Source organism: Rattus rattus, chromosome 5, assembly GCF_011064425.1.
Source record: "Rattus rattus isolate New Zealand chromosome 5, Rrattus_CSIRO_v1, whole genome shotgun sequence".
NCBI classification, from domain to species: Eukaryota; Metazoa; Chordata; class Mammalia; order Rodentia; family Muridae; genus Rattus; species Rattus rattus.
In genome coordinates, this window is record NC_046158.1 from 53,962,467 (window position 1) to 54,539,182 (window position 576,716).

The window sequence follows — 576,716 nt, forward strand, 5'->3', positions numbered from 1 at the left end:
AGTAGATAACAAGCCCAAGGCCAGTCTCCCTAGCTTAAGATCAAGATGTCAGCCAGGACAGTGCCTTCCTGGGACTCTGTGTTGGGGTTTGACCTTGGCTCATGGCCTCTTCCCTTTATCTTACCAAGTTGTAACTTTAACTCCTTTTCATGCTCCTCCCTTTCTGGCTCTCTCTCTCTCTCTCTCTCTCTCTTCCTCTCTCTTTCTCTCTGACTCCCTCTTCTGCATTTTAAAGGAAAATTGAAGGTGTCGACCCCCCCGGCTGCCAAGCATGATAAGGCCATGTTTTTAAAGTCAGCTGGTTATCAGTCTTGCTTTGTTTGCCACGGACCGTATTCATGGATTCCAAGGCTTACAGCACAGACACCTTGGAGACAAGATTATTCTGGCTAGCACAGAATTTAATGACTACTAAGGAAATATATGTGAAGCAGAAAATTTTGCCTTGGGAATTTGTTTTTCCACTTTACCAACATTTACGGCCTGTTACTAAAACGTAAGAGCTTTTAATGATGAAGACACACAAGACAGCAAGGCTGACCTACCGTCTACTGCCCTGTCTGAGGCTTCTGTTGTCCTCAGACTTTCCTGCCTCTTCATTCTTTAACTGGTCAGAACCCGAGCAGGAACGGGACTCTCACTTCCTCTCTCTCCTGAAGCAACTCACGACAAGTTTCCTTTGTTTCCTGGAAGTTTGACTGAGCACTTCTCTAAGAATGTTCAACTATGTCGCACCAGCCTCGCCTCCACCCGCTTCCTGCTCCTTTGGAGGCTTCCATTCCCAGATCAATTTCGTTAACAGTTATTATTCTATTCAGATTTGTGTGGTTTGAGGGTTTTATGTTCAGAGTTTCTGGCAGTTTTCATCTGGGCTCTGCAAGTTATTACTGCGTGGTTGTTCATAATATTGGCTTAAATCTCAAGTCAGCTGTGCCTGCGGCTGCTGCTTCTCATGTGTTCTGTTTTATACCCTCTCTCCCTGGGGTTGTTGACATTTTTTTCCTTTACAAATCCTGCCAGGCGTGTCTCTAGCAGGATTGTTCATGGCTTTATTAATAACCTCCAATATTACACTTTCTTGATGGTCCTTAGGTTTCTCGCTTTCTTTGCAACCACTTGTCCCTTACCTGATTTCTCTTGAGTTTTCTTAGACCCTTGTCTCCCCTTTGATGCTATTTGTCCTGCACAGAATTTCATAATTAGTGTGTGCATATGTGTGTGCATATGTGTGCATGTGTTTTTGTGTGTGTGTGTGTGTGTGTGTGTGTGTGTGTGTATCATCTACTACAAATATTTTGGGCTTTTTCTTATAATTTTACTATTTTCCTGTCTTTTGTTTCCTAATTTAATGGGGCTTATAACTCAAGGTGCTATTTTTTTCTAGTTCTATGTCATTATAGTCAGAAAACACGGTTTGCCCAAGGTTGGCTCTTTGGAGGGCTTCCCTGCTCTTCCTTTTTGATGATCGTCTATGAATCACTGTGAAATCTTTAAATAGAATTTACTAATTTCCATTACTAGCTCCTGTTTTTTATTACAGCCATGTGTTCTGCAGTCACCGTGGCTTCGTGATTATCGCTTCTAACTGCTCGCTGTGCTCCTCTCTGCTCGTTCTGATGCTTTTCACCTCAGTTAAATTTTGCCAGATATTAAATCTGCCTCTCCAAGTGCTCATGGTTCATAAAAACTGCCACAGCTTTCTTTCACATTGATGTTCCCTGCCTTTTTGCACTCTTGATCTTAAATAGCTCTTCCACGGGTAAATATTGCTAGACCATTTGTATTTTTAATTGCGTAAGGTAACCTGTCATAGTTTGTGAGTTTCAGCCATTTAAGTTTTAAAGTACATGTTAGGGCCTGGGGACACCGCCCAGTGGCTTGCCCAGTCTCTTCTACAACTTCTGCCAACCAAAGGTTTTAGATCTCAGGCAGTTCCCAGCTTTTGCTCTCTCCTAATACCCTGAGTTGAGCCTCCTGACCACAGTTCAGCTCCTACCCCATCTCCACAGTCCAGCCTCCCACTCCATTGATGCTGAGTCTGAAGGCGTCTCTGGGTTCTCCTTCCCTGAGGCTGGAGTGGGCATTTGGCTCCCGCTCTGTGCTGCACTCAAAGCTGCCATGCTCTCTCCCTCTGAGGTCACCAGCTTTGCTCTGCCGTCTGTCCTGTCCCCTTGTCCCCAGCGAGGCTCTTGCACCTGTTGGCTTTGCCTTCCTTTCTTGAAGGAGCTCTGGGCAGGAGGTGCCTCGACTCCAGTGCACAGGACCCTCTTTATGCGCGGGCAGCCAAGAGGACGACCATGGACCTCATGGGCGTTGAGCCTCTGCTCTGTAGTCGATGCTAGCACGCTCATTAGCATCTTTTGATGAAGACGGTAGGTGAGCATCATCTATATAAAAACCAAGATGAAGCAGTGATGGCTGAAACAGGAGCAGAGGCCTGGATTTCAGAAAAAAAAATCACTATAACTAAGTAAAGTATGCTCATTGCAGAGTCAGAACTGAAATCACCTATGACAGCTGTTACAAAGGGCTAACAAGGGGTCCTTCCTATCTTACAGTGTCCTGCAGAAGGCACTGTAACAGACGTTGGTCTGTCCTTCAGAGAGGAGTAGTTTGGTGTGCAAACATATTGTCAGTCAAACTTCTGAACGTGATTTAGGAAACAGTTTACTTCTCATTTTTGTGAAAGGAAATGTCTCCTCACCTATTGCGAACTTCCTTCCAGAGCGAAGTTGTTTATTTAACTTGTGAAGTTAAGCCTGGACCTCATTTGAAGTAAAATAGTCATCTTCAGGCCTCGATGAGTAACCACCTTGAGAAGAGTTAACCTTGATGAGAGGTTTGTATGAGGCTCAATGTTGGGGGCACAGAGGTCCTTGCACCCACAGAGCACTAGAGAACCAAGGATGTTAAACACTCAGGGGCCTCTTCTCAAAGGAGGGGTTACCGTTGTCCTGCTCAGAAGGCTGGGAATGGACACTGTGAACGACCACCTGTGGGGGAAACCTCACCCACCTTTTTCTATAGAGGCAGACCTCACTCAAGTTCCCCCAGAAGATTACTGCAGACTCTTCCCTCCCTAGACCATTATCTTTCGCCCCCAGTTAATAGCCCATCCTTAGTGGGGGTGTCAGGAGTCTGATCCGGGTTGATGAAGTCAGTCTGAACCGAGGATTCATTCTCTTCCCTTCATGGGTCACTTCCCAGCCTGGACACCTACAGGTCCCTCTCAACCAATTATCTTTTATTGCTACAGAAATCAATTAAAGGGTATACGGAACATGAAAGGGCAGTTATATTTACAGGCATAGTTAAGCATTAAGTTTTTTTAAAATGCCTTCTTCATACCCGGGCAGTATGGGCAAGCCTCAGAGAGTTTTACTCTGAGGATAAAAGAGCTTGCAGTGCAAAGTGGATGACATGAGTTCAATCCTTGGGCTCCACAGTAAAGCAGAGAAACAACCAGAAAATTGTCCTCTGATCTATGCGCCCCCTCTTTCTCTTGCACATGAGCGCACGCGCGCGCACGCACACACACACCCACACACAGACACACACACACACATGCATGCATGCACGCACGCACGCACACATGGTTTATCAACTGTATTTCTGGGCTCATTGGTTGATTTTCGTTTTTGTTTTGTTGAGACAGGTCTCTCTGTAAATCTCCGACAGTCCCAGAACTTGCTATATAGATCAGACTGACCTTAAATTCACATAAATCTGCCTTCAAATGCTGGTATGAAAGTCATGGGCCACCAAGTCTGTTCTCTGAGATCAAGGCCTGAGAGAGTTTTGTGGTTGAGTAGGCAGAATTAATTCAGGAGATGGGCTTAGACCATGAATGTCTCCCCCTAGTGGCCAACAGGCTGAAGACTAAAAGAATTTGCTAGCTAGCTTTAGCTCAGAGGTAAAACTCAGAGAAGATGGAGTATATCCTGTGCGTAGGGCACCATTTTAGAAGTTTGATATGCAACAACATATGACATGATTTATATTAAGAAAATTAAGTCTAGATCTTTCCATTAGAGATCACAATTAAAATACAAAGATGCACGTTTCAATGTCAAATCTTGAAGGAACATCTAACCAGAACGTAGTTCAGAAAATGAGGCTTTACCACCATTATCTGAGGCCCTTTACATTCCCAGATGGAATGGTCTCCGTGAAACGGGTCCGTGCCTCACACCGTGTGTTAACACAAATCTAGGTAGCACAAGTCACATACTGTTAAGCGTGAAATATGGGTTGGACTTCAAAGAGACATAACACAGAGTGTAGAATACTTCACTAGACATCTTTACACCGATTGTATTTTGAAGCAAAATATTTTGGTATATTAGTTAAAGGTAATGTAAACTTTCTTTTCTCGTAGAAAAATTTAAAAGTACATAGATAGTTTACACTGAATTTTTTTCAGACAGTGGTAATCGAATGGCAACTGAAGACCTCCCAGCTTCTCTTCAGAACATATAAACTCTTTACTGTTAACCAACAGCAATAGAAACTCTGGGTGTCTCTCATGATGAAAGACCACCGTCTTCATTAGGGTTTCACTGCTGTGAAGAGACACCATGGCCATGGCAACTCTTACAGAGGAAAACATTTAATGGGACTGGCTTACAGTTCCTGAGGCTTGGTCCATTATTGTCATGGCGGGGAGCATGGCAGCCTTCAGGCAGACATGGTGCTGGAGGAGTTAAGGGTTCTACATCTTGATCTGTAGACAGCAGAAGGGAGACTCAAACAAACTGGCCAGACTTGAGCTTCTGAGACCTCAAAGCATGCCCCAATAGTGACACGCTTCCTCCAAGGCCACACCCACTCCTCCAAGGCCACACCCACTCCAACAAGGCTACACCCACTCCAACAAAACCACACCTCCTAATAGTGCCATTCCCTAGGGGCCAAGCATTCGAACTCATGAGTCTACAGGGGCCAAACCTATTCAAACCGCCATCAGATAGTACAGTACAAATCACATCAGAAGTGATAGAGGGTCGGAGAATGTCATCAGCAACCTGAGGATGATGTCTTTGGGGCCAATGCTTGCTGCTCATTCTGTCTATCCCTTAGGCCTGTACCTCAAGTTTCAGTCACAGAAAGAGTGTACACTACAACGAGCCACCTTGATTTTGTAACTCTGTAAAGAACAGGTAGGTCTTTCTCAGGTTTCTCCAAGGGCTTCAAAGCCCTTATACATTCCTTTTACCTCATCTTTCTAACAACGTGTCCTGCTGAGGAAACTGGCATTTGCAGGGGAGTGGACGCCGAGCACGCTGCTGCCACGAATGTTCCAGAAGTGACTCAGGGTAAGCAATCATTACAGTGTCCTGGACAGGAAGAGGAACTTGAGAGTGAGTCGACAAGGCTGTAAAATGGAGTGATCGGAACACCAGAGGACCCAGGTATCAACTGTGATAACCCATGCACAATGCTTCACGCAGTAACTATGTCCTTACCTAACATCTGCTATTGACAGTGTGGTACTTTATTTCAGGGTGGTCAAGTGCTCTTGTCATGTGCAATGCCACCGAAACAGAAGAGTGTGCAGTTTCATTTTAGCGGCATAAAAATGAAGGGTAATATGGGGGAGGGAAATAAGGGGGATGTATAGGGGGAATACCTGTATGGGGGAGGGGGAGGGGAGGGGATGGGGGTTTATGGACAGGAAACCGGGAAGGGGAATAACATTTGAAATGTAAGTAAAGAAATATATAATAAAAAATTAAAAAAAAAAACGAAGGGTAAACACCACAGTGGAACAAAGTTCGGTACTGTTCTTCAGTATTTTTGGTTCACGGTGCTGCCTAAAACACCTTGTGCAGATGCCCTTGGCAAGCAAGAGAGGTGCCTTTTAGAACCACTTTGCGGGCATGACCACAGGGTTCAGAGTTATAAATGAATGTGCATCAGTTTCTAAATGAGCACATGGAAGCTATTTAAATGAATTGTTTAATACCTGGAATAAGATGGTGTGCCCTTTCAGCCATGTATAGGACGAAGGATGCCTTTAGGTCATACTTAAACTTCTCATTCTTTTGGGGGACTAATGTGCTAGGCATTGAGCGCTGAGTCTCACACATGTTAGGAGCGTGTTCTATTGTTGACATATTGAGGAACCTGCCTACTCCCCATCCCCAGCCAAGGCTGTTGATTCTTTTTTAGATATTAGTTTATTATGGAGCATGGTCAACTTCTATACAAGCTGGAATCAGGATTTTTTTTTAAGTTTAACGTAACTGACACCAAGTATTTGAAATGAGGCAGAAAATTTTAAAGTACAGGGCTGGAGATATGGGTCAGTGGTTAAGAGAACTAGGCTCTCCTCTAGAAGACCCAGGCTCAATTCCCAGGATCCACATGGTAATTCACAACTGCTTGTAACTCCAGTTGCAAGCACAGCCTCTTCTGGTTTTTGTGTGCACTGTATGCCTGGGGTGAACAGACATACATGCATGCAAAACACCCATGCACATAAAAATAGTAAATACAATGTTCAAAAACATTAAAAAACCAAACCAAACAAACAAACAAAGAGCAGAAGAGAAATGACAGTTCATTTCTGAGGAGTCTGGTAGCACATGAGGTTAATCCCAGCACTTGGGAGGCAGATCTCTGTGAATCTAAGGCCAGTCTGACCTAATTAGTGAGTCCCGGGACAGACAAAGCTACATATTGAGACCCTGTGGAAGAAAACAAAGAAAGAAAGAAAGAAACAAACAAACAAACAAACAAACAAGCAAACAAACAAACAAACAAAACTAATATATAAATGGCAACCTTGGCCAACTTAATGGCCAGCCTTTGCCAATCTTCAGGAACACATCTATGCAAAAACACAAACGGTTTGCATTTCAGAGTCTCCCAGTCAGGCCTTAGCTTTGCATCCCATTTACCATTGTGCACCGGGCATGGGCCCACATGATCAAAACTAAGACTTCCCAGGTTTGTCCATGCAGCATAAAACTCATGAGACTCACGCTTTACAGAGCTAGAGAGGCAATCAAGTTGCTATAGCTTTGTAAGAACTTCAAAGTAAGATGTTTAGCTGGAATAGTAAGGGGTCTAGCTCCTGGCCAAACACCAGTGTATGAATTCATGCTTCATCATGGGATGCACCCAGCAAGCCTTGCTGAAGTCGCCCCCAGACCCCCAGACTCACTGCCACACCAAAGCACTCCAGGCTCTAAGTAAGGAAAGTTGTTTGCAAGGTCTCGGGCTCCTGGCTAGCCATGCCTGTGACTTTACTTTGCCAGACCAGGTGCCTCTGTCTAGAGGTTTCTGTGCAGAAACTACCTTTAATTTTACTTCCCATTTGGTTCAACAGGTAAAGGTGTCTGCTGCCATCCGGTGACTGGAGTTCAATCCTTGGGCACCACAAGGTAAAAAGAAAGAAGTGGCTTCCATAGGTTGATCTATGACTTCCTCACACATGCCATGACACAAGTGCAAACACACATACACATACACACACACACACACACACACACACACTAAATAAATAAATAAATAAATAAAAAAATAAATAAATAAATAAATAAATAAATAAATAAATGCAAACCAACCTCCCTCTCTCCTCCCATCCTTTTTTTTAGACAGGGTTTCATTATGTAGCCCTGGCTGACTTGGAGAGGCAGCTGTGGGGTGACCTTGACCCTCTGACCCTCGGGCCTCCGCCTCTTTATTGCTAGAATTACACTTGAAAGGAAAAAAAAAAAAAAAAAACCAGCTCCACAGAGGTGCCCTTTGGCCTGCACACATACACCGTGGCAGTGTACCCACCCCATCTCTCACCCGAAACACAAACCTAGTTAAATGTAATGAAATTTTAAGGGAAAATGGAAAATTAAATGCAAATAATGCAATCTTGGATTACTTTATGCCCAACAAAAACAAACTGCCTTCCGGGCACTGTCTTTACTTGAAGCTAGAATCATCATAATCTGCTATCAGTATAATTCCTAGTAGGTTGTCAAGCCAGTAAAGTCATCAGGGTGTGAGTCAGAATTCCACCTCACCTCTGGGGTGTGTGAACACTGCTCTGGTAGACAAAACAGGAGGCATTAGGCTACAAGCATAGCCTAAAATTTCACCCCACCCCACCCCCGCCCCGCCTGGTGAGAAACAAGGCAGACTAAGGCTAAAGCTGGGCCTTGACACCCAGACACCCAGACACCACTGGGAAGTGTGAGGGGTAGGGAAAGAAGAGGTCCTCAGGCCAGCAATGCCCAGGGCCATGGGGATGGGAAATCCTGGTTTAGTTCAGGGGTGAGTGTCCATGTCAGGGGGACAAATGGGTCTTCTGCAAGAGACAATGAAGGCTTCCCCCATGCCAGTTCTTGATGAGAGAGACAGTCCTTGCTTGTCCAAACTGTTTATCCACTGTTCATCATAGAAAATGGGTGCATACCATTTACTCAGGGTGGACCAGAGATCAAATACCTTTTGTAGGAAGGAATGTCCAGGAAGGGAAGCCTATTGGCTGGGCCTTTAGGGCTCATGTAGAAACCTGCTTAGCATGGAGAACTCTGTGTTCATGTTTGTGACTAGCTGTCATGATCCTCATGCAGGGTCTCATGGTCATGTGTTCCAGGACAGGAATCCAGTCAGGAGTAGATGAGCCGCCTACCATTCTCAGCTACGAGAATCTACCAGAGTTTCTGAATCCACTCAACCTTCCCAGTTTTTGTCTAGTGACATGGTTCCACTCTCCCCATCAGGGTAAATGACATTCTTAATTGTCTTAGGGTTTCCACTGCTGTGAAGAGACATCATGGCCAAGGCAACTCTTACATTTAGTTGGGACTGGCTGATTGGTTCTGAGGTTCAGTCCGTTATCATCATGGCAGGAAGCAAGGCAGTGCTGGAGAGTTCTACATCTTCTTCCAAAGGCAAACAGGAGAAGACTGGCACCCTCAGGCATCTAGGAGGAAGTGCTCAAAGCCCACCCTCACAGTGATGCACTTCCTACAGCAAGGCCACACCTACTCCAACAAGGCCACACCTCCTAACAGTGCCTCTCCCTGGGCCAAACATATTCAAACCAGCACATTAATCAATTTCAAAAGTTTATTTTTCAGGGTCACCTGAACTTCAGAGCACCAAAATAAATTCTATTACTCCTGTACGTTAAAGGCTGCTGTTCCATCACAACACTGAGCCCTCAAGGGTGAAATCCATCCATCTTAGAACTGACATCACTGTACACACCCCGTTATCATTTCCAATGTTACACTGTGATCTAGTTCACAAGTGTGGATTCAGCACTACTCACAGTGATCCTTGCCCTCAAGGATGAATTCTATTTCCAACGGGTTTAGGAAAAATGTTATAAAGATTCTTTTATAAATCATTTATTATAAAAGATTTGTTTGTTTGTTTATAGAGAGCATGTCAGTGCCGTGAATGCATGTGAAAGTCAGAGGACAAGTTTTGGGAATCAGTGGTTCTCTCCTCCCACTGTGGAATCTGGGGATCGAACTAAAGTCATTGTCAGACTTACACAACCAATGCCTTTATCCTGTGTGCATTGCTATGGCCCACATGGAATCTATTGTAAATGCAAATACATACAAACAAATCTATAAAATACAGCCGACAGAGAGTTACAGAAGAAAGACTAACTACAAAATCATAACTCATCCCTTCTCTAGAAATTGTAATAAAGCGAAAAGGATAATATGTTCTAAAGAGAAACCTGCATAGCCCAGATTTGTAATTTTATATGATTTATATCTATCATTTTATCCCATTCCACTATAACTCTGTATCTAAGGTTCGACTTCTAGGGAGCAGGCTATGAGATAAGAAAGGAGAGAAGGGGTTGGTTGCAGCAGTGTCTACAGAGATCTCGGGGAACCCCATGGTCAACTCTGAGGTGGATCACTGCTTCTGAATTAAAAGAGATTAAAACCAGAAGATCGGGCTGGAGAGATGGCTCAGTGGTTAAGAGCGCTGACTGCTTGTTCTTCCAGAGGTCCCAAGTTCAATCCCAGCAACCACATGGTGGCTCACAACCATCTGTAATAGGATCTGATGCCCTCTTCTGGAGTCTGATGACAGTGACAGTGTACTCACATATATGAAATAAATCTTAAAACAAAAAACAAAAACCAGAAGATCAAGACTTTATTACCTAGCTGCTAGGGGCAGGATGCCTGAAGAAGGTTGTGTGACTTGGATTCATTTATAATCTAGACTGGATTAAATGAATATGTGATGTAAACCATCTTGAATCTTTTCGAACTGTCATTAACAGGAGATGAGATGGCTTACTCTATTAAGTGCCTGCCTTGCATGTGTGAGCACCTGAGTTCAGATCCCCAAAAGGCGGATCGCCAATGGAGCCTTTGAAAAATGTTATGAGGCATCTGTCATAAAATTGTTGTTTATTTCTCATGTTTGGGACATGACAGCACATGTCTGTAACACCAGTGCTAGGTGACAGTGACATGCAGATCCCATGAACTCACTGGCCAGACCAATGACTTCCAGGTTTGGCGAGAGAGCTATTCTCAAAAAATAAAATGGAGAGCAATGGAAGACAACACTTGACATGGAGCTGTGGCCTCCACATGCATGTGCACCTGTACATACATGTGTATGCACAAGCATATACATATAACACACATACAGAGATAGAGATCACTGTCTACATTCTGTGAAAAGCAATGTTACTCTTTTTTTTATTATTCTCTCATCTATTATATTTTGTTTATATTTTAATATGGGGACAGAACTAGTTTCTAAAGCTCCCACTTGGCCTCGATTATTATTATATCTCTTGCCACAGAAACCAAGACTATCTTTTTCCCCCCAACAGAAGTCATGACTTCTGCAGACCTAATCAAAGTTTTAACTTCTTTGAACCTCGTCTGCTCTTTTCCCCATTTGGTCCTAAGTTTGGTCCTTGGCTTTGTCTCTGCACTGTGTGGGTTCATTGGAGGCCTTCCGGCCTTCACACATGGATTTGGGTATCCAATTATGACAGTTATTTTGTCAATTTGATTGAACTGTAAAAATGTATCAGGGGTGAGTAAAGCCTTCTTCGGTATGCCTCTGAGGGTCCCAGAGACAATGAAGTCATGAAGGTTATGACCAAATGTACTAATTTAATCTACTAACAAATTAAACTTTTAAGTAGGCTATTGGGAGACAGACCTGTAAGAGGTGGGCCTGGACAGGACATTTTGGCCCTTGTCTCTTCCTGTTACCTTTCTCTGCTTCCTGGCTTCCATGAGAGGCTGCCTTCTCCTACTGCCCCATTATACCTCATCTTAAGTCCAAAGCAAAGGGATCCAGCCAACTTGAAACAGAAATCTTTTCTCTTTTGGCTAAGGATTCTGGTACAGCCATTCTGTCTGCAAGCATAACAAAGTATCATTTGATATGGTGTGATGTAACTGTAGCCATTTTGAATGTATCCTCATGTTGCTCATAAGGTGAAATTATCACTTTAACCGACACTAAAGAATGTTGCTAATAAGCCAAAAAGTTATGGTTAGGTTACTTATGCTCTGTTAATATCTCAATATTCTGGAGTTCCCTTGTTCACTACCTGTACAACACCCCTCTTACTTCTACGACCAATCAGCTTGAAAGTTAGTTGATAATACTTTGTCTAGTTAGCCGTACCACTTCCCTTCTTCCTTTTGCATTTTTGAATCAGGTTTTTCCTGTAAAAAGTCTGTCCTTAGAAAAAACTGGTGCCACAATTAGGCTTCCAAGTTCATTTTTGTGATCCTAATCAATCAGTCTGAATCAAGTGCTCAATTTTCATCGTATCTGAGACTGGTGACTGAGTGGTCAGTGTCTGGCTAATTCTGGACTGGAACACCACTAATAGTGTCAGGGATTGGTTCTTGCCCATAGGATGTGTCTCAAGTTGGGCCAGTCATTAGATGGAGTCAGTCTCTGCTCTGTCTTTGTCCCTGCACTTCTTGTAGGCAGGACACATTTTGGGTTGAGGGTTTTGTGAGTAAGTTGGTGACCTTATCCCTCCTCTGGGAGTCCTGCCTGGCTACAGGAGGTGGCCACTTCAGGCTCCAGAGCCTCCACTGCTGTGATAGTGTTGTGATAAAAATTAAAAAAGATCGTTTGCTATCAGTTCCCTCGAGCTGGATCTGCTTGCTCCGGCTGCTACTCTGCCACTCTGCACGCCTCCCTCTCCCGGATGTCTCCCTTTTAGCCGCCCTCTCCGCACAGCCCCCTAGATGGTAGTTACCATGCCTGGCACACACACACATCTCATTCTGCCGGCCCTGTGCATTCTCACTCCGCACAGGCAACAGAACCAGATCCGCACGCTCAACTGCCTCTCGGCCATTTCTTTCACACACCGTTCTCTTTGACCCTGTTCAAAGTTCCAGAAACTTGTAATTTAGCAATTAGATTTATATGTTAAATTCTCAATCCACGGGGCTGGAGAGATGGCTCAGCCGTTAAGAGCACCGACTGCTCTTCCAGAGGTCCTGAGTTCAGTTCCCAGCAACCACAAGGTGGCTCACAACCATCTGTAATGGGATCTGATGCCCTCTTCTGGTGTGTCTGAAGACAGCTACAGTGTACTCATATAAATAAAATAAAATAAAATCTTTTTTTTAAAAAAAAAATTCTCAATCCACAATTCATCCACACAATAAATTCACTGCCAATTGATAAAGATATAAACCGCTCACCTAGACAAGATAAAATCAATCTAGTTCACCTAAATCTGAACCATCCTCCACTGTAGACTCCATTTTGATCCTCCTTCTTCCTCTCTCTCACCTTACAAAAACTTGTCCCTGCTCAACTCTCTACTGTCCAATCACGAATCGCCTTGACATCAACCTACATGACAGTATAGATAAGTGACCCCCAAAATACCAGAGAACTCCTAAAGCTAATAAACACCTTCAGCAAAGTGGCTGGATACAAACTTAACTGAAAAAAAAAATCAGTGAAACAACACAATAACCACAAGTAATATATAAAATACCTTGGTGTAACTCTAGCAAGTGAAAAACCTGTATGACAAGAACATCAAGTCTCTGAAGAAAGAAATTGAAGACCTCAGAAGATGGAAAGACCTTCCATGCTAATGGATCAGTAGCAAATTGAAAATGACCATCTTACCAAGAGCAATCTACAAGTTCAATGCAACTCCCACCAAAACTCCAACACAACTCTTCACAGACATAGAAAGGACAATTCTCAACTTCGCATGGAAAAACCAAAATGCAGTATAGCTAAAACAATCCTGAACAATAAAAGAACTTCTGGAGGTATCACCCTCCCTGATTTCAAGCTATACTACAAAGCAATAGTAATAAAAACTGCATGGTATTGGTATAGAAACGGACAGGTCGACCAACAGAATCAAATCAAAGAGACAGAAATAAACTCACACACCTATGGACACTTGATTTTTGACCAAGAAGTCAAAACCATACAACGAAAAAAAAAAAAGGAAAGCATCTTTGACAAATTGTGCCGGTCTAACTGGATGTTGCAGGTTGAAGAATGCACATAGATCCGTATTTATCTCCCTGCACAAAACTCAAGTCCAAGTAGATCAAAGACCTCAACATAAAACCAGACACAGAATCTAATTAAGTCACTCTCATTCTATCATGTGGTCCCGTGCTCCAGGAGTGCTTAGTCATAGCTGATCAGCCCTACCATCCTTAAGCGCTAGTCTTTCCATATTTCTCAACCATGGTGCTTACAGTTGAACTCAGCCCACTTGTGAAAGTTGCAGCAAACGTGTGATTCCAGCATCCTATGGATTGTGGACTCTGCTTACCATCATTGAGTGGGGCTCACATTTTGTAAGACAGGCAGCAGAATGAGGTATAAATCCCACTGGTTCCCTTTTCTTGTATTCACTTCTCCAAGCATCATGGCTTGGGTTCCCTGAAGGACTCTCTGGCTGGGTGTAATGGAACGCCTTTAATTCCAGCACTCGAGCGGCAGACAGGCGGACCACTGTGAGTTCAAGGCCAGCTTGACCTACATAGTGAGTTCCAGGATAGCTAGGGCTATAGAGAGAGGACCCTCCCCCCCAATCTCAAAAATCCAAAGTCAAATTCAAACAACACAAAACACCCACAGGGCAGCCTCAGCTGTTCCCTGTGTATCTTAGTATGGGGCAATATGGTGACTCTTTGAAATGCAGGCTGCTCTTGAAAGGATGACTAATAATAGGTGGCTCTCTCCAGTTAAGGCAATTATGAAGAAGGTTTGATAGTTGAGGTCTGAATGTTAGCAACTCTCCCAGAAGGGACTAAATCACCATGCATTTAAGAATCTAACTACCAGGAGACAATTAAATATGGAAAGTTGACTGAATCTGAAGAGATTTGGGGAGGAAATGCAAACATACATGTTTTACTGGGAAAGAGACGGGAGGGAAACTTCTTATGCACTGCAGAAAAATTCCTGAGTTCCTAAGAGCCTACTTTCCTTCTTATCTTTAAATACAGCAGAGCACTGTTTCCTTTCCCTGTAACTTAAAATGTGTACATTTTTACATTTATTTATTGATTGATTGGTTGTGCACATATGTATGCCACAGCACTTCTGTGGAAGTCAAAGAACACCTTGTGAGAGTCAGTTCTCTCCTTCCGCCATGTGTTCAGGGACTCAACTTAAGTGTTGGTTGCACCTTTATCCACTGGGCCACCTCTCCGGCATTTTTTCTAGCCTTTGAATCAAATCATGTCTTTGAAATATTCTTATAAAAGAATTGAGGGAACTGAAAGGGTTTCTGGTGTTGTTGTTTGTATTTTGTTAACACTTTTTAAAACTACCAATTCATCTACAAATGGTTATGTCAAAGGCCTAAGTTGCATAATCAATTCATACAGTATTTAATCGGTACATATATGGAGTACTTCTTCAGTACATACATTTGCAGATCTTTTTAGGCCGAGGGTTTTTACTTTCACTCTCCACAGTAAGCTAGTGGCGTGTAGACAATACAACTGAAAATGTTCAAAAGAAAGTTTGTCTACAAAGAATAAAGCTAAGATCAAGCGAGTAGCTGTTTAATAAAATGAGCAGAGTCCCCATTATAAGAACAGCTTTTTATTCCATGGTTTCAAATACATAGCAAACCGACCATGTTCCCTGAAATTTAGCAATGACATTCATCACAAGCCTCAACACTCTAGTCTAAAAGGGTTCTTCAGAATCCACTTCACAAAGCTTTGCACAGAAGAGTTTGAGCACCAGTAAGACTGTTGCTAGCAGTGCTCTTATCCCTTCACTCTTACAGTCAAACATGCAGGTTCAACCTATGTGTCTGACCCTGTAAAATGGATGCCACACTCAGTCTTGTGGTACAAAGTTTATAAACACAATATACCAATACAAAGTTGAAGCCATTAAAAAGAGCTTAATAACAACTACCAGGAGACGATTAAATCTGGGAAGTTGAGGGAATCCGAAGAGGATTTGGAAAGGACACTCAGACGTACATTACGGTAAATGTTTTACTGGGAAGAGGCGCAAGGGAAACTTCTTTGCGCTTTGGAAAGACTTCCTCAGTTGCTCCGAGCCTACTTTCTTTCTGCTATTATCTTTAGATACTGCAGGGCATTGTGAGCGGCGTCACTCTGGGCATTGCCACAGGAGATGCCTGAGCCATGACACACGGTGATGGGACTGGTGGACAGCTCTGCGAGACACTGATACTGCCCGTTGGCACTCAGCTCCTCTGTAATGACACATGCCAACGAGACGGTTAGCGCTGTGTACATGTAAAGCAAGTACGTTAGAAAAGCATTTGTTTTCATTGGTTTTGAAGCATCCATAGTACGTTACCTCAGTCACGCACCAATATTTATGCAAACAAAACGGACAGGGAGTGGGGGGTGCCAGCTCAGATCTGAATTCCATGGCACTTGGGTGGAAGCAAGGGGACTTCCAATTCTAAGCCAGCCTGAGCCATACAAAGAATTCTAGGTTCGCCTAGGAGATAAAGCCATTTCTAGGCCAGCCTGGACTATAAAGCAAGATACTCACAGGGGGAAAAAAGTCAAACAACCACCAATCAATCAAACCAAAAAAAAACCAATCAAAAATAAGACAACCACACCATCCTCCCCACATGCTCAGCTGTAACATGATCAGCTAAAGAAACCTGAAAGAAACGCTGATACCAGACTATCAGCCCACACGATCAGATATCAGGGCTGGGGTCAGCTGTAGCTGACTGTTGCATTCCTATGACATCTCCAAGGGAACTCTAAATGTGACTACTTGGATACATAGAAAGATCATACATGGCGAACTCTGGGTTATGGTGTCCTAAAAACAACACAGAAGCCCAGGGAACAAACGCTCTCATCAACCAATGAGTCACTCTCCACAGGTGGTGAAGTGAAGGGGAGAAGTACACGTTTGAAACACAAAATGTGGTTTACTTAGAGCGGCCATGGCGGCTGCTGAGATGGCTCAGGGGGCTAAAGCACTTGCTGCATAAGCCTAGAACCCGGGCTCGGGCCCTGAGCCCATGTAAAGATGGGGAGAGAACTGACTCCACTAAGTTGTCTTCTGATCCCACACATGGTGACACACACACACACACACACACACACACACACACACACACACACACACACACACTCGACAATAACTTTAAAGTGACCATGGTTAAATCATAATATTTAGTCACTCAGTTTCAAGGACATAGCTCAATAGCAAAAGGATTACTGAATGAGTGATCCTAGTTATCGCATCTAAGGACTTTGTCCCTCAGTAGAAAAACTGACCTGAAGCCAACTATTTTGAAACTGAACAATTCCATGCCATTTACTACACCCACAGTTCTGTCCATTTCCAAACTATTTGTGTAACCTGATGGGACACCTGGACCCCTCAGACACTTATCCTTCCAAGTCCCTCCGCTCCCACTCCTGGCACCCAGCCTGCGCTGACTGTTTCAGTGGATCACCCTGGAGCCTTTTACGACTGGCTTCTTTCACTTGGCGCAATACTTTCCCAATTTGTCTGTGTTGCTGTAGGCATTAGACCACGCTTCTCTGTGTGGCAGAGTGACAGCTCGTTCAATGTATCCTTGACAGTTTGCTCATCCACTCACTCCTTGAGGAACACCTGAGTTGTTTCCACTTCTTGGCTCTTGGGACTCAGGTGCTATGAACACGCGACTATGGGTATTTGAATACTAGTTTTAATTTCCTGGAGTGAAACTGCTTGGTCACATGAGTTGCTGGTAATTGAACCATTTTACATCTGACCACCAATCTATGAGGTTCCAAACTGAAATCTCACAAACTTTTTCTTCCATTTATTTTCTTGACTGTAGCGAATCTAGTGAGGTTGATGTTGCACTAACTTACATTTCCCTTTGAACTAATGAGGTTGAACACCTCTGTGGGGGCTTTGTTTGTTCTCCTTCCTTTTCTCCTCCTCCTCCTCCTCCTCCTCCTCCTCCTCCTCCTCCTCCTCCTCCTCCTTTTTGAGAAAGTTACTCTGTAGCTCTGGCTGTGTAAAACTCATTCTATAGCTAGGTTCGTCTCAAATTTATGGTGATCCTCCTGCCTCAGCCTCCCAAACGCTGTCCATCGTGCCCAGCTCATTTGTCTGTTTTCCCTGGCAGCAGCTGCACTGGAGCTGGTCAAAGGCCTTTTCCGGATGCTCCTGAACTCTTCAGCTCTAGCTGGTATGAAGCAAGTCAACAGCACCATCAGCGCACATCTAAACCTTCCTCACAGGCTTCCTCTTTATCCCACATCTGTGTTTGTTTTTGCCCTTTTCCCTTATTCCTGTTCATGATGGCTCAGTTACCCACGTATTCCAATCCTTCAGCAAACTGAAGACACTGATGAACACTTACAAATGGTCTCTCGTCGGCCGTTTTCTGACCACCTGTCTACATTTGCTCCTCAGGTTCTTCATCGTCTGCTGTTTATTCAGACTCTGCATTTGACTCATAGATCAGTCTTAAGGCTGCCAAGACCACTGCAGGTTCTTCTAGCCCCTAAGCTCTAGTTTCCCAGAGCCTGCAGCTCTGACAGGGAGGTTTCCACATCTCATTAAGGTTTGAATAGGGATATCACAGCGTTCTGATGCTACAATCATGACACTAAACACACACACACACACACACACACACACACACACACACACACACACACACGTATAAACTGAATTAAATGTACATCCAGAGGTGGAACATAGTGGTGTTTTGCTCCCATAATCCCAGCACTTGGGAGGTGAAGGCAAGGTCAGGTAGGTATTCGAGAGGTGGATGAGACCCTGAGAAGAACATGTCGGGGCAGATGAGAAAGCTTACCTATATCCAAGTATGTTATACTGAAGCCTTGCTCTTTGGCTATCTCACTGAGCAGCTGGATGTAGTCTGTGTTGGGCAGACTGAGGAGGCTCCTTTTCAGGAGGTTGATCTTTTCACCAGGGGAATTCCTCAAGGAGTGCCAAGTGCATCCCAGGGAATGTCCGACCACATTCGTCTAAAAGGCAGAGACGAGGGAAACTTCAGTTCCTAATTGGGCCAGTTCCAGCATCAGTACCAGGGTAAACGATCGCAGTTGTCGGGGGCTGGAGAGACGGGTCAGAGGTTAAGAGCACAGGCTGCTTTTCCAGAGGACCCGGCTTTGTTTCCTTCCAGTATTATGTATGTCTAGGAGAGACACTGCCCACAGAAATGCTTTTATTTTGATAAATTCTTACAACTTGGGCCAGAGTGATGGCCTAGCAGGTAAGGCTCTTGATATCAAGTCTGATGTCCAAGTTTGATCCCTCGGACTCAAAGTGACTCTTCCTGCAAGGTATCCTCTGACCTCCATATATATGCACCTTGCCCCCTACCACATACCTAAGTAATGTAGGAAATACTGCTAGGTTGACTTCTGAACTAATTTACACACCACCTACCAACCTGGTTGTTTATCACTCTCACCAATACCAGCTGGTTATCTATCGAACAGTTACCAACCTGGTTGTTTATCACTCTCACCAATACCAGCTGGTTATCTATCGAACCGTGTAGCTTTCACCAACCTAAATGGTTGAAAATACCTTATTTGGCATGAATACACTGAATATTTTTCTTTTCTTTCATATTTTTCTACTGGACTTCTTTTTTAATTGATGTGCACTGGCTTTACGTGTACAAAAGCTGACTTCTTTGTTTGTTTTAGCTATGTTGATTTTATTTATAGCTTTTGGCTGTATTGTAGGTTCTAGTCGGACTGATTAGCTTTCAGATTTTAGATGTTAAGGTATAGTTAAAAAGACTTTCTAAGATTCTTTTCAAAAGATTGCTTGTGACTTCTAAGAGTTCTATTCATGTTCAATTCTTGATCTTGGATTTACTTCAGTATGGGGATATGCAATCTATCTACACAAGGACACACATACAAATATACTACCTCCCATCCTCACCTGTGTCTGTCAGCTGTCCACACCACAACTGGATCATCACATCCTCACCTGTGTCTGTCAGCTGTCCACACCACACTTGGACCATCATATCCTCACCTGTCTGTCAGTGTCCACACCACACCTGGACCATCGCATCCTCACCTGTCTGTCAGCTGTCCACACTGTACCTGGCCCATCACATCCTCACCTGTATCTGTCAGCTGTCCTCACCACACCTGGCCCATTGCATCCTCACCTGGCCCATTGCATCCTCACCTGTCTGTCAGCTGTCCACACCACACCTGGACCAATACATCCTCACCTGTCTGTCAGCTGTCCACACCATACCTGGCCCATCGCATCCTCACCTGTGACTGTCAGCTGTCCACACCACACCTGGACCAATATATCCTCACCTGTCTGTCAACTCTCCACACTGTACCTGGCCCATCGCATCCTCACCTGTATCTGTCAGCTGTCCATACCACAACTGGACTATCATATCCTCGCCTGTCTGTCAGCTGTCCACACCACACCTGGCCCATTGCATCCTCACCTGTCTGTCAGCTGTCCACACCACACCTGGACCATCGCATCCTCACCTGTGTCTGTCAGCTGTCCACACCACACTAGGACCATCATATCCTCGCCTGTCTGTCAGCTGTCCTCACCACACCTGGTCCATTGCATCCTTACCTGTGACTGTCAGCTGTCTACACTGTACCTGGACCGTCGCATCCTCACCTGTGTCTGTCAGTTGTCCACACCACACCTGGACCATCATATCCTCACCTGTGTCTGTCAGCTGTCCACACCACACCTGGACCAATACATCCTCACCTGTCTGTCAGCTGTCCACACCATACCTGGCCCATCGCATCCTCACCTGTGACTGTCAGCTGTCCACACCACACCTGGACCAATATATCCTCACCTGTCTGTCAACTCTCCACACTGTACCTGGCCCATCGTATCCTCACCTGTATCTGTCAGCTGTCCATACCACAACTGGACTATCATATCCTCGCCTGTCTGTCAGCTGTCCACACCACACCTGGCCCATTGCATCCTCACCTGTCTGTCAGCTGTCCACACTACACCTGGACCATCGCATCCTCACCTGTGTCTGTCAGCTGTCCACACCACACTAGGACCATCATATCCTCGCCTGTCTGTCAGCTGTCCTCACCACACCTGGCCCATTGCATCCTCACCTGTGTCTGTCAGTTGTCCACACCACACCTGGACCATCACATCCTCACCTGTGTCTGTCAGCTGTCCATACCACACCCAGACCATCGCATCCTTACCTGTGTCTGTCAGCTGTCCACACCACACCTGGACCATCACATCCTCACCTGTGTCTGTCAGCTGTCCATACCACATCTGGCCCATTGCATCCTCACCTGTCTGTCAGCTGTCCACACTGTACCTAGACCATCGCATCCTCACCTGTGTCTGTCAGCTGTCCACACCACACCTGGACCAATACATCCTCACCTGTCTGTCAGTTGTCCACACCACACTTTGACCATCGCATCCTCACCTGTGTCTGTCAGCTGTCCATACCACACCTGGACCATCACATTCTCACCTGTCTGTCAGCTGTCCATACCACACCTGGACCATCTCTTTTTCCTTACTGGTCTGAAATCCCACTGCTGCCATCACAAGGCAGCTGTGCATTTGCAGGACTCCAGAGTCTTGTTCTGCTCCCAGCAGTAACCGGCTTTATTACAGATGCATACTTTGCATTATTCTCAGAGAGGCAAGCACCCTAGCCCATCTCAAATTCTTGCTTGTTAGGTGCTGTGCTCAAGCATTTGCTTTTTCCTTTTCCCAGATATGCTTGTTAAAGTCCTACTGCGCTCCAAAATGAATTCTGGTAGTTAGAGTAAGACAGCTTACATTTTTAATGTTTACTATACTGAGTCTCTGCATGAAAAGAAGAAACAGTGCCATGTTAATTTAATTTCTATTATATTCTACAGTAGGGTTTCAAAGTATTTCTACATGAATCCTGCACATTTCTATTCAAGTCTACCCCAGATATTGAAAACAGCTCTTGGCTTTATAAATAAGAAAATTATTGACTTTTTCTATTATACCATTTTTTTCTTCCAGATAGACTTTCTACTTTTCCATAAAATATGTGTTTTTATTTGTAAATTTAAAACTTTGGTCATACATGTTGTGTGTGTGTGTGTGTGTGTGTGTGTGTGTGTGTGGTATGGTGTATGTCTGCTTGTCGTACATGTGAGAACATGCTTACATATGTGTGTGGAGGCCAGAGGTCAATAGAGGCATCTTCCCCACTCACGTTCGACCTTGTTGTTTGAGGCAGAGTCTCTCCCTGAATCTGGAGCCCACAGACTCAGCTGGCTGACCAGCAGGGACCCTTCCGCCTCTGCGTTCCAGGGTTGGGCTCATAGGCCATTGTGCCTGGCTTTTTGTATGAGTGCTAGATTTCCGACCTCAGGTTCTCACACCTGCATGGCAAGCACTTCATCAGCTGAGCCAGCTCATCACCAAGCTCTCAGGCAGTTCTGAATCTAGGCATATCTACCACAGGGAAAAATAAAATACACAAGCATGAACAAAGGACAACCACCTGCTGCGCCCTCTCCTCGCCCTCAGGCTCCCTCCCCAAAGCGATGAGCTAACCTGCTCTTCTTAACCCCTCCAGTTGATACTTTGGAGACGTGCTAATTAATACTTGGCACATTCTCTGACTGTCTTTGAGACAGGGTCTCATGTAGTTTGGGGCTGCCTTGAACTTGCTGTGTAGTCAAAGGCAGCTTTGAACTTCTGCCTCTCTTGCATCTGCCTCCCAAATGTGCCACTGTTCCCATCTCTCCAGGCATTTACAGGAAAAAAAATCAGATTATTTGCATCTCGTAATCAGTGTACCTCATCTTTTCTTGTTTCCGACTTCATTCTGTTCCCTGTCATCTATGTTTCTAGAACAAGGTCAGACAAAAACCTCTTACTTGGTGTCCTGTGTTATTTTTATTTTAATGAGTGTATCGCAATGCAGAGACATTGACCATGTTTCTAATACTTTGGGTTTTTTAATGAGTTTTGACTGCTACAAGTATCTTTTTAGCATCTATTGAAAAGATTGCTTCCCCCACCCCCTGTAAATTAACCATCAGCTCTGTAAGGATGCCATTAGAGTTGGGCCACCAGAGTGGGTGCTGGGGACCAAGCCTGGTTCTCTGCAAGAGCAGTGAGTGCTCTTAACCATCTCTCCAGTTCCTCTAAAAGGAATTTTAAAAACATACACATTTCTCTCCATTTCTTCTGCCGTACCTTAGTTTAGGTTATAGTGCATACACTTTCTATAAGACCATTCCGGTGGTCTCTCTGGTCCTAATATTCATTTACTCCCTATAATCCAAACAAGTGATTTCCTTCCTAACCGACAAGTTAGTTTTTTTTTCCTGCCAGGATAAAATTCACTAACAACTTTGCACTGCCCGTAGTATGTATATATGGCAGTCCCTTTAGTGTAGTTAGCCACTTTAAGACATGACCGCTCTTCGCTGGCCTGGCCTCACTCTGAGAATCCCTCCAACCCTGGGATCTGGATGTATCTAGGAAACACTTGTGGTTCTGTACCAAATGCAGCACTTTACTCCGGGACTCTGTGCCTGCCATCTTCCCTCTCGAATTCCCTCCCCCTACTTTCATTCTGTAGGCCTCAGCTTCGACGGTACTTCCTCCTGGAGTCTTTCCTGAAACCCCAGTCTTGGCCGGATGCCTTCTTCCATGTTCGTGTGCTGCCATACACCCGCGCTATCTGACTCTCCATCTCTAGTGTACTCCTCTTACAGCCGGCGAGTAAACTGGTCAGGGGCAGAAGCCGGCTGTGCCCTGTATCCCACGGTACCTGACACAGTACAAGCTCACCGAACCATCATTAAACGTGCAGACGAATGAGCGGACGAGGAATGGATGAATAAAAGCAGCACCTGAGGCCCTGTTAGTTAATTTGCTTTTTGGACCTCCTGCATGCTAAGCACAGAGTGTTGCAGAGCAATTAGCTGAGCTCCCATTTGCAGATCCCAGCCTGAAGTTCTGAATTAACTGTGTCTCCCAAGTCCTCTTACCTGACCCAACCCTGGCTCCCATACAGGAGGCAATGCAACCTGGAGTCATAGATAAAACGCAACGATTTTTAAACATCGCAACTCTGAAGCTGCAACACAGCAATGAAGGGGCATCTCCTGCAGTAGATACTCGGTTATGTTCAAATCCTGTCTGATTATTACTTACTAGAGAAATGTGGTTCTCTGGAGAAATATTACTAAATTTGGCGAGGAATTTCTCAGCAGCGTTTCTCTTGGCTTGTTTTTTTGATGCCCCCTTTCCTAAATAAAGAAAAAGAAATGGTAGATTTAGAAATTAATGTCCACTGAGAATGATGGAATGTGTACAGAGTTGTGTTTTATTAGTGAATACCTCAGGATTTTCATACGCTGGCCCAATACTTTTTACCTCACTGACATTTCTGTTTGTTGTAATATACATACACTGTGTGTTTATCTCAACATACCACACCTCCCACATCCTTCTGTGTTCACCTTTATTAAATCTGCCAGCATTTAGCATTTAGCTGCCAAAGTGAAACACACATACACACACACACACACACACACACACACACAGAGAGACAGAGACAGAGAGACAGACAAACAGATAGACAGACAGACAAAATTGCTGGGATTCAAAGCCAGGGACAGGGGCCTACATGTTAGGTAAATGCTCTATTACTAAGCTATACCACCAGTCCTCAAATAACCATTAATTATTGTATTTTTAAAAGTGTGGTGTGTGTGTGTGTGGTATGGTGTGTGTGTGGTATGGTATGTGTGTGTGTGGTATGGTGTGTGTGTGTGTGTGTGTGTGTGTGGGTGTGTGTGTGTGGTATGGTGTGTGTGTGTTATGTGATGTGTGTGTGGTGTATGTGTGTGTGTGTTATGTGATGTGTGTGTGGGAGTGTGGTGTGTGTGTGTGTGTGTGTCTGAGCCCACCTGTGTTAGGGTGCATACTGGCCAGAGGCTGATGTTGGTTATCTTCCTCTGCTGTTCTCCAGTTCTGTTTGTTTTTTAAAATTTGTTTGTTTGTTTTCCAGGCAGGGTCTGGCGCTCACCATGTCAGAGCACTGACTGGCCTTACTTTGTGCCAGCCGGCCATAAGGTGGGTGCCAAGGATTCAAATGCAAGTTATGTTCATGCAGCAAGCATTTTATCACCAAAGCACCTCCCCAGCCCAGTCCTTACAATCTTTCTCTATACCTAGCACAGGAAGCATATATGATTTCATTCTGACCAAGTAGACTTATCAAATACACCTGAATTATAATTCCTGTTAACATTTATTTCTTGCTTATAATCTTTTATATGCTGACAACTATGTGAATTAAAAAATTAATATAGGTATAGGAGACACTGGAATTGAAAAACATGTTAAATATCTACTTCTATACTTGTACAGATTTAAAAACCGGGAATAGCTAGACATGGTAGCTCGTGTCTTTAATCTCTGTGCTTGGGAGGGAGAGGTGGTTGGATCTCTGTAAATTCAAGGTCAGCATGGTCTACAGAGTGAGTTCCACAACAGCCAGGGATACGTAGTAGGGAGACCCCGTCTCAAAAAGGAAACCACAAAAACAACTAGGGATATAAACTCAGTCACAGAACACTTGCCTAGCACATGACAGGCTGAGTGTTAAATACCCAACATCACTAAACAGAAAACAAGCAAACAACAAACAAACAGAAGTCAAGGAGACCAGGAAGTTTGCTCAACCATCTAAATCCAGGACTTCATGAAGAACATAAGCTGAAGGATGGCCCTGCTTCTGGCCCAGTGTCTTCCGTGGTGGCCACACGGACACTTAAGAGTAAACCCTGGCCTGTTACTTGAGTCTAATCTCCAGCTAAGGTAGAACCCTATGTGCTCTATTTTGCTTTTCTCATCTGTACTGGGGACTGGCCCAGGGCTCACATATACTACACCCTATCACTGTCCTGCACCGGTAGCTCATACCATCCCACGTTGATCGACTTTAGAATTGACCAAAGCATGCCAGAGAAGTCAACACAGGGACCCTCACTAGGACTTTTTAAAGTGACTGGTTTTTGTCATAGTTTGTCCTTTATAACACAAAATTTGCTACAACTAGAAAATAAAACTCTATTATCTTTGTCATTTATGTTATTATTTCTACTTTATATTTTATGATTCTGGGGACTGAAACTAGGGCCTCATATGCACTGAACAAATATTCTACTTCTAGGAAGAATACCCTCAGAAACTCACCACAGTTTGGTTTTTATTTGCCACAGTCTCTCATTCTTCACCCCCGTTTTCCAATCCAGTGATAACTACTTACGGCACAGAGCCTATAATTTGCCTGTCTTTTCCGTTACAATCTCATTTTTAAAACATCAAATTAAGAAATGTAACTATTCTCAGAAAGTCAAAGATAGTAGAAAAGAGACATCAATACTCAAAAAGCCATGTGACAGAAATTTCTATGGCAATTTCCCATCTAAAAACAGTGCAAGTGCCTCTAATTGTAAGAATCGAGTACCAGTTTCCATGAATGACTCTAGCCTGCAAATCGTGGTATATTCTCTCTTATGAGCGGGTCCTCCTTCCTGGGAAAGGGTATATTCAGGAAGCCGCCAGCCATGGTGAATTGCTAATTCCTGTAAAATTGATGAGGTTATAATAGTAAATTTAACTATTCAATGGCTCAGTCACATAAATGATGTTCCTCAGTGCTGATTCTGTTTCTAGTCACGTGCTTGAAAAGAACCATTGTGCTGGCCAATGGGAAACTGAGGGAACACCCTGTTATTTCCCATAGGCAGACCCACATTCTATATCATTCTATCACAATGCCCAAACCAAAGCAGCTTTGTGCCATTGATGGTGCTTTCTGCTCCTCAGTGAGCTGACGCCTGCATTCAATAAGAAAGTCAGGCTACATTTGGTTTTTTTCTTTTCTTTTTTTGCTGGAATCAAGCAATTAAGTAGGCTACCTCTCTTCTCTTGAATTTAGTTGCACAACTAAGGTTCTGTGTAAATTCTGTGTCGACAGAAGTAGACAGAGGTAGGTTACAAGATCAGTGAGAAATACTGTATACCCTTGATGCATAAAAACAGTTACCCAGCTGCTATTGGCCTTTTGGCTAAGGAAAGTATAGACCTGTTGCACCAAGGTCTGCTTATATTGAGTAACCAGTCCACCAAATAAAGGCAAATATTGAACAAGAGGAAAATCCGAAGCAGGTTAATAAGAAAATAATTCAAGCTGGCTACACAGAGTGCACTGATCACAACTTAGAAACAAAAGCCTCAGTGCTGAGGTGCGGTGGCACACGCCATTAAGCCTAGCACTCGGGAAGCAGAGGCAGGTGCATCTCTGTGAGCTCGAGGCCAGCCTGGTCTATATTAATAAGATCCCAGATAGTCAGGAACACATAGAGAGATCCTGTCTCAAAAACACAAAAAAGAAAGAAGACAAAACATTCATGGTGTTTAGAACATCAACTGTTTGCCTTAGCCCTTACGATAGTACAAAGTCTTATCCTTTGGTCTGTAGACAGATAGTGTGGAAAGCTAACTTACCTGTAATGAGCCAATTGGATTCAGCTGGTTCTTTGGCTGTTTGGATGGATCAGGCATTAAGGGGTCAGGAACTGCAAAGCTAAACATTATTAGAGTGTTATTAAATAAAATGACTTCCTCCAAGCTACTAAGTAAATGATAGTGCATTCTCTATTTAACCAGCTCAGCCCTTCTAGGAGGGCTGAAAGCCCTCACTCCGACTTCTCTGGGAATCCACTCATTATCCTGGGGCTGCATAAGCCTTGTTTCCAGATGCCTATTGTTTTACTTCAATAGATCAGAATATCTTAATCTTCTGAATCCCTGACTATTTGGGGCCACGCTTGGAGGTAGAGGTAGGAAGATCAGGAGCTTAAAGCTACCCTTAAACACAGCAAGTCTGAGGCTAGCCTGAGCTACACAAGACCCTGTATTAAAAAAAAAAAATTTAGCCTGGATCTTTTTTTTTTTTTTTTTTTTTTCTTTTTTTTTTTTGTTGTTCTTTTTTTTTTTTTTGGGCTGGGGACCCGAACCCAGGGCCTTGCGCTTCCTAGGCAAGCGCTCTACCACTGAGCTAAATCCCCAACCCCTAGCCTGGATCTTTAAAAAGTCATCTGGTCATAAAGTATTCAATGCTACACACAACCTGTGCACTCCTCAGCCAACTTCTGAATCTCACTGCGTACTACTTGGTTGTAGGACTGATGTACCTATTTAGATAAGCTTTGTGGTGCTTTGTACATAACAGTTGCTTAATAAAAAATACTTTAAATGTACATAGTAAGGGCTGGAAAGATGGCTAGGTGGTTAAAAACAATCACTGCTCTTACAGAGAACCTGGGTTTGGTTCCCAGTCCCCATGGGGTCAGGAGAGCAAACAATCACCCATAACAGCTGTTTCCGGTGATTAAATACATCCTTCTGTCCTCTGTGGGCACTAGGCATACACGCAGTACAGATACGCATATGCAGACAAAACACGCACACACATAAAGATAAACCTAAAAACAGTCCCAGGAAAAGTACGTGGAGTGATACCAATTAAAGAAGAGATCAGAAATTTGGGATGGAGAGGAGGGTCGGACAAGGAGGAAGGAGGGAGACAGGGGTAGGAGTCATACAGATGCATGATTGAAGTTTTAAGAGTGTGTGTGTGTGTGTGTGTGTGTGTGTGTGTGTGTGAATGTATAAAGTACATTACTATTAAAACTGATTTTTACCAAAAAACAAAACAAAGAAACGAAGACAACTGTTAGCCAGGAAAGTTAGCCTAGCGATGTGGTAACACAGGTTATAAATGCATTTTCATCCAGATAGCCAGGCAAGAAAAATCCGTGCCGTCATCTGCTCGCCATATAATCCTCTAAGATTTCGATGTATCTTGCAGAGAGAACACATCCCATATGACTCTGGTTTAACATGTGTGTGGGAGGGGGATTATAATCCGGGAAAAGAGAACAGTTTCTTCAAGGGACTTGGAAATGACTTGTTACTTGGGAAACCAGTGCCTAGTTTTGAAGAAGCTGTCAAGCACCTAAACAACTGAAGCCATGGCGTGACACTCCCGCCATGACAGGAGACGCGGCTGCTACCATCGCCTCCGACTGGCACGTCTCACCCAGGCTGATGAAGTAGACAAGTCTTCACTTACAATGCGTATGCCGAAGCTATGCAAATAATGGGGACGGAGGCGTGAGGAAGCCTCTGTATTAAATCAGGCCGATGTAGGCCTGACTACAGCTTAGCGATTCTCATCTTACCTGCCAAGAAGCACAGATACACAGCGAAGCTTGCTTACCGTTACAAACGCATGGGAACGTTCCATGGTGACAAAGTGAAGTGCCCACATGCGGCGAGAACGTGCTGTATGCTGATTTCTACAAATGTACCCAACGCCCTGGCATGACCTCTGGCCTACACAGAACAGCAAGGTCGCCAACAAGTGGAAGAGCTCGAAAGCTGAGCTACCGGAAGCGTGACTGAAAGCCAGTGTAAGTCACGGATATTCAGGACCACTGGGAGATAAGCACCTGGGAGGTCCAAGGCTGGCCTGGCGCAACCACTTACCTCGAAAGTAAGTGTGTCACTCGGTATTTGAAAATTACCCGAAAGCTTGAGAGTGACTGGGGAAGAGAGAGCTACAGCATGGAGCCTAAACACACCCCTAAAGTGTAAGTCTCACTATGGTTAGAGAACAATAACACCAACTATGGAAGATCACACAAGACTAAACTCCAGGCATCTCTGGGTGTGTGTAAGAGAAGCTGAAGGCACGCCATGTTCCACAGTGTGCCCAGTGGAAGCCAAAGGCTCCATTTATGAGACACACGATGCTGCAGGACCAGTACTCTTTCTAAAAGCACTGGCAATGGCAGACATTTCCATCTGGAACTATCTGGAAATACTGCCCCACTTAACATCCGCCTGGATTTGATACAGGAAAGACGCACCTTGATCCTTTTTTCCAAATGAGAACGCCTACGAGTACTTTCAGCTAAATAGAGCAACACATGCTTTTAATGCTAGCCTCAAGGAGAATAAGGTGGAGAACTGTTAGCTGGAGTCCAGCCTGGGCTACTTAATGAATTTGAGGCCAGCTAGGCTAGAAAAGAAAGTTGGCCAGGTAGTGGTGGCACAGGCCTTTAATACCAGCATTCAGGAGGCAGAGGCAGGTGGACCTCTGTGAGTTGGAGGCTAGCCTGGTCTTCAGAGCTAGTTCTAGGACAGCCAAGGCTACACTAATAAACTGTCTCAGAAACCAAAAACAAATAAAGAAAAAGAAGAAGAAAAGAAAAGAAAGTACTACTTTTACTGACTTTTCCCATTTTACACCTTAGTGTGATTAAAATTATCCATACTAAGAATATTAATATCTGCCACAAATACTGATTGCTCTCCGTCATCCAGCAAAACCTAGTTCATGACAGCCTACCTTCCACAGTTAACGACCAGATTAATAGGCTTAAATTGTCTATAAGGGATGGCAGGCTGTCACAGACATGAAATTTTAGAATGAAGATACTAACGATTGTTTGCTCTGTCGCTTTCGAGAGCATATTAAAATTTTTCATCTTACCTCAGCCATGAAACCTCTGAGCTGCGGAATACAAAGAAATTTAGCTCACCAAATACTTGCATTGGCTTTCAAAATGTTTATGGCAGCCTCTGCAGCTCTGTGCTTCGCCAGCTTCTTACTCGTCCCTTCACCTGAATTAAAGACGGGAGGAAAGCTCTCAGTCTCTGTGAAGACGTATGGGTTTCACAGCTGTTCTCATAATGCAAAACCAAGTCACTAGACGCATGCTCACTCGATACTGAAACTATCCACCCAAACCTGCAGTTGTATTAGTAAAACTCTCAACACGTGAAATTGACACATTAAAGCCAGTTTTAAAAGTACTACGTATTTGAGTTTATGTACACCCATATAAAACACTATTTCTATACCATATATATGTATTATATAAAATGGGAATAAGCCAGACCCTATCATATCTCCTGAAGAAACAGAACTCAGCATTTTGTTCTTCCTTTATTCCTAGACAAATAGGAAATTCTTCTCCAGCAGGCTTTCCTTAGAGAAGCCACTGAGTCCCTGTTTGAGCTGAGCAGGCAAGATTACACACTGAGTGAGACAGAGAAGGGTAAGGTAAAGCTTGTATCCCAAGTCCTCCCCACAGTCTGTATAGCTAACATGGGTGGATCAGGGGAGGACGCAGGAAGACTGGCATCATCTTCATTTCAGCTGCCACATAAGGTACATGGCGAAGTCCATCGTCTCCTTCTGAGTCCAAATCCCCAAATTCATGGAAAAATATTTTCAAGTGTGACCCTGAAGTATCAGGACACGGGGCTCGATACTCTCTTATCTACTAAAACAGACACTTAGGATGTGGCACAAGACTAAAAGAATCTCTTGTTCTCTAGGGCCGAGAGCCCAATGTCTGCTAACAGATAGCTGAAATACAAAGAACATATTATAACCAGTCTCAGTTCAAGCTGTAAGGTGGCAACAAGATCAGAAGCTTGCCATCTGTGGCCATGCAATTGCACCTATTCAGAAGGCTGAGGCAGGAGGATTGAGACTTGGGGGCTAACTTGAGCCCCCACCAGAAACTGCCCTCCCCCCCAAAAAAAGCCGCTTAGCTCCTTTTGGAGATACTCAGGAAGTTTTCATGGAGAAAGGGGAACGATATGGACGACTAGAAGACAAGTCAAGTGAGGAAGAGCTAAGCAACCAACACCTTGAGCAGAGGACCTGTAACACAGCACACAGTGTTCTCAGGGCCCCAAGGAGCTGAGAATGAATAGCCTGTGGGCTCGATGGAAGGGATTCTGAGATGCAGGGGTGCAGAAGAAGGGGTGGTGATTCGAATTATAAATCTGTCCTTTGCGATCCTTTGTGTGTACAAGGACTGCCAGGGAAGTTTTTCTTTTTGAAGCATATACTCTAATCCCACCATCTGGCAAGGGCCTGATGCTCTGCATTCCTACCAAGTGCCCGTGTGGTACTGAGGCTCCTTGCTGACATTGTAAGAAGGTTGTAAATCATGCTAGCAAGTTGGGGCTTATTTTAAAAGTTTGGGCGATGTGGGGATCACTAAATGGACTGTAAATAAATTTTGTTTAAAAAAAAAGAAAAAAAAAGAGGGAGACAAATTAGAATGCTAGGAAAACCATTCTGAGTTAGGCAATGGGGGTGCATACCTATAAGCCCAGAGTTTGGGAGGTGGAGGCAGGAGGATTAAAAGAAAAATCAAGGTCAGCTTGAGCTACATAGTAAGTCTCTGCTTCACAACTAAGGACATTAGCTGTCCCACAGAGTGGATACCACAAGATTCCAAGTTGAAAGAGCAGTTACAAGATAGGAACCTTAGTCCAAGAGAAAGATAACAATGGTCTAGCCCAGAGGTTCTCAACCTGTGGGTTTCAACCCCCGCAGGGGTGAGATATTTACATTGCAATTCACACCAGTAGCAAAACTATGAAGTAGCAACAAAATTAAGTATGCAATTTCATAAGTTATAAAGTAGTAACAAAATAATTCTAAGGTTGGGACAACATGAGGAACTGAATTAAAAGGTTGCAGCCTTAGGAAGGTTGAAAACCTCTGCTCTGGAGCACAGGCAGCAAGAGAAACTGACTCCACAGTTTTCCAGAAGATAGGGGTTTATGGCAACAGAGACACAAGGACAGGGGAAAAGGGGACAGGACAGAGTCAGGAAGACAACCTCAAGCTTCTATTGGCCAACTGACTGTGGTGCCTCCCAGAAAGAAAAAAAAAATGTAAGAAAAAAAACTGAGTTTAAGTGAAAAGATGGCTGAGTTTGGGACAGTAGTCTGAGATGCCTTTTCCTGATATGCTCAAGCAAAGAAGCCCAGAAAGCACCCAGGCGGATATGTTCTGTTCTTGGCTGAAGACAAAGATTTCAGAATTCCTCTTTCGATAGTAATTGAAGCCTGGAAGACCGAGAAGTTACCGCAGGAAGACAGGGTTGTGGGAGAGGAGATCTAAGGCAGAATGGTTGAAATAGGTTGTTCATCTGTAACCCAAATGCATTGAAGAGGAGAATGGCCTTTTCTTTTCTTGAACATTCCTCTCAAATATCCGGAAACAACCAGCTACAGCAGGAACTCAATCCTAACCCTGTGGGTTTCTATAAGAAAACCTCCAGTGCGCCTCCACCACCCATCTGCACACAAGCAAAAACTTAAAAAGCTTCAGTTCTTTTCAATGACTTCAATGAATAGAGGCAACCCTAGATCCCCACATTTGAATCTATGCTATGCTCAGACTAGCAGACAGTGGAACTTGAGCTTTTCCTAACTTTTTCTTTATACATTTACAAATTAAACTATTCAACAATTTTTTTTATGTTTTCAATTAATTGGGTATATAGGAAAATAGTGTCCACATTTACAAATGGCAACTCCGGGAAACACTTTCTCAGGCTCAGACTGAAAGAAGGCATGAATCTGAACTTTAAAACTTCATTGTTGTGTGACCTTGGGCATGTGTCTTATGAAGAGTTCTTTGAAGTTGCTACTTCATGAGTAAAAGGGGTAAACAATTTTATACAAAATACCTACATAGTATCTAGAACTAGAAGCCACTGTGCACTGCAGCTTGGAGGGATACAGTATGGGAGTCTTCTACCTTTCCCTGATTTTCCACGGACCCGGACTCAAGCGTGGTACCAAAATACAAAGTTCGAGATGTGTCCATAAAAGAGAACCTCGGGGTTGGGATTTAGCTCAGTGGTAGAGCGCTTGCCTGGAAGCGCAAGGCCCTGGGTTCGGTCCCCAGCTCCGATTAAAAAAAAAAAAAAAAAAAAAAAAAAAAAAGAACCAAAAAAAAAAAAGAGAACCTCGGAAAATTCTGACGCCATGCCTACTAGCCTCTGCATTGGTAACTTTGTAACTCTGAAAGGCGATAGCACCCACCGACTTAGCTATCGGAGCTCCAAGAATATTTCCAGTTTTTAATTCTTAAGAGGAACTTTAGCAGGCTCCCCAGGTATAGGGAAAAGTGTGTGTGTGGTATGCTTGGAGTTTCTGAGTTTCCTTTTATCTTAGCGAGACAAAACTAGGGAGCGAAACAAATGAAGTTGCTCCTGGAGTCTCTTGTCTTCAGAGTATGCCCCTACAGCCATCTTAATTAAAAGGGCACTTTCCTTACTGAAAAACAACACAAAACCAGGACCTCCAATCCACATGGTCATGGGGAATTAACTGCATACAGACCTGTGCAAGTTATGTCACCAACGGTTACTCTGAAGGTGAAAGTGGGCACGTGTACTTGCACATCGGATCTTTCACATTCATAAACTGGAATGTTCTTGGTCTTCATGCCGTACTCGTGCAATACCTGAATCGGTGTTTTCCCAGGCTTAGCTGTTATCATCTTGCCCAAACTGCAAAAACCAGAAAAACGTATGCTTTGCATGTCAAAGCTGAAAGGGAAGCAAAAGCATCCACTTGTCAGTTTTGACAGTCACAAATGGTTCTGTGGCTTGCCAGAAGCCAGGGTCAGTTGCAAGGCCTGGGCGCGCACCTGTCCCCGGGTGCTGCAGCCCACAGAGGAGAGTAGAGAGGTCTGTAGAGAGAACTTGAGAGCGGTGGGAGGGATGCTGAAAGAAACCGGGTGGGTTTGGACGCTGCAGGCTCGATCAAGTCTACACCCGGGTCTGCGAGGCACCCTTGTTTAATTCCTCCCGATCGGATAGTAGCCTACGGTCACGGGAGGGGCGGGGCGCGCGGCAGACCCCCAGGGCCCGGAGGGCGGGCCCAGAGCCAGGCCGGGGGCGGGAGAGAGCTTTACCCAGAATGCTGCCGGACAGCCGGCTCCCCGCCCCTGCCCCGCTGCCCACCCGTCTTGGGCCTGCGGCCTCGACGGCCCAGCGCTGACCTGAAGGTCCCGCTGTCCTCGCGCTGCAGCGGCGGGGCCTCGGCACGATGCCTGCTGTGGGACATGGCGAGAAAGGACGGCTGGCCACAGCAATCGGAGCAGTGAGAATCTGGGTCCTCCCTCTCCACGTCGGCCAGTTCCCGAGAGGAGCGTGCCCGCGCTACCGCTTGGACGCCCCTCAGATCGCTGCCTGCTTCCCTCCTGCAAAAGGACAGGAGGAGAGGGAAGGAGAGGCGGGGCCTCGGCGCGGAAGAGCCGGCCACACCCCCTCTCTGCCCAGCCTCTCTGCCCCGCCCCTCCCTGCCATGCTCCGCCCCGGGATGCTCCTGCTCCACTTTGCCACAGTGCTCGGCCCTTTCCGGGTTCCCCGGGCCCCGCCCCCTTGCCAAGTCTGTCTTTTCCAGCTGTGGCCTGCGCCCTAGTTGGGCTCCCAGAGCTTCTCAGCGCCTGGCCCCGCCCCTCCTGTGGCCTGGTCCCGCCTTCTCCGCCAGTCGTGGCTCTTCCCAGCTCCTGCTGGCGCCCCCGCTCCGCTTCCAAAGCTTCTGACCGCCCGGCCCCGCCCCTCATGTATCTAGGCACCGCCTCCATGCCGGTCATGGCTCTTCCAAACTCCGGCCTGCACCCCGCGTTGGTTCCGCGAGTTTCCCCTCCCGCCTTTAGTGGTGCAGAGCCTCAGTCCTTTGTCCTTAGAGGGAGGCGGCTTCCTTCTCGGAGAGAAAGCTTGTAGTAGGCTACGAACCTAGCATGTTTGAGGAGCAAGGAAGAAAGATTAAGGGTTGAACTACTTTTTAAAAGATTTGAAAATTCGAATGCTAAATTGCTAAGAAATTCTCCGATTTTGGCCCCGAAACTTGAGACCCGCAGAGGGCCGGCTAGGGTATCTTGGGTAGGCAGGCTATCCTGGAATGAGGATAGTTTTAAGAGTCCTGCATCCCTGAGCTCGCTGCTGCCTGGCAGGCTCTTGTGGCCTGCAGGCTTAGGATAGTGGTTCTCATCCTTCCTAATGTTGTGACCCTTTAATACAGTTCCTCATATTGTGGTGACACCCCACCCCAACCCACCCCCGCCAACCGTAATATTATTTCGTTGCTACTTCATTTCTGTAGTTTTGCTACTCTAGTGCAACCCTAGGGGGTCGCAACCCACAGGTTTAGAACCTCTGCTTTGGGAGCTTGTAGGATCCCCAAGGAGATGCTGGAGGTGGACAGCAAGGATATTTACTCCAGTTTCCAGGATTGCTCTTCTGACTGACCTGTGCACCGGGGAGTGACGATGTTAACCTGGAATGTTGCACCTTCAGAGTGTGTTGTGGGTGTGTCAGACAGTACCACAGAGAGTCTTAGAGGTTTGTGAACTACTCACACAATGGCTCCTGTGTTTACTTGATGCTCTAGAATTGAATTCTGGAAATGTTCTCACAGAAAGACTCCTAAAAGCTTTTTTTTAATAAAATGTTTAGGTTGATATACAAAAGTAGTTGGTTCTGTGATGAAATTTTGTTTTGGTTGTATTCTCATACATATACTTGGAAGCAAGAACAAAATATCCAGAATCGAACCAAATTGAATTCTATTGAGCCTTAGATTAAGCCTGTTTTCTCTTTTAGTTCTGGGTTACTATCCAATAATGTTATTACACTTATGTGTTAATGAATATTATATTGTAACAACCACAGAGACACTCAAAATATATCAACCACCTACGGCCATACAACACAGTACAGGTTTGTTTCTAGAATTTAATTTAAATGGGTACACAAAAATTCCTTGAAAATAAGCCAAAACTTTATATAAATATTTTTATAGGTTGAGTAATTGGATAGCAGTGAGCAACAGAAAGGACATCAATTCAGCAGGACTCCTCAGTGGATGTGGTCTGAGCCATTAGTTTCAGAGTCAGAGACCTCCATAGCAGTTTTTAATATGTAACTTAATAGTAACTAAAAGCCTTCAATATCCTATAGAGATCTGCATCCAATTGTTTCTCTCTAGCCTGTGAGTTGATATTCGGTATTAAACACATTGTTTCATAAGGATACAAAATCCAGGAAGAGAGAAATGCTGGTGTAAGGCTCTGTACACTGTGAAGGTTCAAAAAGCACTTTTCTGTTGCCAAAATTCACCTGCTGGACTTGTGAAGGAATTCCTCTTGGATGATGGCCACTGCAGATCATATCCAGGCCTAATGTTAGAGCCCAATTCCATTGTTTCCTGTAGGACTTCCTTCCAGCTGGCTTAATGCTTGTGGGAAAGCCCTGTCAACTGTGATCTCCTTAAGGATGTTGGCAGTATGTTTGAGTTTGTTTTCTATATATATTTTAGCTCTGAAGACTGCCATTCCAAGTTAGACTTGCTTTCTGTGTATCATTTACACGGCCCTCTATTATTCATTGCCTGAGTTCATGAAGGGAGGCGCTGTTGTGAATTGCACACTGGCAAACTACTTGGTGAGCGTGCGCTCTATAGTTCTAGCCTGTGTAATTGTGTTTAACATCGAGCAAGGCTCAGTTTGGTGACCGATTCCCTTCTTCAGAAATGGGTTCGTTGGCCGAGGGTCGCAGCTGATGACGCCTTGATATTAATATGTTCGCTGCTGCTACCAAGAGCTTCGTCAAGCAAGTTGGAGACGGAGGGAGATTAATCCCTGTCCCTAGCCTCAGCGAAGCCGACAAGTACCAACCTCTGAGTCTGGTGGTGAAAAAGAAGCGCTGTTTTCTATTTCCTAGATGCAAATTCACATCCACACCCTTCACACTGAAAGATATTCTCCTGGGAGACCGAGACATTTCAGCCGGTAAGTTTAAATGTTTGGGAGTGGCTTTTGATGGGGTTATATCATTAATAACCTAGCAGGGGTTGTATGGACTAATTACATTAATAATACACACATTAATTACATTAATAATAAAAATCAACCTTTATGTAGTAGTAATATCGTTAAGGAGAACAATGCTTGAGTCTTTATGGTTTCAAATCGCTTATTGCTTAATTTTAAAACCAATTATAAGTTGTTTTTCACTAAAGGGGCTTAGAAAAACGATGTATTTTGACCTATATGATATAGGATATTATTGGGTTTTATCCATTTCACATGACCAAATAAATGAAAGTAATTTGAATTATTTTACAGTTTATTATTATCATAGGTAAACTCTGTTTTGTTTTGTTTTGTTTTTGAATCGGGGTACTGGGAGATTGAACTTGAATTTCCTGCTTACAAACATGCACTTTGCCAACTGAACTGCCTCTTAACCCTGAAATGAATTTTTAAAACTAGATTATAAAGCAGGCGTGATAGCTGTCACTGGTTACGAATATTCGTCTTTCTTTCAACTACGCAGTAGATCTTTGTTGATGTCTATGTATTTTGTTGTATGAACAGAGAATTTGAGCTCCTGCTAAAGTATTCTGTCATTTCTCTTTGTAGTAAAATTGCCTGAAAACCTACTTTCCATATAGTTTGAAATGCTGTCTAATTAATATCTGGGTCAAAGAATTTTTCAGTCATGCTAACATGATAATACCTAAAGTGTGTGTAAGGCGAACTTGAGACGTTTGAAAAACATTAAGTTTCCTCTCCTAAGGTATTTCATCTTATCAGTTACTGAATTATGAAGACGAGTCAGATGTTTCCCTCTATGGAAGGCGAAGCAACCATATTGTGAATGACGTTGGGATTAATGTTACTGGATCTGATTCCATCGCGGTCAAAGCTTCCTTTGGTGTAGTGACCAAACATGAGGTGGAAGTATCAACATTACTCAAGGAAATTACTGCACGGTCAGTACAACGGTCCTGATACACTGCACTGTTCTTGTAGCTGATTTAACCCATGCTGCAAAGAAAGCTTAAGACATATATATATTATGTATGTATGTATATAGTATATGTATGTATGTATATATATGTATATGTGTGTATGTATATATATAGTATATGCATGTATATATAGTATATGTATGTATATAGTATATGTGTGTATATATAGTATATGTGTATGTATATATATAGTATATGTATGTATATAGTATATGTGTGTATGTATATATAGTATATGTGTGTATGTATATATATAGTATATGCATGTATGCATATATAATGTATATGTATGTATATAATATATATGTATATATATGTGTGTGTATATATATACATATATTCATGTGGAAGACTATATGTTAACAGCTAGTTACTACCTTTACCCAATCAAAAACCACTTGATAAATATTTTCAGTTGTTTGATTTAAAAAAATTCACTAAATAGTGAGTGCAAATCCATCTGTGGAAAATTATTGAGACTCTGTCTCAAACTAAAATGAAAATAAAGACGGGGTGGGTGGCAGGGAGGTGGCTCAGTGATAATGTTTGCCTGGCATGCACAGGGCCCTGGGTAGTGTCTCCAGTTCCACAAAACAAAGAAGGGAGAGGCAAATTAGTCAGGCGGTTTTGCTTATAACTTCTAATTTCTTTCTTCATGATTCCTACCTCGATTCACACCCACAGTTAAGATGGGCCCTGAATAACACAAAGGGTACCTTCAATTCTGTATGAGCATGTATTAGGGTGTCTTATGGCCTGCATCTTTTTCTTTATTCTAGAAAAATTAACTTTGACCACAGTTTGATCCGCCAATCAAGGAGCAGCAGGAAGGCCGTGCTGTGCGTTGTCATGGAGAGCATCAGAACCACACGCCAGTGCTCTCTGTCAGTGCATGCTGGGATTCGAGGGGAAGCCATGCGGGTAAGACACACCCAGGGCTTCACTAACTACACAGTTACTATGGAGATTTTTTGTTTTTTTTTTTTTAAAAATACTCATAATAGGTTTGTGCCTTTCATCAAAGGCAGAAAAAAAAAGAGCCTCGGTTGTGTAGAGATTCACTCTGGAGTGGTCGTTCTTCAGAATAAGAAAACCAACCTAAACAACTCGGGTTCTAACCATGTGTACTCCAATACAGAAAAATCACTATTCCTAGTGAATTTAGGTATATGCTGGAGTCTCTCCAAGTAAAAAGTCCCTCAGTGTTGCATTAACAGCAAACTGTAAGTTCATACATGTTGTATGCTTGCTTTTATTTATTTATTTATTTATTTATTTATTTATTTATTTATTTATTTTTGAGAAAGGGTTTCTCTGTCCTGGAGCTTGCTCTGTAAACTGAGCTGGCCTTGAACTCAAGAGGTCTTCCTGCCTCTGCCTCCTGAGTGCTGAGATCAAAGGCGTGTGCCGCATTGCCCCAGTTTAGATTTTATTTTTAAGAAATTCTATTAATACTGAACTTTTAAAAGTTGAGATTTTAGCTATTTTTTTGCCTTTATTTATTCAGTGCTGTGTGTGTGTGTGTGTGTGTGTGTGTGTGTGTGTGTGTGTGCGTGCATACAAGTACACACATGCCAGTGTGCATGTTGAAGTCAGAGGACAAATTGTGGGACTCAGTTTTCTCCTCTACCTGGGTATCACAATACCAGGTGGTCAGGAACTGAGGCAAGCGCCCTTCTTCAATGAGCCATCTCAGCAGCCCTGGATCTATATTTTATATTAAATATCATATTTGGTTTTTCTAATTAACATTATCAATAACCAAATAGGCTTCGTTTTGTGTTAAATCCCTTTAGGAGTTGTTGGCTGGGGATGGAGAAATGTCTAGAACGTTAGAGAGCTGGGTGCTCTGCTAGGACCTGGATGTGGTTTCTCCTGCATGGCGGCTCATGATTGGCTGTAACTCCAGCTCCAGAGGTTCCAATGCACTGCACACACATGGTACATACAATACATGCAGGCGCTCACACGTACACATGTAATAAAAATAAATAAATCTTTAGAAAGTTTATATTTAGAAAATTTATATTGTTATATATTTATTTGTATTGTTTATCCTTACCGACCTGTGACACCTAGTGATTATTCGATAGGATTAAAGCCAACGGTTAGGTGACAGGAAGGAAAGTGAAATTATCTTTAGGAAAATGGATGAAACTGAAAGATTTCAGTGAAATAAGCCAGAGTCAGACAAATGTGGCATATTTTCTCTCATATGTAGAATTGAGCTTTAGAGGGGGATGTGTGTGTGTGTGTGTGTGTGTGTGCGTGTGCATCGTGTGTTTATGTGCAGGTCATGAAAACCACGAAAGGGGAGGAAGAGATTGTGAGGAAGACAGAAGGGAGCAGGATAAATGTGGCAGGAGAGTGGAAGAGGGGGTGACATGAGGGGTGAAGTGAAGGTGGGAGGGCGAGGGCGGTGATGGAGGACACATTAGAACAGAGCATGTGACACAGAATCACTGGGGAAGCTGCGGGCTGGTATACCTTTTACATTTTTAAAGTGGGATGTGGGATGTCCCTACCTATAAGGCACTTGATGTGCACACGTGAGGATCTGAACCGCAGCGACCAGTGTGGCAGTGTGACCTGTGATTCCAGGACGAAGGAGACGGCACAGAGGACAAGCCCTGCGGCTTGCTGGCCTGTTGGTAACCTCCCCATGTCAGTGAGCTCCATGTTGAGTGAGAAACTATCTCAAAAATAAATAAATAGATAAGTAATAGAGAGTGACAGAGGAAAACCCTTACGGTTGACCTGCGGCTTCCACATGCATCCATACACATGTGACATTGTACCCCCATGTGTGCATGGGCACACACACACAAACACACATACACACACCAAAAGAAAGGAGGAAAGGAAGGAAGAGAGAGAAAAACTCATCTCAGAAGTCGGGAGCAGACAGGTGTCAGAAGGGGCTCAATCCATGGGAACAATGTTATGTTGGAAAGAATAGGACATTTTAGTTCTGGTGGCCTGTGGCACAGCATAATGAATATAATTAACAATGTATTGTATTTCTCGAGATGGTTAGGAGAGAGGTGATGTGTTTTGTCATGCGGCAGCAGGAGGGAGTGCCTTAGCAGGCCCATGCTGAGCATCCTCACTCTGAGGTACCAGCCCTAAGAAGGGAGTGTGGGAAAGAAAGGGGACAGAGAGGGACAGAAGGGAAGAGACTGGGAGAGAGAGGGGAGAGAGGTGAACAGGGAGAGAGAAAGAGCCCACAGAGGGAGAAAGGAAGAGGGAGGGGTAGGGAGAGAGGGAGAGGGACCGAGAGAGAAAGAGGCCAAACAGGTCCTTTTATAGCAAGCCAGGCTCACACCTGGCTGTTGCTAGGTAACTGTTGGGTGGAGCCTAGAAGAAATGCTAACAAAAGGGATGTGCACACGGTAAAGAAACAGTGTATCCCCAAAAGGAGAAAAGACAACCACTTGCTGTAAATAACAGACGAGGGTCCCTGAGAGGGCCCAATGACCAGAGAGCTTGCTGCTCAAACCTGGTAACCTGCGTTCAATTCCCCAGGACCCATGGTAGAAAGGGAGGACTGTATATACACTGTGGCATGCACAGCACCCCACACGCACTGCATCTTAAAAAATACAGGACTAAAGGGTCATCTATTCAGCCCTCTGCGGTTGAGATTAACATATTACATATGGTCTATGTAAGACGACTAAGACTTTCAAAAACACTAAATTCCTTTTCATAAAGGTTCCTCAATTGTATCCATCACCTCATTATGAGGGTTCTGTTCAGAATGTGTATTCAGACGTCTCCAACTTCGGATCAGCATCCGTCATTTAACAAGCTGAGACATTTTTCTTGATGGTAGCCATTTTGGTGACTGAGAAAGCTGGTGAAGGCTGGGGGTTTCTGATGGGTTAGGCTGAAAGGAAAGGGTTTACTGCAGGAACACTCTGGAGAGACTAATCTAGGCTTCAATCCTCACCTGAGAAAGCTGAAAGGTCCCTAGTATAGACCATGCTTAGGTCTCCATAATAAAGCTTAACAGAGGCAGGGCGGGTGGCTGTGGTTTGGTTTGGGTAGGATTATAGAGTTTGTTTCTCCAAAAAGCTACCCTGCCCTGCTTTGTACTAATACTATTTTTTTTTACTACATGTTTGTTTATTGTAGTTCCATTTTATGGATGAACAGAATCCCAAAGGAAGGGAAAAGGCTATTGTTTTCCCGGCCCACACAACTATAGCTTTCAGTGTTTTTGAGCTCTTCATCTACCTGGATGGTGCCTTCGGTGAGTAACAGATACACCTGACAGCGCCAGCGATTATGAAGGAAAATGTAATAGGAGTGAATCTTCCCCTCTTCCTCCCTCCCGCCCTTCCTTCCCCGACTCCCTTCTCCTTCCTGTCTCCTGTCTCATTTTATGATTATAGAAGCAGGCTGTGTGTGTATATATGTGTGTGTGTGTGTGTGTGTGTGTGTGTGTGTACATATGTCTATACATGTATGCATATACACATTTGCATGTATACACATATATACCTATACACATATTCACATATACATATATACATACACACATACACACATATATACATACACACATATACATATTATGGTCAGTCTTACTAGGGTGAAGCAGCTAGGAAAACTTTCCCCTCCCACTTTCCTAGCACCTCCTTAGTGGTTCTTAGCAAAGGCTCCATACCACCCCACTTACAGTTATGGATTGGGAATGAAACGAGGGCCACTAACAAAATATGCCTTCGCTTTTGTGGAAGGGAAATCAATGACTTCTAATAGATAGCTTTCGGGAGTGGCAGATAAGAAATCTGCAGGCAGTAAGATGTCTGAAGTGTCTAGTGCCCAAACAGGTGGTATTAATTAATTTTTATATGTTTAGATATAACTTCCTAGCTGCACACTTCCTTAAAAAGAACAATAAAAATCCACTTTGCCATCTTGCATGGTAGGTCAGTGCAGCTCACTTTAGCTTTTTGCAGCTCACTTTCTGCCTTTCATAGGACTTTAAGTTAGTTAACCGCCAGCCAGAACAACTCCAGATGTATCTACAAAAGGAGCAGGCGAAAGAGTCTCCTGGCCATGATAATTTACATTTGTAGACCTTCTTTTGTTAACTTCTGTCTGTAGTCCTGGGGAAGGGGGATTAGGAAGTGGAGAAAGGAAATTGTATTCTAAATAAAATCACCCCTGAGCCACTGTAACTGCTGGTTTTTGCAGTTCCGTTGACTGTAGGCGGGAGTATAAAATGGCAGTCATTGAAACATAATCTTGTCCATGAGCTCCTTTTTTTGGCCTTCCATTTGCAGGAAGTCCCGCTGTAGGTATACTGAAACATATGCACAGTGATCAAGGGACAGGTTCTTTAGTTCCTAATAGCAAAATATTGGAAACATCCCGAGAGGACCATGAGTACAACAGAGGAGGACCAAACCATGACCAGTGGGTACCTCTGGGCACGCAATGATCTCTAAGACGTGGATTAAACAACTGTGTATGCTATGGAATTAGTTCTGGAAACATGCATAAGCCTGCACACCAGAGCTCCTAAGCATACAAGGCCCAGACAGGCTGGGTACAGGGTGGGAAGAGAAATGTCACTGTATGATTTTAATCTCTGAATTTTGTACTTGCAAATATGTCTTTTCCTCAATTGTGTAATTTAGTTTTATTTTTTTAAAAAAAAAAACAACTCTATGAATTGCACGCTTGAGAATTCAAATCGCCTATGAAATACTCGATAAACTGTAGCTAAGTTATAACATCTTCTCATATTTGTTCGTAGACATTTGTGTCACATCAGTGTCAAAAGGAGGATTTGAAAGGGAAGAAACGACAACCTTTGCCATGTTCTACAGACTGAGGAATATACTCTTTGAAAGAAGTGCGTCTGCAAATTTCATGATGTCTTGGTTTTTAATAGCTGATTAGGGGTTGGGGATTTAGCTCAGTGGTAGAGCGCTTGACTAGCAAGCGCAAGGCCCTGGGTTCGGTCCCCAGCTCTGAAAAAAAGAAAAGAAAAAAACAATAGCTGATTAGTATTCCACTGGGTAGATGTACCACATTTTCCTTCTCCATTCTTCAGTGGTGGGGCATCTAGGTTGTTTTCTGTTTCTGGCTGTCATGAATAAAGCTGCTGTGAACATACTTGAGCAGGCATCTTTCGGGTATCTGACTAGGAATGGTACGACAGCTGGGTCCTGGCTAGAACTATTCCAAGTTTCTGAGACACCGCCAAATCGATTTCCAGAGTAGTTGTACAAGTTTGCACTTCCGCTGTCCCTGCTCCACATCCTCTCCAGCAAGTGCAGTCACTTGAGTTTTTAATCTTAGCCATTCTGATGGGTGTACGATGGAATCTCAGAGTCGTTCTACTTGGACTGCGTGGTTGGGTCTCAGCGGGAGAGGATGTACTTAGTCCTGCTGGGACTAGATGCCCCACAGTGGGGTGGTACTCAAGGGAGGGGCTTCCCCTCCTCTGAGGAGAAGAGGAGAGGGTAATGGGGAGAGGGTTTTGTAATGGTAGAAGAGGGAGGAGAGAAGGGAGGGAGGGCTGTGATTGGGACAAAAAGTGAATAAAAAAATAATAAAATCTTCCGAGGGAGGGAGGGGGGGAGAAGGGGAGGGAGGGGGAGGCGGGGAGGAGGAGGGGGAGGGAGAGGAAGAGGGAGAGAGAGGGAGAGGGAGACGGGGAGGGGGAGGGGGAGAAGGGGAGGGAGAGGGAGACCGGGAGGGAGAGGAAGGGGGAGAGGGAGAAAGTCTACTGAAGGGTGTTTGGGAACGCATTCTTCTCCCTGTACCGGCATGGGTAGCTGCCTACATAGTAACCGTCTGTTAACATGTTTAAAGCCCATTTGTTTCCTGATGGACGGTTTGGATTGACGCCTTTAAAAACAGTTTGGGGTGCAGAGTTATTTGGACTTCTACCACATTTCTGGTTTCTATTTTGCAGATAGGAGAGTGATGGACGCCATCTCGCGTTCCCAGCTTTACCTGGATGATCTCTTTTCTGACTTCTATGACAAACCTCTCAGCATGACTGACATTTCCCTCAAGGAGGGAACTCACATCCGAGTGAACTTACTAAACCACAACATTCCTAAAGGGCCCTGCATACTCTGCGGAATGGGGAACTTGAAAAGGGAGACAGTTTATGGCTGCTTTCAGTGTTCTGTGGATGGCGTGAAGTACGTGAGGCTTCATGCGGTCCCTTGCTTTGATATCTGGCACAAGAGAATGAAATAAAAGGAAAAGGAATATGCTTTGTTGGCGTTCTGTGTACTACTGTGCCACAAGCCTTCCTTTTGTTCTTTAGGTTTGCTTAGATTTTTTTTTTCAAAGCAGGAGGCACTGGGAGCAATGGCGCATGCCTGTAGTTCTAGCTTCGGTCTGGGAGCGATGGCGCATGCCCGTAGTTCTAGCTTCGGTCTGGGAGCGATGGCGCATGCCCGTAGTTCTAGCTTCGGTCTGGGAGCGATGGCGCATGCCCGTAGTTCTAGCTTCGGTCTGGGAGCGATGGCTCATGCCTGTAGTTTTAGCTACTTGGGAGGCTGAGACAGGAAGATCGCATGAGTCCAGGGGTTCTACAATGGTTGTCTACACTACAATGTGGTGACCCCCTGGTGCGGAGTCCAGCCTGGCCTTGGTGGGAACAGAATGACATGGTTCCTGTACCTGGGACAGGGCCAGCAGGCGTGGGCCTCCACGAGTGTCGATGGCTGCTGTGGGCATAAGGCTTGTTGTATAATATTGTTCACATTTTCTCGTTCCTCTGAGGAATGTCCTGTTAACGTTAATGGCTCCATGATAATCTGAGACAGCAAGAATCCGGGAGGTGAGGGTGTGACTAATGTCTCAGCAAAATGGTAAACACTGGGACCTCCAACCTCCCTTAATGCTGTGGAAAAGAACTCTAAGAACATGGGCTCGAAAATATATAATTTCTCAACTATGCATAAAATTAGGATGCGATATGAATTATATGAGGGGCTTCACGAATCTAATGGAACAGAGACAGCTGCATGAATGGGCCAGCTTGTCAGAAAGATACAAAGGCAGGCAGATTCAAGGTCAGCCTGGGACACAGGGAGTCCAAACGCAGGCGTGGTAGAAATGATAATTTCAGGACTGGGTCTCACCCCGCTAGTCTGTGCTTAGCAGAGGCGGGCAGATCTCTGAATTCCTTTGCAACGTTAAAAGGAAGTGTGTGTTTTCTGTCTCCTTAAGAATTAAGGGGCTGAGGGTCACTGGATGCTGATTCACAGGATAATCAGAAGGGAACCTGGAATAAATAACTGAATCGATATATAAGTAAAAAACTGGGCTTTTGATCTGTAGGAGTTGAGGTAGCCAAAAGCAATAGCAGTTTTTAAAATTTTCTCTACCAAGAGTTGAGCCCTCTGAAGGTCCCTGGAGAGCAAAAACAACTCTTCAAGAATTTTTTTTTTTCTAAATTACGTAGAGAGACGACATAGCTCTTTTAGTTAATGTTCTCTAGTAGCCATTCAGAGAAGACTGTCTGAAGAGTGAACACAGCTCCTTTTTCTGGCTTTCTGATTTAGATCAGAGAACCCAAGAATTACTTTTAGAATTTTTCTAACCTTTCTGACTTGGTTGGAAGACCCAAGAATTTTTTGATAGCACCCTTTCTCCCAAACACCCCTCTCTCAGGAACCTGGACCTAGCAGAGGTTGGTCCTTAGCATCCCAGGAACCAGGGGCCACCAGGTTGCCTAAGGAGGGGTGAACTTGCCCAGGTTGGGGGCAGGGAAGCAGGAGGCCATTTAGGTAGCATTTTCCTCCCTCGAGGTGATGATTTTGCCACTGTCTTCCTCAAGGATTTTGTGATCTATAACACTGCTTATACAAAACAAAGCTTAATTGCAAAACTCAAAGACAGGCACTCTTTCACAAATCTGTCCATTTCCCCCTAACCACTTGGGAGTCACTGTATCATTTTAAGTAGCTTCTTATATAATTCATATTTTTTTAAACACGGATTTTATATTTAAAATCACTTTTTAGTTCAACAGTTAAAGATGACAAATGGGCAGCAAGTGGTCACTTTAGTGCCCTAGGTTTGGTATGAGGAGAAAATAAATGTATTAATAATTTAATATATTCCTAAATGTTTAATTGTGGTATCAGATTAAAACTCCCGAGCTCAGCATGGGGCTCTGTGCATGGCTAACAGTGTAACTGGTGGTGGTAATGGGTTGTGTCTGTCTAGTAAGTTCCTTTGTTAAGAGTTAAGGGAACCAGGCCATGGCTTTATCTTTGGAAATGTTTGATGGGAAATAGGACCTTGCCTATGTTAGCAAAGCTGTGCTCAAAAATCCTGGTCTCAAGGGACTCACCTACCTGAACCCCAGGACTAGGGGTTCTATGGGTACATGCCACTATGATTTTTCAGATTTTTTTAGATTTATTTATTTTATTTATATAGGAGTACATTGTAGCTGTCTTCAGACACACCAGAGGAGGCCATTACAGATGGTTGTGAGCCACCATGTGGTTGCTGGGAATTGAACTCAGGACCTCTGCAAGAGCAGTCAGTGCTTTTAACCACTGAGCCATCTCTCCAGCCCTTCAAATATGCTTTCATTTACTAAGACATCTAAAATTTTCATATACCGACAACTAATTTATTAGTTTTCATTAAAATAATTGTAAAAATATTTTAAAATTGCAGTTTCAAAATATTCAGCGTTCCATTCAGGCCAAGGCATAAAGCAATCATGTAGATACAGAACACAGTACTCGGCATGTATGTAGAATGGGCAGTGACTTACATTTAAATTATTTAAAAGATAAGTTGAGGGCTGGAGAAATGGCTCAGTGGTTAGGAACACTGACTGCTCTTCCAGATGTCCTGAGTTCAGTTCCCAGCAGCCACATGGTGGCTCACAACCATCTGTAATGGGATCTGATGCCCTCTTCTGGTGTGTCTGGACAGCAATGGTGTACTCATATAAATAAAATCTTAAAAAAATAAATGTCTTCAGGCACAGGTATTCATTTACTGTAATGTGTACTTTTTCTTCCTTTTCTTTTAAATACAGTCTCATGGAGTCCAGGCTGGTCTTGAACTCCCTAGAGCTCAGGGTGCTGTTGAATGCCTCACTGTCCTGCATCTACCTCTAAGTTTGGGATTACAGGTGTTGTGTGTTACCACTCCCAGTATGTATGGTGCCGGGACTGAATTAGGGGCTTCAAGCATGTTAGGTGGGTGCTAAAACCGAGCTCCCACACCTCCAGCTGATGCCTACTTAACTCTTAAACAAGTTCAGAAGTACTTTGTATGGGCTGGTAAAGTAGTACATGCCTGTAATCCTAGTATCCCAGAAGCTGAGGCAGGGGCATTGAGAGTTTGACACCAGGCTTGGCTGCATAGTGAGTCCCAGGTGAGCTTGGTCTGTATAGCGAAGCCACGTCATAAAAACAAATACCTTGTAGGAGAAATGATGGGCTGGAAAGGATGCTCACATATTCATGTTTACACTCCATGCCCAGTGTTTGGGGGAGGGGGTGCCTGGCAGAAGACTCAGTGACTGAGAACGTGTTAGAAAGTTAAGAAAAGGCAGGAGAGGGGTTGAATTTTGTCTGCATATGGTGGTGCAGGCCTTTAATTCCAACACTTGAGAGGCAGAGGCAGGCAGATCTGTGGGTTTGAGGTCAGAGCAAGTTCCAGGACAGCCAGGGCTGAATGAATGAATGAATGAATGAATGAATGAATGAATGAATGTTGGTATTCCCACTTTGGGTAGCTCACAATGGTCTGTAATTCCAGCTCCAGGAAGTCATAGCCTCTGGCCTTCATAGACACCTTTATTCATGCATGTATGTGTGTGTGTACATGCATGCATGCGTGTGTGTGTCACACATATAATAAAATGAATTTTTAAAGATTTATTATTTATTATGTATCAGTACATGGTAGCTGTCTTCAGACACACCAGAAGAAGGCATCGGATCCCATTACAGATGGCTGTGAGCCACCATGTGGTTGCTGGGATTTGAACTCAGGACCTCTGGAAGAGCAGTCAATGCTCTTCACTGCTGAGCCATCTCTCCAGCCCAAAATAAATATTTTTTAAAAAGTTATAGATAGTAGACAAGAAGGAAGATGGCAGAGGAATGACGTATTTGTAATGATGTTTGAAGAAGCAGTCTGTAGGTTTGTGTAGCTTTGGTTTAGCCAAACTCCCAAGGCCAGAAGCTTGCACCAAGAGAGTACACACTGTGTCGAAATTCTTCATGATTCAGGTATACACTCCTGACGTCTTCCTGCGTGAATGCCAAAGGAAGATTCTATGATGATATTTTTCATATCCTACTGTCTATAACACCACATATAAGAGAGACATAAGTTCCTGGTCTCCGAGTATTTTCAGAGACAGGCATTATAAGGGCTACCATATTGGATCGTTATGTTCTTACACTTGCTCTTAACATTAAGGGTGGAGAGCACCCGTTCTGCATTTTAACGTGGGCATTCATCTGTCTCCTGAAGGAGGGAAGCCAGCCACTGGGATCCAGCCCATTCCCTGGTGCTGCAATTGATGGTCACCAAAGAACACAACAGGAAACACAGTCACACCTACCCAAGAGTCAGCTTTGCAAAACAGCTTCCCCTTTTCACACCAAAATTATGTTTATTGAAGGACACGAATATCTCCTCATCCGGGAAAACAGGTGTAGCGACCACACAGAGAACAGTGATTTCCTTTTAAAGCGCGGTGTGTGAGTGGTTAACGAGAGAGAAGGGAGTAAACTTAAAGCTCGTCATGTTGGTGCACGTTGTATTCCTTGGGAGAAATGAAGCCATCTCCATCGTGGTCATTTTTCTTAAAGATATCTTCCAAAACCGCCTTCTGATACGACTTGTCAAGGGGTTTTGCGTCTTTTTCAAAGTCCTTCTGTAAGTAAAGCTCTATCTGGAGGCCGGAACACAACATTGTTAATAAAAAGGCACCACGGGTGTCTAGTCATGCTAAGAAATGATGACGGTACTGAATAAGCGTAGCAAGTGATACAAACATCTTAAATAATTGGTCTGTTTACGACGGGGGAGGGGCACTCAAGGGCTGTGGTACGCATTGGACGTCAGAGGACAACTTGTGGGAGCTGGTTCTCTCTGCCATGTGAGGGGCACCGAGGACCAAACTCATGCCATCAGGCTTGAAGCAAGAGCTATATTCACTGAGAAGTCTTGCCAACCCATAACCATTTTAAAAAGGTATTTCAAGGTTTGGAAATACCTTAGAGACAAGGTCTCTCTACATAGGCTCGGCTGTCCTGGGACTCACTCTGTAGACCAGGCTGGCCTCAGACTCATAGAGATCTGCTCGCTTCTGCCTCCCAAGCACTGGTATTAAAGGCCTGTGCCAGCATGTTTGGCCTCGGACTTTTTGTTTTGTTTTTAATTTTTGAAGAGAAGTGGTTATTCAAATTAGCTGTCCCTGGGGTTATAGATTGGTGGTATTAGCCACACTTAATTTTCTGAAACTGAATGCTTTCTAATGATCCACACTGTCCCTATTAGAAAAGAAAAACACATTCAGATTAATTCCTATTATTTAATACAAAATCTCTTTAGCATGGCCGTCTCTGGAATTAATGAGTTTACTGCATAATCAAGTCAACCAAGGGCTTGAGATGCTCTGAAGCACACTGACTGCTTGCCTTTGTAGCATACACTCAATAAAGTACTGTGATATTAGCCACATGTAATTTCTCTGCATTTGAAATGGGGCTATGGCAGACATTTTCTTGTAAATGTAAGCCACACAGCAGATTTCGGAGATAGTAACTCAAAGTCCACTTCACTAATCATTTTTATATAATTTCATGTTGAAGTGGTACTATTTCATCTACATAATGAGTTAAGCTAAGTCACAAAATATCATGTTTTTCCCCCCATTTCCTTGTCTTGTGAATGATATCACCTCTCACCGTGTTGCCAGGGCTGGCATCAACTCATAGGCTTGGCCAATTCTTCTGCTCCAACTTCCTCAGAGCTGGGACTGTGGGTAATATCCCCATGGCAAATGTGCCATTTATTTTTTAATACATGTACACCACATAATTTAAAGTTAAAGTTATCTATGTAACTCAACTGTTTCTCCATACGAAAATGCCGATTTCTACTAACGAAAGCACGGCACACTGACCTGGAAATAATTTTAATGTGGCATTTTTATGGCAAGAGACATTTTGAAAAGTGGAGTTGAACAGTTGTTCTAGTAATACATATCACATGCTCAGTCCATCACAAGGGACTTAGAATGGTCAGTGGTCGGAAGACCTTGAGTCAGCTTCTCAGAGACGACTGGTCCTGTATGAAGGGAGACACGTTGTTTCCCCCTGCCTGCCTAAAGCATTTTAAACAGCCTCAAACATTCTGCATTTCTTAAACAATAAACGCTGATGGTCACTATCTAGTCTTTGTCCATATAGTGTAGTAGAGGTCCAAACAAGTGGTGGGCAAGAACATAACAATTTTTTTAAAAAAAGATTTATTTTATTATTTATGTGCACCTGCAGTACCCAAAGAGACCAGAAGAGGGCATCGGATCCCTCGGAGCTGGAGTTACAGGGGGCTGTAAACTGCCTGATTTTGGGGTGGGGGGGTAGACACTGGAGATGGCTCTGGTAAATGCTCTGGTCCTTTGAAAGAGCAGGGTTGCTGAGCTATCTATCCGGCCCCATGGCTTTCAGCATTGCTACTAATGGGTTCTCACACTACCTTAATTTTTAATTTAATACTGTACTCCACTCCCACCTTATGTAGACTGATCCCTTTAGCATCTGATCCCTAAGCAAGAATGTTTCTGTTAGTTCATGTTTCCAATCTGGGCTCCCACATGTATTGACCCATACATGGTCTTTGACAAAAATGTAACCTTTCTGAACACTAGGAATATCATCTGTAAAAGGAGGGAGATATTTGTAACCAGAGGAGGGATACAGGGTTAGCGTCAACAGAAGACAACTATCGTTACAATTGGGGAAAAGTCATTCTTACTCATCTGGTGAAAACATAACCCATGCCCAATAAGATGTCTGGGAAACTGCAGCTAAACAGATCGGATTCTGGATTTCCTCTACTTTTATTTTTCAGTAAAGAATTGGAGATGCCTGAATGTCTAGAGGTATTTATGATGCAGAAGGGACCTCTGGGTGTGGCTGAAGGAATAGTTGTGCATGGGCTGCTCCCAGAGTGCTATGCGAATCCCTTCGCTGCTGTCATTCATTCCAAAGAGGGCGTCAACAGAGAAGAAACACTGAAAAAGGCTTTCCCTTTAAGGGTCCTTCTTAAAGGCCTGCAGTTCTGGATCCTGTAGGAAAGGGGAATCTCTTTGAGGAACTGACTATCAGATTGGCTTGTGGCAAGCTGTGGAGGTAGTTTCTTAGTTAGTGATTGATGTGGGAGGCCGCTCCCTGTGGGCGGTGTTACCCTTGGGCAGGTGCTCCTGGGCTTGTGAGACCGCAGGCTGAGCAAGGCCTGGGGAAGAAGCCACCATAGTCTCTACTTCAGTGGACTGTGACGCAGGGTATGTAAGCCAGATAAGGCCCTTATCCCCACAGTTGCTTTTGGTTTTGTTCTTTCTTGCAGCAGTAGAGAGCAAAGTAAGACACCTGGCAGACATGCTGGCTAACGGGGGAGCCTCAAGGAAGTTCTACAACATACGAAGTTCCTGGAGGAGGAGCTGGAGTTGTGTGGGAAGAAGGTTGGAGGGGGGCGGGGGATGAAGAAGAGGCAGGTGACTGGAGATACAGCTCAGGGGCCTGGTGCCTATGTAGCATGGGTGAAGTTCTAGGTCTAATCCTCAGGCAAAATAAAGAAAAACGGAAAAGACTTATTAGTTAGGGTCGGTGGCTTATTCCTGTAATTCTAGTATTGGGGAGAAGGAGAAGGAATTCTGCGAGTTCAAGACCAGCCTATACAACATAAGTTCCAAGGCAGCTTGGGGCTAGAGTAAGACCTTATCTGGACCCCACAGTCCCTGCAATAGAAAAGGACTGACATTATATTTGAAATCAGGGGACGACCTGCCTCTTATTACCCACTTAGGGGGTAGTCACACATTTTTAGCCACCTCTAAACAAAGGAGGAGCAGCTGAGCTAAGTGTAGATTGTGGCACTGGACAAGGCTTTAGGCTTCCCAGAAACATTTGAGACGGTAATTCTTAGAAAGGCATGGAGTGGCCAAGGCTCCGAGCCAGAGCCAGACAGCCTGGGGTGTGATCCTGCAGCTCCGTGGCTCAACACTCCTGAGTAGCTTTCTCCCCCTCTACAAGGTGACGATGATGAGAGGGGCGTCTGTCATATGAGTGGTCCTGGCGATTAGACAGATTCATTACTTAATTCATGCTTAAAATGGTAGCTTGGGACGAAGAAAGTGTGAAGAGTGTGTATCGACTTTGCAATCGTTTATTACTTCACCCACAGGAGATGGAGATGTCGTAGCCCAAGCGTACCAACTTCTTAGCCCTCCAGTTCAGAGCCGTGCTAGTTCCTAATCTCATTTATGTCACGGTCCAGAGGGGACATAGAAAGATTTGTCTTGTGACGTGTTTATGCAGTACCATTGGAAAGAGGCCTGTCCCCTCTAGTGTCCAGGCTGGAAGAGCCATGGCAGCTTGGGACTTGTCTTATTTGGTTGAGTGAGTGACTCAGTGACCTGACAGTACTGGGTGCTGAACCCAGGGCCTCACGGTAGTCACCAAGCCACATCCCCAGACCCTTTTGTACCTTCTAAGACAGGGTGTTAGTAAGTCGGCCAGGGTAGCCTTCAACTCTCTGTAGCCCCAGGCTGTCCTTTCAAGGTGCTATCTTCTTACATCAGGTTTGAAGTAACTGAAGCTACAGGTCTGCCTCATGAAGTAGCATTATGACCTTACTGGCTTTCCTATGTACGGAGAAACGGAAGAGGACTGTTCTTCGTCAGATTTCAGAGTTTCCAGCAAACAGCTCTATTAAAACAATCAGAGCCAACACTAGAGAAAAACTCAAAAGGTCCTCAACACAAATCCTAATACTAGCGAAAAGTAAGAGATGTCGTCAACACGATTTGAGTTACAATAAACAAAAATCAAACAGCGAAAGTCAAGCGCAAGAAGATGAATTACCTCGGCCTTGGAGAGCTGCCTGTCATTGTCCGTGTCTATTTGCTTAAACGTTTCAATGCTCCGTGGTCCCTTGGTCACAGCGTAAAGTTCAATCTCGAACATCAGAGTTGCATTGGGTGGAATCTTGCCTTCTGCTAAGAGTTTAACAGTTTGACTTACATAAAAGTAGCTTTCAGGTACTCGCTCTGTGGCCACATTAGTATCAGGGTTATAGACTTTACAGGAACTGCTTTCAAATCTACAGCTCTTAGACATCAAAGAGAACTAGGGCTGGTCAATTTATCCCCTTCCCCTCCACATTTTATAAAAACATTTTAGATCTTTGTTTCCCCAGTGTATTTTAAACCAAGTCAGTTCAAAGGGCTCTTCTGGACCAGAGTAAGTTTCCTGATTAAGTTAAAATAAACCAAGACTTTATTAGTATAACTTGATCATCATGTAGCAGAGATATGGTACAGAGGAGAAATGTATGAGCAGAAACATTCCACAGTTGGGCTAGTGAGAACTCAGTGGCCCTCACTGCCAAGCCTGATGACCTGAGTTCACTACCTGGGACCCACACAGTGGGAGAAGAGACTGACGCCCACAAATTATTCCCTGACTTCCACAGACCTGCTAAGGCACATGCTTCACCCCACATAAATAAATAAGTATAATTAAGATGAAAAAGAGAGGGCTGGAGAGATGGCTCAGTGGTTAAGAGCACTGACTGCTCTTCCAGAGGTCCTGAGTTCAATTCCCAGCAACCACATGGTGGCTCACAATCATCTGTAATGGGATCCGATGCCGTCTTCTGGTGTGTCTGAGGATGGCTACTACATTGTACACCTAAAAATAAAATAAATAAATGGAAGAAGAAAAAGAAGAAGAGGAAGAGGAGGAGGAAGAGGAGAGGAGGAAGAGGAGGAGGAGGAGGAGGAGGAGGAGGAGGAGGAGGAGGAGGAGGAGGAGGAGGAGGAAGAGGAGGAGGAGGAGGAGGAGGAGGAGGAGGAGGAGGAGGAGGAGGAGGAGGAGGAGGAGGAGGAGGAGGAGGAGGAGGAGGAGGAGGAGGAGGGGGAGGAGGAGGAGGAGGAGGAGGGGGAGGAGGAGGAGGAGGAGGAGGAAGAGGGGGAGGAGGAGGAGGAGGAGGGGGGAGGAGGAGGAGGAAGAGGAGGGGGAGGAAGAGGAGGGGGAGGAGGAGGAGGAAGAAGGAGGGGGAGGAGGAGGAGGAGGAGGAGGAGGAGGAGGAGGAGGAGGAGGAAAGATTTAATGCTGTTCATCAGGCCGATGCTGCTGGCAGCTTTAGTAAGACTTAAGATGGGGCTTTGTCAGCTGAGTATTCCATGGGATTGCCAAGAGGCAGTGATCAGCTGAGTGTATTTCCAGGGCCTTATGGCCATGTGATCTAGGACATGCCCACGGGTATCTGCAAAATGACTAACACTCTTTGAAATTAGCTAAGTTTGTCCATCAAAAGAAAAAGCGATTTCCTTGATAGTCAAGTAGACGATTCTTGCTAAAATACTCACACAGTCCATAAAGGAAAGGGTCGAAGTCATAGCCCCAAGCAGTGCATTGTAATTTCCAAAATCAAAACACAGAAAAAGTCTATCCACCATCATGTGCCTGTTGTCAAAGTCCTGAACTAATGTACTACAAATTACCCAGCTTTGAAGGACAGAAAAAATGACTTTGACCAAAACTAAGACAGACTCAAAACCCAAATTCCTTTTGCTGTTTTGGTGCTGGTGATGGAAGGGGGTCTGGCAGGTCACTGAGCCACCCTGAAGCCCAAACTCAAACCTCCCAGGAAAAGACCACAGATGCACAGGAAGTTCCCCAACAATTCTATTACAAAACAGAAAACGTTGCTAATTAGTTTTTTCCTGAAAAAAGATTGAAGCCCAACTAAGAGATAGATGCGCATTGCATTGGAATTATTTACACTTATAGAGGTAGATTGGAGAGGCGGGGTTAATGTAAAGAGTATATACATACCACAGAGATGGTTAATCAAAGCACTAGAAAGCCACATGCACTTTAAGACATGCAGGGGTGTTCTGGGACATGAGCCAAGGACATTTCGCCAGAGGAAAAGCTTCTTCAAGCATCACCTAAAATGAAGTTATAACTGTTATGTTTTAATAACAACTTACATTAAGCTCGCTGAGACCTGTAAAGACCAAACCAGTCAACATGCTAGCATTCCTGCCCTTGCCCTAACTGAGGAGCTGTGACAGCTGCCAGGAAGGAGAGACAGTTCTAAGGCTTTGGTTCCTGGTATCCCTGGTAGGTTGACTTTACTCCAGTGGATGGTTCCACACCCACGAGTATATGGACAACACAGATTGACGTGTGTGTGTGTGTGTGTGTGTGTGTGATGTATATATGTGTATGTGATGTATATATGTGTATGGTGATGTGTATATGTGTGTGTGTGTGATGTATATATGTGTATGTGATGTATATATGTGTATGTGATGTATATATGTGTATGGTGATGTGTATATGTGTGTGTGATGTGTGTGTGATGTGTATGTGTATGTGATGTGTATGTGTGTGTGAGTGTATGTGTGTGCGATGTGTATATGTGTGTGTGATGTGTTTGTGTGTGTGATGTGTGATGTATATATGTGTGTGTGATGTGAATATGTGTGATGTGTATGTGTGTGTGATGTGTATGTGTGTGTGATGTGTATATGTGTGTGTGATGTGTGTGTGTGTGATGTGTATATGTGTGTGTGATGTTCATATGTATGTGTGTGATGTATGTGTGTGTGTACATGTATGTGACACAAAGGAGGCGAGGTGGAGAGTGAATCTGAGAAGAATTAGGGGGAGGGGTGAGTGTGAATCTGCTCAATATACATTGTGTGAATATATGAAACTCTCAATAAACATAAGAATATTTTTCAAAAGCTTACACAATCAAGAAGCTTTGCTAAATAGCTGTGGTCTACAACACAATGACTTCTAAAACCATGGAATCTAAGCTGCTGTCACAATGGTGAAACCAACAGGTGAGTAAGTAACTATGGTCCGTACACACTTCAGGCCTCAGCTTTCTTCCAAGTCAAATAAAGGTGCAAGCGAGACAGCTAGGTAGCCATTCCTAACTAAGCATAAATCAGTTTAGGTAAAGGGTAGAGTAGTCATTTGCTGGGAGATAATGGACCCAGAACTGGTACCCCCTGAAGATGGATGCGGGTGCTCTGAGGGGAAGCTGAATGTTGATGTGACAACTTGGAAATTGAGGGAAGAGACTGACAGGCAAACTTTACCTGCATCACTGAGCCTTAGCATCAACTTACGACATTTTAAAGATAGTATTGTATTTACATTACCTTCAATTCTCTTTTTTTCAGGGTCCTACACACACACACACACACACACACACACACACACACACACACACACAGCAAGGGGGATGACCTCTTAAAGACAGTCAACAGCTTTAAGGATGGTTACCTCTACAAGATATGGGGATAAAGCCAAACTCACGCCTTAGGAACCTGACTGCTACTTCTGTATTAGCGATTTCAAATAGGTGGAGTTGGCAAGAGCTTTACACAAGGTGAACAGGCAAAGGTTCTTCATGCTGCAATAGGAAGGTGCTTATCCCTGCAAGGGTGCCAACTCTCTCCCATAAAATTTCCTTGTCTTTTTTCAGATTTGCTTTTGTGAAGATTGGTATGCATGCGAGTGGCAAACAACAACAACAACAAAAAGTGAAACAATTCAACATTTCAGAGTGAGAGAAAAAGCATCTTATTATTGACCCTCAGGCTTCCTCCCTGACACTGTCACTGATGACTACAACCTTGCTACACTAGTCTGTGTAGAAATAGGTGTATAGGAAACTTCCCCTTCATGATGCAAACACTGCAGACTGTGAGTAGTGTCTGCTTTTTCCCTCGTGTTATCTGTCTGAGAGCCTGCATGGGTGCTCAGTAAATACTCAGCATAGGAATATAGCACGACACTCTATTAATATACGTGATTTCACCTCATTCTTTTCACTGGCTACATACTAATTCACTCTATGGATATCCCGTGATTTAATTTTCCTACTGACACTCAACTAGGTAGTCTCAAGTATGTTGCTACCAAAAAGAAGCTAGCAACTATGGTAGTTAATCTTGGTTGTCAACTTGACTGGATTTGGAATGACAGAGAAGCCACTGTTTACATCTAGAAGGGATTCTGTTTTTAAATAAACTTAATTGAAGTGAGAAGACCTGGCCTACATTTCTACAGTACCTTTTGGCAGCAGCCTAGAGAAAAGGAATTCTGACAAAGAAAAGTGGTTGCTTTTGGCCTGCTTGCCTTAATATTGTGCTGGCTTCATTTACCCTCACTGTTGTCTCTGCTGTCGCTGCTGTCACCATTCTTTGCTGACAGAGACTGACAGAGTCTAACTTCCAACATGAACTGAAGTCCAGTGGCTCTACAAAAGTCCTCCAGATCTTCAGGGTAAGCATGGGACAGCTGAGGCATCTAGCTTTGCAGACCAAGTAGCTTCGAGGTTCTCTCCATTGTCAGGCTACCCAGACCACATCATATAAGCCAATCAAGTAACCTCCCTCCTATCTATCTATCTATCTATCTATCTATCTATCTATCTATCTATCTATCTATCTATCCTATTCGTTCTCTTTCTCTTGAGAATCCTAACAGCAATAAATCTTCTCTTACACTTTGGTGTATGGTCCTAAAATTCAAAATTATTAAGTCAGAAGATACAATTGTACAAGGGTACAATTATGTCTGATAAACTTCTTGGTCAAATGATTTCCTTTCCCATTGACCATGTAAGAAATGGCTCATTTTCCCATGTCTTTGTCAATGTTCATGTCCTTGCTAATGGGATAAGCAGAAAATGATACCTTGTTTGTGTCCCAATTTTGCTGCAATTATGAATATAGTTAAGCATTCCCTTAGAGTTAAAGACCATTTGTGTCTTCTTAGTTTATGAACATAGTCTACTCTGGGGCTATATCATTTAACCACTGGTTAATCTGTTCATATATCTTCTTGCCCTAGGATTTAAAAGTAAGCACAACCCTGAAACTTATCTTTTCCGCATCTGAAGGATTCTCCTGAGTTGGGGTAACAGTGACCCATCATCACTCAGGGGTACCATCCTTCTATTCTAAAATTGTTCCTGACTCCCAAGTTTTATTAATTCAACCCGGTACTAGAGATCTTTACCAGAAACACTTATGTATACTAAAACCAGAAATGCCCAAGGGAGCTTATGGACCATACAGTCATTCTGAGCACTGTGTCTATGCAGAGGAAGCGATTCTGGCTGGAGGTTGGTATTCTGGTTGGTTGTCTTGTTTTCTTTAGATGTGAAAAGAAGGGTATAGGATGAATTAAATATAACAAGAATTTGGTGGACTTGTTTCTGTGATAATTTCTTCTATAGCATTTTAAAATCGTGACAAAATACACCTAATACAAAATTTACTTTCTGGACTACTTTTAAATAAGTAGAAAGTGCACTTGTGTTACTGTGCGACCTATATCCAGAAACACTGTTGTCTTGATCACTGAAACACTATGCTATTCAACACCTCTCCTTCAGTCCTATGCCTTCAGCCCCTGGAAATTGCCCTCTGCATTTGTCTGTTGGCTTGACTACTAGAGACACTTCATATAATTGCAATCCTACAGTATTGGTAATTTTTGCATCTGGAGTATTTCACTTGTGATACTCTTTAAGGTTCATCTACACTGTAGCATGAGTCGGAATTTCATTCTTTTTAAAGCCTACGTAATATTCCACTGTGTGCATATACCCATTGTTTTAATCTCTCTCCCATCTCTGGACTCTTGGGTTTCTCCCAGCTCTTGCCTCTTGTGAACTGTGCTGCTACTGTGAACATGGATATACAAATATCTCTTTGAGACTTACTTCCATTTTTTTAAGAATATACAGATTTGTTTTGAATTTCATAACTGACTTCTTTTAAAAAAAATAACTAAAAGATATATTAAAAATCTTACCATAGCCTTCTTTTCCATAAGCAAGTGAAGGAGGAATAATCACCTTTCTCTTTTCTCCAGGGCACATGTCCATCATAGCAATGTCTAGCCCCTTTATGACATGCCCAACACCAAGAACAAACCATTTGGGGTGGCCTTCATCTTGTGTCCGGCTGTAAGAAACCATACTTACTTAGTATGTAAGTAAGCTGATCTCATAAAGGAAACTTTTAAACACAGCTTAGGTATTTTGTTACTTAAAACTGGAATCTCTTTTCCCACAGTACATTCTTCAGAACTCTGTCCTTTATGAAGTGTTTGTTTGGCTTAAACTTTCCCATAAATTAGCATAGTGTATAACTGGAAGCCATTCTGATTTCCGATTTCTGATTTCTGTGGTCCTTACAAAAACTACCCAACGGTTCACTTTTTAAAATGGGTCTCCTGCTTCTAACTAGCTCAATGGCTTGAACAAAATAACTCTTTTAACTTCTCTGGGTTTGTTCCCCAAACCAAAGGGGCAGGGTGAGCTCCAAATTTCAAGAACAACTGGAAAATAGTATCCTGTCAAGTTTTTTCTTCTATATAGGAAGAATAAGGTTTCTTCTAAGTTGGAAAGGATTGCTAAGTTGGAAAGGCCTGTCTTTGGAGGGTACCAGTGCAGCTAAAGAAAGCATTCAGTCAGACTGGAGTCAGAGAGCAGAATAGATGTGAAAACCGGGGTCTCTATTAGAAAATGCCCCACGAAGTCCAGAATAAAGCATGGTAGCTTCCTTATACACTCTGTTTGGAATCAGACTTCAGCTCTGGGTAAGGAGAAAAATGTGAATATCTTTTCAAGCAGCCTCTAGATTTAGTCGTCTGTGTCCCAAGGACAGGGGTGGTGGTTAGCACTCTGCCTGACGTGGTGGATCTGCAGTCAGTTTATTGCGCTAACATTTTAAATAACTAAAAACTTTCAGGTTTTTTTTTTTTTTGGCGGGGCTGTCTTTAATCTAAATCCATGATAGCAGTTTACCATTAAAAACAAAACAAACAAAGCAAAAAAAAAAAAAAAACCAAAACCCTTAAAACAAAACAGGCTCTGGCTGCAGCTGGTGGTGGGCAAGATCTGATCTTGAACTGCACGGAGCATCTCCTACCTGCAGTAGAATTTGGAGCCGTCTTTAGCCAAGTAGCCATCGTAATGGGCATTTAGCAGGTCTCCTTTCCTGCTTGTTTTGGAGCAGTTTTCTGGACGATGCAAAACTTCTATTTTCACTTCCTCTGTGTTTTCTTCTTTGGTTTGTCCCTGAGCACCGGAACAGACCCACAGGCCAAGGAAAACTGATAATCTGAATAGGAGATTCATGTTTGCCAAAGCAGCACTCCCAGGCCCAGTGCAAGCCCCACAGCGTGTTAGCAGGCTGATGGGTCAGAATTCAGACGCGTGGCAGGCATTGTCCTACGTCACAAAGGTCCAAGGCGGGGCTATGTGAGGCTCCGCCCACTGTCGCACCAGCAAATCGCCACGGGTTGGAGTGCGTCCAGGATGCTGGGTGCCTTCGTTGACTGTACCCGGGCTAGAATAGAATAGTCTCTTCTTGCTAAGCTCGCAGGTTTCTTCTGCCTGCAGTAGTCAGACGTGCGTTTCCTGAAATAAAGTGGCATTATGGTGGTCCTTTCTAGGCATTTAGGAGATGCTGCAAAATTCTATGGCCTCCACTTGATGCCCTGATAATGCCCTCCCCAACACTGCCTCTGCTAAGGGATTGCTTGGATGGCTTGGTTTTAAATTTTTAAATGATACATTGAACCATTTGACTAGAAAAAAAAGATACATAACTGAAGGACCTTAATGCAGTATTTTAAAAATATTAAAAAGTTGGGCCAAGAAATTGATACGAAATGCAAACAGGTCACGGTGGGATGTTCTAGTCATAATATAGCCAGTTTTTCTAGGCACAGAAGGCTTCTAAGGCTCCCAGGGATTTGACAGGCACAGTGAATGCAGACGTTCTTGGAAGAATGGGTTCTTGACAAGATAGGTTGGCTGCTCTTATTTGTGGGGAGTCCTTGAAGGGTCTTTTTTGGGGGAGATGTGGGTCGGGGTACTGCATAAAAAGGACTCCAGGCTGTCTCTGACACATGCAGCCAGGCGAGCCCCAGGGCACACAGTGGAGTGTCTCTAGGGCTCCTCCAGCAGCAGATGCCTGGCATTGCAGAAGCTAGCTTGCGTTTCTGTCCCCCACCTCCTGGGGCCGCCCTTAGGTGAAGGCCTTTAGCAGAGAAAAAAAATTTTCCCCATGAGAATTTATTCACATCAGACAGGAAATCTGACTATTGAACGTTTTGTTCCAATCTCACGCACGGTTGGCTAATAAACATCAGAGACTAGTCTTGAAACATCCCCTTCTTTTAATACGAAAACCTTTCAAACGGTACAAAACTTGAATTTTACAGGAAATGCCACAGTTGAACTATCATTAATGAACGGTATGTGACTTGCTGAATGAACATTCATCTACTCACCAATCCACCAAGTGGATTACCCTGTTCGGTCAGCCTTCCCGGAAGGACAGGTCAGGAATTTCACTACCTCAATACTGACTCCGCTTCTGCAGATTGTTTGAAATTTGCAAAACTTTCTAAATCTAAAAATTCTCAAGTGTGTAAAGGCTCTTCCCCCAAGTGAGATTTAAAAAAAAAAAAAAACAACTAAGAGAAATTCTTTTTATTTATAAACAAAAACAAAAATAGAACGTATGGTTCCTTCTTAACCTTTTTCTTTCTTTCTTAGTGTGTGTGTGTGTGTGTGTGTGTGTGTGTGTGTGTGTGTGTGTGTGTGTGTGTGTGTGTGTAGGGTTTCACAATGTAGCCCTATCTGGCCTGGAATTCACTCTGTAAACTAGACAGGCTGGGAACTAACAGAACTCAGAGAGATCTGCCTGCCTCTGCTTCCTGAATGCTGGAATTAAAGGCGTACATCATGATGTATGACATTTAAAGAAAAATGAAGAGGGGCCGGGGACTTAGCTCAGTGGTAGAGGGCTTACCTAGGAAGCGCAAGGCCCTGGGTTCAGTCCCCAGCTCAAAAAAGAACCAAAAAAAAAAAAAAAAAAAAAAAAATTGTGTATGTTTGTGTGAGTGTGTTTTTGTGTGTGTGAGGGGGATGCTAGTGACATGGCCCAAGTGTAAAGGATGTTCTCTTGCATACCTATCTTAACAGAAGGATGTAGCCCAGGCTGGCCTTTTGTCCTTCCTGCCTCAGCCTCTAGAGTATTGGGGATTACCAGGCCTTGCCACGACTCCAGCTTTTCCTAGGAGGGAACTTCCTATTTTCCCGGAGTGTGAGCACTGGAAGCTCCAATAAATGGGCAACCCTCGATTTTATCCAGGCAGGATGCCCCCGGAGTTCGTCTGCTGGGGACCAGAGAGGATGCCAGGCAGCTGGGGAGCGGGGGACAGCGGAGCCGCCCCACGAGGGCGCGCAGCGCAGCCTCGGGCACGCGGCCGTCCCGCAGCCCCGCCGCCGGGGAGGGGTTTCGCGGGCCGAGCCGGCCCCTTTCATCCAGGAAGTGAAAGCGACGTCGGGGTCAATGAAAACAAGCCGGGAGCCCGGGGGGAAGGAAGGCGGGCGTGCAGGAGGGCAGCGCCGGGCCTCGTGGAGCGGCGACGGAGCGGGAGGACGGCGGGCGCTGGGGTCGCCCCGGGGGTCGCCGCGCCGTTCCCGCTGGGGATGTCCGCGCCTCGCGGCCTCCGAGCAGCATGGGGCGCCCGCCGGCCGGGCCTCTGAGGGCCGCCGGGTCGGGGCGGAGGGCTGCGGGCCCGCGCCTCCGCAGCAGCGCGGCCGGCGCCGGGCCAGGAGGATGCGCGGCGCCGGGCTCTGAAGCATGGAGGGGGTTCTGTACAAGTGGACCAACTATCTCACAGGTACGGGGCGGGCGGCGGGGGGCTGCGGGCAGCCTGGCCCTGGGGCACCCCCTGTCAAGCCGCGACACTCTCAGTTCCACGCTCGATTCCCCCCTCACACTGCCCTAGTGGGGCCCGTTCCGGGAGGCTTCGACAGCGAGTTCGAGGCTGCGCACCATCCCGAGGATGGGACAGCACCAAAAAGCTCCGCTGCCCCTTGTGCTAAAGAAACAGTATCCAGTCACCCTCTTTCATCCACTGTTTCCTCTTTCATCCACGCTATATGGACAGCATTTTGTTAAGTGTGTTGTGTGTGTGTGTGTGTGTGTGTGTGTTCATTTACTTTTAAGATTTTTTTTTAATATTCCTTTACATTTTCTTACCACAGGTTTGAAACTCCACTTGTTGAGGCTGGCAGAACTCATCAAGTGTGCTTTTGGAAGCTATCCTCAGAGAAGGTTCTTAGGGATTGGTGGTTTTCAGTGAGGTCTGGGAAATTGTGAGGCATATTGGAAGAAAACCCATTTTCAACACCACGGGAATTCGAGTCATTCCGAGAGAGAAATAGTTGGAAGTACAGCACAGGAAGAGCAGGCAGGTTTCCCTGGTGAGGTAGTTAGAAGAAAGCTGTTTGTGTAGAGATGGGATCAGCAGCAGGGAACTGTCCCTGCCTGTGAAAGTCTGGCTTTTAAAACGCACCTTAAATCCATTCTCTGTGATCTCTGCTAGAACCAACACCAAAGGCAGGTGCTGTACTCTTTCAGGATCCAAGTTGGTCAAGGCCTGGGTGGTTAGGTATTTTGTCCCAGAGGTAATTTCCAACTTCCTGTGATCTCACCGAACTGGAGAAAAACTGACCACTTGAGGGGAAATTTGGGCATTTGTCAGATACTTAGTTACAAAAAATGCGCAATCGCCGCCCTGCTGCCTACTTACTCTGCACAGAGTATGGAGCCCCGCAGTCAGTCTACGCTGCACTCAACTAGTGTCTGCCTATCGTGTGGGGGTCTGCCGGTAAACCCTGTTAGGACTAAATGCTTGGTTGTATCTGGCTACAGCCAGATTTACGGTGGCACGTGGCTTAATATTTATAATACATCAATGTTTTCCGCTCAAATGAAAAACCAAGCGATCATGTACATGACACATTTTTCTGGGGAGCAGCGAGACACCAGGCAGACACTTTTGCTAAGCGTTTTTCATTTGGGCTGTTGTGGGCACAGGTTGCTGGTTGAGGCGCGGTATTAACTTTGTTGTCTATATCCTTTAAGCAAATGTTTTTGAGTACTCGTCTTTGGAGGTAATGGGGGAGGAATATTTTTAGCAGGGCCCAGAGCGATGGGCAGTTACAGCCATGAGTCATAATTGAAGGGGAAATTGCTCTTGGGGTGAAATGTTCTTGTGGGAGGTGTCTTCATAGCCTGTGGTACGTGCTGCGGCTTTAGTGTTTTTTTTTTTTTTATGATGTGTTTCAGTTTAAGCGAAGCCTTTTCTTTGGAGCAATTCCATTTTTTTTTTTTTAGATGTGAAGTTGTCTCCGTGGAATGTTCATTTATTAATTTTAGTATCTCAGGTCAGGAGGATGACCAGCTGCTAGTACTAATTGGTCTTTAAGGAACCTTCCGGTGTCATGACAGTGTTCTGACTTTTTTTTTTTTAATTTTAATATGTGTTTTCATACCATCTAATAGCTTGAGAAAAGTGCTTGTTAAAGTAGAAATTGAAACAGGGGATGGTCCTTTTCAACAGAAGGAATTGCCGGCCCTTTTACTGTATCTTGTAGCCAGTTACTATAAATGTGTGAACCAACTAGGGAAAGCCAGGTTAGATAATTCTTCAAAAAGGTGTGGAGAGGGGTTGGGGATTTAGCTCAGCAGAAGAGCGCTTGCCTAACAAGTGCAAGACCCTGGGTTCGGTCTCCAGCTCCAGAAAAAAAAAAAAAAAGGTGTGGAGAGATAATCAACAGGCTTGATTAGATGAGTGTACTCAGCCATGTTTCTGGATCACTTTGCTCACGGTTGAAGCACTGTTGCGTCATACTATGACAGTGATGCCACTAACTGACGGAAGACTATATTCCCACTACCCACTCCTCATTATTTGTTTACCACGGTGAATTAGTATTTGGAAAAATACTACACTTAAAAATTATTATATTGTTATTTCCTTGCACATGCTAAGAACATGCATGTGCTGCCTCTATGGTCTTTTTTTTTTTTTTTAGTTTTTCTAGGCTTTCACACAGGAGTGCTCTATTACTTCTGCCCCACCCTTTCCTCACTCCTTGACACTTCTGTGTTTTTTGTGTGAATGCATGGGTGTCCCTGGGGCCGGAGTTACAGGTAGTTGCGAACTGCCTACCTGATGTGGGTGCTGGGTACTGAACTTGGATCCTCTGGAAAAGCATCGTGAGCTCTCGACAGCCTAGCCGAGTTTCTAGCCTGGAGAGATTCTATTTTAAAGCAGTGTGCTAGGGCATCGTCATGAAGTGAGGAACAAGGTAAAGTGCAGACACCCAAAGAACTTTTCCTCTAATTTTGCCACCCTCCCTTGGGAATGCAGTATTTGTAGAAATGAATTTTCCTGGTGCTTGAAGTTTGCTTGCTTTATTTTTCTGAGCTGATGGGAATATCCCGCCCTTGTGTTCTTAAGCAAGGTATAGAATAGAAAGTAAAATTTCACCTTCCTTTCTGACTCAGTGTCTTGTTGCTGAGATAAAGTGCTCTGACAGAGCAGCTTCCGGAAGAGGGCTTTATTTGGCTGTCAGTTCAGGTTATAGTTCATCCTTACTGGGAAATCACAGTGACAAATGCCTTACGTCATGTCCCAAGTCAAAAAGGAGCAACAAGTGACTGCTACTGCACACTCTGTCTCCATTTTACCATACAGTATCCCTTACCAGGAGTAATCCTGCACACAGTTAAGAAGGGTCTTTATACTTCAATTAATGTCATCAATATAGCCTGCCTGAAGACCACTTGGAAGATTTTTGTCAGTTTGACAACACTAACTATAACAGCATTGCCATTTCAAAAGTGTTGGTAAGCCCTAAGTAAAAAATTTTTTAAAGATTTTATTTATTTTATGTACATGAGTATGCTGTCACTGTCCTCAGACACACCAGAAGAGGGCCTTAGATCTCATTACAGATGGTTGTGAGCTACCATGTGGTTGCTGGGAATTGAAGTCAGGCTCTCTGGAAGAGCAGTCAGTGCTCTTAACCATGGAGCTGTCTCTCCAGCCTGGATCCTAAAAGCCTTGTGTCAGTTTATAGGATGAGGTACTGTCTTGGTCCTGTCTGATTCAGGGAAATGTTGAACTGGTGAATTGTTTCACAGCTGATGGTCAGAGTGTTTTAATGGTGGTGAGTTTCACGCTTACACAGTGTTGTGGCTTAATAGCAATGGGAAGGATAACAGAAGTCACACTGCTCCCAGCACGACCACTATGTTGTCAGTTGATGAACTGCTATCTGTTAGTAGCACGTCTGATAAGATTCCCGGGAACACGAGTTTGGCTGGCAAGAGGAGTGCCAGGCCAGCGTTGAGAATAGCCATCACTCTCAGTTACAGGCTTTGCCTTTCCCACCAAGTCTGATAATGGGTTTATGCTTTCATTGCTAAGGAAATGTCAATGAGATGAATGGCTGAAGTTAATATCATTTCTGCCTTAGCTATGTAGCCCACAGAAGGGAAGGAGGGTGGGTGGGATCTTGCTCTTTCTATAGGTTGTCATATTTGCATAAACATCCGGATCTCTAGTTTTCCCTGTGTCCAAGGACATTTGCTTAAAGGCAGCATCTTCTATCAGAAGAGGGAGGGCACATCACACTTGAGAGGTGGCCAACTTGTTCAGTCACCTATTTTGGAGAAAGAACTTTAAAGACTTGTTGGGATGAGAACATTTACTCTAGTTTAGCCACCAAGAGTGGTAACAGAACTGGGACAAACCCTGTTTCCTCTCTCTTTTCTGTGTTTCCTGTATGTCTTTTTCCATGATGAGATGAGGAGGTGAAATACTCCCAAACCCAAAGGATTTAAATGATGAAGGGACACTCACAAGCGGAAGACGCTGAGCCTGACTTCGTGATAGGGCCCAATCAGAAGCAAACCAGTCCATAAAGGGACCTTTAGGTGACAGGAATAGCTGCCCATGAACTTCATGTTTAGATTTGGGCCTCATTTTCCATATATCTCATATGCACACACAAATCCAAAGTCTGACGTGGGAAACACTGCTGCTTCCCGACATTTTGGAAAAGAAATGCTAATTCTACATTATGATCTGTTCTCATGATGGGTAGTGGTTATGCTGTGCTTAGGTGGAGATGCGGTTATGGTCTTTTAGGTTGTTTAAAGAGAAAGTTGTGAGCCTGAACAAAAAAGTTCTTTCTTATCTATGTAGAGACCACAGGACATTTTGTTACAAAGGTTGAAAAATTTCATTGTGTGTAAGTTACTGGAAGCCCAGAATTAGTGTGGCATCGTTGAAATCAGTTTCCTTTGTGGTAAGAATAATTCATCCACCTGTCTTGGTTTCTGGTCTCTCTAGGTTGGCAGCCTCGATGGTTCGTTCTGGATAATGGAATCCTGTCCTACTATGACTCACAGGACGATGTCTGCAAAGGGAGCAAAGGGAGTATAAAGATGGCGGTCTGTGAGATTAAAGGTAAGGGAGCAGGGGGCTGTGTTGCCTGCTCCAAATGAGGAAATAAGTGTTTCTAGTCATCCAGAGATTTCAGATCCTCTCTTTAAGTAATCAGGGGTGGCATGTAGCATTATTGAATGCAGGTTCATACTCCCCCTTTGTAAATGTCTCCTACATTGAAACGTCAGATGCCTTTTCTGGTTTGACTTGGTAGAAAATTTCTGTGGCATCTAGATACGTCCCTCCTCACTCTCAGGGAAAGATCCGGAAGGCCGAAGCTGAGCTCTGAAGATGAAGCAGGCTATCTCTTCGGGGTTCTGATAAAGTGAGAGTAGGAGTTAAAAGCTTGCTGACTGGAGTTGAGCAGCCAAGAGTATAGAGATGGGAGTAGTAGGTCACGGTATGATTTTCATGGCGATTCACCTCACAGACCATAGCTGCACTTGGCGTGTGTCGGAGTGTGTGGGTGAAGGCAGAAGGAAGTCAGATAAGATGATAATGAGGACATTTAAATTCTTCAAGGAGGACTGAAAGGTCCACAGCACAGGGGAGGGAATGTTCAGTCCCCTCTAGGCCTGTCTGTGTCCCCTCACAGCTTGAATACTTTAATCCTGCATGAGGCCATGCTCAGAGCTTTCAGATAGCCAGAGTCCTGTGCTTACTGAGTGTAATGCAGTGAGCTACATTTTCCAGGACTGGATCGCTACTTTGGCACTTTTATGGTAATTCTAAGTAAGATTAGCCAAGGAGGAAGAAACATTTTTTTATTCTTTTTTTTTTCTTTCTTCCTTTTTTTTAATTTTATTTTTCTTGGATATTTTATGTATTTACATTTCAAACGTTATTCCCCTTTCCCCCATTCCCCTGCTTCTATGAGGATGCTCCCACTCCCCCCGACCCATTCCCACCTCAGTGCCCTGGCATTCCCCTACACTGAGGAAACTGAGTCTTCACAGGACCAAAGGCTTCTCCTATTGATGCCAGACAATGCCATCCTCTGCTACATATGCAGCTGGAGCCATGGGTCCCTCCGTGTGTACTCTTTGATTGGTGGTTTAGTCCCTGGGAGCTCTGAGGGGTCTGGTTGGTTGATATTGTGGTTTTTCCTATGGGGTTACAAACCCCTTCAGCTCCTTCAGTCTTTTCTCTAACCGCTCCATTGGGGTTCCCTTGTTCAGTCCAATGGTTAGCTGTAAGCATCCTCATCTGTATCGGTAGGGCTCTGGCAGAGCCTCTGAGGAGACAGCCATATCAGGCTCCTGTCAGTAAGCACTTCCTGGCATCAGCAATAGTCACTGGGTTTAGTGGCTGCATATGGGATTTTTTTGTTGTTGCTGCTGTTGTGTTTTTGTTGTTTTATGCTTTGGATTTATTTATTTATTTTATGTACATTGTTGCTCTCTTCAGACACATACCAGAAGAGTGCAAAGAGGGCATGGGATCCCATGTGGTTGCTGGGAATTGAACTCAGGACCTTTGCAAAAGCAGTCAGTGCTCTTAACCGCTGAGCCATCTCTCCAGCCCTGGATTCATATTCTTTAGCCATAGTTCTTCCCCTTTATCTTTATCTTAGATGCACTAGGAGTATGGCCCTCCCTCCCACCTCGTTTCTCCTTCTTTCTCCACGTTCTCCTTCTCTTCCCTCTCTTCATCCTTCTTTCTTTTTCTTTTTTTTTAAAGACAGGGTCTCTGTGGATAATCATCACACAGATAGGGTTGATCACCTGTCTAGGGAGATTTTTCCAAAGAGCACATGCTTGCTGAGTGTGTGGTGTGTGTGTGCACACACATATGGTCCCTGGTCGCTTTTTAATGAAGAGTTGGTACTGTTCTAATAGAAGACTGTCATGGCTATGAAAGCTGTGGAAATAGATCAGTTCAGGGGAATTTTCTTGTATGTTCCCTGAATGTACGGAACATTGTTTTGCTCTTTATTTATCATAGGCTAAAGCATTTACCAGTAAGTGTTAGTTTGCTATGTGCTCATCGCTGGGTCTGCGTAGCTCATTTTCAGCCGCACCGCGTCACCCATAAACGTTTCAGAAGTGCTGCTTTGTAAGTAGCTTACGGACCAGTGTAGAGCGGGTTTCAAAAGCACATTCAGAGAACTTCCATTCCGCTCTAATAAGTGGTTAAGGAAAAAGAAAACACTGGTTTGTGTTTGTTTGTTTGTTTGTTTGTTTATGTATTTGTTTATTTTTTCTTTTCTGGGTGGTTCTTGGAACTAGGTCTATGGTCTTACACATGCTAGGCAACCCTTGTTAGCTCAGTTTAGTAGAGTCTGTACTTACCCCAGAGATTTCTTAATAATTTTTAACTCTTCAGCCTTCCCACCTGCCCCATGGCTGTACGCTCCCTTTGTATTGTTGTTTGGGGTGGGGTGGGCTTAGTCTCTCCATTACTGTAATACCCCATGTCTGCAGTAATGGACGGAGCAAAGTGTGCCATGCACGTGAGCAGAGCGTCAGGAGCACATTTGCCAGGGCTGAGGGTGTGGCTCAGTGACGGCCGCTTACTTCTTGCTTGTCCTCTTCTTTAAATGTCCCCTTTCAGATCGTCTCCTTGTTTTTCTGAACTTGGCTGTCTTCTATTTGGATTTATAGCCATGCTTTGTGTAACGTAATGAGTTTGCAAATATGTCTAGAATGAGTACAAGTGAGTCACCTATTTTACCGTCAGCAGCTGGCATTGTTTTGGGGCCACTGCTACCCTGAGTGTTAGGGAGAAGGTGGTTTTCATGGTGCCTCTGGGGCTTCTTAGTAGCCCTGATTGTTCTGTTGAGTCTTGGTTTGCTTTAGGTATATGAAGCAATCTAGTGACATGTGACAGGACCCCTCCAAATGCTTTGAGTCTGTAACTGTGTCTTCTCTGTATTGTCACAGTCCATTCAGCAGACAACACAAGAATGGAATTAATCATTCCAGGAGAGCAGCATTTCTACATGAAGGCAGTAAATGCCGCCGAGAGGCAGAGGTGGCTGGTTGCCCTTGGGAGCTCCAAAGCGTGTTTGACCGACACAAGGACCGCAAAAGAAAAAGGTGAGTACACGTTTCTTGTAATAACTGCTCTCTAAGCCTAAGTGGGCCTGGCCTCTTGCAGTAATCAGAAGGAAGTTAGTAATGTGGGATGCTTAGAATCCTGCATAGTGGGATACTTTGTAACATAGTGGGATACTTTGTAAACATAGTGGGATACTTTGTAAAGAACATGAAGGTCTAAGCTTAGGGAGATCAGTTGGCAAAGCAGTGCATAGATTAGATGATGCATTATGATGCAGTGAAGAGAAGTTTAATGGCATGGGAAACTCTCTAAAGTTAACAGATCATTGACGAAGCAGGAGGACAAGGACCTGAGTTCAATCCCCAGCACTGGTACATACTTAGAATCCCATCCCTGAAGAGCCGGAGACAGGAGGATCCCTGGGGCTCTCACAGTCACTAGCTTCAGTTGTGAACTCCAGGCTAGTGAGAGATCCCATCTCAAAAGAGGGGGGCATTGTTCCAGAGGCTGACACTTGTGGGTGACCTTTGGGCACATGTATGTATACAAAGAATTTTAAAAAATTAAAAACAATCTCAAATTAACTTAGTAAAAACTACTAAGTTGTAATATTAGAAAATGCAGGAGTTTATGGTGATATTCAGCTATATCAAAGAAAAATTATTGATAAGTATGGACAGGATTAGGATAAGAAGTAACTAAAAGATAGGAACAATCCAAATATCCAGAACTACCTGAAGGAATAAACAGATGTGGTACTTGTAGAGTGAAATATTATTTCTCCTTAAAAAGGAAGAGAATTCTGGCATGTACTGTAACATAACTTTAAAGACGTAGTCTTGGGCTGGAGAGATGGCTCAGCAGTTGAGAGCACTGACTGCTCTTGCAGAGGTCCTGAGTTCAAATCCCAGCAACCATCTGTAACGGTATCTGATGCCCTCTTCTGGTGTGTCTGAAGACAGCTATAGTGTACTCACATACATAAAATAAATCTTAAAAAAAAAAAAAAAAAAGATATAGTCTTAGTGAGGTAGGCCTTTCACAAAAAGAGAGACACTGATTGTACTCATTTCGAATACCAAGAATAGTAATATTTATATAGATAAGGAAAATGGATCTGAGTGGGGATGAAACCAATTAGGAGTTTGAGGCAGGAGGATTTTGAGTTGGAGTCTAGTTGGGGCTACATAATGAGATTGTCTAAATAACTAAAATAGAAAAAGAAAGCAAATAGAACAGTGGTGGTAGCACCTTCATAGAGGTGCCAAGGGCCCTCCTCATCTTGGGGAGGGGTTCTGAGAGAAGGGATGTCTGGGAGCAGGGAAACAAATGACTCAAGGGCAAGACAGCCTATGTTCTGCTCGAGATAGCTCTTGACATAGCACTCTCAGGAGACAGTTTCCTGCTCAAGACAGCTCTCTCATTCTAGAAAAAAGTCCTATATGCTCTCTGGGTAGATCATGGGTTTTCTGATCAAAGAAGCTACTAGGAAAAAATTCTTGAATTTTCCTGACCAAGTCAGGAATTCTGTTGGAAAAATTCTAAAAGTAATTCTTGGGGTTTTCCCATCAAAATCAGAGAGACAGCAAAAATTCTAAAAGAGATGTGTTAGCTCTCCAAGCAATTTTTGGGATTTCCAAGCAAGGTCAGAAATCTTGTTAGAAAACATTCTAAAAGAGTTGTGTTCGTTCTCCATGGAATTTCTGACTACAGTAAAAAAAAAAAATCTTATTAGAAAAAAAGTGTAAGAGCTGTGTTTGCTCTCCAGAGATCTCCAGATAACCCAGTTCCCACTAGAAAAAAATTGTAAAAAAAAAAGAGCTGCATTGCTCTGTTAGTTCATCATGCAGACCAGAAGCCCAGTCTTTTATTTACATATCAATTCAGTCATTTATTCCAGATTTCCTCTTGACCATCCCATGAATCAGCATTCCATGTTTAGCCCCCTGACTCTTAGGAAAAGGACAGCAAGTACATTGTTTTTTAAAGATTTATTTATTTAATGTATATGAGTACACAGTCACTGTCTTCAGACACAAGAGGGCATCGGATCCCATTGCAGATGGTTGTGAGCCACCATGTGGTTGCTGGGAATTGAACTCAGGACCTTTGGATGAGCAGTCAGTGCTCTTAACCACTGAGCCATCTCTCCAGCCCCATTTTTTCTTTTTTAACATTGTGAAAGAATTGAGAGATGTGCCCTTGTTAAAGTACAGAAACTAAGGTAGCTGGTGGGACCCTGCCCTGAAATTACCATTCCTACCAGGCCTGGGCCTAGACCTAATCTTCCTTTGTCCTAGGCTGACCTTGAACTCAGGAATCTACCTTTGTAAGCGTAAACAGAAAAACTCAGCCGGGTGGGGTCATGCCCTGTGATCACCACTCCCTAAATCGATCTCTTGATCTCCTTCCTTCGTATCTTTCTGACAAGCTGACTCACAGTGTGGCTGCCTCTGCTTCTTTAGATCTGTGAAGCTCTTATACAATTCATACTGAGTCCTTATATTTTGCATAGTTGAGAAATTATATTTTTTGAATTCAGGTTTTCAGAGTTCTTTTCCACAGCCTTAGGGGCCATCTTAAAGGTCTCAGTGTTTTGTAGTTTTTGCTAAGGGCAACAATTGATTTATGTTAGATATGCAGAGTGCTTGTTGCTTTGCTGTTTTCTGCCAGGCAGCGGCAGCCCTAGCCTGGCCTAGTGACTTTGGAAAGACCAACATCTACTTTTACTATGTAGCTGCTGTTTTTCTTCCTCCACAGTTTTTATTTCTGCTTTATAAGAAAGTGGGCCATAAATGGGAGTGATGATGGCTAGCTAGGTAGTATGTCTAGAGTCACTAAGGTGAAGAAATTTTAAATACTGCATTAAACATTCTGGGAACAGGAAAACGTGAAAATGGAAGTGAAAGGAAGAGAATTAGTAAGTGTCAATGTACAGTCGCTTTTCTTACCTAAAACTAGCAACTTCTGCATGCGAAAATATACAATGAAGAGAACTGGAGGGGGACTTATACCTGGAGAAGCATTTGTTATGTAGGTGGATAAAATACTGTTTCTAATGTTAGAACTTTTACAGATTATCAACTTACGTGTTAAAAGAAAAACTCATATCAGAGCCAGAGAAGAATGTCTGAGCAAAAGAAAAATGCTCATGCACGAAGTAGAAATGCGGGTTTTACATGGAAGAAAGCAAGTCTTAGAGCAGAATGGCTCTGTATTAAAACACTCAGTGGTCAGGCTAGCAAGCTGTCTCCATGAGGAGAGGTGCTTGTGTACAGGCCTGGAGACTTGAATGCGATTTCTGGGTCTCACAAGGGGGGCAGGAGAAGAAGCAACTTCTGAGATGTCTTCTGCCCTCTCCATGTGTCTTGGCACATGCATGTGTACTTGCACACATGCACGCATGCAATGTTCTCTCTTCCTCCTCTTCCCCACTCCAGCTATGTCTGTCTGTCTGTCTGTCTGTCTGTCTGTCTGTCTCTCTCTCGTGTGTGTGTGTGTTTGTGTACACATACATGTGGAGGTTTGTTGGAAGTCAGTCTCTCTCCACCTTACTTTCCTATCAGTCTTAGGCTGAACCTGAGCTCAGTGGTACGTGTACACTAGCTGGTCAGCAAGCTCTGAGGGGCCTTCTCTTTCCTGGCTCAATGATAGATATCCACTAACTGACCAGCAAGCACCTGGGGTCCTCCTGTCTTCACCTCCCAGGGCTAGGATTACATAGAACCACTGGGTCCAACATTTTTAATCTGATGATCCAACCCAGGTCCTCATATTTATGCAACAAGCATTTCGTTGACTGAGCCATTCCATTGGCCTCTGCTGCTTGCTTTTAAAATTTTAAATTGTATTGCCAAAGACTGTGGAAATGATCTGGTTTGATATTTATGTGTTTCTTCTAGAAATAAGTGAGACCAGTGAATCTCTGAAAACCAAAATGTCTGAGCTTCGCCTCTACTGTGACCTCCTAATGCAGCAGGTTCATACAATCCAGGAGTTTGTTCACCATGATGAGGATCATTCATCGCCCAGTGTAGAGGTACTGCTTTAGCCACTCCCTCGAATGACAAAAACATTACCATGGACTTGCTATGGCCTGACAATTTAACAGTGAATAGTTAGCCATTTGACTCCGTGTGGGTCGTGTGTGTGCTGAACCCGCCCAAGAGTTCTGGATTCACGCATGAAAGACACACACACACACACACACACACACACACACACACACACACACACACACACAAACACCCACACAAACACACACACACCACCCCCCCACACACATACACACAAACACCCACACACCCCACACACACACATACACACAAACACCCACACACCCACACCAGCTAATTCTGATATATTTTGACTAGCTCAATGGCTAGACACTTCTAAAACTTCCTGGGGCTAGCACATGCTCTCCTCTGGTACTCCTGGCTTAATAATACCTTCTAAATCTATATTTTATCTTTGTTGCTGTGTTATCTTCTGGGCAGCCTCCCCATAGGGCCACATTCCCTTTCTTCCTACACTGTTGGATGATTTCTGTCCTGCAGCTCTTAAATCTGATCTCTCTTCCTCGAATCATGGCAGTCATCTTCCCCTCTCTCCCTCTGTCCCTTGCCCGCTTAATCTAAAAGCCCTGCTTCTGTCTCCCTGCCCAGCCACTGGCTGTACAGCAGTTCTTTATTACCAATCAAAGCCAGCTCGGGGCAGGGACCCTTAGCATCTGGAAGTATGGTTTTTGGGAGCTGAGTTAAGACAAAGCTTTAGAACCAATTCCCAACACTATGGTGCTTTCTGAATTCTGTCTCTGCTAGAGGCAAGCATTGAAGCAGTTCATTTCTTCAGGGAGTCAAGGGCTACCTTTGCAGCCACTCAGTAGTTTGGAGACTGGGCTCGAAAAGAAGCATTCCGGCTGTGTCCTCTGGGCCAGTTGCAGGAGTACAGTAGACAACTGCTGGCTTTGATTTGTTTTGTTTCCTTCTTAGTGATAAGCTTTAATTAATGTTCTCAGTTGATTCTCAGGTTGTGCCTGATTACATGGTTGAGTCTGAGTCAGGCTTTCTGTGTTATTTTTTTCAGAACATGAATGAAGCCTCTTCCTTGCTTAGTGCCACCTGTAATACATTCATCACAACCCTTGAGGAATGTGTGAGGATAGCGAACGCCAAGTTTAAACCTGAGATGTTTCAGCTGCCTCATCCGGATCCCCTGGTCTCTCCTGTGTCGCCTTCTCCTGTTCAGATGGTTGGAACTTTTTTTTTTCCTTCTAGCAATATAAATATATTTACATTAAATTAAAAGGTGTGTGTGTGTGTGTGTGTGTATAAAGAATTCAGTGTCAGGTGTGTTCTTCTGTTGTTCTGTTTATCTTATTTTTGAGACAGTCTCTCTGGGAACCTGGAGCTCATCAGTCGTCTAGACTGAGTTCTGAGCACCAGCGTGCCTTCCCTGTGTACGGTTGCTGATGCACACCACCGTGCCTGGCTGTATTTGAGTGCCGACAATCTGAACTGAGAGTGGCAGGCACTTTTACCCACAGGCCGCAATCTCTGCCTCTCTTCTATCGATAGTTTTCTTTGTAAGATTGGAAATGGGGAGTGGGGAGGAAGCAGTCTGAATTCAGCTTTTGTCTGTGCTGGTAATGGGTCCTCGCATGCAGCTGAGTCGCTCAGCACCTGGGAGAGTGAATTCCTTGGTTTCTCCACCTTGAAGGAGCTGAGAGGAGCCTGCCCAGCTCCTCTACAGCCATTCGCCTGAAAGCTTTGTCACGGGGTGATGTTTTATTCTCGAGGGGCGCTATTAAGCAAAGCTTGAAACTTGCAGTGAGAGCAGTGTTCTGCAGTCAGCATTTGGGTTTCGATTCTCTGAGTAGGCAAGTTAGTTCCTCTGGTCCTGCAAATGTCTTCTGTGTCAGAAGGTCACTGCAGACTGTCTGAGCCACTTACTGGTGGGTGCAGAACGTTAGTTTCTTGATTACTCTGCACACCAAGAACTCTTTGCCGGGGGTGGTGAACTCATTGTGCTTTTCCTGCTATTAAGTGTGCTCTGGCGTGCTCTGGGGAGCGTGTGGTGAGATGAGGTTTGGTAGCACTGTGTTGTCTCTGTAGAAGTGCTGTTAGGAGCCCCTTCATGGACGAGGAATGCACCTGGCTATGTTTTAGCAATCACTGATGGTGACTGTGAGGGAGCGGGGCCCAGCTCACTCCTGTTACCCACCCCAGCAAGCTCAGTAATGGAGAAGGAATAAAGGTCATTGCTCACATTGAGAATCTTGCCTTCATCAGCGAATGTTAGGCTAACCGCGTACATGAAAGTAAGCATTTTGGTCAGACGAACAGGGGAAGTTTCAGTTGATTTAGTGACGGTTTTCTCTTGTGCAGAGCATCTTGTTTGGAGCGGAAGTGTCAGATCCCCTGGGATCTGGGTTACAGGTGGTTGTGAGCTACTTAGTGTGCATTCTGGGCTGCAAGCGCAGGCCCCGCCTGCTGTCAGCACTAGCATTCACACTGCTGAGCTGTCTCCTCTGCCCCTCAGAGGGAGCAGCTCTGAGGGAAGTGACTGTGAAGTATCCAGGTTCAATCCCCAGGACACACATGGCAGCTGACAGCTGTCTGTAACTCCTGTTTCAGGGGATCCAATACCCTCATACAGACATACATGCAGGCAAAACACTCTACCTAAAAAATAAAGGGCTGTTCCAGTCCGCCTGCATCTTCAAGCCTGTCCTTACCAGTCGTTGGACTAGAGCTGTCTGTTACCGCTGTAACTGGGGACCTTGTCAGCTGGCAGCCAAGGTCACAAATATAGATGTTAGCTGTGGGCCCATGTGTATAAAACACGCTAAACCTTTACCATTATAGCTTCCCTGTCACCTTGTTAAACTGAACTAATCTGTTTTATTCCTGCTACCCTTTATTTTTTGGTGGGCCAGTTGGTTCTTCTAAATGATGTTCTGTGACCACCATAGTTGTGGCATGTTCTGCTTAGACTTGGGTTTTGTTTGGTTATTTTTCCAGCATCATGTTATTTTACATTTTTAGCTTTAAAGGATTGGGCATCAGGCCTGTGTATATGGTGGGCAGTTGCCCACTAAGTTTGCATCCTTGTTTAGATAAACACTTTAGGACCCTACCTGAGGCTTAGGCTCTTGAGTTCTTCACAGACACTACATGCCAATGCCGCCCTCCATGAAGGCCGCGCTGGCACAACCGCACCGGAGCTGCCTGAATAAACAGTGGCAGGGGAAAGCTTCCCTAACACCCACCCCCTCAGTGCCCCTTAGAGCAAGGAGAACGGGACCTTTATTAAGAGTATTCTCTGGGGCTGGAGAGATGGCTCAGCGAGTAAGAGCACTGCCTGCTCTTCCAGAGGACCCAGGTTCAATTCCCAGGACACACATGGCAACTGACAGCTGTCTGTAACTCCTGTTTCAGGGGATCCGATGATGCCCTCATACAGACATACATGCAGGCAAAACACGGTACCTAAAAAATAAAAGTAGATAAATTATGTTTGTTAGATATCCCTTTTTGTTATAAAGATGATTCTTAGGTTATTATGTATGCACTATTGATACTCTTACACATTACATAATCCACACATAGGTAGAATTTTAGTGGTTTTTGGTATGTCTTGAGAGATTTCCAGTTAATGGTTACTGGGGAGAAAGTTTGACATTGTGTGAGGGTTGTTACTTGAGCCTATAGAAGATAAGCATCTTCTCCAGGCATCTATTCCTCTGAACAGGTTTATGTTAATTATAACAACTTAGAGGCACATTATTCTCTTTGACTAAAGGCTGAGCTAAGACCTTTCTCTCTTTCACATTTCCAGATGAAGCGTTCAGCAAGCCACCCTGGTCCCTGCAGTTCCGAGAGGTAAGCTAACCTTGGCTCCTGACTGAATTCTGTCTAGTGACGCCTCCCATGGGAGGTTCATCTGGCCCACGCCTGCCGTTGTGCATATCAGTTCTGCGTGGAGTACGTCCAGTAGTTCTTGTGTCAGGGGTTGGCGTCACAAAGGAGAATGGAAAGGAAACCTATGTAAATGAATTACATGGAGGTGACACCGTGTTGGCTGTTGTAGCTTCTGAGGTTTCTGAAGTAATATCAAAGAAGTGTGGGGCAGCGAGAAGGCCCAGCAGGTAAATGTGCTTGCCACCAAGCAATAAATTTTGTAAAAAAAAGAAAAGAAAAGAAAAAGAATAAAAATATATTTTTAACATTTCTATATATGTGGCTAGAGGAAAATTTGGTGTATTGAGTGTCCACAACAGCGGATATTTATCTCAGTGTTTTATAGAACCGTATATTCATGCTAGGCTGTTACTGAGAAAGCGCTCACCAAAGGAGAGGAAGCCATTTCCATAGCAGCACTGTGAAAGCTTGCCTTCCGGGTGGATCCTGCTGGTGTCCCAGCTGCTGGGACACTGCTTCCCTGGGCATCCTCCTCCCAGTGGCTGGACTTACCCTCTCTCTTCTCAGCAAAGTGGTGACGTCAGGTTTCTTCACCATTTATTTTTCCATGCTGACTATTCAGTCCCAAACCTTGCCGTTGTTTTGCCTTTCTCTCTGGTGATTAGATAATCCTTGTCCGATTGACCAGCTCAGAGGAAGCCAGTAACATAGATCCAGCCCTGTCCTGGTATAAAGCATGTTAACAGCTGAACCTTACAGAACAATGGAAGCCAAGTCATTTGGTGGTGAACATTTCTTGGTGACACAAGTTTCTAAGCTGTATTTTATCCTTTTTGCCTTAGAAAGAACGTTGTAAAAAGGCTAAAGGGATAATATTTTTCCTTGGATCTGTCGGGGTTGTACAGTAATATTGAGGCATCGTAAAACAGAAGCTAAGGTGTGGTTAGGCAGTTAGGTGGGGTTTTTGTTGTTGTTTTTTGTTTTGTTTAATTTTTATTTATATGAGTACACTGTTGCTGTCATCAGACACACCAGAAGAAGGCATCAGATCCCATTACAGATGGTTGTGAGCCACCATGTGGTTGCTGGGAATTGAACTCAGGACCTCTGCAAGAGCAGTCAGTGCTCTTAACCACTGAGCCACCTCTCCAGCCCCTGTTAGGTGACTTTTGCTTCTGTGTTTGCATGTTTACACTGGATTTTTTTCTTCTTCTGAGCCAGTGCTTAACCACTGAACTGTCTCTCCTCCAGCTCCAAGACTGATTTTAGAAAACAATTTTGTTTTGACGACAGGACCTTAGGTAGCAAAACTGATCTCAAACTGGCTACACTGTCCCGCATGCCTAATCCTAATCCCGCACTTACCCCCTCAGTGCTAGGAGTAAGGAGCAAGCCACCATCCCTGGTTTATGCAGTGCTGGGGGTTCAAACTCAGGGCTTCATACATCCTAGATAAACACCCTACCAACTAAGCTGCACACGTAGCCCTGAAAAGCGTTTTCCCTGCTTCCGCTTCACCCTCTTTATGTTCTGTTTTTGCTGACAGTGAGTTTGCATCCAGATATTTGCAAACTACCTCTGTCTGCTGCCTCAGGGACGCAGCACATCTTGGTTCTCCTTTCCCATTTAGAACATGACCTCAGAGTTTCTGCCTGAATTACAAGAAGACCCACTGGTCTCCATGTTTCCCTTCTGAATGAGTACAGGTTGCTAAAGTAAGGACTAAATACCAGAAGAGTGTCTCATTTGTTTAAAGCTTTTTTTTAAAGTGTGTTTTAACTCAGGATTTAATTATTTAGCTCTAGCTATCCTGGAACTTGCTCTGTAGATCAGGCTGGCCTCCAACTCACAGAGATCCTCCTGCTTCTTTCTGCCTCCGGAGCACTGGGATTAAAGGCATGCATCACCACACTTGCCCTTAAAGAGCAGCCATGTAAAATCCCAGTCAGGAAATGGTCTTTTTATGGTTTAGTGCCTCACAGCTTAACACTTTTTACTTGATGTGCAGGAGTAGCTGCTCCATCAAAGAACCAGCATCTGCCCTTCACCGACTTCCTCAGCGACGCCGCAGAACCTACTCGGACACAGACTCTTGTAATGATGTTCCCCCAGAAGACCCAGAGAGTGAGTTCCACAACTCTTTCTTTGTCCACGTCAGCCAAACCGGCACCAGCAGGTTCTAGTAGTTCCTGGGACTGAAGCCTCCGTCACTTGGTATCATTGGAACACAGTGCTTTGCTCTTTGAATTCCTCAGAGGGACATGAGCCCTAACAGTCCCCTGCTGCTCATAGCTTCTCTTCCAAGCAGCCTTGCTACTCTGCTTATTCTGTTACGGGATGCTCAATCTCGCTAGATACTTTCTCTTAGAGAGAGTTAGTGAATATGTTTTTATTCCCACTTCATTTTCACTTTAAAGTATTGTAGAAAAATCATTAATTGTAGGTAGAATCCTAGAGAAAAGTAAAGATCTAAATCCACAGAGAAATTAGCTGTGCTACATTATATTTATCTGCCTTAAAGTAGCTAAAAAAAGTAATTTTGTGTGGTTGTTTATGACAACACCCATCCTTGGACCTTTTCCCCTTGTTTCAGACCAGCAGATTGTCATTTCAGAGTGGTAATTTCTGTAAGGCTTGCACTTGTCTCTAAGGAGCAAGATCTTTCACAGTGTGTCTGTTGGACCTTGTTGGATTGCAAGGACCATGTCTTCTCAGGCTTACATCTCATGGCTACAATGTTACTTGTTAGAGTCCTTACCTCCCACAAAACACGTGAGAGAGTTCCCAAGAAAAGGACAGATTGTTCTTCAAGAGTTCGCTGGACGTCAGTTGTGTGGGATACGGGTCTGATTTCCCTACGGAAATGACAGAATAAATGGTGGTTAGGTCCTCCAGACAGCCAGGTCCTAGAGTGGGATGAGGGAGTGCCTTTGTGGTTTTGAGTAGAGGCCAGACAGCAGCCTTTTTTCCGCTTACCTAAAGAACGGAAGCAGCTGCTGATTCCAAACAGAGCCATTGACCACTTTGAGACATACTTTTAAAAACTTACCTTTTTCTTTTTAATCTATTTGTGTGTGAAGCATATGTGGATTTGCATGTGTAGGGCCCAGGGCTGAGTTGGTGATCTTCCCTCATTCTCTACTATTTTTCTGGTGGTGGTGGGGGGTGTGTGTTTTAAGACAGACAGGTGTGTTTCTCTGTGTAGCCTTTCTGCCCTGTTCAGTAGACCAGCGGCCTCCAACTCAGACTCCCTTGCCTCTACCTCCCTGCTGGGACTAAAGATGTCTACAACTGTGATCAACTTTCACTTTTTGAGGCAGGGTCTTTAATCAAACTCAGAGCTCAGGACTACAGCTAGTCTCAGTGCCAGCTGCTTCATCTTTCTTATGATACCTTTAACCACCAAGGTATCTCCTTAGCCTGTTTTGTTTTTCTCTATAACTCTGACTGGCTTGTAACCCATTATATAGACAGAGCAGGCTAGCCTTGAACTTTTGGTGGTATGGCTTCTACCTCCCCAGGGTTGGGATTTCAGGCACACGTTCCGTACCTGGCTCATTTCTAAATATTTAGAAGGCAAAGACATTCACTACCTTAGTTGTTAGGACTGTTTCAGACAAGTCACACATTCATATCACACAGATACCTTCTCGGTTTACCTTAAAGCCTCCGCATTGGCAAGGTGAGAGGTGTCATTCTTAGATTCCTTTCTCTTTATGCTAAAGTTAACAGTTTAGTTGATGAAGCAGAGAATTGGCATATTGTATATATTCGTGTATTATATCAACTTTGTTAGTATTGTGTATATTGTAATTATCAGTTGATAGTTTCTTTGAGACAGTATCTTGTAGCCTAGGTTGGTCTTGAACTCTGCATTGGAGGTTGACTGAATTCTTGGTCCTTTTGCTGACTGCTAGTATCAAAGGTTGGCACCACTGTTCCTGATTTATTCACTGATGGGGCTTGAACTCATGGCCTCCCGAGTGTGGTCTGCCCCTGTGCTCCCACTCTGGCTCATGAAAGTAGTTTTATGGGAATATTCTTCTTATGAGATACTTTTCATCTTGAAAATTTGCTTTCAAGATGAGAAGAGTAAGACGGTAGAGCAGGTGTGGTAGCTCTTGAAACTGAGGCAGGAGGATTGGTGTGAGGTCAGTTGGAGGTGTGTCCTGAGTTCTAGGCCACCCTGGGCTACAGACTGAGACCTTGTCTCAAAGAACAAAGTAAATAAATGTAAGTAAAAGAAAACAAATGGGGGTTGAGTAAAGAAGCCTTGGTAAATTCAAACACTACGGGACTGGGACACTCCTACTGTGTTTGGCCGTGTTCACCTTCAGCCCGGTTGGCACCTGTGAGCCATGTGGAAAGAACTCTTGCCAGCTTTGCTCAGAAAGGCTCTGCTCTGTTACTAAACGTGTGGTCGTGGGAAAATCCTGCATTGTTTTTGAGTCTTTGTTCACAGGAAGGTACTAACAGCGTAAGGGCCATCAGCTCGGTTAAGTTCATCTGAGCAGGTCGGTGGCACATGATGTGCCAGCCCTCCTTCCGGCAGTGCTCAGAACAGATCCTTGCCTCTGGTAATTACATAATTTATCGTAGGAATGCTCAACTTTCTCCTTATGATTGGCAGAGGTAGAAAAGTGAGTTTCCCGCTCAAACAAGCCAAAGGTTATCAGGAAACTGGTGGGATTTCGTTTCTCTGAACGGACCTGAGTCAGTCAGCAGCACTTGCTGACCTTGTCAATCACTTTCCACAGGACCTCTTCACTGTTCAGGAAACACACTTAATGGAGATCTGGCATCAGCAGCCATTCGGGAAGAAAGCAGACTTACGGCCAAGACACACTCTGAATCTGAAGAACCTCTTCCGCCCTTCTCCTGAGGAAACGGACATGTCCGGCTTCCTCTGAGTGTCGCTATGCAAAAGCTGCTGTAATTAAACTCGTTCTGGGGTAGCTTCCCCCTCCTTAGGATTCTCTGCACTTTATAGAACATTGTAAACGAACAACCCACATACTTTTGAAGTGTATTTTATCTTTCTATAGTTTACTTGCAAGAGTATTTTCCTAATAACTTCACAGTATGAATGTGCATCTTTTTTTTTTTTTTTAAACAAATGATGGTGTAACATTTTGACATCCATAAGGACAAATGTAGATATTTTTCTAAAAAACTGTGAGGGACTGACAGCTTGGTCAGTGTGTATTGTAGTATATAAACATGAAATCTCGCCAGGTTTATTTGACAGAAATGTGATATAGATGTAACTTGTGCCATGGACCCAAAGGTCACTTCACCCCAGCTTAAAATTAATTACCATAGCCGCTTGATGGTGATTTTACCATATTCCTTTAAGTAAAAAGGAAACGCTTGATATTCTAAAGGCCTTTAGCCCAAATACCATGACATTTTGTGCATTAAAAAAAAAAAAAATCAGACTCCGCTGTCCTTCATATGTGAAGTTGACACCTACTGATTTGTCAATACCAAACATCAGATTACAGTATTTAATTTTTATTTATTTATTTTCTTATTGCATCAGAAGATGGTTATGTCCTAACTTTTATGGCCTCCCCAGTTTAAGATGTATATGCATAGTTGTTATTTACATTGTTCTAAGATACACGAGGCAAGCGCCTCCCTGACCTTACACCAGAGAAATAAACGGCTTTCAATGGAAGAGGATTTTAGTGCTTTTTTAAAAATAGGCGTTAAGCTGCTGCTGTAAGGTCTGATGTGCAGCTCTTTGGCATATATCTAGAGACATTTTTAATTTATGAATATTTATACAAAAAATGAGTCTGTCAAGATGACTGTTCTATATCACCTGAGAATGGCATTATTTAATTAAAGAGCAATTTTCGGTTTTTGGTAGTGCCTGTCGTATCTATTGCCGGGTTACTCTTCCGCACTATTTCTTTTAAGTCACTTTGGGTTGATGATGATTTTATCCCAGAGTTTGAATGAGCAGCACTTTCAAAAATTGGCTTTGTGTTTTTAAGTTTTAGTCATGTTAAACAAATACATGGTTTTTACATTCAAATTCGTCATATGATACATTGTATCTTTTATATTCATTGATACTCTGTCTAGTCTATTAAATGCCTTTTGTGTTCTTTATTGATTTTATTTTGTTTATTGTGTTCAAGCGTAAAGGTGAACATGCACCCATTATATGTGTAGCTTATCTTTTCTATGAGCCAAATATTTAGTAAGATATTTACTAAGATGTGGCTGTCCCTTTCCCCAAGTTTAAAATGTTTACACATATTAACTGCTTCTAAAAGTGCTTGTCATTTTAAATCGCAAACGGGTCGTTAGAGCATCCTTGGTTCAGTGGAATCAGCCCACTCATAACTTGCATTTCTTTCATTTGTTCAACTTGGAAAAAAATTGATGATATAGACAGTCCTTTTTTGTTTTTGTTTTTTTTAAGCCGTATAAACTTGCAGAATATGGTACTTCTGATAGTTTTTCTGGTAGTTGTTTCCCCCTAAGTTAATAGATTTAAAGTGAATATTACAAGTTTCTAAACTTGTAGAAATAGAGGAAATAACATTTTTTTATTTCTTTCCCCAAATAGACATGTTTGTAAATGATTTCATTGTAAATACTTTAAAAATAAAAGGCAATCATTTTTAGTTTGCATTCTGCCCCCTCTACATAGAAGGCTTTGGTAGGTCACTATGTCTCTGAAACTGTGACCTTGGAGCCCTTTGTCCTTGACCACATCTGTGGAGTCTGTTCTTTTGAGGAAGTATACCTTGATTTATGCGTAGGTGTTGAATTACTTTTTCTTTGAAGTTTTTGCTACATTGCTCTCAGACTAAGCCATAGCTCCCAGGCTCTGGGTTCCTCCTGTCTCAGCCTCCAGGTTACCCGGGACTATGGATGAACACCACCACCCCTGGCTTCTGTCAAAGTTTTAATCTGTGTATGAAGCCTAAGGAAACCTTACATTTTGAGGATTAGATCGTGCTGACTTTTCTGGATTTTAAGGTCACAGCAGCGAGGCTTGTGTGTGAGGACTTTGACTTGTGGCTCGTGGGTTGTCTCATGCTTTGTCTGAGGCATGGGGTTGTTGAGATCCTTGGAGACTCTTGACTTCAGTGCTTGCTTTTCATTTCTGGTGCCTGCTCCCTCTTTGTCTACAGGGCTTCCAAGATTAGCGGAATCCTGAGAACTGTTCCGTAAAGGAACTAAATCTGGATCTTGGTACATCATTGTCCTAGCAATGAGAAGCCCATTACTAAAAGCAAATTGAAAAGGAAAGGGTTTATTTAGTTTGTGCTTCCACATCACTATTCATTATTGAAGGAAGTCAGGACAGGAATTTAAACAGGGCAAGGAACCTGGAGGCAGGAGCTGATGCAAAGTCCATGGAGGGGTGCTGCTGACTGACTTGCTCCCCATGGCTTGCTCAGCCTGCTTGCTTCTAGATCCCAGGACAACGAGTCCAAGGACAGCTCCACCCACAATGGGCTGGGCTCTCCCCATCAGGGTCCACAGCTGATCTATGGAGGTGTTTTATCCATCGAGGTCCTTCCATTCTGATGACTCTACCTTATGTCAGATTGACATAAAACAAGCCAGCACAACTGTGTTGGGCTGTTCTCAGTCAGGGCCAAGTCCAGAAGAAGGTTCTTAGTATAGAATGTCCACCAAGCACTTACCACACAAAGAAAGCTCCATTACCATGGCAACAATCCACCTTCAACAGTCTAAGGACTATCAGGAGGCCATTGCCTCAAATCAGCCTTTTAGGAATCAGGCAGAATATTTTGTCAGGATATCTGAGGAATGAATGGAGAAATGTGGGCTTTGTGTTTACTTTAGGACCAAGTGACATAGTTGTTAGAAAGCTCCTGCCTTCACTACTGCCCCAGAGTGACAGGTAAGCACCCTCCCTATTTCCTGGCTCTTACAGATCTCAGTAAAGTTTCAGCGGTCAGAGTTTCTAGCCTCAGCTTTCTGAGAAGATGACAGATTGGCTGTGTTGCAAGTGGGGTTTTGTTTTCTGTTTTACAAATAGGGAAGAAACTGAAGGGATTTTGCTGTTTGTTTTAGAGCTGAGCTTCAAATTGGAACAGAAGCCAAGCCTCTCCACCCTAAACAAGCACTGCCTCTCACCTTCCACTTCAGTGGGTTTGGCTTTTTGGGTGAGGAAGTGGTGGCAAGACATTGTGGCTTTTGAAGATCCAGGTCTGCAGCTCATTGAGTGGCTTTGGGTAATATGCTGGTTAGCTGTTATCACCTTGACAAAAGCTAGAGCCAGAGTTACCTATGGAAGGAAAACTATCTGCTCTGGACTCCCCAAGACCAAGTTCTCAACACAAACAAGATTTATGTGCCCAGGGACAGAGGGTAGGGATTAGAAACAAAGACAGAAGCTAGAGGAAGAGGGAGGAGGGGAAGGGAACAAGGGAGAGGGGAGACAAGGGGAAATGGAGATGGGGCAGCAGTAGTTCTCCCAGAGTGGGACAAAGAACTGCCTCAAGATAGTAGACAGATGTGGCACAGCAAAAAAAAAAAAGGTTTATAAAGGTACAAGGGTATAAACCCTGTGTAAGGATTAGGTGTTTCATTTTAATTGGGTGTGTTAGGTAAGCCAAGGGGCCTTTTGATTGCTAGACTTAAATACTTAGATAGGTAGACCTTTGAAGTCACCCCAGAAGGAGGGAATGGCCAAATAAGGGAATAGACCCTGGGGGCTCCCTTTAGGAATGTAGGGTTTTTAGCAAGGCAGAGGGAATGGGAGAGAAGGGCCAGGTCTGCCAGAGCCATGCCCACCAAGCTCCCATTGGCCAGAGTCCCTTCAGCCTGGGAAGAGGGACCCTCTATTGCAGAACTGCCTCCGTCCATCAGGTTGGTCTGTGGACGCATATGAGGAGCATTTTCTTCATGAGTGAATTGTGTGGGAAGGCCCAGCCCATTGTGGGTGGTACCATCCCACAGTCAGTAGGCCTGGTCAAGAGAGGAAGCTGGGGAAGCCACAGGCCATCTCCAGCAAGTTGCCCTCTTCTGTAGTCTGCTAAAGTTCCTGCCTCAAGCTCTTGTGTGGGCTTGAAGTCCTGTGGTGGAAACTGAAACAACGCTTGTCTTGCTCTTGGGTTAGAGTTTAGTCTGAGCAGTGAGGAAACAAGCTGCGTTTTGTTGTGCGTCCACCAGTAACCTTCCTTCCTGTAGTCCCTCTACTCTATTTATACTGACAAGGCAGTTCAGCTTCCCTAGTTGTGCCCGCTAGCCTCATGGGTGTATTGATGATTCCTCCCTCTTGAGTTCTAAACAGCTAAGTGGGAGTAGGGGAGGGATAGTTGCCCTCCTTATGGACATAGGTCAAGTTTCACAGCACATTGGGCAGCTAGTAGGACCTTTATTCCTTACCTGACCAGAATCTCAGAGCAGATTATGATTTTTTTTTTTTTGAGCTGGCAGCTGCCAAATAGAAGCTGGCTTCAGTCATGGGCAGCAGTTTAAGGGAAGAATTCTGACCCCATGTTCCTCTAAGGCTGTTTGGCACCAAGGTTCCCTTGAAAACCTTGGGGTTGTACCTTTAAACTCAGGGAATTTATACTTTATCCCTAGTAAGGGGCCTTATGGTGTATTAACAGCCTCTCCTGACTGCATAAGGAAAGGGAATTCCGAGCACCAGGCCCTTCACAGGTGTTTCAGGGGTGGTGTTGCTCGATCCCTCTGCTTCTGAGGAATTGTATAGGAATTTCTCTGTTAATAGATGTCCCGAGGAACAGGAAATACTCATGACTACTCAAAGATGGCAAACCAAGCCTTTGTAACCCACAGCCATGCGATGCAGATCTCTGGACCACCCTATGTCCAAAGCCCTTTACCCAGCAGACTGCTTTCTCCTGACGCAAGGAAACTGGACATTGTCAATTTCCTTAAAAATTTCATTTGGTTCCAGTATTTCTTTTATCATCCTGGAGCAGTCTGAAAATATTCTTACTGGGTTTGGCCACCATGGAAGTGGGTCTCCAGCTTTCTTCTTAACTGACCATTCCTGGTTCATCTTCTTCCCGCCTGCCATGTGTTTCTGTTCTCTAACCCACTGCTGTTGGATAGAGGCTGACCATGTTTGGAAAGACTCCATCAACGTGTTTCTATGAGACCGTAGCTGTGCCTGTCGCTTCTAGTGTTACAAGTTGAGTTTTGACTCTTCCCCCAAAGAGACCTTGGATTCTCAACCTCTGGTACCTTGGACAGGAGGATATTTGCGATGTATTTGGAGAGATAAAGTGAATTAAGATGGATCCTGATCTGGCTGTCGCCCTGAAGGGGAGAGATTGGGAGATAGACACTCATGAACTGAGGTTTGGGGCAGGTTTTCCCCTCACAGCTATCAGGAACAACCCTGTAGATGAGTACTTTTGGATTTCTGATCTCCAGAGCTGAGATTTTTTTTTTTCTTTTGTGCAAGGCAGTCACTGGTACTTGTTTGCAACTGCTCTAGCGATCTAATGCATCCGATGATCATCGGTGAGACTCTTGAGCAGCTTCTCTCTTCTGCATGGCGGCCCCTAAGAAGAGCTCACTCATCTGTCTCAGGTGCCATGCTCAGCACCACTACATGAACTTTACATGTAGTAACTTGCCTAATCCTCCCAACACTACTGAGAGTGTTCCGAACTATGGATGAGAACCCTGAGGAAAGGTGCCGCTCAATAACCAACTCCAACTCATGCAGCCAGTAAGCATCTAGATTTGAGGTTAGCATTCAGGTCACCTCCCATGTCTTCAATACAAGTGTGTACTTTCTACATATTCTGCTTGCTGCGTAACCAGGGTGTGGATTATAAAACAGGAAGGAAGGGTGAAGGACAAGAGGGTAGTAATGAGAGCCAGTAAGTTTTGCAGATTGGAATCTGGGAGGGCTATGTTTTTTTTGTTTTTTGTTTTTCCTGCTCTCTGTTGCCCCTTGTTGATGGGAATGGGGAAAGTAGAATTAATATGACTTGGAGATGAAGCACTGAGGAACCAGGGACCATTCCCCAGATTATTGAGGGCAGGAGAGCTGGAAGCATCCATGATGCCCACCTCAGTGGGAGGCGCTGTTTTCAGAGGAGCTAGGAGAAAGGTGGCAGGAACCAGGGTCAGAGTTCCATCTGTCTCCCAAGGCAATCCCCTCGTGTAACCATCAGCAGTGTCCTGTAGTCCATCCAGGAGCTTCCACTGAGGTGAAAAATGCAAATCAGGTCTTGGCTTCAGTCCACTCCTCCTTCCTTTGAAAGAAGTTGCTGACATTCCCCTCCAGTAGGCACTGGGAGGATGTGGGAGCTGACAGAGCAGAGCAGACCATCCACAGGCTGCGGCTGATAAGAAGCCGCTGTTGCAGGCACATCAAACCCAAGTTGTCCTTGGGGAATCACTTCGCAGGAGTGAGGGTGCACCGTGGCCTGTGGAGGCCTGAGGACAATCTTAGGTGCCATTCCTCCTCAGGCGCTGGCTGCTGCCACAATGGGTTTTGGAGGCAGGGACTGTCATTGACCCAGGGCTCCCTGACTAGGCTGGGTTGGCTGGACTACCCTCCCTGCCACTGGGATTACAAATCTACGCCACTGCATTTTGTTTTGTTTTGTTTTGTTTTATGGGGAATGGGTTCAAGTTCTCCTGCTTGGCCAACATTACTACTGGCCGAGTTATCAGCCCCAGTCTCCCAGTCTAAAGCAAGGACAGTTAACAAAGGTGAGGTGTGCGACTGGTGTTATTGGTTTTCCCTCACTGCTGCCAGAAGGATATGTGTTGGGATCTCTTTCACTTGAATTTCCTTGAGCGTTGGCTGTTTAGCTGCCCCAGTAAGCAGAAAACCACCCTGCCCTACAGGGGCTCTCTTGTCTGTACTCCTTTTTCTGTCTTTCCTCCCCTCCCCAGTCCCAAAGACTACAGTTGCTGATTGACTTAAAGGGCACACAAAGGGGTATCCTTGCTTCTTGAAGTATCTCAGTGGCATTGTGCTCCATGAGAGATCAGGTTGGGGTGGGGGTAGCTGGCTGATGCTATATTCTTGTATTGTTCTTATCCTCTGTCCTGTTGCTCCTTTCTGTGATAGTCATCAAGGACCTAGCTGCAGAGAATGTTAGTCTTGTTCACCCGCTGTTGAGCTCCTGTGGAGTATTGACCAGCTAGGCAGGCCTACCTGTGAGTAGGGCATGTCTCCACCTAAGGTGGGCAGGTAACAAGATCGTACTCAAGACTGTGCTTTTAGGAAATCTGACTTAAACCAGAAAACTTGCTGAATCTGAAAGACCCAAACTGGTTTTTTAGAGAAGAAAAAAGAAATTAAGGTATGTTGTCTTCGGTTTTGACCTTTTACAGTTAACACTGATGTCGCTTTAAGGCAAGCGGTCATCTTTGTATGTTGATAATTACTTTTAGCTATTCAAAGTGGACAAATACAGGTTTTTATGGCATAAGCTTTTTAGTACTAAGTACATATAAGTCTTTAAAAATTATTTTATTTGATGGAAATGGTTGCTTTGCCTATGTGTACCACATGCATGCTTGGTGCCCAGAAAGGGCGCCTGATACTCTAGAACTGGTTGTAAATCACTGTGTGGATGCTGGGAATGGAGCCCTGACTGTCTGGAAGAACATCTAGTGCTCATAACCGCCGAGCCATCTCTCCTGGCTTTCAGTTGCTTGAACTGACCACCCTACTTAAGCTCTTTTTTTTTTTTTTTAAGATTTATTTATTTACTACATATAGGTACACTGTAGCTGTCTTCAGACACACCAGAAGAAGGCATCAGATCTCATTACAGATGGTTGTGAGCCACCATGTGGTTGCTGGGATTTGAACTCAGGACCTCTGGAAGAGCAGTCAGTGCTCTTAACCACTGCGCCATCTCTCCAGCCCCCTACTTAAGCTCTTATTTAACCCTAAGACCTGTTATTTGCTCTGGAGCTGTTGTAGTCAACTTAGTTGAATTGTTTCTTGATAAGTTTGGAAGAGAAACTTTTGTGGATAAACTTATTCCTGAGAACTATAATTAGGCTTTTAAAACAAAATTATTGAATTCATCTAATATAGCAGTGTGCTTTGAGGATGTTTTTAATATTGGAACTTGCAGTTAATTCATGTGCTGTGCGGAAGCCATGGTTCCTCTCCAGAATTGCACAGAAAACAACCAACCACACATTTTGAGGTGCAGATAGCTTGCTTTATTATTATTATTTTTTAATCTCAAGGAGGTCCAACATTTATAACTACCAATTGAACATATGCTGGCGTGAAAAAGACTACATCGAATCAGTAATTTTTTATGGGCAGTTGGTAGTATGGTTTTAACAACAGCTTCATTGGTGGTGATGCTTCTCTTATTTTGCTGTGGCTCAGTGCTTGGTTGCCCAGTTTCCAGTGAAATTTAAATTTAGAACTACCACACGAGGCATCTGCTGCACCGGGGACCTCCAGGAGTTGACGCTGCTCTGGCATAAGAATACATGAATGGCTTGGTTAATCGAGGGGATGGCCAGGAGATGGTACTTTTCCCAAGCCATCCACGCACTCTTTATGTCAGAGACAGCGTGCAGTGAGCGAACAAAGTGTTGGCCGTTACACTTTGCTCTGGTCATGTTTGTCATGATAATTTTAAGTGTGACATCATCAGAGAAAACGTAAGACATTAAAGTGCTGCTTACAGGAGGGTAGATGCAAACATCACCAATGCCTTACGTTTCTGATTCAGTAGGTATCAGTGCACATGTCAGGGACATGTACAGCAGCATCCTTTCTTAGGTGGATAGGACATCTTCAGTGGGGAATTTCTCAACCCACTGAGGCATACTTAGACATCAACAGTATGTTGAGGCACAAAGATTGGTTAAGTATCGGCAGGGTATTCGCTCCATAATCCATAAGAAACTTTCTCCTACCAACAGTTAGTTTCAAAAGTTACAGTGTAAAATGTCATAAAATAAATGGTACAAAACTTTATAACCGTGAATCCGGCTATATACAGTATGTACATGTCATTAGCAAATATTCTCAGGTCAAGTATGAAAGGATCGAAATGCATAGTTTTGGAACTGTGACTCGTTCAGATGGATACGAAACTACTTAAAATATTTACAGATCAGAAAGATTAGTCCATGTGAATCATTTGAGAGAGATTGTGAATGAGCATAGAGTGTTAGGGCCCCCGCCCCTCGGCCCTGGCCCTCTTACATAGAGCGGATATTAATATTCACAGTGGCAGAGTCAGATCCAAATTCATTCCCTAAGCTCAGGGTATAAAGTCCACCATCTTGTTTCTGTACGTCCATGATGATGAGGGTTGTCAGGTCGTCCGTGTTTTCAATGTGGAATCTTCCTTGTTGTTCTTGGCTCTGGATTCTCCTTCCACCGCAGGACCATGTTATTTCCGGAGTAGGGTCCCCAGTGAAAGCACAGGCCACTGTTAGAACTTTGCCTTCATCAATGCTGATGTCAGAGGGAAGAGCTTCAATTTTAGGTGGAATTCCTTTATGAAACAGCAACGGAAGAGTTTTAGGATCACCGAGACAAGAAACCCCATTCGCTCTCTATCGAATTTTAATGCACCAAGACAGTGGTTCTCAACATGTGGGTCTCGACCCCTTTGGCCAACTCGTACCTCAAAAATATATTTACATTATGGCTGTGAGAAATTATGGTTAGGGAGCAGCAACGAGAGTAACTTCATGGTTAGGAGTTGCCACGACCTGAGGAACTGTATTAAAGTACTAGGAAGGTTGAGAACCACTGCTCTAAAACTGTGCTGCGCTACATGGCTTTGTCTACCTCTACCGGGAGTTTTTGTGGCTCACCTCTTCCGCCTGCTTTGAGCATTCTACTGGTAGAGCTTTCCAGTTGTGTCACACTAGATTTTCCCATAAAACTGCTGGAGCTCATTTCTACAAAGGACTCTTGCACGGAGGACATGCTTTGGGCAGACATGCTCGCAAACTTCATTTCAGTCATGCTAGCGCTCCCGCTGCTGAAGCTGCTGAAGGATGCCTCCTGCTTGGAGGCAGACATTTGGACTGACTGAGACGAGAAGCTTCCTTGCAAGCTCATGTCACCGCTCGTTTTCAATACTACCTCTCTGGGTGGTTCTTCCACTAGAGCTGCGGAGCATAGCAGATACGCAGGGGACATCAAAGACATCTGGTTATTTGGTGACATCTGACGACGATGACTTAACGAGAATGAAAACTTAACGCACACAGAAAACACAATCCGAACAGTTGGCTGTCGAAGCGTAAAGCAAAGACATATATACAAACGTAACAGTTGCCAAGAGCTAGCCAGCTCGATGGCTCCGAGAAACGATCCTTAAATTTCTACTATCGCATGCGGGTACCAGAAATCGATAGGAGAAAAATGATTAACCGTATATAAGATGATTAACATTTGGAATACCCTGGGAACTCTTAGAGGGCCTTACTTCCAAAATTTAACTTAACCAAAATTTCCATTTAGACAAACTGACGATGAGGATGAATTCTGCACAAGATACCTGTCTCTATTACACATGCAGGTTTCCTAGGTCTTTTGAGAGTTTTCTGTGCCTAAGGCACCAGCGACCCTCACTTCGCCCCCTGACATCTTAGGGAAAATGGCAAAGGTGTACTTACGAAGCACTGTCAAGGAAGCTGTAGCTGAACACTGGCCACGGAAATTTTTGGCCTTAACTGTGTACTTTCCGCTGTCACTTACGGATGCATTTCGGATCTCAAGAGTGTACACGTTTCTGGAGCGACTTACACTGATATTTGAAGAAATGGAAATCTAAAAAAAAACAAACAATAATAATGATAATAGGAAAGGGGCATTGAAGTCTTTGGCTAGGGATGTGATATTTTAAATTTTTCTCCAATAGATATTCAAAATGTAAACTTACTGGCAGGTTATTTTTAAACCACTCAATTTCAGGGGACGGCTCCCCGCTGATCTCACAAGAGAAGAGAACATTTTGTCCCTCATTAATGTTTTGAGATCTGGGCTGTGAGATGAAGCTTGGCGCGTCTGAGAGTTCTTTGCTCAGGGTCAAGTCAAACTGACACTTGACAACTCCCTGGCTGGTTTTGCCTATGCAGGTGAGGATTCCCTCATCTCTGTGACTGGCTTGCTTGATAGTGAGGGTTTGGTCACTGCCGGATACCCCGTATCTGTATTCTTCTGAATTAGAAAGCTCAGTGCCGTTCAGGACCCATTTCACATCTGTGGCCCCAACAATGTTGGCTTTCAGGGTCACTCTCTGCCCACTGGTTATGTTCATCTGGGTAGACAGTGCTTTGATCTCCGAGTGAGTTTTGACTTCTTCTGATGCCTGTGACGTTTTGGTGACTTCTTCGTGGACAACGGATTTCTCTAGGGAGGCTGCTGCTGACTTCTTGACCTCTTCAGCAATCAGCACTTTGGATGCTTCCTCCTTGATGGCCAATGTTTCATGAGATTTTACTTCTGACATTTTGATTTCTTCAGAAGTTAGGACTTTTTGAGAAATTTCCTGCTGGACACTTTCTTTCTTCTTGGCTGTAACTTCAGAGGTCTTCTGGGTTGATACTTTCTGTGCCTCTGTGTCTTTTACAGCTAAAAGAGAAACCTCTGTAAGTAGACTTAATTGGAATGTGACTTTTGTCAATTCTACTCTGTGATGTAGTCAAAGTGTCAACTTCTATACAATCTGTAGGTAACACCAATTCTCATTTCCAGCTGTAGAAAATCATGACTTTTGAGATTGGGTCTCATAGTTTCTTAAACTAGATTACATTAAGATAATTTTACAGGGGGTTAGGGATTTAGCTCAGTGGTTGAGCGCTTGCCTAGCACGCACAAGGCCCTGGGTTCGGTCCCCAGCTCCGAAAAAAAGAAAAGAAAAAAAAAAAGATAATTTTACAATGTGAGGGGAAACATCTTGAGCAGAATAGGCAAAGATTTGGATTAGGATTTTGGAGATTTCAAGCAACTGAGAAATTACCTTTTGCAAGACTGAGATGACCTAATTTTAACTGGGATATGAATGTGGCTCATTTACTAAGCGTGTGCTCCTTGGAAAATGGCAAGCACAAAAGACTGAGAGGAACTACCATGCTGTGTATTCACTCAGTTGTATTTATATAATTTTATTTTTTGAACCAGGGCCTCATGTAGCCCAGGGTGACTTCAGATTCATTGTACAACTGAGTCTAACTTCCTTCCTCTCCTGCCATAACCCCATGTAATGGTTCCAGGCTAGAGCCCCTAGACCTGCCTGACTTTATTCTTAAATATTTCTGTGAACAGATTCAAGGTCTGTGAGATCGCATATGGCATTTATGGAAGCATGTACATCTTTTATGCTATTATTATAACTGTAAATCTGTGTGTCTAGATTAGAAAATGTTTAGAATTGTGTATGTTTGTGTTCAGAAACTATTAATACTGCTCTCTGGAACACATCAGTTAAGAACAAAACTACACACCTTTTATTGTTAGCTTGCAGCTAGAGGACACAGATCCAGCAGAATTTGCTACTGTACAGGAGTAAAGTCCGCCATCGGAAGTCTCAGTCTTGAGGATTTCCAGGATGAATTCCTCTTTGTCGTTAGAGAGTTTGTATTTACTGCTTTGTGCAAGAGCCTGTGGAAAGCAAGTGATTGGAGTTTTAAACAATAGCTTAATATGGAAATTTCCTTAGGAGGTGTGGATGAGTGGGGGAGGCATTAGATTTTTTTTTCTAGAAAATAAAGGACATTTTAGAATTGGTTACCTTTCCATCCTTCGTCCAGGTGACAGTTGGCTGGGGCTCTCCAGTAACTTTAATTGCAAATTTGGCAACACTGTCTGAAGAAACTGTTGTATCCCGAAGCCCAGTAACAATTACTGGTTTTGAGGACACTGATTCAGGAGCTATTGGTTCCTGCTTCTTGGCTTCTGCTGACTCAGCAGTTTTCTGAGCTGGCTTCTTTGCTTCTGCTGACTCAGCAGTTTTCTGAGTGGCTTTCTTGGCTTCTGCTGACTCAGTAGTTTTCTGAACGGATTTCTTGGTTTCTGTTGTGCTGGACACCTGCTCATGGATACTCTTGAAGGATTGTCCAGTAAACTGGAAGCTGGTTTTGGAGGTTCCTCCTTCACCAGAGACCTCACAAACATACTCCCCGCAATCAGATTCACTCAGGTTGTGAATTTTGAGTTCGTAGGTACCGTCCGCTGAGTAATGAAACTGAAAATGCCCATTTTCCTTGAGTTTCTTGCCATCTTTATACCAGGCGACCTCTTTTGCACACAGCGCACTACTTTCAACCGCACAGGTCAGCTTTGCGATGTCTCTGGAAGCTTCTGCTTTCAGGGACTGAGTTATCTTCGGTGGGGCAGGGACCGGAAGCTGTTGACCCTTCTCTGTCGGCTTTGTCTCCGTGGGTGACACGGCTTTTGGATGAGAAGCTACGAGTTCTGGAGATTTCACTCTTTTGGGAGACTTCACTGTTTCTGGGGACTTTACCCGAGGCTCTGGGGACTTGACTCTGGGTGGTGATGTCACAGCCTTTTCAACAGCCTTGGCCTTTTGCACGGTCAGCGTGAACTGTGCTTCTTGCTTCCCGTCAGTGTTTTCGACTACCACGCTGTAGTTGCCCTCATCAGAAGCCTGCACTGAAGAAATCTCGAAGGTCGATTTGTACTTGGCAGTGGTCACTTGGTGGCGAGCAGAAGTACTCACCACTTGTCCTCCACGCAACCAGGTCACGGTAGGTACCGGCTCCCCATCGGTGTCGCAGGAAAACCTTGCAGACTCACCTTCATGGACAGTAATGGACCGAGGCTTTGTTAAAATTCTTGCCGCCAGTGTGGTCTTGATCTTTCTGACTGTGGCTTTTTCTTCCAGTGACTTTTCCTCAGAGGCGGCACTCTTCATCTCTGCAGAGACGTGATGCTCATAGGATGAGAGGCTTTCCCTTGTCTCTGTCATTTGTGACTTCACTTCCCTGACCGAAGAAGCGGCTTCCATCTCAGATGTCCTCTTGAATGAGGAGACGGCATATGCCTCTGTTTTCGTCAGTTCAGGGAAGACTGACTTGGGGACCTCCTCGTCTCTGCGCTGGGAGGCATAGGTGGTGTAATGTCCACCAGTTACATCCAGGGTTGCATAGTCAGAGGCTTCGCCTTTGTAGTTGGTGCACACGGCACGGTAGGTTCCACTGTCCTCCGTCTGACAGTCCAGAATCTCCAACGTCAGGACCCCGCTTGTGTTGGTGTAATGAATCTTACTGCTCTCTTGGAGTTCTACACCATTGTGGTACCATTTGACCTCAGCAGTTGGCTTAGACTGGACATTCAAGATGAAGCGTGTGTTTTGGCCACACGGAACCCTGTGGGACCGCATCCGCAGTGTGATTCGAGGGGCGTGGTCCAGGGTGAAGGGCTGCTGACTCAAAACCTCATACTTCCTCTCCGATGTCTTCTGAGTCTTTAAGGCAGCCTTCATGGACTCGTACCTGGAAAAGATATCAAATCTTGCAGACCTCTCGAATCTTGAGAGGGATCGCTCGCTAGACACAGGGCTGGGAGAACGTGGACGAGTTCTCTCTGGGGTAGGAGATCTTCTTTCTGTGTCGTCTTCATATTCCTCAGCAGGTTGTGGACGGGACCGGATCAGCTCAGACACAGGTCTCATTAGCTCGATGTAAGTCGGAGACAGGGAGCGTCGGCGTCTCAGTAGTCTGGACACAGAGGAGGACGATTCCCTTTGAGCCCGTCTTGAGATTTCATATTCCTCTTCGATTTCGGTTATCTCGGTCACTTGCCTCTGTCGTTTTGATTTCTTTTTAGACTTTTCTTCCTTCGACATGTAGTCGAGCTCACTTTTGTATTCTGAGAGACGCTGGGTGGTTGTCACTGGCCGCAGCAGCTCCTCTTCCTCCTTCTCAGCCATGATCCTCTGCCGTAGCTTCGGCTGCCTGTATGAGGCTTGGGCATGCCGTTCCCGCAGCTCTGCATAACTCGTGCTGGTTTCTTCCCTTGTCGGGATGTGATAGGTCGAGTACCTGAAGTCTCTTCTCCTGTCCTCCGCCTTGACATGAGCTGGCGGAGAAGAATAGCGCAGGCTAGAAAGCTCAAAGCGGGGAGGGCTTCGGCTGGGGGGTGAAGCTGAGAAGCCCAGCTCAAGCTCTTCTTCCAGACGCAGCCTCTCTTCCTCCGTTCTCTTCATTGCCAGGTAGTCATCGATAGGGAGGAGGAGTTCCTCATCTGAGATGTCACCCAGAGAGCGCCTCCTACGTCTATAGTAGTAAAGATCGTAGTCAGGGGAAGGGGTACGCCGTCGGGCCGGCCTCACCATTTCCAGATCATCTTGGGTCAGTTTGGGGATGCGCCATTTAGGTCGGTATTGGTCAGTAATGCGAGGAAGAGGCATCACATAGAACTGCTCCCACCTCGAAAGGCGGATGCGTTTGGGCCTTTTCTGGACAACTCTGTCAAGTTTCCCGGGCATTTCATATTGATCCCGGATCTTCTTGTACCACTTCATGTCAGACATGGGCACGAACTGCTTAATGCGCTGGTCTTCTTCCACCGTGGCTTGTTTGAACCTGCGGGGCTCTGGGACTTCGTAAGGCATGCGGAGTTTTCTCTCCTCTTTCTTTTCCTCCGTCTCAAGTCGGTATTCTCCCTTGACAGTCTTGGTGCTCACAGCTGGTTTATAAAGAATGGCAGCTTCCCTTAGAGCCTCTTGGGCCACCGGAGTCAATGGCACAGTTTCGGTTCCAGAGAGAATTTCAGCCATCCTCAGTGTCTTGTCGATCTGTTTTTGCACGTGGCGCTCACGCTCCTCCTTAGTCTGGAATTCCTGCTTGACATAGCGCAGCCGGTCTACTTGTAGGTGAGCCTGGCAGCTGGTGGATCCGGCCGTGTTTGTGGCCGTGACTCTGTAATAACCCGTGTCTTCGGGCAAGGTATCCCTGATATGCAGTGCGTAATAATCTAAGCCTTCATGGACAATTTCAATGTGGGGCCCCAGGGACAGCGGCTGGCCATCTTTCTCCCATTTTAATGTTGGTGCAGGGATGCCAGAAACTCTGATCTCGAAGCAGACACTCTGGCCTTCGTGGCACTCGGCGTTCGCCAGCAGCCGCTTGAACATGGGTCTGAGTGTGGTTTCTGTCGGGGGTGGATGTAAAGTCACAGTCAGTTTTGCCTTACAGCTGTCTTCACCGTGTTTGTTCCTTGCCACAACGGCGTATTCGGCATCGTCATCTGTGGTTACACTGTTGATTGTTAGTTGATAAAGACCCTTGTCGGACTCAAACGTGTATTTCTTGTCGTCATCACCTGGCTTGATTTTCTGACCCGATTTATACCACGTCACACGAGGTTCTGGGTGGACGGTAATAGTTACCCCAAAACGGACATTTTCACCCACATACGCCGTCTTGTTGTAGAGAGGCAGGGTAAATTCTGGTGGCCTTTCCAGGAGCCGCATCGCGTCTGTTCTGCGCTTGACTTTCTTGGTTCTGCGGCAGTAGTAGTCATAAACTTCCCTCACGCCTTTAACGAACAGCTCAGCATAAGAGCTGTCTTCCCCGTAGTCATTGACGACTTTGCATCTGTAGGTCCCATCATCGAATTTGGTGATATCTTTGACATACATGGTGGCCACTCCATCTTCATAGGTGATTTCGTATTTCTCACTGTTTTCCAGCTGTCTCACGCCGAAGTACCAGGTCACCTGGGTAGACTGATCATAGTTTTCGATCTTGCATACATATTTGACATAGCCGCCCTCTTCGCCAATGGCGTGCATTATTTGCCCAGACACTGGGCCAATTTCAATGGATGCCACTTTAACTTTAGCCACGCTCACTCCCCTCTGAGATCGTATTGCGCCCCCACAGGAAATTCGGGCTGCCGACACAACCATATTGAGGTCTTTCTTGATCAGGGTGTGGTAGTACCGCCGGTGTCTCAGTGTTCTGATGACTTTAGTACTGACTCTGTCGATCCTCTGTTTCAGCCACGGGTGCTTCAGGGCCTCTGAGGCTGTCATGCGAGATTTCCTCTCTTTCACCAACAGCCGGTCAACAAAATCCATTGCTTCAAGGCTAATTTCTTGGAATGCTTCTTCATCAAAAGTATATTCAGCATTCATGATGTTCTCAATCATCTGTTGGTTCGTTTCAGCCAAAAATGGGTTGATTCCACTCAGCAGCACATACACCAGTGTACCAAGTGACCACATGTCTGTGGCAGAGCTGACAACATCGTGCTGGTGGACTTCAGGGGCGTAGTATTCAGGGGCAGTGAACAAAAGCCTGAAGTTGTCTCCTGGCTTCAGCTGACGTGCTTGACCAAACTCTATTATTTTAATAATGGAGTTCTTTCTTGTCTGGTAAATGATATTTTCTGGCCGAATGTCAAAGTGGCCAATATTCTGACTATGTAAGAACTCCAGTGCTTCACAGACCTGGCGGACATAGCTTACAATTTCTCTTTCATTAAGTTCAAAGGCACTCGTATTGATGCGTTCAAATATGTCCAGTCCTGATATAAATTCAAAGATCATAACCAATTCTTCCATGCTTTCAAATGATTCATGGAGGTATAAGATGTTTCTGTGCCTAGCGATGTTTAGAATGGAAATCTCTTTCTTGACTAAAACCTGATCGGTCCCTTTCACTTTAACAAATTTGGCCATGAATGTCTTCTTCGAGGATGTTTCAACACAACGGTGGACGATTCCAAACTCGCCACGCCCCAGATCTTCAGCTATCATGTATTTCTCGTAGAGTTCCTTAGTTTTGGAGTGTGATGCTTTAGTCATGGTGACTTCTCTGGTTTCATCCACCTCCTCATCATAATTCATAGCTCTGGTCTTATCTTCTTTGGTAACGGTTGGTTCTGAGGGCTCCGATGGCTTGCTCAGGCCAAATTTATTTTCAGCTATTACTCGGAACTGGTAGCTTGTTTTTCCAAATAAGTTGACCACGGTGTAACGTGTTTCTCGGGCCTGTCCCACGCGGAGCCATCTTTCTGCAGTAGTTGCACACTTTTCAACAATGTAGTTGGTGACTTTGCTGCCACCATCAGAAGCTGGCTCTGTCCAAGTTAAGTTGACAGAATCTCGTGAGACATCGCTAACTTTGACACCCCTGGGTGGGTCGGGGACATCAGCAACATCCAGTTCAACTGTCTTTTGATCAATTCCAAATCTGTTTTTAGCACAGACGACATAGAAGCCAGCATCTTTTCTCTCCACTCCATTGGGGAAGACAAGTGACGTGAAGGATCTTGTGACAATCACTTGGTAGTGGCCATTATTATCAATGAGATCTTGTCCTTTCTGCCAGGTGATCACAGGGTCTGGTTTACCACTGAAGGGGATCTTGATGCTGACCACTTCCCCTCGGAGAGCATGAACTGCTCCCATGCCTTCGAGAGTCTTGGGCAAGTGTATCTTAGCTGGAACTATATCAAGGTAAAAGAACAAAGAACATGATTTAGCAAGACTTCATAATACTTGGCCCCACAAATTAACAATAGGTTGTCTAACACCAGACCAATGGTCAGAGATTTGTTTTTTACCTTCCACTTCCAAGGAAGCAGTGCCAGACACGGATCCCCCTTGGTTGGTAGCTCTGACTTGGTACACCGTGGCATCATCGTCTGTGACGCTTGCAATGATGAGCTGGTGGTAGCCACCTTTAAATTCTTGAATTCTGTACTTGAGTCCGTCTGCGATAATTTCTTTGCCTTGTCTGTACCATTTCACAATAGGCTTCGGGTGACCGGTCACCTTGCAGACCAAAGTGGCGTTGCTCTGGTACCTTACATTCAGGTTCCTCAGCTCCTCCTTGAAGTGTGGAGCCTGAATCGGGACGTCAGATTTTGGAGTGACAGGCTCTGATGTTTCACTCCATTCACTCTCTCCACCCAGGTTTTCACATTTTACACGGAACTCATATTCAAGACCTTCAATAAGGTTTTGCACGGAGAAGACGGTTTCTCGAATTTCTTCCGTTGTCACAGCAATCCACTTGTTTTGCTTCTTCTCGCGCTTCTCGAGGTAGTAATTTCTGATCTTTGCACCTCCGTCGCTCGCGGGTGGCTTCCAAGCCACAACGCAAGAATCCTTTGTGACAGCAGTGATGGTTGGTTTACCAGGAACGCTTGGCTTTTCTATTAGGAAATAAAAAGATTTGCCATGTTTAAAATAGCTTTATTTGAAAAAGGGATCTCATTTAAAATAAACAGAATTGCTCCAAAGTGCTGTGCGACTACAAAGAAGGGGATAGGGTATGCACATTCCCCTTTAAAATACAAAAACATTCAATTCAAGCGAGAAAGATTATATGTTATCTGAATCTTCCATTTCCCCCTCAAACTTCACTTCTGCTCACCGAATGGACTCTTGATGATCACCACGGAGGCGACCTCTAGTGGCTCACTGATGCCAAAGGTGTTCTGAGCCGAGACTCGGAAATAATACCCGGCATTTTCTGTGAGGTTCACAATTCTACAAGTTGTCACTGAGATGGCTGAAGACACCAATTGCCATTCAGCACCTTCCTTGGCCTCACACTTCTCCACCACGTAATTGGTGATCCAGGAGCCGCCATCGTCAGCGGGCGGTTTCCAGCTGATCACCACCGAGTTCTTGAGTAGTGCTTCAATCACAATGGGTCCCGTAGGCTTGTCTGGTTTATCTGTTGAGAGAAAGCACAGTTGCCGTGGGTTTCACAGTGTGTCCCCCTGAGACCTCTAAAAGGAAACTCACTTCTCGAAAGCAAAAGCCAAATACCTTGTATTTCCACGTCTAGGGTGGCATCAACCGTCCCAAAGACATTGCTGAGTTGCACCTTGTATTTCCCGGCATGGGTCTTACGCTGGACATTCTTCATGACGAGATGGGTATAGTGCTCAGTGTTTTCAATGGTAATGCTTTCTGAATTTTGCAAAAGTTTCTGGCCATAGAACCAAGTCATGGCAGGTACCGGGCGACCAATGTACATAACATGGAGCCGAAGCGTAGATCCCACAGCACCATAATACTTCTCTTTGAGCGGGTAACCGGGATGGAACTGTGGTGCGGCCTGAAGAAGCAGCTTACTGCTGGTTTCTACTTCTCCGACTTCATTAGTGGCTACGCATGTGTAGACGCCTTCATCTTCTTGTTCCTCTGTCATTACTGTCAGAGTGTGTGTGCGCCCATCTGAAGACATTTTGTACTTCCGGCTTTGTACGAGCTCTTTACCAAATCGGTACCATTTAATGTCGGGAAGGGGCCTTCCAACTATCTGGCATGAGAGTTGAGCGGCTTCGCCTAACTTGGTGGTCACATCGGCCATTTCCTTGCGCACTCCTGGGGCTTCTCCGGCTGCACATGATGAAAGAGTATGTTAGACGCGTCGTCACTACTGAATTTGTAATCTGTTTGTGCATGGCGGTAATGGATTATCCTATTGACTAAGCTTTAATAGGTGCTATGATGTGCATCTAAGAGTCCTCTATGTTTCTAGGGCCAGATGGGAAATGGTGATTAAGTGAACGCATCACCCTACTCTATCACATTGCAACTTTCTATGATTGAGAAGGTATTAGGATGTAGTGTGAGGTTTTGAGGGAATGAGTCTCCTGGCCAGTTTACAGGATTCTTGTCCTTACTTCCGTTCACTGAAGTGAAGTATGTTTGTTAACCTTCCAAATCTTGCTAAGAGTTGAGAAAACCCAAAAAGCCTTATTGCATCAGAAGGGGAAACTGCTCAGGAGAAATGCTTAGGCCCTGTAGTCTAAGTTAAACTCCAGCAGGCTTGATTGGAGACCGGAGTTAAAAATTGAGGGCTTTGACAAGCATACGCATGTAAATAAATTTGGTCAGAAGCCACCCTAAATACAAAATGCCAGCAGGAGAGTTTAACTTAGACTGTAGGAAGAGTTAGTTTCCACGGGTTTCGTTTGTCACCCACAGAGAGAGAACCTTGATCTACTTACATGTTAGTTTTGTCTTGACAGACATAGCTGTTCTCCGTGGTCGGCTGAGCCCAGTCTCGTTCTCGGCGAATACTCGGAACTCATATTCAGTCGCTTCTAGCAAACCTCCGATGGTGAACTGCCTGTCCTTGATCCGTTCCTTATTGCTCTTCTTCCAAGCACTGTCCCCAGACTGTCTGTACTCAACCCAGTAGCCAAGGATTTCTTTGCCACCATCACATTCGGGCTTCTCCCACTGGAGGGTGACACTGTCTTTGGATATCGAAAGAATCTCGAGTTCTCCTGGTTGGCTTGGCTTATCTGAAATATTCGAGATGATTAAGAAGAGAATTAGGTTTACTGGTGGAAAACAGGCAAAGGCGAAAACTGGCTTGCTCCACAGTTTTTTTATTTTTTTTGGTCCCATTGGGAAACTCTTTGCTTACCGAAGGGATCTTTGCAAACAACGGGTTCAGAAGCAGGGCTGGTCTCGCTAAGGCCAACGTCATTCTGTGCGATGATACGGAATTGATATTCCGCATCAGGAACAAGGCCAGTGACTGTGTACATAGTGGTGGTGATCTGGGTTTTGTTGTGTCTGACCCACTTGTCAGTGGACGTCTCCTTGCGTTCAATGTAGTAGCCTGTAACTCGAGAGCCACCATCATCTTTAGGTCGAGACCATGACAAGCTGACGGAACTTTTGGTCACATCGAGTACTTCAGGAGGATTGCTTGGAGGTTCTGGTGGATCTATAAACACAAGTGAGAAAGCATACATGGGGATCAGATCTTGTGAGCTGGCAGTTGTAACTTAAGCAGTGTAAGCATTCAAACCAACTTTTCTACCTCTGTGGCTGAAAGAGCACTTACTCAGTGGCGTCTTTGGTATGACTGGCTCCTCAGATTTCAAGGGTTTGCTTATGCCAAACTGGTTTTCTGCTGAGACACGGAAATGGTATTCCACATTTTCTTTGAGGCCTTTTACTACCAGAGATGTGCCTCGGACTCTGGAGTCAATGGTATACCAGGCAGCCTTAGGTACCTCTCTTCTCTCAAGGATGTAGCCCAGGATGTCAGCACCACCATCGTCAGCAGGAGGTCTCCAGCTGACCCTTACAGAGCGGGCTTGTATGTCATCATATTCGAGTGGCCCTTCTGGAGTGTTGGGACTTCCTATCACCTTGACCTTGATGTAAACTGTCTTCTTGCCACATTTGTTCTCCAGGACCAAGTCATAAGTTCCAGAATCATTTCTGTCTGCTTCTTTGATCACAAGCTCAGTGTGTGTTTCAGACGTTGCGATCATGGCACGCTTACTAACGTCTTGGCCTTCCTTGGTCCATTTACATATTGGGAATGGTTTTCCTTTGATCGGTATGGTAAGCCTGATGACTCCACCTTGTCGCACAAAGACCCCTTCCTGGTATCTTTCATCAAGTTCGTAGTCAGGGTATTCTGAGGAAAAAGGAAGAATTACAATTCATATATATATTTTTTGAATGGCAGGTAGGAAAAAGTCATAAGGCAATTCTAGCAACAAGTAAGCAGTCATGTATTTTACCTAGCATCTCCGTGACTTTGACTGTTCCTGGTACCTCGGCAGGCTCTCCAGGTCCACCAGCATTACAGGCTAGGACACGGAACCTGTATTCAGCGCCCTGAGGTAGGTGTGTTAGGGTGTACTCCCGAATCTTGGTTGGGGTGGTGTTACATTTGGTCCATTCACGTTGATCTACCTTTTGCATTTCTATCAAGTACCCTGTGACTTTAGATCCACCTTCGTCTTCTGGAACACTCCAGGCCAGGGAAACTGATGTTCTGGTTGTATCTGTAACTCTTGGATTTTGTGGTTTTCCCGGTGGAGCTAGGAAAAAAAGAACAGACAAAAAAAAAAAAATCCTTGTTACAGTTGCTGCAAAGTTATATATTGACCGTGCTGTATAACAAATTCAGTGTGTTGTTGAATACATAGACTGTTAGCACTTTTGGTTTTTACATTTTTGTATTCTGTAGTTTTGTTGTGGTGGTGATTCCATAGCTGAATTTCTCAGAACTCATACAGCTGCATACTTTAGAAGGATAAGTTTCACCATATAACAATTGTATCTCAACAAACTTGGTGTATACTAAAAATATTTACCAATTGGATCCATGGCAACGGTGGGTTTGGAAGGACGACTTGGTTTTCCAGTCCCTCTTGCATTAATGGCTGTGACCCGATGTTCATATTCTAAGCCTTCAATAAGGCCAGTGGATCGGTACCGTGTCATAGTCACTGGTACTTTATTTACACGGACCCATCGATCAGCTCTTACTTCTTTACGCTCAACGATATATCCGGTCACTTGGGAGCCACCGTCATCTTCAGGTGGATACCAAGTAAGTGTCATGCCATCACGGGAGATGTCAAATATCTGTAATGTTTCTGGAGGTCCAGGGATACCTGTAGGAAGGCAGAAAAAAAAAACAAACCAATATGCCAACATGAGCAAAGGAATCCAGTTTGTGTGTACTGTGGTTTCAGTTGGTATTTTAGATGCTATGAAAGACAAATGACCATTTTCCCAGCACTTTCACTTGTGCCTTTTCCATTTTTGCTGTATTTATAAATATTGACTCAGCACACATTTTATACTTTCCTCTATTGGGTTGTCTATAGTTCCTCCCTTGCATGCTTTTTCTCTTCCTCCCTTTATTTCTTCTTCCATTTTTCCATTCTTTTTTCCTCAAACTCCTTTTCTTTCAACCAAGTAAAGAAGGTTAAAAAAATAAATAAATCTAACACTGTCGAAAGCTGCCGAGCACGGCTGTTTAGAAACCGTAGGAGAACCCAGGAGTTAATTTTACAAGCTGTATTTCTGCTCATCAGGGGAGATAGGCTCTAAATTCAGAGTCAGCTATAGGGAAAATGGTGGAGGAGTTCCAGAACTTACTGATGCTGCTTCGGCATTCAATGACCTCAGACTGCAAGTATGAGCCGATCCCGAAGCGGTTTGTTGCAGCCACGCGGAACACGTATTCATTTCCTTCGGTGAGTCTGGTAAACTTAAATGTTGGTCTTGTTACAGACTCGGAAACTGGCAGCCATCCTGGACGATGGGCGTCACGCTGTTCTACCACGTAGCCACTCAGTGGAGCACCGCCATCCAATTCGGGAGGTTCCCAGGATATAGTCACTGAGGTGGCATCAACTTCATCAATCTTGATGGGCCCAGTTGGTGGACCAGGCTTGTCTGAAAGGTGTAGAAATCGGGAGGTGAATTTTTACTTCAAACCAAAACTGGGGATTTAACCATTGGACGACTAAATGGTAACCCTGCCAGACATACTTACCGAGAATAATAACTTTTATTGTCTCTGAGGTGGTTCCCGTAACATTCTTCAATTCGAGCGTATATTCTCCAGTATCTCTTATAGTGGTTTCACGGATGGTTAGCTTGGTGACTTTAGTGTGGGTTTCCACGGTGACACGCTCCGATTCTCTCAGTTTAGAACCAGCAAAGAACCAGGAAGCAGTAGGCGGTGGACGGCCAGTGATAGGTATCACCAGCTCGATTGGTCTGCCAGCTGGGACATGGATGGTCTTCTGAGGCATTGTAGAAAGGTCAATTGTTGGCAATACTGTAAGAAAGAAATCGGGCATTTATTCTCACATATGATCTGAAGAGGGAGTGTCCTGAAACCTCAATGTTTTCATTTATTTTGCATTTATGCGGGTGTTCAGTACCTACCTCTGAGGTCTTGCACAGTCACTGGTGTGACGATCTCCCTTGGTTCCGACACACCTTTCTCATTTTGGGCCCTCACTCTAAACAAGTACTGTTCACCTTCATTCAGGGAAATCACGGTGTGCTCTAAGACCGTGGGCTTCAAAGTGACAACTTTCATCCATCTCTCTGTGCCGGCCTTGCAGGCCTCAAGGACATATCCAGTGAGTCGGCTGCCGCCATCATAGAGTGGTTTCTCCCAAGCAAGAGTCACGGTGGATTTGGTGACATCAACCACTTCTAGTTTTGTGGGCACCAGAGGTACTTCTGAGACGAGAACTGCATCCGATGTTTCACAAGGCTCCCCAATACCATAGATGTTTTCTGGGAGCACTCTAAAGTAGTACATGGTTCCCTCGACGAGTCCAGATATTCGGTAAAGAGTCTTGCTGCATTTGGTGGTCACTGTCTTGAAAGCTCTCATGGCAGCCTCTCGCTTTTCAATAATGTAATTGTTGACTGGAGCACCACCATCAATTGTGGGGATTTCCCAAGTGATGGTCACAGAATCTCTGGAAACTTCTTTAACATTCACTGAAGGACAGGGACCAGGAGTATCTAAAAAAAAAAAGATCAGAAGGAATGATTCATACTTACTTTTTATTGCTCGATTGATACTTTGTGTCTATGTTACAGGAAAATATAATCAATGTTGGCCTCTTCTACTGAGGTAATCAATAATAGGCCAAGGTGTGACTTTTTGTGGTCTCTACTTGCAAATTAGCTCAACCTAAGAAAGTTGCTTACCATAGACTTTAACTAGGACCGTTGCTGATTTCTTGCCAGACTGGTTTTCGGCTTCAATTGTGTACTTTCCAGCATCGTACCGATTAACTTTGTCCACAATGAGCAAAGAGTAGCTCTCCGTGTTGTCAATAATTGCCCGGTTTGCAAGGTCAATGCCTTTCTTGCTCCACGTGATGACAGGAGAAGGTCTTCCGGATACGGACACCATGAGGCGCAGTGAGGCTCCGGCCCTGATGATCACGGTCTTCTTCAGATCATCCGCAAGCTCAAGGTCTGGGATTTCTGTAAATACGAAAACGCAGTCAATTCACGAACAGATGGGGCAAGAAAACAACACCTGTGAGCGCTCCCGCGTTCAATACCTAGTCTTTCCACCGGCTCAATCTCAGCAGTCGTCTCGCTGTAGTCACTCGTACCCTTCGCATTCACAGCAGCAACCCTGAAGGAGTACTTCTGGCCCATCTTAAGGTCTGGCACAGTGAATTCGTTGTTTCTTATTGTGGCGTTTGTATGCACGCGGCACCATTGATCCGTGTCCTTCTCTTGCATTTCAAGGACGTACCCTATGATGTCAGTACCACCGTCATACATGGGTTTGGTCCATGCCAAACTAATACTGCGCTTGGTGGTGTCCACAACTCTCGGGGCAGAAGGTGGTCCAGGGGTGTCTGAAATTTAAAAGAGATAAAGGCATTGCACAAAGGAGGAGACTTTGGGAATGACAGTTTTGTTTTCAAGATTCACAGAGGCATTCAGGACTTAGGAAGGCCCTTTTGGTAAGCGTTTTAAATTTTGATACCCTATGGCAACATTCATGCTGTATTATTCCTATAATTATTTCAAGATTTAGATTCTCCGGAGATGCAGCTATTTCTGTCTCTCACTTTGGCTGGCAATAGCATAGTCTCTCTTAACTGAGTTCCTTTCTTAGCTTGTTCTTAGGGACTTTTCTTTAGTTGTCCCTCTTTCACTGGGTGAATATGACATATCTCCATTGTAGGAATCTGGTCCTGCCTTTTTCCTCTGTGGCTTACTCCTTTTAGCTCTTGGGCTGAAACTCTATAAATGCCTCTGTTACTCTTTTCTTTTCTTTTCTTTCTTTTCTTTTCCTTTCTTCTCCTTCCCTCCTCCCTTCCTTCCTTCTTCCTTCCTTCCTTCCTTCCTTCCTTCCTTCCTTTCTCTCTCTCTCTCTCTCTCTTTCTTTTCTTCTCTTTTCTCTTCTTTCTTTCTTTCTTTCTTTTTTTTCAGAGGACCCGAACAGGGCTTTGTGCTTGCTAGGCAAGCACTCTTACCACTGAGCTCAATCCCCAACCCCTCTATGTTACTTTTGAAGGTCATGTAATAATCATGTTGTTAGTACCTTCTGGTTATAAAATTGGATGCCTTATGCTCCCCTAAGCCTCTGCTCAAAAGGAATTTTCGCTCTTTTTTTCTTGTCAATACTAATCAGTAGAACTCATTTTTTGACTCTTCTAGAAGACTTACAAAAATATATCTCTCACGTTGGAATTAGAACAATCTATTGCTTTCCATAGACTAGACAAATATTGCAACAGTTTTCAGCAATGCTAGCTGCTACCAGTAATGTACAGTTAAAATCCTATATTTACGATCACAGTAAGTATACGTTATACTGGGTATATGTGTTTCATAAATTCTGAAGTTCCCAGAGTTACCACGTTGGAAAATACTTGTCATATGGTTTTGGTTGAGCCCAGGGTTACTGTCTTAGGACTCACATGATGGCTCTCTGCACGAGATGAAGTTTGAGGCTTCGCTGGGTTCGCTGTTGCCAGCAGAGTTCACGGCGGTCACCCGGAACTGATAATCACAGCCTTCCATGAGGCTGGTCACCTTCAGCCTGGTGTCATAAACCACGTAGTCTTTGTTGACACGGGTCCAGCGCAAGCTCTTCTTTTCACGTTTGTCCACTAGGTAGTTGCTGATTTCATTGCCACCGTCGGACTCGGGTTTCGTCCACTGAATGATGATGTGCTCTTTGCCAGCGCCAACTTCTTCTGGTATGCCAGGTTGTGATGGAATCGCTGTTTGTACGGAATGCAAATCAGAATGATCAGGATTGCAGAAAACCACTCTGAACATGACTACCCTTCTTCTTGACCAGCATTAGCGTTTTAATGGCTAAAGTGTCTTAAAGAGTTAATACTCACTGAAAGAGTTTCTGGCCACAATTGGCTCTGATTCAACGGGCACGCCAAGGCCGTATTTGTTCACTGCCCTCACTCGGAATGTGTACTCATTGTTCTTGATGAGCCTGGTAACCACATAGGACAAAGTGAGGCATTCCGCTTCCACGATCACCCAATTGAGTCTGCTAGTCTCCCGTCTCTCTACAATATAGTGAGTTATCTCTGCTCCCCCATCCTCCTGCGGAAGGCTCCAGGCTAAGGTGCACTTCTCCTCGGTCACTCTGCTGACGGTGAGTTTTCCACATGGGCCAGGAGAATCTGAAACAGGCAGGATGACAAGTCATGATGAACGGCATACTTGGCGAGTGCTACAGTTATCGGAAAGAGGGCCTTTGATCTGCTTACCAAGAACTTTGACCATGACAGATACGGACTTGGTCCCACTAGCGTTCTTCACGGTCAGTGTGTATTTCCCGCTGTCGCTCCGGTCGCAGTATTTGATCACAGCGGTTGCTCGCTTGCCAGTGTACTGTAGGGAAACTTTTTCACAGAGATCCAGTTCCTTGTCTCCTTTGGTCCAGATGATTTTGGGTTCAGGTTTGCCACCAACGGCAGCATCGAGAACAAGATCTGAACCTGCTCTAATGGTCACCAGATCGCCTTGCAACCTGGCATCCAATTCAGCTTTCGGTGGAGCTGTTAATAGGCAAAATAGATAATATGAATGAATGTCCGACAGTTCGGACGTCCACTTAAGTTAAAAGGAGAACACTGGAGTTAGCTGAAGGGAGCACGCGTTGGCTATTTCTTACCGTATTCGTCTCGGCAAGTTACAGGGCCTGTCGATTCAGAGCCTTTGCTAATTATGCCTGCCGCGTTCTTGGCCAACACACGGAATTCGTAAGTGTCGCCTTCACTGAGAGCGGTCACAGTGAAGAAATTATCAGAGACGATGGTGTAGTTGCACTTGAGCCAGCGGCCGTCTCCGACTTCGCTGACTGGCTTCCGTTCTATGATGTAGCCCACAACTTTGCTGCCTCCGTCATACACCGGGGCAGACCAAACTAGTGACACTGTTGATCTTGTGACGTCTGTCACTTCCGGTCTACCGGGTGGATCTAGAAGGGATACGAAATAAGGTTAAAAAGACCAGTGGGTTCTAATACCGGGAATAGTAATGACTGTAGTTTTAGCAGTTTCTTACATACCAACTGGGTTCTGAGCCATGATAGGTCTCGAAGCTTCACTGGCCTTGCTGACGCCTGCGGCATTGAGTGCATATGTCCGGAACTGGTACTCTAGTCCTTCTACCAAGCCTGTCACTTTGTAGTTACACTCTAGGCACGGCACTTTGTTTTCTTTGACCCAAAGGATGGTGTTCCGTTCTTTCTTCTCAACCCAGTAGCCAACGATTTTACTACCGCCGTCATGGTAGGGTTCTTCCCAGCGAATCGACATAACATTGGCAGACACATAGTAGACTTCAGGTCTGGTAGGAGCACTTGGTGGAACTAAATATAGACAGGGAGGTATATAAGATTATGGGTTTTTAAAAAAATAAAACAGTAGAAATTTAAAAGTTTTAAAAGTAGATTTGAAGTTTGGTACTGATTTTCCTTACCGAATGGATGCTCGGCAACTATTGGCACTGACTCCAGAGGCTTGCTGACCCCGAATCTGTTCTCCGAGCTGACACGGAAACAGTATTCTTTGTATTTTGTGAGGTGCGTGACTTTAATCTGAGTGCGCTTCACGCTGGAATTGATAAGCTGCCAGGCTGTTGTGCCCGACTCCCGCTTTTCAACTATGTAATTTGTAATTTCGGTGCCTCCGTCATCCTTCGGTTCAGACCACGATAGGACGCAGGATTCAGCCGAGACAGACGAGACCTCAATGGGACCAGTTACTGGCCCTGGCCTTCCAATGACTACAACTGTGATGGTAAAGGTTTTAACACCGGCTGTATTTTCCAGGGTCAGGAAGTATCTGCCAGAGTCACCTCTCATGCTGTCCTTTACGGTCAGGGTGGTCCTGTCTTTTGTTGTTGTGATGCTCATTCGATCTGTCTCCTTGAGTCTCATTTCCTCTAGTTTCCATGTTACTTTGGGGGCAGGACGACCACTGATGGGCACATCAATGGTAAAAGTGCTTCCAGCCTTGCAAGTTATGAGCTGATTGGTGATCCCGGTGAGATCAGCAGTGGGCTCAATTTGAGGCTCCTTGATGATAACAGATGAGAAAGCTTCTCTGGGTTCACTGTAGCCAGCATCGTTCTTGGCTTTCACCCGGAATTCGTATTCCGTGTTCTCGACGAGGCGCTCCACTGTGAAAGTCAGCTGTTTGGTGTGACCAGCTTCAACCCAGAAGTCAGATCCCTTTTGTCTCATTTCCAGCAGGTAGCTAGTGATCCGACTACCTCCATCATGTTCGGGTTTAAGCCAGGCTAGGACTGCAGAGGATTTGCTAGTGTCAACAACATCGAGTCTCCTAGGGGGAGCAGGCTGTTCCGTGGCTACAATCGGTTCTGGCATTTCATAGGGTTCACCAACACCATACTCGTTTTCAGCAGAAACACGGAAATAGTATGGGACTCCTTCTGTCAGATCACTCACCTTGAGGATCTGGCGAGTGCATTTTTCACTGACAACCTGCCAGCTACGGCGACTCGCTTCCCGTTTCTCTATCACATAGTGATGGATCCGGGCACCGCCATCAAGGAGAGGGGCATCCCACATCAGGGTAGCAGATCCCCGGGTCACATCTTTGAAGGTAATTGGACCAGGTGGTCCTGGAGAGTCTAGCACCTTCACAGTGAATGTTATTGACTTCCTGCCGCTGTTGTTTTCCACGGTGAGTGTGTACTTCCCTGCATCGTTTCTGTTGCAGTTTTCCACAGTGAGGGTGCTGAAGGAGTCTGTTGTATGGATATCAGCACGGATGCTAAGGTTAGAGTCAGGCTTGCTCCATACCGCTGTAGGAGTGGGTCTACCCTGGTAGGCGATGAAGAGACGAATGCTAGCTCCCGCTCTAACAATGTGAGTCTGCTTGAAGTTTGCATCAATGTCTAACTCAGGAGCTGATAATCGGTCAACTGCTTTTATCGTTCCGGACACCTCACAGCTGTCTCCTTTCCCAGCACCGTTGATGGCACTGACCCGGAATTTGTATTCCTCGCCTGCCTGGAGATCAGTGACCGTGTATCTTGTTTTCACACACGGCTCCGTGTTTACTTTGTGCCAGTCCCCTAAGTCAGCTTTGCACATTTCTATTATGTACCCAATTATTTCCATCCCGCCATCGAAGACTGGCCGGGCCCATTCTAAGCTCACAGTTGTCTTGGATGTGTCTGTCACTTTGACTACCGCGGGGGCACTTGGCGGGTTAACGGGCTCTCTACATTTAATGAGTCTTGAGATGCCACTCGCTGGTCCCACGCCCGCGGCGTTCTCTGCCATGACATGGAACTCATACTCGTTGCCTTCTACCAGACCAGTGACTTTGAATCTTGTCTCGGAGATGGGTCGCTTGCTGATCACTTTTACCCATCTTGTGCTTTTCTTTTCTCTCCTCTCGAGGATGTAGTGTTGAATCTCATTGCCACCATCTGATTCTGGCCTTGTCCAAGTCAGGGTAATGCTATTGCCTGTTACATTGCTAGGCTCTGGAATTCCAGGCGCATCTGGAATGGCTGGAATGGGAGGAGGGGAATCAGTTAGATTAATTTGCTTAGAAAGTTAGGCTTATGACACAATACCCCTTAGTAGGACAGGAAACTTACTGTATTGTATTTGAGCAACCACAGGGTCAGACTCAAGTGGCCTCCCAACACCAAACTTGTTAACTGCAGAAACCCGGAACTGATACTCATTGCCAGTTATGAGTTTAATGGCAGTGTAACTCTGGGCTTCACAATGATCCTCAATTAATGCCCAAGCAAGTCTGCTGGTTTCTCGCTTTTCAATGATGTAGTGGGTGACAGGAGCGCAGCCATCATTGAGTGGTGCCTCCCACCACAGGGTCATCTTTTCACCAGTAATATTAGTAAATCTTATTGGCCCGACTACTTTTCCTGGTGTATCTGTAAGAAAAAGTTTGAAGAGTTACTTTTTTTTTCTTGTCCATTAAAGTATTATTAGCCACATCCCTAATCCAAGTCTAATAAATCATACTGAATTTATTTTAAAATACCTTGTACTTTCACTGTAATTTCTGCTTTTGTGGAACCAGATACATTTTTGGCTTCCACAGTATAAACACCACGGTGATCTCGAGTTGCATCTCTGACAAAGAGGCTGGTAGAGCCGAGAACATCAGTTATCTCCATGTTCATTCTCCTCTCAATTTCAACTCCATCTTTGAACCAAGTTACTCGTGGGACTGGTCGTCCTTGGACCAAAGCTTTGATCCTAAGACTGTCTCCAGACTTAATAACAAGACCATCGAAGTACTCAGGGCCAAACTCTACTGTTGGTGGAACTGTAAAAGAACAGAAACATTCATTAATTTGGCTTAATGAAGATAGATGCAAAAATAGTTTTCATCAGGACCATATTATGAAGTCTGTGGAGGCGACCATTTCCAGTCTACCAAAGGCCATTTGAAAGTCGGACTGGTGTCTGAGTGTGTAGGTAATGGGATTAAACATTTATCCATGACTGAATTATTCCCCTTGTTACTCCTGACTTGTGATGTCTCTGCATCATCCTTTGCAGAAAGAGAACTGCAACATTTGCAAGTCTAAATAGTGTTGCATATCCAAACAAGTTCCCAGGAGAAGCCATTAGCTTCATACAGGCAGGAAATGATTACATCGCTTCATATATATTATATTTTATATATATTAGTTGTATATTTAATATAGATAGACAACTATTCCTAGTATATTAGTAGAAATGGCTAGAACTACAAACCTAAACACCATTCCCATACTTGATCTTTACATGGGAATGGGGTAAAATAATAGACAGGACAAAAAGAATTGACATACAAAAGGACCTAATTCATCATCCACATGGCGGCCATAGCTCATCTACAGAAAAAGACCCCTGTACCCCTTTATAGACCAGAGTCATTTAAAAAGCATTTTTAAAACTCTGAACACTCTTTACCACAATGGAAAGTGGTTGGAAATGCTTACCGTTTTCATCTCTTGTCATAATGATGCCAGAAGACTGTGAGGGAGGGCTTATAGTGCCAACAGCATTTCTTGCAATTATTCTGAACTCATATCGATCCCCAGGACTGAGTCCTGAAACTGTGTACTGACATTCACTGACGTCAGTGAAGTTGCATCTCACCCAGCGGTCACTTCCTTGCCGTTTCTCAATGCTGTAGGCCACGATCTTACTGCCCCCATCACGTAACGGTGGGTTCCATTTAAGTGTGATGGTTTCACGGGTGACATCAATGTAGTCAGGAGTGCCCGGTGGGTCTGAAAAATTATAGGAAAGTTAAAACCAGTGCTATATTTGTAACTATCTTTTGATTATCAGTAAAGTAAAGCAACATGGACAAACCAGGCTCATTTGCATTACTAATTTCAACTTTCTGCTTCATAGTCTTTTGGAGAATTGAAGAATTCTAAATTACTTTATTGGATTGAGTTAAAATCATTCCTCTGGCTGGGTGTGGGTGTCACACACCTTTAATCCCAGCACTTGGGAGGCAGAGGCAGGAAGATCTCTGAGTTCAAGGCCAGCCCATTCTACAGAGTAAGTTCCAGGACAGCCAAGGATACCCAGACAATACCAAAACCCAAATCAAAACCACCCCCACCTCCTCCAAAACCAATTCCTCTGGCTTTACATGACTGGTTCCATAATGCCAGGAAGATAGAGCCAAGAGGGTAACTTCTAAAAGAGAAGCAGTGTTTGGTGTATTTATTGCTAATATATCTGGTTGCTTAACTAAACATATTTGGGTAACAGCCACTTACCTACTGGGGAAACAGCTAATGTGAACTTGCTTGGGTCACTAGGTGAGCTTAGGCCAGCAGAATTCTCAGCATATACTCGGAATTGGTAGTCCAGCCCCTCTATTAAGCCGGTAGCTCTGTATTCTCTCCCAGATATTGGTGATGTGTTAACCCTTTGCCAGAGAATGCTGTTTCTTTCTTTCTTTTCAACATGGAATCCAGTAACTTCTGAACCCCCATCATAAACTGGTGCATCCCAAGTTAGTGACATGCCATCTGAAGTCACATTGTATATGACCGGCTTTCCTGGAGGACCGGGAATCCTGAATTGGTGTTTTGCCACGATAACGTTTGAGACAAGTGGCTCGCTGACGCCATATCTATTTTCTGCTCTAACTCTAAACTGGTATTCGGAATCTTTGACCAGATTGGAAACTTTGAAAGTTGTTCTGGCAACACTTGAACACACCATCTTCCAATTTGTTTGTGAGGCTTCCCGCTTCTCGATGCTGTAACAGGTAATTTCTCCTCCTCCGTCATCTTCAGGTATGTCCCATGACATGATGGCACTGTCAGCCTTGATCTCATCGAATCGAATGGGTCCTTTGGGCTTTGATGGCGGGCCAAGGGTGATGATTGTAATGGGGAATGAGTTTCTACATACCGCATTATCGAGGATAACGGTATATTTCCCTCCATTCTCCTTCTTCACATTCTTAATACTCAAGGTGATTTTGTTTTCTGTTTTACTGAAGCGAACATACTCACTTTCTTTCAGTGGCAAGCCATCTTTCAGCCAACTGATAGACGGCTTGGGTTTTCCTTTATAAGGTAATTCAAGGTGTACGTTATGCCCAATTCTCACGGATATTTGTGCCCCGGGGATTTCTGATAAGTCCACTTCAGGTGTGATTACAAGCTCTTTCACTGTAAGTGGCCCAATGGTGACAGGGTCGCTCTGTCCTTTCTCATTTCTAGCAGATACTCGGAATTCCAAGACTGATTGCTCTTTAAGTTGTCCAATCTCGATTTCACAGGTCTTACTGATGCCGGCATGGGACCACGCTTGTTCACCTTTCCCTTTCCGTTCCACGAGGTAGTCTGTGATGATGCTCCCACCATCAAAGTCAGGTTTGGTCCAGCTCAGGACAACAGATGTCTTTGTGGAATCCTTCATCGAGAGATCGCGGATAGGCGCCGGCACCTCAGCAGCCTTCACAGGCTCTGTAGTCTCACAAGGCTCGCCAATTCCAATTTCATTTTCTGCCAGAACCCTGAAGAAGAAGGGCGTCTTCTCTGACAAATCCATTACTTTAAAGGATGTGCCGGAACACTTGTGTGACACAATGGACCATGTTCTCTTTGTGGCGTCTCTCTTTTCGATGACATAGTTAATGATGGGAGACCCCCCGTCAATGAGAGGAGGATCCCATAGCAACGTGACTGTGCCTAGGGAAACGTGCTTCACCTGTAACTTCTGGCAAGCCGCCGGTGTGTCGAGCACTTTAACACTCACGGTGGAAGACTTTGGTTGGCCGACACCATTTTCTATTGTCAGAATGTATTTCCCTGTGTCATTGCGGGTAACTTGAGGGATAACCAGCAGAGAGGATGAATCGGTGTTTTGGATGCTGTATCTGGCATCGCTGCCGAGATTCTTCTCATCTTTCCTCCAGGTGACTGTAGGGGGAGGTCTGCCTTTGAAGGGGATCAGTAGTTGAACGTCCTCACCGGCTTTAGCTATCACAGATGTTCTGAGAGCCACATCCAGGTCAATTTCTGGTTCCTCTGTAGACACAAAATGGACATTCACAGTGAGTATTAAAAGAAAGCGAGTGCCTGCCTGGAACTCTTAGTAAGGCATCAAGCATCGTCACACTGGTTGTACATACCAAGGATGTCTTTGGCTTGTACAGGTTCAGTCATTGTTATAGGTTCTCCTTGACCGGCACAGTTTACAGCTGACACTTGGAAATAGTAATTGACTCCAGGTTTCAGGTTAGATACCACATATTCCGTAGTTCTGGCCTCTCCCTTGGTAGAGACGATAGTCCATTCTTCTTCCTCTCCTTGTCTCATCTCAACAACATATCCGGTAACATCACTGCCGCCATCATAGACAGGTTTACTCCAGCCAAGAGTGATGGATGATTTAGTGGAGTCTGCAATCCTTATCTTGGCAGGTGGTCCTGGAGGATCTGGAACAGCAATTTACAATCCAGCCATTACATAATAATCAGCAATTCAGTCACACAAAGGGACAAGTGGAGAAGCCATGATACGAGTGCTTACCTATTGGATCAGCAGCCTTATAGAAGTCAGACGGTTCTGAGAACGGACCCATTCCAGCAGCATTTACAGCACAGACTCGATATTGATAGTCACTATTTTCCGTGAGTCCTGTCACTTTTTGCCTGGTGTCACGAATAGTCTCCTTTAATACTTTAAGCCATGCTAGACTCTTCTTGTCTCGTTTTTCAAGGAAATAGCCATTTATTTCACTGCCACCATCTACAGTTGGCCTGTTCCAGACAACAGTCATTGAATTCTTGGTAATCTTTGTCACCTCTGGGATGCTTGGTGGCCCGGGTGTAACTATTTAAGAAGTAAAGAACAGATGAGTTTGAAGAATCAACAGGTTCTACTTGAGCATTTTTTAATGCTAAAATATTAGTTTAGTAATAACAGTTCTGGTCTTGTGGAAAGGATAGTAATGAGACAAGACGAGATGCATAAGAAAATCATTTTAAGAAAACACTTATAAGTTATCAGAATAGCTTATATCTCTGAGTGTGTTTTTCACATCTTTTAGTTTTGTAACGAAGCTATAGCTCACCGAAGGAATTCTTGGCTACAACAGGCTCAGATTCTAGCGGCTCGCCAATTCCATACTTATTCACAGCTCGGACTCGGAAGATGTACTCATTCCCTTTGATAATTTTGGTGGTTGTAATGATGCACTCTTCCAGATTTTCAGCCACCATAGACCACACGACTCGGCTTGTCTCACGTTTCTCCACGATGTAGTGGGTGATCTTTGCCCCACCGTCGTCAGCTGGAGGCCTCCAGAGTAGAGTTATCTTCTCTGCAGTGACAGTCTTAAATTCAATTGGTCCACCTGGAGGTCCTGGTTTGTCTACCAATGAAAGAAGAAGACAATGTTAGGACCTTTGAAAGGCCAAGTGACTTTCAATTACTATAGGTAAACAAAATAAGGCATTGCGCATGTGAAGCACCTACCAAGGATCTGTACTCTGATGGTGGCTGAGGCAGACCCCATGGCATTCCTCAGTTTTAACTCATAGCTTCCACTATTAAGGCGGTTGGCATCTTTGATGAGTATAGATGCAAGGTCAGTGCTATTTTCCACACACACCAGGGCGTTGGTTTGTAATTCTTTATCATCTTTGTACCACTCAATCGTAGGCTCGGGTTTGCCAGAAATGCCAGCTCTGAGCTTCACAGATGTACCTGCTCTGTATTTGACAACTTCTGTATATTCTAGAGGCAAGTCAATCACAGGCCCGCCTACGAGAAAACAGACAAAGCAGTTGAAATCTTAGAAGGGTGAAAAATGTTGCTGAACTTCAAAATAGGTTAATTGACCATTTGTGGGCACACGTGTGCATGTGTGTTGTATGAACTTTCTGCAGGTCTAAGCCTACTCACTTTAAACTTTTAGTTTTATAAGTCACTTTTATATCTCCGATGGGGAAGACAGACTGAATAGACTCTCAGCCCCAGGAACACTACCATAACTGCATGAGGAAGTGAGTTCTTTCTAAATATATTTTAACTTCTTGTAGGTATTTGGTTTTAGTGATGAGAACAGGATCAGGGATGAGACTTTTGTAAAGTGGATTAATCTGTGTTGTTGAAAGCAAGAGAATTCATGGAATTCAAGGGCATTCATGGAACTTGCCCGATCAATGATAGGTTCCTAAATATTCCAGCTAGTTTATAGTTACTCCCACAATTTAATTAAATTTTAATTAAATTTAATTAAAACACACAGTGAAAGCCATTAAAGAAAACATTGAGTGAAACCTGCTTACCGTAAGAGTCAATGCATGTGATGGGGCCTACAACCTCAGATGGGTTGCTGACAGAACCAACGGCGTTTCTAGCAAAGACCCGGAATTCATACTGAGAATTCTGAGTCAATCCAGAGACAGTGAATTGAGTCTCGATAACATTGGTGAAGCTGGCCTTAGTCCACCTCCCATCTGGAAGGTCGCGCCTCTCAACAATGTAGCCTGTAATCTTGCTTCCTCCATCAAAAGCTGGTTGTTGCCATGAAAGGTTGACAGAGTTCTTTGAAATATCGGTGATCCGGACATTTCTTGGGGGTTCTGCAATAATGAGAAAGTAGGTTAGTGGCACTCAGGCCAATTCATTTTGCTTGGAGGAAACGAACTTTTACAATTTTTCAGTTATCAGAACTGTTCTGTACACGACAGTTACATACCGCAGGCATCAATGGCCAAGACTGGTTCAGAGGAATGGCTGGGTTTTCCAATACCGGCAGCATTCTCTGCATACACCCTGAATTCATAAATTAGTCCAGCGCTGATTGTCGTAACTTTGAAGTGAGTTGTACGGATGATCATTTTGTTGGCTTTTTGCCACAAAATACTATTTCTGTCTTTCATTTCCAGGTGGTAGCCTATGACTGCACTGCCTCCATTGGACACTGGCTCATGCCAACCCACAGTGATGCTTTCCCGCGTAACATTAGATACCCAGGGTGTAGATGGTGGTCCAGGTGTTGCTAGGAAAGAGAGAAAAAAAAACCCATAGGTTAAGACAAGCACTTAGCACAGTTTTATAGTAAACACCAATATGGGGTGTCTAAGGTCAACTTACTGTATGGTAGTTTGACAACCACACAAGCTGAGTCTATGTGATCGCTGATGCCAAAGCGGTTTTCTGCCTTGATGCGGAATTGGTATTCTTCTCCTGTGGTTAGTTTCATGACTTTGATCATGGTTCTTGCTACTGTTGCCGACACTTCAGTCCACACAGCAGTACTTGTTTCTCTCTTCAGTACAATATAATTGGTGACGTGGCTTCCGCCATCATACTTTGGTGGCTCCCACTTGAGGGTCACACTTTCTTCAGTTATATCACTAATGGCTACAGGGCCAGTAGGGGGACCAGGCCTGTCCAGCACAATGATGTTAATGAAAGTTTTGGTTGTTCCACTGGAGTTGGCAGCGGTGATTTCATATTTTCCAGCGTCAGTGGTGACGCTTTCTTTAAGATTGATGGTCAGGTTCTCAGCGGTAATCTCGGTATTAAATCTCATGGTGGCCTTCAGTGGCACACCATCTCTTGATAAGGTCACTTTGGGCAGTGGTTTTCCAGAAATTGGAATGTCGACTTTAAGGTTGGAGCCAGCCCTTACGTACACAGTGTGACTTGGGAAATTCTTCATGTCAATTTCAGGTGGTTCTGAGAAGAAAAAAAAAAAACCCAGAAGTATGAAAAATAAAGGTGAGAAAATGCTTAAAAGAATTAACTTACCTAAATGCAGAAGATTTGTTTCTGCATAAAATTAGACATACCTAGGTGATCCTTTATGAGGACGGGAAGCAGGAGCTCCCTCGGGTCACTCAGACCAGCTTGGTTTTCTGCAAAGACCCGGAAGAAGTACTCGTGACCCTCTCTCAGACCGGAAACAACATGGTGGGTTGTCTTCACCACGGCACACTTAACCCAGTTTTTCTGTCCTTTTTCTAGCGCTTCAACAACATAGTGTAGGATTCTGCTCCCGCCATCATGCTCTGGCTTCAGCCAGCTCAGTGAGACACTGTCTTTGGATACACTTGTGACTCCAAGCTTTTCTGGTGGGCTTGGTTTTTCTAAACAATAAAAACGAAGAATTGAAAGAACGGTAACATGTGCTTACAGCATTTCCCCCACATGCATCCTTCATACAGTGTCAGAGGAGAACTTGGCAAATCAAAGTGATGTGTGTCCTTTGACTTGAGTCTATTCATGGGGTAACTTTGACTGTTTAGCCAGCCAAAGCTCCACTGAGCTATGCCATCATATGCTAAACATAATTTAAATTTAATTACGTTTCAAATATCAAGATAAAAATGATAAAATTTGCCCAAAATTCATTGTGGGCATACAATGGAGGGACAATAGAAACAATCTTAGCACATGTTTCATATAGTATTTGTACCTACACTAAATGTATGTGTGGTTAGTTAGAATTCTCCTTAAATCTAACAAGCCTTATGTTGACTTTCTAGCTATGTCAATGATTAGAGAGTCATTTTGTGCGATGGCATAAATATTATGGGGCATGAACTGAAAGTCTTTTTTCGGGTGAAATATGACCAATTAGAGCGATTCTCGTTATTCTAGCAAACTACGGATCTGTTTTGTTCTCGTACCTGTTATTTTGACTCCTTCCTTTGTCTCAGCTGGCACGCCAACACCAAACTCATTTTCCCCAGAGACGCGGAAGTAGTAGACAGCTCCTTCTTGTAAGTTGGTCACTTTGTAAGAGAGGCGGCTACAGTTGTTTGTGACGGACACCCATGCCTTCTTGCTGGCCTCACGTTTTTCTATGTGGTAATTCTTCACTGGTGCTCCGCCATCATTTTCAGGAACATCCCAGGACAACACAGCGGTCTCCTTGGTCACTTCACGTACAGTAATATTGGCTGGAGGCCCGGGGGAATCTAAGACTTTGACGACAAAGGTCATGGAAGCAGTGCTCAGCACATTCTGAATCGTCAGTGTGTATTTTCCAGAATCGTTTCTGTTGGCATTCTCAATAGTAAGTGATGTCCGAGAGTCTGTGGAGTCGATGTACGCTCTTGTGCGGAGGTCAGTGTCGGGCTTACTCCAGGAGACGTTGGGGATTGGTCTTCCTCTGAAAGGAACTGTCATGGTAAACGAGGATCCAGCCTTGACAGTCAAGGTCTTCCTCATCTCACTGTCAACATCAAATGCAGGTTCTTCTTCTCTTTCTTTTGCTACCTGGGGGTCGGTGATATCACTGGGGTCACTGGCACCAACCTTATTGAGTGACCTCACTCTGAAAACATACTCGGCTCCTGTGGTTAGCCCACTCATTGTGTATTCCGTGCCTCTGAAGCTCTGAATGGCAACCTTCCAGTCAGTTTCCTCAGACTTTTTGTATTCTACAGTATATCCTGTTATTGGAGCCCCACCATCAAACAAAGGTTTAACCCAGCCGATGGTGATTGTTGTCTTGCCCGAGTCCACTATCTTGGGTTTGGATGGAGGAGACGGCAAGAACACTGGGTCTTCTGCTCGAACCAAGGGAGAAGTATCACTTGGAAGACTTAGGCCGGCAGCGTTTTCAGCAAAAACCCGATACTCGTATTCACATCCTTCTCGGAGTCCTGTAGACTTCACTCTCAGATCATAAACTGGTTTTTTGTTCACACGCACCCACCGTAGGCTGTTTTTCTCACGCCTTTCAATGATGTATCCAGAGATGTCACTGCCTCCATCGGTCTCAGGTCTTGACCAGCAAAGTGTCATGGAATCTTTGGTCACAGATGTAATTTCCAACGATGTGGGTGGACTAGGAGTGGTGAATGGATCTAGTGCCTTCACGGCCACGCTCTCCAAGGGCTCGCCAACACCGTATTTATTAACACCAGTTACTCTAAAGATGTACTCATTGCCTTTCAGTAGCTTGGTCACCTTACAAGATGTTGTCCTTAACTCTGCTTCGCATATGGTCCATGCGAGGCGGCTTGTTTCACGCTTTTCTACGATATAATAATCTATATCTGCACCGCCATCTTCCTGGGGATGTCCCCAGGAAAGGGAGCACTTTTCAGCAGTGAGGCCATTTATTTCAAGTGGTCCTGCTGGTGGGCCAGGCTTATCAAGTACTTTACAGTTAACTGCCATAGTCCGAGTCCCTGCAACATTCTTCAGGGTAAGGACATACTGCCCAGTGTCTCGCCTTACACAGTCTTTAACTGTTAATGTGGTGTTAGAGTCTGTCGAGACAATTTCTGTTTTCGCCCTTTCCTCAATTTCAACTCCATCTTTGGCCCAGGAAATTACTGGCAGAGGTCGCCCTGCAATGTCCGCATTTATCTTAAGGACTTCTCCAGCTTTGACGACGATGACGTCTCGGAATTTGACATCCATCATAATTCTCGGCGCCTCAACATCGTCTTTCACCGTAATAGGTCCAGTGGATTCAGACGGCTCACTGACTGAGTCAGCAGCGTTTCTTGCAAAAACCCTAAATTCATAACGCTGGTCTTCAGTTAGCTCGGTTACTTCAAAGTATGTTTCCTGGACGTTGGTGAAATTGCACTTAAGCCACCTGCCGTCAGGGAGCTCTCTGCGCTCCACTATGTATCCAGTGATCTTAGCTCCCCCATCGTAACGTGGTTTGGACCACTTAAGTGACACTGATTTTCTTGTGATGTTGGTGACTTCAGGTTGTCCAGGAGGATCGCAAGGATCTCTTGCAGGGACCGGTTCACATGCTTTGCTGCATTTTCCAATTCCAGCGATATTCTCAGCATACACGCGATACTCATACAGCAGCCCTTCATCCAGACCAGACACCTTCATCTGAGTATCTGCGATGAGGACTTTGTTTGCTTTTGACCACAGAATGCTGCTTCTTTCTTTGTATTCAAGGTGATAGCCAATGACTTGGCTCCCTCCGTCATTAACTGGCACTTGCCAGCTTACAACCATGGTAGATTTGGTGGCATGCACGACTTTAGGAGTACCAGGAGGCCCAGGGGGGCTGAATGGATACTCAGCAACAACGGCTGAGGATTCACTGTAGGAACTCTTCCCGTACCGATTCTCTGCACAGACGCGGAACTGATACTCACTTCCTGTTGTCAAACGGACGATTTTAATGGACGTTCTTGCCACTGCCTGTGAAACTACCTGCCAAGTTGTGGAAGTGGTTTCTCTCTTTTCAACAATGTAGTTGCTAATTTGGCAGCCACCATCATATTCTGGGGGAGTCCAAGAAATAGACACATTGTCACAACTAACTTCATCAATCCGTATGGGTCCCGGAGGTCCTGGCCTGTCAAGGACAATGACAGTAATGGGAACTGTTATGGATCCAGCAGTATTTGAAACACACAGTTCGTAAGTTCCAACGTCTTCCCTTGAAGCTTCTTTAATAGATAGCGTTGTTACAGTCTTAGAAGAAGAGACATTGACTCTGGTTGTCTCTCGAAGAACCTGACCATCTTTTTTCCAGGCCACGGTAGCTTGAGGTCTTCCTTTAAATGGTATGTCAATCTTGAGTTGGTCGTTAGCTTTAACGTTGAAAGTATTGAAAGGAAGCTCAACGGAAGGCTTTATTTCGATGTCTTTTGCAACGACTGGCACTCCAAGCTGTCTCGGGTCACTTCTTCCTTTTTCATTAACCGCAGCTACCCTGAAGACATACTCTTCTCCTGCGGTTAGGCCAGATATAGTTGCCTCCAGGGTCTTTACTTGTGTGCATGTGCTCCACTTTTCACTGCCCTTTGTCTGCATCTCCACAACATAGCCAGTGATCTTGCTGCCACCATCGCTCTCCGGCTTCTCCCACTTAATCGTAGCTGTATTCCGGGTCACATCTACAAGGGTTATCCTTCCAGGTGGCAGTGGTGGTTCAGACACTTTGACAGGCTCTGTTGTTTCGGCTGGCAAACCAATCCCGTACTCATTGGAAGCCAGGACTCGGAAGTAGTAAGAACACCCTTCTTGTAGATTTTCAATTTTGAAAGTAGTCTTGGTGCAGTTGTTTGTAATGGTCGCGTAAGCTTTTCTTGTAGTTTCTCGTTTTTCAACGATATAATTTGTAATCTTCGCTCCGCCATCAATAAGCGGTGGCTCCCAGGACAGCGTCACTGAGTCTTTCTTCACTTCTCTTACAGTCAGATTCACAGGTGCACTTGGTGAGTCAAGGACTCTGACATTGACAAAAGCCGTTTTGGAGCCACTGTTGTTTTCTAGGGTGAGGTTGTACCTTCCACTGTCAAACCTGGTCACATTGTCAATCACCAGCATTGTATATGAACTAGTCACCTCGATCTGGGCTCTCTCCGTGAGAATGCCTTCAGCCTTTTCCCACTTCACTTCAGGTTCTGGGCGACCTTTGATGGTGACAAACAGGCGCAAAGTGGCACTTGCCCTCAGAGTGACCACCTTCCTGAGATCAGCATCGAGTTCTATTTCTGGGGCTTCCATCCTCTCCTGAGCCACAACAGAGCCTGGTATATTGGCAGGCTCACCTACGCCTTCGGTATTGAACGCACAGATACGGAAGTTGTACTCTGTGTTCTCTTTAAGCTTGGTCACTGTGAACTGCTTCCCTTGTAATCCCGATGGTGGCGTACAAGTAGTCCATTCGTCAGCCGCGGCTTCTTTGAGTTCAATCACATAGCCTCTAACGGGTGCACCACCGTCGTAAATTGGCTTATTCCATGCTAGGGAGACAGAAGATCTGGAGGTGTCTGTCACTTTGGGGTTACTTGGTGGACCTGGTGGATATAAGGCATCACATGCACGGTAGAAAACGGACGGCTCGCTGGGTTCCCCAACACCAGCTGCATTCTCAGCAGCAACTCTGAATTCATAGGAATGGCCTTCTGTGAGGCCAGTCACCCTGAACCGAAGGTCTGTCAATGTCTTCTTGTTGCACTTGGTCCATCTAATGCCTTCCTTATCTCTCTTTTCAAGAATGTACCCCTCGATCTCAGCACCTCCGTCATCCACTGGACGCGTCCATGTGAGTACCATGGAGTCTTTGGTGATCGCTGAGGCCTCAGGTGTTGAAGGAGGGCCCGGAAGCTTGTAAGGGTTACAGGCTATCACAGGTTCAGACTCCAGAGGCTCTCCAACTCCATATTTATTCACTGCCATAACCCGGAAAATATACTCGTTCCCAGGAAGTAACTTAGTGACTTTGTAGTTGAGGGCCTGTACTTCAGTTGACACCTGGGTCCAGGAGAGTCTGCTTGTCTCTCTCTTTTCAATGATGTAATGTGAAATACTAGCACCACCATCTTGCAAAGGTGGGTTCCATGCCAGGTAACACTTTTCGGCCGTGACTCCAGTAACTTTCAGAGGTCCTTCGGGAGGCCCTGGCCTATCCAGCACCTTCACAGTAATAGGTATAGTCTTGGTGCCCCCGACGTTGCTGAGTTTCAAGGTATACTGCCCCCCATCAGTGCGGATGCAGTCCTTGACAGTGAGAGTCGTTTTCTGCAGGGTAGATTTAATTTCCATCCGAGCTGCTGTTTCTTCCAGTTCGTTCCCATCCTTTGACCACACAATATCAGGTATAGGTTTGCCACGGATATCAGCCTCAAGCACAAAGGTCTCTCCTGCTCGAACAATGATGACATCTCTGTATTTTGGGTCGAGCGAGGCATTGGGTGCATCAATTTCATCCCTCGCGGTGATGGCGCCGCTGCTCTCAGATGGCTCGCTGAAGTTGTCGGCCGCATTTCTCGCAATTACCCTAAACTCATACCTTTGGTCTTCTACAAGCCCAGTCACTGTAAACTCCGTTTCCACAACATTGGTGAAGCTGGCTTTCATCCAGCGGCCATCAGGTAGATCTTTCTTTTCTACGATGTAGCCAGTGATCTTGCTGCCACCATCGTAAGCAGGTTTCTTCCATTTCAACGTGACGCTGTTTCTCGTAATGACGATGGCTTCAGGACGGCCAGGCGGATCACATGGATCACGTGCAACATAGCACTCTGACACTTTGCTAGGCTTGCCGATGCCCACAATGTTTTCGGCAGAAACCCTGAACTCATACTCAAGTCCTTCATCAAGCCCCGTTGTTTTGAATTTGGTGTCTTGGATGGGGATCTTATTCAGCTTGACCCACAGAATGCTGTTCTTTTCCTTCTGTTCAAGATGGTAGCCAGTAACTTTGCTGCCTCCATCATTGACAGGCTCGTGCCACTGCACGAGCATTTGATCTTTCGAGACAGATGTCACAAAAGGGGTGCCAGGTGGCCCGGGCTCTTTAAATGGATATTGTACAACAACGGGCTTAGAATCCAGGGGAGCACTTTTCCCATACCTATTCTCAGCAAAAATCCTAAACTGATATTCGGTGCCTGTTTTCAGTTTGCTTACTTTAATGGTTGTCCTGGCAACCGTTGCTGACACCATCTGCCAGTTGGTAGTGGTGGTATCTCGCTTCTCTACAATGTAGTTGCTTATCTGGCATCCACCAGTATAGGCGGGAGGCTCCCAAGATATGACCACGAAGTCTGCACTCACTTCATCGAACTTCACTGGTCCAACGGGAGGACCAGGCTTTTCCAAAACAATAACGCTGAGGTTTTCTGTGGCCGTGCCTGCGTTGTTGGTTGCTGTGACACTGTACTTCCCGAAGTCGTCTTTGCTGCTTTCTTTAATGTGTAAAATAGTCGAAGTAGCTGTTTCCTCAACATTTACTCTTGTGGTCTGTCTAAGAGGCTCACCGTCTTTGACCCAAGAAATTTTAGGTCTTGGTCGGCCTATGACTGGAATTTCTATTTTCAGATCCTCTCCTGCTTGGACACTGTATGTATTGAATGGCAGCTTAAAACTAGGTTGGATAGTCAAGTCCTTGGCTATGACAGGAACACCAAGCACTCTTGGGTCACTTTTTCCTTTCTCGTTGTAAGCTTTGACACGGAACTGATATTCTTGTCCAGAGCTCAGGCCACTCACAACCGCACTGCAGACTTTGGATTCAGCCACAACACTCCATTTTTCTGTTCCTTTGGGCTGCATTTCAACAACATAGCCCAGGATTCTGCTCCCTCCGTCATGTTCAGGTTTCTCCCACATAAGGGATGCGCTGGTTTGGGACACATCCGTGAGTGTTACCTTTCCTGGTGGGGAAGGCGGTTCAGAGGCTTTCACAGCATCAGAGGTCTCGGCGGGAACACCAACTCCAAATTCATTCTCAGCCATGACTCTGAAGTAGTAGATGGCTCCTTCGGTCAGATTCTCGACTTTAAAGCTTGTTTTACTGCATTTACTACTCACATTAGCATATGCTTTTCGGGTGGATTCACGCTTGTCGATGACATAGTTCTTGACCTTTGCCCCGCCGTCAATGATGGGTGGTTCCCATACTAGAAGGACAGAGTCTTTTCTTACTTCCCTGACAGCCAAATTCTGCGGGGGTCCCGGGGTGTCGAGTACTTTCACAGTTACGAAAGCTGACTTCGACCCGCTGCTGTTCTCCAGTTTGAGGATGTATTTCCCAGCATCGTTTCTGTCACAGTTGTCTATTGAGAGTTGGGTGAAGTTAATTCCTTTCTCAATTTGGACCTTATCTGTGAATTCACCTTCCTCTTTTGACCAAGTGATCTCAGGTGTTGGACGGCCTTTGAATGGAATATGGATTCTGGCAGATCCACCGGCTCTGACAACAATCCCTTTTCTTAACTCAGAGTCAAGGTCAAGTTCAGGTGCCTCAAGTTTATCTTCCGGTTTCACGGTACCGGGAACTGATGCGGCCTCACCTAAACCGACTTTGTTGAGGGCACAAACTCGTATTTTATATTCTTGGTGTTCGATGAGTTTGGAAATTTCAAATCGAGTGACTCTCAGGCCAGTCTGTGGAGTAACTATTTGCCATTCTTCTTCATCAGCTTTACAGATTTCTACGACATAGCCCAGGATATCACTGCCACCATCGTAAATAGGTTTGCCCCAGGCAAGTGTAATTGAATTTTTAGTGGTGTCTACAATGTGTACATTGGTGGGTGGGCCAGGTTTGAACACAGGATCACATGCCTTATAGTAAACGGTAGCTGGACTTGGTTCTCCAACTCCAGCGGCATTTTCTGCAGAGACTCGGAATTCATATTCATGGTCTTCTGTTAATCCTGTTACCCTGAGTCGCAAATCTGTAATGCGGCGTTTGTTACACTTTATCCAGCGAATGCCACTTCTGTCTCTCTTCTCCACGATGTAACCGATGATCTCACTTCCTCCATCGCTGTCCGGCCGATTCCAGCAGACCGTCATGGAGTCTTTGGCAATGTTCGTGACTTCCAAGCTCTTTGGTGGTCCAGGGAGCACAAATGGATTTTTCATGAGGACTGGTGCAGATTCCAAAGGTTCTCCGACACCGTACTTGTTGACAGCCATTATTCGGAAAATATATTCATTCCCTTCTAAGAGCTTGGTAACTTTCAGTGAATTAGTCACAACTTCTGAAGCTACCACAGTCCAGGCAAGACGACTGGTCTCTCGCTTTTCCACCACATAGTGAGAAATGTCACTGCCACCATCTTGAAGTGGTGGGGACCATGCCAAAGTGCATTTTTCAGATGTGACTCCAGTAACCTGAACTGGCCCTTCTGGTGGTCCTGGTCTGTCGAGCACTTTCACATTTACTGGGAATGACTTAGAACCGGCAACATTTGAGGCTCTCAAAATATACTGTCCACCGTCAATTCGAATGGCATCCTTTACGATAAGTAGAGCTTTGAAATCCGTGTTCTTTATTTCACATCTGGCAGATTCTTCAATTTCTTTGTCTCCCCTTAACCACTCAATGGTGGGTAGGGGCTTCCCATGGACATCAGCCTCAAGCCTGAATGTTTCTCCAGCATTTACCACTATTGTGTCTCTGAACTTTGGATCCATTGAAATTCGTGGGAGTTCAACCTCATCCTTCGCAGTTATTGGTCCAGTACTGTCAGAGGGTTTGCTTATTGCACCCGCTGCATTCTTTGCAATGACTCTGAATTCATATCTTTGATCTTCAGTAAGACCCGACACAGTGAACTGAGTTTCGATGACATTTGTGAAACTGGCTTTCATCCAGCGGCCCTCTGGTAAATCGCGTTTCTCTACGATGTAACCTGTAATCATACTGCCACCATCGTACACAGGTTTGGTCCACTGTAAAGTGATTTCGTTTCTCTTAACTATGATTGCTTCTGGGGTTCCTGGTGGGTCACAGGGGTCTCTGGCTACGTAGCATTCGGAATTCTTGCTCCCCTTGCCTACCCCAACAATATTTTCAGCATAAACTCTAAATTCATACTCAATGCCTTCTTCAAGGTTCAGTGCTTTAAACTGGGTGTCGTGAATAATGGTTTTGTTGACTTTTGTCCACAGAATACTATTCCTTTCCTTTCTCTCAAGGTGGTAACCTATGACTGGGCTTCCCCCGTTATTGATCGGTTCATGCCACTGTACAACCATAGAATCTTTGGAGACGGCTGTGACAAATGGTGTTCCTGGAGGGCCTGGCTCTTTGTAGGGATATTGGGCTACAATTGGTTCAGACTCCAGAGCAAAGCTTTGTCCATACCGGTTTTCAGCAAATATTCTGAATTGGTATTCTGTACCCGTTTTCAGTTTGGTTACTTTGAGTGTAGTTCTGGCAACAGTAGCAGAGACGACATCCCATACTGTGGTGGTCGTATCTCTCTTCTGAACAATGTAGTTGGTAATCTGGCAGCCCCCTGTGTATAAGGGTGGGTTCCAGGATAATGTGATACTCTCAGCACTGACCTCATCAAATTTAACAGGCCCTTTTGGAGGATCAGGTTTATCTAGAGTTATGATTTCAATAGCCGCTGTTTTCTGACCCACAACATTGGCAACTGTGATTCCATACTGTCCACCATCATCCTTATGAGTTTCTTTAATACTGAGTGTGGTGAGGTCAAGGGAATCGATAACATTGATTCTGGTCGTCTGCTTCAGTGGCACCCCATCCTTAGTCCAAGAAATGCTTGGTTTAGGACGTCCAGAAATTGGCACTTCTATTTTCAAATCTTGGCCAACCTGTACACTGTAACTGCTGAATGCTGGTCTTACATCTGGCTCGATGACCAGATCTTTGGCAGTGATTGGAACCGCAAGGGATCTGGGGTCACTTCTTCCTTTCTCATTTACAGCAATGACTCTAAAAAGGTATTCTTCTCCCTGAGTTAGGTTGGTAATAACTGCTTCAAGGGACTTCACCCTAGCACACTCTGACCACTTATCGGTGTTTTTAGCTTGCATTTCTACAATATACTGAATGATTTTACTGCCGCCATCGTGTTCAGGCTTTGTCCAACTCAGAGAGACACTGTTTCTGGTGACATCATCCACAGTTATTTTTCCTGGAGGTTGTGGGACTTCTGCAACCTTGATTGGATCTGCAGTGCGGGCAGGCAGGCCAATACCATATTCGTTCTCAGCAGTAACTCTGAAGTAGTAACTGCACCCTTCTTGGAGCTGATCAATTTTCCAAGAATTCTTATGGCAGTTCGTTACAACTGCAGCATATGATTTTCTTGTGGCTTCTCGTTTCTCAACAATGTAATTTTTAATTTTTGATCCTCCATCCAACAAAGGAGGTTCCCATGTAATTGATACCGAGTCCTTGGTGATTTCTGTGACTTTTAGGTTAACAGGTGGGCTTGGTGTGTCCAGGACTCTCACAGTCACAAAGGCAGATTTTGTTCCACTGCTGTTTTCTAATGTGAGAGTGTATTTTCCACTATCATATCGATTGACATTGTCAAGAACAAGAGAGGTGAAGCTGCTAGTGACGTCGATTATAGCTGCGTCCCGGATTTCACCATCTACCTTCCCCCACTTGACTTCTGGTGTAGGCCGGCCTTTTATAGGAACAAACAACCTTAAGGAGCCACCTGCCCTTATATTAATAACTTTCCTTAGTTCAAGGTCAAGATCTATATCTGGTGCTTCAAGTTTTTCTTCAACCATTACAGGCCCAGGGACATCAGCATGCTCCCCGACTCCAGCCTTATTAATGGCACAGATCCGGAAGTTGTATTCATGCTTTTCCAACAACTTCTCGACTTCTAGATTTGTCTTGTTGATCCCAGTTGGTGGCGTACACATTGTCCATTCGCCAACACTCACGTCACATTTCTCCACGATGTATCCTTGGATTTCACAGCCACCATCATAAATGGGTTTGGTCCAAGAAAGGAAAACTGAAGATCTGGTAACATCCATGACTTTGGGGTTGTTTGGAGGGCCTGGTTTATAAATGGGGTCACAAGCCTTTTGGTAAGCAGAAGGGGGGCTTGGTTCACTAAGTCCAGCAGCATTTTCAGCAGAGACTCTGAATTCATAATTGTGATTTTCTAAGAGTCCAGTCACTCTCAGACGCAGCTCTCCAATTAGACGCTTGTGGCATCTTGTCCACCTTATGCCTTCTTTGTCCCGTTTTTCTAGAACATATCCCAGAATCTCACTGCCACCATCAGATGCTGGCCTTTCCCATACAACAATCATCGAGTCTTTGGTCACAGCTGTAACTTCTGGAGCCTTGGGTGCATCTGGGACTACAAATGGATTCTTGGCAATCAATGGCTCAGATTCAAGAGGCTCCCCAACACCGTATTTGTTCACAGCCATTATCCGGAAAATATATTCGTTGCCTTCGAGAAGCTTCGTAACTTTACAGCTGAGAGTTTGCACATTGGCATCCACCAGAGTCCAGACGAGGCGGCTGGTCTCTCGCCTCTCCACAATGTAATTTATGATATCGCTGCCGCCATCCTGAAGCGGGGGTTTCCAGGCTAGCATACATTTTTCTGCTGTAACTCCTGATATAGCAACAGGTCCCTCAGGTGGCCCTGGTCTATCCAGAACTTTGACATTGACAGTAACTGATTTCTCCCCTGCAACATTTTTGGCCTTCAGGATATAATTGCCACTGTCCACACGTACTGCATCTTTGACACTGAGACTGGTGGCGAAGTCGGTGCTCTTAATTTCTAACCGAGCTGTGCTTGAAAGCTCCTGGTCACCCTTTACCCACTGAGTGGTTGGTATTGGTTTGCCGTATATATCTGCATCGATCTTGAATGACTCGCCAGCCTGAACCACAACCGTGTCCTTGTATTTGGGGTCCATGCTTATTCTGGGTGGCTCTACCTCATCCCTGGCTGTTATTGCCCCGGTGCTTTCGGAGGGCTCGCTGAACACTCCTGCGGCATTTCGAGCTATAACTCGGAACTCATATCTATGATCTTCAATTAGGCCAGTTACCTCAAACTGGGTGTCAATGATATTTGTAAAACTGGCTTTCATCCAGCGGCCGTCAGGTAGTTCTTTCTTCTCAACAACATAACCGGTGATCTTGCTCCCACCATCGTAGGTGGGTTTCTTCCACTGAAGAGTCACAGAGTTCCTTGTGACGATGATTGCCTCTGGACGTCCCGGTGGATCACATGGATCGTGAGCAGCATAACATTCTGATGGCTTACTTGGCTTGCCGATGCCAACGATGTTCTCTGCAGACACTCTGAATTCATATTCAATGCCTTCTTCAAGGCCAGTTGTCTTGAACTTGGTTTGTGGAATAGGTGTTTTATTCAGCTTGACCCAGAGGATGCTATTTCTTTCCTTGCGCTCTAGATGGTAGCCAATGACTCTGCTCCCGCCATCACTGACTGGCTCATGCCATTGTACCTCCATGCTGTCTTTGGAGGCAAGCGTGACGAATGGCGTGCCAGGGGGACCTGGCACTTTGAATGGGTACTGGGCAATAACAGGCTCTGAATTGAGGTAGGTACTCTTCCCATATCTGTTTTCTGCTGCAATTCTGAACTGGTATTCACAACCAGTCTTTAGTCTGCTGGCCTTTATGGTGGTTCTTGCGACTGTAGCTGACACGATTTGCCAGGCGGTTGTGGACGTGTCCCGTTTCTCTACAATGTAATTATTGATGGAGCTTCCACCATCATACTTTGGTGGTTCCCAGGAAAGAGTAACACTGTCTGCTGTCACTTCATCCATTTTAACTGGTCCAGTGGGAGGCCCTGGCTTGTCAAGGACAATAACGTTAAGGGTTTCGGTGGCTTCGCCTGCTGAGTTAGTCAGTTTAACTGTGTAATGTCCGACATCTTCACGGCAGGCTTCCTTTATTGTCAGTAGAGAATTGTTCTCTGTGCTCTCTGCATTTACTCTAGTTGTTTGCTTCAGTGGTATGTCATCCTTATGCCAAGTGACAGTTGGTGTCGGGCGTCCGATGAATGGTACATCGATTTTCAGGTCTTCCCCTGCCAGTACAGTGAATGTATTGAAGAGGAGTTTGAAGGCTGGTGGAATCACAAGGTCTTTAGCGATTACTGGCACACTCAGTTGTCTCGGGTCACTGATGCCCTTTTCATTCTGAGCTGAAACACGGAAAGAGTATTCCTCACCCTGGATCAGCCCAGTGATGGTGGCTTCTGTGACTTTCACTGTGGCACATGTGGCCCATTTATCACTGCCTTTGCTCTGCATCTCTACGATGTAGCCTAGAATTCGGCTGCCTCCATCATGTTCCGGCTTCTCCCAAGAGAGAGACACACTGTTTCTCGTGACATCCATCAAGGTTATTTTCCCTGGAGGAAGAGGTCGTTCTGATGCCTTCACAGACTCTGCCGTCTCAGCGGGCAGTCCGATGCCATATTCATTTTCAGCGAGGACCCGGAAATAGTAGCTACATCCTTCTTGAAGCTGGTCTATCTTCCAAGAAGTCTTGTGGCAATTTGTTGCCACAGTTGAATATGCCTTTCTTGTGGATTCTCGCTTTTCAACAATATAGTTCTTTATTTTTGAGCCTCCATCGATGAGAGGAGGCTCCCACGTCAACGTGACAGATGTCTTTGTGACCTCCTTTATCTTCAGATTCTGTGGAGGGCCTGGTGTATCTAGCACTCTAACATTGACAAATGCAGACTTGCTTCCTGAGCTGTTTTCTACAGTTAGGATGTACTTGCCACTATCGAATCTGTTAACATTTCCAACAACGAGCAGGGTGTAAGAACTTGTGGATTCAATGCTAGCCTTGTCCAAAGATTCTCCATGCTCTCGGGCCCACTTGACTTCAGGTGCTGGTCTCCCTTTGATAGGGACAAAGAGTCTCAAGGTGCAGCAGGCTCTTATAGTAACAACTTTGCGTAAGTCAGCGTCCAGTTCTATCTCTGGAGGAAGCATTCTTTCCTCTGCCTTTGGAGTTCCAGGAACGAGGGCAGGTTCGCCAAGTCCCTCAGAATTCATGGCATAGATGCGGATTTTATATTCCTGATTCTCTATGAGGTTGGTGATGGTATAGGAAGTTGCCTTGAGCCCAGCTGGTGGAGTGACAACTTGCCATTCATCTTCTTCAGGAAGGGCAATCTCAACCATATACCCAGTGATTTCTGACCCTCCATCATAGATAGGTTTATTCCATGCAATTGAAATGGATGACCTGCTTGTATCAAGGACACGCGGGTTACCCGGCGGGCCAGGTTTAAACACGCTGTCACAAGCTTTATAAAATGGGCTGGTAGCACTTGGAGCACTGACTCCAGCTGCATTTTCTGCCATAATTCTGAACTCATATTCATGTCCTTCTGTCAGCCCAGATACTTTAAATCTTAAGTCAGTAAGGGCTTTTTTGTTGCATTTTACCCAGCGTTGGCCAGCTTTATCACGCCGCTCCACAATGTAGTTGATAATCTCACTTCCACCATCAGAGTCAGGATGCCCCCAGCAGACAACCATGGAGTCTTTGGTGATGGTTGTGACTTCTGGGTTCTTGGGTGGATCGGGTGGTCCATATGGATCCACTGCAAGCACAGGCTCTGATTCAAGTGGCTCTCCAACCCCATATTTATTTACAGCCATGACACGGAATATATATTCATTGCCTTTCAGGAGCTTAGTGACCTTCAGTTTTGTTACTTGGACTTCTGTGGCAACATTTGTCCAAGCCAGCCTGCTGGTTTCACGTTTCTGTACGATGTAATGATCGATTTTGGCACCTCCATCATCCAGCGGAGGCAACCACGACAACACACACTTCTCTGATGTCACATCAGACACAGCCAAAGGTCCCTCAGGTGGGCCTGGTCTATCGAGAACTTTGACATTGAAAATGTGTTTGGCAAAGCCACCAGGATTGGTTGCTGTCAGGATGTAAGCCCCACTGTCCGTTCTTGAGGAATCCTTGTTTATCAGATGAGTGGAGAAGTCTGCGATTTTTATTTCTAGTTTCCCTGTGCCTTCAAGCTCCTTTCCGTCTTTAGCCCATTCCATCGTCGGAGGTGGGCGACCTGAAACATCAGCTTCCAGCTTGAATGCTTCTCCAGCTTTTAATGTGATGGTATCCTTAAATTTAACATCCACCATTATTCTTGGTGCCTCAAGGTCATCCCGGCATGTGATGGCATCTGACGGCTCGGAGGGCGGACTGATGGCACCGGCGGCATTTTTGGCAATCACACGGAACTCATAGGCAGCATCTTCGGTTAGGCCACTGACTGTAAATTCGTTCTCCAAAATGTTGCTGAAGTTGGCCTTCAGCCACCGTCCATTAGGAAGGTCCCTCTTCTCAACCACGTAACTAGTAATTTTAAAGCCTCCAGTGTATTCAGGCTTAGCCCACTTCAATGCCACCGTGTGTCTTGTAATGTTTAGAGGTACTGGTTTCCCGGGTGGGTCAATGGGGTCCAAAGCAAACGTTGGTTCAGATGGTTTGCTCGGCTTGCTCTTGCCGGCCATGTTTTCTGCAATTACTCGGAATTCATAAGCAATGCCATCAGTAAGTCCAGTTGATTTGAAAATGTTGCCTGGTACTAATGCTTTGCTCACGGTCTGCCAGAGAATGCCATTCCGTTCTTTCCTTTCAATGTGATATCCTAAAATGGGGCTTCCACCATCAGAAAGTGGCTCGTGCCAGCTAATTGTCATGGAGTCTTTGGTGACTGCAGTAACCTGAGGGGTACCAGGAGGCCCAGGCACCTTAAATGGATAGTTAGCAACTACAGATGCAGATGTAATGCCAGGCCCAACTCCATATCTGTTTTGAGCCTTTACACGGAATTGATACTCCACTCCTGTAGTCAGGCGGGTTGCTTTGTAGGTAGTGCGTATAACGGTTGTTGCTAACTCCACCCAGGTAGTGCTGTCTGTCTGTCTCATTTCTACTACATAATTGCTTATTGGTACACCTCCATCATTCTCGGGAGGCTCCCAAGAGAAGGTTACAAAGTCAGATGAAACCTCATCAAATTTGATTGGTCCTGTAGGTGGTCCTGGGATATCATGGACTTGAATGGTTATGACATCACCAACCTCTCCTACAGTGTTCTTTGCTGTTAATGGATAGGCTCCGCTGTCACTTCTAACACACTCATTGATATTTAAGATGGTCGAGGTTGCTGTATTTTCAACATTAACTCTCTGTGTCTGCTTAAGGATTTGGTCTCCCTTTTTCCATGTGACTGTGGGCTTGGGACGACCAAGTACTGGAATTTCAACTTTGATGTTGTCACCAGCTCTGGCAATGACTAGCTTCTGATAGATGCCACGGAGATCCAGCTCTGGGAGCATTGTCTGCTCTTTGACGATGACAGGTCTGCTCTCTCTAGGGGCACTTCTGCCTGCACTGTTTACCGCCATCACTTGGAAGGTATATTCCTCTCCTTCTGTTAGGTTCCTCACCACACATTCTAACCCTTTCACCGTTGAGATGTGGGTCCACTGGTCAGACCCTTTCCTCTGGGCTTCAATCACATAACCAGTGATCTTGCTACCACCGTCATGCCTTGGTTTGGGCCACGCCAGGCTGACTGTGTTCTTGGTAATGTCCATAATGTTCAGGCTATCTGGGGGTAATGGTGCTTCGGAGGCTCTTACAGGCTCTGTGGTTTCCGTTGGCTCGCCAATCCCATATTCATTTTCTGCCATCACTCTGAAGAAGTATTCACACCCTTCCGTCAAGCCGGTCACTTTATACGTACATTTATGGCACTTAGTGGTGACTGTGGAGTATGATTTCCTGGTGGCTTCACGTTTCTCCACAATATAATTTGTTATACGTGAGCCCCCATCTATCAGAGGTAGGTCCCAGTGTAGGGTGACACTGTCCTTTGTGATGTCTGTTGGCCTTAGGTTAAGGACAGGGCCTGGGGTGTCTAGGACTCTGACGTTAACGAAGCCGCTTTTCTTCCCAGCTGGGTTTTCGATGGTCATCACGAATTTACCGGTGTCATATCTGTTACATTCTGGGATAATGAGAAGAGTAAATGACTCTGTATTTTCGATGTTGGCTCTGTGCTTCAGGTTGATATTATCTTTGGTCCATGTCACTTCAGGCGCAGGACGACCTTTAATTGGCACGAAAATCCTAATACTGAGCCCTGCCCTAACCACCAGTGTTCTTCGCAGCTCGGCATCTAGCTCAAAATCAGGAGCCGTTTCCTTCTCAACAATTTCAACATTTGGAATCACTGCTGGCTCCCCCACACCTGCATCGTTGACGGCGCTAATTCTAAAATTGTATTTTTCCTTAGTCTGAAGATCAGGAACCACAAACTGAGTGATTCTGAGGGCGGTTCCTGTTGTATCTTTTATCCAGGCATCGTCTCCTACTTTTTGATGCTCTACCACGTAGCCGGTGATCTCAAGCCCACCATCGTAATGAGGCTTGCCCCATGCTAAAGAAGCCGATTTCTTGGTGGTATCGGTGACGTGTGCATTTGAAGGCGGTCCTGGAGGATCTGCACAAAAGAAACAAAGATAAAAGCATATATTAAGGGCTTTGCTTTCGGGTAGTTTACATAAAATATCAGAAGGCTCAAATGAGCAGTGTTGGAGAAGATCACAGGTACTAACATGCAACGTCTTTCATCAGAACAGGATTCGAGGCGTCACTGGGTGGGCCGATCCCTGCTCTGTTTTCTGCACTGACGCGGAATTCATAGGTATTTCCTTCCTGCAGTCCAGTTACTTTGCACCTGAGATCGGAAACTGGTGTTTTGGTGGCTCTCACCCACCGCAGGCCTTTCTTTTCTCTCCTTTCTACATGGTATCCTGTGATCTCGCTGCCACCGTCATCAATTGGCCTCTTCCAGCTGACGGTGGCCGTGTTCTTGGTGACGTTTGAGATCTCTGGTTTTCCAGGAGGGCCAGGGGGACCTACAAAAGAAGAAGATGATTTGATTTTCTGACCTGCTGTGAATGCTTTCATGATAATCATTACCACCTCTACCATATGCTCTACATACCAAATCTGTCCACCATTTTGACAGGCTCGGACTGAACGGGTTCTCCTTTGCCGTAATGGTTTACTGCTGACACACGGAAGAGGTATTCGTTTCCTTGGATGAGTTTGGTTACCACATGCCTGCAAGCCTGAATATCTTCAGACACCACTGTCCACAAAAGCCGACTGGTTTCTCTCTTCTCAAGAACATAAGCTTTAATTGGTGAGCCCCCATCTTCTAAGGGAGGTGTCCAGGTAAGTGTTGCTTTTTCGGCAGAAACATTACTGATTTCAATGGGACCTGGGGGACCAGGTACATCGAGAACTGATACCTTCACATGTTCCTCCTTTGTGCCGAAAGGATTGGTAGCGGTGATGGTGTACTCCCCAGCATCCTTTCTTGTGGCATACTTAACTGTCAGCATAGAAGATGTAGGGGTTGAAGTTATTTGAGCTATGTCTGATGGTCTGATATCTTTTCCTGCCTTCGACCAACTTGATTTAGGAAGAGGTTTGCCAAGAATGCTAATGGCACTTAAAACAATGCTATCCCCTGCCTTGACTGTTAGTCCATCTTTAATCGTTGGATCAAGGACAATGGTTGGTGCCTCTGCAAAGGAAAAAAAAATTCATCAGAAAATGAAGGGGGGTTTAATTTTCTGCTTTTTGATTTGGGAGAAATGTAAGCTTTACACACCATATTCGTCCTTGCAAATAATGGTTCCTGTGCTCTCCGATGGAGCGCTGATAGCACCTGCTGTATTCTTGGCTCTGATTCTGAATTCGTATTTTCCACCTTCAACAAGGTCAGTTACGGTAAAGGCGCAGTCTGGGACATTAACATGGTTGGCTTTCATCCAAGACTTAGAGGGTAGATCCCGCTTCTCCACTATGTACCCTGTCAATTTATGGCCACCATCATATTTGGGTTCTGTCCAGATGAGAGTCACTGAATTCCTTGTTACACTAATAACCTCAGGTTTTCCAGGAGGATCTAAAACAGAAAAGAAAGTCCATCAAACAAATTTCCAATGCTTGCTTCACGGAGCATAATCCCCCCAGGCTTAATCTCTTTATTAATGGCTTACCAATTGGATCAAGTGCCACAACTGGCTCTGACGGCAGGCTTGGCTTGCCCACTCCAGCTAGATTGATAGCCATGACTCGGAATTCATATTCAAGACCTTCCGTTAATCCTGTCACTTTGAAGTCTTTCATCCTTATAGGAGTCTTGTTAGCTCTCTTCCACAGAAGGCTGTTTCTTTCCTTGAATTCAATATGATACCCTACAAGTGACCATGAACATATCAATTCAGATTGAGATTATACAGACTGGTTTGAATTATATATAATATATATTATATATAATTATAAATATATAATTTATATATAATTATAAATATATAAAATTTATATATTTTTATAAATATATAATATATATAATTATAAGTATATAATTTTATAAAATTTTATACACTCACACATACTTTTACCCAAGTTAGTTATTTGCAGATATATTGAAAAAATAACTTTTGTTATCTATATTTTTATTTTCTGGGTGTAGTGCCACTTTTTCTCTTGCAATATACACATATATTACCATTTCTTTTGGAAAAACAGTAGATATTTACTCTAAAATTACTTTCTTTAAGAACTATTCTATTGTCTTTTAAATAAAGTTAAATATTGTGTGCATATATATAAACAACATATTTCTAAGAAACACTGCTATAAAAACTCAGAGGATAAGAGTATATGGTATGAGTGTGATAAGAGTATGTCATACCTGTAATTGGTGAGCCACCAGTCTTTTTGGGGTCAGTCCATGTTAGAGATACTGAATCATGTCTGACGTCCACAATATTGGGAGGTGGGGGAGCATCAGGCACATCTAGAGAAAGGCAGAGAATGTAAGATTTCTAAGAGCCTCCACAAAGCCACATTTTGCCCTTTTTTCTTCAACTTTAACATACTTACCAAATGGATGTTTGGCAACAATTGGCTCTGACTTCAGGCCTTCCCCTACACCATATTTATTTTCAGCGCTGACCCTGAAGGTGTATTCTATGCCCTCGTGAAGTCTGGTTACTCTGAAGGTGGTTTTCTGGACAGCCGAAGCACATGTCACCCACTTGTTATTCACAGAGTCTCTCTTCTCTAGTACGTAGTTGGTGATTTCAGAGCCTCCATCGTCCTTTGGAGGACCCCACTTCAAGGTCATGGCTTCTGCCGTGACTTCATCAAATTTGATTGGCCCGGTGGGGATGCCAGGTTTGCCAACAACCTTTATGGAGAGCGTTCCTTCCTTGGTGCCAGCAACATTCTTGAGTGTGATTGTGTATTTTCCAGCATCGGATTTTTGGCAATCATATACTACAAGGGTTGTATTAACTGCAGTTGATTCGACACTGACTCTTGTGTCTGTTGCTAGAGGATCTTCCCCCTTCTTCCAAGACACTGATGGTGCTGGTTTGCCTTTTATGGGGATCTTGAGACGGAAGTTGCTGTTTTCTTTAGCCAAGTAGCACAAATCAGGAAGATCCTTTAAGTCAAGATCGGGAGCCACTATTAAAAAAAAAGTAGACACAAATTATTTGTATTGAAATTATTGAGATTAGAAAGTCACCTCAGACCACTATAGTTTTAAAAGGTATATATGTTCAGTAAGCCAGTGTGTTGGGACTCTGGCAGACACTTCTGATGACAAGCAGGAGAAAGGGAAGTTGCTTAGGGAGATGCTTACCAACATCATCCTTGGCCACAACCATGATTTCACTTGGGGTTCCTTCGCCATTTTCGTTCTCTGCACTCACTCTGAAGGTATACTCCTTTCCCTCCTTCAGATCTTTTGTGGAGTACTGTAGGCTCAATGACTTCATGACCCGTTGCCACTTATTCTCTTCCGTCAGGAAATCCACCACATAGCCCGTGATTCTGCTTCCGCCATCACTGCGAGGCTTTTTCCAGCCAATGGTACAAGATGACTTGGTTACTGCCAGCACTTTCAGGTCAACCACAGGTCCGGGAGTTTCTAAAAGCGGAGAAGAGATGAGTCTAAACCCCAGGCAACCAAGGGGGGCTGTAGCTCAATGTGATGGGTCCTAGCTTGTTGCTTACCGGAGGCTTTGACGGCATCACGTGTCTCACCCGGATCCCCGATGCCATACTCGTTTTCAGCAAACACTCTGAAGAAGTAGGATTTCCCCTCCTCTAAGTTAGAGACTCTGAAGCTCGTTTTGGGGCACTCAGTTGTCACCGTCGACCAGGACTTCCTCTCTGCATCCCGTTTTTCAACCACGTAGTTTATGATAGGGCTCCCGCCATCAATAATAGGAGGATCCCAGGTAATATATGCAGAGTCCTTGGATATTTCCTTAACAGTCACATTGACAGGCGGCCCAGGGGTGTCTGAGTAACAAGTAGAGGTTAAATAAGAAATGAACAGGAACACATTAGAAGATATACGAACTATGGTTTCAAACACACATGATTCTTTCCTTCAGCAGACTTACCCAGCACTTTCACTACAATGGTGTACTCCTTTTTGCCACAGCTGTTCTCCAAGGTTAAGATGTACTTTCCTGCATCGTATTTGTTCACATTTTCGCAGCGCAGGAAGGTGTCAAAGTCTGTCGACTTTATGTCCAGGCCAATCCTTTCTCTTAGATTGACGTTGGGTTTAGACCAAGTAATCTTTGGAGGTGGGCGTCCTTTTACTGGCACGTAGAGTCTCATTGTAACTCCAGCACGTAAAATCAGTGTTTTCCTTAGTTCAGCATCAAGTTCTCCCTCAGGCGGAACTATGTAGGTTGGGGGTGAAGAAGAAGTCATAGGAATGTAAGCATCACATATATTGCTAAAGGCTCTCCTTTATGATTTCTAAAATGCATGTCCTTTGTAAAACTGATTTCTTGTTGTTTTAAAACATCCTCAATAATTCAATACTCTAACTTGGTTTTTTATTTCTAGATATGTGTTTCTGTGTATGTTTGAATATGTGAGTGCAGAATCCATGGAAACCAGGAATGGACGTTGGAGTTCCTGGAGATGATGTCCCAGGCGTTTGCAAGTCACTTGAAGTGAGTGCTGGGACCCAAATGCTCTCTTAAACACTGAGCTAACTCTCTAGCCACCAAGGTATTTTCATTTTTCAATGAACTTCTGACACAACCAAATATTCCTTAGAGGATCCGTAGTCCTCGCACGTGAACCTTGTGTATCTAAGACTCTTATGTTGAAAGAACGCTTCCTCCAGCTTTGATTTTTCTTTTCTCAATTCACTGAAGGCATCCTGCATATACGTCACTCTATTCGCTATTTTATTGTAGGGGAAAAAGTACGTAATAGATAAAATAGACTGCTAGGAAAAGATTTAAAGGACTGAAAGAGTTATAGAGAGGAAACAAATAGAACAAGAGGAAGAGAACTTACAAGAGCCTCCCAGTTACGTGTTTACTGAAGGGTTTGTTGGATGAGTAAATAACAAATAGGAGGAGAATAAATAGGTCATAACTTAAAAAAACCCTTATTTTATTCTTATTCTTAGAATAAAATCTTATATTCATTTGAAAACCACCTGTGACCTTCATTCTATTTGGCCCAGTAAAAACGTTACATACCACCTACTCTTCTCAACCTGTTCTCCTGGAACTTGTAGATATATATGCCTAGGAGTTGATTATAACTCTCTCTTAGGTTACAATGGAGAGAAAGTCTCATTTATCTTTTGGTGGCACTTACTTAGGATGTCTTTGGGACAGTGTTTATCTGGCACATCACTGGGGTCGCTGTACCCGATCTTATTAACGGCATATACTCGGAACTGATACTCCGTATTTTCCATCAGACCAGTCACCTCGAAGCGGGTTTTCTGTAGCTTCTCTGGTAAATTGCACCTCACCCAGTGATCAGAATCAGCTCGCTTTACTTCCACAAGATAACCAATGATGGGGCTGCCACCATCGAAGGCTGGCTTGCCCCAGGATAGACTCACAGAACTACGGGTGGTATCATAGACTTTAGGAAAAGCCGGTGGGCCAGGAGGATCTGAGGATAAATGACAACAGGAGAGAATTAGTGAAAACTTCCTTTCTGGCTGTTTAATGCTGAATACAGAGTATGGGGCTCTCTCAGGTAACTTACACAGTGGGTCTTGCGCATACACGGCTTTGGACGCATCACTGGGCTTGCCAGGTCCGGCTTTGTTTATAGCAGTAACTCGGAACTCATACTCAGTGCCTTCCTGGAGACCTGTCGCTTTTAACGTTCTTTCTATAACCGGTTTTCTGTTGACTTTGGTCCAGTTAACTGCCTGGGTTTCCCGCTTCTCAACCAAGTATCCAGTGATGGGTGAGCCGCCATCATCAGCGGGGGCTTTCCAGCTGACCGTCATGTGATCTTTAGTGACGTTGCTAATGACAGGAGGGTCACAGCGTCCAGGCGGGTCTGTAGAGATGGAATGATAAGTTGCTTTCCTAAGCGAAAAGGTGGCATTTCAAAAAGGTAAGGGGCCACCTGGGGAAAATGTTCTTACTTACCATATGGGTTTTTGGCAATTGCTGGCTCAGTGAAGATGGGATCGCCGACTCCATATTTGTTTTCGGCACAGATACGGAACTGGTATTCATGGCCCTCTATAAGTTTCTCCACAGTGCAGCTGGTGATGGGCACAGTAGCAGAGACCTGAGCCCAGTTGGGCCTGCTCGTTTCTCGCTTGTCAATGATGTAGTTGGTGATTTCTGAGCCTCCATCTTCCAGGGGAGGTTCCCAGGACAGCATTGCACGGTCTGCATACATCTTGTTGATTTTCACAGATGCTGGAGGACCTGGTTTATCTGGAGAATGGAGAAGAAGAGTGGAGTGCTTTACTAAAAAGGGAAATGAGAATAGAGAAGAGGTCTAGAGAGTAGGTTACACTCAGTATTGTCATGCACTCCCGTGTGACTCTAGAAGTCACCTCACTTCTCAGACTCCTGTGATGCTGGAATATGTGGCCACTAATACTCTTTAGAGACCAAAACCACTATTCTGTAATACTATTAATTTTATTCTTAGGACATATTTTGTTTATTGTTGCTGTGCTTGAGACAGGGCACCTTGTACAACAGTCTGGCTTAGAACTCCCCGAGTAGGGAAGCATGACCTTGAACTCCTGAACCTCCCGCCTCCTCAGGAGTTCATTGCCGTGCACAGCTTATAAACTTGTTTGCAGCCCTTCAGGCTAAGTGAAGCATGTGGTTGTAATCAAGTACTTTAATTACCTAGTACTTTAAGCTTAATGGTGGCTGATTTGGAACCGCTGGAGTTTTCGGCAGTAATGGTATAGTCTCCTGAGTCCTTCCGGTTCACACTGAATAGCTCCAAGGTACACAAGTTCCGCTTCATCGCCATCTTTACGCCTTCGGTTTGTTTTATTGGTGTGCTGTCTTTCTTCCAAGAAACTGTGGGCATGGGTTTACCGAAGACAGTAGCATCCAAGCAGACGTTAGTCCCAGCTTTCACGGTAAGCAAAGACTTCATCTCGACACTGAGTTCTATCCTAGGAGGAACTGGGGAGAAAGAAGATTGAAGGTATTAATGAATGCAACACTGTATTGTGCAATTATTACTGATTGTTGTGGTAAATCCAAATTTATTTCATGAGTGAGATTTTATCTTATTATTATGAATTTTTAATATTTGGGATTGAACCCAGGTCTTCGTACGTGGTAGGCAAGTGCTGTACCACTGAGCTACACCCCTACTTCTTCACAATTATTTTCATTTAATTATTATTTACATTTATGGGTAAAAAAATGGGTACTTTGCCATAACTATGCATTGTGGAATGATAAGCAAACTCATACAACAATGACCTCACCTATTCAGTCAGTGTTACTAAAATCTGCTGTTTTAGTAACCTTGAAATTTATAATACATTATAAATTATGATACCATTCAGGGGAGTAGATCACCACAAATGATTCTTCCTGTCAGACTGAAGCTTTGGCATTCTCTTCTTATCTCCCTCAGCCACTTATTTTTAAGCTATATACATTGTGAGAGTTAAATAAGGTTAATATAAAAATTTGACACTACTGCAAGTAGGAATCCCAAGACTTGGCTTCAGCACTATCCCTGTATTGCTTCTTTATTATCTTTCTGTGAGTAGGTGTCATTAAAATCTCTCAGCCCTCAGACTTGTAATTCCTTTCTTAGTTTGCTTATTAAGATTCTTCCTTGGGGCTGGAGAGATGGCTCACTGGTTAAGAGCACTGACTGCTCTCCCAGAGGTCCTGAGTTCAATTCCCAGTAACCACATGGTGGCTCACAAACATCTGTAATGAGATCTGATGCCCTCTTCTGGTGTGTCTGAAGACAGCTACAGTGTATAGTATACATAAAATAAATAAATATATCTAAAAATAGATTTTTAAAAAATATTCTTCCAAAGCATGATTTTTAGAGCTGTGTAAATTTAGTTTACAAAGTAAATGTCCCATCATTTATCCTGTGCCTTTTCCACAAGTATGGGTTTAGTGGTTTGTTTATTTGTTTGTTTGGGGTGGTGTAGTTAGGAGACATGATCATCATGGATGCTCTAAGTGTTATAATTGTTATAATATGCAATAGACTCTTACCATTTTCTGCAAGAATGGTCACTGGGTCGGAAGGCTCAGAAGGCTGGCTAATGTTCACAGCAGTCTTGGCAATTGCTCTGAATTGATACTGAGCATTCTCTTCTAACCCAGTAGCTGTGTACTCTTCCAGCGGGATCTGGTGAGGTGTGGTATTGCACCGAACCCATTTATCACCAGGAAGTTTGCAAGCTTCTACAAAATAGCCGATGATTTTGCTGCCTCCATCGTGCTTTGGACGGGCCCAGATAAGCGATGCGCTGTTCTTAGTGACGTCAACAACTTCAGGTTTCCCTGGTGGATCTAAAGCCAAAAATAAATATTCTCAATGTTGATGTTTACTAGAAGCTGAAATACCACACAGCATCACCCCTGTGATGTCCAACAGGATAGCAGTTCTCTCGTGCCAACCATCCACCCCATTATCGACTTTTGAGGGCTTGGTCTACTTGTACAGGAAAGACCGAGGGCACATTTTCATGGGAAGAGGTAGGTCCTCTTCTAGGACGGAAGTGCTCACTTTCAGAAGCAAGATTTTAACGTACCTCTCTACTTCCAAACAAGGGTCACTTACCAACTGGCATCCTCGCAGTCACGTACTCCGTTGGTTTGCTAGGTGGACTGGATCCAGCTTTGTTTAGGGCATAGATTCGGAATGAATATTCTAGACCTTCAACGAGGCCAGCACAAGGATACTCAGTTGACCGGACGATAGTGTCGTTAGCTTTCACCCAGAGCAAACTGTTTCTCTCTTTGCGTTCGATCAGGTAACCAGTGATGGGGCTTCCTCCATCACTGTCTGGTCTGTCCCATGCAACAAATATGCAGTCTTTGTTGACTTTAGTGACGCGTGCATTCTTTGGCTCACTAGGGACATCTAGAGGTGAAGACAGGGAAATGTCAGTTTCCGCCTCCAAGAAAATGTGTGCGTGCGTGGGTGCGTGCGTGTGTGTGTGTATATACACACACTTGTACACACATGTATGAGTATGTATGTATGTATGTATGTATGCATGTATATATGTATTTATTTCTCATACACACAAATAAAACTCTTACCAAATGGGAATTTAGCAAGCATCTTTGGAGATGTGAGAGGCTCTGAGATGCCAAATCTGTTTTCAGCTCGGACCCGGAAGATGTACTCCTGGCCTGGGATCAGCTTTCCGACCCTACAGGAAGTCTTGGTGACTGAAGCGAGGGCTGTGACCCAGTCTCCACGGCTCACGTCACATTTCTCCACTACGTAATTGGTGATGTTACTGCCTCCGTCCTCCAGAGGGATATGCCAGGACAGGGAGCAAGCATCAGCATCTATTTCAGAAATGTCAAATGGAGGCTGAGGGGGTCCAGGAGCATCTGCACAAAACGAGAGGAGAGAAATGTGAGGACAGAGATTTAATAGTTCAAAAAAAAAAAAAAAAGCAACCATTCTGATCTCCATATTTGAGCAGCCACTTGTCTCATGTGTAACCTACCCATGACCGTCACTTTGATCTTCTGAGTGTCTGTCCCGGAGCTATTCTCTGCCGTGAGGCTATAGTAGCCACTGTCTTTTCTAGTGACATCCTTTATGATCAGAACCGAGGAACTGTCTGCCTTGTGGATGGCCAGGTGGCTGGACGTAACGACGTCGTCTTCTCCCTTCTTCCACTTACAGACGGGGTTAGGCTTTCCGTACACATGAGCTTCGACCCGGAGCTTCTTCCCAGCTTTAATGGTGATTTGCTCAGGCATGAGGATCTTTGGTGGCACTGAAAGCAAAGACAAAAGCCATTCCTTAGGTGGGGAGTTTTTCCTGTGTTTTTTTTTTTTTTTTTTGAAAGATTTTGGGTTGTAGCCCACTAGGGGTTTCAACTTAAAGAGTGAACTTATAACGGATATTTTCAAAACTTCTTGCATGCAACAGAACGTATCAGATATAGCACATATAAGGTAGTTGCAGTTCTCTAATCTGTGTGTGTGGAACTAGTCAACTCAAGGAGAAATGTCTGCCTAGACCAGCTTTTTATCACGTGGTACAAAGGAGGCAATGACTACGAAGATTGGTCATTTAGTTTAGATACTACTCAGAAAAGCCAGCTAGGAGGACCAGATCTCCATGCAGGCTAAACATCCAGACACATAAAATGAAAATAAGTGAACGACTTACACAGCTGCTCTTTGGCCTCGTAGACGCCTTCGGCTTCTCTCGGCATGCTGACTCCAACAGCATTTCTAGCCGCAACTCTAAATTTATATTTCTTTCCTTCCTTTAGGCCAGTGATAATAAGGCTGAGGTCTTTGACCACTGAGTACTCTGTCCAGCGATCTGCAGGTTGGTCTTCTTCTCTGTAACTAATGATGTAGCCGTCGATTTTAGCGCCTCCGTCACGCAATGGAGGTAACCAGGCCAGTGTAGCGCTGTTCTTTGTCATTTCGGTCACCTCAACTTTTCTTGGAGGATCTGGCTCGCCTAGAAGAAAAAACAGAATTTAGAATATTCAGTAACTCTGTAATCCCCTTTGCCGATGCGCATGTAGGAGTTTCAGTGTGACCCTTGCACCCAGTATGTAGGATGTGTAGTTCAGCACGTTGGACATGGAGCATAAGGTGAAGCAAACTAAGGTAAGTCTTGTCTGAGAGAGATTCACTGTGCTCTTGGAGTTTCAGGGTTCACAAATCAAGTCCCTTCCGGTGAATTATAACCATTCTGATCCCTTGTTGAACTAGAGGACGGCAGTCAAAAGAGGGAAGAAAGGAGATTGCTTACTGAGAGGATCTGAGGCAAGCACAGGTTTGGGGACATCCGTTGGGACACCAGGGCCATATTCATTGACAGCGGTTACTCGGAAGAAGTATTCATTCCCAGGGACAAGGTTGGTTACATTGAAGCTTGTTTTCTTCACTTCAGGGGTAACTGTTGACCATGTTTTTCTCTCTGCCTCACGCTTCTCCACAATATAATGTGTCACTGGGCTCCCACCATCATTCTCAGGAGGTGCCCAGGACACGTGGCACGAGGTTTTGGTGACATCCGAAACTTTTAAGTCCGACACAGGTCCAGGAGTATCTGTAAAGATCCACAGACTCAGAACGCAAGTCTCATCGGCATTCTTATTAACTTATTTGTTTTTGGGGCAGGGAAAAAAAAATAAGCTTTTGGATAACTCACCTAGTACTTTGACATTCACGAAAACAGCCTTTTCTCCTGCCGGGTTCACAAGGGTCAGGGAGTATTTTCCAGAGTCATCACGGGTAGAATTGGGAATGACAAGGAAGGCCATAGTGTCCACTAGATCGACTTGTCCTTTCCTGACCACATTATCAATACCCACTCTGCGCCATGTGACTTTGGGGGCAGGGCGTCCTCTCACTATGGCAAATAGTCGAATAGGGCAGCCGGCTCTCACCACGACCAACTTTCTCATGCTAGCATCCAAGTCAATCTCTGGAGGCTCTGCAAATGACATAAAGGACATCAGCGGACTCTTCAGACACGAGGAAGCCCGTGAGAACGGATGCGGATGAGTACCTAGCATTACAGAGGGGCCTCACCTAGGATTTCCTTAGGCCTGATGGCTTCCTTTAGTTCTGCAGGGCGCCCAATGCCAACCTGATTCTGGGCACACACCCTGAACTCATACTCCTGGTTCTCGTCCAAACTGGTGACTGTGAATTCCATGCGAACGAGTTGAGCCGCAGCATTGCATCTCTTCCAGCCCTCGTCGGGCGATGCGTCTGCTATTTTGGGTCTCATTTCTATGACATATCCGATGATCGGGGCACCACCATCATAGACTGGTTTTCCCCAGGCGAGAGTGATGGAATTTTTGGTTGTATCAACCACTTTGAAATTGGTGGGTGGACCAGGTGGTTCTGAAAATAAATCATGTAAAAATAAATGCACATGCAATTCCTTACACGCACGTGTAGGCCAGAGGTCAACCCCGAGTGTTCTCCTGTGTTGCTCTCCACCTTACTTTTGATACAGGATCTCTCACGGAAATTATCGCCTCCCAATTGTCTAGATTGGCCGGCCTGTGAACTCCAGGTCTGCCCATCTCTGCCTCCCTCTCAGCACTGAGGTTAGAGATATGTCCATGACTTTGTACATATGCTGATGATCTGAACTTAGGCCTCAAGCTATGTGACCACTGCTTTACCCACTAAGTCATGTACCCAGCCTCATGATATCTTAGTGTCTAATTTTATAGTTGATACTCAAATAAGCCCAAAGAAGGTCATTCTAGTTTCTCAAACTCCCAAGACTTCTTTGGAGTATTAGCTAAAAATGCAGTTTAAAAAACATGGAACAAACGAACTTTTGTCAGATACTTCTACACGCAATTTTAAGAACTGGTTTAATGTTGTTGGAGAGATGGCTCCGCAGTTAAGAGCGCTGACTGCTCTTCCTGAGTTCTATTCCCAGCAACCACATGGTGGCTCACAACCATCTGTAATGGGATTCAGTGCTCTCTTCTGGTGTGTCTGAAGACAGCGACAGTGTACCTACATACATAAAATAAATAAATCTTAAAAAAATTGGTCTAATATCAGGAAAAGTGGGCACATCTTACCTATGGGATCTTTTGCCACCACTGGTCTTGATGGTAGGCTTGGCTCTCCAATGCCAACCTCATTCTCCGCCTTGACACGGAACTGGTACTCATGCCCTGGGAGGAGATTCTGTACTTTCAGACGGCGCTCGGGGATGGCGCTCTTGTTAACAGGGACCCAGCGGACTGCGTGCTTTTCTTTTTTCTCTAAATAGTATCCTGTGATAGACTTCCCGCCATCATATTCGGGGGCGTTCCAAACCACAGTCATCTCTTCTTTGCTCACTTTAGTGACTTCTGGAGGATCAGGGCGACCAGGTCTGTCATACTTGGTTTTTGCAATGACTGGTTTACTTTCTGTTGGAGGCCCTGTGCCTATTTTGTTTTCTGCACGGACTCTGAAAATATATTCATTTCCTTCTATGAGACGAGTCACTGTAGCACCTGGTGTCAGGACATTAGCGGAATAGGTAGACCAGACCATTCTCTTGCTCTCGCATTTTTCTAGAATATAATTTTGGATCTCACAGCCACCATCGTCTTCTGGTGGATCCCAGCGGATAGTACACCTATCACTGGACACATCCGCGATTTTCAGGTTTCTTACGGGACCAGGCTTATCCAAAACATTGACAGTCGCATAGGCCACAAAGCTGCCAGCTGGGTTAGTTGCTGTGACTACATATTTACCGCCATCACTTCGCTTCGCTTTGGTAAGGGAGAATTTCGATGTCTCAGCACTGGTATCAATCTTGACCCTTGGTGATCTTGTTAAATCTGTAGCATCTTTGTCTTTGGTCCAGGCAACCTCTGGGAATGGTTTGCCTCTCACACCTGCCTCGAGTCTAATGGTGTCCCCTGCTTTGACAGTTAGCACCCCACTTAATTTTAGATCAAGTACTGGCTTCTGTAAATCTTCCTTCACAACAACTTCCTCTGTCCTTACCCAATCACTTTCTCCACCTTCATTCTTAGTTTGTACTCTGAACTCATAAATCTGGTTTTCAACACACTTGTCAACCATGTAGTGGGTTTCCTTAATGCTACCTTTATGCACTCTTTCCCAGTCTGCAGAGCCCTTCAATCTCCTTTCCACATGGTATGACAGATTCGGGCTACCACCATCATAATCAGGCCGTCGCCACTTTAGATAGACAAATGTCTTTCCTTTATCTGCAATATGCAGGTTTTCAGGCTCACCAGGCCTGTCAATAGGGTTGATAGCCAAGATTGGAGTTTTTGTTTCAATGGTTGGCCCAACACCTACTTTATTCTCTGCACAAACACGGAAATAGTATTCATTATTGGCCAACAGGTTGGCCTTGATCAGTCTCTTGGTGACATCTGAGGCAACAATTGACCAGCCTTTCTGATTTGGCTTACGATATTCCACTATGAAATTTGTGATCTCTGAGCCACCGTTATCTAGTGGGTTCTCCCAAGAAATTGTGCAGTTTTCCTTGGTTACATTGCTAACCTTCAGATTCTGGCAAGGTCCAGGTCTGTCAAGGACATTAACAATGGCTGACCCTTGGGCATGCCCACTGCTGTTTTTAGCAGAGATGATATACTTGCCGTGGTCCGCTCTGACAGCTTCTTTAATTTGTAACTCGACACGAGGTAGATCATGAATTAGGTCAACTCGCTTGTCTTTGACCAGTACTTTCCCCTCCTTAGACCAAGTTATGTCTGGCTCAGGTCTGCCTTTGACTCGAGCAAGAATGCGGATAGTTTGACCCACCCGGACGGTAATGACATCACGGCATGTAACGTCAAGTTCTACTTCTGGAGGATGAAGGATGTCTTTTGCAATCACAGATTCTGCGAGCTCTCTTGGCTCTCCCTCGCCCACAATATTAGCTGCTCTTATGCGAAATCTGTACTCGTTTCCTTCAATCAGCCCAGGTACCCTGAAGGCACACTGCCTGATGAGTTCATCTTTATTAATCCTATCCCACTGTGTTGTGCCAGGTTTCTGACACTCTACTACATATCCAAGAATGGGGCTGCCGCCATCACTGAGGGGCTTTGTCCACACCAAGTCAGCAGATTCTTTGGTCTTGTCTTTCAGTTTAGGATTTATAGGTGGCCCTGGTGGTTTGATGGGCCGGCAAGCTTTGATTGGGTCAGAACTTGGGGATGGATTGCTTAAACCAGCAAGATTTTCAGCAAACACTCTAAACTCATATGTATTTCCCTCATAGAGTCCAGTCACCCTGAACTTCAGGTCAGCAATAGGTGTTTTGTTGACCCTCACCCACTTGCCAGTTATTTCCCGGCGTTCTACATAATAGCCAGTTATGGGACTGCCACCATCAGACTTTGGCAGGGTCCAAGACACTGTGGCAGCATTCTCAGTAATGTCAGTTACCACTGGTTTACCAGGAGGAGATGGAGGACTGAACTTGTGTTTAGCAACAGTAGGTATGGAGTCAAGGGGAGGACCGACACCCATCTTGTTCTCTGCTTTGACTCTGAAAACGTATTCACAGCCTTTTTGGAGATGTGGGACCTTCAGCTTCAGCTTACTGCTTCCTGCAGAGACGACACCCCATGTACCTTTCCTTGTATCTTGTTTCTCAACAATGTAATTTATCACTGGGCTCCCTCCATCATCCTTAGGCGGTTGCCATGAGATAGTCATGTATTCAGGGGTAACATCCAGAATATTAATAGGACCTGTTGGTGGACCAGGTACATCAAGAACAGTAAGATGGACAGCTACTGTTTTGGTACCCGCTGCATTGGAAACTGTGAGTTGATATTCCCCAGTATCCTTCCTTAAGCAATTCTTAATGGTCAGCACTGATGAGAAGCTGTCGGTCTCAACTGTGTAGTGGTCATCTGTTGTAATCTCAGTTCCATCGGTTGCCCATTTTGCAGTAGGAACAGGTACACCTCTTATGATGGCAGGGAATCTTACTGTGGTACCAGCCTTCACCACGAGCCCTTCAATTAACTTCACATCTAATTCAACAGATGGAGGCACTGGGGAAAAAAAAAACACAAGGCCATTAGATTTGAATTTTCACAGTATGAATAATTTAAAGAAGATATAAGAGTGCCAATCCAAAAGTCACCTAGTTTCTCTTGACATTCTATTGGGATAGTTGTATCAGGGAGTCCAAGACCTATGATATTTTCAGCTTTTACACGGAATCTATAGGTCTTTCCTTGTTGTAAGCCTGTAACAACACACTCTAAGTTTTTCACAGTCTTGAACTTGGTCCAGTCTTTGGCACCTTCTTCTTGATATTCCACTAAGTATCCCGTGATTGGAGAACCACCATCACGATCGGGCTTATTCCAAACAAGAGAGACTTCAGTCTTGTCGACGTCTACATGGTGTAGGTCCTTGGGCGGCCCTGGGGGATCTTTGAAAGAAAAGTTATCATAAATGAGTGATAATCCTCAAGCCAGCCAAATAATAATTCTTTATTCAGAGAGAATAACTCACGGAGAGGATCCAGAGCCTTGATGGGCTTAGGTGTTTCTACAAAAGGACCACGTCCATATTGGTTCTCAGCAGCTACACGGAAGAGGTACTGATTGCCTTCATTCAGATGTTTAGCCATGTGGCTCTTCTTCTTTGATGTAGTTGAAAGAGGGGACCACTGGGCAGTGGCAACATCTTTCCTCTCAACCACATAATTGGTTACAACAGAACCACCATCATCCAATGGTTCCTTCCATGTAAGGTAACAAGAGTCTTTCCTAATTTCACTGACTTCCAGATCTCTAGGTGGCCCAGGTTTATCTGAAAAGTATTAAATACTAGATAAGTGACAAGAAAAAATATGTATGTGAGTTTCTTAATAACACGAATGTTAAAATGCATACCTAAGACCAATACTTTTACTGAGACTGTCTTTGAACCTGCTGGATTCTCCACAGTGAGGGAATACATTCCACCATCTTCGTGGGCAGCATTACGGATCTCAAGCTTGCTTCCAACTGGGGTAACATCGATCTGTGCTTTCGTTGGAGCCTCTCTGTCTTCTTTTTTCCAGGTCACTTTTGGGAATGGCACGCCTTTGATGATGGCGCTAAGTCTCAGAGTGTCACCGACTTTAATGTGTTGTTCTCTTGCCATGTTAGCATCAAGGATCAGCTCAGGAGGTTCTAAAGTGAAGGAAATGCCTTGAGGTTAATTCCTTAATGCATACTGTAATAGCCATACTGCATATACAGAGGACACCTACGTTTTTTCACAATCGCAGATCACAACATTTCACTTACCAAGTCGGTCCTTTACTAGAACTGGTTCAGGAACATGGGCTGGGTCTGATTCACCAGCCTCGTTGACTGCCAGCACTCGGAACTTATAGGTCTGGCCGTCTCTGAGACCAGTGACTTTATATTTAGTTTCAGGGCATGATTCAGGAGTGTGATTGGCTCGTCTCCACTCTTCATCTCCAACTTTCTGGTACTCCACGATATATCCCAGGATCTTGCTCCCACCATCATGACGTGGTGGCTGCCAAGTTAGATCAACTGAATTGCATGTTGTATCTATTGCCTCAGGATTAATAGGTGGACTTGGTTTAGCTACAAAATAAAAGAAAAAATAAAATTAAAGAAATTCAAGTACAGCGGACAAAAGTTAGACAGTAAGAAAACTGAGACGAATGTTTCAATACTGTACCAATCGGGTCTCTAGCAAAGACTGGTTTGGATGGTGGACTTGGGTCTCCAATACCAATTTCATTTTCAGCAGAAACACGGAATTCATATTGGCATCCTTCTAGAAGATCGGGAACTCTATACTTAGTGTATGGATGGATAGGCTCTTTGGTAACTCTAACCCATCGTTTAGACATCGTTTCCCTCTTTTCCAGGATGTAGTTTGTGATGGGCTTCCCTCCATCATTTGGCTTGTTCCAGGTTACTAATGCAGAGTCTTTGGTGACCTCTGTGACAACTGGCTGCTCAGGTGCATCAGGAACTCCTGTAACAGATGCCAACCGAATGTGTTAAAAGTTTAAACGTTCCTATTACCTGTGTCAAGCATTGGGTCATCCCCCGCCATATTACATACTGAAACGATCTCTGGCCTTCATTGAATCCGACACCAGAGGGTCACTAATTCCATATAGATTTTCAGCATGAATCCGGAAGATGTAATCTTTTCCTTCGAGCAGTTTAGGGACCTTGCATGTTGTTTTGGCACTGGCAGATGTCACAGGCATCCAGATGTCTTTACCCAGCTCCTTCTTCTCAATAATATAATTGGTAATTTCACTTCCTCCATCATCTAGAGGTGGCTTCCAAGAAATAACCATGTATTCTTTGGTCACCTCATCAAAAACGACAGGTCCTACTGGTGGTCCAGGACGATCTGCAGAACAAAAAAATAAATCATAGCACAAAATGTTACCATCACTTCTGCTTCTAAATGGACAAAGAGTCTGTTATTCCTGATATACAGAACTTACCCACAACATTGACTTGACAGAAACCTTTCCTGGAGCCTGTACTGTTCTCCACAACTACACAGTATTTCCCAGAATCGGAGCGTTTGGACTTTGTCTTCTCAAGAGCGAGTGTTGTGGGAGTGGTCTTTATGTGAGTACGATCATCTTCCAGCACATCAGCTTCATCTTTAAACCAATCAACCTTAGGCTTTGGTTTGCCTGAGTAACGGCCAGTGAGGGCGAAAGCTTCACCAACCCGGACTGTAAGCTTGTCTCTGAAGTCGAGGTCAAGCGTAGGGGGAGCTAAAATTTAGAATTACAGACAGGAGTCATTTTTGCTGTCCTATGATAAGGCTACAGTTATGAAACTTCTCAAAGTATACACTATAGCAGACACGTACCTAGCTCATCCTTGCAAGTGATTGGCTTGGTGCAGAATGACGGTTTGCCCTGTCCAACAATATTGACGGCACTGACGCGGTACTCATACGTATCGCCTTCTTTTAAACCTTTAACAGTGTATTTTCTGCTAAGCAGATTGTCATTTGTAACTTTGTGGAACTTCTCAGTACCAATGAGTCGGCTTTCTAGGACGTAGTTAATAATTTCTGATCCGCCATCATACTTGGGAGGATTCCAAGTCAAAGTCACAGTATTTTTGGTGACTTCTTTGACTTCCAGGTCTTCTGGTCTCTCTGGCACAGCTGTAAATATTATTACAATGAAAAGAGTGTCACTGCGAGAATGGAAAAGATTGGCAGAAGTATCCTCTCCTGAGCATTGTTTTTTAAAAAAGGAACCATCTGCTTCAATGGTTCTCAGAACTGTTCTCACCATATTACTATTAGCGTGAGAACAGATTCCAAGGGACCCGATGTTCTCAGCAGTTTTCAAGTTAGAACAATGATTCAGTTTTTACTCAGAATGGGAAACAACAGTGACAGGGATCGGTGCAGGGAAGAATCTGATGACTCAATCGCTTTGACGCCATTTTTTATCATAGATACAAATGCAACATCATCGGGTATTTAACAGTTGCCTTAGTGCTTGACATGAGTAACATTTAGTCATTAACACACACACACATATGCACACATTTACACAAGCACACATTCACGTGCACACCATAGTGTTATATTAATTGAATAATGTGTTAATTATATTTGTTCTCAATTTTACTTACTTATTGGGTCTCTGATGACAAGGGCATTTGGTGTCTCAACGAACGGGCCCATGCCAATACTGTTCTCAGCTGCAATTCGGAAGAAGTAGGACTTTCCTTGAATAAGACCCTGTACGGTAGCGTTTTGTCGAGTGACTGTGTATGTGACAGGGGTCCATGCTCTGCGGTCAGCTTCCCGCTTCTGAATGACATAATTGGTGATTGGAGAGCCACCATCGTCTTCCGGAGAGAACCATGTCAGTTTGCAGGAGTCATTGGTTAGATTGTCAGAGAGGAATGGTATTCCAACAGGTCCTGGGACATCTGGGGACAAAAGGAAAACATGTTAAGCCATTTGTCGCCAGTGCTCAAATGATGTTACCCTGTTTTTAAAGTGAAGACAAAATGTGATACCATAGAAAATGAGGTTTTTGTGCTTGTTAATCAAGTTTTTTCTTACCTATTTAACTACATCTGTATTTCTATAATTTACATTATTTATGTCTTTCTGTCTGCTTCATCTGTCTAATCTGATCCATCTTATCTATCTATCTATCATCTGTCTGTCTGCCTGCCTGTCTGTCTATCTGCCTGCCTTAGCTCAGGCTCTCACTTCATTGCCTAGTCTGGCCTTGATCTCACAGTTCTCTTTCCTCAGCCTTTCAAATAATTGGGATTAGAGCACAATCATATTTTAAAATGAAGTGGGTTTGTGCTACCATGTTTTAATAATAAGTAGAGAGAATAAAACTCCTTTTAAAGAGGCAAAATTTGTGAGACACAGGGAGGAGCTACAGGATTGGGGTAGACAGTGGTTTGATCTCTCTTGCCCTTTCTAAGGGAAACAGGAAGAGGTGGTTTCTGAGTGACTGGTTAGTTGATAGATACAGAAGGCCTTGATTTTTAGAGGTTGGGATTTTAGTATAGAAACATACCAGTTATCCAATTGGAGTAATAGTTTTAGATTAGTAAAGTGGCTTAGAAACTTGAAACTTAAAAGCTTTTAGAGTTACCAATGCATGAAATACCTTTGACCACCCTTTATCCTATTATTATATTGAAATGATAGCTGTTTGGAGTGTGGCTCTGCTGAGTTAGGAGGACTAGGTGGGGCAGTGTCACTTTCTGACAGGGAGTAAAGCAGACAAAACACACATAGGACGCAGGTAGAACTGAACTTTAGCCCCAGTGATGAACAAGGCAATGCTGATAATCACACACACGGATTCTCTTAGAATACAGAACCCCGATGAGAAGCTTTTGCATTTGTTAAAAGTCTATCCTTATTATTTTATGATATGCAAATGGTCACTGCTGGCAAACCATTGTATGGTTAAACATTTATGAATATTTTTAGGAAAGATGTTTTTATAATCATGTAATCATAAAGGAGGGCCTTAACGTCCTTGTCAAAAAAAAAGTAGCATACAAAACTTCACGTAGGGAAATGGCACTTTCAGAGGATACCACACCCTCTTCTATCCTCCTTGAATGATTCACACAATGGCATGCATACATATGTGCAGGCAAAACATGATACATACTAAAAAGATATTAAAACAAAATAAACCTTTATGTAGAGTAGGAACTCAGCAATGTGGAATACACGTAGGATAAGAAAAAAAATATAAGAAACAGTTAAAGAATTCTAAAACGGACAGTGAATTGTGGATTTTTTTCCAAAACGTTTATAACATGGTCTTATTACAACATAGCACTGTTGTAGATTTATAATTATAATTAAACTAAATTAAAAATAGAATTAAAACTAAAGGGCTGGAGAGATGGCTCAGGGGTTAAGAGCACTGGCTGCTCTTCTAGAGGTCCTGAGTTCAAATCTCAGCAACCACATTGTGGCTCACAACCATCTGTAATGGGATCCGATGCCCTCTTCTGGTGTGTCTGAAGACAGCTGCAGTGTACTTATATACACAAACAAAATAAATAAATCTTATAAAAAAATTAAAACTAAGAAGTTGCATTTGTGGTGGTGCATGCCTTTAATCCTAACCCTCAGGACACAGTAGCAGCCAGGTCTCAGTGAGTTTGAGGCCAGCCTGGCCCTCACAGTGAGTTCTAGGCCAGTTCTAGGCTGAAGCTGCACAGGGAGAATCCTAACTTGAAAAAAAAAAAGGTAGGATGAAATAACATGAACTGTTGTATAGACAAATGGAAAATATTTACCTAACACATCAACAATAATTGTCTTCTTTCTTTCTCCGCCTTCGTTTTTGGCGAGAAGAGAGTAGACCCCTTGATGGCTTCTCTGGCAGTTCTTGATGACCATGGAGGAGCTAATTGCTGTGGTCTCAATGGCGGCCTCTTGAGGCAAGGCTCTTTCATTCATGCTCCAGGTGACAGTGGGAGGTGGCTTCCCAGACACATAGGCGATGATTCGGATCACCCCTCCAGCATGGACCACTATTCTGTCTCTGACGCTGGCATCAAGCTGGAGGTCAGGAGACACTGGGAAAAAAATTGGACATGGCAAATGTGACTTCCATATTTCAACATAGAGCAAAACTATCAGTAAACTAGGATAAGTATTGGTAATTACCAATTCTGTCCTTCATTTCAATAATGTCTGTGACTTCTCCAGGTTCCCCAACACCAGCAACGTTGACGGCTCTCACACGGAATTTGTAGAATGCTCCTTCTTTTAACCCAGTCACAACCAGTTTTGTCCCTCTCACTTCTTTGTCTTTACCCTGGGGAAAAGTAACAAACATTTATAATTAGAGGTTCTCTAATATAAACATGTATGCCATATCCAATATATAATCTTGCTGCTTAAATCATTCAAGTATAGCCAAACCTACCTACTCTTCTCAGGAGACATTAGGGACCAGATATTATAGACAAGGAGTGAATGACTGGTCATAAAATTGTGTTTAAAAATTAGTGGCAAATGACAGGGGAAAAAAACGTACTGTTCATATGTCCCATCTTTCCAGGATTCATAACCGAAAGGTAGGTGAGTAACATGACAATTTTTAATTGTTCAGTTTTTAGTTTTAATTGATCCACCATGACTGTACTTACTGTATAATAACTCATTACACATAAAGAGCTGGCAATGAGTATCTCCATCTCCTTAAATATTTACTATTTCTACCTGTCGGGAGAGTTCGAACCCTTCCAGTTTTTTTTTAAATAAAGTATATAAATTCTTATGAATTATAGTCATCGGAGTATGCTATTGAATGCGGGAACTCATTCTGAGTATTTTGGTACCCAACATAGGGCCTTCTTTGCACTTCCACTCCTGACCTGATTAGGAGTGTTATTTTCCTGATTTTTTTAAAATTTAAAACATAGGCAGGAACAAATGGGCGTGAGAACTACTTAAAACACATTCACAGCACATCTTTCGACTGAATGTTTTAGCTACCTTTTCCCATTCCTCTTTTCCTTCTTCCTTATATTCAACAATGTAGCCAGTTATTTTGGATCCACCATCTTTTAACGGAGGAGACCATTCTAAGTCCACGGATGATTTTGTCCAGTCTGTCACTTTGGGGAATGGAGGACCAGGGGGAGCTGGAAAGAACCAGGATACATCAATATTTTTAATATTCTATGGTACTTTTGGAAACATCTTTTTTTTTTCAAAGAATGGTTCCAAGGCTTACCGACTGGATCTCTAGCAGTCACTGGATCTGAGGGGAGACTGGCTGGACCCACACCAGCAGCATTGATCGCATACACCCGGAACTGGTAGTCTGAGCCTTCAATAAGGCCGGTCACTTTGTAAGAAACGCCCAGAGTCATGGCTTTGATGGGGTCGCGGTTAACTCTCTTCCATCTCTTTGAGGTGGTGTCTTTCATTTCTAACCAGTAGCCTGTCACAGGAGAGCCACCGTCGTATTCTGGTTCTTCCCAGTTGACAGTCATGGAGTTGCGGGTGACGCTGCTCACTGTTGGTTTATCTGGAGCTCCAGGGACAGCTGGGAGAGAAACACATTAGTTGGCAAGAAGCTATTCAAAAACAAAAACAAACAAAAGGGACGGTGTCCCACGAGAACGTGCCACCCTACTCACAGAAGAGGTTCCGTGCCGTCTCAGGTTCACTGTCAAGTGGTTCTCCAATGCCATACTTATTCTGCGCCATGATTCGGAAGACGTACTCATGGCCTTCGAGCAATTTGGGAATTGTGTACATGCATTCTTTAGGCTCGCTCGAGACGCGCACCCATGTCTTCCTGTTAGCTTCTCTTTTCTCAATGACGTAGTTTGTAATCTTAGACCCACCGTCATCTTTAGGTGGAAGCCAAGATAATGTCATCTGATCTGCTGAAATAGATTCAAACTTTATGGGTCCCACAGGGGGGCCAGGACGACCTACAAAGATTTAAAAAAAAAAAAGAATATTGTGTTAGTTGAATGACTTTAAAGCCAAATTTTATTTATGATTAACAAAACCGTGTTTTAACCAAACCACAGTAATTACCAAGGACATTGAGTCTCATCTCCTTTGATGCTGTCCCCAGGTTGTTTACGGCTGTGATAGAATATAAGCCAGTGTCGCTCCGGCGAGACTGAGGGATGACTAAAGTGCAAGTGTCGTCCACCACCTGTTTGTTGACATGGGTGTCATAGACAACGGGCTCTTTGCTATCAGGCTTCTTTGGAGGAGCTTTAAACCAGGTGAGCGTTGGGAACGGCACCCCTTTGATCTTGGCCACGATGTTAACATCAGTTCCTTCCTCAACTTCCATGAATTCTTTTAGCTCAATTGATGGTGGGCCTAGAATATTGACAACAAGAACAAATGTTAACATAAGGAACAAAATGCACTGAAGGACAGACAGTGGAATTCACTGTGGTTATGAGGCCTGTTTGGGTGGACTGTGGTTACACTTCATTGCCTAAGCTGATAGAAAGCCTGGGTAGTCTCTAGCACTGTTATACTGGTCTGGGGGCAGCTGAATGCAGCGATCCTTTATTGGGTCTGTGCACAGACACCTATCTGCGGTTCTCTCCTTCACCATGCTTCAATATACATACAGAGATGCTGACAAAGGGCAGCAAGGCGTGAACATCATGACACTTCAGTCATGTCTTTCTTTACTAATTTCCAGGGTGATGAAGTAATTTCAATGCTCGTTTAGAGGTTCTGATGTGAATTAGTTTTTATAAAAAATAATTGCTGGTAGAAGCCACTTTTCTATTTTCTACACATTTATTGAAAGTGTGCAAAAGGGATTGGCACAAGACCAGATAAAATACACAGTGATCGAGATGGTAATGATGACTTGAAGAGACTTATTAGTTTGCATATGTATCTTATCTTTCAAAAACTAAAATGGGTATTCTCAGATAGAGGGAAAGTCTTGTTTGGAGACTACTCCATTGGTCTTAGTAGGTGCTAAGGAAATTACTTGCTTTCTGCTCCTTTTAATTCCTTTCATTTCTGATAGATGAGAGAGCTTGCCTTGTAGAAAAATCAGAAGAAAGGAAATTAGATATTTCTTGTTTGTAGTAAAAGCAATGTGGGAGGGTATCTGCTAATTCTGTCCATAATGGGGTGATAAGTAATTGAATAATGTGTCCATGCCTACATGTAGTCCATGGGGGCACTTTGATAGGTGCACTGTCTCTATTACTAGACACAAGAAGGCAACACCAAAGGAGGACATTCTCTGTTAAATACGCACATGTCTGGTCTTTGACAGTCACAGGACCAACAGTGGCTGAAGGCTTGCTGACCCCGGCCTCGTTGACAGCTTTGACTCTGAATTCGTATTCCCCGCCCTCTACGAGGTCTTCAACAGTAAACTCCAACTCTTCCACATCGCGCCTATTGCACTGTCTCCAAGCTTCTTTCTTCTTCCCAGTAGGGTCCCATGCCAGGCACTCAACAATATAATGGGTAACAGGAGAGCCCCCATCATTCTTTGGAGGTTTCCACGACAGATGCACTGTGTTCTTTGTTATAAGACCAATCTTGAGTTTAATAGGAGGATCGGGAGGATCTGTAAAAATGATTATAGGAGTTGTCAAACACTGTTGTTAGCAACGTGGCTTCTTCTTAGACTGCATTTTAAACTTGCATTTTAAAACTTACATATCGGGTCTCTGGCAGTGGTCCTCTGGATGGTTTCTGCAGGTGGGCCAATTCCAAAACGGTTTTCTGCTCGCACCCGGAAGAAGTATTGCTGCTCAGAGATAAGATCTGGTACCACGAAGGTGGTGCTTCCACAGTTTGGATTGACTTTGGTCCAGGCTTTCCCATCAATAGTCTTCTTTTCAATGACATAGCCTTTGATCCTGTCCCCTCCGTCATCATCTGGCATCTTCCACGAGAGGCGGCAACTACCCCTTGTGATGTCACTGACCTTCAAATCCTTGGGAGGGCCTGGTGCGTCTGTTGGTTGTAAGCCACAGTGAAAATATCAACTCTTAGAAGGTGAAAGCAGCTTGCTTCGATCGTGTCATAACTATGAATGTCTTTCTTACCCATGACTTTAACTCTGCAGTTGGCAGTTTTCTGTCCTGCTTTATTCTTGGCCGTGATGCTGTATTTGCCTGAGTGAGCTCGAGTGCACTCTGGGATAACGATGACAGATGAGTTTTCGGCAGTCTCCAGCTATGCAAATAAAATTGGAATAGTACATTGAATGAGATCGTAGCATTGCTAAGCGCAGTCACATCCCTAATTAAATATGCTATCGTCTCTTACCTGTGCGTCTTCAGGTATATCGTGAATTCCATCCTATTATAATGAAAAGAAGACAATTGTGTTTTAAACACTGTTTCGGGTCATTCAATGGAAGACATAGGAAAATCACAGAATTATTACCTTCATCGCCTTCTTTGCCTTTCCGTCAAATTCCCAAGATGATTTTGGTGTTGGGCGTCCCTTGATCACAGCAGGGATTCTGATCTGTGAGCCAGCTTTGCAGATCAGGCAGTCTTGTGCGCCGATGTCAATGAAAACCTCTGGAACTTCTGGAATATGCCAGGTAATAGGAGTACAGTCAGCTAACATTTCAGAGAGGTAACTGATATTTCCCCGGTACATTGATTTCACGGTATCATCCAGAGGTGACCACATAAGCTGAATGAGTACCTTGGATATCAGTGGCAGGGATCTCTCCGGTCGTGTCACTTGGTTCCGACTCTCCAGCTTCATTGACAGCTTTCACTCTGAACCTGTACTTCCTGAGTTCTTTCAGATTAGGCACCACACATTCACAGGTAGTGAGAAGTTTATCGGGTTCATTGACTTTTTTCCAGTCTGTAGTACCTTCCTCTTGCATTTCCACAATGTAGCCTTTGATTGGGCTGCCACCATCTTTGGCTGGAGGTTTCCATGCTAGTGAGATGCTTGATTTTGTTTTATCTTTAACCTCTGGGCAAGAAGGTGGCCCAGGGGGGTCTAATAAGGGACAAATAAACAAACATCACATTTTGAAGCAAACATAATGCTATTTTTATATGTATCATAAGATATTCACTATGTAAGACATTCATTGTAGTCTATTATAATATTAAAATTGAAGTGCTAGAAAAGTATAACAATCAAGAGAGTATATTTTCTTTTAATACAGAAACAGAAAGCACATGAATCCCTGGGGGAAAAGATTACTTGACATTTCTGGCTAGATCTATACAGTCTGTGAACATGGCATTGATGAAGAGCTATTTCACTTCTGAAATCCTACTAAAGAGATTCAACAGCATATTTTAAAAAAATTCCCACTAATGTTAATTTAGAATTTAAAAATGATTTTGTGCATGTGTATATGTGTACATATTTCACTATGAATTGTTCTAATGAAAATATGAGAGATTTATGAGTAACCTACTTAGTAACTTCAGCCATTAGAAACGGGTCCTAGAAATAAAGCATACTCACATATGGGATCTCCTGCAACAGCTGGGTCTGATGGTTCACTGGGAGGGCCGATTCCTGCAGCGTTTATTGCCATGGCTCTAAATTGATATTTCACCCCTTCGATCAAGCGTGGAACACTGAATTCAACACCCTTCAGTCCCACTTTGGTTATTGGTGCTCGGCTAACACGTGACCAGTAGGCACCGCCTTCCTCTCTCTTCTCTAGCCAATAGCCAGTAATTGGAGACCCTCCGTTGTCCAAAGGAGGAGTCCAGCTCACAAGCATAGATCCTTTGGTCCGCTCTAAGACTTTTGGTTTTCCAGGAGGCCCAGGGAGGCGGTAGGGATCTTGAATGACGACTTTGTCTGATTTGCATTCATCACTGGTTCCGTATTTGTTCACTGCCCTCACTCGGAACTCGTACTGACCATTGGGGATGAGCTTCCAGATCTAGAAATTTAGGTGAGTAAAGAAATTAGAACAAATATGCTTGGGCTGAGGTTTTACTTATTTTAAAATTCAATGTATTTTGGTGCTGGATCGCCATAAGAAACAAACACATAAACTTAAACTATAGGAAAGACAGAGGAAGAGAAAAACCCTTTAAAAACAAGACATCAATATTTGTAATTTCTAGTGGAGTCCAAGTAAGAGAGAGTGGTAGGCTGTATGGTAAGGTGACCTTATGTGCACAGTGAAAAATGCTGAACCAACAAATAGCTTCTGCTTGTGTAGGGTTTTGCGTTCAACAGTTCTAAGGTTACATTAAAGACGGTCTCACACAGTGTGCATGGGTTTGGAAGCATTTACCCCATATCTTCTCTCGACGGCAGTGTTAGTGACTTCTTCCCATTCAGACTTTTTCCTGCTGGCATCGCGTTTGTCAATGATGTAGTGGGTAATCTCACTGCCTCCATTGTCTAGCGGGGCATCCCACGTCAGATAGCAAGACTCAGCCTTGATGTCAGTGACGGCGAGGTTTCTGGGCGGAGATGGGCGGTCTGGGAAGGAACAGCGGATGGGATTGAGACATCGTTCTCAAACCGGAAGCGGCTTTCTTTCCCACAGGGCGGGCAAGTCTCTTACCGTACACCTCCACGTGAACGTTGCGGAACACGGAGCCAAGACGATTGGAAGCTGTGATGGTGTAAGTGCCCTTGTCCTCTCGGACTGCTTTGGGGATGCTAAGTTCAGTCTTTGCCTCACTTCGGGAGACTTCTTCCTTGGTTATGTTCAGTGCATCGGTGGGCTTTTCAATCACCTTTTCATTCTTGGACCATTCAATCTTAGGCATCGGGAGTCCTGTCACATCTGCAGGGATGTTAACTGGCTCTCCTGCCTTCACTTTGATAGTGTCTCCCCGAACAGCAAGGCGCAGCTTAATAGTTGGAGGGACTGCAGAAAGAAGAGGGAGAACGTCTTAAGGCTGTTTCCTCAAATCATCATAAAGTACATTCATGGTATTAAATATGGAATCCATACCTTCATCATCTTGTATGACCACATTAAGAGGCAGAGACGGTTCGCTTTCACCAATGTCGTTGACGGCTTTGACACGGAACTCGTACATTTGGTGTTCATCGAGATTGTCAACCAGGAATGATGTGGTTGGGCAGAGTCGCTTGTTAACTCTTTCAAAGTCAGGTTTGTCATGACGACGCTTTTCAATGATGTATCCTTGGATGGGACTGCCACCATCGCTGCGGGGCTCCTTCCAGTCAAGGGTGATAGTGGATTTGGTCCTTTCTGTGTATGTGAGCCTTTCAGGAGATGTTGGAGGGCCTTAGAGCAGACACAATTGAAAATGGTGAGCATGAAATAAGTATTTGCATAAGAAATAGTATTTCACTTCTATTTGTGTGAAAAACAGATTAATTGGCATTTTCAAACATACCAATCAGTCACAAACATGATAGCCAGTCTCACTAATGGTATTTTACCCCTGGTGAATGCCTCATCAAAATCGTTAATTAAAATCAAATCAAGAGTATGTGTGCTTTGTGTTTAGTATTTTATCTTGCTTCCCTGTGGTATTTACAAAACTTCTAATCCTGCAAAACTGGGAAAATAGGTATGTGAAGTTCTGCCTTCAATGTCACAGAGAGCAAAGTGGTTTCTGTCTTCTGTGACCAGATGGTAGATGTGGTTACTGAACAGTGAGTCACATTGCCTCAGTGGAAAGACCGTTTCTGAAATACCATAAAGGTTTTGTGTCCTTAAGGAATGGTTCTAACTGGTGTATCTGCCCCACCCTAGCTGATTGCTACTGCAGATAGAAGCCGGAGAATCCCAGCCCTATTCTGAGGCCTCTGCCATGACCTGAAATTAACGGAATGTTCCGTGGGTTTTACAGGAGTTTTTCTATTCTTTGGTGACTCTTTCTATTTGGGTCTTCCTATCCTTTGACTGTGGAGACTTCTAGAAGTGTAGTAAAACTAAACAATTTATCCTGTGGCAATTGACTGCCATTTATCTCTCTATCCGTATATATATATATATATATATATATATATATATATATATATATATATGTTTATAATATATAAAAACATACGTTTATATTAGAAAAGCAGCAAATAAAATTCTATATAACTACTAGAGTGTTATATTTCATTTTCCCTAGTATATAACATTGGAAATATTGAATGATTCTAAATTATTCATAGGTTATTAACAAGACTTGGTAGATCCAAAATTTTTGACACAGGAAACTGTAAAATTTATATACATAAAGCAAAAATACACTAAAATTTAGCAAATATGGTTCTTTAAAATTGCTAGTAGGTATATGACTTTTTTTATTGCCTCTAGTTAGTCCACGATCTTCAGTATGTTGGGTGTTTGGAGCCATGAGTCTCAGCAAGTACTTGGCACATCTATTAACAGAATATTTGGTAAAACCCGGTGGAAGTCTTTTCCTACCTAGTGGATCAACTGCAAGGATCGGTCCTATTTCAACAGGAGGCCCACAGCCGAACTTGTTCTTGGCAATGACACGGAACTTGTATTCTTGTCCCTCTATAAGGCCTGTGATGTCACACTTGGATCTCTCCGTCTCGATGGGCTGTCTCCATGTGTGCATCTTGGCGTCTTTTCTTTCAATTATAAACCCTGTGATCTCACTTCCGCCATCGTCTGCTGGATCGGACCAATTAAGCAGACACATCTTTCTGTTTGTTACAACCGGTTTGAGGTCAAGAACTGGACCAGGGACATCTGGGAAATAAAAACAGTAAAATACAAAACAAAACGAAAATAATGTAGCAAGCTCACATTACATAGGGGGAAAATCCTGTAAAACCCCCAGAACATTCCTTACCGAACACTTCAACCCGGGCTGCGGCAAATTTGGAACCACAGCTGTTTGTTGCCGTGATCACGTATCTGCCGTGGTCTTTTCTCAGTGCGTTCTTGATAATGAGTTCGGATTTGGTTCCGACATTCTCTATTACAACACGCTCTTTGTCTAGCTCCCCTTCTTCTATGGTCCACACTTTTGTGGGCACGGGACGGCCAGTCACCACGGCTGGGATTCTGAGAGTCTTCCCAGCCATGATTTGTATTCCGCCCTTGACAGAAACATCTAGTTCCACAGTTGGAGGCTCTGTCGAAGGAGAACAACTGTATATGTTAGCACCAAGAAGAAAGAAAATATAGTCTCACATTGGGAAACATTCATTTTTTTCCCCCTAGAAAACTTGGAAGTACCTTGTGGTTCAGCCACGGTAACAGGTTCTGTTTCCCCAGGCGGTCCTTCGCCTGCCGCATTGACAGCGCTCACTCGAAGTTTGTAGTCCGCACCCTCTCGGATTTCTTTGACAGTGAACTGACGGACTTTGACCATCTTCTCTGTGCAGCGTGACCACTCATTTGTGCCAACCAGCTGCTTATCGACGAAGTAGCCCATAATTTCGCCGCCGCCATTGAAAGCTGGGGGCTCCCACTCCAGCTCAATGGTGGTAGAGCTTGTATCAGCAACTCTCGGGACAGGCGGTCCGGGCGGAGCTAGGGTGAATGCAGAATTCACAGGTCAAATTCCCCGATGCTTTCCAAGTGTGGAGTGGGCTACTCCCCCATACTGTCTTCTTAGGGAGTTACTTACAGATTGGGTCTCGAGCTGTTTTAGGATCCGAAGGCGGGCTGAACTTTCCAGGGCCAGCAGCGTTCTCAGCACAGACTCGGAAGACATAAGTGAGCCCTTCTAATAAGCCATCTACCTTGGTTTTCAAGGAACTGAGAAGGGCTTTGTTGACACGAGACCAGTGTGTGCTATTGACCTCACGTTTTTCAAGCCAGTAACCCAAGATGGGGCTACCGTTATCTTTCGGTTCATTCCATTTTACTACCATACTGTTGCTGGTGACATCATCCACAATGGGCTTATCTGGGGCATCAGGTGGTTCTGATAAAAAAAAAGAATTGGGATTCTATAATATGACAGCTTTGCAAAATCATGATAGTGTTGTACATTAAAGAATATGGTGCAATATAAGGTCAATTTATGATGCTAAAGGAACCTTACCAAATGGATCTTTGGCTAAAAGTGGCTTTGAAACACACGGTGGTCCAGGTCCAAACCTATTCTCAGCTCTTACACGGAAGAGGTACTCTTTTCCTTCAATCAGCTTTGTTACTGAATATTTGCAGTTTCTGAGTGTCGATGTGATAACAATCCATTCTGAGTCGGGTTTGGTCTTGTCTTTCTTTTCCAAGGTATAGTTGATGATTTCACTGCCACCATCATCCAGGGGCGGTTCCCATTTACAGAGGACAGAGTCCTTTCTAATATCCTCAAATACAAAGTTGATTGGCGGTCCCGGCGTGTCTAATATGTCAAAGGAGAAGAGTGGTTACAATTTTGTACAGAACCAGTAGCTATGGAAAAAGGTAAATGTTAGTATGGTCTTTGATACAACTTCTAGTTTTTCCAACCCTTTCTATTTTCATTGCATTAGCTAACAAATAGCTGGTCAGTTGATCTTTTTTCAATAGTGTCCGGCTTAGGTGGTAGAAAGTAAGTGAGGATCATTTGCTGAAGCTGTTGGTTTTGATGGGTTTCCACGCTCCTACGTTTATGCCTTGTTAAAACTCTTACGTAGTTTGTCTCTCTCCATTGGAAAGTGTAGTTTAAACTACTTACCTAACACGCTCACAGTGCAAGGAGCTTTCGCAACGCCGTGGTCATTCTCAACTTTGATCATGTACTGGCCGTGGTCAGGCCGCAGAGAATCACGGACGCGTAGCTGAGATTCTCCTTGTTTGCTATTGTTGATGCTCAACCGCTCTGTCAGAGGTAGGGTGAATGGCTCCTCTTCTTCAGCTTCGCCCTTCTTCCTCCTAACTGGGGGTGCTACTCGCTTCTTAATTTCCTCTGGGACAATGACCTTTTCATCTTTGATCCACGTGATTGTTGGGTAAGGTGAGCCGGAAATGGTTGCGTCAAGCGCTATCTCGTCGCCCCGCTTTACTTCCAGGCTTGTTCTGAGGATGACTTTCGGGGCGTCTGTAATAATTCAAAGCCAGAGTTGTTTTTAATTCTTGACAAAACAGGATCCTCATTTATTTTACAAAGAGAATGGATGTAGCACCCCTCCCCAATCAATAAAACATACCGATAGGATCCACAGCTTTGGTTGGGGGAGTGGCCCGGGAAGGTTCGCCAATGCCAGCAGCGTTCTCCGCTCGCACACGGAATTGGTACTCTTTCCCTTCCTCGAGTCCTTTTGCTGTGTAGGTCAGGACAGGGACCAGATGTTCATTGCACCTCTTCCATCTGTCCTCACCCTTGGCAAGCTTTTCTATGATGTAACCCATTATCTTGCTTCCTCCATCGTACAAGGGTGGCTTCCACGTGATAGTCATGGCCTTAGCTGTAGGATTATGAACCTCAACATCTACAGGTGGATCAGGAGGTTCTGGTGAACAAAGAAAAACACTGGTTACCACTGGAGAATCAATCTTCTTAAAGCAAATGCAAGGACCATTGCATATTCTTGTCTAGCATAAGTATATGTTCTAACTTACGCTTTGGATCTTGAGCAATGACAGGATTCTTGAGTTCAATGTATTCGCCTCCGCCAATCTTGTTGACTGCTTTTACTCGGAAGAAGTATTCACCATTTGGTATGAGATCTTTCACGGTCCAAGACAGTTTGTTCTCACCAGACATGACTGGTATATACGTCCTCCTCCCTGCTTCTCTCCGTTCCAGGACATAGTGAAGAATCGGGCTTCCACCATCAAACTCTGGAGGCTCCCATGTTAGCTTACAAGAACTCTTGGTTATGTCACTTGCTTTAATATCTTTGCATGGGCCAGGTAGACCTGTTACACATAAAATTGATAATTACTATCATATGCTTAAAAATTTTCATTTTAATAGTGAACTTTATTTAACTTGGCTATATACATTTTGAACAGGGTAATCTTTTCTGTGCTATATCCCCATGAATAAAAGGTATTTAGCATCCCTGTCCCTCATCTATTAATCAGAAGAATTAGCCTTTGAGTCTTCGAGTTAAGCAAAATTGCCCCATAAATTTCCAGCTACTACCAGGAATGGTAGTAAAGGACAGAAAAAAATTATCATTCCTGAAGGAGAAGACTGTGGAAAACTGAATTTATATAATTCAGAAAGAAATATTGATCATTGAAGCATTCTTTGGGTGTGCTAGATATTTTATTTAAATTAGTGTTTTATATGCAAATAATTAAAAAAGTAAATTAGTCTAACCGGATTTTAATTATCAATTTAATCTCTTCAAGATTACTTTTCAAATGGAAATAAGTAACCTGAGGGAATGTTCAGTTTACAGGTGCCATTTCTTGAAGCTACAGACTATCACATAGTTAGCTATTACAATTTCTGGAATGCGTGAAGAATGGTGTTTCATTACAGGATTGTTACCTATGACTTTGACGTTGATTGACGCGGTTGCTGAGCCGAGCTTATTCTCCAGAGTGATGGTGTAAACTCCAGCGTCTGCATGGACACTCTTGGGAACCTCGAGGTGTGCAGAGATGTGGTCGTTCTTCATTGTCAATCTGTCACTGGCTTTAACTTCTTTGCCATCTTTATGCCAGCTCACGGTTGGCACTGGGACAGCCCTGAAGGGCACAGGGATGCTTAACTTTTCACCTTCGATAACAACAATGTCGTGAGTCTCTAGATCAATGGTTGGTTTGCCTACAAAACATCAAGAGATGAGGGGGAAATATGTCAAAATGCAATGATCGGGAAGACAGTGCATCTTATTAACTGTTAAAAGACATTGAGTTCTTACAGTCTGGGTCTTTGGCGACCACGTTTTCAGAGATTTCAGATGGGTCACTGACACCGACAGCATTGACAGCTCTCACTCTCAGAACGTATTCTTTGTCCGGAACAACACCCTCTTCAACTTTGAACTTCAAATCTTTTATTGGGCGAGAATTAACTCGCATCCATTTTTCGGTGCCTACTGGACACATTTCAACATGGTAGCCTATGATAGGACTTCCGCCATTTTTCTCTGGAGGTTTCCAAGCAATGGCAATGTGCTTTCTCCCAGCATCAGTCACATGCAGATCCAGTGGAGGTGACGGAGGACCTGGGAAGACAGCGATGCATTGATACCACAGTCTCATCATCAGGCCCTTAGATAGTTTCTTTGAATAATCAGTATGACTTACCAACAGGATCTTCAATTGACAGAATTTCTGTGGGCTCACTTGGGTGACCAACTCCTGCTTCGTTTTCTGCCCGAACTTGGAACTGGACTTCTGTTCCTTCGATGACATCAGTTACTCTGAAGTTACAGTCAGGGCCTGAGGTCTTCCCAGCTTTCACCCAACGGGTACCTAATTTTTCTTTCTTCTCAATGATGTATCTGTTGCAAGAACAAAGTGTTCCATTTAGCATTGAGAAAGTTGATAATGTCCAGCCAGGTTTGACTGTTTTGTTTTTTTTAAAATAAAAGCTCCTGAAATTCTACCTCTGTATTGGTCTTCCGCCATCGTTTTTAGGTGGTTCCCACTTTAGGTCAACATGTCGTTTTGTCACATCAACCACTGTCAGGGCATAGGGTGGTCCAGGGGTGGCTAAAAGCAAAATAACGCAATGATGAGAGAAAGCTGAGGGAAAGTTAGGAACATACTGAAAATGCTCTTGCAAAGACTGAGCTATAGTGCATACTGAAGGTGTCTTTGGCCAGGACGGAATCTCCGATTTCTGTGTAGTCACTTTGTCCTATGGCATTTTCTGCAGCGACTCTGAACACATACAGAGAACCCTCTGTCAGTGGGGTTACTGTGCACTTGGTGTCCTTGACCGTGGTGTCCACGGTTTGCCAGCCTTTCCGCCTCACGTCTCTCTTTTCCACGATGTAGTTGGTGATGGGTGACCCTCCGTCTTTCTCAGGAACTGTCCATTTCAGGTCAGCTGTATTTTTTGTGATATTAATCACTTCGAGCCAGCGAGGTGGTGATGGAGGATCTGAAAAAAAATAAAAAAAAGGAAAAAGAAATCCAGTTTTAGTGTTCTTCAAATGTTCTTCTCATGCAAATAATAGTGGTGAGGTTTATATTTTTCCCTTAGATTGTCGTTTTCAGACAGAGACTGTAAGAGGGACTTACATAGTTTCTCCCGGCAAAGCACAGGGTCGCTGGGTTCACTGGGCTCACTCTCTCCAGCCTTGTTCACAGCTCTCACTCGGAATGAGTATTCCTGGCCTTCCATCAGCCCTGTGAGCAAATGCTCAGTGGTCGGAACTCCCTCAGCCACTCTGACCCAGTCATCTGTTCCAGTCTTTAGCATCTCAATGACGTAAGACTCAATCTTTGCCCCTCCATCGTGTTCTGGCTTGGTCCAGTTCAATACTAGTGAGGTTTTGCCTATATCCTTTACAGTTGGTTTTCCAGGGGGCCATGGAGGATCTGCAAGCCAATGACATCATTATTTGTTTTGTCCAAAGGAAGCTAATATAGGCCTCCAAGCAGCCACTGAAAATCATATAAATACTATACCTATGGGATCTTTTATTAAGATTGGTTCAGTTGATCTACTTGGTTTCCCTGGTCCTGCCAAGTTTTCAGCAAGCACGCGGAATCTGTACTTTTTCTTATTGGTGAGGCCTTTCACCCTGAAACACAGACAAGGTAGCATCATAGTAAGAAATAGTAACTTCTATACTATACATAGAAAAGCCAATTTACTTAAACAATGGAAATAAATTTGTAAATTTTACCAAGAATACTTTAACATAAACTTAAAATCGTTTTTAATGGTCACATTCTTTATATTAGACAAAATACATCACTTTAGTTATACCTATACTTGTTATTAAGTAATATTTTATAGATAACATATATGCCATTGGATGGGATTCATGTCATTTAAAAATTATGTGACAACTGGAGATAAAAGTAAAAGTGATAAAACCACATGATCAAAAGGAATGCTGGAGTGCAAAGGGACTAAGTATGTCGCCGCTGTAATACATGACGGACGTGTGGGAGGGCTTACCTGTATGTGGTGTCCTTCACTGGCATCTTATTACATCGAACCCACTTATCGGTGTCAGGATCTAATCTTTCAACCCAGTATCCAGTGATGGGGCTGCCACCATCGTCATCCGGTTCACACCACGTGAGTGTCACCGCATCTTTGGTGATGTCGGAAGGTTCTAGGCGAGTTGGAGGTCCAGGTGGATCTGTAGACAGGATAATGATATAAAAAGTCATACGTTCTGTCCCTAACACCCCAATGCACGATCAACATAGAATCCTTTGCTTTTTCAGTTAGCAGATTGAGAATCTTACCAAACTGATATTTGGCTATTATCGGAGTAGCTTGAACGGGCTCACCGACGCCGTACATGTTTTCTGCAGCGACTCTGAAGATGTACTCTTTGTTGGGTGTCAACTTGGTCGCCTTGAAGTTTGTGTCCTTAACAGTTGATGAGAGCTTATGCCACACGTCACTATCCGTTGCTTTTCTCTCCACAACATAGTTTGTGATCTTTGACCCACCATCGTCTCTTGGTGGGTTCCAGGTCAGCAGACAGGACTCATTGGTTACATCCGTGATGTCAAAAGCAGCTGGCGGTCCGGGTTTATCTGTGGGTGGTATTACATGGTATTTTAACTTGTGTTTTGTTCCAGAAAGTAGCCACAGTGAATTGGAGTCTTATGAAAACAAGAGCCTCTCTTACCTAAGACATTCACTTCCACCACAGCAGTGGCCCGGCCGCAGACGTTCACAGCTTCTATGATATATGTGCCCGTATCACTTCTCTTGCTGTCCGTGATTGTCACTGTGGATTTCTTAGGAACGTTTTCAATGGTGATTCTTTGGTCTGGCCTCAGAAGGGTATCAGCCTTTGTCCAAGTTATTTTGGGTTCCGGTTTTCCAGTCACCGTAGCAGGAAGTTCGATCTTTGTTCCAGCTTTCACAGTGAGGCCAGCCAGGAGCTTCACATCAAGGAAGATCTCAGGAGCCTCTGAATTGGAAAAGATTACTTAAGCTGTTAGCAAGTTCAAGCGGACAAGGTCAGAGGCCTGACGGACAAGCAAGAAGGAATAATAAATACCCTGAGTGTCCACCGCCTGGATTTCTTCAGTGGGTTTGCTTGGCTTGCTAGCTCCTTGCCTGTTCAAGGCCTTCACACGGTAGGCGTACCATTTGCCCTCTTCTAGACCTGTCACTTCCATTCTGTCAGGAAAAACACAGGGGTTTTATTGCTATGTAGATAATCTATTATACTTATAGTTATACATGTGTGTAATATATGTGTAAATATATATCATGTATTGTAGAGTTCCTTTTCTAAAATTCACACCACTAACATGGTACTAGCTTTTCAATTAAATATCTGCGCTGTGGGGAGTGGAGGAAGCACTGTATGTCAGGGTGTCGGGAATGGATGAAGTCCTGATGAACTGTGTTGTTGAAAGGAGCACAACCCAGACCTCCATGGAAATGGCCAAGCCTTCCTCTGGTCTAAGTGCTAGTGTTGACAGACAGTTGACCTTCAGGTAAGGCTTCTTCCTCCTGGGTGTTAACATCTCTCCTACTAAGACCTCCCACCGAGATGTCCAACCCCTCTTCTTTTTGCTGTACAGAGTAAGCCTGCTGTGTTTGTTGGCCACATAGAAGGTGCAGCTGGCTGGACCATCCAGTGCTCCCAGGGACTAGACCACCGAGGAATGTGCAGGGAGGGATCCGTGGCTCCAGATACATATGTAGCAGAGGATGGCTTAGTTTGACATCAGTGGGAAGGAAGGCCCTTGGTCCTGTGGAAGTTTGATGCCCCAGTGTAGGGGGATGCTGGAGGGGTGGAGTGGGAGAGGTAGGTGGGGGAGCATCCTCATAGAGGCAAAGAGGAGGGAGGACAGGGAGGTTGTGGGATGAGGGGCTTGTGGAGGGGTAACCAGGAAGTAGGTATTGCTTGAGATGTAAATGAATGGAATGATTAATAATAATAAAAAAGTGACTTCCTTACAGAGAGCACACCCCCCTGCACCACAGCTTTTCTGTGCCTATCTGTTAGGCCTTCTATTCCTTCATTCCTGGGTTGCCCCAGTCAGGTTTGCAGGGCCAAGCTGTGCTTGACTCTTTTCCGGCCTTTTTATTACCATAACTGATGAAAACCTTTAACAAGGCTATGCTCAGCTGAACTTTATGAAAGCAGACCGCTATACTAGGGGAATTGTTGGTGAAGAAAGTTACCATTTAACACTGTCCAGGTAAAACCTATTCTACTGGGTAGAAATCAGAATAATTCGATTTAAAAATATTTAAAAAATTTTTAATTAAAAAAAAACAAACAAACCCCAAACACTTACTTTGTATCTGGAACAGGTTCCCCACAGGCAACCCATTTATCAGAACCACGTGGACATTTTTCAACTATGTATCCTTTGATGCGTGAGCCACCATCATTTTTAGGAGGATCCCAGGTCAGGAAGATGCTGTTGGCAGTTCTGTCTCTCCACTTCACATTCTCTGGTGGGTCAGGGACCGCTGTGATATTTAATAAAAGGAGGAGCTCATCTTAGACAGGCTGCTCTAAGTTAGCTCCATGTTACCAACCTGTGCCCTCTCCCCAGACTTCAACTCTGGGCCTAAAGTCAGGCCAGGCATAAACCCATAGGACATTCACTTACTTGCAGGGGCAGACATATTGACAGGCTCATCAGTATATGCAGGCTCTCCAGGGCCACACTTGTTTCGAGCACAGACTTTGAATAGATATTCCTTTCCTTGAACAAGATCAGGAACTGTGAATTCTAGATCAGTAACAAAGTCCATAACCTGGGACAAAGAAACAATTCGCTGATTATCTTCCTCCAGTATTTTCCCAAGTCAAAAAAAATATTTTTAAGCATGAGTACAGATATAAACTATTTGTTTTTTAAGACTGAGGTTTTCTATGTAGCCCAGGCTAGCCTAGAGTCTACATCTACTGTATAGTCCAGGTTGGCTCTAAACTCACAGTCCTGCCTCAGCCTCCACAAGCATGTGCCACTACAGCCTGCTTACTATAAATGTTTTGAATGAAAACTTAGTGTTATTTTCATATTAATTTTATATTAGGGGAAAACACCAAGGTGTGTTATAATAATATAGAGACTATAATAATATTCTTAATACAATGAGAAATAGATTCATAGTTTGCATGCACCAAAAAGATGGTATTTATTAGAAATTTAATTGTAAATAGGATTAATAATGGACTGTGGGTGAACTTAGTAACATAGTTGCTGTCTAGCATGTATAAGCATCTAAGTTCTATTTCTATAACTGTAAAATGTATAGATTAGATATAGATAGTAGATATACTTTATAACAAGCATAGATGAAGAAAACAGTGGCAGATCAATCAACTAAGGTCAATCCAGTGCACTGAGAAGCAGGGGCAATGAATACTTCTTCTGAAATGCTTGTAGCTCAACATATTCATGTGGGGGCTCCTTAGATACCAAGTATGGAGGGAAGCTTTCTTCTATGTGGTAAATAAGCCAAGCTGAGAACAAAGGGGAACAAATACCCAAATGCAGGTTAAATTATCCAGGGAAGCATTAGCATTAATATGTCAAAAGGGTTTTGACACTTTCTCTTTCCTGAGGCATGGCCGGTCTCTATGGCTTCCCAGCCTCCTCCAGGGATTCTAAGTCGCTGTGTTAGTATGCGACACTCACTTTAGTCCATGTTTTCCGGCTCATATCTCTCTTTTCAACAACATATCCAGTTAGTGGACTTCCTCCATCATCGTCTGGTGGTTCCCAAGTCAAATGGACAGAATCCTTTGTTACGTCGCTAAATTTCAGTTCTTTGGGTGCACTTGGACGAGCTAATTTAAAAAAGAAAGGCAGTGAAAGTCGATATGATTTAAGCCAGTGTGGGTTAGTTCAACCAAATCATATTAGCAAGAATCAAATTCCTTACCAATGACGTTGACATCAATTTCTCCAGAAATTGACTTCACAGGATTTTCTAACGTGAGCGTGTAAATGCCCTTGTCTGGTCGTTCACTTGGAGAAATGATAAGTTCGGCATAGGCTGATATGGTCTTTATTTTCACACGGTCCCCTGCTTCAAGTACTTGATCTCCGAAAGTCCAGGTTGCTTTTGGTCTTGGGTAGCCTGTACTTGGGACTAGAATCTTGATGGGATTGGGGACTATGACTTCCAGACCATCTTTAAATGCACTTAAGTCCATTGTTGGTTCAACTACCAAAAAGAAAAAAAAAAATCAATGATTTCTAGTACCGGTGTCCCCAGTACACCAAAGAAGGTCTGTGCCATTCGCTAATCTAAAAAATAAAACATCTACTTACCAGAGGCATCATCGGCAGTGAGAGGACCAAGGATCTCGGATGGATCTGAAACACCAGCTGCATTTTCTGCAGATACTCTATATAAGTATTTGTTCCCTTTTTGTAATCCAGTGACCTAGAATTACAAGTTAGTATTTGTTAACAGCATATCCATGTAAAATTTAAACCATGAACATATATAAATATACTACATATGTAATATGATATATGATATATGATATGATATATATATATATACACATGTGTGTATATATATATAAAATCACATTTTTTAGATGTAAACCCCTTACCTTGTAAGTCAGTTCAGGGACAGGTTTCATATTACAGCGAATCCAATTATCTTTTCCTTCCTCTTGTCTTTCGATTATATAGCCCAGTATGGGGCTGCCTCCATCTTTCAGAGGAGGCTCCCATGTAAGCTGAACTGATGACTGTGTCTGTTCTGAGGCACTTAGGTTCACAGGAGGACTTGGTCTCTCTAGAATGGCAGGAAGCAATACAATTGTATTGAACGGTAATTTATTAAGACACGGAGTGATCGTAATGACCTCAACAAGACAAGTTTATGAACTATGTGGGCACAGTCATGACCTTTACAATTTTGTTTGAATTTTTTGATGCTTTATCTTTTTTTTTAGATTAGAATTATTTGAATCAATAGATTTAATTCTTGGGTTGCATGCAATGTTTCCTTCCTTTCTGTTGATGTTAAATGATCTTACCTATTGGATCGGCAACTTTGACAAAGGGTGTGGCTGCACTTGGTTTCCCAACTCCGATTCGGTTCTGGGCTCTGACACGGAAACTATACTCCTGTCCTTCAACCACGTCAGTGACTGTTGCTGACAGATCTTCAGCTCTTACAGTCATGGCAGTGTCCCATCTGATAGAAGTCTTGTCTCTCAGTTCAATCACATAGTTGGTGATTTCGGCTCCCCCATCATACTCTGGTGGCTCCCATGTCAGGGAGACACCAAATCTATTCACATCAGTGATGGTTACATTCAAAGGAGGGCCTGGAACATCTAAATATCACCACAGAAGAAACACACATGAATTTGGGTAATGTTGTGGATGAACACAAAGCTAAATGAGTCGGCAATTTACCAAAAAACACTTACCATATTTACTCCTTGCTTCTACAGGACTGTCAGTTTCCACGGGTTCTCCAGTGCCAACTCTGTTCCTTGCACTCACACGAAACAGGTATTCCACTCCTCCTTTCTGTAGTCCAGTGACAGTGAACTCACAACTGTCTGCCCGGTCAGTGGCCAGAACCCAGGTCTTTCTCTTGATATCACGCCTTTCAACAACATAACCTATGATTTTGCTCCCACCGTCTGTTAATGGTTCTTCCCAAGCGAGGCTTACTTCGCCATCAAATGTTTCTGTCACTTCTAAGTTACGAACTGGCCCGGGAACATCTGCAATTTGCACATCACAGAATTTTTAGTGGTGTTATGTCTTTAAGCTGTGCTGAGCCAATCAAGTTTGAGTGATTTGGTGGCTTACCAATAACTTGTAAGTTGATGAAGCCTTCCGCTTTTCCATGCTTGTTCTGAAGCACGATTTTATACCTCCCCTTGTCTTCCTTCTTGGCTTCTAAGATTCTGAAAGAAGTCTGCTCAGCTGTAGTGTCAACGGTTTTTGTAGAAAGAGGTTCGTTTTCTTTAAACCATTCAGCTTCTGCTTTGGGGTAGGCATCATAGGGCACCACCATTGTCAGAGGCTGGCCAGCATCAACCACGAGATCTTGATCAGATGTCTTGATTTTAGGTGGAGCTAGTGAGACAGAGAACATGCAGACATGTTTGAGTTATACATTACAGTCATGCTATGGCATAGTTTGTTTGTTTTTTTTTTACTATACATTTGATTTCAAGGTTATTTGTTATAACCTTGAAAGTAAACCACAGCCATTTCATAGCAGTGAATTCTGTCGGAAAGTTATAATAATTTTTTCTACTCCAAACTATCAGTGTTTGGAAACAGAGGTTTGATGAAGATGGCATACAATCATTAACATCCTATCAGTTAATAATAGCAGAGGAATCTAGAATATGGTGAAACATCTAGAATATGGTGAAACAGGTTTTACTTTTCTTGTTGAAATTATTTTACAAAATATGTTTTTTTATAAAGTACTGTATACTTAGTTCAGAATAAATCAGACAGCTTTTTCTTGTGTACAATGGGGTTTTGGGGAGGAAACCTATGCAGGTTTCTCAGGTCGGCATAAGAACATATTTAAATGAGCCATAGGAGTTGCCTATCAGTAGTGGGAGGGACAGTCATTAACTCTATGAAGTCATGAGCAGCTGCCCGGTGCCAGGAATGACCCAGTGGTTGGACATGCAAAGATACTTCTGTCCACTTTTGCTTGTAGGTAGACAGAGTAGAATGGCTAACACGTGAGCATGGATTCCAGCCACATGCTTTCAGGAGGAGTGTGCGCTATAACTGTAAAATCTGAACTCTACGGAGGTTTGCGATATAACAAGGACACCGCAAAGCAAAAGAAAGCGATTTACCTGCTAATTCGAGTTTCGCCCTGGCTTCTTTATCTTTGGCAATAAATCTGTATTCGCCCTGGTCACGTGGCTTAATATCACAAATCTGTAGCCTGTGTATCTTTCCCTCACTCATCATCTGGTGCTTGTCACCCTGGACAACGATCATGTTATTTCTAAGCCATTGGACCTCCACTTTATCTTTGTTGAGCTCAGCCAAGAAGATAACATCTGCACCAGGGGCTTCAAGAATGTCTTGAGGAGGCCTGATGATCTCAACTGGGATTTCTGGAGAGAAAATAAAAATAAAAACATATGTGCTTGTACTTTCATCAGCACTGTAAAAAATTGTTACTTCTGCTAGAATTTTCTTGAAGCCAGTACTAACCTTCTACAAAAAGTCTGGCCCTGGACTTCCGGTCCTCTACGCCGCAAGCATATTCACACTCATCCTCCAGCCTGCAGTCCTTTATGATGAGCCTGTGTATGCTCCCGTCTTTTTCAAATTTGTATCTAAAGAAGAGAGTGAATGATCAGTTAGCTTGAAGCATGAGTATGAGGCAAATGTCTGATGTCGAAGTGCACACAAAACAACAGAGCGAGGGCAGACACTTTTTGCATACTTTTTGCCTTCCTTGATTTCTCTTCCATTTCGGTACCATTTTACATTTGCTTTCTCTCTGGAGAGCTGGCAGGAGAAGACAGCGTCGTCAAACTCTGTGACCGTCTGGTCTTCCAGGTGCTCCACGAATTCCGTTGGGGCTTCGATGATGAGCAGCTCTGCCACAGATTTATCTTGACCAGCAGTAACGATGTATTCACCTTCATCTGGGAAGCCACAGTCCTTGATGATTAGAGAGTGCTTGTACTTGTCAATGCGGTACGATATACGGTTGTCAAAAGCCACTTCTTCCCCATTTTTGGTCCACTTCAGGGTTACATTGAGACGATTCACCTTGCACCAGAACGTGACTGACTTCTTCTCCATTGTTTCAATATCTTTAAGAGGTTCGATAATCCTAAGATCTTCCTCTGTGTTGATAGAGAAAAACAAGGTTGAATTTAGTTGTTGGCATAATATAAATTGCTGGAGAAAAGAAATCTCTAGTGTCATGTAAGTCACATACCTTCCACTATGAGATTGGCTGCGCTTTTAACATTTTCACCTCTGTGATTGGTCAAAGACACACTGAAGTTGGCTTGGTCATCTAACCGTGCATCTCTGATTCGGAGGGTATAGACCAGGTCTTTTTGGAGAATGATATATTTTGAACTATCAAATATGGCTTCCTCATTCCTGAACCATTTGGCTTTGGCACCTTCAGTGTTGACTTCACAGTTGAAGACAGCCTCTTGTTGTTCCTTCACCTTGGTGTCCTTGAGAGGAACTACGATCCTGAGTTTTTCTGTAAACAATCAAAAAGACTTTGTAGTATGACGAGAGATCAAACCTACAGATCTAAGCCTCCAATGAAGCAAGGACAAACTTACCAATGACTGTGAGGTGAGCTGCAGCTCTGGCAGCCCCAACCATGACCACATACGTGCCCATGTCTTGTAATGTGGCATCTTTCACAACGAGGACTCTCTTTTTGCCATCAGCAATGATGTCGTATTTATCTCCAGACTCAAGCGTCTGATCATCCCTCTTCCACTGGACCTCGAAGCTTTCCTTCGAGATAGTGCAGACAAATTCGGCCTTTTCTCCTTCAAGAATTTCAAGGTTTTGAGGCTTTGAGATGAATTCAGCAGCAAGTTCTGGGAAGAAAAAGTTGGGAGACAGTGAGGACATTGGCATTTGTATCTTGATACGGCAAGGGTGAGTGCCAGGAATGAAATGTCCATCGCTGAGACTTTCCTACCGTGTACTTTGACTTTGCCGTCTGTCCGGGAACTTGGGAGTCGGCAGTTGTAGCTGCCCGCATCCTCAAGCTGTGCGTTCTGAATGATCAAGATTCTCTTCCTTCCATCGGTAAGTATTTCAAATCTTCCCGTTTCGATGACCTCCTCATCCCCTTTGTACCAAGTCACTTCTGCCCCAGGCTTGGAGACTTCACATACCAGTTTGATGGTGTCTCCTTCACTAACTTCAAGGTTGGCAAGATTTTTGGTGAAGACAGCTTCTTCCTCTGCAGAAAAAGAACCCAGATTCGGTCAGTAAAACTGGACGCTGGTTTTCCTGGCTGCTATGCTTAGCCAAGGAAAGCCTTCATGCTCACCTAGGACTGTCAGCATGCCGGAAGTTCTTGCTGTCCTCACTTCACAGGAATATTCTGCTTCATCATTCAGTAGACATTTGTTGATGACAAGAATTCGTACTGCTCCCTTAGAAATGATGTCATACTTTTTGCCCTTTTTAATTTCAGCACCATCTTTAAACCACTGAACCTATATTTTAAGATAAACAGATTTTTTTTAAGTCAGTTTTTATGTTGTTCCTTTGCATGGTATCTGTTACATGAACTAGGACCACAAAGAGTCCTTTTAAAATCAATTATGAGACATTATAGTATATTTGAAAGCAGACCCTAAATATTATAGTATGTATTAAGGAAGACAGAGAAAAATATAAATAAAAATTTAAAAAATCAAGAACAAAGTTACCGAAGTACTGTTGATCTGCTGTGATATTCTTACTAATTATGGAAAAACAAATGGTGAGATTATGTAAGTTTTGTGTCTTAGGGGGCCTTAGATAACACACAAATCATTCCCACTGATGTGGACAGAAAGTCTGTTTGGCAATAGTTAGAGTTCACTGCAACCAGAAATACTCAGCTGAGACATGGAATTACTGCTATTTGACCTTGTTTTTCTATCTAAGAAAACATCATTTCCTTGTGGCTCAGAATAATAAATCTCTTGTGAGTCTTTTTATGTGACAGTAATGGGTGGTACTAAAGAGAACATTTATGTCTTTAATACTACCATAATCTTTAATTTAAAATGGAAGTCAGAAAAAGGCTTAGTTTCTTCTTTCCTTCCATTTTGGCCAAAAGTAAACCAAGCAACCTGATAGTCAGAGATAATGCTTGTGTTGCTACAGACCTTTACATTTTCCTTGGAAATTTCACACTCAAAGCGAGCCGTTTCTTTTTCTTTAACTTGAAGGTCTGTGAGTGGTCTTAAGAATTCCACATGAGGAGCTGTAAGAGAATGATATAGAAAGGCCTCTGTAAATTTATCCTGATATTTCTCTGGTATTCTTTCTTCCTTCCTTCCTTTTTTTTTTCTCCATGACAGAGTTTCTCTGTGTAGCCCTGGCAGTTCTGGAACTCATTCTGTAAACCAGGCTGTTCTTGAACTCAGAGAACTGTCTCCTCTGCCTCCTGGGTGCTAGGATCAAAGTCCTGTGCCACTTGTGGCCATCTCGATAGACTTGCCACTGACTTTGAAACCCTTTGCAGCTGCCACTGGGAATAATGCTTTCCTCTTGATCTCTTTCTAGTTCTCGTAAATGATGTCTTACTGTCTACCAACTTAGTTCTTTCCAATTGGGACCTATCTCAGTTCTTTTGATTACTGAAGCAAATGCCTTCTTTCTCTTGGTTCTCTCCCAGAGCTGAAGGATAATTGTTTGCCAAAGGAAACACTAGTAAGGAAAGAAGCCTCATTGTAAACCCAGTAGAATCCAAAGACAGTAGTTTGAAGTATGTATAGTTACGAGGCACGAGTCTAATTGGAACCACGTGTATCCAGCTTCTCACTTTTAACTCAGCTTTAAAGATTTCATATGCAAGTCAGGCGTGTGCTAGCATGTCAAACACTGTTCTGCATGGGGCACTGATTCCGCTTTTACATCTGTTGGTTCATGCATCTCCAGAAAGCTGTCTGCTGCTGTGCCGGATGGAGACACCGCTTCCTCGCTCTTTCCACTTTCACAGCTCCTTAAGAAGCCTTTCTAAGCCAACCCTTCTTGATCATGGAGGCTCTCAGGCCAATGCTAGCTAGAAGGCCAGAAGATAAGCCACCATGGCTGAGCCTTCTCAAAGAAGAAGTAGATGACAAGGGGAAAGAAACTCCAAGGGGCTACTCTAAAGGACGCTACAGTAGAGGCACCCAAGCATGGAAGGAGTGACGCAGGAAGCACAGTCAAAGCCACTGGGTTTTAGTCATCAACAGATGAGAAGCAACAGAGCTAAACAAACACTGCACAAAAATGGACCACAAAAAATGTTTTCTTGGACAAAGGGAAAAAGGAAAGCAAATGAGCTAGCTAGCAGTTGGCCTACAGAGAGAAAGGGAGATCTCTTCGCCAGGGAAAAGAGCAATAGTGAAAAAAACGACAGAGTTCTTCATTCAAAGAATCAGGACTCAAAGATCCTGGGTTCATTCAGCTTCTCATCCATCCTTACTCTCAGATTGCGTTATGTGATTGGTCGTTATCACAGCACAGTTGTTCTCAAGTAAGTTCTTATTCAAACAACTTTTCACTCTTATTTTTTTTTTAAAGATACTTTCCAGGTCTGAAACTTATCTTCCGAATGGAATCATGGTTCTGTCCTCCTCTTTGTGACTGTTTTCATCTCTAGCAGGATAGCCATAGAGTGGGTGTAACCACACACAGACAAAGAGCACAGCAGTGTAGTGAAAGGTGGTTGGTATCTTTTCCAAGGCCGGACAGAGCACAAGGATGTTTGTAAAGAAACGTGTGCAGTATCAGGTTAGATCAGCATCCATACAGTGAGTTGCCAAGAATTACGAATAAGCCAAGAAGGGCATGCATTATGTGTGTTGGTTGTTTTGGCTACAAAGAGCTGCAAATGCCAAGTCCTGTGGAGGAATACTTACGAATGACATTCAGGTTACAGGAGGTCTTAAAGTCCTTAGCATCACAAGTGTACGTTTTGATATCCTCTGGCGTACAACCATGAATAATGAGTTTCCTGACCCTGCCGTCAGCAACGATTTCATACTTCTTGCTTTTGAGGATTTCTGTCCCATTCTTGAACCATTTCACTTTGGCATTTTCTCTGGATACTTCACACTCCAGTACTGCAGTGGCCTCCTCTTCGACCGTCTGGTCCTCAAGAGGCTTAGTGAACTCAACCGGAGGTTCTGCAAGAATCATACTTATTAGCTGTTTCCCTTCTCCAAGAGTTCCAGAACTTTCTCTGATTCCCTCTGGCATCTCCAGGGCTGCTTCTGTCTCGGTTTGCTCACTTGTAAAGCTATTTTTCACTTAGATGTTTTCCTCCCACAAGGATGTCTTGTCATTGATTTATACACACAGAGGAAAAAACACCCCACCTTTGTATTTTTTCCCCTTTCTCTGGCTATCCTGGAAACTCACTACATAGATCAGGCTGGTTCCAAACTTGTGGCAATCCTCTGCTTCTTGAAGCTCACTAAGAAAAATAATTATGAAGCATAAAGGAGATAATGGCTAACACTGACTCATAAAATGGATTGGTAATAATTATTTTAGCAGCTGTATTTAGAATTAGTAAAAAATGTAATAATAAGACAGGGACAGAAAGAATATATAAATGTAAAACCCATGTTAGTTTTGATCTTCCTTCCTTCCTTCCTTCCTTCCTTCCTTCCTTCCTTCCTTCCTTCCTTCCTTCCTTCCTTCCTTCCTTTTCTTTCTTTTTCTGAGACAGGGTTTCTCTGTGTGGCCCTGGATGTCCTGGAACTCACCCTGTACACCAGGCTGGCCTGGAACTCACAGAGATCCCCATGCCTCTGCCTCCCAAGTGTTGGGGTTAAAGGTGCATTAAAAGTGCTTCACCACTGCCTCTCGATTAAAAAAACAAAACAAAACAAAAAAACAAAACCCAAAAAACAAAAAACAAAAATAACCAAAAAACAAAACAAAAAAAAAAAAAAAACAACGTATATTTTGTTATACCAAAATGTGAAATTAGACTTTTGGAAACTTGGATTTAATGATCCATGGACTCCCCAACAAAGACAATCGAGAGGTTGTTTCATCTGTGATTGTCTTCTTTGTCTGTATTTAGGAATAAGCTTCCCAATTACCTTTCACAAAGAGATTGGCCTGAGTTTTGAAATCCTTTGCTGTCAGTTGGACTTCACCAGCATCTTCTAGCTTCACATCCCTCAGGGTGAGCGTGTGAACTCTTCCTTCTGAACGTGTCACCACCTGGTTGTGATTTAAAGGCGCACAGGTAGCATATAAATGAAATCGTCACCCATAATGCATCTTAATTCACTTAGGTAAACTATGGAAACATGTGTTACCCACATTGCTTTATAACTATATAGGTTGTGTGTGTGTGTATATGTGTGTGTGTGTGTGTGTGTGTGTGTTAAAGTGACTTCAGCCAATAGTTTCAAAACTTTTAGCAACATGTTAGCCTTTCTTAATTACCATTATATAAGTATGAGGTAACCTTTTACACTGAACTTGCACAGATCAATTTCTATTTGTATTTCTGATCTTGTGAAAAATACATGTAATTATAAATATGTATGCATTTCTCTTGGGCTTCAGGGTTTGCCTGCAGAAAGAAAGAATACAGAAAAACTTAAAGTAAAAGAAAAAAGTGGTTGGCCACTGTAGGCTGTAAAATTTTTTTCTAAAAGTCAAGTGTATGTTCTAAAGTGAGGGCAACTGTGTACACAAGGTGAAACTCTTCCATTTATTTTAGCAATTGAATCTCATTTGCAAATGAATGTGGTCCATGATTTATTTGCACAGTTTCTGAATTTTGTTGTTGTTGATGCTGATTCTTCCCTTTCCCGGTGTTTGAGCGTTAGTAATGGGAAACTCAGACATCATTGGTGCTGTGGTGGTAGAATCATTCTTGAAGTAACAAGAAGATTGGCATACGTCTAGTTCTAGACTCTAAGAATCTCAAAGGCTCGGTCCTGTCATTGAGATTGGGTTTACAATGCATAAGTGTCCATTAAACTCTTTAGAATTATGTCAGTTTTTCTGGTGAAACTATTTGTATTTATTTTGCTAGTGGTAGAAGAAAGAATCAGGGATGCAGTTTCACTGAGAAGTATTTTCCTCAGATAAGAACATGGCATAGTTAGTCATAGTGTCCTTAATACAGAGACCCACTAAAACAACAGTAAAGAACAAGACTCAGCGAGGGGACAGGAGTTAAGACTTCTCCTAGGTGCACAGCTGCTTCTTATCCGAGGACACAGGGTCTGAATGGGACTTTTAAAAGATGTCTGACTTTGAATTTTGAACTTTGGCTTATCACTCTTTAAAAAGAGAACTCCAGTTTCCAACACATGCACAAATAATTAATATCTATTAATGAATTGATTTGCCATCTGAATTATTCTGAGACAGATATAGAATGTTCTCTGTTGTTGATTATGTTACAGAGAATATAGTGGGTTTTCGGTAGGTGGCTTATGTAGAATATCGTCAGTATTGTCAAATGAAAAGCAAGCAAACAAACAAGGAAATACAATAGACAGAAGAAGCAAATCAACAAAATGAATGCCAAACATTTTTGGTAGAATATGTAGTGATATTATAAACAGTTATTCTTTAAAATATTAATTTATAATGGGGCATACTGGAGGAACACAGAAGGCATTACCAAGCTATTAAAATTACCAAAAGCCCCTGAGAAGTTAGACATTTTTATTTGGCCAAAGGGATAAAAAAAACCAAAAGTGAAAGAAAATGACAGCTCATTTCTAACAGGCGGTCTTCCAGTACCAGTGTGCACATGCGGGCTCGTCTGACTGTTGGTGGAGAGGTTAAAGATTTTACAGAGATAAAAGGCCCGACTTAAACCGACAAGAACAAGACTTAATTTAAACAAAATCTATAAAATGTAATAAGTCAACATGTAACTTCACATTTATACCCAAATCCTTTTCGAAAGGAGACATTTAAGAGGTACAAGAACAAGTTCCTGAAAGGATTCCTATCTTGGCAGGGGCAGGGACGGATTAACATTCCTATGCGGGGACACTGAGCAGCCCTCTGGGCTCTGATGGCGCCACCCTTTCCAACTCTAGGAAAGAATTTAATGATACTAGATTTTCCCCTTTGAGTAAAAAATGCAAGATTTTTAGCAGTCTACATGAGTGTCTGCATTTTAGTAGATTTTTTTTGCATTAGAATGGAGTTAACTTTTTTCTTTTCTAATAAAATCTCCTAGTTTGACCTCCAAATGAGAAGGTAACTCCTAGACTGGACAGGAAAAAAGATGTATATAAAATAAAAAAAACTTGAGGTAAACCCAGTCCAGGTTCAGTATTTAAAGAGTTGTTGTGTGGGAAGTTTTCTGGTGTGAAAATTAACTCTCATGCTATCGTTGGAATGTTCTGCTGCCTTCTGTAGTTAGAACAGTGGAAACTAAATGTCGTGGCCCTTACCTACCACACGACTGTTACAGAGTTATGACTTCTTTAGTAGAATGCTAACTTTTAAAACTGTTTTCAAACATGAAGGCAATGCCATATAGTACTCCAGCTTCTTCGTAAGACTAAATGCACTGCCAATGATTTCTAGGTTTGAGCCCTTAATTTGTCTGGAAGTTTTCCACATGGTCAGTATTATTTCTAGAATATTGAGCAATGTGAAAGCCACAGAACAATGAAATGTTCTCTGTTTTTCTTTGTTTGATTTTAAGAATTGAAAATACATGGTGAATTACAATGGAAGCGAATTTGAGTATCACCTTTACTGTACAGGGGTTGCATAAGTTAAATTTCCTATTTCAGACAGAGCCCCAGAGGTACATACATAGGTCAATGGTAGGCAAATTTTAGGCAAATTGTATTTGGGTCATTCTGAGTAAATGGCTCAGTTTCTACTTTGGGGTTGAATATTGAGCCTCAGGAATGTTTGTAAAAAGCTGAAATAATTTACTGAAACTTCTCAAGAGTTTATTCATTTACACACGGGTTTCGCAGCACCCTTCTTTCTCCCCTGTTCCGCCAGCTGCCCTTTAAATAGTCCCCTTGCATTCCAGAATTTGCACAGCCCAAAGCACTTGAGTGTTAAAAATAGCCTTGGAGAAATGCTAGAAGAGAAAATCTGCTCAGAAGTTATCTCTCTGGCTCTATTTGCCTGAAATGGAGTTCCAGTCTCCTCTTAGTCTACTTACATGCAGAACAGTAGATAGCAAGGAAGGAGTCAGAAAACCTAATGAGCAGCGGCAAGAACCCAGTCAGAAAGCCCCTTTGCTCCAGCCTGTGATTTCAGCACTCCTACAGGCCAGCCTTGACGGCCACTGAACATCTGCTTCTCTTATTCCCTTCACAGAAAAACTACAACCTGATCATATTAAAATTCTTTCTAATTTAGTAAAAAAACAAAAACAAAAACAAACAAACAAACAAACAAACAACAACAAAAAAACAACAAACCAAATATCATTAAGTTAATCCTAACGTAAAATTGAAAACTCTGCCTTGGGGTTTCAGCAGAAATCAAGTTAGAGGAAGGGAAAAATGCGAAGACTGTGGAGGAAACATTAGCAAGAACAAAGCAACACCCAGGGAAAGGCAGAACACCAGCTCACAGCGGCTTTTTACCTTATCGTTAGGCTCCAGCTTCTTCCCTTTGAGGTACCATTCCACTGGGATATCCTCGTAGGAGAGCTCACAGTCAAAGGTGGCTGTTTCTCCTGCCGTCACTGTAACATCCTTCAGAGGCCTCAGCAGACCAATTACCCGTGCTTTGCGAGAGGAAAGGAAATGTCTTGTGTTACTCATTCTGTAATTCCCCAAGGATAAATAGATCTAGTTCTTCATCTCCATGGTTGTTTTCTTCAAGAAGGGAAGAGCCACAGGACTGGCTGCGGCTTTAACGTCCATGTATGCGTGGCCCCGTGGTGCTGAGAAGGGGAGAGCTGATAGCCACAGAGCTGGTATTTGTAGGAGCCCCTTCTTCAGATATACAAGGTCAGCAAGAAATCTGCGCTGCATCTGTCTCTCTGCCAGGCGTCAAGTTCCTCTTGCTACATAAGGTATGTGACCTCCAAAATAACTAAGGCTCTGATTGGGAGAGGCAAGGGGTCCTTGGCCCCACAGCCTGTCGGTGTCCGTCAACCACTTTGCACCTTCCAAAAATGGGAGCCTAATTTTTCTGCCTCCCTTCTTGAGTCAAAAATGCCCACACAGCAAAGGGCTACCGTTGGATAGAGTGAAACGCTTTTTTAAGAATTTTTAATTCTCAATTTTTATCATATGTTTATCTATTTTGAATGGAGGGATTGTTAGAGCAGGAAAATCCGACTTGTTTAGCTTGTTGTGTTTGTTCAAATGACAAAGTCACCAAAATTATCAAGACTTCAGAATCCGAAGGACTTTTACATCAGGAGGTCAAAAAGTAAATACAAGAAAGCGAGGTTTTATACGAGAACAGTATTTTCTAATCCCAATTAACTTCACACGTACTCATTTTTAATGGAAATCTGGAGTTAGATTTTATCACAACCCCATAATACGTACGTTTAACTCGGAGGTGGGCACTAGATTTGACGTTGGCAGCCTGGAAATCTACGCCTCCAGTCTGGTCTAGGCGGCAGTTGTGTAAGATAAGGACATGTATCTTGCCTTCTTCTTTAATTTCACATTCCTGTGTCAAAGAAGAGAAAGATATTTCACAGAGAGTAATGTGGAGACTTCCCCCCCCCATAGGTACAGAATGTAATCTATAAAAGAACGGCACAAATCAACAGTGACACACCCAACTTTTGCATGAAATACAGCTACAGGGTCCTGTCAGGAAAATGACTTTTAGCTATGTAACTAGAAACGTTACAGAATTCATATAGTGTGCTGGGCACGAATCAATGTGAAGGTGACCTTCGAAGCCCATTCATAGATCCCAGCCTCTTTTTTTTATCGGGTCCCACACAGAACCCGATACCATGTTTTAAATGCCCCGCGTGCCCTCTGACTTTTCGCCTGTCCTGTTCCGTCTCACGCCATCCCTCCTAAGTGCTGACAGGTTCAGAAATAGCCGTACAGGTGTCTGGAGCAGCGCCTCTCCCTTGAGTTTCCAGTTGGCGTGGATGTCATCCTCGGAGATTTCGGTCTCGAAGCGGGCCGTCTCGGTCTCCATCACCTCCACGCTGTACAGGGGTCGCACCAGTTTAATTTCCCGATCTGGAAAAAGGAAGGGTCGTCATCATGGGTCAGTGGTCTCTGGCAGAAACGGCTGCCAAGGCATCTAGAAGGAGACTCCTGGAAGCTTCCTCACCCTCGATGTCCAGCTTGCCGGAGGTCTGGTCTGTCCCGCAGTCACAGGTATACTGGCCGATATCTGATTTCAGGGCTTTCTTGAGGATCAGCATGCGCTTCTTGCCGTCGGCCTTGATGACAGCGTTTTTCGACGGCTTTATTTCCTTCCCGTCCTTAAACCATTTCACAGGCGCGTCTGCTTTGCTGATTTCACACTGAAGAACCACTTCATCCTTCTCCACGCCGGTGTAATCTTGAAGCTTCCCTGTGAAGTATGGGTCTCCCTCTGCGGGGAAAGATTAAGCAGAGAACTGTCACACACTGTGAGAGCTGGGGGTTGCTTGGCAGGCTTACTGCTATCCCAGAGAGTTCCAGTGTGCTTTAAAATGGTACCGGATTGTTCATCATTTGCTGCCTTCCGTTTCTAAATGTTGGAAAGAGACTCGGCGTACAGGGTGTAACATGATTCAAACCCATCTGCAGTATGTTTGGACTTTTAAAAATATTACTGGTAACTTAAAAGATATCACACAGTCGAGCGTCTGTGCATGTTCCTTTGTTATTTGTCCAATAGTCCAAGTTCTTATCTACTCGTATTAGGTCTATTAGCTTCAGGTTTGGATCATTTTCCTCTATCAACAGTTTGCTGTGAGAGCGTCTATAGCTTGCTGTGAGTGTCTATAGTTTGTCGTGAGAGTGTCATAAATATATTATGTCATAAATGGACTGTCTTATAGAAAAGGATCAAGGAGAAGAATAAGACTTACTACATTCTTTTTGCCTCTCACTGTAGGAATCAAAAAACCTATTACTACTCTGAGGTAATTTCGGTAAAGGAAGGAGAAAGCACTAATGCTTGTTTATTTTACCCAGCAAGCCAGTTTTAATCTGATTTTCGCAATCGTGCGGGCCTAAGAGAATGATAAGCCCCTTGCTTCTCTGTAGTTTTGGGTAGATGTACTTCAGGAACACATTTGACAGGGCATGTGATGGTGTCTCGGGAACACTTTCATGCAGTATTACCCTCAGAAGACTATTTCATACCATGCCTCCCCCCACCCTTTTCTGTTGAATTCAGAATGTATTTCAGTCTCAAGAAATGCCTACCCAGCACGGTGAGTTTAGCTTCCGAACTTATCCCCATGGCCTCCACTCTAATCTGGGAGGTGTCGTCAATGGACAGGTCTTTGAACGTGATCGAGTGCGTTTTCCCTTCGTCGTGCATGGAGACCCGCTTGCTGGTGTGCAGGCGCTGGTCGTTCTTGAACCAGCTCACAGGGATGTTGTCATGGGACAGCTCCACAGTAAACACCGCATTTTCCCTTTCTTTGGCTGTCACATCCTTGAGTGGGGTCAGGAATTTGAGGCGGATTCCTGTCAGAAAAAAAAAAAAAGCCAGCTCATTATTTCTGTCACTTAACAAAGCCATATAAAATAAATGCAAAAAAATAAACCATAGCTCTGTAGGCGGCCCATACAACAGCAACAACGACAGCAACAGGAGTACCTTCAATGATCAGTTTGCCGCTCGTGCGTTTATCTTCAGCTTCAAACATGTACTTGGCTTCGTCTTCAAAGGCCGCCGACTTGATCACCAATGAATGCCTGGTGCCATCCTTGATGAGCTCAAATCTGTCATCACCGGCGATTTCCTGGGTTCCTTTCAGCCAGCGGAATGTTTTGGGCTCCCTGGATACCTCGCACTCAAATTTGGCCTCATCTTTCTCAAAGACTTTGACGTCGCTCAGGGGGGTGATGAAAATGAGCGGCAGTTCTTGAAAGAGAAGCCGGAGTCAGAGCCGACCACGTCAGACCTTCCTCGCCTTCACCCCCCACCCCACCCCGTCCGCTCCAAAGCACAGAGCTTTTCACAGAAAACACTGAAAGGTGCCCCTGCGGATGTTGTACCTTTCACTTTCAGGTTGGCTGCTGACTTAGCATTGGCAGCCTGGAAGGATACCTCCCCGGTCATGTCCAGCTGGCAGTTATACAGAACCAAGACGTGTTTCTTCCCATCCTCAATGATTTCACAGTCCTGTAAGAGAGAGCACACGCGGTATTTACGTATATGGGGCTTCCTGCAAGCCACCAAGGGGTTGTACTTTTGGGGGAGGGGGACCTTGAAAAAACAATCGACACCCTCCTATCTGATCGGCTCTTCCGTGCTCACTCACAGGAGAAGCAGTCAGGGGCTCTCCCTTTAACTTCCACTGGCCATGCACATCAGGTTCAGACAGTTCAATCTCGAAGCGCGCGGTTTCACCCACAAACACTTCCACGCCGTACAGAGGCTTTTCCACTTTTATGAGTCGGGCTGAAAGTACACAAAGTTTTGTGAGTGGGCCTGAGCCAAATTCACGGCAGCCCCCGAGACGGAAAGTTTTACATTTGGGGGCAACTCACCCTCCACAGTGACATTGGCCTTGGTGGTGTCTGTGCCGCAGTCACAGGTGTACTCCCCTTTGTCTTTCAGCTCTGCCTTCTTGATCTTTAAGATGCGGCGCAGGCCGTCGGTCTTGACTGAATGCTTGGGCGAAGGCACGATCTCTTCCCCGTCTTTGAACCATTTGACCGGCACATCTTTACTCACTTCACACTTGAGGATGATCTCATCCTTCTCCACGCCAGTCTTGTCGTGTAATTTCACCGTGAAGTAGGGATCGGCCTCTGTCAGAAACACCCATCGTTATCATCAGAAGAGATGTGGGGACCGAAGCCTATCAAATGCTCTAGGGCTGGACGCACAGCGCTGCTACCCGTCTGGAAGCTGCTCCCACTTACCCAAGACCTTCAGATTGGCTGTGGAGCTAAGGTTCTTCACTTGAGCTTTGATCTGGGAGATATCATCCAGCGTCGTCTCCCTTATCTCCAGCTTATAAGTCTTTCCCTCGGACGACATGAGCACCGTCCTGGTTGTGTGCAGCTTGACATCGTTTTTGAACCAGACCACGTGCATTTTCTCGTGAGAGAGCTCACAGACAAAAGTTGCTGTTTGGCCTTCTTTTACTGTTTGGTCTTCCAGAGGCGATATGAACTTCAGTCTTATGCCTACAGGGGGAGCAGGTGACACGTTCAGGAATACAGGTCGCCTACACGAAGAGCCTACTCCACTGTGTGGGGATAACCGGGGCTCTCCCACGAGGCCATTAGCTGTTTGTTTGAAGTAGGGTTATTCTTCATTTTAAAAGTTAGGTGTTTTGTTTGGGGGGTATGGTTGACTTTATGGGTGTGTGTTTTCTATAACACTGTGAATGTAATAGTAATAGGGACATTTGCTGCTACTGATTGGCATCCTGTCTTAATCAGAAAATAAAAACAGGATACCTGCACACTGAATAGAGCGCTCAGAGTTTCTCCGTGGGCTCTTACCTGTCACGAATAATTGTGCTGATGTCTTCTTGCCCTCCACCTCTGCAGTATAGACGCCTTCATCGTCAAACTGAGAGTCGTTGATGACAAGAATGTGTTTCTTTCCATCAGCAATAATATCAAATTTGTCAGAGGCCTTGATTATGTCAGGCCCTTTAGACCATATGACGTTTGCCTCTCTGGTGAGGACACATTCAAACCGAGCCTGCCTCTTCTCTGGGACAGTCACATCCTTCAGGGGTACAGCAAAGTCAAGCTCGATTTCTGAAAACAAAGAGTAAAAAAAAGAGTAGGTTTCAGACGCAGAGGGAGGGAAATGGGGGTGAGCCCACTCGTGAGGGTTTTAACGCCTCAGACCTTTGACTGTCAGAATGGCGGTTGTGACTGCATTGCAGGCCTGGTAGAGGACTTCTCCAGCTTGGTCCAGTTTCACTTTGTGCAAAGTTAAGAAGCGCTTTCCACCTTCAGCTTTGATTTCACAAGTCTGAAAGAAACAAAATGGCCGCTTTCGCTACCAATTTGCATGACATGAATTCCCTAGAGAATATTTCTGATTTCTATCAAGCGCCAAACAGTATACTAACAAGCATAGAAGCTCGGACATTAGAATAGCTTACCAGATTCTATCCAAGTTGTCCAAAAAGAATGCATTAAATAATTTCCCTCCTTTGAGAGTTTAGAAACCCACATGCACTGTTATTAAATGAAGCCTGCATATGAGACTTAAGCGAGAGGAGCGATTTTACACTGCAGCCTCTGAGTGGTAACTGCGAATGGGGGACACTCACAGGTGACGGCCGCAGAAGCTCTCCCTTCAGCTTCCACTCCCCGGGAATGTCTTCCTCTGAGATCTCAGCGTCGAAGCTGGCACTCTCCTTCTCATAAATGGTGACATCTTCTATGGGCTTCAGCAGCTCGACATCCCGCTCTGTATCAGTCAGAGACGAAGCAACACAATGCTTTAGACGATTCAGCCATATGCCACTTTTTAAAATTAAGAATTTCATATTGCATATAATATGTTTTGATCAAATACACCCCCTCCACTTCTTGTCTCACCCACTCATTTCCCCTCTCAACATCACCTGATCGCTCCTTTAAAAGACGAACAGAACCACTGAGTCTGCCTCCTGCTACCTTTGTGTGTCTGGGTGTAGGTTCATCTACTGTTTCATTTTGTATCTTTTGATGTGTTACTTTGTTTTACGCACACATAAAATTGATCTGGAAGAGTAACAGGTAAGATTCTTATACCTCCAAGGGTCAGCTTTGCCGGGTATCTTTTCCCTTCAATTTCCACCGCGTACTCGTCAATATCTTCCGGCATAGCATTCTTAACTTTGAGAATGAGATGGTTTCCCTCCTTCAGTATCTCAGTCTTGTCGTTGGGTTCCAAGGGGATCTCGTCATAGCCTTTGAACCACTTGATGTTTGGCGTGTCTTTGGCTATGTGACAGGTGAAAACAGCTGTCCCCTTGGGCTTCACGTGCTGATCTCGGATAGGTTTCACAAGCCATTCTCTGATGATTTCTATTGGAAACAGAGAGTGGAATGAGTCCTTTAGGAGATGTTGAAAATAGGAAAAGATTCACAAAACTGGATGTAATTCTTGTACACTATGCTGATATTCCTCCTTTTAGATAAGGTATCAGTGAGACTTCTGATCGTCAGACATTGAGAAACAGTTATCCTATTTGCTTAGCATAAAAAGAAGAATTTCCTAACTCCATGTATGTGTATGTGTATATATATATGTGTGTATATATGTCTGTATATATGCATATATGTACATAAAGGCATATATATATAGTAAGTTAGTTCTTATATAATATTTACATACATATTAATAGATATATACACATATATATATATATATATATATATACATAGACATACATATACATGAATATACACAGCAGTATATCTATTAGATGTAGGTCTCACTTTGCTGCCTATACTGGTCTCAGGTTCATCTGCTCAAGCATCCCTTCCCCTCCGCCTCACATGGACTCACCTACTACTTTTACACAGGAAGAACATTCCAGGTTGTTGGCATTTTCCACGGTCACGGTGTATGTTCCCGCATCAGTGTCGTCTGCGTCATTGATGGTCAGGGCCCGCATCAGGCCAATGACACCAGGCACAATCCTGCCAGGTTTCTCCACCACGATCTTACCATCCTTCCTCCAGACCACGTCGCGCTCCTTGTTCAACTCACAGCTCAAGTACAACGGCTGCCCCTTGACCACCGTGACTTCCTCCTCCAGTGTCTTCACAAAGCGCACGGGAAGTTCTGTGGAGAATTTCAATCACATTTACAGTTTCCAATGAATGCTGCTACTGAGGTGTCTTCTGTAAAGCTTAATACAGATCATGGGCAGGACTGAGAGTTACCTTCTACGATGAGCTTAGCAGTGGAGGTCTTTTCTTTATTTCCCAAACGTAGCACGCAGGTGTATTCACCAGCATCGGAAAGCTGAACGTCTATGATATGCAGCTTCCTGTCTTTGCCGTCTGCAATAAATCTGTGCTTTGGGCTTTCCCGGATGTTGCTGCCGTCCTTCATCCAAGTTGTAATGGCTGTGGATGGGGAGACCAAACACTCGAAGATGGCAGAAGAGCCCACGGACTCTGCCTCTGTCAGAACGATGTCTTTGATTTCTTTCACGAATTTCAGTGGCACGGCTTTCAGTTGGTAGGTGAACGGGGCTTCATCTGGAGGTTTCTCTCCACCGCTTCCTGGCCTGAGCTTTTTCCTTTCGGCTTCTATTGGTGAAGGAGTCTTTTTGGCTACACCTAATTCAAAGGGAAGTGGAGAGTTAGCTGGGCATCCCCATAGGCATCACAAGGTCTGTGCAAAGTGATCAGGAGACAGGAACAGAAAAATAAAAACTTGTCAATTGGAAACTCAGCCATGAAGATGAAAAGGCCCTAGAAATAATAGGAACATTTCATTTTCTCAACTTTCAGTTCTGTGTATTAAAATATCCAGATTAATGTACAATTATTTTACTTGTGTGTATATATATGTGTGTATATTATATTTAATATATATATACATATATACATATATTTATAATAAAATTCAAGATATGAATTTATCATGGTAAAGTTTGTTCTTTTGTAGTATCTACTTGAATAATACTAGTAACAATGTCAGAAATAGAGATTATTATAGAATTTGAAAACATTTCCCCTTGTATGTAAAGTCTCAGAATTCACAAGGCAAGATGCTTGCATAGGTCTGAGGGGCATGAAACTCACCTTTGATGGGACCTTTTGGCTTGGCGGCCTCATCCTTAGGTTTGGCTTCTGAAATTAAAAAGATTGGCATTTGTGCAGTTTCCATACTTATCAATAAGCCACCTGGGATGAGTCATATTCTTTGTTATAAATATTAATATATAAAGAGAAACCAGTTTACTTCATGGAAAATAAATGAAATTATTCTAGAGTTCAAACATCAGTAGTTAGTATCTTAGGTTTGGGCCTAGTTTTATGAAATATATTCACTATATTGTGAAACCATTAATTATTCACTTGTAAAACTTGAATTATCTCAATATTCATTAGCTTTTAGATGAGAAATGTCACTATAGGGCACAAGGGTAGGGTTTGTTCCATGGGATCCCCATTTATGTTCCGCGAGAGTTTGTCTCCTAGAGTTTCATCACCACCCGACACCCATTAGTTAATCTCAAAAGAATATATTAGAAATACCTTGTGGGACTGCATGACACAATTAAAACATAATGCGCATCTGCTGGGTGACATATTAGGTGGGGTATTTCAGATGAAAAAAACGTAAGAGTTTAACCATACAGCCTGTGACTTCAATCCACACAAGTTAGCGAATCTAGGACTGCAGGATCCATACCTGCTTTCTTTCCAACAACAGGAGCTGTAACGGGGGCGGCGATGGGAGTGGGCGCCGGCTCTATGGGTGGTGCTTTCATGGTTTTCACCTCTGTGGAGAGAAGATGCCCACTGCATTAAGGCATCTGCTTGTCACTTCCTAGGACAACTATGTTTGGTGGCCTATTGGCCTTTGATGACGTAATGCCGAGATATCCAAAAACCTAGTTTTTCTAAGAGTGCTATCTAGGCATATTGAGCTCTCAGCAGTCATTGGAAGCACGATGATTTTCCTGCCTTTGTTTAACGTACATCACTTTAATTTTAAAAAGTATCTTTTCCTTTTTTTCATTTATGTGGAGATTGGAAACATTCACCTTAAGAGTAAGCTTGTTTACCTGGCTCAGGCTTTGGCTTTGGTTCAGGTCCAGGGAGGGGTATTGCTGGCTTAATTTCAGGCACTAAAATAATTCACAGAAATAATCAGGTTATCACAATACTTTGTAAAGTTTTTCACAAAGTCAGAACTGTAACTCAGCATAAGGATATTAGTATTTATACATATGTGGTTATCAATATACATACATATGTATATATACATATATATACATATATATACATATATATACATATATATATATATGGTTTTCAACAAACTATTAAAATATTACAAGTATTGGACTGGATCAAAGTTGTTATTCATCTCATTACTCATGCCAGGTAACTTATTTAACAAGTATGTGTTATTAGCAAATTGTACAGGAATGGTGAGGAGCCAGGAAGCCTGAAATGCCTGGTCGGGATGTCAGGATGATGCTACTGGGATGCTATGTGGATGCACTCTGAGAGACAACCAAGAATGTGTTGGAGGGTGATACCTTTGGTTGGTTCTGGAACTTTCCTTTCCTTTGGCTTAGGCTCTGGAGGAGCTTCGACCTCAACAGCTTTTGGAGGTGGTGGTGGCTCTTTAAGGAAAGAAGGTCATGGTCTAGTGTTACTTCAGAAAGCGGGTTACCTGAAAACTCTCACTGAAACTCTCAAAGAATTCTCAAAGATTCTAAGGGATGGTTTTTATGCAAATTGTATTTTATAGTCCGATTTCTATTTTTCTCACGACCGTGCTTCCATTTTTTTTTTCATTCTTTTATCTACTTGGTTCCAATCTCTGATATCTCTCCCCTTCTAAGCCGGATCTACCACAGTCTTAGTAGCCTGTGACAGTAGGCAAATGGTAGATGTCAATCCGCTTGAGAATTCCCAGATTTAGGAAGCATCGCTAATGAATTAAGTCCCATGAATTTAGTCCAACTAGAGGATTCCAGCCATTCCCACAGAGAGAACTGATATAGCAAAGCAATAATAATGATAATAATAAATATATGGAGGGATTCATGAGTGGATCTGGACATTATTAACACTGATAACAGATGGCTATACTTATCCCTAGCCAAAAGACCAAGAAGTGCTTGTATTTGGGAAATATTGTAAATTATCGAGACATAAGCAGACGATGGAACATATACAGCACACACAGATGAAATATGAAGCTATGTTGATGTTGAACTTCAATTACGTTTACAAAATAAACCTTTTGTTAACTGTCCACTTTGGTGAAAGAGAATTCCATAAAACCGTCACTTAATGAAAATGGTTCCTACCTTCTGGTTTTTTAACTTTTTCTACTTTTTTAGGTTCTACTTTAGGTTCTTCTTCTTCGGGTCTCTTTCTTAGAACTTAAAAGACAAAAAGGTTTATATGTAAACCAAGATGAGAGAATGGAGATGTTGAGTAAGCTTAGCGAACACAGATGATCCACAAGCAAGGGCAATGGATGGCATGCAGCTAGCACGGTGGAGATTAGTATTTACGTGAGAAACGCCTTCATCTCCCATGGGCCCCCAACCTCATTTGTTATTTTAATCCATATCAGACTTAGAAACCCTTCACGTCTCTCCAGATTCTATGCCCAGAGAAAACTGTGGGGCAAAACTGGTTCAAACAAAAGAAATTATTTGAATAGCAAGTAATTCTTATAATTAAACAGTGTATTGACAACTAATTAAAGGTAGTTTAAATGCAGAAATGAACTAATAAAGCTTACAGATCAATACCTGTATATGAAACAAGGTTAGAAATTTACTTTTGTGAGTATTTCGCATCTAATCTTTTCATATTTAGAAGGAAAGATGTTTAGTTTTATAAAAAGTATTACTGGTGATCTTGTGTTATACTGAAATTGAATACATTTTAGGCTTAAGTAGTTGCGTATACAGTGTTTTAAAAGCTGAGTATATTTTATTTCATGATTTGGTTATGAAAAATGACACCCACGGTCATTGTTGTTAGGTTATTATCAGTTTAGTTGTATCTGTTAACATTATCAATTTCAAAAGACTATGAATGCTCACAAAATATCTCCCTCTCTCTAAAAGGAATCATAAGTGATAACCTTTAATTTTTAGAGGAACTACATTTAAATTTTGGTGGAGAATCTATTTTATCTAAAATAAAATCGAGGGCAGAAGTATTTTGTGAGCTTTCGGGGTGAGTCCATTACTCGAGCTGTTGGAAATCGACATGTGGTGGAGAAGTACTGTACCGCTTTTCAGCACCACTTCCTCCTTTGGCTGAGGCTTGGGTTCAGGCAGTAATTTGCGAACTTTCTTTTCAGCTGTGGGCACTTAAAAGGATATGATTTCAAATTTGGTGTGAATTCATACAAAAATGGAATTTCAACAAAAAAGTGACCCTGTTCAAACCAGTTAGCTAGAGTATGTCAAAGAACCATTTCTGTCGCAGACACATTTACAGAATTCAAAAGCAGGTGATTAGACTCGAAGTTCTTTGCTCCTAAACCATCTCGTGAGAGTTCAGTCACACTGACTGCAAAGCTATTTTAGTGAGTTTAGAATCTGTTGGTCTGAACTGAGAACGGGACCCCGCTGAAGGAATCAGAGAAAAAGAACTGGAAGAGCTTGAAGGGCTTGAGACCCCATATGTACAACAATGCCAAGCAACCAGAGCTTCCAGGGACTAAGCCACTACCTAAAGACTATACATGGACTGACCCTGGACTCTGACCTCATAGGTATAAATGAATATCCTAGTAAGAGCACCAGTGGAAGGGAAGCCCTGGGTCCTGCTAAGACTGAACCCCCAGTGAACTAGACTGGGGGAGGGCGGCAATGGGGAGATGGTGGGGAGGGGAACACCCATAAGGAAGGGGGGGAGGGAAGGGGATGTTTGCCCGGAAACTGGGAAAGGGAATAACACTCGAAATGTATATAAGAAATATTCAAGTTAATAAAAAAAAAAAAAAAAAAAAAAAAAAACAACAAAAAAAAAAAAAAAAAAAAAGAATCTGTTGGTCTATAATGGCTTTCCCAATCTTTCATCAGAATGCAAGGGTTCTCAACAGCATCCTTGCTTGAGCCTGTAGCTATTTTAATTGTGCACATTGGCGTCTCCTGAGCCAACACACCCTGCAGGGGGCCGGCAGAAGTTACTGCCACTGTGTCATCTACTCCATTGATGGGAACAGAAAACCAGAGCACGTGCTGTGAACCTTGATATTGAGGAAAGACTGGATTTCCCTGTCTGAACATTCTTCTTTTAAAAATACAACAAAAAAATTATAGAAGTCTGATTTCAAAGCCAGTGTCAGGAGCTAAATTATTCAGGAATTCCGATACCCCCTTTGAACTTAAATGAGCAAGGAATTATATATGTCTCCTTGTTTCCACAGTGCACACTACAATGCTGTGTTGTACAGCAAACTCCATTGCTACCATAATGCATGGATTTAAATACGATGAGCAAAATCATAACTCAATGATACAAAGATGATTCTAACACAGAACTTAGTGACCACCAAACCACTTTGAAGCTATCATTTTGATGCACAGTTTTGTTCAATCACAATTAATTTGGGTTTCTTAGATATTTTTATAAAGTTTCCTATTTGGTGCTCTTAAGCAGTTCATTGATTTTCTTTTAACGTGATGAAGATCATTCTGCTTAAATTTCACTTCAAAAATGTAAGCATAAAAGAGTCAAGTGCATATTTCATTTAAAGTAATCATGTTTGATAATGCTAAATGTTTGAAGCAAAATTTTCAGCTGAACGTTCAAATTTTAACTATTATTAATTATGCTGATCTTCATTACCATTTGTGAATTATCAGTGTTTTTAATGGAAAATTATTTTCATTGATTGAACCTATACAATGTAAGTTGAAATGGCAAAACATACATTTATTTATTTATACAATGCATATAATGAAAGTATATTAATGCTTTTGTTTTTTTCATATTGTTTTTAGTTTATTTTTAAGATGTTGATGTTTGAAGCTCATACATTATTGTGGCTATTGTTCGTAAAGAAACCATGAATTAATACATACTAATTTAATCTTTAATAATTTCTAAATTTAATACCTTTATAGTTTAATTGAGCAAAATTGTTTAGAAACTGCATTTTATGAGTCAGGAAATATATGCTCATCTGGGTAATAATTCTACAGTTCTGGGTTGGGTTGTGCAATTACTGTAAAAGAGCTCTGACATCCACTGAACTTATTAGAGACATTAGCTAGTCTTAACTGATACTTTCTAGATTGATATGGCCTTATTTGTCTTCATGGGTTAATTAGATAATGAAGAGACTATGCAAAGGAAAATCACCTTGAAAAAACAATCTACAATGATGGTATTTCCCTAAAATTCTGGGCACCTGCAGGCTGCCTCAAGTTAGTCAGAAGAAAGCAGGCAGGAAGCCAGAGGCAATGGAAATCCCCAGGGACTGTCCAGCAGTGTGCCAGGAGAATGTGATTTGCAATGATTTTCACACAAATGAAAATGCCGATGTCCAGGCAAACCCCCAAAAGCTTGCACATTCGGCATGTTGACCTAAGATGTCTCCTGATATCAATTTCATCTAACTGGTAGAGTTTGCTATTATTTAGCTTAGGCATATGGAGGTGGGAGACACAGATGAACAGTATGCATCCATATGAAATATGAAATTGATGGGAGACACAGGAAGCGCCAACACTCATGAGCTAGGACCATGGAAGCCACAGAAGTATAAGAAATGAATGAAACTATTCTCCTTCCCTGTCATGAAGAAAAAGAGGGGGAGTTGGCAGAGTGCCCTTTGGCGGCACAGAGAGCGTGGAGATGGATGGAGACCCTTGCGGGTGGCTCAGCCAGCCTCTGAGATACCTTTTAGCGGTGTAGGCTCCACTTTTTCCACAACCTCGGGTTTTTCAGGAACTTTCTTCTTCGAAACAGCTTTAAAGAATTTTAAAGCATATAGTTTCATTATTTTGCATCCTTAATCTGAAGCAAGCAATTATGTTTTTTAACCACAAGAATCAAAGCCAAGCTTCTCTTATAACCAGAAAGCATTAATACCAGCCAAGAACAGCCACCAAAGAACATTCAGAAAGAAGCCCAAAGGACAGGAGAGTAAAGTGCAGTTTTGCTCCATGGTTGGGTTGTACATAATGAGCAGTCAAGAGAGAAGAGGATTTCTAATCCTCACAGAGGACATTTTACACCGAGGGACCTGTATTCAGATATGTGTCCCCACAATACACCAATCAACAGGTGGGTCACATTCAGAGGAGCCTGCTTCTCTTGTCACCTAAAACCCAGGAAGGTTTGAACAGGGCAAGAATCACCCAGAGGATCTCTAAAAAGATTCTGACTCCATACATGTATAAACACTTAATAGAATTCCTTATGTAAGAGTACATAACATTGAACATTTTAGATTGGAAAACATAAAATTGCAAACAAGATAGCTTTAAAAAGAAAATCAAATAAATAAACCATTGTATGTAAATAAACCATATGTATGCATATGTATGTAAAATCAAATAAATAAACCATCATATGTATGTAATAAAACATATGATCAGAAAGTGTGCCTTTGAGATTCAAGATATTAAATAATACTGCATCAATTCAAAGGGTAAAACACACAGGAAGGATGAAGGAACAGTGATAAAGAGGTGCTAGATATCAAATGTACACACGTCAGCCACACTGAGAACTATATAGACCATGACTGGCTTTCTATTAGGCTTAACGGCAGCGCTGAGGAGCTCACACACTTTCTTCGTAGTATATACCCACCCCAGCTATTGGCTACCACACAGATGCTACTTATATTTCAAAGAGCATGCAGTCACTTAGAAACCAAGTTTTCCACATAAATGTGTTCACTGCAATGTTAAAAATGTCTTTCAGAGATTCCTTAGACATTCCACATGCTTATGACCAAGATATGCACAGCAATCAGGCCTTTGAAATAAAATGTCTTCCTCCCCATTCCACGGGGAAAGTTAGTCGGGCACCCCTGCATTCAGATGTCAAGGATGCTGCCCACTGAACTGTCTGACATTGGGGCAGCAGGCATGACTTCAGAACATAACCCAGGACCCCAGGGACAGTGCAAACACATCCCCACAGTTCCCACAGCATGGCCATGACTGAACACTGGCACTCCCAGCCGCAATGCATTCCCCGAAAGCAGCCATTTCCACAGCTCTTTGAAGCAGGCTAACCAGGCAATGGAGATGGCACTGTGTACCTTTAAGTTGGAATATCTTCTCCTTCACATCTTCCTTAGGTGGGGAAGGAGGGCGTACTGGGGGCCTTGGTTTGAGCTTTGGTTTCTCGATAACCTTCTTTTCAGGCTCTGGTTCTTGAAAGAGTATTGCAGGAGTGTTAGTGCAAGCTAATTAGAATGTGTACATACAGCATACGTGGTAGAAATGTATATATGTATGAAATAAAAAGTGCGTTTCGACATAAAACATGAAATAACACTGTATACATAGGTGATGACATATATGACAAATTAACAAAAGAAGCATCCGGACGAAGCGCATTTACATTGGGTAGAGCCCATATAACGGACAACGTAAGAATGGACGCACACATAAAGAATTTCTTAGACAGGTGGGAAGACTTACTAGACATATAGGACAACACAAATCATATATAGGTCAAGAGCAAGATGAAGAGACAAGTATGATGATGAAGGCGGACGTCCAGCTAGCTGGATACCTTGCACTGGGATTTCTTCTGCCTGTGGTTCCACTTCGGGTTCTTCAGGTTGGATAAACTTTTCAATTTCACGTTCTTTAAAGAATGTCAACAGAAGATGTAAGATGGTAACGTAAAGGTGTTCACACAGACACACACGGATGCCAAGAGTCACAAAACAAAAACATACGACACATGCAAGGTGGTCGCTGCAGAAGAGGGGAGATCTCCATTTTCTTTTTCTATTTCTGGTGTTGGGCATTGAGCCAGAGTCTGTCTGCCTCCCCCTCTCCCTCTCTGTTTTTATTAAAGACCAGGTCTTCTTAGGTAGACCATGCTGATCTCCAACTAACAGACTCACCGGCCCCTCCCTCTGGAAGCTGAGACTAAAGGCAGGTGCTACACGCCTAGGGTTTCATTTATGGTGGGGAGTCGCTCTAACCACTGAGCTACCTCCCAGCCTCCAGATGCTAACTTTCTTACACTTGAGCTTTCTGTTCATGAACGGTCTATTACAGGGTTGGTGGTAGACGAGCTGACTTGAAACCCCTACTGGCAATCGTTTGGGGATCCAATGTCACCATCAAACTCTGCATCCGTAAGCTGAACCTTTCAGAATTGTTCATTTTCGTTGAGACTAAGCAAATGAAAGATTCTAATTCGAAAGAAGCATAATTGTTTGCAAGAAAAAAAAAAAGGTAGTTGGGCGTGTGCAGGGATGCTCCTGTGTATGATTTAAGCAGGAATGTCACCCTACATCACTAAGAAAAGTCCCCAGGATGTGAAAGACAGACACTTATGTATGTGTATACCTTCAACAGGGGGCGTCTCTTTTCTACCAATGGTAATGGTGGCTTTCTCTTCATAGATTGTCTCCTCAGGAGTCTCTTCCACTTAAAAACAGTTATAGCGTTTTAGGCTGTATTCAGACTGGAACCCCACGGCTGCTACATTATACCTTACAAGACGTTATACAGCTATCTTAAAACACCAATAGACCCAACACACGCGACAGAAGACACATAAATATATAAGATCCACCGTAAGTGGCAATGACTAAGGCCAGGTGATGAAGCTGTTGTCGTCTTCCCAAGAGGTGAGGAGCGCCATGTACCTGGGGCGGGAGGGGCCTCTGGCTCTTCAGGCACAGGAGCCGACTCTCTCTTTTCTGGGGTAATTTTCTTGGGTGCTTCCGGCACTTTAAAGACATTAATGTTGTTTATCATTAAGAACTTAGAAGATGAACAAGATTCTTCAAAAGGCTGGCAAAGAGCACAGAGCAGAGAGCTCGACCTCGGTCTTAGAAGATGTCATGGGGGGAAAATGGTTTCTGAGTCGTGGCAGCCTTTGGGTTATGTGTGTGCATTCTCAGCCTTCCTTGTCTATCTGCATCGTGATATGGTTTTACACGTAGATCGTCCTTATGAGACTGATGCTGACACACGAGAAAACGCCTGCTTTACCTTGTCTGGGTAAATGTAAATCCTACCAATGTAACTCTTTTTAAATGCAAATAACCTTAAGACTGATGTCTGTAACCTTGACCCTAAGCTCCTCATGCATATTCCTAACTCCGGGCCTGAAAAGAATCTGTCCACCATTTCTTTCTTTCTAACAACAGTCCAGAATCCAGAGAATTATTCTCTTGGTCGCTTAACCTCAGCTCCTACAATGATCTTGTTTTCTCAGCACTGTGGGCGGTTATTTTCTATAGTCCAAGCCTACTCATTTATAGTCTGCAAAACCTTCCAAGCCTCCTGCTGCAGATGTGCACAAAAACGAGAAAATCTTATTCCTACAAAAAAAGCCTTTCTCTCTGGAGTTATCTTTTAAGATGGTCTACAAACCCATACCCAAATTATACTTTATCTGAGAGTCCCTGAAGTTTTAGACCCTTCTGCCTTTGGATCTTTCAATATAGCCGCCACCTTTTTCTAATTTCTGTATGTAAAAAAAAAAATCTGTCAAAATATCTATCAAAATAAAAACCATTTCTTCCTCATAGCTTTCTGTGGTCTCTCTACCTGAATCTTTGCTGGTCTGTCTTTCTGTCCCTCGCTTGGAATGTTATCACTTCCTGTCTATAGAGTTGTCTGGTCGTCCTATTCTCCCACCATATTTAAGTTGCTTGAAGATGGGGGCATATTTTACACGCTCTAAAATGTCATCTTCTTGATAGTAATATCAACCCAATGTGGTGGACTGAGCTGTTGATGCCTTTTCTAGCCCTGCAGCCATGGACTGTATCAACACAAGCATCGCTCTCTCCATCCTGTTGGTCTCTCTTTGCTGTCATCGTGTTTATGAAATGTGCTTTTTACATGAGCGCTGTCTTTTTTTGTTCTAAGGATTATTATGAAATGCTTATGGGTGAAGATGTATGTCTCTTCCTGACAGATACCTTTTTCTGGGAGGACTTCCGGTTTTTTGGTAACAGGCACGGGTTCTTTCTTGACTGGAGCGAGTTTCTTCGGCACCTCGGGGACTTTGAAGATATTAGTTTTGTTTTAGAGAGACAGTTTGAGAACACCTGACGAGTAAAACTATCTGCAGTTAATGGACCAGTGTTAGACTTAATGGGAAGAAACGAGGACAGTTTTGCCCCTGGTAGGTCGTAAGTTAAAGGACTCTTACTGGATCCCACTTCTAGGCTAAGCTTTTAAGGACGATGCGTCGGATGAGGACGTGAATACCTTCAGCTTCTGGTGGTTCTGGCTTCTTAACGACCGGAACTTTCTTCATCGGCGCAGGCTTCTTTGACACCTCAGGTACTTTAAAGATATTAGTAGCATTTAATGTAAAAATGTAAGATGTTCACATTAGCTCTGCAAGTCTGTGCAACATTGTAACATAGGACAGCAAGGGGACACAACACGGCGTGATACACAACACAGTCTGCTTTTTAAAAGTTATAGATGTTACACAAACATGTATTTTAACCTAAGTACCTTTAGGAGGTGGAGGCTCTGGCTTTTTGATGACAGGATATTTCTTCTCTGGGACAACCTTCTTAGGCTCTTCAGGCACTTGAGGAACAGGAATTTCTTTTAGAATCAGGTATTTGCAAGCACAAAGCAAGTGAAAAAAATCATTTAACAAGCATGCATTTTTTATATGTAGGCAGATTGTAGATTTTGGTAGCTTTTAAAATTCTGTAGATTTCATAAGTGAAATAGGGTTTTGTTTGGTCTTCTGTTTTGCCACCAGTAGCAAGTTCCATAAAGAAGGAAGAAGATGGATATTGCCATATGGTGTGTGATCCACAGAAAACCCAGGCAACCACACTTTCCTGTCTATGCAGCAGACCCTGACCCATACCTGGTGCAGGTGGATGTGGAGCTTCGTATTCTTCCTCTTCTACAACGGGGGCTGGCTCCTCCTCCTGAGCGGCGACTTCTTCCGGTTCTTCATATACTTTAAAGATACCGGTCAATTGCATGTCAGTGTGTGAGACAAAATTATAAAACGCAGAAAATACCCAAGGCGATGGTCCTGAATCCTTCCCTCGCTGGGATTTTTATTAAGATGACACCCGTCCTGACTTGCTTTTTAATGCCATTCACACCCATCAACGTCCCCATCTCCTTTCTTATGGGCATCGGAGAAGCTTGGCTCAGTACAGATCACGGCGACTGTGACCTGTGGCTTGCATAGCTACTGCTGACTGTCAACTTGAGGTCCAAGCTAATTTAGATAATTAAAAGGCAGACCGTGACCAAGGAAGAGAGAGTGAGAAGAGAGTCAAGGAGGTAGATGAAGTCCGAGGTAGAAATGGTCATAAATGGTAAGCTCAACCGTGGCCCTGTGTGTACCTTCTGCAGGAGGAGACTCGACTTTCTCGGCAACAGGAATGGCTGGTTTCTCTTCAACGACTGGTTTCTTTGGCACCTCTGGCACTTTAAAGATAGTAGTTAGTTTTACTTTTGGGCAGTCAAGAAGCACAGGACATTTATATTATTTTGATATCACATTTTGCCAAATAAGCCAGGGACAGATAGATCCAAGAAGAAGGTTGGCAAGGTCAGTACCTTTACTTGGATCTTCACCTAATGTGTGGCAAAATGAGGGCTGTGAAGTATTATAAAATGATGACTGCAACCTCCAGTGCTTGCGAATGAAGACGTTCACCTTTTATTTTGTAAAGCGGTGATTTTTTTTTAAAAAGAATACCCTGTAAACTCTAAACTCCCAGAAACACTTCTAAAAGGTGTGGTTATGGGAAGACTGACAAAGAGTTTGACATTGAAAACAGTGGGGACTAAGACGGAGGACCTTTCTGAGGAAGGTGATTCCTGACATGTACCTTTGGCTGGTGGGACTTCTGGCTTTTTGGGCACAGCCACTTTCTTTTCTGGGACCACTTCTTTTGGAACTTCTGGCACTTTAAAGATATTAGTATTGTAACATTGTGAACAAGCGGCACTGGTCACCCACCACATACACACAACAAAACCCTGCTTAAGAACCGGACACCATTCTCCCCTCTATCCAGTAATCCACCTCCACGAGTACCTTTAGCAGGTGGGGCCTCTGGCTTTTTGGGAACCACAGAAGGCACTTTCTTTTCCGGGGGAGCTTCCTTAGGTACTTCAGGCGCTTTAAAAGATATTAGTGGGTTTTAACTTGTAGTTTCAACGGTGTAGAGACCATTAAGAACAGTTTTGGAATACGACATTTCGGAGACACACATTGGTCTGCTCTAAGAAGCTAGCAGCGCGAAAATACCTTTCGCTGGTGGGGGTTCGGGTTTCTTGACAACAGCAGGGGGCGCTTTCTTCTCAGGGACAGGCTTCGTAGGTGGCACTGTCACTAAAGGTAGGAGAGTTTCTGCTTAAGCAGCAGCAAAGACAAACAGAAGACAGGCCACCCGGCCAGCCCAGCACTGTGAGGACCTGGAGGGTAAAGACAGTGGACACTCCAGCGGGCTTGCCAAGTACCTTTGGGAGGCGGAGCTGGCTCTGGTTCTTCCACGACCTCCTCTGGAGGCTCTTCCGGAACAATCTCCTCTGCAGGCTCTTCATACACTTTAAAGACAGTAGCCCCTGTCAGTGGGAGGCTTGACTGACATGTACGACACATTTAGCAAAAAGTAAAAAGGCTTTCCCAATACAGAGACATTTCATCTTTTCAAAGACAACAGCTTGAATGGTTTCATTATTACCTTCAGGGGGAGGACTTTCTGGCTTGGGGGGAGCGGCCTCGGGGATCTTCTTTTGGGGGACAGCTGCCTTTGGCACCTCAGGCACTTTAAAGATATTAGTATTTTCCTGATCAGACAGAGTAAACACAAAGGGACACTGCCAAGCTCAGGGACATGGGGTGGCACCTTCAGCAGCCGGGCTTCAGGCTTCTTAGGGGCTGCAACCGGCACTTTCTTCTCAGGGACAACTTTCTTGGGTGCCTCTGGCACTTGAAAGAGAGTGAAATCATCCTTAGGACCAGGGATGGCCCCTGGGACAGAGTTTTCAAGAGAGGAAGACTTAGAGGCTATGATGCCTGTGGTCAAGAGCAAATACCTTTCACAGCTGGGGCTTCTGGCTTTTTCTTAGGTGCTACTGACACTTTCTTCTCAGGGACAACTTCCTTGGGTGCCTCTGGCACTTGAAAGAGATTAGTGAGCACATTTAAGACACGTGACAACACCAGGACAGGATGTTTTCTAGAGCAGAGGAGCTTTGTCTTAGGAAGCCTCAGGCCAGGGACCAGTACCTTTGGCAGGTGGGGCTTCTGGCCTTTTTGGAGGCACCACGGACACTTTCTTTTCAGGAACAACTTCTTTGGGAGGCTCTCGCACTTCAAAGAGAGCAGTGAAAGTCCACTTAGTCTTAGGAGAGGAGCAGGCAGGAATGTTTTCAAGAGTGCAAGAGTAGGATCTCAAGAACCCTAAAGTCTGAGACGAGTACCTTTGGCAGGTGGGGCTTCCGGCTCTTGAGGGGGCACCAGGGGCACTTCCTCTTCAGGGAAGACCTCTTCGTGTGCCTCAGGCACTTAAAAGAGATTAGTAAAACTGCATTAGGATGTCTGACTAGTAGGGTGAGACCAAGAGTTAGACACTGTGAAGCCGCAGGCCAGGGACAAGTACCTGTGGTGGCTGGGGCTGCCGGCTTTTTAGTGGGCACCAGGGACACTTTCTTTTCAGGGATGACCTCTTTGGGCTCCTCCGGCACTTCAAAGAGATCAGTGGTATTATTCTTAGGTCTTACAGAGACCACAGAGCACATTGTTTTTCAGGGGCTACAGAATAACTGTTTCTAAATATGTGGGTCACTGTCCAGTACCCGTGACGGGTAGGCTGCTGCCTTCCCTAGGAAGTGCAACTATTTTTGTTTCAGGGAGAATTTCTGGCAGTTAAAAAGACTAGTAGATTTTTTTGTTTGTTTGTTTGTTTGGTTGGTTTTTCTTTTCATTTTGGGCAATGAGGGAAGTGGTCTAGCAATGATTTTAGGAATGGAACTCATTCATTCTGAAGATCAAGACAACTTAAAAATACCTGTGATAGGCGGGGCTTCACCTTTTTTGGGTGGGGCCATGGGAGCTTTCTTTTCTGGGACAACTGCTTGAGGGGCTTCAGGCACTTGAAAGATAGCAGTGGTTATGGATTGAAGTTAGGAATGGGCCATGAACTAATGCTGCCCAAGAGCAAACAAAGTCTTTCTTCTGAAGGTCTGGGTGACATGTACCTGGGACAGGTGTGGCTTCTGGTGTTTTAGGAGGGGCCGCTGGTCTTGTCTTTTCAGGGACAGTTTCTTGGACTTTGGGTACTTAAAAGATATTAGTAGTTTTATACTTAGTTAACAGCAATGCACACATTCAAGAATGGGAGAGACATTTCTTCTGAAGATTAGTTGAGCTGACATGTACCTGGCACGGGTGTGACTCCTGGCTTTTTAGGAGGTGCCGCTGGTCTTGTCTTTTCAGGGACAGGTTCTTGGACTTCAGGCACTTAAAAGATATTAGTAGTTTATTACTTAGGTTAGTGGAGACAATGGTCTACACCGTCTTTTAGGCATAGAAGAGAGATTTCTTCTGAAGAAGGTCTGGGTGACAAGTACCTGAGACAGGTGTGGCTTCCGGCTTCTTAGGAGGTCCCACTGTTCTTGTCTTTTCTGGGACAGTTCCTTGGATTTCAGGCACTTAAAAGATATTAGTAGTTTTACACTTAGGTTAATAAAGAGTGATGCAGTATGTTTGTTTTCAAGAACGGAAGAGACATTTCTTCTGAAGTGTCATTCAGCTGACATATACCTGGGACGGGTGTGGCTTCTGGCTTTTTAGGAGGTACTGCTGGTCTTGTCTTTTCTGGGACAATTTCTTGAACTTTAGGCACTTAAAGATATTAGTAGTTTTACATTTAGTTAACAGCAATGCACACATTCAAGAATGAAAGACATTTCTTCTGAAGATTAGTTGAGCTGACATGTACCTGGCACAGGTGTGACTTCTGGCTTCTTAGGAGGGGCCACTGGTCTTGTCTTTTCGGGGACAGTTTCTTGGACTTCGGGTACTTAAAAGATATTAGTAGTTTTACACTTAGGTTAATAAAGTACAATGACCTGTGTTTGTATTCAAGCACAGTAGAAAGATTTCTTCTGAAGAAGGTCTGGGTGACATGTACCTGGTACAGTTGTGACTTCTGGCTTCTTAGGAGGGGCCACTGGTCTTGTCTTTTCAGGGACAGTTTCTTGGACTTCAGGTACTTAAAAGATATTAGTAGTTTTATACTTAGGTTAATAAAGTACAATGGCCTGTGTTTGTATTCAAGCACAGTAGAGAGATTTCTTCTGAAGAAGGTCTTGGTGACATGTACCTGGTACAGTTGTGGCTTCTGGCTTCTTAGAAGGGGCCATCAGTCTTGTCTTTTCAGGGACAATTTCTTGGACTTTGGGCACTTAAAAGATATTAGTGGTTTTATATTTAGTTAGTTAACTGCAATACACACATTTGCTTTCAAGAATGGGAGAGAGATCACTTCTGAAGTCTCACTTAGCTGACATGTACCTGGCATGGGTGTGGCTTCTGGCTTTTTAGGAGGAGCTGCTGGCCTTGTCTTTTCAGGGACAGTTTCTTGGACTTCAGGCACTTAAAAGATATTAGTAGTTTCGTCATTTAGGTTAGTAGAGACAATGCATTGACTTTCAAGAATGGGAGGAAAAAATCTCTCTGAAAGCTAGTCCAGCGGACAAGTACCTGGGACAGGGGTAGCTTCTGCCTTTGTGGGCAGTGCCTTGGGGGTTTTCTCTTCTGGGACAGCTTCTTGAGGGGTTTCAGGTACTTGAAAGACATTAGTAGCATCTGAAATTATGAATTATGAAGGCATACTTTGCAAGCATATGAGGTGTACAAGATTTTTCCCTTCAGGGTAGGAAGAGAAAGTAAAACACCATTTGCAGGTGGGACCTGAGAGTTTTGGGGGCACAGACACCTTCTTTTCAGGCACAACTTCTTTAGAAGCTTCTGGAACTTTGAAGATATTAGTGACTTTAGTTAGGAATATAAAGGGCTCTCTAGAGATGCATTTATTCAAGCTAAGACAGTTAATGAAACTGGTTGACAGACACTTGAACACAATTCCCCTCAGCCCTGATGCAGTGGCAAAGGACAGGTAAGGACACATACCTTTCGGGGGCGGAGCCTCGGGCTTCTTCGGAGGAACCACCGGAACTTTCTTTTCTGGAGTGACTTCCTTGGGTGGTACTTCAGGCGCTTCAAAGATAATTTGCAATTTGTGTTTAGAAAAGGTGAAATCAATTGCTACCTATGCCATATGATCATAGAAGACATTTTGGATAGTCATTGACATTTTTAACTTATATTACCTTTATGCAATAATACATTTGCATAATACATGTACACTTTTACATATAAACATGTGTAACATTTTGGTTAAAATGGATGTTTATTTTCCTCTTAGTGTAGTTTGACCATACCTTCAGGGGGAGGACTTTCTGGCTTGGGGGGAACGGCCTCGGGGATCTTCTTTTGGGGGACAGCTGCCTTTGGCACCTCAGGCACTTTAAAGATATTAGTATTTTCCTGATTAGACAGAGTAAACACAAAGGGACACTGCCAAGCTCAGGGACATGGGGGTGGCTACCTTCAGCAGCCGGGGCTTCAGGCTTCTTAGGAGCTGCAACCGGCACTTTCTTCTCAGGGACAACTTTCTTGGGTGCCTCTGGCACTTGAAAGAGAGTGAAATCATCCTTAGGACCAGGGATGGCCCCTGGGACAGAGTTTTCAAGAGAGGAAGACTTAGACCCTATGATGCCTATGGTCAAGAGCAAATACCTTTCACAGCTGGGGCTTCTGGCTTTTTCTTAGGTGCTACTGACACTTTCTTCTCAGGGACAACTTCTTTGGGTGCCTCTGGCACTTGAAAGAGATTAGTGAGCACATTTAAGACACGTGACAACACCAGGACAGGATGTTTTCTAGAGCAGAGGAGCTTTGTCTTAGGAAGCCTCAGGCCAGGGACCAGTACCTTTGGCAGGTGGGGCTTCTGGCCTTTTTGGAGGCACCACGGACACTTTCTTTTCAGGAACAACTTCTTTGGGAGGCTCTCGCACTTCAAAGAGAGCAGTGAAAGAGTCCACTTAGTCTTAGGAGAGGAGCAGGCAGGAATGTTTTCAAGAGTGCAAGAGTAGGATCTGAGGAACCCTAAAGTCTGAGAGGAGTACCTTTGGCAGGTGGGGCTTCCGGCTCTTGAGGGGGCACCAGGGGCACTTCCTCTTCAGGGAAGACCTCTTCGTGTGCCTCAGGCACTTAAAAGAGATTAGTAAAACTGCATTAGGATGTCTGACTAGTAGGGTGAGACCAAGAGTTAGACACTGTGAAGCCGCAGGCCAGGGACAAGTACCTGTGGTGGGTGGGGCTGCCGGCTTTTTAGCGGGCACCAGGGACACTTTCTTTTCAGGGATGACCTCTTTGGGCTCCTCAGGCACTTCAAAGAGATTAGTGAGATTGTATCTAAGATTTATAAAGACCAGCAGAAAGAAATCTTTTCAAGGGCACACTTAGGTCCTATGAAGCCTCAGGTCATTGAGGAGTACCTGGGACTGGTAGGACTGCTGGCCTTTTAGATGGTTCCTCAAGCAATTTCCTTTCAGAGACAACCTCTTTAGGAGTCCCAGGTGCTTCAAAGAGATTAGTAGGTTTTACAGGCAGAAAGTACAAGTATCAGTAGACACACACGAACAGTATTTAAGCCAAAGGAACTTTCATTTTTATCTCCTGAATCCCTTCAGTGTTAACAAGCATGGGCAATGGCTGGCCCCTTGGGCTTTGCACTCATGACTTTCTGTTAGCGATGCTTCCTTAGGTTCTCCGAGGACATTTGGTATGTTCACACTGAGTCCAAGCAGCCCACACATACAGAAGCTACATTTACACACCCCAGGCACCTCAAGCCTTCCTGTATCCCCCCTTGCCCTCCCATGGGAAGAGACAGTCAAGCATGTACCTTTCACAGGTACAACTTCAGGCACTTGGGGAGGGGGCACTTTCTTTTTGGCCACAACTTCTCTGGGAGCCTCGGGCACTTTAAAGATATTAATATTTTGACATTTAGGAGCTGGACGAAGTCATCGCAAACAGAAAAATACATGTAGACAGCAGAAGACATCCCCTGCCCTTGCAGAAAGATATACCTTCATCTGGAGGAAGCTCAGGCTTTTTGCGAGAAATCCGAAGTGTTTTCTTTTCAACCGTGGCTTCTTGGTAAGTGTCCCGCACTTTAAGAAATTGTTGTTTTTACGTTTAGTGTTATGAGAGTCGCCAGGAAGAAGAAAGTATTGTTCAAAAACTACTATTGCTAGTGCCTGAGGCCTGCAAGAGCTTCTTGTACCTGTAACTGAGGGAGCTCTTCTGGGTTTTGAAGGGGCTCTCATTGCATCATCAACTTCGGGGGGGCCTTCGGGTTCTTAAAAGATATTAGTATTTCACATTGCAGAGTTAAAATGATTAATGGACACGGCAGTCAAAGTTAAATAGCTTGTAACTTTCTACAAACTGCTTCTCTCTCCTTCCCTACTCTCCCTCATCCACCAATAAACTAACGTGCAGGAGTCTGCGTGATTCAGAAGAAGAGGGGCTTGCATTCCTCCTACGTAGTCTCTGTGAATAAAAGCCAGCTTTCTGCCTCCTGCATTCAGCCACAGATGGAAAAGCTATCTGCACGGGACCCATACATATATCATTTCGTTGTAATTAGCTCCCAATCGACACAGTTTGAGACTATTTATTGTTTACATTCTACTGGGCCATAAATGGTCTGACGGTGCCTGAATGTAAGTGCGAACAGTACTTCGGTTACACGCAAGTTTGATCTGGTTTTAAGTAAGGAGCTTGAGTCCCCAGAGATTGTGGCATCTGGGTACATCCTGGAATTCCCCAAAGAGACTGAGACAGGACTCTACTTATTGGATAAATGCTTGTAGTGGGATTTTTGCTCTGGCAGAATTGTCACAAATACTTTCTAGATGGAACATACTGGAACTTCATCTGACTTAAAGATATTAGTATATTTACAGACAGGAGTGAGGAAGAATATTAGGGAAAATAGTTTTAAGTGTTGAAGGGGGGTACTTTCTTCTTTCATACGTGTTCGTTGGTGACATGTACCTTGAATGGGTGGCGTTTCTGGCTCTGCAGAATTATCTTCAAAGGTGTTCATTTCAGGAGTCATCTCTCTCATAGCTTCTGGTGCTTTGAAGATATTAGTATCAGAATCAGAGGTTAAATGGTCAGTAGAGACATTATTCCCACAAAGTGAACCAAGGTGCTTTTTCTGTTGCTGCTGGGGTCCTTTAAGGATACAAGGGGTGTGGGCTCCTGAGGAGAGGAACCAAGACTCGTTCCTTTTGCTTTGAACTTCCTCACACCTACCCTAAGAGGGCTCTGAGAGGATGAACAAAAGATTCCAGATAGAGAACAAAAAAGTCAAATTGTTTGGATATCTTCTAAATTATAGAATATCATTTACAACACTTGGAGGCTGTGATCCTGAGGCTTTTGAAACTCCCTGAGTTTTGGTTTATCTAAAAGTAATTGAAGTAAGAAAAAAAAGTATGATGCTTAAAAAAACACAGGCCATGGGACTGGAATGACTTGTCCTTGGCTCTAGGATGTTATCACAGGTAAATCAAGTTCACATCAACTCCTGAGTTTTCAGTAAAGCTTATTTCTATGACATCCAAGTCAAACTTGAAGTCAATTGTATGGCCATGCTTGTCTGGGTAATGGGTTTGTAGGAAAGCAATCCTGACAACTAACAGTATGCATGGTAATATAAACTGGGCCTTCTATGGAAGGCCGGAACACTGTCATGAGGCACATGACAGAACTTTGTCACCTGATGTCACTGATTCCTGCTTTAGAGGCACATGAGTCAAGTCAGCTCAATCTAGTTGTAGAGTTATACATGTCATAATGCTCTCCTGTTGTTTCTAGCTAGTCTGGCTTTTATTTTATAAGTAGTAGTCATTTTCCTCATGAAAGAACATATCTGAGTCATATTTGAACATCAAACATTTCATGTTTCCCCTGCAGTTCTTATAGATAGACTGTAAGTTCTTTCATGGCTGAGGTTTCTTCCTTCTAAATGGTTTACTGTATGTATTCAGTTGGTTGAGTGGAATCATCGGAGATCCATTTCTTTGGCCATCATAGGGCTTTAAAGAGATTAGTATGTTCACACGTGTTAGTCAGAACTATAAATGAGATAAGAAACTTGATGTTCTCCTTGCTTGTACCTGCTGGCAGCAGAGGTTTTCTTCTTTTGGTTGGGGGAGGTCGCTTCTCTGTAAGTACATCTTCGATGACTTCAAGGTCTTTAAAGATATTAGTTTTTTAAAAAAATATAATTGAGAAGAGGCAAAAACAATGACATGATACACAAAGATAGCTAAGCAAGGAGACTTTAAGTTAGAATGTTCGTTTTCTTCTAATAGCATGTATTTGCACACAGTCTGGATGGGCCTTGACTTGTTTGGGGAAGGTCCTAGGTAGTTTCTTGTCTTTGGCATTTCTGAGAGATGCTTTAAAGATATTAGTATTTCAGCGGTTGGGACCATACACATAAAACACGGAACATTTGACAAACACAAGATGAAAGGTTTTCTTGTTTAGAATCCCATGACAAGAGTGTACCTTCAGGTGAGGGGGGTTCAGGAATTTCAGGAACAGCCTCATATGACTTCAGCTCTGGAAACGCTTCTCGGGTTGTTTCAGACTCTTTAAAGATATTAGTAGGTTTACACTTAGATATTGTAAGAGAAAAACCAGTGAATTATAGAACATGTAGTCTGGGGCTCTTAAAGCCAATGACAATCATCTACATTTTCAAGCAGTTGAAATGTACCTGTGCGTGCCAGGGTTTCCCTCGTTTTACGAATGGTCACATAGGTTTTCTCTTCTGTAACAACTGTTTGAGGTGGTGCCGGCGCTTAAAAGACACAGTAAAGAAAAATGTTGTTTCTAAAGAGAGCTCCCAAGTCAATTTCATTCAGATTGAGTCGATGGTGCTAGATACCTTTCGCCACTTTGAGTCTTGCCTTCTGAGGGTGAGTCACATGCTCTTCTTCTATGACTGTCTCTTCAGATGCTTCATAAACTTTAAAGATATTAGTGCATAATGTAACTACAAGTGTTTCAAGATAGGCGGAGGACGGTACTAAGACTTATATGACACATCGTACACGTCCATCACCCAAGTTCACAGTGGTGAAACACTCACACATTAGTGACAAACATGAACGGAGCAGTAACGAGTTTCATTTCCAGTCTTAGCATGAAGGATGCTCAGAATTGCTTCAGGATTGTGGTAACAAAATTGAGGAATTTACCAGACAGGACCCCATGTAATTTCTTTTTTTCGTTATACCTTAGGGAAGCCATTGATAAAGTCGTATTGGTGTTATGTTTAATTTCATGCATGTATTAAGAATAGGGATGATGTTGAGTTGAATATGGAAAGCACACTTTCTGTATTTGACCTGTCAGAGTCATGTGGTCCTCTGAATTTCTAGGCAAATGCTTTTATACATTTTAAAAATCAAAATTTGATTTTGTGACTTCATAGCGTGATATACATGTGGAATCAATTTAGAGATTAGAAGCCAAAAAGAAAGGAGAAGGGGTTACAGCTCAGTGGTAGAATGCTTGACCGGGAATTATAGTGAGGAAATAAATGGGAGAAAAGCATATGAGGAGAATGAATGATTCCTCCAGCCTTTACAAAGGACTTTGTCTGGTAACAATGACCAGTCTTTAGGATAGAACAGGCAGGAGGAGGCAGTTGTGTACATTAATCCCAAACTACTACAAAATCAGTTTTAATTGGGAGCTTTCTAGATTGAATAAAAAGTGGAAGATTATATTGAGTATTAGCATCTTTACCATTTAGAATAGCCAGTCTACTCAGAACATTTCACTATTAAGGTTATCTTACTGTTTAAATTATTTTAGAATTTTCGAAAAAAGAAAATAAAAGGCATGCTACTTTTCTTAGGGCTCAACTGGTCTTTTAAATTTATATAAATTTATGATCATCTGAGCAGCACTATCCAAACCTTAATTATTGCTATGAAGAGTAAAAATGCACGTATATTTACTTATGGTAACACTGGGTCATCCTGAGTTTTGAATACTCTAACTACACTATCAGTATGGAGTTAAGGTAAATTACTTCATGGTCTGAGAAATGTAAATTGCCTCAAAGTGAAGAGATGTTTGGGTATAGAACAGATAATAGGACATGGGACTTTTCCAAAATTTGATAATGTTAAAGGTACAGGACAACTTAGTTTTTACATTGACGAAGAAGAGTAACTTCTCTAAGGGTGATGGATGTTCAGATGTCTTAATTTTAGCCAACATTTTTAGCATGCATGGATTTTATAAAGATATTAGTATATTTGCATTTTAACACTAAGTTGACAGACACAGAAGATTCAGAACACAGACAAAACAAAGGAGCGCCGTCAGCTTCTCTGAACTCACTGTATATCTCTGTGTCTTCAGGAAGAACAACCGGTAATTTTTCTTCTTGAATAATTTTCTTAGGCACCTCAGGAACTTTAAAGATATTAGTATACTAATTACTATTAATGACATATAAAGGAAATTAAGAATACAAACTTTTAAACCACAGAGATTTGAGGGGACACTCATTCACGCCACACAGTGAGCACAGCCAGAGTCACTTCGCACTGGAGTTAGCATCAGTGTGTACCTTTAGGCGGTGGGGCCTCGGGCTTTTTAGGAACAGCTTCACGGACCTTTTCTTCTGGAGTGATTTTCTTAGGTACTTCTGGTGCTTTAAAGATATTTATTTGTCTTATTTTCAAGAATGTCATAATTAGGTATAAAACATCAAGAGTAAAGCCGGGGTGGGGGGAGATCTATTAAATAGAATGTCCAAAATGTTAAGCCAGTACACTCTATGTCTCTCAACTGTCCATGATTCTTATTAGAGACAACTCGTTCTTGGGGGACAGTAGCGCTTTCTGTTGTTATTTAGGACTTATTTCTAGTGCTATAAGGTAGCGATTCCAATGTCAACTCCATAGGGGAAAAAAGCTGAGGAACCAGTGCTCACTACTGCCTAATAAGATGGCCAAAATGAGAAAAATCTTTGGACTTAAGGACATTTTCCACTCCTCCTGGTCCTGTGGAAAGAGTGCTCGCTCTTTCTCTCCTTCATGGAAAGTGGTTTACAGGGATTTACTGGCACTGAGGAATCAGCAGAGGCAGGTACCTTTAGGTGCTGGCACCTTCGGTTCTTCAGGAACACGGACTTTTTCTTCAACCACTATTTTCTTGGTCACCTCAGGTACTTTAAAGACAGCAGGGATAATTTCCTTTACTTCGAAACACTCAGAAAGATGTTAGCAGGCTAAACGTAAGAGAGTCGCGATGGGAGCAGAGCAGAGTCACATTGCAAAACAGAGACGTGGCTTCATGTACACGAGACGGCACTTTACACAGTTGGCTTTTGACAACAAACACGACCGTGAAAGTCCGTGGAGCACTCAAGTTACATCAACCAAACTTGACATAGACGACCGACAGCATATTGTCACGTGGTGCCCGTTCTGCTAGCTCTGGCAGTATAATGACACCGTTTTCTTCAGTGATAGCTTTACTATATACTCATTCTTAGTCTCAAATTATGTCTTAATGAGGATGATGGAAATGAATAAGGGAGGGGCACTACCACATATTTATGATGTATTTACAACCAACAGTTTAATACATCAATAATAATTAGGGAAACAGAGGTCTATCAATGATGAATAGGGAAATAGAAGTCTATCAAGAAGGAACAGATAATCAAATATACCAGAGGATGCCCACGGTCATAGGTCAGTAGGTTTTTGGGTTTGGTTGTTTTGGGATAAACACAACAGTGACATCATGTTCGTAGACTGCTTGTGGGCTTTTGGTCGTTTCAAGATATTAATTATTTTGACATTCCCCTAACACAAAACAGAGAACAAAAACACCAAGTCAAACACAAAGTTGTCAAGCAAGGAAGGAGCGACTGAAGACAGTTCCAAGAATTCAGTTTTGGCATAAAGTACCTTTAGCTGGTGGCTCTTTTCGAGGAATGACCTTAGTGGGTGGCTTTTTTGGAGGGATGACTTTCTCAGATACCTCAGGTCCTTTAAAGATATTAGTGTTTGGTTTAGAATAGACTCATAAAATACTATGAAGCACTACTTATATTTAAACTGTACAACAGGGTCTCATAAAACAGCTTAAGTCTTTTACATTTATATTATGCCTGCTTCAAGAGGGCTGTGATTTTGTCATTTATACAATACATTACTACATAAAACATACATATTCCATTATATTAGGCATGATTTGGGCATGATCTGGTAGTCCTGCAGACTATGCATGTGCAAGATTATGTCTTGCCCTTAGAATTTACCAGAATTTGGGTATCATGGTCAGTGCTTCATTTACTTCCGTTCTTTCTCTGATGAAGAGAACCACAAAATGGCCACTGCCTTCAGTAGGTAAATAGTAGTTACCGCACAGGTGACTCGGGTGTGAACGGTTACTCTGCTGAGGCCATAAATTTCTCAGTCAGCTGAGAAGTGTGTCAGTGAGTGAATGACACCTGTTATGCCGGTCCCTGTGAGAATCACGTAACTCCTGCTAGACTATAAAAATGAACCCACATAACCAATCATACAGCGATGAAGGGAGCATGGAGCTAAGTCAGTGTGATGCTTAATTCTCATGCCTGTAAAAATGGATGACTCTGTGTGGTTACCCTCTATACCTCATCACTTCCTCACAATCTAAACTGATGCTTAAAGTAGTTCACGGGGCTAATGGCTTGAAGGGGGCTGCAAGGGACTTTGAAAACAAAGTTGGTAAGCGCAAGATAAAACCAACGACAGTGTCTGCAGGATCTCCTATACCTTTTTTAGGTGGAATTTTGGGTTTTTCGTGGACCTCCACTTCTTCAGCCTCTAGAAACTCAATGACCCTGTGGACTTCTTCCACTTTGTGCTCTTCTTGGAACCTGCGCTCTTCCACCCGGATGAATTCCTCCACCTCGTGGAACTCCTCTTCCTCAAAGTACTCCTGTACCTCGTGGAACTGCTCTTCTTCGAAGGCCTCCTCCACTTGTGCTTCCACGAGCTCTAGCTCTATTCTTTCTTGGACTCGTTCTTCTTGCTGATAGGCAACTGATATTTTTTCCTCAAAAACAGCTTTCCCTGGAAGAGCATCTACTTTAAGAGATTTGCCTTTTTTTTTTTTTTTTTAAACAATAAGACGAAACAGAAAACAGATGTCAACTCAAAATGTAAGAAAAGCGAGTAAAAGAAGGCTCCTGTGAAAGGACATGAAGATCAAAGAACTTTCCAGAAAATACCTTTAGCAGGGGGCACAGCTTCCTTTTTGGGTACAGGGACTTTCTTTTCGGGGATTTTCTTCTTTTCTGGAACTTTCGCTGGTACTTCGGGCACTTTAAAGACATATTTTTAATATTTACAACCACCAAGAGTAAGCCTGGACATCGCACACCAAAAATAAGACACACAGACATAAAACATAGCTTAATGAAGAGCGGTTGAAGGACTTTGGGTTTAAAAGAGAAAGTGTACCTCTGGCTGGTGGAGCCTCTTTTTTCTGGACTGGAACAGGAACCTTTTCCTCAGGAATTTTCTTGGGCACTTTAAAGACATTAGGTGCCTCAGTCAGACGACAGTGCTCAATGATACGCACACACACACACACACACACACACACACACACACACACACACACACACACACACACACACAAAACTCAGAGACGAGTGGCTTCATCAGTGCATCTAGGGAGTTAACCTGTGCTGTTGGACAGCTCTTTTACAGGCGATGGGGATTCTTTTCCAAGCACTCATTTGTGCTGTCTGTATCCCTAGAAGCCAACCTGTGCTCACAAAGAAGCTTTGCTATTTTTTAAAACAGCAGATGTTACCAAAACTGGGCCTAATTTTACTACTTTTAATTTGATGAATTTTTTGACCCAATTATCACCCTAGAGTATCTAGACCTTGACCTAGGCCTCAGGGACTGTTGGGCATGATGTTATGTGCAAGGAGTCTGCTGTGATAGGGACAGCGGACCACAGTTGATGAAGATGCAGTCTGGGACATTAACTGAGCCAAGAATCAGCTAAGAAGGGACGTTTTATAATCTTGAATTTCCAGGTTAACTACGGAGCTTTAAAGTTATCTAACAATCAGAACAATTTTTTTTCCTGTATAAAATAGTACATATAGTGAAAACAGTTATAACACACAATGAAAATTTAGTTATACAGTGGAATGAAGTCTGAGAATAGCATGAGGATAGAAAGGATTATTTGTTATGTTCTTAATTACAGAGAGATCATGATGGGGCACCAAACTTTCCAGCTATTTAAATTAAGAGACGTCTAAAATAATTGAAACCAGGTGCACATGTGGACCCATTATTTCCCCCACGGAAACCGTGGGACATCGAAGGAAAGGGAATGCAGGACATTTTCAGTTGTAATTGTCAGTTTGAGGTGACAGGTATTTTAAGGTAGAATGAAAGAAGACAGCACTTTTTTTTTTTTTTTAGAAAACAACATCACTGTGGGGCTAAAGAATTGTCAGGGGTTGCTATACCTTTTGTGGGGGGCGCCTCGGCTTTCTTGGGGACAGGAGCAGGTGCTGCAGGCACAGCTTTCTTCACTACTTCGGGTGCTTAAAAGATATTTTACGGACATGTTGGAAAAAGCCACACGTATTAAACAGAACGACACCCCGTCATCCAAATGAAAACAGAGCAACACAAAACACCGATTCATTTAGGAAGATGTTAGCAACCTAACTGATCATAATGACCACCCCAGCTCAGAGGATAGCAACTCTGCCACGGTTTCCGTCTCCGGGGATAAACGGTTTAAGAATTAGTCTTGAAAATGAATGCTTTCACCACACAGATACATGGTTCTCCAGCATTTGAACTGAAAGCCAGCCACACTGAGGATTGCAAACTAGGATTGCAAAAAGTGTAGTAAGAGAAACAACATCTCCTCATTTATGGTCAGGTTGCGGGGAAGGAGGAAATGTTAGGGGAAAGGAAAGGCCCACAAAGCTCCAGTCATTACGAGTGTGCACCCTCCAGGCCTCGCGGCTGTGCTTCCAGGAAAGCATACGGCTAATGAGTAGGGTTGGGCAGCACCAAGGCTTTGGAATGCTGAACTCATCAAAGTGGCTGTACCTCTAGGCGGGGGCACCTCCTCCTCCTCTTCCTCCACCACCTCTTCTTCCTCTATGCTAGGAGGCTCTTCTGGAATCTCCTCTGGGGTAGGCTCTTCAGCTTCCTCATAGACTTGAAACAGATTATTTTGCAAATTATTTTTTTAAGTCCTTTGAATGTTAGATATGTTAGAATGAAATGACACCATCTTGAAAAAACACTCGGCCTCTTAAGAGCTCATGAACACTCACTCACTAACCTGAGGAAAAAAATATGCCCAGTCTTTAGAATACGTTAGGCTCTTTCCAATGTTGAAACTGGAAGGGGCCCCAGAGGATTTAGTTGGAATTATTAATATTTGGGGGGGGAAGGTGGGAAGATTTTTTAAAAGCAATTATCCTAATTAAATTATTCTAATTATTGTAACAAGCAATTATCCTGTTCCTAAATAATTTAGAAGTCCGGTTTTCTGCACCAGTTGCTTGAGTGTATCTGTGCTTATTCTGAGGCAGCCATCATGGCTCCTGAAGGCATTGGGTGAGGAAATTCTCCTCAGTATTCACATACAAAAGACAAAACGCTGACTTCACAGACTTAGAGAAGGAGAGAAGAATAAAGACGTTAGTGGGTCCTTTTCCATTGAAACAAGCCATCAACAAACAGGCTAAGTGTGCAAGAAGAAGGAACTGGCCGGCCCAGCTCCTCCTAGGCAAGCACTACTTTCTGTCAGAGCTGGTCTATTTATTTCTAGGGTGAAATGTACGTTATCTCCCTTATGTATGAGACAACAATAAGACAAGAATGCTGAGAGCTCCTGTTTCCTTAGGAAGTTATCTACCTTCGGCTGGTGGAGCTTCCTCTTCTTTAGGGGGGATGATCCGTTTTTCTTCCACCCTCTTAGGTACCTCAGGAACTTAAAAGACATTGATTGTTTTAGGCACTTGAAACTCATTGCTGAAGAAGAATACTTAAAGACCAAACTTCACATTTTCAACCCAAGAGAGCAAACAGCACAGCACAGAGAAGGGGAAGACACATGGTCACAGTTAGTTGAAGAGCAAGTGAAGGGGCTTGCGGGTCCATCGTGAGGTTATCTTGCAGCTGGACTCTCTTCTTTTTTAGGAAGAGTGACAAGTACGTGGTCACTTCTGCTCTTTAAAGATGGATAGTAGCTGTCATTTTAATTTTCAAGAATAACATACAGAAGAAAAACAAGGCAAAAAAAACCCCTCAACACTCACACAAAGAGGGGAACGAACAAAACAGCAGCACAGGTACAAGAAGCACGGTGACAAAGGTCAGTGGCAGACCAGAGAATGCCAGCACGTATGCCGAACATCCCGTGTGGATGACCCTTCGGGTCAACCACGGTGCAGCCAATGAGCATGTACCTTTGGCAGGAGGAACCACCGATTTCTTAAGGGCAGGGGCAGGCACCTTCTTTTCTGGTTCGGGTTTCTTAGGCACCACAGGAACTTTAAAGAGATTTTGAAATTTCAGTCTCACAAACACAAGGACACCGTGCACAACAGTAAGAGAAGCTATGCTCACAAACACTGAATAGGGCATTTTGACTTAGTGGGCGAAGGAAGGAGATGTCCCGTGTGCTTGGGAATGCAAGAACATTGGAGGTGCTGTACCTTTGGTGGGAGGAGCCTCCTCTTTCTTGGGAACAACTACTTTCTTCTCTGGCACTTTCTTCTTGATCTCCGGCACTTTAAAGACATCATTTCATGATAAGAATGTATTTTGAAGAGCAAGAAAGAAAAGCAAGAAGTCTGTCCACACAGGAAAACTATCATGCAACATTCACTCAGAACAGGGAGGGAATGTGGGTGGCAGCCCAACAGGATGACTGGAATTTTCAGGGAGAGGCATCAGCAAATTGCTGGTTATCTGAGGCCAGATGCTATCATTTCATTGACTTAAATTTTGCTAAGAACCTAGCTAATACCTATCTAAAACTATCAAGTGACTATACAGCCTGGCAGAAAACATTATACTGATTTAATATCGCTGTCACTGCTTTTTTGGGGGGAACATTATTGTACTTTAAGGTACAAATATACTTCCTAGGTACTGTCCCATGGCCTGATCTATGATGTTAAATACTAATTTTCTTCGTTCAATGATGTGATAATATTTCTTGTCTTATTTTATCTTATAGTAATATTAGACATTTATTAGTATCCCTATTTTATGAAGGAGCTAACTAAGGCTCAGATTGGCTAAAGGACTGGAGTAGAACAGCAAAGTTCAAAGTCAAGGTCCAATCAAAGCGTGTTGTGTTTCCATTTACTTTTGTGTTCTGAAAGGTATAAACTATTACTCAATGTTTTAATATAGTCAGTGCTTTGACATAAACTATTAATCAGTGTTTTGAGAAATACATTGGTTTTCTTTCTTTTCTTTTCAGGCTAGTGTCCCAAAGGCACTTATTACAACTGCAAGTATGAAGGATGAAATTTAAAACATGAACTTATGGAGGGGGCAACATTTGGAATGTAAATAAATAAAACAATTAAAAAACATGAACTTATCTATTTTTAGGTAAAAATTCTTTCTTATAGATAATTTTGATGGTCAGAGAATCTATATGAGGCATTACATGGTTTGAATAAAATTACATCAAGTGGAGTGGACATTTTGTAGTAGCTTTATGGTCATTCTGCCTTTAACCTTTCATGTAAGATAATGCTGTGTGAGCAGCACTAATAGAAAATAGTGGCTATTCGTATCCTCACCAGCTTTAGGAGTAAACTAGACAAACGTTACTGTCCCTTTTATAAGGGACCCATCTGATAAAGCTCTCGATGGCGAGGGCTGTGCGTTCACTCTGGGGTATACCTTTGGGAGGTGGTGGAGGCTCCACTTTTTTAGCAACAGGAACGGGGACTTTCTTCTCGGGCACAGTTTTCTTTGGCACTTAAAAAACATTTCATTTAAAGACATTAAGAACCACACACAATATCACACCTATAACAAAATACATCCAAGGACAGGACCACAAAAAAAAAATCAAACATCAAAAAGAATTTGAAGACGTGCAGATAATTTACAGTGGACAGACATATAAAGCAGGCACAGAGGGTAAGATGAAGATGAGCCTTTGATAACACAAGGCTCTGAAGACAACATCGTAGACTATTATATAAAGTAAGAGACAAAGAAAAAGATGGGAAGGCAGACACCAACATAGAAAGGGTCTTGATTCCAAGAGCTGCTGTACCTGGTGCAGGTTTTGGCACCTTAGGCTTAATTTCTGGAAGAACTTCTTCTTCCTCTGGAAGAACTTCCTCTTCCTCAGGTGGAACTTCCTCCTCTTCAGGTGGAACTTCCTCCTCCTCAGGTGGAACTTCTTCCTCAGGTAGAATTTCCTCTTCAGGAACAGTGACTTCCTCGAATGGAGCTTCTTCTTCTTCTTCTTCTTCCCGAGGCAGAGCCACAGGAACTGGGACTACTTCCCGTTTCTTTGGTGCTTTAAAGATATTTATTAAGTTTATACAAATTGTATGTTTGTGTAAAATATGGACGATTCCAGGGCAACACATAAAGCAAACATTCTTTGACTGCAATCATCACTGACATTGTCAAGCAATCGAGGTTAGTGTGGCTGGACAGCTCTCATTATGCTCCCTTTGTGCCCTGGTTCTGCCCGAGATTAATGTACCTTTCGGGGGTGGGGCTTCCATTTTTTTCAGAAGAGGCGTTGGTTTCTTTTCTTCTGGGACGGGTTTCTTGGGTACCTCTGGCACTTTAAAGATACCATGTGTCTTTAAGCATGTGTCCTTCCACAGTGTTTTATAGCCATAGATGTGATAAAGGATCACACGACAGGGAAGACAGTTTTAGCGGGACACTTTTACAAGCTCGTAGTTAGTACAGGGACATTTTCTTACAAGTGAACATTAATGTGAGATCCACCCCCTACCCGTGTATAAATGATGAAATAACATACCTTTTGCTGGTGGGGCCTCTACTTTCTTGGGAGTAGGCGCCGGCACCTTCTTCTCAGGCACGGGTTTCTTGGGTACTTCTGGCACTTTAAAGAAACGATTTAGGGAAAATTTTATGTAACACAAAATCATTGAGTCCAAGCACAGTCTGGAAAATTATGATGAGGCGATACAATCATAGTGAAGAAACCCCAAAGCAGCATTTCATGTTAAACATAGAAATGCTTTTGTAAAGAGATGATATTAAAGAGGTAGACCTAAAGAACATATTATTGAACCAATTAAACATTTTATTCTCATATAAATCTGAAACTCAATCATGTGCCCCAACCACGTTTGTATACCTTTGGCTGGTGGTGGTTCCACCTTTTTGGGAACAGGTACTGGTGCCTTCTCCTCTGGTACAGGCTTCTTGGGCACTTCTGGGACTTAAAAGATAATAAATAAGGTCACTGTCACGTTTTCCTAAGCACAAAGGAGTCTAGTGACTTAGGGACAACTGGATTATCGCAGATGTGTCAATAAGTTCACTGTAAGACAGAAGCTAATAACAGCCACAAAACAAGTTGCTAGACATGCAGGGGAGTTCCAATAAAAACCACCAAATAACATGGGACAGAGACACGAACAGCACACAAGGCTTGGTAATAGGTTTTGGCCATTTCGATGGTGTGAATCTATTTTTTCGCTAAGAATTCGCCACTGAAGAAGGCACAGGTGTTAAACAGACGCATGCGTCAATGGCCACATTTGGAGATGGGCACAGGGCAACTGGCTTCTGTGACCAGCTGGGTGGCTTTTGCTCTGGTTTTAACGTTATTAACATCACCACAGGGCAGGGACGACTGAGGCTCGGGAAGTTACATGGCACGGGGAAATGGCTTCAGTAAGAGCCGTACCTTTGGCGGGCGGAGCCTTCTCCTTTTTAGGAATAGGCACAGAAACTTTTTCCTCAGGCTTCTTGGGAATCTCAGGCACTTTAAAGACAGTGTGTACAGTTAGGTTCTGATCGCGAGGACCAACGCCCACATAAATAAAGCACACGGCAACACACAGGTGGCTGTAGCCGGAAGAAAGGCAAGAAGACAGATGGAGTCTCCTATGCGTGCGTCGTGGGAGGGGTTTATACCTTTGGCCGGGGGTGCTTCCTTCTTTTTGGGAACAGGAATGGGTTTTTTCTCTTCCGGAACAGGTTTCTTGGGTACCACGGGCACTTCAAAGATAGCAATAAGATTTGAAAACATTGTAGGAAGATATAAATGTGAAAAGCACAGAGTATCACATGCTTTAGCATCTGAAAGGGTCTTAGGGGTCAGTGCCAAGAACTCCCAGAATCTGACCCAGTCAGACCACCCAACTGTGTGAGCTGCTGCTTCCTTTCCATTGGTAGGCGTTTTCATCTACCTTTGACTGGGGCCGCTGGCACCACCTCTTCCTCAGCTATGACCTCCTCTTCATGGAGGTACTCCTCCTCCTCATGGATGTATTCCTCCTCATGGATATATTCCTCTTCATGGACGTATTCTTCTTCATGGACGTACTCCTCTTCGTGGACGTACTCCTCTTCTTCCTCTACGATGTATTCTTCTTCGTGGGCTTCTACCTCTTCTTTGAAGATGACGACTTCTTCTGGTTCTCGTTTTTTAGGCACCCCTGGCACTTTAAAGATACCATCTTTAAGTTGGCTACTTTGCAATTCCTCAATAAAGTTGAGACATTTTAAGAGCACAGTGTAACAAAAGATAGGCTTTCCGTTAACCACAGAATAACTTTAGACACAGAACTGAGCATGAATTCAAGAGGCAAAGAGGGGGAGGAGGAACACAAGCAAAGGGAAGTACCTCTGACAGGCGCTGCCACTTCCTTTGTAGGGGCGGGTATTTTTGCCTCTGGGACAACTCTCTTGGGCTTCATGGGCACTTGAAACATTAAGTTTAAAGGAGTTTTAGAGTCAGAAACAGGCCATCTAACCATCTCTAACCTTCTTGTACTTTAAATAGACAGAATAATTTTGTAGCAGTCTCTAATAAAACGTGTAGCTTTCTGTGTCAAATCCCTTCTGTTTTTCCATGGGAAGGACTCTGAATCTCACAGGGAAATTAACCCTTAGAGGTGCTCGAACAAGTTTGATGTACTCAAGCAAGTTTGCAATAACAGGGACAAATTGGAAATGGTGTGGGGTTTTTTGTTTTGTTTTGTTTTTAAAGATTTATTTATTTGTTATGTATAAGTGCACTATAGCTGTTTTCAGACACACCAGAAGAGGGCATCAGATCCCATTACAGATGGTTGTGAGCCACTATGTGGTTGCTGGGAATTGAACTCAGGACCTCTGGAAGAGCAGTCAGTGCTCTTAACCACTGAGCCATCTCCCCAGCCATGTTTTTTTTTTTTTTTTTTTTTTAATATAGTTCTGCTTACAGAGATATCCTAAAAAGTCCAAATTTGCAAAAAGTCCAAAGATTGCAAGGAAGTTGCCTAAGATAAAAGAAGAAAACCTGGGTGCTCAATTAGCTTTTTTTTAAAAAAAAATCTTCAAAATGACTTTGGAATAGTTTTGACTTTTCAGTGTTTTTTTTTCTTTATATTAATTTAACTATCTTAGGAATATGCTAAACGGTCACTGCATTCAAACAAAAATATTCTGTCTGGCAATATTGTTGTGCCGGGGCAATGCAGAACCCATGTGCACGAGGCTGTAGGAATATTCTGAAGTAATGTTAGAGCTAGCGCTGGAGATAAGCACTGTGAGAGACAGCAAAGGGCTCCATTCTGGGAAGAGGAGGTTATACCTTTGGCAACTGGTTCAGTCACCTGCTGCTTTTCACGTTTGGTAATTGAAATTTGTATTTTTTCTTCCACAACTTTCTTTGGTTCTTCAGGAGCTTTAAAGATATTGATCATGGAAGATTATCACAATGAATCTCACAAATATCATAGACTAAATAAATATCCACAAGGCACAAAGACTTGCCATGTAAGAAATGGAACTAGACAACATATTCAGCAACAACAGAGAACAGCGGACATGGCCGTGAGTCAAGGTCGACACAATGACAGAACAGAGGTGACGGTACTGTTTGGAACAGTGACTGCTCTATCGTGTACCTTTGGGTGGTAGAGGTTTGAGTTTCTTTTGAATGACCAGAGGTGCTTTTTCTTCAGGGATGGCTTTCTTTGGCACTTTAAAAGACCAATAGTAAGAGATTTACCAACCCGAACTAGATTCTCAAGGGGGAGAACAAAAGGCTAAGAAATATACGACACAACATAACAGTCTCAAACGCACAACTTATACACATCCACTTCAACACGTCTCCACAGTGGACAGACAGAGAAAACAAAAGACTCTATAACTGGTAATGTTCTCACTCTACCTTTTGGTGGGGGGGCCTTGGGTTTAGCAGGCACTGGTTCTTGGGCAGGTTTCGGTGGAATAGGCTTCTTGGGTTCTTTAAAAGCACATACAAAGTGTTTAATGTTAGACTGGAAGGCACAAGTCAAAAATGCTCGTTAAGATAATTGGTCTTCTATGTCCACAGGACAACCACAGTCTCTAGAATAGGAGTTAGAGGTAAGTAGAATAGGTTCCAAGAGCCCTGGCTGAGCAAGCTATGTCTGCTTTCCTTGTGGCCATTCACCTCAATTAGGCCACAGGCGTGCTCGCAAATCCTCATTTCATCTCAGATAGGCAACATGCGATGCAAAGTTTTCTATCTTGGACATTGGTCCAAGGGCTTCTGAAACCATGCAGACTCCTCTCAAAGAAACAAGCAAAACCCTTAAGCAGCGAGGGGACATAGATTCGTTTCAGATTTCTAGTAGGAGTTGATTTGCACGAACTCATTATCTATTTTACAGCACAGGAGGCGCCCAGAGTCAGAGCTCCTCAGGCACACATCTCATCTTCGTTAGGGGAAAGACTGCTTTGTCTTTCTTAGAAAAGCAGTCCGTGTCAAATATCTGATGCTGGGTGCCCTGTGGGCAGGGCAACCTAACAGCAGCCTTCAGATTGATAGAGCTATTTTCCTCTTCCAGAAGTGAACTTACGAACTGACAAAGCTCTTTCCCCTCGACTGCCATCCTACCGTAGTGGGTTCTAAGCATGCTTAGTGTGGTCTGCAGGGCCGCCATACCTGGGACGACGTATTCCTCCTGCTCTTTAGCCTCCTCGTGGTATTCCAGCTCACGCTCTGCATATTCATCGTACTGGTCATATTCTTCTGTGGGCTCGTATTCCTCATACTCCTTATACTCCTCATAGTCCTCATAATCCTCGTATTCCTCCTCCCGGTGTTCCAGAACAGTTTCTTCTTCTCGGGTGTAAGACCATTTCTTCTCTTCTGTTACAGTTACTTCTGGAAGAGTATTGACACCAGGCAGCATTTTATTCGAGGCCCAAACGTTTAGTGACAATGTGCTTCGATTTCATTCCTTCAAGACAGTCTCCCACACTGGCTAGAGGTGACCTTGGTTATCTTTTGATGGTAAAAGCATCACAAAATGCACATCAACTAGTCGCGATGTTGAGTGTTCAAGTGCCTGACTCCAGTTAGGGGTAAGCAAGGAGGGTAGAGGGGTTAAACCGGCAACCAGCAGACAAGGAGACACACGCGGCTTTATGCTTTAGGCGATCGAATCAAAGGGCAGTGTACCTTTAGTGGGGCGGGGTTCTCTCTTTGGAACTTCAATGGACACCTTTTCTTCTGTAACGGCTCTCTTTCTAACTTCCGTCACTTTAAAAGAGCAATGGTTAGAAGTAAGTGGCAAGCGTCTGGAGATAACTGTGTTAAGAGAACGTTGGCAAGAACAACCCAAGAGAAAACCCAAGCATGACGCTCCTTTAAACTTCCACTAAAACCGTGAGAAAAATCAATGGGCCTGAAAGTCCACATCATTCCATACACCAGAGAATACTTTTCCCCAAGCTGCTTAGTGTTTCAGAGAGGCTGGATGATCAGGTGGGATTTGTGAGAGAGTTAAGAGAGACAAGCTGCAACAATGGATGTGAAGCTGAGAATGGCCTTAGGACGGCACTTGAACTTCACCGACAATGTTGGCACCCTATCCCAATGCTCCCACCCCCGATCCACTGGGGCAGTGCAGAACATTGAGGAGTTAAGGAAATCAAAACTGTCACCAAAGGTCACCACATAGAATAAACATCAAGACAGATGAGTTTGAGATGGGACAGACAGACATATTAGATGACAAGTACATTTTAATGTAAACTCTGCATGTTTGCGTGTGGGGTACAAAAAGGTCCTTTCCACAATCGGAATTATTTAGTTTTGCAGTGGTGGGGGGCGGCTTTACTCATCCCACTGTCCATCTGCATTTACGTCACTTCCCCTAACGATGCCAGTTTTACTCCACTCATCTCAAGACCTCAAAGCTTATTTCTATCCCTGGAAGGAGTCATTATACCTTTAGCCGGTGGCTCCTCCTCTCTTCGAGGTTTGAGTTTGGGAAATTTTTCTTCAGGGACAACTTTCTTAGGTTCCTCTGGCACTTTAAAGACAGATTTCACTTTTAAGAATTGTTTTTCTTCATTCAGACCAAAAAAAAAAATACATACAAACCACAGAGGAGTGACACAAACATAAAAGATTCAGCCCTTAGCAAACTTCAGACATTCTACGATATTTTAAAAGAAGACAGTGACACCCCTCCCCTCTGTGCCCCTCAGTCTAACGAGAGCAAGACAAGGCAACGCTGACTTATGGGAGGGCAGGTGTACCTCTCGCTCTCGGAGGCGCCTCCTTTTTAGTTACAGCCACAAGAACCTTTTCCTCCTGGGTAATTTTCATGTGCTTTTCGGTCACTTGGAAGACAATTTTAGAATTAACATTCTATAACATTTAGAGTAGAATACACACAAACAAACAAACAAACACACATATACATACACACACATATACCTACACATACACACAAACACATATTCACACACACACACACACACACACACACACACACACACACACACGCCAGAAAGTGCTGTGGTTCTAGACTAGAAGATTTTATAAGACACACACAATAAGTAAGTGAGACTTCATAAAGCCACAGCACGCACCATCACAGACGCTAACTAACAGTCTACACAGAAAAACTGTGACCCTATAGATGGTGGCTGGAGGAAGGAAGGCAAGACTCTAAGCTTTTGTTTTTCTTCAGGGGGATGTCATTTACCTTTGGTTGGGGGAGGTTCTTCTATCTCAACCACTTCTGCAGGAACTCTCCTTTCTGGAACCGGTTTCTTTGGTTCTTCAGGTGCTTTGAAAACATCACGCAATGTGGTCAAACATAGCGCAAAGAGTGCCAAACCTATGCACAGTTACTTTCTTCCCAATGGGATAAAGACATGAGGAGTGCATCAAGTCACCCTCAAGACAGGGAATGAGGTGTCCCCTAAGAGTAGAGTGGACCCCAATATACCTTTGGCTGGTGGCACTTTTTTAGGAGGTGGTGCAGGAACTTTCTTCTCTGGTATTTTCTTCGGTGGTTCAGGAACTTTGAAAATATTAAGAATATTAGTTTATCTTCTTTTAGAAAATATTATTTGGGGGCCGCATCACCCTCTTTGTAAAGATCTCGCAAGTACACCAACACGAATGACTATATAACAAAGTGTCTGTACAAATTCTGACAAAACCTTAACGATGCATGGAGGTGTTGCCAGACATGGCGAGACAGACAGAACTGCACGTCTGTGAGAGAAACCTTACCTTTAGTGGGTGGAGGCTCCTCAATTTTAGCAGGAACTTTTGGTTTTGGTATAATTTTCTTTTCATGCTTCTCAGGCACTTGAAAAGATTATAAAATATACTTGTAGAAAATGTACACTTTTTTCAATAAATATGTAAGGGACCTTTTCATTAGTCATGCTATTTATTATTTGCAATATGGATGGTAATTTTTTTTATGGGCGAGCATAACAAATATAGGGATATAATACTTAAGAGATGGGGTACCTTTGGCTGGCTCAACTTCTACTCTCTTAGAGATAACGTGCAGCTTTTCTTCCACAACATACTCCTCAGGCTCTTCCAACACTTTAAGGACATCGAATTCAAAGAAGAAAAAGAAAAGTAGACATTTTTTCATGTTTAATTTTAACCATAATTTACCACGTCAAAGCAATAATCAACATTGTCAAACTTTAGCGTTTGCTAAATCCTTGATGGTTTCCATTTGAAATCCCAGAAGAATATTTGAACCAGAGCTAATAACGTAACAAAGAGCACTCGCTTCACTAATTTACTGTAGATCACACAGACGGCAAGGCTCTGATTCACAGGGATAACAGGGCATGCACGCGACAAAATACCAGTTCAAGAGACTAAACAAATACCACAGGATTGGAAACTGGGTTGTTTTGTTTAAAAAAAAAAATCCTAAGACTCTGGGTTTGAAGGCAGAAAGGCAGAAACATAAACTTAGGGGTAAAAAGCAAGGTAGTCCACGCGACCGCTCCCCAGTTTTGTGGGGTAGCTGTGGTAGAAGAGACAAGAGACTTCATGTAATGTTTTTTGAGCCTGCGTGTATAAAGTTTACATAGAATGATTGTAGAAGAGGCTAATTAAAAACACCCGTGTTGTCTAAAATGCAACGAAGCTTCAGGTCCTGCCTTCTTTTAGCTTAATGCAGACACAAGAATCACTGAGCAACTTGTTCTTCCTTGCTGGAAGCACCAAAAGTTTGGATAGCATCCTGCATCAGAAACTGAAATGGTCCCAGACCTAAGAGATAAGATGTTCCACGTGTGTGCTTTGTATAATTCCCCACACATTTCTAGCAAGAATAGTTTTCAAATCCACCAGGTTCCCGACCACTTCTGTGGTCCATTATAGGAAACACAGCTAGACTGTTAGGTTTGTTTGTGAGTCATGGCCCACCCCATTGCAACCTAGATTATTCTTCTAAGTGTGTAAGTTCTGGATTTCATGTGGAGTTTCATTCCAAGTGAAGGAAGGGGATGTGAAGGGTCCCCTTTTATTAGCCAGAGATGTATGTGAGAACAACTGAGGTTCTCAAAATCTACTCAAGGGCAGGGTCCTGTTGGTAATGAGTGTACCCATTTTCCTTTAAAACAGAGCTACCCTAGTCCCTTATTGGGAAGGCTCCTTTGGATATACAGCATTAGCTGGACAGTGGGATTTTCCCAGGGAACACAGCAGTGCTTTTTTGACCAAAAGGGAATCTCATCAAGATGAAGTTTTCTGTTTCAATTGTTAAAAGCATCATGAGTTGTCTTCATAGCTGATGCAACAGCCGGACAAGTCTGTCTGATTGCAGATACTACGTGACGCTCTTTTCTCTATGTGGGCTAAAGGAAAGCCCCCTCAGTTCAGTATGTTTTGACAAATATGCCTTCGACTTCTACAAGCTTAGTGTATCATATATTTTCTTGTTTCCTTATAAAAAGTGAATATGTGAATTAGGAACTGGACAGTCCACTTAATAGTACTCCCGTTTGTGTGTTGTGGGAAACATGGTTTGAGAAACACCATGTATACACCAGATCACCAAGGTGAAGTGTCTATCAGCCTACCACACTGAAGCCAAGTCCTCATAAAAGGAGGCTTCATAAAAGGAGGTACCCACAGGAGGACGCCCACCCCCTTCAGTTGTCTGTAACCACAAAGCCATTACCTCTGAACAGCTCAGGAAGACATGGAAAAGAAATTCACAGGGCGTTTACTTTCATGTAATGAATGCTCTTGAAACATTTGTTTTGATTAATAAGGCACCTGTTCTAAGGCCAGTAGATGAATCTGTGTCATGCCTCTTGGAGGACTTTCATAATTGTCCCATACAGCAATCATTCCTCACTTATTTTCTGCCATTTACCTTCATATTCTGTGATCTCTGCTTCCTCCTCATCTCTTTCCTCTTCCCTATACACCGAAACGGACACCTGTTCCTCTTCTTCAGAGTAAGTCCATTCCTCCTCTGTAGATGGGTTAAAAGAGAACATTGGATGTAAACTCAGTGGGCGAGAACACATCCAGCTGCCGTGTGTTCACTACAGATGGCTGAAGATTCTTCTATCTGCTTAGGACATGGGACTTTCTAACTACAAGAGGGAAAGAGACAAAGACAAGAGGAGACTAAAGCCCAAGACCAAGAGAAATAATTGAATTACGCCCCGGAGGGTCCAAATTAAAACGATATCCTTTTCATCGCCTTATTCACTTTATAAGAATGACTCAAGACCAAAGTAGACACAAAAGATAGTTCCAGAAGGTTACAGCAGATGTATTCCAATACCAACACAAGTTGAAAACATGTTCTCACGAAAACATTTACATCCTAAAGAGGAGAGACCCCTCCAAGAGAGCTGTTCACAGATGCCACCTGCCTCCCCTCTGGTTATATACCTTCGTGCCGCATGAGTTCCACTCTCTGAGGAACCGCCATAGATAGTCTTTCTTCTGCAGCAAACCTTTTCTCTTCTACAACAGTTTTCTTAGAAACCTCAGCTTTAAGAAAGCATCAAGGTTGAAGCTTAAAAACCAATGATTACACCAATCCCCCGTCCCCCTAGAGTTTGGGAAAGTGTTGCAGTACACCACTTTCATTAGCAAAGTGGATGAAGACATTACCCATCCCAAGGACACATACACAGAAGTCTCTCAGAAGCAAGACAAAGAGGGAACACACTGGACCGAGACAGCAAGAAGCACTACAAGATTTCTATGGAAGACTGAGGGCAATCCTACCTCGGGGAGGAGCTTTCTTAGGGACGGGAACCGGAACAACCTCCTCGGGAACGGGTTTCTTGGGTGGCGCTGGCACGTTAGAAACATTACGCATGGTTAGAGCTCTGTTGCTCTGCGGCTGAAGCCCAGTGCAGAGCCTGTGCCCCCCACGCTCTTCACGCACCACAAAGCCCACAAGTCATCCTTGCCTTGAAGCATAACATGGTGAACGATAGCTTTTGCAAGACAGCTGGCAATACCTTTTGGTGGGGGGACTTCCTCTTTTCTAGGAACAGGCCTTTTTTCTTCGGGAACTTTCTTCTTTGGTATTTCTGGTACTTGAAGAATAACATTTATATATGTGTATATATTTGAAAATTTCATAGGCAACTGAACACAGAACAGGCAAGCCCACAAAGAAAGACATGCAATTAAAGAAGCTTGGAAGAAAGACACGGTTATTTTATAGAGATGTCATGGGGTACCTGCTGGGGGTGGGGACTCTTCTCTTTGAGGAATGATGGTTATTTTTTCTTCTGTGACAACTTTCTTCTGCACTTCAGTAACTTGAAAAGACATTTGAGGGAGGGATTGGGTTTATATTTTTCGAAGTAGCTCACATACATAATTATTTTGAAAGAGCCCAGAGAGGTAGACGCTTGGGTTGTGTTGTCACTGACCAAAACATATCCACTTTGAATTAAACAAACTAGTTAACAGACAGACACACACTGTTTCACACTGGAGACATAACACCTGGGCCCCCGACTAGGCAAGTAAGCCTACCTTTAGGTGGGGCGGCTTCCTTCTTCTTTGCCACAGGAACGGCAGTCTTCTCTTCAGGAGCAGGTTTCTTTGGAGCCTCTGGGACTTAAGGTTTTAAAATAGCAGGTCAGTACAGGCATGTTTCATTTCAGTGACTAGACAGGGGCACATCTCCAAAGCGACACACACAGTGCATTAATGTTATAGACCGTTCACTGGTATAAGTAGAAAGATCCCACTTTAACGTCATGGTAAAGTTATCTGTCACGTACAATGTTTCAGAAGCATTTAAAAGATTGAAACGAGTTAGGAAACAGAAGTGTATATAGGATCAATTCCTATCTATCATAGAATTCATTCATATATGTTAGTATGATTTTTTTGTGTGTATATGTGTATAGGTATATATTGGTACATGTGTGTGTGTGTATGTTTTGGGAGGGTAAAAATAACCTTGGATGTTATTTCTCAAGTGCTATGTACTCCACCGTTTTCCGTTAAGACATGGTCCTTCACTGGCCTGGACCTTGCCATGTAGGCTATACTCACTGACTAGTGAGCCCCCAAGGAAAGCCAGTTGTCTCTACTCCCCAACCCTCAAGTGTTCTTGGATACAAGTGTTCCACTATGGCCTTTTACTTGATTTCCAAGTATCAAACATAGTCAAGGCCAGCATTTTACTAAGTTTGCTTCACCCTCATCAGTATGATCTGATGCAAACACATCAGCCATTAGTATACTGCTAATGGAGAATGCGGGTAGAGTGTGTAGGAAAAAGTCTTCATACACTGTTTTGAAAGAGGGATAAATCGTGATACCATATGACCTTTCTAAATTACAGTTATAACACTGTAGAATAGTTATACCTGTGTAGCTGTCCCCCGCTGACGACATTCTGAGTTTCTGTTTCTGGTTGCCTAAAGTATAATCAAAATGTAGGATACCTTCTAGAACAGTCCTTCAGTAGGACAGTATGCCAATGGCTGTAAGGACCTTTATGTCATAAAATGTTGTGTATGTATGCACAGGTATTTTTCTGTAAGAAATTCTGTCCTTTACAATACACTCCCAAATGTTTATAGTAGCTTTAAAGAATTCCAAGACACGCAGGGAAAATCAATGTCAAAACTCTGTTCTCCCTGACTGAAGACTCGCCATATTCACAGCCGCCAACCCTCTCCCATCAACACAGGCTCCCTCAGTCTCCTCAACATGGACACACAACAATGTCTTAATGAAGACGACACACACATAAGGGTGAAACCCAGATGTCTGGGTGTATAAACATGTCTGTAAAAGATGTTCCACAAATCCTTCCCAAGGATGATATTAAATATTTAAGGTTTGACATAATTACTTCTTATAATGCTTTTTTGGGCACAGCCTTAGGAATGTTCAGAACAATAAATGATATATAACAAGGGTACAACCCCGAAGGTGACACACATGCTTTAAACATGGGTAACTTGCTGAAGAGATAAGAGACAAGGACAACACAGTACAAATGAAGACTGTGCAAAGCACAGCTGGCCCCCGGGGGTGACAGCTGTCTCCACCAGGTGTTCTGGATACCTTTCGGAGGGGCAGCTGGCTCTTTCTTGGGAATAGGAACTGGCTTCTTCTCCTCCGGCACAGGTTTCTTGGGAGCCTCGGGAACTTTAAAGATAACATTGTCGAAACAGTGTTGAGTGTTACAGTCTTCTGAGACATTTAAGATGACAGGAAAGCACAAAGTGTCACTAAGAGCTTAAGAATTAAAAAGTAGTTTAGTGTGCTCTGCTTATGGCTAAATGGAATGTTTAGTACATCAATACCAGATAGACATCATACACATGACACCTGGTAGACGAACACCCAGTTAGGGTGGTCTGGCATCTAAAACTGTTATTAATATTTGTTACCGCAAATTAATGACACTGACAGATGGAGAGTTAAACATAGGAGAGACTGTTTACTGATGACGGTTTGTTAATCCGTCGGTCTCACATACAAAAGAGCCAAAAAGACAGAACCCATGAAATGCCATTCTACCTTTGACTGCTGGGGGCTCCACCTTCTTAGGGATGGGAACAGGGACCACTTCTTCTGGAACTGGCTTTTTAGGTGGTTCAGGGACTTTAAAAGAAAGGCACCGTGTTTGAGAAACTGCTCATGTTGACAAGACATACATTCTTATAAGATTGGAGTAAAGAGTAGAGAGATGTTCCTTTTTGACAGTTGGGTACAAGAAAATCATAGCTTAGAAGTCAAGATTTGTGGAGATGGCTGAATGGCCAAGTAGAAAAGGGACAACCATGATTATCACTTTAATGGCACGGGTTTCAAGAGTGGAAATAGTGGAAGAACTCTTGCTTTGTTTAAAGTCAGTTGGATGAGAACAATTAGGTGATATTAAGTGTTTTTTAAATTTGGCTAAGGGAAAAGAATATAACTTTGGTGTAGAGTCTAGAGTCCTCCCTCCCTCCCTCCTTCCTTCCCTCCCTCCCTCTCTCCCTCCCTCTCTCCCTCCCGCCCTCCTTCCTCCTCCCTCCCTCCCTCCCTCCCTCCCTCCCTTCCCTCCTTCCTTCCCTCCCTCCCTCCTCCCTCCCTCCCTCCTTCCTTCCCTCCCTCTCTCCCTCCCTCTCTCCCTCCTTCCCTTCCTGCTTTGTTTCCTTCCTTCCACACAGGGTCTTACTATGAGGTCCAACTGGCCTGGAACTGCTTATGTACACCAGGCTAGCCTCAAACTCATGGAGATCCGCCTGCTTGTGCCTCCCTACCATTGGGGTTAAAGATGTGCACTACCTTGTCCAGTGGTTACTGTATCTTTTGATTTCAGTGGTGGGGTAAATAGTGACACATCTGGCTGACAGTGTGACTAGTATTTTACAGTTCTAAGTTAGAAAGATTTGGCCAATAGGCGACCATCACATTGCATCCTTGCTGTACAAAGAGCAGATGCAAACAAACCCAGAAACAGAGGGAGTAATAAAATGCAGAAAACCAGAAGTTAAAGGTTTTGAGTATTAAGGAATTTCTAACATAATTTACAAAACTGAGGTTTTAATACTTCTGGTATATCGAACTCCTAACTGAGAAGATTCTCTTCACATTTCATACAAGCTTTAGTGAGCTGTATGAAACATCTTCCTCACATCTTATTTCCAAACACACGTCACCAAATTGAAGTGCTCAGAGACAGGGAGTGGAACCGTGTATGCTTTACCCTTGTGCTTCCTTATGGCCATCCTACTCTCTCTCCAGTGAGCTCTCTGTCCATCCAGTCAACTCTGTGACTATTTCTGATAATTAGTATCAGTGTAGTTACACACTGACCATGAATTTTGCCTGAAAGTATTTTTAAACATAGAATGAATTACTGATACCTTTGGGTGGTGGTTCGATCTTTTTGGAAACTGCAACGTGAATTTTCTCTTCAGTGACAGTTTTCTTTTGTACCTCGGGGACTTTTAAGAAAATATACATCTTAATTACTGATAGCTCATGCTGAGGGTGGCAATTGTAATTTACTAAGAATATCAAAACAAAAAAAATTAATTAAAGGCAACAGACATGAAAGGGGAAAGACAACAGAGAAATACAAAGAGACGGAAAAGCCTACACCATCACACGCCAGGCAAGAAGGGAATTGGAAAACTCTGGTTTTTATCTTAAACTCTCTGTCTTCAGCTGTCAAATTCAAAACTGGCAGATACCTGTGACAGACACCTCCTCCTCGGTGTGAGAGGCAAAGAACATCTTTTCTTCTGAGATAACCATCTTCTTTGTGTGCACAGCTGGTACTTTAAAAAGAGCATTGCCATGTTAGTCTTTCTCTTTCCAGGACAGGACATCAGGTGAGACACAGAGAGTCTACCATAGGACGGTATACAATGTGCAAATCTCTAGACACAGACTGAGTGGGTTAGTATGAGAGATTAACAACGAGTTCAGTTTCAAGGAGAAAACAAATCATGTTTTGCTCTGGCTGGACAAACCACCCATGCAGTCTCATATCAAGTGCTATTAAACGAAAATCAAATAGCCACAACTTCCCCAAACCTATTAGAATCAATTTGTTTAAATGGGAAATAGGACACGCAATGTAATCACACTGCATGGCGAAGTTAGAAGATTACTCGTCAAACACAAAACCTTCCTTAAATTAAAAAGTCATTTCTAAGCAAGACCGGAAGCAAAAATAAAGTTATCGGATTATACAGAGGTATAATCCAAAATAAAATGTGTACGACAGAAACTGTAAAGTATTCACGGTGCTTTTGAATAATTCAGCAATGTATGCTCAGATATCTATATGCATAGCTTAGAATAAAGACGTATACCTTTCACTTCAATTACTTCTTCCTGCACCGGAGTCCGGGAAGGTTTTTGTGGAACAATCTTCTTGGAAACTTCAGGTACTTTAAAAATACGTACAAATATATTTGCATTGTGAAGGATATTTCATAGCACAAAATTTCAAAAAAAAATGTCAGCTTGGGTGACTACATAAATAACATGTGAGCAGATGACGTCTGTACAGGTTACTAGAAGATTCTTTAAATGGCATCGATACCTTTGGTGACTTGAACTTTTTCTTCCTCCATTCTTCGAGTAGTCTTTTCAATTTTTTCAACTACTGGCTTCTTTACAACTGCAAACATTTTAAAGAAATTGCAGTACTTTTAGAATTTCTATTAAAATCCTCTCTCTTGCTCTGTACATACACCCATAGGTATGCAAATATGTATACAGATACACAAAATAGTTTGAGAGGCAGGCAGGTTTCGTGTTTTCAACCTTAAGTACGAGTTCCCGGAGCTGTTTGTATTTATTTTAATTTTACTGTGACGATCTTTTATCTTAGTATTTTTCTATTTCGAGTAGATATAAATTCTGAAGACAGAATTCCCAGGTACAATAACGTCTGAGAAGTTGTGCCTATTGGATTTAACTGTTGGTTCAGTCAGCCTTGCCAAACAAGCCACGAAAAGGACAGGAATACTCTGGCTTATTTAAATGATTGTAACCACATACCTTTGGGAGGTGGTACTTTCTTTTCAGGTACTTTGGCTGGGATTTTCTTCTCATGTAAGTCTTTAAAAAAAAACACACACACACACACACAAGATAAAACCGAGATGCTTAAGTCAGCCAATTCTAACGGGCTGCATTTTTTGCAGATGATAAAAAGCTAAGCATAATTTTGTATCGTATAAGGAATTTGTCATGTTGGAGATTATGTAACCAACATAACTCTAATTCAGAGTTTCAAGACAGAATTAAGTATGAAGGCACCTGGGGTGTGGCCTTAGTACTGGGATTAATGGTTCAAACTGCAATGCGACAGCATCATCTCACTAGTGATGAGATCTTCTCTAGAGATCAAAGGATTAAAGACCCACCGCCTTACGGAAACCAAAACGTTCATCTTTACTTTCATGGCCATCACACATCAAAGAAATAACATAAAAAGGAGTGGAAATGAGGCGTAGAGGAAGAATGGCCACGCAGTGGATGCATACCTTCGTGAACCTCCTTCTGAACCTGAATTATTTCCCTTTCGTGGTAAATCTCTTCCCACTCTTCCTGTCCTTCATCGTAGCCCTCTTCTCTCTCATAGTATTCCTGTCCTTCTTCATAGTCTTCCTCCCACTCCTCGTGGACTTCCTTTTTAGCTTCCACCTTGATCTCCTCATAGTCTTCATCTGGTTCTTCATAATACGGTTCCTCGTCCGGCTCCGTGTACGGCTCTGTTTCCAGCTCCTCATAGGGCTCTTCCCAAGGCTCTGTGTGGACTTTCTTTTCGTAGACTTCTTCCTTCCGTTCATACACAGCCTCTTTTTCTTTATGAATCTCTTTCTTTCTGGTGATGGTTGTTATTTTTACCTCTTCAGCCTTAGAGGACACGTCAATAATTTCAGATGCTGGAAGGCAAAGGGGTGGGGGGAGGATCATATTAATTACGCCCATTGGAAAGTTTTATCCAAGAGGAATCCACAGTTGTTCAGTACTGAGCGTGGCAGATGCTGTAGTAGTAGGCTGATAATCTCTTACGGTTTGCTTTGCATGGGTTCCATTTTATTAACTAGGCAACATGACAGTATCAAAATGCTCTTGATTTGAGGATTTTTCTTCTAGTGTCAAAAGTATGGATTCAATAGACAGCTTCGCACTGCTATTCCTTCCACTGTTCTATGTGAACTCCAGTTTGGAGAGCTCCTAGCAACTCCCCAGGAAGCTGAGATCAACGTTACTTATAAACCCTTAACACTCGTGTGGATTACAATGGAAAGTTTAGAAGGGGCTCTTCCCTTTCCTGGAAATAACCATTGTTTCTGGCCTTTTCCACAATGGCCAAGAGAACTGGAACATTTTATAATAACCGGGAAGACTGATATTTTAAAACAATAAAGAGAATATGTGCAAACTTCAGGAGTGAATTGTAAAATGCTTAATAATTCCTTTTTACTTACGTTTTGCTGGAATCATGGGAGTAGGAGGTGGAGGCTTCTTGGCAACTTCTGGGACTTCAAAAAAAACACAAAGTGCATGTTTACATTTAGGCTGTGGGTCGTTTAATGCTTACTAATCTAGAGTGCCTAGATTGTGGGCATTTGCATAGGAATTATTACTAATGTAGCATCCCTTACATGAGCGGCATAGAACCCCCATCATTTCCAAACCAAGTTAATATGAATTGCTATGACAAGTCAGGGTAACAAACTGCTTGGAAGCTGGGGTTTCATTAACTCCAGCCTAAACCAGTTTAAGCTAGTTTGAAAGAATTCAGATGTAGAAGAAATAGCAAAGGAATGCATACAGGGTCTAGTGCTTAAAACTCATGCCTTTGCTCTTTTCAGTTACTAACTTTAAAGTTCAGCAAACACCCGTGCTTTCAAAATGACCACTCAGCAAAGCCTGTGTGATGGTCGGTGCCCACACCCGTGTTGGCCTTTGGGTGGGAGGTTGCTGTGCTTTCCCTCTGTGTCAAGAGGATAAGAGCTGCCCTTTTACATTTGTCATCTAAATGTCTTCCATAACCCCTCCAAGATAAATTACATTTCTCCTAACGGTGCCATTTTCTGTCTTCAAATGGTAAGATAAGACAAAGTGTGGAGCAGAGACAAGGAAAGGCCATCCAGAGACTGCTCCACCTGGGGATCCATCCCATATACAGTCACCAAACCCAGACTCTATTGCTGATGCCAAGAAGTGCATGGTGACAGGAATCTATCTGATATAGATGTCTCCTGAGAGGCTCTGCCAGAGCCTGACAAATACAGAGGCGGATGCTCAGTCCAACCATTGGACTGACAACAGGGTCCCCAATAGCGGAGGTAACTGAGGGGGTTTGTAACCCCGCAGAAAGAACAACAATATCAACCAAGTCGACCCCATATAGCTCCCAGGGACTAAATTACCAACCAAAGAGTACAACCAAGAGTACAAAGAGCGACCCATGGCTCCAGCTGCATATATAGCAGAGGATGGCCTGCTTGGGCATCAATGGGAGGAGAGGCCCTTGATCCTGTGAAGGCTCGATGCTCCAGTATGGGGGAATACCAGGGCAGGGAAGTTGAAGGGAGTGGGTGGGTGGGAGAGCACCCTCACAGAAGCAGGGAGAGGGGCGATGGAATAGGGGTTTCCAGAGGGGAAATAGAGAAATGGGATAACAGTTGAATTGTAAATTAAAATTATCCAATAAAAGAGAAAAAACCCTACTCCCCCTCTCCCCCATAAAAAAGAAGCCAAGAAGGATCCTGAGCTGGGCTAAAGCAGCAGCACGGAGCACCAACCACTGGACTCTTTCTGGGAGGACTTGGTCAAGAAGAGCAGTGGGACCTTGATTTGAAGGTCTCCTTCAAGTCATCAGCTGTAGACAGCAAGCATTCTCTGTCTGTGCCATCGGCTGCTAGAGGCAGGCGTGGGCTCGAGAAGATAGAAATCCCAGCGGATGAGGGAGATGAGGGAATGTCCTACCTCGTGACTCCAGCCCCTGCCCTTCCTGCTTCCCACACTCCTAGGTTTCCACAGCGAAACCCTAATGCCATTTCTTGATTAAACTTTTATTTGTCTTTAAAAGTTTATTGTATTACCTGGTGGTGGCGGTGGTGCCTCTTCTTTGGGCTTTGCAACAACCTTTTTGGTGTCTTTCTTCACGCCCTTTTTGGTCACTAAAAAAAGTTAGCTGTAAGTAAAGGCTTTCAAGATGAGGACAAGAGAAAATTAACTTTATTGTGAGGTACTTGCTTCAGGAAATCCTGTACTAAAAAGTGAGTGAGTGAGTGAGTGAGTGTGTGTGTGTGTGTGTGTGTGTGTGTGTGTGTGTGTGTGTGTGTGAGAGAGAGAGAGAGAGAGAGAGAGAGAGAGAGAGAGAGAGAGGAGAGGGAGAGAGAGGGGAAAGAGGGAGAGAGAGAGGAGAGAGAGGGGGGGAGAGAGAGAGAGAGAGAGAGAGGGTGAGAGAGAGGGGAGGAGGGGGGGAGGGGAGAGAGGGGGGGAGAGAGAGGGGAGAAAAGGGGGGGGGGAGAGGGGGGGGGGGGGAGAGAGAGAGAGAGAGAGAGAGAGAGGGGGAGAGGGGAGAGAGAGGAGAGAGGGAGAGAGGGAGAGAGAGGGAGAGAGAGAGAGATAGAGAGAGAGAGATAGAGAGAGATATTTTAGATCTATGGTAGAATATATGCTATGGTTTAGAAGCCCACTGATTGTATGGTGGAGGAGTTAGCATTATAGAAGATCAGGAGGAGAGCAGGTATGCCCTCTCCTCTGTGTTTCATTTGGGTGTGGAGATCAAAACTGTCAGGAGGACAGCAAATGGAACAGGAGAATTAAAGTCCAGCCCGTGTCTTACGTGTGGGGTGTGGCTGCTGCTGTGTTGGGGTATATATTGGTCATGGCTCCGAACCATATTGCTGTGGCTGTTAGCATTTGTGCACAGGGAACACGCTGTGATTTTAAAAATCTGATTTAAACTCTCGGGTTTTGAATACCAGCAGTCATGTTGGCATTTCCATTTAAAGGACAAAGCCCTTTCTTAAAACAGAAATTACTGCTTCTGACCACTGAAACATCATGGAATCTAATTTATGATTTTTTTGATTATTCCTCTCTGTGCCACAAGTACACGAAACACATTCAAGTATGCTCACATAAATTACAAACTTGTTTCTCTCTTTTACTGAAGGTGTATTTGCCACAAAGTTGGATGAAAACTATCGAATTTCTTTGGAACTGGCTGAAAAGTGGGTCAAGCATTTAATATCACCTGCGGCGGGCATTAAGGGGACCCACATGTCATTCTCATGATGTTAGGACAGCAGTAGTCACCAGGCTATGACAAACATGGCTTTGGCCAGTAGATGTTTTCTGGCTATGCTGACAGAATTCTCCTCCCAACTCTGAATTTGTAGCCCTAGGGAGTCTCAGGCAACCTGCTGTCTGGACTGTATAGTTTCAGGGTACAAATAGTACCTTACAGCTGCGTAAGTGTTTAGCATTTTAGATGGTGAATTCGTTGGTATGTTTAAGGGCTTGTCTGTTTCATTTTGCTTCTGACTGGGTCTTATTATACAGTTCTATCTGGCTTGTCTCACGGGCCTTATGTTTGTGCTACTTGTCCTGTCTCTGCCTTCTGAGCTGGGAACTATGCTGCCCTGTTAAGGTGTCTTTATTATTACCTTGTTCCTTAGTTAACACAATAAAACATAAACAAATCCCCACAGAAGACCCAGTCAAACAGGTCAAAGGTGGTCTCAGCTATGTTTTTGCATAAATGGTGACTTAGAAAGAGTAGTTAGAAGTATAGTTGAAAAGAAGACAAACCACGATTTTCAGTTTGCGTCTCAACTAATATGGTATATTTCCATAAGCTGCCCCACTAACTGGCTTCATTATTATCATATTAATTGTTAGGCATAATAGTTAGGGGCATTAAAATTAATTTTAACTAATATCTAAGTGATTCCTTTGCAGTATTTTAAAAGTAAATATCCCATTTGGGTTAATCTGATAATTTTCAGAACTTCAACATTTCTAAGTCAGTTTTACTTCTTGACCACAAGAGGGAGCTCGAGTGACAGGAAGTCAGATTTTCAAGGCCAGGCAGTGGAATTCTGTTTGACCACTTCAGTTAGGTGTCCTGTAATACCTTCAATTCGTTTTGCTGGTGGCTTCTTCTCTTCAGGTAATGGCAGCAGAAGAGGGATGGAAGGAGCAACCGCAGGGGGGATTTCTGAGAAAAAGAGAATCCTGTTTTAATTTCCTGTTTTACACGACATCTCTTGCATTTTGTTTATTAGTCCAAGGGTTTAATCAGAACAACAGGCACCGGTATCTATTTATAACGTTAACTGCATGTTTCCTCTGGTTTCACAGTGGAGAGGATGAAGTAGAATCTTACTTCTCTACACCCAGACGCTAGGGCTGGGATCTTACCTTCCGGTGGGACGGCTCTGATAGGCATGGTTGGGATTGGAACTCTGGAATCGGGAATATCTGGAAGAAACAGGTAGTGATAAGCACCGGGGAGTGATAACACGTGTTTAACACGTGTTCATTGTTCGGTCACTCCCAACAGCCCCGTCAGGCATGCAGACATGATAGTCATGCTATAACATGCGTGGCACACAGTTCCCTGCTCATGAGACCTTGCTTAATTCTGCATTCACTCTATCTGTGTGCTCCTAACAGCAACCTTACCATCTCCACTCCCCCAAATTCATAAAGGGTAACATCATTCTGCCCAAAATTATTTTACCGGGTTGCACTTTACTGAAAAGAGAAATGCTAACGTCGTGCGTGTATTTTAATTGGGCTTCTGTTTCTATAAAACTACACTGAATGTACTGTAAGCCAAAATCAAACAATAAAAATCGAACAATAATATTTATATTATTATAAACAACAAGAGCTTACCAGGAGGCTTCATCTCAAGTTTTATTTCTGCAAAAGAAAAAGAGAATGTTTTTTATATGTAGAACTGTCTGGGCAAGAGGCTGGCTTTCGTGACTGTAGCGTGTTCTCCGCGTGGCCTGTCCTCACCTTTGGTCGTTAAGTACAGTTCCGCTGTGCTTCTTGCTTCACCTCTCGGCTCCAGCCGAGCAATGACGGAATAGACGCCTGGAGAATAAAGCCATCGGTGTTAGTGTCCCAGTACGCTTCTCTAGTTAAGCATAACGTGCTTACTTCTGCCCGTCTCTTCTTTTCGTTACAAAGTATGTCACAGAGGATTGCAGAGCGTAAGCGTAAAGGTAGAAATACCAAAAAGGCAGGTGCTGGTGAGGACTATATTACGTATTCCTTATGTATCCCCCCGGCAAACTGTCCGTGCAGTTACCTTCGTCATCTGGGGTCACATTGTGGATCGTCATGTAATGGCAGCGGCCGTCGTTCCTGAAGTTGTACTTCTGGCTCTCAGTCAGCTCTGTCGGTCCTTTGTACCAGGTGACGATGGCATCGTCAAAGGACACTTCACACTCAAAAGTGGCCGACTGATGCTCGCTCACCACGATGTTCTGTATGCGCTTTGTAAACTGAATTGGCTCGGCTATTGGGATGCGAAGGATGCAAAGTTAGACTGTGTAGACAGAAATCTGCCGATGTGACTTCTCTCAGATCCTTAAGGCTCTTGGTGGTTGGGCTGGGCTTTCATCCTGTAGCCCGAGCAGATCCCCGCTGCCTTGGTCTTTCAGGTGCTGGTGGAATTCTAGGGTAAACACGTGCACCTCCAAACCTAGCGAGATTAGCTTTTTTGGGGGTAGGTGGGTATTACTGTTGAACCTGGGCCTCATACAGAAGTGCTGTCCCATCCTCGCACTTTATTTTACTTTTGAGATGAAGTGTAGCTAAGATTCGCAGGCTGACCTCTATCTTCCTGCCTCAGCCTCCCAGATACCTGGGCTTGCAGGTCTGTGTTACCACAACTTGCCTTCAACTTTTATCCACTTATAAAATAACGGAAAAGAACCAGAACCCCAAATGCAAATGCAGGACGAGAGCCACACATTCTTGTATTAGTAACCAAACTATTCACATTCTTCAAAGCCGTTCCTGGACAGAATGGATAGTGGACAGTGGTAGAAGAAATGCCCAGGAGGGTCTTAAATATTTATATGAGGGAAATACCGCAGGGAGACTTGAACCCAAAGTCAAATTAAATTTCAAAAGCTGTTCGTGAAATGGAAGGTTCGTAATGGGGTATACATAAACAACCCTGCAGTCAATGCCCTTGCAAACCCTTTCTTACCTCGAGAAAATTATTTTCTTTCATTGTTGTTATTTAAGATCTAGAAGTTTCTTTTCTATAAAGATTTCCCCCGAGGAATGGTTTCAGATTCAATGGGAAATTTGCAATTCTAAGTTTCAGAAACACATTTTCCAAGCACAGACAGGTAAACAGAAAGGCCCCATCCCCCTGGGGACAGCTGGTGCTCTTAGGAGCAGACTGGGAGGGAGCAGCCCTCCCCTCAGACTTATGTGGAAGCCTGAGACTACACAAGTAACAGTACCATGTGCATCCTGCAGGCAGTGGTATTCTGGTGAGCTTTGCCATTGATAAACATACTTAAAACACTTATTTAAAAATGACCAGCACCTAAAACTTTACTCCAATATGAAGCCATTTAACTTTAACTTTCAAAATGAGGCACTAATATTCAATTGCAAAATAACTCAGAAACCTGAAATACCTCTGAACATAAGATTAATATAGTTTTAACAATTAAAAATGGTACTAAATAACGAGACAGTAAAAAAAAATCCCCTGGATAGTTAAAGGTTAGTTCCTTAAATCTTAACCATTAAGAAATTATATATTATTGCTCTTTAAGTCAGAAAATTTGATTCAGGGATTCAGACAGTAGGAATATAATTTTTAAATGAAATCAATATTTTTTTTAAAAAAGCTATTACTCATCACGTATGTTGTTAATTTTATCCACAAAATTTCATACCCCTAACGTGAAAGTCCCACAAAAGTAGAAATTCCTAGTCACAATTCCTTAGACTTATATTCACAACTTCTTGTCTTTTCCATGATTTTATTCTAGGAACCATAGTCATTAATACGAAAATGATAAACTTTCGCCTTTAAGAAGACACGGCCGATAAAACAAATCATGTATTCGTCTGGATTAAAATCCTATTTTTGTCTAAAAGAGAGGCATGTTTGGTTGGCTCTCTTCACTTTGAATCCGTGAGTTTTGACACACGGACAAGTGTGCCCCATCTGTGGGAGAGTGAGAGCACATGAGGCCTCTGTGTTTCTCTGAGGGCAGGACTGCAGGGGCCTGCACAGCATTTGCTGGTGCTCTCTGCTCCGCCAGTAACTGCCCAGCTTTTCACCCACCTTCGATTCTGAGCTCTGCCGAAGTTTCAAGGTCTTCGTGCTTGCAGGTGTACCGACCCTGGTCCTCCGCACGGACATCGGCAATGGTCAGCTTGTGGACCTTGTGTTCCACCTCTGCTTTCACTCTGCCTTGAGGTTTAAGGATTCTGCCATTTCTGAACCACTCAGATTTCACATTTGGTACAGAAAACTGACACGTCATGGTACACGTCTGGCCTTCTTTCAAAGTAACGTCCTGGAGGTGCCGCTCCCACGCGGGCTCTGTTGTAACACAGAAAGAAACGCATGGTGCTCAGAATCAGCATCATATACAGGTGAGCCCAACAGTACTCTCACAAGCCTTTAGAATGGTTTCTAGCTCACCGATCACAGTTAGCTTGGCACTAGCGATGTGAGGACCGCAGACCAGCCTGTAATTGCCCTGATCTTTAAGCTGACAGTTTCTGACTCTGAGCGTGTGCCGGTCTCCACTAATGGTGACTTCGTATTTCTTACTGGGCTCCAGCTTCTCAGTCCCTTTGTACCAGGAGAGCTTGATTTCTGGATAATTAATCTTAATGTCAATTTCAAAGATGGCATCATTATCTTTCAGAACTGTCTGATTTTCAATATCCTTGATCAAGGTGACGGGCTAGGAGAAGAAAGAATGAACACGTGTTAGTCATTCTTTCCCTATAATTCCCAGTGATAATTTTGTATAATTTATTATTAACATAGTTCATGTTACCTCGGTCTGTGTCAGCCTCTGCTGAATAAATGATACAAGTTCCTCAAATTCCTTTTCATCCCTTTCTGACTTCTCTAGTTCCTCAATTTCCTGAGGGGGGGGGAAATAATACATTAGGAACAAAAATTTGAATCAGCAGGTACGTGACTATGTTTGGGTTCCATTCCTTAAACTTATAAAAATTCTATGTGTATTGGTGTTTTTTAAAGATTTGTCTTTATTTATGTATATTGGTATTTTTTGAGGGTTTATTTTTCTCTTATGTGCATGTGTGTTTTGTTTGCCTGCATGATGCACACCATGTAAGTACGGTACAGGCAGGGGCCAGAAGAGGGCAGTAGATCCCCTGGAACCAGAGTAGGAGACACTTGCGAGCTGCCGTGTGGGTGCTGGGAATTGAACCTCTCTGGAAGGGCAGCCCGTGCTCTTAACCACTGAAACGTCTCTCCAGCCCTCTGGCTTCCATTCTTGATGTTCGTTAGGTCAAAGTAAAGCTTATAGCTAGGTTATTATAGCAAATTGTCTCTTAGAAATTTAGTGTCGTGGGAATTCAAGTTATTTGGCTACTGTAAATGACCTTTGGCATCTCAAAAATGGATTTTCCCTTAGGACTCAGCTGCAGCAAAGGGCCATACCAGTCTGTGAGTCTCTTCTTCCTGACTCTGTTTCAGCAGCTCAAATGCTTGCAGGAGGCCACGGAAGTCGGTGATTCCATACATGCGAGCGTATTTCTCATACTCTTTAGGGTCCACATTTTTGAGAAGCTCCATGATGTCAATTTCCTCTTCTTCCCCAGACCCTTTCTTTAAGGCTGGAGTCCTAAAGAAAGAAGTTAAAGTCAGTCATTTGTCTTCTGCTTAGAAGTTTGAGCTGTCTGTCATGACCAAAGATGGTCTGTCTCAGTATCTTCCCTTCCTATACAACAGTTGAATGTTCTTTATTAAGAAACAAATTTTATTAATAAATAAATTTATAAACTTATACCATAAGTTATAAATAAATTAAGAAAATTCTTTATTAAAAATGAATTTTAGATGCAAATTTTACCACTTTGACCAAAACAATAAGTCAGTTTGGTGATAGAGTGGGTTAATATTGGGCTATTGTTTTCCAGGGTTGAAATCTGATCAGTGAGTGGAAGAGAGGAAAGAATACAGAGACATTAACCTTGTAACCAGGAGCTCGATTAATTAGAGTTATATGAAATAGCAATGGAAAACTTTATTTAAATATCACATCATGAAAAAGAACTGTGAAAAGGTGAGTGATTCAATAAGTCAATATTTATGGTGAAACAAGTTATTTTGAAATTATTGATTATGGAAATGCTTAAAATAATCGATCGATGAAACTGTAGCATTAAAAAAAAACTTTGTAAAAGCAAGTCTCTCAGACTTGGACACATAGTATTTTAGTCATTTAAAAGCTTCTAGAGGAATCTCATTCTGTCTCTTACCATTATTCTGAGACAAATCCCATCACTGAATTCCACTTCAACATGATTGACTAGCTCGTCCCCCACAGACAAGCCATGCTAGCTGGTCCACGGCTCCTGACAAACCCTTGGTGAATAAGAAGCCCTCTTCACAGTTCTGACAAGACTTACTTTTTCAGCATCGCACGGAGATCACCTTCAATCTTCTCTTGCTTCTTTCTCTCGTCCACCTGCAGGTTGACATTGCTCTCAATTTCGCCGTGCTTGTTAAAGGCAACGCAGCGGTATAAGCCAGAATCGGTTTTTGTGGTGTCACGAATCTCCAGCTTTGATTCGTCACCCTTTTGATGGATAAGAATGCGACCCCCCTGGTTCAGTTGTCTCCACTTCCCTTTCGTCCATTTGACATTCGGGATCGGGTCACCTCCAACTTTTGCAATAAAGGTAGCAGTGGTTTCTAAGAAACGGTGAAAATAAATACATTAAAAATAAATCAATCTTAGTGAATGGGGGCTCGTGCAACTGAACCCATAGCACACGACAGGCGGTTGCACACTTACTCTCCACCACTCTGATACTCTGAGGCTCTGACACGAAGAAGAGTTTTCCATCCACAGCGGCTTTCTTGGCTGCTGGGGCCGCAGCTGGTTTTTCTGAAACACACATTTCCAGGGTCTATTAGTAAAAAAACTTGAAAATTGTAATAATTATTCTGGTGTGTAAAACAAGCTTTAAGAGAGCCTTGGGGTGTGCTTCCAAACTCACTAGCTGTGAGTTCTTAGTGACAAAGCCGTTTCAGACGCAGTCATTCCACTGACGGCTCTAGGAGGTTGAACTCCAGTGGATTACTAGCGTCCAATGTGGAATTGGGCCTGACCTTATTGTATAGATTTCTTCTAGGCTACGACAGCAAGCTATTTCACATTACATCATCATAGCATCATTTTGCGTACCTACTCTGAACATATCCTTGTGGATATGCTGTGAAAGTTTCAAGAAATAAGCTGTTGAACTCTGGGCAACTTTAAAGACTTTGTCTGGCGAATCTTTCCATTAAATCATTGAATACTTTCACCATGAGGGCTACAGGTTACAAATGGCAAATGACCCATGTCTAACACATGTAACTCCATTCTTATTTAAGTCATAATTAAGCTAAGCACCGTGGGCAGTTTCTGTCAGAACGTTCATCACACTTTCTTGGGCTCTGTACCTTTAATGGTCACTTTGCATTTTGAAGTGTCACTCCCAGCCACGTTGGAAGCCTTACACACGTAATCTCCCGAATCTGCCTTAGCTGTGTCCTTGAGTTCCAGCACAGCTGTCCCGCTAGCGAAGCTGAAGCTGCATCTGTCCGAGGGCTTTATCTCCCTGCCGGCTCTCAACCACTGGATGCGAATGGGCTCGGATCCCTGCACATGGCAGCTGAGCTGCAGGAAATCGCCTTCGCTGGCTGTTACTGGGGTAAGGTGTTGGTCAAACACAGGAGGCTTCTTAGGCTCTGGAATGGAGGAGGAATTTTCATGAGGAGGACAGAGAGCACAGAGTCAAGGATATAGTACGTTTCCCCCAACAGGTGACAGTGGACACTGTGCTGGATGGAATTATGTCACAATCTATTCCTCTTTGGGCAGTTGTGAAAATTTGTTGGGTAAAAAAAAAAAAGAAAGAATGGGTGTTCCTTGAGCCTGCCCCACATGTGGCCCATACATATACAGCCACCCAATTAGATAAGATGGATGAAGCAAAGAAATGCAGGCTGACAGGAACCGGATGTAGATCTCTCCTGAGAGACACAGCCAGAATTCAGCAAATACATAGGCGAATGCCAGCAGCAAACCACTCTACTGAAAACGGGACCCCCATTGAAGGAATCAGAGAAAGAACTGGAAGAGCTTGAAGGGGCTCGAGACCCCATATGAACAACAATTCTCACCAACCAGAGCTTCCAGGGACTAAGCCACTACCTAAAGACTATACATGGACTGACCCTGGACTCCAACCTCATAGGTAGCAATGAATATCCTAGTAAGAGCACCAGTGTCAAGGGAAGCCCTTGGTCCTGCCAAGACTGAACCCTCAGTGAACATGATTGTTGGGGGGAGGGCGGTAATGGGGGGAGGATGGGGAGGGGAACACCCATATAGAAGGGGCTAGGGGGAAGTTGGCCCGGAAACCGGGAAAGGGAATAACAATCAAAATGTAAATAAGAAAAGTTAATAAAGATTAAAAAAAAAAAAAAGAAAAAAGAACATAATGAAAAAGGTCAAAAAAAAAAAAAGAAAGAAAGACAGATTTAAAAAGAAGCCAAGAACAGCTGCTGAGCTGCCCGCAAACCCATCCAGCATCTGTGTCCTGATTAAGCCCCACAGATACCACACTGGCATTGCTACTGATGTCAGTGCAATGTAGCAAGATTTGGATCATTTTAAAACCACAGGCATCAGCATTTTTTTTTTTACCAAACTCTAAAACCTAAAGGCTTATGAGGAAATTCTGCTCACATAGAGCAGTAATGATTGCGAACTCCTGTGGAAGAAAGCCACCATCGGAATTATGGAGATGCCTAGATCTTAATGGATTATTTTTTCTGATGCCCAGTTTTAGATTTTTAAATGCAGCTACAGTTACTCTAAAAAAAAAAAAACCCTCCAGATCTAGACCAAAGAAAGCAAGAGTCAAAACTCAGTGTTCAAGTGCAAACAAACACAAGACTGGGTCACTTGGCAAAAATGCATACATGTGACGTCATGTTCTGTCAACGTGATTGAGATTGTAGCTAAAGTAAGGCAACATTCCCTATCACGACTTCTGGTATCACGTGCTTCAATAAATCTCTATGTGAACACAGACTCAGAGTTCCACAGAAAGTCTCTATCCGACAGCAAAGGCATCACGAGAATAAGCCGCCACTAAACACAGACCTTTGATCTTCACGTGTGCACTGAGACTGGATGCATTTTGGTTTTATCGTCTAGGTGATAATCTTTGAATTTGTAGCCAAGACAACCAGTAATACTAAGCCGTTCACAATAGTAACCTACTAATGATATTAGCTCATCCAGTATACCCTGAGGTGGCCATTGCATGCTTTCCAGAAAGCTGGCTGGTGCAGTAATTGTGGCAGTCTGTCTGTCTGCAGGATTACAGTTAGAAAGCCATAGAAGACTTGAGATGATGGAGACTGCTTCCTCTCTTAAAATAAGAGCTCTGTGTTTAAGTATATCTTTTTATAATACATAATATTCTTCTACCAAAATCTTGGTTTTTGGATTAAATTTTACCATTTTGTCTAGTATTACTATTCAATTTTAGGCCAAAAGATAAGAGTAATATATATATATATATATGTGTGTGTGTATATATATATGTATATATATGTATATATATATTATAATACAATATATTGTATATTACAATAATATACTATATATTATATATATATCAACAATTATTCTTTACAAACAAAAGGAAATGTTTCTCATTGTAGCTGGGAATAAGCAAAGTATAATATGCTGTGATAGTTTTTAAAAAGAAATGTTCAAAACAAACGAATTTTATCAAAATACCCGTCACTTGCGCACACATGTCAAAAAGGCTTTGAATTCTAGTTACGTGAGAGAATTTGGGGACACGGCTTAGAAACCTGACATCTGAGTCCATTTGTTAAGTGAAGTCTACCTGGGGGGATGGGGGTCACTGAACAAAATTATGAATAATATGTGTTTTAGCAAACGTGGCAATCTATTAAATAATACATTTCTGTCTGGGGCTCCACACTAAGCCCAGATGGAAGCGTGTGGAGGGACACACACCAGGGCAGAGCCTGAAGGCACTAACCTTTGATGACTATGGATGACGTACACAGGGCGGAGCCTGCGTCATTTGTTGCCTTGCAGGTGTACAAGCCCGCGTCAGCCATGCTGGCCCTCTTGACTTGCAGCAGCAGAGCGTTGTTCTTGAACGTGATCTCGCAGTTGGAGGTCGGGTGGATCTCCACGTTATTTTTGTACCAAGCAACGGTGATGGGCTGGGACCCTGCCACTCGCCCTTCCAGTTTGAATGAGTTCCCTTCCGTCTCTTCTACCGTCTCCGAGAGCTTTTTAGTGAAACTCGGTGGGGTGAGGCGCTCTGTAAGAAATTAAGAAGACGACTGAGAGGGAGACAGAGGTGGGTTACCACCGTGGGAGAGAAGGGAGTCCTGTTTCGGTTAACTGTCAGGGATAACTTGTCAAACCCAGCCTAGCAAGTCATGTTCCCGAGTGACTCCTCTTCCCACAGCTAACTCTCGGCTGTCTTCTGCCACATGAGCATTTACAGAACCAGGGATTTGTAAGAAGAGAGACTCAGTCTTATGGTTGAGGAGGACATATCAGCTTCTAGGAAATACAGACTAGATGGCATCAGTTTTTCCTCATTCAAACTTATCTCCTGGTAAACGTTTTCATGTTATTTATTTTCAGACGTTTCCTAGGAATCTACCCATCGTAAGAGACCTGGTGTTGTTTAAGGCTCTTAGGTTCTACTCTCAAATGGCTGCCCTCCATTGGACCGCATGCAAAAGAAACTCTACCTTTTATGTTAAGCTGGGCTGTGCAGGAGTCTTTTCCTACTTCATTGATGGCGTAGCAGGTGTACTGTCCAGAGTCACCTTTGTCCACTTTGACGATGGTCAGGTGCGCACTGTTTTCCAGATAGCTGATTTGGTAGTTACCACCACTTCGTATCTCTCTGTTGTCCTTGGCCCAGGTGACCTTGATGGGCTGTGTTCCCGTGACATGGCATTCCAAGTCAGCACTTTCTCCCACCACAGCATCCACAGGGGCCAGAGGGATATCAAAGAAGGGTGGATTCTTCCCCTCTGTAGAGAGATCACAAGGACAAGGTTTCAGGTTTCAGACTTGGGCTATGCCCATTGAAGAAACAGCAATGATTTCTTTTAAACTCTGTAAGTGATTTCAGAAATTTCAATTATAGCAACGGATGTCTTCTATCCACGAACCTGTGAGGATGAGCTTGGCACTTGAAGAGGCAGAGCCGATGGGGTTCGTAACAGTGCAAGAGTACTGGCCTGCCAGGCTCCTGTCAGTCTTAAAGATGTTCAGAGTGGCGATGTTGTCTAAAAATGATGTTTGTACGTTTGGGCTGTCTTTCAACGGCTTGCCGTCTTTGTACCAAGACACGGAGATGGGCTCAGACCCGCTTACGGCACATTCAAAAACCACTGGCAATCCCACCGTCTCTTGCACATCTCTTAGTTGTCGAGAAAAGGATGGCGGAAGCTTTTGCTCTGTGGGAACAGGATCAAAGCAATGAACGCAGCTGGATACGTTAAACTGAGTCATAGCCACCCTGCCGATGTACAGGAAATGCCTTTAAAAATACGAGGGGAGACTAGGGGTGGGGGGACCAAATTAACTTGGAGATGGAAAATAGCACGTGAGTTTTCAGAGAAAATGTTTGTAAAGTAGGAGGTACAAAGAGAAACAAAACAAAACACCTGTAAGCCAATAAAATGTTGATCAGCTAAAGGCCTGTCTCTGGCACCCAGCAGAACCTTCTGCTTCTTAGATCACCTTCTAGCATTTCGAATAAGAAAGGTATGGGGTGGACTTAAAAATGTAGGTCACTTGTGTTTCTTTAAGGTTTATAGAGGTAAATGGTAGCATGAACTTTCCAAGTGACCATTTGGTCATCTCCCTGTATACAAAAGGCATAGAAAGAGAGGGGCCAGAGGTGGGAGTACAAACCTATAATCTCAGAGGCAAGGTTAGGAAGCTGTCTCATGAATTTGAGATCAACCTATTCTACCTAGTGAGTTTCACCCAATAAAAGTTATATAGCAAGAGCCCCAGAAAAACAAGCTAAAACAATCAACCCCTCAAAGGAAAAGGGTGAGTTGCTAACTCTAACTGGAATTACTTAAGCCAAGAAAAAAAATCGCATTTTGATTTTCCCCTAAAGAAGGCCCTCATCGGATATTTTAAATGTTTCAAAAGGAGCATTGATCCATTTGCTTTCAAAATGCCGTGCTCACCTTGAACAGTCAGGAAAGTTGATGAAGAAACTTCTCCCACACTGTTTTCAGCCCTGCAGATATATTCTCCACTGTCGTTGCTGTCAACCTGGGTGAAAACCAGTGTAGCCACGTTGTTCTTAAAATGCATCTTGCAGGTGGCGGTAGGCCTTAGCTTTGTGTCTCCTTTATACCAGGAGACCCCAATTTCAGGAGTCCCAGCAAGCTGGCATTGCAAAGAGGCAGAGTCACCAACTGTCACTTTGACGGGCTCCAACTGCTTGACGAAATATGGCGGTTCTGCAGCAAAAGAGATAAGCAGCCATGAAGGACCAGTCGGGACCACTGCCTGGGTACGAGGCTGTGAATGTGTGATCGAAACAAACCTAGTATCAGGATCTGGGCGGAGCAGGAATCTTTGCCGGAAGCGTTTTCAATGTAGCAGTTGTACTGCCCGGAATCCTCAACAGTGCTGCTCAGAATTTCTAGAATGGCTGACTTTTCGGTTGTGGTGATATTACACCGTTGGGAAGCAGTGACATTTACGCCATTTTTCTTCCATGTGACAGAGATCGGAGGAGTTCCAGAGAAGGTCCCTTCTAGGATGAGGGGCTTGCCTTTCTCTATGCTGTAATCATTGAGTCTCTTCACAAATATGGCTGGGGCTGGTGTGGACAAATTGATAAAACAAAATCAAATACACACATACACACATATACCCTCCCACACACACACACACACAGACACCCAGGCACAGCACATCTGATGGCTCCGTGAGACTCAGCTGTATAAACAGAATAGCGAACCAACCTTTCACAAAGAGCTGCGTTGTACAGGAAGCCCTGCCGGCCTCGTTGCTAACTATGCAGGTGTATTCTCCACTTTGGGATGTATCTACATCAAACAGCTCCAGTTCAGCCACCGAGTCCTGCAGAGACACGTTGCACCTGGCCCCAGGCACAAGCTCACTGCTGCCTTTGAACCAGCTGACAGTGAAAGGAGGTGTTCCTTTGACAATGCTCGTGAAAGTGACATTACTGCCAGTCAAGACATCCATCGGGTCAGGCTTCTGAACAAAAGATGGTGGCTCTAAAGAAAGAAAACACAAGTTGGAGACATTTTTAAGGTTTGCGGACTTTTCGATTGGTCCCTTGTGTGGTGTGGCTGTGTATGACTGCGTTTCGAACTGACCTCGCACAGTCAGGGGGGCACTGCATTCGTCAGAGCCCGCCACATTGGTAGCTATACATGTGTAGTCACCGGCGTCAGCATCCTCCAGCATGTTCACGGTTAGGGCACAGGTGTTGTCTGTCAGTGTGGTCTGGTACTTCCGGCCACTGCTGATCTCATTCCCGTCATGGAACCACAAGACGGAGATTGGGGGTGACCCGTACACTTTGCACTCCATCACAACGGAGGAGCCGGACAGACCATTCGTCTCTTTCAGTTTTCTTGTGAACGAGGGAGGGATGATTCGGTCTGAGAAGGACAAGAACGAACAAATCAAGGGGTGTCAGTTATAAAATGTCTCAGAGGGAATTGTCCCTTGGATGGGACACCCCTAGATCCGTCTGGCTCTTTTGAAAGATTCCCTAAGTTTCGCCCATGGGATTATGCAAGGTCAAGCCTGGAGAGTAAGTGTGGAGAAGTTGGTTTTGTAAAGGGTCTGCTCTTTCTTGGTGTAATGAGTCCTTCGTGGTGACTTTTCTAGAAAAGCCCTTTCGTCCCCCACCCACCACTCAAGCACAGGCTTTACTTCTCAATGCTTTTAGAGACTCTTCCCACAGAAAATGACGTGGTACGACTTTGGCGGTTTCCTTCTGTTTGCACAAGTCCTCTGCCTCTGACCCTGCTGCATCCAGTGATATAAGATGCACATAGCACTGTGAGGACGGAGCTTCTCTCCCATTTAGGGCATGGGGTCCTCGCCGTCATAAAGATGAGTACACAGGCTACCAACCTGAGACCTGAATGGAGACTGTGCAGCTGTCTTTGCCCACAGGGTTTTGCACTTCAAAGCTGTACACCCCACTGTCGCCAGGTGCCACGCTGATGATTTTGAGGCCGGACACTTTGTTGAAGAAGCTTATTTTATATTTGCTGTCACCCGTGAGCTCTTTTCCATCCTTAAACCACTTGGTGCTGAGCTCAGGTGTCCCAGATACCGTACACTCCAAGGTACAGGTGTCTCCTGTGGTCACCTTAATAGATTCTGGCTTTTCCACGATTGCGGCAGGCTCTGAAAGAGGTGGATGATCACACCATCATTAAGAGTGAAATTGAAGATGGAGACTAAAGGAAACACAGACCCGCGTGCACTTCCTGCACTCACGAGGACACCCGCTTTACTGACCGAGCACCGACAGTGTGGCGTAGCACTCCTGCACCCCTGCGTCATTCTTGATCTGGCAGGTGTATTTCCCAGCATTGGCTGGTTCTGCGCTTGAGAAATGGAGGGTCGCGACGTTTTCAGAATAAGAAATCCAGATGTTGTCACTTTCTCTGACGATTTCCCCTTTATCTTTGAACCACGCCACCGAAATCGGCTCAGCGCCCTCAATTGTTGTCTGTAGCTGGACTTCTTTGCCAATGATGGTAGAAACGTCGCTGAGTTTCTTCACAAAGTGTGGTGGTGCTGAGGAGGGGAGATAGGGAGACAGGGCTTCAATATGTACGGGACTGCATTATGAATGTGAGAAATCATCCCCATGGTAATGTATCATTACCAATAATATATATGTGTGTGTATGTGTATATATATATATATATAGTTAAGTATATATTGATCTTTCTATATATAGGAAAATGTAGTTAGAATATATATATACACATACATACACATATATATATATTATACAAGGAAGGTTTAGATAGAATAGATTGTAGATTGTTAAGGATAAAAGGAAACACCACACAGTAACCAAGGTACAGCATTAAAATTAGGAGGAGACCAGCAAGCAGAAGAGAATGAAATGGCTCCTACCTTTCAGAGTGACAGAACCCACACAGGTGTCACTCCCGACATCGTTTGTGGCTTTGCACTGGTATTCCCCGATGTCTGCCGTGTCCACGTTCAGGATGTGAATGCTTGTGAGCAAATTCTCAGACATAATCTTGTACTTCTTTCCACTTCTGAGTTCTCTCTTGTCTTTGTACCAAGAAACTTGGAAGGGAGGTGTTCCCTGAAGCTCGCACTCAAGGTGAACATCGGCTCCTTTAAGTGTCTCGACCGGAAAAGGCTTTTTGCGGAACACAGGTGGTTCTAGGATTGGGGGCGGGGTAGGGTGGAGAGAAAATTAGGATGAATTTCATATTCAGACAAGGGTAAGAACTAGCTTTCTACTCCATTGGGATCCCTTCCCCTTTTTATTGTATCCTTGAACAGTTTTGAAAGTTTGTCAGAGGGAGAGTAAGACTGAGAATGTAGTGAACTGTAGAGGAGCTGATGTGCAGGGTAGAATGATGTCTGACCTTTAACCTTCAGCGACGTGCTGCTGCTGGCGCTTCCTGCTGCATTGCGGGCCTCACAGGTATAGTCCCCGCTGTCTTCCACACTGAGATTGTGCATCTCCAGGATGGCCACTGAGTCCTCGAATGACATTCTGAATTTACTGCTTTCTTGAATTTCCACCTCATCTTTATACCACAAAACCTTGATTTCTGGAGACCCGCCTATCTTGCATTCGTATCTTGTAGACTCATCCTGCTTCACGATCCGTGATTGGTCTAGCTTCTTAATGAACCTGGGGGGTTCTAAGGAACCACAAGGACAAGCACAAGGGAAGGGACAGAAAAGACAGGTGCGTTACAAGATGGAGCGAAGGAAGAAATCAGTCAGAGTGGACTTCATCTACAGGAGACAAGTTCATTTGATACAGCTTAGGGAAGGCCAGCTAAGTGATATCTAAGTAGAAAATCCCTAAGTGAGACACGTTTACATTTGTGAACACCTATAATCTAACCATGGCTATAGGAAGAAAAGGAAGGTCATGTTCTCTACTGTGCAGCCCGCCTCCCAGGAACAGAATTATCTTTGTAGGCCTGAGCTCACAGGCAACATCACAGAAATCCTCTGGGGTTCACGGGAGGGAGAGACTGAGTGCCCTGTGTGTGAGTCTGAGGGGAGTTATAGCTTCAAAGGTATTCATTATGTACCATAGGCAGCCAGAGCAAAAGGGATATCTTAAGATTTTAAAGTACAGTTATCTCTCGTATGCCTTCAAAAGATATATTCCTTCAGCATCCATCATTTCCTTCTGAAGAGAGTGAGAACAATGTTCTTAAACATTCGGCCTCATAGGTAAAATGGTTAGTTGTCTCATGGTGCAAAAGAGTCTTGAACATCAATCTAAATTTTAAGATATTTATGAACTACTGCTCCAAGAAGCTTAAAGATACTAAAATTGATTAGAGAGTAGTTTATGGAGGCAAATCTATCAACCTTGCTACTCAGCTGTGAAATATTCTTGCATAACATTGGGTGCTGAGGCACCTGAATCCTATGAGGCATGCATGCATAAGGAGATCTTAGCAATCTGAAGCCCTGCTCGGCTTTAGGTGCATACGCGTGGCGTCTCCGGCAATGCACTTAGCAACCCGCGAGTCCACCTACATCAAGCTCCATGTTCACTGCTCTTCAAACAAAGCCATGGTAACTTGGATCTAAGACTCCCTATCAACTTTTCAGAAGCCTCCCTTTCTGTGGTCAAATGCACCCGGATACTTATTCTGGAACTAGAGACAGTGGGTCAACTCAGCCTTCATGGATTTGGGGTGCATGTACACTAAGACAAACCGTGTCCTCAAAATGGATTTTTAGGAGAAGTCCCTTATTTGTGCCTGTATATGGTTGGGCATGCATCTTATTAAAATTAAATGCATCTCGGATATGGACATGCACGCCATGTTAGGTCTTACATTACTCATGCCTACCAACCACAACACAACTATCCAGACCCCAGACCTAGCAACCACAACACAACTACCCATACCCCAGACCTAGCAACCAGATTTTCTTCTTCTTCCTGGCTCCATAGACAAAAGCCCTAAGCAGTGACCAGGGGACTTTTGAGTAAACAACACTCATTGTCACTGTCATCTTTCAGAGTATCAAGCACAAACTTCTGCATGACCCTTAAACAAAACTCATCCTCGCTACTATGCTATTTGAACAAGAACTTGGAAACTCCTGGTCCAAATCGCTATCCTGGCCCACCGGCTTCTGCTGTTAGTGAAGCATGGCTGGTAGTGGGAAAGAAGTTAACCTCACAGTTGACCTGACTCTTCTTGAAGAACTTGGGTGTGCTATGTTTTAGAGGGTAACAGATTCATTATCTTACTAAGTACCGCAGAAAATATTTTTCCCTTTGATAACTTTTCAGACTAGGCTCTTCATATAACCATAGGAATGTTTTTGGTTCATTTTCTCATTAATCTTTGAAAATTTATTTTCCAGTTAACATTTTTGTAATTTTCTACTTTAAAAACAAATCAAGATGTTTTCCCATTTAGAAGATCCTGGACTCATTTGTGACCCCTCTGTTCCTCCTCCCCTTCCTTTTTCCTCCTTCTTCCCTTCCTTTTCTTTAACTCATTCCATATCATGATATTAGGGCTCCAACCTGGCATGTCCTTGTATACACACACAAACACACACACACACACACACACACACACACACACACACACACACACACACACTCTACAGTCATATTTCCCATTCACATTTCAAGACATAGATAGAGTGAAAGAGATCTTGGCACTTCACTCTAAGGAGTACCTTGTACACCAAGTTGAGCAGAACAAGAGTCCTTTCCAGCAACGTTGCTCGCGTAGCAGGTATATTGTCCAGCGTCTCCTTTGGCTACTTTGAGCACAGTCAGAGTGGCAGTATTTTCAACCAGAGTCATCTTGTAGTTGCCTCCAGGGCGAATCTCACGGTTATCTTTAGCCCAGGTGATTTTGATTGGTGCTGTTCCAGTGACATGGCATTTAAAAGAGCCACTTTCACCAAGAGCAAGGTCTACTGACACAGGCTTTAAGTCAAAGAAGGGAGGCACTTCATGTTCTGGAAAGAAGGAAGACCAACATGGTGATGTCAGTTTCCATGATCCAAGATTAAGAGTAGAAACCAAATAGCACCAGTCCTTTGGTGGCCCAAGGAAGTGAAGCTGTATTGTAAGGAAGAGGGTGATATGATGAGTCACTCAACTCACCTGACAGGATGAGCTTCGCACTGGACGAAGCAGTCCCAAGAGGATTAGAGGCTGAACAATTATACTGACCCACATGGCTCTGGTCAGTTTGCAAAATCTGTAGAGTGGCAACATGATGAACAAAAGACATCTGCAAATTAGAATCATCTTTTAAAAGTTGGCCATCCTTGTACCAAGACACCTGAAGAGGTTCCGAGCCATTGATTCGACATTCAAAAGCGACTGGGAAGCCGAGAGTCTCGTGAACATCTTTCAGCTTTCTCGCAAAGGAAGGCGGAAGTTTACGCTCTGGAAAGAAGATACAGACAATCCTTATTTGTCACAGTGTGTGTCTATCCATGAAGAGCTCTTAACAGAATGGGTCCGTCAACACACAGCAAGACTTATCAAGCAAAACCATCATCACCTTTGATGACCAGCACGGCGGAAGAAGCAACAGCCCCCACACTGTTTTCTGCCTTGCAGGTGTACTCTCCCACATCACTGTGGTCCACCTTGTTGATGACTAAGGAGGCCACGTTGTTTTTGAACTGCATCTTATACGCAGGAGCGGACCGTAGCTTTGTGTGCTCCTTATACCAAGAAATTCTGATTTCAGGCGTTCCATCCACTTTACACTGTAGCGTTGTGGGCTCGCCAATAGCTGCTTCCACATGCTCCAGGGGCTCGATAAAGTAAGGTGGTTCTGGGGTACAAAGGATAGCAAGCAATTTGTTAACACCGGCTAAAAGTGATTCACAGGGAGAGACGACAACAGGAAGAATGAACTGTCAGCGCACCTAGGACGGACACAAGAGCTTCACAGATATCCTGTCCGGCTTCATTTTCTATCAGGCAAGCGTACTGCGCATAGTCCTCTATTGTGCTCTCAAGAATTTCTAGGATGCTAGATCTTTCTGTCGTGGTGATGCCACAGTTGGGAGACTGTGACAGAGGATATTCATTCTTCAACCAGCTCACGGCGATAGGTGGTGTGCCAGAGTACGTGGCTTCCAGAACGATGGGGCTGCCCGTCTCCACACTGGTGTCAGCCAACCTCTTCACGAAAGTGGCTGGTTCTGTAAGGAGCAAATATGAGGGTTGAGTTGTACCTTCCGATGGAGCACGGGAAGACTTTTAAGAAGTAGTGGGTACTAGAGAAAAGACCGAACCTTTCACAAAGAGATGCATGGTACAGGACGCACTGCCAGCATCGTTGGTCACGAGGCAAGAGTAATCTCCACTCTGCAACGGCTCCACCTCCAGGAGTTCCAGCTCAGTGACAAAGTCTTCTAAAGAAATGGTGCAAGCCTCCCCTGACACCAACTCCCTGCTGCCCTTAAACCACTTGACCTTGAAGGGAGGGGTACCTCTAAAGACACTGGTGAAGGTCAGGCTCATTCCAGGCAAAACTTCCACAGAGTCAGGAGTTTGCTCAAAAGATGGTGGTTCTAAAAAGCCCAGATGGGAGGGAGAGGGAAAGAAAAGAGGTCACTTAAAAACGAAGACAAACGAAGACAAGGCACTCGAGGCTGGCCAGCGGGGGGAGAAGCAGAAGAGCATCCTTGTACACTGACCTTGGACAGTCAGAAGAGCAGAGCTCTCATCCTGACCGGCTACATTGGCAGCCACGCACGTGTATGCGCCCGTGTCGGAGGGCTCCAGGGAGCTCAGAGTCAGAGTGCAGACGTTATCCGCAAAGCTGGACTGACATCTGGGACTGCTGATGACCTCGTTGCCATCCAGAAACCAGCCCACTGATATTGGGGCCGAGCCTGACACCCGACACTCCAAAACCACAGAGGCCCCCAGCGTGGCAGTCGTGTCCTTAAGCTTCCGGATGAAGGACGGTGGAACAACTCGGTCTAGAGAGGAACAGTTTCCATTTAGAAAGGAGCTTTCTTCCTCTCCCACCTCGACTGGAGAAGCCGTCTCTATCAAGGCCTCTTCTTCCTACTCACCTGAGACATGGACAGACACAGTGCAGCTGCTTTTGCCAACACTGTTTTCCACCTCAAAGCTATATAAGCCCTTGTCATTCATTTCTGCGGAGGGGATCTTAAGGGAAGCCAGGTTTCTGACAAATGTAATGTGATGTCTGCTGCCTGAGGATAGTTCTCTACCATCTTTCAACCACTTGGCTGAAAGTTCTGGAGTCCCAGCTACTACACACTCCAGTGTGAAGGGATTTCCAGTCGTCACAGTCATGGGTTCTGGTTTCTCTACAATCCTGGCTGGTTCTAGAAGAAGAAGAAGAAGCATATTGCATTCAGGACAAATTCACCTTAGTCAGTAGCTAGTTGGCTAAGAGTCGTCTTCAGGCAATGATTACAGGGCAACTCCCTTCTTTGTTTCCTGAGGCTCTGCTTCGCTACTAACCTAGGACAGTCAGGACTGCTGAACACTCTCTCATTCCGGCATCATTTTTGATTTGGCAAACATATTTTCCAGAATTCGATGCTTCTGGACTTCCCAGTTGGAGAGTTGCAATGTTATCCACGAAGGAAATCCTAACGTTTTCACTCTCCCTGATGACTTCACCTTTATCTTTCAGCCAGACAACGGAAATCGGCTGGAAACCTTCCACCACAGCTTGTAATTCCATAGGATCCCCAATAAGCGTGGACACGTCACTGAGCTTTTTCACAAACCGGGGTGGTTCTGATGAAAGAAACTTGTGGTTAAATGAAAGACTAGAAACATACCGGTGTAAGTTATCGGTTGAACAGAGACAGACCGAAAGAAGAGGCGGGTGCTTGTGTGCGTCTATGTGTACAAACCTTTGAACTTGACGGTGCAAGCACACGTGTCACTTCCCACCTCGTTAGTGGCTTTGCAGTGATACTCCCCTATGTCAGGGGCTTCCAGATTAAAGATATGAAGACTCGTGTCAAAATTTTTGGAGGTGACTTTAAATTTCTTGCTGCTCCGCACTTGTTTCCGATCTTTAACCCACACCACCTCAAAGGGGGGTGTTCCCGAAATCTCACACTGAAGGATCACATCAGACCCTTTCAGGGCTCCAACTGGAGGAGGCTTCTGGGTAAAGACAGGAGGAGCTACCGGAAGAAAAGAGGATGAGCAATGAGAGGAACGGCTTAACCAAAGAGAACAAATGCTGTTAGTGTCCACATAATCTAGAGATATTAGCTATGAATAAGAGATCATTAAGAGTGACTGGCAGGAATAATGGCAACACATAGTGACACGTGGAAATTCATAAAACATACTTTTAAGAGCCGTAAGCTTTTAGATTTGAATCTTTCAAATTCACTGATTGAGTCTGTAGTGAAAAGTTGGTTAGAGGAGAACTGGTTTCACAAACACCCGAGGAATACTGGCTTTTTTCTAACCATCAGAAATCCTCAGGCACAAGTCTATTCTGATTCCATTTCTGGATATTTGGACAGCCCAAGACCTTGAGACCACAAGGAGTCCACTGAAGAGGAGGAAGACAGCAGAAGAGGGGTCTAACCTTTAACTTTCAGGGCTGTGCTGCAGCTGGCATGACCAACGCCATTGTGAGCTTCACAGATGTAGTCCCCAGTGTCCTCAACACTGGCTTCGTTGATGGTTAGCAGTGCCACGGAATTCACGAAGGACATGTTGTATTTCCAGCTTTCGTGAAGTTCACTGTCATTCCGGAACCACACAACTTTGATCTCTGGAGAGCCACTTATCTTGCATTCCAGTTGGATGGATTCTCCCTGCTTGGCAACTTTTGAAGTATCTAATTTCTTAATAAACTTGGGAGGTTCTAGTAAACCAAAGGAAACAGTCAGTAATGCATAATCATGTGCCGAGAGAGTTTAGCCTTACAGTCGACAATCCCCGAAGTTCACATTTAACAGACTTACTATTGAGAATGAACTTTCTAATGATTTCATCATAAAATAAGTCATCTTTTTTTCCTATTAAGTAATTTAAAATATTTATAAGAAAATGTAGCTGATATATTGCAGTCCAGATATATAAGGGAAAATGCACTAGCTGATATAATTCTGTATTTGATATAAAACTTGTAATGATAAGTCAGGGTGTTATACGACAAGAAATGATGAAAAGGAAGAGTGAATGATTGAAACCGTAGTCAACAAGGTTTAGTGAAAGAAGGCTCATTTAAGAGACAATATGAGGAGAAGGCAAAACTTTGGTTATTGTTCCTCTAACACGTAGGCATCAATCAAATATGACTGTTAGTTTAACCCAGAAGTTTAAAAACTCAAGACAGCTGAAAATAGTGTCTTACACCTATAATCCTAGCTCCCAGGAGGATGAGATAGGAGGATTCCTATAAGTTACAGGCCAGCATGGACTATAGATAGTAAGACAGTTTCTCGAAAACAAAAACAAACAAGGCAACCACAACTTCTTTCTCATCTTTGGCACTACTGAGAGGTTGAGCTGACAGCTTCACACATGTGAGGCCAATGCTCGTGATACTGAGTTATAGCACCAGCCTCAAAATGGAAAGCCTAAAGACCCTTAGAGGACAGTAACACAGGCACATGACACAACAAACGTTGGCAAATACTCTGCCATGATACCTTTCACACTGAGCTGAGCAGAGCACATGTCTTTCCCAACATCATTGGTGGCTTGACAAGTGTATTGACCAGAGTCTCCTTTGCCCACTTTAAGAATCCTCAGATGGGGAGTGTTGCCCACACACGTGATAGTATAGTTCCCTCCAGGTCGGATTTCCTTGTTATCTTTTGACCACGTGACTCTCATCGGTTGAGCGCCAGTGACGTGACACTCAAAATCTGCACTTTCTCCAGCAATAACATCTATGGACACTGGCTTGATGTCAAAGAAAGGTGATTTCTTAGGTTCTGGAAGATTAGAGGAAACGGTTTCGGCTGTCAGTTATTTTTTTCTTCACAATTAAATAAAAAAACAAACCCAGGGTTTATAAAGAGAAAGATGGTCATGGGAACACACCTCTTGCTGTTAGTCTAGCCGTAGATGATGCTGTGCCAAGCGGATTGGAAGCCGAGCAGGAATACTGGCCAGAGTGACTCAGGTCGGTTTGCAAAATTTTTAATGTTGCCACATTATCCACAAATGACATCTGCAGATTTTCATCATCCCTTAGAAGTACCCCATCTCTATACCAGCACACTTGGATGGGCGCAGAGCCATTTAGTCGGCAAGTGAGGGTAACTGGTAAGCCAACGGTTTGCTCAATGTCCTTCAACTGTCTTGCAAAGGAAGGCGGGAGTTGGCGCTCTGTAGGAAGACAAGTTATACTTGAGGAGTTAGTGGATAAAGTGCGACCCTCCCCTTAAAGATAAAGGAGTTAATGAGGGGAAAGCAACTTTCTTAATGTCTAAGATAACCATCACCTTGGATTCTGAAGACGGTCTTAGAGGATGCTGTTCCTATGCTGTTCTCTGCCACGCACGTGTACTCTCCGCTGTCATTGATGCCCACTTTATTAAACACAAGCGTGGCCACGTTGTTTGTAAAGTAGGTCCTGTATTCTGGAGTTGACCTTAACTTGGTGTCTCCTTTGAACCAAGATACTGTAATTTCTGGTGTCCCAGCAACTTGGCATTGCAAGGAAACTGAGTCTCCAACTGATGCCTCCAGAGGTTCTAATTCCGTCACAAAATAAGGTGGTTCTACAGAAGAAAGGCTCACAATCAGCCAATGGAATAGCAGAAGAGCAAAGGTCCCACCCTGCGTGTAAATCCAAAATTCTTAAGAGGGTAATGTAACACACCTAATGTAGACACGAGGGCGTCACAAGTGTCCCTTCCTGCCTCGTTTTCAATCTCACAGGAGTAGTGCCCTGCATCTCCTTTGGCGCTGGTCAGAATCTCCAGGATGCATGTTTTCTCCGTGGTGACAATGTTGCATCTTTCAGATGGAGTTATGACAACTCCGTCTTTTTTCCAGGTGACAGAAATTGGAAGTGTCCCAGTGTAGGTGCCCTCCAGAATTATAGACTTCCCCGGTTCTACAGAGTGATCACTTAACTTCTTTACAAATGTGGCCGGTTCTGATAAGTGACAGACATTGCAGTTAGACACATCGTAAAGCCATAGACATTTCAGTAATCAAAGCAAGGAGAGGGAGTTTGTTTGGCAAACCTTTCACAAAGAGACGCGTAGTGCAGGATGCTTGGCCGGCATTGTTAGAAACCACGCAGGTGTATTCCCCACTCTGGGATACGTCGATATTAAATAATTCCAGTTCTGCCACGGTGTCTTCAAAATAAATATTGCACCTGTCTCCTTTCACCAATTCTCTGGCACCCCTAAACCAGCCAACCTTGAATGGAGGGGTTCCTCTGATAACACTTGTGAAGGTTATGTTTTTGCCCGGAAGGACTTCCAGGGGTTCAGGTTCTTTCACAAAAGAGGGAGGCTCTACACAGACATAGAAGACAATGGAAAGATCCAGTAAGCTCTGTACTTACTTTCGATTTTGAATAAGAAATGAAGAGTACTTTAGATGTGTATCAATCTGGACATATTCCCAGAGAGGAATTTTTAATACATGTCATGCAATACTGACTGTGTATCACTGACCTTGTACGGTCAACAGGGCACGACATTCATCCGACCCAGCCACATTAGCAGCCACACATGTGTAACTGCCCATGTCCGATGAGTCCAGAGAATTCAACTGCAATGTGCAGACGTTATCTGAAAATGTCGTTTGGTACTTTGCTCCACTGACAATCTTAGTTTTCTCATGAAACCAGGCAATAGAGATGGGAGAGGATCCAGCCACTTTACATTCTAAGACGCAAGAGGTGCCCAGGACCCCACCAATATCCTTCAGTCTTCTGGTGAAAGAGGGAGGGACCATTCGGTCTGCATAAGGAAAGACACATGATTTGTGGTGACTCGAAGGGACAGAAGAGATGTGAAAGAAGGAAAGTTCATAAGAGAAATTTACATACGAGGGCATCTGTGAGCCGATGCAAATGCCAGAACTCACCTGACACATCGACCACAGCTGTGCAACTGCTTTTTCCAACATTGTTCTGAACCTGGAACGTGTAGGTACCGGCATCTTCCTTCTCAACCGAGAGAATTTTCAAGGAAGAGATTTTGTTGTAGAAGCTAAATTTGTGTTTTTGGCTGCTGGTCAAGAGCTTTCCGTCCTTATACCACTCAACAGACAGCTCCGGAGTGCCAGCCACCTTACACTCCAGGGAACACGTTTCTCCCACGGTCACCGTCATGGACCCTGCCTTCTCTACAATGACCGCAGGCTCTGAAATAAAACATGAGATGCCTCTTTAAAAACCTAGACCTTCCCTGCATCTCCTCTATGAATTGCACTAAGATTATCTCTCCCAGTGATGACTATATCATCCTCTCTCTTGGCTTTAAAATGTGACTCCATAATTCTATGCATTCATAAAATGATTAGCATTCATTAAAAACATATTTGGGCATTATTCAATTCCAAGACAATTTGGGCAATGTACACCAGATGATCTGGCTTTTAGAAAGGTAAAAATTATATTTACTTCATGAGTGCACATGTGTGCTTGGTGGGGTCTATGCATGGAATGCATGTAGAGGTCAGAGGTCCCAATTGGTCCCAGGGATTGAACTGAGGTCCTCAGGGATGATGGCAGGCGGCTTAACCCACTGGGCCATCTCACTGGGCCATCTCACTGGGCCATCTCACTGGGCCGTCTCACTGGGCCGTCTCACTGGACCCCAGATAATGTGTCTTGATTTACACTTGACCCTTTTTAGAGCAGAGGGTCCCTGTTAAAATGAGTTACTTGGTGCTTTCTCCTCTGTGCTAAGTTGCTAGAGAAGATAGTTTGAAAGATCTCTCCACTTTCTTTCTTATTAATGGATTGAAATTTAATATGTTCAATGATGACAATGCATATCTTTCTTCAAACGTTGCTCCTTTGTCAGCTTAGCCACTACTATAATACAGTAGTGTACGTAAGAATAGAAGGCCTCCAAGTGGTTCACACTGAAAGCAAAGATACTCAGGATATCTGCTCCCCACCAAGAAAATGTGCAGATGCAATAAAACAGCTAGCTATCATTCGTTAGAACTGTGGGAATCAGAAAAGATTGGTCCTTTTCCTTTAAGCCTTCTAAATAGTGAGGCTAAATACAATTCTGGGAGAAATTCAGAACCATAAGATTGCACGGAAGCCATCCCAGTGATTGCTCCCAAATGCTAACAGAGGACTGCTGTACCTAAGACAGTCAGCGTGGCCATGTTTTCCCTCACTCCGCCGTCATTCTTGACTTGGCAAATGTACTTCCCAGCATTAGCTGGCTCCGCTTTAGCAAACTGCAGAGTCGCGACGTTGTTGACGAAAGAAATTCTAACGTTCTCGCTCTCTCTGATCACTTCTTCTTTCTCTTTAAGCCACTGCACAGAAATGGGCGGGGCACCTTCAATGGATGCTTGCAGCTCAGCAGGCTCGCCAGCCACCACCGTGAGGCTGTTCAGCTTGGAGATGAATTTTGGTGGTTCTGAGCAGGAAAAGATAAATAGAGATTGCTCACAGTGCTTTCCAGGTGATGGGAGAGAGGGCACGCTGAGCATTTGGCACGTGCCTTATCTTTCTGCCATGCCCAGAGACCATGCTTACCTTTTAACTTTATAGAACAGATGCAAGTGTCACTGCCCACTTCGTTCTGGGCTTTGCAGTGGTATTCACCGATATCTGTCGATTCCACGTTGAGGATGTGAATGCTCGCGTGGAAGTTCTTGGATGCGATCTTGTACTTCTTGCTGCTTCGGAGCTGACGCTTGTCTTTGTACCACACCACCTCAAAGGGCGGTGTTCCCGAAAGCTCACACTCAAGGCTAACTTCAGTGTTCTTAAGGGTTTCTACTACAGGCGGAAAGCTGCTAAAAACGGGTGGTTCTGTAAAAAAAGACAAGAATGTCTCATGAGCTGGGCTAATCGACTTCCTCCGGTGGAAAAGGGTTTTCTATTTTTCAATCAGAAGCATGGTTTAAGATGTTATCATGCGTGGGCAGCAATGTCACAAAGGAGCTTTTATAAGACAACCAGCTAGATAGGTGGAGAGCCGAGGCACACCTAAGAGGGTCACAGTTGAGAAACTCAATGTGCTGATTATTTTGGACTATAAAGATTGATGCAGGATTTACAGATGAATAAGTATATTAGTAAGTGGGAATTTTATGAGCTGTGGAATCTTGCCTTTAGAAAATAAAAAAAAAGAATGTCATTTATGCTTTACAACAGAGGTACCCAGAAGTCACAATCACAGCTGTGATCTGAGTCTTCCACTTCAGGAACTGGTTATTGTAATAATTAACTCACATGACAAATTTGAGCATTATGCAAAGCATGCTGGGAGATGGCTGTGGAAAATATCAGCACTATTTGCACCACAGTAGAATTACGTTTTTAAAGATAGGAGCTGATTCTCAGGAAAGAGGAAAAATATTGTTGCTCTTTTAAAGATGTAATGTTAAAACCTGTATTCTTTATACATTACATCATTATGGTACAGACCATACTAAGGATCCTGATATAGCTGTAATGTGATTGAAATCAAATGACTAATTTAAAAATATTCTATTTATTTTCATATATCTAATTCATTTTGAAATATCTAATTCAATGCTTGGTCACTGTGTTAGGTGATCAGAATAATAGCATTAAAATTACAAGAAAAATGTTTCAAAATGATCCCCTTGCATTTAAAATAAACTTAATAGGAAAAGGACATTCAATCAAGGACATATGTCTATATTTATGAAATATTCTAGCTTTGAGATAGAAACTAAGAAAGCAGTGAAGAAGCCATGAGACCCAGGGGAGAAGGTGATGGGTTTCCATGAATGAGAAAAAGAAAGATATTTCTACCTTTTACTGTAACCTTGGTACTGCAGCTGGTGCTGCCAGCAGGATTCTGAGCCTCACAGATAAAATCCCCGCTGTCCTCTGTCCCGAGGCTGTTCATCTGCATGACTGCCACTGAGTCAATGAAAGTCATCTGGTATTTATCACTGGCTGTGAGCTCATGTTCATTTCTATACCACGCCACTCGAATTTCTGGAGATCCAGTAATCTTGCATTCCAATCGTGCCGAGTCACCTGCTTTTACTATTTTGGAAGCTTCTAATTTCTTTACAAACTTCGGTGGTTCTAAAGAGTCAGGAAAAGGGAAATTATGAAAGAACAACAACAAGTCACAAAAGTCCAATTGGGCAATATGTAGAAAAGGGAGAGACAGACCAAGATCTGGGAAATAGGCTCTACTGAGTTAGAAAGCTACATTGTAACAGAGCACAGGAACAAAGGAGGCATGGGTCGGACAGAAACATAAGACAAGGAAACTTGCACACCTGTCACAAGCAACATTGTAGTGCAAGAGTCGCTACCAACATCATTGGTAACTTGGCAAGTATACTGTCCAGTCTTAGAAGCATCCACTGAGTAGAGGTTTAAGAAGCTGGTTGACCCTTCCAAGCCAATGAAACACTTAGGTCCTGAGACAAGTTCCACGTCATCTTTAAGCCATTTAATTTTGAATGGTGGTGTTCCTTTCAACACAGCCTTAAATTCCACTGTAGAATCCGGTATAGCTTGCTGCCTCTCAGGTTTCACTAGGAAGCTTGGTGGTTCTACAGATTTTAAGAGAATCATATTTAGTTATAGCCCTTGTAGCTCAATGATTTTTATAGACATATAAAAAAACAACTGGGGGAAAGAGGTAACAAATATTTCTTGAGCCCAGTGAATGTGAATAGAAAGAAACAGAATTATTAAGAGCTCTACTTCTGAGGATACAAGGTTAAGAGTGACGTGTTTTGGAAGTGCCTACAAAGAAGAACTTAGAAGACACAAACGAGCTCTGACCTTTCACAGTTAAGATGCCACTACAAGCGTTGTCTCCTGCTACATTGGACACCTTGCAGGTATAATTTGCAGTGTCTTCTAATTCCAGATTACTAACTTCCAGTGACACGGTATTTTCGTGACATACAAGTCTGTATTTTGCACTTGTAGATATTTCTTTTCCATCTTTAAACCACTGAGCATTGATAGGAAGTGACCCAGACACCTTGCACTCCATGTGGATAGAAGATCCCAGAACTTTATCCATTTTGGTTAACTTTTTGGTGAACGATGGGGGAATGTCTTGGTCTATCCAAGGCAAATAGCAAAAACACAGCCATTAGTCTGTTGCTTCTCATCTACAAGATCTATGCTGTAAGGTAAGGTGGGGCAAAGGTACACACCTAGCACTCTTAGGTAGGCATCACAGCTACTGCTTCCAAAGTCGTTTTCCACCTTGAACGTGTACTGTCCACTGTCTTGCTTCATTACTGACTGAATCCTAAAACTGGCCACATTATTTTCAAAACTCATTGAAAAATATCTACTGGGTACAATCTGTTTCCCATCTTTAAGCCATTTGACTTTGAGTTCTGGTGTTCCTGCCACCACGCACTCCAAGGTGACCGGGTCTTTCTCGGTAACATCGACTGACTTAGCTTTCTCTATGATTTGAGCAGGTTCTGTAGTAAGAATGAAAACGTGCATAAATTAGATTGGTGATTCTACTAGAACCCAAACACACCTATACAACTATCCCTATAGAACACAATCTCAGGGAATAGCTCACCGACCTTGTACTAAGAGGAAAGCATAACACCTCTCCACTCCTGACTCATTCTTGGCTTGACATGTGTATCGCCCACTGTGCCCGTTGTCCACACTCCGGACTTGAAGTGTGGCCACACTGTCCTCAAAAGAAATATGGACATTGTCATTTTCCTCAAGAATCTGGTCATCTTTTAGCCAAGTTATAGAAATCGGAGGTGAGCCTGCCACGGTGCTCTGAAAGGTGGCGGAACTCTTCAAGACGGTGGTGACATTTTCTATCTTCTTGATGAATGATGGTGGTTCTGTGATTAAATGAGACAGTGGTTCAAGAAGAGGCACCTTTTAACTCCTACTCATTACCTACTCATTAAAGAGCACTCAGTATTTTGACTTGGTGGCTGGTCCTAGCACGTGACTGACCTTTCAAGGCAACTCGCGCAGTGCAAGCACAGCTGCCTCCTTCGTTGGCTATGATGCACTGATATTCACCAACGTCTGAAGGGTCACACTTGGTTATGTGCAGGTAAAACACTGACATCTTCTCAGACATTGTGTACTTTTTGCCACTTCTGATTTCCTTGTTATTCTTCAGCCAAGTGACTTCAAATGGAGTTGTCCCCATGACCTCACACTCTAGTTCCACGTCGCTGTCCTTTACTACCTCCACAGGCTCCAGCTCCCTGATAAAGATGGGAGGCTCTACAGAGTCAAAAGGAAGACAGAGAGAAGCTTAACTCAAGAGAAACCTCGGCCCCTGCAGGCAGCCCGGCTAAAACGCAAAGCAGACTCCATAACGAACCTTTCACTTTTAGTTCGATGCTACAGCTCGCAGTGCCTGCGTCATTTCGAGCTTCGCAGACGTAAGTCCCACTATTTTCAACCCTGGCATTAGAAATCTGGAAAGTGGCCAAACCATCCACAAAAGAAATGCCGTATCTCCTAAGATCTGTTATTTCATTCCCATCCAAATACCAAGACACTCTGATTTCCGGGGTGCCTGTTACTTGGCATTCAAATGTTGTTGACTGTCCATTTCTCAGCACTAGCACTGGGCTGGGCTTCTTAATAAATTGAGGAGGTTCTAAAGATGAAGAAAAAAAGGGAACGACATGCTGAATGGTTTTTAAAACAAAGCTCGACAAACGAAACCATTTTCTTAATGAACTTTCCCTTCCCAAAGACCAGTTAGGCAAGCAAGAAAAAAAGAGACGATCTAGAGACCAGACCTTTTACAAAGATGGTGGCTTTACTGCTTGTCGTGCCAACATCATTGCTTAGCTGGCAAATGTAGGTCCCGGAGTCGGCAGCTTTGGCTGAAAAGAGTTCAAGAATGGTGGAGGTGTCATCCTTCCAAACCGAGCGAGCTGCCCCAGGGTGCAGCTCCTTGTTATCTTTAAACCACTTTATTGTCATGGGTGCAGTGCCACCCACAAGAGCCTTCAATTGAACCCTTGTGCTGGGATTCACATCTTGTGACTGTGGCTTTTCCACGAAGTAAGGGGGTTCTGGTATGAAAGAACAGGAAGCAAAAGAGAGAGACAATTTATTTTAGAACTCAATGAAGGGGAAATTAAGAAGTGTAAGGCAATAAAGTTTGGAAAGATAGAGATTAAAAATTGCCAACCTTTGACTGTCAGGTGACCACTGCACTGGCTGTGGCCTGCCTTGTTGGTGGCAGAACAGGTGTAAGTTCCACTGTCTGTGCCTTCCAGCTGACTGATCTCTAAGAAGGCAGTATTGTCATGAAAAGAGAATTTGTACTTGTCGCTAGCTGAGATTTCTTGGTCGTCTTTGAACCATTGGATGCTTATGGGATGTGATCCAGCCACTATACACTCTAAGTCGATAAAAGACCCTTTAATGCTGTCCATCTTTCTCAGTTTTTTGGTGAATGAAGGAGGTATAATAAGATCTAGCCAACAAAAAGCAAGAAAAGGTTAGGTTAATCTAACTATTTTTGTTCTCTCTCTTAACATCCTCTCTCCCTCTCCCTCTCCCTCTCTCCCCCACTTCTCTGTCTCTGACCACAAGGTGCTAAGACCTGAACCCAGTATCTTGTACACACAAGGCAAATGTACTCTTTTATTGAACTCCCAGAGCCCTGTGTTTTTTCTTAAATCATACACGAAGAAGAGCCCCTGAAACACTCAACTCCTATCAGTAGAAATCAATACCAACCTAAGACATTAATGCTAGCCTTGCAGCTGCTTCTCCCAACATCGTTTTGGACCTCAAAAGTATATTCTCCACTATCTTTCTTCTCTGTGGAAATAATCTTTAGTATTGAGACTGTGTCAGTGACACTGATTTTGTATTTTGGACCCAGGGTAAGTTCTTGGCCATCCTTAAACCATTTGGCTGAAATCTCCTTAGTCCCTGAAAATTTAACTTGCAAAGTGGCTGGGTCTCCTTGAGTGACATCTATGGACACAGCTTCCTCTGTTATTGTTGCAGGTTCTGTAGAAAACAAAGGACAGGTATGGGCTATGAAGCGCCCCGCTGTATGGTCTATTATCTATTTCTCCCTCCAACCCAAGGTCGATTTCCGGACCAACCTTTCACTGAGAGTAATGCAGAACACCTTTGTATGCCTGCATCATTTTTGGCTTGACAGACATATTTCCCATCATGCTTGACTTCAATACCACTGAGGTATAGACTAGCCACGTTGTTCTCAAAAGTCATTCTTATATTGTCATCTTCAGTGATCTCATCATTGTCTTTTAACCACGTCACAGTGATTGGCAAGGAGCCTTTCAGAGTGGCCTGGAAGGCAGCTGTACCTCCACGGAGGGAACTGGTGGTTTCGATCTTCTTAATGAAGGACGGGGGTTCTATCAGAAGAACGGGTTCTCAATCAGTGCTACGGCAAGACCGAATCTAGAAACTTAACATGTGTCTGGGTAGGAGAGCCCGTCCATCAACTAAGCCAACACTGACCTCTTAATGTCACCCGGGCACTGCAGGTGCTGCTGCCCACCTCGTTGGTCACCCGGCACTGGTATTCACCTGCATCTGAAGCTACAAACTTGAGGATCTGCAGGCTCACCAGCTGATCCTGAATGAAGGTTTTATACTTTCTACCGCTTCGAAGGGTTGTGTTGTCTTTGAACCAAGTGATCTCAAAGGGAGGGGTGCCTGCCACCTCGGCCAGCAGCATGACATCATACTCCTTTAATACTTCAATGGACTTAAATTCCTTGGTAAAGTAAGGTGACTCTATAGTAGAAAAGAATGGCCTGTGTTAATGGGCAAGGACCTGTGCTGTGAGCCCAAAGTTTGGTCACATGGGGATGAGGTGAGAACCGACCTTTGACTATGACAATGCTAGTGCAGTGGTCACTGCCGGCCTCGTTTTGAGCCTCACACATGTATTCCCCACTGTCTTCAATGGCCACATCGGTAAGCCTTAAAACCGCAGTGGACTCCACAAAAGACATCGTGTGTTTGCTGCTCTCCCTCAGTTCTCGGTCATTCGCAAACCACGTTATCTTAATTGGAGGGGTGCCCGTGACATTGCAGACTAGCTGAGTGGCATCTCCTTTCTTTAACAGTTGTGATGGTTCTAACTTTTCAGTAAATGTAGCGGGCTCTGCGAAAGGAAGGGAGTTATTAAGAAGAGCAGTAGAAAAGAGGAAGACGCTTATGTAGAAAGGGTCTCGGGGCCGCCCAAAGGTGTCAAAAGAAGAACGCAAACCTTTCACAAACAAGTTTGCACTGCACTCCACACTCCCGGCTACGTTGCTGACTTTGCACGTGTAAGTGCCCGAATCCGTGGTTTTCACTGCGTAGAGCTCTAGGGAACTCTCTGAGGCTTCTTTGGTAATATAACAGCTCCCACCAGAAACCAACTCCTTGTCGCCCTTAAACCACCTGATGGTGAGGGGAGTGGATCCTTGGAAAGCACTCTTCAGACAGACTGCCGAGCCAGGCAGAACATCCCTGGACTCTGGCTTAGTTACAAAACTGGGTGGTTCTGAAGAAGAGGTAGAAGACAGAATTTGAAGGAGTTACAAGTCTGGACCCAATGGAAGTTGGCTTAATTTGAACATTGGTAAAACAGACTACAAAGTTCCTAGCCAACCTTGCACAATCAGGGCTCCTCTGCTGTCTTTGCTGCCCACGGAATTTGTGGCCCGACAGGTGAAATTCCCTGCGTCGTTCATGTCTACTCTACTGATCTCCAAAGAGGCTGTGCCTTCCACAAATGCTATCTGGTATCTGTCAGAAGCAGCGATTTCCTTGCCATCCTTAAACCAGGAAACCCTCATGGGGAGTGAGCCGGCGATTTTGCAGTCTAACCTGCAGGCACCGCCAACGACACTGTCCACATTACGTAAGGGTTTGGTGAATAGCGGAGCGATGTCTCGATCTGTTCACGGTATAAGAAAGAAAGCGAGATCAATAGGGCAGACTGCCTAGTGCTTCACCTCTGGACAGCTTTTGATGGGTTGTAGAGCACGACGTAACATGGTTTCCTAAAAATACTAACCTAACACAGTAAACGTGGTCTCACATGAGCTGCTACCCACTTCGTTGGAAATCTCAAATGTGTACTGGCCACTGTCGTGCAGTTCAGCGGAATAAAATTTCAGCTGGGCAATGTTGTTTTTAAAACTGATTCGGTACTTTTTACTAGCAACCAAGGGTCTCCCGTCTTTGTACCACTTGGGCTTGAGTTCTGGAGTGCCCGAGACTGTGTACTCCAGAGTGGCTGGGTCCCCTGCGGTCACCTGGATCAGTTCTGCTCGCTCAATGATTTTGGCAGGTTCTACAAAGGCATCAGACAGTTAGGGTTCCTTAGTGTGAATCAAGGCTTCCCTTTAAGTGAAAAGGGCACTTAGAAGTTAAAATGTCCCTACACGAACCTTTCACTATCAACTCCCCGACAGACGTCTGGCTCCCAGCTTCGTTTTCAGCTAGGCACGTGTATTTGCCACCCAAACCGATCTGAACATCAGGGATGGTCAAGACTGCAACTCCACTGGAAAAGCTCATTTTGATTTTTCCATCCTCTTTAATGACTTCTTGGCCTTTCATCCACATGACAGAAATGGGTTCTGACCCTCTCACGGCAGCTTGTAAGGTAACAGTTTGTCCTGCTAGGGCTGTAAAGTCATCTACTTTCTTGACAAAGGTTGGTGGTTCTAGTTAAGGAAAGAAGGCAGACAGGCTGTCAGTTCCCAGGCACTCTCAGCCCCATCGCCACTGCTGCAGGGGGTCATCCAGGTTGTTTCCCTTGTCCAATGCAACCATTTCCCAACCCTCATTTATTAGAAAGAAGAAAGAAATTAACAAGAAGAACTATCAATTCCATTCAAGAGAGGCACAGAAAAGAAATGCCAGTGAGCAAAATGACTTTTTACGTAATTCCCTTTTGCTATGATTTAATAAACATTTCTGCTCATATCAAGATAAAGACTCGAATAAAAGCTCTTGGCCCAGAGTTCAAACTAAGGCAAAAACACATTGGAAAGGTCAGAAGAAAGGAAAAGAATTAGCTTTCTTTCCACGGTTTAAGAAAGCTATTTGGACCATTTACAGGAACATCCCACCCTTCCTCACTGACCTTTTAGTAAGTGTGTGGCGACACAGCCACACTTTCCAACTTCATTAGCCACCACACATTCGTAATCGCCAACGTCGGCGCTATTGAAAGATGTGATTTCCAGAAACACAAAGGTCTTCTGAGTAAACAACCTGTACTTTTTACTACTTCGGATTTGCTTCTTGTCTTTAAACCAGCTAACTTCGAAGGGTCCCGTGCCCGCGACCTCACACTGAAGCAGTGCATTGGCCCCTCGCACTATGTGTGCAGGTTCAAGAGTTTTGATGAAAGAGGGAGGCTCTACAAAAGCACAAAGCACAGAGTGAGCTGTGAGTTACAAGCAAAGGAAAGAAAGGCAAATGTTCTCAGGGAAGCGAGCGCTGGCGGCTCAGCGGACAAACCTTTGATAACTACTTCAGTACTGCAGCTGTCACTGCCCGCGTCATTGGTGGCTTCACAGGAGTATGTGCCGCTGTCATCAACTTTTACATCAGTGATGTCCAGGATAGCCTCAGAATTGGCAAAAGACATGCGGACCGTGTTGCTTTCACTAAGTTCTTTGTTATTTTTGAACCAAGTGACCTGGATCACAGGTGAGCCTTTCAGCTTGCAATGGAGGCGCGCTGATTCGCCCGGGAGCATTAAATAAGAGGGATCCACCTTCTTCACGAAGGATGGCGGTTCTACATGACGCGTAGGGAAAAAAAAATGGAGAGGATGACTGAACCATACACACCACAAAAGAGAAGCAGACACATGTGACAAAAGACAGAAAACGAATCTTGACAAAACTTCTGAGCAAGCCATGATACATTCTGCCCTTTCCCTTCATTCAGAAACACTTTTCTCATCCCTTGATAGAAAGGACAAAAGAAAAAAAAAAGACACAAGCAAGCAGACTATATCTATATGAAGAGTGACTTTCTGAACAAAGACAGCAATAATAGACATGCTAACATCTATGGGATGGGGCAGGGTGTCCCACCAGCCTTCAACCCACACAAAGGACTGCAGGCAGCCGAGGAAAGCTGAGAGAAGGAGACAAAGTGTTCCCCAGGGAGGAGCATGTCGATTGGTTATCCAACACCAAACGGTTAGTCCTGAAAACATATGTACCAATAGCATTCTGTAGATGAAGCAGGTCGCATTTGTGTATTTAAGGGTATGTAGGCAACAGTTAATAATAATTTAAAAAAAAAAAGAGGCTGTGGATTTGCAAGAGAACAAGGAGGGGTGTATGGGATGGTGAAGAGGGAGGAAAAGGAAATTAAGTAATTCATTATCACTTCAAAATAAATTACTTAAAAAGAAGACGGCTAAGAGTTGCCCACACATTTAAATTTTAAGCGAGATTTATAATTGCCTTTGTTAAAAAAAAAATACAAAGCAAACGGACTCTTAAGAAGATTAAACAAAAATAAAACCAACCAAACGACAGCCCACCAAGCGATGTCACCACTTTCCCAGACCCAGAGGTTTACGTTGAGAATTTAATTAATAACAAAGGGTGGGGATGGTACAGCTGTCAGAGAGTGTTCACAGAAGAGGGAGACCCTTCCAAGGCTTCCTTTCAGACAGGAAGTGGCAGAGAGCTGCCGGGCACTCTTACCTCGGACCGCGACTGTGGCAGACGAGGAACTGCTCCCAGCCTCGTTGGAAGCTGTGCACGAATAGGTTCCCGAATCTTTGAGTTTGGCCAGAGGAATCTCAAGCGATGCTATTTTATCTTCAAAATAGATCTTGTAGTCTTTCCCAGCGGGCAGTTTTTGCCCGTCTTTGCTCCACGTGATGGTAACTTTCCTATCCTCATCTACCTGGCATTCAAGGTGGATCTTCTTATTGATGGCCGACTGCACGGGCTCCAGCTCTTTAATGAAGTGGGGTTTGTCAATGATGGTCAACTCGGCTTGGCAGATATCCGCTCCGAATTTGTTAGAAGCCTTACAAGAGTAAACACCCCTGTCCTGAACAGTAAGATTTGAGAGTTCTAAACTGTGCTTGTTGTCTGCGTCTGTGATCCGGCAGTCAGGTGACGGCGACAGGGCAGTACCGTCTTTCTGCCAGATGGTGTCAATCACCGGAGTCCCTGACACTGTGCAGAGAAACTTGGCTGCCTTACCCACGAAAGTCGTAAGGGACTTGGGCCTGGAGAGAAAGGTTGGTGGATACGCCTCTGCAAGAGAAAGGTTTCCGTGTTACATGTGGTCTGCAAAGTTCCCACTGCAACGACATATTCCAAGGCAGAGAAGAGATAAGTTATGTCGCCAGGTGAACAGAAGACATTGCCTTAAACAACAGTGTGGGGATAAGACCAAAGGTTGGGAAAGGAGAAGGATGAATTGTCTCTAGCGAAGGAAAGGACATTTGTTCCCTCGAGAAGCAGTGCTGCTAAGGCTTTCTCTGTTACACCAGAGGGTCAAAAGTTAGAACGATGTGATAAAAAAAATTCAGTAACTCCCAGTGAACGTGATTGTTGGGGGGGAGGGCGGCAATGGGGGGAGGATGGGGAGGGGAACACCCATGAAGAAGGGGAGGGGGAGGGGTTAGGGGGATGTTTGCCCGGAAACCGGGAAAGGGAATAACATTGGAAATGTAAATAAGAAATACTCAAGTTAATAAAAAAAAAATTCAGTAATTTTACTTTTGTAAATTAGAAGACCAGAAGAAAGGTTGAGAAAATTCATGGGTCTGAAAATGGGGTAAGATTGAAACATTATGGAACCTTACAGAGGTCGTTCTAACCCCCTGGGATGGCAGGAAATCCTTATATCAGTTCACATCAAATCATGCGAAATACTTCACAGCAGAAACTTCCTATTCCCGTTCTCCATTATGAAGCAAAGCTTGAGGTTCTTCTCTTGCTGATAAGAGACACAGACGCTAACTCCCTGTCCTTTAAAAACAAAGGAGCTAAAGCTTTGGGTCAGCCCCATTACTGGGCTGGGCTAATTTGTGTAAAAAAAAAAAAAATCCTTAGCTGTCATTAAGAATAGTAGCATCATGGAGAAAAGTCCATGAGGCCTCAGCCCCTACAGGCAACTAAGAAATGCTGTGGGTGGGAAACATAGTCTTTCCCAGGGAGGAGCACACCAATTGGTTACCTAATAATCAAGAGTCAGGAAAACCTACAAGTAACATTACACGGACTGAACGGGGTTTATTTAGGAATCTATATCTGTTATACATGTTACAGCAATTAACAAAAAAAGAGACCATGAATAATGAAAAGAGAAAGCAAGGAGGGTCATCTAGGAGGGGGCAGAGGGAAGAAAGGGTAAATAGTGTAATTATCTTAATCTCAAACAAATAAAAGTGAAGAAGAATGCCAAAGTATTATCTGTATGGAAACGCCACTGTAGCAGGTTTCCTGGAATCTTGGAGATTTTCTGCTGTGTAATAAAGTTTCAAAGAAAAAAAAAATGCTTCAAAGAACTCCTTTTTCTGAGGTGGATGAGCAGGCTTCCCTCCCCTTGACATTCTCATTGAGTAAGACTTGCACCTAAGAGCAGCCCTCCTACCCAGGGGAGTCTCTTCCATCACTGCTGAGTTTCAAGCCACTACTAAGCAAAGGAGGGGGAGGGAAGGAAGGAAAGGAGGAAGGGAGGAAGGGTGGGTGGGTGGGAAGGAGAAAATGAGGGAGGGGGAGGGAGGGAGGGAGGGAGGGAGGGAGGGAGAAAGGAAGCAAAGAAAGAAAAGAAGGAGGGAGGGAAAGGAGGGACAGAGGGAGAAGAAAGGGAGAGAGGAAGGAAGGAAAGAAAGAGGGACTAATTTTTTTTTTTTTTTGACAAGGAGGAAATTCAATCATTTGTTGGGGATTAACACATTGAAATTTACCCTTCCGTGTCAATTAGGATATTGAGAATAGAGTATTTGTGTGATTGCCCTTATTTTAAAGTTAGAAGTCCGGAGTGAGCATCCTTAGTTTGAAGCCCTGCCCTAGTGCCTATCTTATTACTGAACTTTGTTTAATGTTAGCTGCATATTCTGGCTTTATTTGTAACTCTGTCACTATTTCTGATTGGTTATTTGGGTTGTTATAATCAAGTATATAGAGAATTTTTTTGAGACAAGGGTTTTTTTGTTTTTTTTGTTTTTTTTTTTTTTTTTTTTAAATATGAGTTAGGGTTTCTCTGTGTAGCCCTGGCTGTCCTGGAACTCACTCTGTAGACCAGGTTGGCCTCAAACTCATGGCTCCATCTGCCTCTGTCTCTTGAGTGCTGGGATTAAAAGTGTGCATCACCACCACTGCCTGGTTATTTATTTTTTAATTTTCTAGTAGCACCAAACATTTCTCAGATGTTTCACATTAAGAGCAAAGTCAGGCTCATTTGATGACTTAACATTTTCCCCTCCAATCACAAAACTTTTGCTCTGGCTGCAGACAGAAATGTGACTGAAGAATGACTTGTCCCCATGCCCTCTGTGGTCCTCAGTCAACGTGATACCACGGAGGATGTCAGTATCCCCCAGTGGTGACACGCTCTGCACCTGTACGAAAAGCACCACACACCCTAAGATGAGGTGACTGCACCCCTGTCCACGTGTGTGGCATTTACCTGTCACGGTTAGCGTGGCGGTGCAGCTGACGCTGCCATACTCGTTGGAGGCTTTGCAGGTATACTCGCCACAGTCAACAACCTGGGTCCTCAGGATCTCCAGGCTGGAGATGTAGTTCGAAGATCGAATGGAACACTTGTCGCTCTCATAAATCTCTCTGCCAGCTTTGAACCACTGGAACCGGACATTGGGGGCTCCTTGGATCTCACAGGTGAATTTGGCTAGGTGGCCCAGAGCTACTTCCAGGGGCTCAATTCTCCTTTTGATCACAGGGGCAGCTGCGAACAGAAGCAGAACCCGTTAGCATGCCCCCTTCCCAGGCATCCTGCATTTCTCTTTGCAGGCTAAGTTTTGTCGCTGTTAACAAAATTGACAGTTGAAATTGGTGAGACGGTTTGCAGCACTCTAAGGCGCGTCGCGTGGCTGGGAGATGAGACCAGTAGTGAAGGCAAAGCAAAAGAAAAAAAGAAAAACAAAAACAAAGGACAAAAAAGAAGCACGTGACATTTTCCATTGTTACTCTGCAGTGAATTGCGGGGGGGAAATTATTAAAACCTAACGCAGTGTGTGTGCATGCGCAACCACAGGGTGTACCATTGAAACACACCCTGCCGTCTAGGAACCGAAAATAAGGTGCAAACACAAGATAGACCAGCTGGCATGGTGAGGTGAGACAACAGCCAACAGACGGAAAGAGAAGACGACTAATCATGGTCACGCTGAATTTAGAGAAGAGCCTGGTGGTTTCGGAGTGCCTGTGCACTGAAAACTTTTTTACTACATATTATCGAAACATTTTCGTAGGAAAACGTATTCATCACCATAAAACATACAAGAATATGTTTTATTGAAGAAGTAGCAGTGAGGCTATGATAATGTACGACCCAACCAGGCAGTGAGAAACGTACGTTAATAACCATGATTATGTCTGTACTTTCAATCCTCCTGAAAATGGCTGGCATTCTGGAACAGTGGCCAACAGTGAAAAGTCAGTGGTGACGCCTACATCATTACAAAGTGGTGGACATTAGAACCGAGCCTGATGCATTTACTCCTTAAAGTCCAACCTCTTTCTCCCACAGTGAGCTTGGCTGACGTCATCGCTTTCCCACTGCCGTTTGAGGCTTCACAGACATACTCCCCTTCGTCCTCTGTCTTTACTGACTCGATTACCAGGGTGTACGCATTCTCCTCTTTTAGACACTGGAACTTGGCACCTGGAGGCACCAGGTCACCCTTGAAATACCAGTTCACCTCCTTAGCATTTGATATGGATGACGTAAGGTGGACGGTATCTCCTTCCTCAGAAATGGTATCCACTAAGGGTTTAAGTACAGTAGGGCAAAGGTCAGCTAAGGTACCCTCGGCTTCTTCTTGTGACCTCACTGTACTGGTCTTCTGGGTATCACTCTCTTCTGCCGCCTTCAGAGTCTCAGCCTGTGGAACCTCATCGGTATCCCCATCTTTGAAGTGACTCTCCACGTTCAACCAGCTGACCTCTTCTTTGGGGACAAGGTACTTCAAGTCGGCTTCAGCTTCTATGGCAGTTTCAACTTTCTGTGCATCTGAAAGGTGACCTCTCCCTGCCTGCACACCTACTTTGTCTTCTTCCTGAAACCTCGGATCCTCAGCCATTAAGACGTTTCTTTCTTCACAGACAATGGAGCACAAGGCATCCTTAAGTTCAGTTTCCAGGTTAGCCATCTGAGGATCTATGTCTTCAATGGTGAGGGTTAACTCTTCCGTTAGTGATTTCACCGAGGTGATAAGGTAGGTGCACAGGATACGTTTGGGCTCTTGAGTGAAGTTTACGACTGTGACCTCCACCTTGTCAATGTTTCTTAGCCACTCGGAGAAAAGACTTGCTTGCTCCCTGGCCACGGCAGCCTGCAAAGCCCTGCGGACCTGAGTTTTCAGATGTAGTCGCTGCTCTGCGGGAATACTAGAAAACAATGTTTCCTTAGAAAGCAGGTCACTTTCTTGTACCTCCTTCACTCCCTTTACTGCCCCGGGCTCTTTCTTGGGCTTAGAGGTTTGGCTAGTGGGCACTGCCATGACCTCTGATTGCTCTTCCTTAAGTAGGACCTGCTTTTCCTCAAGTGCTAGTGGGAAGCTTAGGGACTTGCCCTCCTCGGTCCTCAGGGCAACGTCTTGCCCTGTGCTTTCGAGAGTATCTGCACCAGCCATCAGGGTTTTGCCTTCTTCTATGCATGTGTGTTGGGGAGGGACTTGGGGTTCAGAGCACACCTCACAGACTGCAACATCAGGCGCCTCTAAACTTTCTACACACCCCTCAGCTATGCTCTGACTCAGGAGGAGAGTCCTTTGCTCTTTGTCCACTTCCGAGATCATCTTTTCTCCTAGATGGAGTGTTTCTTCAGGGACAGAGGACAGAAGGGAATCATCAGGAGCTGCTGTTGAAGACTGTGGAGACTTCCCTTTGGGTTCAGCTGTTAGGGTTATCAGAGGCTTGACGGTGACTGAACTCACTTGTGCTGCAGACGAGGCGCCCGGGCAGAGTTCCTCAGGCTCTTCAAACTGTAGAGTATCTTCCTTGGGGAGGGTTCTCTGAGACTGGACAGTCTGCAGGTGTAAAGTGGGGGGCGGTTCTTTGCCTGGCTGTGCGTGAACGGCACCATCTATGGAAGGCAGCTCCCCAGTGCCCTGGGGAGTGGACATGACAACGGGTTGCAGCTTCTGAGCCCCTAGAGTCACCCCAGTACCCAGTTCACTGCTGTCAACTTTATGCTCATAAGGAAGCTGCAGTTTTTCCTCTGCAACTAAAGCACCCTTGGCAAAAGCTGTAATTTCCTGCTCTGAGTCAAATGCCTGAACGGAAGGGCCTCTTGCAGATGTTTCCAGAAAGTCACCAGGAACTCCTGAGGTGGACTCTTCCTTGCAGGAGGCATCGGGCACATCTGTGTCTTCCGGAAGCACAAGAAGCTCTGCGGCACAGGTGGACGCCCCCCATAGGTTCTCGGCCTTACAGATGTACAGGCCACTATCTCCCCTCTGAGGGTCATTAACAATAAAGGTCCCAGAGCCGTCAGGATTGTGAATGATGGTGTAACAAACGTTGGTATAAAGCGGCATGTCTTCTTTGAACCATAAAACAGTGGGGGCAGGCTCTCCATGCACCAAGTACTCAAAGACAGCCGGGATTCCTGGGGCACAGTGCATGGGTTTTAACTCCTTGAGGAAGTAAGGCAAACAAGGCTCTTCAGGCTTCTCCAGAGTTCCCTTCACTACTGATCCCTTCTCCTTGCGCCTCTCTCCTTTAGGGCTTACTTTTAGGTGAGCACTACATACTGCCCTTCCATATTCATTAGTGGCCATGCACGTGTACTCCCCCTCATCCTGAAATCTGGTGAACAGAATGATTAGGCTGTGGTTATCCCCATCAAAGACAAATTTGTAGTCAGCAGAAGGGGTTAATAGAATCCCGTTAAAGAACCACTGAATTTTAGGCTTGGGGCAGCCAACGACAGTAACAGACAATTTAGCTACATCTTCAACGCTTATTTCAACGTCTGATATTTCTTTGATGAAAACTGGGGCAGCGCCTTCCTGTCTGGAATCAAACTGGGTGGAATGAGCTGGAGGCCCAGACAGAAGTTCAAGTGTTCCATTCTCATTAAGTAGGTCAGAACTAAAGGTTTGAAAATCTTCCTTGGCAGACAGAATGCTAGCAATTTCTGTGTGGAGAGAAATTATTATGACGTCACCATACGATTTCGTTTAACAAACAGTATCAAAGAATTAGACACCAATTAGTGGCCTTCTGCGTTGAAACAAGGTTGTGGTGAGGTTAACATCAAAAAACCCGCAGCGTTCCTAACTTTCTTAGGCTATCGAGGAAAATCAAGCAATTATAACAAGTGCACAAAAAGCAACTTTATACCCAATTCATCTGTTCAGGTTCACGAATGCGATACACATCTGGATCTGAAGTTTGAAGAAGTGCTAGATAAACATTTAATAAATCGTAAATCCAGGGTCACTTGCGTCAACTTCTAACAAGACATAGAATTGCTATATGGGATTTTCTTGAATTTAGTGATCATTTTCAAAGAAAACATGTTTAAACTAGCCCTTCTAAACGGATATCAGCAACAATAACAAAACCAAAGGCTAGCCAGGCATAGTCCCAGGTTCAAAGACTGAGGCAGGGGCATTCCCAGTTCCAGGCCTGTTTGGTGCCCATCCTATATGAGGCTATAGGAAAGGTTTGATTTCTGACTCCTGCAGGAACCGTTGTTATTATGTCACTCACATAACTTGTCAACGTACTTCGAGAGATATTTTATAATAAGACAGTTAAGAAAGCAGAAGGCAGAAATAGGAAAAAAATGACTCCAATATTCAAACATTGGTGACAATTTATTGGAAGGCAGTTGTATAGGGGGCACCGAGTAACATGCACTCTTTTAACAGGATTTCAAACAACCAAGTGAGAGACAGGTAGCTTATCAAAAGGAAGTAGGTTCTTAATTCAGTCTGCTGGGGATATTGGACTGCCCCATTACTGGAAGTTTTATTCCCTAAATAAATGGTAGTTTAATTTTATTAATCCACTTCTCTCATATTACACTGAATAGTTCTGTGCCTTAATTCCTTGCTGGCCGAGTGCTTTAGTATATTGGAAGACAGGACTCATGCCTGCTGGCTATAAAACACTAGGGAAACTTGTCTATAGCATGTAAAAAATCTGACAATTTAGCTACGTCTTCAATGCTTATTTTAACATCTGCTATTTCTCCGATGAAAACTGGGGCAGCGCCTTCCTGTCTGGAGTCAAAGGGGGCGGAATGAGCTGGAGGCTCAGAGAGAAGTTCAAGTGTGGCATACTTACTTACTAAGCTACTTGTGACTGTCCCTAATAAGCCACTGATGACATCATACTCAAAAGACTATCAGCGGCCACTTAGCTTTGCCTCTGTGCTAAGTATATTAGCTTTCCCTTCTCTTTACTCCCCAAAATACTTGGGAAGGGAACAGATGTGGATGTAGTTAAAGAACCTTGAGCTGCTAATATGTAAAAATATTTTCAAAAATTTCCCCTGTTCCAAAACACGGTGTATTTATCATTCACACAAAAATACAGTGCACGAGCCTCGCATGGGCCCAACTATGAATGCTGTAGCTAAAATTACCCGAGTCTACAGTATCTCACGATGACTGCTAAACGACTCTGTGTAACACATGGAATTCTTTATCAAGCGTCGGGGAAATTAATATCCCAAGCTTTCAAGTTGTGTGTCATTGAGTGAGAAAATAAAAGATTCCATTGCATGATTATAAGTGTGGGGGAGGCTTTTTTTTTTTCCTTTCAGTTATTATCCAACACACCCTCAAGATCAATGCATCTGAGACTAATGGAATCATAATAAGAAAACCAAAGCCTTCATTCTTCTGGGAGTGAAAATATACATTTAAAAATCAACAACTATGAAAACATCTTCCTCCTCCCCTGTTTACATTTGCTTTTCTGGATTTTTTTTTTTTTTTTTTTTTTTTTTTTTAGCGTGACGGTGCTTGTGATAACGTGGGTTAAGTGTGCCTGTCATGTTGGCTATGGCATGGATTTCTAATTAAGAGAACATGCAGCATATGACTAAATGTAGGAAAAACACTAAGTCCCTTTGCTACAGAATTAGTTTTACCGCAAGGACACTGGTGTGGTACATTATATCTAAATTATTACCAAAGGTATTATGTACTCTGTGGTTGAAGTAAAAATCGTTCTTCTACAGTTGTTGAATCTATCACTAGATGGTGGTCACTTTAAACAAATACGATTTTTACAAATTTGAGGGGACTGAGACGACTGACTGGTCTGCCCGTTTCCTACACGTGCTTCTAATCTTTTGTTTCAGATGATGAACACCATTGCGAAGTGGGAACTTCCACTGCTAAGACAGCATCAACAGATAAAAGAAACAATTAATGTGGCAACTATATAAGTCCTTATGGAAATTAAATCTGACATAAATGGTATTTGGTAATCAATGTTAATATGATTAATACGATTATGATCCTTAAATATTGCTGAATGCAGTCCTTGAGTGCAACCAGTAGGCCATGATCATAACTTAAGAAAGGAAGGCTAGGCTAATAATCTCATTGTCTCTTCTGTGGTTCTCCTCTGTTACAAGACGAAAACTGTTATGTTTAGTTGTATTGGGTGACAAAGAATCTTTCTATGGGCTTTATAACCTATGGGGCCTTTTGACTTAACTCTACACTGTTACATAAGAAAACGGATTTTTTTTTCATATTTATTATGTCTTACATCCAAAGGCCAAGGTCCACATTGATTCATAATCGCAATGTCAAAGCACCGTGAATTATTAAAATGGAAAAACAAACTTAAATTTTCACCTTACAAACATAAACATCCTACTGGAATTTGAATATTTGTTGATTCCTAGTTGTTTTTAACGTTTAAACATTCTATAAAAATAATAAGAAAACTTACTCTGTCTTTATATATACTAAACAAAAACTACCATATTTTCTCAATTATAAACATGTCCTACCTTGTTCTGTCTAACTCAGAGATTCTGACACTGGCATATAGTTAAAAATTTATATTTAGATGGACGTGGTAATACCCCTGGGTCAATGATAAATTAAACACTGCACTTTACTTGATACCCCAAATGAGAAAACAAAGTATTTTTAAATGTGAAAAGACCGTTACCTTTATGTATGCCCAATTACCAAGGCTGCGACATAAACAGACTGTTAAGTTGGCTATCATTTGGGCAACCTTGAGTTTATGGCTGGTTTTGGCCTCTGACATCTAACTAAATCAACATCGGTGTGTCTGAATTCGAAGAGGCTTCTAATTAAAGCATTACTTAGGGCCAGAGGGAGTTTTCTCTTACCAGGTTATCCACAGTTATCCGACATGGTCACCTTTCCTTCCACCATGCATCTATAGTATACAGGACAAAAGAAGGCGCTGAGACACTCTGCGAGAGGAGAGGTGACGGAGGGAGAAGTACAAACACAAACAATCGGGTGTCCAAGGAGGAGTTTAATCGTGCTGGATGACACATGGTATAACTGATACAGGTGATGGTTCCAGGGTTTGGATCACAGAATATTTACATGCATGAAGAAGATGAGATTTCTACATAGAAAGACTATCTCCCGGGGTCTTCCGTGTCATGATCCAAATATAGTGGCTACACTTGGAAGGTTGCTAATCCGTAGACTCTAGGGGTGACCAAGGCCCTGAGACATCCCACTTTAAGAGGGTGAGGATGGCATTGCTCCTAGCTGTTCCTGAATTGTTCGTAGCTACACAGCTGTACTCCCCCTCGTCACCTTTAGTTAAGCCTGTTATGAACAGATTGTGGAACCCTATACCGCTTTCCTCAGCACTGAACCTTGATCCCTGGACCACTCTTCCATTTTTGTACCAAGAAACGGTGGGTCTCGGTGAGCCACGGACTAAACACTGGAAATATGCCGCTGTCCCTAAGGGAGCACGGCAATCAGAAATACCTTTGATGAACCTGGGAGGGCCTTCCACCACCTGGAATTCAAAAAAGCTGTCTGCGTATTTGCTCCTTAAGACTAGCTCCTCCTTCTGACTGCTTAAAGTCACTTTGCTTGTCCTGGTGACCACAGCAGAGGCCTGGGATTCTCCCATGGTGAGGAAGCCTCGGCAGATGGCCTCGCCTGCACTGTTCAGAGCTCTGCATCTGTATGTTGCACTGTCAGAAGGGCCAACATCTTGGATTCTAAGGCTGTGACTCCCTTTCTCCTCGCTAATCACATACTTCGTGTCATCCGGCTCAATGCACATGTACTCCTTATACCATTGGACTTCCGGGGTAGGAATGCCTATGACCGAACACTTGAACACAGCAGTGGAATTTTCTGGAATTCTGAAATCGCAGATGGGCGTTATAAAGCGAGGAGGCATTTCAAAGGCTTCTAAATCGATCTTAAACTCTCTGCCTTCTTCCCCTTGGGACTCCGCACTGGGATCCACTAAGTTCAATGGGAGAATATCTAAGCTCACGATCATGCTTTTATGGTCAGGAGTAAATTCAGGAACTGTCACTATCTTCACCTGCTTCTCGAATTCCTTCACATCTTTTTCACCTAATTCCACTTCCAGGACGATCTCTTGAGGAGACGGTGTTCTCGACGAGTTGGCGTTTGCCACGTCAAACTCCATGACGTGTTGGTGGGTTACTGGTGGTGGCAGGGCCACCGCTCTTTCCTCTTGAGGTATGATGTCTACTTTTGCAAAGCTCTTTGCCTCCCCTATGATGTTCACCGCGTGGCACATGTACTCTCCCCCGTCTCCTTTCTGAACGTTGGAAATTTCCAGAGAGCACACATTGCCCACCCTTTCCATTTTGACTCTGTCATCTGGCTCCAGCAAAGATCTATTCCTATACCATTTCACACCAGGGACCGGAAGACCCTCGACTTCAATGATGAAGCCCAATGTTGTATTTTCGTATATCTTCCTTTTGCTTAGAGGCTCGATAAAAGATGGAGGCATTTCATTGTCTTTGGGTTCGATGGCTTCATTGGGTGTACCGAATGAGTCTGAACGCCATGCTTCATAAGGTGAAATCCTCTCGTCCGTCGGTGTGTGGAAATGCTCATTTGGAGTGCTGTCTTCCCTCTCTAGTTTTGACAGATTCATGCTTACATTCCTACTATGGTTTGGTCCTCTAGTAGGAACAGAACCTCTCTCTAGTTTCTCACCTGGGGGTGTGAAAAATCTCTCCAGAGCCTCCCCTGGGGGAGTGGAGTATCTCTCTAGAGCCTCCCCTGGGGGAGTGGAGTATCTCTCTAGAGCCTCTCCTGGGGGAGTGAGCCTCTCCTGGGGGAGTATCTCTCTAGAGCCTCTCCTGGGGGAGTAGAGTATCTCTCTAGAGCCTCTCCTGGGGGAGTGGAGTATCTTTCTGGTATTTCACCTTCAGAGGGTGTGGAGTATCTTTCTCCATTTTCCTCTGAAGGTGTTGAGAATCTCTCAAGAGTGTCAGCTCTTGAATTTGCTACAGATGGCTCAATTATCCCTGAAGGCTTAAAATATAAATCAAGAGACTTTGGAGATTCTAAATTTTCTACAGACGATGGTGGGCTATAGAACTGATCTAACTCAGATATGTCTTCGCTGCTTGTGCTCCCGACATCAATTGAAATATCAGACTCAGGAGAATAGGGTCGCCCTAGGAATTCCTGTTTCTGGTTGTAATACTCATACACGGTGTTGAAAGTTACTTCTTCCACCTCCATTGAAGTCACTGACTCGCTCTGAACAAGCTGTGCCTTGCGGTTGGTGTTTCTAACTTCAGGCACCTCATACCTTCCCTCAGCAAGTAAGTACTGGGTTAGTGAGGTCTCAGATGCCCCCTCTTCAGTTGTTTGGGTCTCCTCCAATCTAGGGAGATTTTCAGGCAAACTCTCCTCTGTCTTTTCTCCTTCCATGGCGGAGACAAAGCTTTCATTTTGAACGGTAACTTCCTGATAGGTTTCTTCTCCTGAGACCTGGATTGACTCACTTATCTGTTCCTCTAGGACCTGCTGCTCTCCAGTCATCAAGAATGGCAACTCCTGACTCAGAGACAGCTGTCTGTGAGGCACATCTGCTCCATGGACATCACCTCTGGGGTTTTCTAGATTTCCTTCGTATTCCTGAGTCACATCACATGCTGGTCCCATGGTAGATCCGTCCCCCATATCATGATCCTCCAAAAGCTCTTCCTCACTTGCTGCCCTTTTCAACTGGGAGATGAAACTCTTGTCTCCATTTTCTATAGAAGCATTTGTCTCAGAAACGTTAGTTTCTTCCATATCAGCAGATGGAGTCTGAAATAAAGCCCATGATTCACCATGGACCACTTCAGAAAAAGACTCAGGCACATGATCAGTTTTTAAAATTGAGGTGTTTTCTTCCTGGGCATCATGAAAGCTTTGGTGGACAGGAATCTCTTCCCTGTGGCACATTTCCTGCTTGTTCTCAGTTTCTTGGCCCTGGAACGCCTCACCTGGATCGTCTATGTGAGAATACATTTGCTTTAGGTCAAAGACAATGTCTTCGGCGTTAGCCATTTCTGAAGCAGGTTGTTGAGGCTCTAAAGACCTTTTACCTTGTTGACCATTGGCCAAATCTTGGAAATTCATGTCTGTACTTTCTATCTGTGAGTGAAACTGCTTGAGGTCAAATGTAACAGGTGCTTCGAGCTCAGCCTTTTCTTGATCTAGGGGAAGCATTTCTTCCTGTCGTCCCTTCTCTTCTGTTTCAAATTCCTCATGAGCTTGAGAGGAAAGTTGCTTCAAATCCATTACAATGTTCAATGAATCTGCTTCTGTGTGTGAAGCCACTTCCTCTGCCTGATGCATGTTGCCCCAGCCTGATCGCTTTTGCTTTAATGCAAACTCTTGGTTACCCCATTTCTTTTGAGGGCCTGTAACAAAGGATTTCTTGGTCCTTCTCTTTTCTAAAACTCCCTTTTCTGCACGCTGCAGCTTTTCAAATGCAATGATCTTATGCTTCACTTTTTTGCCTGGGTAGTACCTTTCTCCTTCAAGGGCTTCGTCATACGTAACAACAGACGAGTCTTCCACATCCTGAACTGCCTCAGAGGTTCTCTCGGAGTGGATATTATCACTTGGAGAATGTACTTTCATATTTCCCCATTCTGGTCCATGATGTCCAAAACCATCTCTGACTTCGTTTCTAATGTTAGCTTCTCTGAACTCATCAACAAATGGATAAATGGTACCCTCTGCTTGGACTGACTGAGACCTCTCATGAATATGTCCCCCATCTTGGCATTGTAGGAATTCAGTTCTGCGAGGCTTATTGATATCTGACGGTCTAGAAGCACCCTGCATAGACCTGGATAGTTTTTCACTAGGAGATGGACAGTATACCTCTTTTATCTTGTCCACTTGCCCAACTGTCTCAAGGCTTTGAAAACACTCCCTTACAGTATACTCTTTTACATTTGATTGGGCAGTAAAAGGACCAACTGGATTATCATAAAAATGTGTCCTTACAGATTCCTCCTGAACTTGTGTTTGTTGATTTTTGGAATATTGTGCATAAATTCCACTTATATTTTCCAACTGACTATACTCCCTGTAAGGGATGGGTTCCACGGTTAAATCTAAAATGCTCTCGGCTATGCCTGAATCATTTTCAGCCACACACTGATACCTTCCAGAATCGTGCAAATCGACATCATTGATGTATAATCTGTAGCTATAATTAACCTCTTCAATCTCAAACTTTTGGCTGTGCTTTACGGGAACCCCGTTATGAAACCATGCGACTGCTGGCTGAGGCTCCCCCGATATTAGGCATTCAAGCATGACAGAATTCCCTTCCCTACAACTGGCACTCCTTGGCATTTCCTGTAGCATTTTTGGTGGCTCGTTAGTGATATCAGAGGAGAATACAAATTTGTGTTTTGGTGACTGGATGGCTTGATCTCGAGATGTTGCCTCAGGCTCCATCTCAAACAACTCCCCGTATTCCTTGTTCTGTTCTGGGGTTGGAGTGGCTGCTGTTATCTGAATTTCTACAGGGAAGGAAAGCAGCTCTCTGTCTGCAGAGGGGAGGACTGGGGGGTGAGTTTTTAACATATGAGGATGTTCTTGACTAAAAGGTGGATGAATACTTCTTGCCTGGTCAAACACCAAGGCCAGCTCTTCTTCTTCATCTGCGAGGTCAGGCCATACTGGGACTTTATGAGGCTGGGAATCATACCTTGGCTTTGGCCTCACTCTAAGCATACTGGTTGCTTTCACTGTCCCATACTGGTTAAACAGCACACAGGTAATAGAGCCTCCATGATGGGGCTGAGCAGAAGGGAAGGTTAACGTTGAATAGTTTTCGAATGTATGAGTGGTAAAACCTTGACTACGTGGTATGGGCAGGTCATTGTTATACCATGTCACAATGGGCTGAGGGTATCCTTGAAAATGACACACAAATTTACAGCTGTCACCCTCATAGACTTCTTGAGATTCAATATCTTGGAGAAATGAAGGTGGGCAGCGTTGAGGATGTTTATGGATGTAATTTTCAAAAGATCTTGTTTTCTCCTCACGCTCCGCTTTGAATTCTTCTGCTTTCATGGAAGCATGGCGTTGCCCCTCTCGCCAACCCCTCTGTGTTTCTCCTCTGCTGTCTATGTCTTCGGCGTCTTCAGCATTTGCAAATGTACCCAAGGCCTCACTGGGATATGGTGTGAGAACTTGAGACATCTCGGAAGCCTCATATATCCCGCTACTCTCATATCCACACATTTCCTCATTAGAGGTGGATGCGGATGGTTCTCTGACCATGGTGCTGCTCACAGATTCTGCAAACTGCTCCCTGGCCTGAGGGTTTTCACCTGCGAGGCCTTGCTCAATCCAATAGCCTTCCAGGAGGCTTTCTTCTTGAAATGTCTCTTGGTTCAGGCTGTTTTCAGCCTGGAGATCTTCATCACCAGTGGTTTGGACACTTGAAGGAGGTTCTCTATTTTGATGTATTTGATTAGGAAGGGAGTACGGATTCTGGATGATTCCTTCGGCTGAGTTATCGACCCTATCCCTGTCTTCAGCAAACTCATGCACAAACCCAATCTTCCCTTCCTCTCTAGAGAATGGAGCTTCCCTAACAAGATCCTCACTTCTCATGGTCATCGAGTTCGTTTCAGACGATGCGTCTAAAAGACATAATTTCCTTTTCTCTAAGAAGGTTTTTCTCGCCTCCCGTAACCGCTGCAACTTCATTTTGGTTTCCTCATCTAGGAAATTCTCACCTACACTCAGGCATCCTCTGACATCGAATTTGCTTTCTGACCACTCGTCCTTGCACACATAGGCGGCTCTCCTGACAGGGCTCGCTGTCCTAAAGTGTATGGTTCTCATCATCCCCTTCTGTTCCACAACTTGCCTTTTGTTAAAGGGGGAGCCAGTAAATCTCAGGCCCACCTTTATCCTCTCCTCTCTCCTTTCCCCTAGACTCCCCGTGTTTTCACACGTCTGTTCTGCCCTTTTCAGAAATTCTAAGTACCTCTCGTCTTGCCCTTTCTGGATAACGTGCAGTGATGCACTGGACTCAGCGGACCCCTCACTGTTAACTGCCAAGATCCTGTAACTGCCAGAATCTCGGCCTTGGACCCTTTGCACCTCTAAGCTGGAAGAGTGTTGGTGTAAGTCATTCTCGGTTCTTATCACCCTACGGAAACCTGTGGGGACGGGCCTATTATTGTGAAACCAAGTCATTTCTGGAGTTGGATAGGCCACCAGTCTGCATGTAAACACAACAGGTTCGCCCTCTAAAGCATACTGAAACGTGAGTTTTTGAGTAAAAGCAGGCTTGAAACATTCGGGCCAGGAGCTTGTGGACGACATTCTATTTGCATATCTCCTGGCCATCAGGGAGTGGTGGTCTATGTCTTCAGAGTCAGAGAAGGCTCCTCGAGTGTCTCCTGCGCCGTCAGCTTCCCCCTCAAAGAGCTCTTCTGAAAGATAATTAAATTACAGAGCATTTTACTATTTTCCGCAGCACTTGGAGAAGTTGAAAATAAATGAAATTTTTAAAATGGGAAATGAAAGGAAGTGCATGCTACAGAGTCTCACAAATCCGTAAAAAAGTCACTCACCATATTTGTTCGAATAAACGCAACACCATGCTCTGTTTAAAAGATTCTGACACGACAATCGTTCGTTGTCTGGTCTTTTCTTCAGACTGCTGAAATTTCTTCTTGAACAAGCAAAAGTGCATTTCAAAAGTAACAAATTCCTGTGTGTATTTGTTTTGTGAGCAGGACAACTTTGCTGGTTTGATGGCTAAGAGAGAAATCTTACCCGACTTGCAGAGTGTAGAATAAACGCCCTTTCTGATCCTTTTGATTGGAGATTGAATTATTAAAATTTTGATAATGAACTATTTAAAAAATATATAGAACTAAAATCATAAAGAATTAGATGACATAAAATGAGAAGGCGTTTATTCGAACTAATACAGCTATAAGAGTCACAACAGTATGCAAAGTAAGCAGGCAAGGGTCACGAGATAGCTATCTGCAAGCCAGTATAAGAGACATATCATGTTAAAGTGATCTGTGTGCATGAGGTGTGGACCAAGAATGGGAATGTAAGGTTTTCACACATCCTAAAAGAGAGTAGCAGTTCCATTATAATTTCATTCATGACATTGCATTCTGGAAATTGCAGGTTAACCCCCGTCGTTCAATTCAAGTCACCGTGATTTTGAAAAACAAACCTCTACGTCCATGATTTCATGCATTAAAATGACAACCGTTCATAGTACACACTTTCCAAGATGGCTGCAAACATAGAACTGAATGTGGCTGATAAAGTTTCAATGTAAGACTTTTTTAAAAAAAAAATACCATTCAACAATTTACTGTGATGCACAGAACCGTCAGCATACTAAACCAGGCATGCGACATAGGAATATATTCTCAAAGAGATATATTTGTACATCTATGCCGTATCCTCGAAAATCCTAAGAGATATCAAGTAGGTCAAGGGTTCTGCTAATCCTCCAGACTTGCTACTGTAACCTCACATTCGTCATAACGGTACCTTTCATCTCCATTTCAATTTGCTGGCCGATCTGCTCATGTAAAATTGACTCCGGGGCTAAAATAGAAAAGCAACAAGAAACCTGCGTGAGTGACTGCCCACAGCTTCTGAATCAACTAACGACTTATGTGACAATCGCTGCCCTTCCGTTGTAAAATGAGAAGATGCATCCCCCAAATACCCATGCCAAAGGAATCGATGAGCGGATGGATCACAAATTATTACAAAGAGTCGTGTTCCACTCCCCCATGCCTTCACATGCACCCAGAAAAGCAACTCCCAAACTAAAAATACTCTCTTCGTCATGTCCTGCCAACTGCACACGTGTAAGGCGTGGAAACCACAGTTATTAGGAACATGCACTTGATCGCTTGCCACTTCTGTTTATTTCCTGGCCTCTTGATTTGAGTGTCCTCTCAAATTTGGAATGATAACAACATTCAATGACACGGCAGCCAGTGGACAAAGACTTCTCAACCCTCAAATTTCTTTTGTTATACAAGGTACAGGTTTAGGATTAGGGCACAGTGGTCTCTAAGACAGCTTCCAGAACAAGGCTGGTAGCCTGGGACACACGTTCTCCAATTCCTGTAGTTCTGGCATTGGCTATGAGGGCCTTTCCTGCATTTCCTTGTGATCTTTAGCATGATATAAATGACAACCCTGATGTTTCCTTTCATTCTTTTTTCTCCACGAATTTTTTTCGTTTGTTAGTTAAAGGTATCATTACACTCTTAGTATCTGAGTGGAGTAACGTTTGTAACTACTCTCCCTTGTGATTCTCTTGTAGCTAGGGAAAGCCATGCACTAGTTGTGTTTGGAAGAACACAAAGCAGGCTGAATCCCAAGAAGATGGATTGTCACTGGGACAGTCTCAAAAGCAACATCCCATGTTTCTATTTTGTTATGCACTAAAGACCATTGTTCAAACAGACTAACAAGCCCTTCACATCCCCATCTGAACTTTATGGACAGCCATGTAGCCTACATAAATGATTTAGATCAAAATAAAAGGGCACATACAAATACTAACTTCACGTTAAATAACTAGATGCTTGTGCCCAATCCTTCATTCTTCAAACACCCAAAAGTATTTCATCCTTAATACTTTTATAAGTGCAAGAAATGCTGTTTGGATTTAAAAAGGAGTGTTCTCCTGTTCCAATAACATTTTGATAACATAATCAATTGTAATGGAGTACAGAAGAATTCCTGGGCCAAAAGCGCCCAGTTCAATCCACTCTGTGAAGATGACATTTGGCCATCTTCACTGTACTTTACAGAAGAGATCTGAAAGAGTCACACTTTTCCCACTTCTACACAGACAACTCCCAACTGCACAACGTGGCAAAACTGTTACCTCTGTCACCTACACAAGTCACAGACAGCCCCTCTGTATGAACAATCGTTCTGCGTGATTACTGTGCTAGCAAAAACTTCAGTGAGACTGAGAGCCAGTGCTCTGGACAGGGCCGCTCTGTTTGACTAGACATTTGCATTGTTCATTATGGAACTAGATCCAGAGACTGCCAAGGAACAAGAATCTCAGATTCGGCAAAGATTCCACTTTGGGTGAGAAGGATTGCAGACATAGTACATGAATGAATGAGACTGATTCTCCCGATTGGCAAGAAAGAGAACCAAAATTCAGTATAGAGATAGCTATACACGAGACAGAACTTTACTGCTCCCTTGTTATCTCTAATATCCATCCACCATTTGAAGAGGATCAGGGAGGAATTTGTGGCTATTCTTTCCCATAACCCTTAGGATGCTTGACATCTGCTTGACCCCTTCCCACATGACCCAGTAAAGGTCCTTGGCCTATAGATACATAACACAAGCTCTGGACACTTCAAATACGATATTCTCATAGTATTTGTACCTAAGAGGCAAGGATAAGGGGAAAATTATGCTTCTCTCAGACAAATTTTTCTGCACTCTTTCAGATACAATAGAGACTCAGGTACAGTAACAACTAAAGTCATGATGTTGTCAGGAGAAAATTGCCATAATTTCAAGAGAATACAAGACTGTAAAAGCAGTATCATTTATAGAAAAACTATCTTCAGACCATTAATCGTAGTCCAAATAGAACCCTATTATTGTCAATATCCAATTTTCTGTTTTCATGGCTTCCCCATTTAAATCTAGAACCTTCAGGCCTGAAAGAAAAGGACAGTGACTGCTGAATGGGACACTCACTCATCATTAGGGTAATCTGTTTAACTCTTACTATGGAATCAATTCAATTGAAGTTCGAATCAGCGCCAGACACAATGATAACTACCCAAGAAGTAGCTGGCAACTACAATATTTTAACCCTATTTGGTGCTATTTTCAAGATTTGTCTCTGATAAATAGCAGAAAAAGAAGTCCATGCCAAATAAATTGGATTTCCTGACGCTAGCTTTCAAGGTGAATCAGCACCGAGAGTTAAATTCTCCTACAAGTTTGGCCAATGACTTAGCCTACCTTCATAAAGTACTTATGGGTTAGATGCTAGAGGTGGGTTAAGGAACATGATCATTGACTCAGTTTGGTCGCCTGGGAAGCTTCATAAGATGATGAAGGTGAAACTAAAAAACGTTGTACACGGCTAAATGTCATGTGACCAATTCTGCACCTAGCCCTGCTGAGGCCGTCTCTCTGTAATCACTGCACAGCACAGCACTATAGCCCTTAGTCTACTAGCTGAACGTTGCCTATGACAACACACTGATGCTTCCATTCCATGGCTGCCCCACTCTGACGCCTCTGTGGTTACATCTTCGTGAGTCTAGATTCTACCAACAGAAAAGTCATCTAGACTACAGAGGAACTGAGCAGTGTTGCCACACTTAATAGTGAGGTCCCAAAGAGGCAGGAGAACCTTCAGCATACCCTTCTCCCCCTGGACTTTCTGGCAGATCTCCCTGATCACTCAGGACAGGGCACGGCATCGTGGAACAGAGGTTGCTGTGTGGGGAGAGCTCTGAGATACGCTCTAAAAAAGCTACACTTCGTATTCGTGCAATGATCTTTGACATGACTTCATTCCTTTGGGGCTATTTTGCAACCCTCCTCAGTGAAAGAGGAAGTGGCTGCTGTCTGTGGACTCTGACATCTTTCCTAGGACTGTCTATCTGGAGCTTGCACTATATATTTAAGCCACCTGAAAAAGAAAAGGATGTTACGCTTCCTCGCTTGCCTAGGTCAGTGACACAAAGGGCATGGAAGAAGGTGAAGGAGGCCACTGTCATGTGAAAAGGTCATGCCAGGTGCAGTGTGCTAGAATGTAGGACCCCACAGGAGAACATTCACTGCCAACGGTCAGCAGTGGGTGGCTTCTGAAGGCTAATGGGGACAGTATGTGGCATCCGGCTCCTGCCTTCTGTCCTCTCTTCAGGCCTGCAGAGTGACACAATCTGGTTCCCTCTCCATCTCCACCTTCTTTAGCCCACTCATTCTCCATCATATGCTTCAATATATTATTAAGCAGAAAGATCATTTGGTGGTGAGACGTTGTAACAGACGCCTTTGGCAAAGTCAACCCCTCTCCTCTCAAAGAAAACAAGCAAACAAAGTTGCTGGCTAACAAAACAGTGGTTTCCTATTTCTCGAAACACATGTTCCAGTCAGATTCAAGTATGTGGGTTAAACCTGCAGATGGAGGCTTAGTGAGGTGTACTGCATGCTACTTGGTTAGTAAAGCGGGAATCGATCGACATATACAGTGAAGCAAGCAGCGGGGATTCTTATTAGTAGCCGCGGGGTGGTAGACAGCAAATCAAAGTCCTTGGAGCAAGAGGGGCTTTACCTTTCGCAGTCACTGTGAGTGTAGCTGCACAGGTGGCTTCCCCAGCGCTATTGGCTGCTCTGCAAGTGTATTTCCCAGCATGCTCTGGGTAAGCATCAACTATAAGCATTAAAGCCATGCCTGTGGACTCCTCAAAATGGAAAACTACATCTTTTGATGGTAGAATTGGCTGGTGGTTATGAAACCACTGGATTGCTGGTTTGGGAACACCAGAAACCCTCGCGTGAAATCTGACTGTCTCCCCGCTGTGCACCCTGAGGCTTGGCAGAGGCTGGATGAAGATGGGCTTTTGGCCAAGGACCTCCTTCTTAAGTGAAACTGATGGCGAGGCATGCCACTGAGACTCTGGTGTAACTCCTTCAGATTTGCTAAATCCTGAAAAGAAGCACGCCAGTTTTTAGTGCCTTTCCCTGTTTAAGTAAAAGCTCACTTGGAATTGTCTATTTTAAGTTTACCATAGATCTCAGTGATGAGCTAGAATTCAATCCGATCCTAAGGCTTTGACACTATGGAATCTAAGTTGCACAAATTCTTGACCATTTTCCAGACAGATAAGGTGAGACGATCAGTTGAAAGAATGAAGGAAACGCCACAGACCAGGGATGTAATAGTGGAGAGTGCGACTAGATTCAGGAATTAACTTTCCCACTCTGTGTCTAAATCAAGCCTTTCTATTTTGCAAACCACTTTAGACTCATTATTAAGAAAATCTGTCACTATAACCCTTAAAATTAAAGAAGAAACTCGAAGTTTCCCTAAATCCTTGTTTTCTTTATACTTCATATAGAGTACATTGATTCAAAAAAATAACATGATTGTGTGTGAAATTCTTTTATAATTTTTAAATTTTATTTTAGTGTGTGTATGTATGTATGTATGTATTTGTGTATGTGTGTGTGGTATGTATATGTGTGTTTATGTGTATTTATGTGTGGGCGATGTGTGTGTGTGTGTGTGTGTGTGGTGTATATATGTGTGTTTACATGTATTTATGTGTGGGTGATGTGTATGTGTGTGTGTGTGTATCTGTGTATGTGTGTGTATCTGTGTATGTGTGTGTGAGAGTGTGTTGTGACTGTGTGTGTGTGTGTGTGTGTGTGTGTGTGTGTGTGTGTGTGTTGTTGAGGAAAAACTCAAGACCTGGAGCGTGCATAGGCAAGAGCCACTGAGCCACACTCCCAGCCCACTGTTACTCTTGTTTTGAATTAAAGTCCTCAGTGATTGAGAAACTGATTCTGAGTATACTCTAACTAATGAACAGAAACATTAAGGCACCTTAGCAGTGGGGCTCTAGTCTGGGTCCCGTTAGTCTTGGTGAGTATATTTACCTTGTGCTCAGATCTGAAACTGTCTACCGTAATGCTAGTAAAATCAGACTTCTGTCAACAGCACGTGAAGATGGTCAGATCTCTATCCTGGCTCAGTAAGAAAGCAAATACACCCCATTTCCCCCCAGCACTGTTCGCTACAGTCTGATACATGCTGATCAGGAAGCAGAGAAGCCATCGGAGACAGTAAAACATCACAACACTGTATGGAGAGAAAGCAGGGCAAGTAAAAAGACGAGGGCCCATGGGGAACGGGGAGCAGAAACCGCACAACATGGAAATTGTGAATTAAACGAAAGGAATGAAGGACAAATGGTTTATGTGATGTCCTTAGTAACTGTTACTGGTACTGTGAAGTTCTTAAAAATCTCACTCTACCTTCCAGTCTCAGGGTGGCGGTGCTGGACACTTGGCCCACAGCATTATTAGCGACAAAAGCGTAAGTTCCTTCATCCTCAGGGAAGGCTTCAGCAATCTCCAGCTGGTAAGTGTCTTCAAACTGCGTCATCCTGAAGAACCGAGATGGTTTGATTTTCTTGTCTCTGCAGTACCAAGAAACCTTCAAATCTGCAGAAGAAAACATTTAAATCTTTTAAATGAGTGATATCTTTTTTTATTTATCTGTAAACACAATCTTGATTAGGCTACAGACCATATTTCATTTTTTAGCTTAAGGATCTTATATTTTTCTTCTGCACACATCATACCTGCTGATATCTGTCTCTCATCTTCCAGAAAGGAATATGATTCTAGAAAGATCCAGCTTGTTCAATTGTTGAGCTAGGTGCAACGTTTCAAACCCTAAAGTGTTCATTTCGCTCTTTAAAACCCAGTTGTTTGAGACAGAGTCCCACGTCTCCCACACTGCCCTTGAACTTGCTACGTTGGTGACCTTGGCATCTGGCTTTTCCTGCTCCTGCCTCTGAAGTCCTGCTGTTGGAAATTTCAGGCATGTGATACAAATCCTAGCTGTGGGTTCTATTCTTCTGAGGCATTTGCACGCCATGTTCAGTGGTTCAGGAAAGAATCTATTTGTGAAGCACTATGAAGGATCTGGAAATTGTGGCCAGGGTTCCAATTGATGGAACGTCAGGCCAGCACCGACACCAGCTTGCAGAAGGTAAATAATCAAGAAACAGATCAACATCCCATCAAGCCTCAAGTGGACAGCCTTATATCTCTCCATTTTATGACCAATGAGCTGATGTCAAAAGACTTTAGCAAAAATAGTTATGTAGTAAATAACTGTGTTCAAATGGAGAGAGAAGAAAAAACCTCAGAGTTTAGGCATCTTCAACTCCTTTAACTATTTTTCCATTGAGCGATCTTCATGAAAAGAAAAATACAAATCAAGGATGAAATAAAATATTACCGCATGGCTGTACTTGAAGAGAATACACACTTTTAGTTGATTGTGGTTAGGGTCAGAACTGAGCCATCTCAGACACTTGGGACACCATTTCCTTATGGAGGACTATGCTAGTTAGTAACTGGATCATTCAGAATTTTGGTGGCACTGTCGATCTATGAATGTCACCCTCCTCCCAGTGATAGCCACTATTTATGAACTACAAGATCTTCTTTCTAAGGATACAATCTTTGACATTCCCTAGGTTATATGGTAATTAGAAAATGGTATGTGATAATATCGTTTGCCAGCTTTTGACCCAGGCCACGTCATTTAATATCTCTGAATCATGTTCCTGATCTATCAGATAGGATGAATTCATGGACTAAACACTGCATACAGTGGTTGGGAGAGCTCGGTGACACAGCACGTGTGGAATGACTCACAAGCCACTGAGATAAGGGAGTTGTTAGAGAAAACAGATGCCAAAGGAGATCAGTAGTGTCTTCAGTAAAACGCTAAGGGCATGTGATAGGCAAATGACACAACGAATCACACAGCCATTCTATGAACTAGTCCTTGCATGTGTGTACACATGTGTTGTGTGCGTGTGTGTGTGCATGTGTGCACGTGTGTGTGTATGTGTGAGTATGAGTGTGTGTGTGCATGCATGTTTGAGTGTGTGTGTGCGTGTGTATGTGTGAGTATGTGTGAGTGTGTGTGTGCATGTATGTTCGAGTGTATGTGTATGCATGTGTATGTATGTGTGAGTATGTGTGAGTGTGTGTGTGCATGCATGTTCAAGTGTGTGTGTATGCGTGTGTGTGTGTGTGTGTGTGTGTGTGTGTGTGTGTGTGACAGGAACTGCTAACAACCAATGCAGTAAGTGGAGGGAAAAACGAAATAAAACCTTTCTTGGCAGAGCATGCGGTCCATCTGGCTGGCCTGCCACGGTCTGTGCTGCTCATTGTCAGCTTGTGGCTTCTGGGAGGCTCCCCGGTCTCCCACTCCTTCCCTCTCACCCTTGTATCTGGCTCCTTAACCGTACCTTCCTCTTCCTGAATCCTTAGCTACTCTTTTCCTTCTGTCCCGGGTCTCCTTGATAAAGGCCTCATCAACACCATCCAAACTTCTCTCCTGGCCAACATCCATCTGTACCTTTCTGCCCAACCCAGGATGATGTCTAAAGACGGCTAGACCGTGATGCTTAGAAGCTTATTACGCCTTGAGCTGCTCCTTGATTGCAAAGAAGATCAACTAAGTAAAGTCCAGGCACAAAAGGGGGCACTCTGCTGTCCGGCCTTGGCCTCTTGCCTACTCCAGCCGTTGCGTTTCCACTAAACGCCAACTATCCACAGGTTTCATTCAAAGTTCTCTGTGACTTATAAAAGCTTCCCTCTCTGCCTGTCACACTGTGTGTACTCTGGTCCTACTACACTTTGTTCAGTGCACACACCTCTCCAGTTCTCTCTCTCTCTCTGACAGAGAACACTCGGTTTATGTGACAGTGTCTGTGACTATGTGCTCTAGTCACCCATGTGTCTCTTCACCTCTCGGAAGGCAAAAGCTTCGTCTGGCCACTCACATTCACGCTTTTCCAAATTTCCTTTTTTTACCAGAAGGGGGCACCAGAGACCTTCAGCAAATACTGTTTTCCCAAGGAGACAGTAGCCCCAGATTGTTTGCTCAAGCTTCAGAAAGTATTACGGCTTCCTTCCTCTCTAGGACAAAGCCTTCCTCCCTTTGTCCCCAAGACAAAGGAACTTGAAAACTCAGAATCCTCTCTCCAATTTGTGGAAGGCATGATCCACTTCCTTAGGAAATACACGGTCAGGGTATGATGGGTAAATATTTTCAATCTTGGTAATAAAACTTCATTAGTCTGAAAGGTAGTGCCACTTCATGAACTTAATTTATATCCTATTAAAAGCGTGTCTGTACGAGGGGACAGTAATGTTTACGTGTGCATAAATAGTACAACACATAAGGAGTTAATGAGTCACAAAGCTGCAAGGTCTTCTCTGATCAGGCATCAATCGTGCCAAAGTGATTCTTCTTTATTGATTTTTAGAGTGTTACAGAAGACTCAGAATGCGTTGCTGTAACATTTAAGATAAAACTATAGTATGTTTGTAAATGCATAATTGTTATATGCAGTGTTATAATTATTGCTGTCTAGTGACATGCGTCTCTCTGTGTATATACATTTTTTCTCTAAGATCCAATTTGTAAATACATTTAATATAGTTAGCATATATTTCATTCTTGAGTGAAATGACTGCATCAGAAGAACATTATCAAGCTGCTGTCCTGCACTCATATTCAGCAGGTCTCAAAAACTGTGCTTCAAAGACACAAAGACCACAGAATTGGCCATCAGTTTCCATCCAGTGCTAGCCTCTAAGGCTCTAATAGATGAGGACATTAGCACCGGTCACTTGGGAACCATGCCTACAGGTGCTTTACATACATCATACTTTAATTATACTCATATACTGAAGCAGGTCTATTAGGTTTTTAAATTAGCATCTCCATCCCAGAGGAAGACGCCATTAGGTCAGAAGATCTATGGAAATACTAACTTCTTTAGGAAAATAGCTCTTAGCAAGGCAGAAATTGAGTTATCAACTAATGGAAGCAGCATAATAAACAAAACAGTAACTGCCACGCTTTGAGAATCCCCCTGCAGTGTTGCTACACACATAAACACACACACACACACACACACACACACACACACACACACACACATACACACCAAGAAAAATGAGGAAGAATTTTTTTCATCTGGGGGTAAATCAATCATTCATTCCTTTGATTTATCATGTGAGCATCTGAGATCAGGCCATAATCATATTTACACTGTTTTGTTGTTTTTTTAAATTGATTTTTCAAAGTCAAGCGAGGGGAATTGCTGGGTGGTGTGATGCATGCCCACAATTAAAACCGAAAGCAGACAACTGCGATTGAATGGTAGTTATATGCCAAGCATTGTGTTAAATGCAACCTTGACTCTTTCTTAACTCAGCCTTGTCAATGATCTGAAGTGCTTGATATTATTTATTTTACAGCCATTCATTTCATCCTTCACCATTTTATTTACTCTACTATGGACAAAGTATTCTTCTTGGGCAAGGATCCCCTCGCTTTTCTAGACCCTCTTCCCTACTAGGAGGCGCAACTCTTATTTTCCATCACCAGGTTCTAGACACTAAAGGCCAATCCATGCCTTTGTGAGATACACATTCTGAGATTTAATAGTATTCTCATTAGGTTCATAAGAGACAGAAGACTGAAGAATTCATATAGATTCACAATTCCAATCTCACCTTTGTATTTAAAGCTTAAACTTTTGTCCACAACAGAGAAAATACCTTCCACATGCCTTGTCCATAGACATAATACCTCACATATAAGTGATTTCTCTTGAAATCTATAAAATGGCTACTTCAATTAAATTCATAACAATTGAAGCTTTGCCATGGTTTCACAATTAAGAGATTAAAAATGTAGCCACAACCATGAGGAAAATAGATGTTTTTAAGATACTTGTGGGAAAAAAATCTTCAAAGGTTTTCAGAAAGAATAATTGCACATCTTAACCATTTTCAAAGGTACAAACAAGTAGTATATATAATACAAGCCAAAATATGTGTGTGTGTGTATATATATAATGAAGATATAATTCTTAATTAAATCATTTCAATATATCTGCTGTTAGATTTCTATTCAGGTTCAAAAACATCATTTGTGAGAGATGTTTACAAGGTGGGAAAGATTAAGAACACTATGCTTTACGCGTCCTCTGTAAACTCCAGTAAGGGTACATTTTTATGAAGTGCCTACCTGTCCCTGAAACTTGGCACTGGAAACGCGCTGGGCGCCCCTCAGAAGTAACCGTGTCCTGAAGTGGCGTGACAATGGCAGGCGGGTAAACTGGCATTTCCTGATCCGGAGATACAACTTCTGGAACTAAAGAAAGAGACCTTAGAACTTGTCAAGGTTAAGTCTCCACATAGCCCTCCTGGTTGGACATCCCAAGAGAGTGCTTTCAGAGTTGGGTACAATCTATTGTTACTGCCCTGGGAGAGCTTCTGGCTGGCTTCTAAGGGCCTCTTTGTAAGCTGGGAAGTCCCAGGGCCTTCCTACCTTCCACAGAAAGAGAAGCTGATGTTGTGGCTACTCCATAGTCGTTCTTGGCTTCACAAGTATAGACAGCTGCATCCTCTGGGAAGGCCTCAATGAGCAAAAGCGTGTACTCCTGCCCATCATGGAGAAATTTGCACTTGAAGCCTGTGGAAAGCAGCTGCTCTTCCTTGTACCAGGAAATCTTGGGCTGTGGTCTGCCTGATATCACAGCGCAGAAGCGAGCCGGCTTGCCGGACTGTACAGTGACAGGCTGAAGTTCCTGAAGGACTTGGGGAGGCTCTGGAGCTAAAAGACAATGGCGGAAAGCAGCCCATGAAGGAGGAAGTAGGCAGTGTGCATCTCTACACTCCTTTGTTTCAAGACATCAGAATATTCTTTGCACTAAGAGGAATATTTTTTTTCTTTCAAGGAAAGGAAATAACTTCATGAAGAATTTTTTTTAAAAATGTTCACAGAGGGGTGCTGAGAGTGCCAGGTACCTATGTATAGCATCATCATTCTGGTTTGATGTTGGGGTACACTAATAGACAATTAAACATCTAGAACAATCCTCATATCCTGCTTATTTTTAAGTCATTTGAGCAAATTCCACAGTGAAGGGGCTTATCGAATCCAGGTTTGTTCACTTTACAAGTGAGTATTATGGATTAAGTCACAGTTGCTGTTACGTACTGAGGCCAATGGGATATATCCTGTAAGCATGGAGTGGTTGAATATTATTCTACATCAGTAGAGTGCAATTAAAAATTTAACAAAATTCAGCTTTATGATTATGCTCATCAGCGTATAGTCTTGGTGTTGGATGAGGAGACCGCAGACAGAAGAAAATAAAGGCCAGCCTCTTACATTTCTTCACTTCTCTATGCTTCTCTGCAGAGGAGACAAAGTGATGCCATGGCAACTGCATCTCTCAGGGACACAGGAGAGCACGGCCAAGGGACCGACCATCTTTATGAGTGTTAAGACCAACTCCCAACTCCCCTCCATCTGACTCAAGGTGAGTTTTGTTTCAAGACAGCCAAGAGTGTGGCCAGGAGACGGGTTCTGTTCCTTTCTCTGTCTCTAGGTTAGGTTCAGGTCCTGACAAACTTTAAATTCAGAGCTAGGGTTTCTGATGAGGAAAGAGGTTTACTGAGACCCTCTCGAGGACTGTTAGGAAGCTCCTGGTAAGAGATTAACAATTCCACCTCCAAAACAAAGCACTGATCTTAGAGCCTGGGGCAGAGAGAGCCTGTGGCTCTCTAAGCACTCCATGGTCTCAAAGGAGATCTTTGGATTTTCCCAAGCTTTGAAATGAAGGCTGAAAATGCCCTCACTACTTGTATAGAAGTGTTATTCACACCTCAACCATTAGGACAGAAATCTGCAACTTAATGCAGTATATGAAAAGGCATCTGGAGTATATTACAATTGACACGCAGTGGATGTTCAGTAGTGTCAATCAAACAAATGGAGTTCTAGCCAGCAGGTGCTTCCTGGAAATGACATCTCAATAACCCTTTCAGCAGCTGCTCTCTTTTTCCCGCAGGGCCAGTATGAACACAGATGCAGTTATATCCAGATGAGTGCCGTGGGTTTGTTAGAAAACTCTCAGGCACCACTACTGTATTAATGGCATGTGTTGAAGTCTAACTGCGTACCATTGACATAGAGAGTCACGGAGCTCCTGTTCCTGCCGGCCACAAAGGTATATTCGCCTGCGTCACTGTGCCTCGCTTCAGATATAAACATCCGGTGAATTCTTCTCTCCACCACATATTGGTGTCGTTCTTCAACTTGGAAATTGATTTCGATGCCGTCTTTGTACCAGTGGGCATCAACGTCATCTTCATTGACTTCGAACTCCACAACAGCACGCTGCTTCTCAATGACCTGTTGAGGAAACGATAGAGAAAACAGAGTGGATCCAATTTCAGTTCTGTTAATCCATATCTAAAGCTCTTCACTTACAGGGCATTAAAAATCAGTATGTCGTGGCCCAAGAAGTTGGCTGACTACAGCACATTTTAATGTTTCCTTCATATTTTGGACAAATAGCACTCAAATCTCTCATGTAGGGAATCAAGCTTATACCTGCGCTAATGAGGGAGGCTGCCCAAGTGACAATTGTTTCATCTTTAATTGTTTACAGTTTGATAAGCAATAACTGAACTGATGGTATTTTACACCTGGGGGCTTTTGATTATTAGAGGCCTTTAAAGCTACTCTTCAGTCTGATTTCACACTACATGAACTATAACTTTATGGACTACAGTTTAAAAGCGAGAAAACCAAGGTTCAGAACTAGAATATAAGGGGAAAGAGACTCAGCTGGATTGTACAAGTTTTCACTGCACGTGTTTTTAATACAACACAGGCTCTCTAAAGCATGGTGGGGTTTGTTTGTTTGTTTGTTTGTTTGTTTGTTTTCTGGAAGAGAAAAATGACAGAGCTAAACTCAAAATTAATTTCTTGGAACATACTTCTTCCTCCATTACGTCATCTGGAAAGATCAGCACCCACAGGATAAGCACAGTAAGCACACTGGATGTTGGGGTGTTTGCATGAGAATGACCTCTCCAGGCCTATGGGCTCTTATGTTCAAATGTGGTCACCAGTTAGTGGAACTGCTTGGGAAGGATTGGGAGGTGTGGCCTTGCTGGAGTAGGTGTGTAACTGGGCCTGGGCTTTGAGGTTCCAACCACCAATGCCAGGCTGAGTCTTTTCTCCCTGCCTGCTGCCTATAGATCAGGCTGGAAAACTTCTTCTTCAGCAGTACCTGGAAGTTCATGTCTGCTTCCTACCAGGATGATCATAATTAATTCTCTGTAATTGTAAGCAATACATTATTGCTTTCTTTATATGAGTTGCCTTGGTCTCGATTTCTCTTCACAGTAATAGAACAATGACTGTCATTGTTCAGACATTGATCGTCATTGACAGATGGCAAAAGTGTTTGCTCAGCATTCTTGCTAGGAATTGTTGTTCACACCGGGACGACTCTTAGGCCCACAGCAAGCATGCACAGACACGCAAACCCTACATACCTCTTCATAGGAAAAAACCTGAGAATATGCTATCTCCTAGATGTTCTTCTTATTGATAGCTAATGTGTGAGTGTCACAATTTAAATTTTAGTTTGTGCCTGATTGAAGCTTCACAGTAAATAGTCACTTCTTCAATGGCAAAGTTTATACAGCTGTTTTAAAAGTTTATATTTTATTTTACCTTATGTGTTTGGGTGTTTTGCCTGAATGTATGCCTGTGTACCATTTGCATGCCTAATGCCAGAGGAGGCCAGAAGTGGGCATCAGAGTCCCTGGGACTGGAGTTAGAGACTCTATATATTGCCATGTGGGTACTTGGAATCAAATCCAGGTCCTCTGGGGAAGCATGCAGGGCTCTTAATGGCTTAGCCATTTCTTCAAAACCCATCTACAGCTGTTTTCTCTGCATCTCTCTTAATGGAAGAAATTAGCTGTATAATGGAAGGACATACTTGTTGACTGACAAGAGGCTGAGTCAACTGATGGCAGCATAAGAATCTAAGCCAACAGGGACAAGCTGATTTCAGCCTTTAAAATACCGTGATTAGAAAAGTTAAAAGTAAAAAGAAAGCGTAAGAGTGGAGAAAGAATGATTTGCCAAAAAACCCAGTGTGTAGACAATACCTGGACTTCCTTTTTAATGCTCCGGATGCGGACATCCCTGCCTTCTACAAAGAGGTTAGCAGTTGACATGTTGCCTCCCGCCACCACTGTGTATTTTCCAGCGTCAGACATGCGTGCCGATGGAATCAGAAGGCGGTGGACATATTTCTCCTTCTGAATCTTTATCCTGTGGAGGGAAGGAAGTGGGAGCTTAGCCCATAGGATTCAAAAGGAAGTTGGAATAGTTGGGGATGCGGGGCCGCCAAGTGACTTACCTGTCCACTATCTGAAGCTCTTGGCCATCTTTCATCCACTGGACAGTGATGTCAGGCTCGGAAACTTCACATTCAAACATAGCTCGTTTCTTCTCTAGAACCTTAATGTCCTTAATGTGTTTCCTAAATTCTATATGACGAGCTGGAAAGCAGAATGTAGAAAATTACCAATTGACATCTGTATTGACATATAAGTCACATGCTCTTTGATTTATCCTTTTGCAGGGGTGTCTGATCCACAGACATGGGGCTGAATCCACCCCCAGGACAGCTCTGAATGTAGCCCAACTCAAAATCTATAAGCGTATTTAAAACATTTTGAGAATGGTTTAGAACTTAGTTTGTAAATTTTTCTCATTGTTCTTAAACATGAACAAGACACCATCTTGTTACAGTGCCATGCAAAATAAACATGTACATGTCTTCGTGTGGTTAATACATGTGATGTACCATGGACACCTAGGCCAAGCCAGTGTAGCCCAGAGAAGCCAAAAGGTTAAACAGTTCTGATTTAATGTTTAATTTAATGGCTTTCACAGTATACATTATATAAGCATCACCATAATTTTAAAACCATTTAATTTTTCCCAGAAAATATCAGACAGTTCTTAGCCATCCTATGCAAGACCACTTCCCATGACCTCTTGCTAGACAGAAGCTAATGATCTATGTCTCGATAGACTTGTGTATCAGGGCCACTTCATATAAATGGACTCACACAGCCATGTGTTGCTCTGTGGCTGGCCTCTATCATTTCTCATAATATTTTCAGCATTTACCCATATTATAGTATGTGCTGGTAATTCCTTTTAATTTCCAATTACCACCCAAATTGGATGGACATACCTCACTTTATTTATCCATTCATTAATCAAAAGATTAATACTTCACGTGGTATTATCACCCCCTGCAGCTACATCTAGGAATTCATACCTTCCACATAAAGGGTGGCCGTCGATGTGGCTTTCCCAGCCACAAAAGTGTAATCCGCAGCATCTCCGAAGTGGACATTCCTGATGTTCAGAGAGTGTGTCAGCTTCTTGGTTCTCATCTGGCACCTGTCAGTCGACTTGATCTCCACACCATTCTTTAACCATTTGTAAGAGATGCCTTCATAGTTAACTGTCACCTCGAAAGTGATGGTGTCCTTTTCTTCAGCATTGATGTCTTTCAGCATGGATGTAATCATGATCGCTGCAGAGGAGAATAAAAACGAGACACCTGGATGTGCGGCGTAACGACACGGTGGGTTGTGACGGGTGCAGAATTCGAGTTTCTAATGCTTTTGGTCTATGTGCTGATGTGATTATAATTTAGAGATGGGAGCTTCGACACCGTCCATGTATGAGTGGAGACCAGCTGGGAGAGTGACAGGGACACAAAGTGATAGACCCAGATCATTTTCTAGGTAGACCTCTGATGATATTGCAATTAGAAACTTTTATGCAGATGAAGAGGCTAGCAGAGACTCGTCGTGAGCACACAGAAGATGTCTTATCAAGAATGCTTTAATAGATTCAATGATTAAAGTGTAGGATTCGTAAGAGTAGGTCTGCTAAATATTTACATATGTGTATGTGCACATATACATCACATATCCATACACACACACACACACACACACACACACACACACACACACACACACACGCACACCCCTATATATTTACTTACGGGTCACTGTCAGGGTAGCACTGACTTGGTCATTGCCACAAACGAATGTGTATTCTGCCGAGTCCTCAGTGCTGGTGTTCATGATGATCAGCTGGTGGAGTTTCCCCTGCACCACTATCTTGAACTTTTCGCTCATCTCGATCTCCACACCGTTCTTCAGCCACATGGAAGGGACATTGAAGTGGGACACCTCACACTCGAAAGAGGCTGCTTTGGTTTCAGGAACCTCAATATTTCTCATAGTCTTCGTGATATGCAGCGCTTAGGGGGTAATCAGAAAGTGACTTGGTTAATTCACTTTTAGACACTGATGAAGGAAAATGGAGTCGCAAATGCGTAAGACTCCGTGGGCAGATGCCACGGAGGCTGCCAAACACTTACTCTCCACAAACAGCTTAGCTTTGCACTCCAGCTGCCCCACCACGGCTGTGTACTCCCCAGCGTCCGAGGGGGAGATGTTCTGGAGCATCAGCTTGTGAACCTTTCTCTCGGAAACCAGTCTGTGCTTGTCGCTAGGCTTAATCTCCACATTCTTGTGGAACCATTTTACTGGAACCGTGTCGTGGGAAACACTGACTTCGAAGGCAACGGTGGCGTTCTCCAAGGCAGTCACATCCTTTGGCTTTTTAATAATCTTGACAGCTAATGGAGAAAGTTGGAGACATTCAGGGTTGCAGCTAGCACAGCGGTAACCACAGGTTGTCTACCTGTACAAGTTTGAGTCAACTTACTCTCAACGTGCAGTCTGGCGCTGGCTCCTAGCCTTCCCAGTTTGAAGCCATACACAGATTCATCTGCCATGGCACAGTTTTTAATCTTCAGAGAATAAAGTGTCCCTTTGACCGAGATCTCATACTTGTCATTGGAATCTAAGACAACTCCATTTTTGATCCACTGGACCCCTTTGACATCTGGGTGTGTGAGTTCAACAGAGAAGACGGCGTCCTGTGTCTCTGTCACTGTGAGGTTCCTCAGAGTCTTCTTAATTTTGACAGCTGCAGCAGAATTAAGAGTTGGTTTAGATAATATCAGTGGTGACCAGCAAGCCAAAGAAGTGCCTAACCTGGTCACTTCCAAGCCCGTTAGCTTGGGAAAGAACGGTTAGCCAGCATTTTATATTTCTGCAGTCCCTCATTTTGAAAGACACTTGGCAATCACTTAAAATCTGAGCTCCAGTTGGAAGCGTACATTATGCAATGATTTGTCTGTACTTCAGTGATATGAAGTTTGCCTAGAATACACTAACAGCTTACTAGAATGACTGGAGATGGGTAAAAATGGAATGTGGTATCAGAGTGTCTGAGGCAGCTATTTCAAAGACCTCAAGCAATGATTTTATCACAAACAAACAAAAACATATCTGATGAAAAATCTGAACATTCTCATAAAGGGTTTATAAGGAAAAGTTGATAAAGTGATGATGTTTTTAACTGAAGATGTATGTGACCTTAAATGCTCACCAACTTGACTTTCTCAGTGGTAGCAGTTAGGGCAGTAGCAGGATTTGGGAAGGGTGAGGCTGTCCTTATGTCACTCACCTTCAACTTTCAGCTTGGCAGACGTTTTGGAGGTTGCAACCTTGTAGGTGTATTCTCCAATGTCATCTAACTTGGCGGCAGCGATGACAAGCCTCCTTTTGTGGCCATCGGATTCACTTCTGAAGTTGTTACTCAGAGTCAAGTGTTTTCCGTCTTTCAGCCATTCTCCCTCAGACTCAGGGTTGGCCACTTCACATTCAAACACAGCTTCCTGGGATTCAGCCACAGTCTGGTCTGTGAGTGGCTTGGAGATAGCCCCTCCTTCAGAGCAGAGGACACAGGTGAGTCCTTTAGCATATTCTCAGACTAAAGAAATCATCGCGCAACCTCACATCAAATGTCAAATCGTAAAACATGATTTAAACATGAATTTTTACCTATATTTAGAAAGTACCAAGAAATTCCTTATTTTAAGTATGCATGACTAGAAAACAGAAAATACAGTGTGCAAAGGGGCAAAAAGGTTTACTACCAAATTCTGAAATCTGTTACACATAACATGCCATACAGACAACTTTCAACTCAGTTTCTTGTGTTTGAAAGCATACTCTCTGGTCCTTTAGGAAATATATCCTTAGTATATTCTCCTTAGAATTTGAGAAAATTTTGCTGAACAAAATGTCAAAGCGTGTTTACTATTTGCTTATTTGAGGCACTGCCTTACTCTGTAACATGGTATGACCCTAAATGCATGGGAATCTTTCTGCCTTAGCCTTTCGAGTCCTTGGAATTATAAGCACAAACCTATAATGATGTCCAGCATTTGTTAGTGTTCTTAAAAGAAGCATTAAACATGTTTCTTATCTATCCAGATCCTTGGTTTGAAAGTACAGTTTCTTCTCCAGTGTTTTCTACTGGAGCCTCTCCCCAACAGCATGGGGAGAGGTTGCTGCTTTAATTACTTAGTTGCTTAGGCATCTGTTTCCTCTAAACTCTGAATTCTTCAAGAAAAGACACAAATCCACTTCATTTTTGTAATATCTTGCCTGTGGTAGGTACTTTTAAAATGCCAAGTAAAATCACATAGGGTTTTAAAGCCTGTAGTTTTACACACTTAAGAAGATATGTAACATACCTTATAAAAGTAAAGGACCTGAGATTTTATTTGATAGTCTTTATTTGATGGTCTTTTATGGCCAATTCTTTAAGGAAATACTAGGTCATAAAGTATAGACCATGAGACTGTCACGCCAACTAAAACACACTTTTACCATATGAACTGCTTACATACAAGATTGGTTGAATCTGTGAATCTGATTCCTCAACACTCAAATGTAATGAACAAAAAATGTTAGTGATGATTTCTACTTCTGTGTTGACAAGTGGACTATAATTACGAATCTTCATTCTAAAGCTAATAATTTCTGCCAAATAGGAAAGGCTGAGCATCCCCTTCATGTCATAAGTGATACACGGATCAAGTTGTTTTGTAATAGACAATATTCATTGGGTTCACAAAAATGAAATAAGAGAAAAACATTTTAAGGAGCAATAATACTTAAAAAAGAAACAAACCTTTATTGAAGCAAAGTTAAAATGAAACTCAGTTTAGCAAACATTTACTGATCCTCTATCTTGAGGGGTACTCAGAGAAGAGTAAGAAGACATTAATTCTACATTCAAGCGCTATATGCTCTTGTGTGGGAAAGGAAATAGGGAATAAGACAAGTGCTTAATAAGGACATTGAAAGAGATGATGACAAAAGACTCCTGGGGTTGGATAAGGAAGTGGAGAGATTAAAGAAATTCTCATGGAGGTGGCATCTGACACTGACTTACAGATGGCATCGGAGTTGAGTGAACCCTCACAGATTAGGCTGGTGGAGACAAAGGTGAGGACACTATGAGCCTTTAGATCAGTGTGATAAGAGGCATGGCAGTGGGAGATAGATGGGGATTTGTGGGGAAATGGGAAACAAGGACTTCATAAATGTAATAGTTGCTTCCCAGAAGAACTTAGGTTGAATGATCGATGTACAAACCTGCCACGGTAAGTTTTCCAGATGTTGTATTTTCTCCAGCATAAAACGCATATTCTCCTTCGTCATCCTTCATCATATTCAGGACTGTCAGTCTGTATATTTTCCCATGAGCTTCAATTTTATATTTAGAACTGGGCTTAATTTCCTGGCCCTTAAAATTCCATACAACATCAATTCCTGAGTGGGACAGCTCAACCTCAAAGACCACATTTTGAGTTTCTGTGCACGTCAGGTCACGGAGACCTCGGATGATTTTAATTTCTAGGGGGAAAAGAAAACATTCGGTAGTCATTATTACGGCAAGACTGTAAAATGCTTAAAGGAATGACAAGTTGCAGAGAACCATCCTTACTCTCTACAGAGAGATTACAGCTGGTTTCAACCCTGCCAACCATCAGCTTGTAAGGGCCTTCATCAGAAGCATGAGTTCGGTTAATCACAAGTCGCTGCTTGGTGCCTTTGACAATGGACTGCACACGATCATCAGGCTTGATTTGTTCGTCGTTTAGGTACCATTTAACAGACGTTACATCTGGAACCGAGACCTTGCATTCAAGTACAGCCTTGGTACCTTCAATCACATTGACATCTTTGAGAGGTGTTATCACGTCAACACCTGCAAAAGAAGAGACACAGAAAGAATTCTATGAATGTGAAATTTGTTTAAAATGTCTGCACATTCAAGTTCTGGGGCTCAATACCAATGGGAACATGAAACTAGATCTGGGGTTATAGCTCAACATAGAGACTTTGCTTTGCATGTGAAATACCTTGGGTTTGGTCCCCCAGCATCATAAACATTTTTAAAGAGTAAGAATTAACATAAAACTATGTAAGACTCACTATAGACAGAGACATTCCCACTGGTAGAGAGTCCAAGGGCAGGGATAGTAAAGGAGTAATTCCCAGCATCCTCTTTGGTCATGTCTTCAATAAGCAGCATGTGGGACTGCTTGTCTATTACAATGTGAACTCTGTCACTGTGCTGTACTTCTTGGCCATCTTTCATCCAGACGCCTTCTACGTTTTCTAAGGAGACCTTGACTTCAAGTTGAACAATGTCACCCTCACAGACCTTCTGATCACTAAGTCCTTGGAGAATAGCAATAGGTCGGGCTGCGATGGAAAGAAAAGAATGTTATTATTTTATCTTTAACCCTACTGATGATGCACAGTGAAGTTATTAAGGACGGGAAGACTCACGTTTCATCTTCAGTTTACAGGTTGTCTTTTTCCCATCAACAACAAAGCTGTACTCTCCCTGGTCCTCTTTGGTTACATCCTTGACTGTGAGGTTCTGGCGCCCACGGCGGGATGTAATTGAGTATTTGCCATTGGACTTTAACTCCACATCATTGTGATACCATTTACCTTCTATGTTTTCTGGGGATATAACACACTCTAACTCTCCTGAGTACGACTCTGGGACTTCTATGTCCTGAAGTTCTTTCACGAATTCAACTACAGCACCTGAAGAATAAAATGAAGGTGAATTAATGTCTTGGGAGAGTTATGCCACTAGAGTGTGGATAGAGATGTTGCCTTATATCTGTTATCTCCGACTTATACTTTCAAGATTGTCTTCTTGACATATCTTCCTGCTAGTGGGCTGAGAAAATTTTAATACAAATCAGTTATTTTAATTTTTGAATTCTTTTGGAATCAGGGAGATATGCTTCAATCAAGACATTTTAAAATGAGGGAAGAAAATAATACTACTTTTAAAAAATTCAAATTTCAATACTATTAGCAATGCATGTTGATGACATTTGGTAATAAGTTTGTATCTAATTTCACTAAAGTTATTTTTATGAAAGGAAAAATGTCTAGCTCATTATCATAGAATAAAAAACAATGACTCCAGCAATGGAAGGGGAGGTCCTTGGTCCTGGAGAAGCTTGACACTGACACCCCAGTGTAGGGGGATGCTGGAGCAGTGGGGTGGGAGAGTGTGGGTGGGTGGGGAAGCACTCTCATATAGGCAAAGGGAGGGCAGATGTGGGATGTGGGGATGGTGGGGAGGTAACGGAAAAGTGGGATATCATTTGAGATGTAAACGAATGGAATGACTTAAACGATGACTCCCGCAAACGATGCAGTCACTAATTTTTTTTACCTTCCACAATAAGTTTCGCTGTTGTTCTGATGTTTTCATCTTCCACAAGTACACAGGTATAGTCTTCAGCATCAGATGTGTCAATGGTCAGCACAGACAGGAAGTGAACTTTTCGGTCCGAGTGCATCCTGTACTTATCTCCTGCATGAACTTCGATACCATCTTTATACCATTTTACTTTGACAAATGGTTCTGAAGTTTCACATTCAAATGTTGCCATGGTGTCCTTTTCCTTAGCAACAACATCTTGCAGTTCTTGTGTGAAAGTGATCAATTGCTTGGCTATGGGGGGGGGGGATGAAAATACAATTAAACTTTCAATTTGAATAATGGGAAAAGAAAAGCATTTAAATATGATAAGAGCTATTCATAGGCAGAGAAGGAGGGGAGGGGGAGGGAGGAGGGAGAGAGAGAGAGAGAGAGAGAGAGAGAGAGAGAGAGAGAGAGAGAGGGAGAGAACATTAAACAAAACATCTTCAGATTACCTTGGACAAGCAGGAATGCATGACTCGAGGTTTCCCCAGCTATGTTGATGGCCTTTACCATGATGCTGGCCGAGTCCTCTGCAGTCACATCTCTTATGACCAGTTCACAAACGTTGTCTTCTGGCCAGTACCAGTAGATTCGGTCAGATCGCTCGATTTTTACACCATTTTTATACCATTCACATTCGGGGTCTGGTTTCCCCACAACTCTGACTCTAAAGTGAGCATCAGATCCCTGGCCAACTGTCTGGCTTTGGATTCGTTCGAAGATTTTGGGTGCCTCCATACTAGGGCTGAGTTCAATTCTCTCGGGTTTAAAGGTTGGAATGGTGACTTTGCCCTCTTCAGCCAAGGCCTTCTTCTCCTCTTCCGTTAACTCTTTGGTCCAGTGCAGCAGCTCATCTTTAGTTTTCTTGAGGAGCTCCTCATAAGACTCATCCTTCTTGCGAGACTTCAGCTCCACGGCTGTGATAGCCTCATAGTACCCCTCTTCCGTCCGGCGCTTGAATTTACTGCGGAGCTCCTCAGACTCCTCGGACACCTTCTCGTGGGTAATCCTCTCAGCCCTTTTCAGCTTCACCACCTCTTTGGTTTCGCCGGTGTCAACGGGTCTGTCTACCTTCTGTACTTCGAACTGAAGCTTTCCTGGCTCATGTACATGGAACTCAGGCTTTGGCTCGGGAGCGCGCCTGAGGACAGATCTGAAATCCTCCCTCTGCTGGATTTCGAGTTTTACTTTATGTTCTGTGACGCCTTCAGGATTTTCTGCAGTGACCTTGACTTCGCCTGTATCGTAGGATTTGCAGTCCACAATATCCAGGTAATGAATGCCGTCGTAGCGGACTCTGAATCTTTTGCTTTTCCGGATGAGCTGTCCGTTGAGGTACCAGTTGACCTTGGGCTGAGGGTAGCCTGTCACTCGGCATCGGAATCTGGCTGTCTCCCCTTCAAGCACTCTCACCGGCTCTGGGAACAGGACAATGTCTGGCTTTTGCTTTTCCTTTTGATCTGTTGTTACACCTGTAAGTGCACCTTCGTGGGCCATCCTCTCCAGTTCTTCTATTCTCTGTAAGCCTTTCTTCCCCTCAGGCAACTGAGACTCCTCCACTAGACTTTTCTCATCTTTTACAATAAGAGTAGCAGAGGTGTGATCTGTCCCGTATTTGTTAGTGGCTCTGCAGGTGATGACGCCGCTGTCTCTGGAATACGCAGCTTCATAATCAAGGCTGCAGTACCCGAATTCATTAATCAGACGGAGCCTGTTGGCTGCCTCCAGCGGTTTTCCGTCGTGGAGCCACTCGACCACCATGGTTGGGTCACCAATTGGTGTCAGTCTGCACTCAAAGTGGGCGGGTCCAAAGCGCTTCAGTCTGAGGGAAGTGAGTTTTTTCTTGAAAAATGGCTTCTGTTGTTTCTCCTTGTCATAGAGGTCGCCCTCCTCCCACTGCTCTTGACCGTATCTCAGATGGAGAGGCTCCAGTTCTGGGGCAGCGATCTCCTTTGCTCTGTAGGTTCCTCGTGGGATAATCAGTCTTCGTTCTGGTTCAGGTTCTGCAAACTCAACCTCGACGTTGACTTTGCACCTTGTGGTGTCCCGGCCCGCCTTGTTAATAGCTGTGGCCGTGTACCAGGCAGAATCTTGGCTGACGGTGGAATCGATCTTAAGGGCGGCTTCTCCTTTGGTTCCTTCAATCCTATTTGAAAGTAAGAAAACAAAACCATCAATAAAGTGGTAGCACTTTCTGCTTATTTGACTATTGGGTTTGTATATGGAGTCTAATTTAATTATCTTTTTCAAACATGCCTGATCCTTGGGTATTTATGAGGTACAATGATGTCACTGTTTTTCAGCCACACGATGTCAGGATTGGGGTTGCCTGTAGCTCTGACTTTCATTTCAAGCCTGGAACCTTCCTTTATGTTGACATTTTTCAGTTTTTCCACAAATGCTGGCTTGACCTGGTGTTCCACAGCTGAAAGAGAAAGGTCACGGTTTAGGCAGTTCGGGTTGGAATACCTGTTTATGACTGATAAAATAGCTTGTTTTCATTTTAATACAACTCTTGTTTTACCTTCCACAGTTAAAGTCACAGATATTGTGGATTTTCCTGCTCTGTTTTGGGCCACTACGGTCCATTCTCCTGAGTCACTGGGCGACGCAGGGACAATGATCAGTGACTGAGTTCCATCTTCTTTAATGACGACTTTATGTGTATAATCATTGACAATTTGCTGTCCTGGTTTTACATAAAAGCAAAAACAAAAACACAGTGTAAAGGTCAGGTTTTTTTCTTCATTGTTGGATATACACATCCAGTGACTCATGAGCAAAGCTGTCCCATGCTTACCATTGTGAAACCAGAATGTCTCTGGCATGGGTCTCCCCACAACCTTTAAGTCAAATCTGGCGGTCTGTCCTTCTAAACATTTGAAAGAAGCAGGTTTTAATACAAAGACTGGCTTATAGAGTCTCTCCAGTTGAGATTCATCTGTTTCCTCCAGCCTGCGTCCAGGGGACATCCGTGCAGGGGACATCCGTGCGGGGGACATTCTTGCAGGGGACATCCGTGCAGGGGACATCGCAGGAGATATGCGGATAGGTGACCTGCTCACTGAACGTGGAGAGACAGACCTGGAAATCAAAAGTAAATGGCAATTTTTCATGAGCCATGTAGAAAACAACACAGAGGAACAAAGCCCTTTCTGTCTTGATTGTTACTGCTATCTTAGAATTTGCTTCTGCGTGGTTTAGAATGACCTTGAACCCATTGAGCGCACAAGAATAATATATTACTATATTCCACAACACTGTATTTTGCTTATATTGAAACCTGATCATTCAACACATACAGGTACCCAGACTCAAAATTTTAGGCAGCTCATAATACCTTCTTTCTAGCTGGCCTTTATCTAAATTAGTCATCCTATGTTCTTGGTTCGATTACTAAACTACGTTAATAAGTGTTTATTGGTTAAACCAAATAAGCAAATATAGGAAAAATATTTTTTTATCTAAGAGGAGGAAAAAGGTAGAAATTATATTTGCTAACAAAAATGCAAAACTGTGCTAATTTTGCGTTCAGACTGGCTAGCATTTATAATGTGACTATCAGTCTGGGTGAACTAAACGAATTTCCACAGCCTCATGGGATCTCAGTGTTCCCATTTCCAAAATGGCAGCAACACCCACTCCATGGCAGGGTTGCTCTATAAACCCAGGGAATCGTTCATTAAGACCACACATTAAATGAACGGGTGCTAGTGTTCTGTTGGATACATAGGAAAACAGTTTGCTATACTGATTAAAATCCCTTTGTTCATCGAAGAGCAGGAGAGAAAAATCTCTTGGCAGTTGTCTGCATTGCCAGTGCTCAGCTTTTGCGCTATTTCAGTACTTGTTTTTCATACGGTAGTAATTTGCTCCTGGGATGTTTGGTGTTTTAAAGCACAACACCACTCGACTCTGAGTTCAGGTCTCACCTGATTCTGCTCACTGCCTCTGGGGTGGGCATGTAAGTTGGAGCGCTAAACGGTGCAGCAGGCTCCACATAGAGCTTCCCTGAGCAAATTGCATTTCCTTTGATATTGCTGGCAAACGCGGTATAGATGCCCTCGTCCTCTGGAAGGACAACGGGTATGCGCAGGCTGGCTCTGCCGTCCTGCAGAAAGTCCATTTGATATCTCTCCCCGCGTCTGATGCGCTTGCCGTCTTTATACCACGCGATCTGCAGAGAGGATCATGTACGTGAGAACCGATTAGAACTGAGCAGTTGGAATTATAACTCATTTGTAGCTTTACCGCAGCACGAAGGCTTCCTTCCGTAAATATTTTTATGTTACCTTGGGTAACGGATATCCAGACATCTTGCAATGAAAAGTGACTCCCATCCCCTCAAGAATTCTATAGTTTTTTATTCTTATATCGAATCCTGATTCGACAGCTTCAGATTCAGAAATGTCAACGGCCATCCTTTCTTCTCCATCCTCCTCAAGGAGCTCCTCCAGAGTCGTCTTTATAATTCTGTATTCAATTTCTTTAATAAGCCTCTCTTCAAACGAAGAGATATGGAATTCCTATGAGGTAAAAGGTGGCAGCTTAATGAAAGGTTACCTCCTCGTGATAGAACTGCTTTAAAGACACATACTAGGTTCAGTGTTAGAGACTTATTGACAGTTTTAACTGTGTGGGGACTCTAGGTTTCCTTATTTGGTTTAATTTTATTCTGCGTAGAAGGCGTCAGTGGATGTGGCAGCATGTTATATAAAACAGTATTTCCAGAGTCTGGGCTATTCGTGGGTATTTGTTATAGAGATAGAGAGAACATGGCATTGTAGAGTTGGTTACGGTAATATTTGGAGTTTTTTTTTCTGAATTTGTAATCCCTGTTTCTAAAGTCATATTTTCCACATATACCCTCCCAAGCCTGAAATACCCAGTGCAACATATTATGAAAATCAAAAAAACTTGTTAGCAGTGAATGTGACCTACAAATGGCAGAGGGTGGTTATATTAAAACTGGGGAATTATGGGAGAAAATGTGATTCATGAAATGGTTGATTTAGTCATTGTTGCCATACTCACTTGGTCTTCAACAAAAGTCCTGACCATCACAGTATCTTTGGCCATTTTCTTCCTAATTAGAGCCTGTTCCTTTTCATACTCCTTTTCATATTCAGAATATGCAAATCCAGGCGCTATTTCTCCCACTTTGGGTTCTTGAATAAACGTGCTCATTTGTGTCTGGTAAAGCATTTCTTGCTGGGACTTCATCAATGCCTCGTAATCGGCTGAGGGACAAGAACATGTAAGTCAACGCTTGGTGCTCTTATCTGAAAGCATTCATACTGATATCCAATCAGGCAAACTATGTCTAAGATAAATGAACCAAGGCCAGATTTTCCAAATTTTTATTACCAACAACTGTTCCATAAATGTTTATTAGATTTTTATCTCAAAGGTAATGCACATTAACAAGTAAAACTATTTTGCACAGAAGTCGATAGCAAGTCAGCCCTTTGGGACCCCCAGACATAGGTCTTCCTTATTCTCTATGGAGCTATTAATAATTCATTTAGCTTCTGGAGGTTTCTGTGCTTTAATTGCTAAATGAGGATTAAAAAAGATAACTTCCTTTGAGGGGTCTGGAGCAGGTGAGACCGATTACGGGATGGCCTTCTGCAAATATGAAAAGCCAGCAGAGACCAACGGTGGCTCAAGAACACATTTTGTTTGGCATGAACACTACCACTGTTTCTTCTTTCAATTATGGACACTGATACATCCTGACTTTCAGCTTTTACTGGAAGATCCTACTAAGCTTGGTATTTGCCAGACAACACTAATCGGGAAGTGAGGTGCCTTTGCTCTCCGGAGGCAAGGAGCACATTCTCCAGTCTGCCACTACCCTCCGTGCCCAGCACGCTAGCTGCCTGGACCTGCAAGGCATCCGGGGGCAGGGTCCCTGCATCTTCCAGGGAACATAACAGAGTGTCCTTCACCAAACACGAAGTACTCTGCCTTGTGTACATAACTGGGGGGCTGAAAGGAATGGGTGCAAACAGGAAACTGCCACGTGTCTTTCTGCCAACACACAGTCTCTCTCCTAGGGACCACTCAGCACTGCCCTTACTTACCTTCCTCGAGTAAGGAGGCAGATGCAGAAGTCTCCCCATGCTTGTTTCGGATGACAATAGTATATTCTCCAGCATCATCAGCGAACGTCATAGAGATCACCAGTCTGCACTGCCCAGTTTGCTTGTTATAGCTCACTTTGTATCTTTGTGGGAATGGATCAATGAACATATCAGTCATGAGCGGCCCTTCTTAGAGTAAAAGAGCCGAGTTTACATCTAAATGTTTCTGTGGTACAGAAGTCAATGACTAAGGCCTGTGTCTAAGCTCTGCCAAGTTTCATAAACTTTAGAAAACCAAGAAAAGGCATGCGATGTATATAGAGGGACAGCAGCCCAATGTCTTTATTTCAAACATTATTCAGGCTGCTATAGTCCCAGAAACATGGCAGGCTGAGGTACAAAGGTTGCTTGATTTCAGAAGTCCAGGCCCATCTGGGCAACATAAGGAAAGGCATCATGACAAAACAAACCAGAATACAACACCGCATAATGCGTCCGCACTTATGCTGACAGTGATGTGGTCATCTAAACGGTTGGGACTTCCTACTTGCTAGTTATATCACTTAAAGGTTAAAATGAATAATCAAACTATAAATTCTAAAGTAGTTAGACCCTGGTACACCATAGTTTCAATTCATAAGAAACTACACCTATGTGTTCACACTGTCCTTTCATTCCATTGCAAATGTGTGTTAATACATGCATGTGTTATATGTTTTATATATGCATGTGTAAATGTGTGTTAATACACATACATAACTAACTAGCTTTCTCCATTACATAAACTCTATTTTATTGTCTAGCAACTTAATTTTAGTGTGAATTTGTTGTACGTTCTCTCAAATATTTTCTGGAATTGGGTATGTAAAATATACCATTTTACAACACTATCAATTAATTGGGCTGGGATTGTAAACTATGTCTCCCCAACCCTTCAGTTTTATTTCTTGAGAAAACTCTGTATGAAAGGCTGGGAATTTAGTTTCATGGTAGAGTGCTTGTCAAGCATGTAAGATGCCTTATGTCAATCTCTTGTACCATAAAAAGAACCCTCTAAACTGTCTAGGAATATAAGCACCTCAGAATAGCTAATCAGGCTTCATTATGAGATAATCTACATTCAGGTATTGATGGGAAGTGCGAGTTCTACTTCTCTTCCAGATATCTCCATATCTACATACTCTTCAGAAGATCTATATAGTTATACATCTATATATACACACATATTCTATTATCCAAGCATCAAAGTACCTGTATCCAGTGGTAAGAGGAACACCAGATTTTTTCCAGTAGACGTGGGGTTTTGGGTTGCCACCGATCTGGCATTCAAACACAACACTGCCACCTTCCACCAGTTTCTGGACCACCGGCTTTGAAATGAAGAAAGGTGCGGCAGGCTCTCCAGGCCCTGCCTGCTCCTCTGTGATGCTGGTGTCAGTCATTACTACATCTCTTGACTCCACGAAGCTGGAGAGAGAATGTTGTTTCTGTTAGCTGCAGGGCAGCAACGGACCACTAACTACAGGAAAGAAATGTCAAAACCATGCAAAAGCAGCAACTAAGCTGGCGAAAGAGAGGCTTACCGTTTCTCTTCTGTGGTAAATTTCTCAGTCAGAGTTGTTTCCTTGTCAAACTCTTCTGACACTAGAAGACAGAAGGTGGCACTGAAGTGAGCATGCTGTCTGTCCCCTTAGTGACCACAGGTAGTGTGGGGAGTTAGTGCACCCTGTCATCTGTTTTGTAACTTCCACACATTCTACTCTGATGTGCACAGAAACTGTTACAGAAGTGTGTGGGCTGCTGGAAAAGGTGACCCAGGCAGAAGTGAGGATCGAGGAGGAGAAGCCACTGACCTTGCACAGCAAGATAACAGGAAGTGCTGACGGTCCCAGCCTCATTCACAGCACTGCACGTGAACCGTCCGCTGTCTTCTGCAAAGGCTTCGCGGATCATGAGACGAGCAATTCCACTCTGGAAGGTGATCTGGAAATCGATGGAACTCTCGATTTGGTAGTCTTCTCTGTACCATGTCACTTTGGGGGATGGGTATCCAGAGATGTGGCACTCCAAGGTGACAGATTCGCCTTCTACGACAGTCACATTTTTCAAGCCCTGAAAAGAGAAGAAAGGGGGAATACTCCAGTGCACAGATTCATTAATCCCCTCTACAAATTAGATCAGATACATGATTGGAGCCTGAATATTTTAAATGGCACAAAATGCCCTACGAGGAGGCCTCCAGTACAATTTAGCACCGATGTGGAAACTGGAATTTTTTCAATTTCAAATCAATGCCAGGCACGTCCCAATCTCTGTAGTGGAATTACATGAACATCATATCATCACGAGGCTTCTGTTATCCTCACGTTTAAATTCTAGAGGAGCTGAAGGGCACAGCAGCGAACATCACCAGTCAACAAAGCTCTTCCAAGGGATCCCTAACAAGAGATGATCGGTTTATGCTCTGCCCATCAGCGAGCTGAGAGTCATGTTTTATTAACTGTGTCTGATGGCAGATCAAAGGCTCACGGCAGGGGGCAGTGAGGGTGCCTGCTCTTTCTATCCCCATGGGTCCTGATGTAACACTGTATGTGTATCAGGACCAGTATACAACAATATGACGGTGGCTGCATGGACTTCCGCTTTCCTGGCTAAACAGGGCAGAGAGCTGGTCTTTGCTAGCACAAGCCAAAGGGGTTTGCATACTCTTGGTGTCTACTCACCGAGACTAAGGTAGGTGGAGTAACGGGGACTTCGGCAGGAGCAGGCACTCTTGCTGTCTCTGTTACCTACAGTAGGAGTTAAGAGAAGTCTTGCAAACCATCAGCACGTACAACATAATAAAAGTTACTTCTGCAAAACCTTCCAGAGCACGCTTGATAAAATGAAGCATGAGCCCAGGAAAGGGGGACGAGCATCCCTCTGGCCAGTCACCACCATAACTCAGTGACCCACCTTGGCTTCACGTCCACGCAGCAATTCAAACTGCTCCTCACGAACAGTGCTGCCACTGATGCTCACCCCGACCTCCTTCTTCACCTCAATGCCAGCTTGACTCTTGTAAGTATCTGGCGCCGGCACGTCAGCGAAGGGGAACTTTGGGGAAGGAGTGGGCTCGGCCCTTACTCTAGTCTCTCCGGGCTTCACGGTGGGTGCCTTCACTGACTTGGTGATCTTCTGAGTAGAAGACGTGGTTGACAACTCCTTTTGTAATGTGGCGATAGCACTACCAGCTATCGATGCCTGGATGCAGGAGCAAAGAGATGGAATTACTGAGGTGTCAGGCAAGCCATCTGGAAACGCTCAGCACTGGTATCTCAGAAGTGAGCCTCAGTCTGTCTGCCCCCGAGGGCTGGCTTTACAGACACATGCACCAGAGCCAGCTTTGATCTACTTTCTCTATGACCAAATACTCTCATTACTAATCTTACAGTTAACAAAAGGCAGAGATTAAACAATTCATAAAGCTATTGGTAACTTCTGTCTAGTTAGAACACTTTAAAACTGTCCCTTTAAAGATTTGCATGAGGTAACCCTTATTTTATGACGCTTCTAGAGCCTGGTCAGGAATGGTCTTCGCTCACTTCTGATGAATGCTGCATTTGGAACCTGCACTACCAGAGACAATTCAGGATAACAATTTAAAATATTGATAAGTTCTAAGAAATACTTTGTGGTTGTACATTTGGATGTCAGCCATGAGTCCACATGAGTTCTGAAAGCAAACATCAGAGAAGTATTTCGACCGCTTCCTCCTCGTCTCTCTTCTAGGGTATGTGTGTGGTTATTTGGTTTCAGTAGTAACTTGAGAATGTCCCCAAACACAGGTGTTATGCCTTGCTAATGATCCTCTGAGGACAGAGAGGACAAGTCCTTATTATTCAAACTCTAGTGATTAAGACAGAGGGCTGTCCTGTGCTTTTCCATACAGCAGAACTAATAAGAAACGGGCTTTAGCAGGACTCTAATGCAGGGCTGTGTCATTCCACAATTTAACTATCATGGGATGGTAATGAACAATGCACTCAAAACCATTATAATGGGGAACTCAAACTATTTTTTAATTGATCAACTCTAGGTATGTTTTGTGATTGCACATTTGACTGACAGCCACAAGTCTATGTGACAGGTGAAAACAGATATTCCTCACTCTGCCATCCTGCGAATATCCAACTTCTCGCTGTCTTCTCTTACTAAAATATATTCATTTAAGTTACTCAAAGTGTCTCACAGCATATGAGGCTGCATAAACCACAACCATGTACAAAATGATTAGCAATATGTTACCATCAAAGCAACTGAGTTTGAACCATAGCTGAAATGAGAGACAGAGAAACCTGTGTGGATTTCACCTCCTCAGGGGTGAAAGGCAGCTACGTTGTATTGGCTTCTCCCTAGGAGATCTCTGTCAGAAGACAAAGCTCAGAGCATCTAAGTCCACCATACACCCTGTCCCTCATCTAAAAGGGACTAAAAGTGGCTACACAAAAGTGCTCTAGCTACATCACAAGCAAGAATTATGTATGTATATATATATTATTACTATATTGTATATAATTACATATATGTATATATGTATATATAATTATTATCCTCTACATCTTACCTCATATCCATGTTCTGTCTTAGGTACGGAAATTTTTGAAACAGTAAAGTGAGGGCTTGCTGTGCGGGGGCGTTTATCCACATGGACCAATCTTTCTGTTGAGATATCTGTAGTTTTCTTGACCTGCATTAAACGAAGCTCAGTGAGGTCGCTGCTCAGCAGGTGCTCCCAGCACATGTGGCCGCAGCCCCCCACACAGAGGACTTACCTGTGATGATATATGCATTCCCACTTGGTCAGTAGCTTTGATCTGAGTCTCAGAAGGAGCCTGAATCACAACAGGCTTGACTGCTTTAGGGACAATGTGGGGCTCTGAGGCTGGGCGCTGGGGCTGCTCAGGCACCTTTGTGGCGGAAATGTGTTCTTTGTAGCCATACTCTAAAGTGGTCTGCTGAGAATAGGATTCCTCCACGTGCCTGGGCTCTCTGGGTTCTCTCACGCGGGCCTGGTCCACAGCAGCTACAACAGTTGCCACGGCTTCTGCCTTTTTCCCAACGCCCACCTGGAGACAAGGTTTTCCAAGTCAGTAGATGATCATGTCAATGCTACACTTGGACATCTCCTGGAATAGCCCCTCTACTCACTCAGACACACGAAGGTATGGTAAGTGTAGAACGTTTGTGTTATATCACAATGTTAATTGCTCAGAACCATAACTCAGCTCTTCAAGAATCTGAGCCTCATTAATTATTATATTGTAAAGACTCCTACATAGATAGACTACCTCTCTCTACGAGAGACTAGACAGTCAATCACACACGCGCAAGACAGGACAGCACAATATGACAATATGTGTATAAAATCCTAAGGACGTTCTGAGTATTTTAAGGAATTTACCTAGACTAGGCAGACAGTCAATTAGCACCTGGGAAATAAGGACTCTGGAGCAGGCTGTCTCCATCGATTATTCCTATTATTTTGTCAATCATTTAGTCTGGTGTCGGCATGACAACAGCAAAGATAAAAGTCTACTCAAATACTGTCATCCCCACATCCAGGAAAATCAATTGCCGGCAGAGCGACATGGCTGTATGCAAACGCAAGATAAAAAGAGAGCTCTCGATCAAAGAACGAGCACCCGAATTTACTTACGGCTCACGGGGGGATAGCTTCATTCAATCTATTAGAAAAAATAGCTCTCTTAAAGCACACGAAGGAAAACACTGTGATTGAAAGGAAAGCGTTATCATGTTTGGAATCAAGAGAACGACCTTTCACACTGAAGTTCAATTTGTTTTCATCTTTGCTGGGAGTTAGAGCCAAGACGAAGACAAATATTATTTCCTCCTTCCTATGAATCTGATTGACACGAGCGAGAACACAACTTGCAAAGGCGTTTTCCTGGCAAGGCAAGTGAAGCCGCTGACGAGGCAGGCGTATTTTAGTTCTGTGCAGCTCCAGGAAAACTTGAAGAGGCCACGTGGCTGTGGCCGTCCAGTGTACCTCAGAAGGAAAGCTGTACCTTTCTATTAATCCCCAGTCTTTACGTCTGCTTTGAGCACAGTTTAATACGCATCTGACGTGTGCTTCAAGTAAAGAAGTCCTTTAAGGAGTAGCCTCGGAACCATATTTAAGGCATAACTATGGCCTTTTAGATGATGGGTTTGAGCCTTTAATGATCATGGGTTTTATTGAGAATTTCCTTCTCAGAAGTATAAAAATCTAATCTGCCATGAAAGATTGCAAATAGCCTCCTCCCTTCACACTGAATTTTGGAAGGAGCCACGCCATCTAGATCAAGCTCGCCAATTACTTTTATTTGTTGGTTTCTTTTATAAAAGCATGTGGACAACTAGTTGACTCTATAGCTGTTTCTGTGTGTTCATCTTCAGTTAATACAAGCATATTACTTTACCTAGAGAAACTGAATTCTCACTTTGTCTCATTGGTACCTTTTGGGCAGACTGTGATAGGAAATCTGAGGAGGTTTTAAGTTCATTCTAATGATGAGAAAACTGACTCAAAGTTGATCAAAAATTGCACAAGCACAATAATAAACATTGCTCCTAATTTTAAAAGTATGCCCTCAAAGTCTAAACCATGGCAGCATATTTTAAATTGTGGAAAATATATACCTCTTCCTTGAATTCAGATAGATCAAAATCCACATGCACGTAGCATTTGGTGGCCCTTCCTATTTCTTAGTAGACTTAAGTATCCTTTGTACTGTTGGACCCCACATAAGCATGAGCATAAGTTGGATCAGGAGACCCCAATTTACACCAGTTAAATGCTGAGAATTAATTTAAGGAAAGTGCTGTGCAATGTTGTCTGTTATAACTAGAAATGCTAACTCTGCCTCTGGAGGTCTCAGGCTAAAACAAACCATCTCTCCCATTTGGTTGACAAGTGAAGCAATTAAAAGGACCACTGGGAGGGAGCACATGGGTTCCTGATGGATGAGACGTTACATGAGCTGATGCGGAGGTGAAGCTGTGTTTCACCTCCACGACACGGCCTTTCATCTCCTCCTGCAAATATATTTGTTCTTGTTTAATGGCTAGTCCTTCTGTGGTCCTTGGCAGTGTGTCTGGATCACCACACTTTAAAGTGGTTATTATTAACTGAGACAGGGGGATTTCCTCAGCCTCCATTCCTCACTGAAAAGCAACAATGAAAACAAGACAGACATATTTATGCTAATAGGGACAGAAAGGAAAAATTAACCACAATTCTTGAAATTTGGGTCATGGTAAAGCCTGTTGCGTGCACATGAGACTTCTAGGAGGCAGATGTGTCCTTAAATATCAGTCCTAGATAAAGGTTTGAAAATCTTATCTTAAATCTTGTCTTGGGAAAAAATGACTATCTTGTGATAGAAATCAACACTGAGGAGAAACAGAAGTACATACAAACAATGCAAAAAGCAAAGAGAGAGAGAGAGAGAGAGAGAGAGAGAGAGAGCATTAGTGGCCAGTTCCCAGTGGAGAGTAAACAACTCTGGTAGATAGTTCATTTAGAGGGAGTCATGGTTATGGAAGGTATTTTAATTCATAGGGTTTGTGTAGCTACAATTAGATATGGTAACCTTTTCACAGCTTATGTGGAAAAGTTCTGGTTGGATATCTCTCTATATATATTTCCTCAGTACTGCATCTTGTGCAGCTTCTGTGGAAACCACTATAATTCTCTCACCTCTAATACTTACAGAAGGAAAAAAGATAAAGTTTCATGTGAAGAAAATTATATATAATTGAAGTAAATCCTTAGATTGTAGCATAATGCATTGAACACATGACTCTTCAACACACACACACACACACACACACACACACACACACACACACACACACACCACTATAAGGCCCTTCATTGCTCATATGCAATTTTTTATTGCTCGTCGAGTCTCTTAAAATTACCCCACATGCAATTTCAGTCATTAATGTGTGGAGGATTTCTACATGTTAATAACAAAAGGTTGAAAATGAAAACAACAAAACTGGAAGAGAAATATGTTGCTAGGTTAAGAACAATGGATCATTTTACTTTTTAGTTTCACATGGTATAATTATCTGAAAATAAATCTGATTAGCAGCATCTCCTACACAAGAAGATTGATGTTTGGGATTAATGTGTTATGATGGGGGTTTTCAGATGAGATTTGGTATTAATAGATTATCGTGGATTCCACACTGGAATAACACAGTCACCTTTCCATGGGTAACTTGGATGTGTTCTTGTCTAGTGGTCATGGCTTCTCTAGACCTCAGAACTGTTTCTTGTTCTTTGGCTTTAGTGGTAGCAACTGCTATCGTAGACAGGGCAGTTGTTTCGGTTTCCTTTCTCTTCTGATCATTACGGTAAAAGCAAAGTTTTAAGTTGTATGGCCTTCAGACAAACAGAGTATGACCCCCCCACCCACCCGCAAATGCACATACTCCATTCCCCTGCTTGTAGGATGGGAAGACAAAAAAAATCACCCAGGGTTAAGTAATCCCTTAGCCGCACTTGCATAGAATGACTGAGAATCACCATACGTAGCAAAGTTAGTTGCAAAATATTCTCTAGATGCTGTCCTACGTAGCTTTTAAAAATCAAACTAAAATGCTGATGTTCATGCAAATAATGGCGTTGAACCAAATGAGTTAAAAATGTTACAGGTGGGTGAACACCAAGCGGGAAGGGAAAACTAGCGGTACTTAGTCACATATTTACTATATTTCGTTATGAACCTGGTAGGGAAATGGATTAATAATTCATACTGTGTGATAGTTAATGGTTACTGGACATTAGCTTAAAGATGAACTCTTCACATCCGTTAATTCACCTTTTCCTGAGTTATTTGAACTTGATCTCTTTTGGTAGTGATGGCTTCTCTACTTCTTGATACTACATCTTGCTCTTTAATCTTGGGCGTGGCAACTATGACTTTGGGTACCACTGTTTTCCTAGTTTCCTTTGTTATCTGGTTATATGATTTCGAGAGAAAGGTAAGAAAATGTCAATAAATTTCATGAGTCTCTAATTAAAAAAAAAAACAAATTAACTGGGAAAAGAGGCAGAGTTTTCCCTGTAATCCACAGATAATTAAACATCACTGGATTGTCTTGATTATCCATAGCATTTTGCTGGCAAAAATGCCAGAATGGGTACAGCTATAAGGAAAAATGGGATTAGAAATGAAAAACTAAGACACACATATCCCCTCTCTCTGTCACATCCGACATATTGTAATCTAGGCAGAGTTCCATTAACACTACCTAATTTTGTCTTGAATACTGGAGTCTACCTTCGGTATTCAGGAAGACATTAAGAGGAATTATAATCTATTAGTAGCAATTCTAAAGAAAAGGCGAGAGTTAGGAATGAGAGTGAAAGCCAGATGGGTGGTGAGGGGCCATGAGACTGTGGAGAGAAGTGATGCTGCAGAGCCGTGATGATGTGGATGGCTGCGGGTGACAAGAGGCACGTGACACTTCACACCACCAGGAAGTCATCACCTGTCCAAGAGTGAGGTGCGTTTGATCCTGTTGTATGGCAGTTTCCTCTTGAACTCCCACAGCTGCCTCTAGCTTTGTGGACTTGGTGGTGGCGACCACCACGGATGCAGCAATTGTCTCAGTTTCCTGCCTTAGCTGATGTTGTGGAATGAAATGAAGATTTGCGTTTCAAAGGGCACATAAGAAATGGTAAGATGGCCAGGCCACAGTCAGAGTGCTGGAGTCTTAGTGATGAGGTTGACCACAGGGACCCCAGTGGAGGAGTTAGGGGAAGACTGAAGGAATTGAAGGGGCATCAATGGGAGGAGAGGACCTTGGTCCTGTGAAGATGATGCCCCAGTGTAGGGGAATGCCAGGGTGTTGAGTTGGGAGTGTGTGGATGGGTGGGTGGGGGAGCACCCTCATAGAAGCAAGGGGAGGGAGGATGGTGTAGAGAGTTTCTGGAGGTGAAGCCAGGAAAGAGCATAACATTTGAAATGTAAATAAATAAAATATCCAATAAAAAAAAAAACAAGTTAAAAACAAGATGCCAAGATAAAGCAGCATAGGGCTTAATTCAACGGCTACCACAAGCGTATCTCATTCTAAATTACATTGTTTATTGCAACTATGAGAATAGGAAGTGAATATGAATAAAGGAATTCTAGAAAATTCCAAAAAAAAAAAAAAAAAGAAAGAAAAGAAAATGTCACATCCCCGTTTCAGAGGTCTACGTGTGCGCTTACCACCTGCCATTGCTTTTCTGAGGGATAAACATTGCTGCCAAACTTAATAAATTGTGCCAGGGCTGAAAAGGTGATATCTTTGTGCTACGACTGCTGATAAGGAAAGACTGAAAAATGAGGTTGGCTGAACTCATCAGTCTGCTATGTTACAGTGGTCATAGAGATTCCTATGTTCCAAATCTCATCTAGCCTGACTCCCAGGCCATGGGAAGTCTCTCTTATCCCGAGGACAAGGTAAGGGAAACCTGGGACTCTGCTTAGCCTTTGACAAGTACAATGTTCTCAAAAGAAAGTAGCTCTTAGATCAACCAAGAGCTCCGAGAAGAACGTGGGTCAAAGAATTCAAAATAAAAGTTCCTGTCCCTTCAAGCTTTGATAGAGGGAAGAAAAGTAGACTTTAGTGACATCAACTGTGTGTGTGTGTGTGTGTGTGTCTTCCCATATCCCATATGTTTCCTTCACTGTTTATCACCCAGGAATTACGGATGCTGTCTTCTCTAGTGGCCCACTGCTGCTAAGGTAAGATGCTTGGGGCTAAGGTGTGTGCATGTGTGTCAGCAGGTGTGTGTAGCCAGGCATGTGTCTCACCGCTGCGTAATGGCTAACTGTCCCAATCTGAGTGACTGAGGACTCAGGTTACATGTTTAAAACTGATATGCTAGTGGCTAGCGGGCAGAAGTAAGGTGCACATTCTGTTTATGTGATGACCTACAGTTCAAGGATATACCTCCAAAACTGAGTAGAGTTTACATAAACTGCTCACGTGGGCACAGGACAGTGAACACAAAAGAGTTCTAACCCTAGACACGGGCAAACAGTAGGAGGGAAAGGGACAAAAGCGAGTCTGGTCTGACACTCTGGGTATAATGTACACACAGCTGGTGGCTGGAGAGGAGCCATTTGCAAAACTCAAAGCCGGACTTACTGTTTCTTGAGTTATTCGTTTTTGTTCTTGTTTAGTAGTAATTTCTCCAGTGATTCTAGTTTCTTGTTCTTTGGCTTTGGTTGCGGAGATCACTACCTTTGGCACAAATGCTTTTTCGGTTTCTTTTCTTATCTGCAATCAACGATTAAAAGCAGAACCTTATTTCTTCCAAATCTACAACGGGGCTACCACAGTCTGAGACACAACAATGTAGGAAACTGAAAGAATGAAACTCTGTTTCTGATATTATTAATTAAATCTTCATATCTCAATTAATATGAACACATTCGTTAGCTCTCTGAACCATAAATTAGTCTCTTTAGAGGGAATGGGATGTTGGGTTCAGGACCGCAGGTTTTACAGACGGTTGCAATCTACCTTAGCAAGATTTGTGCCTTCCATAGATGGTCACAGGGTAATTTAAATAGGTGTTAATTTCATCTGCTGAAAGTAATCTGACAGCTCAGAATATGACTATGGAAGTAATTTTGCCTGAACCCTTATTTTAATGTGAGAATCCAAGCATAATTTACAGTCTGCCTCCCTACTCTATTTTGTCGTTTTTTTCTATATATGATAATGGTTTTGAATATCAAGGCTTGTCTAAAATTGAGACGCACAATGGGAAGGCAGTTTTGGCATCTATCTTAGTAAAAGCATTGTTCAAAGCCCGAGCCACGGAAGGACGCTCTGCTTCCATTTGATGTCTGAGGAGCGAGTCCTTCCCATGCCCAGGTGTCTCATCACTGAACCTCAGGACCACAGGGTAGAAAGGGACTTGAAAATTGTTCTTCTCAAATTATCCTACAGACGATTGGCTCCCAGGACCAACAGGCCTTCTCCCATCTGTCCCCAAATGCTTTTAATCCAATCGCCCACTATTCGTCCTACTACACTTAGGGGTGTACACTACACATCCTTTATGAAACCCACGTGCTGATGTCCAAGGGGTCAGAAAGCAGCGCCAAGCTTTTAGGGTAACACATTTGGTTTTCCCTTACATTCTTACACCCACAGCACCTGCTCTGCCTTCCCCATTTTAACTCTGCCTGTTCCCTATCCACAGCCGTATAATTAACCGATAATCAGTGTAAGGGATTTAAAAAAGAAGTTAGATGAGATAAATCCTCATTTTATTTCCAGTATGAATACTCAGTGACTCTAAGGGACGTGGGTATTAAGTGCTCAGGAGTAGACATTGACACACATGACTGTGCGAAACTGGATGCGTGGCCCTGGAATTAACCCACGCATCGGTGCATTCGCAAACCAAACATCATTCCCACCTGCTCATGAGCAATGTGCGTCTGCTCTTGCTTTGTGATAATCTCTTCTCTGGTTCGTATTCTTAGTTCCTGTTCCTTGGCTTTATCTGCAGCAACTACGACCTTGGTTACTGCGGTCTTCTCTGCCTCTTTTCTCGCCTGGTTTTCATTAACAAAAGAAAGGAATCATTTCAGTACACGCCACTCAGAAAGGTATGATGCTAAATCAGGACCAAGGTGTAACAATCAACCCACAGGACAGGGAGGAGAGTGCAAGAGCTTTTAGATTATAACAGAGTCTACTTAAATACGAGGAGGCCGGTGACCTTGCATTCACATTGCTTTGCAGCCGTGAATCAAAATGTCACATTTGTTTTGAAGAAAGTAAAAGCCATGGTCCTTCCGGGAAGCTTAGAGGAACCTAACGCCTGCCGTGAAATAGTAGTCTCCATAGCTAGCTGTGGTGGGAACTGCCCTCAGATTTTGACCGGCCTTTTCTTGTCTGCCAGGCTCCCGCAGTCCCTGGATGCCTTGAAAACATAGTTAACTTTTGCTCGCCTCACGTAGCCCAGGTATTTCTTCTGACCCGGTCTGCTCCTGTGATATTTACAGCTTAAACACATTTGATATTTCTAGCCACCTTTTTCCTCAGGAAGCTCTAAAAGCCTGGGCCACGCTGGGTGGCCTCCTGCCTTCAGCACTGTTTGGTTCAGCAGGGGATTTGAATGTCCAATTACTGAAAGCAGGAGTTGAGCCAGGGGCGTTCCAGCACCCCCTGGTGGCCTTGCGCTTACCTGTTCTTGAGCAGGTTGTACGTGCACAGCAGTCGTGGTTGTCCTCTGAGCAGTTTGCTCTACAGCACTGATAACTGGTTCTCTCACTCTGGCCATATCAACAGCAGCAACGACAGTCGCCACAGCTGCGCTCTTGTCTGTGTCCTGTTTCACCTGTATCGACGAGTACAGTGCTTTCAAAAACAACTTTAACTTGTAGAAAAGTTCCAAAGCCTCAACTACCAGGAGGAGCAAAATTTGTGCATTCGTAATTACCCATTTTGCCCAGAAAAACAAGGTCTGCCATCATTAAAATTCATACTTTACGACAGCCTCCCAGATTAGTCTTTGACTAGATGAAAGATGCCTTGATAAAGGACACCATATTGATTATAGATTCCAACCCCCCCCCACCCCCATGTATCGCCTCTCTAACCTGTGCAGGCTGCCCCATGCCTGAAACTGGCTCAGAGGAACCAGAAGATGAAACGAAGAAAGGAAAGGGTTCTGACTGTACCTCCTTAGCCCCCGTAGCGACGGCTTCTGCCGTGAATGACGACCTGGCTGACACACTGGCCGCAGCGCCCGCAGCTCCACTGATGGTCACTTGCTCCTGGACACCGTATCTCCCTTCCCACCTCTCTTCTCTTCTGATCTGGGTAGAGCTTGTCATCGTCGTCTCTCTCATCTCAGCCTCGGTGGAGGAGGCCACGTAGCCCTCTTGCTTCCAAGGGGGAGGCACCTCGGGGCCTGTGGCCACGGTGGTGGTCTGAGTCTTGCGGATGAGCAGTGGTGACTTAACAGATCTGATGGGGGAAGTGGAGATCCTCCCTGCTGGAGACACGGACCTGGAAACCCAAGGGCAGAGGTCAGAGCATCAGGGCAAGGCACGCCAGCAGGCGTGGTGAGGTTTAGATGATAGAACGGGAATTTGACAGTGCTCTAAGGCGGGGTGTTAAAATGTGAGTTTCTGTAACCTATCTGGAGGGGACATAATGCACCTGAGAGCAATTTGTTTCAAATCCGAATAAGCCCCACGGTTATCTGTCGTCACCCTGGAAGGGAATGAGACTGAATTCTAAGTAAGCTAAAGATTTGTGTGTCTCACCTCACCTTCTGGCACTGAGGGGGAAAACAGAGAGTTAAAGGAGCTTCCTTAAAACACCACCATAGACAGACCCATGACTCCAGCTGCATATGTAGCAGAGGATGTCCTTGTTGGGCACCAATGGGAGAAGAACCCCTGGTCCTGTCAAGGCTGGCCCCACCCCCAGTGCAGGAGAATGTCAAGGGGGATTAGAAGGGGGGTGGTTGGGGAGGGGAAACACCCTCATAGAAGAATGGGAGGGGGATGGGATAGGGGCTTATGGCCTATGGCCGGGAAACCGGGAAAAGGAACAACATTTGAAATGTAAATAAAAAAAAAATCCAATAAAAAAAAAAATAAGAGTAGGGACCATGTTGGCTAGTAGCCTGGGCATGCACATTGAAATATATGTAAATGAAGGACGTCCTGTGTAATTAGTTCCTCATATCAGTCATTAAATATTTTTAATAAGCTTAAAAAAAAAACCGACCACCATAGAAAGGACAGTGTGTTCCCAGCTCCAGTTGGGGATGGGAGAGCATTTGATGGGTGTTACATGGTTTTAGGAACTAAATGCTTGTGCCACTCTAGACTAAAAATAACCCGCACTTCCTCCTCCCTTTGTCCTTCCCCCCCCCTTGTCCCTTTTCCCCTTATCTCTCCACAGTCGAAACCACTTCAGTGTCTTGTGAATTCCCAGGTCAGGTGGAAGCTTTCTTGCTGAGCTTTGCAGAATCGTTTTGGGAACTGGCTGAGCTCTGCAGCAGGGGACTGCTGTTCTAGCCCAAAGTACCCGTGGTTAACCCTTTTTAATTCCTCTGGGTTTATTTCTATCCTCCCCATCATCAACTTCTTACACTGAGAATTCCCTTTATATGATATTAGAACTATCTGGTCAGTCGGCCACTTCGAAGCCTTTTCATTAAATTGATAAAGTATCTTCTTCCAAAATAGTGTTTGCATGTGTATGCAAAGTGCAAATAGGACCTATCAACGGCTGTGGGCATTGAATCCTGACAATGGTAGCCCAAACGCCAGATTGTTATCGTTAGCCATCATTCTAAGTACAGATCAACTATCTGAACACAGTTTTCAAAATTAATTTTCAATTAATTTGTTTTCCTCTCTTCTACCTCTTGGTGGCAGTGTTGCTTTACAAATTCTTCACACGAGGCCATGTTGCTCAATGTATTCTGGTATTTGCATAGGGTATGTAGTCTACATCAATCATAAATAAAACAATTGCCCCAATTAAGTTGAAGGACCAGTAATATTTTCTCTAAAATACAAGAGAACTTGGCAGAATATTACATCAACCTGTTTCGTGAAGAAACATTTAATCATTTTCTTATAAAACGTTATCTGTGTTTGGGGGGAACAATTTACATTTTAGGTAAGAAACAGTAATCAAGCGGAAGGGCGGGCTAACGAATGTGTCTCTCTCGTGAAAAGAAATTGCCCTGGAGATCTAACAAAGACCAGGTTAGAATGGTAGGGAGTCCACGCCAATTGAAGAAAGGCAGAGAGACCGACCGGAGCTTGGGTTTGGACTTGCTTTGTTCTTGCTGCTCCTTGCTAAGTGGGTTTAATTCAGAAAGAGCTTGCGACATGATTAGCATTACGTGACTGATTAACAGCGGGCTTCAGGGAAGCCCATAACTGTGAAAATCAATGTAATTTGAGCCATTACCGGAAAGTGCTTATTTTTGCACTTACAATAAAAAAAAAATAATCACTGGGTCACAGCTAGCTACAATGCACCTTGTCCAGTGAAATATGCTTGCTTTATCTACAAAAAGAATCAAAATTAAGCCATGGAACATTTTAGGAAGGAGTCTATCTGGGATAACCATTATTTTCTTCAGAAGCTGGCATTTATATTTTGTAATTATTTTAAAGCAAAATTTGCAGACTAAGTAACTGGATCCCTACTAATAGACTCTCAGAAGGCTAAGATGACCACTGTGCTCCATGGGGGTCAGGCATCTGTAATTCTAAGTGACCCTCAGGCTTGAGTATAAAATACAGAAAAGCTGTTATCTCTCAGAGATTACATTTGGCATGTGTTGTGAGCGATTTCATGGTATACAGCCAGTAGACAGCCTGAGAGTAAACACATTAAAAAAAAAAATGATAGGTATCTTTTTAAACCTGAGCTTTTTGGTTAAGATTTCATGTTAGTTCTGCCCAAATATCTTCAATCATTTTTAAGCAACCAAAATAAAAATTAGAAGATACTTAACATGTTATAATATGTTATTTGAGCATTTATATCATTCCCCACATTTTAAAATTTGTTCTGTATGATTGTGTTTTTTTTCCATTAGAAATTAGTTGGTGGAATTCCTAAATATATCTGTAGTCCCTATGTTCTATTCTTTCTTTTTTTTTTTTTTTTTTTTTTTTTTTTTTTTTTTTTTTTTTTTTTTTTTTTGGATTTTTTATTTACATTTTAAATGTTATCCCCTTCCCCAGTTTCCTACCCAGAAACCCCCTATCCCATCTCCCCTCCCCTTCTTCTATGAAGGTGTTCCCCCCCAACCACCTGCCCCTTCCTGCCTCCACACCTGAAATTCCCCTGCACGGGGGAGGGGGGTAGTTGTCCAGCCTTGGCAGGGCAAGGGCTTCTCCTCCCATTGGTGCCCAACAAGGCCATCCTCTGCTACATATGCAGCTGGAGCCATGGGTCTGTGCATGTGTACTCTTTGGATGGTGCTTTAGTCCATGGGAGGTCTGGTTGGTTGGTATTGGGGTTGCAAACCTCTTCAGCTCCTTCAGTCCTTCCCCTAACTCCTCCGATGGGGTCTCTGTTCTCAATTCAATGGTTTACTGCTAGCATTTGCCTCTGTATTGTCATGCTCTGGCACAGCCTCTCGGGAGACAGCTATATCTTCTTTTTTTTTATCTTTATTAACTTGAGTATTTCTTATTTACATTTTGATTATTATTCTCCTTCCCAGTTTCTGGGCCAACATCCCTCTAACCCTCCACCTCCCCTTCTATATGGGCTTCCCCTCCCCATCCTCCCCCCATTACCGCCCCCCCCCCAACAATCACGTTCACTGGGGGTTCAGTCTTAGCAGGACCCAGGGCTTCCCCCTCCACTGGTGCTCTTACTATGATATTCATTGCTACCTATAAGGTCAGAGTCCAGGGTCAGTCCATGTGTAGTCTTTAGGTAGTGGCTTAGTCCCTTGAAGCTCTGGTTGGTTGGCATTGTTGTACATATGGGGTCTCGAGCCGAGATAGCTATACCTTAACTCTCCTCCAGAACTGCCTGTGTTTAGATGGCTTACAAGGTCTTGTTCCGTATAACCCTGAAGCAGGTGAAGACTGCAGACTGTTTCTGGTCTGACATTGTTCACACTGTAGCTAGTTGGTGTCCTTCGTGAGCAGTCAGCAACAATGAGACATCCTCAGAAAAGAGCATGACTTCCTCCCCTCACGTAAATGTACTCTTTAGTCAAGCAATGACCTTGCTTTTCGCCATAGAGATAGAGATGTCTTAAGTTTGGTTGTGGATCTGCAAACCTAATTTTAAAAGCTCTCCCCCATAAACATTTCTTCTATCCTTTTCATTTTTAGTTCACGCTTAATTCATTCATTTGTGTGCGTGTGTGTCTGTGTGTGTGTCCATGTGAAGTGTGTGTCCATGTGAGTGTGTGTCTAAGGGAGTGTGTGTGTGGGTGTGTGGAGGTTAGTGAGCAGCTTGTGGGGTCAGCTCTTTCTGTCCACCAGTGAGATCCGAAGGATTGATCTCAGGTTGGTGGTGAGTGCCATTGCCCCCAAAACATCCTGCTGGACTCCCTTTAGTTTTTTAACCTTAATCAAGATGCCATTTACTTGGCACTCCGTCTGAGGTTGAAGCCCAGGTCGGCCTTCTTCCCAACAGACACCTAATTAGGCCAGTCTTATTTGTGAAGTAAAATCCCTTCCCCTTGATTAAAAAACAAATTCCCTATATGCTTGCATCTACATCTGTGCTCTCTAGTCTGTGTCCTTAATGTGCTGTCTGTCAGTCTCCTTTTTACACAGTTGGGCATCAATACGGGATCTTACCTGTGCCAGATGAGCAACCTTCCTCTAGGCCAACCCTACGCCCACCATATTATTTTGATCACAGTGACTTTACAGTGAATTTGGATTTTTTTTTTTTTTTTTTTTTTAGGTCAACAATCTCTTTTGGCACTTTTAGCTTTCTTAGCAAGAGGACTTGATCTATGTCATTTTAAAAGTTCATTTGAATTGATTAAAATAGACTTTTTGTGTGTATGTTCAGATTTTGTAGAGCTCATCATGTTAAAAGCCTCATTATAGACCAAGTCCCAAAGTTTCGGTTGCCGTGAGTGATTTGTATGTGATTGTATAATTTCCGAGCGCTGATGATATAGGCTCACCCTGGACAATACCTACATTTTAGCTAAGGGTAGAAATTTATTTTGCTTCTTGGGGAAAATAACATAAACATATGGAAAATATTTGGAGCATTTTTGCTTACTATTTGAGAGTGTGAGTGTTTTGGATAAAGGTTTCTTATTTCCTAGGGATAAATTCACCTGATGAGCGCATTGATTTCTTCCAAAACACTCCAAACCAGTCTGGCTATGCCTCCCTTTCTTTTACAGAGGACATAACTAAGACCTTGGGAAAGCCCCCTACGCTCTTTAGCTCAAGAATATTGGAGAATCTTTAAATATTTATTTATTTATTATGTATGCATCATACAGCTTTCTGCCTGCATGTACACCTGCAAGCCAGAAGAGGGCATCAGATCCCATTACAGATGGTTGTGAGCCACCATGTGGTTGCTGGGATTTGAACTCAGGACCTCTGGAAGAGCAGCCAGTGCTCTTAACCACTGAACCATCTCTCCAACCCATAAAGTTTTCATGTTGAGTTTTTCTTTTTCTTTTTCAATCACCTTTTTTTCCAGGGGTTGAAAATATTTAATGAGATAACACACATAAGGAACTTATCACAGAGGTGGTAGACCACATATCATAGTGATTATGCTATTATTAAAACTCGCGCCTCAAGTCAAACTATGTGCAAGCAGTCAGGGGGATTTAACTCTAAATTCTGCGTAAGTCTTACCCCTGCCTGCCTTGTCACATTTTGGTTCCAAATGTGTATTTGTCGAACGGACTGCAAATACAAATTCGGAACCAGAGCTTGTAAACATCCACAGAAGGTGAGGATTGTAAAGCTCGCATCCGAGGATTTCTTGGTCTCTTTCCTTCGCATGCTTCTGACTGCTTAACCCTTAATTGTAAAAAATGCACAAACAACACAGTCTCTTGAGGGAGGGCTTACCTGACCGGAGATGGGGTCGGTGCCCGCACGTGTCTGACCGGGGAGGGGGAGTGTCTTATTGGTGACGGGGACTGTTGCCGGGCCAGCTGTGCTTTGGCGGCAATGGAAGGTGGTGTTGGAGACCTGGATTTGGGCTTGGGAGGTATCCTGGGAGGTGTTTTATGCGGCAGCTGTCCAGTGGCGCCATCTATGACCATCTCAACTGTTGCGATTGATCTGGCATCAAAGTGGGCTTCAATCTTCTAAAACACATGAAAGCAGAGGCCACAGTGAGCGGGAAGAGCCAGGGAAGCGAGAACGGGGAGAGCTGGGAGCTGCTTGATAGGAAAATTACCTTTTCCGTCCGGGTTTGTCTGGTTTCTGAAATCTGAGCCGTCGAAACAATTGTCTTTGTCTTTTTAGCGGGCACTACTTCTTCACCTACAGAAACGGAAGGACGAGCGTTTTTAGGAGGGAAAAAACGTGATTTTTTTTTTTTTAAGAGAATCCATTAGTTGGGACTAGAAAGTCATCCCGATTTCCTGTATGTAACAATAGGAAAACGGTTGTGGCTTTTGTGTGAATATACATTAGATCGAGAAACAGAAAGTGTTTGCTAGAGAGGAATTTCTGTGGACTGCTTATTTAAATATCTCGTTATTGCCAACAACATACAGATTTGCATTACTCGGTTGACACATCTTCTGGTTATCACTTGGTAAACTGTAGTGAGCTTCAACATAGAACTCTTAGAACCCTCTGCCAGAGACCTTCTGCTGGGGGTCGGAAAAGGCCGCTTTGACCTTAGCTCGTGCTAACACCGTCAGGATAGCCATATGGGGGAGCCGAGCAGAACGTCAGCCCCACAAGCTCCCACTCTAGGTCCCCTCTCTCTCTTAGCCCCCATCACATACCTTGGACCAGCAGTTCTGCGGTGGAAGTAGCTCTCCCGACGCTGTTGGTGGCGTTTACAGAATAGGTCCCGGAGTCTTCAGGGTATGCTTCTGCAATCAGTAAGCTGTAGAGGTCGCCTTCTTGAGAAATTTGGAAATCAAGGGAGCTCTGGATTTCGGCTCCATCCCGGTAGAACTTCACCACAGGTGTAGGGATTCCAGTCACTCTCACTTGGAGTCGCACTTGGCTTCCTTGTCTCACAGTCATGCTCTGCAGCCGTTGACTGAAGTTGGGTGGTGCTGTCTCGGCTGCCAGGGGCAGAGAAGAAAATCAGGCCCGGGAGTCGGGTGCTCCCAACAGCTCTGAGTCTTAAAGCAGGGATTGACTTGCGCAGGCCCAGCATCCTTGACTATCCTAGCTCTCCCACTCAGCAGAAAACATCTAGAATGCAGCAGGAGCAGAAGGCTCCTCTGCTCACGAGTCAATCTCAATCATTTTGCTCTTGTGAGCAGTTCTAGGCTACCATGATTACTTTTAATTTTTTAGTCATGTATATGCACATGTGGGCGAGCTTGTGTGTGCCCTCTGTTTGCAGGTGTCTGTTCATAGAAGCCAGAATACTCCAGAACTGGAGCTACAAGCAACCACATGGGTACTGGAAACCACGCCCAGTCCTCTATAAGGAGTGAGCTCCTTAACGGCTTGGCTATCTCTCTAGCCCTTCATGCTTCACCAAAACGTCCAGATGCTGCTGTACTACCCAGACCTTCCAGTCCCTGACTCTTGCCTTTCGTTAGGACGCTAAGGTAGTTTTGCAAGCTACTCAAGTCTCACCGAAGTGAATCCCTGTGGTTAGTAAGGTGAGTGTATCCAAGAACTTACTGAATCATTCAGGTTTAATCTGATTTTTAAAAAATCCTCCAACTAGATAACTAGATTGATAATAAAATGACCAAAATATGTACTTGCATTTAAAATGTTAACCCCACCCATGCCTTTGTGTTAACTACACTACAGAAAGAAGGCTTTTTGGTCAGTTATATTAAGAGAGAAGCTTCCTCTTTAATTTTTTAACTGTTTAGCATTTGAGAACATTTTGCAATGGATGTTAGCTGTTTTTTCAATCTCCAATTCCCTCCTCTCATCCTCCTCCCTCTTCCACTGGTACCCTTCTTCTGTCTTCTGTTTGTGTGTGATAAACTGAGTTTAATCGGGGTCTTTGAGCAAGAGCATCTGATCAGCAGCTCCACTGCTGGAAACAGTGATACCTTTCCTCCAACTACCAATAACTGCCAGGACTCCCCGGTTCGGATACGCCCTTCTGTGCTTCCAGCTCCCTGATGAAGCGTAGAGTGTGACCCGAGGTGTTTCTAAGGTACTGTACTTCTTCCTGCTCTGAGTTTTCTGAGTGCACATAAGGCTCATCCCTAAGCGGCCTGGTGTGCTTCCTGTTGAGGTCATTTATAACCATGGGATTAATACACGACAGAGTTCAGACACGATGTTGCTCGTGGACAAAACCCACCAAGGTGATTTGAAATGGCTTTATGGGAAAGGGGTGTCATATATTTGAATGGAAGCATTTGGCCTTTTTCTGAGGATGTTTACTGTGCAATATTTTCTTTTCTTTTTTTTTTTTTTTTTTTTTTTTTTTTGAGCTGGGGAATGCCTTGCCTTATGGCCCCTGTTCAATGCCTGCCTTATGGCCCGTTTGTGTCAGAATTACGGCAATGTTCCTTAAAATGGAAACTCCCGGTGATTTCCAGACCACTCCTTCCTTGATAACTTTACGGGACGGCTCTAAACTCTCCACTGGCTGAGGAACAGGATGTTTAGTGTTCCTTCAAGACACTTTGAGTATGTGATGTGTACAGAGACCCTGCTCTCAGATGCCTTATGCTTCGTCTTCAAAGAGGACAGAATTGGACAATGCCATCGTGATCACTTATCCTATAGATCCACCTTCACTTGGGAGCGGCCTCCCTTGTGCTTAGAGCTCTATCTGGACTGCTGTCCTGCACAGGAGACAGACGCCCTCTGGCCTCGCTGATTACCTGTCACAAGAAGCTCAGCAGTACTAGTCGCTTGTCCAGATCCATTGGTGGCTCTCAGGGAGTATCGTCCACTGTTGGCTTTAGTCACGGCGGGGATCATCAATCTAGCGCGGCCATCGCTAAAGGAGATCTGCACGCCGGGCAGAGTGGAAGTTGAAATCACCTGGCCATCCCGAAACCAGCTCACCTCAGGAACTGGGGAGCCTGGAAGGCAAGCAGAGCCATCTTTATGTTGGAGTGGGTGTTGTCCAGTCTCTGTTCTCTCTCATCAATGCAACTTACACTAGCCTAGCCAAGCAGAGTGGAGCCCACAGTGACGCCACGACAGCCATAAGTTAGAAATGTAAAACTGTGGGCCATTTGTGGCAGATTACATAGTCTATAAAATGCCCCTTTATTTTACAGATTGGGGGTTTGACTGAAGTTTCACTATATTTCCAAGCTCTCTCAGCCATCAGTGGTTCAAATTTGGGTAGAACTCTCATCTTCTATCCTCTGGTCAGTGCTCTATGGGCTTTAGTTCTGGAGACATCATTAGAATAATGAGAGGGGTTCCTAAGCATGGAGAGCTGTGGAAACTTTGAAGGAGAAAGTGCCAGTTGCCATCTCTGAAAGCACGAGGCAGCGAGGCCATCTTACAGCTCTGCCTCAGAAGGGCATGCTTGGTCCCCTCCTCTGCTGTCTCAGGGACACCGTCCAGAATGTCTCTGCAAATGTCACTGCAGCAGAAATGTCCTCACAGGGGCAGGCTGTTCCTCATGTTAACTCCAGAGCCAAACCCAGTCTTCCAGTGAGAGGAAAGCCAGATTCCCTTCCCTCACTGCTAGAACCGTATCGGTGGTTTCATGTTTCATTTAAGTCTAGTGTGTTCAGAATTTGGAAGGCTACTTCAGGGAAGGTTTACTTTGCATCTGTAATAAATGCTTGTGACTACCGTCCTTGAGACAGGAGGCCATGGTATTAGCGTGTTCCTGTGTTGTCCTTATATCAACTGACCTCCCATTATGGGAGAGTGAAGTTTGTTAGACTAACTTGACGGTGTCAGATGTCATCCATGACGTATCTCTAAGAGCTTGAAGGTTTATAATTAGAAGGAATGGAGGATGTGAATATGCCAGCTCACTGCTACACAAAGGAGAAAATCCCCAGACACCATGTGAGCTCTGCTCAGTTTAGAAGTTACAGAGGACTTAAAGAAAACCAAGCGAATCATTTGGGAGTAAGAGTTCGCCATGCAAGAGGAAAGCTGAACTGATTTCCATCGGTAGCAGATGGGTGAAGTTATGATGTTTTTGCAAAGCATTATGAAGTGGGTAAGATACACGTAATACAGAAAAAGGAAATGGAAAGAAAGCTTTAGTTAATATCTTTATTACAAGCATACATTTTAAAAAGATAGAGAAAATGTGTTCACCACAGGGATACATTAAATTATGAACTAATCGTGGATATCAGTTAATCCCTATAACCTTACACAGTCAGTTATGTATGGTACTATAGAAGAAGACAGATTGATTAAATCATATTGAAATTAATAGCAGTACAGTTTATAGACAAGGCCCACTTGTTATACATCATGCAAGGTCTAGAATCATCCTTGAACCAAGGGATGAAGAAAAAAGAAATGGGTGAATTTACTTTTAAATAAATTGGGAAAATGTTTGTACCCTTTTGAATAAAGAGGCTAAAAAGGAGAGATGGTATTATGTCTTGCCATTCATTACAAAAGGGAGTTCTTTAATTTACTAGAATAATTTAATAAACATGGAAAAACAACAAAATAAATATCATGAGTAGTCACTGTGTCTGCTCCTATGGAAAGTTGGGATGAATGCCTTATATACATATAAATATATAATTGCATGTATTTATAATATATAGTATATATTTACTATAACATTTATATATTAAATTATATAATGTTAAATTATATCATATATTTGTGTATTTAATAATGATACATAAAATATATATTTTTGTTAAAAATGATCTATAAAATGTGTTTTATATGTATAAAATTGAGGTGCCCAGACTATCTACCAAGAATCTCTGTCACTGAATCCCACAGCACTAGGGTTCTAGTCTGTCAGGCTGGATCTGCCCCCGAACCCAAATATAGAATGACCAAATTTGATCCCTCTTAGTTGCTGGATTCTGACAGCAAATTTTAACCTAATGCTAATTATTTTTGCTTTGTAGAACTATAAATATGAATAAAACATTTTCAAAACATTTTTAAGTCATTATATTGTCAGCATCCTGTGAATGGTGTGCCCTTAAAATGACCCTTCCGTCGTGTTATGCCAATTTTACTTAGTAAAAGCAGCTTTTAAACTTGGTTTCAAGACAAAGAGAACGTTCCGTGTATTGGAGGAGGCAGGTGGAAGGGGAAGGAAAGCCTTCCTTCATAAGAGCTTACCACTAACGTGAGCCTCAAAGGTTGCGGCACTACCCTCCAGTACCACAACACTTTGTAACGGCTGCGTAAACGTCGGTGCTTGAGTAGTCATCTTTTTAGGCACTCTGGAAAGAAAAAAAGAAAAACCCAGTAAGAATATTGATGCTCAGGGCCCCTCAGCATCTTCTTGGTGGAGACAGAGATGTATTTCTCCAAATGGATTCATCCAGTATGAGGCACTAGAGCCAAGAGGACACCTTCTCCTGGTTGGACAAACAGAGCAAGGAGCGCCCCCTAGTGGTCAGAGTGGGAACATTCGCTCATACTAACAACGAGAACTCAGGTTGGACCAGAGTGAAAGGGAAAACCAAGCTAGAACACAGGAGCAGCCGAGGGATTTCAGAAACACGGTGTGACAAATGAACCTTTGCATCGACACAGCGTGTAAGAGACAATCACATAAACAACAGTTCCCTCCCCAGCAGTTCTCACGTGTAGTGCCAGCGTTTTATAAGGTGACCTTGCTTCAGGCTCTGTCCCCTTACTTAAAATCACCACCCAAACGAAAAAATCTGTACTTTGCAAGCAGTTGGCTGACTTGAAAAGTGTTGGCAAGTGTTTTCTCCTCCTCAAGCTTTTTCCTCTTTCTGACAGCATGAGGAGCTTCCCACACCCTAGTATTTCTGTACATTGTATGCAATGGCACAGTTAATGCCGTTGAAGTAATATTCAGGAAGAATGTGTAACAGGCCAAAGTTTATTATAGGTCTGAAAGAAAAATGCTGCCTTCAGTTCTTCACATGGACGGAGCTGGTGGGAATTGTTCATCGGAATAAAAAGACCTGTGCTTCATTATGTGAAATATTCAACAACAACAAGAAAAAAAAATGAGTAAAATTTGCAGTTAAGCCCTTTTGTAAGTGGAGGAAAGTATTTCATCTACCATTTTCCGAAACTACATGAGAAAATTCTTATGCATAAATACCTAAGTAGTCTCCTTGAAGCACACCAATGTTCTGACATTAAAGGGCAGAATTGCCAATTGCCTCATTGTTATCCTTCACAATGGTCTTTGTTCACTAAATGTTACCCTGCAATATCCTTCTTAGTCCTGTAACTGATTTTTTTTTGAGACAAAATTCATACCCCGTAAAATCCAGATGTCACCCCAAAATTTCCAGGAACCATTTCTCAGGAACTCTTGCTTCCAGCATGTTATCTTTTGGGTGAACACATCTTATGTTTAGTTTTTCCTGTCTGCAAGCCAGTGTATTCTCAAAAAATAGCTATCTCCTTAGATAAACCACGTATAATTATGTATTTATCTAATAACGGGCATTTACAATTTGTAATCTAATCCCAGGAAGATAGGAAATCAAAGTGTATTTAGAAATTAAGAATCTTTTATTTCTTACCCTTTTTGGCATTAACATTATCTCGCACCATATAATTGGATTGTGGGTTGAATTAAAATGCATAATGAGATTTGGAATCTTCTAGAAAGCAATTCTATAGCTTCATTGAAAACTTATAAAAATGTTGGGAATTAAAGAGCCCAGATAGGTTTGATATTCTCATTGTCTAGGAAGACTAAATTTATTTCTGTGAGCACTTGCTTCTCGGAGGCCTAAGGCTGCAGGCATGCATCTGAAATGTCACACTCCCAAAATAAACCGTCCAGCTTGACTGACAGCAGACAAGTGTTCCTCCACAGTCCGCAGCAGATACCTTAGCAGTTGATTCCCTTAAAAAGTCACTGGGTGTAGCTGATGCCACATGGGTTTTCTCTGTGCTATTCTTGGCCTGCCTTGCTTTATCACCTGGTCACATGACCTTGTACATTCTCCACAGACAAGTCTACTAAGGAAGCAAACGTTTAAGCCCCCACTTCAGACTCCTGGTTCTAGGGCATCTCTTTAAAAATCAGAATGGTTGACTGTGGTTGTAGGCATAAGTACTTGATTCTTCTCTCTCTCTCTCTCTCTCTCTCTCTCTCTCTCTCTCTCTCTCTCTCTCTCTCTCTCTTTTTCTTTCAGAAAATGTACATTTCACAACCAAATTTAAAATGCAGATTCACACTGTAGGTCAGCAAGCTAAAACCTTTAACAGAAGGCATTCGTGGCTCAAATCATCAAATAGTAACCAATCAGAAAGAGGTCTAGGAGTCAAACAAACTGGTTCTCACTCACCTGATTTCTCAAGAGTGCCCAAAAAGGGTGGGACCAAGCCCAAGGTTGCTTCTGAAACGACGTCCTACGTAGAGTTGGTTTTTCCAACCATCTCCGACATGAATCGGTGAGCCTCTAACCCTCCAAACAAAACCACACAGTCAGGACTGTGTAGTTTTGTTTTCTATGCAATCCCTACACCCGAGGCGAGGTGGGAATGCGCGACTGCTCCAGAGCCAGGGGCTGGCTGGCCCTTATATTTCCCAGATCTGCTGACAGCCCAACATCCTTAGAGCCCGGCTCTGTGATTGGCTCCGTTAGGAAGGCATGATGGGAGAGGACCTATTTGGGAGTAGCACAAACCACCTGTTCCTCTGATTGGCAGTGCTAAATTTAGCCTTTTAGAAGAGGCTTTACCGAGGAAATAGAATTGTATTTTAAAAACAACCTCAACAGGGGCTCAGAGACGGGAGTGTTTGTTGCAAACGTAAAAAATCTACCCAGGTGGAACTGAAGCCAGAATGTGACAAAGGATAAAACTTGTGGACATTTGTAGATCTAAAACAATCCCGAACTTGAGCCCCGTGCTCTGTGAGTCAGGCTCCACTTCTGTTCCCTGCCCTCTAAACCCAACCAAATGGACCTGTCAATCATGACAGCCGATGAAGTAATTTATATCACACATAGGTTTCATCTTCTCTGATAAACTTAGCACTTGAAGAGAACCCATTTGTCCTGTTGGTTCTATGGAATAGCCACCCCAGTGTTAGTGAGTTATGTGTGGCACAGTTCTGCAGGAAATAAGACCCAAAGGCAAAGTCTGCATAAGGCTTCCATTTAGTCTGTATGGGACAATGCCTTTGCTCTAACGAGAGTTCATTTTTGCCTGCCAGTAATATTTACCGATACTCACAGGCTGCCCTTGCTGCCTGGTGAAGTCCAAGCTTAAACTATCCACAGTGTTGTTTTACTCGGTGTAAGGTTAGTACCAGGGTGTGCTCCTAATCTCTGCAGCTCGCTGTCGCTAATGGGAAGTGCTTAGGGCATGATATACTTGCTATTTTAGGAGTGAATTTAATTTCAAGCAACAGACAGTTCAAATACAAAAGATCATATCAAACGGCCTTTGTTGTGGCTCAACTCAGGGATTTGCAAAATTCCGCTTAGAGCGGAGAAAATTGACTCATTGATAAAGGAAAGACACTTTTATCAATAAAGTAGACTAAAAAAAATAAATTTTAAGTTAAGTTTCCTTATGTTTGTAATTAAAAAAAAAAAAGTTCCCTGTTGTGGGATAAATTGGCCTTGCAGTCGACTTTGAACATTTTGAGGCTTTTCTGTCTCCTGCTTACCTATAGAGTGATAGTTCATTAACATTTAACAGCTTCAATTTACCAGCGACTGCCTGGGTGCAGCTCTGATAACAAGCTGACACCACGGTCCTTATTTAAACAGCTATCTCCTTCACCTAAGTGCTGCCTTCTGTCCTGGAGCCACCAAGCCCCACCCCCACCAGACTGTGCCTGCTATAACTCCCTCCATCCCTTTCTTCCCTAAGGACCCGCTTCATGTTGTGTACCTTGACGATGACTCCCAAGAATCCAACAGAGACTCCTGATAAAAGGGAACATGTCAGTCATAATAGGCAATAAGTCAACTTTTTGTTTGGGGTGCTCAAAATAATTTGCTATTTATTTAAAATTCATCTGTGCATTTCTCTCTCTCTCTCTCTCTCTCTCTCTCTCTGTCTCTCTCTGTGTGTGTGTGTGTGTGTGTGTGTGTGTGTGTGTGCGCGCATATGTGCAGTATACATGTTTCTAATCTGGAGTATGTCATTGTCCTGTCATGTTTAATCAGGGCAAGTCCAGCCATCTTAGTCCTGGAAACTACAACTAACAACTGAACAACTGATTAGAGATCCGGAGCTTGCGTTTCATTGAGTTGAGCCCAGCACAATTCCGGGAGCAGATAAGCCATGAAAACACATCGTATATTGCAAGCCTAAAGTCATGTGTGTCTCCTCCTGAGCTGCCTGTCTGTCCGCTGTCCTTGAACTTTCTAGACCTTTCAGTATGGCCGAGATACTTGCCTTTGGGTGCTCATGTTTAGAGAACACTCAGAGTTAAGAAGGAGAGAGGGAGAGTGGGGAAGGGAAAGGGAATCAGCAAACACTCACACGGTGTCATGAAAAGAGGCAGGGTGACTGATCTCTGAACAGTATCAGAATGTGTCTAGCACCACGGGAAGCATTAGCGTTTGCATTAAGTATGGCAGAATTGGAGCATAGCAAGTCGACCTGTTGGAAATGAGCCACTTCTCAGACTGAGGAGTTTGCTGATGCTGTAAGATCTCCATTTAGTATCCTGACTGGGGAGTCACACAGATAATCCCTAACAGCTGCTAATTCAAATATAATGCCTACTTAGTTTCGGAATGTGTGGCGCGATTCTCCCTTTGAGCATCGCAGTCAATGTAATTTAGTAAATATTTTATCAAACACATGCTCAGTGCTGAACAGTTTAAATTATTGTGACTTACAGTCTGTCACTCTTTCCTGGCAACAAATATGGACTTGGGTGGTGACTTTGTGCCCAGCCTTGTGCTAGAGGTCAGTGGCACCCTCAGAGAACACAGCCTCCTTGTTTAAACTCCTATGGAAGAAGGTCTTCCCAGACAACTGATAAACTGGTACTATTCAGTGACTGAGATGAAGGTGAGAGCATCCGCGAACTCGAAGGGCTACTCATTCCCCACTTCTGCTGCTTTCAGACTTCCTTTGTGTTATACGGAACTGCGGACGACAGTTCCGACTTCCTGAGAGTCATTTGAGGAGTAGGTCCTATGTTAACGCTCAATTTCAAGAGTAGTATCTAAGGGAAACAAGCAACATTAGTGCCTCTTACACTTTGTTAAAATAGATATTCGTTAAATATAAAGCATATATTGTGACTGGCGATGGGATCATAGTAATTCACAGGAATCGAACATCTGTCCCCCAGGAGTCTGTGCGTTAGTAAGCCCAGCCATGTGTATCCACACAACGTCTGTCTAATCCTTCCCCCACTCACACAACTCCAACATGCAAACATGGACCCACCACAAGGAAGTACAACAAAGCAAGTTCAGGAAGTGCACAGGGAAGGAAGGGCTGAGTCCAGCAGCTTGTGTTTGTTCACATGTGCCTTCCGTAGGTGACAAAGTCAGAGAAGCTACATGGGGTGGGAGAAGGGCAGGAAATCATTGCTTAAACTTTAAGTGAAGACTGTCTCTTCATCAGCAAGACTAAAGGTATCAGTTTCTACTATTCCTCACCCTGTGCTACTGGTCAGTACCATATCTAATATCATAACTAGCATCCAAAAGCAAAAATATCATTTTACAAACATTTGACAAAGTAAGAAAGCAGAAAGTACAATTCTTCAAGTTCTCCACAGCACCAACTGCAGGGCCATGTGGAGGGAGTCCTGCTTTGACTCTCAGTGGGCTATAGGCAACTTGAGTCTCTGATTTGCCTGTTGTGGGTTGTGGATTATAATATCCATTTCAAAGAACTGTCAGGAAGATTAAATGACACAAGGACAGTGCCAGGGCAGTGGGAACCTGACACACCATGGGTACTCACAGTTGTTTGGTTCCTGTTGAGCATGACACAAGACAAATATTTCCGGTGCTTCCCAACACTGGTTTGACCAGTATCTAACCGTCCGATTAAATATGCAAGAGGGTGTATTCGAATAAACCTTTGACGACTCAAAAGTGACCTCATGGCCACACAGGATGTCCTTCCCCAAAGGACTTCGGAAGATGATATGACATTTAAATAGTGATTAAAGCAGAGCCCAAGCAAAACCAGAATCTTGTGGAAGCCTGCAGAGAAGAAAATCCTGGGTTTATCCAATGCTCATAAGGACAGACATGCAAACCCATCCACTGCATTTAGGGTGAGCATGTGTCAGCATTTCATTAACTCAGGAGTTCCAAACTGGGAGAAAATAAAGCTGGCGACCTTGACAGCAGTGCCATTGTCTCTGAAAACAAAGGAAAGCTCAGAGACGTGTTTTCTTTCTTCCTGTCCTTTTCAAGTGAGTCCTTAGAGTCTCCTAGCGACAAGGACTAGAGCTGCTAAACACCTGAGCATTCTCCACCTAGACGTTGGTTAAGAGAGTGAGGGCTATGCAGCAATGCAACCAGACCAAAAAAAGCCAAGCATCGGGCCTGGGAGCAGCTTAATTACTCAGGAATGCAGAGTCCTGCAGGTTGTAATAAAATCGAGCTCACTGGGGAGAACTGGGGTTGGGTGTTTGCAGCCCATTCAACAACAGAACTGGTTTTGTTTTTGTTGTTTTTTGTCAGGGGGTGGGAAGGGGAGTGGTTAGGGAGGGGGAACACCCTCATAGAAGAGGGGGAGGGGATGGGATAGGGGGATTATGGTCAGGAAACCAGGAAAGGAAATAACATTTGAAATGTAAATAAAAAATATCCAATTAAACAAAAGGAAATATAAAAAAAAAGATTTATTTATTTACTTTATGTGAGTATGCTGTCACTTTCTTCATACACAACTGAAGGGGGCACCAGATCCCACTAGAGATGGTTGTGAGCCACCATGTGGTTGCTGGGAATTGAGCGCAGGACCTCTGGAAAAGCAGTCAGTGCTCTTAACCTCTGGGCCATTTCTCCATCCCCCTGGGGTGTTTTTTTTTTAAACATAGAAAATATAAGAGAAATGAAAATAGAAAGGCAAAAACCACACCAAGGACAAGGAACAACATAAAATCACTGTTCCAGTTTTCTTTCTGAAACTAGGAATTGAGAGGGAGTAGAGGAGGGGGGAGGGTAGAGGAAAAGACGGGAAGAGAGAGGAAGAGGAGGGAGAGAGAGAGAGAGAGAGAGAGAGAGAGAGAGAGAGAGAGAGAGAGAGAGAGGAAAAATATCTGGATTATATAGGGAAAGACCCCTGGAGGATGGGTAGTTCAGCTGGGCTGGAAAGTCAAGGTCAAGGGTAGGCAGGATAAACCAGGTAGAGATTGAGGGATGCTGGGAGATTCTAGAAGCTTTGGTATATAAAATATGCACCTCAGTCCCTTTTCCCTGGGTCAGAAAGCAAACATGAATAAACACTGACAAAAACAACCAGGGGGAAGAAAGGATTTGTTTGGCTTAAAGGTTACAAGTCCATCATCCAAGGAAGCTCATGGCAGGACCTGAAGCAGAGACCCCAGAGCAAGTGTGCTTACCTGGCTGCTCCTGGTTTCCTCAGCTGACTTTCAACTACAACCCAGGACCACCTGCCCAGGTCTGGCTGAGCCCTCCCACCTCCCTTGTTAGTTAGTGATCAGAACAATGCTACTCCGACTTGCTTACAAACCAGTCTGAGGAGGCAATTTCTCAAATGAAGTTCCCTCGTTTTAGGTAACTCTAGTTTGTGTCACATTGGCAAAAACTAACAAGACTGTTTCCATTCAAGAAGGTCACCGTTTTTGCTGCAGTTGATCTGATACGTTGGTGAGCAGTTAACGAAGTAGACAAAAAGTAAAAACAAACCAACAAGCACAAAGACTCAATTTTCAACAGAGAACAATATACCAAGCTTCCCTGGAAGAATGATAAATTAATACATATTAATTTGTTTATTATATTTATTATATATATAATATATTAATTTATACATTATGTATACTTTATAAAGAGGGGATTTGAAGTCTTTAGTATACTCATGTCAAGTTTAATGACTTAATTGAAAATACTGATATTACTGTTAGATTTTTTCTATCTTTTATGAAATTCAAGGACATAAGCCCTCGAGGCAACTTCCTAAATATGCCTAAAGGATGAATTAATGAGACTCATGTCATGCTTAAGAAGTTAGGAATAGAAGTGGGGCTTCTTCTTGATCCATACCAAGAATCTATGATGTAAAATGGTCGTATCAGCCCTCTTAGGGCTTCATTCATAAGAATTAAAGCTGAGGACTAAGGTCCTCCCCGACTGGTACCCTGGTGTTCTGTATAGCACCTGACGAGTGATTACCATAACTTCAAACAGCTTACAAAAGCTCATGTACCTATTGATGATGATGATAATAATAATAATAATAATAATAATAATAATAATAATAATTCCCACTGGCCTTGACAACAGGCAACTCTCATTTCAAAGTAATTTATAGTTTTCAAAGTTAGCTCAGTTCCAGTTTGATAATCACACTCTTGCATTGTAGAATACTGGTCTTAGCATGGATTTTTGTTTTGTTTTGTTTTCTCGTTTGAGAAAGTGGAAGGCACCGGGAGAAGGTCACATGAAGGTTAAATCTGCTCTTGAAACGTGGAATCAGCAGATACAAGACTGAAGGTTCCAGGTACACATTGTTTCAGTAGGTCTGAGGCACAGGGTCTTTGAAGAAGTCATGTTCTGTCTTTGACATTAGAAACAAAGTAACCATTTATTTTGTGCCTATTTCTTTAAGCCCTTTCTTTCTTTCTTGAGTAAAGCACAAATTTCTTTTTTTTTAAATTGGGTTTTTTAATTGGATTTTTTTTTATTTATATTCCAAATATTATCCCCTTTCTCGGTTTCCCAGACATAAGTCCCCTATCCCTTCCCCTTCCTCTTCTTCTATAAGGGTGTTCCCCTCCCCATCCATCTCCCCCTTCTCCCCCCCCCCACATTTCCCTACAGTGGAGGTCCAACCTTGGCAGGACCAAGGCTTCTCCTCCCATTGGTGCCCAACAAGGCCATCCTCTGCTACATATACAGCTGGAGCCATGGGTCTGTTCATGTGTAGTCTTTGCATGGTGGTTTAGTCCCTGGGAGCTCTGGTTGGTTGGCATTGTTGTTCTTATGGTCTCTAAGTCCTTTCTTTGAGACAGGGTCTTGCCAGATAGCTCAGGCTGGTCTCCAACTTGAAGTCCTTTTGTTCTGTCTCCCAAGTGCTGGAATTACAGGTATGCACCAACATGACCGGTTTCTAAGATTTTTATATGAACGACTTTAGGGGATGGTATTTGGCAACTTGAGTAGGAATTACTGCTAGATAAAGACACTGAGAGGATTAGTCAGTTTAAACATTTGATCTCTGAGGGACTAAGGTTAGACATCTGACTATCAATACAATCAATCCATGCGGCCCAGGTTCAGGTTGGTCTATTGCTGTGCACTGCAATGCTAAATTCTGTGCCTGAAGGCCTAGGCCTACCAGTGCTGTTCCATGTTTATGACCTTTTATTTTGCAAACCTTGTTCCTTGATTTAAAACTATTGTTTAAATAAAATTGGCTACAGCTAATTAGAGGTGGGATTAGAGGTGGGTGGGTTAGAAGTGACCTGACTGGAGGAGGAGCTCTGGGATAGAAGAAGAAGGAGAAGGAGGATGAAGCCGCCATGAGTGGAGATGGACCATGAACACATGGCCAGGAGAAACAGCAAGTGTCTTGGGGTACACTGCTGGGGAGGTAGCTAGGTCTGCAGTTGGAATAGTAGATTAGGAGTGACCCCCAGTGATTGTGGAAGCCAAATAAAATAACCATAGTTATTTGTAAACTAGTCTGGAATAAGCTTAAAGTGTTTTTACTACAGGTACAAGTTGTTGACTTCAGAGATCCTTGACACTAGTGAGTTTGAGATCTTGTGAATGGCACTATAGTTTATAGCAATTAATTCTGGGGAAGCATGAATGTGTTTGTGTTATGATACAGCACATGTGGGAGCTAGTCCCACTCCTCTCTACTAGGTAGGCTTAGAGTGAATCAGAAAGACAGAAGTGAGCAGATTTTCTGTTCTTTGTCTGGTGTAACTGACTTGAGAATCATGCAAAGTTAGGCTTCCTGGCCACTGAGCCCCAGGGAGCTGCCTGACTTCACTCATCCCGTGCTGGGATGACTGGTGTGTGCAGCCAAACGCTGCTTTTCGGAATGTGGGTATTGTGGTTTGGACTCCAGTTCTCAAGCTTGTGAGGAGCATTTGACGGACTAAACTCTATCCCAGACCTCCGGCCTCGTTTCTCTCTCTTGTGCCGCAGAGAATTTCATTAAATGGTGAAAAGCATGTTCAGGGAAGTTGTAATAGGAAATTTAAGTGGGAAACAACCTAGCTGTCTACCAACAGAGAGTTTATGTACCAACACAGCAGATATTAGGAATCTCTTACACAATAAAAGCAACTGGAAAAAGGAATCTGGCTTGCTACAAATTATAACCTACAATGAGACCATGTCAGTCAAACCACCCCAGGTACTGACACACTAGTATAAAAAGTAGCCAATGTGTTCTAGAAATTGATTCAAGACACTCTGAGGAGTTAACATATGATGAGTTAGTCTACAGTTGTGCTAGCAAGGCCAGCTATTTTGGGGTGCCGGTGCTGGGGATCAAACACTTGAAACTAAGTTACAGCCCCAATCCAGTCTTTCTTTTTTTTATTTTGAGATGGAATCATACTCAGTTCTTCAAGCAGGCCTTGAACTCCTGCCTGAGCCTCCCAAGTAGCTGGGATTACAGACCTGTGCAACTGAGTATTTATTCAGAAGAAGGAAATATCTCAAACAATGTGGAATAAACCTCTAAAGTAGAAGAGGAATAGTAAAACATTTCACTAATACATAAGGAAATATTGGGGAACCTCCAAGTAGATGAAACTTCTTAAGTAACTACTAACATTTATCCACAAGGGAAACCTTGGACTCCTCAAGTAATTGAGTTCTGGATGATGCAATATTCCCCGAAAGGAAAAGACTTAAAAATATGGATAAGGATTGACTGCCTCACAGTGTGAAGGTATGATATAAGTACATTTATTCTAACATTGTTTGAAGTGGAAGACACTTGACAATTTAAATGTTACGGAACAAGAAAGTGGCCAAATGACTTGCGGTACAGTCATGATGTGGCTATTACCTAGCGATAAGGGATCATGTGTTAGACCCATGCTTTGTCCTAGAAAAGATGGCCATGATAGTGTGTGAAGAACAAGCTGCAGAATGATATGCAGGTTGTACATTTTCAATCACGACTGTCCCTTACTTGGACTTTTACTTGCCTGTTGTTTGTTTTACTGTTCTCATTATTACCTGGCTCTCCTACTGGGCTGTAAACTCCAATGGGAAAGCAACAGACTCTGAACTGTGGTGAAAACCCATCATATATCTGTCATCTCCAGATGTTTGGGTTTGTACCGTGAGCCTGCCCTACTTTTGCTACTAAACAAAAAGTGTCTAAATCAGTTACAGAATTTAAAAATAAAGCAAGAATATAAAATCTACTTAGTAAAAAGTAATTAACAAATACATTGCGTGCGTGCGTGTGTGTGTGTGTGTGTGTCTGTCTGTCTGTCAGTCATTTTATGGATGAAAATGGCCCGTGTGAGAGAAATGGATATAAGGATGAGTCTAGGACTTCCTGTTCAAAGCAACTGAGATACCATTTAAGCTTATTTTCTGAGCTAAGGGGAAAGGGCAGCTCGAGGAAAGATAGCTCCTGATGCGAGCAAAACTGAGATGTTGGGAAATTCACCTGGAAGTGCTGAGCACATGAAAGAATCCAGAGTTTGTGATTGAAATCTCAAACTGCAGCAGGAGAGTGCACAGTTCAGAAAGTAGTCCAAACCGGGCTGGAATATGTCCCTGCTAATGTCAGAGTATCTCCCACTAAGCTGCATAGGACAGCAGAATGTGAAGTCCTTTGTGGAGGGCGGAGAGCACAAAGAGTAGAAGCGGGAGCATTCTTCAAGGCTTAGCTGGACATGTCACCCAATTCCTCACAGCGATGGGCAAGCAGGCAGCATCTTCACTGTGATGATGGTAATGGGTGGGTCGAGTTTGCCTTCATTGTTTAGCTCGAATTCCAAGTTGAAGATGAGAGGGGCAGGGGCTCACGACCACGTGATAGACGGAGATGCCTGGAGAATGAAGCTTCTGAAGGTGAACTGAGGATTCCAAACGGCACTGAAATTGGCTCTTGAGGGAGTAGGACACAACCGAACCAAGACTACTTTCGTAATGTCCCTTACCAAGAGTCAAACTACAACCTGTAGTAACAACAGAGAGACCCAGAACTGGAAAATGGGAGGATAGGGTGCTACACAAATTGTTCTTGTGTGGGAGCCAGATTGTTAAGGTCTCCTTAATGAGACAGAATGGCACTCAAGCCAGAATAGAACGTCAACAAAGAATTGTCTAAGAGATCTTTAAAACTTTAACTACTCTATTTATACTTAACAATCAAACTTTGGTTAGGTTTCTTTTTTTTTTAACCACTTCAAACATTTGTTGCTGCTTTGTCCTGATCCACTTACCAATGAGGACTCTTCACCTTTTTAGAACAAATTTAGGTTTACCGGACTCAGGTGAGCAGAACTCTCTGAGCTCTAACTCCTCTGGGCCTAGTCGGTATTCTATTGCTGTGAAGAGACATTGTAACCACAGCAACTCTTCTAACGTTTAATTGGTGCTGGCTTACAGTTCTGAACTTCAGTCCATTGCCAGCATGTCAGGAAGCACGGCAACACGCAGGCAGACACAGTGCTGGAGAGGTAGCCGAGAGTTCTACATCCAGATTAGCAAGAAGCTGAGATGCTGGGTCTGGTTTGAACATTTGAAAACCCAAAGCCCGCCCCCCCACCCCCCGTGACACACTTCCTCCAACAAGGCTACACCTACTCCAACAAGGCTACGTCTAATTCCTGTTAAGTAGCCCTACTCCCTAATAACCCAGCATCCAAATCTATGAGCCTATGGAGCTATTCCTATTCAAAGCACCACAATCCCTCTACAACTTCTCCTATTAGCATTAGTGCATTAGTGAGTTACATTTAAATGTGATGCGTTTGTCTCGATGGATGGACTGAAGCTGACGATTGTTAACTGAAGCCCATAGTTTTGTATTACCAGCATTCTTTTTATATATACATCCTTTGGGTTTCCACAAACACGTGTGATGGCATGTGGTCACAATTACAGTATCATACATAATAATTTTGCTGCCCTAAAAATCTTCTGACATCTCCGTACTCACTTCCTTCTTCCTTCCCCACCCCCTGGCAAGCACGTAGGCTTTTATTGCCTCCCTCCACATTCTGCCTCTCCAGGCTATACTGCAGTTGGAGCCATATGGTCTGCAGCCCCTTCAAATGAGCATTTGTTTTAAGCTCAGCAATATGCACTTAAAATTATTCCATGAATTTCTGTGGTTGGCACTTCATTTCTATTTACTGCTGAATATTCCACGGCATGGGTGTAATCCAGTTCCACGTACTCCTTGAAGGACATCTTGGTGACATCAACGTCTGAGTGATTATGATTAAAACTGCTATTGGTTTTCTTCCATGCGTTCTAAGGTTTTCTACTCGTTTGAATCAGTACCTCCCTTGGATTGCTGGTGCTAGATCATATGGTAAATAGCGTCTAATTTGTAGAAAAATGCCAAATCGACTTGCAAAGTGGCGGCACCATTTTTGCATTTCCATGATAAACGAGGGTTCCGGTGGGGCCACATCCTTGACCTTTGGCACTGCTTTGGATTCTAGCCATTCTCAATGGGCCTATTCTGGACTAATTTTCAAACAAAATAGGTAAGTATCTTGGCATAATTAGTGTGTATGTCACCCTGGGAAGCGAATGAAAAAAATAAAGCCAAAACAGTAACTTTAGATTTGACTCTCTGGGTAAATAAGAGTGCTCTTTTTTTTTTTTTTAAATTTATTTTTATGCAATAGCTTCCTAGGAACAGATTAAAATCTGCGGCATAATAAATCAGAGATGGGATTTGGGATTATTCATAATGTTTGTGCATTAAAGGTTTTAATGTTGGTCCTGAAGAGATGAATCTGTCAGTAGAATGCTTGCTGTACTCGAATGAGGACCTAGTTTGATGCCTAGCACCTAGTTAGAACAACAACAACAACAAAAAAAACCAACAACAACAACAACAACAACAAAAAACCAAAACAAACAAAACAACCAGGTATGGAGGAACAGACCTCAGAAAAGGGAAGTAGAGTCAGGGAGAGCCCAGGGCCAGCCAGTCTAACAGAATTAGTGAGTTTAGATTCAGTGGAAGACCCTGTCTCAAAAACCAAGATGGAGAGCCATTGACGAACGTTCTCAATGTTGACCTCTGGCCTCCACATGTGCATAGATGTACACACATGAATACATTCAATACCTGACAAAGGCTACAAAGATAATGTAGTGTGAACATGACCAAAGTATGTTATATGAATGTGTAAAATGTCACTGTGTTTTGTGCAATCGATGCATGCTAACAAAATAAAAGGCTGAAAGGTGTACAGTCCTTATATGGAGTGTGGCTAATTCCATACGTAAAATAAACGTGTAGAGACAGCCCGTGCGCGGGATTTTTGTTCCCCTTCTTTCGTGTAGCCAGCCTCCAGTTCTTGCCTTAACACTTTTGCTATGGCTGTTGGCTTCTCAGGTATAAATTCTGGTCTGAAATGTGACACTGCTTTCTTTCTTGGAGAGAAAAGCATGTATCGTCTTGTGAATTCTATTTACTCCTCCCTCGTGTACCTGAGAACGCCGCCTGAAGGAGAATTGAGCTGCAACTGCTGTTTGCGAATTATTCCTTCCTATTCTCAGGACGGAAGTGTTTCCAGGAACTAGAAATCTTCTATGTTTCCATGGTTATTATGTGTAATCTCACCGATGAGTCACCTTCCAAGTGCTGAATGGTAACTGCAGAAAGCCAATACACAAACCGTGAAAGTACAAGACATCTCTGAAAACAAGGGCAAGCCACGTCACATTCTTTAACCTTTCTCTTGGACGTCATCTCTGAAGCCAGTCATGGCGGCTCTGAACTTCGGTCACTGTAGGACATGGAATAATCCTTCTTCCTGGAGGTCACAAGCTCGCACTTTCTAGAAATTCTGGAATTTTGCCTTGTACTAAATTTAAATTTTAAAAATTCCAATATAAGACACAGACTCCATGTTTTCAAAATTTACTCTTAGAAGTATGCTAAACAAAATCAGTTTTCTTTTTCCTAGAACGTTTTAATACCAATATCTAGTGACTTGACTAAAAAAAAATCATAAGCCATATTTGTGGGGGGGAAAGGGGAATCAAAAGCAAAATTTATGAAAGTCACTTCCTATCAAGACTCCTAAGTATTGTCACTGTGTGAAATTCTACGATCTTCATATAACAAAAAGGAAAGAAAGGTCCCAACAAGGGGCCAACGGAAGATCCCAACAAAGGTCTTTTGTCGTTTTATTTGGGGAGGGGGGTGTTGTTTGTTTGCTATTTCAAGACAGAGTTTTTCTGCATATCCCAGACTGTCCCAGAATTCACTCTGTAGACCAGGCTAGCCTGAAACTCAGAGATGGGCCTGCCTCTGCCTCCATGCTGGGATTAAAGTGGTGTGCCACCATGCCTTGCTCCCAACAAGTTTTTAAGCTGTTAAAATATTACTTTCTGTAGTGGATGAATCCAAGGGTGTCCAGACAGTAGAGGCCTGTGTTTCTGGAGACCACAGGACACACGCACACACAGAAGTAATTCTGGAGACCTTCTTAAAGCATTAGTTGCCCTTTTTTGTCAAAAAAAAAAATTATACTTTTTACACTTTCTCCTCTAAAATCCTAGGGAGACATACACTTCCAGCCATTGGGCTTTGCTGGCATTTGTTCAATGGTTTCAATTGTCATCATCATAATTTTGCTGGAGAATGTCAGAAATTTAACTTTCCCAACAAATCTGTTCAAATGAAATGAATCTATCTAGAATAGCGGAGGTAAGGAGAGAATAAGGAAGAAGGGAAGGGAAGAAGAGGAAGAGAGGAAAGAAGAGAAGGAAGGAGAGGAAGAAGAGACAGAGAAAAGGTTACAGAAAGTGAGGTTGCTCTGTGAAGGAGACAGTGATTGTTTTTTTTTTTTTTTTTTTTTTTTTTTTTTTTTTAAATTTTGCTGAATAGTGCTTGTTTGATCCTGACCAAATCAGTGCTGGCATGCATCTTTCAAGTAGTTTTCAGAAAAGTTGGCCCTAAGTGAAGGTCTTCTACATTGCTACAGCTGAGAGAGGAGACACCAAAACCATTTGCCGTGTGGAGCCCCTGGGTGCTGCTGGTCATCCCACGGTGCATACATAGATCAGCTAGCACAGTGAGGAATCCTGCAGCCCCACGTGTCGACAATGCCAAGATCGAGGAGCCTGCCTTAAAAGGCTAGGCCACGAATACTGCATTTTCCTCACCTTTAAATAACTCTAATGAATACACAGATGTCTTCATCATAAAAAACCCAACACATTATGCAAAATGGCTTTTTATAATTTATGTGTATACTTTCTAGTCCTTGCATACTGAGGTCAAAACTTTAACGAATCATTCTACCACGTTACCGGGTCTAAGAATACAGTGACCGCACGCATTTATTAAACTGCCAAGTGATTAAGTACCACAACTGATACCTCTCTGATCCATAGCCACCAGGAAGACACCACTGACTGTTGTTTGGGTCCTACGTCTGCACAGCTGACTAGGATGGTGAGGTTGTTTCTCTTGGAAGCTAGAGCTGGGCTCCGTCCTCTGGCTCACTCTGAGAGCTGGTGGTTCTGGGAGCTGGCCGTGCTATATTTATCCTTCTTACTTGACCTGCCCTGTGTGGCTGGCCTCTGGCTTCTCACCTCCTTTAGTCTGGCTGCCCTGGTGGAGAATGAGGTGGGAGGGGCCGTGTCAGTCAGACAAGATTCTGCGCATGTCACTTGCAGAGTTGCTGTGGCTCCGGCAACCAGAACCTGCCATGTACGAACTCACCCTTCCCGTTCATATCTGGGTATTTAATTAAACATGGCACCTCTTCCCATGAAAGCAGCAATACACGTAATGTCTGAGTTTGACACGATATGTTTACCCAGGCCTGAAGTTTAATTTAGAAGGATATTGTGATATTTATTCTAGTTATGGTAGGGAGATACAATGTTTAAATGTTTAAAATGTTTCATTTTAAATGGCGACTTAACAGTTCTTTCTTGGGGAAAAAAACAGATCTAAAATGCATCAAAGGGAAGATAAAACAATTTCTAAAAGCATTAGTTTATAAGAGACATTTTGAAGAAAGCATTATAAATGTAAAAGTTTCTTCCAAAAGCAAAGGAAAATACACTGATTCCACTTCAGTATAATAAAAGCTAGTATTTTTTTCTTAATTGCCTGAAACTTAATTTTTCTTCATGGCCCTGGCTAGGCAGACATGTTGCTGGCTATGTGTCCAGGGTCTCAATCTTGGACAGTTCTGCATCCCTGAAGCCCTTCATGAATCTACATGGGAACATGGTTTTTATGTTTTGTGTTCGATTATACCATTGTGCATTTTCATAACTGTTACGCAGAAAGACAGTGTTCACCTGGTTGAAAGGGGTATTTCCCTGGAGGAGAAGACTTGTGTTAATTTCCATAGTGATACATTTTAATGTGCTATTAGGACTGATATCCCAATTGTGTCATCATTCTAAGTTGTTGGACATCAGTGGCATTGTTGCATTAAAGATCTTAGGGCTGTGGCTTAGGGATGGTAATTACTAAGCCTGTTTGTATGTGCACATATTATGTCTTCATCTGGCGCATCTGGGGTGTATGCACAGGCACACACACACACACACACACACACACACACACACACACACACTAATTCACAAAATGCAAGGAGCATGTGCTTTAAGGCAACAGAAACAAAGGAGCTATTATATCTCAGCCACCCCCTAACTAAATGGCAACTCCATATTAGATAAAGGTATCCTTAATAAAAGAAGTAAAATAAAACTTGGTCATAATTCACTTCTAATAGTGTATGTAGTCAATGTTATAAAACTCAAATATCAACTATACTCTGATTTCAGATTTGTGTATTACTGACATAACCATAAAGATTTTGCACTGCATAGGGACTGACCTGCCTGGCTTCCGACTAGCAGCAGAAGGCCCATGTCCTATTGTGTCCACGCATGGAGACTGAAAATACCACACCAAGCATCAAGTGCCTTTCACGTTAGAAGCTGTCCTCACTTGCTTTGCCTACTGCCACACACCAGATTATCCTATTAAACCAGAGCATGTTTAATAGGAGCAAAGGTCACCCACCACAATGATGATGTTTCCTGCTGAGCTGGGACAATCGTGTTCTCTCATTTTGTCTTATTTTTCATTGAGATGGCATCCCCTAGGTAGCCTAAGCCAGGCTCAAACCTGTTGCCATCCTCCTGCCTCAACATCCCGACTGCTGGAATTCCAGTTTTGCTCCCTTATTCCCAGCTTAGCAATTGCATTATTAAGGGCATTTGTCAGTCAATATTCATATAAGAACAAACATCTCCTGGACTGGCAAGGCCACTCCTGAGTGAAGACCCTTGCCTCCAAGGCTGGGAACATCAGCTCAGTCCCCAGGAGCTACAGAAAAGGAGAACTGACTCTCAAACGTGGCTCTCTTGTCTCCACACAATAAACTGTAAGAAAAAGCTTGCAAAAAAAAAAAGAAAGAAAGAAAAAGACGAAAAGAATAAAGATCTCTTATCTGCCACGTGTTGAATAAGTTCAGCAAATGAGTTATTACCCTTATAGGAAACGAATGCTAAATTACATTTTAAAGAACTCCCACTAAAGCTAAAGCCAGGTGAGTGGATCTGTTATTTATAGACATTTAATATATCCACATTGCATTATCCACAGGACCCATTAGCAAGAAACAGGAGATAAACACTAAAGCATTTGTTCCTGCAGGGATCACATATGCATTGTGAGCTGTGTGCTATGAGAAGTGAGCTGGGAAAATATTTTTTAAGGATCTATATCCACTACTTAAGGAAAATTCAAACACAATAGCCAAATGAATTAAAAGCCAACAGCTGGGTCTCAACCAAGATTTATGACGTTGTTCTTGTGTTGAAATAAAAGTAACATCTATGTCCTAGTTGGAAATAATCCCTTTTGAATATCTGTTTATGAGGAATTTAAATGGACTTATATTTAGAGTGGATACATGTGTGCACATATTTTTAGGGTTCCCCCATTCCGACAGCTGACTGGAGATCTTGTTTGAAACACACTACTTTGCAAACATTCATTTTAGACACTAGAGTGTTTTGAGTATTTTATCTGTAGAATAGAAAAATGTAAATAACCCTCCAAGATTATTATTCTTCCTTAACTGTGGGCTCTCATTGCTCAGGATGCAGGGGCTGTCAACATGAGGTGCTTTCTGATTTGATGATATCAAATATCACCTGGACTTTTGGTGAGTTACTAAATTCACACAGATAGGAACCTCTACTATAACACACGCACAGGCACGCGCACACACACACACACACACACACACACACACACACACACAGAGAGAGAGAGAGAGAGAGAGAGAGAGAGAGAGAGAGAGAGCTCAATGGTGAAGCATTTGCCTCACATTGCAAAACCCTGAATTCCATCCTCAGCTGCACAAATGAAAGGAAACCAACAAATAGTTCTTACCCATTCACAGGTTTACCCATTCACAGGTTTACCCATTCACAGGTTTACCCATTCACTGGTTTACCCATTCACAGGTTTACCCATTCACTGGTTTACCCATTCACAGTGTGCGAGCCCGACATACCTGCTGCCTAACAGTGATTAAGCTGCTAAGAACAATGCCTTTGTATTTAGAGACCACAGGCTCTCATTTTGAGATTCTCTGAGATGGTTTTTCTCTAACTCTTCCTCCTCTCTCTTTCTCTCTCCCTCCCCTCCCTCTCTCCATACTTCCTCTTCTTTTCCCATTCCTGTGGAAATGAACCCAGGGAAATCCCCTAAAAGAGGATTCTATCACTGAGCTTACCCAGTCCATCCGTCCTTCCGTCCTTCCGTCCTTCCTTCCGTCCTTCCGTCCTTCCTTTTTTCCTTCCTTCCTTTCTTTCTTTCTCCCTTCCTTCCTTCCTCCCTCATCCTCTCCCTTACTCCTTTCCTTACCTCCCTCCCTCCCGCCTTCCTTCCTTTCTTATATTTTAATGAGACAGGGTCTTTTTTTTAAAAGATTTTATTTATTCATTTTATATATGACGAGTACACTGTCACTGTCTTCAGACACACCAGAAGAGGACATCAGATCCCATTACAGATGGTTGTGAGCCACCATGTGGTTTCTGGGATTTGAACTCATGACCTCTGGAAGAGCAGTCAGTGCTCTTAACCACTGAGCCATCTCTCCAGTCCGAGACAGGGTCTTAATATATAGCTCACCTTAGCCTCAAACTCATTGTGTAGGTAGTCCAGGGTAGCCTCAAACTTATGACCCTCCTGCCTCTGTCTGCTCCTGTGTGCTGGGATTAGTGGTATGTGTCACAGGACCTGTTCCTCGTGATCCATTTTGAGCTGTAGTAACAAACCAGTATTTGTGTGATTATGCGATGTGTTGCTATGGATTTGAGCAAAGTCTCGAATAAGTATTTGGTTGCACATTATAAGAACCTGTTTCCAAGTGCTTGGTGGGGCTTCGAGGAGCTCTGCTGTGTGTTTGGTTATGTGAACAAAGCCTCTGAAAACTCCAGTTGATTTCTTGGCTTCTGTGCTCCATCCATGAATTGTCCTTTAAATGACAAAGAACAGCACTGTCCTAGTTTAGACAAATGACTTACAATGCAGACCAAAATTACCTTCAAGGACCTGAGTAATAGAAAAGAAGAAAGCACTTACATTTAACTTTTAGATAATGCAAAATAATTAGCTCCCTTGAAAAGTTTTTACTTAACTATAATTGCCAAAGTAGTCATTTGTAGTCTTAATTAACAGGCCGAGTTATGAGTCTGAAACACGGCCGTTTCAAGCATAATAAAATGGGTGGTGTATTTTAACAGAGGTTCCTAATGAAAAGGCTTAGGAGTATACTAGCAGCGTGCTCCCATTGTCTCTGTTAGGAAAGGACTTGCCTGCAGAACTACAGCGGTTCACTCCCTGCTGCAGCTTAGAAGTGACAAACCATCCCTCTGTGAAGTGACTTCTGAGTCCAAAAGGCTTTTTCCCCTCCTGCTATGGTTATTAATTGTTGGGGAAAGCTGATGTCTATGGTACTCTGTAATTTCACACCAGATGGGAAGCCCTAACCAGGTTTTCTAGCTTTTCTAAATAAAATGTCTCCTTGGTTCTTTTGATGGTGACAATGGCTGGCAAAAATGACCACATTTGATTCTTGCTTCTCATCAAGCATGTCCCCTTGTTCTAATGAACACTGCCTCCTGTTGCTAATTTACCTTCCTCAAGGTCCACACAGACATCACAGGCAGCCGGGAGGAAAAGAAAGCGAGGAAGGCTACAACTTGATTTTGATTTTCTGTAGCGTCTGTAGCGCAAAGGGTAAGGATCCAATTGCCCACCTTCGCCGTGGTCTCTGAAAACGTGGTTTGCTGCGGTTCATTTTCGGATAGCCCCTGGCTCCCCCGGGTCTCCCAGATGCCCTTGCTGCAGGCCATCTGCTCTTCAAGACCTGGTTATCTTCACTACCTCAAGAGCATTTTGGTAGATTCCCTCAGAGCTTTCTACAGAGAGAATTACAATATCCACCAATGAAGTCGTTTCACTTCTTTTCCAATCTCTCTACCTTCTATTTGTGTGAGACTCACTAGCTACAGTTTCCGGTGATGGGAATAACATCTTGCTTTGTTCTCAGACTTCAGGGAAGGTATCCAGGCCCTTGCCCCCAAACAGAAAGCTGCCGATGCCTTCTGTCGGTGTTCTCTGTGAAGTTGTTTTCTCCTATTGCTTGTTTTTGGTTTGTTTGTTTGTTTGTTTGTTTTGAGAGTTTTAAAAAATGATCTTGTCAAATGTTATTTCTCCGTGAATTAGCATTATATGATATTTCTTTTATTTTCATCCTATAGATGAAGTAAAGTCACTGAGTTTTTGTTTGAATGTATTGTACGTCTAGAAAAAAAGTTATTTCCGGAATGTATAATTTCTTACTGGCTTTGGTATGCAGGTCCCCTTTTTTCTATGTAAATATGTATCTGGTTTTACTATTAGGGTAATTTTGAATTCATAGGATGATTTGAAAAGAGTTCTGTTTCTCTTTCCTAGAAAAGGTTATGGGTAATTCGTGTTATTTTTCCCTAAGTATTTGGTTGCCTTATCAGTAAAATATATGGTCCTTGTGCGGTATTATTAGGACGGGTTATTGATTTAGACTCTGCAATAGCTAGAAGGCTCTCAGGTTATCTATTTCTGCCTGAGGTAAGTTTACTAGTTTATTTCACTCAAGAATTGATCTGATTCGTTTTAGTTACCAAGGCCATGACCATCCAGCTGCTAACAATTTCTCTTATTCTCTTGTGCCGTGGATCTACAGTGCTCACCCATCTCTGACTTTTGTATTTTGTTCTTTCTCTTTTCTTGGTTAAGCTGGTATGATGGTTAAGGCTAACAACTTGATCTGATTTATAAATACCAAGGACACACATCTGGATGTATCTTCTAGAGTTTAACTGAGAGGTAAAGGTCCCCCTTGAATGTAGATGGCGCTGTTCTACAGGTCGGGATGTGGGACACAAAGGAGAAACGGTGGAATGCCAGCATGCATCTCAGTGCCTCAGACTGCAGACCACAGGACCAACTCCCTCACACGCCTGAGGCCTGTCTCCCGACCATGGTGGACTCTGTCTCCACTGAGCCCAAACTCACTCCTCCTTAATCACTTCTGTTAGGTATTTTGTTAAAGCAACATGAAAAGCCAAAACTACACTTGGCTAGAAATGTATCAGTTTTTATTGGTTGACAAGAACAATTTTTTAATTCATTGGTTGTCTGTTATTTTATTATTTTCAGTGTCATTGATTATATATTCTAATATACATATTTCTTACTTATTCCTATAGCTCCTTTGGTCAATTATTTTTCTTTTGTGGATATACATGTAGTACTACAAACTTCCCTCTAAAGACTGTTTATTTCCCTCTACCAATGCTTCTTTTTATTATTAGTTATTGTCATTATTATTATTATTATTATTAAAATATAACATTCAGCCAAGGGTGTAGTCTATCTTGGCAAATGATCCATGAGAGTACAGCAGTAGTGCATACTCTGCAGCAACTGGATTGATTATTTTGTGTATCAATAAAGCAAGCACACAATGTTGTTTGGCCTAGGGTACATATTATGTTTGTTAGCAGTGTTATTTCTTAGAGTCCCCTCTGCTCCTTCGTTCCACTGGACTGGACTGCATAGTCCTGTTTTGGTTACATTTATAACCACACTTTCCTTTCGTTTCCTACTGGAGAGCCCATTTTCCACCCTCACTTTGACCGTGTATGCTCTGCCTTTGTTTCCCTTTTGTTCTTAGGCACACATAAACACACAAGTGGCAAATCCATGTCTGGAAGCTCTTGCTTTTAACCTTTTTTTTTTCTTTTTTCTTTTTTTTTCGGAGCTGGGGATCGAACCCAGGGCCTTGCGGTTGCTAGGCAAGCGCTCTACCACTGAGCTAAATCCCCAACCCCAAGCTCTTGCTTTTTTACTAGAGTTTTTAGCACCATGGTTGACTTAAGGTAAAGATCACCAAAAAAAAGTGATGGTTGTTAACTGACTGAAATGGATCAACATGAGCTTAACCCCCATCCAAATCCCAAGGTTACTATAACAAAATACCACAAGCCATGTGGCTTAAAATGATAAATTTATGCTATAGTTTTAAAGGCCGAAGACAAAAAAAAAAAAAAAAAACCAAAACCAACCAACCAACAACAACAAAAAAAACCAAACAAACAAACAAACAAAAAAAACAGAAACAGAAACAAAACCCTAAAGTACTAATTAGCAAGGCCATGCTCTGTCTGGGTCTCTAGGGGAGAACACACCCACTCTTCTGTTGGCTTCTATTGCATACAATCTCTAGGGACTCAAGGCTTGTAGCAGACACAGATCTCTAGTTCAGCCTCTGCTGACACAGGGGCTTTCCCTCTGTGGGTATTCTCTATCTCTATGGCTGCTCTGATGTTCGATCTCTCTCCCCTCCTTCCCCCTCCCCTCCCCCTCTCTCACGTGTGCCTATTTCTTTTTCTTTTGTGTGTGCATGCATGCAGTGGGAGGGTACAAAGGTCAAAGTTGGAGGTCTTCCTCAGTTTTTTTTTTCTATCTTACTGTTTTGAGATGGGTCAAGAAACCTTGATTGATTTCAACTCAGCAGCTAGACTGGCCCTTGAACTTGCTGGCCAAACAATCTAATCACCAGGTTGAAATCCATATTTCATAATCCTGCTTCCAAGACTTCACTGGGAGGAGTGTCACGCATCCAGCACCCGCCACTGATGCTCAGGTGGTTTGTGATGTCACAGAAACGCTTCCTGGTACAAAGCAGTGTAGAGATGAGTGGGGGAAGCCAGATGAGCAGCTCTGTGCCTTTTGGGTCTAGGGTGAATTTGTGCACAGCAGGCAGCATTCAAATCTCATCTCCTGCCAGGCGAGCCGGGAAAATGATTTGTTATTGCTTTAAGCGGGACACTGTTTCATTTAGTGAATGCAAATCTTCTGCACTCCTGATGCAGCTCGATGCTATGCTTGTTATAAATGGAAAAGGGCCTGTCATGCTTTGGCGTTTCCATAACATGCACCACATCGCAGTATCCTGGGAGGAGAGGTTTAATTTGCTTCATGGCCATACCTGGAAACCTGATGGACAACAGAAATGTCCAAGTCCCCAGAAGGTTGTTTTTTTAGCAAAGCATTTTCATCAATAAAGATCAATGTAAAATGGGACAAGACCTAGTATCCTTGCCTGCCTTCACTTAGAAGTCAAATAGTTTATGGATTTTAGATCTTGTTGCTTTTATGAGTGTATATGAACTACTAACTTCAAATAAGAACTGTTCCCAGTGAGATTATGGAACCCTTACCACAGTTACCACACTGACCACTCATACAGTATTCAAAAGAAGGGTACACACCCTACGGTGGGCTGGATTCAGTTATTGAGAGGGAAGCACGTGGACTCGACAGTGATTAATCCTTTACTGTGTTTTGGGAGTGTGGCACAGTGGCTGAGTGTTTATCCATCCTGAAGGTGGCCCGAGTTTGATCACCAACACCACATTCACAAAGCAAGGAGGAATGATTGCAGGACTTTACTGAAGTAGAAGTTTTTGGATCCGTCATGGGATACAGACTCACATGGTGTTTTGCTAAGAACCCTTTTTAAAAACGGGTCTAAGAAAATCTAAGCTTACACTTTACTCCGCCTTCATTGTTGTTTCGACCCCACAATTATCTATTTTTGGGTTTAAATTTTCAGCCAGGGTCTAGTTTCCAGGGTAAAGATTTCCTGTAGGAGTCTCATGGATGAAGGGGGATTGTTTCTGGAAGATTAATAGCTAGAACCTGAATCTCCCTGGATTTGTGCATACAATAGAAGAGCAATCATGCTACCCTTACATCCCTCACAACACCTTTAATGAGATTTAAGACAAATCCAGTTGGGTTTATTTTTGTATACTTCTGGCAACCTTTCATCTGGAAAGTCCTTATTAAGCATACGTATGTCATGGGTACTGGGGACATAAAGAACAGGGCTGTCCTGGATGCTGCTGAGATCCCTAGCCCGGTCTGTTGAGAGACTCGGCTGAGTGGCATTTACGCTGTATAAGGTGCATGACACGGGCCAGATGCCAGGTGGCTGCACAAGGCAGGCCTGTCTGCACTGGATTGGGTAGGTCAGAAGGCTTCCTGGTGTCTCCGACGGATAGGGGATAGGCAGAAATGAAGCCACAGGAAGACGGAAGAATATAATAAAGGAATTCCAATAAAGAGGAGTCTAGGAAAAGGAGAGCCCTACAGAGTAACTGTGGGGAGGAGAGGGCAGTGAGCATGGTGGAGGTTGAGATGTTAGCTGGGTAGTGATGGAACTACTCACTGCCTGAGGGAACTCAGACAGCAATCTACCTGAAGTCATGACTTTCAAATGTTTTACATGTTACAAAGAATCCAGAAACACAAAGAATTCCTATAGTATATTTATTTTGGAACTAAGTGTAAAACTACCACCCAGTGTCGACACATGTTTTTATTGGAATATCAGAACAACAGTGATTTTTTCCCCCTTCCCAGCAACCCAAATCACACATCTCTGCCTTCCTTTGACATGTTAAGCACATATATAATTTTTTTACCTTCATTCCATTTTGATCTCCTCTCTGAAAATATTGTTATATTTACTGTCTAGAATAGTTCCTAGAAGTAGATAAACATAAATTATGTATTTACCTTTAATGTAGTATAAGCCTTACTTGAATTTTTCTCACATTTCTTTTCCATTTTAGTTCTTTGAGAGTTTCATACACTTGTACATGATGAATTTTAGTCATTTTTCACATCCCCTCTGTCACCCTCCTCCTCTGCTGCTGAAAACGTTCTTTCCAACAAATCCCTTTGTCATTTTCACATTTTCTTTGTATGTGTGGCCCACAGAGTTTACTGGGTGGTGCTTGTAAACATAGGTGGGAAGCTATTCACTGGAAGACGGATAACTCATCAGGGGCTAAACTTAAACCTGGCATTTCAATACACCTTCATAAGGGAAAACTCCAGTAAAGATAGAAGCTCCAGCAGTAAGGATACCCATACTTAAGCTTTTCAAAATGAATATAAAAATAGCCTACGGCTAGCTTCTAATTCCTCACTGCTACATGAATAGCCCGCTCATACCCTCGATGGATGAGATATTTACAAAGCTGTTTGAACTATACCTTGAACACCCACATAGTATTTTTCTCCAATACAGAGGCTCAGTTTATACATACACACAAATGTGCATCCTGGGGGGCGGGGTTTCCAGGTCATAGTGGGTCATACATCACGATGAAGGTCTAGGTCATCTGGCTCCCTGAAGGAAGAATATTAACTGAAGCGAAACAGGTAAAGTGAGCTTGCACTTCACATCCTCAGGCAGTCTTCAAACATAAATACCACCAGGGTGATGGCATCAGAACAGAGACCTCATCAGATTAATAAGTGCCACAAAGTGTGTGGGGTGGAATTGGTTACCTGCTTCCCTCCTTTGAGCATGAACAGATTTTATGACTTAGCTTCCACATGGGCCACAGCAGCTAGGTAAGATATGGAAAATCTTAGAATTGGACAACATGATGACAACAAGAAGACTGAGGTCCTCAGGATCACACACACACACACACACACACACACACACACACACACACACACATATATGATTATATATATGATTTTTAATAGCTTTCTGTCAAAACTTGATAGAAAACAGTTAGTTTTTTAATTAAATGCAATACACAGCACAAGAAAAAAAAGCCAACTTTTTACTAGACTAGACATTTCTTATCTTCCACAATATTCAGTAGCTTTTTAATACCACGTCAAATACATCCTATTTAAATATTTTGATTATTTGTAGACAGTCTTCCAGCAACATAATTAATTTCTTCACTTCATCAAAAATCTGTAATAAATTATTCTTTCAACTGAAGATTTTACCCTAGCATGACAAAGTTTAAAATATGAAAACAAATGCCTCTCTTATTTTTTGAATAATGCATATTAGAAAGCCATATAACATCCTTCAATATTACAGTAATAATTGCACAAAAGAAGGCTAGATTTGTCTTCTTCTATCTTTCCCAGACTCCCCCCTAAAATACACTAACTATATCCTCCGGAGGTTACTGTCCAAAGCCTTTGAAAAGGATGTAGTTGTAAGAAGTTAGAAAGGAATTTAAACTCTAATTCATAGAACATCCGTCTTACCCTCCCCCAAGGGAGTAGTGGGGAATTACATATTAACAGCACTCTTTTCATTTAATATTCTAAAAGATCGGCCTTTGAAAGGGAATTAATGGGTGATGAGTAGCAGGATGGCAAATCATACCAAGCATTGTAATGAGTCTTCACTGAGTACTTTTCCACTGGCCGCATCACCACAGGACATAAGACAAAAACTTGGTTGTCAAGAGGTAGATGAGCCCCTCTTCCAGATGAGAAGGTGAGGCACTGAGATGCCTTGCGAATGGCTACACGAGTGTTCAGCAGGAGCAGCAGCAGCAATGTCAGATGCAGTAGGGCCCGCCTACAGATATGCACAGGGTGGCCAGTACACAGCAGTGGAAGAATGGGGAGAAGACTGGTCTCCTGCAGCCGGTATTCCATCTCGACATAGGACGTGCAGAGCTAACAGAAAGGTTGACTCCATTTTGAAGCTAATGGCACATCTGTTCTCCAACATCAAGCCCAAGAGACCTTCGCGTGGAATGGTTATGGACAGTGACATTCTCAGACTCAGGAATGTAGAGTATGTTGACACAGCACAGGTCAAGTTTGCTCAGAGATCAAACAAGATCAAACAAGATCAAAACAAGATCAAAATGGGAAAAGCACAGTTGAAAGGAGAGCTAATACAATTTTGAGAATCACAACTTCAAATTGATGTAATGCCCTACAAAGAGATGGTTTGTGAACACGATTAAAGAGAAATTATCAAAAATTTGGATTTGAAAATTAGATCACAACCCTATGATCCTTGTGATCTCTGTGAGCGTTCACATGCCTTTAAACAAGAGATCAGCTTATTATACAGAATATTTCTCTTCCTAGAGTACAGAATGCATCGTTATTCACTGTATATAATATCCTGTGTTCCCCAAGTATGTTGAATTGTAGAGAAAATACAATTTTATTCCACCTAGCAGTGGGATTAGTCAAAGTGGAGATGAATTGGTGTGTGTGTGTGTGTGTGTGTGTGTGTGTGTGTGTGTGTGTGTGTGTTGGGGGTGCTTTGTGTGATGCATGAGAAAATAAACAACCATATTGTCTTTTAGGCTCATAAAAAATGTCCATTGATGGCAACATATCACTACTGTGTAAGTAGCCAGTATATCACTGATACGCTGACATAGATGATACACAGCACAATCCAGTTTATTCTTGTAATTGGTGGCCCATGGTTACCTGTCACATGGAGGATGGCTTTGGAAGACAGGGTGCCACTAGAGTTTTGGGCTTGAGCCACATAGAGGCCAGCATCTGCCTCACATACCTTCGGGATGAACACCGAATGCTTTGTGTCCTTGTGCAAAACCTGTAAGTGTCCATCTGCACACAGTTTCTGGCCCTTCTTGAACCTAAAGCAGAGAGTCAGTTTTAAGTCAGGGTCACTCCTTGATTCCATTTTTTTCCCAAGTTCTCCCGGCTATTGCCAGCAGGCCCACCCCCACTGCGCTCTTCCCTAGCTTCAGCAGGGATTGTCTAGCTATGGAGAGACCAGGGAGACTGTTTATGAACCTGTAGCCAGGAAATTACCTTGATTGACTCAGATCGAGTTTATGAAAGTTCTGTTATAACATTTAACAGTTAAAATATTCTAGATGAAAAGACATACATCCAGTTATTCTTTAAAACACGCACACACAAAACAAAAACAAACAAATACATCGAAGTGCAGGTCCTCTGGTTTTACTGGGTCCCCCAGGGCCATCTGGTCATACAGGGGCACCAACAATTAGCTTGAGTGTGAAGTGACACTAGCGTATCCAGCCTACTTCATCCTCTCTGTAGCTTTTAGCAGCACCCGTGACTCCTGACTCCCATTTGGCATCAGTATGGGAGCAAGGCTGATTGGCTCTCGGTGTTAATTTGCCAGAGCCTCCCAGCAGGACAAATGCACAATGAAAAAGAAGGGGCTTTACACCAACCACTCCTGCTGCTAGGAACTCACTTTATTGGTGAAATTAAATTCATTAGGAGACAATGACTTCTCATTATAGAATGTATTTGTGACATTGCAACTTGAATATAAATGACCTATTGCTAAAATTTCTCTATGTGCATGAATACTTACCTGGATCATCTGAGACAGCAAAGAATTTATTTCTCATTTCTACGTCTGTTTATAAATCCTTCTATACAAGGACTGATGAGAAAGCCAAGTCAGTTTTCTTTGTATGTGTCTGGAATGTATGTATTTGTGTGGGTGTGTGTGTATGTGCATGGATGCATGTGCGTATGTGTATGTATGTATGCATGCGTGCGTGTCAAGGCCAGATGCTGATGTCCTTCTTTACTTCTCTGTATCTTATCATCTGAGTCAAGGTCTCCCCACAAAACCTAGAGCTCACGGATTAAGCTCGTCTCTACCACCCTAGGACTGAGATTACAGGTGCCTGTCGCTGTATCCAACTTTTAATATGAAATCAGGTCCTCATGCTTGGTCCAGCTCCCAGAGTTGATTTTTGTCCCCGTTACGTAATTGATTTTTTTTGCATCTTCAGAGTGTTCTGGGAATGCACAATGTCCGTTTAGCCTGTCAACTGTTCACTAGGCAAAACTCTAGATGTGATGACAAATGGTTTGATGCTTCACAATTTGCAGTAGTTCTCTAACAATGCATACCCCACAGTTCTTCAGTGGGATGTGCTAACCCTAATGGAGCTGTTTGTTTGTATGGAGAAAAAGAAGAAACACCTCAGATGACATCTTTCCTTGGGATAAACTAGTATTTAATTATGAAATAAATATCTGTTGAATTCATAAATACAAAAGTTTTTATTTGTAAAAAAAAAACATGCAATTGCAAAACTAGCAAAACAAAAAGTGCTGACATCTGCATGTACACAAGTGCAGATTCTTGCACTATTTGAGCGCCAAAATCTGCTCCTAAATTCTTTAGGCATCTGCTTCACAAGTCAAGTACCATCGATGAGACATGCAAAACCAAAACGACTCTCAGGAAAATTCCTGATAAAGAAAATCCAGCACACTTATCTTAGCCTGTCAGTAAAAGCTCACTGTCCCTCCTTAGTTTGCTCTCAAGGGAAGTTACTTAAGGATGAGAATTTTGTGAAGGTTTAGAAGCAAGCCCCTTGGAAAAGGCTAGCACGACTTTGCTATTCACAGCAAGGGGTTCAGAGCCTTGACTTTAAGGTTTACTCTTACAAAGAAGAAAAGGCAACCATGTCTCTAGAGTGAGGTCATAGCGTTCGTGGCTCAGGTTATTACGTCACTTTCCAAGAAACGAGCTTATTGTCAGGCTCCTGGAGTGGCTATAGCACTAGTTCAATACTTCATATTGAAGGTATTCATTAAGAGGAACCTTACCAAAACAAATATCACAAAGGTCCAGAGGTTCTGTCAGGAAGATGAAATGAGTGAAAAGGGGAAGAAAAAGTCTACGGTGTCTTAGGCTTCTTAATCCCCTGAAGGTGTCATGCTAAGACGATGCCATTCCAATGCAGAAGCAGACAGTAGGGTTGGCATGTCAAGACCGGGTTATTAAAAAATGAGGAATGTTAAATGGAAAGAAAACCAAACAGAATCAACTTCCAGAGCTTCTGGAGGGGGTGTGTGTGTGGGGGGACGTCCAATCATTATTTTAGATAGTTACTCCCCCCTCCCAGGGCACCAAAAAGCTTTTAGTTAAATAAAAACGGAGGTGTGCCGTGAGATCGAGTCATGCAGGGTTGAGTGTCCTGAGGGTTAGTCAGCCAGCCCTGAACCTCTAGGTTAGTCCACACAAAATGAGATCCTCTCGGCAGTTATTTGTTTCTGTCTATGGCTTGTCATTATAGGCTACCCACCATGTCAGTGTAGGCTCTGGGAATCCTGTTACTTCGACTTCCAAAGTCACCGGGGAACCTTCCGTGACAGTTACATTGGACAGCAGCCTGGAGAAATGAGGCGCCTGGCCAGCTAGGCTGACCACGCTTTTTTCTGCCGATGAGTTTTTCCTGTCTCCTTGGGGACCCACTGGCCTCTGATGGCTTCGGCTGGTGTCTGATTGAGAGCTGAGGCCAGGGGATACATCAAGGGCAGCATGCAGCCTGTCTTGGGTTTTAGTGACATTAGAATCAGCATGCACTTTCTCCTGCGTTCCTAGCGAGATCTCCTGAGCCTGGGAGCTTGGCGGCAAAGCTTTGTCGTGCACTTCACGGGGCATGCGCGCTGGACATTTCACATTGACGTGCAACTTGGTACTCATCTCTCCTGACCCTCTGGAGGTTAATAAGGGTTCAGCTTTGAACTGTGGATAGGGCCTCTCAAAATGACTTGTAAATGTGTCTTTCTTATTATGGTACCCATCAGTAAAAGCAGTGGGTGGGGGCAGAACAGACTCCGGGGCCTTCCCTAGACCACCTGTCCCTGGACGCATCCTGTAGCCGCTGATGTGCAGGGCGAGGGCTGGAGAACTGGCAGGTTCTTCTACCTCCATGTCTGATGGTGCCAGAGGGGACTCGGGGGTCACTGGCAGTGGAGGCAAAGAAATGTCATCAGAGGAGATACACTCGGAGTCTTCTCCGGAGAACGCGTCTTCTGGCAGCGTCAGACCCTGGGCACTGTCCTCTTTGTCAAAGGAGGACTGCCTCAAGCCCACGGGAAGCCCATCTTCTCTTGCTCCATTGATGGCCGACACATCTGCTCCCTGCGCCTGCCCCTTCAGAGGAGGAGAGCCAAGTTTTCATTAGGTGGATACACTTCTTTCCCCAGCCTCCCATTAAAATGGCACCCAGTGTGAGATGAAAAGCTGATGAAGTAAGCCTCAGGGAGTAGGCGCAGGAGTCCCCTGAACTCCAAATGTCTACTGGAAATGGTTCCATGACCATGACCAAAAATATTCAAAGCATCGTCAAGCGACTTGAAATACTACTTAACAGTCATAGGCAAAATTCTCCCCTGGCCAAACCTTACTCGGTTCCTATTTCTTTTCAGTTATCTTAGGAGGGCGATACTCCGTGTGTTTATTGAATAAGTGATTTCCTGAAAGCACAGTAAATTATGCCTTTGATGCTAACCAAGAGTTACCCACAGAGCCGTCATCTCAGCAAGCAAAATAAGATACGTTTTACGTAAATATTTTTCTCGGACCACATTCATTTGGGTCTTGGTCCTTCTGCCTCTGTTATCAACATGGAAATGGGCAGGGGGTCCTCCAAGTCATTTTAAAATGTTACAATCACTGCTTTCAAAGCTCAAGGAGGTACAGTTAGCCAAATGTCTACACTTCTCATTTATGAAGGAGGTATATGTAAGCAGTCACAGGTAGCGACTATCTTTTCTAATTTTCCCAGCATGGAATCATTGTTTCTATAAGACACTTGCATCTTTCTGACGAGTTCTGGGAAATCAGTAGGGAAATTCCGCTCTGATTTGCTGACCAGGACCCTGTTCTAAATTTGTTTCTCATACATCTTTCTCTGCTCACTGCTTCCGTGCTGAGTCCCTTTTCCCACGGTCTAAACTGGTATAGATAGCTTCGTGGTTTCTTTTTCCTTTTTTTTTTTTTTTTTTTTGCTAGGAATGTGCTAGCAAGCGTATATGTTTATGTATGAGTGTGTACTCACTGATGTGCAGATGTGGGTGCCAGGCATACACACTGGCTGTCTTCCTCCCGTGACATTGTTGTTGTTTTATTTTATCTGATACACGCAGGCTACTAATTCTCCCTTCAGATGTGTGTCACCAGCAGGCCTTAGGGATCTTCCCGCCTCATCTCCTCAGAGCTGGCATCACAGGCACTCAGTGGTACTTCTAGGTGTACCCTTCCTCTAAAATCTCTGGCCATTTATATACCTAATGATAAATTGACTTTTTAATTAATTGCACACCCATTGCCCTGGTTCATATGTCTGGCATAACTGGTGAACTTTAATTTCCACAGCTGAACACAATCAATTGGGTTTCTAACCACTGCCTGTAAGTAGGGCCAGATCTGGAAAGGAATCATACTGTAGACCCATTGACTTAACTGAGCAGAGCTGATCCTCAAAGTGCATTGCATAGAGAGACGTGCACATCACACAGGTAAAGGAACACCAGACACTTTGCATTCCTAAATATCTCTGTATCAGTGTTCTTACCTTAGGATAAATAGGATTGCTGGAGTTAGTGGACAGCAAGTAAAAATACAGGGCACAGGACTTTATGTATAAAGGCATTTGGGAAGAAGGCCCATGGAAGGCTCATGGACAGATAAAAGGGGACCAGAGACCTTTGGGTACCTGCATAGCATGGTAAGGAAAGAGAGCAGAAAAGGAAAGAGAACACTTCACTCTTCCTAGCTTTCCAAAGCATCTGTCTCTGCAAAGTCTAACACTGGTTCCTTGACCCGAGGACAAGAACCAGGGGCCATCCTCCAAGCCAGATAAACACACTCTACTGAACTGTCTAAGAGAGAGGCACTCTCATTCTGCTGTTTATTAATTCTCCTGCACACAGCAGGCTAGACAGAAGAGGGAAGCGTCAGCATGGGCATCCTCAGCATCACTACAAACATCTCACGTTCAGGACGCAGTCCCTGGGAGAGCCTCTTGGCCCTCGTGGAAAAGATATTTTGCTGAAACCCAAAGGACCAGGCTACCTGCCTGCCTCTGGTATTAGTTTCTGTCATTTTGGATGGGGTGACTATTTAATGCCCCTTTGTCTCAGTTTCTTCAATTCTCACATGAGATTTCATCAGATGATTGGTAAATACCTCCTAGCTCTAAATTCTATACCTCTCAGTGCTGGCATCCAAATCCCTCATCAGTTACCAAATGGTTCCATGCTTTAGGCAAGTCCTTTAATACTCTGTGCCACCATTTAACCTTGGGAGTTTTTGGATATCGTTACGGCTTTAGCTTCAGTACCCAGCCTAGGGATAAAACACCAGTACTAATCTCGTGCCCGTGCTATCTATGTGCGTTACACTGGTGTAATTGCTTGATGCCTTCTACCCCGTCTGGGGGTCAGGATAATTGAGAAGGGCTTCAGCATCTCTAGGAAAAAGTCCCTGTCATAAATCTCTTCTTATAATCATTCTGTAGAACTGGCATTTTTTTTCCCAGCTCAAATAATTTTTGGAGGAAGATTCACAGCATTTAAGAGTATCAGGACTGAGTGCAGTGTGATCCTAAGCTTCTACCTGGGGCTTCCTATAATTTGCCCATTGGAGGTTTTGGAGAATCATTACATCTGACCTATACGTAAATAATAGAGACCATAAGAGGGTAAGCGTGATTGAGCTGCCTGAAAATGAAGCACGCTGCTGCCCATTCATTATGCTGTCTGTACCAACGGCAGCAGACTGGGTGGGAAATGATGTCAGTGAGAACTCTTGACAGCTATAATTGGGGACCGTTGCTTTCATTCTGAAGGGCTGATGATCTAGTGTGCCTTTTAATTTGTTTTAAAATAAAAGTCACTTGTCAATGAGAATAAGTTGCATCTGTTGTATTTAAAGGCATCTGTTCCTTTTAATAGAAAATAGATAAAAGCGAGATAAAAAACCTTTTTAACTAGGTATAAAAGACGTGCGGTTGCTTTAGCAGCAGTTATTTTTGTTTCTGTGTCTTTATCAAATGTGCCTAACACATAACATAGGAAAATATAGAGAGCTAAAAAATAATGCTATTGTCACAAATCAAAAAAATATTTAAAATCATAGATTTCAAACTGCGGTGTATCTAATGCTATTCTTTATCATTTGAACCGTTTGTCTTTGTACATGGGTAAGGGATGATACTGCTCTCCAGTGGGATATTGGCTATGCCCACTGACTTCTTTTTTCTAGTCCAGCTTGGGCAGACAGCAGTGCTGTGAACATCGGGCAGGAAACAGTAAAGGACACTGCACGTTGGTCAGCTGTTAACAATAATGGTATGAAACTTGCAGGCAAATGGATGGAACTAGAAAAAAAATCATCCCCAGTGAGGTAACCCAGATCCAGAAAGACAAACACGGTACGTACTCATAAACAGACATTAGCTGTAGATTAAAGGATATTCATACCACAGTCCACATACCCTGGCAGGCTAAGTAACAAGGAGGGCTCACAGAAGGAGCGCAAGGCTGTTACATATTTTATGATACATAAGACCTTCTCTCCCCCTACAGAAGTTCTTTCTCTGGGTAAAATGCCAGAAGTGTTGCAGACGAGACACCCTGACTTGGATAAGAATAACTAATGACCATTCAACAGGAGACTGAAGTCAGACAAATGACTAAGGCTAGCCAGCTTTTTTGTTACTCTAAGTACCCAGGTGTAAATGGCTCCAAATTGTACCACTCAAGAAAGGAGCTTGCTTAATGGTATTAATGCTGCCTAGGAGCTGTGTGATTGCGCTGAACTCTGACACAGATTCAATCTGTGGAATAAAGACCTGTAAAGAATCCAGAGGAATTGTACTCACTGAAAGAAATCTTGGCTCATGAAATAACTTACAAATAGTGTGAGTGAGTGTGTGTGTGTGTGTGTGTGTGTGTGTGTGTGTGTACGTAACTCTTTTATCAGAGAAGTATAATTTGTTAATTTGGAGGCCTCTAGGAATCATGGTCTGCTGTTCATCCAGAAGAATAAAACTAGAAACAAGTACATCGACAAAGAAAAAAATTAGGCATAACTATAATCTAGAAGCTACAAATAAAGCATATATCCACAGGGAAGGCCCAGAAGGGTGTGGCCACTTAGACAAGACATTTGAAAGCATGATGCATTTGTATTCGTGAGTATCTGTAGTCCCCTAGTTAGTTGCTTTAATCTACATGTATGTGATAAGAGGTTTAAACATTTGTTTAAATTGTATTTATATCTCAACTGAATTCAGTGCCTTACTACAGGTGCTTAAAGATATCCTGTGGTGTTGGAGTTTAGGGGAAAATATGGAACCTGGTTTTATGTACTAATGGGTAGTGTAAAACAATTTTTAAAATTTCCCTTTTTGGTAATGATCTAACAGATATTCAAATAAAATGAAGTCAGATTGACTATAAAAGGGCACTGGAGCATGAGATGGGAGAGTAGAGCTAGCCTAGGCTAACATGTCTATGAAATGCTTATCACTGTAGGATTCAGTAGAGAGGATACAGAGAGAAACCTGAGAGAGAATGCCCAAGTAACGGTAGCTAGCATGGTAGGGATGAGAAAACTCACACCGAGTTTATATTTAGAAACGATTTGATGGGTGAGACACAACCGATTCTTTTTTTAAAAAATAAACAATGACAAATCGAAAAGGCAAAGTAACACGGAGCTGAAGCGAAATACTTTCATTACCTCACTCCTTTCTTCACTGAATGTTGTCTGCTCATCCCCCCCTGGCTCCTTTAGCAGATCAATGGAATTGCCGTGGAAATCTTCCAAATTTGAATTCACCTTTGGAACATCTCCCTGCTGTACAAAGCAAGTTTAGTGAGACTGAGAGCCAGGAATGTTGGAGAAATAATGCCATATGCTAACCACTCAGAAAAAAAAAATAAGTCAACAGCAACTTTTCAGTAAATGCATCCCACAAGAGACCAATGTTCTCCCTTCAAGCTCCCAACTCTCCTCTTGCTCAGCCCTTTGGTAAAGCTCATTGCCAGTAAAACCAACTGTTCAAAGACCCTGGGAAGGATGAAGTGACTGTTACCATAGGAGGCTCCTACAAGCACACTCTCTGGAGATGGGAATCACTGTGTAGGACAGGTTAAGCCATTAGGAAGCTGAAGAGCATCCAGGAGGAAGAGCTGATGAGGTCTCTAGAGGAGAATAAAGAGGAGAGCCCGAGAATCCACACAAGCAAACTGGAAGAATATTGAAAAAGAGGAAGGAAGCAGAAGAGTGGGGAACACAGGCTATCTCCTGTGAGTATTACTTCTTCCTGCATTTTATGAGGCTCAGCTTTCGTCACAGAGGTAGTGGGGCTTTACAAACCGGCAGGGGGCAGTACAAGGGCCAAGTGTATGTGAGGAGAAATGGAGGCACGGGTGCCCTGAGTGAAGGAGCACACAGTTTTTAAACAATGTTTGCATAATAGTAGAAGATTGTCGTGTGTTATGGAGACAGGCACACTCCCCAAAGTGCACATTACACTTGCTCAGAGCATGTGGGGATAACCGACTGGGGAAATTCAGCTTTGAATCTCTACTCTAAAATGAAACTGGTTTGTATTACTAGATGAGCCACTCAGCACTGATTCACACTTGGAATCTAAACCACATTGACAGCTGTTGTGGAAAGAATTCTAGGTGTTAAATTAGATGTAACTTCAAATTCCAGATCTACCCCCAGTGACTGTTAAGACTCAGGGACTTCTAATCTCTTTGGACCCATATCTTCCTTCATAGAACACGCTTTTAATCCCCAGCCTAGGGAGGCAGAAGCACTTGGATCTCTGAGTTTGAGGTCAGCTTAGTCGACATGGTGAGTTCCAAGATAGCCAAGGGTTCTATAGTGAGACTCTGTCATAAACAGACAACACCGGAAAACAGAAAATATCAAACAAAGAAGATATTATCTCCATCTGGAGGTTCCTTGGAGCCTTAATAAGTATGCAAAAGTATCAAACTGGTACACAAACAGCAGTGGATTTTTTTTATCACTATTTTATCCTTTTCATTTTGTGCATATCTTTTTAATAGCTCCCACGTATGAAGGGTTGGGGCCCTCAGAAATGCATTAGTGACTTTGTAAAAGAGATTTAAGAGTCCCTTTGCCCTCAGACTGCATAAATTTTGAATGAGGTGACTATAGGGAAGCAGAATCCCCAATGGTTAAACCACCTTCGTCTTGACATCAGACTTACTAACCTCTGGAGTGGTGAGGAACACATTTCTGTTGCCTATGCACCACCAGGTGTATAGTATTTGACAGAGCAGCTGAAACAGACTGAGGCAGAAGAGAAAGAGCACAAGTGTTACGGGTGAGTAGCAAGGGAGGAATAGGGAAGACTTGTGTAGAGAAGGGGATATTTCTATTTAACTTTCAGTATGGATAAGATTTGAATAACCAGAGGGTCATGTGTTTGAAGTAAAAGTCTAGTACTAGAAACACTAAGGAAGGTGAGACAGGAACCTGCAATGAATGTAGAAGCAATGGAGAAGGTGAAAGGTTACAAAACCATAGACAGGTCATGTAGCCAAGGGCTTTTAACATAAAGGGACAGGAGCCCAGCAATAGTTAGGAAGGGGAATCAAACAAGATATAGAATCAAGGGACTTACAAGTAGGATGAAGAGTATCTGTATACCAGAATGGAAAGAACAAAACAGGAATATAATCCTAACCGAAGGGAATATCCAAGGCATAGAAAACGAGAGATTAGAGGCAGGTTACAGAGGTTACAGAAACAGCTCTTCCAAGGTCAGAGCCATGGAAATGAAGGATGGCAAGGAACAGCATTTGGAAAGACAAGATTTTACTAAGCTGAAGATGCATAATACAAAGGAGGGTACTGTAGATGGTGGCCCGCAGGGTCAGAGAAAGAAGGATTTTCAACTTACACATGTGTGTAACGGAGAATGGTTTGAAGTAGAGGTAGAATGTTCACAAAGATAATGTAAGATCTGTAACTTCGTCACACCTTACTAGTGTTTTTGCAATTGTAAAATATTTATAAAAAGTCATTTTGGATATAGATTAGAAACAGTAGAATTTCAATTAAATTTTGAAATCCATGTTGGAGAATGTATGTGTCCATAATACAGAATACAGCAAAAGCATGAAAAATCCAAGCACAAAGACGTTCACTAAAGTGCGATGAAAAATAATGGTGGAAAGAAAATAAGTTGACAAATCTCGATGCTTCACAGAAGGGAACTGTGACTTGGTTATGTAACTGCTGAGTTAACATTCCTCCAGATTATCTAAATTGAATCAACGCTCAAGTTTATGACATGGAAAAATCATAAAACTCTTTGCCATGAAATATATAACTCTACCAGAACTGTAAGTTCACTAGTAGGCATGAACCACAGCAATGATACACCCAGTAACAGTGAATAGTTTCACAGCCAACCCTTGGGGCCACTGTGGTGTCCATTTAGGGGCTTAGAAAATCTAGTCCCATAGAGATTAAATGATTTACCAAGTTGTAACTCAAGGGTATTCCAAGACAACTGAGTTCTGATGTAGAACCTACCCTCTTGGTGACACAGTTATTACCCTACTATGTTCTGATGTAGAGCCTACATGCTTGGTGACGTGGCTATTCCCATACTGAGTTCTCATGTAAAACCTACATTCTTTTTTTTTTTTTTGTAGCTGGGGACCGAACCCAGGGCCTTGTGCTTGCTAGGCAAGCGCTCTACCACAGAGCTAAATCCCCAACCCCAAAACCTACATTCTTGGTGACATAGCTATTACCCTAAACCAGCTCACCTCGTTCAGTTGTCAAGGCAGCATCAATCAAAACATTTCAGAGCATAACAGCATTTTTCCATTAGTTGGTGTCTGTCCATCATAGCCATCATAAGTATTTACCCTGTTTTTACGTATCATATTATTTTAATTCCATGAAGGTTGGGATGGTTAGCTTACTCCTTCCTTAGTACTAAATGCTCAACAAAAACAGTACCTCAACATTAGTGTTATTTTCTTTGGTGCCATAATCTGGAGGAAGAAAACTATCACCTCTATTGTTTATTAATATAAACGCGAGACTCCTTAATATAAACTTTGGTTTTAACGGCACACCATTTATCGTCTGGGTTACGACCCATGGAAATGTAAGCGAGACACCTTAATTGTGTTTAGCCCTCATTCCCAGCAACATTTTTCTCTGGAGTGATGGAAAGAAACAGGATTATTTATCACAACCCCCCAGATAATTATGTTAGAATGCTGTGGGACAAATGTGCACATTGTGTCTCTTGAGAACTTGTAGTAGAACATCCCTGTACCAGAAGACAGTTGATTAACACATTTTCATTTATATCACCTGATAATGCATATTCTGGAAAGAGGAAATTACCATCAGTTTTTCTTTAAGTTCCACGAGAGACCCACATAATTCAGTAATAGATTCAAGAATCTCCTTGTGTCTTGTGACAATTTTCTCAGCGTATTTCTGCCCCTCTTCCAAACCTGGGAAGAAGCAAAGATAAGCCCAAATGTAAAGGGAATTCTTAACGAGAAAATAGAAAAAAAAATGGATGCTAATTCATCTCCTATGTGTCTTTTGTAAATGCTGGTGGATAACAATCTTCTAGGAAGCACACACTGAACAGAACTCAGTGAATGCAGGCACTTTTAAAAGCCAAGTGTCGTTTAGATATATTTGGATATGGGGTTGTGGGGTAGGGAGGATGAAGGTGAGACATGGTCTTAAATTAACTAATATATATATATATATATATATATATATATATAATCTTAATTTCCTTGATTCTGGCATTATAGGTATGCACCATCAATGTCCAGCTTGTGGTTTGATTAGGAAATATCAATGTCAGCCTTGCATGTTGAAGGCTTGGTCCTCAATGCTATGCTCAGAGATGGAACATTTTTCTTTTTTTGGAAAGGATCCAGTGACATCTGACAGAATCAATGGACTCATTTGTTGATCAGTTAGTAACTGAATTGACCATTGAGAGGTAGCAGATCCTGTGGAAAGTGGGGAGGATCAGAGGAAATGAGCTGCCTTGGAAGAAGTATCTTGTAAGGCTTTTCTTTGTCACTTCCTGTTTTCTGGATGCTGTAAAGTGAGAGAAGCCTTTTCTGCTACACATTCTTGTTGCCAAACATTATACCTAACCCAACCCAAAGAAGTGGAACAAGCCAAGCATGGAGTGACAGCTCTGAAACTCTGAGCCAGCTATACAGTAGTGGAAAACTCGCTAACCCAGGAGTTCTAAAATAAGGAGTGCATTTGCTGCACCACTGCCACTTGTATGAAGCCTAAATAATGACACTGTACTAGTGCCTTTAAGACACAGCGCTGATCACAGTTTCCTCAGGGCATTCGGAAATGTTCCACCACTTGGAGAACATGCATTTCCCAGGATGGCATTCAAGGCCCTCCATCATCTGGTTTGAACCTGTCTGCCACAGATGTGTGTAATTTTAATTCTCTGAAATATTTTAATTCAAGGCCAAGATGAGACAGTAAATCTATGCTCAAAAATTCCTACATATCTTTATCTCCCGCATCTCTCTATCTCTATCCGTACTCTCTGTCTATCATCTCTATATTTATCATATCATATCATATCTATCTATCTATCTATCTATCTATCTATCTATCTATCATCAATCATCTATCTTATATAGTAGAGGAATGGGCCTCGACTAACATTTTTCCCCAGGTTATGAGTTAGAAAAATCAATTTGAAATGGATTGAAGAATCCATTGCAAGACCTGGAATGTTAAAACTACTAGGAGAAAACACAAGGAATGTGGATCTGAGTGGGGGTTTTCCGGTGAGACTGAAAATCCAGGGAATAAAAGCAAGCATAGGTATGTGGGAGTGTCTCAGAGAAAAAGGCTCTGCAGAGTGAGACATAGGACAACTCACTGAGGCACTGTCGCTGTGCAGAGTGGGAGACAGGGTTGGCCTCTGGTTCACATTTGATGAGGGGTCTGAATCCAAAAGAACCCAGGCAACCCATAGGCATGTCCCCTCAAGACCAATCCGAAAGCCAGTGATAGCCGGAAACACTCACTTCTCATTCTGGGCCATGGATGTAAAAGGAACCAAGTGCTTGTTTAATACCTGTGAGTCCCTGTCCTGGTTCTCTTACTGTTGCTTTGGGGAGATATTAGCCAAAGGCAACCTGAGGAGGAAACGATCTATTTTAGCTTATTGTTTACAATCCATCATCGAGAGAAGCCAAGGGAAGAACTCAAGACATGAACCGAATCAGAGACCATAAAGGAATGTCACTGTCAAGCTTCCATGCTTAGCTTGCTCCATCACTTTTCTTATATAACTCAGCCTCGCCTGCTCAGGAATGGCACTACCCACGGTGAGCTTGGCATCCTCACGTCAATCAGCAAAAATGTCCCACAGACATGCCTACGGGCCAATCCAACAGAGGCAATTATTACTGAGATTTCCTCTTGCCAAGCATGTCTAGGTTTGTGTTAAACTGACAAAACTAACCATGACAGGTCCCAAATTCAATCCCGAACACCAGTAACAGAAGCTAAAAGTCACACATACAACAAAAGATGAGCGTTTGCAATTCGGTGACTTCTAGGCCTAGTCATGTTTCTTGGCTGTAGGAGCCGTACCTTCTTAGTTATTCATAAACAGTGCAGATACTTCCTGAGGCCTAGTAGGCATAGCAGGCACTCACCATTAATGTTTGAGATAAATTTATCTGCATTAAAAGTTTGGATTCTGACTGCTCAGACAGCTGAGCAGGGACAGGCATTTGCTTTCAAGCCCGGTGACCTGTGTTAGAGCACTGAGCTCGACATGGTGTTGTGAGAGGACTGCCTCCCACAGGTGACCTCTGACCTCTATGCAGTCACTGTGGCGTCTATCTCTCTACCCCACCCAAAATAAATGCAAAATCTTAGTGTTCAGGGTTCAGTGATGTTTTAGTTGTCTGCACGACCTTATTTTATATCCCCAGAGTGACTGTGTAATGCAGTTGGAAAAGACGTATAGCCTCGTGGTCTGTTGGGATGTCTCAGTGAATGAAGGTGCTTGTTGCCAAACCCTAGTGACCCGAGTTCAATTCCCAGGACTCACATGGTGGAAGGAAAGAGCTAATTCTGCAGTTTGTCCTCTGACTTCTAAATGCTCTGTAATCTACACACACACACACACGCACACACACATACACACACACACACACACACACACTTATACACACAGAGGCATAAAATAAATAAATAAAATATTTTACAAGGTTGCAGAGTCCATAATAATATGTGTGTGAAAACTCATAGAATTCATATTTCAATCATAGTATTCAATTATTCCTTTATTCCTGCAACAGTTATTGAGCCTTTAGTATATACTATGATGCTCAAGTTAACAGGCAAGGTTTTGTGTTTCATGGAGATTACATTCCAATGGGGGTAATCCAAACAATGACTAAAGAATGCATATACCAGTTAGTAATTAGAGTCAGAATACCCAAAAGACAGGACACAGAACTCTGCTAAGTATAGAAAATTGTAACTTTTATAGGGTCTTTGTAAGTACTTACCTTGTCTTGACATTGAACAGGCCCTGTTTGTAATACAGCATATTATATTCTTTTCCTTGGTAGCACGGAAAACAGACAAAGGAGTGTCTATACTATCAGGTATGAAATAGAGACAGACATCTGCAGTGCAAGGGATGCCCTTCAGACTTCCCCTTAGAGCACTTACATAACAGCAAGAGAGAGAGAGAGAGAGAGAGAGAGAGAGAGAGAGAGAGAGAGAGAGAGAGAGAGATCTGTTTCTTCTCATTAGCTTTCCAGCTAATATTTTAGTGTTTGTGTATTGCTACTATGTTTCCTTTGGAAAATAATAAACAATTTGTTCTCAAGAATTGCCCATTAGGCAGCGCAGTGCATCCTGCTAGGCATTTTGCGTCTGTCTGGGAGTAGGGCAACATACTGCAGACTGAACGTCTGCCTGGGGCAGCTCTGGGAAGCCAGAGGATGCTTTCTGAACAACCTTCTAATGTCTTGCTCTGGGCTGCCTTGGCCTGGTCCCTGAGGATCTCGCTTCAGAGGAGTCCCATCAGAGACTCCATGGAACTGCTCTCTTAGCATTGTTGCCACCAAGGGACTTCTTTTATGAAGAAGTTTCTTCTACTCTCTCCTCATAATGTAGGAGAAGAAAGCCATGAGGCGACAGAGTTCTGGCGACGAGTTCTCTTGTGTGTTTAGGGAGAGTTCTCTAGTCATTTCTCAAGTCCACAAATCTAATTTCATGGGAACAAGAGGACCGAAAACCCTAGGGGAAGCTTTGCACCAGCGTCACAGAATCTTTGTATGCTCACTTAGGGGACATTATACTCTGTGTCTATAGAGTGTGGTCCTGGTTCTGAGAATAGAAAGGATAGACCACAAAGCGAATAGGGAAGGAGAGCTGATACCAAGAAAGTTTAAAACCAGGCTTCATCTCCTGCTGTGGGGAGAACAGTAGGGAACCTATTCCCTACTGCTTACTTTTGCTAGATGTAGAACAGAGCCTGAGACTTTTCTCAGCCTAGGTGGGGATAGGGAGGGCTTTGATCTGCTTCCTGCTGGATCAGGTTCAGAATAGATTTGTTCAGCGGCAAATCACTGTCACACAGATGCTCAGAATGCTCACCATATAGTCGCTGCGCAAGGTTGATGACCTCCTGAATCCTTTCTTCTTGCTGGGGCACTGAGGGAGTAACAAACTTCTGGAACTGCCTGTGGAGGATGTCTACAGCTTCCCTTGTTTGGCACTCCATGGAATACTTCCCAACTCTTACCACAGTGGCACTAGCATCCTCATACCAAAAGTTACACTAGATTCAAACGGAAGAAAGCAGAGTAAAGAGACCTGTCCTTCTGAAGTTCTTCACACGCACCAAGGATGCTTCAGATCTTGATTTTTCTCAAACTTCATGCTCATGTAGTCTTTAAACTTTCCAAGTCATGTTAAAGAAAATATCAGCACACAGTCATAACTATTTTCACATGTACCAGGGCACATATTTTAAAAGTATAAAGGAATACGCACAAGAAAATTCAGAATGCAAAAGTATAGAAACAGCTTTGATTCTCTTGCCTTCCTAGATTTATCTAAAATACAGTTCTTAAGACACCATTGTACACTTTTAAGAGCAAGCAGCAAAACCGTCTGCTCTCTAAAAAGAATAAAGACACTGGGTGAACAACACTCAAAATTTAGTATAATCAACAAACACTGCTAGTAATCCACAAGGAAATTTTTTCTTAGCAATATTCTAATGATATATTTTCTTTTAAGAATGAAATTTAGATACGGATCAAGGAATTATCATCCAAAGAATAGAATTCTACCTTCATGAAATAAACCTAGACATTATTTTGAAGTACAGTGGAGGTATGAAGAATTTTCTCTAAAAAAAAAAAAAAAAAAAAAAAAAGTAACCGTGACAGGAGGAATGTCTGCCCCAGGCCAGTGGCATTTGTGCTGGGTAAAAAAAAATAGCAAAACAGTACTCTGTGAAAAGCTAGCATTAAGTAAGTGCCAAGGTGCTTCAGCAGCCCTGTTACACCATTTTTCACAGAATAATCAGATCATTCATGATGTGGGGTTAAGTCCAAACACTCAACTGTATTAACTGTAAAGAGAGTCTGTATGTCAGAATAGGCGACAAAGAACACACAAGGCTCTCAGGTGTTGTTTCTCTGATATAAAATGTGAGGCAACGACCTGATCCTGTAGTTTAGGTGGAATGCCACTGTCCCCTTGCAGTAACAAAGGTTACAAGACCAGTAGTGGAGCACCTGAGATTCCCCAGTCTCGGGTTATTCTGAAGTGCTTTCAAATGTTGTGACATTAAGTATACTGCTTGAGTATTGGAACAGCTTTCTACCAGTGGCTGTGATATCAGGGGTTAGACAGTTTGAATAGAGGTTATGAAGAAAATGGAAACTCTTATGGTACTGGGAGGAGTAAATTAACCAGCGCTTTCTCAAGAGCCACTGGACAAGTGCAGAATAACAAAAGCCTTGTGCCGTCCATCGCCTCTGACCTGACAGTTCAACTTCAAGGAATTTCCTTAAATCAATAACAAAGAGGAACACGACCAGGGCTGTCATGAGAGCATAACCAATACTGCATTTATTGTTTAAAAGAAGCAAGATTTTTTTTCCTGAAACGGTGTCTTACTATAGAGGCTAAACTGTACCTGAGCTTGCAAACCCCCCTCTGCCTCCAGCTACTGGGAGCACACCATGCTCAGGACAAGGTACTTTCTGAAGCGATGTTATGGCAAGAATAGAATTACAACAAGAAGAAAATACCTCTTCTATTACTTCCTGGAGATGCTCAGTCAGGTCCAAATTCATCTTGTAATCTGTCACAACTTTGTCAAAGTCATCGACGTGCTTTTTCAAATCCTCCACGGCTTCCACAAGGATGTTAGCTTTATTACTTGGATAACTTAAGACTGAATCAGATGTCTTTTTATTAACCTTTTCCATTTTCTTCCTTAAAGCCTATATGTGGGGGTAAAGAAGGTTTTAACAGGAAATTGTATATTACTTATGGTGCTAGTGGCAAGACAGAATAACTTGAGAAAACTTGTTGCCTCCACCATTTTGATATCTTAAAATTATAATCACTGTAAAGGTACTTTGGAAAAATAGGTTTTCTCCAAGATATTTTATCCAGTCAGTATTTATAAGAAGCCTAATAACCTAGATCATCTAGATCATGTGTGTGTCTGTGTGTGTGTGTGTGCGTGTTTATGTGTTTGTGTGTGCATGTTTGTGTATTTGTGTGTGTGCATGTTTATGTGTGTTTGTGTGTGTGTGTGTGTGTGTGTGTGTGTGTGTGTGTGTGTGTGTGTGTGTATTGGGATCTCTGGAATCTATGGTAGACACTCTGGGCATGAGTGGGGACAAGGAAGGAAAGAGGGTAGGGGGCATGAGAGAGACATGTGTACACATGCATGAACAAGTTATAAGAAGCATGGAAACACACAGACCTGTGTGCTTGGCAGAAACCATTCCAGTGCTAACTCAGCACATACATTTCAACATGCATCACTGGTGCTAGGTTACAGACATGAAGCTAGAAGCTCTGATGTATTCTTGCAGCCAGCCAGGGCAAGCACACATGCTAGTGGTCATGGCAATAGTCAAATGCAGGGGACTGGAATGTTTTTGGAATAAAGCATGAGATTATAGTTCTCACCTGGTTTAAATGATACACAACATTCACATGCACTAAAATATACATGGTACCCCCCAGAGTTCACACATTTCTTTTGTTTTTTTTTTTTTGTTTGTGTGTGTCAGCAAGAAATTTGAAAAGTGAGTAAGCTAGAAAGCTTTCAGAATGGCACTGTGCTTGATTGCATGCGATAAAAACTGTTCTCTGGGTAGAATGCTGCCATGTATTACTCTATGAACACTCTCCTGTCCATCTGTTTAAAATCAGCATCGCATGACTGGATACCAAGCAAATAACCAAAACCTTTCCAGGAAAGCCAACTCTGAATTATAGAGACTAATGCTGTTGTTTTTAAAGGGATAATGAGATAAATCATCATTTCCTACAAGAAGTCAAATTTTTATAAAATTAGAAAACTACTCTTCTCATGTTGAGAACTATAGTTATGCCTGGACTGCAATTATTTTGCACTAATTGTAGAAATTACACATATACACATTGACATGCATGCATATGTGTATGCACGCACACACACATACACACATGTGCATGCATACATGCACATGTGCACGCACACACATACACACATGCGCACACACACATACATACATGTGCATGCACACATACACGTGCACGCACACACATATACACACGTGCACACACGCACACACAAACACACGTGCACACACACATGCACATACACACACATACACACACACACACACACACACACACACACACACACACTACTTTCTCATTACCTGAATTTTGTCAGCATATGTTTCCACTTGTTGGATTTGATATTGAAGAGTCTTTAAGTTTCGAGATTTCTCATTTTTCTTGGAGTAATTAAACTTCAGATTGTTGAATTTCTTTTTTATATCTTTGAATGACTCTTTGAGCTATAATTTAATAAACATAAAATTATCATCCCCTTAAAATTAGAAAGTCAATATTCATTTGTTTGAATCAAAATAGCTAAACATTTTCAAATTCATCATCTTAAAAATGTGTTCAGAATAATTTCAGTCAAACCCAAATCTTTATGTGGACACCCATCCTTCAATGAGAGTAATTTCTGGTGTATGATTTTTAATTGAGTACAGCCATCTCATTGGTTGCTAAACAAGAAAGTGTCTAACATCTTGAACACAAACTTTTGCCAACTCAAATTTTCTTATTTGTATCTTCGGTATAAATGTTGACACTCGTTCTACTTTATGCAGGCTACTACTGTCCCAGATCTTTCCATGTCACAGTACTCTCTCACAGTCATTATGTATAAAAAAGTTATTAAGGCTCCAAGGAGCTTCATGATGAAGAGGTCAGTGAGAGATTTGACGGTTAGAATATTTAGTACAGTATGTGAGATTTAGTGAGAAATGAATTTTATTTGCCCAGCTAAAGTTATTTCCACGAGCAAAATTTAGATAGCTTTACTTCTTTTAATGTAGACTATTAACTCTGAAAATACAAACAAACAAATTAAAAAAACCCAAAACCAGAGTCACTGCCACCAAGGGCAATGTTGATTGGTCCAGGCAGGTCATATTACGAAGGTCTTACAAACAGTTCATCTTTACCAGTGCACTAAGATTCTAAGCAACCTGGTACTTTTAGACATTCCACTTTCTGTTGCTTCTACATATGCATGAGGGCTAAGTACCCTTCCAGGCAACTCTCACTTTATATTATCAGCAAAAGGGAGCACAAAGAAAACATAAACCTAAGATTATATGGGGACTTTTACAGCAAGAAGGAATCATGTCATGCCTGATAAATCTGAATGATGGAAAGAAAAGTTAGAGATACATTAAAATTCTTTTCAATGACAGCAAACAAATTACCAGAGAGTGTATAAAAGCCGTGCACACGTTACACCTTAGGTTCATAATATAGAAAAATACATCTGCCCTAGAAAATGTATTTCTCAAATGCTCACTCCAAAGTTTCCACGGTGTGAAAATAAAACATTGATTTTACCCTTAGCTGTTCTTGGAATAAACCATCAGCAAGGCCCTGGCAGATCTGACTATGGAGAAATTATTATACAATTTTTTTCATAGAATATCCATATACTCAACCCATATTGATTTTTTTTACTTAGAAAATGACATTGCTGAATATTAGTTTTACACTATGGACAGAACCAAGAACGGAGATGATATAAACCATTTTAACAGATAAGTCAACGATGTCCAGAAAGAGTGGAAAAGGCTATAACTTCAGACTTTGAAAACGACTTCTATATCAGAAGACCAGGAAATATTTAAAATGTTCTATTAAGTTGGTATAGTTATGAAATAGCTATTAAATACATATCTACATTCTGTGACACTTGATGTTTTAATGCACATATGTTAATTCCAGCAGGAAGGGACAAATGAAATGCCATTTATGATACTCAAATATAAAGAAACTATTCCTGAGTTGTTAATAGAAAACCGAGGTAAGATATTTTATATCCCTTATTTTCAGTCTACAACTATAAATTACTAAATGCCATATCTGAGGCAGCCAGAGATTGCTATTTTAAAAGTCCTTCAGTGGCAAGTTACTGTTTAACTGTATAGATATGTTGTTTGAGATGATTACAAACTTGTGCTGATGGAGAATGCCTCCGCTGCACTCTAAGGTGTATGTACGAAACACCCTTGAGCAGCACAGATAAAGTGGTTAAGATCGTCAGAGTAATGTTACAAATGGTGCCATCATTAACAACCAAGTTATTTAGTGTGTGAGAGTGCTTGCCTAGAATCCCAGTACTTCGTTGCAGAAGGAGGATAACAAATCCAAGGACAATCTAGATTACAGAGTGAAAATGGTCAAAAAAAAAAAGAAAGGAAGGAAGGAAGGAGGAGGAGGAGAAGGAGGAGGAGAGGAGGAGGGGAGGAGGGAGGGGAGGAGAGGAGGGGAGGGGGGAGGAAGGGGAGGAGAAGAAAGAGAAGAGAAGAAAGAGAAGAAAGAGAAGAAGAAGAAGAAAAGACAAAGACAGGAAAAAGGTTTGGGGATGGCTCAGTGGTTCCAGTTTGATGCACAAGTATGAGAGCCAGTGTTCAGATCCCCAGGAACCATGTAAAACCAAGCACAGTGAGATGTGTCTGTAATCCCAATCTGTAACACTGAGATTAGTCTCTGGGAGGCAGAGACAGTTCCCAGAAGCTCAAAAAAAAGACTGTTGCAAACAAGGTACAAAGTCATACAAGGTCGGGTTGGATTTAGCTCAGTGGTAGCGCTTGCTAGGAAGCGCAAAGGTGCCCTGGGTTCGGTCCCCAGCTCGAAAAAAAAACCAAAAAAAAAAAAAAAAAAAGTCATACAAGGTCATACAAGGCTCCCATGCATACGATGTACTATGCCAGATCTGTACACACATACACAAACATGCACTCATGTATATATATATGTATATATATATGTGTATATATATCATAGACACACAAAATTGAATTCAATGAAATAATACATAAAATAAACATTACAAAAGGAACTAAGGTGTTCAGTCACTGACAATTATACACTGGAAGACACTACTTTGCACCTTACCTATTTACTGAATTGTGTTACTGTTATTGATCAGTCTAGAGAAAGAAAGAGAGGCTCTACCATCAACTTGATAGCCAAAGGGTTTTATCTGCTTTTTCAACCAGGAAGGCTTACCGTCTACTTGAATGCTTGCATGAGCAGTGTAGGGAGACAGATCTCTAACACTTTCCTTCTAAACCATGCACATTTTTAGTTTACACTGACTTTAGAAATATCTGACTTATGCCTGGTAAGAACGACTTCATTTCTGCATGACCAGCATGCATGCATTTCCACGGAAGGTGATCTAGAAGGCGAACGAATGCCCGTGGTGCTATGGGTATGTGAAACAGGATAGCTTCACTCTGACACATGAGCTCGCACCACGGAGTTGCTGGCACTATTCTTGTTTAGTTACGTTGGACATCCAGTCAAAACCGAATCTCTCGGGCCTTCCTCAATGCAAATTCAAGCCCACTATACATACAAGGAGAAGGGAGTGCTGGCAAAGTACTGCTAAGCATCAGCGAATCCAGCCACCCCACATTTTTCTTACCTGCACATTCCAATATGAAAACTTAATCTAATCCCCACATAAGTTGGCATCAGAGCTTTAAAGGAACTGGGTGCTCTGGTTACTGCCCTGAGGTATCATTGTCCATGCAGCTGCTTCTAACTTTAGTGAGCTTGTCAACAATAGGGCATGGTGGAGACGGGCCAGACAACTGCCCCGCTTGTGTATATAAGCAGCCACATGCATCAACAGCAGGGGAAGAAGAATGGTTTATTCATTAGCAATCTATAAATGCTATAATACGCATTAGCAAAATGTATGTATTATGGATGTTAGGATTTTTTTTCTTAGTGAGTAATTTGATTCTTCCCCCTTTGTACAAGCTCAGGTCTTCCATGTTTGTACAGAGTAAAGTAGCCCAAACTTAGATGACCATAATTAGAAAAACTTCTAAAATCTTAAAACTGCTCTCTCTTGTTTTGAAACTACAAAACTTATCCTCTCACAATTTTCCCAGTGAGCGGTAAGTCTCTTTTCAGGACTAGAAATGAGGAAACTTCTATGGAAACAGAAGGGTAAGAGGCTCCCGACAGGCTAGCCTGGCTTGCTATTCTTAGTCTTGACTAAGCTGGTTGAGGCAGCTTTCACAAGAATGTCTTACGTGTAAGCCTGGTGCTGGCAAGGCCAACTGGTGTGAGGGACAAGGGCTATTTAAAGCCAAGGCAATGGGTTTGCAAAGAAAAGCTTGCATTAGAACTATGGTGTACTTCTTGCTAAACCCCCAAATTCAAAATGAGCAGTCGGTTTTTATTTCTCTACCATCCCCTTCAAAAGCTCTACTCCTTAGCCTCTGTTTGCCCCCTCCTGATGACAACGCTTTCGGAGGCTCCTTCTCCGTAACGAAATGATGTAATGTACCACCACCCAGAGATGCTTGAATTCCAAACGAAGACATCCAAAGACTCAAAATCTAATCTGGACGAAACACTGCAAATATTAGTGGAGGGCACTGGGTCTCAATGTTGGACGGATTTCTGGAGAAGTCTCTTAGGCCTTCTTCTCCCACTCAGTAACCACAGCACATCCTCCAGCTCCAAGACGCATAGCAACAGGAAGTGAGACAACTCGTAAAGCAAAGACCTGTTCCAAATTCCAGGCAGCATCCAGTCCCAGCAGTCTAATCTGGACCTAATGAAACACTGCAAATATTTATATGTGGAACCAAGATCTTCATAATGCCACAGCTCTTCAGGGTCCACATCCATGCCACCCAAACCAGTTGGGTCGGGCTGCTGAGCAAACGATTGTGACCTATGTGGGTTTTCAATTTTCTCAAGACTCTTTGCCTGTTTCACTGGGGCTGGAAATGCACAATTGCACTATTTTTTTTTCAAAAGCATTTCACAACGCAATAATTTTCCCAGTTGATCCAGTGGTTTGTCCACTTTTTTCTCTCTTGCCAGGATGGCTATCCATGTTCATTTTGTCTCAAAGTGCCAAACAGTGAACTGGTTTTCATTCTCTCTCTCTCTCTTCTCCAGTTTATGTCTCTCTCAATCCGTTCAAATTTACAACAGGATTTGAAGAATTCATGCCTGGCATATGGAATATATATGCTAAATCCTTTCCTTCTTACTCTCTGATAGGAAAGATGTTGCTATCCTAGAGGAGATTTTCCAGGGTAAGGTAATATAATAGTCTGGAAGCTTTTGTGTGGAAAACTTATTTTGAGAAAATGGATACCGGCCTGATTCTGTCAACCTATTCTTCCCAGCAAAGTAATTGTTTGTGACACAATACGGGAGCCTTTAAGTCATAAATCCCCATTAGCATCATGTAAATATAAGGGTACATTTTGTTTAAGGGTCAGCTTGTAAGAAGGAAACACCTATCAGCAACTAAGTAGATTATAAAAAAATTTTCCTTTGTAATGTAATATGGTTATGAAATTTCATTTTTGTGTGTTAATGAAAATGGCCAAGAAAAAATGCAAAGTGCTTTGAGCCGTTATGCCAAATGTATCTTGCATGAAATGGGTAGGGGGAAAATGCCATAAAACTTGGCAGCTTGACAGTTGTGCTTCTCATGGGTAAACATGAAGAAAACGAGTTTTTCAGAAACTTCCTGTGCATAAAAATATGCAAAGATAATGGAACACAAAAGGCATTGTTACACGCCTTTAAAGGAAATCACATGTTATTTTTAAAATGGCATTTAGAGTGGCTTCCATTCTCTCACCTTGAGGTACAAAGTCCTTCTGTAAGGGCCCGAGTGAAGAGCACTAAGTTAGTTCCAGCAAAGTCAAAAGAAAACGTTTTCTGGGAACAATCAAATCAATTGTGACAGATCATTCTTACATATTATAATAGACGTATTGGGAAGCAGGAATAGATGTGGTCGGATGTGACTATACTGAGAATAATTCATCCCAATAGTTCATGTCTGGCAGGTGAATCTTGGCTCAAAGTTTACCGTCCCCCCAGAAAACCCCAAAACTACAGACAGAAGCGCTGCAATCTTCTAATGCATTATTAAGATGAATCCCACACACATATATCTTCATGTTCTCATATGAAAATGAAGACACAAAGCCAGACATTCTCCAAAGTCTACTGCAACTCAGTGTCTGGGAACTTTTGGGAACGATTTTGGTCACATTGAGAGTAGAAGTGTGTCTTATGATCAACTTTAAAAATTAAATGTTAAGTATGGTCTTGTTCCTTGGCAGAATATTATTCGTTTGTATCAGAAAAATCACTTCACACACTACATTTCAATTTTTTGTTGTTTGTTTTGGGATGGGGTCTTATGTAGCCCATACTGACCTCGAACTTGTTCTGCAACCAAGACTGGCCTTGAACTCCTGCTCTCTCTGCCGAAAAGCAGGCATGCACTATCTTACTTGGCTTCATTACATTTTATGTAATACTCTAGATACCGATGTCTAAACAAATGACACACATAGATGCCAAATATTGTCACCATGGAAATATCAACCGAGTCCCCTCTCGCAGTCATGGTCCAAAGTAGAATAAGACATAACTTCATTTTATTTTGCTAAAGGTCATCAAAAAGTATTCTTCCTGATTATTTTGCCACTGTTTTGGTGTTTGTAAAATTCAGCATATGGATGTCCCACTTCAACATGCCTGCTGTATCTCCACAAAGACAGAAACAAACAAAAGTCAAAATTACCCAAGGTTTTCAAAGGTCTTTCAACTGGGAAAGGATAGCCTGAAGATTAATTGGACTAGAAGCAGAAGCGATGGAGAATGATACTTCTCTCAGTAATTATGAGTGTGTTAAAGTGATACCTGATTCCTAAACCCACATGTCTCTGCTTGCTCATTCCTGAAGTGGTACAGACAATCCTGGGGCGTCCCTACTATGACTGGAAGGGTCATCTGTCCTCTGGGCTGGCTCCGAATGCTAGTTCATCATGAGGCTGTCCCTGTAAATAGAAGTTCTGGGAGGCTTTAGGCCCAAGCTTCATAAATGCCACAGCTCTTCAGGGACATGGAAACCCAGAGAGGCGGGGCTGGGAACCTATGTAGCCTGCTTCACTGGGGCTGGAAATGCACATAGCATTTCACCAACCAGTTCTCTCTCTCTCTCTCTCTCTCTCTCTCTCTCCTCTCTCTCTCTCTCTCTCTCTCTCTCTCTCTCTCTGTAGTTGCAGAGTTGTGCCATCTCTGCAGGGAGAGAAGTTTGGGCAAAGCAAAGGAAAAGGAGAAAGAAGCAGATGAAAGGGAGGGGAAGAACTAAGGAAATTTAGAAAAAGATCATTTTTGAAAATGGCCATGAATCTTTCATAGCCCTGGGAGAACCAAGAAGCTCTGGATGAAACAGAGCTAACAGAAGTGTAAGCTGTGGCAGAGGGGAGCAGAAGAGGCTGCTCCCCTGTGTACAGGGCAGACTACACTGTGGGCTCACCAGAAAGTGAACCAGGCCAGGAATGGGAAGCAGGCAGTGTCGGAGCACACTGCTATGGTAAAAGCCAAGTCAGCGCCTTCTCCCTCGCCCCTCCTTTTGAACCGGATCCTAGCAGCTTCTCCCCATCTCTCACTTTCCTTCCAGCATGCACCCTCTTGCACCCGCCTGTGATCTGCCAGAGGGGCAGGAGGTCCAGAGCAGACCATCATTAAAGCTCCATTACCCACTCTTTAACCCGTGACTTAATGGTTATCGGTACCCGGTGGACCTAAATTATGCCGATGGGGCATAAACTAAGAATTCAAGAAAGTTAGCTGCCTTTCCCCTCAGCCCCCTTTTCAGTGGACTCAGAAAGACAGGCAAACGTGGCGTCGTCATCTTCCTTGTGTCTTCCCCAGAGCAAGTGCATGATGGACGGAAAACCACTATGCTCAGCACTAGTCAGGCAACACACAACCCATGAATGCAAATCTCAACTGTGGGGCTGGAAGTGAATATGTGTCCTGGCTGAGAACTGTTGATGGAGTCAAGGGGAAGTTGTATCTGTGTGGATGTAGGAGCATAGAGGACCTCTTACCCTTTCCTTTTCCCTGAAAATTCTTTAGTCAGAAAAGGCATCTGTTTACATCAACAGCAACTTGACTTTGGAAAATGTTCTGCGGTCTCCGGGAGAAGTGCCTTCTCTCTGCCCTCAGCACTGCCTACACCCTGAGTCAATGCAACGTAAATAGAATGTCAGCAGGCTAGAGCAAGCTACCACATTGGACAGTGCCACCCTTCCCTCTGTGTCCTGAAAAAGCTGTGTCCAATCGCACAGGCTAGAACACACACACACACACACACACACACACACACACACACACACACACACACACACACACACGAAAAGCAATAACTAAGGTCCTAGACCTTCAATCTTGTGTTTGAAATCTTTGTGTTTCTATGCACTGACACCATCCTAACCTTGACAGTTTTGGGAGCTTGATGTTTCCTCAAGCTTTGGGTACTCTGAGGCTACTGAGAATAAAAGGGCATGGGTAAGAAAACCGAGGTCTGATATTCTCCCCCACCCTGTGTGTGTGTGTGTGTGTGTGTGTGTGTGTGTGTGTGTGTTGTGTGTGTGTGTGTGTGTGTGTGTGTGTGTGTGTGTGTGTGTGTGTGTGTTATATATGCATATGCATGCACAGACACTGGGACACATGCTTTGGGCTCAAGGTGTCCTTTCAAAGCCCTACCTCATTGATCTCCTCTCGTGTGGTGCAGTACTCCAAGCTGCAGGCCAGGACCTGTTCATATTCCTTGGCTTTGGCACTCCAATCCCTGCTATCCAGTTCGAGGGCCTCCAGCTGCTGCTGCAGGCTCTTTGCAGAAATATTCGAGCAATTCTGGAAATGAAGGATGTGGAAATAACAAGAGGAACCCGTGAGATGGCCACATAATATACCATTTGCCTGCATTGTAATGCTCACAAATGGCTTCAAAGGAGATATAGGGTCCTAATTTATTTTACCCTAAACATATTTGAATCTAATGATTTGAGAAAGAAGCCAGACACTCAACATTATGGAATAGACCTTTCTATTCTTGACTCTCATCATCATGCCTAACTCCTGAGAGACGCCACTCATGATAAGGTCTAATTTTTACTTCAAAAAGCATAAAATATGCATTAGAAACATTCTGCCACGGCGCTGTAATTTTCCTGTCAACTTGAGTTTAACCTCAGGTTCATTATGCAAGTGCTCCAATCTCTATCTAGCGCAGGAGGGATGCTGGAACCGAGGCCAGGAGAGGGCTGGAGCACAGTTTGTATTATTCGTGCGAAGTGAGACATTCTACCTTCTTAGTTTTAAAACAATAACTTTACAAATATAATAAAACTCTTTAGAAAATGTTGACACTGGCAAAAGTCAATTCTTTTTAACAGTAACAAATTCGTATATTCTGCCTTTTCACTTAAAGAATAGATGCTGGGCTCTCTATATCACATAGAACCTGATGGGGATCTTAAGTGAGCTTTGAAGTAAAGTTGGACGTGTGGTTTTATTCGTAGGGAAGTAAACATAACCTTTCCCTCTCAAAGTATGAGTTTAGGGAATTCGTAAAGCATCAGAGTTGAGTGTATTAGTTATGAATTAGTTATGAATGTTTGACTAGAAAGTGCTTTCTGATCTCTTAGGCTCCTCTATTAACATCTGACCAGTGGAATAAAGCAAGAAAAAAGACTGGTGCCACAGCCCAGGCCAGAACAGAGGGTCTGGTGCATCCCCTCTGGGCTTTTATGGATGAGTGGCCAGTGTCTCTGACTTCAGCTCTTCCTCTATGAAATAGGGCTGCTCATCCGGTAAGACTCTAGGACCTAGTAGACTTCCAGACCTGCAATCCTGAAGCACCACTGCCTGGCAGAAATGTATTACAAGTCATGAAGTAATTGGACAACTTCCAATCGTCTCATTGAAAGTCAAAGAAGAGGGGTTGGGGATTTAGCTCAGTGGTAGAGCGTTTGCCTAGCAACTGCAAGGCCCTGGGTTCAGTCCCCAGCTCCAAAAAAAAAAAAAAAAAAAAAAAAGAAAAAAAGTCAAAGAAGAAATAAACAAAACCAACCTTTATAGTATAATTTAGTTTATCATGTGTGCCCAAATATCATCATTTTATATCACATATCCAATATAGAAGTATTAGCTTTTTTTTTAACCTCACATCTTTGAAGTCTAATAGGTGTATTGTTTGAATTTTTCTCAGTTGTGCTTAAATTTCTATCAGAAATACTTGATGTAGATTTAAATTTCTCAAAACATACAGTTTCTTACATGGAGTCACATGCTCAAGTAGTTTCTGAATGGATTAAGAGGTTTCCAACAATGATATTTACAGTTAACTTAGTTCGAATTAAATAAAAGTTTAGGTTCTTAGTTGCTTTAGACACATTTCAAATGCAGAAACCTAATGCCCACCTGAGATCATGGCTCTATATAAATTAACATGAGAAAAATATGCATTAAAATAGGGTTTATATGCTCAGATTGTTCTCCTTAGGCTTGTTTGTTTGTTAATGGTGGTGGAAATTAGAACTAATATTCACCCCAATGATTAATGATTTTCCGCCTTTTACAATTTAACGTACTGGGGCTATGGGATGGCTTAATGATGATTCGCTTGGTATGAGGTTCTTTGTTCAATCCCCAGCACCGCACACAAAAGCAACCATTCATATTAACATATACTCAGCAATCTGCCTGTTTCTTTCATAGTACCAGCGAGAGAGAGGTAGCAATGGCGATACTCCAAGACACTTACAGGTCGTTGCACGGATGAAATGATGTCCACTCCTAAGGATAGGGCCAACCGATGGAGATGGTCTACGTGTGCCCGCCTTCCTTGAGAACGGCCCAGTTGCACCAGGACCTCCTTAGAACCTCCCAGTTCCGTGGGCTGTGCTAGGAGCTCCAGTTCTCTTGGTTTGATGAGATGGGTCAGCTGGAATTCAGAACATTAGCCCTTAACTGGATTTTCCCAAAGCCCGCTTTCTGTAATGCTAGCTTGGTGAGACACTCGCTAGCCCATCCAGAATCATCCGTCCTATGGATGACAATAGAGGTGCAGTAGAGTGACCCCAGCAGGAATACATGGATCAGGTTACATTTTTCAATTCTATGAAAGAAGAAAATGCATTCTGGGCCCACGACCCTGAACTTTAGCAAGCTCTTGGTCTGTGATTTATGTAAACTCAAAAAATATTTTCCTTTTAGATGTGTACGAGTGTTTCTGCCTGCATACCTGTCAGCGTACCAAGTGTATAGAGAGTGTTGGAGACCTGAGCTGGCGATATAGATGGTTGTGAACTGCCGTGAAATAACCAATGAATTTTTTTTTTTTTACTGAGCACGTCACGCTGAAAGCTTCTTGGGATGACAAAATAAAAAAGAAAGAACTTGGGTTTTGACCACCCCTCCTCCCCAAAACTAAGACTTGAGTGGGGATAGTAAAATCAAGTTGAGGCGCCAGACACGGCTAGTGAGTGCCACGGCAGAAGAGAGGGTCGCTGCTTGGGAGAGGGCGGCTGGAAGGAGGCAACTGAGAGCAGAGATCCGCCCGCAAGGGCCAAGTTAGGAGTCAGGCTTGGCTGTAGGAATGCGTGTGCCATATTCAAAGGGCAGGGAAGGCAGCAGCCTGGCTAGAGTATGAGGCAGGATAGAGGAACAGTGAGATAAATTAGCCGTCAGGGTGAATGAACCTCTTAGGCTTAGACGAGTGATTTGGTTTTCATTTATTGCACAGTCAAAACCTTTATTAAACAACCCCAGCAAGAATTACCTCTTCCTTGACCTGGTGGAACTGGACTGTCTTGTACAGGATTTCCTCGTATTCCTGGATTCGCTCTCTCTGCCTCTGGTGGAGATGGATAAGGTCCTTCAGTTGTTCAGCCTTCTCCTTCAAAGGAACTCCCTGCCCACTTAGCACTTCCCACTCTTTCATAATTTGCTGCACGTCCTCATGCAGTTGCTGGAAAGAATGAAAGTCGTGCAGGAAGTGAGTTTTTATTTTGCAGTGAGTGTTCTGATTGTCTAAGTAACGCATCATTTTCTCACTTGCTAACTAACAGATCCCTATGAGCCTTCTCAAGGCCCAGATACTGTGCTTAATGAAGAAGACATAGAGGCACGCAGTTCAGTCCCTGTCTTCTCAGGACTTTGTAAGCAACATGGGAGATAAAGGCAGGGGTTTCAGAGATAGAGGTAAGAATGGAAGGCCACATGCGTCTACAATATATCAACTGCACTGGACTTCTGTTAAGTCAATATACTTCTTCGGACATTTAATATAGAGTAGAATCGTATGGTATGATAAGGACACGTAGAGAAGTATAAAAATACATCAGGGGAATCACTTGTGCTCCACAAGGAAAGAATGATCAGTATGAGCCACCAGCTGAACAGCACACAAGATTTGCTGCCTCAAGGCTGTCATGCCATCGTCCACAAATAGCTACCACATGGAGAAGGGATCAACTGCCTTCCCTCTCAGTCAGCACTGCTCAGGCATCCCATGTAGGAATCCAGACCCTAGAGGAGAGCTTCCAAATGCCACGCTGCTTCAAGAGAATTCTACTCTTATCCCAGGAGTGGATCTTGTATCAAAGGAAACAGTAAAAGAAATGCTGTAGGCTAGGGACATAATTTTCAGAAGACTGGCTTGCCTAGGATTACCAAGTTCAAATTAAGTATTTGAACCTCAAATAGATGGAAGATATCATAGCAACAAAACTAAATACTTATAGCAATGGCTCTTAAACTTGTGTACCACACAGGATCTAGCAAGTTGGGCTAGGCCCACTTAATGTGAGTTTGGATAGGAGAGTTTGCTGTGGATTGAGATGCCATGTATGTGTATGTGTGTACGGAGTACAGTGGTTACGCTTCACATGTGTTTTATCTTAACAGAACCTGCAATTAGATATCCCCCAAAGGAATCTCCAAACAGCTAACTCAGGAGTTCCTCAGAGCCAATACGTATTAAGTAGTAACAGATAGATGCGTCTTAAGTTTTTCAACAAAACCCAGAATCCAAGAGCATGTGAACTGGGAGAATAGAGGCAAGAAGATCAAGGGTTCAAGGCTACCGTTGGCTATATTGCAAGCCTGGGGTTGAGACTCTGTCTCATAAATAAATGCATAATAAATAAATAACTCTGAGTAGGAATTGCTGACAGTCAACCTGTCTTAAAAGTTGTGTCATGGAACGGCAGGGGTATGGGTGGAGGTTGGGGTTAATCAGTTAAGGGCCTACGACCTGACTTATGACTTTATATCTTGTCTTCAGAGAGCTTCCTTGAAAGGTGACTGAAGCCCACAGAAAAAATGATCCGGAAGGGGGTGTGGTCAGAGCCGGAATGCTTGTGAGTCACTGGAATAGTGACATTCCAGTGATTTGTGGACCAGTGACAATAAAGGTCCAAGGTTGTTCTGAGGTGGCCTTAATTCTCCCTCCCTAAGGGAATAGTGACTACATGATAAATATATCAATAAATTAATTAGAAATATAAAGTAAATTAATGATGAAATATATTCAGGATACACCACTACGGCTTACATGTTTGGGTATCATCAAATACAAAAGTATGTCTGGGAACAGTAAGAAAACCTGTCGTTATAGGGTTTAAGAGAAAGGGAGTACTTTTGTTAAAGAGAAGGGATGCTTATAAGGCAAACTATAACTGGGGACTCTGGAGAGATTTTTCACCCAAATCCATTCATTGACATCTCCACCTGGAGCTGAGGCTGCATTGCGATCCACCTTCTTCGCAGGTCTGACATGGTCTGCAGGCTCCCTCCAAGGTCCAGCACAGAGACAGGCATCAGAACTTCATGGAGAAGTTTTACATTGTGAGTAGTCTGGAACAGACATTGACAATTAAGAACGTGTTTCTCGCAACTCAGCACATGTGGTCGCCTCAGTGGTGATGCGGTGTGCAGAGCTTTTCAAGCCCTGTAAACACTGACCCTTGCCAGAGAGGTCACACACATCCCTTGATCTCCTGTGGTTTTTATGTTTGTTTTGTTTTGTTTTTAAGATTTACTTATTTTATGTATATGAGTACACTGTTGCTATATTCAGACTCACCAGACGAGAGCATCTGATCCCATTACAGATGGTTTTGAGCCACTATATAGTTGCTGGGAATTGAACTCAGGACCTCTGGAAGAGCAGCCAGGGCTGCTCTCAACCTCTGAGCCATCTCTGCAGCCCTTATGCTATTTTTTTAAATCATGATAACATATAACAAAATGCACAATTTTACCCTTTCTTTGTGTACAATTAAGTCACCACCAACCACCTACAGGTGCTCTCATCAACCTGAACAGGACCTCCAAACTTGTCAAGCAGCACCCCCGTTCCCTCCTCCCTTCTTGCATCCTCTGGTAGCATCCGTTCTGGTCTTCGTTTCTGAATTTGGCTACAGGGCTGCAAATAAGCAGAGCCACGTGATTTCTCTGCTTCTGTGCTGGGCTGATTTCTCTTGCCTCATGGTTTTAAGGCTCTATCACGTTGCACAGATGAAAATTTATTCTTTGAGAGGTAACATTCGACATTCCTTTTCGTTTGTTTCCATGCTAGGGTCCAAACCCAGAGCTTTACGTAAGCTTGGCCTTGCGAGCCGTTGCCCGCCCGAAGCCTTACCTTTTTAAGTTTCTCTTTGAACGTCTCCCACCGTTCTTTCACAGGCTTGCCTTCCATGGCTTTGAGGTGCCATGCCATTCGGAGACGGCTGAGCTCTTCCCTTCCGTTTGTTTGCTTTTCCATCATGTTCTCCACAACGTGCATTTCCTTTTTAACATTTAATATCTCATTCTCTTTTGCCTGTTGAATTAATAATCCGTGTAATAGCTTTCTTTCCTAAGAGATATATTTTTCTTTTGCATTCGGCTATTTTAGGCGGCAAGTACTTCATCACACCCAAGCAGGACACAGACAAGCCTGGTTTGTGTACAGAGGCACAACTAAACGCTTAGACCTACAGTCTCTGTGTAGACATCAGGTGCAGAGTCTTTAAAGTCCTCAGCAGTGTTTCAGTGATTTTAAGTGGGGGGGAATTGAATAATAAAATTCTATATTCTGTAATTGTGATTATTAAATTTCATAAATTATTAGAGACATTAGACCACAGTGGGAGTAACTACAGTATATTTTTTATATATGTTATGAAGTCGTGGTATCTTTTATGTATTATTAAGAAGCTATTAAAATATAAAATATCCTTTAATATAATATAAGCTGGGAATTGTATTTTTATTGATGACAACTTTTATCGATATGTAATTCATCGATAGTCTTAAGGGTACAGTGGTCTCAGTAAAGCCTAGAAAAGGCAAGCTATCATATGACATGTTGATGGTTAGCAAGCAGGGTGTAAGTGATTTTGAATTTGGCAGAGTTAGTATCAATAATTTGCTTTCTGTTTTAGTCATGACCCTCATTTTACTTCAGTGTAGTGCCTGGAAATTCTTGCTGTAATGTAGTCTAAATAAGGTGTTAAATTATCCACTCATTTTACGTTTTTATCCAGGTACCATGGACTGCTCTCTGACCTTTCTTTTCAGATGCCTTGGTAGCGAGGAAGCTAATGCTTGACAGAATTCTCAGTATTCACCACTGTGGATTAATACGTTGGCACATTTATCTGCCAGAACTCTGGCCAAAGTCAATTAATCTCATTCAGACAAACTTTAGATGGAAAAAATCAATTTCAACCTTGAAAATACTAGTCTCAGAAACATACCCAACTCGGAACAAAGAGCCTGCTCCCATCTCCCTACCCCTGGCTAAACCATCACCACACTTCAGCAGTGTGCTCTTACGAGACCAGTGCTCTGTGTGTAGGAAGAGAAACATCTTTATCAGCAATGTCACCTATCAGTAGGTCAGCCAACCAGTAAACTTAATTATTATGTAGACTTTATTTTTTATCAATAAGGAACCTATCGCTAGAATATGGAAAAGAACTTAAAGTAACAATGATGACGTCAAGATATCAGACTCTGTGGAAGTTAGTGGGAAGATATGATCTATTTCCAGGAACTCTATGATGTGGGATTTCCTAATAACTTGCTAATTTAGGCATAGATACAAGATTCGAGTTTGGATCCATTTCCTTCTGCAAACCATTCCACATGAAGATAATGTCATCTGATTATTTATATGTGATTCCTGACACTTAGTAAGGACTCACCAACCTGGATAAAAGACAGGCCTGCAGATCAAAAGGCAAGAGAAAACCCATACAGCAGAAGTGTCCCTAGATTCAGCTACCGGAGGTGACTGGGACACACTCTACACAGCCTGGATGAAGATGGTCCAAGGAAGTGTGGGAAAGATGAAGAATGAATGTGAAAGAAAACCTCAACAATTATATTTACCTTTAAAACCACCTGGCATTTCCACAATTGAAAAAAAATTCTAAAACTCAGCAATAAATGACCAAACAAAAAAAGACAAATCGCAAATAATTTAATTTTCTTGTAATATAAAGTATAAATGCTTAAACTAGAGATGGTAGGAGATACACCAAGTCAAGCAAGTGTGTAAAAAGTATAGAGTGAGCCAATGTTTCAAATGAAAAATAACTTGGTTTCCGAATATGAATAAACCACTTAAGATTTTTTTCTGCTGCCTAACGAGGGTGTGGACTAATTTATAACTATTCAGTGCTGTGCTTCTACCCGGGCTCATCACTCATGTTCTTCAAACAACACAAGCCAAAGCAAAGGAAAAAATTGGTGATTGAAGGCCAAGGAGATGACTGCTACACCCCGATTCTGCCAAGTGACTCCTGCCTCCAAATTCCCTCCCCAGCTCTCCAGAAAATGGCAAATGTCAGCCATCTTTAAACCTCTATCGAAAGAAGGTCTAGACTCTTAGAGAAAGGAAGATGGCCTAGTTCTCAGAGGGGTGCCATTCAGTGTATGGATAAGTTTCACACTGACCGCGTGTTCAGATCTGCACTTACAGATCGCTTGGGTATCCAGGAAGAATGGCTTGAAAACGGAGTCAGAAGGAGTTGTGGCTCACACACTCCAAGGCGCGGTGGTGATTAGATTAAAGCAGGGGGAAAGCATTAATTGTTCCCTTTTTTTAATAAAACCTGCTAATCAATGTATTACTTCAGGAACTAGGATGTCAATCTTCCTTTCAGACATTTTTGCTAAAGAAGTAATTACAGTTATAGAAGGCTGGCTTGACAAATCTACAGAATGAAACCCGAGAGAAGTAGTGAAGAGAGTAGATAGATCTAAATTAGTTTAACAAGATGAATCGTCGGCTAAGGCCAAATGAAGTAAGGCAAGAACCATCCGGGCCCACATCATATGGAAAAGTTAAACGGCGGATGCAGAAAGCCCTGACTAAACTGAATCTAGGATTTCAAAGGTCACACGAGTGGTACTGGATCGACACGTAATAAGAGAACAATTAAGAGAGATTACTGCTTAAAGTGTTAGCACCCTCGTGTCTCAGCTACAAGGAAAATGTCTGGTTGATTGCCATTCGGCCTCTGAATGGGTTTAGCAAGTAGAAATTTTGGCAAAGCAGATCAGCCTGAAGGAAGAAATTAAACTACATCATAAATGATAAATTTGCAAATGTGTAGCTGTAGGAAAGACTCACATTAAACGTGGCAACTGCTTTCAATGTCGGAAAGGATTTCATATGTAAGAGAAATTACCTACGGATCGTTTTATGCCTGCCTCGCTACAGAGGTGCAGTACGAGATACGAAGACGGACTTATTTAACATTTTAAAAACATTCCTTTTTTTTAAACAGCTAGCATTTTTCCAACAATAAAACGAGCTGTTTCATTGGGGGAAATTCATGAGGTTTCTGAGGGAGAAGTGAATTAACCACATTTTAAGAATTCTCTAGGCAGCTTCAGATACATGAATGGCTGACATAAAGGGCCCTGTGGGGTTTGCTCATTGAACTCAGGGAAACCAAGGCTTAGGATGTAGCTCTAAATGCAGTGGAGCTCTACAAGGACTGGGCGGAGAGGAGGTGCCAAGGGAGAGATAACAGAGCATATGCCACGTGAACACCAAGGGAGGGAATACTGGGAGTGAGAGGCTGAAGCAGGGGTGGGTATGAGGGAGTGAGGAAGGAGAGCACAGGGTTGGAGGTAGCGTTAAAGCAACGTCAAAAATGGATAAAATCAATCGTTGAAATCCCACTACTTTGCAAGCTAATTAAAAGTTGTAATTAAAAATATGGATCTGTTAAGCCAGGAAGAAATTCTTCAGAACAAAGATTTATCCTAATCACTGTCTCTGGGTCCCTGTAAATTTTGTAAGGACCTTGCTGTCAACATAACTCAAAACCTGCGCACAGACTTCTGGGAGTTCTATGCTAATAATCACATAGCACTTGACTCAGGGTGGCTAAAGCAGCTTTCTTGTGACACATGCGCTCTGCCACAGTAAAGCTTCTGAATGCTGGGCTTCAGAACAAGTCTAGCTTGACAGAAGATGAGGAGGCCTTCCTCGGGCAGCATGGCTGACTAACGGACAAGCTGAATGTGATTCTGACTTTGAGGAATCATATCTACAAAAAGACACTGGCTTCTTAATGTTATTCTCACCATGTTTGTTAAGTTCAGGAACTCGAGGCTCAAGTCCTGGGTCAAAAAACTCCTCTTTAGACATAGCTGCCATTTTCTTTCGGCAGAGTTAGACTGGCACGTGACCACAGCATCGTCTTCGTCTTCCCAAGGGCTTTCGGTCAGATAAAATTCCTTTAGGCTCTGAAGCTGCTCCTCTACCTAAAACAGGAGAAGGCAGATGAGAGTTTAGAAATACTTTAAATAAAAAGGATACAGAGTCCGTTTGGAGCCAGTATAAAATTAAACCGAAACTCCAGTTTTCGGCATTCTTTAAATAATTATTGACTATTTCCAGGGTTCTGAAAACCAAGAGAAGCTGCTCAGATTGCTGACAGACTGGAGTCCCGCTGCATAACAAAAGGAGTTGGTAAGGTTGTTGTTGCCAATCAGAAATATTTATTGTACTCTAGATTATTTTTTATGTATATTCTACAATGAGAATAATTTATTTCAGAGATCAGGTGGCTGCTCCGTTTAAAACTGAGTTTTATAATAAATAAAGGAACAAATAAAAATCAGGAAAATACAAATCAGGAAAAAAGCAATTCAACAAAAGACAATTAGTACTTTGTATATTAGAGTATTGTGATTTATTTGTTATTTTAATGTAATATTTTATAAATTCTTTGAAAATGTAATACGATGTGTTTTGATCACACTCACCACCTATTTCTACAGTTTTCCCAGATCCACCCCCACCTCCCGATTCCCTCTCAAGTTCTTTTTCTCTTCTTTGTTTTGTAGCTATAACCTACAGAGTCTGATGGGTGCTGCCCATCTTTACCCACAGGGTGGGACCATCCACTGGAGCACAATCAACCTACCAGAGGTTACTCCCTTAAAGAAAACTATCTCAGGGCTGTAGATATGGCTCAGTGGTTAAGAACAATGGCTGCTCTTCCAGGGGACTCAAGTTCAATTCTCAGTACTCATGTGATGGCTCACAACCATCTGTAACTCCAGTTCTAGGGGAACTGATACCCTCTTCTGACTTCCACCAACACTAGGCATATATGAGGCACTCAGACACACATGCCAGTAAAACACCCATACACATTTATGATACGGTATGATTTGATGCAATAATAAATAAAAAGAAAACTGACTCTCCCCGACCCCAGTAGCCATCAACTATCAATAGCTCTTCAGTTAGAGCCCTCCCCTCCCCTCCATGCTAGAACATTGGCTTGATTTTATGCACATAACTCCAATTCCTATGAATTCACAAGTAGAGTGCTCCTGTCATGTCTAGAGGACACTGCTCTCCTGCACTTCTCCATGACCTCTGGCTCTTATAGTCTCTGCTCACCCTCTGGGCCTTGGAGAGGGGTTGGGTGAAGTATATACCCATTTGTGGCTGAGCATTCTACTATACAATTTATTTTTAATCATGGTGAACCATACTAAAAGGGTACCAACAATGACAAATTTTCCGGGTAAGCATTAATATTAAGAACCTTTGCAAGCTAATCGTATTAAGACATACTACTTTGGCTCCCTGGAACTACATTTAAGCATTTGTTAACCAATTATTAGCAGTACTCAATTATTTTAAATTACTCTCCTGAGCAGAGTTAATATACAATCAAATGTGTAACTATAGATTAACAAGTAATGGGCTGATATAGAATTGGTAGAAAGCATTTGGAACTAATTTGTATGCATTTTGAACAATATTTAATGACTACTAAGACAAAAGTCATGGAACTCCTAAGTTACAAAAGCCAGGGAAACACAGTATGAGATTTCAAGCAAGAGTTGTCATACTTTGAAGGTTTCAAGATCATTCATTCATTCCATGGAGGATTCTAAGATTCCCTACTAAGAATTCTTTACTTCCTTAGAGACCAAAGTTAGTTCTGTGAGAAAAAGGCCAATAAGTCATGTCCATTTACACACAAACAACATCATATGGAAGAAATAACAACAGCTCTACATAGAGTAAGTACAGAAAAACTTCCCAGCAGGTGACATTTGGTCTGTCCCTTTCTAGGGTACGAATGAACGGAGGTCTTGGATGGAAGGAACTGTGGCAAAAGCAAAGTGTGGAGTCACTGGCATGCTGTCAGCATGAAGGAAATTCAGATTCTTCAGCTGAATGACAAGGAGGAGTCCAGGAGGATCAAAGATAAGGCTGGGTAGGATGCTTCACTTTGCGCTCTATTGTAGCCAGCAGAGTCATGACACAGACTCATTAGTTGGATGTAGCCAATAGTGTGCAAGTGATGAGGACTTGGATTGGTAAAACCCTTGAGAAAATTGGGAGAAAGGTATGCAGAAATCTCTGTGGTTGTCTCAGTAGATACGAGGATGTGTGGCCTTTGAAACAGGAAAGGCAAGGGGGACAGAAGCTGATGATACTTCATGCCAAACTTTTCCAAGCCTCAGTTTCCCTCATCTGTGAACAGATAATGCTAAGTAACTAAGACACAGAATCATAGGAACACAGTGAGTCAGGAATTAAGGGCCTGGGGCACAAAGTAAGTGCTCATTGAGAGACAGACTAGAGAAGATACTGAACTCAGGGAATAACTAAAATGTCAAATAAGGCTCTTAGTAGAAAGCTGGGCGACCAGAGAGATGTCTCTGCTTAAGACTACTAGGTACTCTTCCAGAGGACCCAAGCTCAATTCCCAGCACCAGGTAGCATAACTGTCTGTCATTCAGCTCCAAGTGTTTTGACATCCTCATACAAGCATACATGCAGGCAAAACACGAATGCACATAAAAATAAAAATTAATAAATCTTTTAAAAGTTGGGACAGTACTCAAACTGGCATGCTTTCAGGTTGTACTATTCAATAAATACAGTAAATATCACTGCACTGAAACACTTTATGCTACACTGTAAACTTTATGTTAATAAAGCATACCTTGATAATTTCCATAAACACTAAAGGAAAGGAGAGTAGGCAGCTGGGTTAACTCGAGCAGGAGGAGGAAGGTAAACGCCACGGTTGACTTTCTCATGATAGGTATCTCAAAAGAGATGCTAAATGCCAAGAAGAGATGACACATGGCAGACCATACAAGGGAGGGAACTGAATTGCAGTGGGAAGAAGTCTGTGGAGGATGAGCAGGTAGAAGAATGTCATCTTCCCATTCCAAGAGTTTATAACGAAGGGCAGAAAATGATAGACGGACAGAAAGCAAGATTTCAAAGGAAATAGACTACACAGGGCTCCCCCTTACTGATCAGGGCTCGCTCAGTAGGACTATGTCACTTTCCGAGAGTCATGGGAGAGATAAGGGAATATACCTCAGTAAATTGGGAAGTAGAAGGAAGTCCAGACAGTGAACCTCAATGGTCTCGCTGTCTCCTACAGTATCTGAAGTCCAAAGACATCAGCTGAGATTTGAGAATGGAAACCAGAATAAGGTCCTTGTGAACACTAAGCAATATAAGCCAATGGGAGCCCAGCAGAGACACAGACCCATAAATGAGTAACCACACCAATCATCCCAGTTGTCCGCTTTTGTGTCTGGAAGCTTTGACAAAGAAGCTGAGTAGACAGAGTGCTGGACTGACTGAGTGTTGGAAGTTGACAGGATTCACATGGGGTAGAAGGCAGGGAGTTGGTTCAGAGAGTATAATGGGAATGAGTGACCAAGAGTTGATGAGTTAGAAAAGGGAAGGCCAGGGGTACAGGGGGTGACAGATGGGGATGGAAAGTTCTATCAAGTAGGGACGGAGATGGAGTGGAAGTGGGAAAACTGAAGGACATGTGTTTCAGGGAGTGTTGTTTATAAAGCTCCATTTCTCCAGATGATCTTGGATCCAAATGCCAAGATGGGATGTGGAAGGAGGTGCCTAACATGGTAATAGGTGGGTACCATCTTGGGCATTGCTTTGTAGCTGCTCTAATGTCAAGGCCTCAAATTAGGTTAGAATGGTGCTCTGTTTAGATTGCTGGTGGGAAGAAAGGATAGGGGTATTAGGAAGGCAGAGGTGAGAAACCAGAAGCCAAGCTAAGACCCTCCTCCCATCCACATAGTGCCTGTAAACCTTCACAGAAGGGTTATCTGCAATCACACAGGGTTTTCTGGAGCCAGAATTAAGTGAGGAGCAACTCTAGACTTTCTCATGCCCGATACCACCCTTGAGAAGCTTTCCTCTGAGAAGTGCGATCTCCATGCACTTGAGGGACTAGCAGAGCTTACTCTAACCATGTCAAAAATGAAGCTTCAGAAGAAGCCCGGAGCAACACTCAAGGCATCTGGGCATCAAACAAGGTAGATCCAAGAATGAGTCGAACCACTGTGTCTTCCCATTCTGTTCATTTGAAATGGACCATACTTCGGTGCTAGAGCGCTGGCTCAGCAGTCAAGAGCACAGACTGCTCTTACAGAGGAGCTAGGCCTGGGATCCATTACCCACACCAGGCAGCTCATAATCTCCTGTAGCCCCAGATCCACACAGTACTGACAGCCTCCTCCTGCTTCTGTGGTTACCACACTCAAATCCACCCCATACTCCACACACATAGTTAATAATTAATAATAATAATAATTAATAATATAATTTAAACAAAAGAACCCCATTACTCTACTACTCTTAGTATTCAAAGTATCTATGGTCTAATGGTCTAAATGATGGATGTTTTCACAATTTTTCTTTAAGATAGGTATAAGGATGCATGTTATAATAAATTATTTATACATACCTATTTATATATTTCTAGGCAAAGTTACTTCGAGGTTTAAGATGGTACCATGAAGAGTAAAGGGTATATAAGTAAGTACAAGTACAAGCACTGGTAGGAACACAAACTCTCCACTTGGGTGGAATTTCTATACAGGAAACAGAAAGATGGACAGAGGCCATCTTGCTGAAGAAGGTCAACATTACGCCATACCTCCTCGGATGACTTTCGAAATGCTATGTAAGTTTGCAGGACTTGTGACCTGTAGCTGACGCTTCGACTAAGCGTGCTTAATTCTTCTTCTAGCCGTTTCACTTTAAAAGGAAGCAATGCCACTTCATTGAGTTCAAGTTCATTTTTCTCTGTCGTGATTTTTGCTGCTGCTTCTAATGCATGTGCTGTCTCCTATGAAAGCAAAGCACAGGGGGTCAGGAGCTGACAGGGGAATCGTGAACATTCACATTCCATTACCCTTCGGCTCATCCATCTATTACGGATATTAATTGAACTTGTACTGAGAATTTCCTCAATCAAAGAAAGGCATAACTTTCAGAATTCCAAAAAGGAAGGGGCAAAGGCATTTGAATCTGAAACCATCTCCAGTCCTTCCTTGGCTCCGTCCAAAGCTGAAGCCCTTCTGTTCTGGTGCTTAAGGTGGAGGCATAATACTCTAGCACACAGAGAATCAAGACCCAGTAAGCAGTTGACAGCTCCTGAGATGCATTGTGCTGGGACTCTGGGCTCCTTAGTCCATGGTAGGACTCTTAAACTTCTAGCAAGCCTCGCTTAGAACGCTCGAACCCTCCGGTCCAGCTTTTAGAACTTCCAGCCTCTCGGCTTCTCGGACTTTTCTTAGCTACCCTAGGGTTCTGCCATTGGTGTTGCTGTGCAGGCTTTAACTCCAAGCATCAGGCTCTCAGCTCCTGGGCACTCTCTGAAACTCTACAGTTCTGCTGCTTCTCTGCAGCTGCTGTTTCCTCTGCCACCCATGCCGGAAGCCCCAGGGGTCTTCTCCGCCCATTATACAATTCAGTTCAGCCTGCTCTGCCCAAGATACAGACCACAAGCAAACCGAGATATTCAGGAGAGGAATTTCTTGTGTCCTATTGTTGCAACACAGAGGGATATCACGAAGGAGAGGAACTCCTCAGACCCCCAATAGTGATGAACAACCTTGTACAGGCGGTAAAGAGACACACATGCTGGTGCTTAAGATTTTGATCCTATATCTCAGAGACAATCTGGATATGTGAGCTTTCCTGTTCTACCACTCACAAGTGTTATATATAAGCACCACTTCTAGGCGTGTTGAGGCCCAGTCCTACTCTTCCTCCCAGACCTGAGTGAGAACAGTTAATACTAGACTCAGAGCTGCTGGGAGGCGGGGTGGGTAAGGAGCCCTTTGGGCAAGCTCTGGACAGGGGCATTAGGAGGGCATGGCTCAAGGAAGGTTTGTTGGTGATGGTACAGGCTTAGAGTAGTAGTGTCTAGAGCAGTAGTTCAGGACCTTCCTAATGCTGCGACCCTTTAACACAGTTTCTAACGCTATGGTGACCCCCTCAACCATAAAAGTATTCTTGTTGCTACTTCATAACTGTAATGTGACTACTGTTACAAATGGTAATGCAATCTGATATGCAGGATGTCTGCTGAGCAACTCCCTAGTGGGGTTGCGACCCATAGGTTGGGACCCCTGGTCTAGAAGAGCAAGGCCTGCGGAGGCAGAAACCTGTGGTCTCAGCCACAGTCCTGATTGCTGTACTCCTTGTAGCCAAGTCTAGTTTCTTTAAGGCATCCATGAAGTGCCCAAGGCCAAGATTCCACTGACAGTTTAGCCAGCAGCCAGTAGGAGGGGTTATTAAGCTCTCAGCCCCGTTCATTCAAGGTAATAGGACGCAAAGAAGTGTCTGACAGCTATCAGTCAAAAGCTCAAACTGGCAGGGTCCCCAATAGCTTAGTTTATTTGTGGGGAAAGTAAACATTAAAAGATGCTTACAATAAAGACCTGTCATAGCATTAGCATTCTTAAAGAGTATTTAGCAGTGCTTAACTCCTAGTTAATTGCCCTTAGGGAGAGCTGGTCTTTCTGGTCCCTTTTAATAGATTACCTGCATGTCTATTCTGATGGTGTATAAACAAAATTATTATTGCCAGTCATATGAAAGTGGGCAACACATAATGCTTCCTAATTATGTTCCTGGTTCATATATTTTCTATGCACTATTTTTATTGTTGGAGCGTTCTTCTGCACATACGAAAAACGGACCGTAAGAGGGTAGACCTTCTTGTGCTGACAGCAGCCGCAGACATGGGGTTTACATGTCCCCATGGCATCAAGGAACGATGTCTAATGACTGCCTATGCACACTGTGATGTTCACACAACAGCCAAACCACGTCACAGCACTGCTTCTCAGAAGGTATCCTCCTCACTAAGTGATACTTGACTCAGAGAAAGAGACCCCTGTAAAACTTCCCGAGAACAAGGGAGGAATCAGCGGAATTAAAATGTTTGCACTCTCACTTGCGGCACAAGGGATCCCTTCTCCTCAGGTTGTGTTTAATTTGCTTTCCAGGAACCCCACTGGCTGCACTGAATCGCAATTTGCCTGGCCTGCTTTGTGACAACACACTGCAGAATAAAAGAGGAGCAAGGGATTTCTCCCCCTGAGTTCTCTCTCGTGCTTCTAAAATTTAAAGGGAGAATTCTCCCAGACATGGCTTAGGCACTTAAAAACGAAGATTTTTCTAAATCCCATCCTAATAAGAAGGAAAGGAAAACAAGTGAGGCCTTCTGCAGTAGGCGGCTGTTCCGAGCGAGAGTCTTCTGTGGAAACCAGGAGAAACAGGGCTTTTCGTGCGGATGCAGGTGAGTGAGTAGGGGAGGAACTCAATTTAAATTCTGTGGGGCAGGCAGACGTGTGGCTTTGGAACCTCCAGTGCAGAAGTTCTCAACCTGTGGGGCACAACCTTTTGGGGGTCACCTAACAGATACTCTGCCTATCAGACATTTACAGTATGATTCACAACAGCAAAATTGAAGGTTTATGATTGAGGGTCACCACACGAGGAACTGTGTTGAAGGGCCACAGTCTTAGGAAGGGTGAGAAGCGTCCCTCCGCCAGGAGTCACTGAATCCAAAGCAGATCCACAATAATTAGGGGCAGGCATTCAATGTCCGAATATGAAGGGTAAAGCAAGTTTCGATTTGCCTCCTTAGAGATTACAGTGACGTTTGTTGTTTCTGGAAATCCTGTGTGACTTTATTCTTGTAAACACAGTCTTAGAGGAGTGCTCTCCTGCCTAGTCTGGAGCCTCGAAAATGTTGCTAACGCCTGAGTCTGTTCTCAGGCAGAGAACCAATGCCAGCTGAATACCAAAACATCACAGATGCAACGAGTATAAGTAAATATGCTAATACATGGACACAAAAATACACATAACTTAGACGCATAGAACAGTGTGTGTGACTTCACGTCATTATCTGTATTAACTTAGAATTGCAGCTCTTAAGGGAGCTGGGATTAAGCTCCACCCATAACTTTGGAAAGTGTTTTTAGACAATTATTTACTACGTTATGGTTCTGGAAATAACTTTCATTTACCTTGGCTTGCACATCCAATTCCAGATATTTATTTAAAATCTTCTCCAATTCAGAAGGACTAGAACCGACATCCAATGTGGTAGCAAGAACCAACCTCATTTCTTGAACTGACATTTCCACCTTGGCGAATAGAGAATATATCGTAGTCTTAATAATGTATACTTATATAAAGGAGTGTACATATAAGGAGATACTGTTCCATACATCACCAGTGCATTTTAAATGTATATAATTTTTGGTATAAAATAGTTTTAAATTTTGAAGAATTTCATATTTTGATAATGCTGATCTTCCTGTGATATCATACTGGCAAATTATAGATCCATTCTTCCATTAACAGCAATGACTACAATCTATCATCCCCACATACCCACGAAGAGCTTTTCTTTATTACCGACAGAGGATGATAAGACACTTGCTAACACGTTGGCGGAGATGAATTCATCTGTATGGTGAATGAGACCAATTGGCTGGCACGCCTAAGCACGCATTCCAAATCGAGGTGTTAGACTACCCTACCGGCAGCTGTACTTAAGGCTGAGGAGCTCTGGGAAACACCCAGGCTGAGTGATAGTGAAAGCGGAAAATTATTTCGCTGATGAGGTGAGGGAACTGTGACTTGATCTTTGATTCACAGGAACCAGTGGCTAAGGTGACCCTGGAAGGGCTTCACTCCACTCGAGTTTATTCCTTCATCCCTTGCTTTCTGTAGAAAACACACTCTCCACAGCTAAGTCGGCAATAAGACAAGAAACGGTTGTTTAAATTCCTGCTGTGTTTTCTACAATCACCAAATTAGCTGGCCTCTCAAGTGGTAGGGAATACAACACCACAGCTGCTCCCGTGCTTAAACTCTCCTGGGACCCAGGCAATGAGGTACAGCTCACAGTCGCAAGCTACCAGGTCGATAACAGAGGGGAGGCAACCTAGCAGGGATGTTATTTAATGTCAGGTCCTATGAAGTCTGTTAACTCTGCTCCTAAATGTTCGAGTATATGAGTAGGTTGCATTGAATAAAAAGATGGCTGAACGTCTGAGACGCAGTGTCTACAGCACGGTTCACTACCACTGTGTCTTCAGTGGACAGGAAGGAAAATGTTTCCAAAGAAAGCTGCTGATCTCTCTGCAGAGAGGATTTTCCCGTAAGTGCTTTTATATGGATGACTGTGTCTCTTACATTGGTTTTGTTCAATCAATATGATGATGACAACAGATTTTTCTCCCAGAGAAACAACCCTCGAAATTGTTGATAACTATTTGTCTGTCTGAAGTCCTTCTGTCCAGTTGTGCCAGTATGATGACAGCTAGCATGTGACTTTGCTCAGAGTCATACAAACCAAGCCCCAGCCCTTTCAGTGCATGTCTGAAGTAGCTAACACAGAACTATGGGGAGTATATAACTCTGATATATATGCGTTCAGGACTGGAATGGCCAATGACATTAGTCATTTACTATTGGCAACCGGGGCAAAAGTGGTGAATTGCAACTACTGTTCACCCAATTATCAGACCCACTATCTAATACGCAGGAAGTCTAAGGAGACGTGCCCCACCCTCCCACAGTGCTCACAGTTGGCACACAATCCATGAACACCAAATAGAAGGTGTGTATATATTCTTTCATGCAAACTACCTTCCTTAGGTAGTCGTCCACTGACATTGCTAATTGCTGTTTCTTAAGGGCAAATTCCTGGTGCGCTGTACATTGCTGGCTGAGACGATCCACTCGCTTCTGAATGCGTCCCATCGTCTCGTGAATTCCCGTCACCTGAGCGCTGAAGGGAACAAGCCAGTGGTTAGTTCACTTGACCTTGACTCAGAAGCCCTGAGAGGAGGAAACATCTGGAGACAGGTCTCTCCCCTCATGGGCAGTACGAGTTGGTACAAGCTACAAGCTACTGCCTTTGGATAATGGAAGTTCTGCTACAGTGGGCAGCAAAGCCAGAGTACGCTCCTTTGTTCGTCCGTCAGTCCTGAGGGAAGGATGAATTATGGCTTCTGCAGCAGGTCTAATCCTTTCTAAAGGTTTACTTTTTAATATTTCTCTAAGATACTTCGAGGATCTTATGGTGAAAGGCACAGCATGCTTACCAAGTTTTCCTGGGGGTATCATTTAAAAGCTTCATTTATTTCAAGATGCTCTTTGAATAGGAATGCGAATCGGCCAATTAACAAAGCATTTGCTAACCCAATAGGGTAAAATATTTATATATTTTGTTCTCGGTGGTTATGAATGCCCAAGGCTATATTCACTAGATAAATACCTAGTTATCACTAGCAATTAGGTATCAAATATTCTTGTCCGTATTTCATCTTCACATTATCATTTTTATAACCTATGTTGATATGTTGACCTCATGAGATGAAGGTGACATGGGGGTTCATAAAAGGACTGCCTTTCAAACCAGCTTTGAGTTGAGTTCCAACTGCTCCCATCTGTAGAAACAGCCACAGGCTTCCCAAACATCTCCAAGATTCCACAATGCAAGAAGTGCAACAGCAGAAAGAGCACAGCACCTTGCCTACTCTGTTAGAAGTCTGTCTTTAATTTCCCACCATCCATTTTCCTTCAACTACTAGCAAAAGTTAGCATGACAGCTCTTTAATTCTCCTGAGAGAATTAGTATTTTAGTTTCTTTCTTTTTTTGCTTTTTTTTTTAAGATCTTGGAGCTAGGAACAGATTTCAGGAATTTGACCTCAAATGATTAATTTATGAGTCAATAAAAATAAATTAGTAATGAAATGAGGACAAGATCAAAAAAGACCTAGGGGTACAGTAACCTCACTAGAATGGTTGTAGAGATAGTTCCAAAGAGAGTCGTGCTTGGATGTGCCTGGGGTACATCAAGGGTCCCAGATAAGAATAATTATGAAATTGACATGAAGCTACTATGAGAAATATTATTCCTATATACAATGTTCCGGGCACATTTAGAACAATTAGTTTTATAACTCAGTACTTAAAATCAGTCAAGACAATAATAAAACACCAGGGGACTTTTAGAACCAATTCTTACTGACAGAAACCCACACATTCTGCAAAAGCTAGATCCTGGCAATAGGAGTTATTCTGACTAGGATTTAGATGTACTAAAAAGTTGTCCTATGAGCAGTATGTCCCACATTTTCTGTAGAATACTGAAATCTAGAATGAGAAAGATAACATGATGGTGTAGCAAGCACCATGGGAAAGGCGCAGAGGAAAGGGTAATGATGAAAGGGACTGGTAGACTGGGAAAAGGAAGGGACGGTGGGAAGTGGCAGGAAACACCGTGGCAATTTGCAAGTTATTACTAAATTCATAATATAGAACTCGTAAAAAGAGCTGTGTCAGCCCAGATGGATGCTCACTTCCACTTCCTAGTCACCGGCGGCTCCTCATCCCCAACCCCAGCACGCATCCTGCATCTGTCATAGTTGGACATTTGCTTACTGACCACACTTAGAATAGACACCTCCAAGAAGAAAACTGGAAGACAACTATAAATTTTGTCCTGGAGGACAGCAGCTGTCAGTCAATAAATCCAGCAAAGCAAAACACTATTCACACTACTCTTTGGTTCCCAGGTAGCTTTGTGTGTATGTATGTGTTCACATATGTGTATGTGCACATGTGTATGTAGGTGCATGTATGTGCATGTTTGTGTGCACGTGTGCATGTGTACATTGTAAGGTGTGTACAGGTGTGCATGCACGTGGAGGCAGGAGGTCAACGCTGAGTGTCTTCCTCAATTGCTCTTCACTTAATTTTAATTTTTTTCCCCCTTTCACTAACTTGCTCAGTCACGGAAAGGCAGAAGTAAGATTTGAACCTGGGAATCTGATCTTACAGTCGATTCTTTTCTCCCCAATCTTCTTGCCCTCTTTCTGAGCCTGGAACACATGGCATAAAACATAATGAAGTATTTTCCTCCTGGTGTTCTTTTACTGACTGCTGCTTACTTGCATTCAAATAGATTGACCTGGTTGGCGTGCTCTTTTGAAATTGCTTGTTTTCTCTAAGCTATGTCTGCATGTAGTCTGGAAAATGGCCACTAGAGGGACGTAATACCTTGTTCAAATTGCATATCTTAAAGGTCCTTCCAGCACAGAGGACACAAAATAAGAAAACAAAACCAAAAATCAAGCATTTCTTCAGTAAAAATATCACCTTTGCAAAACCATCATCTTAATTTTGACAAATCAAAACCAATAGAAGAAGGGTTGGGGATTTGGCTCAGTGGTAGAGCGCTTGCTAGCAAACCGCCAAGGCCCTGGGTTCGGTCCCCAGCTCAAAAAAAAAAAAAAAAAAAAAAACAATAGAAGAGAGTCTGTCTGTTTCTGATTTTGTTTTCCAATCACCTAGGAGGTTTATTTGTTCCTTATCAGGCACTGTATCTATTGTGCTGCAAATTCTTCCAGGGTAAGGGCTGGTGCCCTACTTACTCCTATAATCCTTGCAGCCTTGAGCACATGGTCGTATAATAACGGAAGGTTAATACATTTTTTAAAAAGGTTGAGACAGAGTCTCAGCTCTCCGAGCCTGGCCTCAATCTTTCCATGTAGCCTGGGGACCTTGAACTCTTAATCCTCCTCTGTCCATCTCCTGAGTACGGGGATCACAGGCACTGGTCTATGGGATGCTGGAGAGCATACATTCTAGGCAAGCACTCTACCAACTGAACTACATCTCTAGACTGATTAATGCCATTAAGTTCAATAAAATACTGTCCAATCAATGTTTAAGGGAAAAGAACACATACATTTAAGGAGTGAGAAAAGTATGTCTAGTAGCTGTATTAAAAATGTCAAGATGTGCCCCACTGGTACAGCAGCGACATACCTGTTATGTTAGCAACCAACCACTTTCTGATTGAGGAGGCTATAGACTCTAGAGGAAGAACCTAACTGTTGTCTTGTTAAAAGGACATGGTGTCAAACTACATTCTGAATACTTACACACTCACGTTTAAACTCATAGATTCACGCTTCTCGGAGACTCTTCCTTTTGCAGTAGTTCATGTAAATATTCTTAAGTTGTCAGGTAAGCAACAGTGGGGGGACACCAGCCTGTCCAAGGCTCAAAGAACATAGATGGAGTATAAGGAGGGTAAGAGATGGAGGGTGGAGAGGGGTACTGTAAAGCAGGTCGTTAGGGCCTGACATAGCTGTTGCACTCGTAAACTCTATGTAGCTATCTTTACCCGCATACAACCTACATAAGCATCCCTGGCACTATTAATGATACTCTCATGCTTGCAGACAGGAATCTAGCATGGCTGTCCTCTGAGAGGTTCAATCCAGCAGCTGACTCAGATACATGCAGACACTGCCAAACATTGGATGGAGCTTGGTGACTCTTATGGAAGAGTTGGGGAAAGGATTGTGGGCCCTGACGGGGATAGGAACTCCATAGGAAGACCAACAGAGTCAACTAACTTGGACCCTTGGGGGATCTCGAAGACTGAACCACAAACCAGAGAACTTACACAGGCAGGGCCTAGGCCTCCCCACGCATATGCAGCAGATGTGCAGCATTGTCTTGCAGGCCCCAAACAACTGCAGCAGAGGCTGTTCCTAAAGCTGTTGTCTGTCTGTGCAATATGTTCTTCTAGATGGGCTGCCTCATCTGGCCTCAGTGGACAGAATGGGCCTAGCCTCACAGAGACTTCATGTGCTGGTATGGGGGGATACCTGGTGGGGGTGGGGGTGGGAGGCACCCTCTCAGAAGAGAAGGAGGGAGGGGGAAGGTGGAATGGTGGAAGGGGGTGCTGGGAAGGAGGACAGCAATTTGGATGTACAGTGAATAGACATACAGACAGACAGACAGACAGACAGACAGACATGAGAAAAATAAGATTTGGCCATCAACATTTCTTCAGGCAAGGGATAGAGGGCTTATGAGGCCTCACTTCCCACTGAGGGATTGTGGGTAGTTATGCGATTCTGGGTAAGATATCATTTCTTCAGTGGTATGTATAGCCTTTGATAAATGGTCCATGGTTTCAGTAATAATTCCCTAGTAATGCTCATTCGAGCAGCTGTAATTATATTCAGCAGGTCCCAAAAAAAATCAAAGTAGGAGAGAAGCTTGTGGGGAAAAGGAGTTTCAGTTAGGGAATAAAGAAGATAAGAGACAGTAATGAGGGCAAAAATGACCAAAATTCAATATGCAACATACAAAATTCTCAAAAAAAAATACACACTGTTTTTTTTAAAAAAAAAAAAAAAAAAAAAAAAAAAAGGGAAAAACTAAGACATCCTGAAATTGGAGTTTAATTTTCACAGCAATAGTATCCTAGGGCCTGTGGGAAAATGGCTGTACTTTAGGCCACTGCAGACATTTTAGGCCACCAAGGATACCTGGTTTCTTCTTCAGTGTGTTGGCACTTACGGCTAGGTTTCAGCAATCTTAACACAAATAGTTTGGTTCAGTGTGCATGTCTGTCCCCTAATGAAGCTTTATGAGGACACTCTGAGTCACCTTGCTCCCACGAGAGTCACTATCCACTCTGTCCCACTGCTGTCTGCAGTGGGAGATTCATTCCTGGGCTGGAGAAATCACCGACCGCCCTGCTTACGCAAGTCAACCCTTTGTCTCTCTCTCTCAGTCCTCAGAAGATTGTATCTCTCTGATTGGATGCTAATCTCTTTCATTTCTCACTCCCAGGAGGAATATAATGATAGTACCTGGCCCATCCCTAATCCCATGACCATAACTCTCCCTCCCCCTCCCCTACATTAGGCTTCCTTAATGAGACCCTGATCTGTAGATTACAAGCTGCCCAGATGCCATTGTTTTTCATTTAGAACCTTCCATGCTGATTCCAGACTTATTTTCAATCCCTTAAAGCATAGGTAGCACACACACTGGCAACGTTTTCCAGTGCCTTAATAGTAAATGCCTTGAACAAAGGATAAACTATGATTCCTCAATTTTCTAGCCATTCTCACATGAGTTGAAGATAAATGAAAAGAATTTTATCGTTCACAAGGAACAAGGGCCATTACACTACAGCTGTACTCAACTAACAGTGGAACGCGGATTGATGGCGATGAAAAGAAATCTGACTGAAGCCAACCACGGTGCCCTGCTGCCCTGTTCCCATTCGAAAGCACACTGCCTGTGTGCATCTGCTGGGGAAGAGAAAAAGATGACCAAGGGGCTAATGATCTGTGACTCCGGATTGTACTGGATACATTGATTGACCTTTGGATTTTCTCCCTGAGAAAGGATTTGTGGGTGCCTGTCAGCCGTGTGAGCTCGAGGCTCGTCAGACTATTCCTGATGTTGACTTTGGCAGTCCAGTATCACAGATGTTCAGATGTGTCAGATCGAGAAGTCTTCTTCAGACATTTGTTAGAAGCTCCATCGGGGGTGGTATTTAATCCTGTATTCATTAAGTCAACCGAGGGAAGGAGGGGGGATAAATGTTTTTTTTTTTTCTTCAGAAAGGAAAGACGTATTGACTTTTGCTTCCCAAATAGACTGTTCTGTTTACTGTAGGGAAGCAGTCAGCCTATCTCTGCATCTGTCGCAAGCAGAGGCTGGGGGAGGGGAGCAAATCCCAAAGTTAATGCATTCTAATGATTCATGCCGGAGTATGGCAAGTTGCTTGCAACCCCTTCATAAATTACTATTGGCAGCCCATCTGGATTAGGAGCTGAACCAGATGGCGAGCACTTGACAGCTTACTCTGTCTCAGCAGAAGGGATCGGCTGACCAGAATCTTCTTCTGTTTGTGGCAAATGACACTGAAGATGGGGGAAGGGAGAGGTACTCCTGTCGTTAGCTTGCTGCTCCTTTTAACAGAGACCTGAACAGTGTCCTTTCTTGTTTATTGTTATCTTCATTTTGGAGGAGACAAGCACTGTGTCTCCTTTTTATCTTTGCTTTGAGAAAGTGCCGTTTGCAGAGCAAATGTTAAAAGTATGCTCATTTTTGCTGATTTGTTATATACATTTCCGGTACTTTCTCTCCGCAAACCGTAGAATACACATACACGTGCACACTTTGTAGATATATGATAACAAATGCCTAGAAAATAAGAAAGAAGTAAGGGAGGCTGAAGTCACAGGCTCCCGAGGCTTGGCGCTAATGGATGAAGGATTCATCATTATAAGACCGTGGAGGATCAACATACATGTCCTGTAAGAACAATGCCGTAGCTGGGATTCTACAGGAACTCAAGACGTGGAGTTCTCTTTATAAAAGGAAACTGAAAAACACTGCAGGCAACAGCCAAAGTGACCTTGATCTGACTACAGAAGCCCGAGTCTGGACTGGAGGTGCTGAGACTTCCGGAAGATATCATTACCAAGCCAGTAAGAAACAAGAAGCAATGAGGGGAGAGCAAAGCAGCCAAACGCCAAAGAACCAATCCCATTCCTCCGAGGGAAAGTGTGACCATCTTCCAGATGAGCAAGGCAAGGCAAGGCAAAGCGAAGACCCTCAGCCAGCAGCAGACGAATGCACTCCAGCTCAAATGAAGGGAGTGACCCAGAGATAAACACACCTGAAGTCAGGAGAGGCAAAGGGAAAACCAACCCTCAAGATGACAGGGCAGGAGACCCAGTAACACACAACGCCCCACCCCTCCCCCACGAAGAGCTGTTGGTAGTCAGTGGCTTCTGAGAGAAGGAGGATATGGTTTCCTCATGGGTTATCCAGTCCCAAGTGGTCAGCCACGTGTACTGGGTATATATGTGAACATGTGGCACGTGAACATACAGGTGAACGACACTGAATGGAGTCACTAGGTTGGTGTATGAATGAATGTCTGTCTATGTATGAATGTCTGTCTATCTGTATGTGAACAGATATGTGTGCATATATGTATATATATATATATATATTTAACAATAATAATTATAGAAGAAATCATGAACTTAAACAGCAGTGGTGGGGACATGGGGTGGACATGATGTAGATAAAGCACTCACGCGAGAAATTCTCAAAAGAAATTAAAGGAAAAAACAAAAAAATACTCAAAAACAAAACAAAATGTGATCCAAAAAATAATGGAAATACTAGAAAAGGGAATATCAGTTACTACCACTCAGAAAGATCAATGGTTGAAAACATAGGCGAATGTAACAAGAGAGAGCAGCAGCCAGAGGGAGCCATGAAGGACAGTCTGCCTGACAGACTGACAGACTCCCACAGCCTCCTACAGCAAGTACTGAAGAGAGAAACATGAACCATATGAAGGCGGCATTCAAAAGGATGATGCCCGAAATGTCTTCTGTGATAGGCTTCGACAAAATGGTACAGCAAGAGGTAAAAGGGCAAATTCACACATCTGAGATCGTTTGGAAAGTATATAGCTAATTGTTATGTAATAACAATAATAAGCTTGGTTTTTATATTTCCTTCACGTCCAGCACATAGTTTGTGTTAGGTCATGTATTCAATTTGGTGTCTGTGTTTACCTACTTCCAACTTTATCATTACACAGCCTTCAGGAAATTCATTTTCACGTGCGTTTACGTCGTCCCGTGACACGCTATCCCCTTAAACTGGCCCAACATTTTTCTACTTAAGGCAAATGCAGAGGTTATCTTCAGGTTGGCTTTATTCTGACTGTACTGTATGGGAAGTCCCCATTCATAAGGGTGTCTACACACATCCTCTTCTCTATCTTCTCTTTCTAAACCCCCTGAGTTAAGAGAACTCCTCAACCACACAGGGCAAGATTTCTCACCTTTCAAGGCAGCCTCCCTCTGCTGACTCTGCTCTTCCCAAGCTTTTTACCCACGACAGGATTCAGGCAACTGCACATCATCATGCACATCATCATCATCGTCATCGTCATCGTCGTCGTCGTCGTCATCATCATCATCACCACCATCATGATGATGATGATGATGTAAATTTGCACTAGAGTGACTAACTAACTTGTCCATATTTTGTGAAGAATAAATTGATAGCTACTCCTTGAATGCAGTCTAAGCTTTGTGATACATTTTATACTAGGAGTTTCAAAATGAAGGGAAAACAAAGCCATCAGCCTTAATTGTTTGTTAAGTGCTAGCAGGTTGAGATTGCAGTGCTGCCGTTTACTCAACATCTGAAAGAACAGCTTATTACAGACACGAGGATATTTGAACAGCTTCTAAAGTTCAAAGTGTCCTAAGAACTCAACCTTGTAATCTCCCAAATTTCAGTATCTGACATTCACCACCTAAATATATCATCAAACTCCATTAAGAGCAGTTAGCATTTGTGTGTATGGGGGGAGCATCCAGACAACATTTCTCTGTGTAGCCCTAGTTGTCCTGGAACTCTCTCTCTCTGTAGACCAGGCTGCCCTCAAATTCAGAGGCTGCCTGCTTCTGTCTCCTGAGTACTGGGATTAAAGCTGTGCACCACCATGTTCTGCCCAAAACAAGCCATTTCTAAATCTTGAAGTATTTGGTGGAACTCTCAGAGAATGCAATCACAAACAAATCTTCTAGGCAAGAGAAAATGTGCCCTTCCCCCCATGGAAGGATGGAACTGCTTTTGTTTTCTATTTAAGGTTAAAACGATGCATTTTTACTGTGGTGTGGCTTTTCTCAGATGTCATGCCTGCTCCTAAATAGTTGAAGTTACCCTGTGTATAAATATCCAGAAAGGAAGATGGGCACTTCCTTCGTTGGTTTAACTCTAGACAGTATGGTCCTGTGATGGAGCTGATACAGGACAACAGGAAGGACTCAGGGATGAGCCAAAGTAGCGAGTGAGAAGGGAACAAAACAGGTGGATGTGAGAAGCAGGAAGGGATACAAAGTATTACATAGTAGGTGCTCTTTCTGGCCATCTTGGCTTGAAGATACACTCTCTTCCCTGGCGTTCCCGCTAATTCCATCAACTTCACTCTGACTTCTCTGTTCTCAGCCTCTGACCCCATGGGTCCTGTTTCCTACAGCACATATACTCAATGTGTACCTTCTTGCCTGGATACCAGTAGGTTCCTACAATTCTGAGACAGGTTCTACATCTTTGGCTAGCCTTGAGGTTGTGGCCATTTTCTGCATGGTCAATACTTTTTTAAACAAACCAAAGAAGAGTACAGAGAAAATGAAACCCGAGCTAAAGCTGGACAGAGGTGGGACACTCCTTGAGAACACTAGAATAAAAGAATCCATGGCCACGAAGCAAGCGGGCTCCTGGTGATCAATGGAAGTTGAATCACAAGAGGAGGGAGACCCATAGTGAGCAATCTAACGGAACGATTCGGACAAGCAACCCAGTCCTCCACTTCCTGCTGCTGTGCGACACATAACCACAGCAAGCTGTTGGACCTCTCTGTGCCCTGAGTTCTATTCTGTAAAATGGGGACAATGATGGATCAGGTACACAATAGAATGTGATCGTTAAATCCATCAAGTATTGTATAAAGGATAGTGTTTTCTGTGATGGCTAATGAGCTTGTCAACAAAGTCCCCTCAACTCTCGCCACGTTTTTCATGCTCCCTCCTCCTCTTGTCTACTTCTCCTTCAGCGACACTGTCCTTCCTGATGCAATGCTGCTTTCTTTTTTCGGTTCACTTACCTCTCGGGGATTTGCATGGTTGCTGGTCTTAGCCAGACCTTCCTTGACCCCAGAGCCTGAAACAGTCCCACCACACAGTCGCTTTATATGATACATCCTGCTACAAAGGGGCATCTCACTCACAGACTGAGTCTTCCCACCACAGTGCAAACAGCATGAGGACACATGTGGTATTAGGTACTTGGGACCACCTGCTTTACTAAACATTGACCGTGGTTTTGGAATGAAGAAATAAATGAATGGGCTAAACTCGGCCCAAGGTGCATTATCATCTGTAGTAACAACCAAGGTGGTGGTAGCCAATAAAAATAAAAATTGAGGGGTGGGGGAAAGAAGAATGGGGTGGGGAGGTGAGCACAATCTCAATTAGCTCTGTTTTTTTCCTTACTCTGGGAAATACAAACGATGGAGAATTTATATCAAAGAAGCCACATGCATTGGGTCAAAGTAGATGACACTGAAATTTACACAGAAGCAGAATACCCGGCTCAGCTGTAACTCACACATTTAACTTTGCCATGGCAAGATGGAGTGAAACGTGATACCATCTTCCATGCAGGGATAGAGACTGAGCTAAGAGACGCTCGCTTGCATGTAACTCCTAGGTGAACTTTAACAAACAAGAGAGGCAAATGAATGGCTTAGGAGGTAGCCTGGCCCCGCTGTGTGTTTTATGTTTTGAGTCCTAAAGTGGAAACTGCACTTAGAGAAAGAGCTTAGAGAAGGAGACAGAGATCCCTCGCTCCCAGTCATCACTGTCACAGAAGCTTCAGACTGAGCACTTCCAACAACCCCAGCTTCCTATGGTGTGAGACCAAACACTGTGTGCTAGGAGGCCACCTTCATTAAGAATGAATGGGGGTTGGGGATTTGCCTGGGGTTGGGGATTTGGCTCAGTGGTAGAGCGCTTGCTGGGTTCGGTCCCCAGCTTCAGAAAAAAAAAAGAAAGAAAAGAAAAAAAAAAGAACAAATGGAGGAGTAGGTGAGGGGGGACCAGAGAGAGCTCTCGGCCTTGTTGTGAGTCTAAGCTTGGCTGTTATCACATTCTATTATAAATAACATGTGACATAACTGCATGCAAAGCAACACAAAAATCATAACGCAGTGACTCTTGGCCATATGACAGATGTTTCCATCTAAAACAGATAAAAAAAAAAACACTCAACAAAGCAGAATTATCATTCGACTGCGGGTTAGACTTAGAAGAAATCAGGGAAATATGAGCATTTCCACTGTTGATTCTGGGAGGTTGCTTGGTTCAAACCTATTTGATTCCAGGATATGAAAATAGTGGGAGTCTGTCCCTTGGATGGCATTCTTTACAGAACAGCCATGACAAACACCTCAGATGTATCCAGAACACTTTATCTAAGATAAACATTAACAGGCTCAAGTGAAACTCAGAAGAAATGGCCAACTGAGGGGCCTGTTAGGATACCAAAGTGCATGCTGGCCTAAGGGCACACTTAGTACCTATGGCTCCTCCCAGTTCTTCTCACCCTGCTCTCCTCTACCCTAAACTTCTCCAGCTCATGGGCTTCCCTTTTCCCATCTCGTTCCTATAGAAGCCTAACATTTTACCCATGTGCTCTCTTGCTCCTCTCTCCTCTCCATTTCCTTTGTCCCCTCCTTCTTCTCCCACCATCCTCATGGCCTGGTTCAATTTACTGATCCTATTTAATCTACTGCTTTCTCTCCCTGCTGTGCACTCTTCCAGATGCCTGTGGCTGTAGTCTCCCTCATATCTACAACAAAAACCCCCTCAACCTTACCTTGGAGCGGTCATTTCCTCACTTCACGCAAATGTAAACTTCTCAGATTTTTCTTCCATTATCAACAACAAAAAGTTAAATAATAGGGCATCTGAAATTTCCACCTGCCGATATCCCAATTCTAAATTCTGCCTTTGATATCTGATGAGGAATACTTGCCTTCTGTAATTCAACTCGTCCTTCCTCCCTAATTCAAATGCGTGTCACTCTTGAAATCACCCTGCTGGTGTTATTTGAAACACTCGTGTGGCTCTCAGCATTTTGCTTTGAAGGAGCTTAGTACAGATTTTTGAAAACTAGAGTAATTATGTATTGGGTGCTTTCTATGTGCAAGGAATGGTGTTGTGTTATTTAGTGGAAAGTATTAAATGGGAATTTCCATTCTACAGAGGAAGAAAGAGACCCAAAGAGTTAACTTTAAAAGTCACACCACTATCCTGGCACTCCCAATACCCACAGCAAAACTCCTTGAAATGAAGTCCTAGGTTTCTGATCCAGGCCATTTTGGAAGCATCTGCTAACATCGTTTTGTAACCTGGTGGTATGGCTGGCATCTCAAAGCCTAGGAGCCCATGTGATACTTCATGTAGACATTTTACATGTCCAATTGTCTGTCTGTCGTCCTTGCCACGACTCTAAACTCTAGCTTCACTCCAGAGTGGCTGTGGCTGGAAAGTTCCTTCTGTCTCCGGGAACCCAGGAGTGTGGAGGTGGATCAGTTGGAGAAAGGAAGCAAATCCCAGACAGGGCGTATGGAATTGAGGCCAGGACCCATGCTGCCCTCTGGTTTGCAACTGAGATTTGGTTTCTAATGGGTTTCTATTTTGCATCCACTTTCTCTTTACCTTCATTCCCTCCATCAAAATGAAAGTGACACTGATCTGCAAAATTGTCAAATCCCATGGCAAGACAAGATCTTGGTACTATTATGAAGCAAGCTTACATTTCTGAGATGCTGACAGAAACATACTCTAATTCTCTTTAAAATCAAGCTAGTTGGCTGTTAATTTAATTTTCTTGCAATGGTTCTAATTTCCAGGTTTTCTATTAGACCCAAACTACCTCCTATAAATGGGGGAATATAAAAATCAAGACTAGGAAGAATGAGGGAGGCAGAAGAATTGGACTGGATGAGTAAATAAATATGTAAGCTGTACTAAAGACAAAAAGGGAGTAGGAGGAGGAGAAGGGGGAGGAGGGGGAGGAGGAGGGGAAGAGGATCATGAAGTAAAAGCACAAAGCCTGTCAATCAAAAATTTAGGTACCAAAATTAAAGTATTTCAGACCAGAGCAAACCAGATAGAGTTTACCAGTGAAAATCCGTGACCACCTTTCTGACTCTAGGAATGAGGCATCAATCTTAACCAGAAAAACTCAGTGTCTGAGTTAAGAAGCAGGAGTTAAACTTGCCATTGGCCCTCAAGTGACTGAGAAAAGACAAAGATGTGACCCGGAGAAGGGAAGCAAAACCACAAGGACTGGAATGGTACCAGCTTCCCGCCTGGGGAGAGTTTCTAGATCAGAGCTCAGAGAAGTGAGATCCAAGAGCTCAGAGGTCTTAAATTAACCACCAACAAAAGAGTGAGCATGGGCTAGACCTACCCCCCCAACACAAACACACACTGTAGCAGATATACAGTTCGATCTTCATGGGGGGTCTCCCAACAACTGGAGCAGGGGCTGTCCCTGACTTTGTTGCCTGTCTGTGAAGATGTGATTTGTCCTGAGGGGTGGGGTGGGCAAATATACCCAGGGGGGCTCCTCTTCTCAGAAATAGGGGGAGGAGCCATGAACGGGAAGGACTGGGAGGAGCAGGGGCTGATATTAGGATGTAATTAATAAATTTATAGAGACGTCAAGATCAATCTTCAGAGAAACTCAGCACCTAGCATTTGTGGGATGGAATACGGGGCAGGAAGGGACAACTCAGACCAGCACTCAGAAGTCAGGATCTTTGGCTGGGTTTTTATTTGCTCACACATGAGGAATCTCCCCAAAGCCAGAGAGAATAGCACAAGCAAAGACTAGCCTGACTGGAAAGGTAACATTAGCAAGACTATGAGACCCAGTGATAATGGCAGGCCTCGGCCCTTCTCTGGATGTCACATGACCCACACTAACATACGAATGCCTGTTGTATCTTACAGCTGTCTGCACAGCTCAAGGCATTTAGAAGGAATAGACATGGACCATGAGGGGAAATGAGGGAAGCGACCGCTACAGGCGCCCTTGGGCCCAGACGGCGCGTGCCCGGGCTCCAGCCTTATCTGGATCTGACGCAACACCCAACTCAAGACACTAAGCACCCGCAGTTGTCACTGGTAGCTATGTCCCTGTGGAAATTGGTTGCCCTTGTCATGGCCTCCAATTCTTGGCTTTTGCTGGGAGATCTTGGATTAATTCTAATCTCAGCTTTGTATGGTCCCATAGCAACCACTTAATCCCCACATCCAATGCCTCTGTCCAGGTCAGACTGTTCTGGAAAGAAAATTCCCAAGCCTAGCTCTTTAAAACATAGCTGAAAAGAGCAGACCAGGAGGCTAAAAGGAAACGAAACCACATCCCACCCACTTCATTCCTCAAATTGTGTTTTTGAGTTGCAAGGATATGGAAGATAGGGGGGAAAATGAGAGCTGGGGTCCAACCTCTTTGGGTAAATAGAGCTCATCTCCTCATGTTCAAGAGGAAGCGCTGCCTTCATTTCTTCCTGGCTGATACCTGCTCCAAGAGCTATGCCGTCTCCCTGTCTTCAAATCCTCATACTTCCCAAATGCGTTCTTTCTCTTTCCCAATGCCCCTCACGCCCACACAGTCCTCAGCTCCCCCTAAGGCACCCACTGAACACACTCATTGACGCGATCCTCCTGGCCCACTGCCCAAGAGCATGGAAACTGGAGCCTGTGCCTTGGATTCAAAAGCTGCCTCTGTCACAAACTGGCTGTGTGATCCTGTTAGTCAGTTTCTTAAAACCCCGTGTCACAGTCACCTTGTCTGTGGAAGGAAAACATTCTTCGTGTTTCATAGAGTCGCTGTGTGGATTAAATGAGATAATGTCCCTAAAGCCCTTGGCACAGCGCCTGGCACATAGCAGGCTCTCTCTCAGTGCGAGCCTTTGTTATTAATAGTTACCTTTTATTGGGGGTTTTGTTCAGTGAAATAGCAAGGTCAAAGGGAAAGAAGAACTCTGGTGGGGTTTTTTTGTTTTGTTTTGTTCCTAGAGAGGAAAAAATGAGGCAATAGAGAAAAAGAAGGCTCATGAACTGAGGGGGCGGGAAGCCTGGCGGTGAGGGGCTTGAGGGTGGCATCATGTGGGAAGTGTGAGAAGCAGAGCCCCTCCCAGTTTAGTGTTTCTCTCCCCCCTTTTCAGACACACTCAGAGACAAAGCTTTATCATCTTTTAAGTCCTCAGGCTTGGGCTGTGGCTTCACTTCTGGGTGAGCGATGCTGTGTTCGGAATCGCTGTTGAGCGTAATTCAATAGAACCCTTTAAGCCACGTCGTAAGGCAGCCACACATCAGAAGCAGAAATAAATAAATAAATAAACAGAAGCCTTCGTGCAACTTTTTCTTTTTTTTAACCCGTTTGTGGAAACTGTGAAAAACCTTGCTACACCAGGGATAAAACAGACTTTACTCACCGGCAGGAGTCTACTTGGCTGATTAAGGTCCGTCCCTTTTGCAGAGCGGCGGATGTAGAGTCTTTAATTTCTCTGTGTAATTCCTCATGTTTCGCTGCCAAGGCAGGCAGGCTTAAACCCTCTGATTTAAGGAGCTTAAGGTAATCTTCAACTTTTCCAAGTACATCAAATGCCTGCCAAAGAAAATACCCCATACTTTTATTTTCTACTCTTTTAGTTTAAAACTACATCAATGTGTACACGAAACACTAGCGATTAAACCAGGCCATTCAACTTAGCAGTTTGATCACAGCAACCACGACAAAATAGGTCTTAGTTCGGGAAAAACAGCAGTGCAGTGCCCACGTAGGGGAACTTAGAGCTTAGTCCAACATTAATAAATGACAACACCACGAAGTCACCAAAAACCACTCACACGATATCTGTAGGACACAGATAGCTAAGACGGTATGAAATTCGGAGAGTCAGATTGATAGTTTGCATATTTTATACTGTACACATACAATGGGTGAGCTATTAAAAACTCAGTAGCCTTTCATGGCTTGAATATCTCTGTAATAAGTCTGAAAAGGGGGCTTCCTGAAGAATTATACTTTGAACCTGAAGCACTCGAGAGAGACACCGAGAAAAGTACTTCTGTCCTTTTCCTCCTTGCCTTTAAAATATGACCTTGACCTATTCCAACCAAGGCATCCATATGCCCACAGGAGGGAGATTATAATTCAGTTATGGAATAGTGCAGAGAGCGGGAACAAAGTAATAGTTTCTGATAGGCTCAATATCAGATATATGGAAAGAATGTAACCCCTTCAAACAAAGGCGTTCCTTATCTTACATGTTTTTCCTTTGTGTGTATGAGTCTTTTGCCTCCATGCATATCTGTGTGTCACATGCATATCTGGTACCTATGGAGACTACAAAAGGTCGTGGGGTTACCTTGACCTGGAGTTGCAGATGGTTGTGAAGTGCCAGGTTGGTATTGGAAACTGATTCCCAGTCCTCTGGAAGAGTAGCCAATGCTCTTAACATCAAGTCATCTCTCCAGCCACCTCTGCTCAAGGTTTTGTCTTAAAATAAGATTTTTAAACTCCATTTTTTTTCCTGCATTGCCCAACGTAGAGGATGGAGTTTACAACATTAACATGAAATATGAAGGAGCTGTTTATTGACTCTGGAGGCTTAGGTGACATTAAGACACAAGCATTTTGCTAGAGGGATGTCTCAGCAGTTAAGAGGGCATACTGCTCTTGCAGAAGACCTGAGTTTTGTTCCTAAAACCCACATTGGGAGGCTTACAATCTTCCGCAATTCCAGCTCTAGGGAACCTTATGTCCCCTTCTGGAATTTACAGACACCTGTATTTGTGTTTATATACCCCTCCCAACACATACACTATGTAAATAAAAATAAAATAAGAAAAATAAGGAGGACTGTAATGTTTAAAGATATTTTTTAAAAAGGTAAAGCAGAGTGCAGTCTTTGTCGGTCTCCTGATAGCCATTTCTGACCTTTGGGCTAGAGAGGAAATGACTGAGTCAATAAAAGGCTGACCATCTAGAGAAGTCGTCTTCCAGTCAGCGCTATTGCAGAAAGCCACCCTTCAGAATGTTTTATACCACTCTGAAGAACAGGTCTATCATAAAAGGTGTATAGCACCATGCAACACCAGGTAACACCAGCAAAAGCCTTGAAGTCTAGTCTTTCCGGATTGCTAAGTGGGAATCCACTGAGGAGAATGGAGAAGGGGTACCCACAGAAGACTGTCAGGGAGGATCCCAGACCATCAGAGACAAGAAGAGGTGGCTAGTGGAGGCCTGATGGAGGAAAGGTGGGGCTCAGTTCATTCTCACAGAAGACAGTTTGATACACCCCAAAGTGAACGGCCAAATTCAGCTAGACAGAATTAGAATCTACAGAAATCTCTCAGATGCTCTTTCATGGTGAAATTCTCTTCTTCCTCCAATGTCCTCACATCGTTCAGGTTTGCTCTCTTAGTCACTTAAGTCTTTTAAAGAAACTTTGATACCCAAGGACCCTTTCTTACCTGATCCTGTTTTTCTTGCAATTAGAAACAGAGCAAAGTCGGGCCGTATGCCGATGTTAGAGGATGTGGTTTTATGACTTTCCCATAGCTCGCTGAGGCATCACCGAGGAGCAAGCTCTGTTTCTAGGATTTCAATTTTATTTTAAATATGGGGTTGTTTATTTAGGACAAAATGGTGCTTCTTGTTAATCAAGGATAAGATTTAAAGTCAATGCCCAAAGCAAACTTCTGGTGGCTAAAATTACCTTGGCTTCCCTTCAGTCCCACTTACAGTTTAAGGTTGGTGAATTGTCGCATGTTATATTTGTAGTTTAGATTGACAAGTTCCAAGGTCCACCAAGGGAGGAGATAGATGGGAAGTCTACATGGAAAGGTCAGGATGTGGTGTCCTTTCCTCCTTTAAAGAGAAGTCTTAGTATCCTTCTACCAATGGGGGGAGGGATGGAGAATTTATGGTATCTCTTCTTGGTTACAAAGCTAACCTCATTCTGTTTTAATAATAAATCATGCTATGCTCACTGTTGTTTTGAAAATTAAGAAAAATAATGAAAGTAACTAAGAATGAGGGCAGACGGGCAGTACTCAGACACCGTTAGCGGCTGTTCTAAATTTTGATCAATCGAACACATCTTTAAAAGAATCTCTGGGTTCGGTCCCCAGCTCCGAAAAAAAGAACCCCCCCCCAAAAAAAAGAATCTCTTAGAAGAAGGCAGCCACCTGGTGCCTGAACTTCATTCTATGGAGCTTTCTTCTGTGAAAGACCTCTCTCAGACCTCGACCATGGTGTCATCTTCACAGGAGTCAGAGCTAAAAGTGCAAGGCTGTTGGATGCACGTGCAGTGTCCCTGTGCCTTAGTCACGATGCTATAATAAAGATATGACTTCCGAAACGAATGAAGATAAACTGGAGGGCCAGCTAGGCACTAGAAATAAGAGTCCTAAATCAAAAGCAAAGGTAACTCATTAGCTTGGAACCAAAGGACTCCGATTTTCTTCCACTGGCTCTTTGCAAATAGGTCAACTGTTAGGAATACACTTCATGGTTTCCTCTACATAATAAAGCAAATGACAAAACTATAGCAATATAAAGGAGATGACAGGTTTCCTTTCATTAGCTTAACACAAACATGTGCAGAGTGGACATGTTTCTCTGAGTGGAGCGAGAAGGATCCTATGAAGGAGTTCCTTACTTAATGTTTTAGTTGGATTTTTGTTGTTGCAATAAAACAACACCAAAAGCAACCTCTGGAGAAAAGAGTTTATAACATCTTAGAGATTAAAGTCCGTCATTTGAGGGGAGACAAAGCAGGAGCTGGAGGCAGGAACTGAAGCAGAGACCAAGGAGGACACAGCTACTCGCTTTCCTTGTTTTCTGACCCAGGATCGCTTGCCCAGGGATGGTACTGCCTGAGGTGGCTTTGATCCTCCGACAACAACCATTAATTAAAGAAAATGCTCCAAAAAACGTGCCTGTAGGCCAGTTTGATGGAGACAATTCTTCCACAGAGGTTCCCTCTTCCCAGATGACTCTAGTTTGAGTCAGGTTGACAACACTAACCAGCATACTTAGTTTTAAGCGTAATAGGGATAGTTCTGTAGACACAAAAATAACAGCTAAACCTTCAGGCTTTGGAAAGAAGTCTTCTTTCAAAGTCAAACTCTCTGTGACTGGCTGAATGGTATGCAAAATTCCTCTCTCTCATTCCCGTGTAGAATTTGGTGAGGAATCCATGTGCCAATTCCAGAAATGATCTAAGCATTACCCTTCCCAAAATAGAACGGACCGGATCTCTTATGTACCCGACCTGTAGGGAACTTGATATACTGGATCTCTTTGTTGCAAATACACTACAGAAGGTCTTCCTGCAGATAAGAACATTGTGAGCCTCGGACAGACTCTCTTGGAATTAAAGTCTCCTCCCCCTTGGCCTTTCTTTTCATAGCCTCCTGCTTCTTCAGCCTTATATGTCCAGAGTGAATAAGCATTTATGTCTAGACTGGGGGTTGGGGCAGAGACAAAAGCACAAGGACAGTGTTCTCTCCTGCTGGGTCCCTGGCATCCAAAGCATCTCACATGCTACCACTCCGTCCCTCCACACAGGGAGGAGACAGGTCAGCTCCTTTGGGCCCTAATTTGGAAAAGATCAAGAAACTGCTTGGCTTTTGTTCTTAAAGAAGCCAATAAAAATCTTCCCTGTTCACTGTGTTAAATGCAGACCCAAGCTCAACTGTACCAAATCAAACATAGATGGTATCGGGGAATGGCATGTTTTACTCTTTTTAAATATCGACAAGACCCATGACTTAAGAACCACAAGCCATCCAGCGTAATTCTGCTGCCATGCTGGTTCCCAAAGACGCTGGTCAATAACAATGTTAGATTTTTGACTAATAAATGTGGAAGAGTCAATATTAGGAAACAGCAAAATGACATACCCTGGAAAACACCCAAGGACACAAAACAGCTTCGGATCAGAGCCCCTGATCCCACTGCCTTCAGAGAGTCCGATCTCCTCGGGGCGGCTTATATAAGGACCCACGTCTTCACTTTCCTTCCCTAAGCAGCACCTCAGACACCTGCTGGTGGCTCAGGCTGCTGAAGTAACTCTTGTTCAGGACGTTTGACCAAAATTGTTCCAGCTTGCAAACCAATGAAGAGGTGTAACTGGATTTCAGGTCCCCTTTCCCAATTCTCCACTGCCCCCATGGGTTCCTACTTTCTCGAAGTTCTTTTGCTGCCCCGCCCCATCACTTCCGGTCTCCCGGTAGATGAATGGTCCTATTAAGCTGTATTTAAAGGCATTTGTTGCGCAGCAGGTTTTCCCCACAAGCTGAAAAATGCTGGAAAAGAAGCTTTAAATCGAATGCATGTGTCAACGGCGTTTTATCCATAAGAGAATGAAGGAAATTTACATACTAACGTCTCAGGCTTCCTGAGGCAAATTCGTCTTACAGATGAAATGAGACTCATTAAGTAGAACTTTAGGTATCTCAAGTCTATTCACTATGTTTTTCCTTCATCTTCATTGACTTAAGTGATTTTTAGGATGACCTTTGTTCTATTCATAAGGGAAATCATCGCGTGCGAATTGTTTCTCTTTTTAATCCCTTCAAGGAATATCCAGCAATATCTATGGACTAGAGACTCAACTACGTGATGCACATAGATTTGCCACATTAGAGTGGCTGAAGCAATGTGAAATGCATATGGAATGACAGAGCTAGGGCAAGTGTTCTGATATGCATTCACTCAGTAAGCCCTCAGCTGGGCTACGCCCTAGTCCTGTATCACCGTATTGGAATGGGCTGGAGATCCTGGAAGAAAGCAGAACTGGGATTTCTACTTTACAAATGAAGATGTCAGGAACAGGGATGTTAGGTACATATCCAAGGCCACGCGGTTAGTAAACGTGTCAGGCCAAATTCGTGCCCAGCCTGGCTCCAGGGTGTTGTTTTAGCAGTCATGCTAATTTACTTCTAAATTTTCCTCAGTGTCCTATCATTTCTATATTATACTCCAACTATACCCTTAAATGCACATATAACTCGTCACCTACCCTAAAAAGATTATGGAATGGTATTCTCTAAAGTAGATGGGGGGTTGTTCAACTGTTTTTTGAAGAGAAAACTCACGTTCAAAGGCTAAATCTACATGCCATAAAACCAGCTGTTTGTTCTGTCAGACAACGTAAGAATTCCGAACACTAGGTGGCATGAGGAGATGATGAAGTCAACCTCTCTCCTGAGTGGTGAGGAACGTGACAGGAATAATAAATAAACAGTCAGTACTTCCTGGAGTCGGTGGAAGGGTGACACATGTGGTATTTTCTCTTATTTAACTCTACTTAGCTGCTCGGTGTGATGCAGAACTTGCACTGGCAATCTGTGTTCTTTGGTTATCTTAGTAAGATTTTTTCCTTTTAAATTGATCTTATCTCAAACACTTTGTGTCAATATAAGGTTACGAAGGACATAGTATATTGTTCTTGGTTGTATAAACTTTTCTTGGGGAGATGGGAACAAATGTCTACTTACTACTAATTACTGGAAAATTACTGGGAAAAAATGTTTACTTATACTGTAAGTAGAATTCTCTCAAGGTCCAACCCGGGAAACCAATGAGTCTGTTGGGCTTACTTATCGAACATGGAGTTACTCATGGGAGCATGCATGACTGCGAAGCAGCCGCATCAGTGCAGAGTCTCACTGCAGCACAGATGACAACCTTCCCATAGCATGCATGACTGCGAAGCAGCCGCATCAGTGCAGAGTCTCACTGCAGCACAGATGACAACCTTCCCATAGCTTAAGAGGTCGACGCTGGTCCCTTCACCTGCTGCACACACTATCATCACCAGCTCCCCCTGTGATGACGAGACTATGTACATTTAAGAGCGAATTATATCTCTACGTACCGGAAGCAATGGCAAGAACCCCGGGTGAGGGGCCAATGCCTCCTCTACCATGAGAAAATGTCAATAACCAGTAGGTTTTGTCCTGAAGGTGTCGTACAAGTCGCCACAGCAGCTCTGATGACGTTCAGAGCTGTCACGCTCAGAGCGGCCTAATCTCCAGCAGACCAGTCACTCATTTATAGTTTGTATTTCGTGCTGTCAATGGCTCAAATAATTAAATAGAAGGCACTAGACTGTTTGGGTAAATACAAAGTAAGATAGACGTGCTTCTTAGCTGCAAAGAATGTTAATTGGGCAAGGAAAAATAAATCTACCAAGAAATGACTACCACAAGCCTGAACATGTTCACTGCCAAAAGAGATATGTAGTAGTGTGGAAGGACACATGGAAGGACTTCCAGTGAATATATTCATGACTTAAAGGGCCACTGACAGATTTACTTACTATGAATTACTGGAATATTACTGGAAAAAATGTTTACTGCTGAGTAGGAATAAAATGAAATATCTCTGTTTGTATTTGCAGTACTGGAGGTAGAATTCAGGACCTCAGAGACACCAGGGAAACACCCTACTATTGATTTATAGCACCCCAAAATTGACTATCTTGACAATCAGATGATTAAGCCTGAACTGGGTTTAGGGATCTTGTGATGAATGACGTTGAAGAGTTTCCACACCTTTCGATCATATATTTATTTACTACTTCTGTACTAACAGTTTGCCCACCTTCGTTGTCTATTTGCTGAGGTTTAAACAACCTGGCCTGAGCTTTAAAGTCAAAGGTTCTAACTCAGAGTCACCGTTCTCTCAGAGGGACAGAAGGAAGGTAGATTAAATGATGATATCATCATCAGTTATTTGGGTGAGATTTGACTTAAGATAATCTTTTCAAGTTCTTAAATATTTTTCTTATATATTATATAGTAAATGATATATAATAGCAACAACTACATATAACACACACACACACACACACACACACACACACACACACACACACACACACACACACTCCTGATCATGGTGTCCACATTCCTCACTGCACCCTGGCTCTCTCTATTGTTTCTGTCACTCTTCACATCTGATCTGAGGTGTATCCCTCCACACCTCAGGCAATGGCTTAGCCTACATCTCCCAAGCATAGCTGATGTTGCATCTTCCAGGCTTTCCCCCTTCCTTGTGTGTCATCCTTCCCAGCTCCACTCAGAGGTTACCTTCCTCAACACATTTCCCCTAACAGGGCTCTGGTCGGTGCTCTCCACTGCCTTGGGCTTAATCCATCATAGCTTTCCTACTGTTCACCACTCTGTATTGTAAAAACACCCATGAGGGTTCGGAAGGATGAGACCATGCAGATGGATTGGTGCTTAAGGGCCAGTGTTGCCTTTCCAGAGGACTGGAGTTTGGTTCCCAAACATGCATGTTAGGCAGCTCACAATGCTCATAACTCCAGCTCCAAGGGAGCTCACCTCCCTTTCTAGAGCCTGCACTCATGTGCACAGACACGCACACATACTTACCTCAGTCTATCAAAAAGATGAGTCATGGTGCTCAAGAATAAAACGACTAAAAGTAACTTTTAAAAAATCTCTAACAATTAGATTTTTATTTACATCATTTTAAGAAATTCTTTCTCAATAATACTTTTCAGGTTCTCTATCTGGGCATGTTTCCTCTTTCAATCTGTTCAATAATTAGGCCATTGTATTTGTTTTCCACCATCGTGCTTAAGATGCATGTATTTTAAATGGTAAATGAGGAATATGTAAATGGGAAAAGTACAGCAAATGTCATGCTTAATTATTTTGTTTTCATGTCAAACAGAAACGTGGCTCCAGGCATTACTGGTGCATAATTGTTTTGAAAAGCAACCACATCTTCTAAAAGACACCACATTTGCAATAGTGACAGGGACGCAACGAAGCCATGTCACTTTGTTTCCTGTGAGTACTTAGGGATTTCTTTGAGTGCTCCAGATTGACTTCCCCTTTGCACTCATACGGAGCATCCGAAGATCAGACCATGTTCAGGAAATGGACTTTGCTTGTCTCTTCTGCTTGCTTCTCCCAGAGAAATCATGTGGCTGGGAACAGAAAGTATGGACAAGAAACTTGATAACCCAAGGGCCACGCTTGACAGATTTGGGTTCAGCCATGACTGTTGCATAAATAAAAGGCTCACGCTGTTCCGATCTTGAAAGACACTAGATACTCATCCCTGTTCCAGGCAATCACAAACCCCAAACAGTTGTAACTTGGATGGTCTACAGGTATTAAGAGACGTCCACGAAAATGCTGGGAATATAGCACACATGATAATCCACAATTGAGAAGGATAAAAATTTGGAAGGATCAAGGAATGTTCCATAACAGATGTGATGCTTGTATTTCAAGCTAGGAGGGTACAATTCAGAGAGAGGGGCTCCTCTCCAGCCATGCTCAATGTAAACCATCAGCAATACTAGCTAATTTGTTGCCTAATGATTCAACAAATGAGCTCACCAAATGCAGGAAGAAACTCTGAAAAGGAAGTATATCAATTCCTTAAGTAGCCCGGTTCAATCTTTGTGTGTGGTGTAGAGGACAGCACAGCATTCCTAAGGCCCATGTCTCAACGTTGCCACCTGCTGCTAAGTCCGCTTCAAACAGCCATCTCTCCAGAACAACGCACTGCTCCCATTTTCTCTGCCTGAGAAACAGACTCACAAATTCTGAGTAATTATCCCAAGCTCCTAGGCAAATTACAACAACGTACCAGTTGGGTTATCGAAGTCAAGATATTTGGGGACTTGTTCTCAGTGTGGACAGTTAGGGGATTGTTACAGCTTACTGGATCTCAAAATGTGTAGGCTATTGACCAATAGATTTCTGCACATTTTGCTCTAAGTAATGTATCCTGAGGATACATTAGGAACAGTGCCTGTCACAGAGAAGTTGCTCAATAAATATTCAATAACTACAGGAATGCCTAAAGATGGAGGTATTATTGCTGTGGATTGGCCATACTGCTTATTCAGTGACTTCAGTAAATGAATTATGTACTCAGTCTAGAATTGGTAGAGAAGAATGAATGAAGTGAAAAGAAATTGAGGGATGAGTGGAACAATAAACATGGTAGAAATGTAAGTATACATGATATGAAAACGTACTGTATACTCTGTAGAGAAACTGTGCCTTCTTCCTTTTCTACTCACACAATGTTGAAAAACACTGTTTGATGTGGTGGTGGTGGTGGTGGTGGTGGTGGTGGTGGTGGTGGTGGCGCGTGTGTGTGTGTGTGTGTGTGTGTGTGTGTGTGTGTGTGTGTGTGTGTGGTGGTATGGTGTGTGTGTACATGTGATGGTGGTGGTGGTATATGTGTGTATGTGTGTGTGTGTGTGTATGTGTGTGTGTGTGATGGTGGTGTGGTAGTGTGTGTACATGTGATGGTGGTGGTATATGTGTGTGTATGTGTGTGTGTGTGTGTGTGTGTGTGTGTGGTATGGTGTGTGTGTACATGTGGTGGTGGTGGTGGGTATGTGTGTGTGTGTGTGTGTGTGTGTGTGATGGTGGTGGTGTGTGTGTGATGGTGGTGGTGGTGTGTGTGTGTATGTATGTGTGTGTGGTGGTGATAATAGTGGTGGTGGTGGTCTCTCTCTCTCTCTCTCTCTGTGTGTGTGTGTGTGTGTGTGTGTGTGTGTGTGTGTGTGTGTGTGTGATGGTGGTGAGGTGGTGGTCACAGTGGTCATGGCGGTCACAGTAATATGTAGGGGTAGGGGCTAGAGTGGTGTGTGGGTGGTGATGGTGGTGTAGGGGAGGGATGGGGAGTGAGCAGTAGGGGGTGGTAACGGTGGTGTTCAGGCACATGTGTGAAGATGGATATGTAGAGGTCAGAGGATTTCAGGCTTTCCACTCTGTCACTCTGCCTCATTCCCCAAGAAAAGGTCTTTCAAGGTACACAGAGCTAAGCAGTCAGCCACCAAGCTCCCATTTTCCTGCCATCTCTGCCCTCCACCATGCTTAAGTTCTGGGCATGCACAGGACTATGCACGACTTTTTATGAAGATCCTGAGATCTGAACTTTTTACATTTGTACAGCAAGTGCTCTTACCCATTGAGCCACCTGGTCAGCCTCTCAACAAGTACATTTTAAACCCAACTGTCCCACTTTTTAGTAAGCTGACATTCACACATCCCAGTGGCACAGTTGCCCACAGCACCAGCATGTTCTGCTTACTGGCATTTGACACAACATGAATAATTTCAGCCAATGCTTTTGTTTACTGAGATACTAATTCATATCTCTGTGGGGTAAGAGCCCTCAGGCAGAGACTTCTTTGTCCTCCATAGCACCAACAGACACACTTGCATGCATGCTCTCTCACCCCTCTCTCTTGTATGCCAAGAATGAAGGACCTGACCTCTTTAGCGGGGCCACCTTTCTCAGTGAGCTCTGCAGCTAGCAGTCTTCCCAATCAGAGGTTATGTCACCCGCTGAGGCAAAGAGCAGGCTTGGCTACTACTTGCTATAAAACAGCAGATACTCTGAGTGGAGAGTTCCTCTCCTCACCCCTTTCTCTGTGGGGCACCACCCATATTGGAACTAGGACATAGAGAGCACATTTGCATGCTGTTGCCTAGCTACTGCTTTGATGCTGTCGTCCATCATCAACGCTGACCCATAACCTATGCCTCTGCTGCCAGCACCCATGGAAGAACAGCATCAGAGCCTAAAAGTTAGGTAAACCGAGTCCTCAGCGCTTGGGAGCATGACTTCACCTACAAACACAAGTGCACACAGCAAGGAAATCCGGCATCCTCTGGACACAGCACAGGCAATTTTCAAAGGGAAAAACAGCACTTCTGAGCTAAACAATTGATGAAATAAATTAAGCACTACCCCACTTACTAGTGTGCACAGAAATTCTAGCCGAGAAAATTATTTTAAAGACTTTTGATGTTAAAATAATTTTTTAAAAAGCAAGCCCTCTAGAGATTTATTGATGAGTTTCCTGCCAAGATCAGGTAAATTTGGAGAGTCTAATCTATGAATCAGGAGGAAAAATGTTACTTAAAAGTCATAAGAGGAGTTTAGTGTTTAGTTCTAAGCTTACAGAGACTTATGCTTTACATAATTTCATTTCTTTTACCTTAATAGCATAGAAGCAATGTACGTGGATACATAATTAACCATCCATTCTACAGACGCTGGCATTGGCCACACCCCAGTTCCCATATCCATCATCCTTCACACTGAGTTTCTAGTTTTAATTCGAATATTATTACCTTAAACAAGAAAGAACCTTAAGCCTTTCTAAGTACCATCTGGCCACGAGCTAGAGCACTGGTCAATGTCAGCCGACTTTTAAGTTGAATAGTTACTGTGCTGTGGCATCAAACCATGAGATGACACAAGGAATCTAAGGATCTACTCTTCCGGGTTAAGGATATGAAAGTTCTGTTCTCCAGACCAGGCTTGCATTATTGTATGAGATTGAGAAAGTTATCTGTAAGATTTAAACTCAAGGACAAAGGCTGCCTTAGGCAAACACCAGGTGGAATTTAGGATAACACCCTCTTCCAGGAAATGAGCTAATCACCCTTAGCAGGGGTCCTTCACCACCCCCTCTGCATGCCAAAGATATCTCCCCACCAAGGGCCTCCAATGAATTCAAAGGACAATAGGCTGCAATGAATTCAAAAAGTAATAGGCCCACCAATGAGAAATAACCAACTCATGCTGTAACCTAAAGCCTATACCCTGAAATAGTATAAAGAGTGTGGACCTGGGGTTGGGGATTTAGCTCAGTGGTAGAGCCCTGGGTTCGGTCCTCAGCTCCAGAGAGAAAAAAAAAGAGTATGGGCCTTTGTTCTTCAGGGTCACCTCTGTCCCCAGTACAGGGTCACCCCAGTATACTGGATTATTAAACCTCTTGCTTATTGCATCGATCTCCATCTCCGTGTTTTCATGAGTGGGACCTCCTGGATGATCGGGTCCTACATATCCACTCTTGACTTTTCCCTCCCCTGTCTCCTTCTTGTCTTCTTCTTCCTCTCCTCCACCAACTCTAACTTTTACAAGTTCCCTCGGGGCCTGAGAATAAAGTCAGATGATAAATAACCATGGCAAGGCATCAAATAATGACTGCAGAGGAAGCAAAACAACGAGGGAACAAAAGAGGGAGCAAAAGAGAGACATCTATGTGAGCTGTGAGCTATGTGGCCTCCATTAGAAGCATTGTTTTATAGAAACACATTCCATTCTGCTCTCTCTTAGCTGAGGTAACAGTTGACTCGAAACAGCCAGCTCATTCTGTAGATTAAAAGTGTGATGGAGATTTTACAACCTCTTACCTGAAAGTTGGGCTGCTGAAGAGAAAACTAAGGAGTAATTAGCAGGTACTTAGTTCAGTAACTCCAGCTCTGTGCTGTATCTGTTTCCTTTGTGAAAACAGAGAGATTCCCCCCAAAGTTCAATTAGCCAAGACGTCCTTCTCTAATAGGTCTGCTGTAATTCCATTCTCACTGTCTTAGAACTTTACTACCCAGATACGGTTCACTATCCTGAGTGCCAGTGTTGGGATTTCAGAGCATGCACGGTGAATGTAAGCTTCCGGGAGCTTCCGGGAGCTTCCTCTCATCCTCTGCTTTTTATCTTGTCTAACTTTAAATTGCTGTAGCTGGTTAAGCAATTCCAGTGCAGCATCTGGAGGTCTATGTGACAGTGTCAAAGGTCAAAAACCTTTCAAATAACACCCCCAGCCACACACGCTGAACACCACCCGTGCGCATAAACAGCAGCAACACATTGCGCATGACTCTGGTGGCTGGAAGGCTGAAATCAGGAAGAAAGGGGTTCCGTTGTGATGAGGGCCGTCTCCTGGGCTGCAGACTAACCTCACGAGCTCTCATCTAGTGGCAGAAGGTGGAAATCCTATTCACAAGACTCCACCCTCTGACCTAAGAACGTCTTACTGACCACCCCCAGGAGCACTCACTCCAACAGTGAGGGCATTTAGCCGGGAGATACTCAGAAAGACCCATTGCTGGTCTGTGTCGAGGTTCCCTCTGCCTTACTTAAAAATTTAAAACCAAGGCAGGATGTCTGAGGTGAGGCAGGTTCTGACCTTAGGGCTGGCTTCATATGCCAAAGACACAATACGCAGGTATCTCTACTTAATAAACTAAAGAAAAATGTTCTAAAAGAACAAGAGCGAATCAGGGATGTACCTCAGGCGGTAGAGTGCAGGTTTAGCACACACAGATTCCCGGAGCTAAGTAAACTAGGAGTGGCAATGTATGCCTGCAGTCCTGGAACTCGGAAGGTGGACACAGAAAGGTCAGACCGAGGCCATCCTTCACTACTTGGGGACTCGGGGGCCAGCCTGAACTACCTTTAAAACAAACAACAAAGGGGCATATTGGCAACATTGGTAAGGTTTCTTTTTAACTGGATATATTTTGTAATATTTCCTCATGTCTGTGAGAAACACTTAAAAGCAGAGAATAGTATCTCTCACAAATAGACCAATAATAACTCTAAAATGTCTTTTTTTTATTTTATTGTTTATGTCTTTGTTTTTTATTTATAAGACAGGTCTCACTGTAGAACTGGGCTGGAACAAGTAGACCAGGCTGGACCTCAAACCCACAGCTTCCCGTGTGGTAGCGTTAAAGATGCCTGACTTTGGAGTTATTTTAAAAATTAACTCGTTACCCATCAGAACACAATCTCATAGTTTTGAAATGTTTCCCTCAGTTCGTTAGTTTTCTCACAGAAAGCTAGCCTTCTGGGACGTTCCGTAGCCAGCTAACACAGTAGGACTCTTATTGGTTAGACTGAGTCCCTATGATCGCCATCTGGGCCTCACACTGACCTCGTTAGCACTGGTAAAAAAGTCATGTGCCATTGTCAGCCAGGCTTTCCTGTCCACCATGAGTCGTCCAAACTCTTCTTGAAGCCGATTGAGTTTCTGGTTAGAGAGCTGCAGATGTTCCTTTTCTGTCAAGTCCTTTGACAGCAGAATCCCCAGAGCCTGGCTCATCAGCTTCTCTATGGCCAAATCCCATTCCTACAAGAGAACGTTCTCTTTAGTGACAGTACACAGATCCTGTCAGGAGCTGAATGTTTGTGCCACTGTCCCCAAATCCAAGTGTTGACTGGCATAGAACCCCCCAAAATGTAATGGTTTCAGGAGGTGGAGCATTGGGAAGTCATTGGGTCAAACAGTGGAATCCTTGTTCTAAAAGTAGTCTTCTTACATCACTTTCTGCTGCGTGAGAACACAAGGGGAAGTTGGTCTACAACCCAGGAGAGAGCCCTCACCACGATGGAGCACCTGTCCCTTCCACATCTCACCCTTCACACCTCCAGAACCTTCCAGAATCATGATAGATACATCACTTCTGTTTGTCAGCTTTCCTGTCTATGTTAACTTCAAGCTATAGCAACTGGAACTAAGATGCCTGCCTGAAATCCCTGGTACATCTTGGGGGACATATACCCAAAACCTGTCATTATGTTTTTCAATTATAAAGTCTAAAAAACCATGTAGAAGTAACATTGTGGGTCTGAGAACCAATATGCAGCCAGAAGAGAAAGAGATACAGAAAACAGGCACCAGAAGGGGAAGATGGGGGAAGGACAGAGTGACTGATGGATCACCCTACATGCAGGTCACATCCATTCCTGTAACCATTACCTCTACGTTCCCATTACCTGTGCCTCTAAATGAACACATCTCTGACTCGTTTTGTTCTATTCGTACTCATTCAAGTGTAACAAGAGTACCTGCCCCACAATTCAGGCTCCTTGTCAATGGAGCAAATATGCTCAACAAAGGAAGAGAAATGGGATGTCTGTGGCTATTGGTTTTGTGTTAGCCTAAACAGAGAGATTGAGATCCACTACTGTAAAATAAATACCACGCACTGCTTTCTTCTTGGTCCTAGTTTTACATATTAATGCTTCACACTCGTTGATGTCTAAGCATGTCAGAAAATGAAGTAGCTTTCTACCTTTAGTGGCGTGAGGATTTAAAACGCAACCGAGAGAGAGAGAGAGAGAGAGAGAGAGAGAGAGAGAGAGAGAGAGAGAGAGAGAGAGAGAGAGAATACAAGTTGGAATAAACCAGTATTTCTGTTCACTTCTTGAGGAAGTTGGTTTCTCGAAATTGGAGGGTTGCCAGATTCAGCCTCATAAAGCAACAATTACCTCTAAGATGGCTGCCTTGCTGGTGTGTTTTCTGACACTGATCTCAAATGACATTGAGCGAAGCACAGGGCAGTTCGTGAAGCATAAGAAATATAACGTCAGACTTCAAACATCTCAGCCTGGCTCTGTCCTGGCATTTCTGCTACGCAAAGTGTCCTGTTACTAAATTTCATTGGTTATACTGTGTTGTATAGCATGAGTCTAATTTTAGGGTCATTACAGTTTCCATGACTCTCACACGACACCAATGAATGCTACATACACACCATAATCTAGGACTGCAAGCTAAGGATAAAATGTAGCTTCATTCTTTAGCAATACGCAAATTGATATTTCATACAACTTCCTGTATACTTTCACTATGAAATACATAAATCATTTTTCAATCACAATACCATACACAATATGATAGTATTTCCAGTGACAATGAGTGGGCCTTAAACGCAGAAATTGTACATAGTCTTTTGTAATGCCCATGGAACCAGTTTCAGTATTTGTTCAATAGAAAACTGTTTTCATCGAGTAATGTGAAAATAAGGAAGGTCAGTTAAGGAGTTAGCATTGGGGGTGGGGGGAGTGGGGAGAGCCTGGTTTAAGTGTGGCTTGTGACTATAATCTTCAAAAATCCTCAGCTTGGCTGTGTTTTTTATTATTGTTGTTGTTGGTTTTGCTTTTTTTTTTTCCTAGTGTTTGTGCAGCCTTAGAAAAGTATGTTCCACATCTTGACATGGCCCCAAAGAAGGACCACAGAGGCTAGTTCATGGGTCTCTGTACGGTGATACCTTTCAGGGAATTGAGGATACAGATTCCAAATTCTCCATAATTCTCACTGCCTAGAAAAGCTGTGCTCATAGATGCCAGCTCTGTGTTACACACATTCTCAAGATTTTAAAAAGATCTTTGTGTCCCCACTTGAACAGAACTATATTCATGGCATTCATCTCTGAAGCGTGGTAAGTAGCCCTCTTGCTTCAAAACCAGCAGACTTGTTGAGAAAGAACAAATGTCCTCGGAATGGCAGTCTCCAGCATACCGTCATTGAGGATGGTCACACTTCTTTCCAACAGCTCTATCATGGGCCCTGTCCTCTAATATTTGATCTTCGTGAATGAGTGTCCCTTTTTCCCAGTTGAGATAAGGGTAGTGGGTTGTTCTCCAAATATTATTGCGTACCATGACAAACAGTATTAAGAGGAACAGGATTCTATGCCTCAGTAGTTCTCAAATGTCTGCTATGCTGACGTGTGCCAAGATCTTCCTGGAAGGTAATGTCATTCGAAATATTTGGGTAAACATTCTTGACAAAGAAACCCTTTGTTTGCTAATCATCTCAGGAATCCAACTGTCCAGGTAGAAGAGTGTCTGGAAACACACCTGTGCTTAAGAGGCCTGAACTGTCTACTGGCTTTCCTGCTAACCCAATTTTTCCTGCTTTTCTTTTCTTTTTTGCTTTTTCTTATTCGTTTCCATTTTTATGTATGCATGTGTGGTGTGCTATGCACATGTATGTATGGGTATCTTTTGGTATGCATGTGTAGACACAGGAGTGTGGGTACATGGAGGCCTGTGGTTGAGAAGAAGGATTATTTTCAACCAGTCTTCTGAGATAGGGTGCATCAATCAAACCCAGAGCTCACTGATGTAATGGCTGTTGATAACGAGTCTGTTCTCTGGGTCCACTCTCTGCACATCTTAGGGTGCAATTATAGGCCACTTATGTGCAGTTCTGGGGCTCCAAATTCCAGCCCCAATGCTTGCTTGAAATGTACTTTAGCCACAGAACCATCTCTCCAGCCCTCTTCTTTCTTCATCCATTTAAGGACCCACTTGATCCATCGCAAGTCTTTGTGCCATTATTTCTGCAACCTGTTAAGATCTTGAACTAATTAACCTCGAACTAGGGTGAAGAATACTTAAATGTAGAAGGGTACAGGATAAAACAGGTAAATTTTTTTTTTGTAATGGCATTGACTAGAATGTTCTGCATTTGTTAGCAAGGAGAAACCCTTCATACATGTAAAATGTGGAGCTCACTTAGCATGCTGTGTGCAAGGAAAATGCAGATGTAATCAGAACACGGGGAAATGGTTCCTAGCCATTGTGTGCTCTGCTTGGTAGCTTGAAGCTTTACGGCGCTGTACTGACTGCCAACCAAGGGTTAACCACTGTCTCTCCTTTATTCGGTATCACTGTGCTAACCACTTTTCCTGTGCCACTCACTTAATCTTCACCTACCCCGCAAGGCCCAAGCCGCTATCCACGTTCTAACCACAAGGTAACTAGAGTTCAAAGGAACTATGTGCTTGCCAAGGTCTTGGCACCAGTGAGGAAGAGTGAGAATCTACACCTGGGCTGGTACCCACGATCAGGTTGAGGCTGCTCACCTGCGTGTGTGTGGGTATCTGAGTCAGGGCACCATCCCTGCCCCAGCTCTCCACAGAGGATGATACAGCATTCTTTTTTTCCATCACGTCATTACCATATTAGCTGAGAGAGCTGCTATGGTTAAACGACGAGGCCTCTGTGATGATAAAAACATTTCACAGAACAAATGCCGTATTTCTATCTAGTATAGATATAGTCTACCATCTACATAAATATAATAAAAAATGTACTGCCCAAACAGAAATTGTGTTTTACCAGTTGGACAAAATAATAAAGCTCTTTTCTATAAATAATGAGAAGGCTTGTTCTTTAAAAAAAATACTCATAACTCTGCCTTTAGGGTCAAATTTGAAAGACACATGAGAGAGAATGTTTGGGTACAGAGCCAAGTGTGTGGACCCGCCTACCCCACCCCACCCACCCACCCACCTCCATACACACACTGTCACTCGCTGTTTTGAATCCTGCTAGAGAGAGTGGGTCCTGGCCTTCTGAAGAAACTCAGAGAACCAGGTTCAGTGGCTTATCTGTTTTCATTCTTAATTACATTCTTACGCGAACTCTGTGGGCATTAAACGAAGCTGGGCACATTCGCTATTCTATCCAATCTTCTCCGAAAATTGGCTCTGTTTTCTTTGGGCAATCTGCAGGCACTTCCTGCTGCATTTCTATACCATTGCAATGATGTATTTCCCCAGGCATTTTTCTGAGGGGACACTTTAACCATTCTATTTTTTTTTTAAGATAGAACTTTCTAGAGTCATCTGAATCCATTACACTTTAAAAAAATATATATGTAAATGTGTATTTATATACATATATATGTATATGCATATATACATATATACATGTATATACATATATATACATATATATATATATATGTATATATATGTGTGTGTGTGTGTATATATATATATACACACACACACACTTGTCAACCTTGTCAAGGCTGGAGGAACTCAATGGAGTTCCTTTTCGCTGAGCCATTCCCCCTGTCTCCTGCTTGCTGAACTTCTTACAGCGTTTTAATCACTTTGCAGTGAAACATTTCCAGGGTGCATCCCCACTGGCAGAAGCCAAGGTCTGCCATTTCCTCGGCTTCCCAATTAGACAGAAGCAGGTGAATATCCCCGACCCAATAAAGCAGAGTGGCAATATATCAGGGTGTCTCTCTGGGTCCTTCCGGTATTTTCATTTATCACTCACAGTTAGTAACCCTTTTAAACTGGACCACTCGGTATTCCATTTGCCATAGAAATTGTGCTTCTCTGAGCTCCCTTGATGGGAAAGGTACTTTAAAGGGGATTAGTGTGGCCAGACAAGAAGAGGGAAAGATTTCTTTCTTTTCTTTCTTTCTTTTATTTTTGTTACAGTCCTAGGCTAGATCTTCAAATGAAGTTATAGATTGCCCATTAAGTGGGTTCAAAACGTAAAACGCGTTCACGAGTCCAATTTGAAAAACAAAAGAAGTAACTAGGGCAGTGTGGGTAATAAGCTTTTCTTCATACAAAACTTCCCCACCGAGGAGAAGCTCTGATAATTCAATACCTTAGGATGCACTTTCATCCCGTGCTCGATATCAGAATGTAATTGCGAGGTGAGGGAGACAGACAAATTGCAAACGGGACTGCATGTGTAAGAGACTGAGAAAGACTGGCCATGGCTATCTCTGCCCAAACCAGATGGGGCAGAAGCCCAAGTTGAGTTCACGGATGGCTCCCAGAGCTCGACTGACTCCAAAGCCGTCTTACTGCGCGCTCCCCATTTCCTGTTCAAGCCCATTTGGTTCAGCGTCAGGAGGATTAACTCATTGACAGAAAATCAGAATTTTACATGATTGCATTAGCAGATGGTACAAACAAACCTGGCAATTTTAATCAGAGAACATTTGAAAGTCTGCTTTGAGCAGGCATGTTTTTGAAAGAAATGTTTATGCTTTGGAAGAATGGCAGCCAGCAGGCAGAAAGTGCAATTCTGATTGTGTTGAGTTGGACGGTAACTACTCCATAGGTCCCCCCCTCATCATGTTCCCTTCCAGGCGTTTCCAGGCTGACCTGTACAATTGTAGGGTCATCGTAGAGAAAAAAGGAGTCCCTCATCCTCTCAGCACGCAGAGTGCGGTGCCCAGAGGCCATGTGAACTATGCCCTTCTGTGCACATTTCTACAAAGGCATGGTGGACCATGACAGAAAGAACTGGGTCTCGTCTATGCATGAAAGAAATGTCCAATTTACCCTTTCAGTAGAGAATTCTGGAAGTGAACAGGAGGTGGGCCTGGAAGAATGCTTTTTATTCCAAACTTGCTAAATAGCTCCAGGCAAACCGTTTGCTTTCACGTTCTTTCTCCTAGCTAATCAATGCCGGCACCACCACGTGGCGGGTGCTCGGCTTCTGGAGTGGTTTGTGTTAATTCAACGACTCTGCTGCTCTTCACGTTCTCGAATTTGAAGTGCTCCCCAAAATTGGTTTATCAGAATAATTATTCATAAATAACCCTGCTGGGGCTGGGGTTGATATGCTATAATAGAAATGGACAGATACCCCCAAATTAATTTCTGAATATGAAATATGAATTAAAATTTTTCTCTCATTTCAAGAAGAACAAAACAAGCGCACACACACACACACACACACACACACACACACACACACACACACACACACACACCACACACCCAAAAATCCCAGCTTGGAAGTTTCTTGGGTTTTTTTTTTTCACTCTGTGGTGTTTGGCCCCTGAGTGGAGCCCATGGTCTAGTGGTGCAGGACGGGTGCTTGTGGCCTGAACTGAAGCAAACGGCCGTGTGACACAATAAAGTTTGAAAGCAAATTGTAAAACCAATAAAGCACACGATAAACAAATCTGCAGAAGACGGTTCCAGTGAATCCACCTGTTCACCCTTAGTTTTAGAGTTTAATAATGGGAGGAATTGGGTGGGGGCAGGATTTATGTTTTCTGAGAACCACCCCCCTTTCCTCAATGGCTCATCTTTTGCCCTATACTTTAGATTTCTTGCCCCCTTCAAACATTTTTTTCCTGGCTGATTATGACTTCATTCAGACTGGCCTTTCTATTTTTAATCAAAATTAATTAAAGCCTGACTGGCTCAAATTTTTTTTTGTCAAACATAATTTATCCACAATCCTATCAGCCTATGGGCTAGTGAAGTAGTTTTGTTGATGACCTGCAGGGCTTGTTGGAGGGTCTGCTGGGCACCTCTTGGGGGTCCAAGAGCAAATCAATCATAGAGGAAATGACGGGATTTTGATTTCATACAACTCTCCCTTCTTGAAATAAATTAATAGAAGGTAGGTGTCTTGTGTTTTGCCCACAATGATCAATAGATTAAAAACTAGAACAATGGTTGTAAATCCATTGACATCTGCTGGGAAAGTTTTAAGAATATATCTTAGGTTCATTTCATATCCACTTATACTTTTTATTGGTAGGGTGGAATTTTTTATTTTTAAAAAAGCCGAATTTTTATTTGCAGTCAGAGAGAAGCAATAATACTTCTAACCAGTCAAATGTTAGGTCTGTCAGTGTGGGCTATTCAACAGGAACAAGTGGCCCACAACTCTTTACAGTCTCATCAATAAATGGTGGCTGGATTGTATAAACATGGGAGTTTTTAGTGTTCAAACTCAGCAAACCTGACTCTTAAAATTATGCTACTGCCTTGATGAGTTGTAAACCTAAAATCTAAATTGTTTTATAAATCCAGTAGGAAGGTTATGGAAGACACACTGACAAGTAAATTCCTTAGTTTTACTCTTGATGAGTGGTTCATATAGCAAACTATCATAAACGTAAAATATCTCTGATGACCTGATGCGCCGGGGTGGGGAGATATGCACGTTACGCGCACGTGTGCGTTTGTGTGCGCGTGCGTGTGTCTGTGTGTGATATCTCTGATGTAATGTTGGCCGTCATCCTGACTCATGAAGAACTCACACACCGTGCTCTACTCCATTCTTCATGCTATTGTCTTAGACAACGGAGTCATGGATGTCAAGGAAAATGAAAAAAAAAAAAAAACCATTTTTAGTTTTTTTTTCCTCAACTTTTCTGAATACCCATGTAGTTATTTTAAATTTTTCATGTAAAACCTTTATAGCTGTATGTAGAATGTTTATATTTCCTCTCTTCATGATAGGAACAAACCCTTGCCTCTAATGATAGGAAAGACATCATCTGCCTTCAAACAAAACATAGTCAAGACTGGAATTTCACTCGTGAATTTCCCCTTCTGGATCTGATGCAGCTTGTGACTCGGCAGAACCACCGCACTCTAACATGGAGACAGGGTGATTGACTTGACAGCAGCCACCGTGGTCCAGGCTTAGTGGTACACACAGCCAAAGAACGGAGCGGAGTTTGTGAGACAGCAGCTCAGGATGAGGCTGTGAAATAAGGCCTGGGCTCCAAGAAGAAAACTTACGGCTGGGAACCGGGTACTCACCAAACTACACCTTACAGTAACACGGACGGTCATAGAGATTTGGGACATGACCATGTTAAGCACTGAGAAAACGTCTTTGCAGGAACCTTCTTAAAGTGGACTTTATTTCACTGTTACCCTGTGATTATGCATCATTAAAAGAGGAACTACAAGAAGCTGTGCTTTGTGGGAATTTCCACTTAATGACTGACCAATGATAAAGAATTGGGAAGAAGAGGAGGCAAAAAAGAAAACAAGAGCCCAGACAGAATGAGCTGAGAGCTCCAGAGATGATGGCTCCAGCCTAGCAATTTTAGTATTCTGAGTTTTGGAACTCAGCATATTTCTGAGGGAGTTTTAAAACGCAAGTTCGCCTTGGAAATTAAAAGGATGTGGCTCGCTGAGCTTGAAACTAACCCCAAGTAAAGGCAAGAATTGTGTTACTAAAATAAAATAAAAAAAGACTCTCATTGTTTGATGGATTTTCCCAAGGCTCACTGGCAAACTCAATACGATTCACACAGATTTGTGACTCTTAGTGATGGAATTGTTTCTAATTTATGTTCTGTGAAAAATGACATCTGCTAATAATTGGGAGGTTCATCTAAAAATCAGGCAAGTAAAACTAATCATTCACTAAAATGAAGACAGAGGGATTGAGATGTAAGGATGCAGGTGTCTCAAGGTTTGGAGAAGGCAGCTAATTTTGCCTTGAGACAGTTCAGATTTGATTTTCAATGCAGACAGAGCTGTGTAAAAGGAGCAGACTCTCCTCCATTTCACAGGGTTTTCTTCACAGTCATTAGATACGATGTCGATTGAGTTAAGGAAGGAATCTGTTTCTGTCATAACTTCACAAATGTTGTGATCTTCAGTGAAGGACGCCAGGGAGGAGCTAGAGATTCAATAGTGAGTTTCTCTGTATGAGTTAATATATGCAGGAAGAGGAGAAAGCATTCCACACGCTTGTGACACACTAAGCAAATATTTGGACAGCCTGAAAACTGGTTATTTTGATCCCGGATATTGCCCCACACTTCATGAGGCACCGAAGAAATATACAAGTAGTTCCTTTATACAGAATGTTCCATTTCAGTGCTACTTATGGAAGATAATAACACAGCTTCACTCATAAAACACACTCTGATCATGCTTTTCCCCTCCCCCAACTCCTTCCGGCCCATCCCCACTCCTTACCCTTACATTTTTAAAGGAATAATCAGATATTTCGAAGGCTTATCTTTTGATCTACAATCACCTGTGTAATGGGCCCAAGGGGGATGGGAAATAAGCGGCAGAAAGAAACTAAGTCCCAAGCATGGACAATATTGTCCGTAACCTCAGAGGCTATTTATATTACCGTTTATAGTATCTAGTTAGATTCGCATTATCATGGCTGGGAAGGTAGCATGGTGGTCAAGAGCACTTGTTGCTCTTGCAGAGGACCTGGGTTTAGTGGCTCCCAACCGTCTATAACTCCAGTTCCAGGAGATCTGATGACCTCTTCTGACCTTTACAGCCACCCCTCATGCCATACACTAGGTACGCATATGTGCACACAGGCAAATACTCACAAACATATGCATCAATCTAAGACAGATGTTTTACACCTTGTGTGTTCTAACACTGGCTACAATTCATACTGTCTTTGGAAAGTGGACAACTTACATTGTCTTTGATTCCACTGGTTTGGTGTGTTGTTGCTGTTGCTGCTGCTTTGTTTGTGTTTTTCTTTATATCTTTGACCTCCAAAGTATGGTTCATAGCCCAGCACTACATAGGAGTTCACTCCAAATGCAGACACTGTGGCGACCACATCCTCAGCTGTGTACCTCAAATCCTCTTGTAGTCTGAGAACCTCTGGCCTACAGATCTCTGCAAAAGCAGTCTTTTTCCCCCCAGTTAGACAGATGCATACCAGACTGTAAAGGAGGTTTGCTCATGGTATGATCTCACATACAGAAAATCCAGTGGAATAGTCAAAGCCTCCCAGAACTAATTCACTGCCATCTCAGAACCACTGTGTTTCTAAAGAGCAGCAATGACCCGTCTGAACAGGGAACTAGAAGACAATTCTATTATTGTAAAATAAGAAAGAGTAAAATAGCCAGGGATAAATTTAATGGGGAAAAGTATAAGACTAGTACACTGACATTTACTTACCATTGTTGAAAGGGGAGAGAGATCCAGAAAACGCATACATAAAGGAAAAGACCATATGTGAGTACGGACCACAGAATTCAATATTGTGAAGATGGCAATACGAGGGACTGGAGAGATGGCTCAGTGGTTAAGGGCACTGGCTTCTTTTCCAGAGGACTTGGGTTTGACTCCCAGCACCTACACAGTGACAAATGACCCATCTGTAACTCCAGTTCTAGGGGATCCTACACCCTCTTCTTGCCTCTGTGCACACTGTATGCATGTGTTAAACAGACATTCATGCATACAAACACCCAGGCACATACCATACATACAATAAGGAATTTAAAAAGAAAAACTTAAGACAGTTAATACTCCTCCAAATATTTAGATACAAAATAATTCCTGTCAGGCTCTTCAGGGAGTTACTTGAAGAAACAGAAGGCTGATCTTAATGTTCACATGAAGCTGCAGGGCAACCGGAAAAGCCAAAATGGCCTTTAAAAATATTGAAATAGAAAGAAAGAGACCTTATCCATCCAAATTTAATTTTTTTCTTTCAAATTAAAGTGATGTGGCACATCAGTGTAACAGAAATACAGATTAGTGGGAGAGGATGAGAAACCAGAGGAAGACCCAACATCTGCAGCCGCTGAGAGAGGCGCCAAGATCATTCAATCAGGAAAACTGTTCTGTTCAATTCCTAAACTGCAGGGACTCCAGAGAACCACATGAGAAAGAATGAGGCTAATTCCCTGCCTCACGCCATACACCATAATCTATGCCATACAGAATAATGATCTAAATATAAAAGATAAAGCTATAACGTGCTTCAGAGGAAACACAAGAGTAATCTTTGTGGTCTTGGATTTTAGCAGACATAGCACGCGCGCACACACACACACACACACACACACACAAGACAACCATAAGCAACAGCATTTAAAATAATTGGACTTTATAAAAATTAAAAGCTTTTGCTCATGGAAAGATGCTATGGTTAGAGGGACTTTATGGAAATTTCCTCAAAGCAATGTACACAATGGACAACAACCATGGGAAAAGGCTACAAAGTCATCAGCTGCTAGAGAACGGCAAGAAGCCTCAAGCAACTAGCTCTCCACGCACAGGATGATAAAACAAAACAGAAAAGGCAAGTGTTGGGGGGACACTGGGCAACTGGACCCCTTGAGTGTAAAATGTGTATAGAAGTCACCGAAGTGACTCCCCAGTGAGTTAAACAGAAACAGCATATAACCATAATTCTACATACATACATACAAACATGTGTGTGCCCATACATACATACATTCATACATACATACATGTGTGTGCACATACATACATTCATACATACATTCATATATGCATACATATGTGTGTGCTCATACATACATACATTCATACATACATGCATTCATACATGCATACATACATATGTGTATGTTCATACATATATACATTCATACATACATACATTCATACATGCATACATGGGTGTGCCCATACATACATACATACATACATACATACATGTGTGTATGCCCATACATACATTCATACATACCTGTGTGTGCCTGTGTGTGTGTCCACATGGTCTCTACAGTTCTCAGAAGCAAACTGTACAGACACACTACCTCCCATGACTTGGTACAGTAGCATTCACATTCACCAGCTTCAAGGTTAAGACCAGCTTCCATGAGTCATCAGCTGGTCTGGTTTTCCAAGTCATTGAAAAATATTTTCCAGTTGTGGTTGACTTCACAAACTAGCTCTATGATCTTGGCCTCAAGTTCCTATAAATAATATCATTAGAATATCTTGTGAAAAGTGCCAGTGCTGTGGTCCCACAGAAACTATTCAAAGGGGAAAAGTCAACCTTGAAGCTTTCTATTATAAGACAAGAAAATGAAGTAGAATTTCCTGCAAGTTGATTTGAATAATTTGTATGCACAATTCCCACTTATACAGCCAGTATAAGTGACTCTTTATAATCTCCTTCTCATTCTGTCTTTATAATTGAACAATACAGTTTTATTTTGTGAAAAAATACACAAAACTAATCACAGAAAATTAACACCGTAAAAGAAATAAAAACATTAACACCACACACAGTTTGTCAGTGCATACATATATTTCTTCTTATTGGAAATAAATATAAGACATAAAGATAAAATTCAACACCTATGCATATTTCTGGTGCCATCTCAGGCTCTAAAATAAAAAACTGGACTCACTTTTATTCTCTTTTTTGTAAAAGCGGGACAGTAATTGCTGCCTACGTGTCTGGTTGTTTTAAGGATTAAATGTGTTCATATACAACTACGTTCAGCAAAATGCTTGGCGTATGGATTCTTAATGGCACTAAAATAAATAAGAGGATTATAAAATTTACCCTTGGTGGCATTTAGTAAGTTTACAACATTGTGTGTCACCAATGATTTCCAAGGCCCCCCAAAGAACAAATCAGGCTCATTAAACAGTCAATATGCCCTCCTCCCCAGCCCTAGCCAACCACTGCTTTCTGTCTCTAGGGATTTCCTTCTTCTGTATGTATTGCATAAATGAATGTGCACAAACTGACCTGTCATGTTTGGCTTCTCCCAGGCCTGTTCTCACTGTGGTGTAATACTTCTTAGGGCTGAGAAATATTTTATTATAAGGATATACTACACTATTTTATCCATACATCTGAGTTACTTCTCCCTTTGTCTGCTACTGTGAGCATTCATGTATGTGATTTTGTGTGAGAATCTATTTTCTGTTCTCTTCCACATATATGTATGTATGTATAAAATCATATACATATATGTATATATACATACACATGACTCTGCATAATACAGCCATTATACACTCATCTGTAAGTGAGTACCACCACTCACCTGGTTCACCACTGAACCAGGAGAGGATAGGAATGCGTGAATAAAACCTCTAAGTCTCTTGTACATTTTGTCATGAGTATAACTTTGTATGGGGGAATTGTCACACACAGGCTTTACCTCTAGGTTTGATGGAAAATCTGGGAGAGACTCTTGGGTTGCATGGCTGTTAAGTCTCCCTAGAAGATGCAGATTAATAATCTCCATCGCCAGAGACTAGGACCTACCTCTAAAGCCACTTCTCTCCTCACTGCACTCCAGAAGGATTTCTAGACTCCCTTCTCATCCGCCCTCTTGCTGACTGCCTACAGCACAATCTCTACCTCAGAGCAGATTCCCTTGTTTGGAGGGCATCTCATTGCCCATTGGCTCTCAAACACTGATGCTTACTCACAGGTACAAGATGTGAACCGGTAGGAAGATGAGCTGTATTCATCATTAAAGGGGAACAGCGTGCTTTGTGGGAAGTTCTTGGGCGTATGTGTCTTTTCCAAAGAAACAAAACAGCAAACAAACCAAAAAAAACAAGAAACAGGTAATACTGGACTCTGGCCAAAACCTTTTATGTCTATGTGGAATGGTGGGCTTGTGGATGCCATAACTTAGAGGTTTTTTTTTTAAGGTTTTGTTTATTTTGATTTTATGTAGATGGGCGTATGGGTATTTTGCTTGCACGTGTGTAAGTGCATCACATAAATGCAATGCAGGAAGATTGCACTGAATACCCTGGAACTAGAGTTATCAACAGTTATAAGCTGCCAAGTGGGTGCTGGCAACTGGACCCTAGTCCTCTGCAAGAGAAGTAAGTGCTCTTAACCACTGAGCCACCTCTGCAGCCCCTGAGACCTTTCAGGCTTTAGAGGAGCCCACACTCTCTTATCGTTGTTGTTATTTTGTTGTTTTATGTTTTTTAAATTTAAAACTCTAATATTTTAAGCTTGACAGTGAGTTATTTCTATTTCTATTTTTTAAGACTTATGTACCCAAAGCAACTACACATATTCTCTGGCAATGAGATCCAGATGCCAACAGTCTTCCAGAATTTCTCAGGACTCTGTGAGTAGCCAGTGCTGAGAAGCCTGGGTCCCAATACTCCACACCTCACCAACTGCAAAGGGCCGAACTGAAGGGAAGGTTGACAACATGGGGGCCCAGATTGGAACATGTAACTGATTCTGACCTCTAAGTTGCAATTAAGCCTTAAGACATCAAGTTAATGTACGGTGCCATCCAAGGGGGATTTAAAACCATCCACGTTTGCTATTCCCCTTTCAGTTATATACATGAATAGAAAATTAAAGATGGCATAGCTAAAACAAGGACTCATATTTCAAGGTTCAGCTCAACTATTTCAATGCACTCTGAAACCTAATTTCAAGGTTCAGCTCAACTATTTCAATGCACTCTGAAACCTAACCGAGAGCTGCGGAAGTTACCCCACTTCTTCATTTGAATGTATTCCAGCAAGAAACAATGGAGACATTTTTGCAGCTTATTTAGAAAAGACTTGCTGGCCAGTCTCACTGTGAGAAGCACAGGTCCTGTAAACGTGAGTTTCAGTAATGACCCCCACTCGATGCCTTATTTCTGATCACATCTCTTTGAAAGCGACTTCCCATCCCTCTCCACACACCTACACGCAAACAAGGGTCCGAATGCAGTGTGCTGCATCCAATTTGGAACATATAAAAATTGAATCTTTTCTCAAAGGAATGAGATTATTGAAAACCACCCGAAAGTCTGGCCGAAGGAGAGAAAAGCAAACAACAGATTGGGACTACTGCTCCACAGGTAATTGTTTGCACAAGAATTTTCTCCAAAATTCCTAAGTTTCCTATTTCCAGGTGCCTATGAAAATGAAGCATGGAGGAGCAACGTGTACCCAGTGTTCTGAATGACACAGCAGGAACATAAACCCCGTTTTGTTGTATTTTCATTTTGATTTCTGATGTACAGAGATACAACCCACTTCAGCTCAGTGAGAGGCCCAAGAGATTCACCCAGGAGCAGAGAAGAGGTCAGAAGCATGGGAGTTGAGCAGAGGTAACCAACCACATAGACGAACTCAGGAAAGAATACGGAGGAGATTCGCCCCGGACTTTAGCGCATGAAGCTGAGGAGAGATAACGAACCATGTGGAAGACACAGACTAGTTTGAATGGGTTAAGTAACTTACGAGCTAGCTGAGGAATGAGACAAAGCTTATAGCCGAGGATTCTTTTTATTTAAAAAAAAAAAAAAAGGAAGAAGGAAAACCAGATTTTACTTATTATGGGAGAGCTTACAAGCACCAAGAATAAACCTCCTACTAATATTTTATAAAGTAGTAGAGTATCAAGCTTCCCTCTAAATGTGTATCTTACTACCTATAGATTGGTACAGTTCCCAGACCTCTTCAGAAAAGTTTCTTTGTGCAGTGGACGATGGCTAACTGAAAACTCACAACTGGCCAGAGTGTAGAACCCTCAGCTGCCCCAGAGGTTTCCACTTGGCTAGTCTACATTGTAGACACTCTCTACTCAGATCTTCTTCTGTCTGACCTTATGATCACTTGTCTTCAACTGCCATCCTTTCAGTCACCCGTTCCTTCATCTGGAACCAGTCCTGACCTCTTAGTTCAGAAGCTGGACTCAACCTTATAGCTTCTCTTTCAATCCTGTGGCCTTGCAGTGGCTCGACTCACAGCCAACACTGCTTCTCTAGCCCTGTTGGACATGATCTTATCCATACAGTCATTCTTGGAGGGTATATATATATGTGTGTGTGTGTATATTGTACATATATTTATGTGTGGGTATATATTGTATATATATTGTATACACATACATATATAGTATATATACACATATATATATGTATATATATATATATATAGTATGATGTGACCAAAGTTAATGCTAGTAATTAAGTTAGAATATTCACCTCCACCAAGGCTTTCGAGGAAAGTGGGAATATCTGGCAAATTACTGCTTTGACATTGCTGCAGCTTGTCTCATTCTTATTCAAATAATTCTGACAATCGTGAAAAGAAACAAATGTGTTCATCTAGGTTTCTGACACAGCAAGTTCATGACCCTTTTCTTTTCATACACTCTGTAGTTTCAAATGTGAACTGTGAACAACCCCAGATGCAGTACGCTCTTACAACCAAAGTCATATGTGAACAAATATTCCAGGCTAAAGAACTCTCATAACTTCATATGCACAGTCACTGAACTCCAAGTACCTCTAACTTATGTGAGCATGATGGCTTTGTTCCTGTGATTTTAAAAGTAGGTATCCTATGCAACTTGAATCATTCCTGGTTCATTCTCACTGATAAAGTGTGAGTTTGATACATACAGAATAAATTGCTATATTACTTCAATGAAAAACCTTAACATGTAAATAAAGCTGAAAGTGTTTTATATGAGCAGTTATTACAGGGTAAATTGTCTTTCACAACTGCACGTTTTAACAGTCACTTAAACATTGAGACTAGACTTTTGAAGGCCTACAATATACTTGTGGCATTCAACCACATCAAGAAGGTCACATGAAACTAAGAATATCATGTCCTTAGAATCTTTAACCCTAATTAAATAAATCTAGCCCTGCAAGCCTTCCATCAAGTCTCAAGTGAGTAGATGGTTGTTCTTCCTTGCTTTCAGCCACCAACTAACAAGTGTTTCACAGCTTTCATGACTTCACTTAACCTGTTACTAATCACCTATGATGTTCTAGGTGTAATTCCCTGTACTAATTCACCAAAATAATCATTAGTTCTCTACAGACCACCTGCAAATGATGCCTGGCTGGGAGCCACTTTCTTGGGAAACAGAGGAATGTGAAGCAAGTGGGGAAACCAGCAAGGTGACAGTACAATGTGCAGAAAACAACCAAACAAAACCATCGCACCAGCAAAGAAACAACCTGCAGAAATATCGTGAAGCTTAATACTGAAGGTCTTGGATTGGACAGAATCGAATTCCACCTCTGCCTGGCATGAGATGCAACTTTGATGAAGATACTCTCTATACCCAAGTTTCTGATTTGTTTGTTTCAGTCAAATCATTAAAAAAATAAAAAAGATAAACTTCTTAGGGGTCTGTGATCATTATAACATGTGAGTGTGTGTGTAGATGTCTGTGAATAAGTATGTGATGTGTGTGTGTGTGTGTGTATGTGTGTGTGTGTGTGTGTGTGTGTGTACAAGCTGTTGCCTTACTGTTGTCTAGAAGTTACTGGGTCGTGTCATTACCTAATGCTCTAGCAATCATTTCTATGCAAACAGTGGATTGTTCATTTTTTGTCCCCTATAAATGATTCAAACCTATTTCAAGAGCAATCCCATTTGCACTTCCCACTAACCATAATGTATCTTACCTTTGCTTTGATGGTCAGGTCCTCGTGCTTACGAATTAGCTCTTTGTTGTCTGAAAGGGATGAACCCAGACTCTGTTCCTGCAGATCTCTTATTGTTTTCTGAAACCAACAAGAAACCTGGGAAAGAGGTGAGAAGAAAGAACCAATATTTAAACGATTGGGATAGAGGATTTGAACTCAGACATAGTACCTTTCAAAACAAAGTATTTCAATGTATTTCTACATACACTGATTTATATAGGATGTTACTATCATCCAGGTCTTTAATGTTCTCTTATTTCAGCCTCTCAATGCTTAAGGAAAAATAGATGAAATAAATCAGATAAGAGTACAGGGCTCGGCTCCCTTGGCAGCTCAGTGGATTTATAAGGCATGAGGAAATGAGTCAGCATTTTCTCGGAAAGCAACAGTACATCCCATGCAGTCCATACATCTGGCTTCCTTTTCAATAGAAATTTCTTTCTATATATAAACACGAATCTGGATATGGTTACACAGACCCAATTAAAGATATTGAACAGTGTATGTGGAATCATGTTTTCTAGTATACAAAAAGAAAATTCAAAAGTACTTCACTTTTAGTAGCTGGCAGAAATCTGTACTGAGAAATGAAATGGAATAGTTGTTAAACTCCACTGACATTGTAAGAATAGGACTCAGATACCAGATACATGTATAGGGTACGCGACACACCGTATCAAAACAACCAAATTTTGTGGTGAAACTTGAATGCAGCAGTAAATATTTACTTTAATTTTTTTAATTGATTAAGTTTGGAGAAATGCTGACATTTGAACCTAGGATCTCATACAAACAAAACAAGCATTTTGCCGTTAAGCCTGTAGGGTTGCATTTTTAGCGAGGCCGAATTTTAGGAGACATTATAACTTGATGCCAGACTTCTGACTTAAGACTCCTGAACACAAGAACCTTGATAGCCATAAAATGAATTGCAGCTAGATGTGTACTATCTGCTTCTGTATAGTATTATCCCTGAATCATATCAGAATGACTAATTTGTAAGAGAGTGTGCTATAACGTAGATATGTTGCCAGTTTGTTTGAGAGCACCATCTTCGTTTTTCTCAGTAAGCCCACAACAAGAGCAATATAATCAGACGAACGCACAGAAGAAGCAAATGAATTTGGAGAGCTGAAGCAGTTTATCTAGAGACAGATGGTAACAGCAGAGGAAGGATCTGCCCCAAGTGTACATAATTCCAAAATCCATGCTCTTCCGCTGTGCCCCACCACTATGCTCATGTAACCTACAGTCTTTCAGCCCTGTTATCTGGGGATATTGTTGCCAACCTCAAAGATGAAAATTGGCAGCCTGCTCCAAATGGTGGGCTTAGCCAAGAGTCATACTGTGTCTTTCTGAGGCCTTAGTTATCTTGTCTGCACAGTCATGGGCCTTCTTCCAGCTCCTGTAACAGGAAAGAATGCATGAAACAGGCGGCTGAGGAAAGGGTGTCATGTCTAAAGTTCCAAACTGAAAATGTGCCTCACACTCCGCAGATGGCAACAGTAGAGGTTCACCCTAATAGAATGCCTTAAAATGCCTGTGGGTCATGAGTGAGCTGGTGTGGCAGCTGATCTTGGGAGCAGAAGGTCTGAACTAACTCAACGTTTTCCCAGCACAGAATAGGGAATAAGTTATGAAGCAACAGGGTTTCTCCAGCTTACCAAAACGTTTGCCCTTTATCAGTGCAAACAAAAACCCTACATTTACCCTGTAGCTATTGTCATGTGAAATTAATCTTCTTCATAATATTGGTAATGTATGTGATACATATTTCACATTATATAAACATGTATATAGTATTTTTATATATTTATAATTCCTTGAAGCCATTTTTTCTGGTATCCAATTTGAACTAGATAAGTACAATATACATATAAGAACCCACAGAGGGCACTTAATGAAGAGCACTAAATTTTTTTTTACTTTTATGTAAAATAGTTTCTTACAACAGTACCAGTGAGTGCTTACAAAAATGTGACCAGAGGAGTGATTAGAGAGTTTTCCTCAAAGAGAGCATAAATATAACTATCTCCTGGAGATTACTTAGTTGTTGAGGACTAGAAGTGAGTGTTTTCTATTCCTAGCTAAAGTTGGGGTGGGGGTAGACTTCTCAAGAATGTTTTATTGTGGGCCAGCTAATATGAATGCTGAGTGAATAAAACAAAGGAGGAAGCAGGTGTTCCTTAATCTCCCTAAACAGGTGAGAAGCCCGGGGCCTCAGATAATCCTATTTAATTTGTGAGTCAAAAATTTGTCATCTAACACATGTCAGAGATGATGAAATCTAGAAGGGAGGGAGAGAGATTCTGTGATTTCTTTCTTTCTTTCTTTCTTTCTTTCTTTCTTTCTTTCCTCCTCCTCCTCCTTCTCCTCCTCCTCCTCCTTCTCCTCCTTCTCCTCCTTCTTTTGGGGATATGGATCTTACCATATAGTTAGATATGGAAAGGCTGGCCCTGAACCTTGGCTCATAGACCAGGTGGGCTTCCACCTCACAGAGTTCTGCCTTCCTCTGCTCCCCAAGTGCTGGGATTGAAGGTCTGCACTGTTACAACAGCTGGCTTTGATTTGTAAATAGTGTTGACTGACTTCATCCTGTAGATTTGACTGACACTATTTCACCCTTCAAAAGCTAGTACTCCTACCGAGCAGTGCCTTGGAAGTAGAAAACTATGGTGATAGTCAGTATATTTTGTTCTGCCTTTCAAGACACATGGCTCTCTAGATCTTCCCCCTTTTTTTCTGACCAGATACACCAGGAAAAAACACAAACTGGTATGAATGCTTAAAGTAGATCGTCATTAGCCAGTTCCATCTCATCATGAGGCACTCAGCCACATGAGTGGCCTCATAGATCAGGTTTACCACCTGTGCTATTGAGATGCACACAAACGGGCTCAGAGTCCTTCTCCAGCTAAAATAAGACACAAAATAACCACAAGAGTATCCACCACAGTGCTCTGATACCCAGTCAGTCACTCACTACATCCCACAAGCAGTTACTACAGACAGCTGCACGGCTATTCCAAGGGTGCTTTTTATAAGCCTTTAAATTGCACCAGTTGCCATCCAAAAAGCTTGAGTGATGAGTCCAGCCAGTGAACCCTTCTGCAGAATACTGCCACAAAAGGAGGCATGTGGGGAGGAAGAGAGAACAGAAAACATTCAGAGAAGTCACTGGAAATTGGATCTGTGTATCAATCAATAGGGTAGGGAGAAATGAAAACTTTCCCTTGCCTGTCTCAGTCCTTACCATCCAGCCTCACTCAACTCATGAACTTACAATCACTCTGTTGGTTGGCATGGCTTCTAGGTCTTTAGAGGAGACAGGATTCAGTCAGAGGAGATATGGGGCAGATCTTTTGGGTGGCTGAGACACCCATTGGAGGGTGAAGACAGAGAGAAGTGGGTCAATAAGGATACAAAGAAGAAAGGAAGGAAGACGAATGGATGGACGGATGGATAGATAGATAGATAGATAGATAGATAGATAGATAGATAGATAGATAGATAGATATAGATATAGATATATAATGTTTTACTTGTTATGTGGCTTTCTACTTTTTAAATATTTCTCCTTTTTACACTTCTAACCACTGGGATATTTAAAACCACATATATCTATTATATTATATTTTATTTGGCTGGCTATGTTAGTCAACGGAACTCAGAATATCTTTAGTTGTTAAGTGTAAATTTGAAGAGTGACTCAGATTTAATTAAGGAGAATTTACACAGCAGAGCCAAGAGAAGGGTGGAGTGAGGTATTAGTCAGCACACACTCAAGGACGTCCAGGTTGGGGTGAAGATCTAAGGAGCCTTTTGCAGACTTTGACTGATCTCATCAGCTAAGTGTTGGAAGGTGGTTTTAGATGCCTCTGCAGACACGGCAGAACTATTCACTTCAGCTTATTAAAAACTACTTCTTTTTTTTACTGGAAGAGGTTTGGTTCGTTTCAGTGTGGGGAACTGAGGGTATGTAAGAATTGAAGGGAGGGGTGAACCAGACTAAGAACTAAACAGGAAGTTGAAGACTGCTGTGTGTGCTAGCCTTGGACAAGGAAGGGCTTATCAGTTGCACATTCTACCTCAACCATGCCTACTAAAAGAAATAAATAAAGAAAAAGAAGATGGTGAGCTTCTCAGAGGCAACAGGCACTGCTCTGTGCACCTTACAATGTTACCTCAGCCATTGTCCACCCTCTTCCTGCAACTGAGACAGCCAATGAGGAAACCAAGGAACAAGGGTGAATCACTTGCCCAAGTTCATGCAACCAGCGAGGAGGGTTGGGGGCAGTAATGCCCTCCCTGGTTGGATTCCATGTTTTCTGTTCCAGTATTTATTTTTCTCCCCATCACACCCTTCTGTTGAAACAAAGGATTCTGGAGAAGTCCATGTCTACGAACATTCTTAACATTAAAACAGTAAGGCAAGGCTGCAACCATAGGGTCTGTTGGAACATGACAGCACCATCAGGGGGCTCAACAGAAACTGCACTTAGAGAGGACAGTGGAAGCATTTATGTCAAGCCGTCAGAAACCAGTCATGGGCAGAGGTGGTCGACAGCACTCAAACTAAGACTTCTATTTTTGCAAATGATACACAGTTTAAAACACAGAGAATATAAGAAGTATAGAGTGTCCTGTGAAGGTCAAAGACGAAAAGTCTGGAAGCGAAAAAGGTGAAGGGCTGTGGAAGCCAGAAACCCTGCCCCAGACTGCCACAAGCAACCTGCTTCTCTTTTCAGCAATTTGTTCTAGAAACTGAGATGAGGTTTAGTTTTTACCTTTATTTAAAACTATTCTAGGCGAGGCGAGCTAGGAAAAAAAAAAGAAAGAAAGAAAGCATTCTAACCACCTTAACAGAAACACATTTAAAAAATAATGATCTCTTCAAATTACTTTGGTTTTCTCTTCCTTGTACAGAACAGTTTTTGGCACAGAACCAGCTACTGTTCAGACAAAAGAACAAGGAAAGAAAGAGATTGGCAAAGAATAAAAAGGGCATCAGGTTTTCTGTGGGGTTTTTTTGTTTTGTTTTGTTTTGTTTTTTATCTTCCTCGGCCCAAGCATTTTTGACAGTCTTCCATCCAATTACCATAAACACCAACATGTTTGCAATTATAGCCGGTGTCACAGTTCCAATGTCTACTTTGATTCTACTTTCTTTTGCTTAGAGCAGAGGAAACAGTTGTCTTTATCTTGCATTAGGCAATCTGGTCAAATGTGCTGTGGTGCTTAACGAGGCGATAAGAAGACGTGAGAAACCCACCTGTCACATCAGGTGGGAACACTAGGCTGCAGAGCCAGAGTGCTGATTCTGTACCACAGGACTCAGGAGCTGGATTGCTGCTGTGCACCTGAGTCATCTGGTCTCAACTGGCTTTTCATACATAGAGGATAGTAGCGAGATGTACAAACAGGCTGACCTACACTTGTCACAAGGGGTGGTGTTTCAGTCAACCTCAAGAAGTCAACCATTCAACCACCTTCAAAGAAGGTGGTTTTCAAAGAAAAACAGTTATGAGCAATCAGTCCAGACATCTCTGTAGAACATACTTGCTCTTTGCCCACGTCACCTTTTTCACTTGGCTATAACTAAAACCTGTCCACATGCAGAGTGGGACAGTCTAAACCACTTTGTCCCAGTTGTGCCTGATTATGGAATCTCTGTGAAGCTAATTATGAAGTTAAAAACTAGATTTGTTGCAATGTCATCTTTTAATGTTGCCAAAATTTTGTACTTTGATTCTATTTTTAGAAACATTTTTGAATTGATACAATTTTTTAGCCTATTATCTGGGGGCCTAGTTTCAAGTTTGAGGAGGACAATAGTCACATTCTTTTGCAGAATTTGTAAGCCTTTCTCAAATTACTGCAGTCAGCAGGAAAGTATCACTGTCTCCCCAGATTCTCAAATCCTAGGCATCTGGTGACAGGTGGCAGGCAGGCGGCTGGAACCGTTTGTCAGGAGAAAAACTGGTTACTTTATAAATACCCTCACAGATAATCTTCCTATCTAAAATTTACATTAAAAAAGCCATCTACTTAATTATTCTGTTTATATTAGCATATAATGCCCTCTGGCATCTGTATTCCAAGTATAATGATACTAAGGGCTCTTTCCTTTTCAATATTGCCCTCAAATTGTGGGATTGTTTGTTTTTGTTTTAGGTTTTGGGCAGGCTCTTTAACTACACCTAATTGCTAGCAGAAAGCTGCATAGTCCGGTGAATTAAAAAGTCTCTAGACCTGAATTTTATTTTCAATGATACCTCTATCTCATTGTGGGGAAATTCAGAGCAATGGAAAAACCTCTTTATTCAAGAAAGAGGATGGAGTCCTATACAATACGAATCACAGTGCCAAAGCTACCTAAGGCAAAGTATTCCAGACACAACTTAGTTCCACTTTGTGTTGGATAGTTTATGTCAACGTGACCCAAGTTAACATCATCTGATAGGAGAGAACCCCATTTAAAAAAAAATGTCTTCTTTCTTACAGGCAAGCCTGTAGGGCATTTTATTAATTAGTGATTGATGGGAGAGGGCCCAGCCCATTTTAGGTAGTACCATTCCTAGGCTGGTGGTCCTGGATTTTAAAGCAGGCTGAGCAAGCCATGGGGAGCATGTCAATAAGCAGCATCCCTCCATGGCCTCTGCATCAGCTCCTGCCTCCAAGTTCCTACCCTATTTTGGGTTCCTGCCCTGATTTATTTCGATGATGAACAGTGATATGGAAGTGTAAGCCACATAAATCCCCCCCCCCAAGTTGTTTTCCTCATGGTGTTCATCACAGCAACAGTAGTGAACTAAGACACACTCTTAGGACCCTGGAGATCTGGACCAACTCTACTCCTGTGTGGAGATAGAGAGACAGACACTAGGACTAAGACCACAGCTTGACTCTCTCGCATCACCATCCCTACTCCTAAGTCAGACAACTTGGTGGATTTCATATACAGCTTTAGTTCTAACACAAGTTGTTAGAAGAACTTCCCCATTGAAAATATGCACACCCCAAATGGAACAACTATAATAATACACTGTAAAAAAAGTTATTTAAATTGTATGGGCTATTTATTTCTGGGATTTTTTTTATTTAATATTTTGCAGCAGGGCTGACCATGGGTAATCTATCCAGGTGACAAGAATGAGTCTAATGAGCATGTGGTCAAACGTAACAAGTACAACTGTGCTAAAGAAATAGCTAAAAGGCAGAGTTAAAGAGATTTTGCTAGTTTGAATGAGAATACCACCCCCCTCCATTGGCCCAGATATTCAGAGCTTCCTTTCCAGTAGGTGAAGGATTAGGAGGTGTGATCTTGTTGAAGGAGTCATGTCACCTGGGATGGGCTTTGAGGTTTCAAAAGCCAAGGCCAGGGCCAGCTCTCTGCCCCTTCTAGCTCCTATGAATCAGATGTAGGCTCTCACCTACTGCTCCAGCACACTTCCTGCCTGCGGTCATCATCCCCTACCCTAATGGTCATGGACTCGCCATCTGAAGCTGTAAGCGAGCCCCAGTTAAATGCTTCCTTGTATAAGTTTCTCTGGTTGCGGTGTTGCAGAGAAGGGTGATGTTTGAACTAGGCCGGATACCCAGCTGCTTCTGTTCTCTCACACATAGAGTGAGGCTAATTCATCCAGCAGGTTAGACATGAGCTGGGGTCTGGATAAAGTGCAGCTTCACGCCAGCTCTTGCTACAGCTCGAAAATGACATACAGTGAATGCTCGAAGATTTATTGAACATCTAGATATCAAGTAGTGCTCTAGTAAGCATTATGCATTCCATATATTTACATACATAATTATGTCTTTATCTTTATAACAAGTGAATAGATAGCTCCCATTATTAGCCTCATTTAACACAAAGAAAAAATAGCATGCAGAGGCTAATAGCCTTGCTGGCGAGTATAAAAGCCTAGAAAGGTATCCGTGCCCTCTGCCCCAGAGCCCCTGTGCTATGGCCCTTGACAAGGCTGAAGCAATGATGACCAGCACTCACTCTAGTCAGCAAGCGTCTAGCACTTTCAGAACGCCAAGCTCCTCCTATAAACATTAAGATACTTTGCATTTCCTGCTAACAAAGAATTAAAGAAGAATTCCAGGCACGTCCAGTGTGCCAAAATAAAATTCTATGTTACGTTTTAAGCTACATATGGATTGATATTTATGTCTGCTATTGGACCAAACTCCTAGATTCCAGTATCACTGAGCTAATTATAACTCTCCCTCACTCCCTCCTATTTTTGCCTTACAGCAGACTGTATTAGAAAAATGTACTTAAAGAAAAAAATTTAAGCTTCTTAACTCCGCCTATGCTGTCTCATAATAACTTACGTTGGCCACTCATTCGGACTCTTCGGTAAATGAGGAAGCAGCAGCATGTGCCGGAAGACACACAAATAAGCAAATGTGTGTTCCTACACAAACTCTGGAAGTGTCTCATAGGCACAAGATCACATGCATCGAAGCCAGACATTTACAGGGCATCTCAGAAGCCATTTCTGCAGCTAATAGGGAATATGGGATCTCATAGTGGCTGTGCTGTCCCCCAAAACTCTGTTACTCTCCCCTCCTTGCAAAAACATACACAAATTTATATAGGTACACCCTGGGTATTAGAAGCAGAGTGCCTGCCCCCTGTCTTAATTCTCTAGATGCCCTTGGCATTGCCTTGCATAAAGAGGCCACGAATAACTCGGTTTTAGTATATTTGTTTGCCTCGCTTATGCCTGATTGGAACAATTGAGAAAAATTACATTCATAAATCTTCTTGCCAAGATAATTAATTATGCACAAAATATTCCATGCTGCTTCTGATTTTCATTAACGAGGCAGATTATCTGCAGACTAAGATGCTGCGATGGCTGGGAAGAAAGGGCAGGTTGCTGTCTGTCAGCGTGAAACACGCGCACATTGTCTTACACATGAGAAACACTGATAAAGGAAGGCGCCCAGGGACCGTGCTTTTCAGATGATCACATCCCAAATAAGACAGAAAAGGAATTCATTTCCACCCACTTCCCTTTGTGAGTAATGAACATCTCTAGTTGCTATCATGCCAGTCTTTTAGCTTCCTTCCCCCTAAGAGAATTAACTGACCTTTTCAAAAGCATCAGGCCACAAGCGTCCAGAGTCACCAAAGTATCAGTTGTCTCAAATAATCCTTAGGGGAGATGCCTCGGATGGTCAGACATCCATGGTCTTTGTTCTGTTTAGTCATCTCCTTTCTCTTTTTCTTAAGTGGATAGAATAATTGACAGAGCTGCCATGTTGTTAACGTATCTGTTCCCAGTCCTTATGCCCCATAAAACAAGCGCAGCATGACAGGACTCTCCTCTTAAGTTGCCACCATGTTCTAGGATTATCGGGTATGTACAGGAATATCACGTTCTTCTCCTTAACTCCCTAGCAATCTCTCCATCCGGTGTCCACGCTGCCAAGTGCAGCGCTATATTATCTATATCATCATCTACATCATCTATATCATCATCTATATCATCTATATCATCAATATCATCATCTATATCATCTATATCATCTATATCATCATCTATATCATCTATATCATCTATATCATCTATATCATCACCTATATCATCATCTATATCATCTATATCATCTATGTCATATCATCTATATCATCTATATCATCACCTATATCATCATCTATATCATCTATATCATCTATGTCATCTATATCATCTATGTCATCATATCATCTATATCATCTATGTCATCATATCATCTATATCATCTATATCATCTATATCATATCATCTACAGCACTATGAACAGAACATTTTCAGCTTTTTGGATACTACATTAATGTCTACTTAGACTGATGACAATCAAGGCTGCACACTTAAAACTTTTATAGTTCTACCTCCTCACCGAGGGGACACTGCTTACGTCATGTTACAATCGATACAATAGACTCATCAAATTTCTTATTCTTCTCTTGACCCAAGGATATGTCTACTATTTGGTTATTTATAAAAGCCATATTAGTTGATCGCCTTTGGTTTTGCTTATGTTTTTCTGTTACACACACACACACACACACACACACACACACACACACACACACACTCTTCATAAACATGGCTAGACTTGTGCTGGAATCAAAGTCCAAAATGGGCAGACCATATGCCAAATGCTTACCTCAATCATCTGAGTGGACAGTGCTCCCAACACTTCCAACACATGAAAATTAGTATGCAATACAGCTAGGAAAATTCTGATGTTTAAAAAAAAACTGTAACTGAGTGCCCGTCAATGAATATGGCTATTAAGACTATAAAAGTTGTTTATTTGGCTTTACTTTTATGAATCCAGAATAAGTAACAAGACTGTCCTTCAGTCCGAGACCAATCTTTACCTGCTCTGGGAAGTATGGGTGTTATCTTGGACCTACACTCTCCCTCTAAGGTACAAGGACAAAAAGTGCTGTCCTGATACAGCAGTTTCTATATGCCTAGACTGTCCCAAGTACTGGACATTAAAAAAAAACCTGACTTGGTCATCCTAATAAGACTCCAGGCAATTACTGTTATATACATTTTTAGAGATAATAGAATTTCAGAGAATTTAAATAATGGCTCAGTTACTCAGTTGATAAATGGTGCAGCCATAATTCAAACCCACCTAGCAGTCTGGCCGGAGGATGTGTGTTCTCATAAGCATGAAGCATAGTTATTATTAATTGCTCTTGCTGCTGCACTGCAGTTAGCGAGAGAAAATGCGCCATGGACCGTTTTAAGAGAACAAGTCTAACTTTGTGTTTAAGGCAATAACTATCTTACTCATCAGTGAGTTATATTTAAGCACTGTTTAGTCTTACCCAATAATTATATTAGCTTTGGCTCGGGACTGTTAGGAATGGAATACAAATGGACGATCCATCATCTTCTCCATGAATGGATCTTCTTGCTAGGCCTATGGGGCATCCAACAATGTATACCATCGAGGGGCCCCAGCGTGTGTGGTATCACTAACCCTGGGGAAGGAATTCATGTAAGTTTAGCTGAAAAGAAAACAAAGAAACTAGTGTGTGCTATATGTTTGTGCACGCTATTGTGTTTTGTTATTAGAACAACTCGCTGATTTTGTATTATTCTCAGTTTAAAGATAAGGTCTCACAATGAAATACTGCTATATGTTTACTGGAAAGGCCAGTAGAATCCACTGTAGGCAGAGAAATGGAATGCAGAAATCTCATTCATTGCCGGCAGAAAACACAACTAACTTTGGATGGCAGGAAGCATATTCTAAGCACACTGTCCAACACATGCTCCTTGTTATTTCCTCAAACGAACCGAAATCTAACTTGACACTAAAACCTACACATGGCTGTTTATTCACACTTGCCAGAGTCTGGAAGCAACTAAAATGTTCCTTAGCAAGTGAGTGGAAGGATAAGCAGTTGTATATGCAGACAATGGGGTATGAGTCAGCCCCAGACGGACCATCGGCTATCAAGCCATGCGAAGGCAGAAGAGAAACTTAATTGCTTATTACTGGGTGAAAGGTAAGTTAGCGTGAAAAGCTACATAATGTATGATTCCAACCAGACAATCTAGGTAAAGGAGACCAGTGTACACAGCTGGGGAGGGAGGGATAAACTAGCAGAGCACAGAGGACTTGAGGGGCAGTCGGGTTATTCTGCATCGTATTATAACGACAGACATCGGCCATTATACATCTGTCCACATTCACACAGTGTACAACACTGAGGCTGAACTTCAGTGGATACAGTACCCTAGATGATAATGATGCCTTAATGCTTGAACATCAGCGGTGCTAACGTCCTCTTCAGGTAGAGGATGCTGATAATACGGTCGCTGGGGTGGGATGTATAGAAAATGTCTACCTTCTGCTCAATTACCCTATCAACTGAAAACTTCTCTAAAAGATGAAGGGCATCTTTCCAAATCCAACCTCCAAAAGAGGGAGGGAGGGAGGGAGAGAAGGAAGGAGGAGAGAAAAGAAGGGAGGGAGGGAGGGAGGAAGGGAAGGAGGAAGGAAGGGAAGGGAAGGAAGGGAAGGGAGGGGGAGGGAAGGAAGGGAAGGGAGGGAAGGGAAGGGAAGGAAGGGAGGGGAGGGAAGGGGGGGAAGGGAAGGGAGGGGAGGGGGGGAAACCTACCAGACTTGGTTGTAGCTATCACCAAACATCTCAGTTTCCCAAGGACGTCAAGATACCTCAACTTTCCTTCAGTATGTAATTGAGCTAGTATATTTTCACTTAGAACTTTTTGAATTCTGTTTTTTCTTATACTGCAGGAACTGAAGTGGCTGATTAGTTTAGCAGCAGTGAAGTGGGAAGGCAAAATTACCATCTCAAAAATAAGAAAGAAATAAAGCCTACTGTAACTATGTTTCCATCTTTGGAGCAATTGTTCTTGCTTAGCAAAATCCTCTTAGACGAGACTTTCCATTGGAGAGGAAGGGTCTCTGTGTTAACACAAATGAACGACAATCTCCTATACATGACAGTGAGAGGACTTTTGAGTCTGTCTTGGAAACATCAGAGTTAAGGGGTTGAACGGTGAACCTAAGAAGAAAAGGATCGCTGAGAAATTCCCTTACAAAGGCGGTCACTCTGGGAACATGGCGGCAGGTCAGGATTAAGAGAGAACTGGATGCCAGAGAAGCTAAATTGGGAATAGAGGAGCAGGAAGGGTGAAGGAGGAGCATGTGCTGCAATGGACCTGCTTGTGATACAGAAGACAAAGAACTCAGGAGCATTTGTTTAATGAACAGTTTTGAGTGCATGCTTATCTTGGTAAACCCCCCATCGTCAGTGAAAGACGACGGTGCTCCATGGCCGCACCCTGACTGACACACGTGTGAAGGTGGGGTGGGGGATAAAGATGGGTTCAGGAAAAGAGGAACCAGCAGTAGAGCATTAGAAGTAGGTGGGAGCCAGCAGGAGATGCTGGAAGAGGAAGCTTACAGAGAAGGTGAGCCTGTAAGAGAAGGTAACAGGACGCAAGTAGAATATATGGCCGGAGGGGTCTGTACTGGGTCTCTAACCTATGGTAGCTTCGGCAAGAGGCTCGCCTGATTAATGGAGCAATGCGAACCTTCATATCCCACTGGATTTTCAATTGGACCTGTCATTGTTCACTTATGACTCTCTCATCATACGGTCTCACACCTCTCATGTGAAAACGATTTCACATGCTGGGGCACACCTTGCAAATTCTGGTGACATTTTAGATGTCCTGAGGGTATTCTACTCAAACTAGGGTGGCAGACCTCAGATTCTTTCCTAGTGTTCCCCAGACACTCTCCTCCAGAGTGAGAGTTACCCACCACCAAATATCAAAGACTAAGAGGTACAACAAAATAAAATGCATAAGGCAAAGCGACCCTGACTTTTGTTGTGTGTATCTTTACAGATACACTTGTAATAGAGAACAGGAAATAGCAGGTCCTCCATAAGAAAAATACAAATGCTACATGTTAAATCTCACTTATAGCCTGACACAAGAACCAACTCTCCTGGTCACATATATCCTTCTAGCTGTATGTCTGTCTTCTAGTTTGCATCACAGAAGTAGGAAACATAGAAAGAACCCTCTCCTATGCATCCTGACCAGGAGGCAGCCTCCATATGATTGCTGTCACTGAATCTATACATCTGTGAGCATGGGATTGGAACAAACGGAGATGTTGCAGTAAACACAGCAGCCATTAGATCAGGGCCTTTGGCCACTATAACTTTGAAATGATTACGGTATGTCTACAGTCTGAATAATGAGCTCTCTTGAGTCTGCAAACCCACGGAGTCCTAAACGCCTATAACCACAAACATCCAGACACCGTGCAAAGCTCTGCCTTTTCCCACTGGGATGGGACCCGTCTTCCAGGAAAGCTCGCTCTATTTTGCACTTACAGATTGGTTTCAGTGGCACCAGCAGCAACCGAGCACAATTCGGTGCATCTTTCTGACTCCCAGGAAACCATAATTCATACTTCAGAATAACCATAATTCATACTTCAGAATTAAAAAAAATGGAAAGCCCCAAAGTAATGATCTGGAGGGGAGATTGTAAGCTCAGTAATAGAACACTTATTTTCAAATGTTCACCTAGACATTCCTCCATTTGCGGTGTTAACGCGATAAGGAAAGGGAGATGGGAATCTTCATTTTCATATGCATACTTACTTGGGAAGGCTTCACAGTACTTAGGAGAAAATGCTCTTAGGCTAGCCACTAACACATGCAACTATGGCAATTGTGAACATCACCAGGCCATAGAATAACCAACTGGCCAAGACCGAGACTTCACCCAATGTCCAGTTATGTTTACCTGGCTTTCTTGTTGGTCCCACAGACTTAACTGCAGAACCTGAGACAATTCCTGCCTCTGTCGCTGCAAGTGCCTGTCCAGCTGCCTTCTTCTGTCTTGCAGAAGTTCAAGGAGGCTGTCGATCTTCAGACAGCTGCTCTGAGCTCCCTGGATCAGCTCAGAATTCACAGGAGATCCATCACACTTGAATTTTTCTATGAAGTCAGTGAGTTGTTGGCTTTTGTTTAAAAGGACTAGAGATCGTTCTAAGAGTTCTAGAAGAAAGTCGGAAAGAAAAAAATACAGTAGTGAACACCTGTGCAGTTGTTTCTGCGTGCTTCACTATATGCAAATAGCATGCTAATGAGAAGCTACATTGAAAAGAACGTAAATGTCTAAATATTTTAAATGCTTTACAATTTCTTTGTCTTTTTTAATCCCATGTGATCAAACACATGTGTCTGTCAAACAGATCACCAGTTAACAACCTCTATAGTGATTGTACTGTGTACTGTAGAATGGGGGTTTAAATCCTAAGAACTGAAGGATCATCTGGAGGAGAGAGTATTGAGAGGAAGGTAGGATTGAGAGCAGTGCTTTGAAGATCTATACATCAGCATTGGTGGAAGAAACAGCTTAGAGTATGCTCACTTTTTTACAAGCCAGGAGTAGGAATTCTCTGACACATGCCTTCCCTTATCTGGCCATCTATGATTTTTCTATTTTTTTTTTTGTTCTTTTTTTTCGGAGCTGGGGACCGAACCCAGGGCCTTGTGCTTCCTAGGCAAGCGCTCTACCACTGAGCTAAATCCCCAACCCCGATTTTTCTATTTTACACACCCATCTCACTTTCTTTATGTTACTTCTCTCCATCTCATGATCCAACGTGTCACCTACTGCCTGGACTTGTGCAACCCTCTCTTGACTGCATCACCACCCTAACCCACTCATCCATTTTTCACACTTAGCCACTGAGATCCTTTCAAACATGCTTTGTGATTAGTGCTATTTTTCCCAATCCTTCCTCAAGGGAGGAGGAAGGCTCCTGAGACTCAGGAAACTATAGTACTTATGAGGCACAGGAACTTCACTAAACTTACAAGGCCCAAGTGCTCTAAAGTCATAAGATCTACAACATTCCTGGGAGGGGGGGGGCTTACACGAACTGTAAATATTTATTGGGCAAGAGTCTTTTCAGTAAATCTGTCTGCAAATTCAGCAGAAAGCTGTAGGCATGTAGCTTTTACAAGTCAAGACCCTGGTGAGGTGGCTTCCCTGGTTCTGAGTCAGCCATGCTCCCGTAAGTTACCCCAATAGACTTATCATTTCACCAAGCTAAATGTATGAATGTTTCCTTTAGTCTGTGATTAGTGCCCCATGTAAGATAAGAGGCATTTGTCCCAGGAGATGTCTCTCTTTTCCTCTCCTACTCCATCTTCTTCTACCTGTTTCTATCTCTGTCCCCCATTCTCTCTTCCCTTTTCGATGCCAACCTCCAACTTTTTCCTGTCGTCCTCTCTCAACTACAGCTTTATTGCTTTAAGATGGAGGGCTAGCTCCTTTAAAGTAGATTATCACATCTGGCACAACCTAATTTCTAGCTTCCTTTCCAAAGGGCTCCATCTTACCTCTGTAAATTCTTCACACATTTATGCTTCCCCTGCCTCTATATTCTCGCCTATTTCCTCTGTCAAGAATGTCATTTACCTTAACTCTCTTCCTCACACCACTATTCTATGCATATTCAGGCCTGTCAGTTGTCAGTTCCTCAAAGAATAAACCCAACCAAATACTCCTATTAACCATTTCCATAGCACAACATTACTTTCTTTCATAACTCTTGTCTTGGCTGTAATATTCAGCTAATAACTGCTCTTGTTACTGACTCTAGTACAGTATAATGACAGGACCCTGGGTTCCTCATCAAGAACTGTTCCGAAACATTCTTCTATATCATTGCATTCAAAACAGAATATGGGAAAGTAATCAGCAAACTGTTCTCTGGAAAAAGACTAACAAGACAATGTTAGCTCAAAAGGAGAGAAGATGGGTGAGGCCATGTTAGTCTTCAGCTATCTAAAGCATTGTACCCTGATGGAACATTCTGGAACATTCTGAAAGGCAGAAACCTCAACCCAGTCATCTTGTTCTGACACAATGGAACACAGTGGTCACACAAGTGAAGCTAAATGAAGAAAAGGGAAGTTGGGATAAGTTTCATCATAGCTCTCAGTTATATTTTGCTATCAATACTTATACTTTATATAACTCAATTGCTCAGCAACTCATAAATTTACTAGAACTGCTAACTCACACTTTATTCCCATAAATTTAATGATGATGATAGGTACAAAGCCCTTGCCTAGCAATCAGAAATTTTATGCATTAATGTACACTTCAAATTATATCATCTTAATCACATCCCACTGAACGGGCTGATTAGTCTAAATCCCATCTTATAAAAACAAAGCTCTTGAAGCCACCACTGGGCATTATTCATTAGGATCCAGTCCTTTTGATCACTGCCCCCTACAATCTTTCAGTATCACACAGAGAGGCTTAAAACTATGCTAAGATTCATGCCACCAAAGACAAAGTATGCTTCCTGTGCTCAGCTAGCATTTCATCCATCTTGTCAACCCTAGATGATGCTCTGTAGACTCTCAAAGGTTACACTGAGAAGTGAGACACGGGTCCATTGTCATCTGGATGCCAGGACAGCAGAGCCTCAGGCTTCCAAATAAAAACAGGGTGCATCTGTGTCAGCTGGCCTCTTTGTGGCACAGACCACATTAAATCTGAAGATACCAGCAAGTGCAGAAAAAGGAATATTAAACAGTCTCCTCTTCAACACCAAATATTTATGGGAAAGTCCCCACTTCCATGGGGTAAAGTTACTTCGCTTCCAGTGAGTGAAGCTGTGTGAGAATCACATTGGCTGGGTGAGATTGAGTTGAGGCCATAGAACCCATCTTGGTCACTGGACCTGAGTCTCTCCAGCCTCCAACCAGGAATGTTAAGTGATCCAGCTTAGCCTCAGGGGACCCAGGGAGATAACTGCTGCCTTGTCAAAACAGCCAGCTGATGCTTTAGTGCTGAGTCTACTGTTACTGTTTATATCTCTCAGTGACAGGTGTGACAGAGAAATCACCAGAGAAACACATCTAGGCATTTGGTAGGCTGCCATAAAAATTTACACTGGAAAGACAGAGTTATTAATCACTTTATTATGGGAAATTTGTAGCAAGCAATTAATAATGAAGAACTATTTTATAGAGAGTTGGAGAGCAATATACAGTATGCACGTATGTGTGTGTGTATGTGTGTTTGTGTGTATGTGTGTGTGCGTGCATGCACACTCACATGCAAGAGAGTGAGAGACAGACAGATGACAGAAAGAGACAGTGAGACAGAGAGCGAAAGAACAAGAGAGAGACAGACAGAGAGAGACAGAGAGAATGAGAGAGAGACAGAGACAGAGACAGAGACAGAGACAGAGACAGAGACAGAGGAGAGCGCACTGTGTCTTTAAAAAAATCACTTTATTGCTTTGTTCCTTTTCCAGCATAGCCAAACTTTTGGGGATCAAATCAAGTTAAAAGTGACAAATATCGACTACATGGAGTCTTTGTAAAAGTCAAAATAAAATGGTACAAACACTAACAATGAAATAAAAATTTGAGATAAATCTATGGAGGCATTTTACTTAGGCCCATTAACAGATTATAAGATACATTTTTAAAAAAGAAAAGGAGCCTTCTCCCAACCATTTATCTACATTATTTTCATAGGTAACACCTCCTCTCCATGGTCCTGGCCAGCCCGAGTCTTGTGGTGAAGACCTGGAATATAAACTGTGCTTTGACAACTCAGTTATTACTACTAGCCACTCTGAGAGTCGAAAACACTCTGCCTAGTGTTTTGTTGGACTTTCCATCCACATTCCTTTTCATTGAAATGATGAAAAGAGGAACTTTTTTACGGTTGATGTTTAAAGGTTGGTCTGCATTTATCTACCCTTAGATGGAACATTTACTGAATTCAACCAGTGAGTAGAGCTTAAGGATCCACGGTACTGTGCACCTTGAGAGATGCTGGGGATAGAGGGACACAGCAGCCTCTGTCCTCGTGGATGAAGCTCTAGCCCACCCAGACAACTTTCCCCAAGCCCTCTCTACCTCCCCTGAGGTCACCTACCACTAGTGCTTCCTTTCAGAAGGTGGCCAAAAGCACAGCTCTGTTTACCCTTTCTTGGAACAAACAAAAGTATGACAGTTGGAAAACCCCAAATACTGCCATTCATAAGAATCATATATTAACATTTTTGGAAATCTGCAAGAGCTGAGACGAAGGGGGAACCCGTATTTCTTGCCTTTGGCGTGTCGGTCATGAAGCAGAAGAAGTGACTGTAAGGCTTCGGCACTCTCAAACTCGTGAGGATTCTGCAGAAAATCTTCAGCTTGGTCTATTTTTATAGCAAACTATGGAAAGAGCACAGGGAAAGACATGAAAATAATTTTTAAAAAGCTAACAGAATGCTTTATTATACTTATGGATTTTCTCATATACCAATGACCTAGCTGACTCGATATGAGAGAGAGAGAGAGAGAGAGAGAGAGAACATGTTAGTGTGTTCTAATCTAGATTATTGTGAAAGTATTTACATTTTCTAATCTTACGAAATGCCACAGTTTCTCCTCCATTTTCCCCTTTGTAACTAGAAACACATCACATACGCCAATAAACAATCTTCAAATATCTAGTACGTTTTCACCCCAAATTGCCTTATATAGATATTATATAGGGAAGATTATATAGAGATTATATCTTCCCTATAGCCATAAATTCAGAAACTATCAATATTCTAAGATAGTTCTCAAAGAATAGCCAGAAAACTTGCTGACAAAAATCGACAAAAGGTTGGCTAACAAATACTCTATAAAATCAAAGTAAATTTAACTTTACTCAGAGAAAAATCTACTTAAATATTGTGATTTTCCCCCCTCCGTGTGTTTAAGTTTAGATATAAACTATAGATGTTTCTGAATAGCAGTCTAATGTTCGTGAAGAAAACACGCATGCACACACACAGACACACGTGTAAAGGGAGACGAGATGGAGGACGAAAACAAATCGATTTAAAATGAAACTTAATATAAAACTAATAATAAACTTTAAAATAAAATGAATTAATTTTATAAGAAGGAATGTGGCAGGGGATGAGAGAAGCGGCGAGCTTTAACCTTTGAAGCTGTAACTGACAACGCTACTTGAAGTTGTGTCCATGGTATTTGTGCCTTATTTGTATGACTAAATCACGAATGAAAACTGGAGCCTTTCTCCACGTCAAGGACAGTGTATAACACACACAGGCTGACCAATATGATCAACTTCATTTTCAAAAACATTTTTCTTAAGTAAAGTTGAGATAACTCAGGGAGATAATCTTAAACATAAATTTTAGGTGGGGCAAAATAGAGGTAATTATTCTATTGCAATGTCCCCATGCTGGGACATGTATTTACATACAGGCCATATGTTTTTACACCAAGGTTCAGTAGAGGTTACTATAATTCATAAAGAGCCTGGTAAAATGTCCACCTTTGGATATGGTTTAGAACAAAACAATCAAGGCAAAGTATCCATGAAAAAGTTAAAGAAGCCGCCCACTGCACTAGACTTCCTGTTTTGCTTTCTTTAAAGTACAGTCTTTGAATTTGGTGATATTTGATATTTTATGAAACAAGTTGACTAAGAGGATGTATCACACTTTGATTATTACAGCAGCTTCAGAAAATGCAGTTTTAAGTAGTATGGAATGACGAGAGGCCCTGCTGGGCACGTCACTTTGAAAAGCACCCAAGGCCTCTGTCTTGTATGTCAGGCCACTGGCCACTGTCACTCAGGTGCGTTGTTCCCAGACACAGCAGTGTTTGAGAAGACGCCCATCTGACAGTTAAGCTCGTGAGTCAGATGCTATCCTATAATAGCCACCGCAGCTCACCCTAACTTCTCCTCCAACTCTAAAGACCTCTGGTGTGGTTATACTTACAGGGGATCACAGGCACACAAGCCCTCCATCTCTCATTCATCCGGTTTTTTAAAGATATTATTCCAAGAGAATCTTCAAAAGAAGAACCCCTGTAGGTTATCTGTTGTTTTCCAGTAGAACAGTACAGAAAGTTTATATCTCTATTTCAGATTCTTTACTCAAAATTGGTAAAACCGAAACAAAAACAATGGTCTGAAATTCCTCGACCTCCTATTAACTCTTATCTTGTGCATTATTTTTCCCTGTCTCTTTCCGATGCTTGTCCAGAGTAGGAATGGTAATGGGGACTTAAACAAGAGCTAAAATTAATTTCCTCATCCTTCTTGATCATTGGTGAAAACTGCTTTGCCATAGAGAAGCCGCCCGCAGATTATGAAGGACTCTGCCCTCCACTCAGTCTGAGCGGTTTGCGGAATGGGAAGCTCGATAATACCGACATATTTCATATTTCATATTCATATTTCCCTAGACCCAATGAAAGCTCACTTGAGTGGACGGATAACAGTGCCCAGTTGATCTGGTTCGATTTAGTGTCTCCTTCTACTCCTTGCAGTATCTGGAGGTTATTTCTACATCACGGAGAAAATTAGCTATCATTAACGCTAAACCACACCGAGAAACAAATACTGAGCCCGACATTAGGAAAAGACGATTTGCCGATCTCAAGAGTGCTGAGTTTCAAAGACGGTGACATTTACTCCCCTCCCACTAAGATGGAATGACTCTGCTAGAGCTGTAATTTGGCTTCTGTGAGTATATTTCAGCCGGCTTATTTCTTCTTTCAAGAAAGGAGACCATATATTGAATTTTCCCCGAAGACGGTCTATAAAACGAGTAGCGCTTCAGCATGGCACTGTGGCGTGTGAATCCTAAGAGCTACAGTGAGGGTTTTGTTCCTCTTCTAAATCAGTTCGTGGAGCATCTTGTCCACCTCAAATCTGAGGCTCTGTGACTCATCTCTTTACCTTTGTAATTCTGGATTTAACTCCTGACTTTCCCTTCTAAGAACATCTTGATTTGCAAAGTTAGTGTTTTATCTTAACGAAGTAGCAGTTGCACAACAAGATGTTGCTACCGCTGACAGAGGAGTTAAAAATGTGAAGTTTCCAGTAATTGTCTGGCACAAAATATATATCCTCTGAAAAAATAGGGGGATCTCACATTTTAAAATTAATAACCTCCACGAAGAAAAAAAATGTAAAAAAAAAATAAGAAAAATTACAGAAGGGTTCAGTGGCCATTCATCTATGTTGGAACACAGTGCAGGAATGAAGTTGTGTGTGTGGAGAATTCTAAGTGCTTGTGAGAAAACTCTAACAAAACAAGACAGGAGTCTTGTGACCTTGGTCTCTTCAAAACACAGAATTGCTCTTGGATTGTGTTTTCCTGCTCCTACCCGGTGTAGCAGAATTTACTTCAGCTGCTGTCGTTTGTGCCCCTCTGAAAACCATGTTTTCGCAGTGCAGCTTGTCCTTGTGATTGGACGCTTTGCTTAAGTGATGCCTCTTAACCTGCGGTGTGTAACTTGTCAGACGCTCTGAGTAACGTTGGTTATTGCATGAGATTTAATCTGCCTCGTTTTTAAGCCCTGTTTCCCCCAGGTTCATGCGGCCAGCTAGAGCCAGAAACAATCTGAAGTTCAGGATGTTTTTCTTCCTTTCCTTGTATTTTAATGGGTTTAAACTTTTAGAACAGCGCCTATATTCCTCAGGAAAATACTCTAAGATGAGATATTTACAAGCCAAACATTCTATGGAATATTGTGTAATTTTTTTTTAATCCTCCGACTTTTAGCCAATAAAAATCCTCCACATCGCCATTCCCCAATAATTGTATGGTAATAGCATTTGGATTCTAAACTATATTATATTGCTCTCTTCTAAAGAAGGAATTATATCAAAGTGACATGTGTAATAGTTCTGCATTTATTTGACTATCTATATGACTGATAATCTATATTTAAAGTATTAATTTGGGGGTTGGGGATTTAGCTCAGTGGTAGAGCGCTTGCCTAGCAAGCTCAAGGCCCTGGGTTCAGTCCTCAGCTCTGAAAAAAAAAGTATTAATTTTATTTATACTTTATATATTATACAATATATTCACAATACATATATATTATACAATACATATACGTATATATTTTATGCAACATATACAATGCATATATGTGTGTATATATTATATTATACTATATATACATTACAAAATGTATTGTCTATATATCCTTTATCCTGCCATTTTAAACGTGTGTGACATTTGTTTTAGCTTGTCAAACATTTCTGAGAGTGCTGATTATCTGCAATGCTATGGAGTAGCAAATGCTTTCTGAAACACGTACCTCCAAGGCACTTTGAAAAAACTCAGATGTCAGTCCAAGGAGCTCCCTTCTTCTTTCAAGCATGGAAACCAGGGTTGCCCATGCTTCGCCCAGAGTCTGGGCCATGGCATCGTACACCTGACTTTGCGCCTTGTTTGCTTCAGCCGTCCTGTCTGCTTCCTGTAAGAGTTCCCACACACGATCTTCCAAGGCCTAAGACCATGAAAACAACATATGTAAGTCAGTTGTCATCCAGTGTGAAAAGAAAGGACCACATTTTAAGCCCAGATACCTGAAACCTTATGTGATCCAGGAAAGTCTAGTAGATAATTAATAATTTATAAATGCAAATCATATTTGATGAGGAAGTTCATTATTCCCCCCTGTTTCCAAGTGAAGATTTCTGCTCTTATGCCTACAAGTTCTATAAATTTTATATTTTTCCTGATCTTTAAGTTCCTCTGAAAATCTTTACCAAAACTTGATTCAACAACTTCCTCAAATTCAAAATGTCTGAATCTCCTCACACCATCATTATCATGTATAACCGGACTACCCAGAAGAGGTGCTTGTAAGAGACAGCCTTCATTTCTCTCCTCCTATTCTCCAGTTCCCTTCTATTCCAAGACCAAGTCAGTCACATAGCCTGCTTCCTACAAAGCCTTTCCTTCCCTGCTTCTACCTCATGCCTCAGTTTCTTCCTTTGTTTGTCCTCATGCTCCTGCTGCAGATAAAATTTAGTCATAGCCCAGCAAATCAAGCCTCAGGACATGAGTTTACTTCTACTCAGGAATTCCCTCCTCTACAGATAATTATCCCTAACTCAGCCTAGACGTCTCTCCCCTGTAGTCACACATCTCTCCTTATTCCACCCATGGTGCTCTTGTCCAAACAGTTTTTCCCCCACTGGTCAAGACACCAGAGTTGTGAATCTTCCCAGACCCTTAACTGTCTCTCTTGAATGAATTTAGGGCCTTTAACTGTTTCTTCTGATTGTAAAATTAACATACAGGTATTCTTCGCCTTGCAACAGTGTTATACTAGGGCCCAGAATCTGAGAGAACACTTCTACATCTCATCAGCACTGAGAAGACTTAGGCGGGGAATAATAAAAAATGAACACATGAAGGTGGGAGATGGAGGAGTGGGAGCAGATATGGCCAAAATACACTGAAATTGTATATGGCATTACCAAGGATAATATTAGAGGAAGATGTTTAAGGTTTTATTTCTATGTTTTTAAAAAGTGAAAGTTCAGTGTTCACAAATAAAGTTCTATTGGAATGCAGCCACGATCATTTCTGAATTTATGGCTATTTTCATGTCACAAAAGCAGAGTTCAGAGAATCGCAATTCAAAGGGTAAGATCATCAACAAGGCCTAAAATAGTCCCCATTTAATTCTTAAACAGGACAAAACACATAATATTACTCTATGACCTTTAACGGAAAAGAAATAGTAGGAAAATATCCTTTTAGTGCCAAATATAACATCGTGTGCAGCACCATGATTTATTACTACTCTCATATGGTTAAACTCCAAATCTGGTTTCCATCTTTACTGGGAAGTGTCGGGTTAAGTTCATTCCAATAATCTCTCCATCTAACTCCTTGCTCTCCTCATCTATAAATCCGTGAAGTGCTCTTATTTCCACAAACTAAATTCTTGATAGTGGGTAGATTTGGTGGGCCATCAACACCTCAAGGCTCCTGAAAAAGGCACTAACCTCTTGTCCAGAAGATTCGCACCAACCAGTGACAATAGATTTCAATTTGCTCTTTACTCACTGCAGTGACCACCAACTAACAGAGCAGGGACCTTTTGTTTTATGCAATTCCTAGCGTGTACCACAGTGGGAAAGTCACAGAAAGCATGTGAAGGTCAGGCTGAGCTGTGGAATTATCCATGCAGCCACCAACCTCCAAACTAGAGCAATCCAGTTCTTCAATCGGAAGAACTTGGGAACTCAGACAGTTGTGGACCCTCAGTACATTAAGCCATTCTTAGAAAGCCAAGCTTTTCTCTTCCATTGCTCCGTTGTAAAACTGAAGCGCAAGTGTAAGTGGACACATTGGATCGTAACAGCCTATAGCATTTCATGATAAGCATCCAAAAGGTGAAATTACCAGAGGTACCCATGTGTCTTCTGGCATGACATTTGTGGATTCTCAGAGAACTAGGAAGCACAGTTTGAGAACAATGCAGGAGAAGAGTTATCATAAGAGAAAGAGTGGGGTGGGGGTGCTGGCAACGTCAACAGGCTTATATTAGATGTTAAGGATCTTCACAAAGAAACTTTTCAGCCCTCCGGACTTGTGTTCACTGGTGGGAGGTAAGAGGAGGAAGCTTCACAGAGTTGAATGGACTGAATAAAGAAGTCAGAAAGCCTCCTAGGAAACACAAAAGACTACAGGGAAAATGTAAGAGCTGGGAAGATACAGGACAGTTTCTGGGAAGCACCACAGACACATTGCAAAGGTACATCACAACTACAAAGGGTCATGATATACTTCCTGAGGAATCTCAACAGATAGGAAGTCTATTCCTACAATAGCAAATGGCGAGATAATCTGACTGGTGTGTCCGTTCGGTTTGGAAAATAGCATAAAGGTCTTTTTCTTCAGCACAGAAAACAACATGAAATTGCCCTGATATCTCCCCCTTTCTATTTTAAAAATTCATTTATGAATTTATTTTTTTTCTTATGATGTGCAGAAAAAAATTCACATGAAGAAAAGTTTGAAGTAATCCCATTTCTCATGTACGAAGATGGTCCTTTTTGAATGACAACAACAAAAACACAGTTATCTCTCCAGAGGCCGAGAACATTTTTTCTTTGGACACAGTGAGAAGCAATAATATGTCAAGCCTCTTGTGATTTATAGCAGGCATTCTACATAACACAATGACTCTGCGTTAGACTGTATCTTGGTGCTAGAGCACACACATGACCTTAAGTTGGACTCCAGTGCCACAAACCAGCACCAAGGCCTCAGGCTGACTCTGCCACTTTGTAAGCCCTGCACATTTCATAAACCAGTTTTCTCAGCGTGTTTCAATCTCAGACAATATTGATCTTGTAAAGTTATGAAGACTAAATGAGTGATCTATGTGAGTCCCTATGGTAGCACCTGACAGATATTAACAGTCAATAGATTTTAGATGGTATTTTAATTTCCTTTATATTCATGTATACCTTCTCATTAGTATTGACTATTATTATTCACTTACAAAACAAATGGAGAACATACTGTAATCTGGTAAGGATAAATTAAAACTATTATACCAATAATTAGGAAACAAAAGGCTACGTATGATCTGAAGGGCTGATAATGAATACCCATAAGTGATTTCAGAAATAATACTTGAAAATATAAGACAATATATTTTGAGTTTAAGCATCAATGATCCACTTTTTAAAAAATATGTACCAAAATATATCTCTGAATTTTTTTTTAAAAAACATGATTTAATCATCTATTTTGTTCTTTATTTTTTCACTTACTTTTTACAATAAGATGATTGCTTTATGTATAAATACAAATGCATTCTCTATGGTGATATGGTTATTTCATGTATAAAAATAACTCCATAACCTATTTTCATATGGACAGTAAAATACTTATTATGTAAAAGTAAAATATACAAATGTAGCCAATGACGAGTTGTGAAAAGTTTAAGTCATATTTGGATTTCAAGGTAAATCCAACAGCAACATAAAATTTGGATGGCGACTTTCGGAGATCTGTGTGTGGGAATAGAGTATTTCATCTGGGACATGCAGTTCATCTGGACTGAAGACTGTAGCAAGGACTAGGGTGACGTGCCCAAGTTCCTTTAGATCCATGTCTAGGGCCTCCCTTTTCCAATGAAGGTGAACAGGAGGAAGCAGATGTAATTATTGCTGATGCAAAATTCTCACTCAATTTTTGTAGTCATCTTTTGCTGGTTCTTCTAAACATCAATAATCTTCCTAATACATCTGTTTAAAGACAGGCACAGCCCCCAGTTGAGGCATGGGGTCACCCACCCATCTCAAAAATTTTAACCCAGAATTGTTCCTATCTAAAGGAAATGCAGAGACAAAAACAAACAAACAAAAAAAAATATGGAGCAGAGACTGCCCCACCTAGGGATCATCCTACTTGCAGATACCAAACCCACACACAGTTGCTGATTTCCGGAAGTGCTTGCTGACAGGAGCCTGGTATGGCTGTCTTCTGAGAGGTTTTGCCAGAGCTTGACTAATACAGATGCAGATGTACACAGCCAAACATTGGACTGAGCCCGGGGACCCCAATGAAAGAGTTAGGGGAAGGACTGAAGGAGCCGAAGGGGTTTGCAACACCATAGGAAGAACAATATCAACCAACCAGACCCTCCAGAGCTCCCAGGGACTAAACCACCCACCAAATACACATGAAGGGACCCGTGGCTCCAGCTGCATATGTAGCAGAGGATGGCTTTATCTGGCATCAATGGGAGGAGAGGCCTTGGTCCTGTGGAGGCTTAATGCCCCAGCATATGGGGGTGCTACAGCAATGAGGCAGGAATGAGGGGGGGTTCTGGAGGAGCATCTCATAGAGGCAGGGGGAGAGGGATGGGGATTTGTGGAGGGGAAACTGGAAAGTGGAACATTTCAAATGTAAATAAATAACCAATAATTAAAATGTCTGTTTAAAATCCCACCATACAGTACTTGTAAATGAGCACACTGAAACAATGCTAGCCCTTTGGTAACAGGTGAATATCTCTGTTTGAGTTAAGTGGTGTTCCAGTTAACTGTCACTCTGGCTGTATTGCCAAGTGTCACTTGTTATCAATCAGAACATGTCAGGATCAGGATGAGGATGCCATTTGAACATTCTATTTTTTGGATGTAGCTGGATAATGATTTTCTGAAGTTTTATGCAACCACATCTTATATTTTCTGTCAAGCAATTCAAAACCCCTCCTAAGTAAAGAAAATGGTCTAAAAACACAGACACAAAACCCCTTCATCCCTTAAAACATTTTTTGACTTGAGAGTTTTCAAATTCTCAGACTAATTTGGGATCTTAGAAGTGTTCTATTCAAACACAGTTGGGAATACCTGTAGTCTCACCCACACACGATTGGTGGTGATTACTCGAAATTTTGAGCATTTGCGATAATAAAGTTATTTTTTAAAGTAAATGGATTTGCTCTACTCCATAAGCACTTATTCACAGGTGTTCTTGTGAGTATAATTTGAACAAATATTTCAGTGAATATAAGAAGGGTAGAAAAATCTCAACACAGCAAATTAATAATATTCAATGACCAAAAATGTAATGAATATATACAATTCAGGAATAAAAGACAGAGCAGGCTAAACCAAAACAAGGATATGTCTAGGGGTCTGCATTTGTAATCAATTTGTGTAAAAACCACACGTAACAGGGCAATGAGAATTCTTATGCACTTTAAAGAGCTTCTGTCCCCTTAAGTAACAAATAACAGTCCAAGAAGTATGGGATCTGTGCTTCACCAGCCCACCCTGCTTCAAGTCTGTGTGTATTTCCTAACATGGCAGAAGCCAGCTCCCTGGACTATTCTGTCTGTTCCTACCTTCCAGAGAACAAGGTAAAGCCATATTCTTTTGTCTATAACCTCAAGAAGACTCTTTCTGCCAGGCCTGAGGGAGAAGCCACACTGAATGTCACCCCAGGCATCAGCTAGCCCAGACAGCCATTCCTAAAGCCTCCCTCTGAGGCTGTGAGGGGGAGAGAAGGGCCTGGACCTGGAATGATGCCCATAACGTCCTCCCCTCTCCTTCCTTTAACAATACCCTGCCTGGAAATTTCCACAAAGCCTTGAACGTAGGTCACTTGTTCAATGGAGATAGTACTGTTTAATATATCATGGATAGGAATCTGTTGTTCACATCTATAGAGAGAGGGAGGGGTGAAGACAATAAGCTAAATTAACAACTTTGGAGGTTTCTGTTCAATGGTATCCCATTACTGAATAAAACTGATAGATGGGAAATAAAGTTTCATTCAAAGTGTCCAAAGAGTGTTTCAACACATCACTCTACAAACACTGCCACAGAGGCAGTCAGCATCCACCCACAATGTCGACTGGGTGGCTTCTATGGTCTTGTCTAATTCTACAGCTCATAGCCACAGATCCACTAGAGTCCTTGTTTGCTGGGTACATTTGCAAGGCACAAGAACTAGCAGAATCTACCTTTGTATGTGGAACATTTCCCACAAGGGTTTAAAGTTAGATCTTACGTTAGTGAGAAGCCTATAATATTCATAATTTTACTCAAAGGCCAGACAACATTCATTCTTCATGCATTGAAGAAAGACATTTTTCTTCGTTCTTGAGGTCTATTCAGGCAATAATTTACTTTGCCTTTGACTTTTCTCTTCCTTCCATAGACATAAAAACACAACTGGCAAATTAACTCATTATAGAAAGTGTGCTCTATTTATATAGTTCCCTTCCCCTTCCTTCCTCATTCCCCTCCTCTTCCTCCTTCTCTTTCCCTGCCTCCCCATTACTTGTTTTGACAAAAACTATTCCCTTTTCTTCCCTGTCAACAGAACAGAACCCTCTTGTATGTGAAGGACACAGGAGAGATGATGATAGCCACCCCTCACCTTCACCCACTGACAGGAGAAGCCAGTGGCATTGGCTTAGCTTATAAAATTTGTCGACTGAGCTATACATAAGTATACCAGCTTGTGGATTAAAACATAATTGATTCAGAAAATAAAATGATAATAAAATGAAAAATAACAATTTAAAAATTCCTGGAAAATCCAGTTCCACAGAGCCCTTTATGCCAAGGTTATTTGCAATGGTCAGTTCCTGTGTCACTGAATTGGAGGAGGTTGGTGGCCATCCTACTAACCACGAGTAGAACTTACCCAGAAGTCAAGAGACCCAGAGCCTTGACAACAGCACATATCCATGGTGTCTATGTAAGATTTGTACTCTATGATATTTGAGGATCAAAACAAATCAAAAGCAAGCAAACAAACCAAAAAAAAGTGATTTTTTAAAGAATAATAAGAACTTTGCTTTGACATTTCTAATGAGATATGAACTAAGGACATGAAATCATACCATCTCTTCTTCTGCCAACTCGAAAAAGAAAATATTTTAAATCATTTATTTCCAAAAATATTTGAGACAAATATCATGGAATAAATGTCAAGTTGAGCCTCAAATGATTGCACTTATCTTTGTTGTTTAATGCAGGTCTGGTTAACTGCAATCGCTATCTGCGCCTGCTGTCACTTAGATTATTTGTCATAGCCACACCACAGTGATAAATGACAAAGGGAATATGTTTCCTGAGTTTAAACTATAAACTCTGAGGACGGCGGTGCTACAAGATGACTAATGTCATCCTCTGCATTCTTTTATCTCCTTTAGGCAGATATTCCCACACAGTGGTCAGCCCCCGAATTAAATTCTCAAGTTAATGAACCCGCCTAAGTCTGAGTAAACAGTTGATGTATAGGCTGTCTGTATCACGCCCTAACACATCGGCATATCTAGACTCCTTGGCTACCCCAACGCACACAACTGCACTGTTGACCATCTCTTTCACTAACGTCAGAGTGATGCCACGCCTGTTCCATTCAGCTGTCAGACATTTTTACAGTCTTCCCTCCAGCATGTACTTCACACTTTGCAGCTTCCCAAGGGCATCAAATGACCTATGACGCTGCATCTTGACCATCACAGCAGACGTGATAAACATGCGTTCATAGCATTTGAGTTTGTTGACTACTTTTGAGTTCTCGGTCTGAGTCTCTACTCCTGAGTCCTTCCTATTCTAATTCTACAGCTCCATGTTCCCCAAATCAGGCAATAACTGGGTGTACCCACACCCCCATTCTAGAAAAGGCAGATTCCCAGGCTCCAGATTTCTGAGGATGAGAACTGGGAATTCCTGCTGGGATCCTCATTTGACCCTGACTTACGGCTGTGGGCTGAGGGCAGCATCTACTTACTGACTCCCCTGGAGACAGAACACAGGGCTGGATAGGAGGAATAACCTTGAGTGTTCTCAAACGCAGTTGATTGACTTCGACAATAATGAAACAGTTGTATGTAGCTAGCAGACAAGACGTTGAATGAACCCAACACAAAGAAATGGCAGCAGCCTGAGTGGATGAAGCATCAGTTATGCTGATCAGATTATTGTGCACTGTAATGTGGATGGAAATGCTACCTGTGCCCCGTGAATACCAGGCATTAATTAAATCACCAGGCACTAATTAAAAGTACATACTTTAAGACTTCCTTATGCAACCTTAGCAAACTTGGCCTAGACTGCCGGAGGAAAGGAATTTTGTCTTACAGATACTCTTCTCGTTCATTCTTCACATGACGAATGGCCCAATGTAAACGGGCACTATTCAACTGAAAATGCAAACAAACAAAACAAAACAAAAAGTACCCCTATTATGAAAAGAGAAAGAAAATAGGGTGCCAATTCATAAGTAAGATATTAGGACATATAAAAGTCCATGAGTTCTCAGAACTACTCCTGGTTACAGACCTATCAAGGTGCCTGTGAATTTTACCTTGGTAGATTTGTCTGTTTGTTCTTGTTGGTTTCTTCTTTCTTTTTTCTCTAACATGCTACATGATGTCATCAATAAAGTTCTGGTGACAGAGCACATGTGATTCTTCATCATCTGCAAGATAAACTGAGGAGGAGCGTCTTTCCACGGCACACCTAGTCTTCCACACTCTGCTCACTGTGTGGGTCGTGGAGATGGCACAGCGGGTAAGATACCAAAGCCCTTACAAACTTCTTACACTTGTTTAAAGGCCTGTTATTTTGTAGTATTGAAACTTACTTTTAAACGGTACATTCCTCTTCTAAAAGGACTATATGCAAATACTCATATTTTAGAGACATGATAAGGAGGAGTATATGGGGTAATCCTAATAACTAGTACATCTAGATAAAGACTTTCTATAGACGTGAAGTCACCATTTCGTACTGACAGCTGCACTGATCAGATCTAACCCAGACGCTCTTGCAGGGTTACCCTTTTGACCACTAGAGAATCAGCATGTGACAGAAAAATGACACTTTAATTTCTTGACATCTTTTGATCACTGGACAAGAATGAGGTTACTTCTTACTCCAACGTTTGTGAACGTTTATTCAGTGGGAGCAGGTGGAATTCTGGCTCAAGTTGGAAGGAAAGGTGTACAGCCTCCTGGTGGAGGGTTAGATGAAGAACAGACAGGACTTCCGAAGCTGCTGAGACCCTGTCTTTCTGAAATGTACCAGGTGCCAGATGTGACGTTTTAGTAACTTCCCCACTTGTGGCAAGCATCAGATATATTCTTTCCCATAATTCAAGAATCAATTAATCAAGATTTTAAATATTTTATATTTAATATTTATTTAAAAGATTTTTATATTCATAAACATAGTCTATTCTTTGGAATTTGGTATGCTATATAGTATGAATACTTACAAATTATAATTATCAATCATTCTATTTTATTTCATTTATTTTAACATTTTTGGTCCTTTTTTTATTAATTTACATTTCAAATGTTGTTCCCCTTCCCAGTCTCCCCACCCCATTCCTCCTCCCCTTTGTCTCTAAGAGGGTGCTCCTCACCCATCCACTCACTCCCACCTCATCCCTCTAGCATTCCCCTTTGCTAGGGCATCGAGCTTCCACAGGACCAAGTGCCTCCCCTCCCACTGATGCCAGATAAAGCCATCCTCTGCTACATATATAGCTGGAGCCATGGGTCCCTCTATGTGTACTCTTCGGTTGGTGGTTTAGTCCTTGGGAATTCTGAGGGGTCTAATTAGTTGATAATTGTTCTTCCTATGGGGTAGCAATCCCCTTCAGCTCCTTCAGTTATTCCCTTAGCTCTTCCATTGGGGTCAGTCCAATTGTTGGCTGTATTTGCCCCTGTCTTAGGTGCTAGCAGGGCCTCTCAGAGGATAGTGCTTCTGTCAGCAAGAACTTCTTGGCATCAGCAATCCTGGTGGGCTTTGGTGTCTGTGGATGGGATGGGTCCCAAGGTGGGATGGTCTCTGGATAGCCTTTCCTTCAGTCTCTGCTCTATTTTTGTCCCTGAATTTCCTTTAGACAGGAACAATTCTGGGTTAAAGATTTTGAGATGGGTGGAGGCCCCATCCCTCAACTGAAAAGTTTCTGTAAGGCAAAGGACACTGTAAATAGGATAAAACCTACAGATTGGGAAAAGTTCTTTACCAACTCTACATCTGATAGAGGGCTAATATCCAAAATAGAAAAAGAACTGAAGAAGTTAGACTCCAGGAAACCAAATAACACAATTAGAAAATGGGGTACAGAGCTAAACAAAGAATTCTCAACTGAGGAATCTCGAATGGCCAAGAAGCACCTAAAGAAATGTTCAACATCCTTGGCCATCAGGGAAATGCAAATCAAAATGACCCTGAGATTCCACCTTGCTTTGAACCTTAAAATTGTATTGCATTCATTTATTTGTTGTGGGGTGGGAGTAGGCGGTATGCCATGGTATATTTACAGAGGTCAGAGACAAACTTTTGGGAACAAGTCGGTTCTCTTCTTCCATAAAGTAGGTCTCAGGAATTGAACTCAGGTCATTAGTTCCATTGCAAAAACCTCTTCCCACTGAGCCATCTCACTTGTCCTGAGCTTTTAAATAATTACTTATGACTAAAGTAGGCACCTATCAGTAGCGAGCTAGTGGAATTTCTCCCAGCTTTTTCTGGATTTGTATCTGAATAGTTGACTCTCCTAAACAAGTAAATAATTTCACTCTAGGTGCATCTTTTGGCTGTGATACATAGGCCTGTGAGAGAGCCAGATGACCCCACTGTAAACAGGAGACATCCAAGCACTTCCAAGTTCCTTACAAGTGTATCTTCCCTGTGTGGTCAGCTCTTCCTCTCTCTCTCTCTCTCTCTCTCTCTCTCTCTCTGTGTGTGTGTGTGTGTGTATGTGTGTCTGTCTGTCTGTCTCTCTGTGTCTCTCTTTGTCTTTGTGTCTCTGTCTCTCTCTGTCTCTCTGTGTGTCTCTGTCTCTCTGTCTCTCTCTGTGTCTCTCTCTGTCTTTGTCTCTCTGTCTCTCTGCCTCTGTCTCTCTCTGTCTCTGTCTCTCTCTCTTTCTGTCTCTTGTCCGTTTCTCTCTCTCTGTCTCTCTCTCTGTTCTCTCTCTGTCTCTCTCTCTCTCTGTCTCTCTGTGTCTCTCTCTCTCTCTCCCTCTCTCTCTCTCTCTCCCCCCCCCCCCCTTTGGAGTCATGTATTCTGGGTACCCTCTCTTGGGTCTCCTCGGTGGCTTCTCAGATGCTCATTCCTTATACCTGCTTTACTAAATAAACCCTTTCTTCATTTTGCTGTCACCTTTAAGTCAACGAAAGTGGCACTCAGGTTACACAAAATACCATATAGAGAAATTGGACACTGCCTGAGGTGACAACATCGACTCCATTCTGTTTCCAAAGTCTAAGGGAAAAAATATCAAATTCTGTCCTTACTCTGAGAAAGAAGCCACAACATATTCTCAGTTATGAAAAATCCATTCTCAGGTTGAAGAAGCCTCAGGGCAGCCACCAAATGAAATACTCAGATTAATTGACAGCAGCAGTAATATGTTTTTTTTTAAGCTAGTTGTTTCATAAAACAAATGGGGTGTCCGGTTTACAGCGTAAGCAGACTTGGTGTTGACAATGAGCTATGGTGCTTTTAAGACGAGCAATCCATGAAAAATGAGTTGCCTCAGGACTCAGTCAAGGCCAGCTTAATTTAAGTTTTCCTTTCCCACTTGGCTGGCCATTAAACTCAGGCAAAGTAACTTGGAATTGGATCAGAGAAAAAGACATTCTGGCCAACATCATAAAGCCTGTTATTTAAAGAGATGCTAAAGGAACTACTTTCCCTTTGGGTTGCAGAAGCATGGGAAACCAAGGCTATTCCAGACTCCTCAAAAAATGTACTCTGTCTTTTTAAGTGTGGCTTCTCAATAGTCAGCTTTAAGTAGAGCATATTTTATGGTCATTGTATCACCTGAGCTGCCATACAGAGCACAAAAAAGATTACCGACTTTCTTTTCAGTGGAGCATTAAATGGTGCCCTGAATAGCAATTTACTAAAAGACCAAATAGATGTGGCACATCCTGCATATGTTAACCTGACAGCATCGTCTACCCGGAATAGAAACAGGCAGTCCTTTTGTTTATAGAAATTCACCTGAGTTTTACCAAGGGAGCTGAAAGTAATTAGTTTAGGACCTTTGGAAGCAAAGAATAATGAACATTTTTGAAACAGTAAGTAGTTAAGTTTAATTATTTTTGTCAATCTCTTGCATGGAGCGTTGGGGATCCACAGGCTCTGCTGTTCTTTGGAACTAGAACATTCCTCGTGTTTATTGTTGCTTATCTAAAAGCCTGTTTGCCTTCCAATCTCAATGTCAATCCTCCATGAGGCCCTCTACTCACATCAGCCAAGAGCAATTCCTCTCTCCTGTGGACGCCACTGTCCCTTTCCACCCTCCTTTCTATAAACTATATAAAGACTCACGATCTATATAAACTATATAACTAGCTATATAAACACTCAAACCCTTGATCACTAATTGAGAAAATGCCAATAGCTGCATCTCATGGAGGCATTTCCTCAAGGGAGGTTCCTCTCTCTGTGATAACTCCAGCTTGTGTCAAGTTGACACACAAAACTAGCCTGTACAGATAGGTTATTTCCATTTTTCCATTTAATAATTCCTTAAAAGTGCATCTTTAAAATAAAAATGTGGGCTGAGGAGATGACATGGTGGGTAAGAAGTGTTTGCTCTGCAAACATGAAGACCTGAGTTCTAATCCCCAGCACCTATATACTGACTGTGTGTGCCTGTAAATCCAATATGAGAGTATGGAGGCAGGTGGATCTGGAGAGCTTATTGGCCAACCAGCCTATAAAAAAATCCAGCTTCTGCTTCACTGAAAGACCCTGCCTCATGACAGTAAGGCAGAAAGCTTGAGAGAACATCCAGCATCCTGTTCTGGCCTTTACATACATGTGCGCACATGTGCAAACTCACATGTGTGCATCACATAACCCCCCTCACACACACACACAGGAATAAAGAGAAAACTGTAGGCTTAGCCTCTATTCAATTATAAATACCCAAAACCCGTGTCCTCCTTTGGCCTACCATGCTCCAGGTTCAACTTTGCCTATGATGACTACCATTTAGTGACTTAAAAATAGAATTGTGCCCATCAAGCCAGTGTGATATATAACAAAGGTCTCACTTAGGCCAAATGCTTAATATAAACCACAATACAATATTTAATGGATGTCCCAAATATTCCTATGTAAATATTCTGAATATTTGATGGATCACCCAGGGAGTCCAGAAGTCAATAAAAATATGCTCATGGCCTACACACCAATAAGCAAAGCATCTTTTATCTGAACAAAAGCAAATGTCCCAGCAGCCTTTTCTTCATACATGCAGAACATTAATGATGAGAGAAAAGCATCTATTCTAAAAGCCCATCAGCTTGGAGATATCACTGATGCACACGTAGACTGCTGTTCAGACGGGATATTTCTATTTTTGTGAAAGCAATTCCACTTTAACTACAGATGCTTCATGTGGAAAAGTATTTAGCAGGACACAGGAAAGCAAAGTTACTAATAAACTATTATGTATCTTTTTCTTCCATTCTATCTTCTTTATACCCTGCCTCCTATCAGAAGTAGAATGAACATTCTACCGTAGGAGATCATCCTTTCATAATCAATACTGACTATAATGGCCATTCAAATAGATCAGCACAGCTCTCAACTACTTCACAGCAATGTGAGGGTGATTTAAATAGGTCTGATACGAGAAAAGGCTTCATATTGATTAGCCATGAAGACACTCGTCCTCTACCGCTTAGAATCCAGAGTTCCTTAGATGGCAACTCCAAGTTGCAAATTCAAGTAGCTATTTTTGTTCTCTTCAACCATCCAAGATGCTCAAAAGCTAAGTTCTGATGGCACGACTTATATAATGCATTTGGTGAACTTTGTATCAGTTCTGTGGAATCCTCACAGGTGTACACTCAGTTACACCCCAGGCCTTCAGAAGCTGCACAATAGAATACGCCATGTTAGGCCAGCTTTAGGGCAGACCTCCATGCCGGAAAACAAGACATTCTTATTTTTAGTTGTGATGTGACAGGGTTCTCTTTCCATAGGATCAAGTGCTCTGTCTAGCAAAGATGAGACCTCTGTGGCCAGCTTGCTCAGGAAACTCTGGGACAGAACATAACGAAAAGACCATGGTTGGATTCCAGCTTTCCCAGTAATAGAGGCTAAGAAGCCCCTTAACACCTCTCAGATTCAGTTCCCTCCCCTGGAAGAGACTCCAGACCATATTGCTCCTTAATGTGTAACCCAAAATGATACAGTGTTCAAGGGAACAATATCAGCATTGATCCTGGCCGCTTCTTCTGTGCTCTGTCCTCCTGCTCCACTGACTTCAGAGGGCACTGCCTGCGCACAGACACAGTTTGCTGTTAAGGCGTTTTCCGGTGGCAGCTGTGGAAGCATTAACTGTGGAAGAGTAAATAAGCAAATGCATGGCGATTCAGGGCTATGAGGGCAAGCCTGAGAGTCCCAGTAAATTCTTCCCAGGTGCTGGCAGGCGCTAGCAATGTTACCACAGAGAAGGTTTACATTTGAGGGACTTTATTTCTTTAAACATTCATGTTACTATCTCCACTCTTTAAAGAGGAAGCCAGCTTTGGTTTTAAAGAGAAAAAAAAAAAAAAAAAAAAAGACTTGAAGGTCACAGTGTCCCCAGCCTGCCTCCCTTCCACTTTTAGAGTACTGAAACAAAAGACCCCAGCAAATTAAAGGTTCCCCATGCATCAACCAAAGGAAGAGATTGCCCAATAGGGGCTGGCGAGGCAGTGATGAGTCAGTGATGGGCAGGACCAACCTCCGTCCAGGCTGCATCCAGGTATGCATACCTCTTACCCTTTAGACATGCCCTGAAGACAGACATGGGATCGCCAGAAGCCTTGAATTGTTTGTTTCCCCAGCACATGGCCACATTGACTCTACCACCTTTCTCTGGTTTCCTCCATTACATATGTTTCTAGTTTGGGTATTGTGGATCATGGCTGAGCCTCACTTGTTGGGACTGGAAGAGTGAACAAGCTTTTTCCCTAAAATCTAGGGTAACAAGGGAGGTAGAGGGGGTAAAAGGCAACAGGAGGGTGTGACCCTCTCTACTCAGAGTCAAACAAAGAGCACTTTCTTGATAATCTTAAAGAATGACACTGACAGCTGAAACTGTGGCTCAGGATGAGCCTGCACAGGAAATGCAGGAGGAGACAAACATGGGCGGAGCCTCTAACTGTCACCTGGAATCACACTGAGCCTGCTGCTTGCTAACCCATCTAGATTGTATAGCCTCGGTTTTTCACAGTTGGAAGATACGCACTAAGATTGCTTTCCTCTTAATACTTTTAAAATGAGATGTCACCGGGTCAGCTGTGTGGTGCAGTACCTAGCATAGGCCAGCCATCCATAAGTCGGCAACGCCGCATTATCACAGTTATTAGCGGTGACGAAGACGTAAGTCTATTAAGAGTAAATGCCATGAGAATCGCATGATTCCTCATACAGGATTCCGATGCGTTCCTTTGCTCCTCCTGTCCCTTAGGCCTCCATTTGTAAGCCATTTGAGTGCCTAGACTGTATGCAGACAACTTTCTGACCTCAAAATACCCTCCCGGCGAAAGAGAAACAACACGCCATCTCTTGAACCTATCGTGCTTGGCGGTGGTCACCTCACTCCCTATTCGAAGGCTGCCCCTCAGCTGGACTGGCCCATGACAGAAGGTCTGGCTCACTCCCATTGAAAGGCTTGCCGCTCTGAATGGGCTACCGAGAGCCCTGCGTGCCAAGCACAGGGGGGAAGCCCCCAGTAGCCTCTACCTGAAAGCGGATCCGCAGCCCTGGGGTAATTAAGAATGCGTGCCCACGCTTTCATCCACAAGGCTTCTTGTGCTAACGCCAAGGCGCTGGTAAAACATCAAATGGTTCTGTTGTCAGCCGGAAACGCCAGCCACATAGCAATGACAGAGAGACAAAAACCTGGAAAACTCCATACACCAGTCCATTTGGATTAAAAACCAAATAAGGACTTTTTCTTTTTGGTCTATTTTTTCAAACCTGTTTAAAGGACCACAAACAACTCCATCATAATGGAATTGCCACAACTTTTACCTTTCGAGACTTAGAGCCTGTATAAATTAAATGTAAATAAAATCAGGCATTTTCCTCTCGATTTGCTGCATCATAATTGTTATTCAGAAACATTTCTTTTGTGCAGCGAAAGACGGTATTTTAGAAACATTTCAAATGAACCCCGAACCTCTCCACCATTACTTTTCATAAATGCGTTTTCTTATTTTTTTTTCCTTGCCTGGCATTTGCATATAAATGACTCTCCCAGGTCTGCTCCGTGAATTGAAGTAAATAATGTAATTAGAAATCACCTACAGGTGTTTAGCCGGGATTCTTAATGGTGCTTTCTGTTGTTTGAGGAGCTTTCTGTACCCTTGGATTTGTTGAGGTTTCACTGCCTTCCCCACTGTTCCCAACTCTTCAGCTTGACTGAAAACAGCAAACCCCTGGAGACTTATCAAGGATGGCATTGTGTGGAAACTGGAACTCTTCAGGTTTGATCAAAAACAACAACAACAACAACAGTAAAGGCAATGGCTTATTTTCTGAGGCATGATGAAAGCTAGAACATTAGGAAGGTTTTGTACCAAACAGAAGAATAAATAAACCTAAGTCCTAAGCTAACATCTGTTCTCGAGATGAAACAGAGCGAAGCGGAAGCAGCCACTTCGGACCTGAGAGTAGCCGTCTTCCTTTCCAGAAACTTCTTCTCCATTACACACTGACCCCAACAACACCGTTATTTCAAAGCTGTCCTTAAATGCTACCTTCTCCATGAAACCGCTCCAGCCGAATTAACTTCTTTTCTCCCCCAAACTTGCCTATGGTGTTTTTGCTATCAGCGTCCTTCATCTGGGGACTCAATTAATCATCCCGAGCCTTGATGTTGTGATCGCAGCTACTTAATTGCTTCATGGACCTAACAGGGTCACTTTGTCCTCTATGCATTATACATTATAAACTTCTAGCAGCCAAAGAGTGCCTCTTACATTTCTTTCATGTCCTTGGCGATGCCCAGCACAGAGCAGCAGACAGAATGGACTCTGTCTGGCCTGCTGGAACAAGCCATTCTGTTGCTATGGCAACTTGGTTCCTCTAAATCAGATGAGACCCACAACTGTGACATAGATATTACTGAGTGGTCCTACTGAGTCAGGTGAGAAGGAACCCATGTTCCTCAACCCTCACTGTTACACATTTCCTCAGTGAGTGGGTCCTTACAGTCCAGCCAGTGACTGAAGGGCTTGCATCCGGTCACTGTTTGACACAAAGGCAACCATAATGGGCTTGGGGTTCCAGGACAAGTGCTTCCTAACCACAAGAACTGGACTAATAGCTTGTCTGGAATGTGCACTAGTTTCTTCGTTTGTAAAATGAGGATTACAGTGAGGACTAGAGAGAAGCTTAGGCATTAAGGGCATTGGCTTTGCTTCCAGAGGGTCTGGGTTTCATTTCCAGCACCCAGTGACAACTCACATCCCAGAGAATCTGATGCCTTCTTCTGTAATCTGTGGATAGTACACATACATACATGTAGGCAAAACATTCATACATATAAAAATTAATTGATTAAAAAAATTTCAAATATTGATAGGGGCTGCAGGATAACCCAATAGTCAATGTGCTGAAACTAGCATGAGGACTACAGTTTGGATCCCTAGAACCTCCCCCTCACCCCATGCCAAGTATACATGGCTGCTTGTCAGTCATTCCAAACCTCTGAAAGAAGAGACAGGAGATCCCTATAGCAAGCTGGCTAGCTAGCAAGAGTAGTTGTACCAGTGAGCTCCAGACTTGCCTGAGATACTTTACCTCATCGAATAAGGTAGAACACCAATGGATGACTCTGGATGTCAACTTCAGGCCTCCATATGCACTTGCACACACATGTGCCCCACACATGCAAACATGCATATACACACATGCACACCATGCACACACATCCACCACATTCACATGGAAATGGAAGAAGAAAATGATAGCCAACTAAAATAGTGATGGGTACAATCATTCCACACTCATTCTATGTAACCCTTGTCTTAAAGGCGTTAACTCTTTCAACTCTTAGACTCTAACACCTACCTTCTGAGTGGGTGTGGAAACTGAAAAGGTGTGGAAACTGAAAAGGTGAGAGATGAGTAGCTCCCCAAAGGTTACACCACAATATAACAACACTGGATCCGGGTCTGGACAGGAAAAACTAACAGGCTCCACCCATAAGATGCTGTCTCTTATAGACTTAACCTCAGATGGAGAATTTAGACAAAAATGAACCAGATAATAACTAGGTATTGATATACAGTCTCTACACAGAGGAAAGCTTGCAGTATTATGGGAAAGATATACACGTATAAAAATTCAAGCAAACCGATTTTAAAAGCAATGCTAAATGTTAGAGTCAAGAGTACCAACTGCAGAACGCCTTTCTTTAAGCAATCTTACCCCAGATGGGATAAAGATGTGGTCTTCGTCAGGTGCACAAGATAGTGTGGGTGTAAATACTGCACACTTACAGCACTTCACACAGACCAAGCTTGCATGAAGCCAGCACTCGGGTGTGATGCACTGTATCTAACAAGTGTGAACCGAGAAGCCCCGGCGAACTCTGTGGAGAAAGACAGGCAAAGAGCAGGGCAGGGCTCAGCAAAGACTTCACAAGGGAGGCCGCTTTGGCATTCTAAAATGAGGGTATCAATAATTCACTCTGGAAATCCATCCTCCAGCTCAGTTAGAAGAATAATGATACAAATCAGAAACACTAATAGTATTAATAATTCATCAGTCCCACCATGTGTTTTATAGGAACTAGAATGTCCTATACATTAATTATTGATTCTTCAAAGCCTCCAACTGGCGAGTTCAAGAGGAGCAAGTCTTTGAGTGAGGCTCCAGGGATCTCTCTAGTGTGTTTCTTTACCTGGATCCATTTTGATGTGTTTCTTTTGCCCAGTTATGGAGTAGATATGTGTTCATTCAGTCCTTCCTCATTCTATAAACATTTATTTAACATATAACCCAAACACAGGGCTGGGACTCAGAGAGGGACCTGTGTTCACAGACCAACAACCAAGGCAACATGAAACATTTGCATCTCTGAAGAAAAGGACGCTGGAGTGGATTATAGGGAGATGACAATTACAACAAGTACCCAGAGGGCAGCGTGGTCACTAAGAAAGGAATGCCCTACAGACATCCACAAGAGCAACCATTTTCTGGCTGTCAGATCTAACACTAAGTTTTTCCAATGTGTTGCTATTTTTAATGTTATTTTATATTTTTGTCTTGGAATTTCCTTTCCCTCATACTTGGGTGCTCTGTCTCTGAATGTTTTTGCTTCGAATTTTCCATAGCCCCATCTCTTGTCTTTTCTTCCTTTTTTTGAATTTTTTTAAAAAAGAAGATGGATTTCTTTTTGTGTTTTTATACACACTTCACTTTGATTGATCTTCTTCAACCAAACCCTTCCCCTTCCTGTCTCACCTCTCTGCCCTCCCATGTGATTCTGTCCCACCATTCCCTGGATTTCCCTTTTCACCTTCCAATCATATGAGTTGTACTAGCCTTCCCATCCCCTTTCCCTTCTCATGGTTCCCTATCTCGTTTCTAGACATCTGCCCACACTCATTCACACATAACTAAGCACATATAAATGTGCAATCTGGGGCAAAGGAGATAGCCCCATGGTGAACCGCTTGCTGCGTGAGCACCATGACCTGGGTTTGATCCCCAGAACACATATAAAAGACCTGGGTATGGGCGGTGTGGTTGTCATACTCTGGGTAGGCAGAGACAAGGAGATTTCTGGGGCTTGTGGTACATGAGACCTACACTACTTGGAGGAGTTGCAAGCCAATGAGAAACAAGTCTCCAAAAACAAGGTGGACAGCATCTGAGGAATGACATCTGGAGTTGATCTCTGCCTTAGGGTTTTACTGTTGTGATGAGACACCATGACCAAGGCAACTCTTATAAAGGCAAACATTTAGTTGGGTTTCAGAGGTTCAGTCCACTCTCTTCAGGATGGAAAGCATGGCATTGTGCAGGCAGATGTGGTGCTAAAGGAGTCAAGAGTTCTACATCTTGATCCAAAGGCAGAGGAAGAGACTCTCTTCCACAATGGGTGGAGCTTGAGCACCAGGAGACCACAAAAGCCTATCCCCGCAGTGACACCTCCTCCAATAAGGCCACTCGCCTAACAGTGCCACTTCTCATGGACCAAGCATATTCAAACCACCACAGTCTCTGATCTCCATACGTGTATTACACAGGTCATGCACTTTTGTGGGTAAATGTGTGCATACACATGCATACACACCATGCATACATGTACAAACAAACAGTGGAAGCTAGGACCTCTGCTGCAGGGCATTTGATCACATTGTGATTGCGTTATTTAATGAAAACCAAAAACAAAACAAACTGTTTCTAGTTGTAGTGAGGCTCAGTCCTTAGCACCACACCTTTAACCCCAAACAAGACAGTTAAGTTAGTTTGTAGAAGGAAGCACCCATGTTTCTAAGTGATGTCCAATTGAGTGGCAGACAAAGTGATGAATCAGAGAAAAAATTGACACAATATTATATGCCCAATTCTCATGAGACAGGAAAGGGAAACTACTTGAGGGGCACTGGAGAGAGAGAGAGAGAGAGAGAGAGAGAGAGAGAGAGAGAGAGAGAGAGAGAGAGAGGAGACAGTTTTACTGGAAGAGTTTCATAGGGATGGCTTGAAGAGAGAACAAGCTAGACACAGGTAAAGACAGAATGAGTCAGAGAATGAGAAGGAGCCAAAAGATTAAAACAGATTGTCAGAGTTAATTTGAGGCCAAGCACAGCAATTCAGTCAGAGGCTGAAAAGGAAGCCAGATTGAATCAGTCAGCTTGGAGAGGAGTTTGAATCAGAATAGCAGAGTTCAGTCAGCCAGCCAGAGTTCAGAAAGAACTAGAAAGGGTGAGCTTATTCAGCAGCAAGTCTGAGGCTAAAAATATTCGAGGCCTAGATTTGATTATCCAGGACCAGGCCTAGATGGAAGCAGTAAGCCCCTGAGATGACAGTTACTATAGGACAATAAAAGTTACTTTTACAGTTCTGCATATGAGAAAGAACATTCAGCATTTGTGTTTCTGAGCCTGGGTCACCTCAATTTGATATTCTTCAGTTCCATCCATTTTTTTCCTACAAATTTCATTGTTCCACTTTTTTATTTTGAGTCGAATAAAATTTCATTATATGAACCACATTTTGCTATTCATTCTTACATTGGTGGATATCTAGGCTAATTCCAGGTTCTTGCTATTGTGAATAGAGCAGTCACATATCAGGAAATGACTTTTTTTTTCTCCTGGGCTCTCTGTTCATTCTTCCTTTCACTAAACTGGTGCGCTTTCGTGTTTGATAACTGACCATCTAGCAAACATTAGCAGTGACCACATATATAGGATATTCTGATTGCAAATGGGCAGTAGCATAATGATGTCATTGGGGTATCCTTTATTCTTATCCTACAGGATTAAGGGTGTAGAATAATCTTTGACTATTCTCTTTCTCTTTGTGTAAAATAAACTGATACTGAAACATCTTATTTATAATTCACTGGCAAAAAAAAAAACATTTCTACTAAACAAACATACTGTGCTAAGAACTCTATCAAGGACTTTTAGGTTTGATTCATTTTGCTATTTCCATCAGAATTGCAGTGTAAATCTCAATGTTAATGGCTTCCAATTACATCTTTAAGTTTAGAGCTTTCCCATTCAGCTGCACTGTAAATAATTACAAAGGAAACTAACGTGAAACTATTTTGTCAAATCTACCCCCTGCCTGACTACCACCGCTAAACCCAATCTTGAGCCCCGTGCACACAATCTTCTGGCTCTAGCCTGTGTCTTCCATACCAATGTAGTCTCACCTTCTGATGCCTGACAGGGCTCTCTGTGGGGCTTTGTGTATCTTGCTTGTATTTAACCCCACAGTGTTGCTAAGCCCATCCCCCAACCCTAATTCTTAAAACCAATTCTTAAGCCAATCTAACAGGACAGGACATCTTCAGATGGGTTAGGTGCTTAAACAGGTTCAGAGATCACTAATGACCAATTCCACCGTGGCTTATGCCAGACCAAGTCCTTGCTACCCAAGTAATGTTATTTTGACTTCTAATTGCTCTTAATTTTAAAATATAGAAAAGGCTTTGCAAAATATTTACTCTATTTAGATATGTAGTATTCATAAAAATCAGCATGTAAAGAGCTTGGTGTCATCGTGGCCCTTTCCTCTTCTGCTCCTCCTCCTGATTCTCTCCCCCTCCCCTCCTCTATAGTGCTTTTCAATTTTTAATATCTTGTCTGACCTTGTGACCTCTCCTACCTTTCCTCAACGCCTCCTGCTTCTCCACTCCATGGTTTTCTGCCTAGTTTAGTAGTCTAGGCCCACGCTCACACTACCTTTTTATGTACACATAAACATTAAAAGTTAGGGCCTGCTTAGGAGAGAAAACATGTGATGTTTGCTTTTCTGAGTCTGGGTTACCTAATCTAATATTCTTGCAAGCATCCTCCTTTCATTGTCCTTCATAGCTGCTGACTCTCACCCTAGCACATCACCTCCCTCAAGATCTGAAAACACTCTCCACTCTTCACCTATCCTTTCTATCAAATTATCCCTCAGCACTTCATAACATAGTTTTCATATATTATCGTGCAATATGACTTGGTCTGGCATAAACCACTGTGGGACTGGTCATTAGCCATTTCCGAACCTGTTTGATTTAAGGATTAAATACTCAGTTCAGGATGTGTAGGGCATAGTAGATGGATACAGGGAACAGCCATTATCACCTCTAAAACGTCTTAAAGAGAAGGAAGAACTTATTAAATGTTTCACATCTACAACCCCATGCACACCAACCCTGAGTGACGCACACACAGGATATCTCACAGAAGCACAAGGCACCAACGAGTTGGTGGTGTTCTATCAACTATGGAAAAAATTATTTTCAAGTTTAGCTAGTTGATTATTTCTTCTTCTTCTTCTTCTTCTTCTTCTTCTTCTTCTTCTTCTTCTTCTTCTTCTTCTTCTTCTTCTTCTTCTTCTTCTTCTTCTTCTTCTCCTCCTCCTCCTCCTCCTCCTCTTCCTCCACCTCCTCCACTTCCTCCTCCTTCTCCTTGTCATCATCATCATCATCACATCATCATCATCATCATCGATATCATTATTTGTTTGCCTGCTTGCCTGTTTCCTTTGCAATGGTAGAACCAAACTTCCTCTATTAGAAGCAATGAGTCGTGCTGACTACTGACTGGCACAGAGCAGGCCTATCAGGATTGAGAATGTTCCATCTCCCTATACTTTGCTAAACTCCTTTGTAGACCAGTGGTAAATCTTCAGTGATACAGAAATTGTTTTCTCTTAGAAGCAAAGGAAAATCCAGCATTGATTCTTTGACTTCCTAATCTTAACTCTCCATCACTTTTCCCGGGTACATAGTTCAGGGCTTGGATCTGAGGACCAGTTCACTTCTGAGGCATTCAGATGATGCTGTTGCCAGCCTGGTTGAGAGACTTCGCAGAATATTTCAACCTTTACCTTTATTTTTACACGTCAAATCTGGACAGTGAATCCCCTCTTTTTTCCCCAAGCCCTAAGTATTAAAAGAAAAACGGATGGAACGCCCAGCGATTCATCACCGTGTTCACACTACCCCTTCTGTTTATTATTCAACATTCGGGTCATTACCTATGACATTACTGAAAACTAGTCAGATGTGAAATATATAGAAACGAATTAAGCAATACAAAAGCCTCCAAGGTTTCCAGTCACGGAAAGCACATCGTCACTTGTCATTACAGTACCCATCACTCAAGTAACAAAACCTTTAATGATCTTTTAGCCAACATTTAACACAATTAGGCAAAAACATATTTAAGAAACAATTTCAGTTATTTTTAGACTCGGAATTGCATTTCGTCTCTGATGTTATCATCATTGCATAATGCAACCATGAGAAATCCACTGAGCAATATGTGAGCCATGAATGAACAACAGACAACAAATTAATTACACATAAAAGTATTAATGAGATGTGCAGTAACACTGCCAGAAGTGAGAACCAGGCAACCCGCCATTTAATTACAGTTGTCTGTGGGTGGTTTTTCAAACTGTAGCAGCACTCAATTTTCTCTCCACTATTTCAAACTATCATAGCGATTTCCTTTAAAATTTTTAAATTATATTTTAAATTCTAATTCTAATTCTATGTATATGTGATTATCTGTGTGTGGGTATGTGCAGGTGTCTACAAAGGTCAGAGGCATCGGATCCCCTGGATCTAGAACTAGCTGCACTGATGTATGTGCTGGGAACGGAACTCGGGTCCTCTGAAAGAGCAGTCCCTCTTAACCACTGAGCCATCTTTCCAGGAGTTTGAGAAAATTACTGTTGAAAGCAAAATCAGTTTCAAACAGTCCCAAAACACAGAGGCAAATACATTCACACACATACATATGCTTCTCGGCCACACATTCACACACATTTACATAGTATTTCTCAGAAGCATTGCATTAGAAAATCATTTGTATTCTTCCTATAACCATTTTCAACAATACTGCTTAATAATTATAAAAATTAGTTAAAATGGAAAACTTTCTTTGAAAAAAAATTGAATTCCCCTGACAGAAATATCTGCCCACTGTTTTCTTTTTCAGGACTTACATGGCACTGACTCTAAGTTGCCCTTGAGGTAGAAAACAAGGCAAAGAAATCCCAAGATGTAGACTCCTTTATTCTCCAAACCTACCATACTGGACACACAGTGACCAGTAATTATTTGCAAGGAGTAGGTTAAAGTCACAGCATCTCACTGGTCTGATGCAATATTTCATCTGTAATTCTAAAATGATTACTTGCTAAATGGTAATATTTGGTATATATTGGAGTAAATTAAGCATATTATTAAATTACTTTCACTTGTTTCTTTTTATTTTGCTTTTTGATTGGGTTTGGTAATTTATGCTTTCAAGGACTCGGTTCATTTCATCTAAGCTGTTAGATTCATGTATAGACAGATGTTCTTGGCACTTTCTCATTATACATTTAATGACTACGGGATTCATAGTAAGGCCAAGTCTTCATGTCTAATATTGGTAATTTTTGCTTTCTCTCTTTTTCCTTCTTGGTCTGGCTAGAGGTTCATCAATTTAATTGACCTTTTCAAAGAGCTGGCTTTTGCCGGATTGATTTTTCTATTGTGTTTCTGTTTTCAATTGCATCGATCTCTGTTCTTTGTAGTTTCCCCTGCTCAGCTTGCTTTGGTTTTAATTTGCTCTTATTTTTCTAGTCTCTTAAGCCTAGATCAATTTAGGGTATTTATTTATTCTTTCCCAGATAAGCATTTAACTCCCTAAAATTTGCACATGTCTCCTCCACACTTTGAGTTATAAATGTGACTGGCCCTTGCCGTTTATATTAAATATTCCTATTTATCGCTGCTCCAAGAAGTGTGGCGCTCTAGCAAAGCATTTTCTTTTCAACACATTAATAAAAGTTTAATAGCTTGTGGGACCACTGGACCAAAAACACTCACACACTCAGAAAGCAGTAAGCAATAGCCTTGGGTACTTCAGATTTCTCCAGTTCCAATTATGGAAAACTCAGGGTGTGCTTTGGGTTGACTCTTCACAGAAAAAAATAAATACATTCTATAAAACTGAATCTGAGGTATCCAGTTCTTCTCTTGTCTAATGACAAGGCATTCGGCTTTCTTCCACAACAATCAGATCATCATGTGGACAATATGAGGCATCTGGACGACATGAGGTATGGAATTGCCTTCTTTGAAGTCTCACTTTCCTAGCTCAAGTTAGTGGCTGAAATATATAGTGGGGACTGAAAAACCAAGGTTTGACTTTACTCACTGGGCCAAGCTCTCCCCACCGCTGTTCTCCATTAAGTGGGAACACGACAGAAGGGTGTCAATTCACCCCAAGCACTTGAGTAAGCCTAGAACATGTCTTACTGGTTCCAAGTGCAAGCAGGTCAGAAAGAAGTCTCTATATTATTTCCACTAATGTGTTCGTGATCCTCTGATAAAATGAACATTTGCCAAGAATCCTGAGGAGTAAGCAGGTAGCTTTGGGGAGGAGAGCAGAGGTCTACATGCCACCATGCTACAGAACAGAGATTGGGAGGTGCAAGTAATTTAGAAGCCAGGGCTAACTGTGGAGTTCTCCTTAGTCTTCTGATGACTAATGGCTAGATGGATTTGTCATATGAATGAGAGCCAAGTCATTTTAAGATCCCTTGAGCTTGTGACATTTATACATTAGTATGTATTAAAGTCAAAATTGCATTTGAGCTAATGCTAATTAGTCAGGGATTGTAAGGAACAAAACAGAACAAAGAATCCTTCATTTTCAGTTACATAGAATGAAGGTCTTTTCCTAAACCGAAGAACCTGTCACCTTCTTGCTAGAGTTTGAGAGGCGTATTGCTATCCTACTAATAATAGAAGCCTGCATGTTGAGAATGGAAAGCAGAGATGTCATGTTCTACACCTGCTCTCTATCACAAGGGCATCTCCACTTCCAGGACTGTCAGATTCTTCCAGGACTGTCATCCTGACTTTCCAAGTCCCAGACCACCAGGCTGTCTGTCACTGCCAACAAGAGCTATGGGTTCTACTGTCACTGGTTGAAGATTACATTTTTCCAGAGGGCTGTCTTTTAAATAAGTACTTTATAGGTCAGAGGCTGTAAGATTACGGCCTCAAAAAAGCTAGTTGTGACTGCGGAGATGGAGAAGTAGGTGAAACACTTAGGGGACAAGCCTGACAACCCACGTCGGGATCCCAGAAACTCTGTGAAATCCAGTCAGGCACAGTAGAGCACATATATATCAGCTCTAAGGTCCTACTCAAGGATTGGAGGCAGAAACAAGAGAACACCCAGTTCATAGGCTAGCTAGCCTGGCTTACATAGCAGTGAATGACACGGGATCTGCCTCAAATAAGGTAGAAAGTGAGAAATGACTCTCAAGATTATCCTCTGACTTTTACCTACATGCTGTGGCTTTTGTGTGACCACACCCACACACATAAACAATTATACACATACACCATATGTACACACACACAAAATGCATGCAACACACACACACACACACACACTTTTGTCATATGCATCACAAATATTTCTTGCCTGCTTCCTGGTTTCCCTTTGAATTTGTGTGCGGTGTCTTGATCACTCATGCTCACTTCCTAGGCAGCATAAACTGCCTTCTCCATCAACTGTTATCTGATTTCCCTGACAGAATCAATCCTCCTTCTGCATACAATATTTTGCGCATATCTCTGTGTGTAGAGTTGTAATTATAACTCTTCCCCTCTTGATCACAAAGCTGGAGCGGAATGTACACCAAACATCCGAGTGTCATTACAGATTCAATCTTCGAATGCATGCTCATTCATTTCTCCTTCAAGAAACGAGCCGCACAAACCTCCGAAGAACGCTCTGCCCTCAATAGTACATCCACACCAGTTTCTGTCTGGGAGAAGTCTGGTCACATTTCTCCACTGCTTCTCTATAAAAATTCTCATCTTCTTCTGCCTGTGATTACTCACAAATGCGTGCTGACTTCGTTGTCCTTAGAAGATGCTGATGGCTCCTGATACCCTTTGCCCTCGTTTTCTGTTGCTATGCCATAAGCTACCCCAAATTCTGGTTGCCTGAAGCAGTCATTTATTTGCCCAGTTAGGGAAGGAGACAAGGAAGGCTTTCTGTATGCCTCAGAGGCATGGTGTGGTTGCAACTAGAGCTGGAAAGTCCCTCACAGGGCTGGCAAATCACTTGCTGGTTACTTGGGATCTTGACAGATGCTGCCCAGGAGCCCAGCAACATCACTGGGCATCGCTCTACAGGGCTGATGAGCTCTCTCCCCTGTGGAGTATATGCTAAGTGTCACAGCTCTATGACTTAGAGCACAGTGTTTGTGTATATCACAGACCACACACGTAGTCAGTCTCTTGAAGTTGGGGACCCTACAACAACATGCTATATTGTGTTTTCCAAGGCAGGGGAGTGGTCCGCATACCCTGGAGAGAAGGGCCATAGACCCTCATTCTCTATCAGAGGAGGGTAGGGTACCTTAAAGGATTTCTAGTTCACCACAATCTTGCTGTGGTCTAGATCTTCTGAGTTCTCAGAAGTGATGTCAAGTATCTGCTATAGCCTGCACATGATCTGTTTCCTGCAAAAATGAGGAGATCTCTCTTTACTGAATCAAAGTCATTGATTTCTCAGGATATAAAAATATGTAGATATACATGCTTGGGCCTCATGTTCCCCGTAGACCCTTCAGCTTTTGCCAGGGACCCCAATGTTTACTCCTAAACCAAGACCTAAGTCTCTTCCACCTCTGTGTCTAAAGAAATGCCTCCCTCTATAATTTCTGTGCTTCCAAAAGTGAGCTCACATCAATATTTCATCAATAACAGATACTCTTTCAATTCCTGTATCACAGAAACAAGTTATGGACTCTCTAGGATCTGCTAAATTAGCATTTCTGCTATGGCTTGAATGCGTTCCCTCAAATTTAAATTCCCATGTTGGGAAACGTGAACCCTCGTACAATAGCATTAGGAACTGGGCCCTTCTAGAAAAGGGTAGATCATGAGGTCTCTGCTGTACAGAAGGATTAATGTCTGCCAGGAAAGGAGCCAGAAGGAGAGACAATTTAGTCCTGTTTTGCCTTCCTCCCTTCGCTCCTAAGAAGACACAACTTTCTTGTCCTTTGCATGGCGCCACCATAAGGCACCATCTTGGGAGCAGAACTCTGGCTTTCTTCAACTGTGAAAAATAAATTTCTGTTCTTTATAAATTACTCCGTCTGCAATATTTTGTTATAGTAGCAAACAAAAGTATAGTAGATGGACTAAGATAATCTCTCCTTTCTATTTATAAAAACAGCATTTTTTACCAGATTATCCCTGGCATTTTCTAGCTCTAAAGAATTCTACTCAAAATTAGCTGCCTGGGTCACTCTGTAGCATATATTGTTCACTGAAACCAAATATCCCCGGAAAGAAACAACCTGCTGACTAGAATAGTGTTGGGGAGACAAGGAACGTCACCAGGATATTTTAGTGTTTCATGGTTGGGAGAATTTTGTTTGTTTGTTTGTTTGGTTCGGTTTTTTGTTTTTGTTTTTGTAGAGAAGTTTCTTAATAGCAAAGTGTCAGAAAAGTTCTCCAGAACTTCTGCTTTGTCCCTACCTTATCTCACTGACCTCACTCAAAATGATCACTGAAACATAAGGCAGATGCTTTCTGTGTACAAGCCCATTGGCCATCTCCCTTTAATGTGCCATATTGGTTGGGAGGTGGACATCAAAATCAAGTATGGCTCAAGATATTTATTCTCACTAATGAGAAAAAGGAACTGGAAGACAAGACTGTTCTGCCTTTCTTCTCCCACCTCCAAAATCTAGGCCCCACCTTGGAACTGGCCTGCAAGAAGAATTAGATTGGGGACATGGCTGTCATGGATTGGACTGTAGTCTGCATCTACCAGGTGGAGATATCCGGCCTGGTCAGCAGCAGCAGAGAGGGGAGAGAGCTTGCAGTCCACCATGAGCCTCAGAAAGAGCCCTTCATTCCCCATTGGTGGCCACTCCTTTTCCCCAAGTCTCACCAGCCAGGTAGCATGTTCTTCTCACTTTGCTAGAACAGAAAGTAGAAAGGTCAATAGAAACCTCCCTAAGTTAGAACCAGATTTTCAGGATTCCAAGGTGAAGAGAGGGCCTGCAGCTCTCCAGCAATCCTTCAGGCTTTTGGCACTAGATTGGGACTGCTGGGTTCCTGGAAAAGCTGGTTCTAACATCATCTGAGGAATTAGAAACAGCAGCAGCAGGGTAAATACAGTGATGAGAGGTAAGGTCAGTTGAGCAAAAAAAACACATACTCTTCCTTCTTCCATATCTTTTTTCCCCCTCTAATCTGGGCTGCTACTAGGAGATGCCATTCATGTTTGGGGCGTGTCTTCTCACATCTATTGATAAAGACCATCAAGGCAATTCCCTACAAACACCCACAGGCCAACCTGATGGAGATGACCCTTGAATTGAGACTCGCTGCTCAAGTGATTCTCAGTTGTGGCAAGCTGACATTTAAACCCAACCATTGCATCAACCAAACTTCTTATTTTCTACCAGGGGTAAGAGTTTAGAATTTCCTCAGAACCTAAGCATGGAAAGGCCATGCAATCCAGCAATTGTGCTGCTACGTGTCAGCCTGAAAGAACTAGAGTTAGATGTTCCAGCAAATGACTTGTCCCAGTGTTGACTGCAGCACCATTTACAGAAGACAGAAAGGAAACAATATGCATGCCCTCAGACAGATGACTAAACAATTCCCTCATCCCGAAATCCGAAATCAAAAGTTCTTCAAAATTTGGGGTCAGAGAAAGAGCTCAGTTGGTAAAGTGCCTGCTGAGAAGGATTAAGACGTGAGTTCAAAGTTCCCACATAAAAACTAGGCATGGTGACCTATGGCTATAACTCTGGTGCTCGGAAGTAGACACAGGTGTATCCCTGAACTCACCAGCCAGCCAGAGTAGCCAAATCAATGACCTCCAGGTTCAGTGAGAGACCCTATCTCAAAAACTGACATGGAGAGTGATGAACCTGGTGATAACCTCTGTTTCCACAAGCATAGATCACATGTGTTTGTATACTTACACACACACACACACACACACACACACACACACTCCTAGTTTCCTTTCTGTCACTATGATAAACACCATAACCAGCTTTGGGGAGGAAAGGCTCACTATCCATCATGGAGGGAAGTCATGTTTGGAGGCAGGGACTGATTGAGAGGCCACAGAGGGACCCTGCTTACCAGCTGGCTCCTCATGGCTTGCTCACCCTGCTTTCCTATTCAACCAAGGGCCACCTCCCAGGAATGGTGCTGCCCACAAGCTATGCCATCCCATATCAGTCATCAATCAAGAAAATCACCCCAAAGACTTGCCAACAGGCCAATTTGAAAGAGGTATTTTTCTCAGTTAAAGTTCCCTCTTTCCAGATGATTTTAGTTTGCGTCAAGTCGACAGTAAATCTAAACATCCACATCCTACTCCATAACAGAAAACTTGAGCACAGCTATGGCAGAACACTTAGGAAATTCCATTCCTGAACTCATACCATAGGCCACAGGCAAAATGCAGGTATACTAAAGGAAACCACCATTACAATGTATTGTTGTTCGTCATTCATTTGTTCGTTCATTCATTTTTTGTTATTCGTTATTCAAGGAGAAATGAAATTGTTGTACAAAATACATGCAAGTATCATATGAGAAGAAAACAAGCCAGGTAAGCAAAGCCAAATACAGTATTTCATTTCTATGTGATGTCTAGAACAGGCAAATTCATAGACAGAGAAAACAGGTCATACTGGAAGCAGAGACAATAATTACTTCTTAGGAGATACAGAGTTTCTGTTTGGTGTGACTTTTTTTAAAAAATTCAGTTGATGGTGGTAACACTCTGAAAGTAATCAGCGCTACTGAATTGTATTATCTAAGTAGTTAAGATGGTAAACTTTATATTGTTTATACCTTGGTGCAATAAAACATGTTTTTAAATGCATTCTGAGCAAATCCTATAGCTTAATTTCAGTAATTGACACTATCTCTTGTTTAAGGCAAATTTGAACAGGAGGATTTTGCTTTGCTACTCAAATGTGGTATTCATAGCGCGTCTGTTTCTAGATCAGTAATTAGAAATAAGATTAAGTATTAACCACACTGGGCCAGAGATCTCATCTGAAGCAGGAAAGCACTAGACTTCTGAGAGTCAAATAAGAGGTAAAGTGGGTGGTGGTTTGCAATCTCTCTGAACGGTCACACGCCCATAACAAGGAGCTGGTGCCCAAGACTCCCTTGGCACCATAGCATTTTTTTGGACACTTAGAGATGCAGTTAAAAGATGGACTCAGAGGAAAGCGGCATCCTAAGCAACATCCCCAAGGGCCCCCCACCTCTTCGTTTCTGCCATTGACCATTCTGTGCCTACCTGAGGGCACAAAGTCAAAAGCAGCCACGGGCAGGTCTTTACCTGGCATGTGTCCCCCTATTCTCCTTCCTGGATGCCTTCTTTCTCATTGGCAATAATTCAGTGCAGTGTGGGAATCTGGAAGCCTTGGGAGTTAAAGCTTTCCCGTTTGATTGTTTCTTCCACTGGAAGCAGGGGAGTGTGTTTTCTCTGGATACTCCAGAGGGATGGCTAAGTACACAGCTAAAGGCAAAATGAAATCCCTCGGGGCACAGACATCCGAAGCATTAGAATCGCTAAGGAAAACCTCATGTTCCCAACACTATCCCCTTATTCTTCGACATGAGGGTTTGAGATAATTTTTAATGGAAGGCACAAAATAGCTTTTTTAGTAAATGTTCACATTAGTCTGATGTATTCCTCATTAGCATAATAATTCCACCATTTTCCCTCTTAAAGGCAACACGGACTTCCATGCAGCTCCACATTTGTCTTCCCACATCTTCTTTTTGGAAGTGTAAAGGTAACTGTTATTACCCTAATTTTTTAAATATATGCCCTCATGCTGGAGAGGATGAGTGTTACGATCAAAGGGCCCCCTTCTTGACTACTACGCTCTCCCAGAACCCCTTCAAAATCTTTTTTCTCCATAACTGGAACATACTGCAGGGTCCTGAGAAAGGACTAGAATGACACCAATTATGAAATATGATTGGCTTCTTGAACGACTACCAGCCTTTTCCTTTGAAAACCTTGTATTACAATTAACTTGAGACCAACAATTTTCTGCCACAGGTTAAGTGGTGATGGCCCTGCTAGCATAATAAGTAGTAAATTAGTTGGGATCCATTTGAGAGATTCAATTCCCATTATTCTTAAGTTGGCAAATCTGAAATAGGATCCAAACTCCTTGATAATTCCCCTCCTCTCTTTCTTACAATCATGAAGCAAAAGATTAGATACCGGTGCGATTTGAAAGATGGACCTGATAAAGAAGCTACTCAGGGGCTGAGCTGGCTGGGTTCCTAGCAAACAACCCGGTGAAGGACAGCATGAGAGATGGCTATTCAGAGCCTATGACTAGAACCACAGGTAAAGCCAAGATGTGTGTTCGCCTGAGAGCTTACGTTTTAGACCCATTTGCAGAGAGGTCGAAAATGCCTCCAGATTTCATGGCACGTAATGATAAAATCCAACAGATAGAAGCCTCGGATCTGTCTCCTTAGCATGCAGATAAAACCCCTGAAGTTCGGAAGACTTAGGTCGCTCATCCATAGCCTTCTGAAGTCTGGCCCACAGAACCAGGTATTTAGAATCTAGAGCCCAAAATGCCCCGAAAGGCAATCAGAACCTATTAACTGGAACCCTTATTCCTAGCTGAGATCCAGGGTGTTCCATCTAAGAAAGCATGTCTTGTGGTGTTTTCTCAAAGATATGAGAGATGACAGCCGTCTGCTGTGAGCCACCATTCATGATTCATCAGTGAACCGGAAAGTACCAGGCAGCATGGGTTAGTGGGAACTGAGAAAGGAATGTAGTTCCAGGTCCAGATTTCCTCCCACGGATGTTGGCAGGTGCATAGAAAGGAGATGGGGACCCAAGGACTATGGGGAAGCAAACCTCAGGAACAAACGGGGAACGGTATTGGGTTTCTGTAGTTCGTAGAACAGTAGGTTCAAGGATGTATTGAAGCTTTCTTTGTAACAGGAAGACCTTGAATTATTTGTCAAGTTACATTAGTTTATGACATGACTGAAGCTACACAAAGGCCTTTTGATTCCTGGTCCAATGCTCTTTCACATTATAATGGTGTTTTGTTTTTGGCGTTCTTTCTTTTCAACACACACAAGACTTTGTGATGACAGGGCCTGCTGCCTTGAATGACAGCTAAGATCAGACACCAGAGTAAGGAGTTGTCAAACAAGGGAGTAAATATTAGGTTCTAGAAGCTGCCTTCTTCAATACTTGTTCATCTATCACCGTCTCAGTCAGTTTTACCCAATTAATTACTTTCCCCACAGTTTATAAATTAGATGCAGTTTACACCTCACTCTGAATTAGGAATCAACCACGTGTTTCAGCCTAGAAACACAGAGAAGCCAGTATTATTTAAGTCTGACATCGCAAAGCATCCTGACCATTTCAGGACTCGGAATCTTCACCAAGCCGCTTTGATCTTAACAAAGACATCTATTTGCTCACGACACAGAGAACTAGCTGCAGTCTGCTGCCCTGTTCAGAGGAAGGCATCATGGGAATTTCACACTCAGCCTGTTACTGTCTTGGAAAAGTTAAGGATGCTTCTCTCTTAGTTTGTGTTCCCTAAGTGAATCCCACAGATCACAAAGCAAATGCTGGGATCTGGGAACAGGAAGCCATCATCTGGGGGAGGGGCATTGTCTGTCTACCCACCCCCCATCCAGTTGGCTCTCCGTAGAGTTCACTGTGTGAGCTAAGCATGATACTCCACATTCATAGCCTGCACTCACCCATGTGACCTGTCTGCTAGTACCCAAAGCAGACAGATATTAAACACAGAACTATGATAGCTTTTAGAACAAGGGCCTGCACATTTTCACCTTGCTCGGAACCTCGCAAATTATGTAGCTGGCTTTCTCCTCACTTGGCATCCTGAATCAGTGTTAACTCTACATTCTTAACTAACCACAATGCGTTGGGCCTAATTTTTCTAACAATGTCATCCGGTTTCAATAACTCTTAGTAGTACTAAGCATAAAATCAGGTATTTTTTTAAAAAAAAAATGATTAGTCTAAACTATTCTTATCAGAAGGTCCCTCTAGCAACAGAAAGATTAGCTCTGATGTTGTGTGTTGGAAACTTAATGCATGGAATGAAAAGATCATGGAGTTTGTTTTCACTGAGGTGGACCGTGGAGGGGGATCTCCTACTGAAGAGATGTGAAGTATTGTGCCTCTGTGTTTTCTATTGCATTTAGGGCAAATTTAAAAATACGACTTGCTTTGTATTTTATTGGGCATGCACGCGTGTCAGTGTGTCTGTCTTTCTCTGCGTGTGTCCTTGTGGAGGCCAGAGAACAATTCAGGGATCACCCTTAGGAGTACCATCCACCTCGTGTGGAATGGCATCTCTTACTGGCCGGTAGCTCACCAGTTAGGCTGGACCAGCAAACCTCAGGGATCCTCCCATTTCCTGTGCTACCACGCCTGACGTTTTCCCATGGGCTCTAGGGATCCAACCCAGGTCATCATGTTTTCAAAGCAAGCACTCCACCATCTGAGCTGTTTGTCCAGCCCTCGTTGTTTCTTTCCTAGGCTGATGCTTGCGCCCGGCAGCAGCGGTTTTTCCATTCTCTAACAGCATCGGATTAAAATGGCCAAAGTGAGTCATAGCAGTGGGACCAGAGGAAGGCGGGAACCGGCCTCATCTTCCTTTGGAGCGTTGACTTTGCTCTTACCTTAAGCTTGGCCAGAAGGAGCTCGTGATCGTGAAGCAGTTTTCTGGTTTCATCTTGACTGCTCCCAATTTCTAGGAGATTGGGCTGTGCCTCAGCCAGTTGGAGCCGCACCCATTTGCCACACTAAAAACAAAAACGTGAAGTGAACTTTTATTCTCTGTCCTCCCCACCCTTCTCCTTTTCCCACCTCTAAATTATAATTTCCAGTTGCACCACAAACACTTTCTCCTTCCACAGAGAGAGGTGGCCTAGTGTTGAAACACAACAGGTCTAAATGCTAACGGTGCCGCGTTCTTCTCTCATCCCTGGGACACATTTTCTCATGGAGGGCAGGTCTGAATTCTCTAAATTCCCAAATGAGAAGTGTGTGCGTTAGACGATCCCCAAGTCACTGGATGAATTCACGCAAAACATCTCTAGACAGTGAGCGACCCTTCACACAGGTAAAGCGGGGAGGGTGCTTCACAACAGATGAGACCCAGGCTTCCTCACCCATCAAACAGACTTCGCTCTCTAAGGAGGCTGCAGTGCCTTTTATTTGGAGATGGTAATAGGGTAAGAGAGCTGGAGAGAGGACCATCGGTGCCCTTTCTGAGACACAGAATCCAGCTTAAAAGAACCTCCTATATAATTGTCCCAGTTTGTACCCCTGACTATCCCATAGGTTACTCCCTAAGCATTGTGACTCAGTCTACTCTAAGAGTATCTTAAGTTTGAGGAGAAGTAATGTTTACTTTAAAAAGAAGAGTCCTAGATTTGCTTCTCCTCCATCCCTGCTGGAATCTGCATGTTGCCTAAAGCGTCTTTCAGTCGTGTGCAAGTGACCGATCTGATTTCACTGGGGAATCTTCGGTGCCTTGGCATTCCCACTCACACCTCTGCAGAGGGGAGGATTGGGAGTGGAGCTGAGGTCCTGCTTGTTGTGTAGAAGTCTCTCCTAGTCCTGGGAACGTCGCCCTGAGCAGAACCCTGCATTCCAAGCTTCTTCAGTGAATTGCTTTTTGCTCAATGTCAAGCTCGGTTTCCCTTCTACCACCTACATACCACTATAAAATTTTGCAGCAATTAAATTCAACGGGCCTTGTAGTCAGGGTTTTTATTGTATTTATTTATTTATTTATTTATTTATTTATTTATTTATTATTTTGCCAGGTCTGCTTTCATTAAGCATGAATTCTTTGGGTGGCAAATCATCTAAAAGAGCAAGCTTATATTCCAGAAGATCTTTCATGATGATTTCAATCACAGGAAGAAAATCATGGGAGCCTTCTACAAGCCTCCCCCCACAAATGTGTGGCCATCTTTGCAAACAGCTGGACATAAAACACAGAGTTAAGCACCAAGTCGCTGCACTTTCCTTTTCCCAAGAGGCAGTCTAATACATAGTCTGTGGCAGTCTCCATCCCCCTACAGTGGGACAAGTATTTAGTGTTGCCTTGACCAGTGAAAACCGGTTCTGGGAGGCACTTGCTTTGGTGAGTCTAGTTCTCCCATGCTCAGGACAGTGCCTCCCTCTGACCTGCCTCCTCCATTCTCCATGACATCCACTCAAAAATCACAGGCACGATCCCGGCCCCCGGACTGTCCTTCGCCTGGAATTCCTGAACCCCCATCACATACATGCGCCTTGCCTTTAAGGACCAAACTGAAAGTGCACAGTAAAGTTTGTTCCGAGGCGCTGGCTTTCTAGGCTGAAAAGCAACTGGTAACTTGTTGAAGCTTAGCAGTCCTCTGTCACTCTTAAGTGTGAAGATTACTTGTTATTTGTCTTCTACTATGCAGTGCATTATCCTCGAGGGCTCCCAGCCACTCTGCAAAGAGCCCCCCCAGCCACGCAGAGAAAAGAAAGCTGTGAGTTTACCTTGACAACGGCTATCACGATCTTGGAGTCCCCAGCTTGCACCGCTACAGAGCTGACAGTGGTGGTGGAAACACCCACGTGGGGAATTTCTTTGCAGGACATGGCACTTCAGAAGCAGGGTTTAAACCCTGAGTAGCCTTGGGAGGGATGCTGTCTGCTGGTCATGTCAGTAGGCTTCCATGAGGCTACCGGGACTCATTCAGGGAAACGCTCTGTGCTCACAATGATTACCCTGCCAAAAGGAAAGAACAGGAAGTTAAAAATAGACAGCCCCATTGAGTTTATCGAGGGGGCGGGGGAAAGGGGAGAGAGAGAGAGAGAGAGAGAGAGAGAGAGAGAGAGAGAGAGAGAGAGAGAGAGCCACACCCCTATGGTATCAGTAAGTGCCTGTTATTTTTGCCATTATCCGAAACTCGAGGGACAGCTCTGAGCTCTTTGCCTATCAGCTGATGTCTGATAGCTAATGGAAAAAAACCTACATCCTGACAACCCAAATTAGTTTTGCCATTGAAACTAAACAGTTGTAACTATGGACTTTGCAACCAGAAAGTCACTGACCTGGATACCAATTCTTTCAAGTCTTCTTCATGCAAAGAAAAGTGCTAAAAATGACTCTCTCTCTCTCTCTCTCTCTCTCTCTCTCTCTCTCTCTCTCTCAAGTTCTGGTATTTGTTTGAGGAGTTCAGCCACAAAATTGCTCAAAATAAAATCTGTTTTTCTAAAACTGAATAGGTTTTGCCAAATGAAGTCTGTGGAATGGTCCCATTTCCTCAGAGCTTCTTGGGCGTATTTTTTTAAACATCTCACCCAGGATTGATCAAGAACTACACATATTCCCAGGATTTCTCTGAGACAGTTTTTCTGAACAGTATTTTCAAATTCAGCGAGCAAACAGCCGTTAGGAAGCTCAGCACTTCCGTGCTTCTTGTTAACTGTAAGAGATGTATTTTCTTTGTTCGTGCACATTTTGTTTCCTTTTTTGTTTGTTTTTGTTTTTCCTTTGTTTAGCCTCCTAGCAGTGTTCTGGCTCCCAACTCCCCAACTCCCACCCGCCCCCACCCGCCGTTTTGTAAATCCCCATTTCTACCTGGAGGAAAAAAAAATTGCAACTAGCTTCAAATCAGAGTGAGGCCCACAGATTAATCCTATTGCTAGAAGCTCTGCCCCTGTCAGAAGTTGTCTGTGGTATTAAGCAGCAGCTGTTGGATCCCTGTCAAAGAACAGCTGAAAATAACACTTCTGAAGTTTAGGTCAGAGGTTAGAGGCAAACACATCAGAGACACTAACTCCAAATCTGATGAAACCACTGGAGAGCCCTGGAATGAAAGATAAACCGGAGGACGGAGCCATACACGGTGCCAAAGGAACCCACTCCCTGTGCAGCGCCCCCACCCCCAGCTCTGAGTTAAAGCATGTTAGACGCTGAGCTGATTCGGAGGGGCTTGAGTAAGCGCCATTGCTTTCTTTTGCTAAGGCTTATGAACCTATTCTTGAGTTGAAACGTGTGGGAGGATGCGTGCACACGTACGTGAGTGTCAGCCGTTACTCTTCTTTCCAAGAGCACGCCCTGGCTGCCCTGCATACTGTACACCCTTGAACCCGGGCTTCTGCCTGCTGCTCTGATCACCAAGATCCCTGTTCCTAGACTTCACCTGACACCGTGAAGACGGCAGCCGGAGTGAGCTCTGGTCAGCCGATGCCAAGATCCTGTACAGTGTAGAACCTACTCTACACTGGTTTCATTTGGTGGCGGGGCTAAGGAGCTCGTGGAGAAATAACCACTTTAGAATATTAAAGACCGTTTCTTCCACTGAGCCAGTCTTGGAACCGGGCTGTGTAAACCAAAACAATTCAATTACATCCAGCTCTCGGCCCTAACAACGGAGATCCAGAATGCCCATGGCTTAAACTAAATGCACAGCGGGTATTGCTTAAGTCCTTACCCACCTTGCCAACCAGAACAGCAAACATCAACCCGCAAACAAACAGCACGCTTTCACCCTAAGTTAACCCCGGCTGCACGGCTCACGAGTTGCACAAAGGCCCTCGAGAGTGGAAGGGAATTTGGGGCAGCGAGCTACAGAGACCGCAGGCTAAGTCAGCTGCTCCCCTCACAAAGCTTCACTTAGGACGGAAGACTGTGTGCAAGGCTTGGAGGACAGCGAGGGACTTCTGAAATGGCAGTCAGTTAGACGGAAAGGAGGGAGAGACAGAAAAAGGAGAGCATGCGGCCGAAAGGCTAGTTTAACCCAAGACAGAAGGGCAAGGGGAATTAGAAATAGGACTTTGTTAAAAGATTAATCCAGCCACTCAGCAACATATTTTGTGTGTGGATGACCTTTCCCTTAATGAGATGGAGCAGGTCCAGGGTACTGAATGAAAAAAAAGAAAAAGAAAAAAAGGTTCTCTGCTTTGGTGGACATGAACATTAAGGAAAGCTGCATGCACCCATTTAAAGTGAGTTATTTCTAATTATTACCCAGATTCCTGGTCTTAAAACTTGCAAAAGACTTGAATAATTACATTTTTCCTTTTTTTTTTTTGGACTCCACCTCCCAGTAATTTAGAAATCTACAGAAACCACATGGTTCAGATCACCACAGCATCGACATCTATTTTCTGTAACACCTTGCTGTAGCCTTGCTCTAGGGCAGTGCTTCTCAGCCTTCCGAATGCTGCCACCCTTATAATACAGCTGATCGCATTGCGGTGACCCACAACCATAAAATTATTTTCATTGCTGCTTCCTAACTGGAATTTTGCTACTGTTATGAATCACCAAGTAAACGTCTGTGTTCTCCAGTTCTCTTAGGTGACCCCTGTGAAAGGGTCATTTGACGCCCAAAGGGGCCACACCTCCTGGGTTGAGAACCACTGATCTAGAATAGGGCTTAGTCACACAGCTTGTCAACCCCACCACATATTTAGGAAATAGTTAATAAGAAATACATTGGGGCTAAGGACATTGCCACACGCTGCTCAGGTGGATTTAGTCACATTAAAGTGTTTGTAAAAAGCCTCTGAGTTAGTTTATTTATAGTCCCTATCAACATTAGAAAGAAAAAAAAAAAGAGGCCAAAACGAAGAGAGAACCTTGCAGGCATTCTCCTGCCTTTGAAGTTTATAGGCGATCTGGCAGAGTTTACCTTCTCTGCTCATCCCTCAGGGGAAATGGCTGGTTTTATATAAGCTGAATTTCAGGGAAATGTCCTCTATGGGGAATCATAAAGCTATGGCTGAATTTGGTAGAGTTTCAAATAGCGGGTTCTTAAGGAAACAAAGAGAGAGCTGACGTTGGAAGACCCTTTGTGCAGGTCTTTTCAGCTCTACCTATGAACATGGCATCCATTATGCTGTTTCTTTCCGACTCTGTCTACACGAAGACTGGGCTCCTTTTTCTTTCATAAACACTTCCAGGTGTTTGTATAATTAATATTGTTTTTTTTACTTCACAAAGACAAATTACACAGACCCAAATATAAATAACCCCCAACAAGCGTATTATGATGGTTTTATTTGCAGTCTCCTTGCCAACAATTTATTCTTCCATACATGTGCTCATGTGTATCTTCATTCATCATGGAGGACCAAATATATGTCTGTTGAAACGTGCTGAATAGCCAGATGATAGGTGGGTGGACAGATGATAGACAGACAGACAGAGCACCATCATGTATTGAGAACTACAAAGGAACACACAGACAGGGCTAGGAAGGAGTGAATGGGGGAAGAAGGCATTTAGGAGGGTCAGTAGAGGTCTAATAGGTAAGATCGGAGTAGAGGCTTGGATTAAATAGAAAGAACAAGGCATTCTGTATCTCAGGGAAAGAATATCCCAGGCAGCTGGGGCATGTCTTTATTCTTGAAAAGCATCCAATAGGTTGTTGAGCGAAGTGAGGCCAGAGAAGGAGACAGAGATAGAACTGAGAGGTTTCTGGCTGGCTCCCACAGGGCCTCTTGAGTAAGTGCCACTGGGTCCTGGTTTGCTCAGATGACCCTGGTTTACACCTGTTCTGCCATAATTACTCTTAAGGCCCCTGTCACGATCAAAGGACTCCATTTGGGTGACCGATTATGTGTTAAACCTATTGGTAAGGCAAATACTGACGCTTTTGAATTCATTCTGAGATGGAAAGCTGTTGGGCTCACTTCCAAATAGCATCATTTGACTTAATGTTGCTATAGAAACTCTTTGTGGGAAAGAGACTGTCAAAGTCAGTCACAAAGAGATGTCAGATGACCACCACACCACCTGGTACAGCAAAGGCCACATAGGGCCATGGTGAGCTGCTTCGTTTTGAACACCTAAGCCATGCTGAAGAAGAATGATGTGTCTGAAAGATAAAGGCTCCTACCTGCAGCTTTATTCTCTCTGTGAACTGAACTCATAGATTTCCTTACAACTGACTGCTGAATGACCTATTTTAGTCCTTAGTTTCCTCCGTGAGATCTGGGAGAATGCTTACAGACAAGCAACTTTTATATCCAATGCCTTTGCTGCCTATAACTGATAAGCAAAAGAAAACTTAGCAAATTAAATGCATACATAAGTTGGTCAAGAGATCCAGGCAGAAGACTCCCCCGATTGGTGTGTGAAGTGCAATCCACACTTCTCCGTCATCACACACATACGCATGTACAGCTTTTCTCAAGAAGTCACCAAAAGCCTTAAAATAACGTAGAAAGAGTTCAAAAGCTAGCAAAGTTAAAATGAATAAAAGACAAAGGAATCTTGGTGATTCTGGCAAATTCCTTTGTGGGTGAGAATGTCCTTTAGGATACTTCAAGCTGGGGGGGGGAGTATTTAAAAATCATCAAAAAGCTTTTCCTGCATAAACCATCTTAAATCTTTAAGCCACATCACTTTCTGCCTGTCCTGATCTACAAACTCAGCATCTAACATAGCTGAAGTCCCTCTTATTCCTTTTCCTATGAGGAAATGTGTGGAGAATCCGCCTCTAGAAGTCTAGAAGATGGCGATTAAATGCACACACACACACACACACACACACACACACACACACACACACACACACACACACACACACACACTACACACATACACACATGCACACACACACTACACATAAACACACACCACACACATACTACACAAACATACACACACACCACACACACATACAAACACACTTACACACACAATACACACACACATCCACACACACTACACACACACAACCACACACATCCACACACACACACACACAAGTAATCCCCAGGGAGGTCCCGAGGCCACAGTCACTCTGGGGAAGCCAGAGGGATACTTTCAGGGAGCTGACACTTCTGTGCCTTCTACCGGGAAGACTAATGACCTAACCCAAAACCCAGTGACATAAAACTCAGATGCCCAAGTGGTGTAGCTCTTACCCATAGAGTCCAAGCAAGAAATAAGAGGTTAGAAGGGAAGAATTTTAAAATATGGGTTTTATTAAGAAACATTAAGACACAATTAAGGAGACTGATGTATCTATAGACTATTAAACATGGTAAGTGCTTGTAGAAACCTTATTCTGGGTTTTCTCGGCTATTTGTGGTGGCTTCGTGATTGACTGATAGTTTTCAGGCCTAAGTTTAATGACAAAGATGTTTTAGTAAGATCTACCATAGATATTTTTTAAGATTCATTTCTTAAAATGTGTGTGTGTGTATGGTGGGTGTGTATGTGTGTGTATTTGTGTGTGTATGGTGTGTGTGTGTATGGTGTGTGTGTGTGTATAGTATGTGTATGTGTGTGGTGGGCAAGGATGTGTATATGTGTGTCTATGGGTGTGTGGTGTGTGTGTGTGTGTGTATGGGGGGAGGTGGGGAAGATGGAGGGGAGGTATGTGTACATTTGTGTGTACATTTGTGGGGGTGGGGAGGTGTGTATGTATGTGTATATATGGGGTAGCAGGAGGTGTGTATGTAGGGGATGGAAAGATGTGTGTGTCTATGAGTATGTGTGTATGTGTGGATGGGGGTGTGCAGGGTGAGTGTGTGCGTGCGTGCATGGTGGGGTTGGGGGAGGTGTTTAGTTGCTTACAGAGTTCAAAAGAGGAGGTCAGATTCCCAGGAGCTGAGGTTATAGGCAGTTGTGATCTAACATAGGAGCTGGGAACTAAACTGGGATCTTCTGTTAAAATCAAGTGCTTTTAACCTCTGAGCCATCTCTACAGCCCCTACAACTGTAGATTTAAAAAACAGAAGACTGTAACTAGTTTAAAAAACTGTTATTTTTAAAGGCCCATGTCCTTGTTCTAAGTAAATATGTCTCGCTCCAGTTCACACAGAAGCAAGTCCCTGCTATGGGAATCTTTTGTTAACACATCACTGGAGAAGGGTGGGTGTCCCAGAACCCACATGAAAGGCAGAGACTGCCCCTAAGAATAAAGAAGTTATTGACACCTGCAGGGAAAACGATATTTATATGCACAAGCTTTTGAGAAAAACAGGAAGCGAGATGAGAGAGGCTCACAGAGAGCTGGAAATCCCAATGGAAACAAAAGTAGCAGGTCATCCGCACCCCACCCCACCTGACTCCCCCGCCCCCGCTGGGAGCAAAGGGCTTCCTATCGCAAACTCCACCCTCTTGAAAGGAAAGACTTCAAACACTAACTCAGTCTGTTAGGTAGAGTTTAGATTCTGGTTCTGGCATCCGCTGTGTTTGAGCGCCCAGGGAGAGCAGATAGCAGGGAAAGCTCAGAGCCTCACCCACTGCGTATAAAGGCCTTCCTCCCCTTTGTCAGCACCCTGGTTGCCACAGCCCTTTTAGATTTGTGCAGCACACAGCTGTAATGGAGCGGGGCCTCTCTACAGCCTGAACTCTAGGCTCGGACTCTATTACTGTCATGAGTTGGAAAGCTGAAGCAAGAAAAGTCAGGGGGCCCATCCAGGTTCATGAAGCAAACAAGCCAAGAACCCAGCTGCTTCCCGTGGAATTTCTTACTGCAGTCTCAGAGAGAGTAAATTCTCTCCTAAATGTTAGATAAAAATCTCTAGTGTCCATGGCTGGATCACTCTCCACTCTCCACAGCGGAGCAGTCTGTGGTGGGGCCTTCTGTGTCAGAGCATAGAAAGAAACCTTATAAGGAGACGCAAGCAGTCAGGCACTGGAGCACACGCTTGTAGCTCAGCACTGAGGATGGCTGCTAGTTCAAGGCCAGCCTGTGCTACAGTAGGGCAATGGGCAAGACGAAGGCCTGGGCTGACTGCCCAGGTGTCCACCGTCTTCACAGAGGGAAATAAGAGTTGAACACCTAGGGATACAAAGTAAAGACTCAGAAAAGGTGAGACCAGGTATTTATTAGGGCAGGAAACACCCTGTAGGGAAGGGTGGAGTATCCAGAGTAGGTAGACCGGTTTGTGGACTCTTTGCTGGTCTTTCACAGGATCCTGAACTCTCCCCTCTTTTAATCTTCCCTTTTCCTTCCTCAGGTCCCTCCTTCCCTCTCCCATTACTTCATCCCCCTCAGCCCAGATGGTCCTTGGCCCAGGGAGATAATAAAGGCAGTGAGGTGGCACCCCAGCTGCAAGGGAGGGTGTGGTCTCTCTTTATAGTCCAGCTGCTATGCAGAAATGCTGTTTCTTTCCAGCCCACCTCCTCCCTGGCTGCCTATTCCCTACTAACGGTTCACAATAGACAGTGCCAAGCCAACGTGGGCTACAAAGTCGGATCCTATCTAAACCAAAACAAAAAATTAAAAAAAGAAAAAAAAAAAGGAAAGGAAAGAAGGATTGACAAGGAGTAAAATTACAAAAAACAAAAGCAGCACAGGACCTGACCTCTGTCCTCAGTGTCTCATCAGACGAGGGCACAGAGCACACTAACGACAATGACCTGCTCTGAGCGCAGGCCACAGTTGCTCTGTCATCTTGAAACCACTCTGGAGCTGATGGCCAATTGCATGTCCAGTCTGTGAGGGTGGCTTGGCTACTGTCCTTAGTCACTCCCAGACCCAGATGGATGTGTGAGGCAGATCAAACAGGGCAGGCAAAACACGGGAATGAAGCAGAGTAAATCACGAAGTAAAATCTCTCCCCATTGGCATCTGCAGACAGGCTGGCAAAACGACAATTTGGATGGTTTTCTTAATGATTTTTCCTTCTGACGGAGTATCATGGTCGAGGCAGTGGCTCGTTACGACCGTCCAAACCCAAGTAGGAATTCAAACCTTTTTTGTTTGTTTTGTTTTGGAAACAAAGCTTTTAAATCAAAGAATTAAAAGGAAGCTAGCTCTTGATTGAAAAGGTATATTCCAGGATGATGACAGTTATGTGTTTTATTTAGAATTCCATCTCATAACTAGATTAGATTTCCAAGTTCGTAGACTACAATAGAACCATTTCATGGCAAATTGCACGGTAGAATTCTTGGTCTCCTCCAACACGACACACCACACCTACCTTGGACCCCTGCCCTCAGCCCCCTGTCCCTCACTGTCTAAAAACCTGGCATCAGCCTAGGGCATTGGCTCAGGCTGGCAGCCTGAAGCCCGTCCTAGGTGAAGCTACATCAGAGGATCCTGGACAGAGGCCTGGCTCTCCATCTGGAGAATGGACTCTCAAAACAAGTCTGCCAATCTTCTCTGTTCCCACCTTCTCAACATCATGCTTGTTACTCCGAAATGAAAAGCTCCTCATCGGGGTCAGATCGGCAATACTCACATGGCTCCAGCCACGTATGTAGCAGAGGACAGCATTGTCTGGCATCAATAGGAGGAGAAGCCTTGGTCTTGTAAAGGCTCGATTCCCCAGTGTAGGGGAATACCAGGGCAGTGAGGTGAGGGTAGGTAAGTGGGAGGGGAAGCACCCTCATAGAAGCAGGCTAGGGGATGGGAGAGAGGGGAGAACTGGGAAAGGGGATAACATTTGAGATGTAAATGCATAAAATATCTAACAAAAAAAAGGTAACAGAAGTTTAATGGCATTTTAAATCCTATTCAAACACCCATTTTCCTTAAAAACCAACAAAACATGGAGGAAACACCACATGGTTTCCGAGAATTTGGGCTGGATATCACTGGCTTTCGAGACAGTAAACCTGAGGAAGACGACAGGTCTCTGCCCTCAGAGACTTTATGTCCAGAAATATACACGGAAATATTAATGTAGGACACTGACTACAAACCAGCTGCTCACTAAACACCTTACAGCTCCCTCCTTTAATTACCAGGAAAGTAGCACTTCTGTTGTTGCTCTCCTTTGGTTGAGGACACTGACCCAGACACATTTAGAAACTCCACTGTAACGACAAGGTGCCTAAGGTTTAACCCAGGTCAGCCTGATGCCCAAAGCGGGCAAAGGCTGTAAATCATGGAAACTCAGTTTGTTCCATTTGTGTCTTATTGTCTGAAACATCTTATTTTGAATAAGTCTATATGAGATTGAGTTTTATCAAACTAAAAAAAATTTTAAATACTGCTGATTGCAGAAGCAGCTAGGCAAACTTGTAAATTTCTTTGATCACGCTGTAACTGAGAAGTTGTAGTGAGAATTTTGGTTTCTTAAAACACCCAGTTATGTTATATGAATATGCTTTTGCTCTAATCCCAGGTGTGGGTTCAGAGGCCGCCTCACAGCAGGCGAGTCTGATTCGCCTCACACACTAGCAGGGGTGTGATGACTGCACAGCTTAGGTCGTTTAATTCTGAGGACTGTGGAGAGGGGATACATGTCAGAACCCTGAGAGAGATTGAGGCACTCTGAGAAGAAGGCTGCTTCTCCCTCTGCTGGTCCTGGTTGTGTTGTTGCAGTTTGACCAAAAGAAGAAATTGGAGATATCCCGACAATGCTGATTGGATCTGCCTGAGGAAACTTGAAGCCCCTAATCAGCAGGAAGTAGTCTATGGAGGTCTATGCCCCCTTTCCCTCTAATCTTCTTTCTCTCCTACCTAGTGTTGAGGGTTTGGAAGGAAAATACAGGGATCCAATAACGTAGCTCAAAAAAAAAAATAGCACCAACAAGTGGCTATGGTGTGCTGGTCCAGGGCCTGGGTCACTTGTTTCTCTGTCAGTAATGGAGCTATTCTGTTTTCTTTGTGTGCCTTGTTGATTCCATGGGATTTGACTCCAGTGTGCTTTGCTTTTTACAAGCAAAAGTGTTACTGCAAATGTTGAAAACAGCTATGGGATTAGCTGTCATTACCACCTTCTCAGAACGATCCCACTGTCCCTCCATTTTCTTCTCTTCCAGTTGTAGCTGGTTCTTTCTCCTTTGCATTCTGTAGCATTCTCCAGATCTCTGTGTTGCTGTGAACTGTGTGGGTAATCCACTCAGTCAGATGCTGCCTTCCCCTCCCCCTCCTTTCCACTTAGCTTTGACTAGTCATATAATTCTCCATTCCCACCGATCTGACAGCATCTATGTTCACCTATGGAGATTTCCTTGTTTGTCCAAGCAAAATAAGAACAGTGCTTTCTAAAAGATGCTATTCATAAGCAATGCTGCCAAAACATATGGAAATAAAACTACCCAACCAACCAACTAACCAACCAACCAACCAAACAAACAACCAACCAACCAACTAACCAACCAACCAACCAACCCACCAACCAACCAACCAACCAACCAACCAACCAACCAACCAACTAACCAACCAACCAACCAACCAACCAACCAACCAACCAACCAACCAACTAACCAACCAACCAACTAACCAACCAACCCACCAACTAACCAACCCACCAACCCAACAACCAACCAACCAAACAAACAAACAACCAAACAAACAACCCACCAACCCACCCACCCACCAACCAACCAACCAACCCACCAACCAACCAAACAACCAACCAAACAACCCACCAACCAACCAACCAACCAACCAGCCAGCCAACCAACCAAAAATCTTACCCTTCTTGTCTCCATTAAAGCAGAATGGAAAGCCATGTGATACTGGCAAAGGAACAACAAACTGATTAACAGATTGGAATAGCCAGTGTAGCTTCGGACTAGGGATTGATAAACTCAACATAATTTCAAAGGCTGCCAGCAGATAACGGGAGGGATAAACTCTTCAGTATGCAGTGTTCACAACAGTTGACATGAGTGAAGGCAATCTATCCATCTCCACCTCGTACAATACACCAGAGCTACGTGTGGCTGTACGAGATGCACAAGTGGAAACTGTACTAGAGGAATAGAACTCAGGCTAAAGGGTTTTCAAAGCATCAAAGCCATGCAAAAAAAAAAAAAAAAAAATCAAAGCTAGTTAGTTAACAGAGGTCACACAGTCATGTGAGTGCTAACATCACTGTCATTCACAAAGACTAAACAACAAACGGGAAAATGCATGCTACCAATATGATGAATTAATGCTTTTATGAAAAGTTTCTTCAATCAGGTAAGAAAAATGCTAGGGCTCTAAAGGAGAAGTATAGAAAAGAAGTTAAGTCACCAATGGCAAGGCACAGTGGATGCCTCTAATCAGTACCCTACTTTCGGCTCATCATGTGAATGCAATTGGTCTTGTCTGAGATTTGAAAAGATTTTTAAAAAATTAAAACCCTCTCTGCTGAATAAAAAAGAATTCATGTTGGGTGCTGGGGCTGAAGGGATCATGAATTTGCCCATCGCAGCTGCAGGGAGGGTAATTCAGCATGGCATGTGCCAAAGAATAAAGATAACTCCATGTCAATGTTTCTACCATCAGCACCCTCAAGATTCCATGCCACCAAAATGGTAAACAGTGGCCACTGCTCACAACGGCACAGATCGGAGAGAAGGGATGGGAGTAAAGCCACCAAGTCTCCTAAAGAGTGGCCTTCATGTATCACCAAAGGCTTGCATTGGCTTGCACAGGAAACAAGTGTTCGTCAAGGGAAGTATGAGGTGTAAGGACAAGGATAGGGATTAAGCTGGGTATTCATGCGCTACTGGAAGCGCAAAGGAAATGCACCAAATGCTGCTGCATGATCCCGGCACTGATGGGTTGCAGAGGTTTTTACTTTCTTCACATGTCTCTTCTCTATGGTGCTCTTAGAAATAGTAATTAAATGTTTGCTTTTAAACAGAATTTTAAAAGAATAAACTATAAAGGAATTAACTTTCTCTAGTTGTATACAACAATCACTGATTCAAGATAGTAAAAAAACATTATCTTCCAGATACTGGTAATCTAATAAATACACAGATATCTGAAATCCCTAGAAATATGTAACACACTTCCCCAAAATGCTACCTATGAGCACTAACTGGCCTGGAATTTGCTGTGTAGAGCAGGGTGGATTCAAACTCAGACCTCTGCCTGCCTCTGTCTCCTGGGTGCTAGGAGTAAATGTGTGCCACGATGCCGGGCATACTCTGTATTTTCTTATTCAACAAAACTTAGCTGATAAGACAATTGAGTTTTTGGGTGTCTCTGAGGTTGAATACTTGTCTCATGCAGAAAGCCCTGGGTTTGGCTATTAGTAACACATGGCAGGGATGGTATGAAAATCAACATATTTAAGTATTTATAAAGGTAGAAACACAGAACCCCAGATCTTATTTCAGAATCACTGACTCTGAATCTTCATTTTCATAAGTTCTCCAGTTGATCTGAGGCTTGTCACTGACTTGGACTCTGGTTCTGCTTCTAACTACGTGTCTATGTTGTGACTGCGAACCTTAATGCAAATTTTATATCCTACTATCTTAGCCATTTCAGAGGGATCTCTATGGTTTGAGCTTCATAAACTTTTTTAAAAAAAGAACACAGCAGTGATAAATGGTGTATAATCTAAAATCTATAGCCAGACCCACTGTTCAGAACTTACCATTATTAATTGTAATGAGATTTCTAGGCCATCCTATAAAAGCTTGCATAGTCCACAGGGCAGAAGGAAAGCAACCGTATCTTGGCAATTGTTCTGGTGGTTGTTTTCAATGTTCCCCACTCCAACAGAAGAGTCTAGCCACGCTGGCTCTGACAGCAATATAGGACCTGCCACTAGGGTAGTTTGGGTACTGGTCTGCAGGCTCATATGTGTCAATACTTGGACCTCAGTTGGTGGAATTGTTTGGGAAGCAACAGGGGGTGTGCTCTTGCAGAATACTAGGGGTGGGCTTAAAAAAACAAAACAAAACAAAACAAAACAACAACAACAAAAAAAACCTGGCGCCATTCCCAGGATGGTGTCTGGTATCCGCCTCTCCCACCCCCAATACCCACCCGCCCCAGTATAGTTAAAGTTGTGAGCTTTGAGCTGATGCTTGGTCACCTGCCATCATGGACTCTAACCTCCTGAAACTGTAAGCCCAAAGTAGTCTTTTTTTTTTCATAAGGTGATTTGGTTATGGTGTCTTACGTCAGCAATGAGAAATTAATATATTCATGGATGTAACTCTGTGTGTATGTGTGTGTGTGTGTGTGTGTGTGTGTGTGTGTGTGTGTGTGTGTGTGTGTGTGTAAAACTGGTAGGGTTGGTAGCGCTGAGAATACACTAAAGATAAGGCAGACAGAAATCTAGAAGGTTGATACCAAGCTTCAGTCTCTTTTATTGTGAACACAGACCACAGGCAAGAGCTCTTACCTTCAGGGATTTGGAACTTTATGGATCATCACCAAGTCTTTACTAGGAAATCTAGAGGGTTGAACCTCTATGCCACTCAGCAAAGATGGTTGGATTGTTAGAGTTGAGAGAGAAACCTCTATCTTCTAAAGAAGCTACATTTTCTGTTGTTTTAATAAAAGACTTTTAGAAAATACTGGTCAAAAATTGACTTTAAAAAAAAATTAAAATATGGTTAATGATGTAAAACTCATCAGATAGTGTTGTCGAGACCAGTAATGAGTGAATTCCCCCTAGATTTTTATGAACAATCTTTATTTACATAAATCAAACTTGTCAGATAACAACATGGCCAAGAAATACATATGAAAATCTGCTGTCATTGTATTTTTATGGTTTTATTGCATATTTACAATGTGGGCACGTAAGGATACACAGTAGAAGCCAAATTTCCCAGCCCTTAAAAATCCTATAGGAAAGGTTAGATAAGTCACACACGGGTACTGAACATGGGTACTGGAAACATAATATATGATCATAATTTCACAGGTGGGTATTGTTTAATAGAACAGAAAATGAGGATAACACACAGTAGAAAAAAGTCACCCAAGTACGAAACTAACAGAGTTGGGCTGAAAAGATGAAGACTATGACATTTAAAGGCTAAAATGTCTACAAAACATACCTATCGGCTATGTGAACTATGAGGTAGAGTTCTTCCCATCCTGTTGTCTGCTTTCCTGACCACCACAGGGCACTCCCCTGCACAGGTGTCTTTCTCACGCTGTAGTACCAGGAACCGAGTCCTGTTCATGTTCTTGGTTTTGTTTTTGTTTTCTGCCCCCCTCCGCTGCCCTCATAAAGTGTCCTTTACTACTCAGTGATGTGTCTTACTTTACTTACTGAAAGTGGGTGGTAAATGGAACATAATTGAGCTAGTGCTGTTTCTTCTAGCTAATAAATCAGCATGCTTAGAACCTAACCTCTCACAGAGTGGAGCCTATTCTAAAATTTCACGTCTGAGGCACCGCTTTTGGAAGCTGTTCTGTGACAGACAGCATCCCTTCCCCTCGAATGCCAACTACCACATTCAAATATGAGCAATATCATTTCTACCCCCAACTTCTCTATTTCAACATGGGAATCAGAAAAAAATTTTTACAACTTTTTACATACCCAAAATATAAAAATCAGGGTACAGAACAACCACACTGGGAAAAAGAATGGTAGTTTCTTTTTAAAACCACCCTACAAGCCAGCAATCCTAAGTATTTATTTACTCATGAGCAAACAGATAACTATATTCATACAGATGTTCCTAATACGATCACTGCAGTTCTCTTCATAATTGGCAGTCCTGGAAACAGCCCAGTTAGCCAATAGGAAACTAGGAAAACAAGTGGCAATATACAATCATGGGGACATCACTTAGCAATAAAATGGGGATGAATTAATAATACGCCAAGTCCACGAATAAATCTCCCAAATATTACGGTAGTAAAGAAGACTTGATGTGTGATGTCAATTAAAATAAGTTCTAAAATGGAACAAGCCAACTTACAGTAGAGAGGAAGAACAGTGCTTGTCATTTGGGGACAGTGATGTGTGAGAAGGAGAACTTTCCAGAGTGGTAGATGTCCCTTTCTATAGCTCGCCACGTGGTTATGGAAACAGAGCATGGGAATGTTCTGTGCACGTCCACGTCATGAATGCGAGCTTATGCCAAAGGCAGCAAGTGTGGAGCCCTTGCTAGTGTGAGAAATGTGCTCAAGTGTTTAGACGAGAGCATGTGGAGATCCGCAGTTTCAGACTCATCAGAAAATAATCTGGATGGATAGACATACGGTCGCGCATGTGACCGCGCAAGCAAAACTAATGCTGAGGGGGTGAGGATGTGGCGCAATTTTAAATTTTATAGACTTAAAATTTTTATAATAAAACCGAGAAACAAAAGTTTTGACATGTACTTCCCCCAAATGCTCTTACAACATTATAATGACCAAATACTATGTGCCAATTTAGAAAATTAAGTTTCTCTTCAGAGTGTGAGGTGAGCAACGCGGGTCCCAAAGCTACTCAAAACCACGAGAGTGGGTTGGGGATTTAGCTCAGTGGTAGAGCGCTTGCCTAGCAAACGAAGGCCCTGGGTTCGGTCCCCAGCTCCGGAAAAAAAAAGAAAAAAAAAAAAAAAAAAAAAAAACCACGAGAGTGACACTTTGATCCTCTCAGAACCCTGAAGAACGACATCCACCCTGATGTTGTTCTCCGAGCGACTTCACTGGTTGAGAAGACTAACACCGGAGTGAAGGTGCAGACACACTTTTCAGAGACAAAACAATCGTAAGAATGGCTGTGCTCTGTCTTATAAACTGAAACGGTCAGGAAAATAAGATGTGAAAGATGTGATACTTGTAGGCTCAGTGGGCAGGCATCGTCCCCAACCTCCAGAGGGAGGCCTATGCAGTTACCCTGAGGACTCCGCATTGGACTTGCAAACACTCGTCAAGATGCCCCCTCAAGATGCAGTAGGAACCAGCCTCAAGAGCGACGCCCTCCACACACTGTTCCACATGTCTCTCTGCAAACCCTCACAGCTCCGCTTTTAACACTTGACAGTAACTATGTTTAGCCATGTTTGGAATTCCTGTATCATGACATAGAAGAATTATGTACTGCATCTTGTCTCATTAAGACTTCTTACAAAAATAATCTTGAATCTATGAGACATTTATTCACCAGCATTCAAAATATTTAGTTTCGGTGCTGGCTGTCTTGTTCTCTTGAAGATCTCCATGTCCTAGCACAGGCTCTGCCTCTTTCCCGAGTGTGCAGACTGGTGTTTATTCTCAAGCTTGCTTTTAACTACCGCTGCAGCATTAAGTCACACTGGGCATCAACAGCACAGACCAGGGCTGTCATGGCACACCGTCACACCTAAGCGCATTACAGGACCAGTCGCACCCATTACCTTCACTGCCTGAGTTTGCCAACTGCCTCTTCTCCAACCAAAGCCAGCACTAATGGTTGTCTCAGATTATGTCTACCTCAGTATTGGGAGATCCTACAAATTTCCTCAGATGTATGCTCTTATTTTTATAGCTTGTTCCTTTCTTAATACACTCCAGCCATGCCTTACTTTGACTTGTTAACTAATGGAGTAAACGGAGTTGTCTCATGCCCTGTCAAATGCAACATAGATGGCATTTGTGTCTTGTCTTCTATCTTCCTGTTCTATCATCTTCCCACAGCAGGGAACTGGTCAGCTTTACAGCTCCACCCTCAGGACGTAACCTGCATGTACATTTCCTTATCCACTGGGGAGATGGGGACCAAGGTGAAGAACATTGGGACGAAGGGGCTAGTGCTGTGGGAGCTGGGGTAGGGGTGAGGAGTGGGGGTGAAGACAGGGGTATGGAGCAGAGGGGATAAACAGTGTGTCTGTCCTCTGTACTACTCCATGAATGTCACTTGAGACGGAGCAAGATTAAAGAACACTATTTTCTACTCTGAAAAAGATTATAGCAATGATACCGTCCACTGTATATGCCCCTTCAGTTTTCAATACTTCTGTAAATTATTACATTTTGTGATTGAAATTAGTGACTTGTGCATTTTATATTTTAGAGTCTCGGGGCTATTCACTGACGTATAGTGATTCTGAGAAATCAAGGAGTACCAGATGGTATTCACTTTGTTTCTCCAAGATATTTATCAGCTACATTTAAGAAGATACTTTCTGCTCTCAGTTTGTCCAGAATTGAAAGTTAACACTGGTGCTGTTTGGCTTTCTTCAGGCCATCTTTTTACATCCTAGAGAGCTTTTCCTTTGGGTGCTTAATCAGAGAGAGCACCCTTGCGCAAGTCTTGGTTTGGCTAATACCCTGTGTATGGACGCTTACATCAGCCTATACCTTCTCTACAACTCAAGATCTACAGCACTGCGTCAGCTACGGCATCGTCAGGTTTTAGCAGTCATCATGTTTTTATTATGACTCAGTGTGCTTTGGGCACAGGGTGTAAGAACACACACTCTCTTCTGACAAGAACTTCTAGCATATGAAAGAAATCTGATGGTCTCTACCAAAGTACAGTGTGCAGCGGGATACATTCACCCAACCTAGCGACCATACCACAGCATGCAAAGGGGTTTGGATGAGAAAATAGATTTGCTTGTCCTGTTCTCACTGAGAATGAGTCACAACACTAACAGCATAACACACATCAACTGAGAGTAAGGCTGCGGCAGACGCATCGCGAGTAGGTAACATTCACGAGCCACTTTAAACCCCAGTGAGGACGAGATCCAGCTCACGCTGCTGTACTGAATGGCAGCTAACAGGCTGAGCTCTCACCAGTACCACTAATGACTCCCCATGTAACATAAGGTCGAAACGATGAGACCTGGGAATACAGCCAAACTGGTCTCAGAGGAAGTTATCATCCTTGCATCACGGCTCTGCCGAGTCAGATATGTACTAAGTGAAGACATCGGATTGCCTTTGTCTGCTGAGTTTACAAAGGAACAAAAAAGGCATGGGCCAAAAAAAAAAAAAAAAAAAAAAAAAAAAAAAAGCCAGGCACAGAAGTTACCCAGCTAACATGTCAGTTAGGGCTAACATGTCAGGAAGGGCTAAAATCTAAAGTTATGCAGGGGCTGTGGCACTGAACCAGTAAAAAGGAAGTGTTTCTTTTTAATGACATTTGTAGGTCAATGTCAGCATTAATATAACAAAGCCTGGGATTTTAAACAAACTGAAGTCACATCCTTCATGTGTCCTCTAAGTGAACTGTGACCACATGAGGAAGGTCAGTTTGGGGCACTGCTGGGTTATTCATAACGCTTGTGTATCTGTAAAGATACACACAGAGAAAAGGCGTCTATACTTGCCAAAGAAGAGTACCTATGTTCATTCCGTGTATCTAGTTTCATTTAACTCTTTGAATCATACATGGCATTTCCATATTTTGTCTTACTTTAAATTTGCTGGAAAGAGAGCTTAAGGTATATGAAAACTAACTCCTTTGAAAGTATGCATCTATGAGCTGATGGCAGAATTACTGACTCCAATAAAAATGCTGACGACGCTGAAACCCGTCAAGAAGAAATCGATACTGACTCTAAAGAAGCAAACATCTAAAAGTTACATGTCTCAGGGTCTAAAACCTCAGACACACTCCATGGAAGCAGATTACAAGCCAGTTCTAACTCTAGGGAGAAGCACTGTTTAAACACCTCAGACTACACTAGTGGGAGATTATTACTAATGCTTACAAAGGAACTCGGGTGTAGGACCCAGCATGTTACACACGAGCAAAGGTCTAGGCACGAGACATGTGGGACAAGAGTCAGCCCCCTTAAGGACCTTATGATGTAACAGGAAAGAGTTAGCACCATCATGAAGACTGAAGGAGGAGTCACAGGAGCTCCTACGCACAGGAGGAAAGCCCTGAAGGAGGGTTATCAAGTATAGAAAGAACTTCTGGACGGTCTCGGAGGCAGCGTAAGACATGGGAGCAGTTGGATTTTTACCCTGGTCATCATGGCACCATTAGTCAAAACTACTCCAGGAAGAAAAGGCAAGTATGATGTATCTTTCATTTGGGTGGAAATGACAGGGAGTCAGCTGAAGCCATGCATTTCGGATCGGATCAGATGTGAAATGCAGGGCACGAGGGATGGGATGCCTAATGAGACAGAGCTGAGGACAGCAGCACAGTGCACATGTGCAGCAAACCTAGTTAAACGAATCCCAGACTACGCCCTCACGTGGCAGGAGAGAGCATCGTCTAGGGATGGAACACTGTTGGGGAGAAGCTAGAAACAGAGGGAAGGGAGGTGATGTGTCAGAGAGCAAAAGCATTCGATTCGGGAGCCGCAAGACTATGGCTGATTCTCAAAAGGACAGTTTCCTGTAAGGGGAGGTGTAAAGTTGACTGAAAGGTGTCACCGAGTGAGGGATGAAGGACGGATGGAATTCATCAAGGCTGGCACAGAAGAAGGCTGGAGAAACTGGCTTTAGCATAGGAGGGTACATGAGCATCTCTACAGACCGGAAAATAAATCTGCATACAATCCTTGCATAATTTTGTACTGATAAGCCCAGTTATTTTTCACCTTAAAATATCTTCTAAAATTATAATTAACATAATATTAAAGTATATACATTTTTTTTTTCTTTTTCTTTTTTTTCGGGGCTGGGGATTGAACCCAGGACCTTGCGCTTCCTAGGCAAGCGCTCTACCACTGAGCCAAATCCCCAACAAGTATATACATTTTATAACTTAATACAAACATAAAAGCATTACCATTTTATGACAAATTTTATTTCTAAAGATCTGTACAGTTTTTGTGACTATACTTCTTCAGGATGGTTCTTGCCTCTTACTATTATGAGATATTAAATATTATTAACAATTTCTGCTTTAGTTCCAGGCTGATTACTGTGATATAAAAGATTACAATGAATTAAGTATGCATACCTTCATCTTTAGCCCTCCTTCCCCACAGACAAAGTGTCTTCAGGGTAGTTAATATTTTGGACACCATTTTTCAAGAGAAAAATTAAAATAGTATTCTGTTATTATGTTCTTAAAGGTCTAAACTGTTCTTCACAATAAACATGCTGTTTATTATATACACATGCATACATATGAAACTCTTGCCTAAAATACATGCAGCCACAATCAAAAACAATGATTAACCCGTCCTTACAATCCTAAGAATGCCCCTCTAATAAGGCACTCGTGTTTAGAATCAGGATGTAACTACCAAATTAAATAAGATGTTTAAAGAAGATTTTTATTAAGCACAAACAAATTTTAATACATTATGAATACAATAGGAAAAGTCTTTCAATGAATATGATATATCAAAGATCTGAAGGGTTTTCTTCATATAGACAATAAAAATAATCAATTTTGAAGAATTACAAAGTAAAGTTTTGAGGATACCACTATTCACTAACAGTCTAACTATAGTCTAAATATCTACATCACCTGGGGAGGAAGGGCAGCCATGGTTTGTAGAGAATTCCTAAACTCTGATTAGCACCATTCAAAGCTTAGTATGGGCTGTCGTCTACAAACTGACAGATCAGGAACAGCGTGAAAACAAAGACTCAGTGCGTGGTTACAGCTCCTTCTTTTACGATACCAGGAGTCTACAGTCTCAAAGCATGTTATGTGATTATGCCTTGGTAGTCGAGAAATGTTAGCATTTAGAGAGACGTGTTGTGGGAAGAAAGGAGGCTTATCCTGCTGTGAAATGCATCTTAATGAGCTGTGGCTAACTCCGTAGTATCCCAACAGCACAGATGTGTGGGCACAGACTGCAGATCTGTGGGAGCTGGGGCATTAGCTCTCCGTGGTCACCATTTCGGGATGTCTCAGCTGCTGCCTTTTGAGACTGACCAGTTTCATTCTGTCTCTGATGTGCTCTGCAGTAGAAGCCATGTCACTTGGACTTCCAAAATATTGTTCAGTTCTAAAATTAGAACACACAGAAACCACACAGTTAGTACAAATTCATTAACTGTAAGGTGCAGAAAAGCAGGTGTTATCATAAAATATGACATAACCTCTGAGTGCAAACGAGTTCATCTGGTGCACAGTAACTTGTACCTATAAACCAGTTCTACTGCAGGTAAATCCTATGGCGCTAAGCTACTCTCACAGTTCAAATCCAGGTATCCCTAGAGATTTTCTCAGTATAGACTATGAATGCTGTTCTTCCAAGGGAATAAAATGGTAATTTTTCAATATAAATTCTAAATACTCACTGGAAGTTCGTGACATAGCAATATGTCCTTTGTGTCTAATTTAAGTTCTGTTTGGTTCCAAGAAGTGCCCCCACTGCTGTGACCAGAAAAAACACAATTATCCCACCCTGTTATCAGGCATGGGAATCAAGACACAGAGAGCTTCAGTCACTGCTTGGGCTCTAGCGTCTGTCCTCTGCCCCATCACACTTCTGCAAAGCAAGGATACCTTACTTCCATCTGATGTCTTGGCTTCTCTATTGTTTGAACTATATTTCCTTTGCCTTACCTCTCAGTGACTCACTAACAAGGTCTAGATCTCTGGGCATGAACGATTGATTCTTTTCCTGGCTTATTTCACATTTGAAAATAAAAGGCAGGGTGCAGACCGGGGCCTGGTAACTCTCCATATGAAAAGCCCAGGATGCCTTAGAGCCCAGCAGTAAGATGACAGGTTTGGGGATGGACAGACCTGAGACTATCCTGAGTCCAATGCCTAGAAACTGGGATGCCCTGCTCTCTGACTTAATCTGAGCCTCGGGTCCTTCAGTTCCAAATCCCAAGCATTCTGGATTAGCTAGTCATCTGGATTAGCAACAAAGATGAAGAGTTAAAACTGCCTGACTGGTGCACCTCACTAGGTCCCAGCCCCTTTCCTGACCCTCCGCTCTGAATGAGGCCTACCATCTCAGAACTCCCTGTGATCATCACAGCTCAGGCTGGAAGCCCATGCCTCAAACTAACCTGTGATCACCCATCTACAAGTTGTTAAGATGCAAATCTAACGTCAGCAACCCCAACTGTCACAGTTGCCAACAGTGATTTGGACGTCTTTTCAGTTTGAGTTGATTTACTGTAGGAGTTGAAAATGTAGACCACAATGAAGATACTCAGGAATCTTTCTAAAGAATAGATTGATAAGAACATGCACATACCCATCGGGGTAAACCACGGGGATAGTGAGTCTATCCAGAAGTGATTTTCCAATTGCTTCAATTTCCTCAAACTGCTCCTCATCGTTCATTGCTTCAGGCTCTTCTGGGCAATCTTGCAAAATCTGTAGCAAACAGAGGGCAGCACCAACCAAGAAACGTAAAGGGAATTAGTCCTGTGCAAACTCTGTATGCTGAAGAAGGAGTTCGGCTTAGTGTCTTTATAAGCATCACTGTACAAGACTGGTAAAGAAATTATAATCACGAATGAAGCATCTCTCTAGTAAAAATATATAATCAAAAGTACAAAGACATCTACATTGATTTCTAGGAAAAAAGAAAGCAGTACTATTTGGCAAGTGAACGGAATCTGTGCTTAAGAAAGAGACAATTTATCTCTAGCTTATTAGGCAAACGTTTACTCAACAATGAATGGGATGTTTATTTAGCAAAGCCAAGAGTGAATGTCAGACTGACTCTCTTCTGAAGGAGCTTACAGACTGCAAAACTCAAAGACCCTGATGCTGAACCAATACAGAGCATGCAGCCACACCTCTGTGCAGACCAGACCAGCATCCTTTACCTGCTGTTCTCACTGTTACCACTCAGATACGGGAAACTGTCTGTCCCATCTTTAACCACCTTTTATTCTTTTGTTTTTTATTTAAAAATTCAAACTTTGGTTAAGAGCACTGGCTGGTCCATCAGAGGACCCTGGTTCAATTCTCAGCACCCACGTGGCAGTTCTGTACCTCCAGATCCAGAGGATCTAGCACACCAGGCATGTATATGGAGCACGTATCTGTGCATGCAGACAAAATAACCCCATAAAAATAACATAAATAAATCCTTAAAAGAAATACCAACATTTTATTTAAAATCTACTTATTTTTAGAGACCATCTATAGAGTTCTTGATTTAAAAATATCCTCACACTTAAAAATAGTCTCCTATGATGATATAAGTGGCGTTAGAAACTGGAATGCTTCTCCTTCTGATGCAGGTGACTCAGGCCCTGCTCTGGCTGCACAGGCACAGACACCCTGTTCAAGCCCATGAAGCACAACATTTGAAGTCTACACCTTTTTGTCACTGAGCCACACATGGTGTAATAAGACGAACGTGCACTGGATAACGGGCCGAAAAACAAGTCAAGCCACCTTCTAGCTTTCTTTCATCCTCATTAGGCCCTTGTTTGTCTGTTGTTCCAAGCTGGGTCTCTCTCTGTGGTCAGCCTGCCCTTGAACTTCTGATCTTCCTACTTCATTTTCCAAGGGACTGGGACTACAGGTATGAACCAAAAGACCCACGTCTCAGTAAGCAGGTGAGAGAATCAGCCAAGGCCACTTCTAACAGTGTGCTTCAACATGAACTGCCTCAGGCCCTGAGGTCCTGCTCACCTGCTCTGTCCAGCGATGAGACTGCGGCCTAGGCTTTCCATGTTACTGTGGATTAAAAATCCCTACATATAAATTCTCACCATAAGATCAACACAAAAAGAACTACCCAATTAAGCTTCTTCTTGAACAGGATGTTCTCAGCATCGATACTGTGAGGAAAAATGGGCTCTATCAGAAACTTGCCCAACTAACACTACTTAATTTTATTGTCAGCTTTTGTAACTAATGACATAAAGCTATAAAAAAAAAAAGAGAGAGAGAGAGAAATTCCTGAATCTTTGAAAAGAATCATGGGACAAAGGCTTTTCTGTTTGTTTTTTAGTTTCATTAGATGACTTGGCTAGCCTTTATCCTAAATTGTGCAATCACAAAGTAACTTTTCAAAACTTTCTGACAATCATTAAAAATTAGTTGCCAAAACAGTTTCCTTTCCTGACCCAATGACAGAGCCTGACGAGGTGACAGCAGAGCACAGGCAGAGTTTGGACCTGGACTGGCTGTGTGGGAAGGAGAGGGAGGGGAAGCCAGGTTTCCTGTAGCTCTGCAATCCTCTGGCCAAGCACCCGAGTGGGGCAGCTCAGGAGACTCAGTACAGACACTCTTAAGACAACACACACATCCAAATGAACCTTAACAACACACGAATATGAATAGTGATAAACACACAGAGTAATCATATAATCACATTTCTCTAGTTAACATTTTAGATGCTGGCAACTTTTGTTAAGGGAATACACTAGGGCTGGAGAGGGGTCAATGGTTAGAACACTATCTACTTTCCCAAAGGCCTTGGGCTCAATTCTGAGCACCCATATGACAGTACTGTTACTGTCTGTAACTCCAGTCCCAGAGGAATGTGACAGCTTCTTCTGGCTTTCAAAGGTACTGCATAACCTGGTACACAGCCTTAAATTCATATAAACACTTATACACATAAAATTTAAAAAAAAATCAAACAAGTTTTTAAAGATTCTGCCTACCTTTTCAGCATTCGAGTGGAAGGCAATAGCCATTTCCAACCTGTGCACTCTCTCTTCAGAGGCTACCGTGAACTGCTTCCACACTCTGTTCAGTCGAGGAAGCGTGTCCCCTGAGGATCGGGAAGTACAGCGCAGAGACTGGCACAGCACAACTGTGGCCTGCAGCAGCTGTCTGCCATAGTCGTAAGTACTCTAGGAAGGAAAATAACCACGGAGATGAATACACCGATTCAGACGGAGGGGAAGAGGGGAGAGGAAGGGGGAGGGGAGGGTATGGCACCAATAGACATCAATAGTACACAGTCCAGTGGCCTCAGAGATCATCTAATGATGACCAAAGGAGGAGGTGACGTTAGTTACAAACTTCACTTCACATCTAGTGAAGTAAAGTATAAACATGCGAACTCTGCTTTACAGAGAATACATAAACATACCCTCAATCCCAAAACAATGCTGTATTCCTATGCTAATTCTACTGAAATACTACAAGTGCTGCTTTTAATTTGCTGTTATTAACAAATATCGAACATTGATCAATTCAGTGAACTGTTAGACGGTCCACACAATAGCATAACATATAATACTAAATACTGGGCGCCCAGAGACCCTACACTTGAGTGAGTTTCTGTGCACCAGATGTGTTTTCTGAGCTGTGTAGCAGAACTGATCTCCTTAGACCTGGTAGGTAAGTCAACCATAATCCTGCAGAAAGCTAGCCACACAGTGCACTTGTAGAAAAGAAGACAAGTTCTGTACCTGTGCAACATCCACAAATTTCCTGTGTTTTTCCAGTAAAACCTTCGTTTCCTGAGCATCATCACCCAATCTGATATGGGTCTTCAACAGGGCATCCAGAAGTTCACTTAGCCATTCTACTGCCTACATGAAAATACAGAATAAAACTACATTCACAATTCTCTTCTTGTATTAAAATATGACATCTTACTTCTGTTTGATTAGTTAGTTCTTTAATTCTAACTTTGGTTTTAGCATTTATTCAATGCCATGCTCTATGAACTAATGATCTCCTCTGCTCCTCAAACTTCTGCCTCAAATATCAAGACTGGACCTACTGAAGAAAAGTGCTCAATGTAAAACTAGCATCACGTGACCCATGGCCATGGGATCCCTGTAATACAGTTCTGCTGGGATCTCATTACAGATGCGAATTATGACTTAGAATGATAAGTTTTCTGTATACACCAAGATTAAGTACTTTTCTGATATTAAACACAGGACTATATCAAGTTGTTTATGTAGTACTGAAAATTCTTTTATGGGGTGAAAGCAGGGTGCTTCACTAGCCTTCACTCCAGGATAGAACTAACAACTGAGCTGACAAAAAAATGTTCCCAATCTCTAAATCAACAGAGGATTTTGCTGAGGGGTGAGTAAATGAGACCAGAAAACGAGCTGAACACCAAGCTCTATTCTCTACAGGAGAAACAAGAACTCATGTAATAAAGTGACTGCCTTAGCACCACAGGAGCCCACTTTGTTCATACTTCCATGAACTGAACTTTCTAACTTAATTTATGAAGTCAGGCTAAACCAACTTTCTGTGCGGTTAAGCAGGCCTTACCTGTGAAGCATCCTCTTCGCATTTAAACAACTGCACCATCTGAAGCATTTTCAGCCTCCGCACGTCTACCATGTCCTCACATCTAATGGACCAAACACAAACACAGCTTACTCTGGGTTCAGTGATTGTCTGACGAGAGTACTTAGTCCTATGCTATGAACACTCCAACTATTTTGTACTGACTTGTCAGAAGTTTATGAATATCTAATCTATTGTCTATGTTACAGCAAGACCTCAAAATACCTGGAATGATACTGAATGACAAACCCTCTTGAGGATAGCATGGATTCTGCAAAATATTGAAGCAAAGCATAAATGCAGTGGTCCACCAAATCCCAAAGAAACCTTATTAATCAAGCTTCAAAGAAAGAAGTGTAAGAGTTTAGAGAATGATGTTTCTGGGAAATTTAATTAATATATTTTATCCAATTATACTAGCTGAAACAATATTAAATCTGAATTAAAAATTTATATCTAGACTCATTAAGAAAAAAATAACCCTCAGATCTTCTGAGTTAAGACAAACACGGTGCAGAGCACTGTCTGCTCCCTCTGTGGTCGGCATGGGTAACGTACAGTGCAAACTCCAACAGTGCCTTGATTTAAGGAAGATCTGACCCATTTCCTTCAATCCCACACAGTTCCACAGGAAAGCAGGAAGGGGACTCATATAAAGCCCTACATATTAGAAAAAAAAATAATTCAACAGGTCCCAGGCTCTACAGTTAGTGTTCCTGAAGAAAGTCTAATGATAACCCGGAACTAGCTTGCAACAGGCTACTTTTTAGGTGAAGACTTTCTCAGTCAGCCTAATGTTACAATACAGCTTGTAAAGGAAAGTCTGTAAGTGACAAAAGGGAAATAATGATAGTTGTTTCCAAAGTATAAAACAAAATATCTAAGACATCTTCATAGTAAAGATGGTTAGCACATATAAGCACACACATACTTTGTGTCATTTAGGAAAATAAGACAGTTAGCTCACATTTAAACTGTATATCATCAAAGCACACAAAAGTCAGTTTGGAAAATGTTCCTGGCGAATGAACTTTAGACAGGTAAAAATGTTAATGACACAGATCCAGCACTTTGTGGGGTGGAGGGAAACAAGTGACTCACTTGCCTAGCATAGCATCTACTGGACAAGAAACAAGAAGATAAGGAAGTCCTGGGTGCATGAAAAACAACATATTTGAGAAACAAAGCAAGCGTAATCCTGTGGAAGTTACAGATACTAAGACTGCGGAGCTGAAGGCGGCCTCCCATGTGATCCTAAGGACCCAGCTTCATCTCAGAAAACTGGCCAGAGTAATTCCATCCGGCACACATGTCTGACAAGAGTAGTCCACAGTCAGCCATCACCAGCCAGCTTCCCTGTCACTGGAAGTCCATGGCTCCACCCCACGGAAGACATGACGAACACTGGCACGAGACCCTGGAGGCCCTGCAGCTGTCCTTTGGTTGGAGCAGAAGGCTGGTAAGGAATATCACTTTAAGATGGGAATGGTGTACATGAGCACCGGAATCAAGGACAGTTTACACCATGAGGCTAGAGAAGAATCACAAAAGCTCAGGCAGGGCTGATAAAGTACAAGGCGCTCCAATTAAAGCAACGGGGGCAACTGGGAGAACATCTGTACAGTCAACAGCCTTTCAAGGACATCGCTGTGGCCTGCAGGCCATGCACAGCTCAGGGCTCATCAGGGAAGGGATCTGCCCCTGGAAGTGTGAACAAGGCTCTACAGAAACAAGTAAAGCTTGATGAAGAGGAGGAGGAGGAGGAGGAAACTGAAGGAGCAGCTCCAGTACAGGAATCTAGGAATCTGTATAAGATCCTCCAGAAAACAAAATGGAAAAGACTTAAAACCACCAACACCAAGAGCAAAAGGTCTGGCAGTGTTTTTATAGTGCGAAGTGAGAACTTTCCTCAGTGTTTGGTAAATGTCCAGGCCCCACTGCCAAGAGGGTGCTGCCTAGATGCCTGTTTGGTTTTCGAGGACGGAAATACACTTTCACTTGGCTTTACACTGCATGGAGTGTAAGGACAGGACATAGCAGTGGTGGTGGTCAGACCTGGAAATGGTGCAGAGACAAAAAAAAAAAGATAAGAAAAAGCCTGGGTTTCTAGTAACAGAAACGACGAGCGGCCAGGCTTCGGACTCTTGTGGTGAGCAGATCACTCTCATCTGCAGCAGCCTGAAGAGCAGCAAGGCCCAAGGCGGGAAACAACGAACCTGGGGCATCCGACTGGGATTAGAGAGCAGGAGATAAATTCTAAATTTGGTAGCCAACAGCAACTTGACAGGAAACTAGGAAACAGAGCAAAGTTTGGGGGTGGGGGATTGGTCTAGACAGTTGGTTTGAGGGGAACGTGGCACATCCAGCTGGAGGCCCTCTGGTGGTATCCTGAGTCAGAGAGCCTTGGTAACTAGCAAGCCCTGAGTATGCAGGGCACAGTCAGAGACAGCACCCAGAGAGGAGAGGAGGCCCACGAGCCCTGGAAATCACAACTTTAGCAACAGAAAGAGAAAGCAAAACGGATGTAGCCAAGAGGGTGCTTTGAAATAAGACACAGATGTCACTGATTTCCCGAAAGACAGCAACAACTGTGGCCATTGCCATTTAGAATTAAGCAAGTCTACTCCCTGATTTTTCCAAGACCGAGCATTTATTAGATACATAGACTAGAAGTTACTGACACTAGAACAAGGAACAGACAGAAACCGTGAGGGCAGAAAGGAAAATAAAGAGGACAGAAAATAATGCAGAGAAGTAAAGCACAGGCTAGGCCTGCACAGGACTGAGCTGTGAGGACGAGCGGTGCCATCGGAAGGCAGTGGGCCGAGTTCTGTGCACACACTTATTATACTCGCTCTTGGAGACCTAAGCACTCACAGGAGGAGCCCAAACCAGTGGAGGAGAACCGTGGCTGGAGTGAAAAGACAGGACGGTGTCAGAGAAGCTGGAGCACAGACAGACTCACACTCGAAGCTGATGGAGGGACGCTACAGGAGGGCAGGGTGCAAAGGGATCCCCTGCCCTGGGACTCTGTAAAATTTCCCGTGACTTAAGTAGGCAGGTGTGCAATATTCCATAAACCATGCCAGATCAGCTACCTGTGCCTATTCCTCCCTCTGTGATTTTAATCTTTACTTTCCAACACTTCTAGGCCACTGTGATAGACTGAGTCTCTAGGGCAGTGGTTCTCATCGTCTTCATGCTGCGGCCCTTTAATACAGTTCCTCATGTTGTCGTGACCCCTAACCTTAAATTACTTAGTTGTTACTTCCTAAGTATTTTTGCTACTGCTATGTATCTGATATGTGACCCCAAAGGGGTTCTGACCCACAGGATGAGAGCAGCTACTCTAAAGCCTTAAATTCCTGTTAGTCCATCAAGGGAAACAAAATCGGCGTCAGCCCACTGTCTAATCCTACGACCAACATAATAATGGATATATGGCATAAGAAAATGAGATACAGAAACAACCAGGTAAGACCTAACAGAGCTCTAAAATAACAGAAAACAGAAAAAAGCACGTCTTGAAGAAAGTCTGTTAAAGCAGATATGAGTACCTGAGAATGACTAAAAGCTTTACAATCAGGTAAACGGGGAAAGATGTCTCTTCATCTAATGAATCAGCATTAGTTGTCAGAAGAATTATGTAGAAATTATCACACTCACCTCAAACCTACTATATAGCATATAACAGGTAAGACAATTGAGTTTGCAAAATATACTGAACTTTTCTCTCAGTGTCATGCTATCCTGATAAACTTTAACATAACATTTAGACTTTGCCTTTGTTTCCTAAGTTGCATATCTTCCATCACTCCTTGTATGTGGTCCACGTTTTCTTTATTCTCAATTGTTACATCCTTTCCATAGGCCCAGGAAGCCTGATTGGAGATCTGATCCAGGAGACCTTGACCTTTTTCTCGTAAGCCTTGCAATCCCACATCTAAAACAAACAACGCTGGGTTGAATCTCTTAACAAGGGTGTTTCCCCTCCCCGCGACAGCTAGACATGGGTTCTAAATGTAGACTTAGACAGTGGCACGCCAGGATGCAGACCTTTGACTATCTCAAGCAACAGAACCTTTAAATGGGACTTAAAGGGGAACTCTTTTCTACTTTTCGACTTTGCTAAATTCTTCCTAAATGGTATCATCAAAGCACAAATCTGCATATATGACTATTTTAAAAACTAAAAGTATGAGAATCCCTATTTCAACAAATATGACTTTCTATTTTTTCCCTTTAGCTTTTGTGTTCCATGTTTTAGGGAACCAGCACACATATTTTGTTTTAAAAACGTGTAATATTGTAAGACTACAAAATCACTCACAATGTATGATCCAAGTAAAAGGATGAATGCTATAAGGCAGTCGCTGAGCTCACACGCCATGGAAAACACTATTCAAGATGCAGAGACTCCAAATTAGACATGTGCACAGGAGTTCTGTTTTGAAGTGAAGTGTGGCTCAAGAAAACTTCTGAACTTCTGATACTTTAAAAGCACACTTGACATATGAAATATTAAATAGTATTATACATATCGTCCATTAACAAAGGCTGTAAGCAAGTAAAACGTCAATACAAAAGTGCTTTCTAAACGGTTTCCCTGAAGTTGTTTTCGTAATGAATTTATTTGGTTCCATCGTGTGTCCTCACTTTCTACTCTCTCGCCCCAGCATTCGGCACCTTGTCCGCTCACCCCTTCTGTAAACGCCCTTCTCAGTCTGACTTCCAGCTATGAACTTCAATTTCCTACTGCACGCACATGGAAGGAAAGGGGCCTGACGGCAAGGGTCAGAGCTGGGTTAACAGAA

The 576,716-nt window shown here is 43.0% G+C and overlaps 7 protein-coding genes across 14 annotated transcripts in view; 2 read left to right on the forward strand and 5 right to left on the reverse strand.

The window, feature by feature from the left end:
* Positions 1 to 15,059: 15,059 nt before the first annotated feature.
* Positions 15,060 to 34,687, reverse strand: Prkra (protein activator of interferon induced protein kinase EIF2AK2). The gene is made up of 8 exons (XM_032903531.1): positions 34,427 to 34,687; positions 33,763 to 33,932; positions 30,144 to 30,225; positions 27,040 to 27,118; positions 25,997 to 26,114; positions 23,674 to 23,768; positions 18,308 to 18,482; positions 15,060 to 15,706 (listed from the first exon to the last, which is right to left on the reverse strand). The coding sequence occupies exons 1-8, from the start codon at positions 34,489 to 34,491 to the stop codon at positions 15,549 to 15,551; spliced, it is 942 nt and encodes a 313-aa protein (XP_032759422.1). The 5' UTR covers positions 34,492 to 34,687; the 3' UTR covers positions 15,060 to 15,548.
* Positions 34,688 to 37,008: 2,321 nt separating this feature from the next.
* Pjvk (pejvakin) lies at positions 37,009 to 45,490 on the forward strand. The gene is made up of 6 exons (XM_032901968.1): positions 37,009 to 37,219; positions 38,010 to 38,205; positions 39,024 to 39,165; positions 42,382 to 42,499; positions 44,015 to 44,113; positions 45,182 to 45,490. Exons 1-6 carry the CDS (start codon positions 37,009 to 37,011, stop codon positions 45,472 to 45,474), a joined length of 1,059 nt encoding a protein of 352 aa, XP_032757859.1. The 3' UTR covers positions 45,475 to 45,490.
* A 4,331-nt stretch (positions 45,491 to 49,821) lies between these two features.
* Positions 49,822 to 61,980, reverse strand: Fkbp7 (FKBP prolyl isomerase 7). 4 transcript variants are annotated; one of them, XM_032903534.1, is made up of 5 exons: positions 61,475 to 61,668; positions 60,354 to 60,505; positions 56,340 to 56,455; positions 54,363 to 54,496; positions 49,822 to 50,164 (listed from the first exon to the last, which is right to left on the reverse strand). In XM_032903534.1, the coding sequence occupies exons 3-5, from the start codon at positions 56,374 to 56,376 to the stop codon at positions 50,003 to 50,005; spliced, it is 333 nt and encodes a 110-aa protein (XP_032759425.1). In that variant the 5' UTR covers positions 56,377 to 56,455; positions 60,354 to 60,505; positions 61,475 to 61,668; the 3' UTR covers positions 49,822 to 50,002. The 4 variants fall into 4 exon arrangements, 3 of the variants coding, with proteins under 3 accessions (XP_032759425.1, XP_032759424.1, XP_032759423.1); XR_004388005.1 differs by lacking the exon at positions 49,822 to 50,164 and adding an exon at positions 53,703 to 54,142; XM_032903533.1 differs by lacking the exon at positions 56,340 to 56,455 and having other exon boundaries at positions 54,363 to 54,493; positions 61,475 to 61,980.
* A 1,965-nt stretch (positions 61,981 to 63,945) lies between these two features.
* On the forward strand, positions 63,946 to 85,914 carry Plekha3 (pleckstrin homology domain containing A3). Its single transcript, XM_032903536.1, has 8 exons — positions 63,946 to 64,244; positions 68,775 to 68,891; positions 71,753 to 71,908; positions 75,773 to 75,909; positions 76,956 to 77,120; positions 79,710 to 79,753; positions 81,801 to 81,916; positions 84,550 to 85,914. Exons 1-8 carry the CDS (start codon positions 64,205 to 64,207, stop codon positions 84,672 to 84,674), a joined length of 900 nt encoding a protein of 299 aa, XP_032759427.1. The 5' UTR covers positions 63,946 to 64,204; the 3' UTR covers positions 84,675 to 85,914.
* A 7,031-nt stretch (positions 85,915 to 92,945) lies between these two features.
* Positions 92,946 to 361,763, reverse strand: Ttn (titin). 5 transcript variants are annotated; one of them, XM_032903537.1, is made up of 316 exons: positions 361,673 to 361,763; positions 359,254 to 359,457; positions 357,220 to 357,507; positions 356,661 to 356,746; positions 356,327 to 356,568; positions 350,444 to 350,774; positions 349,948 to 350,100; positions 349,175 to 349,312; positions 347,889 to 348,020; positions 346,239 to 346,373; positions 345,566 to 345,703; positions 344,949 to 345,086; positions 341,507 to 341,800; positions 341,299 to 341,421; positions 339,648 to 339,935; positions 339,416 to 339,481; positions 338,546 to 338,804; positions 338,276 to 338,336; positions 337,944 to 338,159; positions 336,693 to 336,835; positions 335,641 to 335,846; positions 334,899 to 335,132; positions 334,539 to 334,783; positions 333,407 to 333,690; positions 333,131 to 333,295; positions 332,863 to 333,031; positions 331,059 to 332,752; positions 330,574 to 330,855; positions 329,661 to 329,927; positions 329,301 to 329,573; positions 328,810 to 329,073; positions 328,458 to 328,718; positions 326,476 to 326,736; positions 325,669 to 325,932; positions 325,319 to 325,579; positions 324,938 to 325,198; positions 324,197 to 324,457; positions 323,264 to 323,405; positions 323,010 to 323,175; positions 321,000 to 321,231; positions 319,360 to 319,644; positions 319,057 to 319,182; positions 314,241 to 314,429; positions 308,736 to 308,792; positions 295,214 to 297,841; positions 294,146 to 294,424; positions 291,199 to 291,762; positions 289,991 to 290,272; positions 289,611 to 289,889; positions 288,910 to 289,188; positions 288,534 to 288,812; positions 288,126 to 288,413; positions 287,739 to 288,017; positions 287,352 to 287,633; positions 286,982 to 287,260; positions 286,597 to 286,875; positions 286,220 to 286,498; positions 285,666 to 285,953; positions 285,268 to 285,546; positions 284,841 to 285,122; positions 284,462 to 284,740; positions 284,065 to 284,343; positions 283,675 to 283,953; positions 283,292 to 283,579; positions 282,778 to 283,056; positions 282,296 to 282,577; positions 281,045 to 281,323; positions 280,644 to 280,925; positions 279,406 to 279,684; positions 278,991 to 279,278; positions 278,550 to 278,828; positions 278,180 to 278,458; positions 277,800 to 278,078; positions 277,396 to 277,683; positions 276,999 to 277,286; positions 275,927 to 276,208; positions 275,232 to 275,510; positions 274,831 to 275,112; positions 274,413 to 274,691; positions 274,029 to 274,316; positions 273,624 to 273,902; positions 273,252 to 273,530; positions 272,879 to 273,157; positions 272,473 to 272,760; positions 272,037 to 272,324; positions 269,729 to 270,010; positions 269,241 to 269,519; positions 268,611 to 268,892; positions 268,218 to 268,496; positions 267,449 to 267,736; positions 267,068 to 267,346; positions 266,644 to 266,922; positions 266,279 to 266,557; positions 265,244 to 265,531; positions 264,815 to 265,102; positions 264,082 to 264,372; positions 261,455 to 261,742; positions 260,802 to 260,894; positions 260,413 to 260,698; positions 259,442 to 259,625; positions 258,807 to 258,896; positions 258,443 to 258,710; positions 258,080 to 258,340; positions 256,070 to 256,279; positions 255,775 to 255,852; positions 255,649 to 255,675; positions 255,169 to 255,228; positions 254,882 to 254,965; positions 252,837 to 252,914; positions 251,214 to 251,261; positions 250,263 to 250,664; positions 249,775 to 249,834; positions 249,314 to 249,391; positions 249,081 to 249,158; positions 248,454 to 248,540; positions 248,124 to 248,204; positions 246,790 to 246,873; positions 246,331 to 246,414; positions 244,780 to 244,863; positions 244,479 to 244,559; positions 244,252 to 244,331; positions 244,015 to 244,090; positions 243,673 to 243,774; positions 243,143 to 243,244; positions 241,264 to 241,344; positions 241,018 to 241,095; positions 240,728 to 240,802; positions 240,482 to 240,565; positions 240,030 to 240,113; positions 239,717 to 239,800; positions 238,945 to 239,025; positions 238,426 to 238,647; positions 237,667 to 237,741; positions 237,398 to 237,472; positions 237,082 to 237,174; positions 236,131 to 236,208; positions 235,827 to 235,948; positions 235,694 to 235,736; positions 235,419 to 235,502; positions 235,189 to 235,266; positions 234,634 to 234,717; positions 234,292 to 234,375; positions 234,004 to 234,087; positions 233,563 to 233,811; positions 231,974 to 232,048; positions 231,172 to 231,246; positions 230,355 to 230,465; positions 229,757 to 229,834; positions 228,723 to 228,791; positions 228,491 to 228,583; positions 228,033 to 228,332; positions 227,181 to 227,261; positions 226,355 to 226,432; positions 221,067 to 221,083; positions 220,457 to 220,529; positions 219,889 to 219,972; positions 219,531 to 219,614; positions 219,024 to 219,063; positions 218,027 to 218,070; positions 216,120 to 216,203; positions 215,765 to 215,848; positions 215,541 to 215,627; positions 215,329 to 215,412; positions 215,116 to 215,199; positions 214,907 to 214,984; positions 214,416 to 214,499; positions 213,922 to 214,017; positions 213,552 to 213,647; positions 210,146 to 210,259; positions 208,771 to 208,839; positions 206,147 to 206,227; positions 205,206 to 205,280; positions 204,426 to 204,512; positions 203,946 to 204,008; positions 203,570 to 203,659; positions 202,957 to 203,004; positions 202,087 to 202,488; positions 201,707 to 201,985; positions 200,947 to 201,222; positions 200,481 to 200,620; positions 200,050 to 200,176; positions 199,693 to 199,956; positions 199,105 to 199,371; positions 198,727 to 198,990; positions 198,498 to 198,637; positions 198,232 to 198,358; positions 197,831 to 198,097; positions 197,431 to 197,697; positions 196,343 to 196,609; positions 196,109 to 196,248; positions 195,589 to 195,715; positions 194,671 to 194,813; positions 191,173 to 191,296; positions 189,979 to 190,245; positions 188,236 to 188,333; positions 187,407 to 187,575; positions 187,050 to 187,316; positions 186,679 to 186,945; positions 186,315 to 186,593; positions 185,811 to 186,219; positions 185,576 to 185,700; positions 185,209 to 185,475; positions 184,190 to 184,459; positions 183,799 to 184,101; positions 183,400 to 183,702; positions 182,968 to 183,155; positions 182,678 to 182,792; positions 182,286 to 182,570; positions 182,039 to 182,190; positions 181,004 to 181,151; positions 180,683 to 180,860; positions 179,428 to 179,549; positions 179,050 to 179,337; positions 178,658 to 178,954; positions 178,362 to 178,548; positions 177,863 to 177,978; positions 177,473 to 177,772; positions 177,033 to 177,332; positions 176,833 to 176,938; positions 176,531 to 176,727; positions 176,143 to 176,448; positions 175,767 to 176,045; positions 174,884 to 175,183; positions 174,472 to 174,774; positions 174,000 to 174,362; positions 173,382 to 173,684; positions 172,962 to 173,261; positions 172,568 to 172,864; positions 172,179 to 172,463; positions 171,782 to 172,075; positions 170,342 to 170,641; positions 169,946 to 170,254; positions 169,670 to 169,860; positions 168,880 to 169,309; positions 168,091 to 168,399; positions 167,821 to 167,969; positions 167,701 to 167,733; positions 167,478 to 167,607; positions 167,086 to 167,385; positions 166,676 to 166,993; positions 165,469 to 165,765; positions 165,060 to 165,359; positions 164,651 to 164,965; positions 164,410 to 164,558; positions 163,576 to 163,726; positions 163,203 to 163,484; positions 161,040 to 161,342; positions 160,258 to 160,560; positions 159,878 to 160,159; positions 159,481 to 159,780; positions 159,088 to 159,390; positions 158,682 to 158,990; positions 158,283 to 158,564; positions 157,900 to 158,199; positions 157,523 to 157,816; positions 154,464 to 157,430; positions 153,442 to 153,762; positions 153,059 to 153,343; positions 152,657 to 152,956; positions 152,057 to 152,359; positions 151,383 to 151,658; positions 150,964 to 151,263; positions 150,479 to 150,781; positions 149,908 to 150,207; positions 148,549 to 148,836; positions 147,826 to 148,122; positions 147,431 to 147,733; positions 147,029 to 147,334; positions 145,801 to 146,088; positions 145,406 to 145,696; positions 145,032 to 145,319; positions 144,266 to 144,853; positions 144,075 to 144,179; positions 143,377 to 143,574; positions 142,986 to 143,282; positions 142,311 to 142,898; positions 141,919 to 142,221; positions 124,698 to 141,803; positions 123,858 to 124,154; positions 123,157 to 123,744; positions 122,759 to 123,061; positions 122,346 to 122,642; positions 121,531 to 121,818; positions 121,127 to 121,426; positions 120,583 to 120,885; positions 120,183 to 120,488; positions 118,312 to 120,078; positions 117,514 to 117,807; positions 116,565 to 116,852; positions 116,155 to 116,454; positions 113,998 to 116,064; positions 113,585 to 113,887; positions 113,189 to 113,494; positions 112,782 to 113,072; positions 112,398 to 112,694; positions 111,966 to 112,271; positions 110,589 to 110,894; positions 110,227 to 110,508; positions 109,444 to 110,037; positions 109,046 to 109,333; positions 108,646 to 108,945; positions 107,853 to 108,155; positions 107,274 to 107,576; positions 106,583 to 107,167; positions 106,157 to 106,462; positions 105,732 to 106,031; positions 104,542 to 105,117; positions 104,141 to 104,446; positions 103,326 to 103,919; positions 97,753 to 103,208; positions 97,522 to 97,674; positions 97,235 to 97,391; positions 95,671 to 96,362; positions 95,405 to 95,558; positions 94,595 to 94,894; positions 92,946 to 94,269 (listed from the first exon to the last, which is right to left on the reverse strand). In XM_032903537.1, exons 1-316 carry the CDS (start codon positions 361,761 to 361,763, stop codon positions 93,971 to 93,973), a joined length of 102,891 nt encoding a protein of 34,296 aa, XP_032759428.1. In that variant the 3' UTR covers positions 92,946 to 93,970. The 5 variants fall into 5 exon arrangements, with proteins under 5 accessions (XP_032759428.1, XP_032759430.1, XP_032759429.1 ...); XM_032903539.1 differs by lacking the exon at positions 295,214 to 297,841; XM_032903538.1 differs by lacking the exons at positions 218,027 to 218,070; positions 219,024 to 219,063; positions 220,457 to 220,529; positions 221,067 to 221,083; positions 295,214 to 297,841 and adding exons at positions 216,313 to 216,396; positions 220,082 to 220,147 and having other exon boundaries at positions 213,552 to 213,629; positions 235,694 to 236,058; positions 236,115 to 236,208; ... (2 more) ...; positions 251,214 to 251,267; positions 282,814 to 283,056.
* Positions 361,764 to 389,001: 27,238 nt separating this feature from the next.
* On the reverse strand, positions 389,002 to 545,971 carry Ccdc141 (coiled-coil domain containing 141). Its single transcript, XM_032903542.1, has 24 exons — positions 545,743 to 545,971; positions 543,882 to 544,004; positions 508,201 to 508,392; positions 504,183 to 504,291; positions 499,832 to 500,085; positions 485,490 to 485,606; positions 467,934 to 468,128; positions 453,618 to 453,790; positions 438,325 to 438,466; positions 436,692 to 436,811; positions 433,301 to 433,492; positions 428,424 to 428,603; positions 424,477 to 424,656; positions 423,564 to 423,689; positions 421,612 to 421,800; positions 420,595 to 420,774; positions 418,533 to 418,682; positions 410,090 to 410,230; positions 408,455 to 408,649; positions 406,785 to 406,968; positions 402,495 to 402,607; positions 398,820 to 398,936; positions 393,370 to 394,223; positions 389,002 to 390,918 (listed from the first exon to the last, which is right to left on the reverse strand). The coding sequence occupies exons 1-24, from the start codon at positions 545,842 to 545,844 to the stop codon at positions 390,651 to 390,653; spliced, it is 4,596 nt and encodes a 1,531-aa protein (XP_032759433.1). The 5' UTR covers positions 545,845 to 545,971; the 3' UTR covers positions 389,002 to 390,650.
* Positions 545,972 to 565,535: 19,564 nt separating this feature from the next.
* Sestd1 (SEC14 and spectrin domain containing 1) overlaps positions 565,536 to 576,716 on the reverse strand; it is a 50,825-nt gene continuing 39,644 nt past the window's right edge. The window contains exons 12-17 of the mRNA XM_032903543.1: positions 575,686 to 575,845; positions 571,885 to 571,966; positions 571,059 to 571,181; positions 570,303 to 570,494; positions 567,926 to 568,047; positions 565,536 to 566,716 (exon numbers count right to left, since the gene is read on the reverse strand). Coding sequence (XP_032759434.1) covers positions 566,587 to 566,716; positions 567,926 to 568,047; positions 570,303 to 570,494; positions 571,059 to 571,181; positions 571,885 to 571,966; positions 575,686 to 575,845 — 809 coding nt within the window. The 3' untranslated portion in view covers positions 565,536 to 566,586. The remainder of the gene's footprint in view (positions 566,717 to 567,925; positions 568,048 to 570,302; positions 570,495 to 571,058; positions 571,182 to 571,884; positions 571,967 to 575,685; positions 575,846 to 576,716) is intronic.

What these genes read in the sequence shown, in the direction of transcription:
- Fkbp7 (XM_032903532.1), bottom strand. Translation starts at nt 61,683, where the DNA reads ATGAATCTCCTATTCAGATTATCAGTTTTCCTTGGCCTGTGGGTCTGT. An exon ending in TTATGGAAAAGAAGGCTATG is followed by an intron (nt 54,497 to 60,353) that starts GTAAGATTTTTA and finishes TTAAACTCTTAG; the next exon opens with CAGAAGGCAAGATTCCACCC. An exon ending in GGCAGCTCTCCAAGGCCGAG is followed by an intron (nt 50,165 to 54,362) that starts GTAATTCATCTT and finishes TCCGGCCTCCAG; the next exon opens with ATAGAGCTTTACTTACAGAA.
- Ccdc141 (XM_032903542.1), bottom strand. Translation starts at nt 545,844, where the DNA reads ATGTCCTGCAAAGAAATTCCCCACGTGGGTGTTTCCACCACCACTGTC. An exon ending in TTTTTACCAGTGCTAACGAG is followed by an intron (nt 453,791 to 467,933) that starts GTCAGTGTGAGG and finishes TTTCTTTGGCAG; the next exon opens with GCATTTGATGTACTTGGAAA. An exon ending in CCAGAGCCTACACTGACATG is followed by an intron (nt 390,919 to 393,369) that starts GTGGGTAGCCTA and finishes TCTCTGCTTTAG; the next exon opens with GTTCAAGAAGGGCCAGAAAC.
- Ttn (XM_032903537.1), bottom strand. Translation starts at nt 361,763, where the DNA reads ATGACTACTCAAGCACCGACGTTTACGCAGCCGTTACAAAGTGTTGTG. An exon ending in TGGGAATGTCTCTGTCTATA is followed by an intron (nt 329,074 to 329,300) that starts GTGAGTCTTACA and finishes CTTCTTTTGCAG; the next exon opens with GTGTTGACGTGATAACACCT. An exon ending in GGTGGAAGTGAATGTCTTAG is followed by an intron (nt 178,955 to 179,049) that starts GTAAGAGAGGCT and finishes TACCACCCACAG; the next exon opens with ATAAACCCGGACCGCCAGCT.
- Prkra (XM_032903531.1), bottom strand. Translation starts at nt 34,491, where the DNA reads ATGTCCCACAGCAGGCATCGTGCCGAGGCCCCGCCGCTGCAGCGCGAG. An exon ending in TGGTGACATAACTTGCACAG is followed by an intron (nt 30,226 to 33,762) that starts GTCTGTATGCAG and finishes TCTTTAATTCAG; the next exon opens with GTGAAGGGACGAGTAAGAAG. An exon ending in AGAGTCATTCATGGAAACTG is followed by an intron (nt 23,769 to 25,996) that starts GTACTCGATTCT and finishes TTCTTTATTTAG; the next exon opens with GAAAGGGGGCATCAAAAAAA.
- Pjvk (XM_032901968.1), top strand. Translation starts at nt 37,009, where the DNA reads ATGTTCGCTGCTGCTACCAAGAGCTTCGTCAAGCAAGTTGGAGACGGA. An exon ending in CTCAAGGAAATTACTGCACG is followed by an intron (nt 38,206 to 39,023) that starts GTCAGTACAACG and finishes TCTTTATTCTAG; the next exon opens with AAAAATTAACTTTGACCACA. An exon ending in GAATATACTCTTTGAAAGAA is followed by an intron (nt 44,114 to 45,181) that starts GTGCGTCTGCAA and finishes TCTATTTTGCAG; the next exon opens with ATAGGAGAGTGATGGACGCC.
- Plekha3 (XM_032903536.1), top strand. Translation starts at nt 64,205, where the DNA reads ATGGAGGGGGTTCTGTACAAGTGGACCAACTATCTCACAG. An exon ending in AAGGACCGCAAAAGAAAAAG is followed by an intron (nt 71,909 to 75,772) that starts GTGAGTACACGT and finishes TGTTTCTTCTAG; the next exon opens with AAATAAGTGAGACCAGTGAA. An exon ending in TCCCCCAGAAGACCCAGAGA is followed by an intron (nt 81,917 to 84,549) that starts GTGAGTTCCACA and finishes CACTTTCCACAG; the next exon opens with GACCTCTTCACTGTTCAGGA.